The sequence below is a fragment of the Myxine glutinosa genome, chromosome 12 (genome assembly GCF_964187855.1).
Source record: "Myxine glutinosa chromosome 12, kmMyxGlut1.1, whole genome shotgun sequence".
Lineage (NCBI taxonomy): Eukaryota > Metazoa > Chordata > Myxini > Myxiniformes > Myxinidae > Myxine > Myxine glutinosa.
The window spans coordinates 56699810-57202309 of NC_136272.1; the positions used below are offsets into that span (position 1 = coordinate 56699810).

A 502500-nucleotide genomic window follows, 5' to 3' on the forward strand; every position below is an offset into this window, starting at 1 on the left:
CTCATCCACGTCGTGATGCGTCTCACAAATCCACAGCAATCTCATTTCCTGCAACAAAACAAAGAAAACACAGGTGTGGAGTCATCATCACCACAGGTAAGTGACTGCGTATGGTGCGACAGGTTCATCAATCCTAACTATTTCCCTAAATGACTTTAACAACTTTACACTACCCGGGGTCTTTCTCCTGCCAAACCATTGGCCCTCTTACACTATGGGTTCTAAAAACCAATTCCCATTGGCCAAACTGTGGTGCTCTTCAATTTGGGGTCTCACTCCCCCGATTCATCTCCCGGTGCCCTCGCACAATTTCTGGGCTGTGGCGTGTACCTCTCCCAGCGGGTCTACCCACCTGCACACCTCCACCACTGCAGTTGCCTCCGAGCTTACCTGCTCCTTACCCTAACCTAACTACCTGGGGAAGGCCCTCTGGCGCTCTCCCCACTCGGTGCCCTCTCTGGCACTGGGCTGCCCGATCCACACCCGGGATCCTCAGGCACCCACTCACAACTACCGGCTCCCAGAGCCCACCTGCGGCCTCACCTGGCCGACATCCTCACAGTGGTGGAGTGCCCAACCAACTACACACACTAACAGGCTACACGCCCAGCCATTTCCACAACACTAATGCACCCATTCACAATACCATTCTGCAACCGCACCACAAATGCCAATATCCAACCACAATTTACCTGTACCCTCTACCTAACACTTACACTACCCGCCCCGGGTATCCGTGATGGGGGTCCACTCTTCCCCCATCCACACCTTCGCACCATGCACACCACTCCGTACCACTTACTCCAACTCTCTCCACACACCTGTACTTGCACACCTGTGCTCTCACACCTGGTGCCACCTGCACCCTTCTCTCCCCAAGCGCATTCGCGCTGATCCACAACACTCATTACTCACACACTGCTCCACACACCTGTCCAGTTGCACACCTGTGCAATCACACCTGTTCAATTCTCACACACACGGCATCATCTCAGCTAACTACTCCCTTCTGAAACTTGCGCTTCCCAGTCGTCCCTTTAAACTATTGCGCTCCCTCGTCATTATCATCCACACTAATCTACCTGCGTCCCCACTACAGGTATCAGTCACTAACTAAACTTATCGTCACCTAATGTCATCTTCGCTAGATCCCTAACAATATCCTAACCCACCCGGGCTAGTTTTCACTGCCATCAACCCCATAGACTATAGCTCCTTTGCCCCACCTGGGAAGGGCGGCAGGGATGCCAGCCTTACCCACCGGGCCCATCGCTCACTACCAATTTTGCACATCAAATTTCAACAAATCAAAAATTTGGCCAATCACTGCCCATCATCTGCCAATCATTACTGCCAATCCCTTGCCAATCATCAAATTTTGTTTTTCTCTAATTTTGGGTCCAAAACACTATCCTCATCACACAGTCTACTCACTACTGCCTCTCGGTGCGCCAATTCCTGTCCAAAGCCCGGCTTCGTAAAGCCAAGCCATGAATGCGGGTTGTTCTGTGCCAGCGGCTGGATGCGTCCGGCACTCGGTGCAGGGACGGGGGCTTACCCGGGCCGAGATCCCACGCACCATCTCGGCGTGGAGCCATCCAATGTCCTGATCTCGACCTGCCGGAATGCCTCAACAAAAAGTGGTCGCCATGACGACCCTTCCTATCCAGCCGCCCGCTCCGCCGAGTGGAGCACGGACGCGGCCGTTCAAAGCGAGGCCCAGCACGCACCGAGGGCCCGATTCGGCTAAAAGTCGCTCTAACCTCTAACCCGGTTACCTTCGATGCCTCACCTGCATGCTTACACCCCGCAGCCCGTTCCTTGCTCACACATCCAGCCGTCTCCATGCTCCTCGTACCTTTCCTTACACACCCAGGTACACTCATTCCACTCACAGCCTTGGTCACACACCTGACCACCGAACACTTTGGCACACATTCGTTGGTCGCACACCTCACCAACACACCTCTTCGCGCCCCCTCCTCTGTCACCTCCTCTGTGACAACCACAGGTGTGCTCTCACCCGCACACCCAACCACGTGCCTCACTACCAATTCCAGCGTGCATTCCCACTCACGCTCTACCATTCCAGGTGTGCATCCTTCCATTCCAGGTGTGCATCCTCGCTCACCTGTCACAACCAACTCACTCTCCTTGTCACTCTCACTACTCTCACCTCCATTCTTGACAGCGCACTCACCCTTACTCTTGACAGCGCACTCTTTCCTCATGCACCTGTCCGTCACACACCTTTCTCGCGCACACTCTCCCGTTACACCCTCTGTAACACTCACCACAGGTGTGCATTCTTCCTTGCCTTTGACAGCGCACTCTTTCCCCATGCACCTGTCCGTCACACACCTTTCTCGCGCACACTCTTGCGCACACTCTCCCGTCACACCCTCTGTAACACTTACCACACCGCGCTTCCATGTGCTCCCTCGCACACGCGCTACGACCGACTCACTCTCGCCAGCACCCTCACTCCTTGGCACGCACTTTTTCCTCACACACCCCATAGTCGGACTTTCTCGCACACCTCCTTTTTCGCACACCAGACCTGTCGCACACTTCACCAATGGCCTCTCACGAACACCCGGGTCCATCTCGACCCCTAAGCTTATTAAATCACCTGGCGCATCATACGCACGACCATATTGGTCACCACTTACACCGGGTCCTCTTTCTCTTCGCTTCTCCTCCATCACCTGCGAATCCCTCATCCGGTTAATGAGCACATCATCACGATCCGAACACAGACTTTGGACCAATTCTTTTACTTCCTCCTTTATCTCTTTCTTATCCTCTCTCCGTCGCTTCTTAATTTCGCTCACCCCTTCTTCCACTTCTTCTAATTTCTGCTTCACCTCCTTCATCTCTTCGTGCGCCCCTTTAAGTTCTTCCTCTAACTCCACTTTATTTTTTTCTATGTGCTCCCGCACCTCCCGCTCTTTAACCTCCATCACCTCTACCACCTTGTCCATTTTCCTCGTCAGGTCCTCATGTACCGTCTGACACTCTTTTTTAATTACCCCTACGTCCTTTTTCATCTCCTTCTGTGTCGATTTTAAACCCTCTATTACCGCTGTGTTCTTCTTTACCTGGTCCCCCAACTCCTTTTGTCCCACTGTCAGTTGTTCTACTCCCAGCGTCAACTCCTCTATACCCCCTTGCAGTTTTACAGTCCCCTTTCTCACCTCCTTCTCCATGCGCTCCTTACAGTGCCTCACCTCCTCGCGCACTCCTCCGACCTCCTCACTCACTCCTCTTCTGATCTCCTCTCCCATCACTTGCATCTCCTGCCCAGATGCCACCCTCATCTGCTCCATTTCCTCCCTGTGAGCATCCAGTTTGGTTTCTACCCCCATTCTGACCCCCTCTATCTGCTGCCCCATTTGTTTAACTTCCCTTTCCGCTTGGTCCCTCATGTCCCTCAATTTGCCTTCCATCCTGTTTTCTAACCCCTCTAACCCCTTTTGCATTCCTTCCATTTGATTCTCTTGAGCGGCCATTCTGTTTTCTACCCCCATTAACCCCTCCTGTATTTCCCCTAATCTATCGTCTAATTTCCCAAATTTCTTGTCTAATCCCTTAAAATTATTGTCTAATCCCTCACCAGTACCCCTCGCTTCGTCCCTCATTACCCCCAATTGCTCACTCTGAGCATCCATCCGGTTCCCCATTACCCCCATCATTCTGCTTTCCATTTCTTCGCTATTCTTGTCCATAAGGGCCTTCATTTGTAGAAAAAAAAGGTTCAAATCCACCAGGGGCGCTGCCACGGTCGCGGGCGCCGCGACCAGCGAGGCGCCATTTTGCGCACCCGCAATGTCGGGCGCAACGACGCTATTTTGTGCGTCTGCTACCCTCGCTGCTTCGCTCTCCTCGCGTCCCTCAATTTGGTCCTGGACCGACCCTGCCTCACTCTCCTCTACCGGTCCCCAGCTGTCTTGATCCGCCATAGCGCGACTTTCAAAATTCGGGTTTTTATATTTTGTAAAACACAATCAAATTTCGCCGTTATAATTTCGAGCGCGGGAAACGCGCTCCGGATCGAATTATACCTCCCAACACCAATTGTTACCCTAGTGGTACAATTGGTGTTCCAAAATTTGGGCCTAATAAATTTAGTCCCAGGTCCGAATCCGACACTCCTGACACCAATTGTTACAGACGCGGTTGTGGATGTTGGTTTACCGAGCGGTTTGGTATGACCGCGTCTGCACGTTTACCCGATTATACTCGAACGTTGACGAAGTCGCGCTACGCTAGATCAATGAAGGAAAAGGACACAACGGCTGGGATTAAAATGACACGACACCAAGGGTTCAGTTCTCAAGACCTCCGGAGGAGGTTATAATATTGCGGAAGGTCAGATTACAGGAATGAGAGGGACAGCATAGAAAGGCAGGCACTTAGACACACTCTTATATTAGCCCCGACAGACGACAGATAAACGGGACAAAACTGACTCACACGGGGATTGATGGCAAGGAAAGCGGGTAGTCGATGGCTCAAGGTGCACTCTTGGCTCAAGGACAGAATCGACCCGGTCCGGTCCAATGATGCGGGGAAGTCGCTCTCAGCGCTGGAAGGTCGCGACTTGTCTTCTTCAGTCGGGGGCGCATCTCACGTCACGTCCGGTAAGTCGCTGCGTATATCCGGCGGGGAGTGACACGCCCTCGGCTCGTTAGCTCCGCCCCAGATGGAATCGGCCCGTTGCTTCTCATTGGGTGCGTGCGGGGGGGTTACCGGCTCCGCCCTTGACGAGGGGCCGACAGGCAGCCCCTTCTTGGTAACCCCGTCGGCGCACATGGGTAATGGCGGCTAACCGAGCCGGAGTGAGGACGCACGCTCCCCGCACGCCGCGCCGCGCCCCTCTGTTGTTGTAGTTGTTGTTGTAGTTGTTGTTGTAGTTGTTGTGGGGAAGATGGGAGGAGGTAAGGGGAGGTCCTAAACTCACTACTGGTGCCATACAATCACATTCTGGTGCAACGAAGAGTCAGAATACATGGAAACGAGTCCTTAACTGACATAGACTAAGAATAACTAGCAAGATGTCCTATAGTTGTCTACGTGAGAAGCGGTGGACCTGGGCACGACATTTAATGGGGGAAAAAGGGGAAGGTCGGTTCTACAGAGTGTTATTTACAGGCAATGGGACTAGGGAATGGGGGATTGGGGATAGTTGGGGAGTATTGGGGAAATAGGGGAATATTTACAAGCGGATATGGAGGCCAAATGCCATATTCGCAACAATATATATATATACATATATATATATATATATACATATATATATATATATACATATATATATATATATACATATATATATATATATATATATATACATATATATATATATATATATACAGTCATATATATATATATATATACAGTCATATATATATATATATATATACATATATATATATATATACATATATATATATACATACATATATATATATATACATATATATATATATACATATATATATATACATATATATATATATATATATATACATATACATATATATATATATATATATATACATATACATATATATATATATATATATATACATATATATATATATATACATATATATATACATATATATATATATATACATATATATATATATACATATATGTATATATATATATATATATATATATATATATATATATATATATATATATATATATACATATATATATATATACATATATATATATATATACATATATATATATATATATACATATATATATATATATATATATATATATATATATACATACATATATATATATACATATATATATATATATATATACATATATATATATATATATATATATATATATATATATATATATATATTGTTGCAGTTCTGAGAAAGTGTACATATTTGATTAATAAAGGTTAAAGGTTTTGCCCCCATAGTTAGTCCACATGCAACACGTAGGTCACCTTAGAACGTTAGTTATTTCTTAGTATATGTGAGATAAGGCCATTTCCAATAGTTATCAACTGCGTTGTGTAAAACAAATAGGAATGGGCTCCTTCCATTGTGCCTTCACCCTCCAAATTCCACCTCGTTGGGCAGAATCCATCCCGCGCCCCATTTGACAACTCGCAGTTTGTTACGCTTGGGATGCTCGCAGTTTGTTACGCTTTGGCTACCAGCAGCGTTTGCTGCTCTTGGTTTGCTGGTTTGCTGGAACTAGCCCAGTGACACGAGGTTGGCCCAAAAAGGGGGTGGAGCGGTAGCGAGGCTGAGATCTGGATCGGCAGCAGGGGGACGGTTTAGGGCTGCCAGCCAATCAGGGCTGAGGCGACATCGCCTGACAGGGTGTGGCTAGAGGTTCCAGAGGGTTCGCTGGGCAGCGCTATATAAATGCGCGCACAAATCCCTCTGAAGGACTGACGCAGCGGCACGCATTACCAAAGGACTCGCAAGTGAAGAGCGTCAAAAGACTATTGGGAAAGGCGCTTTGTTGGAAGGACTGTGAAGGACTATTGGGAAAGGCGCTTTGTTGGAAGGACTGTGAAGGACTATTGGGAAAGATGCTTTATTGGAAGGACTGTGAAGGACTATTGAAAGAGGCCTGATTGGAGAGCGCCCTGTGTAAAAGACTTGTCGTTGTGAAAGCATTGCTGGAGCGGCGCATTTCAGAGGACTTGGGAAAGCAACGCATTGTATTGAACTATACTGGGAACGCGTATAAAGCGCCGGTATATCTATTACGTACGCGGCCACGCCAGTGTAATCGCCCAGCTTACCGATCCCCCCGATAATTGTCCGATTCATGCCAACGACACGCGGAGAGCTTGCCTGCCATCTACCATCGCCTTCGGGGCACTAGTCGGGGACCGGAGCGAGCTGTGGATGCCATCCCTGGACCTGCAACCCCGACCATCTACAACCCCCGTGTGAGTCTGAGTCTGAGTGTGAACGGGCCCGTGTCCAGGGGATAAGTATAAGACTGTATAAGGCTGCCCTGTGTATCTGCATCTTCTTCTTCACTGTACATTGCTTCTTCTTCTTCTTCTTCTTCATTGTACAAAGCGTGTAATAAATTACTTGTTCTTCCTGTTTTCCTCTTAATTTGACTGTCTCAGTGATTTCTCCATTGGGTAAACGTGGCACGATCACAACCGCTCCAATCGGGTTAGTTCCTGTTAACGGCCCGAATCGCGGCTCGCTATCGCTCAGCGTGTCCACTAAAACCATGGTTTGGGTGGGGTTATTTCCTTGCTTCCCGGGAGGCGCTGGTAATTAGGTAATAGGACTAATTCGACCTACCACCCTATTCAGCGCTGATCGGAAGGAACGTGATAGCCCCGGATCGCGTCGGCTAGATAAAAGACAAGGGGATTCATCTCCCCTTTGTAAGGGGGAAGGCCGACGTTGGAGATCCGCAACAATATATATATATATATATATATATATATATATATATATATATATATATATATATATATATATATATTGATATATTGGCTTCGACTAAAGACCCAGTCAGTGAGGCACACTTGTGATCAGGTGTGTTTTGAAATTGTTTGTGCTGGTGCTACCAGTGACTCCCAGGAAAGACTGGGTGGCGACCAAGAATAGGCTGGTGCCGCTGGAGAGACAGCACTCGGGGCAAATGGCCTTGTAAGCCATTTTGCCAAGCTGCATGGTATGGATTGTGTGGCACCCAATAACTTAGTGTTTGTGAAGAATAGAGAACATCCCAAGGGCTCTCTCTCCGAGAGGTGGGGCGGAAGGTCGGCCCAAATGGATGGATAAAACGAATAACAACCCCCAGAGTGATTTTGACAAGCGAGTATGGATTGTGGATGCAAGCAAGTCTGGTGAGGTCAGTGTGAACATGAGTTCGGATCCATTAGAGGGTTGAGGGTCCATCAGCGCCAGAAAGGATGTGGGAATGAACGTGTGGGAGAGGTTGGTCAATGGTGTGATGGTGTGCGTGTGGAGGTATGTCAGAGTTGAGAGACGTGTTGGTGTGGACGCGAGTTTCAGTCAGTGAGAGTGTTGCATATCTATCAGTCGGATGGGTTCTGGACGAGAAGAGGGTGGTGGTGTGAGTGAAGAGGGGCATGAGAGTCTTGTAAGGTGTGTGTGTGTGTGTGTGTGTGTGTGTGTGTGTGTGTGTGTGTGTGTGTGTGTGTGTGTGTGTGTGTGTGTGTGTGTGCAAGAGTTTTGGTCAACTGGAGGGTTGAGAATTCATCAGAACCGGATGAGCTGTTTGTGTTAGGAGGGTGAGAAGGAAGTACAACAACACAGTGCCCTCAAAAAGGGGACACGTAAGTTGACCGGGAGAAACAGCCAGGTCGCAAACCACAGTGTTGTATGTCCTGGGGTTGTACTTCAGCAGGGAAAAGATGTGAGGAGGAGAGTGAAATGGCCAGGTATAGGGAGAAAGGGGATTGTGTGAGAGAATGGATGGAAGTGGTGTGTGGGGCGCTTGAGAGTTTGGCAGGAAGGGTGGACAATAGATTGAGAAAGATGAATGAGATTGTGTTTGAGTATGTGTGTGTCACGTTTGGAATGAAAGAGTGTGTCGAGCGGGGTGAGAATGAGGCACGTTTGAGCAGGTAGATGAAAAAGGGTGCGTGAAGGATAGAGGAATGGACTTGAGGTGTTGATGAAGCAGGCTAGAATGAGGTTGGTGAAGTTGAAGAGGGTGGGAAGGATGAAGAGGCGAAGGTAGAAGAGGCAGAGGAAGAACAGGAAGTTTTTTTTACGAATCCCTTTCGATTTGTGAAGGAAATGTTGGGAAGTCTATCTGGTTCACTGAAGGCACCGAAGGAAGAGTTGGAAGATTACCTGCCTGTCACGTAAACAGACAAGTATGGATGAAGTGGTGGAGGACATTGAAGGCTTGGTGAGACCGACGGAGCCAGGTGTTCCATTTGATTTGTCGGAGCCGAAGATGTCTGAGGTGGAGGCAGTTTTGAGGAAGGCATGAGCTGCATCAGCTCCGGGACCAAGTGTAGTGCCATACAAGGTGTGTAAGTGTTGTGGAGGCATCAGGCAGTATCTGTGGAAGGCTTTGAAGGTGTTGTGGAGGCAAGCAGTGGTGCCCAGTCAATGGGGGTAGGGTAGAAGGAGTTTATGTTCCGAAGCAGAAGGAGGCTGTGACACTTGAGCAATTTAGATCAATATCATTGCTCGATGGAGTTTGGAAGATATTGATTGGTGTCTTTGCGGCATGGCTCTCAGGCTTCATCAGAGAGAATAGTTTTGTGGATGGTTCTGTGCAGAAGGCAGGAATACCAGGATTACCAGGATGCATTGAACACTCGGCAATGGTCTGGCAAGTGTTACAGGAGGCAAAGAGGCAAAGGAAGGATGTGGCGGTGGTATGTCTGGATTTGGAGAATGCATATGGGTCAGTGCCACATGCCTTGATCAGGTATGCCATGGATTTATTTTGGGTACCACGGAGATTTATGGATTTTTTGATGGCATATTATGATCAGTTTTGGATGCGGTTTGCGACACAGTCCTATGTAACAGAGTGGCAGAAGTTGGAAGTGGGGATCCCGATGGGTTGTACCATCTCCCCGATTTTGTTTGTGCTGGTTATGGAGTTGTTGATACGTGTAGTGAGTGGACATGGGAAAGAAGTGGAGCTAGCCCCTGGTCAGAGGTTGCCAGCAATGTTTGCTTTCATGGATGACCTGACAGTTGTCCAACAGTCCGCTGATGCAGCAGTAGAGGTACTGGGACGACTGGAAAGATTTATGCGATGGGGAATTTTGGTGAGACGAGGAGTAGTGGATTGCAGTCACAAGTTTGAGCTGGCAAGGGAGGTGGTTCCATCATTGGTGGAGGCCCCTGTGAAGAGTTTGGGAAGATGGTATACTGTGGAGTTGAATGATGTGGGGAGGGTGGAGGAGGTGAGGAACAAGCTTTTGAGAGGTCTGAAGAGGATTGATGCATGTGGTTTGCCAAGTAAGTTGAAGGTATGGTGAAGTTTGGATTGATGCCACGAGTATTGTGGCCATTGATGATGTATGATATTGTGATTGGACATGTAGAGTGGATGGAGGTTGTGGTGTGTGGGTTTGTGAGGAGGTGGTTGGGAGCGCCACACTGTTTGATGAAGAAATGCTTTTTATGGTCAGGGTGGAAAACTCCAGTTTCCCTTGACATCATTAACCGAGGAGTTTAAGGTGGTGAGGGTGCGGGAGTTCATGATGTTGCAGGATTCAAGTGATGCAGTGGTAAAGAATGCTCTCCCAGAGAAGAAGGGAGGACGGAAGTGGAATGCACGAGCAGAGGTGGACGAGATGGAGGAGCAGTTGTAACAGGAGGAGGTCGTGGGGATGGCACAGCACGAGAAGCATGGCTTGGGGTGGATGAAGCATGAGCGATGGGGAAAGGCATGTGTGAAAGAGAGGAGGAAGATGGTTGAGAGGGAGGTGAGAAGAAAGGAAGAGGAGGGGAGATATGTGAAGGCAGTCGGTCAGGCACAGCAAGGTGCTTGGACTAGGTGGGAAGGTGTGCGGGTGAGGATATTGAAGTGGGAAGGGATTTGGAGGATGGAGCCAATATTGTTGAATTTCCTGTTGCGGGAAATGTATGATGTGCTTCCATCCCCAGCAAACTTGAGGGTGTGGGGGTTGTTGCAGGAGGAGAGTTGCTCTTGGTATGGAGGTCTGGGAATGGTGCAGCATGGACTGAGTGCACGCTCTGTCGCATTGGCACCAGGAACATACAAGTGGTGGCACGATCAGGTGCTGGCGGTTGTAGTGGAGATGGTGCAACAAGAGGTGATGAGATCAAGAGAGAAGGGGGCCGATGTAGAAGGATGCCGATGGGAGAGGTGTGTTGTTTGTCAAAGAGGGCCAAGCGGTAAGAGGGGGAAAGAGGAGGAGGAGGAGGTGTAAGGCAAGATGTGTGTCAGAGGCTTGTGATTGGCAGGCGGTGGGAGACCGAAAGCCACAATTGGTATGCCCGGAGGATATCTGCGTGACAAGGTTGTGGCCTGACATTGTCATCTGGTCAGGTGCAACGAGGCAGTTCATCTTGGGGGGATTGTCAGTACTTTGAGAAGAGAACTTTGAAGAGGTGCACGAGAGGAAGAGAGGAAAGAGGCAGTGAGCTGGAGGCAGAGTGTTGGGAGAAGGGTTGGCGAGTTTCTTGTCAGCCATTTGAGGTAGGGTGTGGAGGATACAGTATATTGGCAATTCCTTTTGTGCATTTCTTGTTCGAATTGGAGTGTGTGGGATAGAAAAGAGGAGGACATGCAAGAGAGTGGCCCAGGCTGCCTTGAAAGGCTCACTTTGGATTTGGAGGATGTTTATGCAGGCTAGTCAAATGGTGTAGGTGGAGGTTGAGTGTGTGGTGGTTCTTTCAGCCCTAAAAGGGTACATTAGTGACTGAGGGTGGAATGGAAATACAGATGTTTATGGTTGTTGTTTTAGTGTAGTGTTTATGAGGCTAGTTGGTTGTGTGTGTGTGTTTTGTTGTTGAGTGAAGATTATAAGGGTGGGTGCTTCATAATGTTTTCTGTTTTTGTTTTCTTTTCTCAGTGCTGTGGATCCTGGGAGTGGAGGCTGTTATTTTGTTGTTGTAGTTTCCGTTCTCCCTGCCTGGGGATGGGGTACATATGAATCCAAGTGTAGTTGCTGCATGTGGAGGAATATGTGCCACTGCTGGCCCACCTTAACTGACCATATTAAGGTTGAGGGGCAGAAACGGGATGATGCTGAGGAAGATCCGGTCAGTGAGGCACACCTGTGATCAGGTGTTCTTTTAAATTATATGTGATGCGTATACAATTCGGAGTACTTTGACAGTACATGGTTATAAATTGCATTGAATGGTAATAAAATCTGAATTTTAGTGTGCTTAAGAAATAACAGTGAATCAGAAATAGATTCTCATCTTTACTCTTTACTTCTTCTGGTTCCTTCTGATGACTCCAAAGCACTATTTGGTTTTCCATTACATTCAATGTGATGAATGCAGAGAGGTGTAAAACAACATTTTGGCGATGAAATGAGTGGCATGGTTTAAAATATCCACATCCATTCTTTAAATCCTCAAACAAAAAGTTTAGACTGATTGATGCATTGAGGGTGTGGATTGCAGTGCGGTAAAAGTTGTCCTCCTCCAAGTGATTCGAGTCGGTCTTGATAGAACAGTAACGGTTACCCGAATGGAGAAGTTAAAAAATATGGCGTACTGCGGGTAACTCATCTCGGACGATAGCTTTCACTATTTTCACTACTCGACTGGGCCGTATTCATATAACTTCTTAATTTAAGACTACTTAACTGCGAAGTACCCCCACTTTGCTGAGTGGGGTTGTTATCTTGAAATTCATAAACACTCTTAAGTACCCTGCTTAGCTGAGTGCCCCGCATAAAGTTATGAAGATTGTCTCAAGTGATTTCCAAGGCTCGATGTCACATTTCATTGCCGTTTATGTTCATTTTCTGTGGTTTGGTGACCGACCAACGACAGCTATTACTGAGATCCAAGGCCAAATCATTGTTGAATTGCTATAAATGCCGTGTATGAAGAGCCGTCTTCTCACACTCAACATGGACAAGAGGAAGAGAAAACCGAATTTCTCCCAAATTGAGAAACTCCGACTAGTGGACATGTACGAGAGAGAAATGTCGGTGATTCTCCATAAATTTGGGCCAACCGTTTCGTCCCAAAAAAAAACACTTGGCTTGGGAGAGAATATTGACAGCCCTGAATAGTCGTAATGCAGTGGCAAGGACATTGGCAGAGGTGCAAAAAAGTGGCAAAACCTGTGCAGTATAACGAAGGAGGAATATCGGCAATACAAGAAGGAATTATCAAACACAGGTAATTTCAGTATTTTTACATATGTAGCCTTTACCGATTCAAATTAGAACTTAATGCCTATGTGGAAACAGTAGATTTTTAAATTTCCAATGGGTGAACTCTGTCACGAAAAACACGTTCGTGACGCATTGCCAACCTTCGGTCTATATCAAACTGCACTGCTAACATCAGAGTTGCCATATCCCTTCAGCGAACTGAACCTAATGACAGAATATTCAATCTAGTAACCACCCACCCTAAAGTTAAGACTGCCTCGGAAGTGTCTTAAATTTAGGGGCCGATTTCAGTGAGTTCCATGAGACAAGTAACATATTGAATTCCACTTGTTCGGTCCGCTTAAGTTAAGATGGTACTTAGTGGGCCCACTTTGACTTAAGTAGCTTTATGAATACCGGCCCAGGGGTATAGGCTCTCGATGGAAGGGACATCACACCCCATAATTGTACAAGCAGTCATTGCTATCCTGTTAAGATGGGATTGGTCGTCCCACATCGAGCTGCCATACCAAAACAGTGAAAGACGGTGTCAGGACATTCTCTATCACTGTCAGATAGAACTTGATCAACAAGGATGGCCGACACCAAAACTTTTCAACCTTTGAAGAAAGAACAAACATTCATGAAGCCTTCTTCACACAGCGATGGGTGTTTCTCCCCCATTTAATGTCATTGGACATATGTATCCCTAACATTTTAAAAGAAGTGACAATGTAAACTTCAGCAGTGTGAATAACCAACGGTTGAATGGGAGTTTTGTTTTTCCTGAAGTGAATAATAATTTTCTTTGTATTTATGACACAGAGATTGCTTAGAGAATACCATTCGACAAGCTTTTTAACTTGATTGCAGTAATCACTTTCATCACTGTTTGAATCAGGCCAGCAATGTCGGTCATGCCATCTGCAAACTTCACCACCAATAAGCTATCAGATGATGTGACAATCAATCATGAGTGAACAATGAATATACCATCGGGGATACCCAACTGCTCCTCAATTCTGTCTTTAACACCTGAAAAGGTGGAAAAGTTTCTGGTCAAAAACACATTAAAAACCATGAAATTTTCTCCACCCATTAACCAACCCTGACAATTATCAAAATTTCCTTGTGTATCCATCTTGTCCACCCCTTGCATTCTCCCCAAACTCTCATCGTGACCTGCATCCCTTGTTTGTCCATCTCTGTCTACCTTCTCCCTATGCCCTGCTATTGGCGTTTCCCCTTTCTCCTGCTGTTCCCTTTGTTATGGTGTGTCCTTATCTGTTATGTGTCCAAGTTCTTCCACGAGCCGAGGCCATATATATATAAAAATAACCACAAAAAATAAAACAACCATTAAAGTGATAGGCAAACTGATAAGAGTCAAGTGAAGCAGGAGGGACAGATTTCAGTTAGTGCAAAACTAGATATTTGAAAGGCTGCATAATGATGGATGTGAGCGCGACTGATCAATTATAATTTAAGCAAATCACTGGGGAATGATTTGGCACAGAGATACTTGTGGAATTTTTCAAAACTCAGGGAATTTTACAAAGCTGAAGTGACCATTTGAAAAGTAAAGCTATAATGCGTGACAGTGTGGGTTTGATTCCTATGGCTGTTGGCTGGGCAAACTATGGCAAACTACCCAGCATGTCCCTTGCCTTGGAACTGCTTCAGAAGCAATGAGACTTTGCGATAGGCTTTGGTTCAGGGAACGAGATGGGCTTGAGGAGGAGCAACTTGCAGGTAACTCATACGTAAAGTTCAGACAAAAGTGTTGTAAACCTGCCACAATATCAGTAAATATGATTTCTTGCCAATACTGCACATTCTTTGACACAATCATGATTACTTGCCCTGCAGGAAATTGTGGCACAAAGCTTGCTTACCACTGCAACTGCTGTGAGCACCATTCCAAACCTACAGCAAAGAGATGTCAATTCCATTGCACAAGGTACATCGCAAGTTCACGTGGTTTATATCACAGAAATCTTCAAAATTGATAGATAAAATGTATATCATAAGTTCACGTGGTTTATATCACAGAAATCTTTAAAATTGATATATCTATATTATAATAGCCGTAGATGATTCTGTCTGTCTGTCTGTCTATCTGTTGGGTGTCTGTCCGGGGTGTGGCTTACTCGGTTTGCAGAGTAGCTCCACCCATAGCTCCACCCATTCTGGGAGTGGCTATAAACAAATATCCACCATTTTATTAACTCGCATAGCTTTGAGTCCTGTTTTGTAGGCCCGTGGTGTCTTGCTCTCCCCCAGTTTTATTTCAAATCAAATTCGATAAATCATTTCATTTTTCACAGTCGCTAACATAGTTTTAGACTCGGTTGAAAAAAAACGGGAAGAAAATCCGATGAAAGTTGCCGTTTATAGAACGAAATGAATTCTCAAAGGCCTGTAACTTCAAGGCCATTGAGTCTCTCTCACGCCTTTATCTCCAATCTAACTCACCATATGATTTCATTTTTATCGATGGTTTTACTTTTAGACTCGGTGTCAGCAATAATTGAGAACAATCCACACACGCGGGAAAATGCAGAGATATATTTTTTAAAATCGCGTCATGGTGTATCATACACCGCCCAACATGACACCGCCGGCAATGTGTCGATATATATTAAAAATTCGCTTTTGCTTTTCCGTTATGATATATTACTATTTCGTTTGATGATAGTCGTCACAAAAACGTCAACAATGATGCCGACATATATTTCTTCGTTTTTATTTCATTCAACATATTAGCCGGAAGTAAAATATGTTTCAGGAAATTACCGAGAGATATTTCTTCGTTTTTTTATTAGTTATGTGCGCATACACTTTAAATAGGTTTATTTGAAATCTTTAATTTTCCACAAACATTCCACACACGCGGGAAAATGCAGAGATATATTTTTTAAAATCGCGTCATGGTGTATCATACACCGCCCAACATGACACCGACGGCAATGTGTCGATATCTATTTTAAATTCGATATATCATTTCATTTTTCACAGTCGCTAACATAGTTTTAGACTCGGTTGAAAAAAAACGAGAAGAAAATCCGATGAAAGTTGCCGTTTATAGAACGAAATGAATTCTCAAATGCCCGTAACTTCAAGGCCATTGAGTCTCTCTCACGCCTTTATCTCCAATCTAACTCACCATATGATTTCATTTTTATCGATGGTTTTAGAGTCGGTGTCAGCAATAATTGAGAACATTCCACACACGCGGGAAAATGCAGATATATTTTTTAAAATCGCGTCATGGTGTATCATACACCGCCTAACATGACACCGACGGCAACGTGTCGATACATATTAAAAATTCGATATATCATTTCATTTTTCACAGTCGCTAACATAGTTTTCGACTCGGTTGAAAAAAAACGGGAAGGAAATCCAATGAAAGTTGCCGTTTATAGAACGAAATGAATTCTCAAACGCCTGTAACTTCAACTTCAAGGCCATTGAGTCTCTCTCACGCCTTTATCTCCAATCTAACTCACCATATGATTTCATTTTTATCGATGGTTTTGGACTCGGTGTCAGCAATAATTGAGAACATTCCACACACGCGGGAAAATGCAGAGATATATTTTTAAAAATCGCGTCATGGTGTATCATACACCGCCCAACATGACACCGACGGCAACGTGTCGATATATCTATCTATAATTCCACTAATCTCTGTGTGAATGTCTGTGTGTCTGTGTGTTTGTCTGTGACCGCTGTTTCTCGACAACCACGGGTCCGATATACTTGAAACTTGCCAGGTATATTGCTGGGGACCCGAGGATGTGCCTTTTCAAGGTTTCATATTAATCGGACAAGTAGTTACCGAGCTATGGCGATTTCTTTACCAAACTCCGCAAGCCGTTCGCTTTGGACCAAACCATTTCATGTAAATAGAGGGGGGGGGATTGTCACCGTACTCGCAAGCCGTTCGCTTTGGACCAAACCATTTCATGTAAATAGAGGGGGGGGGGGATTGTCACCGTACTCGCAAGCCGTTCGCTTTGGCTTTGCGAATGGACCAAACCATTTCATGTAAATAGAGGGGGGGGATATAATTTTAGATATATATATAGTACGGGCATGCCCTAGTCTATATTATAATAGCCGTAGATGATTCTGTCTGTCTGTCTGTCTATCTGTTGGGTGTCTGTCCGGGGTGTGGCTTACTCGGTTTGCAGAGTAGCTCCACCCATAGCTCCACCCATTCTGGGAGTGGCTATAAACAAATATCCACCATTTTATTAACTCGCATAGCTTTGAGTCCTGTTTTGTAGGCCCGTGGTGTCTTGCTCTCCCCCAGTTTTATTTCAAATCAAATTCGATAAATCATTTCATTTTTCACAGTCGCTAACATAGTTTTAGACTCGGTTGAAAAAAAACGGGAAGAAAATCCGATGAAAGTTGCCGTTTATAGAACGAAATGAATTCTCAAAGGCCTGTAACTTCAAGGCCATTGAGTCTCTCTCACGCCTTTATCTCCAATCTAACTCACCATATGATTTCATTTTTATCGATGGTTTTACTTTTAGACTCGGTGTCAGCAATAATTGAGAACAATCCACACACGCGGGAAAATGCAGAGATATATTTTTTAAAATCGCGTCATGGTGTATCATACACCGCCCAACATGACACCGCCGGCAATGTGTCGATATATATTAAAAATTCGCTTTTGCTTTTCCGTTATGATATATTACTATTTCGTTTGATGATAGTCGTCACAAAAACGTCAACAATGATGCCGACATATATTTCTTCGTTTTTATTTCATTCAACATATTAGCCGGAAGTAAAATATGTTTCAGGAAATTACCGAGAGATATTTCTTCGTTTTTTTATTAGTTATGTGCGCATACACTTTAAATAGGTTTATTTGAAATCTTTAATTTTCCACAAACATTCCACACACGCGGGAAAATGCAGAGATATATTTTTTAAAATCGCGTCATGGTGTATCATACACCGCCCAACATGACACCGACGGCAATGTGTCGATATCTATTTTAAATTCGATATATCATTTCATTTTTCACAGTCGCTAACATAGTTTTAGACTCGGTTGAAAAAAAACGAGAAGAAAATCCGATGAAAGTTGCCGTTTATAGAACGAAATGAATTCTCAAATGCCCGTAACTTCAAGGCCATTGAGTCTCTCTCACGCCTTTATCTCCAATCTAACTCACCATATGATTTCATTTTTATCGATGGTTTTAGAGTCGGTGTCAGCAATAATTGAGAACATTCCACACACGCGGGAAAATGCAGATATATTTTTTAAAATCGCGTCATGGTGTATCATACACCGCCTAACATGACACCGACGGCAACGTGTCGATACATATTAAAAATTCGATATATCATTTCATTTTTCACAGTCGCTAACATAGTTTTCGACTCGGTTGAAAAAAAACGGGAAGGAAATCCAATGAAAGTTGCCGTTTATAGAACGAAATGAATTCTCAAACGCCTGTAACTTCAACTTCAAGGCCATTGAGTCTCTCTCACGCCTTTATCTCCAATCTAACTCACCATATGATTTCATTTTTATCGATGGTTTTGGACTCGGTGTCAGCAATAATTGAGAACATTCCACACACGCGGGAAAATGCAGAGATATATTTTTAAAAATCGCGTCATGGTGTATCATACACCGCCCAACATGACACCGACGGCAACGTGTCGATATATCTATCTATAATTCCACTAATCTCTGTGTGAATGTCTGTGTGTCTGTGTGTTTGTCTGTGACCGCTGTTTCTCGACAACCACGGGTCCGATATACTTGAAACTTGCCAGGTATATTGCTGGGGACCCGAGGATGTGCCTTTTCAAGGTTTCATATTAATCGGACAAGTAGTTACCGAGCTATGGCGATTTCTTTACCAAACTCCGCAAGCCGTTCGCTTTGGACCAAACCATTTCATGTAAATAGAGGGGGGGGGATTGTCACCGTACTCGCAAGCCGTTCGCTTTGGACCAAACCATTTCATGTAAATAGAGGGGGGGGGGGATTGTCACCGTACTCGCAAGCCGTTCGCTTTGGCTTTGCGAATGGACCAAACCATTTCATGTAAATAGAGGGGGGGGATATAATTTTAGATATATATATAGTACGGGCATGCCCTAGTATTAAAAATTCGCTTTTGCTTTTCCGTTAAGATATATTACTTTTTCGTTTGATGACAGTCGTCACAAAAACGTCAACAATGATGCCGACATATATTTCTTCGTTTTTATTTAATTCAACATTATTAGCCGGAAGTAAAATATGTTTCAGGAAATTACCGAGAGATATTTCTTCGTTTTTTAAAATTAGTTATGTGCGAATACACTTTAAATAGGTTTATTTGAAATCTTTAATTTTCCACAATATAATTTACTTGCCATTTATCATTTGATGATTACGAGACAAATTCCTCTTGAGGATCGTGACAATTCATGCGCTGCGTGGAAACTTCTATTTCCAAAATGAATGAGACGATCGATGAAGAACGCAGACTTGAACAGGATGCAGCAAGAAAACGAATGAGACGGGCGAACGAGTCCATCGACGAACGTCAATGCAAACTTGCGGGGTCACCCGTGGGAATCCCACGGGCATGGATGTGTGTGACATTTCGACATATTGAGTTAGATGCTGCACATTCATTTTTACAAAATGGTTACTGGCAAGTCATCAGATCCAGAAATGGTGTAAAAACCACCGTTTAGAGGCCATTTTTCCCCGCAAAGCGGGGGTTGGCCTTTTCGGGGACCGTGGTAGTTGTTGTTTTTTTGTCCCCTTTTTGAAGCAATGTTTTACGGCCGGATGCCCTTCCTGACGCCAACCCTTTTTGCCGCCTTCAACGACAAACAGGGAATTACCAGTGAACTGGTACTCAATTAGCCGACCTCGGAAGGATGACAGGCTGAGTCAACCCCCCTGGCATTAATTCGGCGATCGACCGAGATTCGAACCCAGGATCCTAAGCCGGCACCCTAGCCGCTAGCCCAACACCAGAAATGGTGTCATGAACACAATTTATTTACGCACAAGCACAAAAGCAAGACGGGCCGATTTCCGATTCCGACGGGCCGACGGGCGAGACGGGCCGATTTCCGATTCCGACGGGCCGATTTGGAGCAAGAAAAAGAACGAGACGGGAGAAAAAGGAGAGAAACGAGACGGGGAAAGCCGATTGGAGAGGCGAGTGAGGCGCGATTGGAGAGGAGTGTGAGGCGCGATTGGAGAGGAGTGTGAGGCACGATTGGAGAGGAGTGTGAGGCGTGATTGGAGAGGAGTGTGAGGCACGATTGGAGAGGAGTGATTGGAGGGGAGTGTGAGGCACGATTGGAGAGGAGTGTGAGGCACGATTGGAGAGGAGTGTGAGGCGCGATTGGAGAGGAGTGTGAGGCGCGATTGGAGAGGGGTGTGAGGCGCGATTGGAGAGGCGTGTGAAGGATTGCAGAGGAGAGGAGTGTGAGGGATTGGAGAGGTGAGGGATTGGAAAGGAGAGGGATGTGAGGGTTTGGAGAGGAGAGGAGTGCTAGGTGGAGAGAGGAGAGTGTCAGGTGGAGACAGGAGAGTGTCAGGTGGAGACAGGAGAGTGTCAGGTGGAGAGGAGTGAGGGGTCACATATTATGTGAAATAACTAAATTCACACCATTTCTGGATCTGATGACTTGCCAGTAACCATTTTGTAAAAATGAATGTGCAGCATATAACTCAATATGTCGAAATGTCACACACATCCATGCCCGTGGGATTCCCACGGGTGACCCCGCTAGTAATGTATATTCTAAGTTCACATTGTTTATATCACAGAAATCTTTAAAATTGATATATAATGTATATTGTAAGTTCACATGGTTTATATCACAGAAATCTTTAAAATTGATATATAATGTATTGTTACGGATCGCGGTTAGATGTTACTTCGACCGAGCGGTGGTGTATTACCGCGACCTAACAGTTATTCCCCGACTAGACCCCGATTCCACTCGAACGTTGACCAAGTCGCGCTATGCTAAATCAATGAAGGAAAGGACACAACGGCTGGGATAAATGAAACGACACAAGGGGTACAGTTCTCAAGACCTCCGGAGGAGGATATAATTAGTGGTGGAAAAGAAGGGTAGATTACAAGGTATGAGGTAAAGCACAGAAGAGATAGGCACTTAGACACAATCTTATCTTATCCCCGACAGACCACAGACAAACGGGACAAGACTGACTTACACAGGGATTGATGGCTGGGGAAGGACAGGCAATCGATAGCACAAGGTGCACCTTGGCTCAGGGACAGGATACAGCTCGGTCCAGTCCAGAGATGCGGGGAGGTATTGCAGCGCTCGGAGGTGGCGTCTTTCTCTCCTCAAGCTCAGGGTGCATCTGACGTCACCTCCCCCTTCCTGCGCATGCTCAACGGGGAGTGACACGCCCTCGGCTGCTTGGCTCCGCCCCAGATGGGATTGGTCCACCGCTTCTATTGGGTGCGGGGGGTTACCGGGCTCCGCCCTTGACGAGGAGCTGACAGCGAGCCCCTACATTGTAACCCCGTCGAGCACATGTTCGATGGCGGCTAACCAAGCCGGAGTGAGGACGCGCACTCCCCGCGCCGCCGCCGCCGCTGTTGTTGTTGTTGTTGTTGTTGTTCCATGAGGAAGAGCTGCGGGGAGGTATTGGGAGGTCCTAAACTTCCTAACGGTGCCATACAATCACATTCTGGTGCAACGAAGAGTCAGAATTAATGGAAACGAGTCCTTAACTGACATAGACTAAGAATAACTAGCAAGATGTCCTATAGTTGTCTACGTGAGATGCGGTGGACCTGGATGCGACATTTAATGGGGGAAATAGGGGGAGGTCGGGTCTACAGAGTGTTGTTTACAGAAAATGGGACTAGGGAATGGGGGATTGGGGATAGTTGGGAAGGATGAGGAAATAGGGGAATATTTACAAGCGGATATGGATGGATGTAAATCCCATATCCGCAACAATGCACTCTTCTCTACCTCGGGGCGTCCCGACCCGATAAATTTTTACCTACGTTAGTGTGGCACTCAGATGTAGTTCCCTCTACTATTAACTCAACCCTGAGTGCGACAGTTTTACAGATGTTCACAAATGAGTAAATATGTCCCCCTGCGACGTTGCACCCTTCTCCTAACAGAAACACACCCACAGGATAACCGAATCGCGGAAAGAATCCTCAAACTAAACATACAGCCGGTAGGGAGCATCATTTTTACAACACTACACTGATATTTACACTACGATCCAGGACATGCTCTTTGAGGAACACATGCAGATGTTATGCATAGAGAGAGAGCACGCATGCCAGCATCGATACACCAACCCACGAGTGCCCTGTGGCCCTACGGCCTTTAATAATGTGCAGAGCACCCCGTCCAAGCACCAAAAGCACCACCCCATACACACAGTCAGCACCATCCGGTGCACCAATAAAGTGTTCATAGTCACCGGTGGTGTCGCAGCCGGCCGATGTTCTGCCGCTGGTCTTGTCTTCATGGAGTGCACTTGGCCTTCTGGCTTCCTTAGAAATAAAGAAAGGCGCCAACCGCGTCCATTTCTAAATTGTGGCCGTCAGGGGGGGCCAACTATAAGTGGTTCACCTGTATGGCATAGGTGCCACATTGACCCAGAGGTCCATCCACGGGTGGTGCTTGCCCGCAAAAGAACTGCGGTCCATGGTGGGCGGCCACAAAAATTGCGGTCCATATGGTGTATCGATCCAGGCAGCAAGCAGCGAAAGTACAGGCCCACAACTGCAGAGCCAGCACCTCTCTCTCCTCTCTCTCTGCCCCAAAGCCAGATCCTCGGAGGTGGGAGACAAAAGAAAACAAGTGAGCAAGGTGGTAAGGGCGCAAAAGTGCATGCAATATAAGGTAATGCACACTGGGGGCACATGGGAACCAGGTGAGACAGGTACGTTCCGACCGTACGCCCCCCCCCCCCCCCCACCAGGTAACCTACATTGCCCCTCCCTTACCCCTTACTGTATCCACAAAACACCACACTACCCATAAACATCTACTTTACACATCAACAAACGTCCCTACTGTCTTCCCCGTTCCTCCCATAAACCAAATTCGTCTTCTCTCCCTCCTAACCAATCAAATTTGCCATTTCCAACTCTCATCAAAATTTGCCATCACCAATTCATCATCAGTCCCTCCTAAGGAGGGAGAGATGGAATCACCCCAATGTCTCATCCACGTCGTGATGCGTCTCATAAATCCAACAGGAATTCTCATTTCCTGCAACACAGAACAAAGAAAACACAGGTGTGGAGTCATCATCATCACCTCAGGTAAGTGGCTGCGTATGGTGCGACAGGTTCATCAATCCTAACTATTTCCTAAATGACTTTAACAACTTTACATTACCCGGGGTCTTTCCCTGCCAATCCATTGTCCAACTTACACTATGGGTTCTAAAAACCAATTCCCATTGACCAAACTGTGGTGCTTCTCAATTTGGGGTCTCACTCCCCCGATTCATCTCCCGGTGCCCTCGCACAATTTCTGGGCTGTGACGTGTAGCTCTCCCAGCAGGTCTACCCACCTGCACACCTCCACCACTGTAGTTGCCACCCGAGCTTACCTGCTCCTCACCCTAACCTAACTAACTGGGGAAGGCCCTCTCGCACTCTCACCCCCTCAGTGCCCTCTCTGGCACGGGCTGCCCGATCCACACCCGGGATCCTCAGGCACCCACTGACACTAACGGCTCCCAGAGCCCACCTGCGGCCTCACCTGGCCGACATCCTCACAGTGGTGGAGTGCCCAAACCAACTACACACACTAACAGGCTACACGCCCAGCCATTTCCACAACACTAATGCACCCATCCACAATACCATTCTGCAACCGCACCACAAATGCCAATATCCAATCACAATTTACCTATACCCTCTACCTAACACTTACACTACCCGCCCCGGGTACTCGTGAAAAGGGGTCCACTCTTCCCCCATCCACACCTTCGCACCATGCACACCACTCCGTACCACTTACTCCAACTCTCTCCACACCACTCATTCCAATACTCCATGTATTCCACACACCTGTACTTGCACACCTGTGCTCTCATACTTGGTGCCGCCTGCACCCTTCTCTCCCCCAAGCGCATTTGCGCTGATCCACAACACTCACTACTCATACACTGCTCCACACTGCTCCACACACCTGCCCAGTTTTCACACAGCATCATCTCATCTAACTACTCCCCTCTGAAACTTGCGCTTCCCAGTCGTCCCTTTAAACTATTGCGCTCCCTCGTCATTATCATCCACTCTAATCTACCTGCGTCCCCACTACAGGTATCAGTCACTAACTAAACCTTAACGTTACCTAATGTCATCTTCGCTAGATCCCTACACACAATATCCTAACCCACCCGGGCTAGTTTTCACTGCCATACACCTCATAAACTATAGCGCATTTGCCCCCCACATGGGAAGGGTGGCAGGGATGCCACCCTTACCCACCGTCATACGGCGCGAGTGGGACCTTGTGGGACCACCTCGTATGTGAGTCGTTGCCCGCCTGCCGGACCCCGTGCGTCGCCCCTTGCGGGGTCAGCGGATAAATTTGATTGTGTTTTACAAAATATAAAAACCCGAATTTTGAAGTCGCGCTATGGCAGACCAAGACGGCTGGGGTCCGGTAGAAGAGAGTGAGGCAGGGTCGATCCAGGACCAAAATGAGGGACAAGAGGAGAGCGAAGCAGTGAGGGTAGCAGATTCGCAAAATAGCGTCGTCGCGCACGGGGTAGCAGACGCACAAAATGGCGCCTCGCACATGGCCACGGCGCCCACGCCCGCGACCGTGGTAGCGCCACCGGTGGATTTGAACCTGTTTTTCATACAAATGAAGGCCCTTATGGCCCAGAATAGTGAGCAAATGAGGGCTGATAGTACGCGATTGGGTGAGCGATTGGAGGGCCAAATGGGGGTAATGGGGAACCGGATGGATGCTCAGAGTGAGCAATTGGGGGTAATGGGAAACCAAATGGGGGTAATGAGGGATGAAGTAAGGGGTACCGGTGAGGGGTTAGACAATAATTTTAAGGAGTTAGACAAGAAATTTGGGAAGTTAGACAATAATTTTGAGGAGTTAGACAAGAAATTTGGGAAGTTAGACAATAATTTTGAGGGGTTAGACAACGGAATAAAAGAGGTGAGAAATGGGTTAATGGGGGTAGAAAACAGAATGGCCGCTCAAGAGAATCAAATGGAAGGGATGCAAAAGGGGTTAGAGGGGTTAGAAAACAGTATGGAAGGCAAATTGAGGGACATGAGGGACCAAGCGGAAAGGGAAGTTAAACAAATGGGGCAGCAGATAGAGGGGGTCAGAATGGGGGTAGAAACCAAACTGGATGCTCACAGGGAGGAAATGGAGCAGATGAGGGTGGCATCTGGGCAGGAGATGCAAGTGATGGGAGAAGAGATCAGAAGAGGGGTGAGTGAGGAGGTCGGAGGAGTGCGCGAGGAGGTGAGGCACTGTAAGGAGCACATGGAGAAGGAGGTGAGAAAGGGGACTAAAATTGCAAGGGGGCATAGAGGACCTGACGCAGGAAGTAGAACAACTGACAGAGGGACAAAAAGAACTAATGGACCAGGTAAAGAAGAACACAGCGGTAATAGGAGGGTTAAAAGCGACACAAAATGACCTAAAAAATGACTTGGTAGCGACGAAGAGGGAATGTCAGATGGTACGTGAGGGACTGACAACGAGGTTGGACGAGGTGATAGAGGTAATGGAGACGAAGGACCGGCAGGTGAGGACGCACATGGAAACGGTCAAGGTAGCCTTAGAGGACGAGCTAGAGGAGACGTACCGGGAAATAAAAGAGGTGAAGCAGAAATTAGAAGAAGTGGAAGAAGGGGTGAGCGAAATTAAGAAGCGACGGAGAGGGGATAAGAAAGAAATAAACGAGGAGATAAAAGAATTGGTCCAAAGTCTGTGTTTGGATCGTGATGATGTGCTCATTAACCGGATGAGGGATTCGCAGGTGATGGAGGAGAAGCGAAGAGGAAGAGGACCCGGTGTAAGTGGTGACCAATATGGTCGTGCGTATGATGCGCCAGGTGATTTGATAAGCTTGGGGGTCGAGATAGACCCGGGTGTTCGTGAGAGGCCGTTGGTGAAGTGTGCGACAGGTCTGGTGTGCGAAAAAGGAGGTGTGCGAGAAAGTCCGACTCTGGGGTGTGTGAGAAAAAAAAGTGCGTGCCAAGGAGTGAGGGTGCTGTCGAGAGTGAGTCGGTCGTAGCGCGTGTGCGAGGGAGCACATGGAAGCGCGTAGTGAGGAGTGTTACGGAGGGTGTAAAGGGAGAATGCACACCTGTGGTGAGTGTTACAGAGGGTGTGACGGGAGAGTGTGCGCAAGAGTGTGCGCGAGAAAGGTGTGTGACGGACAGGTGCATGAGGAAAGAGTGCGCTGTCGGGAGTAAGGGTGAGTGCGTTGTCAAGAGTGGTGGTGAGAGTAGTGAGAGTGACAAGGAGCGTGAGTTGGTTGTGACAGGTGAGCGAGGATGTACACCTGGAATGGAAGGATGCACACCTGGAATGGTAGAGCGTGAGTGGGAATGCACGCTGGAATTGGTAGTGAGGCACGTGGTTGGGTGTGCGAATGAGAGCACACCTGTGATTGTCACAGAGGAGGTGACCGAGGAGGGGGCGCGAAGAGGTGTGTTGGTGAGGTGTGCGAGCGACGAATGTGTGCCAAGGTGTTCGGTGGTCAGGTGTGTGACCAAGTCGGTCAGCGGAATGAGGGTACCTGGGTGTGTAAGGAAAGGTATGAGCAAGCAAGGGGTAGCGTATGCATGTAAACATCCAGGTGAAGCATCGACGTTAAACGGAGCAGCGGTTAGAACGACTTATAGCCGAATCGGGCCCTCGGTGCGTGCCGTGCCTCGCTTTGAACGGCCGCGTCCGTGCTCCACTAGGCGGAGCGGGCAGCTGGATAGGAAGGGTCGTCATGGCGACCACGTTTTGTTAAGACGTGCCGGCAGGTCGAGATCGGGCCATGGGATGGCTCCGTGCCGAGAGGGTGCGTGGGATCTCGGCCCGGGTAAACCTCCTTCCCTGCACCGAATGCGGGACGTATCCAGCCGCTGGCACCAAACAACCCGCATTCATTGCTCGGCTTTACGAAGCCGGGCTTTGGACAGGAATTGGCGCACCGAGAGGCATTAGTGAGTAGACTGTGTGACGAGGATAGTGTTTTGGCCCCAAAATTAGAGAAAAACAAAATTTGATGATTGGCAAAGGATTGGCAGTAGTGATTGGCAGATGATGGGTACTGATTGGCAAAATTTTTAATTTGTTGAAATTTGATGTGCAAAATTGGTAGTGAGCGATGGGCCCGGTGGGTAAGGGTGGCATCCCTGCCACTCTTCCCATAGGGGGGGCAAATGCGCAATAGTTTATGGGGTTGATGGCAGTGAAAACTAGCCCGGGTGGGTTAGGATATATCATGTGTAGGGATCTAGCGAAGATGACATTAGGTAACGTTAAGTTTAGTTAGTGACTGATACCTGTAGTGGGGACGCACGTAGATTAGTATGGATGATAATGACGAGGGAGCGCAATAGTTTAAAGGGACGACTGGGAAGCGCAAGTTTCAGAGGGGAGGAGTTAGATGAGATGATGCTGTGTGAGAACTGGACAGGTGTGTGGAGCAGTGTGGAGCAGTGTATGAGTAGTGAGTGTTGTGGATCAGCGCGAATGCGCTTGGGGAGAGAAGGGTGCAGGTGGCACCAGGTGTGAGCACAGGTGTGCAAGTACAGGTGTGTGGAATACATGGAGCAGAGAATGAGTGGTGTGGAGAGAGTTGGAGTAAGTGGTACGGAGTGGTGTGCATGGTGCGAAGGTGTGGATGGGGGAAGAGTGGACCCCTTTCACGAGTACCCGGGGCGGGTAGTGTAAGTGTTAGGTAGAGGGTATAGGTAAATTGTGGTTGGATATTGGCATTTGTGGTGCGGTTGCAGAATGGTATTGCGGATGGGTGCATTAGTGTTGTGGAAATGGCTGGGCGTGTAGCCTGTTAGTGTGTGTAGTTGGTTTGGGCACTCCACCACTGTGAGGATGTCGGCCAGGTGAGGCCGCAGGTGGGCTCTGGGAGCCGGTAGAGTTGTGGATGGGGCCCGAGGATCCGGAGGACGGACCCGGGTAGCCCAGTGCCAGAGAGGGCACCGAGTGGGGAGAGCGCCAGAGGGCCTTCCCCAGGTAGATAGGTTAGGGTAGGGAGCAGGTAAGCTCGGAGGCAACTACAGTGGTGGAGGTGTGCAGGTGGGTAGACCTGCTAGGAGAGCTGCACGTCGCAGCCCAGAAATTGTGCGAGGGCACCGGGAGATGAATCGGGGGAGTGAGACCCCAAATTGAAAAGCACCACAGTTTGGTCAATGGGAATTGGTTTTTAGAACCCATAGTGTAAGAGGGCCAATGGTTTGGCAGGAGAAAGACCCCGGGTAATGTAAAGTTGTTAAAGTCATTTAGGAAATAGTTAGGATTGATGAACCTGTCGCACCATACGCAGCCACTTACCTGTGGTGATGATGACTCCACACCTGTGTTTTCTTTGTTCTGTGGTGCAGGAAATGAGAATTGCTGTGTGGATTTGTGAGACGCATCACGATGTGGATGAGACATTGGGGTGATTCCATCTCTCCCTCCTTAGGAGGGACTGATGATGAATTGGTGATGGCAAATTTTGATGTTGAGTTGGGGATGGCAAATTGTGATGAGAGTTGGAAATGGCAAATTTGATTGGTTAGGAGGGAGAGAAGACGAATTTGGTTTATGGGAGGAACGGGGAAGACAGTAGGGACGTTTGTTGATTTGTAAAATAGATGTTTATGGGTAGTGTTGTGTTTTGTGGATGCAGTAAGGGGTAAGGGATGGGTCATGTAGGTTACCTGGTGGGGGGTGGGGGGGGCGTACGGTAGGAACGTACCTGTCTCACCTGGTTCCCATGTGCCCCCAGTGTGCATTACCTTACATTGCGTGCATTTTTGCGCCCTTACCACCTTACTCACTTGTCTTTTCTTTTGTCTCCCACCTCCGAGGATCTGGCTTTGGGGCAGAGAGAGAGGAGAGAGAGGTGCTGGCTCCGCAGTTGTGGGCCTGCACTTTCGCTGCTTGCTGCTGGGATCGATACACCATATGGACCGCAATGTTTGTGGCCGCCCACCATGGACCGCAGTTCTTTTGCGGCCAAGCACCACCCATTGATGGACCTCTGGGTCAACGTGGCACCTATGCCAAACAGGTGAACCACTAATAGTTGGCCCCCTGACGGCCACAATATAGAAATGGACGCGGTTGGCGTCTTTCTTTATTTTTGAAAGAAGCAAGAAGGCCAAGTGCACCACACGAAGAGCAAGAGACACCTGCAGGGTTCGGGGTTGTTGTTTTTATTTTAATGAACAATGGTGACTGCACCGATTGGTGCTTGGGGTGGTGCTTTTGGTGCTTGGATGGGGTGCTCTGCACATTATTAAAGGCCGTAAGGCCACAGAGCACTCGTGGGTTGGTGTATCGATGCTGGCATGCGTGCTCTCTCTATGCATAACATCTGCATGTGTTCCTCCAAAAACAGGTCCTGGATCGTAGTGTAAATATCAGCGTAGTCTTGTGTAAATAATGCTCCCTACCGGCTGTATGTTTAGTTTGCGAATTCTTTCCGCGATTCGGTTATCCTGTGGGTGTGTTTCTGTGAGGAGAAGGGTGCAACATCGCAGGGGGACATATTTACTCATTTGTGAATATCTGTAAAACTGTCGCACTCAGGGTAGAGTTAATAGTAGAGGGAACTACATCTGAGTGCCACACTAAAATAGGTAAGAATTTATCGGGTCGGGACGCCCCGAGGGTAGAGAAGGGTGCAATGTTGCGGATATGGAATTTGGCCTCCATATCCGCTTGTAAATATTCCCCTATTTCCCCAATACTCCCCAACTATCCCCAATCCCCCATTCCCTAGTCCCATTGTCTGTAAACAACACTCAGTAGAACCGACCTTCCCCTTTTTCCCCCATTAAATGTCGTGCCCAGGTCCACCGCATCTCACGTAGACAACTTTCGGACATCTTGCTAGTTATTCTTAGTCTATGTCAGTTAAGGACTCGTTTCCATTAATTCTGACTCTTCGTTGCACCAGAATGTGATTGTATGGCACCAGTAGTGAGTTTAGGACCTCCCCATACCTCCCCGCATCTCTTCCCCATGAAGAAACTACAACTACAACAACAACTACAACAACAGAGGGGGGCGGCGCGGCGCGGCGCGGGGAGTGTGCGTCCTCACTCCGGCTTGGTTAGCCGCCATTGCCCATGTGCTCCACGGGGTTACCACGAAGGGGCTGGCTGTCAGCTCCTCGTCAAGGGCGGAGCTCGGTAACCCCCCGCAGCCAATAAGAAGCGGCGGGCCGATTCCATCTGGGGCGGAGCTAACGAGCCGAGGGCGTGTCACTCCCCGCCGGATATACGCAGCCACTTACCGGACGTGACGTCAGATGCGCCTGAACTACGGAGAGAAAAGGACGCCACCTCCAGCGCGACGATACCTCCCCGCATCTTTGGACCGGACCGGGTCGATTTTGCCCCTGAGCCAAGGTGCACCTTGAGCCATCGACTACCTGCCCCACCTCGCCATCAATCCCCGTGTGAGTCAGTTTTGTCCCGTTTATCTGCGGTCTGTCGGGAATAAGATAAGTGTGTCTAAGTGCCTACCTTCCTATGCTGTCTCTCTCATCCCTGTAATCTAAACGTTCCGAACTAATATAACCTCCCCCGGAGGTCTTGAGAACTGTACCCCTGGTGTCGTGTCATTTTAACCCAGCCGTTGTGTCCTTTCCTTCATTCCGCGTTGGTAAAATCTTCCACTTCCGGGTTCGGTTGCGAGAGGACGCTGGCGTTGCATATTCGCCGCTTCTCCGACTGGATGGATGTACAGGGTCTGCTTCTACTTTTCTGACCTGACATCTCACACCTGTCCTGCCTTTTCACACCCGCACGTGCCGCGTGTTCTCCGGCTGGATAACGGAATCTGCTTTTGATGGTACGGAATACGGAATCGAAAGGCCCGCTCCCGTTGTTTGTGGCCGTGGCCTTGTTTGCCGGTGGCCTTGTGGCCTTGTTTGCCGCTGTGGTCTTGATTAGCGGCTGCAGTCGTTTGCCGCTGCGTTTGCCGCTGCGTTTGCCGCTGCGTTTGCCGCTTTGCCTCCTCGACCTTGGCCTCGTACTCGTCCCTTCGCTCCTGCCTGGCATGGCTCTGAAGTACTCCGCCGCAAGGCTTCTTCTGCTCAATACCCGCTCCACCCCATCATGCATCTCTGCCATCAAATCAAATGGACTCCTCCGACGACCCAGGTACATTCACCGTGGCTCCGGTCGCAAGTTTGTTTATTTGCAATCAGGTCACTCCATCCCCGTCCTCTGGTCGGCTCAGCGCACTCTCACTCTTCGTCCCAGCGCACCTGGTCACAGCAACCCACACAATCGCACCTCTTGCCTACGAACCCTGGCTAAATCACCTGAATTCATCCCTGCTGTTCAAAACTACATCAAGCTCACCCTGTTCAACACCCGGTCCCTCAACAATAAATGCCTCATCCTGAACGAATACATCCTGGATAACAAACTGGACTTTCTCTGTCTCACCGAAACCTGGCAACAACCTCTGGACTACTACACACTCAACCTCACCACACCCAATGGATATTCCTACGTCAATAAACCACGCTCGGAGGGCCGAGGTGGTGGAATTGCCGTTATCCACCGTCAAGACATCAAGACCAACCTCATCTCCATCTCATCTGCTCCATCATTTGAACACCTGGCTTTAAAACTCTCTGGTCACACGCAGTCAGTCATGGCTGTCGTCTACCGCCCTCCCAAACCACACCCATCATTCCTGTCTGACTTCTCCTACTTTCTGACCCAGCTATGTTCCCTCTCCCCCTCAATCCTCCTCCTTGGTGATTTCAATATCCACATGGACTCCACTGACTCCACAATAACCACTGACTTCACTGATTTACTCACCTGCTTTAACCTCACTCAACATGTCGACTTTCCTACCCATATCCGTGGTCACATTTTGGACCTTGTCTGCTCCACTGGATTAAATTTGCACCATCTCTATGGCTCCGACCTCACCCTCTCTGACCACTTAGCCATCACTCTGACCATCAACATCCCCGCCCCAACACCAAGGCATTATCGCACAATCAACTTCCGTAAGCTAAACGCTCTTTCACCTACCTCATTCTCATCCACCCTCTCTGAAAAAATGTCCACTTCTCCCTTCATTGACCTCCACACCCCTTCCGACCTCACTGACTACTACAACCACACTCTCTCCTCCTGCCTTGACCAGCTTGCGCCTGTAAAAACCAAAACAGTTTCTTTCACCCATTCTGCTCCCTGGTTTACCCCTGAACTCCACCTGATGAAAACTCGTGCTCGCCAACTTGAAAGACTCCGCAATAAAACGGGTCTCACAGTTCACTCCCAAGCCTACAAGGACCACATACAACACTACAAAGATGCCCTCTCCCGCGCCCGCTCTGCCTACTACTCTCAAATTATCCACTCTGGCTCCGGAAACCCAAAAGCACTCTTCTCGACAATAAACAAACTCCTCCGCCCCCTGAACACCACCACCCAGTCATTCACAGTAGACAACTGCATCTCCTTCCTCTCTTTCTTCCAACGCAAAATTGACAACATCTACAACAGCTTGACCACCGCCGCACCCGCTCCCCCTCCAACCACCTGCCCCCCCTTGTCCTGCCATCCCCTGTCTCGGTTCTCCCCAATCTCTCCTACTGACCTCTCTGAACTCCTCATAGGAATGAAAACTGCCACCTGCACTCTTGACCCCATCCCCTCCAGCTTTGTCAAAGCCTCCCTCCCTGCTCTCTCTCCACTTATCATTGCAACAATAAACTCCTCCCTGTCTACAGGCATCGTCCCACCTTCCCTCAAAATTGCTGCTGTTACCCCCATTCTAAAAAAACCTGGTCTAAACCCTGACACCCTAAACAACTTCAGACCCATCTCCAACCTACCCTTTCTGTCAAAAGTTTTGGAACGCGCTGTAGCCACTCAACTCAAACATCATCTCTCTGCCAATAACTTGTATGAAACATTCCAATCCGGATTCCGCTCCAACCACAGTACTGAAACTGCTCTCCTCAAAATCACCAACGACCTTCTCCTCTCCTCTGACGCTGGCAACCTCAACATTCTCGTCCTCCTCGACCTCAGCGCTGCCTTTGACACCATCGATCACACTATCCTCCTCACCCGACTTGAATCCACCTTTAACGTCACCGGCACTGCCCTCTCTTGGATTAAATCATACCTCTCTGACAGATGCCAGTTCATCTCCATCAATAACTGCAAATCCCCCACTGCTCCCCTCCCCCAAGGTGTCCCCCAAGGTTCAGTTCTTGGCCCCCTCCTCTTCATCCTTTACCTGTCCCCGCTCGGTCACTTAATCCGCCGTCATGGTCTCCAATTCCACTGCTTCGCCGATGACATCCAGCTTTTCATCTCCACCAAGTCCGTCTCCACCGACACCCACTCTATCCTGACAAACTGCATCACTGAAATAAAATCCTGGCTTCAAATCAACTTCCTCAAGCTTAACTGTGATAAATCTGAAATAATCATCATTGGCCCAAAAACGCTCACAAAATCCACCCATAACTTTGCCCTCAACATCGACGGTATCCCAGTATCCACCTCCCCTCACATCCGGAATCTTGGCGTCATCTTTGACCAAACCCTTTCCTTCGACAAATACACTAAACAGATCACAAAGTCAGCCTTCTTTCACCTGAAAAACATTGCCCGTCTCCGCTCATCCCTCTCCTCCACGGCTGCAGAAACCCTCATCCACGCCTTCATCACCTCCCGTCTGGACTACTGCAATAGCCTCCTCTATGGTTCACCCTCAAAAATCACCAATAAACTCCAATACATTCAGAACTCCGCTGCCCGTCTACTCACTCATTCCCGGACCCGTGACCACATCACCCCCGTCCTTTACAAGCTTCACTGGCTCCCCATCCCCCAGAGAATCCAGTACAAAATCCTCCTCTTGACATACAAAGCCCTCCATAACCTGGCCCCATCCTACCTGGCTGACCTCCTCTCCAGACACACTCCCACCCGCAACCTCCGCTCTGCTGGTACCAACCTCCTGACCCCCTCCATCCGGACCAAATTCAGATCCTGGGGGGACAGGGCCTTCTCCATCGCTGCTCCCACCCTCTGGAACTCACTACCTCACACCATCAGAGACTCCTCCTCACTCACCACATTCAAAACATCACTAAAGACCCACCTGTTCAACGCTGCATTCAACATTCAACCCACAGCATTTAACCCCTGACTATCTCTTCTCCTTCTCCCTCCTTTTGCTTTAAATATTTCCCTATTGATTCTTGTCTTGTCTTTTTGATTCTTGTCTTATATATATGCCATATATCGCTGCTGTTTGTTTTCTTGATTCTTGTCTTTTTGCAATTGTTGTTTTCATGTATTGTTATGCATTATGTTTTCCACTCTGTCAAAGCGCCTTTGGGCTTCTGGAAAAGCGCTATACAAAATAAATGAATTATTATTATTATTATTATTGATCTAGCGTAGCGCGATTCGGCCAACGTTCGAGTGTAATCGGTTAACTTGTGCGAACACGGCGGCCATTCCGCTCGGTCAAGCAACATCTAAGTCGTGTCCGTAACAATATATAATGTACATTGTAAGTTCACATTGTTTATATCACAGAAATCTTTAAAATTGATATAAGATGTATATTGTAAGTTCACATGGTTTATATCACAGAAATCTTTAAAATTGATATATAATGTATATTGTAAGTTCAAATTGTTTATATCACAGAAATCTTTAAAATTGATATATAATGTATATTGTAAGCTCACATTGTTTATAACACAAACATCTTTAAAATTGATATATAATGTATATTGTAAGTTCACATTGTTTATATCACAGAAATCTTTAAAATTGATATAAGATGTATATTGTAAGTTCACATGGTTTATATCACAGAAATCTTTAAAATTGATATATAATGTATATTGTAAGTTCACATTGTTTATATCACAGAAATCTTTAAAATTGATATATAATGTATATTGTAAGCTCACATTGTTTATAACACAGAAATCTTTAAAATTGATATATAATGTATATTGTAAGTTCACATTGTTTATATCACAGAAATCTTTAAAATTGATATATAATGTATATTGTAAGCTCACATTGTTTATAACACAGAAATCTTTAAAATTGATATATAATGTATATTGTAAGTTCACATGGTTTATATCACAGAAATCTTTAAAATTGATATATAATGTATATTGTAAGTTCACATGGTTTATATCACAGAAATCTTTAAAATTGATATATAATGTATATTGTAAGTTCACATTGTTTATATCACAGAAATCTTTAAAATTGATATATGATGTATGTTGTAAGTTCACATAGTTTATATCACAGTAAAACTTTAAAATTGATATATAATGTATATTGTAAATTCACATGGTTTATATCACAGAAATCTTTAAAATTGAAATATAATGTATGTTGTAAGTTCACATAGTTTATATCACAGTAAAACTTTAAAATTGATATATAATGTATATTGTAAGTTCACATGGTTTATATCACAGTAAAACTTTAAAATTGATATATAATGTACATTGTAAGTTCACATTGTTTATATCACAGAAATCTTTAAAATTGATATATAATGTATATTGTAAGTTCACATTGTTTATAACACAGAAATCTTTAAAATTGATATATAATGTATATTGTAAGCTCACATTGTTTATAACACAGAAATCTTTAAAATTGATATATAATGTATATTGTAAGTTCACATTGTTTATATCACAGAAATCTTTAAAATTGATATATAATGTATATTGTAAGTTCACATAGTTTATATCACAGAAATCTTTAAAATTGATATATAATGTATATTGTAAGTTCACATGGTTTATATCACAGAAATCTTTAAAATTGATATATAATGTATATTGTAAGTTCACATTGTTTATATCACAGTAAAACTTTAAATTGATATATAATGTATATTTTAAGTTCACATGGTTAATATCACAGAAATCTTTAAAATTGATATATAATGTATATTGTAAGTTCACATTGTTTATATCACAGTAAAACTTTAAAATTGATATTTAATGTATATTGTAAGTTCACATGGTTTATATCACAGAAATCTTTAAAATTGATATATAATGTATATTGTAAGTTCACATTGTTTATATCACAGAAATCTTTAAAATTGATATATAATGTATATTGTAAGTTCACATGGTTTATATCACAGTAAAACATTAAAATTGATATATAATGTATATTGTAAGTTCACATGGTTTATATCACAGAAATCTTTAAAATTGATATATTATGTACATTGTAAGTTCACATTGTTTATATCACAGAAATCTTTAAAATTGATATAATGTAAATTGTAAGTTCACATGGTTTATATCACAGAAATCTTTAAAATTGATATATAATGTATATTGTAAGTTCACATGGTTTATATCACAGAAATCTTTAAAATTGATATATAATGTATATTGTAAGTTCACATTGTTTATATCACAGAAATCTTTAAAATTGATATATGATGTATGTTGTAAGTTCACATAGTTTATATCACAGTAAAACATTAAAATTGATATATAATGTTTGTTGTAAGTTCACATTGTTTATATCACAGAAATCTTTAAAATTGATATATAATGTATATTGTAAGTTCACATGGTTTATATCACAGAAATCTTTAAAATTGATATATAATGTATATTGTAAGTTCACATTGTTTATATCACAGTAAAACTTTAAAATTGATAGATAATGTATATTGTAAGTTCACATGGTTTATATCACAGAAATCTTTAAAATTGATATATAATGTATATTGTAAGTTCACATTGTTTATATCACAGTAAAACTTTAAAATTGATAGATAATGTATATTGTAAGTTCACATAGTTTATATCACAGAAATCTTTAAAATTGATATATGATGTATGTTGTAAGTTCACATAGTTTATATCACAGTAAAACATTAAAATTGATATATAATGTATGTTGTAAGTTCACATTGTTTATATCACAGAAATCTTTAAAATTGATATATAATGTGTTGTGAAAATCAAGATTCAACAGCAACCCAAAGTAGGTTTAATCGTAATTCGTTCTCAACATCATCTAGAGAGAAACCAATAAACATGGTATTAATAATACATACAGGTGAATACTGGTGCGGACAGGCTGTATGACTATAAAAGCTTTGATACATATTGCAGACACGTTACCTTTCTAAGGGAAGCCCAGAGAAGCTCTAGAGGTACATCGCTAGGGTTACATCGTGGTGACGGATCTGCATCGCCTGTCCGCGCTGATATATATATATAGGAACCGAGAAAGGGTCGCGTAGCGGCCATGAGGCGAATAACATCAGTGTCGTAATTTGGATGACGATTTCATTACATTCTCCCCGCGCTTAGATCCAAACTCGGCGGTGAAGAACAGCAGACACATACAGAGGAATACATAGGAATGCAAAGAACGAAATACATTGGAAAGATGTCACTGCCGGTCGAACGTCCAAGGGGCCATCAATCCCGATGGCAGGGTTACTGCATTTCAGCCAGTTAGCCCGGTTAGCAATCAATCTCCAGCTATAGATATAGCCCTCATGATAATTAGAGATGATGGATGAATTGTATGTATACATCTACCTCTGCGATCGAATAGAAAACTATTATTATGTATGGTACTTTAATGTTTATGGCGTAGCCCATTGGGCAATGCCGTCAAGAACAGTGCTGGTCCATCTGTATGTATGTATGTATGTATGTATGTCCCCTCAAACGTATACCAATCAGAACTGAGGATCTGGTCACATGACATGGCGATGTGTTACATCTGGAGGAAGTCCCAGTCAAGAAGATATCGGACCGAGCATGCAGTGGTCATCCCAGGGAGAAGACGTTGAGCCGTGGGTAGTAGTAGTCTTCCTGTGGGGTAGTCTGAGTAGATAAGTGTACCTCGTTGAACAGTGAGAAACGGCTCAGTAGCTAGATGGATAAGGTGTACCTTTGAGATTCGCAACTCATTACATAAGGTGTGCCATGACGAAGAGCGACTGGCCATACGATGCAAAGCAACGCATTACAGGCAGATGTCGGTGTGGCAGATGTGTAATTCAGTAAACCATAACAGTAAGTAAGAAGACCATTACAGTAGGTCTGTACCCGCCCTGGCTCCCAAGGGTACATACGCAGTACAAGCGCATGTAGTGGCACGCGAATCTACCGTTGGCAGCGATCGCACGAGTCACGAGCGGCCTCTGAAGGCTGCCTGGACGACCGGCATGGCCGATTACGACGACGCACAAACGGTCGAAACGCGCCTCTCCAGCGAAGCGCGCAGGACCGCCGGGATGCCTATGGCAAGCTTGTCCATCTGCACCGCGCGCGGAGGATCGGAGAAGATCGGCAGACCGAGAGAGTCCCGGCTGGACAAACCATGTTTGTCCCAGCGTCGTCCCGGATCGTTATGATTGATTGTCATGATTGTCACGCGGATCGGAGAAGATCGGCAGACCGAGAGAGTTCCGGCTGGACAAACCATGTTTGTCCCAGCGTCGTCCCGGATCGTTATGATTGATTGCCATGATTGTCACGCCAGATGACCCGGATGGATTGGCCATCCCGGATGTCCGACCGATCCATCCAGTTGACGGCATCATTGCATGGCACGGATCCAGCCGGACCGCGGATGGATCGACCATCCACGGACGCAATGGCACAGAGAAGGCCCGGATGGATTGGCCATCCCGGATGTCCGACCGATCCATCCAGTTGACGCCATCGTTGCATGGCACGGATCCAGCCGGACCGCGGATGGATCGACCATCCACGGACGCAATGGCACAGAGAAGGCCCGGATGGATTGGCCATCCCGGATGTCCGACCGATCCATCCAGGTAACGCCAACGTGGCATGGCACGGATCCAGCCGGACCGCGGTTGGATCGTCCATCCACGGACGCAATGCCGCAGTGCAGCTCATTGAGGCTGCATTGGGAGGGAGAGGTGTACTCTATTTGATTGATTAATTGTATATTTAAAATCAATAAAAAATTATCACAAAATATTGTCTAATCAATTGGCGCATCGCATAACTAACCCACAAGGGGCGAGGAGGGAGTCGCCACCCGGGCGAGCAACAAGAACCTCCCGGGTCCCCACAAGAGTCGAGGTGGCCCGATCACAGGGATGGGCCATGTCGAGAAAACAAAAGGTCGCAGGGGCCATGGGTCACGGTGTACCCAGTGAGACCAGCGCGACCTCACGGGAGCGCGGCAGATTAGCAACATGGTCATATCCCTAGGACATACTATCCACAAACCGCAAGAATAACGAGGTAGACAAAACATCTGTTAAAGAGGTGACTGCAGTGCGCTGCATACCGAAGACAGACGACCTTCACAGTCTGGGTCAGGCTGAGTCACAGTCAGACTGGGGCATAGGGGAACGGAATCAGACGAGGTGTCTCGCAGTCTCGAACTACGAGGCAAGAGCTCTGTCCGATAACAACGAGCCCAGAGTCAAGGACGAGCACGCAGTACAGTGTCCTCGTTACATGCGCAGGCGACGAGGGAGTCGGGCGCGACGCTCAATGTCACGAGGTCACCGTGTACTCCCACCGCGGTGACCCTGAGGGAGCGCCGCGGTACGTTGTACACGTCGTGACGTAAAGGACAATTAGTACATAGAAAGGTAACGAATCCCCGATGAGACCGCGGGAAGCACGCCATTACGCAAATGACGCCGCGAAGCGAACGCGTCTAAGATGCTGTAAAGCGTACGCGTGATACAGTCGATGACGTCATCAAGTAGGTCGGGCGGGTTTGACGGCGAGCTCCAGCCGAGCGGCATCCCCAGACGGAGCAAAGCAGCACACCGAAATCCAACGTCTCGCGCGCAGCAGCACCCGAGCGAGCCCGAGATCGGCACACGGCACACGAACCCGGCCGACGGCGAAAGCATCATCTAGGGCGCACCGCGTACGAGGGAAACCGAAAGCCGCGTCTCGGCCCGTTCCCGTTGATCCAGAGCGGGCGAGCCCGCCGAGCCGAGGGGCGAGCACGCCGAGTCGAGATGGCGAGCAAGCCCGGCAGCGACAGACCGCACGACCCGAAGCAGCGCCCCGCCTGCCTGGCTGTCGGGTCTAAGGAGCGATCACATACAACGCCCTGAAGTAGCATCTCATATGAGGTGCATCGAGCATGAAGGATGAAGAGGAGGCCTTTCAGTCCGACAAGCCTGCTCTACACCAACACTACATAAACGCAATATGACGCAATCCAACAGCTTATCGAATTAAATAATTGGGTGAAACGCGGGGTGTAAAAAAAGAATGAAAGCATTCGGTCCACATACATTCCATGCACAGCATTTTTACAATGGTCGCAGGTGGTTAACGCATACGCCGTTTGATCAAGTAAAACAAAGGACGAAGAAGAACGATCACTTATAGAATACACATGGTAGTCAGGTATACGATCAACCATTAGAAGCATATGCCCGTGTGTCGTGAAAGGCTATGAAGGTCCCGCTCGACGTCCATAGAAACTCGTCCGTGCTGCGACGAGTCCTCGCCGGGGCCCAAGCGAGCCTCCATTGAGGCGTTTCCGGGCGATCCCCTACTCAGTGGGGCCGGCGAGAGGAATCCAGCGAAGATGCGGCGCGCGCAACGGGCGCGTCGTGCATAGTAGGGATTCCATCCAGCGACGGTGCGGCGCGTGATGCGCGTGTAAGAGGGGATCCGACGAGCAGCGAGGAATCGCCGGCAACGCAGAGAGGGCCGCGATCAGAATAGCCGGCCTCACAGAGTGCCCGCGAGAGGAACCGCATGCAAAGGGGTCCATCCAGTGAAGAGGCGGCGCGCGCAACTGGCGCGTCGTGCATTTGTAGTGATTCCTTCCAGCGACGGTGCGGTGCCACGCGAAGGGTGCCACGTGTAGGAGGTGATCGGAATCAGGATGGGATCGCGGGCCTCCCAGAGTAGTAGCACGCGATGGGAGCAGTGCACGTCGATTCGCGTGGAGGAGGTGGTTCCACCGAGTATCGAGTGGTCGGGGTGAGCCGGTCGTGAGAGGCACGGCGTGCTTCCGACGAGCAGCGCGCGTTCGCGCGGAGGAGATGGGCCACAGAGTAGCGAGTGGTCGGAGTGGAGCCGGTCGTGAGAGGCACGGCGTGATTCCGACGAGCAGCGCGCGTTCGCGCGGAGGAGATGGGCCACAGAGTAGCGAGTGGTCGGAGTGGAGCCGGTCGTGAGAGGCACGGCGTGATTCCGACGAGCAGCGCGCGTTCGCGCGGAGGAGATGGGCCACAGAGTAGCGAGTGGTCGGAGTGGAGCCGGTCGTGAGAGAGAGATGTGACTCGGAGTAGATGGGCCACTGAGTAGTGAGTGGTCGGAGTGTGCCGTCCGTGTGGAGGCATAGCCGACATGGGAGACGTGATCACTCGCGTAGGAATCTCAACTCGGGCCGAGGCACGCGTATCCAGGATGAATCCCTCGGACGGAGCCGTTAGTGCTTCCGAGCTGCGACCGGACGGGTAGGCCGGCGGCTCCAAGCGGGTCCGTCGTTCCGACGGGGTCTCAACCGCGGGACGTTGCCCAGTAGCATCGTGCTCCAGGCATCGAGCCGGAGTCCGTCACGCCTGCTCTGGCGTTCGGGTCTCATGAGAGCAGGTCGCTTTTGTCGACGCGGTCCCGCGAAAAGGCTTGCGACGTCCCGTCTTTCGAGGCAGGCCGGCAGTGAGAGTAGTCGGAGCTCCGTTGCTGGAGCTAGCTCGACGGGTCCTCCGCTGGGCATTCTTCTCCGAGGCAAGCAGTGCAGGAGCGATGTCAGGAGAGGAATAACGATTAAGTGTTGTGAAAATCAAGATTCAACAGCAACCCAAAGTAGGTTTAATCGAAATTCGTTCTCAACATCATCTAGAGAGAAACCAATAAACATGGTATTAATAATACATACAGGTGAATACTGGTGCGGACAGGCTGTATGACTATAAAAGCTTTGATACATATTGCAGACACGTTACCTTTCTAAGGGAAGCCCAGAGAAGCTCTAGAGGTACATCGCTAGGGTTACATCGTGGTGACGGATCTGCATCGCCTGTCCGCGCTGATATATATATATAGGAACCGAGAAAGGGTCGCGTAGCGGCCATGAGGCGAATAACATCAGTGTCGTAATTTGGATGACGATTTCATTACATAATGTATATTGTAAGTTCACATGGTTTATATCACAGAAATCTTTAAAATTGGTATATAATGTACATTGTAAGTTCACATGGTTTATATCACAGAAATCTTTAAAATTGATATATAATGTATATTGTAAGTTCACATTGTTTATATCACAGAAATCTTTAAAATTGATATATAATGTATGTTGTAAGTTCACATTGTTTATATCACAGAAATCTTTAAAATTGATATATAATGTATATTGTAAGTTCACATGGTTTATATCACAGAAATCTTTAAAATTGATATATAATGTATATTGTAAGTTCACATGGTTTATATCACAGTAAAACTTTAAAATTGATATATAATGTATATTGTAAGTTCACATTGTTTATATCACAGAAATCTTTAAAATTGATATATAATGTATATTGTAAGTTCACATTGTTTATATCACAGAAATCTTTAAAATTGATATATAATGTATATTGTAAGTTCACATGGTTTATATCACAGAAATCTTTAAAATTGATATATAATGTATATTGTAAGTTCACATAGTTTATATCACAGAAATCTTTAAAATTGATATATGATGTATGTTGTAAGTTCACATAGTTTATATCACAGTAAAACATTAAAATTGATATATAATGTACATTGTAAGTTCACATTGTTTATATCACAGAAATCTTTAAAATTGATATATAATGTACATTGTAAATTCACATTGTTTATATCACAGAAATCTTTAAAATTGATATATAATGTATATTGTAGGTTCACATGGTTTATATCACAGAAATCTTTAAAATTGATATATAATGTATGTTGCAAGTTCACATTGTTTATATCACAGAAATCTTTAAAATTGATATATAATGTACATTGTAAATTCACATTGTTTATATCACAGAAATCTTTAAAATTGATATATAATGTATATTTAAGTTCACATGGTTTATATCACAGAAATCTTTAAAATTGATATATGATGTATGTTGTAAGTTCACATAGTTTATATCACAGTAAAACATTAAAATTGATATATAATGTATGTTGTAAGTTCACATTGTTTATATCACAGAAATCTTTAAAATTGATATATAATGTATATTGTAAGTTCACATGGTTTATATCACAGAAATCTTTAAAATTGATATATAATGTATATTGTAAGTTCACATTGTTTATATCACAGTAAAACTTTAAAATTGATAGATAATGTATATTGTAAGTTCACATGGTTTATATCACAGAAATCTTCAAAATTGATATATCATGTATATTGTAAGTTCACATTGTTTATATCACAGTAAAACTTTAAAATTGATATATAATGTATATTGTAAGTTCACATTGTTTATATCACAGAAATCTTTAAAATTGATATATAATGTATATTGTAAGTTCACATTGTTTATATCACAGAAATCTTTAAAATTGATATAAAATGTATATTGTAAGTTCACATTGTTTATATCACAGAAATCTTTAAAATTGATATATAATGTATATTGTAAGTTCACATGGTTTATATCACAGAAATCTTTAAAATTGATATATAATGTATATTGTAAGTTCACATGGTTTATATCACAGTAAAACTTTAAAATTGATATATAATGTATATTGTAAGTTCACATTGTTTATATCACAGAAATCTTTAAAATTGATATATAATGTATATTGTAAGTTCACATGGTTTATATCACAGAAATCTTTAAAATTGATATATAATGTATATTGTAAGTTCACATAGTTTATATCACAGAAATCTTTAAAATTGATATATGATGTATATTGTAAGTTCACATGGTTTATATCACAGTAAAACATTAAAATTGATATATAATGTATATTGTAAGTTCACATTGTTTATATCACAGAAATCTTTAAAATTGATATATAATGTATATTGTAAGTTCACATGGTTTATATCACAGAAATCTTTAAAATTGATATATAATGTATATTGTAAGTTCACATAGTTTATATCACAGAAATCTTTAAAATTGATATATGATGTATGTTGTAAGTTCACATAGTTTATATCACAGTAAAACATTAAAATTGATATATAATGTACATTGTAAATTCACATTGTTTATATCACAGAAATCTTTAAAATTGATATATAATGTATATTGTAGGTTCACATGGTTTATATCACAGAAATCTTTAAAATTGATATATAATGTACATTGTAAATTCACATTGTCTATATCACAGAAATCTTTAAAATTGATATATAATGTATGTTGCAAGTTCACATTGTTTATATCACAGAAATCTTTAAAATTGATATATAATGTACATTGTAAATTCACATTGTTTATATCACAGAAATCTTTAAAATTGATATATAATGTATATTTAAGTTCACATGGTTTATATCACAGAAATCTTTAAAATTGATATGTAATGTATATTGTAAGTTCACATTGTTTATATCACAGAAATCCTTAAAATTGATATGTAATGTATATTGTAAGTTCACATGGTTTATATCACAGAAATCTTTAAAATTGATATATAATGTATATGGTAAGTTCACATTGTTTATATCACAGAAATCTTCAAAATTGATATATAATGTATATTGTAAGTTCACATTGTTTATATCACAGAAATCTTTAAAATTGATATAAAATGTATATTGTAAGTTCACATTGTTTATATCACAGAAATCTTTAAAATTGATATATAATGTATATCATAAGTTCACATTGTTTATATCACATAAATCTTTAAAATTGATATATAATGTATATTGTAAGTTCACATGGTTTATATCACAGAAATCTTTAAAATTGATATATAATGTATATTGTAAGTTCACATAGTTTATATCACAGAAATCTTTAAAATTGATATATAATGTATATTGTAAGTTCACATGGTTTATATCACAGAAATCTTTAAAATTGATAGATAATGTACATTGTAAGTTCACATGGTTTATATCACAGAAATCTTTAAAATTGAAATATAATGTATATCGTAAGTTCACATGGTTTATATCACAGAAATCTTTAAAATTGATGTATAATGTATATTGTAAGTTCACATGGTTTATATCACAGAAATCTTTAAAATTGATATATCATGTACAGTCACGTGAAAAAGTAAGTACACCCCATGGAAAATTTTGACTTTTTCAACATATTTCAACATACAGCTATTTGATCTTCATTTCAACAATGTTGATAGATAAAGATGATATAATATAACAAATATCATGAAACATTTACATTTTGTAGTCCATTGTATAATTTAAATAAACATAAATGCAAATTTCGCATGTGGAAAAAGTAAGTACACCCCAACATTTATCACTACTTCAAATACCTAATATTAGAATCAGGTGCACCAGCTCAGGTGCAAATGATTAGAACATCGTTAGAGAGGATCTTGGAGGAACCTGTCTTATTTAAACCTCAGACATTTAGTTTGGTTTGCTCTTTGTTGATGAAGTGTGCGGCGTTACCATGCCGAGATAAAAAGAGCTCTCTGAGGCCTTCAGAAAGAAGGTTATAGATGCCTACGAGTCTGGGAAGGGATTTAAAAAGATCTCCAAACAATTTGAAATCAATCATTCGACTGTCCGGAAGATCATCTACAAGTGGAGAAGGTTCCAAACAACTGCCAACTTGTTCAGGCCAGGCCGCCACAGCAAGTTGAGCTCGAGAGCAGACTGCAAGATGCTGAAAGAAGTCTCGAAGAACCCCAGAATGTCATCACGGGACCTACAGGTAGCTCTTGCCACTGTTGATGTCAAAGTGCACGAGTCTACCATTAGAAAGAGGCTGCACAAATTTGATCTGCATGGGAGGTGTGCCAGGAGGAAACCTTTGCTGTCCAGAAAGAACATCATGGCAACACTAAAGTTTGCCAATGAACACCTCGGCAAAGACCATCACTTCTGGAACAATGTGCTCTGGACAGATGAGTCAAAGGTAGAGCTATTTAGCCACAGTACCAGAAGACATGTTTGGTGAAAACCAAAGACAGCATTTGACCACAAGAAACTGATACCAACTGCAAAGCATGGTGGTGGAAATATTATGGTTTAGGGCAGCTTTGCTGCATCAGGGCCTGGGCAGCTCACCATCATAGAATCCACAATGAATTCTTCATTGTACCAGAGAGTGCTTGAGGACAATGTGAGGCCATCTGTCGGAAAGTTGAAGCGCAACCGAAAGTGGACCTTGCAACATGACAATGACCCTAAACACACCAGTAAATCCCCCAAGGAATGGCTCAAAAGAAAGAAATGGAGGGTTCTGGAATGGCCAAGTCAAAGCCCGGATCTAAATCCAATCGAGATGTTGTGGGGGGATTTCAAACAAGCTGTGCATGCAAGAAACCCCTCAAACATCGCACAGCTGAAAGGAGGAGTGGGCAAAAATTTCTCCCAGTCGATGTCAGAGACTGGTAGACAGTTATAAGAAACGCCTACTTGAGGTTGTTTCTGCCAAAGGGGGCAATACCACCTATTCGAGCCAAGGGTGTACTTACTTTTTCCACATGCGAAATTTGCATTTATGTTTATTTAAATTATACAATGGACTATAAAATGTAAATGTTTCATGATATTTGTTATATTATATCACCTTTATCTATTGATATTGTTGAAATGAAGATCAAATAGCTGTATGTTGAAATATGTTGAAAAAGTCAAAACTTTACATGGGGTGTCCTTACTTTTTCACATGACTGTATATTGTAAGTTCACATGGTTTGTATCACAGAAATCTTTAAAATTGATATATAATGTATATTGTAAGTTCACATTGTTTATATCACAGAAATCTTTAAAATTGATATATAATGTATATTGTACGTTCACATGGTTTATATCACAGAAATCTTTAAAATTTATATTTAATGTATATCATAAGTTCACGTGGTTTATATCAAAGAAATCTTTAAAATTGATATGTAATGTATGTTGTAAGTTCACATGGTTTATATCACAGAAATCTTTAAAATTGATATATAATGTATATCATAAGTTCACATTGTTTATATCACATAAATCTTTAAAATTGATATATAATGTATATTGTAAGTTCACATGGTTTATATCACAGAAATCTTTAAAATTGATATATAATGTATATTGTAAGTTCACATAGTTTATATCACAGAAATCTTTAAAATTGATATATAATGTATATTGTAAGTTCACATGGTTTATATCACAGAAATCTTTAAAATTGATAGATAATGTACATTGTAAGTTCACATGGTTTATATCACAGAAATCTTTAAAATTGAAATATAATGTATATTGTAAGTTCACATGGTTTATATCACAGAAATCTTTAAAATTGATGTATAATGTATATTGTAAGTTCACATGGTTTATATCACAGAAATCTTTAAAATTGATGTATAATGTATATTGTAAGTTCACATGCTTTATATCACAGAAATCTTTAAAATTGATATATTGTGGCGGACACGAAAGCCCACTGGCGTGGTGACATCATTCCGCGCACCAAGTGGGTGGCGGCCACGCCTCAGTGGTAGGCGTGGCCTCAGGATATACACCGGGCGCGCAGCCCGGAGCGGGCCAGTGCTACAGTGACCTCTTTGAATAAAGAACATTAAACTTACCGCGTTGTCCGCTTCCGCCTTGGTAGCAAGTCGCGCGCGTAGCACCGCGTGCTTCATTGGTGACCTCCGACATTCGAGCCAGCCGTCGCTGACTACCCGAAACCGCCGCAACAATGGCTACCAACGCGGTCTCCATCAAGCTCCCCGAATTCTGGGAGTCACAAGCCGAAGTTTGGTTCCTGCAGGTGGAAACCCAGTTCCGACTTCGAGGCATCATGGTGGACAAGACCATGTACTGCCACGTGGTAGCCGCCCTCGGGCCCGGCACGGCCACCCGCGTCATATCGGTCCTAAGGGATCCACCTGCGGACGGCAAGTACGAGGCGGTCAAGCGTCTCCTCCTCGCCACGTTCGGCCTTACGGTGGACGCACGGGCCGATCGCCTCTTGGACCTCCCCGAGATCGGGGACACGCGACCGTCAGTCCGTATGGACCATATGCTGGCACTCATGGGCGACGAAACCCCGAACGCTCTATTCCAGACGTTATTTCGACGCCAGCTTCCAGCACGAGTCCGCCTCGCTTTGGCTGGTTCCGCGTTAACGGAACCCCGTGTGCTCGCTGCCGAGGCCGACAAATACGATGCGGCTTTGGACACGCAGGCGAGTCTTGGCGCGGTTGCCGCTCCCGAGGCTCCCGAGGCTCCCGAGGCTTTCCCCGATGCACCGCACTTCGTGTCCGCCACACGCCACAATATAATGTATATTGTAAGTTCACATGGTTTATATCACAGTAAAACATTAAAATTGATATATAATGTATATTGTAAGTTCACATTGTTTATATCACAGAAATCTTTAAAATTGATATATAATGTATATTGTAAGTTCACATGCTTTATATCACAGAAATCTTTAAAATTGATATATAATGTATATTGTAGGTTCACATGGTTTATATCACAGTAAAACATTAAAATTGATATATAATGTATATTGTAAGTTCACATGCTTTATATCACAGAAATCTTTTAAATTGATATATAATGTATATTGTAAGTTCACATGGTTTATATCACAGTAAAACATTAAAATTGATATATAATGTACATTGTAAGTTCACATTGTTTATATCACAGAAATCTTTAAAATTGATATATAATGTATATTGTAAGTTCACATGCTTTATATCACAGAAATCTTTAAAATTGATATATAATGTATATTGTAAGTTCACGTGGTTTATATTACAGTAAAACATTAAAATTGATATATAATGTATATTGTAAGTTCACATGGTTTATATCACAGAAATCTTTAAAAATGATATATAATGTATATTGTAAGTTCACATTGTTTATATCACAGAAATCTTTAAAATTGATATATAATGTATATTGTAAGTTCACATTGTGTATATCACAGAAATCTTCAAAATTGATATATAATGTATATTGTAAGTTCACATTGTTTATATCACAGAAATCTTTAAAATTGATATAAAATGTATATTGGAAGTTCACATGGTTTATATCACAGAAATCTTAAGTAAAATTGATATATAATGTATATCATAAGTTCACATTGTTTATATCACAGAAATCTTTAAAATTGATATATAATGTATATCATAAGTTCACATTGTTTATATCACAGAAATCTTTAAAATTGATATATAATGTATATTGTAAGTTCACATAGTTTATATCACAGAAATCTTTAAAATTGATATATAATGTATATCATAAGTTCACATGGTTTATATCACAGAAATCTTTAAAATTGAAATATAATGTATATTGTAAGTTCACATGGTTTATATCACAGAAATCTTTAAAATTGATGTATAATGTATATTGTAAGTTCACATGGTTTATATCACAGAAATCTTTAAAATTGATATATCATGTACAGTCACGTGAAAAAGTAAGTACACCCCATGGAAAATTTTGACTTTTTCAACATATTTCAACATACAGCTATTTGATCTTCATTTCAACAATGTTGATAGATAAAGGTGATATAATATAACAAATATCATGAAACATTTACATTTTGTTGTCCATTGTATAATTTAAATAAACATAAATGCAAATTTCGCATGTGGAAAAAGTAAGTACACCCCAACATTTATCACTACTTCAAATACCTAATATTAGAATCAGGTGCACCAGCTCAGGTGCAAATGATTAGAACATCGTTAGAGAGGATCTTGGAGGAACCTGTCTTATTTAAACCTCAGACATTTAGTTTGGTTTGCTCTTTGTTGATGAAGTGTGCGGCGTTACCATGCCAAGATAAAAAGAGCTCTCTGAGGCCTTCAGAAAGAAGGTTATAGATGCCTACAAGTCTGGGAAGGGATTTAAAAATATCTCCAAACAATTTGAAATCAATCATTCGACTGTCCGGAAGATCATCTACAAGTGGAGAAGGTTCCAAACAACTGCCAACTTGTTCAGGCCAGGCCGCCACAGCAAGTTGAGCTCGAGAGCAGACTGCAAGATGCTGAAAGAAGTCTCGAAGAACCCCAGAATGTCATCACGGGACCTACAGGTAGCTCTTGCCACTGTTGATGTCAAAGTGCACGAGTCTACCATTAGAAAGAGGCTGCACAAATTTGATCTGCATGGGAGGTGTGCCAGGAGGAAACCTTTGCTGTCCAGAAAGAACATCATGGCAACACTAAAGTTTGCCAATGAACACCTCGGCAAAGACCATCACTTCTGGAACAATGTGCTCTGGACAGATGAGTCAAAGGTAGAGCTATTTAGCCACAGTACCAGAAGACATGTTTGGTGAAAACCAAAGACAGCATTTGACCACAAGAAACTGATACCAACTGCAAAGCATGGTGGTGGAAATATTATGGTTTAGGGCAGCTTTGCTGCATCAGGGCCTGGGCAGCTCACCATCATAGAATCCACAATGAATTCTTCATTGTACCAGAGAGTGCTTGAGGACAATGTGAGGCCATCTGTCGGAAAGTTGAAGCGCAACCGAAAGTGGACCTTGCAACATGACAATGACCCTAAACACACCAGTAAATCCCCCAAGGAATGGCTCAAAAGAAAGAAATGGAGGGTTCTGGAATGGCCAAGTCAAAGCCCGGATCTAAATCCAATCAAGATGTTGTGGGGGGGATTTCAAACAAGCTGTGCATGCAAGAAACCCCTCAAACATCGCACAGCTGAAAGGAGGAGTGGGCAAAAATTTCTCCCAGTCGATGTCAGAGACTGGTAGACAGTTATAAGAAACGCCTACTTGAGGTTGTTTCTGCCAAAGGGGGCAATACCACCTATTCGAGCCAAGGGTGTACTTACTTTTTCCACATGCGAAATTTGCATTTATGTTTATTTAAATTATACAATGGACTATAAAATGTAAATGTTTCATGATATTTGTTATATTATATCACCTTTATCTATCGATATTGTTGAAACTAGGGCGTGCCCGCACGTACGTGCTTGCCCGTACGTGCTTGCCCGTACGTGCGTGCAAAAAAACATGCGTGCAAACAACAACAACAAAAAAAAACTTTGAAACCACGTGGCAGTAACGACCACAGAACCCCCCCCCTCTATTTACATGAAATGGTTTGGTCCATTCGCAAAGCCAAAGCGAACGGCTTGCGAGTACGGTGACCATACCTTGGGAACCACTTGTCCGATTAATTTCAAACCTTGAAAAGGCACATCCTCGGGTCCCCAGCAATATACCTGGCAAGTTTCAAGTATATCGGACCGGTAGTTGTCGAGAAACAGCGGTCGCATACAGACACACACACACACACACACAGAGATTGCTGGAATTATATAGAGACTAGGGCATGCCCGTACTATATATATATCTAAAATTATATCCCCCCCCCTCTATTTACATGAAATGGTTTGGTCCAAAGCGAACGGCTTGCGAGTACGGTGACAATCCCCCCCCCTCTATTTACATGAAATGGTTTGGTCCAAAGCGAACGGCTTGCGAGTACGGTGACAATCCCCCCCTCTATTTACATGAAATGGTTTGGTCCAAAGCGAACGGCTTGCGAGTACGGTGACAATCCCCCCCCTCTATTTACATGAAATGGTTTGGTCCAAAGCGAACGGCTTGCGGAGTTTGGTAAAGAAATCGCCATAGCTCGGTAACTACTTGTCCGATTAATATGAAACCTTGAAAAGGCACATCCTCGGGTCCCCAGCAATATACCTGGCAAGTTTCAAGTATATCGGACCGGTAGTTGTCGAGAAACAGCGGTCGCATACACACACACACACACACACACACACACACACACACACACACACACACACACACACACACACACACACACACACACAGAGATTACTGGAATTATAGATAGATGAAGATCAAATAGCTGTATGTTGAAATATGTTGAAAAAGTCAAAACTTTACATGGGGTGTCCTTACTTTTTCACATGACTGTATATTGTAAGTTCACATTGTTTATATCACAGAAATCTTTAAAATTGATATATAATGTATATTGTAAGTTCACATTGTTTATATTAGGGCATGCCCGTACGTGGGTGCAATGCCCGTACGTGGGTACGTGGGTACGTGGGTGCGAGTACGGTGACAATCCCCCCCCCCCCTCTATTTACATGAAATGGTTTGGTCCATTCGCAACGCCAAAGCGAACGGCGAACGGCTTGCAAGTACGGTGACAATCCCCCCCCCCCTCTATTTACATGAAATGGTTTGGTCCATTCGCAACGACCACAGAACCCCCCCCCCCCCCCCCTCTATTTACATGAAATGGTTTGGTCCATTCGCAACGCCAAAGCGAACGGCGAACAGCTAAATCGCCATAACTCGGTAACTACTTGTCCGATTAATTTCAAACCTTGAAAAGGCACATCCTCGGGTCCCCAGCAATATACCTGGCAAGTTTCAAGTATATCGGACCGGTAGTTGTCGAGAAACAGCGGTCGCATACACACACACACACAGACAGAGATTAGTGGAATTATAGATAGATCACAGAAATCTTTAAAATTGATATATAATGTATATTGTAAGTTCACATGCTTTATATCACAGAAATCTTTAAAATTTATATATAATGTATATTGTAGGTTCACATGGTTTATATCACAGTAAAACATTAAAATTGATATATAATGTATATTGTAAGTTCACATGCTTTATATCACAGAAATCTTTTAAATTGATATATAATGTATATTGTAAGTTCACATGGTTTATATCACAGTAAAACATTAAAATTGATATATAATGTACATTGTAAGTTCACATTGTTTATATCACAGAAATCTTTAAAATTGATATATAATGTATATTGTAAGTTCACATGCTTTATATCACAGAAATCTTTAAAATTGATATATAATGTATATTGTAAGTTCACATTGTTTATATCACAGAAATCTTTAAAATTGATATATAATGTATATTGGAAGTTCACATGGTTTATATCACAGTAAAACTTTAAAATTGATATATAATGTATATTGTAAGTTCACGTGGTTTATATTACAGTAAAACATTAAAATTGATATATAATGTATATTGGAAGTTCACATGGTTTGTATTACAGTAAAACATTAAAATTGATATATAATGTATATTGTAAGTTCACGTGGTTTATATTACAGTAAAACATTAAAATTGATATATAATGTATATTGTAAGTTCACATTGTTTATATCACAGAAATCTTTAAAATTGATATATAATGTATATTGTAAGTTCACGTGGTTTATATTACAGTAAAACATTAAAATCGATATATAATGTATATTGTAAGTTCACATTGTTTATATCACAGAAATCTTTAAAATTGATATATAATGTATATTGTAAGTTCGCATTGTTTATACTAGCAACGGTACCCGCCCTACGGACAGGCCTTCAATTGGGAAGCTGAAATGAAAAGGCAAAATATCAGAAATTGAAGGCAGAATTTTTTTTACTTTAAACGATTCATATAAACATCCATCAAATCATATCGCACGTAAATCATCAAAATCAAAACAGTATCTTTAGAATTTCAATAAAAGCCACATCACTGTTCATATCGGTAAATATTATTCCATCGTGTTTCAAATCGTGATATCAACTGTACGCTTTTCTTTAGGGAAAATAATTGAATTATTTTGTACCTCTTCTTTAGCTTAGAACTTCAGGATAGACGACATTGTTCATAAAAGTTCCTTGTCTCGAATTGCACGAATATGTGAATTGTGATTGTGTTTCATTGTGATGTTTGTGCGGCGACGGGCGGTGTGTACAAAGGGCAGGGACTTGATCAACGCGAGCTGATGACTCGCGCTTACTGGGAATTCCTCGTTCGTGGGACACTGTCTCAAGCCCCAGTCCCTATCACGGATGGGGCTCAGCGGTTTACCCGAGCCTGACGGCAAAGGGCAAGGTACAAGCTGGCCCGTCCAGTGTAGAGTGCTTGCGGTCCCGGACATCGAAGGGCATTAAACGTTCACCAAACATTAAACGTTCATTAAACATTAAACATTCATTAAAGGATTACGAAACGAAAAACATTACGAAATTACGTTCACACCCTCACGTCAAACACTACCGTGAACACATACATCGTCACAACATCGTCACAATGAGAACATCGTCACAATGAACATTATGCGAACGCGAATGTTATGCGGGGAGTCCAAACCTGAGAATGCTGGAGACCAAAGCTGATATTGGGAAAACTAAATAGCTTATTTTACTCCTGGAGATCCCAGGATTACCCACACAAAATATCTTTGCGATCGGTTCAGCAGTTTTTACGGTACATTCGAACAGACAGACAGACGGACATTTGGTGAATTATAGTAAGATCACAGAAATCTTTAAAATTGATATATAATGTATATCATAAGTTCTTATGGTTTATATCACAGAAATCTTTAAAATTGATATATAATGTATATCATAAGTTCTTATGGTTTATATCACAGAAATCTTTAAAATTGATATATAATGTATATCATAAGTTCTCATGGTTTATAACACAGAAATCTTTAAAATTGATATATAATGTATATCATAAGTTCTTATGGTTTATAACACAGAAATCTTTAAAATTGATATATAATGTATATCATAAGTTCTCATGGTTTATATTACATTAAAACTTTACAAACAAATGGTAAGATTTTGGTAACAGAAAATTAATACGGGAATATTGGGATATTGATAGTGGAGTCAGGTGATGACAAAGTAGTTGCTAATTCAAGCAAAGAACTACTGTTGTGCCTTTTTCTGTAATTACTGTATGTTAGGTGTGCATTTTTACTTTCTGTTACTTTGTCTTCATTCATGAGAATTCTTCACATTTCTTTCTTTTCAGGAATGACAAATATAACAGGCAATCTGTTATCAAGTTGGACAAATGAGTCAGGACAATTGAATGCAAACCAAGTAAGACATTATTAACCCGATAGATGTTATTGCCAAAAGCATTGGAACGTCAGATGATTTTGTTTCGACAATTGCAAAGCTCGATATACATGACGATGTTCATGATGATGATGATGATGATGGGCTTTATAAAGGTGTCTTTACTTATTATGATGCTGTTTACATGATGTTATATTGGTGTCTTTACTTATTGTTAACTAGCAGGAGTACCCGGCGTTGCCGGGGGGGGGGGGGGGGGGCGGGGGCGGGAGGGAGGGTGCTTTGACAGGCCCCTTCGTTTTGGGGGGAGAGGGGGAAGGGAAGGAGCAATTTTTTCCCATGCAAAGACTGCTTCATGACCTCAGTGTTGCCCAGGTAAAAAAGGAAATTATAATACCCTCCTGCCACCATAACCAGGTGGTGCTACACAGTACACATTTACAAAGAGAATTTACGCCTCTCTCCCGGTCCCCCGCACCACCGAATGAGGCCGCGGCCACATCGCTTATGTTACCCCCAGCCAAAGTTTTATTTGTATTTGTACCCCCGAGTAAAGTACATCAGCGTTTGTAGCTGGAGTACCCGGCGATGCTCAAGCGAAAAATAAGCATTAACATATTTGAAATGAGGGCAAATATAATGGAAAAGCAATTACATCCAAATTAGAATCCATCACAAATGTCAAATCATCATTTTACCTTTTCGTTGAATATCTGCTGCTGAATGTGCCGTTTGTCACATTCGAGTTAAGTATGATGATATTCAGGATGAAGAAGAAGCCTGACCACCAACTTCCACCACTTCCAGAAATGTTTTATGATTCATGTTCAAATGTCTGGTGATTGTTTTGTATTTTTTATGCGAATGTGTACTTGTATATAACTGTCATTAATCAAAAAGGCTTTGGCACTATAGAGCGATATTATTTTATTTATTTATTTTTTAATCCTTTTTTTTTTTCTGGCCTAAAACACCCCGAGGCCCTCACTGATGAACCTCTGAAAGGTTGATGAAGATATGTTCAATCATTTTTGAGAAAAATGGCGACACAGACCAACAGCTCTCTTATATAGTAGACTAGCAGAAGTACCCGGCGTTGCCGGGTGGGGGAGGCGGGCGAGGGGGTGGAGGGGAGAGAGGGGTGAGGGGAGGGGAGAGAGGGGTGAGGGGAGGGGACGGAGGCAGGAGAGGTATGGGGTTAATCACCTTTTCGTTGAATATATGCTGGTGAATGTGGCGTTCATCAAGTTTGAGTCAAGTGTGATGCCGATCAGGAAGAAGAAGAAGCCTTACTACCAACTTCGTACACTTCCGGAATTGTTTGATTTATGTGTGTTCAAATGTCTGGTGATTGTTTTGTATTTATTTTTGCTAATGAATACTTGTATATAACAGTCATTAATTTTAAAAAGGCTTAGGCACTATCGAGCGATTTAGGCACTATCGAGCGATATCGAGCGAAATCCAAAAAAACAAACTTTCTTTTTTCATTATATATTTATATTGGCCTAAAACACTCCCAGGAACTCACTGATGAACCTCTGAAAGTTTGACGAAGGTCCGTCAGCCATCTCTGAGAAAAATGGCGACACAGACACACACACACAGACCAACATCTCTCTTATATAGTAGACTAGCTGAATGCACCCGGCGGTGCCCGGGTTCTTTTTGTATGAATTTAATCTTCTGTACATAGGCCTTACGACTATAATTCAGCTTTTACTCGCGGCCGTAGAAGATTGACTACTATAATTCAGCTCAGCTTTTAATTGCGAAATGGGCCCAGCCCGGCCAAGGTGGGCTTCAACCAGTCTCGCCACATGGCCTAAAACCTTCCCGGGGCCCGTCCCGACATTTTTTGTATTAGAGGTTTCCTCCTATCTTTCACCGTTCAGGAGATTAGCTTGCGCAGACAAACAAACAAAAACTTTCTTGAAATTGTTTGAAAGAAAAGAAATTTATTGTTTACATGATGATGATGATGATGATGATGATGATGATGGGATTTATAAGGGTGTCTTTACTTATTGTGATACTAGCATTAGGCCTCAAGCTGAGGCCTGAAATAGAGCCCAAAAAATGAGTTTCGTTCCGAACTCGTGAGACTACGATTTCTATACATTTTTTTTATTGTATACAACATGCCTGACCTTGTGTTAAAAGTTTAACTCTGAAATCCTGCCAGTTTCCGTGAACGACCACATCAAACTAGGTCATGTAGAGTCAAAAAGGAGGGTTTTTAGCTCCGGTGCCGACTTTGCGGCCTGGTATCTCCGTCAGTACATATAATTCAGCCTAGGAATTTATGCTAGGCACAGACCTCCCAAGGTTCTGTGGCCCTGTCAGTTGTGAAGGCTCTTACTTACGTGCGCATCATACAGCGGAAATGTAAAAAATGTACTTTTGCCGTATGTACCTACTGTAAAATTCAATGAATTTCTCCGAAATTAACCCAAAGTATTTTCGAAACCATCAGAGATATCCTCTCGAAAATGGGTACGCTTGGCATATGGAAGGGATACTGCTTATTGACGACGTTTCCTGGTTGTCTGGGAAACAACGGATGAAGGGGGCGACACTAAAAATGCCTCCAGATGCATTTGGGGACCGCATGCTGACCAGGGATAGCGTAGTGAATGTAGAGTAGGGAAGCTTGGTATTATGGTCGGCTGTATGAATACATGATAATCCATTGATACAATAAGTATGAATCCATAGATAATAATAATGCACACAGCTGAAGTAAATCGCATGATAGTTTATTCACCGTCGTGTCAATACGCAAAGATGCAGGCTTCGATGTATGCGAAAATTCTGAATGTCCACGGCTCAAGTAGCACAAATCTTCTTAAAATTTCAAGGCAATCGGATGAAAATTGAGGATTTTAGAAATTCGATAAAGTTGGTGAACTTTGGCCTATGTTGACCTATTGACCTTTTTATCCCAAAAACAATAAGCTTCTTGCTTATGATGAACTCTACCATTTGGTGAAATTTCGTAAAGATCGGTTGAAAATTGTGACCTGTAGGCGCCTGACTGACAGACAGACAAACAGACAGACAGACAGACAGACAGACAGACAGACAGACAGAATAACGCACAAGATCAAGCAATGTACTTGAAAAATCTCAGGTATAATTAATCAGCAATTAATTAGCTCAGGTAGAACAGCAAGGTGATAGTGAGCATTTTATTATTAAAATTAGTACACAGTGCACGTTTTTATGCCTCTGCAGGACGGTTGTCCGTCCGGTTGTCGGTCCGTACCAGACTTTCGTTTTTCCAGAATAACCGCTTATGGGATTGGCTTATTGGTACAAAAAAAAAAAACACCTTTAGAGGCCATTTTTCCCCGCAAAGCGGTGGTTGGCCTTTTTCTGGGACCGTGGTTGTTGTTGTTTTTCGGTCCCCTTTTTGAAGCAATGTTTTAAGGATTGTTTAAGGAAGGATTGGCTTATTGGTATGAACTGTAATAATTGGTATGATAACAAAATTGGTATGAACTGTAATGCAAAGATGAACTGGTTCGATTTTGGGTTGAAAAGGTCAAAGGGACCATGGTCATGTGATCTTTAATTTAAAATCTTGGTTACCACAACTTGTGGACGAGAGAAGGGATTTCCATCAAACGTGACAGTAAATATCGCGGATGCTTCTTCATGGTGGTCGAACCCTTCCCCCTCCTCCCCCCAATGCAATTCGGGGGCAAAATCTTCCCCATTCTGTCCTGCTGCCCGGATTCGTCAGGTCAGCGCTTTATTAGGGTCAGAGTGCCGATTGGTCCGCATGGACCGTCCCTTTCCCTCTTGTCCCTGTTTCTCTCTTTCTCCAACTCTGACGTGGCCCTGACTTCGTGAAGGTGGGTCACACCATCCTCGATGTGGGGGATCTCTGGGTCGTTTCTGGGAGATCGATCCGCCGTCTTTGTGTCACGGGCTTGTTCGAGAGAACTGTCCGAAGTGATACAACAACAACCAAATTTGATACCACAATGGCCTGCTGTGCAAAGATGGACAGATTAAATTTTTGGGTGTAACAGGACTTGTGCCCTTTGAAAATATTTTTGCAGATCATAACTCGAGTTTGAAACATCTGAGGTTTTACCTCTGTCATGTGACCTTTAATCGAGATCAAACGTAAACAGTGGGTTGACATCGAACGCAGGCGGACGCATATCCAATATCACCCACCGATGCAGACATTGTACAACAGAGCTCGTTTCGTCCCACCCTGCACAATAACTTGGGGTATAATTAGCAGTGTAGGTAGATCCTAGACTCATGGAGGTAGATCCTAGGCTCGTGGAGGTAGATCCTAGACTCGTGGAGGTGTATCCTAGACTCGTGGAGGTAGATCCGAGACTCGTGGAGGTAGATCCTAGACTCGTGGAAGTAGATCCTAGACCCGTGGAGGTGTATCCTAGACTCGTGGAGGTAGATCCGAGACTCGTGGAGGTAGATCCTAGACTCGTGGAAGTAGATCCTAGACTCGTGGAGGTGTATCCTAGACTCATGGAGGTAGATCCTAGACTCGTGGAGGTAGATCCTAGACTCGTGGAGGTGTATCCTAGACTCGAGGAGGTAGATCCGAGACTCGTGGAGGTAGATCCTAGACTCGTGGAAGTAGATCCTAGACCCGTGGAGGTAGATCATAGACTCGTGGAGGTAGATCCTAGACTCGTGGAAGTAGATCCTAGACCCGTGGAGGTGTATCGTAGCATCGTTGAGGTGTATCGTAGACTCGTGGAGGTGTATCGTAGACTCGTGGAGGTGTATCGTAGACTCGTGGAGGTGTATCGTAGACTCGTGGAGGTGTATCGTAGACTCGTGGAGGTGTATCGTAGACTCGTGGAGGTAGACCCGAGACTCGTGGAGGTGTTGGTGAACTCGACGTTGACCAGATGCTGGTGTCTGTTGGCAAGATTGTGACACTCACCGTCCAATTGCAGCCACGTCTGCAGGCATTCACGATATTTACTCCATCTAAGAGGCGTAAACGGAGAAATTATGTCATTCACGACGTGTTCAAAGTGCATGAAGCACTTTAAACGCGATTTTCCCGAGGCCATGACTAAACATTCATCGCGACATGGGCGCCACCATTTGTATGTCATGTGACCCAAGCAAGTGTTCTGATAGGCCTAGATTCAAAATCAGTGCCTTCGATGCAAGACAAAGTAGTGTGACATAAACGCGTGGAAAACTTTCAAACTGGCAGGATCTGTTAGTTAAACTTTTTGTATGTGCTGCAACTCGGCACGTACTCAGATTACCAGTGATTATTTTTTAGTCTCTCTGACCTCGGAACGGGATTGAACGATACACGGTGTCAGCTTGAGGCCGACATGGCTCAGCTCGCTATGCTCGCCTCACCACACGTCGCCACAGAGGCACGTTTAAACTGAGGATGATGACCTGACTGAATGTGAGTTGCTGTGTTGTCATGATTTTACACCAATCATAATACAAACATTTATTTTGAACAAATTAATTTGTAATATTTATGATATTATTTATTTGTAATCAAAAAAAGTCCAAGTGGTGTAAAGCTTTAAATGGTTAAGGGTCCACTCTGTCTAATCGGTCTGAAGTGTAAGGGTCTAAATGGTGTTAAGGTATGAGGGGTCTCAGGGGTCGAAAGGGACATAACGGGTGTAAAGGTTTAAAGATTATAAAAGGTTGGAAGGGTGAAGGGATCTAAACGTGTCTAAAGTATTGAAAGGGTCTTAAAGGTAAAAGTGGTCCGAAGGGTCTTGGGGGTTTTCAGGATCTTGGGGTCTAATGGGTCAAAGGGGTCTTAAGCGTCTTTTTGAATATTTTGGGTCTTTGGGGGTTTTTTTTTTTTTTTTTTTTTTTTTGTATACTGAATCGAGGCTCGTGAAAGAGCTGACATTTACTTCACAAACAAATCAACCAGACAAACAAAATATATAAAAAGAGGGAGCGGAAGACAAGAGAATGGGAAGCACGCAAACACTTGAGAGCACACAACATTTAAGAGCAGGGAGATGTGTGGGAGGAAGAGAGCTTGGGGGGAGGAAGCGTGGGAAGGGGGGGGGGGGATGTGATACCGCGACACCATTCTTCAGGGTCTTTTGGGTCTTCTTGGTCTTTTGTGTCTTTGAGGATCTTTGGGGTCTTCAGAGTCTTCAGAGTATTTTGGGCCTTTTGGGGTCTTCGGGGTATTTTGGTTGTTATGGGTCTTCATGGTCTTTGGGATTTTTGGATATTTTGGGTCTTTAAGGGTAGGGCTTTGGGGTATTTTGGGTCTTCATGGTCTTTTGGATTTTTAATGGTCTTCGGGCTATTTTGGATCTTCCGGGTCCTCCGTGTATTTTGTGTATTTTGGGTCTTTGGGGAGTTTTGGGTCTTTGGGGTTTAGTGTTTTGGGTCTTTGAAGACCCTCGGGTCATTGGGTCTTCATATTCATTCGTGGTCTTTGTGGTCCTGAGGGTCATGGGGACTTAAATGGTCTTCAAAGGTCTATCTAAGGGGTCTGAACAGTCCAGTGTCGAAAGGTATATTGCAACACTACGTAATTAATAGACGTACATAATTAATTGACAGGATCCACCCGGTGTTCAAACAGTTCGTAGTTTATATACATACTAGTATAAAGCCCATCAAAAATTATGGGTTGGAGCAGTGTATTTGACGGTGCAGCCGCGTGAGCGTGCAAAAGTCTGAAGCCTGGGCCTTGTGTCAGATGTGCTTATATCTTCTATATTTATTAGACGAGCGTGACTCGACGCGCTCGGCGCGCCTCACCGCACGTCGTTTCAGAGGGGTAGGCATCTTTGACCATTTTGGTGTATTTTGGGTCTTCATGGTGTTTTGGGTCTTCAGGGCCATTTGGGTCTTCAGGGTCTTTTGGATCCTCTGGGCCTTTAAGGATATTTTGGATCTTTGAGGTGTTTTGGGTCTTCAGGGCTTTTAAGGGTATTTTGGGTCGTTGGTGTTTTGGGTCTTCAGTGCTTTTTGGGTTTGGTGTCTTCAGAGGCTTTTGGGTCTTAAGGGTCTTCAGTGTCTTTTGGGTCTTCAGGGGCTTTTGGTTATTCTTGGTCTTTAAGGGTATTCGGGGTGTTTTGGGTCTTCGGGGTGTTTTGGGTATTCGGTGTGTTTTGGGTCTTCGGGTTGTTTTGGGTCTTCGGGGTGTTTTGGGTCGTTGGAGTCTTTGGGGTCTTTTGTGTCTTCAAGGTGTTTTGAGGCTCCGGGATGTTTTGGGTCTTTTTGAGCCTCAGGGCCTTGAAGGGTATTTTGGGTCTTTGGGGTGTTTTGGGTCTTTCAGGTCTTTGGGGGTCTTCAGGGTATTTTGGGTCTTCAGGGGTTTTGGTGGGCTGAAGGGTCTCAGGGGAATTAAAGGGTCGTCAAAGGTCTGAGGGGTCTCAGCAGTCTTAACGCAAATAAGAGGGTTAATTAAGAGGGTTGTGGCGGGCACAAGGGGCAATAATTCCGCGCACCAGTGGGTGGCGCGAGCATCCAGGCGGGGGACGAAAGCACGTGCCCCGCCTTTCGACCGATCGGCCACGCCCGGGGACTAGGTGTGGCCTCGGCACATATATGCGGGCTCTCAGCTCGAGCCTTCCCAGTGCTGAAGTACGAGCTTTGAATAAAGACTCTTTGTTATACAAACGCGTTGTGGCCTACCCCTCTGGCAATCGAGTCATGTGTGCGCAGCACCACACTGGTGACCCCGATTGGTTCAGCCGTTGCTGACCGCAGAACGCGCCATGGCCACCAACGCTGTCGCGGTCAAACTCCCGGAGTTTTGGGAAGCACAGGCCGACATTTGGTTCATGCAGGCCGAAGCTCAATTTCAGCTCCGAGGCATAACGGCGGACGAGACCCGGTACTACCACGTGGTCGCCGCCCTCGGGCCCGGCACTGCCGCCCGAGTCGTGTCCATCCTTCGGCGCCCGCCGGGCGACAACAAGTACGAGGCGCTCAAACGTCTCCTCATCGCCACGTTCGGGCTCACGGAGCTCGAACGGGCCGACCGCCTCCTGGAACTTCCCGAACTCGGCGACACACGACCATCTGTGCAGATGGATTTTATGCTGTCGCTGCTTGGTGACCAGCCCCCGGATTTCTTATTCCGGGCGCTTTTCCTACGCCAGCTACCTCTACAGGTACGCCTCGCTCTGGCCGGTTCCAAAATAAAGGAACCCCGCGCCCTGGCCGTAGAGGCCGACAAGTTTTTCGCCGCCTGCGACATGCGGTCGGGTTACGGTGCTGCCGTCGTGGATCCCGGGGCAGAGGCTACAGCGCCCCCGGCTTCCCTCGTGGCCGCTGCCGCGCCCCGCCCACCACCGCCGCCGCCACCACCACGGCCGCCGCCGCCGCAAACCTGGTGCTACTACCATGCCAGGTTTGGCCACAAGGCTAAAACGTGTCGCCCGCCGGGCTCTTTTGACAGGTCGGGTAACGACCGGGCCGGCGCTCATTAGCGGCCCTGAGCGTCGGCCATTCCGGCAGCCTCCTGTTCATCACAGACACCTTGTCCGGGCGCCGTTTTCTTTGTGACACAGGAGCGCAGGTAAGCGTCCTCCCTGCCTCCACGTCCGACAAGCAAACCGCGGGCCAGGGCCCCGCTTTGCTTGCCGCCAACGGTACACCCATCCGCACATTCGGGAAGCGTTGCCTCTCCCTGCGGTTCGGAGGGCAGTGCTTTCAATGGTCGTTCGTGACCGCCAGCGTGCCAATGGCACTGCTCGGTGTGGACTTCCTATGTGCGAATGGGTTGTTGGTCGACGTGAAGCGCAGACGGCTCGTCCAGGCCGAAACCTTTAGCTCGCTCGCTTGTTCGCTGAGCGGCTTATTGAGCGGCTCACTGAGCGGCTCACCGAGCGGCTTGCCAAGCGGCTTGCTGGAAGGTGCCGTCCCGGCGAGTTTAGTTTGCACGCTTCCGGTAGCGGACGACTTTACCCGCCTGCTCGCCAGTTTCCCGGCCCTCACGCGGCCCACCTTCTCAGCGGTGGCCGTTAAACACGGGGTGGAGCACCATATACCCACGGTCGGACTGCCGGTCTATGCCCGGGCACGCCGGCTCGAGCCCACGAAGCTCGCCATGGCGAAAGCGGAGTTCGCCACGCTGGACCGGCTGGGGATCGTACGGCGCTCCAACAGCGCTTGGGCTTCTCCTCTGCACATTGTGCCGAAGCCCGGCGGGGGATGGCGGCCGTGCGGGGACTACTGCCGGCTCAATGATGCCACCACCCCCGACCGCTACCCGGTCCCACATATCCAGGACTTTTCCACCCGGTTGGCAAACACGACCGTGTTTTCCAAGGTGGACCTCATCCGGGGCTACCACCAGGTCCCCGTCCAACCGGACGACGTCCCGAAGACGGCCGTCATCACCCCTTTCGGCCTCTTCGAGTCCCTAGGAATGCCTTTCGGGTTGAAGAATGCGGCCCAGGCGTTCCAGTGGCTTATGGACAGCATCTTGCGCGACTTACCTTTCCTGTTTGTCTACCTGGATGACATCCTAGTCACGAGCGCGTCCCGGGAGGAGGACCTGCTCCACCTCCGCACGCTTTTCGAACACCTGGGCCAGCATGGCCTAATCATCAACCCCGCCAAGTGCCGTTTCGGCGTCGCCACCATCGACTTATTGGGGCACCGCATCACCAGGCACGGGGCCGTCCCTTTACCGGCCAAGGTGGGGGCGGTCATGGATTTCCCACTGCCCCGCACGATCAAGGGGCTCCAGGAGTTCCTGGGCATGGTAAATTTTTAGCACCGCTTCATGCCCCAAGTCGCCCAGCTCCTCCGCCCCTTGCACGAGGCCCTCCATGGCAAGCCAGGCAAAGGTGACATCGCCTGGTCGGAGCCGATGGCCGCGGCGTTTGCGGGTGCAAAGCTGGCCCTGGCCGATGCCACCATGCTGGCGCACCCGGCGCCTGATGCACCGATCGCCCTCACCACCGACGCGTCGGACTATGCGGTGGGTGCGGTGCATGAGCAATGGGTGTGTGGTGCTTGGCAACCGCTGGCGTTTTTTCGCCGGCAGCTTCACCCGCACGAACGCCGCTATAGCACCTTCGACCGCGAGCTGCTCGGGCTCCACCTGGCGGTCCGACACTTCCGCTATCTGCTGGAGGGCCGCCCGTTCACAGCTTTCGTCGACCACAAGCCCCTTGTGTTCACGATGGCCAAGGTCGCTGAGCCATGGTCGGCACGGCAGCAGCGTCACCTCTCGGCCGTGTCCGAGTACACGACGGACATCCGTCACGTGGCGGGTAAGGACAACCCGGTGGCGGATTGCCTTGCCTGGTCCGCCATGCACGCGGTCCACCTCGGGGTCGACTATGCCCGGATGGCGGAGGACCAGACCGCCGACCCCAGCGTCCAGGCCTTGCAGACCGCCGTCACGGGCCTCCGCGTCACCGAGGTGCCGTTCGACGCCGCGGGCGCGGCCCTCCTATGCGACGTCTCCCTCGGCCGACCTCACCCCATCGTGCCCGCTGGCTGGCGGCGCCCCGTTTTTGACGCCATCCACGGCCTGTCCCACCCGGGCACGAAGGCATCCCAGAAGCTCGTCACGGCGAAGTTCGTCTGGCATGGCCTCCGGAAGGACGTCCACGACTGGGCCAGGACGTGCCTCGCGTGCCAGCGCGCAAAGGTCCACCGCCACACCCAGGCCCCGTTGGCCCCATTTGCGGTGCCCGAGCGTCGGTTCGACCACGTGCACGTCGACTTGGTGGGACCTCTGCCCCCCTCGCGGGGGTTCACCCACCTCCTCACCATGGTAGACCGCACCACACGGTGGCCGGAGGCCGTCCCATTGGCGGCGACGTCTACGGCTGATGTGGCACAAGCCTTCATCGCCACTTGGGTTGCCCTGTTCGGTGCCCCCTCGGACATCTCGTCCGACCGCGGCCCCCAGTTCACCTCGGAGCTCTGGGCCGCGGTGGCACAAGGGCTCTGGGTGAAACTACACCGCACCACGGCCTACCACACCCAGGCCAATGGCCTGTGTGAGCGCTTTCATCGCTCAATGAAGGCCGCGCTCCGGGCCAGCCTCCGCGAGGGGGGCTGGGTCGACAGACTCCCCTGGGTCCTGCTGGGCCTCAGGATGGCGCCCAAGGATGACCTGCGCACGTCCTCGGCGGAGCTGGTCTTCGGGCAACCACTGCGGGTACCGGGTGAATTTATCCCTAACTCCACGGCTCCTTGGTCCGCGGCGCAACAGCGCTCCGCCCTTCAGGAGACCGCCCAGAGGTTCGCCCCGGTGCCAATGGCACACCACGGTTGCCCGCCTTCCCACGTCGCCCCGGAGCTTCGCACGGCAAAGTACGTCTTCGTCCGGCACGACGCCCACCGGGCACTGCTACGGCCCCCGTACGACGGGCCCTTCCGCGTGCTGGAGACCGGGGACAAATTTTTCACCATCGACATCGGCGGTGCCCTGGATCGCATTTCCGTGGACCGCCTCAAGCCGGCCCACCTCGATCCGGACCACCCCCCGCAAGCAGCTCTGCCTCTGCGTCGAGGCCGCCCCCCGGCGGTCGGACCCCCGGCACCCCCCAGCCCCGCCGGCCCGCTACTCCCCAGCCCTGCACCCATCGCCAGGGGGCGTTTTGGCCGGGTCATCCGGCTTCCCCGCAAACTCACCCTTCAGGTGCGCGGGAATTCTGGGGGGGCGCGTGTGGTGGGCACAAGGGGCAATAATTCCGCGCACCAGTGGGTGGCGCGAGCGTCCAGGTGGGGGACGAAAGCACATGCCCCGCCTTTCGACCGATCGGCCACGCCCGGGGACTAGGCGTGGCCTCGGCACATATATGCGGGCTCTAAGCTCGAGCCCGCCCAGTGCTGAAGTACGAGCTTTGAATAAAGATTCTTTGTTATACAAACGGTGTGTGGCCTACATCTTTGGCAATCGAGTCGTGTGTGCGCAGCACCACAGGGTGGTAATTTATTTGAAGAAGAAGAAGACGTTTTCGTCACATATAAACGTAGCGACGACATACATAACCATTTTCGTTTGCTCTATTATAACAAGATATCCTACAGATGTAAATGAACACTCGGTTTACTCTGCGCACTTTGCACGTCATGTTCAGCGAATGTCACCTCCGTGTGCCTTGTATTTATTGTGATAAAAATATAAAAAACGCTTCCATACACGGACCTTGAGGCTTGGTTTGCAAGACACCATCTACAATTCCAATGTAAGAGACATAATTACTCTTCTTTTTGGTCTTCGGAGTCCTCGGGGTCTTTTGGGTCCTCTGGTTCATTTGGGACTTTTGGGTGTTCAAGCTCTTTTGCATCCTTGGGATCTTTTGGGTCTTTTATGTCCTCTGGGTCATTTGGGTCCTCAGGGTCTTTTGGGTCATTTGAGTGTTTTGTGTCCTCTGGATCTTTGGGGTCCTCGGGTCTTTTCGGTCATCTGGATCTTTGGGGTATTTTGTGTCTTTGGGGTAATTTCGGTCTTTTGGGTCAACTGCGTCCTCAGGGTGTTTAAGGGTCTTTTTGGTGTTTTGGATTGACATCCTACAGACGTAAATGAACACTCAGTTTACTCGGCGCACTTTGCATGTCACGTTCAGCGAATTTCACCTCCTTACGCCGTGTATTTATTGTAATTAAAAAAAAACCCGCTTCGGTACACTGACCTTGAAGCTCGGTTTGCAAGCCACCATCTACAATTCCAATGTAAGAGACATAATTACTCTTCTTTTTGGATCTTCAGAGTCCTAAGGGTCTTTTGGGTCCTCTGGTTAATTTGGGTCTTTTGGGTGCTGTAGCTCTTTTGCATCTTTGGGATCTTCTGGTTCATTTTGGGTCTTTGGGGTCTTTTAGGTCATTTGAGTCCTTTGGGTCATCTGCCTTTTTGGAGTCCTCAGGTCTTTTCAGTCATCTTGGTATTTTGGATCTTTGGGTTCCACTGGGTCCTCATGGTCTTTAAGGGTCTTTTTGGTGTTTAGGATTGTATGGTTCTGTGGGGTTGTTAACGGTCTTCGGGGTATTTTGGGTCTCTGGGGTCTTCATGTCTTTTTGGTGTTTTGGGTCTTTATGGGTCTTTGATATATGGATCTTCCTTGTGGTATTTAATGGTCTTATGTGTCTTTTGGATCTTTGGGGTATTTTTAGTCTTCAGGGTCTTTTGGGTCTTCTGGGTATTTAAGGGTACTTGGGGTCTTTGGATCTTCAGGGTCTTTTGGGTATTTTGTGTCTCAGTGGTCTTTTGGGTCTTTCAGGGTCTTGGGGTATTTTCAGTGTTTTAGGTCTTCAGTGTATTTATGGGTCTTTGGGGATTTTTGGGTCTTCAGGGCCTTTTGGGTTTTTGTTGTCTTTAAGGGTCTTGCCGTCTTTGGAGTATTTTGGGTCTTTTTGGTCTTCTGCATATTTAAGGGTCTTTGGGTATTCAGGGCCTTTTCAGAGCTCGTGGTCTTTTGGGTGTTTAAGGGTCTTTGGGGGTCTTTTGCATCTTTGTGGTATTTTGGGTCTTTAAGGGTATTTGGGGTATTTTGGGGTCTTTAAGGGCCTTGGGGTCTTTTCAGTCTTTTGGGGAATTTGGGGTCATCAGTGTCTTTTGGGTTTTGTGGTATTTTAGGTATTTAAGAGTCTTCGGGGTCTTTTGGGTCTTTGGGGTATTTTGGGTGTTTGGGGTCAATTGGGTTTTCAATGACTTTTCTGTCTTTTGGGTCTTTTGCGACTTCGGGGTCTTCATGGTCTTCATGGTCTTTTGTGTCTTTAACAGTGTACATGGTATTTTGGGTCTTTGAGTGTTTATGGTCTTTGGGGACTTCTGGGTCCTTGAGGTCTTAGGGTATTTTAGGTCTTTGGGTCTTACCAAAATTTTGTGTATTTGGGGTCCATTGGGTCTTAAGGGACTTTTCAGTCTTTGGGGTATTTTGGGTCTTCAGCACATTTTGGGTCTTTGGGGGTATTTTGGGTGTTTGGTGTCCATTGGGTCTTTTTGGGTCTTTGGGGTATTTTGGATCTTCAGAATCCTTGGGGGTCTTCTGAGTCATTGGGGTATTTTGGGTCCTCTTTGTTGTTTGGGTATTTTGGATCTTCATGGTCTTTTGGGTCTTCAGGGTCTTTTCAGTCTTTTGGGTCTTTGGGGTATTTTGGATCTTCAGAGTCCTTGGGGGTCTTCTGAGTCATTGGGGGTATTTTGGGTCATCTTTGTCATTTGGGTCCTTGGGGTTGTTTGGGTCTTTTCGATCATCAGGGTATTTTGGGTCTTTAGTGTCTTTTGGTCCTTTGGGTCTTTGGGGTATTTTGGATCTTCAGAGTCCTTGGGGGTCTTCTGAGTCATTGGGATATTTTGGGACATCTTTGTCATTTGGGTCCTTGGGGTTGTTTGGGTCTTTTGGATCCTATGGGTCTTTTGGGTTTTTGGGGTATTTTGGGTCTAAATGGTCTTTAAGGGTCTTTGGGGTCTTCAGGGGGTTTTGGGTCTTTGGGGTCTCTGGGGTCTTGTGGGTCCTCTTTGTCATTTGGGTCCTTGGGGTTATTTGGGTCTTTTGGATCCTTGGGGTCTTTGGGGTCCATTGGGTTTTCAGGGTATTTTCAGTCTTTTGGGTCTTTGGGGTCCTTTGGGTCTTTGGGGTATTTTGGGTCTTCAGGGTATTTTGGGTCTTCAAAGTCATTGGGGTCTTCTAGGCCTTCATTATCTTTTGTCTTTAACAGTCTACTGGATATTTTGAGTCTTCGGGTATTTTGGTGTTTGGGGTATAATGGGTCTCTGGGGTCTTCTGGGTCCTAGGGCATTTGGGTCTTACCAACATTTTGAGTCTTTGGTGTCCATTGGGTTTTCAGGGTATTTTCAGTCTTTGGGTCTTTTGGGACTTCAGCATATTTTGGGTCTTTATTTTTATTTTTTTTGTATACAAGATCAAGGCTCGTATAAGAGCTCGTTGATCACAAAAAGACAAACTGACACATAAAACACATGATAAAGGGAGCGGGAGACAAGATGGAGAGCAGGGACATCTGCTCTGTGGGGACAACTGTGGGAGGGAGAGGGCTTGGGAGGAGGAGGCATGGGAAGGGGGGAGGAGGAGGGTGGGTGGGAGAGGTAAAAAAACACATGGACACTCCTCGAACTTCCAGGAAAGAAGTCGGTATTTCAAAAAAGTGGATCTGGGGTGAATTAACGGGGGTAGTAAAGATCAAGGTTTTGGATGGGGGAAGATAAGAGATGGTGGTGAACAGCTGTTTTAAAGACCTGGAGGGAGGAGTGGGATTGAAGGGAGTGAGGGAGTTTGTTCCAGAGGCAGGAAAAAAGAGGAATGAAAGAGTGAAGGTGAATAGAGTCTTGATTTCGGCAGTTTAACCATCAGAGGGTTGCTGGCAGATCTTGTGCGACCTGCAGGAATAATTGGGGGACAGAGCACAGAGAGAGCTGGGGGAGCTAGGCCGGAGAGGAGTCGGTAGAAGACAGAAAGACCACCAGAAAGACCAACTCGCCAGAGTCGGAGATTGGAGTCCAGGCAAAATGCAGTTCTCAGGAAAACGTAGTTTATTCGACAATCAGGTCAGTTCATGGCCATGGAGCAGTTTAACACGACAAGGTGGACAGCCCAAGGCCCTGCCGTGAAAACTCTAATAAGAATCGTGCTGCGCACGTGTTTGTACATTGTCAACATCAGATAACACAATCGTAAAAACCTTACATGTGCCAGATGGCAGGGTGAAGCAGAGAGAAACACAAAAGGAGTTCTAGCTGTTTATGACCTTGCAAGGTTTGAGATCCGGCCGTTTGCCCTAGAAAAGGGCTCCCACGAGTTTGTCGCAACAAACGCTCGAGTGAATCTTTGAGATAACGCGGAGCCCAGCGGAATTAATTGTTTATCTCAGCAGGCGGTTCTGCACGAGTCGAGACGGGTGAGAAATCAAAGAGAATTATCCTTTTGTCGAGAGGGAGAAAGAGAGAGGTCACCCTGGTTGGAATACCATGTGTCTGGAAGGAGCCCCTTACTAAGTTGACTATAGAAGTTATACTAAATACTACATTACCCGTTACATTATTTTAAAAGGTCCCTACAAATTACGATTACAAAGGGATTTATAGCAAGTTTAACGAATGGTAATACGAGTAACTATTATGCAAATGAATATCAAAAGGATTAGTTTAAGAGTTAATATGGGCGAGGCCGACTTTTGCACTCACACCAATTTTGGTTTTGTCTGGGTGTGCACCCACACCCATTTTGGTTTAGTCTAGGTGTGCACCCACACCCATTTTGGTTTAGTCTAGGTGTGCACCCACACCCATTTTGGTTTTGTCTGGGTGTGCACCCACACCCATTTTGGTTTAGTCTAGGTGTGCACCCACACCCATTTTGGTTTTGTCTAGGTGTATGCCCACACCCATTTTGGTTTTGTCTAGGTGTGCATCCACACCCATTTTGGTTTTGTCGAGGTGTACACCCACACCCATTTTGGTTTACTGTGTATGTGCACCCACACCAATTTTGGTTTTGTCTGGGTGTGCACCCACCCCCATTTTGGTTTTGTTTGTATGTGCACCCACACCCATTTTGGTTTTGTTTGTATGTGCACCCACTCCCATTTTGGTTTTGTCTAGGTGTGCACCCACCCCCATTTTTGGTTTTGTCTAGGTGTGCATCCACACCCATTTTGGTTTTGTCGAGGTGTGCACCCACACCCATTTTGGTTTACTGTGTATGTGCACCCACACCAATTTTGGTTTTGTCTGGGTGTGCACCCACACCCATTTTGGTTTAGTCTAGGTGTGCACCCACCCCCATTTTGGTTTTGTCTGGGTGTGCACCCACACCCATTTTGGTTTTGTCTGGGTGTGCACCCACCCCCATTTTGGTTTTGTTTGTATGTGCACCCACACCCATTTTGGTTTTGTTTGTATGTGCACCCACTCCCATTTTAGTTTTGTCTAGGTGTGCACCCACACCCATTTTGGTTTTGTCTAGGTGTGCATCCACACCCATTTTGGTTTCGTCTAGGTGTGCACCCACACCCATTTTGGTTTACTGTGTATGTGCACCCACTCCAATTTTGGTTTTGTCTGGGTGTGCACCCACACCAATTTTGGTTTAGTCTATGTGTGCACCCACACCCATTTTTGATTTTGTCTCGGTGTGCATCCACACCCATTTTGGTTTTGCCGAGGTGTGCACCCACACCCATTTTGGTTTACTGTGTATGTGCACCCACACCAATTTTGGTTTTGTCTGGGTGTGCACCCACACCCATTTTGGTTTAGTCTAGGTGTGCACCCACCCCCATTTTGGTTTTGTCTGGGTGTGCACCCACACCCATTTTGGTTTTGTCTGGGTGTGCACCCACCCCCATTTTGGTTTTGTTTGTATGTGCACCCACACCCATTTTGGTTTTGTTTGTATGTGCACCCACTCCCATTTTAGTTTTGTCTAGGTGTGCACCCACACCCATTTTGGTTTTGTCTAGGTGTGCATCCACACCCATTTTGGTTTCGTCTAGGTGTGCACCCACACCCATTTTGGTTTACTGTGTATGTGCACCCACTCCAATTTTGGTTTTGTCTGGGTGTGCACCCACACCAATTTTGGTTTAGTCTATGTGTGCACCCACACCCATTTTGATTTTGTCTTGGTGTGCATCCACACCCATTTTGGTTTTGCCGAGGTGTGCACCCACACCCATTTTGGTTTACTGTGTATGTGCACCCACACCAATTTTGGTTTTGTCTGGGTGTGCACCCACACCCATTTTGGTTTAGTCTAGGTGTGCACCCACACCCATTTTGGTTTTGTCTGGGTGTGCACCCACACCCATTTTGGTTTTGTCTGGGTGTGCACCCACTCCCATTTTGGTTTTGTCTGTATGTGCACCCACACCCATTTTGGTTTTGTTTGTATGTGCACCCACTCCCATTTTGGTTTTGTCTAGGTGTGCACCCACACCCATTTTGGTTTTATCTAGGTGTGCATCCACACCCATTTTGGTTTTGTCGAGGTGTGCACCCACACCCATTTTGGTTTACTGTGTATGTGCACCCACACCAATTTTGGTTTTGTCTGGGTGTGCACCCACACCAATTTTGGTTTAGTCTAGGTGTGCACCCACACCCATTTTGGTTTTGTCTAGGTGTGCATCCACACCCATTTTGGTTTTGTCGAGGTGTGCACCCACACCCATTTTGGTTTACTGTGTATGTGCACCCACACCAATTTTGGTTTTGTCTGGGTGTGCACCCACACCCATTTTGGTTTTGTCTGGGTGTGCACCCACCCCCATTTTGGTTTTGTTTGTATGTGCACCCACACCCATTTTGGTTTTGTTTGTATGTGCACCCACTCCCATTTTTATTTTGTCTAGGTGTGCACCCACCCCCATTTTGGTTTTGTTTGTATGTGCACCCACACCCATTTTGGTTTTGTTTGTATGTGCACCCACTCCCATTTTGGTTTTGTCTAGGTGTGCACCCACACCCATTTTGGACTAGTCTAGGTGTGCACCCACACCCGTTTTGGTTTTGTCTAGGTGTGCACCCACAGCCATTTTGGTTTCGTCTAGGTGTGCACCCACACCCATTTTGGTTTTGTCTAGGTGTGCACCCACCCCCATTTTTGGTTTTGTCTAGGTGTGCATCCACACCCATTTTGGTTTTGTCGAGGTGTGCACCCACACCCATTTTGGTTTACTGTGTATGTGCACCCACACCAATTTTGGTTTTGTCTGGGTGTGCACCCACACCCATTTTGGTTTAGTCTAGGTGTGCACCCACCCCCATTTTGGTTTTGTCTAGGTGTGCACCCACACCCATTTTGGTTTTGTCTAGGTGTGTGCCCACACCCATTTTGGTTTTGTCTAGGTGTGCACCCACACCCATTTTGGTTTTGTCTAGGTGTGCACCCACACCCAGTCTAGGTGTGCACCCACACCCAGTCTAGGTGTGCACCCACACCCATTTTGGTTTTGTTTGTATGTGCACCCACACCCATTTTAGTTTTGTCTAGGTGTGTGCCCACACCCATTTTGGTTTAGTCTAGGTGTATGCCCACACCCATTTTGGTTTTGTCTAGGTGTATTACCACACCCATTTTGGTTTTGTCTAGGTGTGCACCCACACCCATTTTGGTTTAGTCTAGGTGTGTACCCACACCCATTTTGGTTTTGTCTAGATGTATGCCCACACCCATTTTGGTTTTGTCGATGTGTGCACCCACACCAATTTTGGTTTACTGTGTATGTGCACCCACACCAATTTTGGTTTTGTCTGGGTGTGCACCCACACCCATTTTGGTTTTGTTTGTATGTGCACCCACACCCATTTTGGTTTTGTTTGTATGTGCACCCACACCCATTTTGGTTTTGTTTGTACGTGCACCCACTCCCATTTTGGTTTTGTCTAGGTGTGCACCCACACCCATTTTGGTTTTGTCTAGGTGTGCATCCACACCCATTTTGGTTTTGTCGAGGCGTGCACCCACACCCATTTTGGTTTACTGTGTATGTGCACCCACACCAATTTTGGTTTTGTGTAGGTGTGCACCCACACCAATTTTGGTTTTGTCTAGGTGTGCACCCACACCCATTTTGGTTTTGTCTAGGTGTGTGCCCACACCAATTTTGGTTTTGTCTAGATGTGCACGCACACCCATTTTGGTTTTGTTTAGGTGTGCGCTCACACGTATGTTGTGTGCATATGCCATGCATGTTGTGTGGTTTGTTTTCAATGGACAGGGAAGAGTGTGAGATGAGGTACACAATGTAAAAATGTAGTTGGATGGAAGCTGTTGGGGTGGTGGGGAATAGTAATAGGGAAGTGCACATGTAGCTGACGTTCATGCGGTAAAGTACAAATTCACTCTGCCCAGGTAACTTGTACCTGCCAATGATTCTCAGAGCTTTTTTTGTCAGGTAGGTACCTTTGAACTCTTCAGTTTCAAGCAATATGCATTCAGGTGTGAGAGAGCCTTGCGTGTAAAGCCTTGCTCCATTCGGCTCCTTGCGAATACTTTAGATGTTGTGATGAATTGAGCACCACCAAAGGATGACTTCACCATTTGGAAAATGTCCAGATTTGGTTCTTGAGGTTAACTATGGATGTTGATCAATTACTGGCATGACAAAGCCAAGAAGCCCCAGCAACTGAAGCTCTATAAGCATTTGGTCACAGAAGATATTCGCTTCTTCATAAGAAATTCTGTGAGGAGAGGAGACTTGACTGAATTGAAAACTTTTTCCATGTGGCACAAGAAGTTTTCATCTATATAATCGGGTTCCCCTGCACTCCGTCTGTTCCAACTGCTCAGAAACAGTGTGGCACGAGGTGTGGAAATCCTCAGAAAGGTTTAGGGTGTTTGAATGGATAAATGAAGGAATGTTGATGAATGCAAATCAAAAAAGATGCATGTTTCATGTTTCTCTGAAAAACCACGCCATCTTCCAAGGGAAGTGTTGATGGCGAGCCGCCATGGAGGGCATACACGGAGTGCCCTCTTCCATAATAACTTTGTGTTTGGAAGGTTTACAGTAATCGATGTTTGATGTATTGGTAAATGACTACCTAGATAATAGGATAGGCAATATCGCATGCCCACCAATGGGTTAACCTCCATCCTCTTTACCTGTATCCATGTCTTCACAAACTATTCCTTTTACATTAATCTCTCAGCATAACAACCATTTAATCACCAAATACCCAAATACAATCATATAATATGAATCCAAATACAATCTTATAATATGAACCCAAATACAATCATATAATATGAACCCAAATACAATCTTATAATATGAACCCAAATACAATCATATAATATGAACCCAAATACAATCATATAATACGAACACAAATACAATCATATAATATGAACCCAAATACAATCATATAATATGAACCCAAATACAAACTATTCCTTTTACATTAATCTCTCAGCATAACAACCATTTAATCACCAAATACCCAAATACAATCATATAATATGAACCCAAATACAATCTTATAATATGAACCCAAATACAATCATATAATATGAACCCAAATACAATCTTATAATATGAACCCAAATACAATCATATAATATGAACCCAAATACAATCATATAATACGAACACAAATACAATCATATAATATGAACCCAAATACAATCATATAATATGAACCCAAATACAAACTATTCCTTTTACATTAATCTCTCAGCATAACAACCATTTAATCACCAAATACCCAAATACAATCTTATAATATGAACCCAAATACAATCAAATAATATGAACCCAAATACAATCATATAATATGAACCCAAATACAATCCTATAATATGAACCCAAATAAAATTATATAATATGATCCCAAATACAATCCTATAATATGAACCCAAATACAATCCTATAATATGAACCCAAATACAATCCTACAATAGGAACCCAAATACAATCCTACAATAGGAACCCAAATACAATCCTACAATAGGAACCCAAATACAATCCTATAATATGAACCCAAATACAATCCTACAATAGGAACCCAAATACAATCCTACAATAGGAACCCAAATACAATCCTACAATAGGAACCCAAATACAATCCTACAATAGGAACCCAAATACAATCATATAATATGATCCCAAATACAATCTTATAATATGAACCCAAATACAATCATATAATATGAACCCAAATACAATCTTATAATATGAACCCAAATAAAATCATATAATATGATCCCAAATACAATCCTATATGATCCCAAATACAATCCTATAATATGATCCCAAAAACAATCCTATAATATGATCCCAAATACAATCCTGTAATAGGAACCCAAATACAATCCTACAATAGGAACCCAAATACAATCCTACAATAGGAACCCAAATACAATCCTACAATAGGAACCCAAATACAATCCTACAATAGGAACCCAAATACAATCCTACAATAGGAACCCAAATACAATCCTACAATAGGAACCCAAATACAATCCTACAATAGGAACCCAAATACAATCATATAATATGATCCCAAATACAATCTTATAATATGAACCCAAATACAATCATATAATATGAACCCAAATACAATCTTATAATATGAACCCAAATAAAATCATGTAATATGATCCCAAATACAATCCTATATGATCCCAAATACAATCCTATAATATGATCCCAAAAACAATCCTATAATATGATCCCAAATACAATCCTGTAATAGGAACCCAAATACAATCCTACAATAGGAACCCAAATACAATCCTACAATAGGAACCCAAATACAATCCTACAATAGGAACCCAAATACAATCCTACAATAGGAACGCAAATACAATCCTACAATAGGAACCCAAATACAATCCTATAATATGATCCCAAATACAATCCTATAATATGATCCCAAATACAATCCTATAATATGATCCCAAATACAATCCTATAATAGGAACCCAAATACAATCCTACAATAGGAACCCAAATACAATCCTACAATAGGAACCCAAATACAATCCTACAATAGGAACACAAATACAATCCTATAATATGAACCCAAATACAATCCTACAATAAGAACCCAAATACAATCCTACAATAGGAACCCAAATACAATCCTGCAATAGGAACCCAAATACAATCCTACAATAGGAACCCAAATACAATCCTACAATAGGAACCCAAATACAATCCTATAATATGAACCCAAATACAATCCTACAATAGGAACCCAAATACAATCCTACAATAGGAACCCAAATACAATCCTACAATAGGAACCCAAATACAATCCTACAATAGGAACCCAAATACAATCCTACAATATGATCCCAAATACAATCCTATAATATGAACCCAAATACAATCCTATAATATGAACACCAAATAAAAAATGTCATCAATGTAGCATGAGACCGTTTTTAACTTCTCACTGATATTTCTTCCAGATGAATAAAACTTTTAGCCAGGTGGAAGCTACCTTTGAAATCGTCGGCTCAACAATGACCGAAAGGATGGTTCCAGGTGGAGCAGCAAATATATTCAATTCATCAACACACACGTTTCTAGTTAAGGTTGCCTCGGGATCTTCTCCTGGAGATTTGGAATGGGAAACAGCAGACGTAAAAGCCAGTGTTCCAAACAACACCAACAACAACAACAACAACGATCCTGCAATGTCGTCTCCATCAACTACTCCTTTAACGGTACCTGTACTGTATGGTGTACACATGTGTATATGTTTTCATGAATTCTGGAGTACTGCGTTAGCTTGTGCTGGAAATGCTTCTTCCTGCACATTAGTGTAACATACATGTGGTGTACGTGTAATTGGTCGTCGAAGTGTGGGAAACACGAAAGTTGTTTTGAAGTTTAACTTGCACAAATTAGTTTTAAAAGGATAAACGAGTTATCATTTGAGTGGAAACCAGAGCAAAACAACAACATGCATGAAGTCGTGCTTTATTCCTCCTTTCCTTGTACAGGTTATGACGTACAAGAAAAGCCCTTTCACCTGGGACAACTCTTCAGCCTTCATGGACAGTGCTGTTGTGCAGTTGCAAGTTGGCTCAGCTGTTTCTATGGCGCACAGCAAGGTCACCCTTACCCTAGACAGCAGGCCCATTCGCATTCGGGGGCCGCAGGCTCGAGTGGTACGGAGCACGGCACAGTCCACCTGTACCAGGTGCTGGCTGGTACTGAAGTTCCTAGTGCCGTCGCGGGACACCTCCGTTGCGTTGGACATCTTGAACACAAGCTGGTTTGAGAAACCCATCACGGTATACTTTTTAAATGGCGAATTCTCTGGGTCGAAACCAGTGTTCCAGCAGAACTTCACAGTGTTCCCGTTGAATCTGACAGAACATACTTTGACTTCCTCAGCCACCCCAATCGACGCTTCAGGTGTGGAGTCCACAGAAGCTCCAGACACTTCAGGTGTGGAGTCCACAGAAACTCCAGACAATATGTCTGTCACTGCAAAACAGGAACCGCAAAATGAGCATTTTTTACCAGGGCCTTATGAACGCCTGTTTGTTAAGAAGACGCTGGTAAAGGCTGGTTTATCATATTTCTTCATTGAACATGCAGGTAAAATACCAAACAATATTTATAATAAAGTAAAGGGTTAACGGTTTACAACATTGTTGGCTCTTAAAAAACCTATTTATATTCTTTATACTTCAAAAAAAATAGCTCGAAAGCAAAATAAAAAGGGGTAAAGTAGGCCTCAACGTTTGAGGCAGCATGCTCCGCCCATCGACAGGAGGAAATGACGAATTAATGGGCGCAGAGTTTATAAGAACTGCACATCCCCCATTGGCTGGTTATTGTGGGGTGCTGATTGGCCAGTGTGGTCTTGCTCATTATGGTCGATTGTCTCAGTGTATTGATACTGTAGGTGTCTGCTTTTCAATGACGGGGAGCCAGATATCGCTAATGGGTAGCACGTTTATTTGGGGGACCTTGTGATGTAAATGTATCTCCATTGCTTCTCCGATTCTCTTTTTGTGCCATTGGCTGATGGATGTGAGAAGTTTCCTGCCCGTCCGTGGTATGTGATGATTATTGGTCTGTGCATGATTGACCATTTCTGACTTTTTCCATTAGCCTCGAAAGTTTGTGCTTGATGTTTCTCTGTCTACTGGTGAAAGTCCTGCCAGTTTCACCAATGCAAACTTTACTGCATTCATCAGGGATGCGGTGAACACCTGGATGGAGGTTACGAGGTTTTCCGTCTTTATGTGTGAATAATACAGGGCCTTCAGAAAGTATTCATACCCCTTCACTTTTTTCACATTTTGTTGATACAGCCTGAATTAAAAATTGATTAAATTGAGATCTGCACATAATGCTGTCGTGTCCCCGGGGTTAAGACCCCTGGGTGACGGATGGCCAACCGAGCTTTAACTCTGAGGCGTTCACCCAAAACTATGGCGGTGCCTTTTACAAGCGCGGGGATGGGTGATGAGGCTTACCTGCACGGATTTCACTTGGGCATCTTCAATCCCACGACAGATAATCAAGACAGATACGGGTTTGAAATGTAACAAATAAAGGTTTAATAAAATTAATGCAACACGATAAAAATAATGTTGAGGTAAAAGAAATCCTATATTGAGACATCTCCATACGGACTCATATACAACACAAGGGGAAAACAAAAGTAAAAAATAAATAATGTTCCTGCCGGCCGGCACTTAACTCTGGTCTGGATGGCACGAATCGCCACACGGCACACTGAGCCGTGAAGCGGCAGCAGGTGTCCTTCCTCCGTTCGCTCCCTGCTCCACCAAACTCCGAGGTTTCTCAGGCGCACACGGCACGGAGTAGAGAGAGAAGTGCGACTGCACGCGATGGAAGCCCGGACCAAGAGTGTGTCTGCTCGTAATGAATGTCAGAACCAAGAGAGAGCGTATAACTGTGACCGTGAGAGGATGAAAGCCAGGACCAAGAGAGAGCAGGAAGTGCGACTTCTCACAATGAAACCGAGCGCAAGAGAGCAAAAATGGCGGGACGTGTCCTTTTTGGCCCCGGCGCTAGAATGTTCTCTCTGACATCACCCGCACTCCAATCAGAGCGCCATCGCATCAGTCTATGGCTATCAATCATTCCTTTTGGGGCGGGGCCTCACGGCCCTTCTTGACGCCTCTTCAGATGGCTCAGCTGGTTGGTGTAAGTGGTAGTGTTCAGATCCGGTCGGCGATCATATGGTTTAATTTAGGTGCTGAATGCATGGCGGGGGTGTGTGTTTTATAAGAACAAAGGGGAAAGAAACTACAGAGGCAATTTACACACTGGGAAAGTTACCTTTATACCCGAACTAATTAGCTCCACCCCTTGCATGGAGACAAATATACACTTACACGGACATCCGGCCCTACTTAGTCACAGGAAGGTTTCTACACGGCATACGGAGCACCCTACCCTATACAATCCTACCTGGCCTATGATATTCCATCGCTACCCCCACAAACATAACAACACTCCATTCTGTCAAAGTGGAATTTTGTTTTTGAAATTTTTACAAAATAATTAAAAATGAATTACAGAAATATCTAATTTACATAAGTATTTAACCCTCTGATTCAATACTTTGTAGAAGCACCTTTGGCAGTGATTACAGCTTCGAGTCTTCTTGGGTATGTCTGTATCAGCTTTGCACATCTGAATTTGGGGAGTTTCTCCCATTCTTCCTTGCAGATTTGCTCAAGCTCTATCAAGTTGGATGGGGAGTGTTGGTGAACAGCAATCTTCAAGTCGTTCCACACATTCTTAATGGGATTCAAGTCTGGGCTTTGGCGGGGCCACTCAAGGACTTTCACATTCTTGTTCTGAAGCCATTCAAGTGTTGATTTGGCTGTACGTTTGGGGACATTGTCCTGCTGGAACGTAAATCTGCACTGCAGTCAAAGGTCTTTTGCACTCTGAAGCAGGTTCTCCTCAAGGATTTGCCTGTATTTGGCTCCATTCATTGTCCCCTCTATTCCTTACAAGTCTCCCAGTCCCTGCCACTGAAAAGCATCCCTACAGCATGATGCTGCCTCCATCATGCTTCACGGTAGGGATGGTGTTAGATGGGTGATGAGCTGTGTTCGATTTCCGCCAGATGTTGCGCTTTGCATTCAGGACAAATAGTTCAATTTCCAATTTTTCATTTTTCATCAGACGACAGAATATTTTGCCTCATGCTCTCAGATTCTTTCACTTGCCTTTTTGCAGGTGTGCTGTCATGTGCCTTTTTCTCAGGAATGGCTTACATCTGACCACTCTCTCATAAAGTCTCGATTTGTGAAGTGCTGCAAACACAGTTGTCCTTCGGGCAGGTTCTCCCATCTCAGCCAAGGAACTCCGTTGTTCTGTCAGAGTGGTCATTGGGTTCTTGGTCACCTCAATGGCAAAGGTCCTTTATTCCCAGTTGCTCAGTTTGGTCAGACGGCCAGCTCTAGGAAGAGTCTGGGTAGTTCCATATTCTTTCCATTTCCTAATAATGGAGCTTGTGCTCTTGGGAACTTTCAACACTTTATAAATTGTTTTATACCCTTCCCCTGATCTATTCCTCCTCGCAATTCTATCTCGGAGTGCTACGGACAGTTCCTTGGTCTGCATGGTAGAGTTTCTGCTCTGACATTCACTGTCAACTGTGGGACCTTGTATAGAAAGGTGTGTTTCTTTCTAAATCATGTCCAACCAATTGAATTGGCCTCTGGTGGACTCAAATGAATTTGTGGAGATATCTCAGGGACAATAAAAGGAAATTGGATGCACCTGAGCTCAATTCGGAATGTGATATCAAAGGGGTTGAATACTTATTGACTCAAGACATTTCAGCTTTTCATTTTTAATTAATTTGTAAAAACATCTCAAAAAAAAAATTCCACTTTGACATTAGAGGATATAACATGTGGATCAATGACAAAATATCTCAATTTAACTCATTTTAAATTCAGGCTGTAACAACAAAATGTGAAAAAGATCAAGGGGTGTGAATACTTTCTGAAGGCACTGTACATCATGTACGCAGAGCTTAGGTTGAAATGGTGCTCGCACTCAAAATCTTCCATGAAGAGGTTTGCTACGATGGGTGAGAGTGGAGAACCCACAGCTGCACCTTCCTTTTGTTGGTAGAACGAGTCTCTCGCCATTTAAAAGATGTAGAATTGAGACACATAAGGAGCTCATACATTTGGCCTGGTGATAAACCGGTACCATCCTGAAGGGTGGAGTCTTCCTGTAGATCCTGTAGATCCCGACTCTGCTCCTGGCTTCACCTACCTGGCTCCTTCGTCTCCTTCGTTTCCTTGGGCCTGCTCCCGTGGGTTGGGACCATTGTTTCACCTCCTCAACCTTGGCCTCGTGCTCGCCTCTCCGCTCCTGCCTGGCATGGCTCTGCGGTACTCCGCCGCAAGGCTCCTTCTGCTCAATACCCGCTCCACCCCATCATGCATCTCTGCCATCAAATCAAATGGACTCCTCCGACGACCCAGGTACATTCACCGTGGCTCCGGTCGTAAGTTTGTATATGTACAATCAGGTCACTCCATCCCCGTCCTCTGGTCGGCTCAGCGCACTCCCACTCATCGTCCCAGCGCACCTAGTCACGGCAACGCACAAAATCGCACCTCCTGCCTGCGAACCCTGGCTAAATCACCTGAATTCATCCCCGCTGTTCAAAACAACATCAAGCTCACCCTGTTCAACACCCGGTCCCTCAACAACAAATGCCTCATCCTCAACGACTACATCCTGGATAACAAACTGGACTTTCTCTGTCTCACCGAAACATGGCAACAACCACTGGACTACTACACGCTCAACCTCACCACACCCAATGGATATTCCTACGTCAATAAACCACGCTCGGAGGGCCGAGGTGGTGGAATTGCCGTTATCCACCGTCAAGACATCAGGACCAGCCTCATCCCCATCGCCTCATCCTCATCCTTTGAACACCTGGCTTTTAAACTCTCTGGTCGCACACAGTCAGTCATGGCTGTCGTCTACCGCCCTCCCAAACCACACCCATTATTCCTGTCTGACTTCTCCTACTTTCTGACCCAGCTATGTTCCCTCTCCCCCTCAATCCTCCTCCTTGGTGATTTCAATATCCACATGGACTCCACTGACTCCACAATAACCACTGACTTCACTGATTTACTCACCTGCTTTAACCTCACTCAACATGTCAACTTTCCTACGCATATCCGTGGTCACATTTTGGACCTTGTCTGCTCCACTGGATTAATTTTGCACCATCTCTCTGGCTCCGACCTCACCCTCTCTGACCACTTAGCCATCACTATGACCATCAACATCCCCACCCCAACACCAAGACATTATCGCACTATCAACTTCCGTAGGCTAAACGCTCTTTCACCTATCTCATTCTCATCCACCCTCTCTGAAAAAATGTCCACTTCTCCCTTCGTTGACCTCCACACCCCTTCTGACCTCACTGACTACTACAACCACACTCTCTCCTCCTGCCTTGACCAACTTGCGCCTATAAAAACCAAAACAGTTTCTTTCACCCATTCTGCTCCCTGGTTTACCCCTGAACTCCGCCTGATGAAAACTCGTGCTCGCCAACTTGAAAGACTCCGCAATAAAACAGGTCTCACAGTTCACTCCCAAGCCTACAAGGACCACCTACAACACTACAAAGATGCCCTCTCCCACGCCCGCTCCGCCTACTACTCTCAAATTATCCACTCTGGCTCCGGTAACCCTACTACTCTCAAATTATCCACTCTGGCTCCGGAAACCCAAAAGCACTCTTCTCGACAATAAACAAACTCCTCTGCCCCCTGGACACCACCACCCAGTCATTCACAGTAGACAACTGCATCTCCTTCCTTTCTTTCTTCCAACGCAAAATTGACAACATCTACAACAGCTTGACCACCGCCACACCCACTCCCCCTCCAACCACCTGCCCCCCCTTATCCTGCCTTCCCCTGTCTCAATTCTCCCCGGTCTCCCCTACTGACCTCTCTGAACTCCTCATAGGAATGAAAACTGCCACCTGCACTCTTGACCCCATCCCCTCCAGCTTTGTCAAGGCCTCCCTCCCTCTCTGCTCTCTCTCTCCACTTATCATTGCAACAATAAACTCCTCCCTGTCTACATGCATCGTCCCACCATCCCTCAACATTGCTGCTGTTACCCCCATTCTAAAAAAAACCAGGTCTAAACCCTGACACCCTAAATAACTTCAGACCCATCTCCAACCTACCCTTTCTGTCAAAAGTTTTGGAATGCGCTGTAGCCGCTCAACTCAAACATCACCTCTCTGCCAATAACCTGTATGAAACATTCCAATCCGGATCCGCTCCAACCACAGTACTGAAACTGCTCTCTTCAAAATCACCAACGACCTTCTCCTCTCCTCTGATGCTGGCAACCTCAACATTCTCGTCCTCCTCGACCTCAGCGCTGCCTTTGACACCATCGATCACACCATCCTCCTCACCCGACTTGAATCCACCTTTAACGTTACCGGCACTGCCGTCTCTTGGATTAAATCATACCTCTCTGACAGACGCCAGTTCATCTCCATCAATAACTGCAAATCCCCCACTGCTCCCCTCCCCCAAGGTGTCCCCCAAGGTTCAGTTCTTGGCCCCCTCCTCTTCATCCTTTACCTGTCCCCCCTCGGTCACTTAATCCACAGTCATGGTCTCCAATTCCACTGCTTCGCCGATGACATCCAGCTTTTCATCTCCACCAAGTCCGTCTCCACCGACACCCACTCTATCCTGACAAACTGCATCTCTGAAATAAAATCCTGGCTTCAAATCAACTTCCTCAAACTTAACTGTGATAAATCTGAAATAATCATCATTGGCCCAAAAACGCTCACAAAATCCACCCATAACTTTGCCCTCAACATCGACGGTATCCCAGTATCCACCTCCCCTCTCATCCGGAATCTTGGCGTCATCTTTGACCAAACCCTCTCCTTCGACAAATACACTAAACAGATCACAAAGACAGCCTTCTTTCACCTGAAAAACATCGCCCGTCTCCACTCATCCCTCTCCTCCACGGCTGCAGAAACCCTCATCCACGCCTTCATCATCTCCCGTCTGGACTACTGCAATAGCCTCCTCTATGGTTCACCATCAACAATCACCAATAAACTCCAATACATTCAGAACTCCGCTGCCCATCTACTCACCCATTCCCGGACCCGTGACCACATCACCCCCATCCTTTACAAGCTTCACTGGCTCCCCATCTCCCAGAGAATCCAGTACAAAATCCTCCTCTTGACCTACAAAGCCCTCCATAACCTGGCCCCATCCTACCTGGCTGACCTCCTCTCCAGACACACTCCCACCCGCAACCTCCGCTCTGCTGGTACCAACCTCCTGACCCCCCCCCCCCCCTCCCCATCCGGACCAAATTCAGATCCTGGGGGGACAGGGCCTTCTCCATCGCTGCTCCCACCCTCTGGAACTCACTACCTCACACCATCAGAGACTCCTCCTCACTCACAACATTCAAAACATCACTCAAGACCCACCTGTTCAGCAATGCATTCAACATTCAACCCACAGCATTTAACCCCTGACTATCACTTCTCCTTCTCCCTCCTTTTGCTTTAAATATTTCCCTATTGATTCTTGTCTTTTTGCAATTGTTGTTTTCATGTTTTGTTATGCATTATGTTTTGCACTCTGTCAAAGCGCCTTTGGGCTTCATGAAAAGCGCTATACAAAATAAATGAATTATTATTATTATTATTATCATGTTTGATGATAGAGCAGGTCTCCGGAACAGGGATGCTGGTAAAAAGTGATTCTCAAGACACCGATATATGAGGGTATCAGAGGGGAGAATGTTAAACTACCGAATGTGCTGAATGAAATGTTGTGAGTTTACAAGAAAACGAGCTACCCATTAGCATTATCTGGCTCTCTCTCTCATTAACAAGCAGAAAGCTAAAATCATAACTATCAATCGACCGATATTGATTTTCAGCTCACCTGGAACGTAGTTCAGGTGAGTTTATGTGATGGCGCGTCGTCAGTCTGGAAACACTTGAAACTTCTTCTCCGGAACCGCTGATGGGATTGTGACAAAACTTAGCAAAATTATATTTGTTGTGTTGTGATTAAAGTTTGTTCATGGCATTAAAAACATTGGTGTTCAAGGGGGTCTACCGGGGGTCAAAGTAGATCCGGGTTTGACCCCCCCCCCCCCCCAAATAGGTATTTGCTTTCTCCTCAGAAACTACACATGCAATTTCGTTGAAACTTGACCACAACCTTCACCACCCATAATGCACCAAATTTGTTCATGGCATTAAAAAAAACCGGGCCCTAAGGGAGTGTTTGGGGGAGGGTGTGGCGGTTGCCCCCCAAAACAGGTATTTTTTTTGTTTGTCTGTTTAAAGACTCATGATTATGTTAGTATGATTGTACATGCTGCCCTGTCTTCCAGCAACCATTGAGATTGGTTTTAAATACCGTGATACTGTTTAAAATACCTTTAGTCAGCATAGTATACTACTTTATGCTACCAGGTGAGCACCCAAGGGTATTGCCCATATTTTTATAATATTGATTACCGCCACCACCATAGGGTAATGGAGGTTATGCTTTCACCCCTGTGTGTTTGTTTGTCTCTTTGTGAACAACATATCTCAAAGGTAGAGGACGGATTCGGACAAAACTTTGTAGACGAGTTGGTTTGGCAACGAGAACAAGCGATTCGATTTTGTTTGAGGTCCAAATCGATATCCGGCCTATCAGTGGGATAGAATAGGTAAACTGTTCACCAGGTGGAGGTATGCTCTCTACCGAGTGCCGTTCTAGTTCCAACGGTATTGTTGGTATAAACCCTGCTGGCACATTAATAACTATGAGGTAATGTACCTGCCCAGTCTGGTAATAGGTAGCCTGATCTCCATTTGGTCCCACTTTTCACTTTGTCATTTACCTTTAATGGCGTCAACACATTTTGGGATGGGCACCGTGAAAATGTAATGATTTTTTAACAGTGCCCAAGATCGTGAAATCATTGATCTGATCTGATTGTTCTCTCTGCATTTCATTACAAAGTGAACTGAAACTTGAGGTTTCTGTTAATTCCTTCTGTTATATGAAGTATGTTACAGAAATATGCAACGTCCTCATCACCATCAATCCATTTGAACAGGTGTGAATGTGAATGGAATGTAACTTTGTGCTTTGCAGATAACAAATCATCGATCCACACCATCATTCGAATGTTCCAGTGCTACACAAGGAACCCATACACGGGTCAGTGGAGTTCAAATAATATCCAGGTAATGGATGACTTATAATCGTCTCACAATCTCATAATCTCACAACTACAAGCATGTGCTCCAATTCCAATTCGATGAGAAAGTTCCTCCGTGGTGAAGACTATATACACTTCATGACCAAAAGTATGTAGACACCCCTTATATTTAGTTCAGCTATTTCAGACACACCCATTCCTGACAGGTATATATAATCAGGCACGCAACCATGCAATCTCCATAGACAAACATTGGCTGTAGAATGGGCTGTACTGAAGAGCTCAGTGACTTTCAACGTGGCACGGTCATAGGATGCCACCTTTCCAACAAGTCAGTTCGTCAAATTTCTGCCCTGCTAGAGCTGCCCCGGTCAACTGTAACTGCTGTTATTGTGAAGTGGAAACGTCGAGGAGCAACAACAGCTCAGCCGTGAAGTGGTAGGCCACACAAGCTCACACAACGGGAGCTGAAGTGCGTAAACATCGTCTGTCCTCGGTTGCAACAATCACTACCGAGTTCCAAACTGCCTCTGGAAGCAACGTCAGCACAATAACCGTTCGTCAGGAACTTCATGAAATGGGTTTCCATGGCCGAGCAGCTGCACACAAGCCTAAGATCACCATGCGCAATGCCAAGCGTCGGCTGGAGTGGTGTAAAGCTCTCCGCTATTGGACTCAGGAGGAGTGGAAACACGTTCTCTGGAGTGATGAATCACGCTTCGGCAGTCTGACGGACGAATCTGGGTATGGTGGATGCCAGGAGAATGCTACCTGCCCGAATGCACAGTGCCAACTGTAAAGTTTGGTGGAGGAGGAATAATGGTCTGGGGCTGTTTTTCGTGGTTCGGGCTAGGCCCTTTAGTTCCATTGAAGGGAAATCTTAAAGCTACAGCATACAATGACTTTCTAGACGATTGTGTGCTTCCAACTTTGTGGCAACAGTTTTGGGAAGGCCCTTTCATGTTTCAGCATGACAATGGCCCCGTGCACAAAGCGAAGTTCATCCAGAAATGGTTTCTCGAGATTGGTGTGGAAGAACTTGACTGGCCTGCACAGAGCCCTGACCTCAACCCCATCAAAAACCTTTGGGATGAATTGGAACGCCGACTGCGAGCCAGGCCTAATCGCCCAACATCAGTGCCCGACCTCACTATTGCTCTTGTGGCTGAATGGAAGCAAATACTCATAGCAATGTTCCAACATCTCATGGAAAGTCTTCCCAGAAGAGTGGAGGCTGTTATAGCAGCAATGGGGGACCAACTCCATATTAATGCCCATGATTTTGGAATGAGATGTTCGATGTTCGGGTGTCCACATACTTTTGGTCGTGTAGTGTATCTATTTATATATTTGACCTGACTGATGATAATGACCTGACTGAACTTGAGTTGCTGTGTTGTCATGATTTAAACCCAACATAATACCAACATTTATTTTGTACAAATTTATTTCTAATATTGGTGATATTATTTATTTGTAATTTATTTGTAATATTAGTGATATTACTTATTTGTAATTTATTTGTAATATTAGCGTTACTAGCAAGGGTATCCGCCCTATGGGCGGGGCTTCAATTGGGAAGCCCAAATGAAAAGGAAAAATATCAGAAATTGAAGGTTTTTTTTATTTTAAACGATTCATATAAACATCCGTTGAATCATATCACACGCAAATCATCAAAATCTAAACAGTATCTTTAGAATTTCAATAAAAGCCACAACACTGCTCATATCGGTAAATATTATTCCATCGTGTTTCAAATCGTGATCGATACACTATGATCATGATGATCGTGAATCGTGATCGATACTCGTGTTCACAATCGCTATGTCGTATGTACTCCCGATACGTGGAACTGTACCAAATGAACAGTTAAAAGGATTTTGAGCCGATAGCTGCTACGGCCTTGGCAAGATCGATGGAGACAGCGTTTATTATACTTTTAATGAAGGACACTGTCTCAAGCCGCAGTCCCCATCACGGATGGGGCTCAGCGGTTTACCCGAGCCTGACGGCGAAGGGCAAGGTAGACGCTGGCCCGTCCAGTGTAGCGCGCGTGCGGCCCCGGACATCGAAGGGCATTAAACGTTCATTAAACATTAAACGTTCATTAAAGGATTACGAAACGAAAAACATTACGAAATTACGTTCACACCGTCACGTCAAACACTACCGTGAACACATACATCGTCACAATGAGAACATCGTCACAATGAACGTTATGCGAACGTGAATGTTATGCGGGAGTCCAAACCTGAGAATACTTGAGACCAAAGCTGAAATTGGAAAAACTAAATAGCCTATTTTACTCCTAGAGATCCCAGGATTACCCACACAAAATATCGTTTCGTTCGGTTGAGCCGTTTTTGCGGTACCTTCGAACAGACGGACAGACATTTGGTGAATTATTAGTAAGATTACTTACTTCTGTAAGTGGTCTTTTCGAAGCTGCTCCATGCGCTCACGCTCTCGAAGCTAAGTGATCTTTCACAATCGTGTTTTTGTCGAGACTGTATCTATCTTTCGGTGTGTGTACCTATAGCGTATCTTTTGGAAAATTTTCGGTGCTAATTTTTCGTTCATGTATACACAATCGTCGGTTAATGGTATCGAGTATTCTGCGGCCTAGTACTCGTAGGCTTAGACTACCGTACCGTCTCCGACCTTGTGGTTTTGTTTTTCTCTCAGCGATTCGTCGAATGCGCTGAAATTATTTTCGTTCTCTGTTTCGTCCCAGTCGTTCACCCCGTACCTCCTTGTTTAATATCTCTACTCACAAAAAAATAAAAATAAAAAATAAAAATTTCCTTCCCAGGTCTTATTCGTTTATTTGTTGTTCTTTTTGTTCGTTTGTTCTTCGTTCGCGATCACGCGGTTAGAAATGTATAATCTCTCCCCTGAACAACTATTTTCTCTCATATATTATAACACCCTTTTCTTCTTTTCCTACAAAAGGATGCTTTCGTCTTGCTCACCAAATCTATTCATTCCAAAAAATATATATTATACCATCTCTTACAGTTCCTCCTTTCTACATTCCCTAAACTATCCAGAACTCCACCCCTCCTCCAGTGTCCTCAAACGTATTTTTGACTCGAAGGTCTCAAACTCACTTTGCAAAAAATGTGCGTTTCCCATGAATCGTACACTTTTCAAAATCCAATCTCACCCCTCCCCTCCAAATCCTCCCCATCACCCATCCCTTTCAAATCTCCCCCCTTGCCCCTTCCCTCCCCTCCCTCCTAAACTCCCCCCACACCCCTCCCCTCCGAGACTCTCCCTCGCTCCTCCCCTCCTAGACTCCCCTCTCACCCCTCCTCCTCAAAGCATCCTCCCTGCTTCTTCCCCCTTCCAACTTTCACCTTCATCTCCCCAAACATTCTGCCTCGCTCTTCCCCCTCCTCAAATAACACCTCACTGTGCCTCACCCAATCTCCATCAAACCTTTTGTCCGCCCCATTCTTCCCTTTCTCCAAGCTATTCTGAAATCTCTGAAATCTCTGACACACCTTCAACAGCTCTCCCTACCTCTTCCTCCTCTTCCACATCTTACCCTACCCCTCCCCCCCCCTGTTCTGGACCCGATGCTCCCCCTTCCTCTTCATTAACGGTATGGACCTCAAACATCCGGGGCCTTCGCTCAAACTTGACTGACCTCTCCATACAGGTTGCTTCTGACAAACCAGATGTGATCTGCTTAACAGAAACTTTCCTCCTTCATGATGTCTCTGATGCCTTGGTATCTCTCCCAGGTTACTCCCTCCTCCGGTATGATAGACCTGAGCCTCGTCCTGGAGGTGGGGTTGCTATCTTTATAAAAAACTCTCTTCCTCACTCGCCCTCCACTGCCCTCTCTCCACCTCACCCCCAGGAATACCTTTGGCTACGGCTTCCCCTTCGCTCCCACCTTTTGTTCATATGTGTGTTGTACCGTCCACCAAACAGCGATGACTCCATCTACATCTCACTGTCTGATAATATGGACCAACTTCTATCTACCCATCCCAACTCTCTCTTCCTCATATGTGGTGATTTCAATTGTCACCATGCCAGTTGGCTGGGTGTGGGTAACTCTCTCACCAGCCATGGCTCTTCAGCAAAGGACTTCTGCGACTCACTGGGACTGACACAATCTGTCAATTTCCCGACCCGGATCTCAGTCAACGGAGCATCTTCTCTTCTGGATTTGGTTCTGACAAACTTCCCTGAAAATGTCTGCTGCTCTTCTTCTGCTCCAATCGGCTCATCTGATCATGTGCTTGTCAAAGTGGACATCTCTCTGACCATTCTCAGAGAGCCTCCTCAGCGTCGACGAGTCTGGCATTTCACTTAGGCCAACTGGCACGGTCTTCAAGCAGCCATCAATCATCTGGACTGGTCTCCCATCTCTACCGCCTCTGACATCAACTCATCCTGGGAATTCTTTCAAAGTAAATTGCTCTCTCTCATGCACAGATTTATACCATCTCGTCTTCAGTTGTCATACCCTTCCTCCCGTCCATGGTACACGGAATCTTGTGGTGAGGCTGTTGCCCTGAAACAACTTGCTTTCGTCTCCTGGAAAGCAAATCCAACGGAAGGAAATCTCATTTCCTTTCACAAAGCCCGAAACAAGTGTGTGTCCACCCTCAGGAGAGCCAGGAAACAATATCTCACCATTCTCAAGACCGAACTCTCTTATCTGTCTCCCTCTTCCAAATCCTGGTGGCGTCTGGTCAAATCTGTTTCTGGTGTTTGTTCCCCCTCCATCCCCTCCCTCACCTCAAACGGCTTAACGGCTGACTCCGCACGTGAAAAAGCTGAATGCCTCAACTCTGTGTTTGCCTCTAAATGTTGTGTCCCAAACCCATCCCTCTCTGTACCCACCATACCCAGTCGTACCCAGCTGCTCCTGGACTCTGTGTCCTTTCCTCCTGACAAGGTGGAAAAGTTTCTGTCAACCCTCGACTCTGATTCTGCAACTGGTCCTGACGGCATCAGCCCACGGGTCCTAAAATCATGTTCTTCTGCTCTTTCACTCCCTCTTTCTGTTCTCTTCACCCTCTCTTTTGCTCAAGGTCATCTGCCATCTGCTTGGAAATCAGCCAACATCACCGCTTTGCACAAAAAAGGTGCAAAAACAGATCCCAGCAACTACAGACCAATCAGCCTTCTCCCAATTTTATCAGCAAAGTCATGGAATCCATCATTGCTTCAGATATTAAATCCTTCCTCTTCTCCAATGGCTTGATCTCTGATCATCAATTTGGTTTCAGACCTGGTCACTCTACTCTGGACATGCTGCTTCTGCTTTCTCAACAATGGATGGAGGTCCTCAACACCAAACAGGAAATTAGAGCTGTCTCCCTTGACATTTCACGTGCCTTCGATACGGTCTGGCACCCTGCTCTGCTCACCAAACTCTCCTCCTTTGGTATCCATGGAAATCTCCACGCATGGCTGGCGGACTTCCTCTCTGGTCGTAGTCAACGTGTGGCCCTGAATGGGTTTCTCTCATCTCCTCTTCCTGTTCAGGCTGGAGTTCCCCAAGGTAGTGTTCTGGGCCCTGTGCTTTTTCTGGTCTTCATCAATGATCTCTCTGACTCTCTTGAAAATCCTCTCTATCTCTTTGCTGACGACTCTACTCTCTGTCGCTCCATTCCTCATCCCTCAGATCGGCAGTCTGCAGCCTCCTCACTCTCTGCAGACCTGGACAAAATCACAGACTGGTCAAACAAGTGGAACATGTCTTTCAATCCTGACAAATCTCACACTCTTACAATGTCTCTCCGAAAGGACCGACTGGACAACCCTCCCATCTACATTCTCAACAATCCTCTCCAAGAAGTTCTGTCGCTCAAGCTTTTGGGTCTCACTATCTGCCATGATCTTTCTTGGGAAAACCACATTTCCAAGCTGGCCTCCAAAGCCAGTCGCCGACTGGGCATCCTCCGTCGTGCGAAGTCCTTCCTTGGCACACCTGAGCTCCTCACCACATACAAGGCTTTCATCCGCAGCTCAATGGAATACTGTTCCCCCCTCTGGGCTGGTGCTCCTGCCTCACACCTTGCTCGGCTTCACGCTGTTGAGGCCAAAGCTTTCAGTATCATTGGAATCTCCTGCGATGTAGTCAACACCGAGGGCCTTTCACTCACTCACCGCAGGCAGGTTGGTGGTCTTTCTGTCTTCTACCGACTCCTCTCCGGCCTTGCTCCCCCAGCTCTCTCTGTGCTCTGTCCCCCCAATATTCCTTCAGGTCGCACAAGATCTGCCTGCAACCCTCTTATGGTTAAACTGCCAAAGTCTAGGCTCTCTGCTCACCTTCACTCTTTCATTCCCCTTTTCTCCCGCCTCTGGAACAAACTCCCCCACTCCCTTCAATCCCACTCCTCCCTCCAGGTCTTTAAAACAGCTGTTCACCACCATCTCTTATCTTCCCCCATCGAAAACCTTGATCTTTTCTACCCCCGGTAATTCACCCCAGAGTCCTTGCAGTGTTCATATGTTTTAATCCTCTCCCACCTCCCCCCAAGTCCTCCCGATGTCCCTGCTCTCAAATGTTGTGTTTGTGTCCTTCCCCGTCTTCCCCCTCTCTTGTGTCCTTCCCCCTCTCTCCCCATCTTGTCTGCCGCTCCCCTTGTTTTTTGTGTTTTGTGTGTCGGTTTGTCTTTTTGTGTGATTAATGTTAGCTCTTTCACGAGCCTCGATCTTGTATACAAAAAAAAAAAAAAAAAAAAAACTTGTAATTTATTTCCAATATTGGTGCTATTATTTATTTGTAATTTATTTGTAATGTTGGTGATATTATTTATTTGTAATTTATTTCTAATATAGGTGATATTATTTATTTGTAATTTATTTCTAATATTGGTGATATTATTTATTTGTAATTTATTTCTAATATTGGTGATATTATTTATTTGTAATTTATTTCTAATGTTGGTGATATTATTTATATGTAATTTATTTCTAATGTTGGTGATATTATTTATTTGTAATTTATTTCTAATATAGGTGATATTATTTATTTGTAATTTATTTCTAATATTGGTGATATTATTTATTTGTAATTTATTTCTAAAATTGGTGATATTATTTATTTCTAATTTATTTATAATGTTGGTGATATCATTTATTTGTAATTTATTTCTAATATTGGTGATATTATTTATTTGTAATTTATCTATAATATTGGTGATATTATTTATTTGTAATTTATTTCTAATATTGGTGATATTATTTATTTATAATTTATTTCTAATATTGGTGATATTATTTATTTGAAATTTATTTCTAATATTGGTGATATATTTTTTGGAATTTGTTTCTAATATTGGTGATATTATTTGTAATTTGTTTCTAATATAGGTGATATTATTTATTTGTAATTTATTTCTAATGTTGATGATATTATTTTTTGTAATTTATTTCTAATACAGGTGATTTTATTTATTTGTAATTTATTTCTAATATTGGTGATATTATTTATTTGTAATTTATTTCTTATATTGGTGATATTATTTATTTGTAATTTATTTCTAATATAGGTGATATTATTTATTTGTAATTTATTTCTAATATAGGTGATATTATTTATTTGTAATTTATTTCTAATGTTGGTGATATTATTTATTTGTAATTTATTTGAAATCAAAGAAGGTCCAAGTGGTGTAAAGCTCTAAAGTCTAAATGGTCAAGGGTCCAAGCTGTCTAATTGGTCTGAAAGGAGTAATGGGTGTAAATGATGTTAAGGTCGAAGGGGTCAAAAGGGACTTAATGGATGTAAAGGTTTAAAGGGGAGAAAAGTTTGGAAAGGTGAAGGGATCATACGGTGTGAAAAGTATTGAAAGGGTCTTAAATATAAAAGTGGTCTTAAGGATCGTCTTAAGGCTATATATATACTAGCATACAAACATACTTGCATACATACATACAGACAAACATACATACATACAGCCACGTGAAAAAGTAAGGACACCCCATGTAAAGTTTTGACTTTTTCAACATATTTCAACATACAGCTATTTGATCTCATTTCAAAAATATTGATAGATAAAGGTGATATAATATAACAAATATCATGAAACATTTACATTTTGTAGTCCATTGTATAATTTAAATAAACATAAATGCAAATTTCGCATGTGGAAAAAGTAAGTACACCGCAGGTTCTAATAGGTGGTATTGCCCCCTTTGGCAGAAACAACCTCAAGTAGGCGTTTCTCATACCTGTCTACCAGTCTCTGACATCGACTGGGAGAAATTTTTGCCCACTCCTCCATGCAGAATTCTTTCAGCTGTGCGATGTTTGAGGGGTTTCTTGCATGCACAGCTCTTTTCAAATCCCCCCACAACATCTCGATGGGATTTAGATCCGGGCTTTGACTTGGCCATTTCAGAACCCTCCATTTCTTTCTTTTCAGCCATTCCTTTGTGGATTTACTGGTATGTTACGGGTCATTGTCATGTTGCAAGGTCCACCTTCGGTTGAGCTTCAACTCTCCGACAGATGGCCTCACATTATCCTCAAGCACCCTCTGGTACAATGAAGAATTCATAGTGGATTCTATGATGGTGAGCTGCCCAGGCCCTGATGCAGCAAAGCTTCCCCAAACCATAATATTTCCACCACCATGCTTTACAGTTGGTATCAGGTTCTTATGGTCAAATGCTGTCTTTGGTTTTCACCAAACATGTCTTCTGATACTGTGGCCAAATAGCTCTACCTTTGATTCATCTGTCCAGAGCACATTGTTCCAGAAGTGCTGGTCTTTGGCTCGGTGTTCATTGCCAAACTTTAGTCTTGCCCTGATGTTCTTTTGGGACAGCAAAGGTTTCCTCCTGGCACACCTCCCATGTAGATCAAAATTTGTGCAGCATCTTTCTCATGGTAGGCTCGTGCACTTTGACATCAACAGTGGCAAGAGCTACCTGTAGGTCCCCTGATGACATTCTGGGGTTCTTAGAGACTTCTTTCAGCATCTTGCGGTCTGCTCTCGGGCTGAACTTGCTAGGGCGGCCTGGCCTGAACAAGTTGGCAGTTGTTTGGAATCTTCTCCACTTGTAGATGATCTTCCAGACAGTCGAATGATTGATTTCAAATTGTTTGAGGAACTTTTTAAATCCCTTCCCAGACTCGAAGGCATCTATAACCTTCTTTCTGAAGGCCTCAGAGAGCTATTTTGATCTAGGCATGGTGACGCCGCACACTTCAAAAACAAAGAGCAAACCAAACTAAATGTCTGAGGTTTAAATAAGACAGGTTCCCCCAAGATCCTCTCTAACGATGTTCTAATCATTTGCAGCTGAGCTGGTGCAACTGATTCTAATTTTAGGTATTTGAAGTAGTGATAAATGTGGGGGTGTACTTACTTTTTCCACATGCTAAATTTGCATTTATGTTTATTTAAATTATACAATGGACTACAAAATGTAAATGTTTCATGATATTTGTTATGTTATATCACCTTTATCTATCAACATTGTTGAAATGAAGATCAAATAGCTGTATGTTGAAATATGTTGAAAAAGTCACAACTTTACATGGGGTGTACTTTTGATGTAGGTGTTTTCACGTGACTGTATATATATATTGTTACGGATTCCGGATTTATGTGAATTACTATTCAGGTCATTGCTTATTAATGTTTATTCTATTAAAGGTTGTTGTGGTTAAATGGTTAGAAGCGCTCCTGATAACAGGAGACCGGAAACGGGATGGTGAAACGGAAGAAGAAAAAGACAAGGTCGGGAGAGAAGCGGCCATCTTGATCCTCGACCAGCTCCGACGCGAGCCGAGTCGATCTTTACCTGCTTTGGAACGCTGAGTTTGAAAAGCCCGTCTGGCGAGAGGAGTTACCTGCGCGGGGTGATTGCCTGTTACGTGTCAGGTTGCCGTGGGTTCCTGGAAGGAACCAAGTGTCCAGCACTGTTCGCCTCGACGCCTACGAGGGCGTGTACGGGTCGCACCTTGGGCCTCGCGCGCTTTGCGAGCCGTTCACAGCCCAGAGGCCGCGATCACGGGCTCCGACCCCGGTGGCGTCCCGAGGAGGTGTCCGCTGCAGCAGCCGTTCCCGGTACGGGACGTGCACGTTTGGAGCACGTCGGCCAGGGGTCCGTTCAACCGCCCGTGTGCGGAGAAGTCGACCTTCACCTTGGTCTGGAGGGGCCCAGAGACATTGTGAGGGACAGTGACTATTGAGGGGGCCGTGAGTGGGGCAAGGGGGGGAAATATATAAGATGGCCATCTTAGCAATATTGTTGGAATATTCATACTGAGCGTTGAAGTATTGTGTTGTGGACGATTCTACCCAGGGGTGAATATATTGTTGATTGATCCGGATCCTTGGTGTGATTTCCTTATTGATTTGGATTGTTTCCTTCGTTGGTCCACCGGAGGGTTTAATTAGTATTGATTGCGTTACGAAAGCGTATAAACCATATATCTTTCTGGCTGGGTTCCTCTCAAGGTCCGGGGGTCACCGAGACCAGGCGGTTACAGGGAGGACCACGTAACAGAATTGGGGGCTCGTCCAATTGAATTCCGGGATATAAAATTGTGTAAAATAATAAAATAATATTTTTATTAATTAAAATTAATTAATTAATTATTAATTAGTAAATTTTTGGGAAATTGTGGTAAAGTCTTGGGTGAAGGTTAACAGGTGTTAACGGTAGTCACCATGGCGTTTGTTGCACAGAACTTTGCAGTAACCCCTAGTGAGGCACAGTTCCGAGCATTACTAAAATCGGACCTCTTGAAATTGGCCAAACATTTTAACTTGGAGGTCCGAACTAATTTGAGGAAGGCAGAGTTGCAGGCCACGGTGATACAATCTATGGTGGGATTAGGAACATGGGACGAGTTAGCCTGGGAGTGGCTACCCGAAGAACCAAAAGACGTTGAGCTCCGGAAACTGGAGTTGCAATTACGGAGCCAGGAACGGATCAAAGAAGAAGAAAGGAAAGCAGAAAAGGAAAGAGCAGAAGAAGAAAGGAAAGCAGAAGAGAGGAGAGAAGAGAAAGAAGCAGAGGAAAGGAGAGTGGAACGAGAACTCCAAGAAAGGTTAGAAGGGAGAAAAGCAGAGGAGAGAAAAGCCGAAAGGGAATTAAAGGAACGTGACATGGCGCTTCAACAAGAAATTAAATTCAAGGAGCTGGAGTTAATGAGAGAACGGGGAGAGGTACCACCCTTGCTGATGGGGCCGACACCTAGCCAGAACACGTGGGATGTGGGCAGACATGTGAGGCTGGTTCCACCCTTCAGTGAAAAGGAGGTCGCTAAATTTTTTCCACACTTTGATAAAGTGGCTCGACAGTTAAACTGGTCGGAGGAGGCCTGGACCATACTAGTGCAAAGTGTGCTGGTGGGTAAAGCTCAAGATATTTATTCGGCGCTACCAATGGACCAATGTGCAGATTATGAGGTATTGAAGAAGCACATTCTCAAAGCCTATGAGTTGGTTCCTGAAGCTTACCGGCAAAAATTCAGGAATGCCAGGAAGAGGGAGAGTGAGACCCATGTGGAGTTTGCCAGAGTGAAAGAAAACATGTTTGATCGGTGGTGTGAGTCAAAAGGAGTTGGGAAAGACTTTGAAGCATTGCGTGACTTGATCCTGGTGGAGGAATTTCAACAGTGTGTCCACGAGGACATCAAAGTGTACCTGCAGGAAAAGAAAGTACCAAAGTTGTGGGACGCAGCCACCATGGCAGATGATTATGCCTTAACACACCGGATAGGGGTCCACAAACTTAACTCCTCGCCTAGACTTCAGCAGGGGAGTTATGGAACACCCTGTGCGGAGAACGACAATACATGGCGGCGGCCTCGAGAGGATTATGGGGACAACTCTGATACCCCAACTGTTCGAAATCAGGGGGCTACGGGCCGAAGACAAACTTATTTCCCGGGGGGCCCGAGGCAGACCACGAGTTTTTCCTCCGGGCCTACTTGCGCCTTTTGCAAAAAACCTGGACACTTGATGTCCAGTTGTTACCTCATGAAAAGGGACAACCCAGAGCAGAGTCCGACTAGTACAACTCCGAATGCGATGGCAAACATAAGAAATCGCCCACAGAAGAGTTACCAACCATTTATTTATGAGGGGTTTGTCTCACTAGAGGGAGACTTGACTAACCCAAGACCTGTTAGGGTATTGAGGGACACAGGAGCCCATCAATCCTTTATGCTTGAAGGCATTTTGCCATTGTCAAAGAGTACAGCAACTGGTGATAGTGTTCGGTTACAAGGGATCGGTGGCTGTGTTAGTGCCCCACTTCATGTCATCCATTTGGAATCCGATTTGGTGTCAGGACTGGTCACCGTCGGTTTACAAGCCACGCTTCCTGTAGAGGGAGTATCTGTGCTTTTCGGGAATGATTTGGCCGGGGGTCAAGTTTATGGTAACCCGAGGGTTGGTAAAGAGCCCAGCAGGGAAAATAACACCACACCAGCTCGGGAGGGCGACAAAAGTACCAAGTTATTTGTAGGGGGACTGAACTTCAAAACAGAGGAAGAAGTTCTGACCTCTGTCTTCAACAGCTATGGGCCGCTGGTGGAAGTGCGGTTGGTAAAAGACAGGGAAATGCAACGGTCAAGAGGGTTCGGCTTTGTCACGTTTGCAAGCACAAAAGACGCCAGAGAGGCAGAGAAGAATTGGAATGGTAAGGATTTGGAGGGTCGGACCATAACAGTAGGGAAGGCATTTCGTAGGCGTCGAGAGGTCTACAGAAGAGGACAACTTGGCGGTAGTTTTGGTGTTGGCAGCAGCCGATATTACTATGGAGGCTCCCAGAGTTACGGCATCCCCCGAAAGAATGATTGTCAGAGCACTGGCCGAGACGGAGACCGCCAGTCAGGTGACTACTGGGTCAAGTGGTCCCACCGTAACTGTTAGGAGTCCGGAGAAGTTGAAGCACTATATACGGCGGAGCCGCCGAGCCTGGGCTCCCACACGGACTAACCGTGAACGCCACGTCTTAAAGGCGTCCAGGTAGTGAACTTTCCTGCATGGACTAACCGTGAACTCCACGTTCTTAAAGGCGTCCATGTAATGAACTTTCCTCCCCGGACTAACCGTGAACTCCACATTCCTTAAGGCGTCCATGTAGTGTATACTCAGCTTGACCTCTCGAAAAAGTGCTATCGAGTTGTTTAACTTTGGGGTTTTGGTCACCACCCCTTAACCGGCATTCAAGAGAAACTAGAAGTGTTGACGCTTGGTCCAGAGTGAATTACCTTTGGAATCTCTGGGGGTTTTGTGAAATTTTGTTGCTTTGTTTTTGAGATGTGATAATTGTGCCCGGGGGAACTGATGATTTGGGGTGTGAGTTATCTTGTTTGTTTATCAAAGTTGGCCTGCAAAGAAAGTTTTCGCTGGGTTCAAACTTTCTTTCTTGATGGGGGGGAGTGTTACGGATTCCGGATTTATGTGAATTACTATTCAGGTCATTGCTTATTAATGTTTATTCTATTAAAGGTTGTTGTGGTTAAATGGTTAGAAGCGCTCCTGATAACAGGAGACCGGAAACGGGATGGTGAACCGGAAGAAGAAAAAGACAAGGTCGGGAGAGAAGCGGCCATCTTGATCCTCGACCAGCTCCGACGCGAGCCGAGTCGATCTTTACCTGCTTTGGAACGCTGAGTTTGAAAAGCCTGTCTGGCGAGAGGAGTTACCTGCGCGGGGTGATTGCCTGTTACGTGTCAGGTTGCCGTGGGTTCCTGGAAGGAACCAAGCATCCGGCACTGTTCGCCTCGACGCCTACGAGGGCGTGTACGGGTCGCACCTTGGGCCTCGCGCGCTTTGCAAGCCGTTCACAGCCCAGAGGCCGCGATCACGGGCTCCGACCCCGGTGGCGTCCCGAGGAGGTGTCCGCTGCAGCAGCCGTTCCCGGTACGGGACGTGCACGTTTGGAGCACGTCGGCCAGGGGTCCGTTCAACCGCCCGTGTGCAGAGAAGTCGACCTTAACCTTGGTCTGGAGGGGCCCAGAGACATTGTGAGGGACAGTGACTATTGAGGGGGCCGTGAGTGCGGCAAGGGGGGGAAATATATGAGATGGCCATCTTAGCAATATTGTTGGAATATTCATACTGAGCATTGAAGTATTGTGTTGTGGACGATTCTACCCAGGGGTGAATATATTGTTGATTGATCCAGATCCTTGGTGTGATTTCCTTGTTGATTTGGATTGTTTCCTTCGTTGGTCCACCGGAGGGTTTAATTAGTATTGATTGCGTTACGAAAGCGTATAAATCATATATCTTTCTGGCGGGGTTCCTCTCAAGGTCCGGGGGTCACCGAGACCAGGCGGTCACAGGGAGGACCACGTAACAATATATATATGTACAGTATATATATATATATATATATATATATATATATATATATATTTACACACACGTATACATATATATATATATATATATATATATATATATATATATATATATATATATATATATGTGTGTGTATTTATTATGTACTACAGCAATTCAGACGTCTTTCTCTGTGTTATCTTTCTTCATTAATTCCCCTCTTGTTCTAATCCCATTAAAATGTAACGTGATTTTACCAATTTGTTTTTTTTATTCAGACACAGCCAAGTCAAAGCACGGACACAACCTCATGTCTGCTGGATAAAGACACTTTCCCAGACAATATTGAAAGTCCACGCATTACTATTTCTGCTTCATTATTCTTGCCGAACACAATCGACTTCAACACTGTGTGGGCCAAGTTTGACCTTACCAATAATGCGGCAGTTTTTGGCACTGTCATCACCATCGTTTGCACCTACATACTCCTTGGCCTATGGGTGCGACGGGCAGATGTGAGAGATCATAAGAAGGTAAATGTATACCTGTATTTAGTTATTTTTAAAGCACACTTCCCAATCTTCACACTCTGTACATCGGATGATATATATATATATATATATATATATATATATATATATATATATATATATATATATATATATATATATATATATATATATATATATATATAAATATACATATATATATATACATATATATATATACATATATATATATATATATATATATATATATATATATATATATATATATATGTATATATATATATATGTATATATATATATATGTATATATATATATATATATATATATATATATATATATATATATATATATATATATATTGTTATGTCGGTGGGGTAAAGGAATATCTAGAATATATAGAGTCAGGTAGATCTGAATAGGTAACATGCTTCGTCTGTCGCGATAAGGAATCTGCCCTGTAATAAGTTCTGTGTGTTTAGTCCGGTTTGTTGGTTAAGGAGTATACCTGTGAACATAGTCACGTGAAAAAGTAAGTACACCCCATGTAAAGTTTTGACTTTTTCAACATATTTCAACATACAGCTATTTGATCTTCATTTCAACAATATTGATAGATAAAGGTGATATAATATAACAAATATCTTGAAACATTTACATTTTGTAGTCCATTGTATAATTTAAATAAACATAAATGCAAATTTCGCATGTGGAAAAAGGAAATACACCCTAGGCTCTAAGAGGTGGTATTGCCCCCTTTGGCAGAAACAACCTCAAGTAGGCGTTTCTTATAACCGTCTACCAGTCTCTGAGATCGACTGGGAGAATTTTTTGCCCACTCCTCCATGCAGAATTCTTTCAGCTGTGCGATGTTTGAGGGGTTTCTTGCATGCTCAGCTCGTTTCAAATCCCCCCACAACATCTTGATGGGATTTAGATCCAGGCTTTGACTTGGCCATTCCAGAACCCTCCATTTCTTTCTCTTCAGCTATTCCTTGGTGGATTTACTGGTATGTTTAGGGTCATTGTCATGTTGCAAGGTCCACCTTCGGTTGAGCCTCAACTTTCCGACAGATGGCATCACATTATCCTCAAGCACCCTCTGCTACAATGAAGAATTTATAGTGGATTATATGATGGTGAGCTGCCCAGGCCCTGATGCAGCAAAGGTGCCCCAAACCATAATATTTCCACCACCATGCTTTACAGTTGGTATCAGGTTCTTGTGGTCAAATGCTGTCTTTGGTTTTCACCAAACATGTCTTCTGGTACTGTGGCCAAATAGCTCTACGTTTGACTCATCTGTCCAGAGCACATTGTTCCAGAAGTGCTGGTCTTTGCCTTGGTGTTCTTTGGCAAACTTTAGTCTTGCCCTGATGTTCTTTCTGGACAGCAAAGGTTTCCTCCTGGCACACCTCCCATGTAGATCAAATTTGTGCAGCCTCTTTCTAATGGTAGACTTGTGCACTTTGACATCAACAGTGGCAGGAGTTACCTGTAGGTCCCGTGATGACATTTTGGGGTTCTTAGAGACTTCTTTCAGCATCTTGCGGTCTGCTCTCGTGCTGAACTTGCTGGGGCGGCCTGGCCTGAACAAGTTGGCAGTTGTTTGGAATCGTCTCCACTTGTAGATGATCTTTCGGACAGTCGAATGATTGATTTCAAATTGTTTGGAGATCTTTTTAAATCCCTTCCCAGACTCGGAGGCATCTATAACCTTCTTTCTGAAGGCCTCAGAGAGCTCTTTTGATCTGGGCATGGTGACGCCGCACACTTCAACAACAAAGAGCAAACCAAACGCAATATCTGAGGTTTAAATAAGACAGGTTCCTCCAAGATCCTCTCTAACGATGTTCTAATCATTTGCACCTGAGCTGGTGCACCTGATTCTAATTTTAGGTATTTGAAGTAGTGATAAATGTAGGGGTGTACTTACTTTTTCCACATGCTAAATTTGCATTTATGTTTATTTAAATTATACAATGGACTACAAAATGTAAATGTTTCATATGTGTTATATTATATCACCTTTATCTATCAATATTGTTGAAATGAAGATAAAATAGCTGTATGTTGAAATATGTTGGAAAAAGTCAAAACTTTACATGGGGTGTGTAATGAAAATCTGTTCCACAACTTTGACCTGGTAGTAGGTTTAATGACAATTTGATCTCTGGCAACATCCTGTAAGAATACAATCATGCAATATATCAGGATCATGGAATCATGGAGAAAGTTCAGTAATCTATCTATAATTCCAGTAATCTCTGTGTGTATGTGTGTGTGTCTGTGTGTGTGTGTGTGTGTGTTTGTCTGTGACCGCTGTTTCTCGACAACCACGGGTCCGATATACTTGAAACTTGCCAGGTATATTGCTGGGGACCCGAGGATGTGCCTTTTCAAGGTTTGAAATTAATCGGACAAGTGGTTCCCAAGGTATGGTCACCGTACTCGCAAGCCGTTCGCTTTGGCTTTGCGAATGAACCAAACCATTTCATGTAAATAGAGGGGGGGGGGTTCTACCGTACTCGCAAGCCGTTCGCTTTGGCTTTGCGAATGGACCAAACCATTTAGAGGGGGGGGGGGGGTTCTGTGGTCGTTACTGCCACGTGGTTTCAAAGCTTTTTTTTGTTGTTGTTGTTTGCACGCATGTTTTTTTGCACCCACGTACGGGCACGCCCTAGTATCAATCAATGCAAGCAAGCCTAGATTATCTACGTATATGCACCATTCGAGTCTACATGTCATGGATTAAATGTCACAGGAGTGTCTCGGGGCGATGGTCGTCCGTGTTCTTATAGACGCCTCTCGGTGGTTAGAGAAAGCATCACACCTGGGTTCAACTTCGATACATTTTCATTACATTCTCCCCGCCATTAGAACTACACTTCCGCTAGGCAGGAATCAAGCATGCAGCAGCATTAGTAGAGCAGCGATGTCAGTACATGTCTGTCGGTCCATCCATAGCGATCGGGGCGACGAATTTCCCTGCCAGCATAGGTCCGCAAACTACCGGGTACTACATCCCCAAGTCCGGTGTCCCCCATGTCGGAGTAGCCACCTGAGTCAGGTGACGAAGGTGGCACCATAGTGCCTACAGGCAGGGGTGTATTTGGCGGCGAGATGGACGGCAGATGCTCCATAGGCGGAGCCACGGGAGAGTCCATAGACTCGTAAATTGGTTCGTCGATGTCCCCGCAAGGGGCCAGGTGGCGTACTGAGACAGTGGACTCGCATCCATCAGCCATCAACACGCGAGCATGCTCGGGATTAGCTTGGAGTACCTGCACCTTATCCACTAGTGGATCATACTTGCTCGTGCGAACCGCACGTTTGAGGTAGGCCGGCCCCGGCTCAGCAAGCCAACTAGGTAAAGGTCCAATACTACCCGAGCTCCTCGGGTGATGAAACATCCGTTCGTGAGGAGTCTGGTTGGTGGCCGTACACAGTAAAGTCCTGATCGAGTTCAGCGCCGCAGGTAACGACCAGGCCCATTTATCTTGGCCCCGGCTGAGGGACCTAAGGCTTAGCGTGACGGCTCTCCATATAATCCCATTGAAGCGTTCGACCTGCCCATTCGCCTGTGGTCTATACGGGGTGGTATAGCTAGAAGCGACATTATGCTGAAGTAAGAAGCTCCTCACCTCCTGGGACAGGAACACCGCACCTCGATCAGTATGCACGTAGGCCGGATTCCCAAACATAGAAAAGAAGTTCTGCAGACACCGCATAACCGTGGCGGCCATCATATCTGCGACCGTGAAAGCTAAATGGAATCTCGAGAACTCATCAACGATAGTGAGCAGATAACGAGAGTTACTCGATGCCGGTGACGCCGGCAGCGGCCCTTTGAAGTCCATTGCCAATCTCTCCCACGGCCTAGTTGCTCTGACCAGTGTCCCCATAGGAGGGTTGTAAAAACGCGGTTTGAGTTCAGCACATACAGTTCAGTTGCGACAGACCTGGCGAACGTCATCTACCGAGTATGGCAGATTACGACAACGCACAAAATGAGCGAAACGCGTCACCCCATGATGGCACAGAGTGTCGTGCAAAGCGCGCAGATCCTCCAAAGATATGAGGCCCGCGCACATTGCTGGCTGCGATAAGGCGTCGGCAACCAGGTTATCCCTCCCAGGGCGATATTTGATGGTGTAGCAGAAATCAGCGAGTTCAATGTGCCAGCGAGTGATTTTCTCATTCTTAATGCATTGAGCATGCAGGGTGTCATACATAAATGCAACGCTCTGTTGGTCCGTGATAATCTGGAAGCATCGTCCAAGCAAATAGGGACGCCAATGCCGAATCGACTCGACGATCGCGTACGCTTCCTTTTCGACAGACGAATGTCTCCGCTCAGCGGAGGTGAGAGTTCGCGAAAAGAAAGCCACAGGGCGCCTCCCCTGGGAGAGAGTCGCTGCTATCGCATGATCCGATGCATCACTTTCCAAAACAAAAGATTTGTTTTCGTCAATCGTCGCCACAGCGGCGCCAGCGATGTCGGACTTAAGGCCATGGAAAGCAGCCTTGGCATCAAGGCTCATGGGGAACGCTTCGCAGTCCACAAGTGGGTGGAGTTTCGTGGAGAAATTTTGTACCCACTTAGAATAATGGGCGAACAGCCAGAGAGCACGCTTCAGCGAAGCACGATTGCAGGGTGGGGCCATGTCGAGCAAGGGTCGCAGGCGCTCCTTATCTGGAGCAACAGAGCCGTGGGTCACGGTGTACCCCAGAAGATCTATCGTGCGAGTGGAGTAACGACATTTAGCCTCATTCATAGTTAAGCGATACCTCTGTGCGACCTCGAGGAAGCGCTTCAGATTAGCATCATGATGTTCCTGGTCATGCCCGCAAACCGTGAGATTGTCCAGATATACAAAGATGTCGGTCAAGTTCTCCTTAGCGATGAGGTCGTCCGTAGCCCTCTGAAAACACGCGACCCCATTCGTGACCCCGAAAGGTAGCCGGGTGAACTGGTATAACCTTTGACCCAATTCAAATGCGGTATAGATACGGTTGGCCTTGGAGATGGGGATTTGATGATACGCACTACGCAGATCGAGAGTGCTATAGACCGAGTTCTGGGCCACCTGTCAAACCCGGGAGTCCACTCCCGGTAGGGTGTAGGCATCCAGCTGTGTAAATCGATTAATCGTCTGCGAATAGTTGATTACCATGCGTTTGCGATGCGCTTCACTTCGTACCACCAGAACTTGGGCCCGCCATGGCGACCGACTAGGTTCTATGATACCTTCCTTTAATAGCTGGACCGTTTCTTCCACAATGAATTGCGCGACAGCTCGTGAGTAGCGTCGCGATTTAACCGCTACAGGTGTACAGTCCGTGGTCATATTGGGGAACAGCGACAGCGGCTCAATTTCCATCCCTGCAAGGGCGCACACAGCAAGCGTATCAGTGCCACCAAATTCCATTTCCAAACGTCCATGTCGCTTGCGAAAATCATGTCCTAGCAAAACGTCTGCACATAATGCTGGTAAGACCATGAGATGCACATCCGGAAACATTCGTCCCTTAATCACAAGCTTCAATCGACATTCCCCTTTTGTGCTGAGCCTAAGCCCCTGAGAGGCCATAAAGATCCGACGTCTTGTCCCAAGAATCGGCCATCCATGTTTTTGCACCAGTCGATAATCAACATAACTATCTTTGGAACCTGTATCGATCAAAGCATTAGCAAAAATTCCCTCGATCATAAGTGGAATTATAGCTCGAGCCAGGCCATGTGGACCTGCAGTTATCGAGTCGTCTAGGCGAGGTGCTCGCGCCTCGCGTGTGGATCCAACGCCAGCTAAAGTTTTCCATGCCGTAGCAGTAGCTTGTAGTTCGTATGTGCAGCCTCCGGATGGCGCTCGTGTCACGCGCGGAGTTTCAAAGCCAGCTAAATTTTCCGTGCCGTAGCAGTAGCTTGTAGTTCGTACGAGCAGCCTCCGGATGGCGCTCGTGTCACGCGCGGAGTTTCAAAGCTAACATTAGCCGTTCGGGTGGCCGATCCGGAAAGTTGGCAGGGGCACGGAAGGATGCCGGCCAAGGACGGTCGCACCGCGTTCTGTCATGTTTAAGCCACTTGTTTAGTCGGCGCGATGAATCTCACCAAGGTCGAGCGCACAGCCAGGGGCCCATGGGAAGGTGCGATCCTCAAAGTTGGGCGAGGCGCCCCACGCTTCGCTCGGCCCGCTGGCTCGGCGATAAGCACATTCATTGTCGAGCGGGTTCGTTTGCCCCGCGACATCGATCGGCAAACCTTTGCAAAATGACTTGTCTTTGTGCACAAATGACATGTCGCATCTCGAGCCGGGCAAACAGACCTGAGATGTCTTCGGTTCCCGCAGAAATAGCACATAGCGTTACGTCCGGGCTTGGGTCCAGCGGCTGCGGCGGCCGTCAAGCCCGGATCAGGGTCTTCCTCGGGAGCGGCCGGGGTCTCCGATTCCGGCAGAGATGCCGTGGCTGTATCCGCGTCCTCGGCGGTAGCTCTCTCCGGTCGAGCTTGTCGAGATGTCCCCGCAGTGACGTATGGGTGTTCATACACGTCGGATTGTTCCCGTGCTTGGGTATAGACGTGAGCCAGCCGTAAGTGCTTCAGTGAGTGTCAAGTCGGCTTCTTCAAGAAGTCTCTGTCTGACTACTGGGGATCTGAGTCCCGCGATGAAAGAATCGCGAACAAGATCATCACAAACTTATTCATGTGTACGCACCTCCGGTGCACTCTCGGTCAGCAGACGTCGGAGCTCTTGTGCAAAGTGATCTAAATTCTCTGTTGGCTGTTGTTTTCGTATTGCGAGCAGATGCCGGGAATAAACTGCGCTTCGTTTCTTAATGTAAATACGCTTCAGCTCTGCCACGGCTGCATCGAATGTCACGCATTGTTCGATTGCCCGGTCCACGTTGTGATGTACCTTTGTTTGTAGTACCTCTAATTTCGTTTCATTGGTGTCGGCGGCTTCCTGAGCCTTGAATTGATTATCCAAGGTTTTCAGCCAATGTGTCAGCTCTGCGCCCGCATCCGCTGCTTGTGGGTGGGCTGCGAAGAGCGGCACCTGGATCATTCTGTGTCCCGCCATGTCGCTCCCGTTCGCCGCTTGTTCTCGATCGGATGGTGAGATCAAATTGTCATTAATTGTAATGAAAATCAGTTCCACAACTTTGACCTGGTAGTAGGTTTAATGACAATTTGATCTCTGGCAACATCCTGTAAGAATACATCATGCAATATATCAGGATCATGGAATCATGGAGAAAGTTCAGTAATATCAATCAATGCAAGCAAGCCTAGATTATCTACGTATACGCACCATTCAAGTCTACATGTCATGGATTAAAGGTCACAGGAGTGTCTCGGAGCGATGGTCGTCCGAGTTCTTATAGACGCCTCTCAGTGGTTAGAGAGAGCATCACACCTGGGTTCAACTTAGATACATTTTCATTACAGGGTGTACTTACTTTTTCACGTGACTGTATATATATATATGTATATATGTGTATATATATATATGTATATATATATATATATATATATATATATATATATATAGTCCGTGGGCTGAGTAGGGTTTACATGCACCCCCCCCCCCCCCCCCCACAACTTAACTTCCGGGTATGTCCATGTACCCCCCACCCTAGGGGTTAGGAAAAACCATGTTAACAGAAAAAAAACTCATTCGCTCATAGTTTGACCTCTGGTGACCTCATTAGTGACCTCATTTGCATATAACACATATCATTGTAAAGAGTGTCCCAGGACAAACATTTTGAGGGGTCATATGCAACCATAGGATGACGAGGTAAAAAGTTATGGCCATTTGAATTTCGCCTACCCCTAATTTTCGGAAATCACTGACAGGGGGGGGAACATCAAAATATGCGTGGGAGGTACCTTGGGAATGAGTTTTTTTTCTGTTAACATGGTTTTTCCTAACCCCTAGGGTGAGGGGTACATGGACATACCCGGGAAGTTAAGTTGTGGGGGGGGTGCATGTAAACCCTACTCAGCCCACGGACTAATATATATATATATATATACAGATGGCATTTAAGATGGAATATATATTTTTTCTTGACTTGGGTTTACTTTCTGAACTCATTATATCAATCTGGTGAGTTTCTTTTACGCTTCGGTGATTTCTTTGTTGAAAGAACCATGTCACTGATTGTCTGTCGCAGCAAGAAGTCAATGTCAGGATTATATCACAGGTGGCGTGACAAAATGTACGGCCAGGTACATTTGACGATTGGCTTCACCATTGGGTATATAAGGGTTGTTGCGTTCTGTATTAGTGGAAAACAACTGCTGCCCGTCTACAAAAGTTATTGCCACTTCCTCTGGAGATGGTCCGTCAACTCGACAATGCTGTTTGTCAGGGAGTGGTGGCTTTACGAAATTCGGCATGAAACAACGTGCTATTGCTCGGCAGTATGGCATCACTCAAGGTCAGGTGTCAAAGATCCTGAAACGAAATGCTCAGAGGGGTGTCCCTTCTCCAATACTGAGGCCAGGACGTCCCCGCAGAACCACAAGGAGGGATGATCGCCAGCTGCACCGGTTAGTCCGCAATGGCCCTACCAAGTCAGCTAATCGGCTTAGGGCTGAGTGGCAGCAACTGACAAATGTGCCTGTATCCAGAAGGCTAGTCAACCAATGACTGGTTCAAGCAGGCTATCGTGCCAGGCGTCCCCTGAGAAGCCACATCTGATCAGACAACAGTGCCAGCGCCAATTGCAGTGGGCCAGAGAGCATCGTCAATGGCAGCCAGGACACTGGAATCACGTGATCTTCAGTGACGAGTAGAGATTTCTGGTCTATCGTCAAGATGGCCATGTCCGAGTGCGCAGACAAGTGCATGAAGCCTACAACGAAGATTGTATAGTGCCAAGAGTCCAAGCTGGAGGTGGTGGGGTGACCGTTTGGGCTGCTTTTCATGCAGGGGGAAAAACTGACCTGGTTGTTCTGAATGGAAACCTGAACTAGTTCAAGCACAGGGCCATTCTGGAAGAAACATTGCTTCCATTTGCTCGTGCAGCCTTTCGAGGAAACTTTGTCTTCCAAGATGACAATGCACGGCCTCATCGTGCTCGCATAATCCAACACTTTCTTGCTGACCGTGGTGTAGAGCATATGGAGTGGCCTGCCATGTCCCCGGATATGAATCCGATAGAGAACTTGTGGGCAGCATTAACGCGTCAAATCGACAACTTGGACCAGCAGGCTACCTCTGTGCGTGAATTGCAGCAGGCTATTGTCACTGCATGGCAAGCGATTCCTGTCCAAACCTTGACAAATCTCGTGAACAGCATGCCTCAACATGTACGTGCTCTCCTGAATGCTCGTGGAGGTTACACGAAGTACTGAGCTGTAATTTTACTGTCTGTAATACCAGTCGTAATTTAACTTTCGTTTTTGTTAAAAAATGTTTTTGGCTAATGTGCAAAATGAAGACATACTTCTGAAAAACGTACAGAAGTTTAACACAGTACTGTCCGTGAATTGAGTTTGATATCAGTTTACATCACTTTCAAGGATCAATTTATTTGCTTCGAAATGTCAAATGTGGTTTTTGTTTCTTTTAAAGGTCACATTAACAAGATCTAGAATAATTTCAACATAATTCCAATGAACTTTTGGTTCAAAGTCATCTTGAAAAGTAAGTTCACCCCACAAAAAAAAAAATTCCATATTAAATGCCAAGTCTGTATATATATATATATATATATATATATATATATATATATATATATATATATATATATATATATATATATATATACAGTATATATATATATATATATATATATATATATATATATATATATATATATATATATATATATATATGTATGTATGTATGTATGTATGTATGTATGTATGTATGTATGTATGTATGTATATATATATATATATATATATATATATATATAACTGTGAAATAGTAGAAACTCCACAGTACGAGCAGGGCGTCTCATTTGCATGGAATAAATAATCGGGATATTAAATCAGATGCGGACGTAGCTTCAGGACTTCGATCTTTAATTTTTGACACCTTTCGACCAACAAGGTCTTCTTCTGAGACTTCCGTTGAACTTGGGGCCGACTCAGAAGAAGACCTTTGTTGGTCGAAAGCTTGTCAAAAATTAAAGATCGAAGTCCTGAAGCTACGTCCGCGTCTGATTTAATCTCCAGATTATATATACTAGGACGTGCCCGTACGTGGGTGCCCGTTCCTTGCCAAAAAAAAAAAAAAATGTCTTCGCCCATGCATGCATGGGCGTGCCCATGGGCCCATGGGCGTGCCCGTAAGTGCGTGATGTGACCGTACAATGAATGTATCGTCCCGACGCCGCAGCTCGGATGGCGCTGCAGTTAATCGGGCCTGTATCGGCAGAGTTATTATAAACGTGTACTACAATCGATCGTACCTTACAGCGTCTGCTCGCCACGTTCAGCATCAGTACGTCGTCACTATGACTATCCGTAAGTCCGGAAGTGACGTCCTCATTTGACTGTCCGGAAGGTCGCATATCGCAGTTACGATGAATCGCAAATTAGGGCATGCCCGTACTATATATATATCTAAAATTATATCCCCCCCCTCTATTTACATGAAATGGTTTGGTCCATTCGCAAAGCCAAAGCGAACGGCTTGCGAGTACGGTGACAATCCCCCCCCTCTATTTACATGAAATGGTTTGGTCCAAAGCGAACGGCTTGCGAGTACGGTGACAATCCCCCCCCCCCCCTCTATTTACATGAAATGGTTTGGTCCAAAGCGAACGGCTTGCGGAGTTTGGTAAAGAAATCGCCATAGCGTGCACAAACGCGCAGGAAAGCGAAAGAATCGCAAATTAGTTTTAATTAGTTTTAAAACATAGTTGAACGCCAACATAGTTTGCCAACGTGAAATAAATGAATACGCTCTCAAATGTGCCGTCCGAGGCAGAGTCTGTTCGGCACGTTCGGCACACGTGATAGCTCGCTGCTCTCTGATTGGTTGAATCGTTTTTTGGACATAGCTCGGTAACTACTTGTCCGATTAATATGAAACCTTGAAAAGGCACATCCTCGGGTCCCCAGCAATATACCTGGAAAGTTTAAAGTATATCGGACCCGTGGTTGTCGAGAAACAGCGGTCACAGACATACAGACATACATACATACATACATACATACACACAGAGATTACTGGAATTATAGATAGATACCAGCAGAAGTACCCGGCATTGCTGGGCGGGGGAGGGGAGGGAAATGGGGGGAGGGGGAAGGGGAGGGGAGGGGAACGGGGGGGAGGGGAGGAGAGGGGGAGGGGGAAGGGGAGGAGAGAGGAAGGGGAGGAGAGAGGAGGGGGAGGGGAGGGGAGAGGAGGGGAGGGAGGAGGGGGAGGGGGAGGAGGGGGAGGGGAGGGGGGAGGTGGGGGAAGGGGGAGGGTAAGGGTGGAAGGGGGAGGGTAAGGGGGAAGGGGAGGGGGAAAGGGTAGGGGGTAGGGTGGAGGGGGAAAGGAGGGGGAAGGGGAAGGGGGGGAGGGGAAGGGGGGAGGGGAGGATGGAGGAGGGAGGGGAGGGGGAGGGAGAGGGGGGAGGGGAGGGGGAGGGGAGGGGGAGGAGAGGGAGAGGGGGGAGGGAGGAGAGGGGAGGGGGAGGGAGAGGGGGAGGGAAGGAAGGGGAGGGCCAGTCAACAATGACGTTGCCGTTCTCATGGTAGGAGAGCAGCACAACAATCGCAACATCGTCCAGCATCTTCGTGACAACAGCCACGAAGCGGATTTTGGAGACTCACCGATCCTGTGACGCCCTCCAGTACCGGCGTTTCCGGGCAGGGGAAGGGAGACCCGTACATTCTCAACCCGTACATTCGCCCTCTCGACTCAAGCTCACTCGGACAAAAGCCTCGCACAAATTACACCGTGAAGGCCCAATGGCCATGTCTATGCCACAAATCAAGTACATGAGCGAGTCTGGCGCACTGAATTGAAAATATATAGAATGCTCATACTCCGTGAAAAGTGTAGCCGCCGTGTCGCCATCTTGGTTAGCACGACTCGACCAACTCGCTTCACGGATCTCATTTGTTTTGAACGTGTCCCAGATTTTAAAAGCCAGACAACTGTTAAAATGCCATTTTGAGCGGCAATAAACTGCTCCAATCGGTTACGGAAGGGTTGTGGAAAGACGTTTCACAGCTATTTCAAAGACGTTTAATTCATATCGCACAAAATCGACACAAAAGGTGAAAAAACGCAATCGCTTTTCGCTCTGAATTATGTGCAAACGTGTGACAGAAATCACCATTGCCCAGCATCGAGTGCCAACCAAGATGGCGCCCGGTAGCTACATCTCCACCTATGTTGTGTGAATGGCAATGGTCATTGATTCGATATATTTTCCGTTCAATGGTCTGGCGGCAGGGATGGAACATCACGTGATCGCTCTGAGCGAATCAGCGAGCTGCTCTGGCACCGGCTGAGATGCCGTGTATAATGTTCCTCGCTGAAATGCGCTGAGGTAAATATGAATAACAAATATGGATCGCGTCAAATATTTGAGGTAGGCCATGTTCTTCCCAGGCGCAATGGCCATGTCTGTGCCAAATATCAAGTACGTGAGCCTCTCCGTTTAGGAGTCTATCGGTAACATTACACACACACACAAACTGTGTTTTATGTTCAATGGTCTGGCGGCGGGGATGGAACATCACGTGATCGCTCTGAGCGAATCAGCGCGCTGCTCTGCCACCGGCTCAGATTCCATGTATAATGTTCCTCGCTGAAATGCGCTGAGGTAAATATGAATAAAAAATATGGATACAACAACATGCATTTTAAAGCCATTTTCCCTGCTAGAGCGGGGGTTAGCCTTGCGGTCCCCATGACAATCTTCTCCATTTTGCCCTATTTTCTGCATCTCTCCTTGTTAACCCCCTTGCCCGCATTTCTTCTTCCACCATCTTTAGCCAAGTCTTTCTCGGTCTTCCCCATCCTCTACTTCCTTCTACATTAACTTCCATCACTCTTCTCAACCAGTCACTTTCATCCTTCCTCAACACATGACCAAACCATCTCAACCTGTTCCTCTTCACAGCATCAATCACAGGCAATATTCCCATCATCTTTCGCAATTCATCATTTGTCTTCCTCTCTCTCAACAATACTCCGCACATCCATCGAACCATTTGCATTTCCACCCTTTCCAGCCTTCGTTGCTGCTCTACGTTCATTACCCATGTCTCGCTCCCATAAATCATAACACTTCTCACACATGCAGCATACACATTTCCCTTCAGCTTCAGTGACACTCTCCTCCTCATCAGCACGCCACTCAGTTCCCGAAACTTCCTCCATGCACATCTCACTCGAGCAACCGTTGCCGAGTCTGATCCACCTTCTCCATTCAGCATGTCTCCGAGGTAGCAAAATGTTTTCACACCTTCCAGCTTCACGCCGTCTCCAAGATCCAACTCAACATTTCCTCCATCTGCAGCTCCCTCTGTGCACACCTTACATTTGAATGTAGCTGCCACACTGGTAAATGACCCTCTCAGACCACTACATTTTTGATGAACCCACTCAGCGCACATTGTACATTGAATGGAGTTCACTCCGACACCCTTCCTGCACACAGCACACGGCCACTTCCCAGTTCTTTCCACCTCACCACATGCTTTACCACTTGCCATCACCTTCGTCTTTCCGATATTCACCTTCAGAGCTTTTGTCTCCATACATTCCTTCCACTTGTTCATCTTTTCCTTCAGTCCATCCATACTTTCCGCAATCAACACCAGATCATCTGCATACAACAACTCCCACGGTAAACCCTCCTTTACGTTCTGAGCCAGCACCTCCATCACAGCTACAAATAGTAGTGGACTTAGTACCGACCCCTGATGCACTCCCACCTTCACCTCAAACTCACCACTGTTCCCGTCCTTCGTCCTTACAGCTGTGCGCGCTCTTTTGTACATTGCCATCACTACTCTGATCAACCATTCCTCCACTCCTAACTTCCTCAATGCCCATGTCAATACTTTGCGTGGAACCCTATCGAATGCTTTCTCCAGGTCAACAAACCCAAAAAACAACTTCTTCCTCTTATCCATGTACTTCTCCTGCAACTGCCTCACAATGAAAAGCGCATCTGTCGTTCCTCTTCCTGGCATAAATCCAAACTGCATTTCGTCGATCTTCACTTTCTTCCTTATCCTCCTCTCCAACACCCTTTCCAATACCTTCATTCCATGCTCCAATAACTTTATCGCTTGGTTCGAGCCACACTCCAGAGGGTCACCTTTCCCCTTGTATAGAGGGACGAGGGTACTCAGTTCCCAATCCACTGGAATGCGGCCTTCTTTCACCACCAGATTACAGATCTCTGTCATTCCCTTCACACCCCAACCTCCTGCTGCCTTCAACATATCTCCCACAACTCCCGTCGGCCCTCCCGCTTTTCCACTCTTCATTGCTTTTATCACTTCCTCAACTTCCTTCTCAGTTATCTTCTCTGCCGGTCCTAAAACTGGGTTACTCTCTATGTTGCCATCCCATTCATTCTCTGTATTCAACAGCATTTCCATATATCTTTTCCATCTTCCTCTAATTCCATCTGGGTCGACAACGATTTGTCCCACTTCATCCTTCAAGCAACTCACCCCCATCACATCACACCTCTCTTTCGCTATGTGCTTTGCAATCCTGAATACTGCTTTCTGACCCTCTTCCGAATCCAAGCGTTCTCCGAACATTTTCCTGCATGCCTCTTGCGCCTTTGCTACCTCTTTCTTTGCAGCCTTCTTGGCTGCCTTATAACTTTCATGCTCTGCTGTTTCTGCTCCCGTACCCTTTGCCTTCTGCCACTCCTTGAACTTCTTCCTCTTCTCGTCAATCCTCTTTCCAACTTCATCATCCCACCACCATGTTTCCGAGTGCCTCGGTGGTCCTTTTGTCCATCCACATACCTCACCAACGGCTCCCAACAGACTAGCTTTCATTGACATCCAACCACTTTCAAGCTCAACCACATCATCCTCTACCCTACTCAGCCTCTCTTTTAATGCCTCCCTTACTGTCACCTCTTTCAACCTCCACACCTTCATTCTCGGTTGGTACTTCACCTGCCGAGCTCTCCTCGCACCTTTCACCCTTATGTCGCAGACAACCAAGTGGTGCTGTGAAACAGCCTCCTCCCCCGGGATCACCTTTGTGTCCCGGAGGTGCCCCCTATCTCGCCTACGCACCATCAGGTAGTCGACGGTTGTCGTCGACCCACCTGACGTGTATGTAACAAGCTTATTATCCTCTTTCTGGAACTGAGTATTACAAATCAACAAATCAGCTCCATCAGCAAACTCCAAAATCCTTTCACCTTCTCCATTTCTCACACCATATCCGTAACCCCCATGAACTCCCTCAAAACCATCCATACTCCTTCCCACATATCCATTCAGGTCTCCTCCCACCACAACAACTTCCTCATCTTTCACGTTTTCCATCAGCTTCTCTATCGCACACCAGAACTTGTCCTTCTCTTCATCGCTTCGACCAACCTGCGGAGTATATCCCGAGATGACGTTCACCAAGAGCTTTCCAATCATCATTTTCACCATCATCAACCTATCACTCACTCTCGTCACACTCACCACACTGTCTACAAACTCCTCAGAAAACAGGACACCAACAACATTCACGCCCTCCAGGCACCCTTGCCACACAAACTTGTATTTCTGTCCCTGCCTACCCTTCACCATTCTCACACCACTTCCCTTCCATCTCGTCTCTTGCACACAACATATGTCCACTCTTCTTCTGACCAATACTTCCACCACTTCTCCTGATCTCCCTGTCATTGTCCCTACATTCCATGTCCCAAACCTCAGAAACCGATCTCCACTTCGGGCTGTCCCCTGCCCATATGTACTTGTAATTGTCATGGTTCTCTTTTTGAGGCAATGTTTTTATGGCCGGATGCCCTTCCTGACGCCAACCCTCTTAGTAGTCTCTTACGACACGCAGGGATACGGTGTACCTATTCTGACCAGGGTACACACTGGGAAACGTTTAAAACATGGAAATTCGGGGGGGGGGGGGGGGGTCAGCATCACGGCTGCAGTTTAAACATATTCCAACAATATCCAAACAGAACCATGAAAACCATGAAAAACAATCCGGGAAAAGTCTCCAAGCGAGAACGTGGATTTGAGAAAGAAGGAGCAGAGGCGGAAGAAAAACGAGATACAGGGGGCAGGGCACAAACCGAGACGAGGAGGAGAGCGAACAAGCACGTGTACGGAAGGAGAGAAAGAATCAATATAGAATTCTTTGTCTAGGGAGGTGAGGTGAGGGGGAGAAAACAAAATAAAAGAAACAAGCAATACAGCAAAGGAAATAACCCAAACCGAAAAAAAAAACACCGACGGGGGGAAGGAAGCCCCAAGTCACCAGGCCGCGCACGAGGTACGACCCAGAAAACGATTAATTACACACAAGTTTGCACGAACCACAAAGCAACACCAACTAGAAACACACAATAACACGTACACAGCAAAATAACCAGTGGAAATTTGACAAAGACAAGAATGGGAAAACACTCAAACTTCGATGCCGTGGAGAGCTCGAAGCACGCCTCACTCGCCCGAGGAACCGGAAGTCCGGAAGAACTGGAAGAACCGGAATAAAAAATATGGATCTCGTCAAATATTTTTAGGTAGGCCATGTCCTTCCCAGGCTCAATGGCCATGTCTGTGCCAAATATCAAGTACGTGAGCCTCTCCGTTTAGGAGTCTATCGGTAACATTACACACACACAAACTGTGTTTTATGTTCAATGGTCTGGCCGTGGGGTTGGAACATCACGTGATCGCTCTGAGCGAATCAGCACGCTGCTCTGCCACCGGCTCAGATTCCATGTATAATATTCCTCGCTGAAATGCGCTGAGGTAAATATGAATAAAAAATATGGATCTCGTCAAATATTTTGAGGTAGGCCATGTTCTTTCCACGCTCAATGGCCATGTCTATGCCAAATATCAAGCACGTGAGCCTCTCCGTTTAGGAGTCTATCGGTAACATTACACACACACACACACACACAAACTGTGTTTTATATTTATTTATTTATATATATATATATATATATATATATATATATATATATATATATATATATATATATATATATATATGTGTGTGTGTGTGTGTGTATAAATAAATATATATATATATATATATATATATATGTATATATATATATATATATATATATATATATATATATATATATATATATATATATATATATATGTTTAACATGTTACAAGATTTTATTTGTGATGTATGTAACATGATACCAATCATAGTATGTAACATTGTGCAGATGAATTCACCATTGGGTAGACTTAGTTAAAAATGTTAAACTACAATATGTTTCGGAGCCCAACAGTGCACGATTTCCTATGCTGATAAAATCATTTCGGTCAGAATGCAGGTAATAACTCACCTACTCTATTCTGCTTATAATTCCTCCCACAGTACCCTACGGTCATGGGGTATTTTTTACTCCACATTGTAGTCCACTCGTTTATTGGTACAATGCAGACAATTTTGTTTGATATTGAAATACCACTTATGTTTGTGTCGGTGCCATACCCGTGCCCGTGCGGTGCCATATTTCTTCTGCAGAAATATAACTGATTTATCAATTACTTGAACGGAAAACAAAACCTAGCAGTCTGTCGTGAACATGTCACTGGCGTTTTCATCTGCACGACGAACGTAATACTGCCATCTTCCTTAACACCATGTTTGCCTGAATGGCTCACAAAATACTCCAAATGATATGGCTCCGGAATTCCCCCGAAAGTGTTTCCATCACTAATTTTGTCTGCAATAGCTTCTTCAAAATCCCACTGATCCGTTTCAATATACTGAGGATCATCACAGTTGCTAATTGTGGAATGAGTATCAGAATCCGAGCTCGGAATGCACTGTTCTCTATGCATAGCTGCCATTTGGATCAAGGTGAGTTCTTGGTGTGTGACGTTACTGGTGAAATTGAAAATCAATAGTAGAGGTTTTTTCAACACTTCGTGATTGGAAAAAGAATTTCAAAATGTTTTCCCCTTCAAATTAAACTGTGATTAATGATTTTCAATTGTTTTCAGAAAAAAAACAAGACAGAGAGTCTAACAATGGCGTAACTGGGCTTGGATCTGCTGAGTGGAGGATCTGCTGTCCCCCTGTCATGTGACCAGATCCTCAGCTCTGATTAGTGGAAGTTTGTGAAGGACGTACATACATGCACTGGATGGACAGACAAATGCTGTTTCAGATGGCATTGCCCTACGGTCTACGCCGTTAAAATATGGCTGCCGAACCACATGACCGATGACTTCATCAAAAAAAAATTCTACATTTCTAGGGTTATAGTCCGGCAGCTAAGCAAAACATAGCATAACAATTGTGCATTTTGTGAGGAAAGCACCAAATTTGGCACAGTAGTAGACTATCATATTATGAAAAGATCTGGATATTGGGCCATCTCAGATTCAGAGATTTGATTTTTGCAAGATTTGCAGATTTTGCAGATTTGCAAGCTGAGATTGCAACGCCAGGGACGGCCGACTCCTTCCTGCGAGCTGCCCACGTCACCCGCACAAGAAGAGCTCATCAAATCACTGCAGCGGCACTGCACATCCTGCAACACCGTGCGTATGAACGCCACTGTATGACATATGCTGATGATGCAGAAGACCTGCCTGAGTTCGAAGACTGGTGTCACCAGAAAGAAGAAGACATTCCCAACTTTCAGTACTGGGCAACTGTGCTGGAACTAGAGATGTTGGTACTGGTTTACGTGCGTTCTCTACGGCAGGCTTCATTCACGATGTATCTTGATGCCCTGACGGAACTGGTCCCATGGTTCCATGCCTTAGACCACACACACTATGCCAGGTGGGTCCCTGTTCACCTGAGGGACATGGTTGCACTCCCAATGAAGCACCCAGATGTAGCCAGAGAATTCAGGGCTGGCAACTTCACTGTACAGAAAACGAAGAAGGTGTTCTCTTCGATCCCAATCGACCAGGCGCATGAACAGAATAACGCCTGCATCAAAGGATATGGTGGAGCAGTCGGCCTCACTGACAACCCAAGTGCCCTGCGGCGTTGGATGATTGCCGGGCCAGAAGTTGCCAGGGCCATAGAAGAGTTCCAGGATATCCATCAACACTGGGGGAGGCGAGAGGACACACGTCATCACGACCAGACACCAAGTGTGCAGACCTCTTTCGCCAAGGATGTCCGCACCCTTGTCAGCGTCATAGAAGAGCTTGGCAACCCCTTTGAGGAAGAGAGCATGGATCTGGTTGTCCTTGACACAAAGGAAATTGCAGGTCCTGCTGCAGTTGAGACTGTCAGGAATGTGAAGAAGATTGGCCAAGAGCAGTTCCAGGCTTTCACCAGAGAATGCCTGGTGGAAAGGACCATGCCAATTGATGATGCAATTAGTCGGAACAAGCTGAAGGTGTCATTTTGGAAAATGGCTGCCACAACCATCAGGGGCTGAATCTGAGATGTCCCAATATCCAAATCTGTTCATAATAGGATAGTCTACTAGTGTGCCAAATTTGGTGCTTTCCTCAGAAAATGCACAATTGTTATGCTAAGTTGCCCCACTATTAGGCTGTTTCTAAACATGAATTGGAAAACATTTTGTTTTCCGGTGTAAACATTTTGTTTCCATTAACATCCGGTGTATGTATGCCTGTCCATCCGTTCAAATATTACATTTTGAACAGGAATCGGAGCATGAATTGGAAAACGAACCTGCAGGTTGGCGGTACTTTGGGTCTGAAGTCGAACCGATCGCACATGTGCAGACATGAGTGAGATCATTTTTTTTACTCTTTCTAGCAATGAAACAAAATTGAAAATCATTCCAACCAGGAAACTTGCTGTTTTTAGTGACGTCATAAAGGACATAAACAACAGGCACGAATAACTAATGCATTGTGTTAATTGTAAGGCGGTGTAAAAGACGCTGCATCAATAGCAGTAAACCTCCGAATTGTTTTTCCTACAACCCTCAAAATATTTATTTTATTTCCATTGAATTATAAGCTCGCACACCAGAGCACAAATCACCTTCTTGACATTTTCAAAACGCCTCCGTTTAGCAGAAATTGGACAAAGTTTTATTTTTTCTGGACCAATGAAATTTCCCCCTCGCAGCCCCCGCCCCCATAACCTTGTTTCTCACGACTGTGGGGGTTACAGTGTTCTATCAGCTCTCGAGCGATTTCACGTGACAGCAAATGGAAAACATCCAATAGTCAGGTTCACTATGTTTTTTCGTTCAAAATCATGGTAGATTAGCAAACCTATACATTTTTGGAAACGTTATTACATGGAAAATCTGAAAATCAATGTTTACATTTGCCAATTCCGACCAATTCGATTCGACCAATTCGACCAATTCCATTCGACCATTCGACCAATCGCTTCGATCGACCATTCGACCAATTCGATCGATTCGATTCATCGAATTCGATTCGATCGACCATTCGACCAATTCGATTTGCCAATCAATTTGACCGACCTTTGCTTGTGTGGAACGGACTGTGAAAACGATGCGGACTATATTGTCGGATACGACACACAGGACGGTGATGAGGAACTCCAAATGGCATATTCTGTAATCGTGTATGTTTGATGCCATTGACTGCCCGTGTAGATGTGAAGTTATACTGACTGCCTGTGTATATATGATTTTGCTGACTGCCTGTGTATGTTTGGTGATATGAATTATTGTGACACATTTTGATGTTATTAACTGCCTGTACAAAATGATAACATGTATTTGATTATGCAACTTATCGCGAATATAAAGACAGTATTTTGCAATTCAAAACCTTTGATTCGTGTCTTACCATTCCCCATAGCACTAATTTGATACTTTCATTGGATTCCTTGTCCCTGAAAATATAGGTTTAGTATATTTTTTAAAGTTTTTAGGGTAATTAGAGGCAGAAATAGAACAAAATATGTATTTTACTGTGGCCATTTTGAAAATCAAAAATGGCCGCCATACAGGTATCTCTCCAAATGTAAACATTGATTTTTAGTTTCCTTATGCTATAACCTTTCCAAAAATGTATAGGTTTGCTAATCTACCATGATTTTGAACGAAATATAATTGATTGACATAGTGAACCTGACTACAACACACAAGTCATTTGCTGCAATTCATGAACAACTACAAAATAATAGCCGATGGATGGAAAAGCTTGTTAAATGGTCTAATCTTGTTTACATCATATAATCCATGAAATTTCTTCCTAATATAATTTTTATCATGTCTCTTTTTTATTGCATTCTCCATTGATCATTTCAGTGGAAAATCCTGCCTCTGAAGGACAACCTTGTTGAGCACGAATACATGTACCTTATTTCGTTCACGACTGGACTTATTCAGCATGCCGGAACGGAGTCAAACGCCTTCTTTCATTTGCAGTTTGAGAAGGGCAACACAGGAGCACGGAAACTGGACAACGGCTACTATAAGGTAGTTGCTCACCGACATATGGCACATTGGCACTATATTGTAGTTGCTCACCGACATATGGCACATTGGCACTATATTGTAGTTGCTCACCGACATATGGCAGTATATTGCAGTTGCTCACCGACATATGGCACATTGGCACTATAAGGTAGTTGCTCACCGACATATGGCACTATATTGTAGTTGCTCACCGACATATGGTACATTGGCACTATTAGGTTGTTGCTCACCGACATATGGCACATTGGCACTATATTGTAGTTGCTCACCGACATATGGCACATTGGCACTATATTGTAGTTGCTCACCGACATATGGCACATTGGCACTATTAGGTTGTTGCTCACCGACATATGGCACATTGGCACTATATTGTAGTTGCTCACCGACATATGGCACATTGGCACTATTAGGTTGTTGCTCACCGACATATGGCACATTGGCACTATATTGTAGTTGCTCACCGACATATGGCACTATATTGCAGTTACTCACCGACATATGGCACATTGGCACTATAAGGTAGTTGCTCACCGACATATGGCACTATATTGTAGTTGCTCACCGACATATGGCACATTGGCACTATTAGGTTGTTGCTCACCGACATATGGCACATTGGCACTATTAGGTTGTTGCTCACCGACATATGGCACATTGGCACTATATTATGGTCAAAGGTACATTTTCACGCATGCCTTTTTGTCGAGTCTATCTGACCTTCTTACTGTTATTCAGAAATTGCTGTTTCATATAATCCACCAATTATTATGTGGTATTCGCAGAAACTATGTCCTCTTCGTGTTATCCTCATGTTGTCCATCTGGGCACAAGACTCATGATACATAAATCTACGATTCAATTCCCATTTTTTTAAATTATAATATTGGAAGTATGCCAATATATTCGAATTTTGTCATCGTGCATGCGATGCATCATGTACCGATGCATCATGTACCGATGCATCATGTACCGATGCATCACACACCGTACTGTAAAACCCTGAGTATTGGATCATTGTTGAAAAAACAAAAAAGATTTGTTGTTCTTTTATGTACCTTGTTGTCTGTTGGAGATTCACAAACTGGAAATATCCGCTAAGACCGAAACTCCATTCACCTTTTAGTCAGCTACCCTCACTGTGTGATGGGTTGTGATGGATTGTGATGGATTCTGATGCATGTGATGGATTGTGATGCATGTGATGGATTGTGATGGATATATGCTGCATGTAATGTATTGTGATGCATGTGATGGATTGTGATGCATGTGATGCATGTAATGCTTGTGATGAATTGTGATGCTTGTGATGCATGTGATGCATTGTGATGGATTGTGATGAATGCATGTGATGGATTGCGATTGTGATGGGTTGTTATACATGTTGTGAAAAACCAATCGGGTCCACAACTTAGTCCATCTGGTGGTTTAATTCCATTAAGACCATGACATCATTCTGTAAACACAGGAAATGCAATAGGAATAAGGTTTGGCATCACATGGGTCCATTCATAACATTCAATGCAAGCAAGCTTAATATTCTATGCAGGCGTACCGTTAGCGAGTCCACTAGATGTAACATGTCACAGGAGAAGTCCCCCTGAGCACCGACCGCAGCGGGTCTTATAGCCACGCCCCTAGCGGTGTCAGCGAGCAACGATCATCACCTGGGTTCAGCATTAGTACGAATACGATTTCACTACATTCTCCCCACCTTTAGAATTATACTGCAGAGCGGCTAGAATCGAGCGAGCGTCAGCATTAACAGGGTGTGGAACATGGTATCAGTCGACCCAACCGTATCGGTCCAGGCGGCGAATTTCTCTGCCAGCACGCGTCCGAAATTCCCCGGGTACGGCATCACGTATCCCAGAGACCCCGGCGTCGGAGGAGCTACCGGAGTCAGGTGACGAAGGGGGTACCGCCAAGCCTTCGGGCATGGGTAGATGCGGCGAGGGGAGGGTCGGCAGACTTTCAGCGACGGGAGCGTCGGAAGAGTCCATAGTCTCATAGATTGGTTCGATCGGTTCGTCCGATTCCCTACAAGGGTCGGCGATCCCACATGGGGCAAGATGACGTACGGAGACAGTGGTCTCATGTCCATCAGCCGTCATCACATGAGCATGCTCAGGATTAGCCTGGAGTATCTGCACTTTGTCCACTAAGGGGTCGTACTTGCTCGTGCGAACCGCCCGTTTGAGGTAGGCCGGCCCGGGCTCAGCGAGCCAACTGGGTAAAGACTGTATACACCCCGTGCTCCTGGGGTGGTGGAAAAGTCTCTCGTGGGGAGTCTGGTTGGTGGCCGTACACAGTAGAGCCCTGATCGAGTTCAACGCCGCAGGTAGTGACCAAGCCCATTTATCGAGGCCCCGGCCGAGGGTCCGGAGGTTGAGCATGACGGCCCTCCATATAATCCCGTTGAAGCGTTCGATCTGCCCATTTGCCTGGGGTCTGTACGGCGTGGTGTAACTAGAAGCGATGTTATTTTGGAGCAGATAGCCTCGCACCTCCTGAGACAAGAAGACCGCACCCCAGTCGGTATGCACATAGGCCGGGTACCCGAACATAGAGAACAAATTCTGTAAGCATCGCATTACCGTGGCAGCAGTCATGTCCACGCACGTATAAGCGAAGGGAAATTGCGAGTACTCATCGACGATAGTGAGCAGATAGCGAGAGTTACTCGACACCGGCAATGGGCCCTTGAAATCCATCACCAAGCGTTCCCACGGCCTCGTAGCCCTAACCAGAGTCCCCATGGCTGGGTTATAGAAACGCGGTTTGATTTCCGCGCATATAGCGCAGTCGCGACAGATACGGCGGATATCGTCAATCGAGTATGGTAGATTGCCACGCCGCACAAAATGAGTGAAACGCGTTATGCCCGGATGCCCCGCAGTGGCATGCAGCACGCGTAGGCCCTCCAAAGTGGCGATACCCGCGCACGTAGCCGGTCTCGATAAGGCGTCGGCGGCCTGGTTATCCTTCCCTGGGCGGTATTTGATAGTGTAGCAGAAGTCGGCAAGCTCTATACGCCAGCGAGTGATTTTCTCATTCTTGATGCGCTGGGCGTGTAATGTGTCGTACATGAACGCAACACTTTGCTGGTCCGTGATGATTTGGAAACATCGCCCGAGTAAGTACGGGCACCATCGCCGAATAGACGACGATCGCATACGCTTCCTTTTCGACAGACGAATGTCTCCGCTCAGCGGAGGTAAGAGTCCGTGAAAAGAAAGCCACCGGACACCCTCCTTGGGAGAGGGTCGCCGCGATGGCCTGATCCGAGGCATCACTTTCGAGGACGAAAGATCCGCTCTCGTCGATCGTCGCCACAGTGGCACTGGCGATGTCGGCCTTAAGGCCTCCAAAGGCCGCCAATGCGGCCGGACGCAGAGGGAGTGTGTCGCAGGCCACAAGGGGGCGAAGTTTCGCGGAGAAATTTTGGACCCATTTTGAGTAATGGGCGAATAGCCCGAGGTCGCGCTTCAGGGACGCCCGATCGCAGGGAGGGGCCATGTCGAGCAAAGGTCGCAGACGCTCCTTATCCGGAGCAACAGAGCCATGGGTCACGGTGTACCCCAGAAGATCTATCTTGCGTAGAGAGTATTGACACTTATCCTCGTTCATGGTTAAGTGATACCTCTGCACGACCTCGAGGAAGCGCTTCAGAATAGCATCATGGTGCCCTTGGTCATACCCACAAACCGCAAGATTGTCTAGGTAGACGAAAACATCGGTTAAGTTCTCCCTTGCAATGAGGTCATCCATGGCCCTCTGGAAACAGGAGACCCCGTTCGTTACCCCAAAAGGCAATCGAGTAAACTGGTACAACCGTCGCCCCGACTCAAATGCGGTATAGATACGATCTGCCCTAGAGATGGGGATCTGATGGTACGCACTACGGAGATCGAGAGTGCTGTAGACCGAGTACTGGGCCACCTGTCGCACCAGCGCGTCCATCCCCGGAAGGGGGTAGGCATCCAGCTGTGTAAAGCGGTTAATCGTTTGGGGAGTAGTCGATTACCATGCGTCCGCGGTGTGCATCGCTTCGCACCACCAAGACCTGGGCTCGCCACGGCGACCGGCTAGGTTCTATGATACCGTCTTTCAAGAGCTGATGGATTGTGATGCATGTGATGGATTGTGATGCATGTGATGGATTGTGATGCATGCATGTGATGGATTGTGATTGTGATGGGTTGTGATACATGTGATGGATTGTGATGCATGTGATGGATTGTGATGCATGTAATGGCTTGTGATGCATGTGATGGAATGTGATTGATTGTGATACATCTGATGGATTGTGATGCATGTGATAGATTGTGATGGCTTGTGATGCATGTGAAGGCATGTGATGGATTGTGATGCATGTGATGAATTGTGATGCATGTGGTGGATTGTGATATGTTGCGATGCATGTGATGGATTGTGATGGATTTTGATGCATGTGATGGATTGCTGTATTCTGCCCACAGGGATTTGATAGAGCAGACACTCGCATGTTCGTCTTCTCCATTCCATCATACCTTGGCAAGCCGACGAAAATTCGTATCTGGCATGATGATTCTGGAATAGGACACAAGGGGAGCTGGTTTGTGGATGAAATAAGGTTGTTTGACATTCAGCTGGATGAATTGTAAGTCAATTATTTTACTCATAACGTCATTAAGCACATGTATGTATCTTGCTAAAAATTTGACAAGGTGCTAGCATTAACACTGACTGATTTGTATCACTGACTTTGATTTGCCAATGTTATTAGTCTTCACTCGAAGTGGTTGCGATACTAATGTAATGCCCCTGCCTGTCTGTCTTTCTAATTTTGTCTGTGTGTCCATGTCTATATATTTTTGCTTTAATTTTTTTCTCTGCAACCGCTTGTCTGATTGATGCAACATTTTAAACATAGGAGGGACTCCCCTGGGTCACATGGTATCACAACCAGGTTGGATTAAAGAAAGAAAATTTGGACATCTCCGAAACCGCGCAAAGAAAAAAAGTGAATCTTTGCTTTTGTCATCAACTCCCCATGGAGTATACAGTGCCTTCCAGAAGTATTCACACCCCTTGACTTTTTCACATTTTATTGTTACAGCCTGAATTTGAAATGGATTAAATTGAGATTTTTTTTTTGTCACTGATTTTTTTTTTGGGGATACTTGGTCTAGATTCGTATAAGAGCCAACACGAACAGCATATGATAAAGGAAGAGGAAGACAAGAGGGGGAGAGAGGGAAGCACTACAACAGTAGAGAACAGGGATATCAGGAGATCTGTGGAAGGTAGAGGGCAGGATACATGGGATAAACAAGATGGACACGACAGGCACTTTCAGGAAATAAAACGGAATTTGAAGGACGTGGGTGTGGGGTGGATTAACTGGGGTAGAAAAGATTAAGGTTTTAGATGGGGGAAGATAAGAGATAGTAGTGAATAGCTGTTTTAAAGACCTGGAAGAAGGAGAAGGATTGAAGTGAGTGTGGGAGTTTATACCAGAGGCGGGAAAAAAGAGGAATGAAAGAGTAAAGGTGAGCAGAGAGTCTTGATTTTGGCAGTTTAACCATAAGAGGGTTGCAGGCAGATCTTGTGCGACCTGTAGGAATATTTGGGGGACAGAGCACAGAGAGAGCTGGGGGGGAAAGGCCGGAGAGGAGTCGGTAGAAGACAGAAAGACTTCATCGCGGGAGATACCAATGATTCTGAAAGGCTTTGGTTTCAACAGCGTGAAACTGAACTAGGTGTGAGGCAGGTGCACCAGCCCAGACGGAAGAGCAGTACTCCATCAAGCTGCGAATGAAAGCTTTGTATGTGGTGAGGAGCTCAGGTGTGCCAAGGAAGGACTTCGCACGACGGAGGATGCCCAGTCGGTGATTGGTTTTGGAGGCCAGATTTGAAATGTGGTTTTCCCAAGAAAGATCCTGGCAGATAGTGAGACCCAAAAGCTTGAGTGACAGAACTTCTTGGAGAGGATTATTCAGAAAGTGGATGGGAGGGTTGTCCAGTCGGTCTTTTCAGAGAGACAACGTAAGAGTGTGAGATTTGTCAGGATTGAAAGACATGTTCCACTTGTTTGACCAGTCTGTGATTTTTTCCAGGTCTGTAGAGAGTGGGGAGGCTGCAGACTGCTGATCTGAGGGATGAGGAATGGAGCGGCAGAGAGTGGAGTCATCAGCAAAGAGATTGAGAGGATTTTCAAGAGAGTCGGAGAGATCATTGATGAAGACCAGAAATACCACAGGGCACAGAACACTGCCTTGGGGAACTCCAGCCTGAACAGGAAGAGGAGATGAGAGAATTCCATTCAGGGCCACATGTTGACTGTGACCAGAGAGGAAGTCCGCAAGCCATGTGTGGAGGTTTCCATGGATACCATACGAGGAGAATTTGGTGAGCAGAGCGGGGTGCCAGACCGTATCAAAGGCACGTGATATGTCAAGGGAGACAGCTCTGATTTCCTGTTTGACATTGAGGACCTCCATCCATTGTTGAGACAGCAGAAGCAGCATATCTAGAGTGGAGTGACCTGCTCTGAATCCAAATTGATGATCTGAGGTCAAGCCATTGGAGAAGAGGAAGATGAGAGGAAGCGACGAGGAAGTAAGATTTGAAGGAAGATTTGAGGAAGAAGAGGAAGCGATGATGGATTCCATGACCTTGCTTATTTATTGGTAGCATGCTGATATGGGCTGTCGTTGCAAGGATCTGTTTTTGCACATTTTTCGTGTAAAGCGGTAATGGCTGATTTCCAAGCAGATGGCAGATGACCTTGAGCAAAAGAGAGGGTGAAGAGAACAGAGAGATGGTGTGATAGAGCGGCAGAGCAGGATTTTAGGACCCGTGGGATGATGCCGTCTGGTCCAGTTGCAGAATCAGAGTCGTCGACTGCAGCAGAAGAGGAAGCCATGAGTGGAGTTCACACCAAACTGATCTGGGATATCTGTGATTATTGTCAATCTTGATCGCTGTCAGTGCTGTCTCCACCAAACTGATCTGGGATATCTGGGATTATTGTCAAACTTGATCGCTGTCAGTGCTGTCTCCACCAAACTGATCTGGGATATCTGTGATTATTATCAATCTTTATCACTGTCAGTGCTGTCTCCACCAAACGGATCTGGGATATCTGTGATTATTGTCAATCTTGATCACTGTCAGGGCTGTCTCCACCAAACTGATCTGGGATATCTGTGATTATTATCAATCTTGATCGCTGTCAGTGCTGTCTCCACCAAACTGATATGGGATATCTGTGATTATTGTCAATCTTTATCACTGTCAGTGTTGTCTCCACCAAACTGATCTGGGATATCTGTGATTATTGTCAATCTTGATCGCTGTCAGTGCTGTATCCACCAAACGGATCTGGGATATCTGTGATTATTGTAAATCTTGATCACTGTCAGGGCTGTCTCCACCAAACTGATCTGGGATATCTGTGATTATTATCAATCGTGATCACTGTCAGGGCTGTCTCCACCAAACTGATCTGGGATATCTGTGATTATTGTCAATTTTGATCGCTGTCAGTGCTGTCTCCACCAAACTGATATGGGATATCTGTGATTATTATCAATCTTGATCGCTGTCAGGGCTGTCTCCACCAAACTGATCTGGGATATCTGTGATTATTGTCAATCTTGATCACTGTCATGGCTGTCTCCACCAAACTGATCTGGGATATCTGTGATTATTATCAATCTTGATCGCTGTCAGGGCTGTCTCCACCAAACTGATCTGGGATATCTGTGATTATTGTCAATGTTGATCACTGTCAGTGCTGTCTCCACCAAACTGATCTGGGATATCTGTGATTATTATCAATCTTGATCGCTGTCAGGGCTGTCTCCACCAAACTGATCTGGGATATCTGTGATTATTATCAATCTTGATCGCTGTCAGGGCTGTCTCCACCAAACTGATCTGGGATATCTGTGATTATTATCAATCTTGATCGCTGTCAGTGCTGTCTCCACCAAACTGATCTGGGATATCTGTGATTATTGTCAATCTTGATTGCTGTCAGTGCTGTCTCCACCAAACTGATCTGGGATATGTATGATCATTGTCAATCTTGATCACTGTCAGTGCTGTCTCCACCAAACTGATCTGGGATATCTGTGATTATTGTCAATCTTTATCACTGTCAGTGCTGTCTCCACCAAACTGATATGGGATATCTGTGATTATTGTCAATCTTGATCGCTGTCAGTGCTGTCTCCACCAAACTGATCTGGGATATCTGGGATTATTGTCAAACTTGATCGCTGTCAGTGCTGTCTCCACCAAACTGATCTGGGATATCTGTGATTATTATCAATCTTTATCACTGTCAGTGCTGTCTCCACCAAACGGATCTGGGATATCTGTGATTATTGTCAATCTTGATCACTGTCAGGGCTGTCTCCACCAAACTGATCTGGGATATCTGTGATTATTATCAATCTTGATCGCTGTCAGTGCTGTCTCCACCAAACTGATATGGGATATCTGTGATTATTGTCAATCTTTATCACTGTCAGTGTTGTCTCCACCAAACTGATCTGGGATATCTGTGATTATTGTCAATCTTGATCGCTGTCAGTGCTGTCTCCACCAAACGGATCTGGGATATCTGTGATTATTGTAAATCTTGATCACTGTCAGGGCTGTCTCCACCAAACTGATCTGGGATATCTGTGATTATTGTCAATTTTGATCGATGTCAGTGCTGTCTCCACCAAACTGATATGGGATATCTGTGATTATTATCAATCTTGATCGCTGTCAGGGCTGTCTCCACCAAACTGATCTGGGATATCTGTGATTATTGTCAATCTTGATCACTGTCATGGCTGTCTCCACCAAACTGATCTGGGATATCTGTGATTATTATCAATCTTGATCGCTGTCAGGGCTGTCTCCACCAAACTGATCTGGGATATCTGTGATTATTGTCAATCTTGATCACTGTCATGGCTGTCTCCACCAAACTGATCTGGGATATCTGTGATTATTATCAATCTTGATCGCTGTCAGGGCTGTCTCCACCAAACTGATCTGTGATATCTGTGATTATTGTCAATGTTGATCACTGTCAGTGCTGTCTCCACCAAACTGATCTGGGATATCTGTGATTATTATGAATCTTGATCGCTGTCAGGGCTGTCTCCACCAAACTGATCTGGGATATCTGTGATTATTATCAATCTTGATCGCTGTCAGGGCTGTCTCCACCATACTGATCTGGGATATCTGTGATTATTATCAATCTTGATCGCTGTCAGTGCTGTCTCCACCAAACTGATCTGGGATATCTGTGATTATTGTCAATCTTGATCGCTGTCAGTGCTGTCTCCACCAAACTGATCTGGGATATGTATGATCATTGTCAATCTTGATCACTGTCAGTGCTGTCTCCACCAAACTGATCTGGGATATCTGTGATTATTGTCAATCTTGATCACTGTCATGGCTGTCTCCACCAAACTGATCTGGGATATCTGTGATTATTATCAATCTTGATCGCTGTCAGGGCTGTCTCCACCAAACTGATCTGGGATATCTGTGATTATTGTCAATGTTGATCACTGTCAGTGCTGTCTCCACCAAACTGATCTGGGATATCTGTGATTATTATCAATCTTGATCGCTGTCAGGGCTGTCTCCACCAAACTGATCTGGGATATCTGTGATTATTATCAATCTTGATCGCTGTCAGGGCTGTCTCCACCAAACTGATCTGGGATATCTGTGATTATTATCAATCTTGATCGCTGTCAGTGCTGTCTCCACCAAACTGATCTGGGATATCTGTGATTATTGTCAATCTTGATCGCTGTCAGTGCTGTCTCCACCAAACTGATCTGGGATATGTATGATCATTGTCAATCTTGATCACTGTCAGTGCTGTCTCCACCAAACTGATCTGGGATATCTGTGATTATTATCAATCTTGATCACTGTCAGTGCTGTCTCCACCAAACTGATCTGGGATATCTGTGATTATTGTCAATCATGATCAGTCAGTGCTGTCTCCACCAAACTGATCTGGGATATCTGTGATTATTGTCAATCATGATCGCTGTCAGTGCTGTCTCTGTGGTAAAATGATCATTCCACAAACTCCGAAAGCGTTAGCTTTTATTCAATCAAGTCTCCAGTCATCTTCAAAAGAATGGCAGCCAATAAGCAAGCAGCAATATAAGGCATTATTAAGCAAATGATCCATATACAAGAAAACACGAAGCTTACCAACTTGAACTCCGTCTCAAACAGACAGTCCTCTCACTCTCGAACCAACTTACTTATAAAGGCGTGACCAATAGAGAGAGAACTGCAACAGATATAATCCCATAATTTCATCGAGTCTCCACCAAACTGATATGGGATATCTGTCAGTTCTGCATCTGAGTCATCTAAGTCCACATCCCCAAAATCTAGTGATTAGTTGATAATATTGATGAGTTGTTGTGGTTGAACACTTCCTATGTACCATAGGCGGTTCTAGCTTGCCATCCCTAAACTCCCATCCCAGGCAAACCATTACATCTGGAATATCTGGTTTGGCGATATGGGCCCTCTACCAGATTCCAATCTGATAGTTCACCCGCTGTATGTGCTGCTCTCGACTTCTTCTACTTGGTCGTAGTGTTCCCAGATCCGCATTCTTTGAAGGGTTGAGTTGTTTCTCCTTGGCACGTAACTCCTTTTTGCGGACATGCAGCAGTTCATTGACCTTATGCACTCGAGCACGACCATAAATGGCACAAGTGAACACCTAGTTCATCAATTAGGTCCTCTGCCACATCCCACATTTCTCCCAACCTGGACAGTACAACTGAAAACCTTGGAATTTTCTTAAGTGTTTTCATGGGCTTGATCTTTCCTTCTCCCTTGAAGGTGCTGGTTGTGTCACATCCAGTGTATGCGTGGAGACACAATCACTGTGTAGTGCTGCTGTGTGTAACCCTTGCGACCTCAGTGATGTTGAACAGTCTTTGCTTATTCCGTGCCAGTATCGAAGAAAATGACATTTTCCAACGTGAGGATGAAGAGCACATCACTGTCTGGGATTTTGATGCGGATGTACTTGTATCCCTTATCTTTTCCATGCATGCAGCATAGAACTACTCGAGTCTGTTTCCTGTGGAGTTGAACGGAAATTTTCAATTTCTATATTCTTTGTGGTCGTCCCATCTTCAGTCGTCAACTGGTATGCAGGCCCTTCACAAATCAGGTCTTTTTTCCCCCAGGAGCTTGCTGTTTACATGCAGCTTATTTACATACTGTTACAGCCATGGGTTCGGGTCTACTACGAGGAGTGATTCCTCCATTACCCTCAAAACTTACTGGGCTTTATGCCACCGGGCATGACAAATAACTTATCATGGTGGGTTGTTAAAGCCCCAGTCATACCGGCCATTTTCAGGCCACGAATCGCCACGACCTAAGATCGGGGCGACATTCTTGGCCAGATCGTATTGGGGTCTTGGCGATTCCTGGATGATCGGGGGGTGTACTTGGCAGTTCGGGTCGAGACGGGAAGCCGCCCCGACAATTTTGAACTGTTCAAAATTATCGTGGCGATTCGTGGCGTTTTTCAAACTCTTGCTGCTGTCTGGAGGGTGTCGTACGGGCGCGTGTGGGCATCGGGAAAATGGTCGTGGAGTGTCTTGCGGCGGTCGGGAAACTTGGCTGCCACGATTCGCTCCGCATCCAGCAAGCACTGATACGACCGCCATACGTCCTCACATGGACGCCGTACGACTGCCATCACGATCTTCCAAGAATTGCCCCGATCCATCCCGACCACGTTCGCGCAGCAGTACGACGACTCACGATCATTGCCGATCTCTCACGAATTAACAAGACTGCGCCAAGACTGCCGTAAGCATGCAGTAAGCACCAGTAGGCGCCAGTACGACCTATCACAAGACCGGGTATATATAGGCGATCCCCGGTGGCGAAATCATTTCATCTCCTGATTCCAAGCTGGTCACATCGATCACATCCAAGCTGGTCACGGCGGCCGCGTGATTGTGCACGTCTTCCTGGATCCCCTCCCCCTCTTCCTGGCTGGCAGCATCATTGGAAGGCTTGGAGTTGATGATTTATACAAACGACATTCAAAAATAACGTGAATTAGCGTCGTCTGAATTTTAAGATCGTAGTTAGGTCGGCGCGATTCTTGGCCGTTCTTATATAGGGCAAGGACGGCCGCCGCGCAGTCGGGCTCGGACGGGTGGGCACGTACGCGTGCGTACTGCGGTCGTAGTGCTGTCGTAGTGCGGTCGTAGTGGGATCGGGGTGGATCGGGGCGAAGACGTGTGGGCACGGGCTAGGACTTGTGGAGATCTTGCCGCGCACTTGGCGGATTGGGCTTTGTCGGCGCGGCAGTCACGGCGCGATCGTACGAGAGTCGTGGCAGGGGTGTTTTGGTATGACTGTGGGAAAATTTACAGCCGATCTTGCCGAAAAGTCATGTTGGTGCGGGGAATCGCCAGATCGGGGGTGATCGGGGCGATTCGTGGCCACTCAAATCCGGTATGACTGGGGCTTAATCAACCGCGAATGCCAATTAGTCAACCACATGGTCCATTGTCCTCCGTCTTTTTGCCATTTAACTGTAGGCAAAGTGGTCTTCCAGCCGGGGATGCGTCCTCGGTTATGCACTACGATTATCTTGATAAGATCTTCATTAGGGCGGCCGAGCAACTGCTAGTGCATTCTGGACTTGGATATGAGCCAATTACTTTGGGAATTATAACCTCCCAGACTAACCTATGTGAGAACAGTGCTGGACCAATGGGGAAAAGCCGAGCACGGACAGATTGGAAATTAAGTTCAACAAGAAGTTATTTATCATGTACAAGAACCAACAATGTAATGCAAATGTGGGGTCATGTGGGGAGGGGACGGGGGTGGAGTGGAGGGAACTTAAGGACTTTAATGTAGTAAAGGCAATCAAAATTAATCAAAAAGGTGAAAGGTGGAATACAAAGCAAAATGTACAATGGGGGCAATCGCGAGTAGTGAAGAGTGCTCGCGATTATGTACAGCAAATAAAACGGACAAGATGTAGAACTTAAATGATGTCTTACCAACCAGTTACTGTATGCATAAGACCTGGGTACCCAATCAGACATTCACGGAAGGGCGGTCAGAACAGAAAGAAGAGAGAAAGGATGAGGTTAATTGGCCTCTTGTCTCACCAAGTGGTGCCGTCGTGCCTCCATGACACAAATGCTAAAGGGAGCGGTTAAAAGGAGGAATACGGTGTCTAGGGTGCATGATCTTGGAGGTGCGGTGGGGTGTGGGTGGTGCAAAAGGGACCTGTGAAGGTGCATATCAGTGGTTGCCCAAAAGAGGGCAGTTGGTGGCACTGGGCCTGGTTGAGCTCCTGCGTTCGATTTTATATACCAAAAGCCAAGAAAATGCATGAGGAATAGCGTACTGTGTGAGAAGTCTAAATAGTGTGTACGTCTGGATTAGCTTCGGTCCTGCATGTGCTCTACACTACGCTTGCTCCATCTGCCCCAATGCTTCATTTCCCAGCTCTAACCTGCCAGTGTGAGCACCACCCTTAACCCTAATTGTTCTCCCTTGAAGAACCATGAAGCCCCATGAAGCAAGCACAGGACGGGCACTGAAGCCAAAAACCAACACGCCGAGAATCGCTGCTGTTACTGCTCTTTTATAGTCCTTTAGCGAGGGCGGGGCTCAACACGAGATCTTAATGGCCGCTTGGTGCAAATACGGATGTTTTGTCCACGTCCACGTGAGACCTCTGCAACGACCGGTCCTCAGTTTGCTCTCCAGATGTGCCATGTGAACGTCTCCCGATTAACATTGGAGCTTGCTTGGGACACGGTACAGGTGTGGGGGCGATTCTGGGAGCTCTTAATGACTTGGCGGAACAAACAGAGTGATTAGGTATCAACAAGGAAATGATGGCGAATTGTCACCAGCTTGTTCTGGTGTTGTATGAAATCCGGAGGATGGAGGTGCTCGGAGAATGGAAGTGCTCGCTGCTGCTCTCTGCGCTACCTTCCCCACACTCTCAAGCTGTGGCCAATGTCGCTGGTGCGAGGAGATCAGTCGATGGTGCAATATGGATACGTTGTGGGTGGGTTGAGGCAAAGTTGTGGTTCATGGTTTGTCGTGTTTTCGGGTCTTGGGGCGATGAACAGCATGCATAATGTCTTAATGCAATATCAACTACAATGAAAATTAGAAAACATCTGAAAATGCAAAGCCCGTCCGTGTTCATTTGTATTCAGACATCTTCTTCTTCTTCCGATGGTGCAAATAATGAAAACGGTTTAAAATAAAAACAAAATGAAAATTTAAGATTTTATGCAGCCTTGCTTGGCCTTTGACATTTTGATCTAAAAAAAAAACAATTAGCTTCAAGCTTTTGATTGGTGAACCAATTCATTGGCCCAACATGCAAATTCTTAAAATTTCAGGTCAATCGGATGAAAGTTGACGATTTTATGATGCTGACCTTTGACCTTTTGACCAAATTATTAATATGCCTTCTCCATATTCTCATAATAACGCTTTGTTAAAAATTTGATGACAAAACTCAAATTATAAATTTCAGGTCAATTGGATGAAAATTGATGATTTTATGTGATGCTGACCTTTGACCTTTTGACCTTCTGACAAAATTATTAATTTGCCTTCTGCGTACTATCATAATAAAGCTTTGGTGAAAGTTTGATGACAAAACTCAAATGGTAAAAAAAGTTACGGCCCGGACAGACACACACATACACAGACACAGACGGAAGTGATGACAAAACCCCGACTTCTGCTGTGCAGGGGACAAGCTAATAAAACAAAGTGTAAATAAAAGTGTGTGTCAATTTTTGGTAAATGTTGTGTAGTTGTGGGGTCGTGTAAAAGACGATTATGGTGGGAGAAAGCAAAGTGGCTGTTGGGTTTTGGCGCGCGATTCAAACCAGCTTTTAGCGCCATATGTTAGTTAGCTGGCGCCCTAGCTGCACCACAGCATGCTCTGCCGGGCTCGCCAGGAATTTACAATTACCCCTAGGAAATAAGGAGGAAAAGGGGGAAAAGCCTCTAAATCTCACAAACGCATTCAATCACAATCAAGCGCATGACACAAGAGGAAGGGATTACTCTGGTCTTACACAAAGGAAATAACTCAACCAAGGGACCTGTATGTTGGATGCCATTGCCTTCGTTGTTGGATGTTCCTTGAATCACAACAATACGTAACTTTGCAGTTTCTATGATATCTGAATGACCCTTTTGCAGAAGTAATATCACATTCCTTGGCCAGGAACTCCATGCCCTGTCTGCATGCAAAAATTAATGACTGGAGTTTGTTTGGAACTGGTGTTAGAGCAGGAGACTTGGAAGAGAATACCTGTGTACAGAACACATATTTGTTCACTTCAAACACAGTTTCCGTTGCTCTCTTTGCAGTATGACAAACTTTAAATTCTGCTTCCATCTTTTATATCAATCTGCATAGAAATCTGCAGTACAAAAGCCACATGTTATGTTTTATATTCAAGGAATGAGTTAGCATTAATGATTTCTCAATTATCCAAGTTGTGTTTCTGTATGGTTTCCTGGAAAAAAGAGAAACAACCTGTTGAATGAACAAAGAGGAATCGAGTGTGTTTAATTATGCTTTTGTATTGACATTGAAATACCTTCATTATATCGAGTAGATATTTGAATGATCAATGGAACAGCTTTGATCGATACTGCAGTGAATTGTCGGTATGACGACTCATCATGATGCAGCTTCGTTTGGGTTTATCATGTTAGATATCTGCATCGTCGGAGTGGCGAGGTATCCAGGATCAGAGCATGGTAAATGCGTGAATGAATGAATGGATATTAGATTGTGCTGAAATAACTTGCAAATTAGTGAAACATTCCAAAATACATAAGCAGATTCGTGAACTCTGTTTGTGACCTGGAAGGGAGCCGCCTTTAGAGGCCATTTTTCCCGCAGAGCAGGCGTTGGCCCTTTTTGTCCCCTTTTTTTGAAGCAATGTTTTACGGTCGGATGCCCTTCCTGCCGCCAACCCTGTGAGTCGCTTCTTGCGACACACAGAGAATTACCAGTGACCTGGTACTAAATTTGCCGACCTCAGAAGGATGACAGGCTGAATCAACCCCCCTGGCGTTAATTCAGCAATCAACCGGGATTCGAACCCAGGATCCCAAGCCGGCACCCTAACCGCTAAGCTAACACCAGGCTTTGTGACCTGGAACCAGTTGATAATTTTGTTTCCCAACATGTTTGACGTTGCTTCATCACTTCCAAGTACACACCTGTTTATGGCTATGATTAATACATGGTCAAATTAACTCCTGATTAAATGCTTCTCGTTTTTTTTTGCAAAACCTTCGATAACATAACCCAAGCCCTAAAACCCTAGTGAAACAGGTCAGGTGAAGCAAGTAAGTTCAAGTAATTTCTGTATTTTCAGGTCCATCTTCGAAATCAGGAGTTGGCTTGCTGTTGAGTATGGTGATCAGAGTATTTCAAGAACTGTGCCAGTGTCCAACGTTGAGAAAACAGAACGGTTACAAAGGCTGTTGCCTAACAACATAAAGGAAGGACTGAGCAATTCCCACTTGTGGTGAGAGAGCTGCACCATTGTATTCGCATAACGACGCACAATTCACAGGTTTCATGCACAGCACATACTGTATAGCATACAGTTAAACATCACACTTGGTGTCCGAGTTGTTAGAGCACGTGCTTTGACAACCCCAACAGATTCACAGCAAAGACTTAAAAATGATAAACAGTCGTGGCCAAAAATATCGGCACCCTTACACTTTTTTCAAATAACTCTTGGACTTTGGCTTTCGGTCCCTCGAGCGAAGAGGCTTGCTTCAATCTTTCACTGCATCAAAGTTTGAGTATTTTCCCATTCGTGTCTTTGTCAAATTTCCACTGGTTATTTTATTGCGTATGTGTTATTGTGTGTTTCCAGTTAGTTTTCCTTTTGTAATTATTGCAAACTTGTGTGTAATTCGTCGTTTTTTGTTCGCACCGCATGCGCAGCCTGGTATCTCGAGGCTTCCCTCTCCCCGCGTCGGTGTTTTGTGAATTTAAGTTCTTTCTTTCAATGTATTTGCTTGTTTCTTTGATTTTCTACGCCCCCCCCCCTCCCCCCACCCCTACCTCCCACGAACATTGTCTAATGTTTTATCTAATCCTTTAATATCCTTATCGTATCCTTTGTCTAACGTTTTAAATACAAAAAAAAAAATTACTTTATAAATTATTTCTCTCATTGCGGACACGTGCTTGTTCTCTCACCCCCTTGTCTCACCTTGTGCGCCACCACCCCCTTTATCTCCTTTTTATTCCCCCTCTCCAGCTTTTCCAACTATAGTTTCTTCCATACTCATTCAACCCTTTCTCCTTCTTTCTCAAAGCCACGTCATCACTTAGGGACTTTTCCCAGATTGTTTTTCACGGTTTTGTTGAAATATCATTTAAATATGTTTAAACTGTCCCCTGCAGTGTTTTATTCAGTGGTTTATTACAACGCGCTGTTTTTCTTCCTATTTAAAAGGCTTTTTTCAATTTCCTCTTCAATTCATTCCACTTCAAAAAATATTCAATTTCCTGCAATCCTTCCTTTCTACATTCTCTAAACTCACCTTCAATCCACCCCTCCTCTATCGTTTTTAAACGGATCTCTGACTTGAAAATCACAATAAACACAGTTTGTAATGAATGTTCGTTTTTCATTTATCATCCACTTTCTAAACTCCCCCCTCACCCCTCTCCTTCAAATCCCCCCAACCCCTCCCCTTCAAATCCCCCCCCCCTACCATCTTTCTCCAATTCTCCCCCTCCTCAAAGCTGCCTCCTCCCCACTTCGTCTCCCTTCTATCTCATACCTCCACCTCCTCCAACCTTCGACATTGCTCTGTCCCCCCTCAAACAACACCTCACTGTGCCTCTTCCCATCACCATCAAACCTTTTGTCCTCCTCATCCTTCCCTTTCTCCTAAGTCTTCTGCAATCTCTGACATACTATCAACAGCCCTCCATACCTCCCCTCTCACCCCTCATCTTACCCGACTCCTCCCCTCCCCTGTCCTGTACCCGATGCTCCCCCTCCCTCTTCCTTAACGGTATGGACCTCAAACATCCGGGGCCTTTGCTCAAACCTGATTGATCTCTCCATACAGGTTGCCTCTGACAAACCAGACATAATCTGCTTAACAGAAACTTTCCTCCTTCAAGATGTCTCTGATTCCTTAATATCTCTTCCTGGTTACTCCCTCCTCCGGTATGATAGACCTGAGCCTCGTCCTGGTGGCGGGGTTGCTTTCTTTATCAAAAACTCTGTTCCTCACTCTCCTTGCACGGCCCTCTCTCCACCCCACCCCCAGGAGTACCTCTGGCTATGGCGTCCTCTCCACTCCCACCTTTTGTTCATATGTGTTTTGTACCGTCCTCCAAACAGTGAAGACTCCATTTACATTTCGTAGTCTGACAACATGGACCAACCTCTATCCACTCATCCCAACTGTCTCTTCCTCACATGTGGCGACTTCAACGTCAGCCTCTCTTACCAGCCATGGCTCGTCAGCAAAGGACCTCTGCGACTCATTGGGACTGACACAATCTGTCAATTTCACGACACAGATCTCAGGCAACAGAGCGTCTTCCTTTCTACACTTGGTTATGACTAACTTCCCTGCAAATGTCTGTTGCTCTTCTTCTGCTCCAATCGGTTCTTCTGATCATGTGATTGTTAAAGTGGACATCTCTCTGGCCATTCTCAGAGAGCCTCCTCAGCGTCGATGGGTCTGGCATTTCACTCAGGCTGACTGGCATGGTCTTCAAGCAGCCATCAATCATCTGGACTGGTCTCCCATCTCTAATGCCTCTGACATCAACTCATCCTGGGAATTCTTCCAAAGTAAATTGCTCTCTCTCCTGCACAGATTTATCCCATCTCGTCTTCAGTTGTCATACCCTTCCTCCTATCCATGGTACACTGAATCTTGCTGTGAGGCAGTTGCCCTGAAACAACTTGCCTTTGCCTCTTGGAAGGCTAATCCAACTGAAGACAATCTCAGTTCCTTCCACCAAGCTCAGAACAAGTGTGTGTCTACCCTCACGGGAGCCAGGAAGCACTATCTCTCTACTCTCAAGACTGAACTCGCAAGCCTGTCTCAAACCTGGCTACACAGGTGACACCACACATGACAAAGCCTGGGCTCAACTCTGTGTTTGCCTCAAAATCCTGTGTCCCAAACCCATCCCTCTCTGTACCCACTTTACCCAGTCAAACCCAGCTGCTCCTGGACTCTGACAAGGTGGAGAAGTTTCTGTCAAACCTCGACTCTGATTCTGCAACTGGACCAGATGGCATCAGCCCACGGGTCCTAAAATCCTGCTCTGCCGCTCTATCTCGCCCTCTCTCTGTTCTCTTCACCCTCTCCTTTGCTCAAGGTCATCTACAATCTGCATGGAAATCAGCCAACATCACCGCTTTACACAAGAAATGTGCAAAAACAGATCCTTGCAACTACAGACCAATCAGCCTGCTCCCAATTATCAGCAAAGTCATGGAATCCATCATTGCTTCGGATATCAAATCCTTCCTCTTCTCCAATGGCTTGATCTCTGATCATCAAGTTGGATTCAGACCAGTTCACTCGACTCTGGACATGTTGCTTATGCTGTCTCAACAATGGATGGAGGTCCTCAATGCCAACAGGAAATCAGAGCTGTCTCCCTTGATATATTACGTCTTCGGTCTGTCTTCGATACGGTCTGGCACCCCACTCTGCTCACCAAACTCTCCTCCGATGGTATCCATGGAAATCTCCATGCATGGCTTGCGGACTTCCTCTCGAGTCGTAGTCAACGTGTTGCCCTGAATGGTTTTCTCTCATCTCCACTTCCTGTTCAGGCTGGAGTTCCCCAAGGCAGTGTTCTGGGCCTTGTGCTTTTTCTGGTCTTCATCAATGATCTCTCCGTCTCTCTGGAAAATCCTCTCTTTCTCTTTGCTGATGACTCCACTCTCTGCCGCTCCATTCCTCATCCCTCAGATCGGCAGTCTGCAGCCTCCTCACTCTCTGAAGACCTGGACAAAATCACAGACTGGTCAAACAAGTGGAACATGTCTTTCAGTACTGACAAATCTCACACTCTCACTTTGTCTCTCCGAAAAGACCGTCTGGATAACCCTCCCATCTACTTTCTCAACAATCCTCTCCAAGAAGTTCTGTCACTCAAGCTTTTGGGTCTCACTATCTGCCATGATCTTTCCTGGGAAAACCACATTTCCAAGCTGGCCTCCAAAGCCAGTCGCCGACTGGGCACCATCCGCCATGCGAAGTCTTTCATTGGCACACCTGAGCTCCTCACCACATACAAGGCTTTCATCTGCAGGTGAATGGAATACTGCTCTCCCCTCTGGGCTGGTGCTCCTGCCTTACACCTAGCTCGGCTTCACCCGCTTTTTAAAAAAGCATTCAGAATCATTGGAATCTGCCGCTATGAAGCTAACTCTGAGGGCCTTTCACTCATTCACCGGAGGCAGGAAGGTAGTCTTTCTGTCTTCTACAGAGTCCTATCCGGCCTAGCTCCCCCTGCTCTATCTGTGCTCTGTCCACCAAATATTCCTGCAGGTCGCACAAGATCTGCCAGTAACCCTCTTCTGGTGAAATTGCCAAAATCAAGACTCTCTGCTCACCTTCACTCCTCTTTTGTCCCGCCTCTGGAACAAACTCCCTCACTCTCTTCAATCCCACTCCTCCCTCCAGGTCTTTAAAGCAGCTGTTCACCACCATCTCTTATCTTCCGCCATCCTAAAGTCAGGGATTTTACGGTTCCCATTACTCAGGAAATCACTTTACAACTCCGGACAATGTGCAAGAGAATTTATTCAAGATAAGGCTTGCATAAGGAAGAAATCCTGAGTCCCCACGACTCAGAATTCTTAGCCACACCGAGTCACACTGGCATTAATATACTTTGGCCAAGGTCGAAATAACTGTCAACATGCTTTTTGTGTTCATTCCTCCAACCGATACGGATTGCTGCCTCGCAAAGAGAAATAATACATAGTTGACGAGGCGAGGTTAAACAAATGCCATGCTGTTTTAAAACATAACCAGGGCCACCAATCTGACTCATCTGTATGGCGTAGTGCGACATGTAAACTTTTTGTCTTGTCCACAATCTGGCTCCATCTGTGTGAGGGGTCTGATGAAATCCCCATCAGTCGTGTCGTTGATCATCAAATGTATTTTTAGGAAAGGAAGAAAAAGGAAAGAAAGATATTTCATTATCAACCTTTGCCCACTGGGGATTTTTCATAGAAGTATTGTCTTCTATCTGCGATGTTATCTTGGTCTTCATGGAGTGCGCGAAGATCCTTGCTCAAGGGAACTTCACACTGGCTGTGATAGGGTGGGACCAGGTCCTTAACCATGAAGTTGGGGCGATAAATCTCAGACGGCATTCAAATACCTCTTATGAGCACCCTTCACCCCTTATAATCGCTTTAGACCGAGAGAGGAAGGAAAAGAGAGAGATATAGATAAATGATTGAGTAAATATTGGCCTCCCTGCATAATTCTGAGGCAATCTAAAAAGATTACAAGCAATGAAGAATAAAGTCATTTGAAATTAAATACAATGTGGGCCGAAGCCTCCCATACAGAATCAAACGCAAAAAGCGATCAGAAACCCATTACTCAAGATGGGGTTGTTCAACGCAAATCTCAGGTTAATGGCAGGCATTCGCCTATACTAAAAGATGGACTGTAAGCAAAACTCAGGGTTATACAAAGCAGTGGAATACAATGAGGTGGGGTGGCGATCATCACCTTTTTAAAAACCCAAGATACCCTTCCCCGGTGTTCCCCTCATTAGGGTTTGCACCTGGACTTCTCTTCCAGTACGCGTAAGGGTAATCTTCAAGTTTGTTCTTCCGAAACGTGTATGGGATGCCAGGTAAAAGTTCAACACTACGCAATCGTTGCCACTCACGCTGCTGCATGTTCTGGAGCTCCTGCTGTGGCTGTTTATTTCTGGACTTCAACTCACAGTAGCACTCCTGCTTGTCATCTAGCAAGGTCCATACCAAGCCATTGGTTACCTGCTGCTGATGCTTAATGTCTGCTTCCGTCTCCTTCAGCTGGGCCTCCTTCTTGTGCCCTTCTCTTGGGGACGAGGATTCAGAACTCAATATATCCTTTCAAATCAGAAAATATATTGACACCCAAGACTTAATATTTGGTAGCACAGACTTTGGACAAAATAACTGCAGTCAAGCATTTCCTGTAGCCATGAATGAGCTTCCTCCACCTCTCTACTGGCAGTTTGGCCCACTCTTCTTGTGCAAACTGCTCCAGTTCTCCCAGATTTGAAGGGTGCCTTCTCCCATCTGCTGTTTTCAGATCTCCCCACAGGTGTTCAATGGGATTTAGATCTGGACCTATTGCTGGCCACTTCAGAACAGTCCAGTGTTTTGTCTTGAACCATTCCTGAGTGCTTTTTGAAGTGTGTTTGTGGGGGTATTGCCCTGCTGCAAGACCCATGACCTTCAAAGGAGACCCAGGTTTCTGACACTGGGTTCAACATTGCGCTCCAAAATGCCTTGGTAATCTCCTGATTTCATGATGCCATGCACACATTCAACGCACCCAGTGCCAGGGGCAGCACAGCAACCCCAAAACATCACTGAACCTCCTCCATGTTTAACTGTAGGGAAGGTGTTCTTTTATTTGAAGGCTTCTTTTTATTTTATGTAAACATAGAGATGATGTGCTTTACCACAAAGCTCTAATTTGATCTCATCTGTCCACAGAAGGATTTTGGTTTGTTCAGGTGTGTTTCGGCAAACTGCAGATTGGCTTTCTCATGTCTCTCTCTCAGCAGTGGGGTCCTCCTGGTTTTCCTACCATAGAACCCCCTTTCATTGAGTTGGTGACGGATGGTGCGAGTTGAAATTGTCGTGCATTATTTGTTGGTGCATTATTTGAAAAAAGTGCAAGGGTGCCAATATTTTTGGCCACGACTGTAGTAGATAATGGGTATCTTCCAGGATGAAGCCGAGTGTCCCGGCCTGTTACTTTTTATATAAAATAATGGGGATCTTCCAAGACGAAGCTGAGTGTCTCGGCCTGTAACCTTTTTTCATTAAAGTAATTGCGATCTTTCAGGACGAAACTGAATGTCTTGGCATGTTACCTTTTTATGTAAAATAATTGGGATCTCCCAGGACGAAGCTCAGTGCCTCGGCCTGTTACTTTTTATTAAAATAATTATTATGTACCAGGATGATGCTGAGTGATTACGCCTGTTACTTTTTATCACAGGCAGGTGGGTGGCCTTTCTGTATCCCACCACCTTCCTTTTGGTCTTGCACCTCCTGCCATGTCTTGGCTCTGTCCCTCCCAGGATTCTGCAAGGTGTACGTGATCTCCCAGTTATCCACTTGTTAAACTCCCAAAATCCAGGCTCACTGCTCACCTCCAGTCATTTCTTCCTCTTTTCTCTTGTCTGTACAACCTACCACTTCCCCCAGCCTGTTCACTCTCATTCTTCCCCCCAGGGCTTCAATACAGCTGTTCACCGCTACCTTAGGTCATCCTCCATCCATGTTCATGTTCTGCTCTACCCTAAATGACCGTTTTCACAAGAACACCCTGTTCCAGGTGATTCTTATTTCTCCTCTCTTCCTCGCCCCTTTTCCTTTGGTCGTTGTTCATTAGTTCGGTCGTTTTCTGGTTTGTGCCCGCTTTCTCTTCCCTCTTCATGCTGTGTTTCATTCAGTTTGTGTGCAGCTTGTTCACCCCCATGTGTCCTTATCCCCCTCCCCTTGATCATCCCCATGTGTCCTTATCCCCCTCCCCTTATTCACCCCCATGTGTCCTTATGCCCCTCCCCTTGTTCACCCCCACGTGTCCTTATCCCGCTCCCCTTGTTCATCCCCATGTGTCCTTATCCCCCTCCCCTTGTTCACCCCCACGTGTCCTTATCCCCCTCCCTTTGATGATCCCCATGTGTCCTTATCCCCCTCCCCTTGTTCACCCCCATGTGTCCTTATCCCCCTCCCCTTGTTCACCCCCACGTGTCCTTATCCCGCTCCCCTTGTTCATCCCCATGTGTCCTTAGCCCCCTCCCCTTGATCATCCCCACGTGTCCTTATCCCCCTCCCCTTGATCATCCCCACGTGTCCTTATCCCACTCCCCTTGATCATCCCCACATATCCTTATCCCCCTCCCCTTGTTCACCCCCATGTGTCCTTATCCCCCTCCCCTTGTTCACCCCCATGTGTCCTTATCCCCCTCCCCTTGTTCACCCCCACGTGTCCTTATCCCGCTCCCCTTGTTCACCCCCATGTGTCCTTATCCCCCTCCCCTTGTTCACCCCCAAGTGTCCTTATCCCGCTCCCCTTGTTCATCCCCATGTGTCCTTAGCCCCCTCCCCTTGATCATCCCCACGTGTCCTTATCCCCCTCCCCTTGATCATCCCCACGTGTCCTTATCCCGCTCCCCTTGTTCATCCCCATGTGTCCTTATCCCCCTCCCCTTGTTCACCCCCACGTGTCCTTATCCCGCTCCCCTTGATCATCCCCACGTATCCTTATCCCCCTCCCCTTGTTCACCCCCATGTGTCCTTATCCCGCTCCACTTGTTCACCCCCATGTGTCCTTATCCCGCTCCCCTTGATCATCCCCACGTGTCCTTATCCCCCACCCCTTGATCATCCCCACGTGTCCTTATCCCCCTCCCCTTGTTCACCCCCACGTGTCCTTATCCCGCTCCCTTTGTTCATCCCCATGTGTCCTTATCCCCCTCCCCTTTATCATCCCCATGTGTCCTTATCCCGCTGCCCTTGTTCATCCCCATGTGTCCTTATCCCCCTCCCCTTGATCATCCCCACGTGTCCTTATCCCCCTCCCCTTGATCATCCCCACGTGTCCTTATCCCCCTCCCCTTGATCACCCCCATGTGTCCTTATCCCGCTCCACTTGTTCACCCCCATGTGTCCTTATCCCGCTCCACTTGTTCACCCCCATGTGTCCTTATCCCGCTCCACTTGTTCACCCCCATGTGTCCTTATCCCGCTCCACTTGTTCACCCCCATGTGTCCTTATCCCGCTCCACTTGTTCACCCCCATGTGTCCTTATCCCGCTCCACTTGTTCACCCCCATGTGTCCTTATCCCGCTCCACTTGTTCACCCCCATGTGTCCTTATCCCGCTCCACTTGTTCACCCCCATGTGTCCTTATCCCGCTCCACTTGTTCACCCCCATGTGTCCTTATCCCGCTCCCCTTGATCTCACTCTCCCTTCTACTGTGCTGTTGGTGTTTTCCCCTTTCCATTTTGCTCCCTTCCATTCTGGTCGAGCTGTTGCACAAGCCTGGATCAAGTATCGAAAAAAGAAAAATAATTCATGCAAATAAAGAAAATGCCATTTTTGCAATCCAACGTCCCTTGTGATCAGAGATACGCATGACATGGCAAACTTACTCACTCCTGTCGGCAAAGATAAAGACGAGCAATGCACCTTTCCCCCCATCATTTGCCAACTTCTCCAGCAGGAGATTATTGCACTTTGTTGTCCTTGTGAAAATTTAAATCCAAAACCAATATGCACTTGCAATAGTAATGAAGAATAAGTCTCCAAAACTTTTCGATATAAACAAATGAGTGGTTTAAATACTCCATCAAAATGGTTGTTGTACATTTCAGTTGTTGCTGTACAGTGAAACATTTCAGTTTGAAATGAACAAATTCAGTTTACATAACATCACAAATGGAGTATTCAGATTTGGACGGAGGAGTCAAAGACCTCAAAGACATTGGGAATGTTACAATTTAAGATGATAACAAGGGCCTGCCATCAATATTAACATCAAAGACTTCAAAGACATTGGGAATGTTGCAATTTAAGATGATAACGAGGGCCTGCCATCAATATTAACATCAAAGACATCAAAGACATTGGGAATGTTGCAATTTAAGATGATAACGAGGGCCTGCCATCAATATTAACATCAAAGACATCAAAGACATTGGGAATGTTGCAATTTAAGATGATAACGAGGGCCTGCCATCAATATTAACATCAAAGACATCAAAGACATTGGGAATGTTGCAATTTAAGATGATAACGAGGGCCTGCCATCAATTTTAACATCAAAGACCTCAAAGACATTGGGAATGTTGCAATTTAAGATGATAACGAGGGCCTGCCATCAATATTAACATCAAAGACATCAAAGACATTGGGAATGTTGCAATTTAAGATGATAACGAGGGCCTGCCATCAATATTAACATCAAAGACATCAAAGACATTGGGAATGTTGCAATTTAAGATGATAACGAGGGCCTGCCATCAATTTTAACATCAAAGACCTCAAAGATATTGGGAATGTTGCAATTTAAAATGATAACAAGGGCCTGCCATCAATATTAACATCAAAGACATCAAAGACATTGGGAATGTTACAATTTAAGATGATAACGAGGGCCTGCCATCAATATTAACATCAAAGACATCAAAGACATTGGGAATGTTGCAATTTAAGATGATAACAAGGGCCTGCCATCAATTTTAACATCAAAGACTTCAAAGACATTGGGAATGTTGCAATTTAAGATGATAACAAGGGCCTGCCATCAATTTTAACATCAAAGACATCAAAGACATTGGGAATGTTGCAATTTAAGATGATAACAAGGGCCTGCCATCAATTTTATCATCAAAGACTTCAAAGACATTGGGAATGTTGCAATTTAAAATGATAACAAGGGCCTGCCATCAATTTTAGCACCAAAGACATCAAAGACATTGGGAATGTTGCAATTTAAGATGATAACAAGGGCCTGCCATCAATTTTAACATCAAAGACTTCAAAGACATTGGGAATGTTGCAATTTAAGATGATAACGAGGGCCTGCCATCAATTTTAACATCAAAGACCTCAAAGATATTGGGAATGTTACAATTTAAGATGATAACGAGGGCCTGCCATCAATTTTAACATCAAAGACTTCAAAGACATTGGGAATGTTGCAATTTAAGATGATAACGAGGGCCTGCCATCAATTTTAACATCAAAGACCTCAAAGATATTGGGAATGTTGCAATTTAAGATGATAACAAGGGCCTGCCATCAATTTTATCATCAAAGACCTCAAAGACATTGGGAATGTTACAATTTAAGATGATAACAAGGGCCTGCCATCAATATTAACATCAAAGACATCAAAGACATTGGGAATGTTGCAATTTAAGATGATAACGAGGGCCTGCCATCAATTTTAACATCAAAGACCTCAAAGATATTGGGAATGTTGCAATTTAAGATGATAACAAGGGCCTGCCATCAATTTTAACATCAAAGACTTCAAAGACATTGGGAATGTTGCAATTTAAGATGATAACGAGGGCCTGCCATCAATATTAACATCAAAGACATCAAAGACATTGGGAATGTTGCAATTTAAGATGATAACGAGGGCCTGCCATCAATATTAACATCAAAGACATCAAAGACATTGGGAATGTTGCAATTTAAGATGATAACAAGGGCCTGCCATCAATTTTAACATCAAAGACTTCAAAGACATTGGGAATGTTACAATTTAAGATGATAACGAGGGCCTGCCATCAATTTTAACATCAAAGACATCAAAGATATTGGGAATGTTGCAATTTAAGATGATAACGAGGGCCTGCCATCAATATTAACATCAAAGACTTCAAAGACATTGGGAATGTTGCAATTTAAGATGATAACGAGGGCCTGCCATCAATTTTAACATCAAAGACCTCAAAGACATTGGGAATGTTGCAATTTAAGATGATAACGAGGGCCTGCCATCAATTTTAACATCAAAGACATCAAAGATATTGGGAATGTTGCAATTTAAGATAATAACGAGGGCCTGCCATCAATTTTAACATCAAAGACATCAAAGATATTGGGAATGTTGCAATTTAAGATGATAACAAGGGCCTGCCATCAATTTTAACATCAAAGACATCAAAGATATTGGGAATGTTGCAATTTAAGATGATAACAAGGGCCTGCCATCAATATTAACATCAAAGACCTCAAAGACATTGGGAATGTTGCAATTTAAGATGATAACGAGGGCCTGCCATCAATTTTAACATCAAAGACCTCAAAGACATTGGGAATGTTGCAATTTAAGATGATAACAAGGGCCTGCCATCAATTTTAACATCAAAGACTTCAAAGACATTGGGAATGTTGCAATTTAAAATGATAACAAGGGCCTGCCATCAATTTTAACATCAAAGACATCAAAGATATTGGGAATGTTGCAATTTAAGATAATAACGAGGGCCTGCCATCAATATTAACATCAAAGACTTCAAAGACATTGGGAATGTTGCAATTTAAGATGATAACAAGGGCCTGCCATCAATTTTAACATCAAAGACATCAAAGATATTGGGAATGTTGCAATTTAAGATAATAACGAGGGCCTGCCATCAATATTAACATCAAAGACTTCAAAGACATTGGGAATGTTGCAATTTAAGATGATAACAAGGGCCTGCCATCAATTTTAACATCAAAGACCTCAAAGACATTGGGAATGTTGCAATTTAAGATGATAACAAGGGCCTGCCATCAATTTTAACATCAAAGACTTCAAAGGCATTGGGAATGTTGCAATTTAAAATGATAACAAGGGCCTGCCATCAATTTTAACATCAAAGACTTCAAAGATATTGGGAATGTTGCAATTTAAAATGATAACAAGGGCCTGCCATCAATTTTAACATCAAAGACTTCAAAGACATTGGGAATGTTGCAATTTAAAATGATAACAAGGGCCTGCCATCAATTTTAACATCAAAGACCTCAACGATATTGGGAATGTTGCAATTTAAGATGATAACAAGGGCCTGCCATCAATTTTAACATCAAAGACTTCAAAGACATTGGGAATGTTGCAATTTAAGATGATAACGAGGGCCTGCCATCAATTTTAACATCAAAGACTTCAAAGACATTGGGAATGTTGCAATTTAAGATGATAACAAGGGCCTGCCATCAATTTTAACATCAAAGACTTCAAAGACATTGGGAATGTTGCAATTTAAGATGATAACAAGGGCCTGCCATCAATTTTAACATCAAAGACTTCAAAGACATTGGGAGTGTTACAATTTAAAATGATAACAAGGGCCTGCCATCAATTTTAACATCAAAGACTTCAAAGACATTGGGAGTGTTACAATTTAAGATGATAACAAGGGCCTGCCATCAATTTTAACATCAAAGACTTCAAAGATATTGGGAATGTTACAATTTAAGATGATAACAAGGGCCTGCCATCAATTTTAACATCAAAGACTTCAAAGACATTGGGAATGTTGCAATTTAAGATGATAACAAGGGCCTGCCATCAATTTTAACATCAAAGACTTCAAAGATATTGGGAATGTTACAATTTAAGATGATAACGAGGGCCTGCCATCAATTTTAACATCAAAGACTTCAAAGATATTGGGAATGTTACAATTTAAGATGATAACGAGGGCCTGCCATCAATTTTAACATCAAAGACTTCAAAGATATTGGGAATGTTACAATTTAAGATGATAACAAGGGCCTGCCATCAATTTTAACATCAAAGACTTCAAAGACATTGGGAGTGTTACAATTTAAGATGATAACAAGGGCCTGCCATCAATTTTAACATCAAAGACTTCAAAGATATTGGGAATGTTACAATTTAAGATGATAACAAGGGCCTGCCATCAATTTTAACATCAAAGACTTCAAAGACATTGGGAATGTTGCAATTTAAGATGATAACAAGGGCCTGCCATCAATTTTAACATCAAAGACTTCAAAGACATTGGGAATGTTACAATTTAAGATGATAACAAGGGCCTGCCATCAATTTTAACATCAAAGACTTCAAAGATATTGGGAATGTTACAATTTAAGATGATAACGAGGGCCTGCCATCAATTTTAACATCAAAGACCTCAAAGATATTGGGAATGTTGCAATTTAAGATGATAACAAGGGCCTGCCATCAATTTTAACATCAAAGACTTCAAAGATATTGGGAATGTTACAATTTAAGATGATAACGAGGGCCTGCCATCAATATTAACATCAAAGACCTCAAAGACATTGGGAATGTTACAATTTAAGATGATAACAAGGGCCTGCCATCAATTTTAACATCAAAGACTTCAAAGACATTGGGAATGTTGCAATTTAAGATGATAACAAGGGCCTGCCATCAATTTTATCATCAAAGACCTCAAAGACATTGGGAATGTTGCAATTTAAGATGATAACAAGGGCCTGCCATCAATATTAACATCAAAGACATCAAAGACATTGGGAATGTTGCAATTTAAGATGATAACGAGGGCCTGCCATCAATTTTAACATCAAAGACTTCAAAGACATTGGGAATGTTGCAATTTAAGATGATAACGAGGGCCTGCCATCAATTTTAACATCAAAGACTTCAAAGATATTGGGAATGTTGCAATTTAAGATGATAACAAGGGCCTGCCATCAATTTTAACATCAAAGACCTCAAAGACATTGGGAATGTTGCAATTTAAGATGATAACGAGGGCCTGCCATCAATTTTAACATCAAAGACTTCAAAGACATTGGGAATGTTGCAATTTAAGATGATAACAAGGGCCTGCCATCAATTTTATCATCAAAGACCTCAAAGACATTGGGAATGTTGCAATTTAAGATGATAACAAGGGCCTGCCATCAATATTAACATCAAAGACATCAAAGACATTGGGAATGTTGCAATTTAAGATGATAACGAGGGCCTGCCATCAATATTAACATCAAAGACCTCAAAGACATTGGGAATGTTGCAATTTAAGATGATAACGAGGGCCTGCCATCAATTTTAACATCAAAGACCTCAAAGATATTGGGAATGTTGCAATTTAAGATGATAACAAGGGCCTGCCATCAATTTTAACATCAAAGACTTCAAAGACATTGGGAATGTTGCAATTTAAGATGATAACGAGGGCCTGCCATCAATATTAACATCAAAGACCTCAAAGACATTGGGAATGTTGCAATTTAAGATGATAACGAGGGCCTGCCATCAATTTTAACATCAAAGACCTCAAAGATATTGGGAATGTTGCAATTTAAGATGATAACAAGGGCCTGCCATCAATTTTAACATCAAAGACTTCAAAGACATTGGGAATGTTGCAATTTAAGATGATAACAAGGGCCTGCCATCAATTTTAACATCAAAGACTTCAAAGACATTGGGAGTGTTACAACTTAAAATGATAACAAGGGCCTGCCATCAATTTTAACATCAAAGACTTCAAAGACATTGGGAGTGTTACAATTTAAGATGATAACGAGGGCCTGCCATCAATTTTAACATCAAAGACCTCAAAGACATTGGGAATGTTGCAATTTAAGATGATAACAAGGGCCTGCCATCAATTTTAACATCAAAGACTTCAAAGATATTGGGAATGTTGCAATTTAAGATGATAACGAGGGCCTGCCATCAATTTTAACATCAAAGACCTCAAAGACATTGGGAATGTTGCAATTTAAGATGATAACAAGGGCCTGCCATCAATTTTAACATCAAAGACTTCAAAGATATTGGGAATGTTGCAATTTAAGATGATAACGAGGGCCTGCCATCAATTTTAACATCAAAGACCTCAAAGATATTGGGAATGTTGCAATTTAAGATGATAACGAGGGCCTGCCATCAATATTAACATCAAAGACATCAAAGACATTGGGAATGTTGCAATTTAAGATGATAACGAGGGCCTGCCATCAATTTTAACATCAAAGACCTCAAAGATATTGGGAATGTTGCAATTTAAGATGATAACAAGGGCCTGCCATCAATTTTAACATCAAAGACTTCAAAGACATTGGGAATGTTGCAATTTAAGATGATAACGAGGGCCTGCCATCAATATTAACATCAAAGACCTCAAAGACATTGGGAATGTTGCAATTTAAGATGATAACGAGGGCCTGCCATCAATTTTAACATCAAAGACCTCAAAGATATTGGGAATGTTGCAATTTAAGATGATAACAAGGGCCTGCCATCAATTTTAACATCAAAGACTTCAAAGACATTGGGAATGTTGCAATTTAAGATGATAACAAGGGCCTGCCATCAATTTTAACATCAAAGACTTCAAAGACATTGGGAGTGTTACAATTTAAAATGATAACAAGGGCCTGCCATCAATTTTAACATCAAAGACTTCAAAGACATTGGGAGTGTTACAATTTAAGATGATAACGAGGGCCTGCCTTCAATTTTAACATCAAAGACCTCAAAGACATTGGGAATGTTGCAATTTAAGATGATAACAAGGGCCTGCCATCAATTTTAACATCAAAGACTTCAAAGATATTGGGAATGTTGCAATTTAAGATGATAACGAGGGCCTGCCATCAATTTTAACATCAAAGACCTCAAAGATATTGGGAATGTTGCAATTTAAGATGATAACGAGGGCCTGCCATCAATTTTAACATCAAAGACCTCAAAGATATTGGGAATGTTGCAATTTAAGATGATAACGAGGGCCTGCCATCAATTTTAACATCAAAGACCTCAAAGATATTGGGAATGTTACAATTTAAGATGATAACGAGGGCCTGCCATCAATTTTAACATCAAAGACCTCAAAGATATTGGGAATGTTGCAATTTAAGATGATAACAAGGGCCTGCCATCAATTTTATCATCAAAGACTTCAAAGACATTGGGAATGTTGCAATTTAAGATGATAACGAGGGCCTGCCATCAATTTTAACATCAAAGACTTCAAAGATATTGGGAATGTTGCAATTTAAGATGATAACAAGGGCCTGCCATCAATTTTAACATCAAAGACCTCAAAGATATTGGGAATGTTACAATTTAAGATGATAACGAGGGCCTGCCATCAATTTTAACATCAAAGACTTCAAAGATATTGGGAATGTTGCAATTTAAGATGATAACAAGGGCCTGCCATCAATTTTATCATCAAAGACTTCAAAGACATTGGGAATGTTGCAATTTAAGATGATAACAAGGGCCTGCCATCAATTTTAACATCAAAGACCTCAAAGACATTGGGAATGTTGCAATTTAAGATGATAACAAGGGCCTGCCATCAATTTTATCATCAAAGACCTCAAAGACATTGGGAATGTTACAATTTAAGATGATAACAAGGGCCTGCCATCAATTTTAACATCAAAGACTTCAAAGATATTGGGAATGTTGCAATTTAAGATGATAACAAGGGCCTGCCATCAATTTTAACATCAAAGACCTCAAAGACATTGGGAGTGTTACAATTTAAAATGATAACAAGGGCCTGCCATCAATTTTATCATCAAAGACTTCAAAGACATTGGGAGTGTTACAATTTAAAATGATAACAAGGGCCTGCCATCAATTTTAACATCAAAGACCTCAAAGACATTGGGAATGTTGCAATTTAAGATGATAACAAGGGCCTGCCATCAATTTTAACATCAAAGACCTCAAAGACATTGGGAATGTTGCAATTTAAGATGATAACAAGGGCCTGCCATCAATTTTAACATCAAAGACATCAAAGACATTGGGAATGTTGCAATTTAAAATGATAACAAGGGCCTGCCATCAATTTTATCATCAAAGACTTCAAAGACATTGGGAATGTTGCAATTTAAGATGATAACAAGGGCCTGCCATCAATTTTATCATCAAAGACCTCAAAGACATTGGGAATGTTGCAATTTAAGATGATAACAAGGGCCTGCCATCAATTTTATCATCAAAGACTTCAAAGACATTGGGAATGTTACAATTTAAGATGATAACAAGGGCCTGCCATCAATTTTAACATCAAAGACCTCAAAGACATTGGGAGTGTTACAATTTAATATGATAACAAGGACCTGCCATCAATTTTAACATCAAAGACCTCAAAGACATTGGGAGTGTTACAATTTAAGATGATAACGAGGGCCTGCCATCAATTTTAACATCAAAGATCTCAAAGACATTGGGAGTGTTACAATTTTCTTTTTCTTTTTTTTTTCTTCTTTTTTTGTAAACTGAATCGAGGCTCGTGAAAGAGCTAACATTTATTTCACAAACAAATCAACCAGACAAACAAAATATACAAAAGAGGGAGCGGCAGCCAAGATGGGGAGAGAAGGGGAAGCACACAACCACAACATTTGAGAGCAGGGAGAAGTGTGGGAGGGAGAGGGCTTGGGGGCAGGCGGCGTGGGAAGGGGAGGGGTGGGGGGAGGTATAAAACACATGGGGACCGAAATTAGCGGGGGTAGAAAAGATCAAGGTTTTGGATGGGGGAGGATAAGAGATGGTGGTGAACAGCTGTTTTAAAGACCTGGAGGGTAGAGTGGGATTGAAGAGAGTGAGGGAGTTTGTTCCAGAGGCGGGAGAAAAGAGGAATGAAGGAGTGAAGGTGAGCAGAAAGTCTTGATTTTGGCAGTTTAACCATAAGAGGGTTGCAGGCAGATCTTGTGCGACCTGTAGGAATATTTGGGGGACAGAGCCTAGAGAGGGCTGGGGGGGCAAGGCCAGAGAGGAGTCGGTAGAAGACGGAAAGACCACCAACCTGCCTGCAGTGAGTGAGTGAAAGGCCCTTGGAGTTAGCTTCATCGCGGGAGATTCCAATGATTCTGAACGCTTTGGTTTCAACAGCGTGAAGACGGGCTAGGTGTGAGGCAGGAGCACCAGACCAGAGGGGAGAGCAGTATTCCATAGAGCTGCGGATGAAAGCCTTGTATGTGGTGAGGAGCTCAGGTGTGTCAAGGAAGGACTTCACACGACGGAGGAATGCCCAGTCGGCGACTGACTTTGGAGGCCAGATTTGAAATGTGGTTTTCCCAGGAAAGATCATGGCAAATAGTGAGACCCAAAAGCTTGAGTGACAGAACTTCTTGGAGAGGATTATTCAGAAAATGGATGGGAGGGTTTTCCAGTCGGTCTTTTCGGAGAGACATTGTAAGAGTGTGAGATTTATCAGGATTGAAAGACATGTTCCATTTGTTTGCCCAGTCTGTGATTTTGTCCAGGTCTGCAGAGAGTGAGGAGGCTGCAGTCTGCCGATCTGAGGGATGAGGAATGGAGCGACAGAGTAGAGTCGTCAGCAAAGAGATAGAGAGGATTTTCAAGAGAGTCAGAGAGATCATTGATGAAGACCAGGAAAAGCACAGGGCCCAGAACACTACCTTGGGGAACTCCAGCCTGAACAGGAAGAGGAGATGAGAGAAACCCATTCAGGGCCACACGTTGATTACGACCAGAGAGGAAGTCCGCCAGCCATGCGTGGAGATTTCCATGGATACCAAAGGAGGAGAGTTTGGTGAGCAGAGCAGGGTGCCAGACCGTATCGAAGGCACGTGAAATGTCAAGGGAGACAGCTCTAATTTCCTGTTTGGCGTTGAGGACCTCCATCCATTGTTGAGAAAGCAGAAGCAGCATGTCCAGAGTAGAGTGACCAGGTCTGAAACCAAATTGATGATCAGAGATCAAGCCATTGGAGAAGAGGAAAGATTTCATATCTGAAGCAATGATGGATTCCATGACTTAAATGATGACAATGATGGATTTCATTTAAAATGATAACGAGGGCCTGCCATCAATTTTAACATCAAAGACCTCAAAGACATTGGGAATGTTGCAATTTAAGATGACTAGGGCATGCCCGTACTATATCTATATCTAAAATTATATCCCCCCCCTCTATTTACATGAAATGGTTTGGTCCAAAGCGAACGGCTTGCGAGTGGTGACAATCCCCCCCCTCTATTTACATGCAATGGTTTGGTCCAAAGCGAACGGCTTCCGGAGTTTGGTAAAGAAATCGCCATCGCGTGCACAAACGCGCAGGAAAGCGAATGAATCGCAAATTCGTTTTTATTAGTTTTAAAACATAGTTTAACGCCAACATAGTTTGCAAACGTGAAATAAATGAATACGCTCTCAAATGTGCCATCCGAGGCAGAGTGTGTCCTCCACGTTCGGCACACGCGATCGTTCGCTGCTCTCTGATTGGTTGAATCGTTTTTTGGACATAGCTCGGTAAGTAATTGTCCGATTAATATGAAACCTTGAAAAGGCACATCCTCGGGTCCCCAGCAATATACCTGGCAAGTTTCAAGTATATCGGACCGGTAGTTGTCGAGAAACAGCGGTCACAGACAAACAAACAAACGTACAGACGTACAGAGATTACTGGAATTATAGATAGACTAGGGCATGCCCGTACTATATATATGCCCGTACTATATATCTATCTAAAATTATATCCCCCCCCTCTATTTACATGAAATGGTTTGGTCCATTCGCAACGCCAAAGCGAACGGCGAACGGCTTGCGAGTACAGTGACAATCCCCCCCCTCTATTTACATGAATGGTTTGGTCCATTCGCAACGACCACAGAACCCCCCCCTCTATTTACATGAAATGGTTCGGTCCAAAGCGAACGGCTTCCGGAGTTTGGTAAAGAAATCGCCATCGCGTACACAAACGCGCAGGAAAGCGAATGAATCGCAAATTCGTTTTTATTAGTTTTAAAACATCGTTTAACGCCAACATAGCGCCAACATAGTTTGCAAACGTGAAATAAATGAATACGCTCTCAAATGTGCCATCCGAGGCAGAGTGTGTCCGCCACGTTCGGCACACGCGCTAGTTCGCTGCTCTCTGATTGGTTGAATCGTTTTTTGGACATCGCTCGGTAAGTAATTGTCCGATTAATATGAAACCTTGAAAAGGCACATCCTCGGGTCCCCAGCAATATACCTGGCAAGTTAAAAGTATATCGGACCCGTGGTTGTCGAGAAACAGCGGTCACAGACAAACAAACACACAGACAGACACACACACACACACACACACAGAGATTACTGGAATTATAGATAGATAACGAGGGCCTGCCATCAATTTTAGCACCAAAGACATTGGGAATGTTACAATTTAAGATGATAACGAGGGCCTGCCATCAATTTTAGCACCAAAGACATTGGGAATGTTACAATTTAAGATGATAACAAGGGCCTGCCATCAATTTTAACATCAAAGACCTTGGGAATGTTTCAATTTAAGATGATAACAAGGGCCTGCCATCAATTTTATCATCAAAGACCTCAAAGACATTGGGAATGTTACAATTTAAGATGATAACGAGGGCCTGCCATCAATTTTAACATCAAAGACCTCAAAGACATTGGGAATGTTACAATTTAAGATGATAACGAGGGCCTGCCATCAATTTTAACATCAAAGACTTCAAAGACATTGGGAATGTTACAATTTAAAATGATAACAAGGGCCTGCCATCAATTTTAACATCAAAGACTTCAAAGACATTGGGAATGTTACAATTTAAGATGATAACGAGGGCCTGCCATCAATTTTAGCACCAAAGACATTGGGAATGTTACAATTTAAGATGATAACAAGGGCCTGCCATCAATTTTATCATCAAAGACCTCAAAGACATTGGGAATGTTACAATTTAAGATGATAACGAGGGCCTGCCATCAATTTTAACATCAAAGACCTCAAAGACATTGGGAATGTTACAATTTAAGATGATAACGAGGGCCTGCCATCAATTTTAACATCAAAGACTTCAAAGACATTGGGAATGTTACAATTTAAAATGATAACAAGGGCCTGCCATCAATTTTATCATCAAATACCTCAAAGACATTGGGATGTTGCAATTTAAAATGATAACGAGGGCCTGCCATCAATTTTAGCACCAAAGACATTGGGAATGTTGCAATTTAAGATGATAACGAGGGCCTGCCATCAATTTTAACATCAAAGACCTCAAAGACATTGGGAATGTTACAATTTAAGATGATAACGAGGGCCTGCCATCAATTTTAGCACCAAAGACATTGGGAATGTTGCAATTTAAGATGACTAGGGCATGCCCGTACTATATATATATCTAAAATTATATCCCCCCCCCCCTCTATTTACATGAAATGGTTTGGTCCATTCGCAAAGCCAAAGCGAACGGCTTGCGAGTGCGGTGACAATCCCCCCCCCCTCTATTTACATGAAATGGTTTGGTCCAAAGCGAACGGCTTGCGAGTACGGTGACAATCCCCCCCCCCTCTATTTACATGAAATGGTTTGGTCCAAAGCGAACGGCTTGCGAGTACGGTGACAATCCCCCCCCTCTATTTACATGCAATGGTTTGGTCCAAAGCGAACGGCTTGCGAGTACGGTGACAATCCCCCCCCCCCCCCCCCCCCCCTCTATTTACATGCAATGGTTTGGTCCAAAGCGAACGGCTTGCGGAGTTTGGTAAAGAAATCGCCATAGCTCGGTAACTACTTGTCCGATTAATATGAAACCTTGAAAAGGCACATCCTCGGGTCCCCAGCAATATACCTGGCAAGTTTCAAGTATATCGGACCGGTAGTTGTCGAGAAACAGCGGTCGCATACACACACACACACACACACACACACACACACAGAGATTACTGGAATTATAGATAGATAACAGGGGCCTGCCATCAATATGAACATCAAAGACATTGGGAATGTTGAAATTTAAGATGATAACGAGGGCCTGCCATCAATTTTAACTGTCCACCCCGTCTTTGTGCAGGATGTCCATATTCATGCGTGTCTCCACAAGTCGCTTCACACGCCTGGAACGTCTGTCTGTGTGCGTGTGCCTTCTGTTCCTCATGATGATCACCAACGCCATGTTCTTTGGCCTGCAATCCCGGATCGACACCGGCATATCAGAGACAGGAGTCGCCCAGTACTTCTCGGTGGGTTCAATGTATGTCGTCATTTGCAGCTCCTTCATCGAGCTTCCTGTGAGCTTACTCGTGGTGAGGATTTTTCGTTCTCGGTTGTCAAAGCAAAAGGGGTCTCAACATAAGAAGCGCGTCGCATGGAACTTGTGTTCAGGCCCGCTTCCGCACTGGACACTCTACATCGCCTGGTTCCTCATCGCCATCAGTATTTTGTCATCGGGATTTTTTACCATTCTCTACAGCATGGAATGGGGTCCTGTCAAAGCAACGCGATGGCTCGTTTGCTTTCTCTTGTCATTTGGCGTCAACATCATTCTAACTCAACCAATCAAGGTACTGGAAAGAGCTTGAATTGATATGACATTCCTTCATATAATGAACTATATACAGTATATGTATATGGGCAATTCCATGGTTACTCACATTACATATACATATATCGATGCATTAATGTAATGTGTTGTAATGTGAGTAACCGTGGAATTGCCCATATGTATTATTTGCTTGCGACCGTATTTTATTTGCTGGTGAATCAAAGTTCATAAAAATCAGTATCCACGTTTAAATTACTATTTCTCACGACACCTGCGGATCAAATTTCAGTGCTTTTTATGCCAGGAACCTCCTCGCAACTCGTAATCACAGAGCATTGCCGTCAGCTATTCCGCCATCTTCCTCCTAACTTACAGCAAAATAGATCTAGGCCAATTTTAATGTTTGCTGAAGGAAAATCTTTTCACATATTAACCCATTTATTGGGTTTTCCAAAACAATTGTTAAGTCTGCACAACCTTCAGTTATTGACGAGATTATTGTAATCATTAAATCTCGAAAAAAGAACGAAAACACATCACTGTAAAACACGAGTATTTTTATTTGATGAACATAAAGTTTCAAAAAATATTGGGTCAAAATTTGATGTAAAGAACAGTTATTTAAACACAGTGTGAATTTGCATGACGAGCATGCGGCTACGTATGCGATGAATGCATATTGCAAGCTCGGGGCCTTGTTCCTATTGCCCGAGGCGGTGTTCGGGGCGTGCAAGCCAAGCTTGGGCACGTACATGTGCACAAGCCAAGCTTGGGCACGTACTTGTACACTTGGGCACAGACATTTAAACGTGGGTGTGTTCACCGAGCTGAAAATACGGCTGGAGCGCGTACTCGCAGGACAAGCAGCTGCCATGTTGGAATACCCTTCCCTCGCTGGAATGCGAGAGGTACAGGCATAGCCGAGAGTGATAAGCGTGAACGCATATGAATGCATATGGACTTTGTCGGGTTCCGTTGACAGATTGATTCACATTTGCTTTCCTCTTTGGTTTGTTTTCCTTCTTAACCTAGTCATAGATCCACGAAGGTGACTGACTAAACCGAGAGTCTGATTTCAGCAAGTCACAAGCATCAAGTTGAGTTGGTCTGCGAGTATAACTGAGTCTCAGTGGCCCAATAAGATAGAATGAAAGTGTGGTGGTGCGGTGGGGTGGGGAGGGAAACTACAGATTGATAATCGTCCAGAAGCAATTTCCGCTGTGATTGTCTCTTTTTTAAAGCATTAAGAAAGAAAGAAGAAAAAGCAATAAGAAACCCGTATATGGAGTGAAAACCAATGGCACGCACACACACGCACACAAACACACACACGAAGGCCAAAATAATGGAAAAGACAGATGGTGATCGGCAGAAAGGCAAGGGAGAGCAGAAGAATGAAGGAGATGAGGATGGTGAAGATGATGAAGAGCAGCATAGACTGGAAGGAGAGTTAGCCAACAAAATAGAAGAGATGAAATTGATAAAACTCAGAGAAAGACCAAAACTTTATCGCATAGAAAACAATAAACAGACAAAAATCTTAGTGAGGTGAATCAACCATTCAATTAGAAAAATGATTTCAAAATCATCCGCCTTGAAGGAAATTAATGTCGTCTGTTTCGCAGCGGCACTATTCATTCAAGAAAAAGTAACGGGAAACAACACCAGAAGAAGAAAAAAACAGGCCCCACAATTAAAAACCACATTCCATCTTGGAGACAGAGATAGATTACAGACACAAAGAGAGCAACTTCCACCTTGGAGACAGAGATAGATCACAGACACAAAGAGAGCAACTTCCACCTTGGAGACAGAGATCTATCACAGACACAAAGAGAGCAACTGCAGAAGGAAGTAGGACAAATACAAGAGTTCAGGAAAGGAAACAGACACCCACAAATAAAAAAGAGAATCCAAAGAATAAAAAACAAACACAAAATCGAAGACATAGACCTCGAGTGCTTGGGTGCTGGAAACAAACTCAAAAATAGAAATGATAGCAAGGAAGATAAAAAAACAATGAAGAGGGAAACAACAGGATAAAACAAAACCACATGATTGAAAGTAACCCAAAGAGATTTTACTTTGAATTGGGGAAAAAGCAGAATTGTGTCAACTTCCCCTGAAAAAGAAAAACTGGAAAAAATCCAGAAAGGAAGATCAAAAAGAACATAACAAGGAAGCAGAATAGACCCCAAACTTAGAAAAGAAGAAGCAACATCTCGAGGAAATGCCCCCATTGATTAATTTATTGATGAAGAGAAAATTGGAAAACAACTTTAAAAAACACCAAACTTCAAAAGCCGAAGCCCAGATGGAATTCCAAATTTCTGGCTAAAACAACTTGATGCTCTTCGCAATCTACGCCAAGACATTTAAACAACTGATCGAAGAGGAAAAGGCAGTGGATGAGTGGCTCGTAGAAGGGAACACCTTTCTCATCCCAAAATCGGAGGAAACCCAACTTCCCCACAAATACCGGCCAATAACATGTGCACCAACATATAAATATACAAACTACTGACAGGTATCATCACAGAAATAACGTACCATCATCTAACACAGGAAGGAGGTTTCGAGGCAGAACAAAAGAGATGTAAGAGAGGTTGTTATGGAACAATTGACCACCTACTACTGAACAAGGTCATACTTAAAAATTGCAAAATGCGAAGAACTAAATGATCTACCGTCTGGATAGACTAAGAAAGCTTTTGAGAGTGTTCCACATTCGTAGATGATAAAATGCATGCAGATATACAAAATCAATCTCCAAATAATCAAACTGATTGAGAAAGCAATGGAGCTCTGCAATACCACATTGATATTACAGCACTGAGAAAGGAATATTGGAATACCAGATGTGAAGATATGGCGTGAGATCTTCCAGGAAGACAGTCTCCACCCCTCCCCCCCCCCCCCCCCACCCCCTTTCTGTTTTGTCTGGGTCTGGACCCACTAAATGACCTCATCAATGAACAAGCACACGGATACACCTGAATAACCAAGAGACGACCATCCAAAGAAATAGGAAAGGTGACACATCTACTATACATGGACAATAATATTGTACTCCCCCATCGTACCCAGTCGTACCCAGCTGCTCCTGGACTCTGTGTTCTTCTCTCCTGACAAGGTGGAGAAGTTTATGTCAATCCTCAACTATGATTCCACAACTGGACCAGACGGCATCAGCCCATGGGTCCTAAAATCCTGCTCTGCTGCTCTATCTCACCCTCTCTCTGTTCTTTTCACCCTCTCTTTTGCTCAAGGCCATCTGCCATCAGTTTGGAAATCAGCAAACATCACCGCTTTACACAAAAAGGTGCAAACACAGATCCTTGCTACTACAGACCAATCAGCCTGCTCCCAATTATCAGCAAAGTCATGGAATCCATCATTGCTTCGGATATCAAATCCTTCCTCTTCTCCAATGGCTTGATCTCTGATCATCAATTTGGATTCAGACCAGGTCACTCTACTCTGGACATGCTGCTTCTGCTGTCTCAACAATGGATGGAGGTCCTTAATGCCAAACAGGAAATTAGAGCTGTCTCCCTTGACATATCACGTGCCTTCGATACGGTCTGGCGCCCCGCTCTGCTCACCAAACTCTCCTCCTATAGTATCCATGGAAATCTCTACGCTTGGCTTGCGGACTTCCTCTCTGGTCATAGTCAACGTGTGGCCCTGAATGGGTTTCTCTCTTCTCCCCTTCCTGTTCAGGCTGGAGTTCCTCAAGGCAGTGTTCTGGGCCCTGTGCTTTTTGTGGTCTTCATCAATGATCTCTCCGACTCTCTTGAAAATCCTCTCTATCTCTTTGCTGATGACTCTACTCTCTGTCGCTCCATTCCTCATCCCTCAGATCGGCAGTCTGCAGCCTCCTCACTCTCTGCAGACCTGGACAAAATCACAGACTGGTCAAACAAGTGGAACGTGTCTTTCAATCCTGACAAATCTCACACTCTCACTAAGTCTTTCTGAAAAGACCGACTGGACAACCCTCCCATCTACTTTCTGAACAATCCTCTCCAATAAGTTCTGTCACTCAAGCTTTTGGGTCTCACTATCTGCCATGATCTTTCATGGGAAAATCACATTTCCAAGCTGGCCTCCAAAGCCAGTCGCCGACTGGGCATCCTCCGTCGTGTGAAGTCCTTCCTTGGCACACCTGAGCCCCTCCCCACAGACAAGGCTTCCATCCGCAGCTCAATGGAATACTGTTCTCCCCTCTGGGCTGGTGCTCCTTCTCACATGTAGCTCGGCTTCACGAGGTTGAAACTAAAGCATTCAGAATCATTGGAATCTCCCGCGATGAAGCTGATTCTGAGGGCCTTTCTCTCTGTCACCGCAGGCAGGTTGGTGGTCTTTCTGTCTTCTCCGGCCTAGCTCCCCCAGCTCTCTCTGTGCTCTGTCCCTCAAATATTCCTGCAGGTCGCACAAGATCTGCTAGCAACCCTCTTCTGGTGAAGCTGCCAAAATCAAGACTCTCTGCTCACCTTCACTAATTCATTCCTCTCTTTCCCACCTCTGGAACAAACTCCCTCACTCTCTGCAATCCCACTCCTACCTGCAGGTCTTTAAAGCAGCTCTTCACCACCATCTCTTATCTTCCCCCATCCAAACCTTGATCTCTTCTACCCCCATTAATTCACCCCAAATCCACTTTTTTTTTTTTTGAAATAATGACTTTTCTTTCCTGGAAGTTCTAGCAGTGTACAAGGGTTTTATACTCCCCCCCCCCCCCCCCGCCCTCCCATGCCTCCTCCCCCCAAGCGCTCTCCCTCCTACAGATATTCCATTGTCCCTGTCCTCTGCTGTTGTACTTGTGTGCTTCCCTCTCTCTCCCCATCTTGTCTCCCGCTCCCTTTATTGTATGTTGTTTTTTTTTGTGATTGATGTTAGCTCTTATACGAGCCACGATCTTCTATTAAAAATATATATATATATATTTTAAACTCTCCTCGCCAAATGACAAAAAATTGACAGAACAACTAAAACGAGGGAAATGGTTTTCCACGGACATTCAAATGGAATTTGGACAAGACAGGCGCACATTTGTACAAGTTTGGACAAGTACACATTTGTACAAGGTAAACCAACAAAAACAGACAACATAAAAATTGACCTTGAAACAACAATACCGCAGTTAGAAAATGAAGGATCATACAAATACCTCGGAGTAGAAGAAGAACACCAAATATGTCACAAACAAAATCACAAAACAATCACCAAAGAACGAAGCTGATCCTGACCTGAAAACATACCTCTCCCCAAGAAACAAAATCAAAGCAATAAACCAGCTCGCACTACCAGTATTCCAATATAGCTGCGGAATAATAAACTGGGCCCAATTAGTACAACAGATTTACTCAAATTTTTGAAGGTGTGGTGCATTTTATGGTAAAAACACCAAATTTGGCACAGTTAACCTTTAGGGTATACTTGTTCATTTAAGATTTGGACCCATCGTGTAGGTGACCTATTTCGGGTATAAATCCAAGATTGCGGACATCACCATAAAAAGTACAGAAATATCCGTAATATATCATTACTAGTGGGGTCACCCGTGGGAATCTCACGGGCATGGACGTGTGTGACATTTGTACATCTTCATGTAGTTGCTGCACATTCAATTTTATAAAATTGTTATTGGCAATTTATCAGATCCACAAATAATGTAATCTACACAATGTATTTACTTCTGTTAACATGTAAATGCATGTGCGTGCACGTGGGAAATACAGTTTGAAATGTGTTATTACATCTCATGTAAAATGTAACTTTAAGAGCTCAAATCCTCTCCCTCCCCGCCCCCATCCCTCCCACATCACGCACACTGCACCAGGGAGTGGATCACCCACACACACGGGGGAGTGGGTCACACAAAAGCACACACAAAAACACACACACACAAACACACACACACACACACATTATCCAATACTTCATCCGGATTCATTGCAGCTGCTTTTGTATATGTTTGCTGAGCACACATTACCTTCCCATGTCTTTGTTGCTCAGCATCCCGTGCAAGTCTGTGTTAACGTTCATTGGCAGTCCCATTCTGTTCCCTCATGATTTAATTCATTTTGGAGATAACATTTATAAACGCGAGTGGCGACACGTAAAGGATGCTCCGCCCTTCTCCCCACGTACAGAGTACCTGATTGCAACTTGATATTGTGACTACGTCTAAATAATGAAACATTCCGACGATATAAAGAATATAGCTCAAATGGAAAAGTCCCTTGGAAAAAAGTATTTTGGGCGGTGTATAAGCACATAACATTGCACCTTTGTGTCCCACGAAAACCAAAGTTACTCTTTTAGTTACAGTATACAAAATGACATTTTTAAAATTAAAGATTTCAAATAAACATTTGAAGTGTACGTGGCCATAACGTATAAAATAGGAACGAAAAAATATCTCTCGGCAATCTACCGTCTGTGTTTATTTATTTATTTTACAGTTGTGAATTACATGTCCATGCACACGTGAAATGGAGTTTGTTTATCAATCCTGGATGTGAGAACACAATTCAGCCTTGAAATCTCGTGCGAAAAAAAAAAAAGATCGATGGAGTGAATGTAAGTTTAAACAGGATTACCTTTACTTCTGTATACTAGTACCCGACTGCAAAGCCGCAATGAGCCGGCGAAGCCAAAGCCTCTTGCCACTATTTTACCCATCACTGGCATCAGTAGGTTAGGTAGTTGGTAGTAGGTACCGTACCTAGTTCAAAATTACACCATTTGCATTCTGGATGAGATTAAAATTTATAAAATTTCCTTCTTGATTAATTCGGTGAATTCCGTCTCAACTTCGGATATTTCCGGCCGTGAAAAACTATCCCCTACGGCCGCGAGATTTCTAAAAAATAATTCTTCGTCAATTTTAGAATATTTGACGCCGTTTTCAGCGTCCGAAATGTGGTAAAAAGCTTTTTTGAAATATTTTATCAAATGCTCGAATCTCATTGGTTCCAGTAATTGGTGACGATTTTCGTTGAAGATAACCAGGGCCCGGGGAGCGAGGTTGGTCTTAAAGTATTTTAATTACAAATTAGAGGTGCATGGGATTGTGAATCAAACAACGACGGGTGAAACAAACTCCTATTGAACTTTTTCGCAATTTTTTTATGCATACTTCCGCATCCGGAAGATGGCGGCCTCCATTGAGTGATTTGGTTTTTGAAATATTTTTTCAAATGCTCGAATCTCATTGGTTCCGGTGTTTGGTGACGATTTTCGTTGAAGATAACCAGGCCCTTGCGGGCCGAGGTTGGTCTTAAAGTATTTTAATTAGAAATTAGAGGTGCATAAGATTGTGAATCAAAAAAGGACGGGTGAAACAAACTCCTATTGAACTTTTTTCAATTTGTTATGCATACTTCCGCATCCACAAGATGGCGGCCCCCATTGAGCGATTTGGTGCGTCAATGCTTCCAAATTCTCAAGGGATCCAGCAAAATCAGGCTTTTCAACATAATACGTACGCGTTCATTCACAACACCGGCTTCACCGGCTAATAATGATGAATGAAATCAGAACGAAGAAATATCTGTCGGCAATTTCCTGTCTGTGGCGATACGTGAATGAAGGTGTGCCCCTCTTCCCACATTATTGTGGCGACGTATAAATTAAATATTTCATCGTGACGACTGTCATCAAATGGAAAAGTCCGCCACGAATTTTGAATATGTCTTGGCATTTTCCCGTCTGTTATTTTAGGCGGTGTATGACAGACCGTGCTGCAAATTTCTAAAATGTCTCAGCGATTTCCCGTGTGCGCGTGAATTTTCTCAATTATTGCTGACCATGGATAAAATCATCGATAAAAATGAAATCAGATGGTGAGTTAGAGTGGAGATAAAGGCGTGAGAGAGTGTCAATGGCCTTCTATGTTATACGCCTTTGAAAATGCATTTCGTTCTATAAACGGTAACTTTCATTGAATTTTCTTCCCGTTTTTTTCAACCAAGTCTAAAACCATGTTAGCGACTGTGAAAAATGAAATGAGATATCGAATTAGAGTTTAAATAAAACTGTGAGAGAGAGAGAGCAAGACACCGCTGGCCTTACAAAAGAGGCCTCAAAGCTATGCGAGTAAACAAAATGGTGGATATTTGTTTTTGAAGCTCCTCCCAGACCGGGTGGAGCCACTTTTTGGACAGACTTATCACAGACAGACAGAATCACCTACGGAGAATATAATATAGATAGGCCAAATTTCTAAAATGCTCACTTTTCATCAGATTGACTTGAGATTTTAAGAGGATTTGCACATCCAGACACTGATTTCAACCACCAAGTATTTTTGAGGTCAACATCGGTCAAAAGGTCAACATAGGGCAGATTTCCAAAATGCTCACTTTTCATCAGATTGACTTGAGATTTTAAGAGGATTTGCATTTCCGGACACTGAATTCAACCACCAATTATTTTTGAGGTCATAATAGGCCAAAAACTTATTTGAGGGATTTCACAAGTATCATGCTATACACGACATATTTCTTGTTTTACTATTATTTTATTTTATTTTACCATTCGAAGTGACCAGAGAAAATGCCAAAAGGTGGAACAAACATTCAGACTGCTATATACACTCGTTCCCAAGGTGGAAACAAACGATAAAATGGGAATTCTTCCTGTTTTTTTTTTTTGCAGTCAAGTGAAGTCCAAAGCAACCGTAGGTTAAGCTAATGTGAAAATAACATGGAGTGCTGTTAAAAGAAGATAATTTACAGATAGTGGTACTGTAGTACAACGTGATATTGGTGCTGTAGTACAACGTGATAGTGGTACTGTAGTACAACGTGAAATTGGACCTGTAGTACAACGTGATAGTGGTACTTTAGTACAACGTGACAGTGGTACTGTAGTACAACATGATAGTAGTACTGTAGTACAACGTGATAGTGGGACTGTAGTACAACGTGAAAGTGGGACTGCAGTACAATGTTGCATTGGTAAGAGACTATTTACATACTAAATACTGATGTTTCGTTGGGATTTTGAGGTGTTTGCTCAGAACACGTGGGGTGAAATGAGATGAGGTGTGAGTGGAAGGTAATCAACTAACATCTTTTTTTGGTATTCTTTTTGACACAGATTGTATTGATAACGGTTTACATAATACTTTTGAAAAAAGTATTCAAGTTGAGTAAAACTGAACTTCTGGAGCAAGAGAAAGAAGAGTTGGAGTATTTTGGACTTAATTTGAATTTCCAAGACAAGAAGAGTTTGGAAGAGAAAACAAATGGTAAAGTCTTCAGATGTCATTACATTATTTAATTGTTGTCAAATAGCACCAATTTTAATCCTTTGTCTGCCTCAATTTATGCTTTATAAAATGACTAGCTTTGCCCATCACTTGTTGTCAATCATGATTGTTGAGTTTGCCCATCACTTGTTATTCATAATTACGAGTTTGCACATCAATTGTTGTCAATCCTAATTGTCAAGTTTGCCCATCACTTGTTGTCATTCATAATTGCGAGTTTGCACATCACTTGTTGTCAATCCTAATTGTCAAGTTTGCCCATCATTTGTTGTCAATCCTAATTGTCAAGTTTGCCCATCACTTGTTGTCCATAATAATTGTTGAATTTTCCCATCACTTGTTGTCATTCATAATTGCGAGTTTGCGCATCACTTGTCAATCCTAATTGTCAAGTTTGCCCATCACTTGTTGTCAATCCTAATTGTCAAGTTTGCCCATCACTTGTCAATCATAATTGTTGAGTTTGCCCATCACTTGTTGTCATTCATAATTGCGAGTTTGCACATCACTTGTTGTCAATCCTAATTGTCAAGTTTGCCCATCACTTGTCATTCATAATTGCGAGTTTGCACATCACTTGTTGTCAATCCTAATTGTCAAGTTTGCCCATCATTTGTTGTCAATCCTAATTGTCAAGTTTGCCCATCACTTGTTGTCCATAATAATTGTTGAATTTTCCCATCACTTGTTGTCATTCATAATTGCGGGTTTGCGCATCACTTGTTGTGAATCCTAATTGTCAAGTTTGCCCATCACTTGTTTTCAATCATAATTGTTGAGTTTTCCCATCACTTGTTGTCATTCATAATTGCGAGTTTGCGCATCATTTGTTGTGAATCCTAATTGTCAAGTTTGCCCATCACTTGTTTTCAATCATAATTGTTGAGTTTTTCCATCACTTGTTGTGAATCCCAATTGTCAAGTTTGCCCATCACTTGTTGTCAATCATAATTGTTGAGTTTTCCCATCACTTGTTGTCAATCCTCATTGTCAAGTTTGGCCATCACTTGTTGTCATTCATAATTGCGAGTTTGCGCATCACTTGTTGTCAATCCTAATTGTCTTGTTTGCCCATCACTGGTTGTCAATCCTAATTGGCAAGTTTGCCCATCACTTGTTGTCAATCCTAATTGTCAAGTTTGCCCATCACTTGTTGTCAATCCTAATCGTCAAGTTTGCCCATCACTTGTTGTCAATCCTAATTGGCAAGTTTGCCCATCACTGGTTGTCAATCCTAATTGTCCCAGTTTGCCCATCACTTGTTGTCAATCCTAATTGTCAAGTTTGCCCATCACTGGTTGTCAATCCTAATTGTCAAGTTTGCCCATCACTGGTTGTCAATCCTAATTGGCAAGTTTGCCCATCACTGGTTGTCAATCCTAATTGTCCCAGTTTGCCCATCACTTGTTGTCAATCCTAATTGTCAAATTTGCCCATCACTTGTCAATCATAATTGTTGGGTTTTCCCATCACTTGCTGTCATTCATAATTGCGAGTTTGCACATCACTTGTTGTCAATCCTAATTGTCCCAGTTTGCCCATCACTTGTTGTCAATCCGAATTGTCAAGTTTGCCCATCACTTGTCAATCATAATTGTCGAGTATGCACATCACTTGTTGTCAATCCGAATTGACGAGTTTCATTTGAAAAATAATAAATTTTCATCCGATTGACCAGAGGTATGATTAAGATCATTAATTTTGATCTTCGTGAAATGGACAATTTGTCTCCATGGCAATTTTTAGTGTAGTGTGAATGGATTTTGCAAGTATCGTGCTTTGCTCAAAGTCTTTTTTTATTATTATTCTTCCGTATGGCTTTTCACGGGTTTATTCACTTTTAACTTCAATTCCTTAGCAACCTTTGGTCCGATTGACATGACATTTTCAACATAGTATGTGACTGCTTATCTGAAAATTTTGGATGCTAATCGTGACATCATAGGTCACGTGGTATGGGCGCCATCTTCAAAAAAAACAAAAAAATCTGGACCTCTATCTATCTATAATTCCAGTAATCTCTGTGTGTTTGTTTGTACGTTTGTACGTTTGTACGTTTGTACGTTTGTTTGTTTGTCTGTGACCGCTGTTTCTCGACAACCACGGGTCCGATATACTTTAAACTTGCCAGGTATATTGCTGGGGACCCGAGGATGTGCCTTTTCAAGGTTTGAAATTAATCGGACAAGTACTTACCGAGCTATGGCGATTTAGCCGTTCGCCGTTCGCTTTGGCGTTGCGAGTGGACCAAACCATTGCATGTAAATAGAGGGGGGGGTTCTGTGGTCGTTGCGAATGGACCAAACCATTCATGTAAATAGAGGGGGGGGGGGTTCTGTGGTCGTTACTGCCACGTGGTTTCAAAGTTTTTTTTTGTTGTTGTTGTTTGCACGCATGTTTTTTTGCACCCACGTACGGGCACGCCCTAGGATGTTTACACACACACACCCCTACACAAATTTTTTTTTTTTTTTTTTTTTGGCAAGGAACGGGCACCCACGTACGGGCACGTCCTAGCTTATATATAGTACGGGCATGCCCTAGTATCTCCAAAACCGCTTGATGGAGAAAATTAAAACATGGCTTATTGTAAAGTACTCAGCATTCGGAATAAGTGTTGTTAACCATGACGCCATCTGTACATCCATTATGACATCATTATTCGACAAGTGCAACGCTTAATCCGATCCGTTTGAAATCTCTTGAGCATGATCTATGAAACAATGTTTGACAAGAATGTAAATCTTTGACGTCATAGGTCTCGTGGTTCGGCAGCCATATTGGATTGAACATTAAAACTTTAAAAAAAAAAAAAAAAACCCGCCAGAACGGTCGACCAGATTGATGTGGAACTTCATGCACATGATCTACTGGATTTGGGAAACATAGGGTGATCAATGATAAATCGTGGGTCACATGGTCTGGTAGGTTTGATGTTTTGAAGACCAAACCTTTCAAAAGAAACTCCTCCAGAATGGCTGGACAGGTCGAGTGGAAACTTTACACACATGTTCCCCAAACCTTGGAAATACCAAGTTGTTCCAAAAAAAAATCATAGGTCATAAAAAAAAAATCAAAAGAATCAGGTCCATCAAAGGAAAATGTTGGATCAAAGGAAAATATCTAACTATTTCTCTAACTATGAAATAATATCTAAATAATATCTAATTTCTCTAACTATGAAATAACTATTTCTCTGAAACCGCCAAAGCTATTCAAGTCAAACTTTACAAGTATAATCTGGTACCCAAGGGTAATACATGTCAAAAATTTGGCCGTGATCGGTTGCACGGTCTGGCAGCCAGAATTTAAAAAAACATTTTAAGAGGAGGAGGAGGTCATGAGTCATATGTCGAATGAAAGCAGGGTTGTATCAAAGCGGGGCAGATTGGATCCCGGTCATAAGTGCGTTCTTGGTGTGTGGACATTCAAATCGATACACCTTCGTCAATTTGAAGATTTAATCCTCCGGAGAAGATTCGCTCGAATACACCAAGGATAACTCAAAGTTTAACAATACTATACCGACGTATACACTCACAGGTTCAACACAACGTGACCAGCCAATCTTCTGGCGAGTGGTTGAATGCAGTTCCTTTTGTAGTAAGTTTGGGAACAAAGGAAATCTCCAGCTGTCTCGGGAGTCAGACTGAGGAAGGAAAGGTCAGGGGCTTTGCAGACATACTGGCGCTTTGGACTCAATGAGGCATCTGGTTATCATTACACCTCAGACCATTGAGGATAAGTATCTTAAGATGAAGAAGTGCAGACTTGCTGTTTTTGCCAGCATGACCTCACAGAGGCTTTATCTGTTCTTGTCTGATGAAAACAGCTCCATTCACCTTCTGTACATTTCAACACTCAAACATTGTATCTCTTTCCTTGCATAGATGGTCAATGTCAGCCTCATTTTCCAAATACAGCAAACACGCAATTTCTATAATCCATGACACAGATTTGATGAAATATTTATCACTAAAGTATAAGCTTCATTTGTATTGACTATATATATATATATATATATATATATATATATATATATATATATATATATATATATATATATATATATATATCTATCGAAGTCTAACAGTTGGAAATCCATTTTAGGCTTCCACAAAAGCCTCAGTCTTCTTGAGGCTAATTGTAAGGCCATGGCAATGAGCAGATTGTACCACTAGGAGGAGCTAATAGATTTGCACATCTTCGAGATTATGACTGAAGATTGCACAGCCATCGGCAAAAAGTAGATCATGGAGCAACATTTTGGTGATTCTGGATTTGGCCTTCAGACGCTGCAAATTGAAGACACTACCATCAGTGCGAAGCTGGTTCATCACTCCCTGGGGGCAATCTTTGAAGGCATCATAAAGCATCGAGGAAAACACAATGCTACATAATAGGGGAGCTAGGCCACAGCCTTGATTTGTGCTGTTGGTAACAGGAAATGACTCAGAAGTGCATCCATTGTCCCTCACACAAGCAACCATGCCATCTTGGAAGGGCATCCACTGTCTTTCACACGAGCAACCATGCCATCTTGGAAGGGCATCCACTGTCCCTCGCACAATCAACCATGCCATCTTGGAAGGGCATCCACTGTCCCTCACACAATGAACCATGCCATCTTGGAAGGGCATCCACTGTCCCTCACACAATCAACCATGCCATCTTGGAAGGGCATCTACTGTCCTACACACGCGCACCCATGCCATCGTGGAAGGGCATCCACTGTCCTTCACACGAGCAACCCATGCCATCTTGGAAGGGCATCCACTGTCCTACACACGCGCAACCATGCCATCCTGGAAGGGCATCCACTGTCCTACACACGCGCAACCATGCCATCTTGGAAGGGCATCCACTGTCCTTCACACGAGCAACCATGCCATCTTGGAAGGGCATCCACTGTCCTTCACACGAGCAACCATGCCATCATGGAAGGGCATCCACTGTCCTTCACACGAGCAACCATGCCATCTTGGAAGGGCATCCACTGTCCCTCACACAATCAACCATGCCATCTTGGAAGGGCACCCATGGTCCCTCACACAATCAACCATGCCATCTTGGAAGGGCATCCACTGTCCTACACACGTGCAACCATGCCATCGTGGAAGGACATCCACTGTCCCTCACACAATCAACCATGCCATCGTGGAAGGGCATCCACTGTCCTTCACACGCGCAACCATGCCATTGTGGAAGGGCATCCACTGTCCCTCACACACACAACCATGCCATTGTGGAAGGGCATCCACTGTCCCTCACACAATCAACCATGCCATCGTGGAAGGATGGTTCTGATGATGGTGATCAATTTAGTGGGACAGCTGACTTTGTGCAGTAGCTTCCACATGCCTTCTCTACTGACCAGATCAAACACTTCTGTAAGGTCGATGAAGACCATGTATAGATCGCGATGTTATTTGTTTTTTCCTGAAGGTGACGAGCAGAAAATATCATATCGGTCGTGCCACGTCCGCATTGGCTTTCCGGGGTGATGCTGTTGACAATTGTTGGTGATATGCGATTAAGAATCCTGCAGGCAAGTATTTTCCCAGCAATAGATGGAAGGGCCATGCCACAGTAGTTGGCGTTTCACCTTTGCATCTGTACAGGGGAACAATTGTGGCATCTTTGAAGACTGGGGTACTGATTCCTCATTCCAGATGGTATTGTAGAGTTGGGTCAGTCGGGTGAGGAGGTCGACACCGCCAAACTTGAAAACCTCATCGGGGAAACCATCGTCACCAGGGGCCTTTCCAGATGACATCTCTTTGATAGCTCTTGGCTCTGGTGGTCTCTATTTTAGTCGGAGGGTGGGCAAGGTCTTCTAATATAGGCTGCTGCGGAAGAGAGTCAATGGCCGCATCCGAGATGGAGGAGGGGAAATTGAGGACACCCTTAAAGTGTTCAGTGTAGCACTCCAGGATATTGTTTGTATCTGTGATAAGGTGCTGGCCATGTGAGCTACAGAGTGCATCGATACCACGAGAAGATGGTCCACAGACTTCCTTTAGACCAGCATAGAAGCGCCTGGGATTCTTTGTATCGACTGCCTCCTGAATTTCTTCCGCTCTTGCTGCCCATCAGCTGTCTTTCATGGAACGTAGTCTTGATTGTGTGTGTCTCCTAAATTGCAGGTAAGAGGAGTGTTTGCTCACTGAGCCTTTGTCGGCAATCCAGCAAAGATGAGCCTCATGCACGGAGTTAAGTAAACTTTTGATCTGGGAGACGTTCTCATCAAACCAGTCTTTGTGACTATGCTTAATGAAACCGAGAACATCAGAAGCTGCAGGTGATGTCTTGTAAAATGGCCTATCCCACTTCATCATTGGTAGTAGGTAGATCCAATTGTTCCAAGGTGGCATTGAGATGATGCTGAAGCTGTGATTGCACGTCGCTGCATTTCAGCTGGTGATTGTTGAGCTTTGAAGCAGCCATGAGACATTTCCTTCTCACATGAGGCTTGATCTTGAGTGATATTTCACTCCTAACAAGCCTGTTGTCTGACCAACAGTCGGAGCCTCTCATGACGTGTGTGCTTGACATCATGCCAGTCGCGTTGCCTGACAATGACAAAATCAACAAGAAAGAGAAATCAGAGATGGCAGACCCTCGCCAGGACATGTTTGTGAGGTGTATTTTGTGGGGTGTTTTTGTACATTTTTTCATTATTTTGTACAGCCCCACTTTCATCAGACACGTGTGACACATTGCGTCCTCTTTATAAAAATGAATTCAGTGTTTTATTTTAAATATATATATATTTTAATGAGGCTGTCCTCGGGATCCTTTGAGTCCTCGGGGTCTTTTGGGTCATCAGGGTCCTCTGGTTCTTCATGGTATTTAAGGGTCTTCAGAGTATTTGGGGTATTGGGGGGTCTTAAAGGTTCTTCAAAGGTGCAATGGGTCTCAGCAGTCCAAAGTGTCGAAAGGTACATTCCTATTAGTACATAATTAATAGATGTACGTAATTAATAGATAGAATGCAACTAACTTCAAACAGTACATAATTAATAGATATATTGGAAACTCACATGGCTGGAGAAGATAATCTAGTAGAGTTTCTTCTTCTTCAAACATTAACAACTTCTTGCTGCCAGACCATAAGACCAATCATATTAAAATTTTTAACACATGTTTCACTTTATGCCTACTACATTACTTTGAAGTTTCACATCGATCAATTTAGCGGCTCAAGAGATAGTTTAAAAATAGATATTGTCATTCAATCCAACATGGCCAACAAACCATGTGACGTATGAATTATTCAAGGACAGCATGGTATCCCCAAGGCATGGGGAACATATGTGTGAAGGTTTGATCTGTTGAGCCATTCTGGAGGGGTGGCTTTTTAAAGGTTTATTCTTCAAAAAAATAATAGCCGTGAAACCATGTGACCTTTGACGTCATGATCATGGAACCTTTTGTTTGTCATGGGTATGCGATCATGCATGTAACGTTTCACCTCAATCTGTTCAGCCGTTTCGGAGAAAAAGGGGTTTTAGTCGTTTTAAAGCTTTTGTGTTAAAACAAGACCAAAAGTCTAACAGCGGCGTAGCCGGGCTTGTACAATATTATAAACCATAAACACACATGATTAGCTTTTTTAACAGTCGCTAAGGCTGTTTATAACATTATAAAAAGAAATTTGGAGGAATCCCGACATCCATGAGGTAAGTTTTACTTACAGAACTGAGCGAAGATCTACTGTAATCTAGATTATACCCCACTAGGGTTGGGATAATAACATGCTCTCAAAAAACCGAGGCGAATTCCTTACTTCCGTGGTTGTTAGTCCGTACACCACTAATCATGGAATCATGAACCATACACCGCTTCAATCCATTAACTTTGTATTCACGACATTGGGATTAAAGTGTTATGGTCATATTTACTGTATTATTATTATTACATATGTTATGGTCATATTACAAAAACGATACTACTGAAACGATACATGACTGTATTAATAAACCTGGGCTTAATTTGTCCAAAGTGTAGGCATAAAGCCTGAGGCCTATATGTACTGTTTTGTTGGAAGAGCCCTAATGTGTATGCTTTCCATATTTCATGGTCACTTTAACAATCGGTTTGTTTGTGTTTCACACTGAATGAAAAACATAAAGGTAGAGCATGGCGATTGTGATATATGACAGGATTGACGATATGTTCGGCTTGAACTAATTGGAATCAAAATGGCGGAGTGTGGAGAGTCAGCCGCCGTACCGCCGTAATGACATCAGACATAATCACATCACCCTGTCATGTGACCAGATCCACAGCTCTGATTGGTATACGTTTGAGGGGACATACATACATACATAGAAACGGACAAACACTGTTCTAGACGGCTTTGTCCTATGGGCTACGCCATAAAAATATGGCGGCTGAACCACGTGACCGATGATGTCATTATTCTTTCTCTCCACCAATTTATCCCTCGATGATGCTCAAGAAATTTCATCCTGATCGGCTGAAGTTTTGTACTTGTCGAATTATGACGTCATAATGGAGGCACATATGACATAATCATTAACATATGCTATTCCCCATGGGGAGTTCTTTACAATGCGTCATGTCTCAAGTTTTTCTATTCAGCGCTTTCGGAGATATAGAGGTGCAAAGTATTTTGGTTTTTCCAAGATGGCGCCCGTACTGCGTGACCTATCACGTCATAAATATTAAAAATATATACAAGAGGCACAGCTATGGTGAAAATTTCCTGGCGACCAGACCAACAGTTGCAGAGAAAATTCTGTGCAGACAAACAAACAAACAAACTGACCCAAATGCAATCCCCTGTCCTCTGACGAGGGTAACGAGGTGCCAATGTTTCGAGCATGGATGCATCCATGCAGCTTTGTACTTATCAGTTTGTTGGAACAAGGAGTTGGTGATGACGAGTTCGTTGGTTGAATATGGCGTCAACAGCAAAGTGCCGTTGGAGTTCTCTTTGCCGATGCCGTGGTGTCCGATCTCCTTTTTCCACGCAGCAGAATCACGACCCACTCGGGTGTTGAAGTCCCCCAACAAAAGAAGCTTGTCCCTATGAGATACACAAATGATACAACACACAGGTAGCATGCTGGACATGAATTACATAATTTCAGAAAAGGAACCGTTTTTCATCCAGCCGGAAATGTTCCCGAGAAAACACCGCTATTTAGGAAAACCAGAAGAAAAAGACATAAAATGTCATAGCCCCCGTGGTTTTACTCATTTAGCTGTATGGAGTTGAAGTCGGCCATCTTTAGTAACACTCTTTAGTTGTTCTAAATGACAACTCTGACTCAACTAAACGTCTTCACTTGAGTCAGATTACAAAACAAAATCCTCAGCACATGTATGTGGAGCCGCTATAAGTTGCACGCCAACTCGAGGTCTTCTTCCAGTCGTTTAATGAATGTTTTGGTTTGAAGGGAACACAAGATAAGAACAAGGGGCAGCAACATGCTGTAAATGCAATAGTGAAGCGCGGTGCTACGCGCGTGACTTGCTACCAAGGAGGAAGCGGACAACGCGGTTAAAACAAAAGTGTCTTTATTGACAAGAGGTCACTGTAGCACTCACACGCTCCGGGCTGCACGCCCGGTGTATATCCTGAGGCCACGCCTACCCCTCGGGCGTGGCCACCGCCCACTTGGTGCGCGGAATGATGTCACCACGCCAGTGAGCTTTCGTGTCCGCCACACGCGCCCCCCGAGAATTCCTGCGCACCTGGAGGGCCAGTTTGCGGGGCAAACGGATGACTCGGCCGAAGCGCCCTATGGCGACCGGCGGCGTCCGGGGCGCAGGGATGCCAGCTGGGATGCCCCCGGCTGTACCCGTGATGGGTGCCGGACCGGGGGGCGGCGTGCCAGACGAAGACATACTCCGCGGTGCGAAGCTCCGGGGCGACGTGCGTGGGTGGGTGCCCGTGGTGCGCCGTCGGCACCGGGGCGAACCTCCGGGCGGTCTCCTGCAGCGCGGAGCGCTCCTGCGCCGCGGACCAAGGTGCCGTAGGGTCGGGGAGGAATTCGCCCGGCACCCGCAGCGGTTGTCCAAAGACTAACTCCGCCGCGGATGCGCGCAAGTCCTCCTTGGGCGCCGTCCGGAGGCCCAGCAGGACCCAGGGGAGCCTGTCGACCCAGCCGCAATCGCGGAGGGTGGCCCGGAACGCAGCCTTCAACGAGCGGTGGAACCGCTCGCACAGGCCGTTAGCCTGTGGGTGATAGGCCGTGGTGCGGTGCAGCTGGACCCATAGCCCCCGTGCGACCGCCCCCCAGAGCTCCGAGGTGAACTGGGGGCCGCGGTCGGACGAGATGTCCGAGGGGGCGCCGAACCGGGCGACCCAGGTGGCGATGAACGCCTGCGTGACGTCCGCCGCCGTCATTGACGCCAAAGGCACGGCCTCCGGCCACAGGGTGGTGCGGTCCATCATGGTCAGGACGTGGGTGAAACCCCGCGAGGGGGGCAGAGGTCCCACCAGGTCCACGTGAACGTGGTCAAACCGACGTTCCGGCACCGCAAACGGGGCCAATGGGGCCTGGGTGTGTCGGTGCACCTCCGCGCGCTGGCACACGAGGCACGTCCTGGCCCAGCCGCGGACGGCCTTCCGGAGGCCATGCCAGACAAACTTGTCGGCGATCAACCTCTGGGAGGCCCTCGTGCCCGGGTGGGACAGGCCGTGGGTGGAGTCGAAAATCCGGCGCTGCCAGCCCGCGGGCACGATGGGGCGAGGCCGCCCGAGGGAGACGTCGCACCAGAGGGCCGTGCCCGCGCCGTTGAACGGCACCTCGGTGACGCGGAGGCCAGTAACGGTGGTCCGCAAGGCCTGGACGTCGGGGTCGGCGGCCTGGTCCGCCGCCATCCGGGCATAGTCGATGCCGAGGTGGACCGCGTGGGCAACGGACCGGGAAAGGCAATTCGCCACCGGGTTGTCCTTCCCCGCGACGTGCCGGATGTCTGTCGTGTATTCGGACACGGCCGAGAGGTGACGCTGCTGCCGGGTCGACCACGGCTCGGCAACCTTGCCCATCACGAACACCAGTGGCTTGTGGTCGACGAAGGCCGTGAACGCACAGCCCTCGAGCAGATGGCGGAAGTGCCTGACCGCCAGGTGGAGCCCGAGCAACTCGCGGTCGAAGGTACTGTACTGGCGTTTGGGCGGGCGGAGCTGCCGGCTGAAGAACGCCAGCGGTTGCCAAGCTCCACGCACCCATTGCTCGTGCATCACGCCCACCGCGTAGTCCGAGGCGTCGGTGGTGAGGGCGATCGGTGCATCGGGCGCCGGGTGCGCGAGCATGGTGGCGTTAGCCAAGGCGAGCTTCGCGCCCACGAACGCCACGTCCATCTGCTCAGTCCAGGTGACGTCACCTTTGCCCGGCTTCCCCCGGAGGGCCTCATGCAAGGGGCGCAGGAGCTGGGCGATGCGGGGCAGGAAACGGTGGTAAAAGTTTACCATGCCCAGGAACTCCTGGAGCCCCCTGATCGTGCGGGGGCGCGGAAACCCCTTCACCGCCTCCACCTTGGCCGGTAGGGGGACGGCCCCGTGCCTGGTGACGCGGTGCCCCAAAAAGTCGCTTTCATTGACACCGAACCGGCACTTGGCAGGGTTCACGATCAGGCCGTGCTGGCCCAGGCATTCGAAGAGCGTGCGGAGATGGTGGAGGTGCTCTTCGCGGGACGCGCTTGTGACGAGGATGTCATCCAGATAGACGTAGACGAAATCCAAGTCGCGCAAGACGCTGTCCATGAGGCGCTGGAACGCCTGAGCCGCATTCTTCAAACCGAAGGCCATCCGAAGAAATTCGAAAAGGCCGAACGGCGTAATGACAGCCGTCTTCGGGATGTCCTCCGGCCTGACGGGGACCTGGTGGTAACCGCGTATGAGGTCCACCTTCGAGAAGAAGGACATATTCGCCAAGCGGGCGGAAAATTCCTGAATATGGGGGACGGGGTAGCGGTCGGGGGTGGTGGCGGCGTTGAGATGGCGGTAGTCCCCGCACAGTCGCCATCCCCCGCCGGGCTTGGGCACGATGTGGAGCGGCGACGCCCAAGCGCTCTCGGAGCGCCGCACGATGCCGAGCCGCTCCAGCGTAGCGAACTCCGCTTTAGCTACCGCGAGCTTCGTCAGCTCGAGGCGGCGTGCCCGGGCGTAGACCGGTGGCCCGGCGGTGGGGATGTGATGTTCCACCCCGTGCTTGACGGTCCCCACCGAGAAGGTGGGCCGCGTGAGGGCCGGGAAACCCACGAGGAGGCGGGTGAATTCGTCTGCTGCCGGAAGCGTGCAGATGAACCTGGCCGGAACCGAACCGCTCAGCAAGCCGCTCGGCGAGCCGCTTGATGAGCCGCTCCGTGAGCTGCTCAACGAGGCGGGCAGCGCGCAAGCGAGCGAGCTGAACGTCTCAGCCTGGACAAGCCTTCTGTGCTTGACGTCGACCAACAGGCCATTGGCACAGAAGAAGTCCGCGCCGAGCGGTGCCATAGGCACGTCGGCAGTCACGAACGACCATCGGAAAACCTGCCCTCCGAACCGCAGAGAAAGGCAGCGTTTTCCGTACGTGCGAATGGGCGTACCGTTGGCAGCAAGCAGCGCGGGGCCCCGGCCCGCAGACTGCTTGTCGGACGTACCGGCGGGAACGACACTCACCTGCGCTCCCGTGTCACACAGGTAACGGCGCCCGGATAAGGTGTCCGTTATGTACAGGAAGCTGTTTAATCGGCCGGCGCTCAGTGCCACTACCGAGGGCCGGCCCGGGCGTTTCCCGACCTGCCAAATGAGCACGGCGGGCGACATTGCCGAGCCTCGTGGCCGAACCTGGCGTGGAAATGACACCAGGTTTGCGGCGAAGCCGGAGGCCGCGGTTTCCGCGGTGGTGGTGGGCGGGGCATGGCGGCCGCCACGAGGCGCCCCTCGGAGTAGGGGTGGGCACCCGCAGGAGGTTCAGCGGCTACGCGGTGCGTCGCGTAGTAGGGGTGGGCACCCGCAGCAGTTTCGGGCTCGGGAGCCGCTACGGCCGCACCGAAACTTGCCTGCGTGTCCAAAGCCGCGTAGAACTTGTCGGCCTCGGCCGCGAGCGCTCGGGGTTCCATTGTCGCGGAACCGGCCAATGCGAGGCGTACTCGTGCCGGCAACTGGCGTCGAAATAACGCCCGGAATAGAGCGTTCGGGGTTTCGTCGCCCATGAGCAACAGGATATGGTCCAATCGGACCGACAGTCGCGTGTCACCGAGCTCGGGGAGGTCCAAGAGGCGATCGGCCCGTGCGTCCACCGTGAGGCCGAACGCGGCGAGGAGGAGACGCTTGATCGCCTCGTACCTGTCGTCGGCCGGTGGGTTCCTCAGGACCGATACGACGCGGGCGGCCGTGCCGGCCCCGAGGGAGGCGACCACGTGGCAGTAGCGTGTCTTGTCCGCCGTGATGCGTCGAAGCCTGAACTGGGCTTCGGCCTGCAGGAACCAGATCTCCGCCTGAGCTTCCCAGAACCCGGGGAGCTTTATCGCTACCGCGTTGGTTGCCATGGCTGTGGCGGGTTCGGGTGGTCAGTGACGGCTGACCAGAACGTCGGAGGTCACCAATGAAGCACGGTGCTACGCGCGCGACTTGCTACCAAGGAGGAAGCGGACAACGCGGTTAAAACAAAAGTGTCTTTATTGACAAGAGGTCACTGTAGCACTCACGCGCTCCGGGCTGCGCGCCCGGTGTATATCCTGAGGCCACGCCTACCCTTCGGGCGTGGCCGCCGCCCGCTTGGTGCGCGGAATGATGTCACCACGCCAGTGAGCTTTCGTGTCCGCCACAATAGGAACAATAATCAGGTACATAATGATTAATAACAATTAACATCTTTGGTAAGCAACACATTTCGATACACTAACATGTGTGTCAACAACAATAGCCATGTAATACTGGAACCAATAACATCAAGCATACCGAACTGTAACACAGCATCACCTGGGTTGTTACCAAGGATCTCCCCGAGACATCAACACGTGCACCAACATCAATAGCTCCGAATTACTGCAGCCAATAATGCAACTGTCGTCATTGTGGCTAAAACATGCGTCTCCGTGCTGCATCCATACATTACCATCGGTTGCTTTGCCAATTCCTACGCAACCTGATTAAGGTAATTGCACCCCCATTACGAGCCCGCACAGATCACCAACTCAACAACCGAAAATGGCGCCTTCTTTGCCGATGAGGAACACAGAGGAGCGCCTTTTTATAAGAGTGAACATACGGGTCACGTCATTAGTTCCGGTAAAAATAAAATCAATCGGAACGGTAATAACACACCTGCAGCCCACGGATCTCTGAGATAATTTAATAACTCTGAATCAATCGACACAAAGTGACGCATTTACCACTCACACGAGTCCTTGGGTCATTCGACTCCAAACTCCGAATAACAACCGAACCCAAAGATAACGGTCTTCCTGGGTGAAGAGGCGAATCCACCCAACACCGGTGACCACACTCCCCGTTTATGGCTGGGCTTGAGAATGCGCCAAAACCCTGCTCTCTCCACGGCGGTCAGGGCGGAAGCGTGCTTACGATTTCCGGTTTTCCGGTGGCCAACAACTAAACTTAATTTTACATTTTATCACCCTCCTGGCACAAATCACCATAAATCACACAACAATCTCTCGCTGGACATTAAACTACAGTAGCAAGGAAAATTTAATAAAATTAATATACCAGCCAATGAGAACAACTCCATATCGCCAGACCTTACGCCTACATATGGTCTCGTGTATTGTCCTTGTGCCAAGTTTGAACAAAGTCGGTCCATGCATGTCGAGAAATGGTTGGGGATAAAGCGCGGCGTTACGCGCGCTGCTTGTGAGCAAGGAGGAAGCGGACAAGCGGTAACATATAAACGTCTTTATTGTAAGACTACACTGTAACACTGTCCTCCTCCGGGCTGGTCGCCCGGGGTATATCATGAGGCCACGCCTACCCCTCGGGCGTGGCCACCGCCCACTTGGTGCGTGGAATGATGTCACCACGCCAGTGGGCTTTTGTGTCCGCCACACGCGCCCCCCCAGAATTCCCGCGCACCTGGAGGGCCAGTTTGCGGGGCAGACGAATGACCCGGCCGAAGCGCCCCCTGGCGATCGGCGGCGTCCGGGGTGCAGGGATGCCAGGTGGGATGCCCCTGGCTGCTCCTGGGATGGGTGCAGGACCGGGGGGCGACGTGGCGGCGGGGCTGGGCGGTGCCGGGGGTCCGCCCGCAGGAGGGCGGCCCCGACGTGGGGGTCGGGCCACTGGCGGTGGATGGTCCACATCGAGGTGGGCCGGCTTGAGGCGGTCTACCGAAACGCGGTCAGGAGTACCGCCGATGTCCAGGGTGAAGTGCTTCGCCCCGGTCTCCAGCACGCGGAAAGGCCCGTCGTACGGGGGCCGCAGTGGTGTCCGATGGGCATCGTGGCGGACGAAGACGTACTCCGCCGTGCGAAGCTCCGGGGCGACGTGCGTCGGTGGGTGCCCGTGGCATGCCGTTGGCACCGGGGCGAACCTCTGGGCGGTCTCTTGCAGAGCGGAGCGCTGCTGTGCCGCGGACCATGGTGCCGTGGAGTCGGGGAGGAACTCGCCCGGCACCCGCAGCGGTTGCCCGAAGACCAACTCCGCCGCGGATGCGCGCAGGTCCTCCTTGGGCGCCGTCCGGAGGCCCAGCAGGACCCAGGGGAGCCTGTCGACCCAGCCGCCGTCGCGGAGGGTGGCCCGGAGCGCGGCCTTCAATGAGCGGTGAAATCGCTCACACAGGCCGTTAGCCTGGGGGTGGTAGGCCGTGGTTCGGTGCAGCCGGACCCCGAGCCCCTGCGCAACCGCCCCCCAGAGCTCCGAGGTGAACTGGGGGCCGCGGTCGGATGAGATGTCTGAGGGGGCGCCGAAGCGGGCGACCCAGGTGGCGATGAAAGCCTGCGCGACATCGGCCGCCGTTGTCGACGCCAAGGGCACGGCCTCCGGCCACCGGGTGGTGCGGTCCACCATGGTGAGGACGTGGGTGAAACCCCGCGAGGGGGGCAGAGGTCCCACCAGGTCCACGTGGACGTGGTCAAACCGGCGTTCCGGCACCGTGAACGGGGCCAACGGGGCCTGGGTGTGCCGGTGCACCTTGGCGCGCTGGCACGCGAGGCATGTCCTGGCCCAGCCGCGGACGGCCTTCCGGAGGCCATGCCAGACGAACTTGTCGGCGATCAGCCTTTGGGAGGCCCTCGCGCCCGGGTGGGACAGGCCGTGGATGGCGTCAAACACCTGGCGCTGCCAGCCCGCGGGCACAATGGGGCGAGGACGCCCGAGGGAGACGTCGCACAAGAGCGCCGCGCCCGCGCCGTCGAACGGCACCTCGGTGACGCGGAGGCCCGTGACGGCGGTCCGCAAGGCCTGGACGTCGGGGTCAGCGGCCTGGTCCGCTGCCATCCGGGCATAGTCGATGCCGAGGTGGACTGCGTGGGCGACGGCCCGGGAAAGGCAATCCGCCACCGGGTTGTCCTTCCCCGCGACGTGCTGGATGTCCGTCGTGTACTCGGACACGGCCGAGAGGTGACGCTGCTGCCGGGCCGACCACGGCTCGGTGACCTTGCCCATCGCGAAGATCAGCGGCTTGTGGTCGACGAAGGCAGTGAACGCCCGGCCCTCGAGCAGATGGCGGAAGTGCCTGACCGCCAAGTGAAGTCCGAGCAACTCGCGGTCGAAGGTACTGTAACGGCGTTCGGGCGGGCGAAGCTGCCGGCTAAAGAACGCCAGCGGTTGCCAAGCTCCACGCACCCATTGCTCGTGCACCGCGCCCACCGCGTAGTCCGAGGCATCGGTGGTGAGGGCGATCGGTGCATCGGGCGCCGGGTGCGCGAGCATGGTGGTGTTAGCCAAGGCGAGCTTCGCGCCCGTGAACGCCGTGTCCATCTGCTCGGTCCAGGTAACGTCGCCTTTGCCCGGCTTACCTCGGAGAGCTTCGTGCAGGGGGCGCAGGAGCTGGGCGATACGGGGCAGGAACCGATGGTAAAAGTTCACCATGCCCAGGAACTCCTGCAGCCCTCTGATCGTGCGGGGGCGCGGAAACCCCTTCACCGCCTCCACCTTGGCCGGCAGGGGGACGGCTCCGTGCCTGGTGACACGGTGCCCCAGAAAATCGATTGTGGCGGCGCCGAACCGGCACTTTGCGGGGTTCACAATCAGGCCATGCTGGCCCAGGCGTTCGAAGAGCGTGCGGAGGTGGCGTAGGTGCTCTTCGCGGGACGCGCTGGCGACGAGGATATCGTCCAGGTAGACGTAGACAAAATCCAAGTCGCGCAGGACGCTGTCCATCAGTCGCTGGAACGCCTGAGCCGCATTCTTCAGACCGAAGGGCATGCGCAGGAACTCGAAGAGTCCGAATGGCGTGATGACCGCCGTCTTCGGGACGTCCTCCGGCCTGACGGGGACCTGATGGTAGCCGCGTATGAGGTCCACCTTCGAGAAGAAGGACCTGCCCGCCAAACGGGCGGAAAAGTCCTGAATGTGGGGGACGGGGTAGCGGTCGGGAGTCGTGGCGTCATTGAGACGGCGATAGTCCCCGCACGGTCGCCATCCCCCGCCGGGCTTCGGCACGATGTGCAGCGGCGACGCCCAAGCGCTCTCTGAGCGCCGAACGATGCCGAGTCGCTCCAGGGTAGCGAACCCCGCTTTTGCCACCGCCAGCTTCGTCGGCTCGAGGCGGCGTGCCCGGGCGTAGACCGGTGGCCCGACGGTGGGGATGTGATGGGCCACCCCGTGCTTGACGGCCCCCGCCGAGAAGGTGGGCCGCGTGAGGGCCGGGAAGCCGGCGAGGAGGCGGGTGAATGCGTCCGCTGCCGGAAGCGTACAGACCAACGTGGCCGGAACCGAATCGTTCGGCAAGCCGCTTGGCAAGCCGCTCGTTGAGCTGGGCAACGCACATGCGAGCGAGCTGAACGTCTCGGCCTGGACAAGCCGTCTGCGCTTGACGTCGACCAGGAGCCCATTAGCGCACAGGAAGTCCGCGCCAAGCAGTGCCATGGGCACGTCGGCGGTGACGAACGTCCATCGGAAAACCTGCCCTCCAAACCGCAGAGAGAGGCAGCGTTTTCCGTACGTACGGATGGGCGTCCCGTTCGCGGCAAGCAGCGCGGGGCCCCCACCCGCGGCGTGCTTGTCTGACGTGCCGGCGGGAATGACACTCACCTGTGCTCCCGTGTCGCACAGGTAACGGCGCCCGGAGAAGGTGTCCGTTATGAACAGCAGGCTGCTCGAACGGCCGGCGCTCATCGCCACAATTGAGCGCCGGCCCGGGCGTTTCCCGACCCGTTGAAGGAGCACGGCGGATGACACCGCCGAGCTTCGTGGCCGAACTTGGCGTGGAACCAGCACCAGGTGGTGGAGCTGGAGGAGCGCGGCTGGCTCCGCCAGGCCGGTGGAGTCGACGGGTTTCCCCGCGGTGGCGGTTTTCGCCGCGGCCGTGGGCGGGGCGTGGCAGCGTTCACGAGGTGCGTATCAGCATGCTGCTGAAACTCAGCGTGCTGTAGAAGATGATGCTGTGGAACAGCAGCGTCGAAGGCCGTGACGGCCACGCCAACGCTCGCCCGCGTGTCCGAAGCGGCGAAGTACTTGTCCGCCTCGGCCGCCAATGCTCGGGGTTCCGTTAGCCCGGTCCCGGCCAACGCGAGGCGAACCTGCGCTGGAAGTTGGCGACGGAAAAGCGCCCGGAATAGCGAACCGGGGGCTTCGTCGCCTAACAGTGACAGCATATGGTCCATTCGGACCGACGGGCGCGTCTCACCGAGCTCGGGGAGATCCAGGAGGCGGTCGGCCCGTGCGTCGTCCGTGAGGCTGAACGTGGCTAGGAGTAGCCGCTTGAGTGCCTCGTACTTGTGGCCGTCCGGTGGGTGGCGAAGGACGGACACAACTCGAGCGGCCGTGCCGGGCCCGAGGGAGGCGACGACGTGGCAGTAGCGCGTGTCATCGCCGGTGAGGTGCCGAAGCTGAAATTGGGCTTCGGCCTGGACGAACCAGACTTCGGCCTGAGCCTCCCAAAATTCCGGAAGTTTGACGAAGGCGGCCATGGCGATGGCGTCGCGTGTGGAAGGATCGCTCCGGCAGATCCAACGTCGAGGGTCACCAGTAAAGCGCGGCGTTACGCGCGCTGCTTGTGAGCAAGGAGGAAGCGGACAAGCGGTAACATATAAACGTCTTTATTGTAAGACTACACTGTAACACTGTCCTCCTCCGGGCTGGTCGCCCGGGGTATATCATGAGGCCACGCCTACCCCTCGGGCGTGGCCACCGCCCACTTGGTGCGTGGAATGATGTCACCACGCCAGTGGGCTTTTGTGTCCGCCACAGGGACACGTTTCAGTAACAAAATGACCGCCAGTCGGCCATATTGGATCTGGTCTCGAAAATCAATGACGTGCATGTATAAGCCATCATTCATTATCTGTGTAACAAGTTTAAACAACATTAGTAAATGCATGTCTGAGAAATGGTTGAGGACGTGTTCAACATCAGGTTTTTTATGACTAAAATGGCCGCTAGTCAACCATCTTGGATTGCATCTCGAAACAAAATAATGTGTGCACGTGTTCCGTCATGCATTGTCTTTGTGCCAGGTATGAACAAAATCGGTCCATGCATCTCCAAGATATGGTTGCGGACGCACGTACGTACGGACGGAAGGATGGACGGACGGACGAGACCCAATCCATAAGTCCAACGTGGGCTAATAAAGAAACAATATTCGCCTATTTCATGGGGTTTTAATCAAGAAAGTTTCTCCTGGAAGTTCTTGCAATGAAATGTTGGTATTTCTTGATTGCATCAAGCTGTTAAGGAAGCTAACAAATGTGATTTTTCTGTATAAACAATTTTTTAGCAATGCACATAATGTACTTGATACAATTATTTTAACATTGTGGCTCAGAATTATTCGTTTCTTTCTGCGTTATTCCTATTTCATTGAATATCCTCAGTAAAGCTGTTAAACAAGAACCAGATAAGAAAACTGGGCTCTTCTACATGATGAGAAAAAAATATATCACGAGTTCCGACTCCCGATGAACACGGATCAGTGTCATCTGGTTCAGAACTACCATTAAAATCCAAAAGCATATTGATCCTGAAAGATTCCTTTTTGTGCAGGTAACTCGACTGGACCCTGACCTCCTAGTTTGCTTCTTAGATGCTCAAATTTATGCTGTCGTTGATGATTGGAAACTTTTTCTTTTTTTGTGACGCGCATCACACATTTTATCAACAAGTCTTTCTGGCATATTCTTTCCACTTCATTTGTTCCGTTAATTTGATGGTATACATTCTTTTTATTTGCGCAGTTTCTAAAAAACCTGTGTTGAACCTGCCTGAAGAAGATTACATTGATGACACGCCAGTTGTGTCCAAAGCAAGTCGGGTCAATGAACTTCGAGCCGAGAAACGACGCAGAGAATTCTACCTGAGTCTCTTGTACATAATCGTTGTACTTGCTGTTGTGTATGCCAGCAATGATGAATATCCATATCGATTCTTTGAGACACTCTACCAACTGACTGGAAAATCCTTTAAACAGGTGAGAAGAATCACTGCCATTGGAATACACTATAACATGCTTTGTTATTTTTAAAAAAAGAAAAAAAACGATGGGAATTTTGGAGAAAACGTTTTCAGTAAAATATAAGCAAAAATGAAATGTAAATGATTACAAAGGCAAAGCAGGTATTCGCATATTGACCGCACACTGTGTCCCTATCTCAACAATATACCAAAATGCAAACACAAATGTTCCAATGAAAACTTGGTGGTCGACCACACTGGAATGAGGGATACAATTCTTACAATTTACTGGCAAATTGGCAAATTCTGTCCACTTCCGGTTTTGCCGGGGAGGTTGTCTTTTTTCCAAGCTCTCCACGTCATCAAAGTTAAGTATTGTTTCCCTTTTGTATTTTTGTCAAAACTCTAGTTTTATTTTATGGTGTGAGGGGCAACTGTGTGTTTCTAGGAAGATCTCGGTGTAAATCGTGCATACCTGTATATAATCGTCGCTTGTTTCCTGCCGCATTTTTCAGGCCTGGTCCCTCCAGGCCTTGTTGTCTCCTCTCGGCGGTCGTTTGTGGTCCATTTACTTTCGTTCTCTCACTGTTTTTCCACTCTTTCTTTTCACCCCATACTTCCTTGAACATCTTACCCTTTGTTTGAAGTATTAATAAAAAATAACAAAACTCCATTTTTTACATTTTATTTCCTTCTTTGTTTATGTTCGTTCGTTCTTCGACCACGTGTTTCACCCCACCCATTTTTTTTCCTCTCTTTCCTTCATAACTCGATCCTCTCCAGCCAAAAGACACCTTTCCAATTCCATTTTTCACCACACTCTTTCAACTTTCTCCTTCTTCCTCTGATCCACGTTCACCTAACCTTCAAAAAAAACATATTAACGAATAATTTTAAAAGTAGGACTCTCCTCCCGTACCAACACATTTTTTATTTTTTTATTTTTTTTGTATACTGAATCGAGGCTCGTGAAAGAGCTGATACACCTCCCTGTCCTTCGTTCTCTGCTTTCCTTTCTATCAATATCCTATTCTTCTGTTCCTGCTTCTGAACCAGTGCTGGAATCATTAATCCCCCGAAGGAATCCTTCATGCCTTCATTTAGGGAATTTCCCCAGATAGTTTTCACGGTTTCGTTTAAAAATGTTTAAACTTTTCCCTGAAGTGTTGTTTTCTGTTGTATATTATAACACACTTTTCTTCTTCTTCTTTAAAAGGTTTCTTTCTATTTGCACACCAAATCTCTTCATTTCAAATAAAAATTCCATCTCTCACAATTCTTCCTTCCTACATTCCCGAAACTCACCTGCATTCCCCCCTCCTCCAACGTTTTCAAACGGATCTCTGACTTGAAAATCACAAGAAACTCATTTTTCATAAATGTTCATATTCCATGAATCGTCCAACACTTTCTAAAATCCAAACTCTCGGGTTCGGGTGTGGAAAGACATTGTCCAGGCTCAGGTACGGGAAGGAGGGACATTGTCCAGGCTCAGGTTCGGGTGTGGAAGGACATTGTCTAGGCTCAGGTTTGCCTGTGGAAGGACATTGTCCAGGCTCAGGTTTGGGTGTGGAAGGACATTGACCAGGCTCAGGTTCGGATGTGGAGGGACATTGTCCAGCCTCAGGTTCGGGTGTGGAAGGACATTGTCCAGGCTCAGGTTTGGGTGTGGAAGGACATTGTCCAGGCTCAGGTTCAGTGTGGAGGGACATTGTCCAGGCTCAGGTTTGGGTGTGGAGGGATATTGTCCAGGCTCAGGTTTGGGTGTAGAAGGACATTGTCCAGGGTCAGGTTTTGGTGTGGAAGGACATTGTCCAGCATCAGGTTTGGGTGTGGAAGGACATTGTCCAGGCTCAGGTTTGGGTGTGGAGGTACATTGTCCAGGCTCAGGTTCGGGTGTGGAGGGACATTGTCCAGGCTCAGGTTCGGGTGTGGAGGGACATTGTCCAGGCTCAGGTTTCGGTGTGGAGGGACATTGTCCAGGCTCAGGTTTGGGTGTGGAGGGACATTGTCCAGGCTCAGGTACGGGAAGGAGGGACATTGTCCAGGCTCAGGTTCGGGTGTGGAAGGACATTGTCTAGGCTCAGGTTTGCCTGTGGAAGGACATTGTCCAGGCTCAGGTTTGGGTGTGGAAGGACATTGACCAGGCTCAGGTTCGGATGTGGAGGGACATTGTCCAGCCTCAGGTTCGGGTGTGGAAGGACATTGTCCAGGCTCAGGTTTGGGTGTGGAGGGACATTGTCCAGGCTCAGGTTCAGTGTGGAGGGACATTGTCCAGGCTCAGGTTTGGGTGTGGAGGGACATTGTCCAGGCTCAGGTTTGGGTGTAGAAGGACATTGTCCAGGGTCAGGTTTTGGTGTGGAAGGACATTGTCCAGCAGCAGGTTTGGGTGTGGAAGGACATTGTCCAGGCTCAGGTTTGGGTGTGGAGGGACATTGTCCAGGCTCAGGTTCGGGTGTGGAGGGACATTGTCCAGGCTCAGGTTCGGGTGTGGAGGGACATTGTCCAGGCTCAGGTTTCGGTGTGGAAGGACATTGTCCAGGGTCAGGATTGGGTGTGGAAGGACATTGTCCAGGCTCAGGTTCGGGTGTGGAAGGACATTGTCCAGGCTCAGGTTCGGGTGTGGAGGGACATTGTCCAGGCTTAGGTTCGGGTGTGGAAGGACATTACCAGGGTCAGGTTCGGGTGTGGAAGGACATTGTCCAGGCTCAGGTTTGGGTGTGGAGGGACATTGTCCAGGCTCAGGTTCGGGTGAGGAAGGACATTGTCCAGGCTCAGGTTTGGGTGTGGAAGGTCATTGTCCAGGCTCAGGTTCAGGTGTGGAGGGACATTGTCCAGGCTCAGGTTCGTGTGTGGAAGTACATTGTCCAGCCTCAGGTTCGGGTGTGGAAGGACATTGTCCAGACTCAGGTTCGGGTGTGGAAGGACATTGTCCAGCCTCAGGTTCGGGTGTGGAAGGACATTGTCCAGCCTCAGGTTCGGGTGTGGAAGGACATTGTCCAGCCTCAGGTTCGGGTGTGGAAGGACATTGTCCAGCCTCAGGTTCGGGTGTGGAAGGACATTGTCCAGGCTCAGGTTTGGGTGTGGAAGGACATTGTCCAAGCTCAGGTTCGGGTGTGGAAGGACATTGTCCAGGCTCAGATTTGGGTGTGGAAGGACATTGTCCAGCCTCAGGTTCGGGTGTGGAAGGATATTGTCCAGGCTCAGGTTTGGGTGTGGAAGGACATTGTCCAGGCTCAGGTTCGTGTGTGGAAGTACATTGTCCAGCCTCAGGTTCGGGTGTGGAAGGACATTGTCCAGGCTCAGGTTCGGGTGTGGAAGGACATTGTCCAGCCTCAGGTTCGGGTGTGGAAGGACATTGTCCAGCCTCAGGGTTCGGGTGTGGAAGGACATTGTCCAGGCTCAGGTTTGGGTGTGGAAGGACATTGTCCAGGCTCAGGTTCGGGTGTGGAAGGACATTGTCCAGGCTCAGATTTGGGTGTGGAAGGACATTGTCCAGGCTCAGGTTTGGGTGTGGAAGGTCATTGTCCAGGCTCAGGTTCAGGTGTGGAGGGACATTGTCCAGGCTCAGGTTCGGGTGTGGAAGTACATTGTCCAGCCTCAGGTTCGGGTGTGGAAGGACATTGTCCAGGCTCAGGTTCGGGTGTGGAAGGACATTGTCCAGGCTCAGGTTCGGGTGTGGAAGGACATTGTCCAGGCTCAGGTTTGGGTGTGGAGGGACATTGTCCAGGCTCAGGTTCAGGTGTGGAGGGACATTGTCCAGGCTCAGGTTTGGGTGTGGAAGGACATTGTCCAGGGTCAGGTTTTGGTGTGGAAGGACATTGTCCAGCATCAGGTTTGGGTGTGGAAGGACATTGTCGAGGCTCAGGTTTGGGTGTGGAGGGCCATTGTCCAGGCTCAGGTTCGGGTGTGGAGGGACATTGTCCAGGCTCAGGTTCGGGTGTGGAGGGACATTGTCCAGGCTTAGGTTCGGGTGTGGAAGGACATTACCAGGGTCAGGTTCGGGTGTGGAAGGACATTGTCCAGGCTCAGGTTTGGGTGTGGAGGGACATTGTCCAGGCTCAGGTTTGGGTGAGGAAGGACATTGTCCAGGCTCAGGTTTGGGTGTGGAAGGTCATTGTCCAGGCTCAGGTTCAGGTGTGGAGGGACATTGTCCAGGCTCAGGTTCGCGTGTGGAAGTACATTGTCCAGCCTCAGGTTCGGGTGTGGAAGGACATTGTCCAGGCTCAGGTTCGGGTGTGGAAGGACATTGTCCAGCCTCAGGTTTGGGTGTGGAAGGACATTGTCCAGCCTCAGGTTCGGGTGTGGAAGGACATTGTCCAGCCTCAGGTTCGGGTGTGGAAGGACATTGTCCAGCCTCAGGTTCGGGTGTGGAAGGACATTGTCCAGGCTCAGGTTTGGGTGTGGAAGGACATTGTCCAGGCTCAGGTTCGGGTGTGGAAGGACATTGTCCAGGCTCAGATTTGGGTGTGGAAGGACATTGTCCAGCCTCAGGTTCGGGTGTGGAAGGACATTGTCCAGGCTCAGGTTTGGGTGTGGAAGGACATTGTCCAGGCTCAGGTTCGCGTGTGGAAGTACATTGTCCAGCCTCAGGTTCGGGTGTGGAAGGACATTGTCCAGGCTCAGGTTCGGGTGTGGAAGGACATTGTCCAGGCTCAGGTTTGGGTGTGGAAGGACATTGTCCAGGCTCAGGTTCGCGTGTGGAAGTACATTGTCCAGCCTCAGGTTCGGGTGTGGAAGGACATTGTCCAGGCTCAGGTTCGGGTGTGGAAGGACATTGTCCAGCCTCAGGTTCGGGTGTGGAAGGACATTGTCCAGCCTCAGGTTCGGGTGTGGAAGGACATTGTCCAGGCTCAGGTTTGGGTGTGGAAGGACATTGTCCAGGCTCAGGTTCGGGTGTGGAAGGACATTGTCCAGGCTCAGATTTGGGTGTGGAAGGACATTGTCCAGGCTCAGGTTTGGGTGTGGAAGGTCATTGTCCAGGCTCAGGTTCAGGTGTGGAGGGACATTGTCCAGGCTCAGGTTCGGGTGTGGAAGTACATTGTCCAGCCTCAGGTTCTGGTGTGGAAGGACATTGTCCAGGCTCAGGTTCGGGTGTGGAAGGACATTGTCCAGGCTCAGGTTTGGGTGTGGAGGGACATTGTCCAGGCTCAGGTTCAGGTGTGGAGGGACATTGTCCAGGCTCAGGTTCGGGTGTGGAGGGACATTGTCCAGGCTCAGGTTTGGGTGTGGAAGGACATTGTCCAGGGTCAGGTTTTGGTGTGGAAGGACATTGTCCAGCCTCAGGTTTGGGTGTGGAAGGACATTGTCCAGGCTCAGGTTTGGGTGTGGAGGGACATTGTCCAGGCTCAGGTTGGGGGTGTGGCGGGACATTGTCCAGGTTCAGGTTCGGGTGTGGAGGGACATTGTCCAGGCTCAGGTTTCGGTGTGGAAGGACATTGTCCAGGGTCAGGATTGGGTGTGGAAGGACATTGTCCAGGCTCAGGTTTGGGTGTGGAAGGACATTGTCCAGGCTCAGGTTCGGCTGTGGAGGGACATTGTCCAGGCTTAGGTTCGGGTGTGGAAGGACATTCTCCAGCCTCAGGTTCGGGTGTGGAGGGACATTGTCCAGGCTCAGGTTCGGGCGAGGAAGGACATTGTCCAGGCTCAGGTTCGGGTGTGGAAGGACATTGTCCAGCCTCAAGTTCGGGTGTGGAAGGACATTCTCCAGCCTCAGGTTCGGGTGTGGAAGGACATTGTCCAGGCTCAGGTTTGGGTGTGGAAGGACATTGTCCAGGCTCAGGTTCGGGTGTGGAAGGACATTGTCCAGGCTCAGGTTTGGGTGTGGAAGGACATTGTCCAGGCTCAGGTTCGGGTGTGGAAGGACATTGTCCAGGCTCATATTTGGGTGTGGAAGGACATTGTCCAGCCTCAGGTTCGGGTGTGGAAGGACATTGTCCAGGCTCAGGTTTGGGTGTGGAAGGACATTGTCCAGGCTCAGTTTCGCGTGTGGAAGTACATTGTCCAGCCTCAGGTTCGGGTGTGGAAGGACATTGTCCATGCTCAGGTTCGGGTGTGGAAGGACATTGTCCAGCCTCAGGTTCGGGTGTGGAAGGACATTGTCCAGCCTCAGGTTCGGGTGTGGAAGGACATTGTCCAGGCTCAGGTTTGGGTGTGGAAGGACATTGTCCAGGCTCAGGTTCGGGTGTGGAGGGACATTGTCGAGGCTCAGGTTTGGGTGAGGAAGGACATTGTCCAGGCTCAGGTTCATGTGTGGAAGTACATTGTCCAGCCTCAGGTTCGGGTGTGGAAGGACATTGTCCAGGCTCAGGTTCGGGTGTGGAAGGACATTGTCCAGCCTCAGGTTCGGGTGTGGAAGGACATTGTCCAGCCTCAGGTTTGGGTGTGGAAGGACATTGTCCAGGCTCAGGTTTGGGTGTGGAAGGACATTGTCCAGGCTCAGGTTCGGGTGTGCAAGGACATTGTCCAGGCTCAGATTTGGGTGTGGAAGGACATTGTCCAGGCTCAGGTTTGGGTGTGGAAGGTCATTGTCCAGGCTCAGGTTCAGGTGTGGAGGGACATTGTCCAGGCTCAGGTTCGGGTGTGGAAGTACATTGTCCAGCCTCAGGTTCGGGTGTGGAAGGACATTGTCCAGGCTCAGGTTCGGGTGTGGAAGGACATTGTCCAGGCTCAGGTTTGGGTGTGGAGGGACATTGTCCAGGCTCAGGTTCAGGTGTGGAGGGACATTGTCCAGGCTCAGGTTCGGGTGTGGAGGGACATTGTCCAGGCTCAGGTTTGGGTGTGGAAGGACATTGTCCAGGGTCAGGTTTTGGTGTGGAAGGACATTGTCCAGCCTCACGTTTGGGTGTGGAAGGACATTGTCCAGGCTCAGGTTTGGGTGTGGAGGGACATTGTCCAGGCTCAGGTTGGGGGTGTGGAGGGACATTGTCCAGGTTCAGGTTCGGGTGTGGAGGGACATTGTCCAGGCTCAGGTTTCGGTGTGGAAGGACATTGTCCAGGGTCAGGATTGGGTGTGGAAGGACATTGTCCAGGCTCAGGTTCGGGTGTGGAAGGACATTGTCCAGGCTCAGGTTCGGCTGTGGAGGGACATTGTCCAGGCTTAGGTTCGGGTGTGGAAGGACATTACCACGGTCAGGTTCGGGTGTGGAAGGACATTGTCCAGGCTCAGGTTTGGGTGTGGAGGGACATTGTCCAGGCTCAGGTTCGGGCGAGGAAGGACATTGTCCAGGCTCAGGTTCGGGTGTGGAAGGACATTGTCCAGGCTCAGGTTCGGCTGTGGAGGGACATTGTCCAGGCTTAGGTTCGGGTGTGGAAGGACATTACCACGGTCAGGTTCGGGTGTGGAAGGACATTGTCCAGGCTCAGGTTTGGGTGTGGAGGGACATTGTCCAGGCTCAGGTTCGGGCGAGGAAGGACATTGTCCAGGCTCAGGTTCGGGTGTGGAAGGACATTGACCAGGCTCAGGTTCGGATGTGGAGGGACATTGTCCAGCCTCAGGTTCGGGTGTGGAAGGACATTGTCCAGGCTCAGGTTTGGGTGTGGAGGGACATTGTCCAGGCTCAGGTTCAGTGTGGAGGGACATTGTCCAGGCTCAGGTTTGGGTGTGGAGGGATATTGTCCAGGCTCAGGTTTGGGTGTAGAAGGACATTGTCCAGGGTCAGGTTTTGGTGTGGAAGGACATTGTCCAGCATCAGGTTTGGGTGTGGAAGGACATTGTCCAGGCTCAGGTTTGGGTGTGGAGGGACATTGTCCAGGCTCAGGTTCGGGTGTGGAGGGACATTGTCCAGGCTCAGGTTCGGGTGTGGAGGGACATTGTCCAGGCTCAGGTTTCGGTGTGGAGGGACATTGTCCAGGCTCAGGTTTGGGTGTGGAGGGACATTGTCCAGGCTCAGGTACGGGAAGGAGGGACATTGTCCAGGCTCAGGTTCGGGTGTGGAAGGACATTGTCTAGGCTCAGGTTTGCCTGTGGAAGGACATTGTCCAGGCTCAGGTTTGGGTGTGGAAGGACATTGACCAGGCTCAGGTTCGGATGTGGAGGGACATTGTCCAGCCTCAGGTTCGGGTGTGGAAGGACATTGTCCAGGCTCAGGTTTGGGTGTGGAGGGACATTGTCCAGGCTCAGGTTCAGTGTGGAGGGACATTGTCCAGGCTCAGGTTTGGGTGTGGAGGGACATTGTCCAGGCTCATGTTTGGGTGTAGAAGGACATTGTCCAGGGTCAGGTTTTGGTGTGGAAGGACATTGTCCAGCAGCAGGTTTGGGTGTGGAAGGACATTGTCCAGGCTCAGGTTTGGGTGTGGAGGGACATTGTCCAGGCTCAGGTTCGGGTGTGGAGGGACATTGTCCAGGCTCAGGTTCGGGTGTGGAGGGACATTGTCCAGGCTCAGGTTTCGGTGTGGAAGGACATTGTCCAGGGTCAGGATTGGGTGTGGAAGGACATTGTCCAGGCTCAGGTTCGGGTGTGGAAGGACATTGTCCAGGCTCAGGTTCGGGTGTGGAGGGACATTGTCCAGGCTTAGGTTCGGGTGTGGAAGGACATTACCAGGGTCAGGTTCGGGTGTGGAAGGACATTGTCCAGGCTCAGGTTTGGGTGTGGAGGGACATTGTCCAGGCTCAGGTTCGGGTGAGGAAGGACATTGTCCAGGCTCAGGTTTGGGTGTGGAAGGTCATTGTCCAGGCTCAGGTTCAGGTGTGGAGGGACATTGTCCAGGCTCAGGTTCGTGTGTGGAAGTACATTGTCCAGCCTCAGGTTCGGGTGTGGAAGGACATTGTCCAGGCTCAGGTTCGGGTGTGGAAGGACATTGTCCAGCCTCAGGTTCGGGTGTGGAAGGACATTGTCCAGCCTCAGGTTCGGGTGTGGAAGGACATTGTCCAGCCTCAGGTTCGGGTGTGGAAGGACATTGTCCAGCCTCAGGTTCGGGTGTGGAAGGACATTGTCCAGGCTCAGGTTTGGGTGTGGAAGGACATTGTCCAAGCTCAGGTTCGGGTGTGGAAGGACATTGTCCAGGCTCAGATTTGGGTGTGGAAGGACATTGTCCAGCCTCAGGTTCGGGTGTGGAAGGACATTGTCCAGGCTCAGGTTTGGGTGTGGAAGGACATTGTCCAGGCTCAGGTTCGTGTGTGGAAGTACATTGTCCAGCCTCAGGTTCGGGTGTGGAAGGACATTGTCCAGGCTCAGGTTCGGGTGTGGAAGGACATTGTCCAGCCTCAGGTTCGGGTGTGGAAGGACATTGTCCAGCCTCAGGGTTCGGGTGTGGAAGGACATTGTCCAGGCTCAGGTTTGGGTGTGGAAGGACATTGTCCAGGCTCAGGTTCGGGTGTGGAAGGACATTGTCCAGGCTCAGATTTGGGTGTGGAAGGACATTGTCCAGGCTCAGGTTTGGGTGTGGAAGGTCATTGTCCAGGCTCAGGTTCAGGTGTGGAGGGACATTGTCCAGGCTCAGGTTCGGGTGTGGAAGTACATTGTCCAGCCTCAGGTTCGGGTGTGGAAGGACATTGTCCAGGCTCAGGTTCGGGTGTGGAAGGACATTGTCCAGGCTCAGGTTCGGGTGTGGAAGGACATTGTCCAGGCTCAGGTTTGGGTGTGGAGGGACATTGTCCAGGCTCAGGTTCAGGTGTGGAGGGACATTGTCCAGGCTCAGGTTTGGGTGTGGAAGGACATTGTCCAGGGTCAGGTTTTGGTGTGGAAGGACATTGTCCAGCATCAGGTTTGGGTGTGGAAGGACATTGTCGAGGCTCAGGTTTGGGTGTGGAGGGACATTGTCCAGGCTCAGGTTCGGGTGTGGAGGGACATTGTCCAGGCTCAGGTTCGGGTGTGGAGGGACATTGTCCAGGCTCAGGTTTAGGTGTGGAAGGACATTGTCCAGGGTCAGGATTGGGTGTGTAAGGACATTGTCCAGGCTCAGGTTCGGGTGTGGAAGGACATTGTCCAGGCTCAGGTTCGGGTGTGGAGGGACATTGTCCAGGCTTAGGTTCGGGTGTGGAAGGACATTACCAGGGTCAGGTTCGGGTGTGGAAGGACATTGTCCAGCCTCAGGTTCGGGTGTGGAAGGACATTGTCCAGGCTCAGGTTCGGGTGTGGAAGGATATTGTCCAGCCTCAGGTTCGGGTGTGGAAGGACATTGTCCAGCCTCAGGTTTGGGTGTGGAAGGACATTGTCCAGGCTCAGGTTTGGGTGTGGAAGGACATTGTCCAGGCTCAGGTTCGGGTGTGCAAGGACATTGTCCAGGCTCAGATTTGGGTGTGGAAGGACATTGTCCAGGCTCAGGTTTGGGTGTGGAAGGTCATTGTCCAGGCTCAGGTTCAGGTGTGGAGGGACATTGTCCAGGCTCAGGTTCGGGTGTGGAAGTACATTGTCCAGCCTCAGGTTCGGGTGTGGAAGGACATTGTCCAGGCTCAGGTTCGGGTGTGGAAGGACATTGTCCAGGCTCAGGTTTGGGTGTGGAGGGACATTGTCCAGGCTCAGGTTCAGGTGTGGAGGGACATTGTCCAGGCTCAGGTTCGGGTGTGGAGGGACATTGTCCAGGCTCAGGTTTGGGTGTGGAAGGACATTGTCCAGGGTCAGGTTTTGGTGTGGAAGGACATTGTCCAGCCTCAGGTTTGGGTGTGGAAGGACATTGTCCAGGCTCAGGTTTGGGTGTGGAGGGACATTGTCCAGGCTCAGGTTGGGGGTGTGGAGGGACATTGTCCAGGTTCAGGTTCGGGTGTGGAGGGACATTGTCCAGGCTCAGGTTTCGGTGTGGAAGGACATTGTCCAGGGTCAGGATTGGGTGTGGAAGGACATTGTCCAGGCTCAGGTTTGGGTGTAGAAGGACATTGTCCAGGCTCAGGTTCGGCTGTGGAGGGACATTGTCCAGGCTTAGGTTCGGGTGTGGAAGGACATTACCACGGTCAGGTTCGGGTGTGGAAGGACATTGTCCAGGCTCAGGTTTGGGTGTGGAGGGACATTGTCCAGGCTCAGGTTCGGGCGAGGAAGGACATTGTCCCGGCTCAGGTTCGGGTGTGGAAGGACATTGACCAGGCTCAGGTTCGGATGTGGAGGGACATTGTCCAGCCTCAGGTTCGGGTGTGGAAGGACATTGTCCAGGCTCACGTTTGGGTGTGGAGGGACATTGTCCAGGCTCAGGTTCAGTGTGGAGGGACATTGTCCAGGCTCAGGTTTGGGTGTGGAGGGATATTGTCCAGGCTCAGGTTTGGGTGTAGAAGGACATTGTCCAGGGTCAGGTTTTGGTGTGGAAGGACATTGTCCAGCATCAGGTTTGGGTGTGGAAGGACATTGTCCAGGCTCAGGTTTGGGTGTGGAGGGACATTGTCCAGGCTCAGGTTCGGGTGTGGAGGGACATTGTCCAGGCTCAGGTTCGGGTGTGGAGGGACATTGTCCAGGCTCAGGTTTCGGTGTGGAGGGACATTGTCCAGGCTCAGGTTTGGGTGTGGAGGGACATTGTCCAGGCTCAGGTACGGGAAGGAGGGACATTGTCCAGGCTCAGGTTCGGGTGTGGAAGGACATTGTCTAGGCTCAGGTTTGCCTGTGGAAGGACATTGTCCCGGCTCAGGTTTGGGTGTGGAAGGACATTGACCAGGCTCAGGTTCGGATGTGGAGGGACATTGTCCAGCCTCAGGTTCGGGTGTGGAAGGACATTGTCCAGGCTCAGGTTTGGGTGTGGAGGGACATTGTCCAGGCTCAGGTTCAGTGTGGAGGGACATTGTCCAGGCTCAGGTTTGGGTGTGGAGGGACATTGTCCAGGCTCAGGTTTGGGTGTAGAAGGACATTGTCCAGGGTCAGGTTTTGGTGTGGAAGGACATTGTCCAGCAGCAGGTTTGGGTGTGGAAGGACATTGTCCAGGCTCAGGTTTGGGTGTGGAGGGACATTGTCCAGGCTCAGGTTCGGGTGTGGAGGGACATTGTCCAGGCTCAGGTTCGGGTGTGGAGGGACATTGTCCAGGCTCAGGTTTCGGTGTGGAAGGACATTGTCCAGGGTCAGGATTGGGTGTGGAAGGACATTGTCCAGGCTCAGGTTCGGGTGTGGAAGGACATTGTCCAGGCTCAGGTTCGGGTGTGGAGGGACATTGTCCAGGCTTAGGTTCGGGTGTGGAAGGACATTACCAGGGTCAGGTTCGGGTGTGGAAGGACATTGTCCAGGCTCAGGTTTGGGTGTGGAGGGACATTGTCCAGGCTCAGGTTCGGGTGAGGAAGGACATTGTCCAGGCTCAGGTTTGGGTGTGGAAGGTCATTGTCCAGGCTCAGGTTCAGGTGTGGAGGGACATTGTCCAGGCTCAGGTTCGTGTGTGGAAGTACATTGTCCAGCCTCAGGTTCGGGTGTGGAAGGACATTGTCCAGGCTCAGGTTCGGGTGTGGAAGGACATTGTCCAGCCTCAGGTTCGGATGTGGAAGGACATTGTCCAGCCTCAGGTTCGGGTGTGGAAGGACATTGTCCAGCCTCAGGTTCGGGTGTGGAAGGACATTGTCCAGCCTCAGGTTCGGGTGTGGAAGGACATTGTCCAGGCTCAGGTTTGGGTGTGGAAGGACATTGTCCAAGCTCAGGTTCGGGTGTGGAAGGACATTGTCCAGGCTCAGATTTGGGTGTGGAAGGACATTGTCCAGCCTCAGGTTCGGGTGTGGAAGGACATTGTCCAGGCTCAGGTTTGGGTGTGGAAGGACATTGTCCAGGCTCAGGTTCGTGTGTGGAAGTACATTGTCCAGCCTCAGGTTCGGGTGTGGAAGGACATTGTCCAGGCTCAGGTTCGGGTGTGGAAGGACATTGTCCAGCCTCAGGTTCGGGTGTGGAAGGACATTGTCCAGCCTCAGGGTTCGGGTGTGGAAGGACATTGTCCAGGCTCAGGTTTGGGTGTGGAAGGACATTGTCCAGGCTCAGGTTTGGGTGTGGAAGGACATTGTCCAGGCTCAGATTTGGGTGTGGAAGGACATTGTCCAGGCTCAGGTTTGGGTGTGGAAGGTCATTGTCCAGGCTCAGGTTCAGGTGTGGAGGGACATTGTCCAGGCTCAGGTTCGGGTGTGGAAGTACATTGTCCAGCCTCAGGTTCGGGTGTGGAAGGACATTGTCCAGGCTCAGGTTCGGGTGTGGAAGGACATTGTCCAGGCTCAGGTTCGGGTGTGGAAGGACATTGTCCAGGCTCAGGTTTGGGTGTGGAGGGACATTGTCCAGGCTCAGGTTCAGGTGTGGAGGGACATTGTCCAGGCTCAGGTTTGGGTGTGGAAGGACATTGTCCAGGGTCAGGTTTTGGTGTGGAAGGACATTGTCCAGCATCAGGTTTGGGTGTGGAAGGACATTGTCGAGGCTCAGGTTTGGGTGTGGAGGGACATTGTCCAGGCTCAGGTTCGGGTGTGGAGGGACATTGTCCAGGCTCAGGTTCGGGTGTGGAGGGACATTGTCCAGGCTCAGGTTTAGGTGTGGAAGGACATTGTCCAGGGTCAGGATTGGGTGTGTAAGGACATTGTCCAGGCTCAGGTTCGGGTGTGGAAGGACATTGTCCAGGCTCAGGTTCGGGTGTGGAGGGACATTGTCCAGGCTTAGGTTCGGGTGTGGAAGGACATTACCAGGGTCAGGTTCGGGTGTGGAAGGACATTGTCCAGGCTCAGGTTTGGGTGTGGAGGGACATTGTCCAGGCTCAGGTTTGGGTGAGGAAGGACATTGTCCAGGCTCAGGTTTGGGTGTGGAAGGTCATTGTCCAGGCTCAGGTTCAGGTGTGGAGGGACATTGTCCAGGCTCAGGTTCGCGTGTGGAAGTACATTGTCCAGCCTCAGGTTCGGGTGTGGAAGGACATTGTCCAGGCTCAGGTTCGGGTGTGGAAGGACATTGTCCAGCCTCAGGTTTGGGTGTGGAAGGACATTGTCCAGCCTCAGGTTCGGGTGTGGAAGGACATTGTCCAGCCTCAGGTTCGGGTGTGGAAGGACATTGTCCAGCCTCAGGTTCGGGTGTGGAAGGACATTGTCCAGGCTCAGGTTTGGGTGTGGAAGGACATTGTCCAGGCTCAGGTTCGGGTGTGGAAGGACATTGTCCAGGCTCAGATTTGGGTGTGGAAGGACATTGTCCAGCCTCAGGTTCGGGTGTGGAAGGACATTGTCCAGGCTCAGGTTTGGGTGTGGAAGGACATTGTCCAGGCTCAGGTTCGCGTGTGGAAGTACATTGTCCAGCCTCAGGTTCGGGTGTGGAAGGACATTGTCCAGGCTCAGGTTCGGGTGTGGAAGGACATTGTCCAGGCTCAGGTTTGGGTGTGGAAGGACATTGTCCAGGCTCAGGTTCGCGTGTGGAAGTACATTGTCCAGCCTCAGGTTCGGGTGTGGAAGGACATTGTCCAGGCTCAGGTTCGGGTGTGGAAGGACATTGTCCAGCCTCAGGTTCGGGTGTGGAAGGACATTGTCCAGCCTCAGGTTCGGGTGTGGAAGGACATTGTCCAGGCTCAGGTTTGGGTGTGGAAGGACATTGTCCAGGCTCAGGTTCGGGTGTGGAAGGACATTGTCCAGGCTCAGATTTGGGTGTGGAAGGACATTGTCCAGGCTCAGATTTGGGTGTGGAAGATCATTGTCCAGGCTCAGGTTCAGGTGTGGAGGGACATTGTCCAGGCTCAGGTTCGGGTGTGGAAGTACATTGTCCAGCCTCAGGTTCTGGTGTGGAAGGACATTGTCCAGGCTCAGGTTCGGGTGTGGAAGGACATTGTCCAGGCTCAGGTTTGGGTGTGGAGGGACATTGTCCAGGCTCAGGTTCAGGTGTGGAGGGACATTGTCCAGGCTCAGGTTCGGGTGTGGAGGGACATTGTCCAGGCTCAGGTTTGGGTGTGGAAGGACATTGTCCAGGGTCAGGTTTTGGTGTGGAAGGACATTGTCCAGCCTCAGGTTTGGGTGTGGAAGGACATTGTCCAGGCTCAGGTTTGGGTGTGGAGGGACATTGTCCAGGCTCAGGTTGGGGGTGTGGCGGGACATTGTCCAGGTTCAGGTTCGGGTGTGGAGGGACATTGTCCAGGCTCAGGTTTCGGTGTGGAAGGACATTGTCCAGGGTCAGGATTGGGTGTGGAAGGACATTGTCCAGGCTCAGGTTTGGGTGTGGAAGGACATTGTCCAGGCTCAGGTTCGGCTGTGGAGGGACATTGTCCAGGCTTAGGTTCGGGTGTGGAAGGACATTACCACGGTCAGGTTCGGGTGTGGAAGGACATTGTCCAGGCTCAGGTTTGGGTGTGGAGGGACATTGTCCAGGCTCAGGTTCGGGCGAGGAAGGACATTGTCCAGGCTCAGGTTCGGGTGTGGAAGGACATTGTCCAGCCTCAAGTTCGGGTGTGGAAGGACATTCTCCAGCCTCAGGTTCGGGTGTGGAAGGACATTGTCCAGGCTCAGGTTTGGGTGTGGAAGGACATTGTCCAGGCTCAGGTTCGGGTGTGGAAGGACATTGTCCAGGCTCAGGTTTGGGTGTGGAAGGACATTGTCCAGGCTCAGGTTCGGGTGTGGAAGGACATTGTCCAGGCTCATATTTGGGTGTGGAAGGACATTGTCCAGCCTCAGGTTCGGGTGTGGAAGGACATTGTCCAGGCTCAGGTTTGGGTGTGGAAGGACATTGTCCAGGCTCAGTTTCGCGTGTGGAAGTACATTGTCCAGCCTCAGGTTCGGGTGTGGAAGGACATTGTCCATGCTCAGGTTCGGGTGTGGAAGGACATTGTCCAGCCTCAGGTTCGGGTGTGGAAGGACATTGTCCAGCCTCAGGTTCGGGTGTGGAAGGACATTGTCCAGGCTCAGGTTTGGGTGTGGAAGGACATTGTCCAGGCTCAGGTTCGGGTGTGGAGGGACATTGTCCAGGCTCAGGTTTGGGTGAGGAAGGACATTGTCCAGGCTCAGGTTTGGGTGTGGAAGGTCATTGTCCAGGCTCAGGTTCAGGTGTGGAGGGGAACATTGTCCAGGCTCAGGTTCGCGTGTGGAAGTACATTGTCCAGCCTCAGGTTCGGGTGTGGAAGGACATTGTCCAGGCTCAGGTTTGGGTGTGGAAGGACATTGTCCAGCCTCAGGTTTGGGTGTGGAAGGACATTGTCCAGCCTCAGGTTCGGGTGTGGAAGGACATTGTCCAGCCTCAGGTTCGGGTGTGGAAGGACATTGTCCAGCCTCAGGTTCGGGTGTGGAAGGACATTGTCCAGGCTCAGGTTCGGGTGTGGAAGGATATTGTCCAGCCTCAGGTTCGGGTGTGGAAGGACATTGTCCAGCCTCAGGTTTGGGTGTGGAAGGACATTGTCCAGGCTCAGGTTTGGGTGTGGAAGGACATTGTCCAGGCTCAGGTTCGGGTGTGCAAGGACATTGTCCAGGCTCAGATTTGGGTGTGGAAGGACATTGTCCAGGCTCAGGTTTGGGTGTGGAAGGTCATTGTCCAGGCTCAGGTTCAGGTGTGGAGGGACATTGTCCAGGCTCAGGTTCGGGTGTGGAAGTACATTGTCCAGCCTCAGGTTCGGGTGTGGAAGGACATTGTCCAGGCTCAGGTTCGGGTGTGGAAGGACATTGTCCAGGCTCAGGTTTGGGTGTGGAGGGACATTGTCCAGGCTCAGGTTCAGGTGTGGAGGGACATTGTCCAGGCTCAGGTTCGGGTGTGGAGGGACATTGTCCAGGCTCAGGTTTGGGTGTGGAAGGACATTGTCCAGGGTCAGGTTTTGGTGTGGAAGGACATTGTCCAGCCTCAGGTTTGGGTGTGGAAGGACATTGTCCAGGCTCAGGTTTGGGTGTGGAGGGACATTGTCCAGGCTCAGGTTGGGGGTGTGGAGGGACATTGTCCAGGTTCAGGTTCGGGTGTGGAGGGACATTGTCCAGGCTCAGGTTTCGGTGTGGAAGGACATTGTCCAGGGTCAGGATTGGGTGTGGAAGGACATTGTCCAGGCTCAGGTTTGGGTGTGGAAGGACATTGTCCAGGCTCAGGTTCGGCTGTGGAGGGACATTGTCCAGGCTTAGGTTCGGGTGTGGAAGGACATTACCACGGTCAGGTTCGGGTGTGGAAGGACATTGTCCAGGCTCAGGTTTGGGTGTGGAGGGACATTGTCCAGGCTCAGGTTCGGGCGAGGAAGGACATTGTCCAGGCTCAGGTTCGGGTGTGGAAGGACATTGACCAGGCTCAGGTTCGGATGTGGAGGGACATTGTCCAGCCTCAGGTTCGGGTGTGGAAGGACATTGTCCAGGCTCAGGTTTGGGTGTGGAGGGACATTGTCCAGGCTCAGGTTCAGTGTGGAGGGACATTGTCCAGGCTCAGGTTTGGGTGTGGAGGGATATTGTCCAGGCTCAGGTTTGGGTGTAGAAGGACATTGTCCAGGGTCAGGTTTTGGTGTGGAAGGACATTGTCCAGCATCAGGTTTGGGTGTGGAAGGACATTGTCCAGGCTCAGGTTTGGGTGTGGAGGGACATTGTCCAGGCTCAGGTTCGGGTGTGGAGGGACATTGTCCAGGCTCAGGTTCGGGTGTGGAGGGACATTGTCCAGGCTCAGGTTTCGGTGTGGAGGGACATTGTCCAGGCTCAGGTTTGGGTGTGGAGGGACATTGTCCAGGCTCAGGTACGGGAAGGAGGGACATTGTCCAGGCTCAGGTTCGGGTGTGGAAGGACATTGTCTAGGCTCAGGTTTGCCTGTGGAAGGACATTGTCCAGGCTCAGGTTTGGGTGTGGAAGGACATTGACCAGGCTCAGGTTCGGATGTGGAGGGACATTGTCCAGCCTCAGGTTCGGGTGTGGAAGGACATTGTCCAGGCTCAGGTTTGGGTGTGGAGGGACATTGTCCAGGCTCAGGTTCAGTGTGGAGGGACATTGTCCAGGCTCAGGTTTGGGTGTGGAGGGACATTGTCCAGGCTCAGGTTTGGGTGTAGAAGGACATTGTCCAGGGTCAGGTTTTGGTGTGGAAGGACATTGTCCAGCAGCAGGTTTGGGTGTGGAAGGACATTGTCCAGGCTCAGGTTTGGGTGTGGAGGGACATTGTCCAGGCTCAGGTTCGGGTGTGGAGGGACATTGTCCAGGCTCAGGTTCGGGTGTGGAGGGACATTGTCCAGGCTCAGGTTTCGGTGTGGAAGGACATTGTCCAGGGTCAGGATTGGGTGTGGAAGGACATTGTCCAGGCTCAGGTTCGGGTGTGGAAGGACATTGTCCAGGCTCAGGTTCGGGTGTGGAGGGACATTGTCCAGGCTTAGGTTCGGGTGTGGAAGGACATTACCAGGGTCAGGTTCGGGTGTGGAAGGACATTGTCCAGGCTCAGGTTTGGGTGTGGAGGGACATTGTCCAGGCTCAGGTTCGGGTGAGGAAGGACATTGTCCAGGCTCAGGTTTGGGTGTGGAAGGTCATTGTCCAGGCTCAGGTTCAGGTGTGGAGGGACATTGTCCAGGCTCAGGTTCGTGTGTGGAAGTACATTGTCCAGCCTCAGGTTCGGGTGTGGAAGGACATTGTCCAGGCTCAGGTTCGGGTGTGGAAGGACATTGTCCAGCCTCAGGTTCGGATGTGGAAGGACATTGTCCAGCCTCAGGTTCGGGTGTGGAAGGACATTGTCCAGCCTCAGGTTCGGGTGTGGAAGGACATTGTCCAGCCTCAGGTTCGGGTGTGGAAGGACATTGTCCAGGCTCAGGTTTGGGTGTGGAAGGACATTGTCCAAGCTCAGGTTCGGGTGTGGAAGGACATTGTCCAGGCTCAGATTTGGGTGTGGAAGGACATTGTCCAGCCTCAGGTTCGGGTGTGGAAGGACATTGTCCAGGCTCAGGTTTGGGTGTGGAAGGACATTGTCCAGGCTCAGGTTCGTGTGTGGAAGTACATTGTCCAGCCTCAGGTTCGGGTGTGGAAGGACATTGTCCAGGCTCAGGTTCGGGTGTGGAAGGACATTGTCCAGCCTCAGGTTCGGGTGTGGAAGGACATTGTCCAGCCTCAGGGTTCGGGTGTGGAAGGACATTGTCCAGGCTCAGGTTTGGGTGTGGAAGGACATTGTCCAGGCTCAGGTTTGGGTGTGGAAGGACATTGTCCAGGCTCAGATTTGGGTGTGGAAGGACATTGTCCAGGCTCAGGTTTGGGTGTGGAAGGTCATTGTCCAGGCTCAGGTTCAGGTGTGGAGGGACATTGTCCAGGCTCAGGTTCGGGTGTGGAAGTACATTGTCCAGCCTCAGGTTCGGGTGTGGAAGGACATTGTCCAGGCTCAGGTTCGGGTGTGGAAGGACATTGTCCAGGCTCAGGTTCGGGTGTGGAAGGACATTGTCCAGGCTCAGGTTTGGGTGTGGAGGGACATTGTCCAGGCTCAGGTTCAGGTGTGGAGGGACATTGTCCAGGCTCAGGTTTGGGTGTGGAAGGACATTGTCCAGGGTCAGGTTTTGGTGTGGAAGGACATTGTCCAGCATCAGGTTTGGGTGTGGAAGGACATTGTCGAGGCTCAGGTTTGGGTGTGGAGGGACATTGTCCAGGCTCAGGTTCGGGTGTGGAGGGACATTGTCCAGGCTCAGGTTCGGGTGTGGAGGGACATTGTCCAGGCTCAGGTTTAGGTGTGGAAGGACATTGTCCAGGGTCAGGATTGGGTGTGTAAGGACATTGTCCAGGCTCAGGTTCGGGTGTGGAAGGACATTGTCCAGGCTCAGGTTCGGGTGTGGAGGGACATTGTCCAGGCTTAGGTTCGGGTGTGGAAGGACATTACCAGGGTCAGGTTCGGGTGTGGAAGGACATTGTCCAGGCTCAGGTTTGGGTGTGGAGGGACATTGTCCAGGCTCAGGTTTGGGTGAGGAAGGACATTGTCCAGGCTCAGGTTTGGGTGTGGAAGGTCATTGTCCAGGCTCAGGTTCAGGTGTGGAGGGACATTGTCCAGGCTCAGGTTCGCGTGTGGAAGTACATTGTCCAGCCTCAGGTTCGGGTGTGGAAGGACATTGTCCAGGCTCAGGTTCGGGTGTGGAAGGACATTGTCCAGCCTCAGGTTTGGGTGTGGAAGGACATTGTCCAGCCTCAGGTTCGGGTGTGGAAGGACATTGTCCAGCCTCAGGTTCGGGTGTGGAAGGACATTGTCCAGCCTCAGGTTCGGGTGTGGAAGGACATTGTCCAGGCTCAGGTTTGGGTGTGGAAGGACATTGTCCAGGCTCAGGTTCGGGTGTGGAAGGACATTGTCCAGGCTCAGATTTGGGTGTGGAAGGACATTGTCCAGCCTCAGGTTCGGGTGTGGAAGGACATTGTCCAGGCTCAGGTTTGGGTGTGGAAGGACATTGTCCAGGCTCAGGTTCGCGTGTGGAAGTACATTGTCCAGCCTCAGGTTCGGGTGTGGAAGGACATTGTCCAGGCTCAGGTTCGGGTGTGGAAGGACATTGTCCAGGCTCAGGTTTGGGTGTGGAAGGACATTGTCCAGGCTCAGGTTCGCGTGTGGAAGTACATTGTCCAGCCTCAGGTTCGGGTGTTGAAGGACATTGTCCAGGCTCAGGTTCGGGTGTGGAAGGACATTGTCCAGCCTCAGGTTCGGGTGTGGAAGGACATTGTCCAGCCTCAGGTTCGGGTGTGGAAGGACATTGTCCAGGCTCAGGTTTGGGTGTGGAAGGACATTGTCCAGGCTCAGGTTCGGGTGTGGAAGGACATTGTCCAGGCTCAGATTTCGGTGTGGAAGGACATTGTCCAGGCTCAGGTTTGGGTGTGGAAGATCATTGTCCAGGCTCAGGTTCAGGTGTGGAGGGACATTGTCCAGGCTCAGGTTCGGGTGTGGAAGTACATTGTCCAGCCTCAGGTTCTGGTGTGGAAGGACATTGTCCAGGCTCAGGTTCGGGTGTGGAAGGACATTGTCCAGGCTCAGGTTTGGGTGTGGAGGGACATTGTCCAGGCTCAGGTTCAGGTGTGGAGGGACATTGTCCAGGCTCAGGTTCGGGTGTGGAGGGACATTGTCCAGGCTCAGGTTTGGGTGTGGAAGGACATTGTCCAGGGTCAGGTTTTGGTGTGGAAGGACATTGTCCAGCCTCAGGTTTGGGTGTGGAAGGACATTGTCCAGGCTCAGGTTTGGGTGTGGAGGGACATTGTCCAGGCTCAGGTTGGGGGTGTGGCGGGACATTGTCCAGGTTCAGGTTCGGGTGTGGAGGGACATTGTCCAGGCTCAGGTTTCGGTGTGGAAGGACATTGTCCAGGGTCAGGATTGGGTGTGGAAGGACATTGTCCAGGCTCAGGTTTGGGTGTGGAAGGACATTGTCCAGGCTCAGGTTCGGCTGTGGAGGGACATTGTCCAGGCTTAGGTTCGGGTGTGGAAGGACATTACCACGGTCAGGTTCGGGTGTGGAAGGACATTGTCCAGGCTCAGGTTTGGGTGTGGAGGGACATTGTCCAGGCTCAGGTTCGGGCGAGGAAGGACATTGTCCAGGCTCAGGTTCGGGTGTGGAAGGACATTGTCCAGCCTCAAGTTCGGGTGTGGAAGGACATTCTCCAGCCTCAGGTTCGGGTGTGGAAGGACATTGTCCAGGCTCAGGTTTGGGTGTGGAAGGACATTGTCCAGGCTCAGGTTCGGGTGTGGAAGGACATTGTCCAGGCTCAGGTTTGGGTGTGGAAGGACATTGTCCAGGCTCAGGTTCGGGTGTGGAAGGACATTGTCCAGGCTCATATTTGGGTGTGGAAGGACATTGTCCAGCCTCAGGTTCGGGTGTGGAAGGACATTGTCCAGGCTCAGGTTTGGGTGTGGAAGGACATTGTCCAGGCTCAGTTTCGCGTGTGGAAGTACATTGTCCAGCCTCAGGTTCGGGTGTGGAAGGACATTGTCCATGCTCAGGTTCGGGTGTGGAAGGACATTGTCCAGCCTCAGGTTCGGGTGTGGAAGGACATTGTCCAGCCTCAGGTTCGGGTGTGGAAGGACATTGTCCAGGCTCAGGTTTGGGTGTGGAAGGACATTGTCCAGGCTCAGGTTCGGGTGTGGAGGGACATTGTCCAGGCTCAGGTTTGGGTGAGGAAGGACATTGTCCAGGCTCAGGTTTGGGTGTGGAAGGTCATTGTCCAGGCTCAGGTTCAGGTGTGGAGGGACATTGTCCAGGCTCAGGTTCGCGTGTGGAAGTACATTGTCCAGCCTCAGGTTCGGGTGTGGAAGGACATTGTCCAGGCTCAGGTTCGGGTGTGGAAGGACATTGTCCAGCCTCAGGTTTGGGTGTGGAAGGACATTGTCCAGCCTCAGGTTCGGGTGTGGAAGGACATTGTCCAGCCTCAGGTTCGGGTGTGGAAGGACATTGTCCAGCCTCAGGTTCGGGTGTGGAAGGACATTGTCCAGGCTCAGGTTTGGGTGTGGAAGGACATTGTCCAGGCTCAGGTTCGGGTATGGAAGGACATTGTCCAGGCTCAGATTTGGGTGTGGAAGGACATTGTCCAGCCTCAGGTTCGGGTGTGGAAGGACATTGTCCAGGCTCAGGTTTGGGTGTGGAAGGACATTGTCCAGGCTCAGGTTCACGTGTGGAAGTACATTGTCCAGCCTCAGGTTCGGGTGTGGAAGGACATTGTCCAGGCTCAGGTTCGGGTGTGGAAGGACATTGTCCAGCCTCAGGTTCGGGTGTGGAAGGACATTGTCCAGCCTCAGGTTTGGGTGTGGAAGGACATTGTCCAGGCTCAGGTTTGGGTGTGGAAGGACATTGTCCAGGCTCAGGTTCGGGTGTGCAAGGACATTGTCCAGGCTCAGATTTGGGTGTGGAAGGACATTGTCCAGGCTCAGGTTTGGGTGTGGAAGGTCATTGTCCAGGCTCAGGTTCAGGTGTGGAGGGACATTGTCCAGGCTCAGGTTCGGGTGTGGAAGTACATTGTCCAGCCTCAGGTTCGGGTGTGGAAGGACATTGTCCAGGCTCAGGTTCGGGTGTGGAAGGACATTGTCCAGGCTCAGGTTTGGGTGTGGAGGGACATTGTCCAGGCTCAGGTTCAGGTGTGGAGGGACATTGTCCAGGCTCAGGTTCGGGTGTGGAGGGACATTGTCCAGGCTCAGGTTTGGGTGTGGAAGGACATTGTCCAGGGTCAGGTTTTGGTGTGGAAGGACATTGTCCAGCCTCAGGTTTGGGTGTGGAAGGACATTGTCCAGGCTCAGGTTTGGGTGTGGAGGGACATTGTCCAGGCTCAGGTTGGGGGTGTGGAGGGACATTGTCCAGGTTCAGGTTCGGGTGTGGAGGGACATTGTCCAGGCTCAGGTTTCGGTGTGGAAGGACATTGTCCAGGGTCAGGATTGGGTGTGGAAGGACATTGTCCAGGCTCAGGTTCGGGTGTGGAAGGACATTGTCCAGGCTCAGGTTCGGCTGTGGAGGGACATTGTCCAGGCTTAGGTTCGGGTGTGGAAGGACATTACCACGGTCAGGTTCGGGTGTGGAAGGACATTGTCCAGGCTCAGGTTTGGGTGTGGAGGGACATTGTCCAGGCTCAGGTTCGGGCGAGGAAGGACATTGTCCAGGCTCAGGTTCGGGTGTGGAAGGACATTGTCCAGCCTCAAGTTCGGGTGTGGAAGGACATTGTCCAGCCTCAGGTTCGGGTGTGGAAGGACATTGTCCAGGCTCAGGTTTGGGTGTGGAACGACATTGTCCAGGCTCAGGTTCGGGTGTGGAAGGACATTGTCCAGGCTCAGGTTTGGGTGTGGAAGGACATTGTCCAGGCTCAGGTTCGGGTGTGGAAGGACATTGTCCAGGCTCATATTTGGGTGTGGAAGGACATTGTCCAGCCTCAGGTTCGGGTGTGGAAGGACATTGTCCAGGCTCAGGTTTGGGTGTGGAAGGACATTGTCCAGGCTCAGGTTCGCGTGTGGAAGTACATTGTCCAGCCTCAGGTTCGGGTGTGGAAGGACATTGTCCATGATCAGGTTCGGGTGTGGAAGGACATTGTCGAGCCTCAGGTTCGGGTGTGGAAGGACATTGTCCAGCCTCAGGTTCGGGTGTGGAAGGACATTGTCCAGGCTCAGGTTTGGGTGTGGAAGGACATTGTCCAGGCTCAGGTTCGGGTGTGGAAGGACATTGTCCAGGCTCAGATTTGGGTGTGGAAGGACATTGTCCAGGCTCAGGTTCGGGTGTGGAAGTACATTGTCCAGCCTCAGGTTCGGGTGTGGAAGGACATTGTCCAGGCTCAGGTTCGGGTGTGGAAGGACATTGTCCAGGCTCAGGTTTGGGTGTGGAGGGACATTGTCCAGGCTCAGGTTCAGGTGTGGAGGGACATTGTCCAGGCTCAGGTTTGGGTGTGGAGGGACATTGTCCAGGCTCAGGTTTGGGTGTGGAAGGACATTGTCAGGGTCAGGTTTTGGTGTGGAAGGACATTGTCCAGCATCAGATTTGGGTGTGGAAGGACATTGTCCAGGCTCAGGTTTGGGTGTGGAGGGACATTGTCCAGGCTCAGGTTCGGGTGTGGAGGGACATTGTCCAGGCTCAGGTTCGGGTGTGGAGGGACATTGTCCAGGCTCAGGTTTCGGTGTGGAAGGACATTGTCCAGGGTCAGGATTGGGTGTGGAAGGACATTGTCCAGGCTCAGGTTCGGGTGTGGAAGGACATTGTCCAGGCTCAGGTTCGGGTGTGGAGGGACATTGTCCAGGCTTAGGTTCGGGTGTGGAAGGACATTACCAGGGTCAGGTTCGGGTGTGGAAGGACATTGTCCAGGCTCAGGTTTGGGTGTGGAGGGACATTGTCCAGGCTCAGGTTCGGGTGAGGAAGGACATTGTCCAGGCTCAGGTTTGGGTGTGGAAGGTCATTGTCCAGGCTCAGGTTCAGGTGTGGAGGGACATTGTCCAGGCTCAGGTTTGCGTGTGGAAGTACATTGTCCAGCCTCAGGTTCGGGTGTGGAAGGACATTGTCCAGGCTCAGGTTCGGGTGTGGAAGGACATTGTCCAGCCTCAGGTTCGGGTGTGGAAGGACATTGTCCAGCCTCAGGTTCGGGTGTGGAAGGACATTGTCCAGCCTCAGGTTCGGGTGTGGAAGGACATTGTCCAGCCTCAGGTTCGGGTGTGGAAGGACATTGTCCAGGCTCAGGTTCGGGTGTGGAAGGACATTGTCCAGGCTCAGGTTCGGGTGTGGAAGGACATTGTCCAGGCTCAGATTTGGGTGTGGAAGGACATCGTCCAGCCTCAGGTTCGGGTGTGAAAGGACATTGTCCAGGCTCAGGTTTGGGTGTGGAAGGACATTGTCCAGGCTCAGGTTCGCGTGTGGAAGTACATTGTCCAGCCTCAGGTTCGGGTGTGGAAGGACATTGTCCAGGGTCAGGATTGGGTGTGTAAGGACATTGTCCAGGCTCAGGTTCGGGTGTGGAAGGACATTGTCCAGGCTCAGGTTCGGGTGTGGAGGGACATTGTCCAGGCTTAGGTTCGGGTGTGGAAGGACTTTACCAGGGTCAGGTTCGGGTGTGGAAGGACATTGTCCAGGCTCAGGTTTGGGTGTGGAGGGACATTGTCCAGGCTCAGGTTCGGGTGAGGAAGGACATTGTCCAGGCTCAGGTTTGGGTGTGGAAGGTCATTGTCCAGGCTCAGGTTCAGGTGTGGAGGGACATTGTCCAGGCTCAGGTTCGTGTGTGGAAGTACATTGTCCAGCCTCAGGTTCGGGTGTGGAAGGACATTGTCCAGGCTCAGGTTCGGGTGTGGAAGGACATTGTCCAGCCTCAGGTTTGGGTGTGGAAGGACATTGTCCAGCCTCAGGTTCGGGTGTGGAAGGACATTTTCCAGCCTCAGGTTCGGGTGTGGAAGGACATTGTCCAGCCTCAGGTTCGGGTGTGGAAGGACATTGTCCAGGCTCAGGTTTGGGTGTGGAAGGACATTGTCCAGGCTCAGGTTCGGGTGTGGAAGGACATTGTCCAGGCTCAGATTTGGGTGTGGAAGGACATTGTCCAGCCTCAGGTTCGGGTGTGGAAGGACATTGTCCAGGCTCAGGTTTGGGTGTGGAAGGACATTGTCCAGGCTCAGGTTCGCGTGTGGAAGTACATTGTCCAGCCTCAGGTTCGGGTGTGGAAGGACATTGTCCAGTCTCAGGTTCGGGTGTGGAAGGACATTGTCCAGGCTCAGGTTTGGGTGTGGAAGGACATTGTCCAGGCTCAGGTTCGCGTGTGGAAGTACATTGTCCAGCCTCAGGTTCGGGTGTGGAAGGACATTGTCCAGGCTCAGGTTCGGGTGTGGAAGGACATTGTCCAGCCTCAGGTTCGGGTGTGGAAGGACATTGTCCAGCCTCAGGTTCGGGTGTGGAAGGACATTGTCCAGCCTCAGGTTTGGGTGTGGAAGGACATTGTCCAGCCTCAGGTTCGGGTGTGGAAGGACATTGTCCAGCCTCAGGTTCGGGTGTGGAAGGACATTGTCCAGCCTCAGGTTCGGGTGTGGAAGGACATTGTCCAGGCTCAGGTTTGGGTGTGGAAGGACATTGTCCAGGCTCAGGTTCGGGTGTGGAAGGACATTGTCCAGGCTCAGATTTGGGTGTGGAAGGACATTGTCCAGCCTCAGGTTCGGGTGTGGAAGGACATTGTCCAGGCTCAGGTTTGGGTGTGGAAGGACATTGTCCAGGCTCAGGTTCGCGTGTGGAAGTACATTGTCCAGCCTCAGGTTCGGGTGTGGAAGGACATTGTCCAGGCTCAGGTTCGGGTGTGGAAGGACATTGTCCAGGCTCAGGTTTGGGTGTGGAAGGACATTGTCCAGGCTCAGGTTCGCGTGTGGAAGTACATTGTCCAGCCTCAGGTTCGGGTGTGGAAGGACATTGTCCAGGCTCAGGTTCGGGTGTGGAAGGACATTGTCCAGCCTCAGGTTCGGGTGTGGAAGGACATTGTCCAGCCTCAGGTTCGGGTGTGGAAGGACATTGTCCAGGCTCAGGTTTGGGTGTGGAAGGACATTGTCCAGGCTCAGGTTCGGGTGTGGAAGGACATTGTCCAGGCTCAGATTTCGGTGTGGAAGGACATTGTCCAGGCTCAGGTTTGGGTGTGGAAGATCATTGTCCAGGCTCAGGTTCAGGTGTGGAGGGACATTGTCCAGGCTCAGGTTCGGGTGTGGAAGTACATTGTCCAGCCTCAGGTTCTGGTGTGGAAGGACATTGTCCAGGCTCAGGTTCGGGTGTGGAAGGACATTGTCCAGGCTCAGGTTTGGGTGTGGAGGGACATTGTCCAGGCTCAGGTTCAGGTGTGGAGGGACATTGTCCAGGCTCAGGTTCGGGTGTGGAGGGACATTGTCCAGGCTCAGGTTTGGGTGTGGAAGGACATTGTCCAGGGTCAGGTTTTGGTGTGGAAGGACATTGTCCAGCCTCAGGTTTGGGTGTGGAAGGACATTGTCCAGGCTCAGGTTTGGGTGTGGAGGGACATTGTCCAGGCTCAGGTTGGGGGTGTGGCGGGACATTGTCCAGGTTCAGGTTCGGGTGTGGAGGGACATTGTCCAGGCTCAGGTTTCGGTGTGGAAGGACATTGTCCAGGGTCAGGATTGGGTGTGGAAGGACATTGTCCAGGCTCAGGTTTGGGTGTGGAAGGACATTGTCCAGGCTCAGGTTCGGCTGTGGAGGGACATTGTCCAGGCTTAGGTTCGGGTGTGGAAGGACATTACCACGGTCAGGTTCGGGTGTGGAAGGACATTGTCCAGGCTCAGGTTTGGGTGTGGAGGGACATTGTCCAGGCTCAGGTTCGGGCGAGGAAGGACATTGTCCAGGCTCAGGTTCGGGTGTGGAAGGACATTGTCCAGCCTCAAGTTCGGGTGTGGAAGGACATTCTCCAGCCTCAGGTTCGGGTGTGGAAGGACATTGTCCAGGCTCAGGTTTGGGTGTGGAAGGACATTGTCCAGGCTCAGGTTCGGGTGTGGAAGGACATTGTCCAGGCTCAGGTTTGGGTGTGGAAGGACATTGTCCAGGCTCAGGTTCGGGTGTGGAAGGACATTGTCCAGGCTCATATTTGGGTGTGGAAGGACATTGTCCAGCCTCAGGTTCGGGTGTGGAAGGACATTGTCCAGGCTCAGGTTTGGGTGTGGAAGGACATTGTCCAGGCTCAGTTTCGCGTGTGGAAGTACATTGTCCAGCCTCAGGTTCGGGTGTGGAAGGACATTGTCCATGCTCAGGTTCGGGTGTGGAAGGACATTGTCCAGCCTCAGGTTCGGGTGTGGAAGGACATTGTCCAGCCTCAGGTTCGGGTGTGGAAGGACATTGTCCAGGCTCAGGTTTGGGTGTGGAAGGACATTGTCCAGGCTCAGGTTCGGGTGTGGAGGGACATTGTCCAGGCTCAGGTTTGGGTGAGGAAGGACATTGTCCAGGCTCAGGTTTGGGTGTGGAAGGTCATTGTCCAGGCTCAGGTTCAGGTGTGGAGGGACATTGTCCAGGCTCAGGTTCGCGTGTGGAAGTACATTGTCCAGCCTCAGGTTCGGGTGTGGAAGGACATTGTCCAGGCTCAGGTTCGGGTGTGGAAGGACATTGTCCAGCCTCAGGTTTGGGTGTGGAAGGACATTGTCCAGCCTCAGGTTCGGGTGTGGAAGGACATTGTCCAGCCTCAGGTTCGGGTGTGGAAGGACATTGTCCAGCCTCAGGTTCGGGTGTGGAAGGACATTGTCCAGGCTCAGGTTTGGGTGTGGAAGGACATTGTCCAGGCTCAGGTTCGGGTATGGAAGGACATTGTCCAGGCTCAGATTTGGGTGTGGAAGGACATTGTCCAGCCTCAGGTTCGGGTGTGGAAGGACATTGTCCAGGCTCAGGTTTGGGTGTGGAAGGACATTGTCCAGGCTCAGGTTCACGTGTGGAAGTACATTGTCCAGCCTCAGGTTCGGGTGTGGAAGGACATTGTCCAGGCTCAGGTTCGGGTGTGGAAGGACATTGTCCAGCCTCAGGTTCGGGTGTGGAAGGACATTGTCCAGCCTCAGGTTTGGGTGTGGAAGGACATTGTCCAGGCTCAGGTTTGGGTGTGGAAGGACATTGTCCAGGCTCAGGTTCGGGTGTGCAAGGACATTGTCCAGGCTCAGATTTGGGTGTGGAAGGACATTGTCCAGGCTCAGGTTTGGGTGTGGAAGGTCATTGTCCAGGCTCAGGTTCAGGTGTGGAGGGACATTGTCCAGGCTCAGGTTCGGGTGTGGAAGTACATTGTCCAGCCTCAGGTTCGGGTGTGGAAGGACATTGTCCAGGCTCAGGTTCGGGTGTGGAAGGACATTGTCCAGGCTCAGGTTTGGGTGTGGAGGGACATTGTCCAGGCTCAGGTTCAGGTGTGGAGGGACATTGTCCAGGCTCAGGTTCGGGTGTGGAGGGACATTGTCCAGGCTCAGGTTTGGGTGTGGAAGGACATTGTCCAGGGTCAGGTTTTGGTGTGGAAGGACATTGTCCAGCCTCAGGTTTGGGTGTGGAAGGACATTGTCCAGGCTCAGGTTTGGGTGTGGAGGGACATTGTCCAGGCTCAGGTTGGGGGTGTGGAGGGACATTGTCCAGGTTCAGGTTCGGGTGTGGAGGGACATTGTCCAGGCTCAGGTTTCGGTGTGGAAGGACATTGTCCAGGGTCAGGATTGGGTGTGGAAGGACATTGTCCAGGCTCAGGTTCGGGTGTGGAAGGACATTGTCCAGGCTCAGGTTCGGCTGTGGAGGGACATTGTCCAGGCTTAGGTTCGGGTGTGGAAGGACATTACCACGGTCAGGTTCGGGTGTGGAAGGACATTGTCCAGGCTCAGGTTTGGGTGTGGAGGGACATTGTCCAGGCTCAGGTTCGGGCGAGGAAGGACATTGTCCAGGCTCAGGTTCGGGTGTGGAAGGACATTGTCCAGCCTCAAGTTCGGGTGTGGAAGGACATTGTCCAGCCTCAGGTTCGGGTGTGGAAGGACATTGTCCAGGCTCAGGTTTGGGTGTGGAACGACATTGTCCAGGCTCAGGTTCGGGTGTGGAAGGACATTGTCCAGGCTCAGGTTTGGGTGTGGAAGGACATTGTCCAGGCTCAGGTTCGGGTGTGGAAGGACATTGTCCAGGCTCATATTTGGGTGTGGAAGGACATTGTCCAGCCTCAGGTTCGGGTGTGGAAGGACATTGTCCAGGCTCAGGTTTGGGTGTGGAAGGACATTGTCCAGGCTCAGGTTCGCGTGTGGAAGTACATTGTCCAGCCTCAGGTTCGGGTGTGGAAGGACATTGTCCATGATCAGGTTCGGGTGTGGAAGGACATTGTCGAGCCTCAGGTTCGGGTGTGGAAGGACATTGTCCAGCCTCAGGTTCGGGTGTGGAAGGACATTGTCCAGGCTCAGGTTTGGGTGTGGAAGGACATTGTCCAGGCTCAGGTTCGGGTGTGGAAGGACATTGTCCAGGCTCAGATTTGGGTGTGGAAGGACATTGTCCAGGCTCAGGTTCGGGTGTGGAAGTACATTGTCCAGCCTCAGGTTCGGGTGTGGAAGGACATTGTCCAGGCTCAGGTTCGGGTGTGGAAGGACATTGTCCAGGCTCAGGTTTGGGTGTGGAGGGACATTGTCCAGGCTCAGGTTCAGGTGTGGAGGGACATTGTCCAGGCTCAGGTTTGGGTGTGGAGGGACATTGTCCAGGCTCAGGTTTGGGTGTGGAAGGACATTGTCAGGGTCAGGTTTTGGTGTGGAAGGACATTGTCCAGCATCAGATTTGGGTGTGGAAGGACATTGTCCAGGCTCAGGTTTGGGTGTGGAGGGACATTGTCCAGGCTCAGGTTCGGGTGTGGAGGGACATTGTCCAGGCTCAGGTTCGGGTGTGGAGGGACATTGTCCAGGCTCAGGTTTCGGTGTGGAAGGACATTGTCCAGGGTCAGGATTGGGTGTGGAAGGACATTGTCCAGGCTCAGGTTCGGGTGTGGAAGGACATTGTCCAGGCTCAGGTTCGGGTGTGGAGGGACATTGTCCAGGCTTAGGTTCGGGTGTGGAAGGACATTACCAGGGTCAGGTTCGGGTGTGGAAGGACATTGTCCAGGCTCAGGTTTGGGTGTGGAGGGACATTGTCCAGGCTCAGGTTCGGGTGAGGAAGGACATTGTCCAGGCTCAGGTTTGGGTGTGGAAGGTCATTGTCCAGGCTCAGGTTCAGGTGTGGAGGGACATTGTCCAGGCTCAGGTTTGCGTGTGGAAGTACATTGTCCAGCCTCAGGTTCGGGTGTGGAAGGACATTGTCCAGGCTCAGGTTCGGGTGTGGAAGGACATTGTCCAGCCTCAGGTTCGGGTGTGGAAGGACATTGTCCAGCCTCAGGTTCGGGTGTGGAAGGACATTGTCCAGCCTCAGGTTCGGGTGTGGAAGGACATTGTCCAGCCTCAGGTTCGGGTGTGGAAGGACATTGTCCAGGCTCAGGTTCGGGTGTGGAAGGACATTGTCCAGGCTCAGGTTCGGGTGTGGAAGGACATTGTCCAGGCTCAGATTTGGGTGTGGAAGGACATCGTCCAGCCTCAGGTTCGGGTGTGAAAGGACATTGTCCAGGCTCAGGTTTGGGTGTGGAAGGACATTGTCCAGGCTCAGGTTCGCGTGTGGAAGTACATTGTCCAGCCTCAGGTTCGGGTGTGGAAGGACATTGTCCAGGGTCAGGATTGGGTGTGTAAGGACATTGTCCAGGCTCAGGTTCGGGTGTGGAAGGACATTGTCCAGGCTCAGGTTCGGGTGTGGAGGGACATTGTCCAGGCTTAGGTTCGGGTGTGGAAGGACTTTACCAGGGTCAGGTTCGGGTGTGGAAGGACATTGTCCAGGCTCAGGTTTGGGTGTGGAGGGACATTGTCCAGGCTCAGGTTCGGGTGAGGAAGGACATTGTCCAGGCTCAGGTTTGGGTGTGGAAGGTCATTGTCCAGGCTCAGGTTCAGGTGTGGAGGGACATTGTCCAGGCTCAGGTTCGTGTGTGGAAGTACATTGTCCAGCCTCAGGTTCGGGTGTGGAAGGACATTGTCCAGGCTCAGGTTCGGGTGTGGAAGGACATTGTCCAGCCTCAGGTTTGGGTGTGGAAGGACATTGTCCAGCCTCAGGTTCGGGTGTGGAAGGACATTTTCCAGCCTCAGGTTCGGGTGTGGAAGGACATTGTCCAGCCTCAGGTTCGGGTGTGGAAGGACATTGTCCAGGCTCAGGTTTGGGTGTGGAAGGACATTGTCCAGGCTCAGGTTCGGGTGTGGAAGGACATTGTCCAGGCTCAGATTTGGGTGTGGAAGGACATTGTCCAGCCTCAGGTTCGGGTGTGGAAGGACATTGTCCAGGCTCAGGTTTGGGTGTGGAAGGACATTGTCCAGGCTCAGGTTCGCGTGTGGAAGTACATTGTCCAGCCTCAGGTTCGGGTGTGGAAGGACATTGTCCAGTCTCAGGTTCGGGTGTGGAAGGACATTGTCCAGGCTCAGGTTTGGGTGTGGAAGGACATTGTCCAGGCTCAGGTTCGCGTGTGGAAGTACATTGTCCAGCCTCAGGTTCGGGTGTGGAAGGACATTGTCCAGGCTCAGGTTCGGGTGTGGAAGGACATTGTCCAGCCTCAGGTTCGGGTGTGGAAGGACATTGTCCAGCCTCAGGTTCGGGTGTGGAAGGACATTGTCCAGGCTCAGGTTTGGGTGTGGAAGGACATTGTCCAGGCTCAGGTTCGGGTGTGGAAGGACATTGTCCAGGCTCAGATTTGGGTGTGGAAGGACATTGTCCAGGCTCAGGTTTGGGTGTGGAAGGTCATTGTCCAGGCTCAGGTTCAGGTGTGGAGGGACATTGTCTAGGCTCAGGTTCGGGTGTGGAAGTACATTGTCGAGCCTCAGGTTCTGGTGTGGAAGGACATTGTCCAGGCTCAGGTTCGGGTGTGGAAGGACATTGTCCAGGCTCAGGTTTGGGTGTGGAGGGACATTGTCCAGGCTCAGGTTCAGGTGTGGAGGGACATTGTCCAGGCTCAGGTTCGGGTGTGGAGGGACATTGTCCAGGCTCAGGTTTGGGTGTGGAAGGACATTGTCCAGGGTCAGGTTTTGGTGTGGAAGGACATTGTCCAGCCTCAGGTTTGGGTGTGGAAGGACATTGTCCAGGCTCAGGTTTGGGTGTGGAGGGACATTGTCCAGGCTCAGGTTGGGGGTGTGGAGGGACATTGTCCAGGTTCAGGTTCGGGTGTGGAGGGACATTGTCTAGGCTCAGGTTTCGGTGTGGAAGGACATTGTCCAGGGTCAGGATTGGGTGTGGAAGGACATTGTCCAGGCTCAGGTTTGGGTGTGGAAGGACATTGTCCAGGCTCAGGTTCGGCTGTGGAGGGACATTGTCCAGGCTTAGGTTCGGGTGTGGAAGGACATTACCACGGTCAGGTTCGGGTGTGGAAGGACATTGTCCAGGCTCAGATTTGGGTGTGGAGGGACATTGTCCAGGCTCAGGTTCGGGCGAGGAAGGACATTGTCCAGGCTCAGGTTCGGGTGTGGAAGGACATTGTCCAGCCTCAAGTTCGGGTGTGGAAGGACATTGTCCAGCCTCAGGTTCGGGTGTGGAAGGACATTGTCCAGGCTCAGGTTTGGGTGTGGAAGGACATTGTCCAGGCTCAGGTTCGGGTGTGGAAGGACATTGTCCAGGCTCAGGTTTGGGTGTGGAAGGACATTGTCCAGGCTCAGGTTCGAGTGTGGAAGGACATTGTCCAGGCTCATATTTGGGTGTGGAAGGACATTGTCCAGCCTCAGGTTCGGGTGTGGAAGGACATTGTCCAGGCTCAGGTTTGGGTGCGGAAGGACATTGTCCAGGCTCAGGTTCGCGTGTGGAAGTACATTGTCCAGCCTCAGGTTCGGGTGTGGAAGGACATTGTCCATGCTCAGGTTCGGGTGTGGAAGGACATTGTCCCGCCTCAGGTTCGGGTGTGGAAGGACATTGTCCAGCCTCAGGTTCGGGTGTGGAAGGACATTGTCCAGGCTCAGGTTTGGGTGTGGAAGGACATTGTCCACCCTCAGGTTCGGGTGTGGAGGGACATTGTCAAGGCTCAGGTTCGGGTGAGGAAGGACATTGTCCAGGCTCAGGTTTGGGTGTGGAAGGTCATTGTCCAGGCTCAGGTTCAGGTGTGGAGGGACATTGTCCAGGCTCAGGTTCGCGTGTGGAAGTACATTGTCCAGCCTCAGGTTCGGGTGTGGAAGGACATTGTCCAGGCTCAGGTTCGGGTGTGGAAGGACATTGTCCAGCCTCAGGTTTGGGTGTGGAAGGACATTGTCCAGCCTCAGGTTCGGGTGTGGAAGGACATTGTCCATGCTCAGGTTCGGGTGTGGAAGGACATTGTCCAGCCTCAGGTTCGGGTGTGGAAGGACATTGTCCAGCCTCAGGTTCGGGTGTGGAAGGACATTGTCCAGGCTCAGGTTTGGGTGTGGAAGGACATTGTCCACCCTCAGGTTCGGGTGTGGAGGGACATTGTCAAGGCTCAGGTTCGGGTGAGGAAGGACATTGTCCAGGCTCAGGTTTGGGTGTGGAAGGTCATTGTCCAGGCTCAGGTTCAGGTGTGGAGGGACATTGTCCAGGCTCAGGTTCGCGTGTGGAAGTACATTGTCCAGCCTCAGGTTCGGGTGTGGAAGGACATTGTCCAGGCTCAGGTTCGGGTGTGGAAGGACATTGTCCAGCCTCAGGTTTGGGTGTGGAAGGACATTGTCCAGCCTCAGGTTCGGGTGTGGAAGGACATTGTCCATGCTCAGGTTCGGGTGTGGAAGGACATTGTCCAGCCTCAGGTTCGGGTGTGGAAGGACATTGTCCAGGCTCAGGTTTGGGTGTGGAAGGACATTGTCCACCCTCAGGTTCGGGTGTGGAGGGACATTGTCAAGGCTCAGGTTCGGGTGAGGAAGGACATTGTCCAGGCTCAGGTTTGGGTGTGGAAGGTCATTGTCCAGGCTCAGGTTCAGGTGTGGAGGGACATTGTCCAGGCTCAGGTTCGCGTGTGGAAATACATTGTCCAGCCTCAGGTTCGGGTGTGGAAGGACATTGTCCAGGCTCAGGTTCGGGTGTGGAAGGACATTGTCCAGCCTCAGGTTTGGGTGTGGAAGGATATTGTCCAGCCTCAGGTTCGGGTGTGGAAGGACATTGTCCAGCCTCAGGTTCGGGTGTGGAAGGACATTGTCCAGGCTCAGGTTTGGGTGTGGAAGGACATTGTCCAGGCTCAGGTTCGGGTATGGAAGGACATTGTCCAGGCTCAGATTTGGGTGTGGAAGGACATTGTCCAGCCTCAGGTTCGGGTGTGGAAGGACATTGTCCAGGCTCAGGTTTGAGTGTGGAAGGACATTGTCCAGGCTCAGGTTCGCGTGTGGAAGTACATTGTCCAGCCTCAGGTTCGGGTGTGGAAGGACATTGTCCAGGCTCAGGTTCGGGTGTGGAAGGACATTGTCCAGCCTCAGGTTCGGGTGTGGAAGGACATTGTCCAGCCTCAGGTTTGGGTGTGGAAGGACATTGTCCAGGCTCAGGTTTGGGTGTGGAAGTACATTGTCCAGGCTCAGGTTCGGGTGTGCAAGGACATTGTCCAGGCTCAGATTTAGGTGTGGAAGGACATTGTCCAGGCTCAGGTTTGGGTGTGGAAGGTCATTGTCCAGGCTCAGGTTCAGGTGTGGAGGGACATTGTCCAGGCTCAGGTTCGGGTGTGGAAGTACATTGTCCAGCCTCAGGTTCGGGTGTGGAAGGACATTGTCCAGGCTCAGGTTCGGGTGTGGAAGGACATTGTCCAGGCTCAGGTTTGGGTGTGGAGGGACATTGTCCAGGCTCAGGTTCAGGTGTGGAGGGACATTGTCCAGGCTCAGGTTCGGGTGTGGAGGGACATTGTCCAGGCTCAGGTTTGGGTGTGGAAGGACATTGTCCAGGGTCAGGTTTTGGTGTGGAAGGACATTGTCCAGCCTCAGGTTTGGGTGTGGAAGGACATTGTCCAGGCTCAGGTTTGGGTGTGGAGGGACATTGTCCAGGCTCAGGTTGGGGGTGTGGAGGGACATTGTCCAGGTTCAGGTTTGGGTGTGGAGGGACATTGTCCAGGCTCAGGTTTCGGTGTGGAAGGACATTGTCCAGGGTCCGGATTGTGTGTGGAAGGACATTGTCCAGGCTCAGGTTCGGGTGTGGAAGGACATTGTCCAGGCTCAGGTTCGGCTGTGGAGGGACATTGTCCAGGCTTAGGTTCGGGTGTGGAAGGACATTACCACGGTCAGGTTCGGGTGTGGAAGGACATTGTCCAGGCTCAGGTTTGGGTGTGGAGGGACATTGTCCAGGCTCAGGTTCGGGCGAGGAAGGACATTGTCCAGGCTCAGGTTCGGGTGTGGAAGGACATTGTCCAGCCTCAAGTTCGGGTGTGGAAGGACATTGTCCAGCCTCAGGTTCGGGTGTGGAAGGACATTGTCCAGGCTCAGGTTTGGGTGTGGAAGGACATTGTCCAGGCTCAGGTTCGGGTGTGGAAGGACATTGTCCAGGCTCAGGTTTGGGTGTGGAAGGACATTGTCCAGGCTCAGGTTCGGGTGTGGAAGGACATTGTCCAGGCTCATATTTGGGTGTGGAAGGACATTGTCCATCCTCAGGTTCGGGTGTGGAAGGACATTGTCCAGGCTCAGGTTTGGGTGTGGAAGGACATTGTCCAGGCTCAGGTTCGCGTGTGGAAGTACATTGTCCAGCCTCAGGTTCGGGTGTGGAAGGACATTGTCCATGCTCAGGTTCGGGTGTGGAAGGACATTGTCCAGCCTCAGGTTCGGGTGTGGAAGGACATTGTCCAGCCTCAGGTTTGGGTGTGGAAGGACATTGTCCAGGCTCAGGTTTGGGTGTGGAAGGACATTGTCCAGGCTCAGGTTCGGGTGTGGAAGGACATTGTCCAGGCTCAGATTTGGGTGTGGAAGGACATTGTCCAGGCTCAGGTTTGGGTGTGGAAGGTCATTGTCCAGGCTCAGGTTCAGGTGTGGAGGGACATTGTCCAGGCTAAGGTTCGGGTGTGGAAGTACATTGTCCAGCCTCAGGTTCGGGTGTGGAAGGACATTGTCCAGGCTCAGGTTCGGGTGTGGAAAGACATTGTCCAGGCTCAGGTTTGGGTGTGGAGGGACATTGTCCAGCCTCAGGTTCGGGTGTGGAAGGACATTGCCCAGGCTCAGGTTTGGGTGTGGAGGGACATTGTCCAGGCTCAGGTTTGGGTGTGGAAGGACATTGTCAGGGTCAGGTTTTGGTGTGGAAGGACATTGTCCAGCATCAGGTTTGGGTGTGGAAGACATTGTCCAGGCTCAGGTTTGGGTGTGGAGGGACATTGTCCAGGCTCAGGTTCGGGTGTGGAGGGACATTGTCCAGGCTCAGGTTCGGGTGTGGAGGGACATTGTCCAGGCTCAGGTTTCGGTGTGGAAGGACATTGTCCAGGGTCAGGATTGGGTGTGGAAGGACATTGTCCAGGCTCAGGTTCGGGTGTGGAAGGACATTGTCCAGGCTCAGGTTCGGGTGTGGAGGGACATTGTCCAGGCTTAGGTTCGGGTGTGGAAGGACATTACCAGGGTCAGGTTCGGGTGTGGAAGGACATTGTCCAGGCTCAGGTTTGGGTGTGGAGGGACATTGTCCAGGCTCAGGTTCGGGTGAGGAAGGACATTGTCCAGGCTCAGGTTTGGGTGTGGAAGGTCATTGTCCAGGCTCAGGTTCAGGTGTGGAGGGACATTGTCCAGGCTCAGGTTTGGGTGTGGAAGTACATTGTCCAGCCTCAGGTTCGGGTGTGGAAGGACATTGTCCAGGCTCATGTTCGGGTGTGGAAGGACATTGTCCAGCCTCAGGTTCGGGTGTGGAAGGACATTGTCCAGCCTCAGGTTCGGGTGTGAAAGGACATTGTCCAGCCTCAGGTTCGGGTGTGGAAGGACATTGTCCAGCCTCAGGTTCGGGTGTGGAAGGACATTGTCCAGGCTCAGGTTCGGGTGTGGAAGGACATTGTCCAGGCTCAGGTTCGGGTGTGGAAGGACATTGTCCAGGCTCAGATTTGGGTGTGGAAGGACATTGTCCAGCCTCAGGTTCGGGTGTGAAAGGACATTGTCCAGGCTCAGGTTTGGGTGTGGAAGGACATTTTCCAGGCTCAGGTTCGCGTGTGGAAGTACATTGTCCAGCCTCAGGTTCGGGTGTGGAAGGACATTGTCCAGCCTCAGGTTCGGGTGTGGAAGGACATTGTCCATCCTCAGGTTCGGGTGTGGAAGGACATTGTCCAGGCTCAGGTTTGGGTTTGGAACGACATTGTCCAGGCTCAGGTTCGGGTGTGGAAGGACATTGTCCAGGCTCAGGTTTGGGTTTGGAAAGACATTGTCCAGGCTCAGGTTTGGGTGTGGAAGGTCATTGTCCAGGCTCAGGTTCAGGTGTGGAGGGACATTGTCCAGGCTCAGGTTCGGGTGTGGAAGTACATTGTCCAGCCTCAGGTTCGGGTGTGGAAGGACATTGTCCAGGCTCAGGTTCGGGTGTGGAAGGACATTGTCCAGGCTCAGGTTTGGGTGTGGAGGGACATTGTCCAGGCTCAGGTTCGGGTTTGGAGGGACATTGTCCAGGCTCAGGTTCGGGTGTGGAGGGACATTGTCCAGGCTCAGGTTTGGGTGTGGAAGGACATTGTCCAGGGTCAGGTTTTGGTGTGGAAGGACATTGTCCAGCCTCAGGTTTGGGTGTGGAAGGACATTGTCCAGGCTCAGGTTTGGGTGTGGAGGGACATTGTCCAGGCTCAGGTTGGGGGTGTGGAGGGACATTGTCCAGGTTCAGGTTCGGGTGTGGAGGGACATTGTCCAGACTCAGGTTTCGGTGTGGAAGGACATTGTCCAGGGTCATGATTGGGTGTGGAAGGACATTGTCCAGGCTCAGGTTCGGGTGTGGAAGGACATTGTCCAGACTCAGGTTCGGCTGTGGAGGGACATTGTCCAGGCTTAGGTTCGGGTGTGGAAGGACATTACCACGGTCAGGTTCGGGTGTGGAAGGACATTGTCCAGGCTCAGGTTTGGGTGTGGAGGGACATTGTCCAGGCTCAGGTTCGGGTGTGGAAGGACATTGTGCAGGCGCAGGTTTGGGTGTGGAAGGACATTGTCCAGGCTCAGGTTCGGGTGTGGAAGGACATTGTCCAGGCTCATATTTGGGTGTGGAAGGACATTGTCCAGCCTCAGGTTCGGGTGTGGAAGGACATTGCCCAGGCTCAGGTTTGGGTGTGGAAGGACATTGTCCAGGCTCAGGTTTGCATGTGGAAGTACATTGTCCAGCCTCAGGTTCGGGTGTGGAAGGACATTGTCCATGCTCAGGTTCGGGTGTGGAAGGACATTGTCCAGCCTCAGCTTCGGGTGTGGAAGGACATTGTCCATCCTCAGGTTCGGGTGTGGAAGGACATTGTCCAGGCTCAGGTTTGGGTGTGGAAGGACATTGTCCAGGCTCAGGTTCGGGTGTGGAGGGACATTGTCCAGGCTCAGGTTTGGGTGTGGAAGGACATTACCACGGTCAGGTTCGGGTGTGGAAGGACATTGTCCAGGCTCAGGTTTGGGTGTGGAGGGACATTGTCCAGGCTCAGGTTCGGGTGTGGAAGGACATTGTGCAGGCGCAGGTTTGGGTGTGGAAGGACATTGTCCAGGCTCAGGTTCGGGTGTGGAAGGACATTGTCCAGGCTCATATTTGGGTGTGGAAGGACATTGTCCAGCCTCAGGTTCGGGTGTGGAAGGACATTGCCCAGGCTCAGGTTTGGGTGTGGAAGGACATTGTCCAGGCTCAGGTTTGCGTGTGGAAGTACATTGTCCAGCCTCAGGTTCGGGTGTGGAAGGACATTGTCCATGCTCAGGTTCGGGTGTGGAAGGACATTGTCCAGCCTCAGGTTCGGGTGTGGAAGGACATTGTCCATCCTCAGGTTCGGGTGTGGAAGGACATTGTCCAGGCTCATATTTGGGTGTGGAAGGACATTGTCCAGCCTCAGGTTCGGGTGTGGAAGGACATTGCCCAGGCTCAGGTTTGGGTGTGGAAGGACATTGTCCAGGCTCAGGTTTGCGTGTGGAAGTACATTGTCCAGCCTCAGGTTCGGGTGTGGAAGGACATTGTCCATCCTCAGGTTCGGGTGTGGAAGGACATTGCCCAGGCTCAGGTTTGGGTGTGGAAGGACATTGTCCAGGCTCAGGTTTGCGTGTGGAAGTACATTGTCCAGCCTCAGGTTCGGGTGTGGAAGGACATTGTCCATGCTCAGGTTCGGGTGTGGAAGGACATTGTCCAGCCTCAGGTTCGGGTGTGGAAGGACATTGTCCATCCTCAGGTTCGGGTGTGGAAGGACATTGTCCAGGCTCATATTTGGGTGTGGAAGGACATTGTCCAGCCTCAGGTTCGGGTGTGGAAGGACATTGCCCAGGCTCAGGTTTGGGTGTGGAAGGACATTGTCCAGGCTCAGGTTTGCGTGTGGAAGTACATTGTCCAGCCTCAGGTTCGGGTGTGGAAGGACATTGTCCATCCTCAGGTTCGGGTGTGGAAGGACATTGTCCAGGCTCAGGTTCGGGTGAGGAAGGACATTGTCCAGGCTCAGGTTTGGGTGTGGAAGGTCATTGTCCAGGCTCAGGTTCAGGTGTGGAGGGACATTGTCCAGGCTCAGGTTCGAGTGTGGAAGTACATTGTCCAGCCTCAGGTTCGGGTGTGGAAGGACATTGTCCAGGCTCAGGTTCGGGTGTGGAAGGACATTGTCCAGCCTCAGGTTTGGGTGTGGAAGGACATTGTCCAGCCTCAGGTTCGGGTGTGGAAGGACATTGTCCAGCCTCAGGTTCGGGTGTGGAAGGACATTGTCCAGGCTCAGGATTGGGTGTGGAAGGACATTGTCCAGGCTCAGGTTCGGGTGTGGAAGGACATTGTCCAGCCTCAGCTTCGGGTGTGGAAGGACATTGTCCATCCTCAGGTTCGGGTGTGGAAGGACATTGTCCAGGCTCAGGTTTGGGTGTGGAAGGACATTGTCCAGGCTCAGGTTCGGGTGTGGAGGGACATTGTCCAGGCTCAGGTTTGGGTGTGGAAGGACATTACCACGGTCAGGTTCGGGTGTGGAAGGACATTGTCCAGGCTCAGGTTTGGGTGTGGAGGGACATTGTCCAGGCTCAGGTTCGGGTGTGGAAGGACATTGTGCAGGCGCAGGTTTGGGTGTGGAAGGACATTGTCCAGGCTCAGGTTCGGGTGTGGAAGGACATTGTCCAGGCTCATATTTGGGTGTGGAAGGACATTGTCCAGCCTCAGGTTCGGGTGTGGAAGGACATTGCCCAGGCTCAGGTTTGGGTGTGGAAGGACATTGTCCAGGCTCAGGTTTGCGTGTGGAAGTACATTGTCCAGCCTCAGGTTCGGGTGTGGAAGGACATTGTCCATGCTCAGGTTCGGGTGTGGAAGGACATTGTCCAGCCTCAGGTTCGGGTGTGGAAGGACATTGTCCATCCTCAGGTTCGGGTGTGGAAGGACATTGTCCAGGCTCAGGTTTGGGTGTGGAGGGACATTGTCCAGGCTCAGGTTCGGGTGTGGAAGGACATTGTGCAGGCGCAGGTTTGGGTGTGGAAGGACATTGTCCAGGCTCAGGTTCGGGTGTGGAAGGACATTGTCCAGGCTCATATTTGGGTGTGGAAGGACATTGTCCAGCCTCAGGTTCGGGTGTGGAAGGACATTGCCCAGGCTCAGGTTTGGGTGTGGAAGGACATTGTCCAGGCTCAGGTTTGCGTGTGGAAGTACATTGTCCAGCCTCAGGTTCGGGTGTGGAAGGACATTGTCCATGCTCAGGTTCGGGTGTGGAAGGACATTGTCCAGCCTCAGGTTCGGGTGTGGAAGGACATTGTCCATCCTCAGGTTCGGGTGTGGAAGGACATTGTCCAGGCTCATATTTGGGTGTGGAAGGACATTGTCCAGCCTCAGGTTCGGGTGTGGAAGGACATTGCCCAGGCTCAGGTTTGGGTGTGGAAGGACATTGTCCAGGCTCAGGTTTGCGTGTGGAAGTACATTGTCCAGCCTCAGGTTCGGGTGTGGAAGGACATTGTCCATCCTCAGGTTCGGGTGTGGAAGGACATTGCCCAGGCTCAGGTTTGGGTGTGGAAGGACATTGTCCAGGCTCAGGTTTGCGTGTGGAAGTACATTGTCCAGCCTCAGGTTCGGGTGTGGAAGGACATTGTCCATGCTCAGGTTCGGGTGTGGAAGGACATTGTCCAGCCTCAGGTTCGGGTGTGGAAGGACATTGTCCATCCTCAGGTTCGGGTGTGGAAGGACATTGTCCAGGCTCATATTTGGGTGTGGAAGGACATTGTCCAGCCTCAGGTTCGGGTGTGGAAGGACATTGCCCAGGCTCAGGTTTGGGTGTGGAAGGACATTGTCCAGGCTCAGGTTTGCGTGTGGAAGTACATTGTCCAGCCTCAGGTTCGGGTGTGGAAGGACATTGTCCATCCTCAGGTTCGGGTGTGGAAGGACATTGTCCAGGCTCAGGTTCGGGTGAGGAAGGACATTGTCCAGGCTCAGGTTTGGGTGTGGAAGGTCATTGTCCAGGCTCAGGTTCAGGTGTGGAGGGACATTGTCCAGGCTCAGGTTCGAGTGTGGAAGTACATTGTCCAGCCTCAGGTTCGGGTGTGGAAGGACATTGTCCAGGCTCAGGTTCGGGTGTGGAAGGACATTGTCCAGCCTCAGGTTTGGGTGTGGAAGGACATTGTCCAGCCTCAGGTTCGGGTGTGGAAGGACATTGTCCAGCCTCAGGTTCGGGTGTGGAAGGACATTGTCCAGGCTCAGGATTGGGTGTGGAAGGACATTGTCCAGGCTCAGGTTCGGGTGTGGAAGGACATTGTCCAGGCTCAGATTTGGGTGTGGAAGGACATTGTCCAGCCTCAGGTTCGGGTGTGGAAGGACATTGTCCAGGCTCAGGTTTGGGTGTGGAAGGACATTGTCCAGGCTCAGGTTCGCGTGTGGAAGTACATTGTCCAGCCTCAGGTTCGGGTGTGGAAGGACATTGTCCAGGCTCAGGTTCGGGTGTGGAAGGACATTGTCCAGCCTCAGGTTCGGGTGTGGAAGGACATTGTCCAGCCTCAGGTTCGGGTGTGGAAGGACATTGTCCAGGCTCAGGTTTGGGTGTGGAAGGACATTGTCCAGGCTCAGGTTCGGGTGTGGAAGGACATTGTCCAGACTCAGATTTGGGTGTAGAAGGACATTGTCCAGGCTCAGGTTTGGGTGTGGAAGGTCATTGTCCAGGCTCAGGTTCAGGTGTGGAGGGACATTGTCCAGGCTCAGGTTCGGGTGTGGAAGTACATTGTCCAGCCTCAGGTTCGGGTGTGGAAGGACATTGTCCAGGCTCAGGTTCGGGTGTGGAAGGACATTGTCCAGGCTCAGGTTTGGGTGTGGAGGGACATTGTCCAGGCTCAGGTTCAGGTGTGGAGGGACATTGTCCAGGCTCAGGTTCGGGTGTGGAGGGACATTGTACAGGCTCAGGTTTGGGTGTGGAAGGACATTGTCCAGTGTCAGGTTTTGGTGTGGAAGGACATTGGCCAGCCTCAGGTTTGGGTGTGGAAGGACATTGTCCAGGCTCAGGTTCGGGTGTGGAAGGACATTGTCCAGGCTCAGGTTTGGGTGTGGAGGGACATTGTCCAGGCTCAGGTTCGGGCGAGGAAGGACATTGTCCAGGCTCAGGTTCGGGTGTGGAAGGACATTGTCCAGCCTCAAGTTCGGGTGTGGAGGGACATTGTCCAGGCTCAGGTTTGGGTGTGGAAGGACATTGTCCAGGCTCAGGTTCGGGTGTGGAAGGACATTGTCCAGGCTCATATTTGGGTGTGGAAGGACATTGTCCATCCTCAGGTTCGGGTGTGTAAGGACATTGTCCAGGCTCAGGTTTGGGTGTGGAAGGACATTGTCCAGGCTCAGGTTCGCGTGTGGAAGTACATTGTCCAGCCTCAGGTTCGGGTGTGGAAGGACATTGTCCATGCTCAGGTTCGGGTGTGGAAGGACATTGTCCAGCCTCAGGTTCGGGTGTGGAAGGACATTGTCCAGCCTCAGATTCGGGTGTGGAAGGACATTGTCCAGGCTCAGGTTTGGGTGTGGAAGGACATTGTCCAGGCTGAGGTTCGGGTGTGGAAGGACATTGTCCAGGCTCAGATTTGGGTGTGGAAGGACATTGTCCAGGCTCAGGTTTGGGTGTGGAAGGTCACTGTCCAGGCTCAGGTTCAGGTGTGGAGGGACATTGTCCAGGCTCAGGTTCGGGTGTGGAAGTACATTGTCCAGCCTCAGGTTCGGGTGTGGAAGGACATTGTCCAGGCTCAGGTTCGGGTGTGGAAGGACATTGTCCACGCTCAGGTTTGGGTGTGGAGGGACATTGTCCAGGCTCAGGTTCAGGTGTCGAGGGACATTGTCCAGGCTCAGGTTTGGGTGTGGAGGGACATTGTCCAGGCTCAGGTTTGGGTGTGGAAGGACATTGTCAGGGTCAGGTTTTGGTGTGGAAGGACATTGTCCAGCATCAGGTTTGGGTGTGGAAGGACATTGTCCAGGCTCAGGTTTGGGTGTGGAGGGACATTGTCCAGGCTCAGGTTCGGGTGTGGAGGGACATTGTCCAGGCTCAGGTTCGGGTGTGGAGGGACATTGTCCAGGCTCAGGTTTCGGTGTGGAAGGACATTGTCCAGGGTCAGGATTGGGTGTGGAAGGACATTGTCCAGGCTCAGGTTCGGGTGTGGAAGGACATTGTCCAGGCTCAGGTTCGGGTGTGGAGGGACATTGTCCAGGCTTAGGTTCGGGTGTGGAAGGACATTACCAGGGTCAGGTTCGGGTGTGGAAGGACATTGTCCAGGCTCAGGTTTGGGTGTGGAGGGACATTGTCCAGGCTCAGGTTCGGGTGAGGAAGGACATTGTCCAGGCTCAGGTTTGGGTGTGGAAGGTCATTGTCCAGGCTCAGGTTCAGGTGTGGAGGGACATTGTCCAGGCTCAGGTTTGCGTGTGGAAGTACATTGTCCAGCCTCAGGTTCGGGTGTGGAAGGACATTGTCCAGGCTCAGGTTCGGGTGTGGAAGGACATTGTCCAGCCTCAGGTTCGGGTGTGGAAGGACATTGTCCAGCCTCAGGTTCGGGTGTGAAAGGACATTGTCCAGCCTCAGGTTCGTGTGTGGAAGGACATTGTCCAGCCTCAGGTTCGGGTGTGCAAGGACATTGTCCAGGCTGAGGTTCGGGTGTGGAAGGACATTGTCCAGGCTCAGGTTCGGGTGTGGAAGTACATTGTCCAGGCTCAGGTTCGGGTGTGCAAGGACATTGTCCAGGCTCAGATTTAGGTGTGGAAGGACATTGTCCAGGCTCAGGTTTGGGTGTGGAAGGTCATTGTCCAGGCTCAGGTTCAGGTGTGGAGGGACATTGTCCAGGCTCAGGTTCGGGTGTGGAAGTACATTGTCCAGCCTCAGGTTCGGGTGTGGAAGGACATTGTCCAGGCTCAGGTTCGGGTGTGGAAGGACATTGTCCAAGCTCAGGTTTGGGTGTGGAGGGACATTGTCCAGGCTCAGGTTCAGGTGTGGAGGGACATTGTCCAGGCTCAGGTTCGGGTGTGGAGGGACATTGTCCAGGCTCAGGTTTGGGTGTGGAAGGACATTGTCCAGGGTCAGGTTTTGGTGTGGAAGGACATTGTCCAGCCTCAGGTTTGGGTGTGGAAGGACATTGTCCAGGCTCAGGTTTGGGTGTGGAGGGACATTGTCCAGGCTCAGGTTGGGGGTGTGGAGGGACATTGTCCAGGTTCAGGTTCGGGTGTGGAGGGACATTGTCCAGGCTCAGGTTTCGGTGTGGAAGGACATTGTCCAGGGTCCGGATTGTGTGTGGAAGGACATTGTCCAGGCTCAGGTTCGGGTGTGGAAGGACATTGTCCAGGCTCAGGTTCGGCTGTGGAGGGACATTGTCCAGGCTTAGGTTCGGGTGTGGAAGGACATTACCACGGTCAGGTTCGGGTGTGGAAGGACATTGTCCAGGCTCAGGTTTGGGTGTGGAGGGACATTGTCCAGGCTCAGGTTCGGGCGAGGAAGGACATTGTCCAGGCTCAGGTTCGGGTGTGGAAGGACATTGTCCAGCCTCAAGTTCGGGTGTGGAAGGACATTGTCCAGCCTCAGGTTCGGGTGTGGAAGGACATTGTCCAGGCTCAGGTTTGGGTGTGGAAGGACATTGTCCAGGCTCAGGTTCGGGTGTGGAAGGACATTGTCCAGGCTCAGGTTTGGGTGTGGAAGGACATTGTCCAGGCTCAGGTTCGGGTGTGGAAGGACATTGTCCAGGCTCATATTTGGGTGTGGAAGGACATTGTCCATCCTCAGGTTCGGGTGTGGAAGGACATTGTCCAGGCTCAGGTTTGGGTGTGGAAGGACATTGTCCAGGCTCAGGTTCGCGTGTGGAAGTACATTGTCCAGCCTCAGGTTCGGGTGTGGAAGGACATTGTCCATGCTCAGGTTCGGGTGTGGAAGGACATTGTCCAGCCTCAGGTTCGGGTGTGGAAGGACATTGTCCAGCCTCAGGTTTGGGTGTGGAAGGACATTGTCCAGGCTCAGGTTTGGGTGTGGAAGGACATTGTCCAGGCTCAGGTTCGGGTGTGGAAGGACATTGTCCAGGCTCAGATTTGGGTGTGGAAGGACATTGTCCAGGCTCAGGTTTGGGTGTGGAAGGTCATTGTCCAGGCTCAGGTTCAGGTGTGGAGGGACATTGTCCAGGCTAAGGTTCGGGTGTGGAAGTACATTGTCCAGCCTCAGGTTCGGGTGTGGAAGGACATTGTCCAGGCTCAGGTTCGGGTGTGTAAAGACATTGTCCAGGCTCAGGTTTGGGTGTGGAGGGACATTGTCCAGGCTCAGGTTCAGGTGTGGAGGGACATTGTCCAGGCTCAGGTTTGGGTGTGGAGGGACATTGTCCAGGCTCAGGTTTGGGTGTGGAAGGACATTGTCAGGGTCAGGTTTTGGTGTGGAAGGACATTGTCCAGCATCAGGTTTGGGTGTGGAAGACATTGTCCAGGCTCAGGTTTGGGTGTGGAGGGACATTGTCCAGGCTCAGGTTCGGGTGTGGAGGGACATTGTCCAGGCTCAGGTTCGGGTGTGGAGGGACATTGTCCAGGCTCAGGTTTCGGTGTGGAAGGACATTGTCCAGGGTCAGGATTGGGTGTGGAAGGACATTGTCCAGGCTCAGGTTCGGGTGTGGAAGGACATTGTCCAGGCTCAGGTTCGGGTGTGGAGGGACATTGTCCAGGCTTAGGTTCGGGTGTGGAAGGACATTACCAGGGTCAGGTTCGGGTGTGGAAGGACATTGTCCAGGCTCAGGTTTGGGTGTGGAGGGACATTGTCCAGGCTCAGGTTCGGGTGAGGAAGGACATTGTCCAGGCTCAGGTTTGGGTGTGGAAGGTCATTGTCCAGGCTCAGGTTCAGGTGTGGAGGGACATTGTCCAGGCTCAGGTTTGGGTGTGGAAGTACATTGTCCAGCCTCAGGTTCGGGTGTGGAAGGACATTGTCCAGGCTCATGTTCGGGTGTGGAAGGACATTGTCCAGCCTCAGGTTCGGGTGTGGAAGGACATTGTCCAGCCTCAGGTTCGGGTGTGAAAGGACATTGTCCAGCCTCAGGTTCGGGTGTGGAAGGACATTGTCCAGCCTCAGGTTCGGGTGTGGAAGGACATTGTCCAGGCTCAGGTTCGGGTGTGGAAGGACATTGTCCAGGCTCAGGTTCGGGTGTGGAAGGACATTGTCCAGGCTCAGATTTGGGTGTGGAAGGACATTGTCCAGCCTCAGGTTCGGGTGTGAAAGGACATTGTCCAGGCTCAGGTTTGGGTGTGGAAGGACATTTTCCAGGCTCAGGTTCGCGTGTGGAAGTACATTGTCCAGCCTCAGGTTCGGGTGTGGAAGGACATTGTCCAGCCTCAGGTTCGGGTGTGGAAGGACATTGTCCAGCCTCAGGTTCGGGTGTGGAAGGACATTGTCCAGGCTCAGGTTTGGGTTTGGAACGACATTGTCCAGGCTCAGGTTCGGGTGTGGAAGGACATTGTCCAGGCTCAGGTTTGGGTTTGGAAAGACATTGTCCAGGCTCAGGTTTGGGTGTGGAAGGTCATTGTCCAGGCTCAGGTTCAGGTGTGGAGGGACATTGTCCAGGCTCAGGTTCGGGTGTGGAAGTACATTGTCCAGCCTCAGGTTCGGGTGTGGAAGGACATTGTCCAGGCTCAGGTTCGGGTGTGGAAGGACATTGTCCAGGCTCAGGTTTGGGTGTGGAGGGACATTGTCCAGGCTCAGGTTCGGGTTTGGAGGGACATTGTCCAGGCTCAGGTTCGGGTGTGGAGGGACATTGTCCAGGCTCAGGTTTGGGTGTGGAAGGACATTGTCCAGGGTCAGGTTTTGGTGTGGAAGGACATTGTCCAGCCTCAGGTTTGGGTGTGGAAGGACATTGTCCAGGCTCAGGTTTGGGTGTGGAGGGACATTGTCCAGGCTCAGGTTGGGGGTGTGGAGGGACATTGTCCAGGTTCAGGTTCGGGTGTGGAGGGACATTGTCCAGACTCAGGTTTCGGTGTGGAAGGACATTGTCCAGGGTCAGGATTGGGTGTGGAAGGACATTGTCCAGGCTCAGGTTCGGGTGTGGAAGGACATTGTCCAGACTCAGGTTCGGCTGTGGAGGGACATTGTCCAGGCTTAGGTTCGGGTGTGGAAGGACATTACCACGGTCAGGTTCGGGTGTGGAAGGACATTGTGCAGGCGCAGGTTTGGGTGTGGAAGGACATTGTCCAGGCTCAGGTTCGGGTGTGGAAGGACATTGTCCAGGCTCATATTTGGGTGTGGAAGGACATTGTCCAGCCTCAGGTTCGGGTGTGGAAGGACATTGCCCAGGCTCAGGTTTGGGTGTGGAAGGACATTGTCCAGGCTCAGGTTTGCATGTGGAAGTACATTGTCCAGCCTCAGGTTCGGGTGTGGAAGGACATTGTCCATGCTCAGGTTCGGGTGTGGAAGGACATTGTCCAGCCTCAGGTTCGGGTGTGGAAGGACATTGTCCATCCTCAGGTTCGGGTGTGGAAGGACATTGTCCAGGCTCAGGTTTGGGTGTGGAAGGACATTGTCCAGGCTCAGGTTCGGGTGTGGAGGGACATTGTCCAGGCTCAGGTTTGGGTGTGGAAGGACATTACCACGGTCAGGTTCGGGTGTGGAAGGACATTGTCCAGGCTCAGGTTTGGGTGTGGAGGGACATTGTCCAGGCTCAGGTTCGGGTGTGGAAGGACATTGTGCAGGCGCAGGTTTGGGTGTGGAAGGACATTGTCCAGGCTCAGGTTCGGGTGTGGAAGGACATTGTCCAGGCTCATATTTGGGTGTGGAAGGACATTGTCCAGCCTCAGGTTCGGGTGTGGAAGGACATTGCCCAGGCTCAGGTTTGGGTGTGGAAGGACATTGTCCAGGCTCAGGTTTGCGTGTGGAAGTACATTGTCCAGCCTCAGGTTCGGGTGTGGAAGGACATTGTCCATGCTCAGGTTCGGGTGTGGAAGGACATTGTCCAGCCTCAGGTTCGGGTGTGGAAGGACATTGTCCATCCTCAGGTTCGGGTGTGGAAGGACATTGTCCAGGCTCATATTTGGGTGTGGAAGGACATTGTCCAGCCTCAGGTTCGGGTGTGGAAGGACATTGCCCAGGCTCAGGTTTGGGTGTGGAAGGACATTGTCCAGGCTCAGGTTTGCGTGTGGAAGTACATTGTCCAGCCTCAGGTTCGGGTGTGGAAGGACATTGTCCATCCTCAGGTTCGGGTGTGGAAGGACATTGCCCAGGCTCAGGTTTGGGTGTGGAAGGACATTGTCCAGGCTCAGGTTTGCGTGTGGAAGTACATTGTCCAGCCTCAGGTTCGGGTGTGGAAGGACATTGTCCATGCTCAGGTTCGGGTGTGGAAGGACATTGTCCAGCCTCAGGTTCGGGTGTGGAAGGACATTGTCCATCCTCAGGTTCGGGTGTGGAAGGACATTGTCCAGGCTCATATTTGGGTGTGGAAGGACATTGTCCAGCCTCAGGTTCGGGTGTGGAAGGACATTGCCCAGGCTCAGGTTTGGGTGTGGAAGGACATTGTCCAGGCTCAGGTTTGCGTGTGGAAGTACATTGTCCAGCCTCAGGTTCGGGTGTGGAAGGACATTGTCCATCCTCAGGTTCGGGTGTGGAAGGACATTGTCCAGGCTCAGGTTCGGGTGAGGAAGGACATTGTCCAGGCTCAGGTTTGGGTGTGGAAGGTCATTGTCCAGGCTCAGGTTCAGGTGTGGAGGGACATTGTCCAGGCTCAGGTTCGAGTGTGGAAGTACATTGTCCAGCCTCAGGTTCGGGTGTGGAAGGACATTGTCCAGGCTCAGGTTCGGGTGTGGAAGGACATTGTCCAGCCTCAGGTTTGGGTGTGGAAGGACATTGTCCAGCCTCAGGTTCGGGTGTGGAAGGACATTGTCCAGCCTCAGGTTCGGGTGTGGAAGGACATTGTCCAGCCTCAGGTTCGGGTGTGGAAGGACATTGTCCAGGCTCAGGATTGGGTGTGGAAGGACATTGTCCAGGCTCAGGTTCGGGTGTGGAAGGACATTGTCCAGGCTCAGATTTGGGTGTGGAAGGACATTGTCCAGCCTCAGGTTCGGGTGTGGAAGGACATTGTCCAGGCTCAGGTTTGGGTGTGGAAGGACATTGTCCAGGCTCAGGTTCGCGTGTGGAAGTACATTGTCCAGCCTCAGGTTCGGGTGTGGAAGGACATTGTCCAGGCTCAGGTTCGGGTGTGGAAGGACATTGTCCAGCCTCAGGTTCGGGTGTGGAAGGACATTGTCCAGCCTCAGGTTCGGGTGTGGAAGGACATTGTCCAGGCTCAGGTTTGGGTGTGGAAGGACATTGTCCAGGCTCAGGTTCGGGTGTGGAAGGACATTGTCCAGACTCAGATTTGGGTGTAGAAGGACATTGTCCAGGCTCAGGTTTGGGTGTGGAAGGTCATTGTCCAGGCTCAGGTTCAGGTGTGGAGGGACATTGTCCAGGCTCAGGTTCGGGTGTGGAAGTACATTGTCCAGCCTCAGGTTCGGGTGTGGAAGGACATTGTCCAGGCTCAGGTTCGGGTGTGGAAGGACATTGTCCAGGCTCAGGTTTGGGTGTGGAGGGACATTGTCCAGGCTCAGGTTCAGGTGTGGAGGGACATTGTCCAGGCTCAGGTTCGGGTGTGGAGGGACATTGTCCAGGCTCAGGTTTGGGTGTGGAAGGACATTGTCCAGTGTCAGGTTTTGGTGTGGAAGGACATTGGCCAGCCTCAGGTTTGGGTGTGGAAGGACATTGTCCAGGCTCAGGTTCGGGTGTGGAAGGACATTGTCCAGGCTCAGGTTTGGGTGTGGAGGGACATTGTCCAGGCTCAGGTTCGGGCGAGGAAGGACATTGTCCAGGCTCAGGTTCGGGTGTGGAAGGACATTGTCCAGCCTCAAGTTCGGGTGTGGAGGGACATTGTCCAGGCTCAGGTTTGGGTGTGGAAGGACATTGTCCAGGCTCAGGTTCGGGTGTGGAAGGACATTGTCCAGGCTCATATTTGGGTGTGGAAGGACATTGTCCATCCTCAGGTTCGGGTGTGGAAGGACATTGTCCAGGCTCAGGTTTGGGTGTGGAAGGACATTGTCCAGGCTCAGGTTCGCGTGTGGAAGTACATTGTCCAGCCTCAGGTTCGGGTGTGGAAGGACATTGTCCATGCTCAGGTTCGGGTGTGGAAGGACATTGTCCAGCCTCAGGTTCGGGTGTGGAAGGACATTGTCCAGCCTCAGATTCGGGTGTGGAAGGACATTGTCCAGGCTCAGGTTTGGGTGTGGAAGGACATTGTCCAGGCTGAGGTTCGGGTGTGGAAGGACATTGTCCAGGCTCAGATTTGGGTGTGGAAGGACATTGTCCAGGCTCAGGTTTGGGTGTGGAAGGTCACTGTCCAGGCTCAGGTTCAGGTGTGGAGGGACATTGTCCAGGCTCAGGTTCGGGTGTGGAAGTACATTGTCCAGCCTCAGGTTCGGGTGTGGAAGGACATTGTCCAGGCTCAGGTTCGGGTGTGGAAGGACATTGTCCAGGCTCAGGTTTGGGTGTGGAGGGACATTGTCCAGGCTCAGGTTCAGGTGTCGAGGGACATTGTCCAGGCTCAGGTTTGGGTGTGGAGGGACATTGTCCAGGCTCAGGTTTGGGTGTGGAAGGACATTGTCAGGGTCAGGTTTTGGTGTGGAAGGACATTGTCCAGCATCAGGTTTGGGTGTGGAAGGACATTGTCCAGGCTCAGGTTTGGGTGTGGAGGGACATTGTCCAGGCTCAGGTTCGGGTGTGGAGGGACATTGTCCAGGCTCAGGTTCGGGTGTGGAGGGACATTGTCCAGGCTCAGGTTTCGGTGTGGAAGGACATTGTCCAGGGTCAGGATTGGGTGTGGAAGGACATTGTCCAGGCTCAGGTTCGGGTGTGGAAGGACATTGTCCAGGCTCAGGTTCGGGTGTGGAGGGACATTGTCCAGGCTTAGGTTCGGGTGTGGAAGGACATTACCAGGGTCAGGTTCGGGTGTGGAAGGACATTGTCCAGGCTCAGGTTTGGGTGTGGAGGGACATTGTCCAGGCTCAGGTTCTGGTGAGGAAGGACATTGTCCAGGCTCAGGTTTGGGTGTGGAAGGTCATTGTCCAGGCTCAGGTTCAGGTGTGGAGGGACATTGTCCAGGCTCAGGTTTGCGTGTGGAAGTACATTGTCCAGCCTCAGGTTCGGGTGTGGAAGGACATTGTCCAGGCTCAGGTTCGGGTGTGGAAGGACATTGTCCAGCCTCAGGTTCGGGTGTGGAAGGACATTGTCCAGCCTCAGGTTCGGGTGTGAAAGGACATTGTCCAGCCTCAGGTTCGTGTGTGGAAGGACATTGTCCAGCCTCAGGTTCGGGTGTGCAAGGACATTGTCCAGGCTCAGGTTCGGGTGTGGAAGGACATTGTCCAGGCTCAGGTTCGGGTGTGGAAGGACATTGTCCAGGCTCAGATTTGGGTGTGGAAGGACATTGTCCAGCCTCAGGTTCGGGTGTGAAAGGACATTGTCCAGGCTCAGGTTTGGGTGTGGAAGGACATTGTCCAGGCTCAGGTTCGCGTGTGGAAGTACATTGTCCAGCCTCAGGTTCGGGTGTGGAAGGACAATGTCCAGCCTCAGGTTCGGGTGTGGAAGGACATTGTCCAGCCTCAGGTTCGGGTGTGGAAGGACATTGTCCAGGCTCAGGTTTGGGTTTGGAACGACATTGTCCAGGCTCAGGTTCGGGTGTGGAAGGAAATTGTCCAGGCTCAGATTTGGGTGTGGAAGGACATTGTCCAGGCTCAGGTTTGGGTGTGGAAGATCATTGTCCAGGCTCAGGTTCAGGTGTGGAGGGACATTGTCCAGGCTCAGGTTCGGGTGTGGAAGGACATTGTCCAGGCTCAGGTTCGGGTGTGGAAGGACATTGTCCAGGCTCAGGTTTGGGTGTGGAGGGACATTGTCCAGGCTCAGGTTCGGGTTTGGAGGGACATTGTCCAGGCTCAGGTTCGGGTGTGGAGGGACATTGTCCAGGCTCAGGTTTGGGTGTGGAAGGACATTGTCCAGGGTCAGGTTTTGGTGTGGAAGGACATTGTCCAGCCTCAGGTTTGGGTGTGGAAGGACATTGTCCAGGCTCAGGTTTGGGTGTGGAGGGACATTGTCCAGGCTCAGGTTGGGGGTGTGGAGGGACATTGTCCAGGTTCAGGTTCGGGTGTGGAAGGACATTGTCCAGGCTCAGGTTCGGGTGTGGAAAGACATTGTCCAGGCTCAGGTTTGGGTGTGGAGGGACATTGTCCAGGCTCAGGTTCAGGTGTGGAGGGACATTGTCCAGGCTCAGGTTTGGGTGTGGAGGGACATTGTCCAGGCTCAGGTTTGGGTGTGGAAGGACATTGTCAGGGTCAGGTTTTGGTGTGGAAGGACATTGTCCAGCATCAGGTTTGGGTGTGGAAGGACATTGTCCAGGCTCAGGTTTGGGTGTGGAGGGACATTGTCCAGGCTCAGGTTCGGGTGTGGAGGGACATTGTCCAGGCTCAGGTTCGGGTGTGGAGGGACATTGTCCAGGCTCAGGTTTCGGTGTGGAAGGACATTGTCCAGGGTCAGGATTGGGTGTGGAAGGACATTGTCCAGGCTCAGGTTCGGGTGTGGAAGGACATTGTCCAGGCTCAGGTTCGGGTGTGGAGGGACATTGTCCAGGCTTAGGTTCGGGTGTGGAAGGACATTACCAGGGTCAGGTTCGGGTGTGGAAGGACATTGTCCAGGCTCAGGTTTGGGTGTGGAGGGACATTGTCCAGGCTCAGGTTCGGGTGAGGAAGGACATTGTCCAGGCTCAGGTTTGGGTGTGGAAGGTCATTGTCCAGGCTCAGGTTCAGGTGTAGAGGGACATTGTCCAGGCTCAGGTTTGGGTGTGGAAGTACATTGTCCAGCCTCAGGTTCGGGTGTGGAAGGACATTGTCCAGGCTCATGTTCGGGTGTGGAAGGACATTGTCCAGCCTCAGGTTCGGGTGTGGAAGGACATTGTCCAGCCTCAGGTTTGGGTGTGAAAGGACATTGTCCAGCCTCAGGTTCGGGTGTGGAAGGACATTGTCCAGCCTCAGGTTCGGGTGTGGAAGGACATTGTCCAGGCTCAGGTTCGGGTGTGGAAGGACATTGTCCAGGCTCAGGTTCGGGTGTGGAAGGACATTGTCCAGGCTCAGGTTCGGCTATGGAGGGACATTGTCCAGGCTTAGGTTCGGGTGTGGAAGGACATTACCACGGTCAGGTTCGGGTGTGGAAGGACATTGTCCAGGCTCAGGTTTGGGTGTGGAGGGACATTGTCCAGGCTCAGGTTCGGGTGTGGAAGGACATTGTCCAGGCGCAGGTTTGGGTGTGGAAGGACATTGTCCAGGCTCAGGTTCGGGTGTGGAAGGACATTGTCCAGGCTCATATTTGGGTGTGGAAGGACATTGTCCAGCCTCAGGTTCGGGTGTGGAAGGACATTGCCCAGGCTCAGGTTTGGGTGTGGAAGGACATTTTCCAGGCTCAGGTTTGCGTGTGGAAGTACATTGTCCAGCCTCAGGTTCGGGTGTGGAAGGACATTGTCCATGCTCAGGTTCGGGTGTGGAAGGACATTGTCCAGCCTCAGGTTCGGGTGTGGAAGGACATTGTCCATCCTCAGGTTCGGGTGTGGAAGGACATTGTCCAGGCTCAGGTTCGGGTGTGGAAGGACATTGTCCAGGCTCATATTTGGGTGTGGAAGGACATTGTCCATCCTCAGGTTCGGGTGTGGAAGGACATTGTCCAGGCTCAGGTTTGGGTGTGGAAGGACATTGTCCAGGCTCAGGTTCGCGTGTGGAAGTACATTGTCCAGCCTCAGGTTCGGGTGTGGAAGGACATTGTCCATGCTCAGGTTCGGGTGTGGAAGGACATTGTCCAGCCTCAGGTTCGGGTGTGGAAGGACATTGTCCAGCCTCAGATTCGGGTGTGGAAGGACATTGTCCAGGCTCAGGTTTGGGTGTGGAAGGACATTGTCCAGGCTGAGGTTCGGGTGTGGAAGGACATTGTCCAGGCTCAGATTTGGGTGTGGAAGGACATTGTCCAGGCTCAGGTTTGGGTGTGGAAGGTCACTGTCCAGGCTCAGGTTCAGGTGTGGAGGGACATTGTCCAGGCTCAGGTTCGGGTGTGGAAGTACATTGTCCAGCCTCAGGTTCGGGTGTGGAAGGACATTGTCCAGGCTGAGGTTCGGGTGTGGAAGGACATTGTCCAGGCTCAGATTTGGGTGTGGAAGGACATTGTCCAGGCTCAGGTTTGGGTGTGGAAGGTCACTGTCCAGGCTCAGGTTCAGGTGTGGAGGGACATTGTCCAGGCTCAGGTTCGGGTGTGGAAGTACATTGTCCAGCCTCAGGTTCGGGTGTGGAAGGACATTGTCCAGGCTCAGGTTCGGGTGTGGAAGGACATTGTCCAGGCTCAGGTTTGGGTGTGGAGGGACATTGTCCAGGCTCAGGTTTGGGTGTGGAGGGACATTGTCCAGGCTCAGGTTTGGGTGTGGAAGGACATTGTCAGGGTCAGGTTTTGGTGTGGAAGGACATTGTCCAGCATCAGGTTTGGGTGTGGAAGGACATTGTCCAGGCTCAGGTTTGGGTGTGGAGGGACATTGTCCAGGCTCAGGTTCGGGTGTGGAGGGACATTGTCCAGGCTCAGGTTCGGGTGTGGAGGGACATTGTCCAGGCTCAGGTTTCGGTGTGGAAGGACATTGTCCAGGGTCAGGATTGGGTGTGGAAGGACATTGTCCAGGCTCAGGTTCGGGTGTGGAAGGACATTGTCCAGGCTCAGGTTCGGGTGTGGAGGGACATTGTCCAGGCTTAGGTTCGGGTGTGGAAGGACATTACCAGGGTCAGGTTCGGGTGTGGAAGGACATTGTCCAGGCTCAGGTTTGGGTGTGGAGGGACATTGTCCAGGCTCAGGTTCGGGTGAGGAAGGACATTGTCCAGGCTCAGGTTTGGGTGTGGAAGGTCATTGTCCAGGCTCAGGTTCAGGTGTGGAGGGACATTGTCCAGGCTCAGGTTTGCGTGTGGAAGTACATTGTCCAGCCTCAGGTTCGGGTGTGGAAGGACATTGTCCAGGCTCAGGGTTCGGGTGTGGAAGGACATTGTCCAGCCTCAGGTTCGGGTGTGGAAGGACATTGTCCAGCCTCAGATTCGGGTGTGGAAGGACATTGTCCAGGCTCAGGTTTGGGTGTGGAAGGACATTGTCCAGGCTGAGGTTCGGGTGTGGAAGGACATTGTCCAGGCTCAGATTTGGGTGTGGAAGGACATTGTCCAGGCTCAGGTTTGGGTGTGGAAGGTCACTGTCCAGGCTCAGGTTCAGGTGTGGAGGGACATTGTCCAGGCTCAGGTTCGGGTGTGGAAGTACATTGTCCAGCCTCAGGTTCGGGTGTGGAAGGACATTGTCCAGGCTCAGGTTCGGGTGTGGAAGGACATTGTCCAGGCTCAGGTTTGGGTGTGGAGGGACATTGTCCAGGCTCAGGTTCAGGTGTCGAGGGACATTGTCCAGGCTCAGGTTTGGGTGTGGAGGGACATTGTCCAGGCTCAGGTTTGGGTGTGGAAGGACATTGTCAGGGTCAGGTTTTGGTGTGGAAGGACATTGTCCAGCATCAGGTTTGGGTGTGGAAGGACATTGTCCAGGCTCAGGTTTGGGTGTGGAGGGACATTGTCCAGGCTCAGGTTCGGGTGTGGAGGGACATTGTCCAGGCTCAGGTTCGGGTGTGGAGGGACATTGTCCAGGCTCAGGTTTCGGTGTGGAAGGACATTGTCCAGGGTCAGGATTGGGTGTGGAAGGACATTGTCCAGGCTCAGGTTCGGGTGTGGAAGGACATTGTCCAGGCTCAGGTTCGGGTGTGGAGGGACATTGTCCAGGCTTAGGTTCGGGTGTGGAAGGACATTACCAGGGTCAGGTTCGGGTGTGGAAGGACATTGTCCAGGCTCAGGTTTGGGTGTGGAGGGACATTGTCCAGGCTCAGGTTCGGGTGAGGAAGGACATTGTCCAGGCTCAGGTTTGGGTGTGGAAGGTCATTGTCCAGGCTCAGGTTCAGGTGTGGAGGGACATTGTCCAGGCTCAGGTTTGCGTGTGGAAGTACATTGTCCAGCCTCAGGTTCGGGTGTGGAAGGACATTGTCCAGGCTCAGGTTCGGGTGTGGAAGGACATTGTCCAGCCTCAGGTTCGGGTGTGGAAGGACATTGTCCAGCCTCAGGTTCGGGTGTGAAAGGACATTGTCCAGCCTCAGGTTCGTGTGTGGAAGGACATTGTCCAGCCTCAGGTTCGGGTGTGCAAGGACATTGTCCAGGCTCAGGTTCGGGTGTGGAAGGACATTGTCCAGGCTCAGGTTCGGGTGTGGAAGGACATTGTCCAGGCTCAGATTTGGGTGTGGAAGGACATTGTCCAGCCTCAGGTTCGGGTGTGAAAGGACATTGTCCAGGCTCAGGTTTGGGTGTGGAAGGACATTGTCCAGGCTCAGGTTCGCGTGTGGAAGTACATTGTCCAGCCTCAGGTTCGGGTGTGGAAGGACAATGTCCAGCCTCAGGTTCGGGTGTGGAAGGACATTGTCCAGCCTCAGGTTCGGGTGTGGAAGGACATTGTCCAGGCTCAGGTTTGGGTTTGGAACGACATTGTCCAGGCTCAGGTTCGGGTGTGGAAGGAAATTGTCCAGGCTCAGATTTGGGTGTGGAAGGACATTGTCCAGGCTCAGGTTTGGGTGTGGAAGGTCATTGTCCAGGATCAGGTTCAGGTGTGGAGGGACATTGTCCAGGCTCAGGTTCGGGTGTGGAAGTACATTGTCCAGCCTCAGGTTCGGGTGTGGAAGGACATTGTCCAGGCTCAGGTTCGGGTGTGGAAGGACATTGTCCAGGCTCAGGTTTGGGTGTGGAGGGACATTGTCCAGGCTCAGGTTCGGGTTTGGAGGGACATTGTCCAGGCTCAGGTTCGGGTGTGGAGGGACATTGTCCAGGCTCAGGTTTGGGTGTGGAAGGACATTGTCCAGGGTCAGGTTTTGGTGTGGAAGGACATTGTCCAGCCTCAGGTTTGGGTGTGGAAGGACATTGTCCAGGCTCAGGTTTGGGTGTGGAGGGACATTGTCCAGGCTCAGGTTGGGGGTGTGGAGGGACATTGTCCAGGTTCAGGTTCGGGTGTGGAAGGACATTGCTCAGGCTCAGGTTCGGGTGTGGAAAGACATTGTCCAGGCTCAGGTTTGGGTGTGGAGGGACATTGTCCAGGCTCAGGTTCAGGTGTGGAGGGACATTGTCCAGGCTCAGGTTTGGGTGTGGAGGGACATTGTCCAGGCTCAGGTTTGGGTGTGGAAGGACATTGTCAGGGTCAGGTTTTGGTGTGGAAGGACATTGTCCAGCATCAGGTTTGGGTGTGGAAGGACATTGTCCAGGCTCAGGTTTGGGTGTGGAGGGACATTGTCCAGGCTCAGGTTCGGGTGTGGAGGGACATTGTCCAGGCTCAGGTTCGGGTGTGGAGGGACATTGTCCAGGCTCAGGTTTCGGTGTGGAAGGACATTGTCCAGGGTCAGGATTGGGTGTGGAAGGACATTGTCCAGGCTCAGGTTCGGGTGTGGAAGGACATTGTCCAGGCTCAGGTTCGGGTGTGGAGGGACATTGTCCAGGCTTAGGTTCGGGTGTGGAAGGACATTACCAGGGTCAGGTTCGGGTGTGGAAGGACATTGTCCAGGCTCAGGTTTGGGTGTGGAGGGACATTGTCCAGGCTCAGGTTCGGGTGAGGAAGGACATTGTCCAGGCTCAGGTTTGGGTGTGGAAGGTCATTGTCCAGGCTCAGGTTCAGGTGTAGAGGGACATTGTCCAGGCTCAGGTTTGGGTGTGGAAGTACATTGTCCAGCCTCAGGTTCGGGTGTGGAAGGACATTGTCCAGGCTCATGTTCGGGTGTGGAAGGACATTGTCCAGCCTCAGGTTCGGGTGTGGAAGGACATTGTCCAGCCTCAGGTTCGGGTGTGAAAGGACATTGTCCAGCCTCAGGTTCGGGTGTGGAAGGACATTGTCCAGCCTCAGGTTCGGGTGTGGAAGGACATTGTCCAGGCTCAGGTTCGGGTGTGGAAGGACATTGTCCAGGCTCAGGTTCGGGTGTGGAAGGACATTGTCCAGGCTCAGGTTCGGCTATGGAGGGACATTGTCCAGGCTTAGGTTCGGGTGTGGAAGGACATTACCACGGTCAGGTTCGGGTGTGGAAGGACATTGTCCAGGCTCAGGTTTGGGTGTGGAGGGACATTGTCCAGGCTCAGGTTCGGGTGTGGAAGGACATTGTCCAGGCGCAGGTTTGGGTGTGGAAGGACATTGTCCAGGCTCAGGTTCGGGTGTGGAAGGACATTGTCCAGGCTCATATTTGGGTGTGGAAGGACATTGTCCAGCCTCAGGTTCGGGTGTGGAAGGACATTGCCCAGGCTCAGGTTTGGGTGTGGAAGGACATTTTCCAGGCTCAGGTTTGCGTGTGGAAGTACATTGTCCAGCCTCAGGTTCGGGTGTGGAAGGACATTGTCCATGCTCAGGTTCGGGTGTGGAAGGACATTGTCCAGCCTCAGGTTCGGGTGTGGAAGGACATTGTCCATCCTCAGGTTCGGGTGTGGAAGGACATTGTCCAGGCTCAGGTTTGGGTGTGGAAGGACATTGTCCAGGCTCAGGTTCGGGTGTGGAGGGACATTGTCCAGGCTCAGGTTCGGGTGAGGAAGGACATTGTCCAGGCTCAGGTTTGGGTGTGGAAGGTCATTGTCCAGGCTCAGGTTCAGGTGTGGAGGGACATTGTCCAGGCTCAGGTTCGAGTGTGGAAGTACATTGTCCAGCCTCAGGTTCGGGTGTGGAAGGACATTGTCCAGGCTCAGGTTCGGGTGTGGAAGGACATTGTCCAGCCTCAGGTTTGGGTGTGGAAGGACATTGTCCAGCCTCAGGTTCGGGTGTGGAAGGACATTGTCCAGCCTCAGGTTCGGGTGTGGAAGGACATTGTCCAGCCTCAGGTTCGGGTGTGGAAGGACATTGTCCAGGCTCAGGATTGGGTGTGGAAGGACATTGTCCAGGTTCGGGTGTGGAAGGACATTGTCCAGGCTCAGATTTGGGTGTGGAAGGACATTGTCCAGCCTCAGGTTCGGGTGTGGAAGGACATTGTCCAGGCTCAGGTTTGGGTGTGGAAGGACATTGTCCAGGCTCAGGTTCGCGTGTGGAAGTACATTGTCCAGCCTCAGGTTCGGGTGTGGAAGGACATTGTCCAGGCTCAGGTTCGGGTGTGGAAGGACATTGTCCAGCCTCAGGTTCGGGTGTGGAAGGACATTGTCCAGCCTCAGGTTCGGGTGTGGAAGGAGATTGTCCAGGCTCAGGTTTGGGTGTGGAAGGACATTGTCCAGGCTCAGGTTCGGGTGTGGAAGGACATTGTCCAGACTCAGATTTGGGTGTAGAAGGACATTGTCCAGGCTCAGGTTTGGGTGTGGAAGGTCATTGTCCAGGCTCAGGTTCAGGTGTGGAGGGACATTGTCCAGGCTCAGGTTCGGGTGTGGAAGTACATTGTCCAGCCTCAGGTTCGGGTGTGGAAGGACATTGTCCAGGCTCAGGTTCGGGTGTGGAAGGACACTGTCCAGGCTCAGGTTTGGGTGTGGAGGGACATTGTCCAGGCTCAGGTTCAGGTGTGGAGGGACATTGTCCAGGCTCAGGTTCGGGTGTGGAGGGACATTGTCCAGGCTCAGGTTTGGGTGTGGAAGGACATTGTCCAGGGTCAGGTTTTGGTGTGGAAGGACATTGGCCAGCCTCAGGTTTGGGTGTGGAAGGACATTGTCCAGGCTCAGGTTTGGGTGTGGAGGGACATTGTCCAGGCTCAGGTGGGGGTGTGGCGGGACATTGTCCAGGTTCAGGTTCGGGTGTGGAGGGACATTGTCCAGGCTCAGGTTCGGGTGTGGAAGGACATTGTCCAGGCTCAGGTTTGGGTGTGGAAGGACATTGTCCAGGCTCAGGTTCGCGTGTGGAAGTACATTGTCCAGCCTCAGGTTCGGGTGTGGAAGGACATTATCCATGCTCAGGTTCGGGTGTGGAAGGACATTGTCCAGCCTCAGGTTCGGGTGTGGAAGGACATTGTCCAGCCTCAGGTTCGACTGTGGAAGGACATTGTCCAGGCTCAGGTTTGGGTGTGGAAGGACATTGTCCAGGCTCAGGTTCGGGTGTGGAAGGACATTGTCCAGGCTCAGATTTGGGTGTGGAAGGACATTGTCCAGGCTCAGGTTTGGGTGTGGAAGGTCATTGTCCAGGCTCAGGTTCAGGTGTGGAGGGACATTGTCCAGGCTCAGGTTCGGGTGTGGAAGTACATTGTCCAGCCTCAGGTTTGGGTGTGGAAGGACATTGTCCAGGCTCAGGTTCGGGTGTGGAAGGACATTGTCCAGGCTCAGGTTTGGGTGTGGAGGGACATTGTCCAGGCTCAGGTTCAGGTGTGGAGGGACATTGTCCAGGCTCAGGTTTGGGTGTGGAGGGACATTGTCCAGGCTCAGGTTTGGGTGTGGAAGGACATTGTCCAGGGTCAGGTTTTGGTGTGGAAGGACATTGTCCAGCATCAGGTTTGGGTGTGGAAGGACATTGTCCAGGCTCAGGTTTGGGTGTGGAGGGACATTGTCCAGGCTCAGGTTCGGGTGTAGAGGGACATTGTCCAGGCTCAGGTTCAGGTGTGGAGGGACATTGTCCAGGCTCAGGTTTCGGTGTGGAAGGACATTGTCCAGGGTCAGGATTGGGTGTGGAAGCACATTGTCCAGGCTCAGGTTCGGGTGTGGAAGGACATTGTCCAGGCTCAGGTTCGGGTGTGGAGGGACATTGTACAGGCTTAGGTTCGGGTGTGGAAGGACATTACCAGGTTCAGGTTCGGGTGTGGAAGGTCATTGTCCAAGCTCAGGTTCAGGTGTGGAGGGACATTGTCCAGGCTCAGGTTTGGGTGTGGAAGGTCATTGTCCAGGCTCAGGTTCAGGTGTGGAGGGACATTGTCCAGGCTCAGGCTTGCGTGTGGAAGTACATTGTCCAGCCTCAGGTTCGGGTGTGGAAGGACATTGTCCAGGCTCAGGTTCGGGTGTGGAAGGACATTGTCCAGCCTCAGGTTCGGGTGTGGAAGGACATTGTCCAGCCTCAGGTTCGGGTGTGGAAGGACATTGTCCAGCCTCAGGTTCGGGTGTGGAAGGACATTGTCCAGCCTCAGGTTCGGGTGTGGAAGGACATTGTCCAGGCTCAGGTTCGGGTGTGGAAGGACATTGTCCAGCCTCAGGTTCGGGTGTGGAAGGACATTGTCCAGCCTCAGGTTCGGGTGTGGAAGGACATTGTCCAGGCTCAGGTTCGGGTGTGGAAAGACATTGTCCAGGCTCAGGTTTGGGTGTGGAACGACATTGTCCAGGCTCAGGTTCGGGTGTGGAAGGACATTGTCCAGGCTCAGATTTGGGTGTGGAAGGACATTGTCCAGGCTCAGGTTTGGGTGTGGAAGGTCATTGTCCAGGCTCAGGTTCAGGTGTGGAGGGACATTGTCCAGGCTCAGGTTCGGGTGTGGAAGTACATTGTCCAGCCTCAGGTTCGGGTGTGGAAGGACATTGTCCAGGCTCAGGTTCGGGTGTGGAAGGACATTGTCCAGGCTCAGGTTTGGGTGTGGAGGGACATTGTCCAGGCTCAGGTTCAGGTGTGGAGGGACATTGTCCAGGCTCAGGTTCGGGTGTGGAGGGACATTGTCCAGGCTCAGGTTTGGGTGTGGAAGGACATTGTCCAGGGTCAGGTTTTGGTGTGGAAGGACATTGTCCAGCCTCAGGTTTGGGTGTGGAAGGACATTGTCCAGGCTCAGGTTTGGGTGTGGAGGGACATTGTCCAGGCTCAGGTTGGGGGTGTGGAGGGACATTGTCCAGGTTCAGGTTCGGGTGTGGAGGGACATTGTCCAGACTCAGGTTTCGGTGTGGAAGGACATTGTCCAGGGTCAGGATTGGGTGTGGAAGGACATTGTCCAGGCTCAGGTTCGGGTGTGGAAGGACATTGTCCAGACTCAGGTTCGGCTGTGGAGGGACATTGTCCAGGCTTAGGTTCGGGTGTGGAAGGACATTACCACGGTCAGGTTCGGGTGTGGAAGGACATTGTCCAGGCTCAGGTTTGGGTGTGGAGGGACATTGTCCAGGCTCAGGTTCGGGCGAGGAAGGCCATTGTCCAGGCTCAGGTTCGGGTGTGGAAGGACATTGTCCAGCATCAAGTTCGGGTGTGGAAGGACATTGTCCAGCCTCAGGTTCGGGTGTAGAAGGACATTGTCCAGGCTCAGGTTTGGGTGTGGAAGGACATTGTCCAGGGTCAGGATTGTGTGTGGAAGGACATTGTCCAGGCTCAGGTTCGGGTGTGGAAGGACATTGTCCAGGCTCAGGTTCGGGTGTGGAGGGACATTGTCCAGGCTTAGGTTCGGGTGTGGAAGGTCATTGTCCAGGCTCAGGTTCGGGTGTGGAGGGACATTGTCCAGGCTCAGGTTCGCGTGTGGAAGTACATTGTCCAGCCTCAGGTTCGGGTGTGGAAGGACATTGTCCAGGCTCAGGTTTGGGTGTGGAAGGACATTGTCCAGCCTCAAGTTCGGGTGTGGAAGGACATTGTCCAGCCTCAGGTTCGGGTGTGGAAGGACATTGTCCAGGCTCAGGTTTGGGTGTGGAAGGACATTGTCCAGGCTCAGGCTCAGGTGTGGAAGGACATTGTCCAGGCTCAGATTTGGGTGTGGAAGGACATTGTCCAGGCTCAGGTTCGGGTGTGGAAGGACATTGTCCAGGCTCAGGTTCGGGTGTGGAGGGACATTGTCTAGCCTCAGGTTTTGGTGTGGAGGGACATTGTCCAGCCTCAGGTTCGGGTGTGGAAGGACATTGTCCAGCCTCAGGTTCACGTGTGGAGGGACATTGCCTAGCCTCAGTTTCGGGTGTGAAAGGACATTGACCAGGCTCAGGTTCGGGTGTGGAAGGACATTGTCCAGCCTCAGGTTCGGGTGTGGAAGGACATTGTCCAGCCTCAGGTTCGGGTGTGGAAGGAGATTGTCCAGGCTCAGGTTTGGGTGTGGAAGGACATTGTCCAGGCTCAGGTTCGGGTGTGGAAGGACATTGTCCAGACTCAGATTTGGGTGTAGAAGGACATTGTCCAGGCTCAGGTTTGGGTGTGGAAGGTCATTGTCCAGGCTCAGGTTCAGGTGTGGAGGGACATTGTCCAGGCTCAGGTTCGGGTGTGGAAGTACATTGTCCAGCCTCAGGTTCGGGTGTGGAAGGACATTGTCCAGGCTCAGGTTCGGGTGTGGAAGGACATTGTCCAGGCTCAGGTTTGGGTGTGGAGGGACATTGTCCAGGCTCAGGTTCAGGTGTGGAGGGACATTGTCCAGGCTCAGGTTCGGGTGTGGAGGGACATTGTCCAGGCTCAGGTTTGGGTGTGGAAGGACATTGTCCAGGGTCAGGTTTTGGTGTGGAAGGACATTGGCCAGCCTCAGGTTTGGGTGTGGAAGGACATTGTCCAGGCTCAGGTTTGGGTGTGGAGGGACATTGTCCAGGCTCAGGTGGGGGTGTGGCGGGACATTGTCCAGGTTCAGGTTCGGGTGTGGAGGGACATTGTCCAGGCTCAGGTTCGGGTGTGGAAGGACATTGTCCAGGCTCAGGTTTGGGTGTGGAAGGACATTGTCCAGGCTCAGGTTCGCGTGTGGAAGTACATTGTCCAGCCTCAGGTTCGGGTGTGGAAGGACATTATCCATGCTCAGGTTCGGGTGTGGAAGGACATTGTCCAGCCTCAGGTTCGGGTGTGGAAGGACATTGTCCAGCCTCAGGTTCGAGTGTGGAAGGACATTGTCCAGGCTCAGGTTTGGGTGTGGAAGGACATTGTCCAGGCTCAGGTTCGGGTGTGGAAGGACATTGTCCAGGCTCAGATTTGGGTGTGGAAGGACATTGTCCAGGCTCAGGTTTGGGTGTGGAAGGTCATTGTCCAGGCTCAGGTTCAGGTGTGGAGGGACATTGTCCAGGCTCAGGTTCGGGTGTGGAAGTACATTGTCCAGCCTCAGGTTTGGGTGTGGAAGGACATTGTCCAGGCTCAGGTTCGGGTGTGGAAGGACATTGTCCAGGCTCAGGTTTGGGTGTGGAGGGACATTGTCCAGGCTCAGGTTCAGGTGTGGAGGGACATTGTCCAGGCTCAGGTTTGGGTGTGGAGGGACATTGTCCAGGCTCAGGTTTGGGTGTGGAAGGACATTGTCCAGGGTCAGGTTTTGGTGTGGAAGGACATTGTCCAGCATCAGGTTTGGGTGTGGAAGGACATTGTCCAGGCTCAGGTTTGGGTGTGGAGGGACATTGTCCAGGCTCAGGTTCAGGTGTGGAGGGACATTGTCCAGGCTCAGGTTTCGGTGTGGAAGGACATTGTCCAGGGTCAGGATTGGGTGTGGAAGCACATTGTCCAGGCTCAGGTTTGGGTGTGGAAGGACATTGTCCAGGCTCAGGTTCGGGTGTGGAGGGACATTGTCCAGGCTTAGGTTCGGGTGTGGAAGGACATTACCAGGGTCAGGTTCGGGTGTGGAAGGTCATTGTCCAAGCTCAGGTTCAGGTGTGGAGGGACATTGTCCAGGCTCAGGTTTGGGTGTGGAAGATCATTGTCCAGGCTCAGGTTCAGGTGTGGAGGGACATTGTCCAGGCTCAGGCTTGCGTGTGGAAGTACATTGTCCAGCCTCAGGTTCGGGTGTGGAAGGACATTGTCCAGGCTCAGGTTCGGGTGTGGAAGGACATTGTCCAGCCTCAGGTTCGGGTGTGGAAGGACATTGTCCAGCCTCAGGTTCGGGTGTGGAAGGACATTGTCCAGCCTCAGGTTCGGGTGTGGAAGGACATTGTCCAGCCTCAGGTTCGGGTGTGGAAGGACATTGTCCAGGCTCAGGTTCGGGTGTGGAAGGACATTGTCCAGCCTCAGGTTCGGGTGTGGAAGGACATTGTCCAGCCTCAGGTTCGGGTGTGGAAGGACATTGTCCAGGCTCAGGTTCGGGTGTGGAAAGACATTGTCCAGGCTCAGGTTTGGGTGTGGAACGACATTGTCCAGGCTCAGGTTCGGGTGTGGAAGGACATTGTCCAGGCTCAGATTTGGGTGTGGAAGGACATTGTCCAGGCTCAGGTTTGGGTGTGGAAGGTCATTGTCCAGGCTCAGGTTCAGGTGTGGAGGGACATTGTCCAGGCTCAGGTTCGGGTGTGGAAGTACATTGTCCAGCCTCAGGTTCGGGTGTGGAAGGACATTGTCCAGGCTCAGGTTCGGGTGTGGAAGGACATTGTCCAGGCTCAGGTTTGGGTGTGGAGGGACATTGTCCAGGCTCAGGTTCAGGTGTGGAGGGACATTGTCCAGGCTCAGGTTCGGGTGTGGAGGGACATTGTCCAGGCTCAGGTTTGGGTGTGGAAGGACATTGTCCAGGGTCAGGTTTTGGTGTGGAAGGACATTGTCCAGCCTCAGGTTTGGGTGTGGAAGGACATTGTCCAGGCTCAGGTTTGGGTGTGGAGGGACATTGTCCAGGCTCAGGTTGGGGGTGTGGAGGGACATTGTCCAGGTTCAGGTTCGGGTGTGGAGGGACATTGTCCAGACTCAGGTTTCGGTGTGGAAGGACATTGTCCAGGGTCAGGATTGGGTGTGGAAGGACATTGTCCAGGCTCAGGTTCGGGTGTGGAAGGACATTGTCCAGACTCAGGTTCGGCTGTGGAGGGACATTGTCCAGGCTTAGGTTCGGGTGTGGAAGGACATTACCACGGTCAGGTTCGGGTGTGGAAGGACATTGTCCAGGCTCAGGTTTGGGTGTGGAGGGACATTGTCCAGGCTCAGGTTCGGGCGAGGAAGGCCATTGTCCAGGCTCAGGTTCGGGTGTGGAAGGACATTGTCCAGCCTCAAGTTCGGGTGTGGAAGGACATTGTCCAGCCTCAGGTTCGGGTGTAGAAGGACATTGTCCAGGCTCAGGTTTGGGTGTGGAAGGACATTGTCCAGGGTCAGGATTGTGTGTGGAAGGACATTGTCCAGGCTCAGGTTCGGGTGTGGAAGGACATTGTCCAGGCTCAGGTTCGGGTGTGGAGGGACATTGTCCAGGCTTAGGTTCGGGTGTGGAAGGTCATTGTCCAGGCTCAGGTTCGGGTGTGGAGGGACATTGTCCAGGCTCAGGTTCGCGTGTGGAAGTACATTGTCCAGCCTCAGGTTCGGGTGTGGAAGGACATTGTCCAGGCTCAGGTTTGGGTGTGGAAGGACATTGTCCAGCCTCAAGTTCGGGTGTGGAAGGACATTGTCCAGCCTCAGGTTCGGGTGTGGAAGGACATTGTCCAGGCTCAGGTTTGGGTGTGGAAGGACATTGTCCAGGCTCAGGCTCAGGTGTGGAAGGACATTGTCCAGGCTCAGATTTGGGTGTGGAAGGACATTGTCCAGGCTCAGGTTCGGGTGTGGAAGGACATTGTCCAGGCTCAGGTTCGGGTGTGGAGGGACATTGTCTAGCCTCAGGTTTTGGTGTGGAGGGACATTGTCCAGCCTCAGGTTCGGGTGTGGAAGGACATTGTCCAGCCTCAGGTTCACGTGTGGAGGGACATTGCCTAGCCTCAGTTTCGGGTGTGAAAGGACATTGACCAGGCTCAGGTTCGGGTGTGGAAGGACATTGTCCAGCCTCAGGTTCACGTGTGGAGGGACATTGCCTAGCCTCAGTTTCGGGTGTGAAAGGACATTGACCAGCCTCAGGTTCACGTGTGGAGGGACATTGCCTAGCCTCAGTTTCGGGTGTGAAAGGACATTGTCCAGGCTCAGGCTTGGGTGTGGAAGGACAGTGTCCAGGGTCAGGTTTGGGTGTGGAAGGACATTGTCCAGGCTCAGGTTCGGGTGTGGAAGGACATTGTCCAGGCTCGGGTTCGGGTGTGGAAAGACTTGTCCAGGCTCAGGTTCGGGTGTGGAAGGACATTGTCCAGGCTCAGGTTTGGGTGCTTATTTGGTGCAATGCAGTGATTTCTGTTGGAGGTAGACATAGATGGAGACCCGCTATTGAGGTCTTTACTTCCGCCTTGGATCCGCATGCAAAATAATTTGCCACAACGCATTTTCACGTGATTTGGTCACAATGAATGGACAGGTAAATATTCAGCGTTTTATCTATCAGAGGTATGCACCACACCAGTGTTCATTAATGCCACATTATTACCCTGTGCTCACGAAGCGAAAAGCAGGGTTAGGCATTCAGTGCGTACGTGTGTACGTGTGGTGTCTGTGCAGCGTACGTGTGGTGTATGTGCGGCGTAAGTGTGGCTTGTCTGCATTTTTAAAATTCATTTACTCGGCAACCGTTGGTCCGATTGACACGAAACTTTACCATAAGAGAGCCTCCACCTCTATAATTTTTTTTTCTCATAATTACGACGTCATATGTTACGTGGTACAGACGCCATCTTGGACCAACGTAACACCTCTATATCTCCCAAACTGTTCAATGGTAAAATTTTAAACCTGGCTCATTGTCAAGTACTCCCCATTGGGAATAAGATATGTTAATGATGATGTCATCGGTACCTTAATTATGACGTCATAATTCGACAAGTACAACGCTCGATTCGATCAGCATGAATTTTTTTTCTCTGCAATTCTTGGTCCGATTGTCACAACATTTTCAGAATATGAGCGGCTCCTCATATAGAATTTATAAAATGATAATTCTGACGTCATAAGTCACTTGGTGCAGGCTCCATCTTGGAAAAATCGAAAAAAAATTGCACCTCTATATCTCCGAAACAGCTCCATGGGAAAAATTGAAACATGGTTAATTGTCAAGTACTCCCCTTGGGGATCAAGATATGTTAATGACGATGTCATCAGGACCTTCGTTATGATGTCATAATTGGACAAGTACAACACCTATCCGATCGATCATTATCAATTTTTTTCTCAGCAACTGTTAGTCTGATGGGCACGAACACGGCTCTTCATGTGGAATATTTTAATGATGATCATGACGTCATAGGTCATGTAGTACAGGCGCCATCCTGGAAAAACCGAAAACCGTTGCACCTCTATCTCCAAAACCGCTCCATGGAAAAAATTGAAACATGGCTCATTGTAAAGAACTCCATATGGGGAATAGGTGCTGTTAACGATGACGTCATTGGTGCCGTAATTATGATGTCATAATTTGACAGGGACAACGTTTAGTCTGATCAGTTTGAATCTGTTTGAAATTTATTGAGCATGATCTATGCAACAATTCTATTAGAGAATATAAATGTATGATGTCATCGCTCACATGGTTTGACAGTCATATTGAATCAAAGAAAAGAAACCGTTCAAAAACAGAAGAGTTGGCTCACACAAAGTTGACTGTGCAGGATAAGTATTGTGGAAGTGTAAAATTTATCTATGAATCGAGTGATTTTTATGAGCCACAACCTGTCAAAATCGTGTGTTTAGAACCTACTTATCTTGTGCACAAGTTTTTTTATGATATATAGAAGTTTATACATTCTTATATCCTACACAATATATCCAGATGTTCTATATAATAAATCTTTGATTTATGGTCAAATAGCGGGTGCTTGTATGTAAACTATAGAGTTTTATATGGCAAACTAATAGGGTCTGCAGTTTTCACGACCTGGACAGGACGCAGGGTGCCCTAGGTCATGAAATGCAAATGCTGTGTGCATTTTATATGAGATTAAGACTGCACGTGTGATCCATGAAGTTGACTATTATTAGTCCCCTACCGGTGTACACCGGAGGGGACTATAGGTTTGCACGCCATCCCTCCGTCCGTCAGCCTGTCAGTCCATCAGTCCGTCAGTCTGTCTGTCTGTCTGTCTGTCAATCCGTCAGTCTGTCCGTCTGTCAGTCCATCAGTCCGTCACGCAAAGAACAGTTTTCCGGACATTTTTTCTAAACTCTTAATGCTAATGATTTCAAACTTGGCACATCGTTTCCTCATGATAAGTTACAGATCAAGTTCGAACTTCACGACGTTTCGATCATTTTTGACAAAGTTATGGCACTTTGAAGTTTGGGAATTCTGATAATTCTGATGATCCTTAACTCAGTGCCATTTTAAGTTTTAATTTCCTTTAAAAAAGAATTTCTCTGCAATAATAGGACCGATTGAGATCAAGTTTTCACCGTAGGGGGGACTCGGTCTGTAGAATATTTTAATGGTAATTATGACGTCACAGGTCACGTGGTTCGGCCGCCATATTGTTTTTCGTGAAAACACGAAAACCCCTTTTTCTCTGCAACGGCTGAACAGATCGAGGCCAAACTTTGCAGGCAGGATCGCATACCCATGTCGAACAAAAAAGTCAGCGAGCATGACGTCATGCGTCACATGGTTTCAGAGTTATGACGTTTTTAAGCATGAACCTTTAAAACCGAGCTCCTCCCTCATTTTTGATCCAATCGAGGGGAAACTTCACAAATCTGTTCAGCATGTCAGTCTACTAAAATGTCCTTTTGGAATTTGCGATAGGGCACGTGGTTTGGCAGATATCGTTAATTAAACGAAAATATTTTTAAAATGGATATCTCTTGTTTATTCTCGAGTTCTCCTCAAGCCGCACCGCGCACCCTCAGCCTCGTCTCGCGAACGTCAAAAGCGTGACACAGCGCGCGCTTTCGGGAGGGGCGGATCCAAGCCAAGAAATATATATATACACATCGATCATTGATTGTGAACCGGAAAATATAATAAATTACTGATATTTAGCGACTCGAAAGGTTCTTTATCAACAACGTATTTTCTGGTGCTTCTGCAGACCTGTTTGCAAGGTGTATAAATCGAAGTCCCGAGTGCGAATCACAGGTGAGCCCATCCTGAGGTAATTAGCGATTGGGAACGATTCAGAACCTGTGGGTAAATAACCCTTTGTAATTTCCCCAACAGTTTTCCGGACGACAGACTGCCGGTAGGGGGACATGTATTGCAGCACAATACTCAGAATGCTTGTTTTAACATTGTTCATAACAGACAATATATATATATATATATATATGTGTATGTATGTATGTACAGACTTGGCATTTAATATGGAATATTTTTTTTTCTTGACTTGGGTTTACTTTCTTAACTCAGTATATCAATCTGGTGAGTCTCTTTTACGCTTTGGTGATTTATTTGGTAAAAGAACCATGTCACTGATTGTCTGTCGCAGCAGGAAGTCATTAACAGGATTATATCACAGGTGGTGTGGCAAAATGTACGGACAGGTACATTTGACTATTGACTTCACAATTGGGTATATAAGGGTTGTTGCGTTCTGTATTAGTGGAAAACAACTGCTGCACGTCTACAAAAGTTATTGCCGCTTCCTCTGGAGATGGTCCGTCAACTCGACAATTATATTTGTCATGGAGTGGTGGCTTTACGAAATTCTGGCATGAAACAGCGTGCTATTGCTCGGCAGTATGGCATCACTCAAGGTCAGGTGTCAAAGATCTTGAAACGAAATGCTCAGAGGGGTGTCCCTACTCCAATACGGAGGCCAGGACGTCCCCACAGAACCACAAGGAGGGATGATCGCCAGCTGCACCGGTTAGTCCGCAATGGCCGTTCCAAGTCAGCTAATCGGCTTAGGGCTGAGTGGCAGCAACTGACAAATGTGCCTGTATCCAGAAGGCTAGTCAACCAATGGCTGGTTCAAGCAGACTATCGTGCCAGGCGTCCCCTGAGAAAGCCACGCCTGACCAGACAGCACCGCCAGCGCTGATTGCAGTGGGCCAGAGAGCACCGTCAATGCCAGCCAGGACACTGGAATCACGTGATCTTCAGTGACGAGTCTAGATTTCTGGTCTAACGTCAAGATGGCCACGTCCGAGTGCATAGACAAGTGCATGAAGCCTACACTGAAGATTGTATAGTGCCAAGAGTCCAAGCTGGAGGTGGTGGGGTGACCATTTGGGCTGCTTTTCATGCAGGGGCAAAACTGACCTGGTTGTTCTGAATGGAAACCTGAACCAGTTCAAGTACAGGGCCATTCTGGAAGAAGCATTGCTTCAATTTGCTCGTGCAGCCTTTCGAGGAAACTTTGTCTTCCAAGATGACAATGCATGGCCTCATCGTGCTCGCATGATTCAACACTTTCTTGCTGACCGTGGTGTGGAGCATATGGAGTGGCCTGCCATGTCCCCGGATATGAATCCGATAGAGAACTTGTGGGCAGAATTAACGCGTCAAATCGACAACTTGGACCAGCAGCCTACCTCTGTGCGTGAATTGCAGCAGGCTATTGTCACTGCATGGCAAGCGATTCCTGTCCAAACCTTGGCAAATCTCGTGAACAGCATGCCTCAACGTGTACGTGCTCTCCTGAATGCTCGTGGGGGTTACACGAAGTACTGAACTGTAATTTTACTGTCCGTAATCCCAGTCGTAATTTAACTTTTGTTTTTGGTAAAAAAAATTTGGGCTAATGTGCAAAATAAAGAGATACTTCTGGAAAACATTCAGAAGTTTAACACAGTACTGTCCGTGAATTGAGTTCGATATCAGTTTACACCACTTTCAAGGATCAATTTATTTGCTTCGAAATGTCAAATGTGTTTTTTGTTTCTTTTAAAGGTCACATTAACAAAATCTAGAATAATTTCAACATAATTCCAATGAACTTTTGGTTCTAAGACATCTTGAAATGTAAGTTCACCCCCACAAAAAAAATATTCCATATTAAATGCCAAGTCTGTATCTATTATAATGATTCAGAAAATCATTATTGCGTTATGTTTAAAAAAATGTTTTGTACTGAGTTCAATTAATATGTTATAGAAAGATATTGTTTTCTTGTTAAATAATACAGCTGGCAGCTGGTGCCACATTATCTAACCAGGTTATCTGAAGTAATTAGAATTCACTTAACTGGTTTACAATTTCCATTGTGGCTGTGGTGGTCGACTCAGTGCGAGGTCTAAGCTAACATTGTTTTGATAGGTAAATGCAAAATACTTGGTAATTATTTGCAGAGTTAGACAAAGGGTTCCCTGATACAATAGAAGTGGATGATTTACTCTGCGCTGGCCTATGGGGTTTGGGCCCAGTGCACTTTTCATTATTTCCACTTACAAATTAATCTAAGAACTAGTTTTGAAAATTTGTGTATAGAACTATAAAAATTGCGTCCAGTCTTGAGTTTTAAAACAAAACTAAACTGAACAACTGTTCGGAGATAATATACCTGTAATTCATACAATTGCATGTAGGTTTACTCCATCCGGATAGCTATCTCCGGCTCTCTGATCCAATATTTTCTCAGTAAAAATCTTTTGTAACGGTATATATATATTTTTTTTTTCTTGCACTGCAAAATATATGTAGGTTTTGTAATGTAATGTTATATAATATTTGACTTAATAATGTTAAAAAAAAAACGAGTTTTGCGGTTGACAAAGATGGATTTGGCGTGCTCGTTTCTAAGATAATATTTAGAAGTTTAATAAGTAAATATATAAAGTTTTTGTAGTTTACATTTACATAGTATAAGGGAAGTAAAGATATATCCACTTATTTCTCTCAAATGCTTCACATTTGAAGATAGTCAATGAATGACGTTTACATGTCCTTGAAAATCTCCAAGCAGAATTGGGAGAATCTTGGCGCCGCAGAGCCTGGTGCGAACAAAGGAAGGACATATCTTCCTCATTCAGTATATTTTAATATGCATTTCTCAATCTCTCCTCACTCAGCCGGATATCCCTCTCACTCGAACATTTCACTCGACCAATCACATTGTATCCCTCGATCCTTGCCCCCTTCCTCCCCAATATTTCATTCCACCAATCCCCACCTCCCTCATCCCTCCTACCTACACTTTGCTCAACCAATCCTACTGCTCTCCTCCCCTTTTCTTCATGCGACCAATCCCATCTTCGCTCCTCCCTCTCCACTTTCTCCTGCCACTTTAAACTAGTATAAAGGTCAGGACTGACGTCAAATATTAGGGTTTTCACGTATTTTGTATGTTGATATTGTGCTTAGGATTCACTTGGTTTTGTAAATACTGAATGTTGATGTTGGACTTAGGATTTTCACTTATTCTCTATGTTGATTTTGTACTTGGGATGTTTCACTTGGTTGGTCGATTCTGTATGTTTACACTGTATGTTGACTGTATACTATGCATGTTGGTGATTTGGTATGACAATTCCTTTGTACATCTCTATTGTACCAGTATTTTCACTTAGGACTTTGATCTCGGATTTTGTTGTGTATCTTGCAATGTGCTTTTCGTGAATTACAGTACGTTCTTCTTGGTTTGATAAGGGTTATTGTTTTCTTGCTGTGTATTTCCTTGTAAACAGAAAGTGTTTTCCTCCTCGGGAATTAAAATTTGTGATTCTTCTTCTGACAAAAGTTTTTCGACATTGAATTCTTGATTCATCTATTACATAAGGTCTAACATATCTTCAACAGTATTCTATGAATAGCATGTAGTTTTATTAAATAAATCGCATTGACAACAATCACATGTTCGTTTTTTATGGTGGAGAGTCCATATATACAGGAACTTATCATTTCTTCTTCTGCCTGTACAGGTGAAAACGATTGAAAATTACTGGCAGTGGATGAACGAAAAACTTGTGCCATTGCTGCTGTCTGGGAATAAGAAATCTCCATGTTTCATTCCACTATTTAAAGCCCTCATTTTGGGATCAGTTCGCCTTCGTCAACATAGGATAATTAACGGTACATATACTTTAAAGATACATAAGTAGAATGGAATGTTGGTTCTGAGACAACCACTCATCAGACATTCGCTGACACTCGTTGCCGCTCACTCGCGATCGCTCCCTGCCGAGCTTTAATCTCACAATCAACATTCTATTACTATTTGTGTGTTAGAGAGAGAGATACACCATCCTCTAACCTCATTATTCTGTATCATACTGGTATCTTTACATTAAACACAAAGAGAGCCAATGAATTATGTTTATGTTCTATGTTAGGGAACTATGTTAGGGCTTATGAACTATGAACTATGTTCATGAACTATGAACTATGTTCTATGTTAGGGCTTAATTTTCTTGTGATACTCATCACCATCAAGAATATTGACAAACAATATGTTAGAACTTGGTTCTTGGTGTAAATATCATTGTTGAGTAGAGATGAAATGATAAACCCCCTTCGACGTTCTGGTCTGAGCGCCTCCCGACCCACATATCATTTTGAGATTGTAGTAAATTATTTTTCTGTTGATTTCTTGACATCCATTAAATATTTTAAAACTCATCAGTCCGCATGCTTTATTTACACTTGGCTTGGTTATCTCTTTGGGAAGACCATTTTGATATTTACCACATTAATTAGTTATGTTTTCCATTTAAATACCAAGGCTGTGATTTTCTCCACTATTTTGGTTGGTAATTTCTTGGTTCTATCATCTATGTACCAGAAAAAAGGTGTGGGTAGAATGGTTAAATTCCCCCCAACCCAATTTTATGAATTATTATATACATGTATACAGTTCCGAGAGAAAGTCTGCACCCCCTTTCAAAATTTCACCTTTTGTTACCTTATAACCTGGAATTCAAATGCATTAAATCAGACTTTTTCCATCTATATTTAATCATCACAACTCACAATAATTGTCAAGTGAAAAAAATTCGACAAATTTCAGAAAATTAATTTAAAATACGAAACTAGATTATCTACATTGGATAAGTGTCCACCCAACTCCACCCCTCCCTCTCCGAGTTAATACTTGGTGGAAGCACTTTTGACAGCAATTAAAGCTGTAAGTCTGTTGGGATTGCCCTTCTTTGGGCAATATTTGCCCATTCTTCTGGACAAAACTGTTCAACCTCAGTCAAGTTGCGTGGGAAGCGTTGATGGACAGCAATCTTCAAGTCATGCCACAGATTTTCCGTTGGATTTAGGTCGGGGTTCCAACTACTCCACTCAATGACATTTATGTTTTTGTTCCTAAGCTACTCCAGTGCAGCTTTGGCTGTGTGCTTCCTCTCATTGTCATGCTGAAAGGTAAACTTCTGTCACAATTTCAGTTTTTGTGCAGAGGGCAGCAGGTTTTTCTCTCGAGTTTTTCTGTATTTTGCTCCATCCATTTTCCCTTCTATCCTGACAAGTGTCCCAGTCCCTGCTGATAAGAAACATCCCCATAACATGATGCTGCAATCACCATGCTTCACAGTAGGGAAGGTGTTCTTTGGGTGATGTGCTGTGTTGGGTTTGCGCCAAAACGTTCCATCTTGGTTTTGTCAGACCACAAAACCTTTTGACATGGCTTCAGAATCTCCAGAGTGGCTTTTTTTGCATACCTCAAACGGGACTCAATGTGAGCTTTTTTGAGTAATTGCTTCCTTCTTGCCACCCATCTTCTTAAACAACTTGCCTTTGCCTCTTGGAAAGCGAATCCAAATGAAAGCAATCTCAGTTCCTTCCACCAAGCTCGGAACAAGTGTGTGTCTACCCTCAGAAGAGCCAGGAAACAATATCTCTCTACTCTCAAGAATGAACTCTCAAAACTGTCTCCCTCCTCCAAATCCTGGTGGCGTCTGGTCAAATCTGTTTCTGGTGTTTGTTCCCCATCCATCCCCTCCCTTACCTCAAATGGCTTCACAGGTAACACCACACGTGACAAAGCCGAATGCCTCAACTCTGTGTTTGCCTCAAAATCTTGTGTCCCAAACCCATCTCAATCTGCACCCAACGTACCTAGACGAACCCAGCTGCTCCTGGACTCTGTGTACTTCTCTCCTGACAAGGTAGAGAAGTTTCTGTCAAACCTCGACTCGAGTTTTGCAACTGGATGAGATGGCATCAGCCCACGGTTCCTTAAATCCTGCTCTGCCACTCTTTCACACCCTCTCTCTGTTCTCTTCATCCACTCTTTTGCTCAAGGTCATCTGCCTTCAGCTTGGAAATCAACCAAAATTACCGCTGTACACAAAAAAGGTGCAAAAACAGATCCTTGCAACTCCAGACCAATCAGCCTGCTCCCAATCAGCAGCAAAGTCATGGAATCCATCATTGCTTCTGACATCAAATCCTTCATCTTCTCCAATGGTTTGATTTCGGATCATCAATTTGGATTCAGACCAGGTCACTCGACTCTGGGCATGCTGCTTCTGCTGTCTCAACAATGGATGGAGGTCTTCAATGTCAAACAGGAAATCAGAGCTGTCTCCCTTGACCAATCACATGCCTTCGATATGGTCTGGCACCCCGCCATGCTCACCAAACTCTCCTCGTATGGTATCCATGGAAACCTCTACGCATGGCTTGCAGACTTGCTTTCTGATCGCAGTCCACGTGTGGCCCTGAATGGATTTCCCTCATCTCCCCTTCCTATTCAGGCTGGAGTTCCTCAAGGCAGTGTTCTGGGCCCTGTGCTTTTTCTGGTCTTCATTCATGATCTCTTTGACTCTCTGGAAAATCCTCTCTATCTCTTTGCTGATGACTCCACTCTCTGCCGCTCCATATCTCAACCCTCAGATCGGCAGTCTGCAGCCTCCTCACTCTCTGCAGACCTGGACAAAATCACAGACTGAGCAAACAAGTGGAACATGTCTTTCAATCCTGACAAATCACACACTCTTACGATGTCTCTCCGAAAAGGCCATCTGGACAACCCTCCCATCTACTTTCTGAACAATCCTCTTGAAGAAATTCTGTCACTCAAGCTTTTGGGTCTCCCTATCTGACATGATCTTTCCCTGGAAAACCACATTTCCAAGCTGGCCTCCAAAGCCAGTTGATGACTGGGCATCCTCCATCGTGTGAAGTCCTTCCTTGGCACACCTGAGCTCCTCACCACAAACAAAGCTTTCACCCGCAGCTCAATGGAATACTGTTCCCCCCTCTGGGCCGGTGCTCCTGCCTCACACCTAGCTCGGCTTCATGCGGTTGAAACCAAAGCTTTCAGAATCATTGGAATCTCCCGCGATGAAGCTGAATCTGAGGGACTTTTTCTCTCTCCCCGCAGGCAGGTTGGTGGTCTTTCTGTCTTCTACCGACTCCTCTCCGGCCTTGCTCCCCCTGCTCTGTCTGTGCTCTATCCCCCAAATATTCCTGCAGGACGCACAAGATCTGCCAGCATCCCTCTTCTGGTGAAACTGCCAAAATCAAGACTCTCTGCTCACCTTCAGTCTTTCATTCCTCTCCTCCCTCCAGGTCTTCAAAACAGCTGTTTCACCACCATCTCTTGTCTTCCCCGATCCAAAACCTTGATCTTTTCTACCCCTGTTAAAACACCCCAAATCCAAATGCAAATTTCAATCCCCAACTTATTTCCTGAAATACCTACAAGTGTTCATTTGCTTTATACCGTGTACCCCTCCCTCCTCCCCCAGCCCTCCCCCTTCCACAAATCTACCGACGTCCCTGTTCTCTTCTGTTGATGTGCTTGTGTGCTTCCCTTTGTCTCCCCCTCTTGCCTCTCGCTCCCTTCATTGCATGTTTTCATGTTCAATGTGGTAGCTCTTACACGAGCCTCGATTCTGTAAACAAAAAAAGAAACCCTATTGTACAGGCAAGACTTGTGGAGTGCTTGTAGTCCATTAGCTAGAGGGGCCCACCGAGCAACCCCCCGCCCCCCCCCCCCCCCCCCCACCAATCAACGAAACTATATTTTTTGAAACTTTGTAATGTACTGTTTGAGAAATTATATGTTAACATGCGATAAATTGGGACTAAGTATGGATTTTGAGAGACTGAAAGTTGCTATTTCCTCTGTTATGATGGTATATTGGTTATATTGTTATGTATATATTGTTATATTTTTATGATGGTATACTGGTTATATTGGATGTTATGATGGTTATACACGATGGTATGCATAAGCAGAAGATTTTGTTTTTTAATCCAACCAAAGATGGCTGACTGGCGGCGTTTAACTACAGTCCATTCAGAAAGTATTCAGACCCCTTCACTTTTTCACATTTTGTTATGTTGCAGCCTTTTGCTGAAATCGTTCAAATTCATTTTTTCCCTCATCAATCTACACTCAATACCCCATAATGACAAAGAGAAAACAGGATTTTAGAAAGTTTTGCAAATTTATTAAAAAGAAAAAAACTGAAATATCACATTGACATAAGTATTCAGACCCTTTGCTATGACACTTGAAATTTAGCTCAGGTGCCTCCCATTTCTCTTGATCATCTTTGAGAAGTTTCTACACCTTGATTGGAGTCCACCTGTGGTAAATGAGATGTTTCTACACCTTGATTGGAGTCCACCTATGGTAAATTCAATTGATTGGACATGATTTGGAAAGGCACACACCTGTCTATATAAGGTCTCACAGCTGACAATGCATATCAGAGGAACAACCAAGCCATGAGGTCGAAGGAACTGCCTGCAGAGCTCAGAGACAGGATTGTGTCGAGGCACAGATCGGGGGAAGCCGACAAAAAAATCTCTGCTGCATTGAAGGTTCCCAAGAGCACAGTGGCCTCCATAATTCTTAAATGGAAGAAGTTTGGAACAACCAGGACTCTTCCTAGAGCTGGGCGCCCGGCCAAACTGACCAATCGGGGGAGAAGGGCCTTGGTAAGAGAGGTGACCAAGAACCCGATGGTCACTCTGGCTGAGCTCCAGAGATCCTGTGTGGAGATGGGAGAAACTTCCAGAAGGACAACCATCACTGCAACACTCCACCGATCTGGGCTTTATGACAAAGTGGCCAGACGGAAGCCTCTCCCCAGTGAAAGACACATGAAAGCCCACTTGGAGTTTGCAAAAAAGCACCTAAAGGACTCTCAGACTGTGAGAAACAAGATTCTGTGGTCTGATGAAACCAAGATTGAACTGTTTGGCTTCCGTCTGGACCTGGGCTTGAGACAGTGTCCCACGAACGAGGAATTCCCAGTAAGCGCGAGTCATCAGCTCGCGTTGATCAAGTCCCTGCCCTTTGTACACACCGCCCGTCGCCGCACAAACATCACAATTCACATTTTCGTGCAATTCGAGAAAAGGAACTTTTATGAGCAATGTCGTCTATCCTGAAGTTCTAAGCTGAAGAAGAGGTACAAAATAATTCAATTATTTTCCCTAAAGAAAAGCGTACAGTTGATATCACGATTTGAAACGCGATGGAATAATATTTACCGATATGAACAGTGATGTGGCTTTTATTGAAATTCTAAAGATACTGTTTTGATTTTGATGATTTACGTGCGATATGATTTGATGGATGTTTATATGAATCGTTTAAAGTAAAAAAAATTCTGCCTTCAATTTCTGATGTTTTGCCTTTTCATGTCGGCTTCCCATTGAAGGCCTGTCCGTAGGGCGGGTACCGTTGCTAGTATATATAACATATACATACAGTACTTTATACCCCTTTAATATAATTACAAAAATCTAATGTGCTGGCGCAATGGCCAAATGGATAAGTGATTGCCAGCATTAAGCAGTGTTTGTGGTGATGATTGACAACAACAACCCCTCAGTTACCATATGGATACGATTGTCGTGTTTAAAACTATTTCAAATTTGTATCCAAAATATTGTAATTTCCCAAATACCAATTGCACCTAAAATCGTCACAGGTAATATAAAAAACGTGCTGCAGTATCACCTTGATGTTTCCATTGGTCACCTTGTTGTTTTTCACCTTCCAGACAAAGTGGTATGCAAGAGAATAAAGAACCTGTCAATTTGCTTGAAGCATGGGGACTTTTATGGTGATGACGAACGAATGTACAAACCAAACTGGGTACCAATGTTGGAATTTGAAATGAACGCTACAACTGGATCACAAAGTCACGGAACCGAATCTTGGTGGTTGTTCGACGCCCAGCCACACAGTCATGGACTTACGAGTCAGGGTAAGTGGTACACCTTTTTACCTGTATCCCAAACTGTTTACTGCGGTCATCTTCTGTTCTTCAGCTCACACAGATTGCTGCACTGGATCTTTTTTTTGTATACAAAGTCGAGGATCATGTAAGAACGACCACATTAAACACAAAAAACAAAAACGGTCACATAAAACACATAATAAAGGGAGCAAGAGACAAGAAGGGGAGAGAGAGAGGGAAGCACAAAAGCACAACAACAGTACAGAGCAGGGACTTTGGGAGATCTGTGAAAGGGAGAGGGGTGGGAGTGGGGACGGGGGGGACGGGGGTGGGGGGGTGTTACATGGTATAAAACAAATGGACACTGCAAGGAATTTCAGGAATCAAGTCGGAGATTGAAGGAGGTGGGTTTGGGGTGTATTAGCGGGGAAGAAAAGACAAGGTTTTGGATGGGGAATAACCACCAATAACCACCACCAATAAGAGATGGTGGTGACCAGCTGTTTTGAAGACCTGGAGGGAGGAGAGGGATTGAAGAGAGTGAGGGAGTTTGTTCCAGAGGTGGGAAAGAGAGGAATGAAAGAGTGAAGGTGAGCAGAGAGCCTAGATTTTGGCAGTTTCACCAGAAGAGGGTTGCTGGCAGATCTTGTGCGACCTGTAGGAATATTTGGAGGACAGAGCAGAAACAGATCTGGGGGAGCAAGGCCAGAGAGGAGTCGGTAGAAGACAGAAAGACCACCAACCTGCCTGCGGTGAGTAAGTAAAAGGCCCTCGAAGGTAGCTTCATCACGGGAGATTCCAATCATTCTGAACGCTTTGGTTTCAACAGCCTGAAGCCGAGCTAGGTGTGAGGCAGGAGCACCGGCCCAGAGGGGGGAACAGTATTCAATTGAGCTGCGGATGAAAGCCTTGTATGTGGTGGGGAGCTCAGATGTGCCAAGGAAGGACTTCGCACGACGGAGGATGCCCAATCGGCGACTGGCTTTGGAGGCCAGATTTGAAATGTGGTTTTCAGGAAAGATCCTGGCAGATAGACAGTGAGACCCAAAAGCTTGAGTGACAGAACTTCTTGGAGTTGATTGTTGAGAAAGTGGATGGGAGGGTTGTCCAGTCGGTCTTTTCGGAGAGACAAAGTGAGAGTGTGAGATTTGTCAGGATTGAAAGACATGCTCCATTTGTTTTACCAGTTTGTGATTTTGTTCAGGTCTGCAGAGAGTGAGGAGGCCGCAGACTGCCGATCTGAGGGATGAGGAATGGAGCGGCAGAGAGTGGAGTCATCAGCAAAGAGATAGAGAGGATTTTCCCGAGTCAGAGAGATTATTGATGAAGACCAGAAAAAGCACAGGGCCCAGAACACTACCTTGAGGAACTCCAGCCTGAACAGTAAGGGGAGATGAGAGAATTCCATTCAGGGCCACACGTTGACTACGACTAGAGAGGAAGTCCGCCAGACATGCGTGGAGATTTCCATGGATACCAAAAGAGTAGAGTGTGGTGAGCAGAGCGGGGTGCCAGACCGTATCGAAGGCATGTGATATGTCAAGGGAGACATCTCTGATTTCCTGTTTGGCATTCCATCCATTGTTGAGACAGAAGAAGCAACATGTCCAGAGTAGAGTGACCTGGTTTGAAACCAAATTGATGATCAGAGATCAAGCCATTGGAGAAGAGGAAGGATTTTATGTCAGAAGCGATTATCGATTCCATGACCTTGCTGATAATTGGGAGTAGGCTGATTGGTCTGTAGTTGCAATGATCCGTTTTTGCACCGTTTCTGTGTGAAGAGGTGATGTTGGCTGATTTCCAAGAAGATGGTAGATGACCTTGAGCAAAAGAGAGGGTGAAGAGAAGAGAGAGAGGGTGAGATAGAGCCGCAGAGCAGGATTTTAGGACGTGTGGGCTGATGCCGTCTGGTCCAGTTGCAAGTACAGTAGTTGCACTTGACAATGAGCCATGATTCAATTTTTTCCATTGCGCAGTTTTGGAGATATAGAGGTGTAACGTTTTTCCAAGATGGTGTTCGTACCTCTTGACCTATGACGTCATGAATATGAACAAAGATTCTACATGAAGAGGTGCGCCGATGGTAAAATTTCGTGTCAATCGGACCAACGGTTGCCGAGAAAATGAATTTTTAAAATGCAGACACGTAAGTACTCCACACGTACGTACACGAATGCCGAAACCTGCTTTTCACTTCACGAGCGCAGGGTAAAAAAAATGCAAAAGACTTTACAAAATCTTTACAAAAGGTTACAAAAATCGAACTTTACAAAAGAAAAATCGTTTGTGCCCAACTTTGTGAAGAAGATCTGAGAATTAACGACGGATGGGTGTCCTGCAAAATGGTTGTTATTGATGTTGAAAAAGCATTATGTGCAGTACATATTGAGTAAGAGTGAATTATCAGCACTGACAGTTCAATTTCCATTATGGCAGTTGTTACTTTCTACCTTTGTGGCTCTTTGCAGGTAGATTGGATACCTACGATGCAAAAGGCTATATTGTGAATACGCCATCACATGTCCTGCTGAAAGAAGTGCTTCAGTCAGTGCAGAACAGCTCCTGGATCGATTCCAATACCAAAGTGCTTTTTATCGAATTCAACCTCTACAATGTTGACAGTGGCATATTTGGGATGGTGGAACTAATGTTGGAGTTCCTGCCAATTGGTACGTATTTCATTCTGAAACATGCATCACAGTTCTAGGTACTAGGGCATGCCCGTACTATATATATATCTAAAATTATATCCCCCCCCCCCTCTATTTACATGAAATGGTTTGGTCCAAAGCGAACGGCTTGCGAGTACGGTGACAATCCCCCCCCCTCTATTTACATGAAATGGTTTGGTCCAAAGCGAACGGCTTGCGAGTACGGTGACAATCCCCCCCCCCCCCTCTATTTACATGAAATGGTTTGGTCCAAAGCGAACGGCTTGCGGAGATTGGTAAAGAAATCGCCATAGCGTGCACAAACGCGCAGGAAAGCAAATGAATCGCAAATTAGTTTTAATTAGTTGTAAAACATAGTTTAACGCCAACATAGTTTGCCAACGTGAAATAAATGAATACGCTCTCAAATGTGCCGTCCGAGGCAGAGTCTGTTCGCCACGTTTGGCACACGTGATAGCTCGCTGCTCTCTGATTGGTTGAATCGTTTTTTGGACATAGCTCGGTAACTACTTGTCCGATTAATATGAAACCTTGAAAAGGCACATCCTCGGGTCCCCAGCAATATACCTGGCAAGTTTCAAGTATATCGGACCCGTGGTTGTCGAGAAACAGCGGTCACAGACAGACACACAGAGATTACTGGTATATATATATATATATATATATATATATATATGATATATTATATATATATATATATATATATATAATATATATGTATATATGTATATAGTATAGCATATATATATATATATATATATATATATATATATATATATATAGATATATATATAGTACGGGCATGCCCGTACTATATATATATATCTAAAATTATATCCCCCCCCTCTATTTACATGAAATGGTTTGGTCCAAAGCGAACGGCTTGCGAGTACGGTGACAATCCCCCCCCTCTATTTACATGAAATGGTTTGGTCCAAAGCGAACGGCTTGCGAGTACGGTGACAATCCCCCCCTCTATTTACATGAAATGGTTTGGTCCAAAGCGAACGGCTTGCGAGTACGGTGACAATCCCCCCCCCCCCCTCTATTTACATGCAATGGTTTGGTCCAAAGCGAACGGCTTGCGGAGTTTGGTAAAGAAATCGCCATAGCTCGGTAACTACTTGTCCGATTAATATGAAACCTTGAAAAGGCACATCCTCGGGTCCCCAGCAATATACCTGGCAAGTTTCAAGTATATCGGACCGGTAGTTGTCGCGAAACAGCGGTCACAGACAAACACACAGACACACACACAGACACACAGACGCACAGAGATTACTGGAATTATAGATAGATGCATGCGTACGTGCTTGAGTATATCCAGGGTGTCTTGATGAAATTGATGCACCATGTATCAAAACCTCGACCATAATATATACAGTCACGTGAAAAAGTAAGGACACCCCATGTAAAGTTTTGACTTTTTCAACATATTTCAACATACAGCTATTTGATCTTCATTTCAACAATATTGACAGATAAAGGTGATATAATATAACAAATATCATGAAACATTTACATTTTGTCATCCATTGTATAATTTAAACAAACATAAATGCAAATTTCGCATGTGGAAAAAGTAAGTATACCCCGACATTTATCATTACTTCAAACACCTAAAATTAGAATCAGGTGCACCAACTCAGGTGCAAATGATTAGAACATCGTCAGAGAGGATCTTGGAGGAACCTGTCTCATTTAAACGTCACACATTTAGTTTGGTTTGCTCTGTGTTGTTGAAGTGTGCGGCGTCACCATGTCTAGATCAAAAGAGCTCTCTGACGCCTTCCGAAAGAAGGTTATAGATGCCTACGAGTCTGGGAAGGGATTTAAAAAGATCTCCAAACAATTTGAAATCAATCATTCGACTGTCCGGAAGATCATCTACAAGTGGAGAAGATTCCAAACAACTGCCAACTTGTTCAGGCCAGGCCGCCCCAGCAAGTTCAGCCCGAGAGCAGACCGCAAGATGCTGAAAGAAGTCTCTAAGAACCCCAGAATGTCATCACGGGACCTACAGGTAGCTCTTGCCACTGTTGATGTCAAAGTGCATGAGTCTACCATGAGAAAGAGGATGCAGAAATTTGATCTACATGGGAGGTGTGCCAGGAGGAAACCTTTGCTGTCCAGAAAGAACATCAAGGCAAGACTAAAGTTTGCCAATTAACACCTAGAGAAAGACCAGCACTTCTGGAACAATGTGCTCTGGACAGATGAGTCAAAGGTAGAGCTATTTGGCCACAGTACCAAAAGACATGTTTGGCGAAAACCAAAGACACCATTTGACCAGAAGAACCTGATACCAACTGTAAAGCATGGTGGTGGAAATATTATGGTTTGCAGCAGCTTTGCTGCATCAGGGCCTGGGCATCTCACAATCATAGAATCCACTGTGAATTCTTCATTGTACCAGAGGGTGCTTGAGGATAATGTGAGGCCATCTGTCGGAAAGTTGAAGCTCAACCGAAGGTGGACCTTGCAACATGACAATGACCCTAAATATACCAGTAAATTCACCAAGGAATGGCTGAAAAGAAAGAAATGGAGGGTTCTGGAATGGCCAAGTCAAAGCCCGGATCTAAATCCCATTGAGATGTTGTGGGGAGATTTGAAACGAGCTGTGCATGCAAGAAACCCCTCAAACATCGCACAGCTGAAAGAATTCTGCATGGAGGAGTGGGCAAAAATTTCTCCTAGTCGATGTCAGACTGGTAGACAGTTATAAGAAACGCCTACTTGAGGTTGTTTTTCCCAAAGGGGGCAATACCACCGATTAGAGCCAAGGGTGTACTTACTTTTTCCACATGCGAAATTTGCATTTATGTTTATTTAAATTACTAGGGCATGCCCGTACTATATATATATCTAAAATTATATCCCCCCCCTCTATTTACATGAAATGGTTTGGTCCAAAGCGAACGGCTTGCGAGTACGGTGACAATCCCCCCCCCCTCTATTTACATGAAATGGTTTGGTCCAAAGCGAACGGCTTGCGAGTACGGTGACAATCCCCCCCCCCCTCTATTTACATGAAATGGTTTGGTCCAAAGCGAACGGCTTGCGGAGTTTGGTAAAGAAATCGCCATAGCGTGCACAAACGCGCAGGAAAGCGAATGAATCGCAAATTAGTTTTAATTAGTTGTAAAACATAGTTTAACGCCAACATAGTTTGCCAACGTGAAATAAATGAATACGCTCTCAAATGTGCCGTCCGAGGCAGAGTCTGTTCGCCACGTTCGGCACACGTGATAGCTCGCTGCTCTCTGATTGGTTGAATCGTTTTTTGGACATAGCTCGCTAACTACTTGTCCGATTAATACGAAACCTTGAAAAGGCACATCCTCGGGTCCCCAGCAATATACCTGGCAAGTTTCAAGTATATCGGACCCGTGGTTGTCGAGAAACAGCGGTCACAGACAGACACACAGAGATTACTGGCATATATATATATATATATATATATATATATATATATATATATATATATATATATTGTTGCGAATATGGAATTTGGCCTCCATATCCGCTTGTAAATATTCCCCTATTTTCTCCAATACTCCCCAACTTTCCCCAATCCCCCATTCCCTAGTCCCATTGCATGTAAACAACAATCAGTAGAGCCGACCTTCCCCTTATTCCCCCATTAAATGTCGTGCCCAGGTCCACCGCACCACACGTAGACAACTTTCGGACATCTTCCTAGTTATTCTTAATCTACGTCAGTTAAGGCCTCGTTTCCATTAATTATGACTCTTCGTTGCACCAGAATGTGATTATATGGCATCAGTAGTGAGTTTAGGACCTTTCCCATACCTCCTCCCATCTTCTTCCCCAAACAACAACAATAACAACAACTACAACAACAATTACAACTACAACTACGACTACAACAACAGAGGGGCGGGGAGTGTGCGTCCTCACACCGGCTCGGTTACCCGCCATGACCATGCGCTCCACGGCGTTACCCCGAAGGGGCTGGCTGTCAGCTCCTCGTCAGGGGCGGAGCCAGTAACCCCCCCCCACGCACCCAATGAGAAGCAACGTGCCGATTCCATCTGGGGCGGCGCTAACGAGCCGAGGGCGTGTCACTCCCCGCCGGATATACGCGGCCCCGCGCCGGATGTGACGTCAGATGCGCCTCAGCTTGGAGAGAGAAGCCACCGCCACCCCCAGCGCGACGATACCTCCCCGCATCTTTGGACCGGACCGGACCGTACTGTACCCTGCCCCGAGCCCAGGAGGACCTGGAGCCATCGATACCCGCTTTCCTGCCATCAACCCCCGTGTGAGTCAGCCGTTGTCCCGTTTGTCTGTCGTCTGTCCGGGGTTAATATAAGAGTGTGTCTAAGTGCCTGTCTTTCTGTGATTATACCTCTAGCCCCTGTAATCTGACCTTTCCGTACGAATATAATCTCCTCCGGAGGTCTTGAGAATTGAAACATTGGTGTCGTATTGTGTTATTGTAATCCAGCCGGGTGTCTTCTTTTTCTTATTGAGCCAGCATCGCGCGACTAGTCAACGTTCGGGCACAATCGGGTAACTTGTGCAGACGTGGTCATACCATAAAACCGCTCGGTAAATAACATCCAAGCCACGTCTGTAACAATTGGTGTCGAGGAGTGGAATTCGAACCCGGGACTAAATTTATTAGGCCCAAATTGGTAACAAGTAGAATCGATTCGGAGCGCGTTTCCCGCGCGAAATTATAACGGCGAAATTTGAATTTGTTTTACGAAAATAAAATAAAAAACCGAATTTTGAAAGTCGCGCTATGGCGGGTCAAGACAGCTGGGGTCCGGTAGGGGAGAGTGAAGCAGGGTCGATCCAGGACCAAAATGAGGGACAGGAGGAGAGCGAAGCAGTGAGGGCGGCAGGTTCGCAAAATAGCGCCGTCACGCACGAAGAAGCGGGCGCGCAAAATGGCGCCTCGCTGATCACCGCGCCAGCGACCGTGGCAGCGCCCCCGGTGGATTTGAACTTGTTTTTCATACAAATGAAGGCCCTTATGGCCCAGAATAGCGAAGAAATGGAAAGCAGAATGATGGGGGTAATGGGGAACCGAATGGATGCTCAGAGTGAGCGATTGGAGGGCCAATTAGGGGTAATGGGAAACCAAATGGGGGTAATGGGAAACGAAATGGGGGTAATGAGGGACGAAGCGAGGGGTACTGGTGAGAAGGTAGACAAAAATTTTGAGGGGTTAGACAATGGGATAAAAGAGGTGAGAAATGGGTTAACGGGGGTAGAAAACAGAATGGCCGCTCAAGAGAATCAAATGGAAGGGATGCAAAAAGGGTTAGAGGGGTTAGAAAACAGTATGGAAGGCAAATTGAGGGACATGAGGGACCAAGCGGAAAGGGAAGTTAACCAAATGGGGCAGCAGATAGAGGGGGTCAGAATGGGGGTAGAAACCAAACTGGATGCTCACAGGGAGGAAATGGAGCAGATGAGGGTGGCATCTGGGCAGGAGATGCAAGTGATGGGAGAGGAGATCAGAAGAGGAGTGAGTGAGGAGGTCGGAGGAGTGCGCGAGGAGGTGAGGCACTGTAAGGAGCACATGGAGAAGGAGGTGAGAAAGGGGACTGTAAAGTTACAAGGGGGCATAGAGGTCCTGACGCAGGAGGTGGAACAGCTGACGGAGGGACAAAAAGGACTAACGGAGCAGGTTCAAAGGAACACTGCGGTATTGGGAGGTTTAAAAGCGACACAAAACGACATAAAAAACGACTTGATAGCGACGAAGAGGGAATGTCAGATGGTACGAGAGGGACTGACAACGAGGTTGGACGAGGTGATAGAGGTTATGGAGACGAAGGACCGGCAGGTGAGGACGCACATGGAAACGGTCAAGGTAGCCTTAGAGGATGAGCTTGAGGAGACGTACCGGGGAATAAAAGAGGTGAAGCACAAATTAGAAGAAGTGGAAGAAGGGATGAGCGAAATTAAGAAGCGACGGAGAGGGGATAAGAAAGAGATAAAAGAGGAGATAAAAGAATTGGTCCAAAGTCTGTGTTTGGATCGTGATGATGTGCTCATTAACCGGATGAGGGATTCGCAGGTGATGGAGGAGAAGCGAAGAGGAAGAGGACCCGGTGTAAGTGGTGACCAATATGGTCGTGCGTATGATGCGCCAGGTGATTTAATAAGCTTGGGGGTCGAGATAGACCCGGGTGTTCGTGAGAGGCCGTGGGCGAAGTGTGCGACAGGTCTGGTGTGCGAAAAAGGAGGTGTGCAAGAAAGTCCGACTCTGGGGTGTGTGAGGAAAAAGTGCGTGCCAAGGAGTAGTGAGGGTGCTGGCGAGAATGAGTCGGTCGTAGCGCGTGTGCGAGGGAGCACATGGAAGCGCGGTGTGGTGAGTGTTACAGAGGGTGTAACGGAAGAGGTTGTGCGAGAAAGGTGTGTGACGGACAGGTGCATGAGGAAAGAGTGCGCTGTCAGAAGTAAGGAAGAGTGTCCACCTGTGGTGAGTGTTACAGAGGGTGTAACGGGAGAGTGTGCACGAGAAAGGTGTGTGACGGACAGGTGCACGAGGAAAGAGTGCGCTGTCAAGAGTAAGGGTGAGTGCGCTGTCAAGAATGGAGGTGAGAGTAGTGAGAGTGACAAGGAGAGTGAGCTGGTCGTGACAGGTGAGCGAGGATGTACACCTGGGATGGAAGGATGCACACCTGGAATGGTAGAGCGTGAGTGGGAATGCACGCTGGAGTTGGTGGTGAGGCACGTGGTTGGGTGTGCGAATGAGAGCACACCTGTGATTGTCACAGAGGAGGTGACCGAGGAGGGGGCGCGAAGAGGTGTTTTGGTGAGGTGTGCGACCAACGAATGTGTGCCAAAGTGTTCGGTGGTCAGGTGTGTGACCAAGGCTGTGAGTGGAATGGGTGTACCTGGGTGTGTAAGGAAGGGTACGAGGAGCATGGGCACAGCTGGATGTGTGAGCAAGGAACGGGCTGCGGGGTGTAAGCGTCCAGGTGAAGCATCGACGTTACACGGGTTAGAGGTTAGAGCGACTTTTAGCCGAAGCAGGCCCTCGGTGCGTGCTGGGCCTCGCTTTGAACGGCCGCGTCCGTGCTCCACTAGGCGGAGCGGGCGGCAGGATAGGAAGGGTCGTCATGGCGACCACGTTTTGTTGAGACGTGCCGGCAGGTCGAGATCGGGACATTGGATGGCTCCGCGCCGAGGTGATGCGTGGGATCTCGGCCCGGGTAAGCCCCCGTCCCTGCACCGAGTGCCGGACGCATTCAGCCGCTGGCACAAAACAACCAGCATCCATTGCTTGGCTTTACGAAGCCGGGCTTTGGACAGGGATTGGCGCACCGAGAGGTATTAGTGAGTCGACTGGGTGATGAGGTTAGTGTTTTGGACCCAAAATTAGAGAAAAACAAAATTTGATGATTGGCAAGGGATTGGCAGTAGTGATTGGCAGATGATGGGCAGTGATTGGCAAATTTTTAATTTGTTGAAATTTGATGTGCAAAATTGGTAGTGAGAGACCCCCGATGTGGTGGGATGGCATCCCTGCCACCCTTCCCATGGGGGGGCAAAGGAGCAATAGCTTATGGGGTGTATGGCAGTGAAAACTAGCCCGGGTGGGTTAGGATATTGTGTGTAGGGATCTAGAGAAGATGACCTTAGGTAACGTTAAGGTTAGTTAGTGACTGATACCTGTAGTGGGGACGCAGGTAGATTAGTATGGATGATAATGACGTGGGAGCGCAATAGTTTAAAGGGACGACTGGGAAGCGCAAGTTTCAGAAGGGAGTAGTTAGCTGAGATGATGCCGTGTGTGTGAGGATTGAACAGGTGAGAATTGAACAGGTGTGATTGCACAGGTGTGCAACTGGACAGGTGTGTGGAGCAGTGTATGAGTAGTGAGTGTTGTGGATCAGCGCGAATGCGCTTGGGGAGAGAAGGGTGCCGGTGGCACCAGGTGTGAGAGCACAGGTGTGCAAGTACAGGTGTGTGGAGAAAGTTGGAGTAAGTGGTACGGAGTGGTGTGCATGGTGCGAAGGTGTGGATGGGGGAAGAGTGGACCCCCATCACGGATACCCGGGGCGGGTAGTGTAAGTGTTAGGTAGAGGGTGCAGGTAAATTGTGGTTGGATATTGGCATCTGTGGTGCGGTTGCAGAATGGTGTTGTGAATGGGTGCATTAGTGTTGTGGAAATGGCTGGGCGTGTAGCCTGTTAGTGTGTGTAGTTGGTTGAGCACTCCACCACTGTGAGGATGTCGGCCAGGTGAGGCCGCAGGTGGGCTCTGGGAGCCGGTAGTTGTGAGTGGGTGCCTGAGGATCCCGGGTGTGGATCGGGCAGCCCAGTGCCAGAGAGGGCACGGAGTGGGGAGAGCGCCAGAGGGCCTTCCCCAGGTAGATAGGTTAGGGTAAGGAGCAGGTAAGCTCGGAGGCAACTGCAGTGGTGGAGGTGTGCAGGTGGGTAGACCCGCTGGGAGAGGTACACGCCACAGCCCAGAAATTGTGCGAGGGCACCGGGAGATGAATCGGGGGAGTGAGACCCCAAATTGAAAAGCACCACAGTTTGGCCAATGGGAATTGGTTTTTAGAACCCATAGTGTAAGAGGGCCAATGGTTTGGCCGGAGAAAGACGCCGGGTAGTGTAAAGTTGTTAAAGTCATTTAGGAAATAGTTAGGATTAATGAACCTGTCGCACCATACGCAGCCACTTACCTGAGGTGATGATGATGACTCCACACCTGTGTTTTCTTTGTTCTGTTGCAGGAAATGAGAATTGCTGTTGGATTTGTGAGACGCATCACGACGTGGATGAGACATTGGGGTGATTCCATCTCTCCCTCCCTAGGAGGGACTGATGATGAATTGGTGATGGCAAATTTTGATGTTGAGTTGGAGATGGCAAATTTTGATGAGAGTTGAAAATGGCAAATTTGATTGGTTAGGAGGGAGAGAAGACGAATTTGGTATATGGGAGGAACGGGGAAGACAGTAGGGATGTTTGTTGATTTGTAAAGTAGATGTTTATGGGTAGTGTTGTGTTATGTGGATACAGTAAGGGGTAAGGGAGGGGCCATGTAGGTTACCTGGTTGGGGGGGGGGGCGTACGATAGGAACGTACCTGTCTCACCTGGTTCCCATGTGCCCCCAGTGTGCATCACCTTACATTGCGTGCACTTTTGCGCCCTTACCACCTTACTCACTTGTTTCTTCTTTTGTCTCCCACCTCCGAGGATCTGGCTTTGGGGTAGAGAGAGAGGAGAGAGAGGTGCTGGCTGCGCAGTTGTGGGCCTGCACTTTCGCTGTTTGCTGCCGGGATCGATACACCATATGGACCGCAATGTTTGTGGCCACCCACAATGGACCGCAGTTCGTTTGCGGCCAAGCACCACCCGGGGATGGACCTATGGATCAACGTGGCACCTATGCCATACAGGTGAACCACTAATAGTTAACACCACCAAGTGCACCACAAGAAGAGCAAGAGACACCTGCAGGGTTAGGGGTTGTCGAATTTATTTTTATTCCAATGAACAATGGTGACTGCACCGATTGGTGGTGGGGTGGTGCTGTTGATGCTCGGGAAGGGTGCTCTGCACGTTATTAAAGGCCGTCGGCCACAGAGCACTCGTGGGTTGGTGTATCGATGTTGGCAAGCGCGCTCTCTCTCTATGCATAACATCTGCATGTGTTCCTCCAAAAACAGGTCCTGGATCGTAGTGTAAATAGCAGCGTAGTCTTGTAAATAATGCTCCCTACCGGCTGTATGTTTAGTTTGAGGATTCTTTCCGGATTCGGTTATCCTGTGGGTGTGTTTCTGTGAGGAGAAGGGTGCAACGTCGCAGGGGGACATATTTACTCATTTGTGAATATCTGTAAAACTGTCGCACTCAGGGTAGAGTTAATAGTAGAGGGAACTACATTGCGTGCCACACTAAAGTAGGTAAAAATTTATCGGGTCGGGACGCCCCGAGGGTAGAGAAGGGTGCAATGTTGCGAATATGGAATTTGGCCTCCATATCCGCTTGTAAATATTCCCCTATTTTCTCCAATACTCCCCAACTTTCCCCAATCCCCCATTCCCTAGTCCCATTGCATGTAAACAACAATCAGTAGAGCCGACCTTCCCCTTATTCCCCCATTAAATGTCGTGCCCAGGTCCACCGCACCACACGTAGACAACTTTCGGACATCTTCCTAGTTATTCTTAATCTATGTCAGTTAAGGCCTCGTTTCCATTAATTATGACTCTTCGTTGCACCAGAATGTGATTATATGGCATCAGTAGTGAGTTTAGGACCTTTCCCATACCTCCTCCCATCTTCTTCCCCAAACAACAACAATAACAACAACTACAACAACAATTACAACTACAACTACGACTACAACAACAGAGGGGCGGGGAGTGTGCGTCCTCACACCGGCTCGGTTACCCGCCATGACCATGCGCTCCACGGCGTTACCCCGAAGGGGCTGGCTGTCAGCTCCTCGTCAGGGGCGGAGCCAGTAACCCCCCCCACGCACCCAATGAGAAGCAACGTGCCGATTCCATCTGGGGCGGCGCTAACGAGCCGAGGGCGTGTCACTCCCCGCCGGATATACGCGGCCCCGCGCCGGATGTGACGTCAGATGCGCCTCAGCTTGGAGAGAGAAGCCACCGCCACCCCCAGCGCGACGATACCTCCCCGCATCTTTGGACCGGACCGGACCGTACTGTACCCTGCCCCGAGCCCAGGAGGACCTGGAGCCATCGATACCCGCTTTCCTGCCATCAACCCCCGTGTGAGTCAGCCGTTGTCCCGTTTGTCTGTCGTCTGTCCGGGGTTAATATAAGAGTGTGTCTAAGTGCCTGTCTTTCTGTGATTATACCTCTAGCCCCTGTAATCTGACCTTTCCGTACGAATATAATCTCCTCCGGAGGTCTTGAGAATTGAAACATTGGTGTCGTATTGTGTTATTGTAATCCAGCCGGGTGTCTTCTTTTTCTTATTGAGCCAGCATCGCGCGACTAGTCAACGTTCGGGCACAATCGGGTAACTTGTGCAGACGTGGTCATACCATAAAACCGCTCGGTAAATAACATCCAAGCCACGTCTGTAACAATATATATATATATATATATATATATATATATATATATATATATATATAATATATATATATATATATATATGTATATAGTATAGCATATATATATATATATATATATATAGATATATATATAGTACGGGCATGCCCGTACTATATATATATATCTAAAATTATATCCCCCCCCTCTATTTACATGAAATGGTTTGGTCCAAAGCGAACGGCTTGCGAGTACGGTGACAATCCCCCCCCTCTATTTACATGAAATGGTTTGGTCCAAAGCGAACGGCTTGCGAGTACGGTGACAATCCCCCCCTCTATTTACATGAAATGGTTTGGTCCAAAGCGAACGGCTTGCGAGTACGGTGACAATCCCCCCCCCCCTCTATTTACATGCAATGGTTTGGTCCAAAGCGAACGGCTTGCGGAGTTTGGTAAAGAAATCGCCATAGCTCGGTAACTACTTGTCCGATTAATATGAAACCTTGAAAAGGCACATCCTCGGGTCCCCAGCAATATACCTGGCAAGTTTCAAGTATATCGGACCGGTAGTTGTCGCGAAACAGCGGTCACAGACAAACACACAGACACACACACAGACACACAGAGATTACTGGAATTATAGATAGATACAATGGACTACAAAATGTAAATGTTTCATGATATTTGTTCTATTATATCACCTTTATCTATCAATATTGTTGAAATGAAGATCAAATAGCTGTATGTTGAAATGTGTTGAAAAAGTCAAAACTTTACATGGGGTGTACTTACTTTTTCACGTGACTGTATAATTATATACAGACTTGGCATTTAATATGGAATATTTTTTTGTGGGGGTGAACTTACTTTTCAAGATGACTTGGAACCAAAAGTTCATTGGAATTATGTTGAAATTATTCTAGATTTTGTTAATGTGACCTTTAAAAGAAACAAAAACCACATTTGACATTTTGAAACAAATAAATTGATCCTTGAAAGTGATATAAACTGATATCGAACTCAATTCGTGGACAGTACTGTGTTAAACTTCTGTACGTTTTCCAGAAGTATCTCTTTATTTTGCACATTAGCCAAAAATCTTTTTAACAAAAACAAAAGTTAAATCACGACTGGGATTACGGACAGTAAAATTACAGTTCAGTACTTCGTGTAACCCCCACGAGCATTCAGGAGAGCACGTACACGTTGAGACATGCTGTTCATGAGATTTGCCAAGGTTTGGACAGGAATCGCTTGCCATGCAGTGACGATAGCTTGATACAATTCACGCACAGAGGTCGGCTGCTGGTCCAAGTGGTCGATTTGATGCGTTAATTCTGCCCACATGTTCTCGATCGGATTCATATCCGGGGACATGGCAGGCCAATCCATATGCTCCACACCATGGTCAGCAAGAAAGTGTTGGATCATGCGGGCACGATGAGTCCGTGCATTGTCATCTTGGAAGACAGTTTCCTCGAAAGGCTGCACGAGCAAACGGAAGCAATATTTCTTCCAGAATGGCCCTGTACTTGAACTGGTTCAGGTTTCCATTCAGAACAAGCAGGTCAGTTTTGCCCCCTGCATGAAAAGCAGCCCAAACGGTCACCCCACCACCTCCAGCTTGGACTCTTGGCACTCTAGAATCTTTGTTGTAGGCTTCATGCACTTGTCTGCGCACTCGGATGTGGCCATCTTGACGATAGACCATAAATCTAGACTCGTCACTGAAGATCACGTGATTCCAGTGTCCTGGCTGCCATTGACGGTGCTCTCTGGCCCACTGCAATCGGCGCTGGTGGTGTTGTCTGGTCAGGCGTGGCTTTCTGAGGGGACGCCTGGCACGATAGCCTGCTTGAACCAGTCGTTGGTTGACTAGCCTTCTGGATACAGGCACATTTGTCAGTTGCTGCCACTCAGCCCTAAGCCGATTAGCTGACTTGGTACGGCCATTGCAGACTAGCCGGTGCAGCTGGCAATCATCCCTCCTTGTGGTTCTGCGGGGACGTCCTGGCCTCGGTATTGGAGTAGGGACACCCCTCTGAGCATTTCGTTTCAGGATCTTTGACACCTGACCTTGAGTGATGCCATACTGCCGAGCAATAGCACGCTGTTTCATGCCGGAATTTCGTAAAGCCACCACTCCATGACAAACAGCATTGTCGAGTTGACGGACCATCTCCAGAGGAAGCGGCAATAACTTTTGGAGATGTGCAGCAGTTGTTTTCCACTAATACAGAACGCAACAACCCTTGTATACCCGACCGTGATGCCAATCATCAAATGCACCTGTCCGTACATTTTGCCACGCCACCTGTGATATAATCCTGTTGTTGACTTCTTGCTGCGACAATCAGTGACATGGTTCTTTTAACAAATATATCACCAAAGTTTAAAAGAAACTCACCAGGTTGATATACTGAGTTAAGAAAGTAAACCCAAGTCAAGAAAAAAAAAAATTCCATGTTAAATGCCAAGTCTGTATATCTGTGCAGTGTCTGTGTTGTCTTGTCTTGTCACTGAACTACTCCCTCAAACTTTAGTGAAATCCCACCAAACTTGTGGTATGCACCTACCTCTCCCGTGTGTATGTCCTAGGGGTATTTCATTAAAAAAAAATTTGAAAAAATATTTTCATTGTTTTTTTTGCATTTTTTTTGAAAAAAAAAAAAAAAAATCGCTTACATCTTCAACTTAAATTTTTTGGTAAAATGTAATATGTATATTACAAATACGTTGTGCAAAATAATTGTTTGTATTATGATTGGTGTAAACAATGACAACACATCAACTCAGGTACAGTCATCTATCTATATATTCACATATGTGGGCAGTATCTGTGTTGTCACTGAACTACTCTCTCAAACTTTTGTTTCCGTGATGGTGAGGTGTTTTTAATAACATGGTGGTGAGGTGTTTTGAATCAGGTGGTGGTGAGGTGTTTTGAATTACGTGGTGGTGAGATGTTTTGAATTACGTGGGGGTGAGGTGTTTTGAATTACGTGGTGGTGAGGTGTTTTGAATTACGTGGTGGTGAGGTGTTTTTAATTACGTAGTGGTGAAGTGTTTTGAATCACGTGGTGGTGAGGTGTTTTGAATCACATGGTGGTGAGGTGTTTTGAATCACATGGTGGTGAGGTGTTTTTATTGTGTAGTAGTGAGGTGTTTTGAATCATGTGGTGGTGAGGTGTTTTGAATCACGTGGTGGTGAGGTGTTTTGAATTACATGGTGGTGAGGTGTTTTTTATTATGTGGTGGTGAGGTGTTTTGAATTACGTGGTGGTGAGGTGTTTTGAATCACATGGTGGTGAGGTGTTTTGAATTACGTGGTGGTGAGGTGTTTTGAATCACATGGTGGTGAGGTGTTTTGCATTACATGGTGGTGAGGTGTTTTGAATCACGTAGTGCTGAGGTGTTTTGAATTACGTGGTGGTGAGGTGTTTTTTATTATGTGGTGGTGAGGTGTTTTGAATTACGTGGTGGTGAGGTGTTTTGAATTACGTGGTAATTGGCCCAAACTTCCAATCTGCACCTACCCCTCCAGTATGTATGTCCTGGGGGGTTCTTTTTTTAAATGTTTTTTTATTTTTTCAACTTAATTCTTCAACCTAAATCTATATATATATATATATATATATATATATATATATATATATATATATATATATATATATATATATATATATATATATATATATATATATATATATATATATATATATATATATATACTGTGTATATATATATATATATATATATATATATATATACATATATATATATATATATATACATATATATATATATATACATATATATATATATTATATATATAATTATAAAATTGAAATCTTGCGTGTTTGTGTGTAACATTTGATCGGTCCGGGGGCGTGGCTTACCCCTTTGAGAGAGTAGTCATATCCACCATTTTATTAACTCGCATAGCTTTGAGGCCTGTTTTGTAGGCCCGTGGTGTCTTGCTCTCTCTCTCAGTTTTATTTCAAATCAAATTCGATATATCATTTCATTTTTCACAGTCGCTAACATAGTTTTAGACTCGGTTGAAAAAAAACGGGAAGAAAATCCGATGAAAGTTTCCGTTTATAGAACGAAATGAATTCTGAAAGGCTTGTATCTTCAAGGCCATTGACTCTGTCTCACGCCTTTATCTTCAATCTAAGTCGCCATCTGATTTCATTTTTATCGATGGTTTTAGACTCGGTAAAAGAAATAATTGAGAACATTCACGCACACATGGGAAATTGCAGAGATATATTTTAAAAATCGCGCCACGTTGATATACGAAAATACACCGCCTAAAATAACAGGCATACAGTATATATCTTCGTTATTTCATTCAACATTATTACCCGGAAGTAAAATATGTTTCAGGAAATTACCGAGATATTTCTTCGATTTTTTTTATTATTTATATGCGCATACACTTTAAATAGGTTTATTTGAAATCTTTAATTTTCACAATGTAATTTATTTGTCATTTGATGATCGGCAAAACGATAGCACAAACACAATACTATTTGCAGGAAGAATGTCGTATCAACCCTCCGACGGCGCTACGGACGTGGACAACGAATCACACCTCACGTCTATGGACGCGAATAGCAACATCCGCACGAATCAGTCAGCAATGATTTTCATTGACGCGCCTGGAGGCACAGGGAAGACGTTTCTTATTAACCTGATTCTCTCTAAAGTGAGAGCGAGTGGAGAAGTTGCCCTTGCGGTGGCCTCATCTGGCATAGCTGCTACCCTCATGCCTGGTGGAAGAACAGCGCACTCAAGGTTCCAAGTCCCTCTGACACCGAGGGAAGATGGCGTATGCAACATCGATAAAAATTCCACTATTGCAGACCTCTTTCGAAGTACAAAACTCATCGTGTGGGATGAGTGTCCTATGATCAGGAGAGAGAGTTTTGAGGCTGTGGATCGCACGTTGCGTGATGTATGTGACAAAGACGAGCCTTTTGGAGGGATCTTGACGATATGCTGTGGTGATTTCCGTCAACTTCTGCCCGCGGTGAAAAGAGGGTGTGATGCTGACGTTGAGAATGCGTGCATAAAGAAGTCCTACGTATGGCAGAGCTTTGGAATGTTTCACTTGAGAACTAATATGCGACTGACCGACGGAAGTGGGCAGTTTTCAAGATTTTTGCTCGATATCGGCGAGGATAGAATCGAGAAAAATGCGGATGATGAGATAGATTTGCCAGAGGATATACTGCTGACAGCGAGTGGGCTCGATGAGTGCATCGATACCATATATCCATCATTTGCCAATCCGATGGAGGTTTTTTCAGCAAGGTCTATATTAGTGCCCCTCAACGATATGATGCGAAACATCAATTCAAGATGCATCACAAGGTTCCCTGGTGCTAGCAAGGAGTATGCTGCGTTCAACAGTGTGACTGAGGGTACTGATGCGACGCACTTCCCAACGGAATTCCTAGATTCCGTTGAAGTCTCGGGATTGCCGCCGCACAACCTCGAGCTCAAAAAAGGATCTCCTATCATTTTGATGCGGAACTTGGACCCTCCGAAACTTTGCAACGGGACGCGCATGATTGTTGAGGACATGCTTCGAAATATTATAGTTGCGAGGATCATAAGTTCAACGTTTGAAGGCGAAACTGTAATGCTCCCTCGGATCCGACTAAATCTGTCGGAAGCTGAGGATATCCCTTTGCAGCGCTGCCAGTTCCCCATACAATCCTGCTTCGCAATGACGATCCATAAGGCGCAAGGGCAAACTATGGAGAATGTGCCGGTCTACCTGGAGAAACTGGTCTTCCGGCATGGTCAGCTGCATGTGGCGCTCAGTCGAGGGAAGAGGAAAGAGAACGTGCGAGTTTATGTAAATGGAGGATCGTCGACAAAGAACATCGTCATCAGAAGTGTCCTCTGACAACAAAATCGTGGTAGTCCACGAGTCGCGTGTTTTTTCTTAAAAAAAAAAAAAAAAAAAAACGTGATCGGAGATAAGGGCCGAAATCACGTGTCACAGGTAAGTGATTTAGAACGCTGGAGAGGTGAGCCTTATGGCTTGCTGGCCCAAATAATCTCCCTGATGATGTCCAGCGTTCGCTTTAGTTCTATTCTCATATCTATTCAAACTGACATTGACCCAACGGGTCATGGGTCATCTAGTTTGTTATAAAAATGTAATATCACAAACATGACAAATAAATTTGTGCAAAATAATTGTTTGTATTATGATTGGTGTAAATCATGACAACACAGCAACTCAGGTACAGTCATTATCCTCAGGTGAAACAAGCCCGTTCTGTAACGACGCATGGTGAGTCGAGAGTAGCGAGCCGAGCCAAACTAGTATGTACGTATATATATATGTGTGTGTGTGTGTGTGTGTGTGTGTGTGTGTGTGTGTGTGTGTGTGTGTGTGTGTGTGTGTGTGTGTGTATATGTGTGTGTGTATATGTACATATATATGTGTATATTTTCAAATAACTCACACTTTTTCGAAAAATCAGTTGAAATTGACAAAAGTGTTTGGTCTCTACCATTCTTTATTTCACTGTTAATATTACAGAACCTTTGTTTTTGATTCAGAACTTAATATTTCCTTTTAAATCCTAAAATAAAAATAAATGGCATTGACAAAATTATTGACACCCAAGACTTAATATTTGGTAGCACAGACTTTGGACAAAATAACTGCAGTCAAGCACTTCCTGTAGCCATGAATGAGCTTCCTCCACCTCTCTACTGGCAGTTTGGCCCACTCTTCTTGTGCAAACTGCTCCAGTTCTCCCAGATTTGAAGGGTGCCTTCTCCCATCTGCTGTTTTCAGATCTCCCCACAGGTGTTCAATGGGATTGAGATCTGGACCTATTGCTGGCCACTTCAGAACAGTCCAGTGTTTTGTCTTGAACCATTCTTGGGTGCTTTTTGAAGTGTCTTTGGGGTCATTGTCCTGCTGCAATACCCATGATCTTCGACGGAGATCCAGCTTTCTGACACTGGTTTGACCATTACGCTCCAAAATGCCTTGGTAATCTCCTGATTTCATGATGCCATGCACACATTCAAGGTACCCAGTGCCAGGGGCAGCACAGCAACCCCAAAACATCACTGAACCTCCTCCATGTTTAACTGTAGGGAAGGTCTTCTTTTATTTGAAGGCTTCATTTTGTTTTCTGTAAACATAGAGATGATGTGCTTTACCAAAAATCTCAAATTTGGTCTCATCTGTCCACAGGACATTCTCCCAGAAGGATTTTGGCTTGTTCAGGTGTGTTTTGGCAAACTGCAGTTTTCCGCTTCGCCTGGAGTTTGCAAAGAAGCACCTGAAGGACTCTCAGACTGTGAGAAACAAGATTGTGTGGGCTTTCATGTGTCTTTCACTGAGGAGAGGATTCCGTCTGGCTACTCTGCCATAACGCCCAGATCGGTGGAGTGGTGCAGTGATGGTTGTCCTTCTGGAAGTTTCTCCCATCTCCACACAGGATCTCTGGAGCTCATCCAGAGTGACCATCGGGTTATTGGTCACCTCTCTTACCAAGGCCCTTCTCCTCCGATTGCTCAGTTTGGTCAGGCGGCCAGCTCTAGGAAGAGTCCTGGTTGTTCCAAACTTCTTCCATTTAAGAATTATGGAGGCCACTGTGCTCTTAGGAACCTTCAATGCAGCAGAATTTTTTTTGTCGGCTTCCCCAAATCTGTGCCTCGACACAATCCCGTCTCTGAGCTCTGCAGGCAGTTCCATCGATCTCATGGCTTGGTTGTTCCTCTGATATGCATTGTCAGCTGTGAGACCTTATATAGACAGGTGTGTGCCTTTCCAAATCATGTCCAATCAATTGAATTTACCACAGGTGGACTCCAATCAAGGTGTAGAAACATCTCAAAGATGATCAACAGAAGGGGGAGGCACCTGAGCTAAATTTCAAGTGTCATCGCAAAGGGTATGAATACTTATGTCAATATGATTTTTCAGTTTTTTCTTTTTAATAAAATTGCAAAACTTTCTAAAATCCTGTTTTCTCTTTGTCATTATGGGGTATTGAGTGTAGCTGCAACATAACAAAATGTGAAAAAGTGAAGGGGTCTGAATACTTTCTGAATGCACTGTATGTGTGTGTGTGCATATACTTGTATATTCTTGGGTAAAATGCCAGGGCAGAGAAAAGGCCCCTTTATATACGGGTATGTGCCATGTGGCAAAGTATAGAAAAGAAGGGATATAGCTTGTAGAAAATGCCAAACAATAGAAAATAAGGGTAATTCAAAAAATCTCGTGTGCGTGCTGGACTACCCTTGTGTTCTGAGGAGGAACCAAGTGATGCTCCAGCAAAGTTCACATAAAGTAGCGCCCCACATTTGGTAAATAAAATACATTTACTTCTTCATGCTGGCGTATGAATCAAATTGGCACCCCTTTATATGGACTTTTCCAGAGCATTACTTGGTTCCTCCTCTATGCCCCTGCCATTTTACACAATTTACATTTTAAGTACGAACAAAATGCATTTGTTTATCATTCAAGACTTTATTTAACACCATATAAAAGACTTGAAAAAGTAAGGAGAAAAATGATTCAACCCAGACGGGATTCAAACCCAGAATCCCAAGTTTGGGAGTCTGATGTCTTATCCATTTGGCTATTGGGCCAGCACATTATAATTCAATATATATATATATATTTTAAAGCGGAATAAAGTGTGTATATACGTATATTTATATATACAATATAGCAGTAGAGGCCAAGAAATGAATTTTCAGTGCTCATGTTAAAGTTGCATACAGAAAAACCGTTGCAAAAAAAGGAAGGGGCGCTTTGCACCTCCCTCGATTTCCATACAATAAGCAATTTGATGTGGTGCAATCTATATAAAATGGAGCAAGTGTTTGTATGTATGTATATACAGTATGTATGACTGTATGTATGTCCGCTCTTCACCTATTGGTTGGATAGCTGACCTCTTTTCGACCCGACTCTTCGGACCTTTTCGACCTGACCTCTGACCTGACTCCTCCCACAAATGTAACCTGAAATACTTAACATAAAGTACACAGGGGACCCCAAAAAACCCTCCCCCCATCTCCCCAAAGGACCCAAAATACCGAGAAGATCCCGAGAACCCAAAACACCCAAAGGACCCTAAATACCCCAAAAGACCCCGAAGACCCAAAATACCATAAAGACTGAAAAGACCCAAAACAGCCCGAAGACACAAAAGACCCAGAAGACCTAAAAGACCCCAACGACTCAAAAGACCCCAAAGACTCAAAACACTCGAACACCAAACAGACCCTGAAGACCCCAAAGACTGAAAAGTACCCAAAAGGCCCCGAAGACCCAAAATACCCCAAAGACCAAAAATACCCCAAAGACTGAAAAGACCCAGAAGGCCCAAAAGGCCCTGAAGACCCAAAATATCCTGAAGACCTAAAAGACTGAAAAGACCAAGAAGACCTAAAATACCCCAAAGACTGAAAAGAACCCAAATACTTAAAGACCCCAACGCCTGAAAAGACCCAAATACCTAAAATACCCCAAAGACTGAAAAGACCCAGAAGACCCAAAAGACCCCAAAGACCTAAAAGACCCCAATGACTGAAAATACCCAAAAGACCCCCAAAGACTGAAAATACGGAAGGACGGATGGACAACCCAAAAACATAATCAATACCTCAGGCGACTTCGTCGGTGGAGGCATAAACACATGGTCCATATAATATCATAATTTCCACAGTCTAGCTATGGACCCCTTCCTCCCCACTCTCCTTCCACATAACAATATTGTTGTCATTCTCGGAAATTGTTATTTGTGTATTCTGGGCTTTTTCAAAATCCCAACATCCTTTTTCATTGTTCACAATGTGCTACTTCCTGCAAAAAGGCTGTGATAGCAATGACAATGCTCTCGGTTTCTGTTTGACCTGCTGCTTTGTGTGAATGATCCTCAACATAATTATTGTTATTTTGTGACCTGATGGTCCATCAGGATCATCATGCGAGTATTGGTACATCGTGCGAGCGACAAGGAAACGCGCTGTCGCAAAAGCGCCCACAACTTTCTCTCATCTCCCCTTCCTGTTCAGGCTGGAGTTCCCCAAGGTGTTCTGGGCCCTGTACTATTACTGGTCTTCATCTATGATCTCTCCGACTCTCTGGAAAATCCTCTCTATCTCTTTGCTGATGACTCCACTCTCTGCCGCTCCATTCCTCTTCCCTCAGATCGGCAGTCTGCAGCCTCCTCACTCTCTGCAGACCTGGACAAAATCACAGACTGGTCAAACAAGTGGAACATGTCTTTCAATCCTGACAAATCTCACACCCTTACGATGTCTCTCCGAAAAGACCGACTGGACAACCCTCCCATCTACTTTCCAACAATCCTCTCCAATAAGTTCTGTCGCTCAAGATTTTGGGTCTCACTATCTGCCATGATCTTTCTTGGGAAAACACATTCCCAGCTGGCCTCCAAAGCCAGTCGCCAACTGGGCATCCTCCATCGTGTGAAGTTCTTCCATGGCACACCTGAGCTCCTCACCACATACAAGGCTTTCATCCGCAGCTCAATGGAATACCGTTCCCCCCTCTGGGCCGGTGCTCCTGCCTCACACCTAACTCGGCTTCACGCTGTTGAAACCAAAGCTTTCAGAATCATTGAAAGTTCTTGTCTTCCTGTCTTCTACCGACTCCTCTCCGCTCCCCCTGCTCTATCTGTGCTCTGTCCGCCAAATATTCCTACAGGTCGCACAAGATCTGCCAGCAACCCTCTGATGGTTAAACTGCCAAAATCAAGACTTGCTGCTCACCTTCACTCCTTCATTCCTCTTTTCTCCCGCCTCTGGAACAAACTCCCACACTCCCTTCAATCCCACTCCTCCCTCCAGATCTTTAAAAAGCTGTTCACCATCATCTCTTATCTTCCCCCATCCAAAACCTTGATCTTTTCTGCCTTTTCCTGAAATTCCTCGTCGTGAAATTCGAAGTAGTGAAATTCCCAGTCGTGAAATTCCTTGTAGTGAAATTCCTTGTGGTGAAATTCCTTGTAGTAAAATTCCTTGTAGTGAAATTCCTTGTAGTGAAATTCCTAGTCGTGAAATTCCTAGTAGTGAAATTCCTTGCAGTGAAATTCCTAGTAGTGAAATTCCTAGTAGTGAAATTCCTAGTAGTGAAATTCCTAGTAGTGAAATTCCTCGTAGTGAAATTCCTAGCAGTGAAATTCCGAGTAGTGAAATTCCTTGTCGTGAAATTCCTAGTAGTGAAATTTCTAGTAGTGAAATTCCTAGTCATGAAATTCCTCGTAGTGAAATTCCTAGTAGTGATATTCCTAGTCGTGAAATTCCTAGTAGTGAAATTCCTAGTAGTGAAATTCCTAGTCATGAAATTCCTAGTCGTGAAATTCCTAGTAGTGAAATTCCTAGTAGTGAAATTCCTAGTAGTGAAATTCCTAGTAGTGAAATTCCTAGTCGTGAAATTCCTAGTCGTGAAATTCCTAGTAGTGAAATTCCTAGTAGTGAAATTCCTAGTAGTGAAATTCCTAGTAGTGAAATTCCTAGTCGTGAAATTCCTAGTCGTGAAATTCCTAGTAGTGAAATTCCTAGCAGTGAAATTCCTAGTAGTGAAATTCCTAGTAGTGAAATTCCTAGTCATGAAATTCCTAGTCGTGAAATTCCTGGTAGTGAAATTCCTTGTAGTGAAATTCCTAGTAGTGAAATTCCTAGTAGTGAAATTCCTAGTAGTGAAATTCCTAGTAGTGAAATTCCTAGTCGTGAAATTCCTCGTAGTGAAATTCCTCGTAGTGAAATTCCTAGTAGTGAAATTGCTAGTAGTGAAATTCCTAGTAGTGAAATTCCTAGTCGTGAAATTCCTTGTAGTGAAATTCCTAGTAGTGAAATTCCTAGTAGTGAAATTCCTAGTCGTGAAATTCCTGGTAGTGAAATTCCTTGTAGTGAAATTCCTAGTCGTGAAATTCCTCGTAGTGAAATTCCTAGCAGTGAAATTCCGAGTAGTGAAATTCCTAGTCGTGAAATTCCTCGTAGTGAAATTCCTAGTAGTGAAATTCCTAGTAGTGTTCATTTTCTTTATACCATGTATCCCTCCCTCCTCCCCCAACCATCCCCTTTCTTCAGATCTACCGACATCCCTGTTCTCTTCTGTTGTTGTGCTCGTGTGCTTCCCTTTCTCTCCCCCTCTTGTCTCCCGCTCACTTCATTGCATGTTTTATGTGTCTTTGCATGTTTTCATGTTCAATGTGGTAACTCGTACACGAGCCTCGATTCTGCATACAAAAAACAAAGAATTTTTTATATATATATATATGATGTACAACAATGCACCGCTTGTGGAGTGTCACATCCGGTTTCCGGCAGCTTTGCCTTTTTGGCAATTTTGCTATTTGAATGGCCGATACCATCATTTGATAGCAAATTTGTGGCATTGATCACTGTTGTGAATGGGGGTTCGTGGCCAATGCCGGCACTGTATTTCGATGCCATCTTTTGTGCGAAAATGGGTTTATTATTTGTCTTTTCCTTGGCTATCAGACATACCAGTTTGTCTGCAGAGATAGATGCCTGTGTAGTTACCCTGCGCTCGCGAAGCGAAAAGCGAGGTTAAGAATTATTGATATTGTGCGTACGTGTGCCTTGTGCCGAACGTGTCTGCATTTTAAAAATTCATTTTCTCTGCAATTCTTGGTCCGATTGACATGAAATTGTCACCATATGAGGGCCTCCTCCTGTAGAATATTTTAATGAATATTATGACGTCATAGATCACGTGGTACAGGCGCCATCTTGGAAAAACTTCACACCTCTATATCTCTGAAACCACTCCATGGAAAAAATTGAGACCTGGCTCAGTTAACCGACTCCCCATGGGGAATAAGATATGTTAATGATGATGTCATCGGTGCCTTCGTTATGACGTCATAATTCGACAAATACAACACTTATCTGATCATTATTTTAAAAAATTCAACAACTGTTGGTCTGATGGACACAAAATTTTCACCGTAAGAGCGCCTCCTCCTTTCGAATATTTTAATGATAATCATGACGTCATAGGTCATGTGGTGCAGGCGCCATCTCGGAAAAACCGAAAAATGTTGCACCTGTATATCTCCAAAACCGCTCTATGGAAAAAATTTAAACATGGCTCATTGTAAATAACTCCATTTGGGAAATAGGTGTTGTTAACGATGTCATTGGTGCCATAATTATGACGTCATAATTCGACAGGGGGAACGCTTAGTCTGATCAGTTTGAAATGTATTGAGTGTGATCTATGCAACAATTATTTAGAGAATATAAATTTATGATGTCATCGCTCACGTGGTCTGGCAGCCATATTGGATCAAAGAACAAAAATGTTCTAAAACAAGAGTTGGCTTGCAACACGTTGACTGTGCAGGGTAAGTATTCTATAAAAACCATGTAGTTGCATAATTCATTCAGATAAATCGAATTTTTACAACGTGGCCGTTTCCATGTGACGTCACATAACGTAACCCCACGAGTCCATTCCCCATGACCCTCTCCTTATGCAAACTTAATTCCTTATATTTATGGTTTGTAGTTTATAAGCAACGAATGCATTAATCGTTAAGTTTATAGTCACCTTTTATTTTCACTCCTTAATGATCCTATTCTCCTATTGTCGCCATTTTTTCTTCCAGGTACAGTTTATCCAAGTTACACTTACCGAGTGTTTAAAGTACACGATCCTGGAACTTCAAGTTATAACATCATGATGGCTGCATTGGCACTGTATGTGCTTTTAATCGCTTACTTTGTGTTTCAAGAACTGTGCTTAATTTACAAGAGTAAGTTGAAATATTTCACAAGTGCAAGCAGGTGGCTGCAACTGCTCACCTGTGTTTTCAGCCTCGCATCTGTAGCAATGTACTACTTCAAGATCGACGTGTCCTCAACCACAATGAAAATGGCCCACAATGATACAGGTACATTTTCCATCATCGCCACGAACTTATAAAAGCTTTGATTCTTTCCGAATGGTTGAAATGTACTTAGGTGTGCAACATAGATAAGAGTTGACGTGATGGGAATCATTTAGGTTCGCTTTGTACGTTGCTTATGGCTGCAAGGTAGCATCGTCACAGGAAGTGTACCTGTGCCGCTGATGCAGTGTCCCCTGTATAGGTTTGGGTAGAAATTTGGGATTTGTTAATGGTGTCGGCGAAAGTTTGCTTGCTCTTCGCGAAGCGCACCATGGGATCTTTGACATCCACCCAGTTTTAAACCACCACCAGTTAAGAGATGGACCACCCAGTTTAACATCATTCAATGTGAAGGACGCCAGGAGATGGACCCCCCAGTTTAACATCCATCAATGTGAAGGACGCCAGGAGACGGACCAGCCAGTTTAACATCCATCAATGTGAAGGACGCCAGGAGACGGACCAGCCAGTTTAACATCCATCAATGTGAAGGACGCCAGGAGACGGACCAGCCAGTTTAACATCCATCAATGTGAAGGACGCCAGTAGACGGACCACCCAGTTTAACATCCATCAATGTGAAGTACGCCGGTAGACGGACCAGCCAGTTTAACATCCATCAATGTGAAGGATGGCAGTAGACGGACCACCCAGTTTAACATCCACCAATGTGAAGCACGCCAGGAGATGGACCACCCAGTTTAACGTCCATCCATGTGAAGGACGACGGTAGGCGGAACACCCAGTTTAACGTCCATCCATGTGAAGGACGCCAGTAGATGGACCACCCAGTTTAACATCCACCAATGTGAAGGACGCCAGGAGATGGACCACCCAGTTTAACGTCCATCCATGTGAAGGACGACGGTAGACGGAACACCCAGTTTAACGTCCATCCATGTGAAGGACGCCAGTAGATGGACCACCCAGTTTAACATCCATCAATGTGAAGGACGCCAGTAGATGGAACACCCAGTTTCACATCATTCAATGTGAAGGACGCCAGGAGATGGACCACCCAGTTTAACATCCATCAATATGAAGGATGCCAGGAGATGGACCACCCAGTTTAACATCCATCAATATGAAGGACGCCAGGAAATGGACCACCCAGTTTAACATCCATCAATGTGAAGGACGCCAGGAAATGGACCACCCAGTTTAACATCCATCAATGTGAAGGACGCCAGTAGATGGAACACCCAGTTTAACATCATTCAATATGAAGGACGCCAGGAGATGGACCACCCAGTTTAACATCCATCAATATGAAGGACGCCAGGAGATGGACCACCCAGGTTAACATCCATCAATGTGAAGGACGTCAGGAGATGGACCACCCAGTTTAACGTCCATCAATGTGAAGGACGCCAGGAGATGGACCACCCAGTTTAACATCCATCAATGTGAAGGACGCCAGGAGATGGACCACCCAGTTTAACATCCATCAATGTGAAGGATGCCGGTAGACGGACCAGCCAGTTTAACATCCATCAATGTGAAAGATGGCAGTAGACGGACCACCCAGTTTAACATCCATGTGAAGGACGCCAGTAGATGGACCACCCAGTTTAACATCCATCAATGCGAAGGACGCCAGTAGATGGACCACCCAGTTTAACATCCATCAATGCGAAGGACGCCAGGAGATGGACCACCCAGTTTAACGTCCATCAATGTGAAGGACGCCAGGAGATGGACCACCCAGTTTAACGTCCATCAATGTGAAGGACGCCAGGAGATGGACCACCCAGTTTGACGTGCACCGATGGATGGTGCACACATTGAAGAATTACTCTGCATGTGAAACACCAGGATGACAGTTTATAGCTGGGTTGGGATTCAAACTCAGGCTCGATGTTCTAGAGGTGATTGTGCGTACCTGCAAGTCATCCTATTACTGAAACTAGCAACGGTACCCGCCCTACGGGCGGGGCTTCAATTGGGAGGCCCAAATGAAAAGGCTAAATATCAGAAATTGAATGTTTTTTTTTATTTTAAACGATTTATATAAACATTCGTTAAATCTCGATAGGTGCAGCCGTTTGTGCGGCACCCTGGAAAATAACGTCATGCGGGAGCAAGTATCAGCAGGATGTGGCAGTGTGGGAGTCCACGTTTCTGATCCTCCTTCATGCCGAAGTAGCCCACCACTTCTCCAAGCATTCCGCTCTTCAGATCCGCCATGACAGATTTAAGCTTGATACTGAAGACGCGTGCAGTTAGTCCTCCCGATGTCGTATGTACTGCCGATACGTGTTTCCTTCATTGTAAAAACTACCAAATCAACAGTCAAAAGGATTTTGAGCCGATAGTTGTTACGGCCTTGGAAAGATCGATGGAGACAGCGATCTGTTAGCATATACACTGCCCAAATAGCTATGTGGAATTCTCTCATGTAGAGATTAAACGTCGTTTGAACTTTGGCCGAGGTCATTATTTACTTTTAATAATGTTTATATACGAATGATGTTTAATGATGTTTATATTGGTTTTGGGTCGTCCTTTCCACATATCTCGTGAGTTGGAGAGACGGCCGTGATGGCGGGGAAGGGTTTGGAATTCTCTCAAGCAGGGATTCAACCCGTGTCCTTATAAAAGGTCTTTGTCCGAGGTCACCGAGTCCGATCGGTGCAGCCGTTTGTGCGGCACCCGGGAAAACCACATCACAATGAAAACATCGTCACAATGAACGTTATGCGAACGCGAATGTTATGCGGGAGTCCAAACCTGAGAATGCTGGATACCAAAGCTGAAATTGGGAAAACTAAATAGCCTATTTTACTCCTGGAGATCCCAGGATTATCCACGCAAAATATCTTTGCGATCGGTTCAGCAGTTTTTTACGGTACCTTCGAACAGACAGACATACAGACAGACGGACGGACATTTGGTGAATTATAGTAAGATGTGAATAAATCAATGTTAATAAACATCCCATATTTTATTAATTATTTTACAGGCTCCTTCACAATGTTCTGGAAAGTCGCATCTGTCGATTACCACCTCAGCCAACTCATGGGTGTTTTGGTGTTCATGGCCTCTCTCAAGTTCTTTGGCCTTTTAAAAGCCAACCGGCAAATGGCTCTTGTGGGTAAGGTGGTGTTCAGTTGTGCAGAGAAACTCAAAAGCTACAGCTTCATCTTGTTCGTGGTGCTTGTATCCTACAGTCTCACATTTCAGATGATATTTGGCTCAAAGTTGTCTGATTTCAAAAGCTTTTCTCGCTCCTTGGGTTCGCTCTTTGCAATGCTTCTTGGGAATGCTACCTTCAATGATTTAAAGAAAGTGGATGAAACGATGGCAATAACTCTCTATTTCAGTTTCATGATCATTACATCGATTCTCCTCCTCGACATCCTAGCCGCTATTGTAGGAGAGAGGTATGAAGTGATCATGGGAAGCACGATTTGTACACATGAGACATTCGGGCCGCTCACTCGCCGATTCATTGCTGTTTGCAACAAGTTCAAGATCAAGATTGCAAACACAAAATGGCGACCGCAAGCTGCGTTTGGTAAATGAAAGGTAGCTGATGTCGGCCACCTGGGTTGGGGTGATTGTCCACTGCTGCCTCTTGCTCACCTGGCTACGTTAAAGCTTTTCAAGGCATCCCGGTGTTTATTAGTCATTAGCAACACATTGAATTGCTATTACTGACGTTATAATCTTTCATTTAAAAGTTTTAATTGAGAATTTAAAGCAATCATTTATCAATATGATCATATCCGTCGCATTTTTCATGCTTTGGTATTTGTATGAGAAAAAGGCGACATGGGATTAGGGTCAAAGTTAAAATCCTATATATGAAAAACATAATGATGGTGCGTGCGTCTGAAGCCTTTCAGTCAAAATCCATTGGCTGGGCAGGTGGCCGGGCTCCACCCACAATTGTAATTTGGAAAATCATACACCCTCCATGTTGGTGCTATGGTAAGCCTTCGCATATCATATTCTGCTTGTTCCCTATGATATTACACTTTTTTGGTGAAAACATTTATATTCAAATACACATAAATGTAAATAAATGACTTGACATATTCAAAGAAATAAAATCGTTTCCAGAAGCAGACAAACTTGGTGATGTGCAGAGTTCTTCTTCTTCTTTCTTATTCCCCCTCCTATACATGGTACACACCACAGTCAAAGGCAAACGTAATAATCTAGTGAAATCACCTGCACGTTCACCATCCATTTAAAAAACATCTCATTTCACTTTTAAGGTAACATTTTTACAATGCCTCTTAACCAATCTACAGTACAGTACCATTCTGTGTGCAAAGCAAAGTACAGTACAGTACCATTCTGTGTGCAAAGCAAAGTACAGTAGTTATTTTGCTGATTGTGTGATCTCCCGATTTGGTGCTTTTGCGATGTATTCTGGCATCTACATCGGTCAGGTAAAGCTCTGAAAACGATCGAGAATAAAAGGTAATGCTTTTAAAACTAGAAGGTATTCATAGAATACTTACCCTGCGCAGTCAACTTGGTGTGAGCCGACTCTCCTATTTTTGAACGTTTCTTTTTTTTTGATCCAATATGGCTGCCAGACCACGTGAGCGATGACATCATAAATTTATATTCTCTAATATAATTGTTGCATAGATCATGCTCAATAAATTTCAAACTGATCAGACTGAGCGTTTTCCCTGTCGAATTATGACGTCATAATTATGGCACCAATCACATCATCGTTAACAACACCTATTCCCCACATGGTTATTTACGAGCCACGTTTCAATTTTTTAAATGCTGACACGGCACACACTTTACTTCACTGAAATGCATCCACAAATGTTAGGCCTATATTTTCGTCAAAATCGTCGGAATTTCGCCAAATCTGTTTTGGTCGTGTGTTAATATACCGCAACGATTGACAAATCTGAAATCAGAATTTATTTTGAGGTCAAAATGACCTCGTGAGGTCGCTCCATACTTTGCCTGCTCGTCATGTGCAGTGTGATAATTAATTCCATGCCCACTCAAGAAAGCTGTTCTACTTCTTCTTCTTCTTCTTCACGTATTAACAACTTATAGCTTCCAGACCATACATCCAATCATCTTGAAATTTTGCACACATGTTACAATTCATTACCTCTACTATAATATAAAGTTTCACGTCGATCAATGAAGTGGTTCAAGAGTTATAATTTTTAAAAAAAAATTCGTTTAAGTATTTATATGTCAAACCACGTCACCTATTGCAAATTCCAAAAGGTCATTTTAGTAGACTGATATGCTGAACACATCTGTGAAGTTTCCCCTCGATAGGATCAAAAAGGATGGAGGAACTAGGTTTTAAAAGTTTATGCTTAAAATCGTCATAACTCCAAAACCATGTGACACAATGACGCATGACGTCATACTTGCTGACTTTTTTGTTTGTCATGGGTATGCGATTCTGCCTCCAAAGTTTGGCCTCGATCTGTAATTTGTTTTGGAGAAAATTGGCTTTAAGTGGTTTCTCAGGCTTTTCACTCAAAACAATATGGCGTCCGAACCACGTGACCTACGACGTCATAATTTTATTTCTTCATCAATTCATACCGAGATGCTGCTCAAGAAATTTCATCATGATCGGATAAAGTTTTTTACTTGTCGAATTATGACGTCATAACGGTGGCACCTATGACGTTATAATTCACATGTTATTCCGCATGGAGAGTTCTTTGCAATGAGACCTGTCAATTATTTTTGTGCAGCGGTTTTTGAGATAGAGGTGCAAAGTTTTTTGTTTTTTCCAAGATGGCGCCTATACCACTTGACTTATGACGTCATAATATTCACTAAAATATTATACAGGACGCGGCCCTCCTATGGTGAAAATTTAATGTCAATCGGACCAACGGTCGCCGACAAAATGAATTTTAAAAATGAAGACACGCACGTACGTACGTACGCACCCGAATGCTTAACCCTACCTTTCGCTTCGCGAGCGCAGGGTAACAACACAAGTGTGAATTCAAACGATGTAATGTATGAGCTACGGGAAAATATCCGAGGACGGCGAGAAATATGCCAAATGGCTTCCACATCCGAGTAGTGGTGAACGTACAAATTCAGGTGATGTCGATTTGCCACCTGAAATGTACCTGACCTTGGATCTTGATGTCCTCATTCGTTGGACATTCCCCAAGCTCGCTAACAATTGGAGCAATCCACATTGGATGGTCACGCGAGCAATTCTGGCGCCACACAATTCGATGACCAACGACCTCACCAACCAGGTTGGTTTCCAGGTGAAGTGGCATCGTTTGAGTGCTCATGTTCTCACGAATGCCGAAAATGTTGTATCGCTCCCAGTCGCGTCCGTCAATTCACTTGATGGTTTCGGCCGAGCTTGGTCACATGCTGCGCTTGAAGCCCGAGCTCGATGCTGGTGCCAAAGGATGGTCTTGGTAATGGCACACACCTTATGGTTTCACTGGTAATCGATGGCCTTGGTAATGGCACAAACCTTTTGGTTTCACTGGTAATCGATGGCCTTGGTAATGGCACACACCTTTTGGTTTCACTGGTAATCGATGGCCTTGGTAATGGCACACACCTTTTGGTTTCACTGGTAATCGATGGCCTTGGTAATGGCACACACCTTATGGTTTCACTGGTAATCGATGGCCTTGGTAATGGCACACACCTTTTGGTTTCACTGGTAATCGATGGCCTTGGTAATGGCACACACCTTTTGGTTTCAATGGTAATCGATGGTCTTGGTAATGGCACACACCTTATGGTTTCACTGGCAATCGATTGTCTTGGTAATGGCACACACCTTATGGTTTCACTGGTAATCGATGGCCTTGGTAATGGCACAAACCTTTTGGTTTCACTGGTAATCGATGGCCTTGGTAATGGCACACACCTTTTGGTTTCACTGGTAATCGATGGCCTTGGTAATGGCACACACCTTTTGGTTTCACTGGTAATCGATGGCCTTGGTAATGGCACACACCTTATGGTTTCACTGGTAATCGATGGCCTTGGTAATGGCACACACCTTTTGGTTTCACTGGTAATCGATGGCCTTGGTAATGGCACACACCTTTTGGTTTCACTGGTAATCGATGGCCTTGGTAATGGCACACACCTTTTGGTTTCACTGGTAATCGATGGTCTTGGTAATGGCACACACCTTATGGTTTCACTGGCAATCGATGGTCTTGGTGATGGCACACACCTTATGGTTTCACTGGTAATCGATTGTCTTGGTAATGGCAAACACCTTTTGGTTTCACTGGTAATCGATGGTCTTGGTGATGGCACAAACCTTTTGGTTTCACTGGTAATCGATGGTCTTGGTAATGGCACACACCTTTTGGTTTCACTGGTAATCGATGGTCTTGGTGATGGCACACACCTTATGGTTTCACTACCAATTGATGGTCTTGGTGATGGCACAAACCTTTTGGTTTCACTGGTAATCGATTGTCTTGGTAATGGCAAACACCTTTTGGTTTCACTGGTAATTGATGGTCTTGGTGATGGCACACACCTTATGGTTTCACTACCAATTGATGGTCTTGGTGATGGCACAAACCTTTTGGTTTCACTGGTAATCGATGGTCTTGGTGATGGCACACACCTTATGGTTTCACTACCAATTGATGGTCTTGGTGATGGCACACACCTTTTGGTTTCACTGGTAATCGATGGTCTTGGTGATGGCACAAACCTTTTGGTTTCACTGGTAATCGATGGTCTTGGTGATGGCACACACCTTATGGTTTCACTACCAATTGATGGTCTTGGTGATGGCACACACCTTTTGGTTTCACTGGTAATCGATGGTCTTGGTAATGGCACACACCTTATGGTTTCACTGGTAATCGATGGTCTTGGTGATGGCACACACCTTATGGTTTCACTGGTAATCGATTGTCTTGGTAATGGCACACACCTTTTGGTTACACTGGTAATCGATGGTCTTGGTAATGGCACACACCTTTTGGTTTCACTGGTAATCGATGGCCTTGGTAATGGCACACACCTTTTGGTTTCACTGGTAATCGATGGTCTTGGTAATGGCACACACCTTATGGTTTCACTGGCAATCGATGGTCTTGGTGATGGCACACACCTTATGGTTTCACTGGTAATCGATTGTCTTGGTAATGGCAAACAACTTTTGGTTTCACTGGTAATCGATGGTCTTTGTGATGGCACAAACCTTTTGGTTTCACTGGTAATCGATGGTCTTGGTAATGGCACACACCTTTTGGTTTCACTGGTAATCGATGGTCTTGGTGATGGCACACACCTTATGGTTTCACTACCAATTGATGGTCTTGGTGATGGCACAAACCTTTTGGTTTCACTGGTAATCGATTGTCTTGGTAATGGCAAACACCTTTTGGTTTCACTGGTAATCGATGGTCTTGGTGATGGCACACACCTTATGGTTTCACTACCAATTGATGGTCTTGGTGATGGCACAAACCTTTTGGTTTCACTGGTAACCGATGGTCTTGGTGATGGCACACACCTTATGGTTTTACTACCAATTGATGGTCTTGGTGATGGCACACACCTTTTGGTTTCACTGGTAATCGATGGTCTTGGTGATGGCACAAACCTTTTGGTTTCACTGGTAATCGATGGTCTTGGTGATGGCACACACCTTATGGTTTCACTACCAATTGATGGTCTTGGTGATGGCACACACCTTTTGGTTTCACTGGTAATCGATGGTCTTGGTAATGGCACACACCTTATGGTTACACTGGTAATCGATGGTCTTGGTAATGGCACACACCTTATGGTTTCACTGGTAATCGATTGTCTTGGTAATGGCACACACCTTTTGGTTTCACTGGTAATCGATGGTCTTGGTGATGGCACACACCTTATGCTTTCACTGGTAATCGATGGTCTTGGTAATGGCACACACCTTTTGGTTTCACTGGTAATCGATGGTCTTGGTAATGGCACACACCTTTTGGTTTCACTGGTAATCGATGGTCTTGGTAATGGCACACACCTTTTGGTTTCACTGGTAATCGATGGTCTTGGTAATGGCACACATCTTATGGTTTCACTGGTAATCGATGGTCTTGGTAATGGCACACACCTTTTGTTTCACTGGTAATCGATGGTCTTGGTAATGGCACACACCTTTTGGTTTCACTGGTAATCGATGGTCTTGGTGATGGCACACACCTTATGGTTTCACTGGTAATCGATGGTCTTGGTAATGGCACACACCTTTTGGTTTCACTGGTAATCGATGGTCTTGGTAATGGCACACACTTTATGGTTTCACTGGTAATCGATGGTCTTGGTGATGGCACACACCTTATGGTTTCACTGGTAATCGATGGTCTTGGTAATGGCACACACCTTTTGGTTTCACTGGTAATCGATGGCCTTGGTGATGGCACACACCTTTTGGTTTCACTGGTAATCGATGGTCTTGGTAATGGCACACACCTTATGGTTTCACTGGTAATCGATGGTCTTGGTGATGGCACACACCTTTTGGTTTCACTGGTAATCGATGGTCTTGGTAATGGCACACACCTTATGGTTTCACTGGTAATCGATGGTCTTGGTAATGGCACACACCTTTTGGTTTCACTGGTAATCGATGGTCTTGGTGATGGCACACACCTTTTGGTTTCACTGGTAATCGATGGTCTTGGTAATGGCACACACTTTATGGTTTCACTGGTAATCGATGGTCTTGGTGATGGCACACACCTTTTGGTTTCACTGGTAATCGATGGTCTTGGTAATGGCACACACTTTATGGTTTCACTGGTAATCGATGGTCTTGGTGATGGCACACACCTTATGGTTTCACTGGTAATCGATGGTCTTGGTAATGGCACACACCTTTTGGTTTCACTGGTAATCGATGGTCTTGGTAATGGCACACACCTTTTGGTTTCACTGGTAATCGATTGTCTTGGTAATGGCACACACCTTTTGGTTTCACTGGTAATCGATGGTCTTGGTAATGGCACACACCTTATGGTTTCACTGGTAATCGATGGTCTTGGTAATGGCACACACCTTATGGTTTCACTGGTAATCGATGGTCTTGGTAATGGCACACACCTTATGGTTTCACTGGTAATCGATGGTCTTGGTAATGGCACACACCTTATGGTTTCACTGGTAATCGATGGTCTTGGTAATGGCACACACCTTTTGGTTTCACTGGTAATCGATGGTCTTGGTAATGGCACACACCTTTTGGTTTCACTGGTAATCGATGGTCTTGGTAATGGCACACACCTTTTGGTTTCACTGGTAATCGATGGTCTTGGTAATGGCACACACCTTTTGGTTTCACTGGTAATCGATGGTCTTGGTAATGGCACACACTTTATGGTTTCACTGCCAATTGATGGCGGCCTGGGCCTATTGCAAGCAACAATTGCGGGCACAAATAACACCTTGCTGAATCCGCACATTGCACTGAATACATCTTTCCATTCGACCGATTCCAGTTCGCTTTACCATCAGTATGACGACAAAAAGGCTCAGGGACGAACACGAGAGCGTGTTTGAGTGAGACAGTATGTACACCTGGTCGGCTCTGTCACCGCGGCGTCTACATCCGGGCAACATTCATTTTGCGATTGCACATTAATCCATGAACAAAACAAAAAATTGCTTTACAAATAATTTTTGTAAAGAATTTCGCATTCTGTTGATTGACACAGGTCCCCTTCATGCTCATGCAAATATTTTCCACGGCATAAAGAAGGCCACCACGGCATAAAGAAGGCCACCATGGTATAAAGAAGGCCCCCCATGGCATAAAAAAGGCTACCATGGCATAAAGAAGGCCACCACGGCATAAATAAGGCCACCATGGTATAAAGAAGGCCCCCCCATGGCATAAAAAAGGCCACCACGGCATAAAGAAGGCCACCACGGCATAAAGAAGGCCACCACGGCATAAAGAAGGCCAGCGTGGCATAAAGAAGGCCACCGTGGCATAAATAAGGCCACCATGGCATAAAGAAGGCCACCATGGCATATAGAAGGCCACCACGGCAAAAAAGAAGGCCACCGTGGCATAAAGAAGGCCACCACGGCATAAAGAAGGCCACCATGGCATAAAGAAGGCCACCACGGCATAAAGAAGGCCACCAGGGCATAAAGAAGGCCACCAGGGCATAAAGAAGGCCACCGCAGCATAAAGAAGGCCACGGCTGCATAAAGAAGGCCACCATGGCATAGAGAAGGCCACCATGGCATAAAGAAGGCCACCACGGCAAAAAAGAAGGCCACCATGGCATAAAGGCCACCATGGCATAAAGAAGACCACCATGGCATAAAGAAGGCCACCACGGCATAAAGAAGGCCACCACGGCATAAAGAAGGCCACCACGGCATAAAGAAGGCCACCACGGCATAAAGAAGGCCACCGTGGCATAAAGAGGGCTACCACGGCATAAAGAAGGCCACCACGGCATAAATAAGGCTACCACGGCATGAAGAAGGCCACCACGGCATGAAGAAGGCCACCACGGCATAAAGAAGGCCACCATGGCATAAAGAAGGCCACCACGGCATAAAGAAGGCCACCGCGGCATAAAGAAGGCCAGCGTGGCATAAAGAAGGCCACCGTGGCATAAATAAGGCCACCATGGCATAAAGAAGGTCACCATGGCATATAGAAGGCCACCACGGCAAAAAAGAAGGCCACCGTGGCATAAAGAAGACCACCATGGCATAAAGAAGGCCACCACGGCATAAAGAAGGCCACCAGGGCATAAAGAAGGCCACCATGGCATAAAGAAGGCCACCGCAGCATAAAGGCCACGGCAGCATAAAGAAGGCCACCATGGCATAAAGAAGGCCATCATGGCATAAAGAAGGCCACCACGGCAAAAAAGAAGGCCACCATGGCATAAAGGCCACCATGGCATAAAGAAGACCACCATGGCATAAAGAAGGCCACCACGGCATAAAGAAGGCCACCACGGCATAAAGAAGACCACCACGGCATAAAGAAGGCCACCACGGCATAAAGAAGGCCACCGTGGCATAAAGAGGGCTACCACGGCATAAAGAAGGCCACCACGGCATAAAGAAGGCTACCACGGCATGAAGAAGGCCACCATGGCATAAAGAAGGCCACCACGGCATAAAGAAGGCCACCATGGCATAAAGAAGGCCACCACGGCATAAAGAAGGCCACCTTGGCATGAAGAAGGCCACCACGGCATAAACAAGGCCACCATGGCATAAACAAGGCCACCACAGCATAGATAAGGCTACCATGGCATAAAGAAGGCCACAACAAGGCCTTCTTTATGCCATGGTAGCCTTATCTCTGCTGTGGTGGCCTTCTTTATGCCATGGTGGCCTTGTTTATGCCGTAATGAAGGCTACCATGGCATGAAGAAGGCCACCATGGCATAAAGAAGGCTACCATGGCATAAAGAAGGCTACCACAGCATAAAGAAGGCTACCACGGCATAAAGAAGGCCACCACGGCATAAAGAAGGCCACCATGGCATAAATAAGGCCACCACGGCATAAAGAAGGCCACCACGGCATAAAGGCCACCATGGCATAAAGAAGGCCACCACGGCATAAAGAAGGCCACCACGGCATAAAGAAGACCACCACGGCATAAAGAAGGCCACCACGGAATGAAGAAGGCCACCATGGCATAAAGAAGGCTACCACGGCATAAAGAAGGCCACCACGGCATAAAGAAGGCCACCACGGCATAAAGAAGGCCACCATGGCATAAATAAGGCCACCACGGCATAAAGAAAGCCACCACGGCATAAAGAAGGCCACCACGGCATAAAGAAGGCCACCATGGCATAAAGAAGGCCACCTTGGCATAAAGAAGGCCACCTTGGCATAAAGAAGGCCACCTTTTTTCTTTTGTATACAAGATCGAGGCTCGTGAAAGAGCGAACATTAATCACACAGAAAGACAAACCGACACATAAAACATATAACATCGGGAGCGGTAGACAAGATGGGGAGGGAGGCGGAAGGACACAAACACAACATTTGAGAGCAGGGACCGAGAGACATGCAGACATCGAGAGATCTGTGGGAGGTAGAGGGCTTTGGGGGGGGGGGGGGAGCATGGGAAGGGGTGGGGGGTGGGAGAGGTATAAAACATATGGACACTGCCAGGACTTCCAGGAAAGAAGTTGGAATGTCAAACAAGGTGGATCTGGGGTGAATTAGCGGGGGTAGAAAAGATCAAGGTTTTGGATGGGGGAAGATAAGAGATGGTGGTGAACAGCTGTTTTAAAGACCTGGAGGGAGGAGTGGGATTGAAGGGAGTGTGGGAGTTTGTTCCAGAGGCGGGAGAAAAGAGGAATGAAAGAGTGAAGGTGAGCAGAGAGCCGAGATTTCGGCAGTTTAACCATCAGAGGGTTGCTGGCAGATCTTGTGTGACCTGTCGGAATATTTGGGGGACAGAGCACAGAGAGAGCTGGGGGAGCAAGGCCGGAGAGGAGTCGGTAGAAGACAGAAAGACCACCTACCTGCCTGCGGTGAGTGAGTGAAAGGCCCTCAGAGATAGCTTCATCGCGGGAGATTCCAATAATTCTGAAAGCTTTGGTTTCAACAGCGTGAAGCCGAGCTAGGTGTGAGGCAGGAGCACCGGCCCATAGGGGAGAACAGTATTCCATTGAGCTGCGGATGAAAGCCTTGTATGTGGTGAGGAGCTCAGGTGTGCCGAGGAAGGACTTCGCACGACGGAGGGTGCCCAGCCGGCGACTGGCTTTGGAGGCCAGCTTGGAAATGTGGTTTTCCCAAGAAAGATCATGGCAGATAGTGAGACCCAAAAGCTTGAGCGACAGAACTTCTTGGAGAGGATTGTTGAGAAAGTACATGGGAGGGTTGTCCAGTCGATCTTTTCGGAGAGACGTAGTAAGAGTGTGAGATTTGTCAGGATTGAAAGACATGTTCCACTTGTTTGACCAGTCTGTGATTTTGTCCAAGTCTTCAGAGAGTGAGAAGGCTGCAGACTGCCGATCTGAGGGAAGAGGAATTGGAGGGGCAGAGAGTGGAGTCATCAGCAAAGAGATAGAGAGGATTTTCCAGAGAGTCGGAGAGATCATTGATAAAGACCAGAAAAAGCACAGGGCCCAGAACACTGCCTTGGGGAACTCCAGCCTGAACAGGAAGGAGAGATGAGAGAAATCCATTCAGGGCCACACGTTGACTACGACCAGAGAGGAAGTCCGCAAGCCATGGATGGAGATTTCCATGGATACCATAGGAGGAGAGTTTGGTGAGCAGAGCTGGGTGCCAGAACGTATCGAAGGCACGTGATATGTCAAGGGAGACAGCTCTGATTTCCTGTTTGGCATTGAGGACCTCCATCCATTGTTGAGAAAGCAGAAGCAGCATGTCCAGAGTAGAGTGACCTGGTCTGAAACCAAATTGATGATCAGAGATCAAGCCATTGGAGAAGAGGAAAGATTTCATATCCGAAGCAATGATGGATTCCATGACTTTGCTGATAATTGGGAGCAGGCTGATTGGTCTGGAGTTGCAAGGATCTGTTTTTGCACCTTTTTTGTGTAAAGCGGTAATGTTTGCTGATTTCCAGGATGCTGGCAGATGACCTTGAGCAAAAGAGAGGGTGAAAAGAACAGCGAGAGGGTGAGATAGAGCGGCAGAGCAGGATTTTAGGACCCGTGGGCTGATGCCGTCTGGTCCAGTTGCAGAATCAGAGTCGAGGTTAGACAAAAACTCCTCCACCTTGTCAGGAGAGAAGAACACAGAGTCCAGGAGCAGTTGGGTTCGACTGGGAAAGGTGGGAACAGAGAGAGATGGGTTTGGGACTAAAGATTTTGAGGCAAACACAGAGTTGAGGCATTCGGCTTTGTCACATGCGATGTCCACTGTGTGGCCATTTGAGGTAAGGGAGGGGATGGAGGGGGAACAAACATCAGAAACGGATTTGACCAGACACCACCAGGATTTGGAGGAAGGAGACAGGTTTGAGAGTTCATTCTTGAGTGTGGAGAGATAGTGCTTCCTGGCACTCCTGAGGGTAGACACACACTTGTTCCGAGCTTGGTGGAAGGAACTGAGATTGCCTTCAGTTGGATTAGCATTCCAAGAGGCAAAGGCAAGTTGTTTCAGGGCAACTGCCTCACCACAAGATTCAGTGTACCATGGACGGGAGGAAGGGTAAGACAACTGAAGACGAGATGGGATAAATCTGTGCATGAGAGAGAGCAGTTTGCTTTGGGAGAATTCCCAGGAAGAATTGATGTCAGAGGCAGTGGAGATGGGAGACCAATCCAGACGATTGATGGCTGCTTGAAGACCGTCCCAGTCGGCCTGAGTGAAATGCCAGACTCGTCGACGCTGAGGAGGCTCTCTGAGCATGGCCAGAGAGATGTCCACTTTGACAAGCACATGATCAACAGAACCGATTGGAGCAGAAGAAGAGCAGCAGACATTAGCAGGGAAGTTTGTCATAACCAAGTCTAGAAGAGAAGATACTCCATTGGCTGAGATCCGGGTCAGGAAATTGACAGATTGTGTCAATCCCAGTGAGGCTACCTTGGCATAAAGAAGGCCACCATGGCATAAAGAAGGCTACCACGGTATAAAGAAGGCTACCACGGCATAAAGAAGGCCACCATGGCATAAAGAAGGCTACCACGGCATAACGAAGGCCACCACGGCATAAAGAAGGCCACCATGGCATAAAGAAGGCTACCACGGCATAAAGAAGGCCACCGTGGCATAAAGAAGGCCACCTTGACATGAAGGCTACCTTGGCATAAAGAAGGCCACCACGGCATAAAGAAGGCTACCACTGCATAAAGAAGGCGACCATGGCAAATAGAAGGCCACCATGTCATAAAGAAGGCCACCATGGCATAAAGAAGGCCACCATGGCATGAAGAAGGCCACCATGGCATGAAGAAGGCCACCATGGCATAAAGAAGGCTACCATGGCATAAAGAAGGTCACCAAGGCATAAAGAAGGCCACCATGTCATGAAGAAGGCCACCATGGCATAAAGAAGGCCACCATGGTATAAAGAAGGCCACCATGGCATGAAGAAGGCCACCTTGGCATAAAGAAGGCCACCATGGCATAAAGAAGGCTACCACGGTATAAAGAAGGCTACCACGGCATCAAGAAGGCCACCATGGCATAAAGAAGGCCACCACGGCATAAATAAGGCTACCATGGCATAACGAAGGCCACCACGGCATAAAGAAGGCCACCACGGCATAAAGAAGGCTACCATGGCATAAAGAAGGCCACCACGGCAAAAAAGAAGGCCACCATGGCATAAAGAAGGCCACCACGGCATAAAGAAGGCCACCACGGCATAAAGAAGGCCACCATGGCATAAAGAAGGCTACCATGGCATAAAGAAGGCCACCACGGCATAAACAAGGCCACCTTTTTTTTTTTTTTTTTTTGTATACTGAATCGAGGCTCGTGAAAGAGCTAACATTAACTTCACAAACAAATCGACCAGACAAACAAAATACACAAAAAGAGGGAGCGGAAGACAAGATGGGGAGAAAAGGGGAAGCACACACACACAACATCCGAGAGCAGGGAGATGTGTGGAAGGGAGAGGGCCCGGGGGGAGGAGGCGTGGGAAGGGGGGGGGGGGGAGGGGAGGGAGAAGTATAAAGTACAAGGACACCAAGGACTTCCAGGACAAAAGTTGGTATTTCAAAAAGTGGAATTGGGGTGAAATTAGCGGGGGTAGAAAAGATCAAGGTTTTGGACGGGGGAAGATAAGAGATGGTGGTGAACAGCTATTTTAAAGACTTGGAGGGTGGAGTGGGATTGAAGAGAGTGAGGGAGTTTGTTCCAGAGGCGGGAGAAAAGAGGAATGAAGGAGTGAAGGTGAGCAGAGAGTCTTGATTTTGGCAGTTTAACCAAAAGAGGGTTGCAGGCAGATCTTGTGCGACCTGTAGGAATATTTGCGGGACAGAGCCCAGAGAGAGCTGGGGGGGCAAGGCCAGAGAGGAGTCGGTAGAAGACGGAAAGACCACCAACCTGCCTGCGGTGAGTGAGTGAGAGGCCCTTGGAGTTAGCTTCATCGCGGGAGATTCCAATGATTCTGAATGCTTTGGTTTCAACAGCGTGAAGGCGAGCTCGGTGTGAGGCAGGAGCACCAGCCCAGAGGGGAGAGCAGTATTCCACTGAGCTGCGGATGAAAGCCTTGTATGTGGTGAGGAGCTCAGGTGTGCCAAGGAAGGACTTCGCACGACGGAGGATGCCCAGTCGGCGACTGGCTTTGGAGGCCAGATTTGAAATGTGGTTTTTCCAGGAAAGATCATGGCAGATAGTGAGACCCAAAATCTTGAGTGACAGAACTTCTTGGAGAGGATTATTCAGAAAGTGGATGGGAGGGTTGTCCAGTCGGTCTTTTCGGAGAGACATCGTAAGAGTGTGAGATTTGTCAGGATTGAAAGACATGTTCCACTTGTTTGCCCAGTCTGTGATTTTGTCAAGGTCTGCAGAGAGTGAGGAGGCTGCAGACTGCCGATCTGAGGGATGAAGAATGGAGCGACAGATAGTAGAGTCGTCAGCAAAGAGATAGAGAGGATTTTCAAGAGAGTCAGAGAGATCATTGATGAAGACCAGAAAAAGCACAGTGCCCAGAACACTGCCTTGGGGAACTCCAGCCTGAACAGGAAGAGGAGATGAGAGAAACCCATTCAGGGCCACACGTTGACTACGACTAGAGAGGAAGTCCGCCAGCCATGCGTGGAGATTTCCATGGATACCAAAAGAGGAGAGTTTGGTGAGCAGAGCGGGGTGCCAGACCGTATCGAAGGCACGTGATATGTCAAGGGAGACTGCTCTAATTTCCTGTTTGGCATTGAGGACCTCCATCCATTGTTGAGAAAGCAGAAGCAGCATGTCCAGAGTGGAGTGTCCAGGTCTGAAACCAAATTGATGATCAGAGATCAAGCCATTGGAGAAGAGGAAAGATTTCATATCTGAAGCAATGATGGATTCCATGACTTTGCTGATAATTGGGAGAAGGCTGATTGGTCTGTAGTTGCTGGGATCTGTTTTTGCACCTTTTTTGTGCAAAGCGGTGATGTTGGCAGATTTCCAAGCAGATGGAAGATGACCTTGAGCAAAAGAGAGGGTGAAGAGAACAGAGAGGGGGAGTGAAAGAGCGGAAGAACATGATTTTAGGACCCGTGGGCTGATGCTGTCAGGTCCAGTTGCAGAATCAGAGTCGAGGGTTGACAGAAACTTTTCCACCTTGTCAGGAGGAAAGGACACAGAGTCCAGGAGCAGCTGGGTACGGTGGGTACAGAGAGGGATGGGTTTGGGACACAAGATTTAGAGGCAAACACAGAGTTGAGGCATTCAGCTTTTTCACGTGCGGAGTCAGCCATGTGGCCATTTAAGGTGAGGGAGGGGATGGAGGGGGAACAAACACCAGAAACAGATTTCACCAGACGCCACCAGGATTTGGAAGAGGGAGACAGATAAGAGAGTTCGGTCCTGAGGACGGAGAGATATTGTTTCCTGGCTCTCCTGAGGGTGGACACACACTTGTTTCGGGCTTTGTACCCGACCATGGCATAAATAAGGCCACCACGGCATAAAGAAGGCCACGGCGGCATAAAGAAGGCCACCATGGCATAAATAAGGCCACCACGGCAAAAAAGGCCACCATGGCATAAAGGCCACCATGGCATAAAGAAGGCCACCATGGCATAAAGAAGGCCACCACGGCATAAAGAAGGCCACCACGGCATAAAGAAGGCCACCATGGCATAAAGAAGGCCAAACCGGCATAAAGAAGGCTACCCTGGCATGAAGAAGGCCACCATGGCATAAAGAAGGCCACCACGGCATAAAGAAGGCCACCATGGCATAAAGAAGGCTACCATGGCATAAAGAAGGCTACCACAGCATAAAGAAGGCTACCACAGCATAAAGAAGGCGACCACGGCATAAAGAAGGCCACCGTGGCATAAAGAAGGCTACCATGGCATAAAGAAGGCCACCACGGCATAAACAAGGCCACCATGGCATAAATAAGGCCACCGTGGCATAATGAAGGCTACCATGGCATAAAGAAGGCCACCATGGCATAAAGAAGGCTACCATGGCATAAAGAAGGCTACCACAGCATAAAGAAGGCTACCACAGCATAAAGAAGGCCACCCTGGCATAAAGAAGGCTACCATGGCATAAAGAAGGCCACCACGGCATAAACAAGGCCACCATGGCATAAATAAGGCCACCACAGCATAAAGAAGGCCACCACGGCATAAAGAAGGCCACCATGGCATAAAGAAGGCTACCACGGCATAAAGAAGGCCACCACGGCATAAAGAAGGCCACCACGGCATAAAGAAGGCCACCATGGCATAAAGAAGGCCACCATGGCATAAAGAAGGCCACCATGGCATAAAGAAGGCTACCACGGTATAAAGAAGGCTACCACGGCATAAAGAAGGCCACCATGGCATAAAGAAGGCCACCATGGCATAAAGAAGGCTACCATGGCATAAAGAAGGCTACCACAGCATAAAGAAGGCCACCATGGCATAAAGAAGGCTACCACGGTATAAAGAAGGATACCACGGCATAAAGAAGGCCACCATGACATAAAGAAGGCCACCATGGCATAAAGAAGGCTACCATGGCAAAACGAAGGCCACCACGGCATAAAGAAGGCCACCACGGCATAAAGAAGGCTACCACGGCATGAAGAAGGCCACCACGGCATGAAGAAGGCTACCATGGCATAAAGAAGGCCACCACGGCATAAAGAAGGCCACCGTGGCATAAAGAAGGCCACCGTGGCATAAAGAAGGCCACCTTGACATGAAGGCCACCACGGCATAAAGGCCACCACGGCATAAAGAAGGCCACCATGGCATAAAGAAGGCTACCACGGCATAAAGAAGGCCACCATGGCAAAAAGAAGGCCACCATGTCATAAAGAAGGCCACCATGGCATAAAGAAGGCCACCATGGCATGAAGGCCACCATGGCATAAAGAAGGCTACCATGGCATAAAGAAGGCCACCATGTCATAAAGAAGGCCACCATGTCATAAAGAAGGCCACCATGGCATAAAGAAGGCCACCATGGCATGAAGAAGGCCACCATGGCATGAAGAAGGCCACCTTGGCATAAAGAAGGCCACTATGGCATAAAGAAGGCTACCACGGTATAAAGAAGGCTACCACGGCATAAAGAAGGCCACCATGGCATAAAGAAGGCCACCACAGCATAAATAAGGCTATCATGGCATAACGAAGGCCACCACGGCATAAAGAAGGCTACCATGGCATAAAGAAGGCCACCACGGCATAAAGAAGGCCACCGTGGCATAAAGAAGGCCACCTTGACATGAAGGCCACCTTGGCATAAAGGCCACCACAGCATAAAGAAGGCCACCATGGCATAAAGAAGGCCACCATGGCATAAAAAAGGCCACCATGGCATAAAGAAGGCCACCATGGGATAAAGAAGGCCACCACTGCATAAAGAAGGCCACCATGGCATAAAGAAGGCCACCATGGCATAAAGAAGGCCACCACGGCATAAAGAAGGCCACCACGGCATAAAGAAGGCCACCACGGCATGAAGAAGGCCACCACGGCATGAAGAAGGCCACCACGGCATGAAGAAGGCCACCACGGCATGAAGAAGGCCACCACGGCATGAAGAAGGCCACCACGGCATGAAGAAGGCCACCACGGCATAAAGAAGGCCACCACGGCATAAAGAAGGCCACCATGGCATAAATAATGCAACCATGGCATAAAGAAGGCCACCATGGCATAAAGAAGGCCACCACGGCATAAAGAAGGCCACCACGGCATAAACAAGTCCACCGCGGCATAAAGAAGGCCACCATGGCATAAAGAAGGCCACCACGGCATAAAGAAGGCCACCATGGCATAAAGAAGGCCACCATGGCATAAAGAAGGCCAACATGGCATAAAGAAGGCCACCATGGGATAAAGAAGGCCACCACGGCATAAAGAAGGCCACCATGGCATAAAGAAGGCCACCACGGCATAAAGAAGGCCATCTATGATGCAGTCATAATTTGGCCGCCGTTTCATAACCTTCCAAGAAACATTACAATGGGATGTTTGTAATACAGCATTGATGGCACATGTATGAAGTGATAACATAGCTCTGCACATGTATGAAGTGATAACATAACTCTGCACATGTATGAAGTGACAACATAACTCTGCACATGTATGAAGTGACAACATAACTTTGCACATGTATGAAGTGATAACATAACTCTGCACATGTATGAAGTGATAACATAACTCTGCACATGTATGAAGTGGTAACATAACTCTGCACATGTATGAAGTGATAACATAACTCTGCACATGTATGAAGTGATAACATAACTCGGCACATGTATGAAGTGATAACATAGCCCTGCACAGGTATGAAGTGATAACATAACTCTGCACATGTATGAAGTGATAACATAACCCTGCACATGTATGAAGTGATAACATAACCCTGCACATGTATGAAGCGAAAACATAACCCTGCACATGTATGAAGTGAAAACATAACCCTGCACATGTATGAAGTGAAAACATAACTCTGCACATGTATGAAGTGATAACATAACTCTGCACATGTATGAAGTGATAACATAACCCTGCACATGTATGAAGCGAAAACATAACCCTGCACATGTATGAAGTGAAAACATAACCCTGCACATGTATGAAGTGAAAACATAACTCTGCACATGTATGAAGTGATAACATAACTCTGCACATGTATGAAGTGATAACCTAACCCTGCACATGTATGAAGTGATAACATAACTCTGCACATGTATGAAGTGATAACATAACCCTGCACATGTATGAAGTGAAAATATAACTCTGCACATGTATGAAGTGATAACATAACTATGCACATGTATGAAGTGATAACATAACTCTGCACATGTTTGAAGTGATAACATAACTGCACATGTATGAAGTGATAACATAGCCCTGCACATGTATGAAGTGATAACATAACTCTGCACATGTATGAAGTGATAACATAACCCTGCACATGTATGAAGTGATAACATAACTCTGCACATGTATGAAGTGATAACATAACTCTGCAAGCATCACAAAGGTTTCCAGGCTGAATGGAGTGAAAATACAGAAGGGTCGCCCATTATGGTCAATGAATGACTATGATAGGAAACACCTGCAGGATCACACCCAACGGTGCTACTTCCGGGCATTGGGGTCACCCATTATCATCAATGAATGACTATGATAGGAAACACCTGCAGGATCATACCCAACGGTGCTACTTCCGGGCATTGAAATACAGGCCACTGACGAGTCCTTCCCATTTGTGTGGCAACGACGTCAATTCCCAGTGCAGCTAAATACATCAACAAGGCTCAAGATGAAACTTTGCAAAGAGCTGGAATGTACGTGCGTGATCCAGGTTTCATACATGTCTAACTACAGGTCGTTGATCCCTGCGGACTCCAATAAAATGTTACCAGCAGAACAAAGATGGATGTTACAGGTGGAACAACAAAGATGGCGGCGGCGGCAATATTCAACAAAACCCAGAACAATGTAGAAAGGAAAGTGCTTTGAATGTCTTGTTGTAATTGTTTTTGTTTTTTTCCATCGGAGTCTTTAAACGTTTTTGCTGCAACAGGCAGGTAAGCGACAGGCAGGTAAGCGACAGGCAGGTAAGCGCCAGGCAGGTAAGCGACAGGCAGGTAAGCGACAGGCAGGTAAGCGACAGGCAGGTAACGAACAGGCAGGTAACGAACAGGCAGGTAAACGAGCAGCCTAGGTAACGAACAGGCAGGTAACGAACAGGCAGGTAAACGAGCAGCCAGGTAACGAACAGGCAGGTAACGAACAGGCAGGTAACGAACAGACAGGTAACGAGCAGACAGGTAACGAACAGGCAGGTAAGTATGATTTGAAAATGACCGTTACAATTGAATCAATGGATAAAAAGGAAAAGGTTGTTTTGTATCAAATCCATTTGATATCTTATCCTGAAAACATAAACCAAACTTTTTAAACCGTTTACTCCGTTTCAACAGGAGTGGAAAACATGTACATTGGACTTCTTTGGATTTGCATCTTATTCAAGGACAGAATGAATGTTTCTTTATAGTTCTTTTATTTCATCTTTGCCTACAAACTAAAGAAGACATGATTTGTTTCAAAAACCCATCGCTGTCGTACACAAATGTACATCCATCACATCCATCTCTCATTTGCCACAAGAAACAGGATATTATTAAATATTAAATTCTCCATGCGCTTCAAAATACAGACATCGACAAAGGACACAACACAAGAGCTAAATGGTGAAAAGTCGCAATAAATAAATAAAGCCAGACCAAAGCTGGTATTACAGGAGGAACATAATTAGCTAATGAAATGCACGAACTGCTTATGTGCACATTGTATTTCCATTGTACTTGTGACGAGCAAAGAACGGGGAGAAAATTCAGATAACTTTGCCCGCACTCACCACTCCCCTCACACCCACCCCGTGCCTGCACTCACACTCCCCTCACACCCACCCCATGCCCGCACTCACACTCCGCTCACACCCACCCCATGCCCGCACTCACCACTCCTCTCACACCCACCCCATGCCCGCACTCACACTCCCCTCACACCCACCCCATGCCTGCACTCACACTCCGCTCACACCCACCCCATGCCCGCACTCACCACTCCTCTCACACCCACCCCATGCCCGCACTAACCACTCCCCTCACACCAACCCATGCCTGCACTCACACTCCCCTCACACCCACCCCATGCCTGCACTCACACTCCCCTCACACCCACCCCATGCCCGCACTCACACTCCGCTCACAGCTCACGCCTCACACCCACCCCATGCCCGCACTCACCACTCCTCTCACACCCACCCCATGCCCGCACTAACCACTCCCCTCACACCAACCCCATGCCCGCACTCACACTCCGCTCACACCCACCCCATGCCCGCACTCACCACTCCTCTCACACCCACCCAATGCCCGCACTCACCACTCCCCTCACACCCACCCCATGCCTGCACTCACACTCCTCTCACACCCACTCCATGCCTGCACTCACACTCCTCTCACACCCACCCCTTGCCTGCACTCACCACTCCCCTCACACCCACCCCATGCCCGCACTAGGCACTCCCCTCACACCAACCCCATGCCCGCACTCACTACTCCCCTCACACCCAACCCATGCCCGCACTGACCACTCCCCTCACACCCACCCCATGCCTGCACTCACACTCCTCTCACACCCACCCCATGCCTGCACTCACACTCCCCTCACACCCACCCCATGCCTGCACTCACCACTCCCCTCATACCCACCCCATGCCTGCACTCACCACTCCCCTCACACCCACCCCATGCCCGCACTCACTCTCTCCTCAAACCCACCCCATGCCTGCACTCACACACCCCTCACACCCACCCCATGCCTGCACTCACCACTCCCCTCACACCCACCCCATGCCCGCACTCACTCTCCCCTCACACCCACCCATGCCCGCACTCACACTCCCCTCACACCCACCCCATGCCTGCACTCACCACTCCTCTCACACCCACCCCATGCCTGCACTCACCACTCCCCTCACACCCATCCCATGCCTGCACCCACCACTCCCCTCACACCCACCCCATGCCTGCACTCACACACCCCTCACACCCACCCCATGCCTGCACTCACCACTCCCCTCAAACCCACCCCATGCCTGCACTCACACACCCCTCACACCCACCCCATGCCTGCACTCACCACTCCCCTCACACCCACCCCACGCCAGCACTCACTCTCCCCTCACACCCACCCATGCCCGCACTCACACTCCCCTCACACCCACCCCATGCCCGCACTCACCACTCCCCTCACACCCACCCCATGCCCGCACTCACTCTCCCCTCACACCCACCCATGCCCGCACTCACACTCCCCTCACACCCACCCCATGCCTGCACTCACCACTCCTCTCACACCCACCCCATGCCTGCACTCACCACTCCCCTCACACCCACCCCATGCCTGCACTCACACACCCCTCACACCCACCCCATGCCTGCACTCACCACTCCCCTCAAACCCACCCCATGCCTACACTCACACACCCCTCACACCCACCCCAATGCCTGCACTCACCACTCCCCTCACACCCACCCCATGCCAGCACTCACTCTCTCCTCACACCCACCCATGCCCGCACTCACACTCCCCTCACACCCACCCCATGCCTGCACTCACCACTCCTCTCACACCCACCCCATGCCCACACTAACCACTCCCCTCACACCCACCCATGCCCGCACTCACACTCCCCTCACACCCACCCCATGCCCGCACTCACCACTCCCCTCACACCCACCCTATGCCCGCACTCACCAATCCTCTCACCCCCACCCCATGCCCGCACTCACCACTCTCCTCACACCACCCCATGCCCGCGCTCACCACTCCCCTCACACCCACCCCATGCCTGCACTCACCACTCCCCTCACACCCACCCCATGCCTGCACTCACCAATCCCCTCACACCCACCCCATGCCTGCACTCACACACCCCTCACACCCACCCCATGCCTGCACTCACCACTCCCCTCACACCCACCCCATGCCCGCACTCACCACTCCCCTCACACCCACCCCATGCTTGCACTCACACTCACCACTCCACTCACACTCACCAAATCCCTGCATACACCCTCACCCCACTTTCACGAGTACAACCTTAGACAAATATGCAACAAGTGGAAAATGGGTAAAAGTAAACAAGGAAACCCAATCATGATACAATCTCTATTTATCATTGTGAACAGTTCCCAATCTGACGTCATAAGCGTTGCAAACATTGGTGCGTTTACCAAAAGCATGTAGAAATGTAATGTCAAAAACAAGGAGCTCGGTTCCATAACATTTTCATGTTTTTCACCACGTATCAAGTGTTTAGCACTTCTTCCGGTGTGTGGAGTACTACAGAGTACAGACCACTGGCCGCCTCCATATCAGCAACGAGAACGAAACACGTCTTCATCAGCAATATGTTCAATGTTTCGTAAGTATCCATGTCCGGCACGCGTCGCGTCTCCATACAACACTCGCCTCAGCACCTGGGCCACCGGGCCTCGCAAGGTCCACGACGTCGGTGATGAGTGTCGCAGGTGACGCTTGGCTCGGAGTCGGACAATCTGCGCGCACCAGGCCTACATCTCACAGCGAAGGCCTCGCACCCTCGGCTCCTCCATGTGGTGGACTTAGTAACGATTCTGGTGCTCCTGGTGCCAGCGGTTGAAGTCTATGTTGAAAGCAACAATGCTGCCGGACGCCATGCCTGTGACCAGTGTTCTGGAGGTGCAATTGGGTCAGGTGATGGAAAAATAGATATTTTAGAACAACATTCAACATAATGGAATGCCAGATGTAGCTCAAGAGAGAAATAGAGAGTAAAAGCAAAGGATGAAAACAGAGGGGGACCAGACAGCGGACAACACGCAGACATTGGTTACTGTGTTGGTAACATTGAAAAGAGGAGATAGGTCTATGGATGAAAGTTCGTGAGAGTAAAACAGACAAGTCAGGAGACGACGATGGTTCACGAGCGAGCGGTATTCGATGACAAAGGACGGACTATAACCGAAACAGGCCCGGAAATGTTCAAAACGAAGGTTACTGACCTTGAAATGAGATAGAAAATAATGTATAATCAGTTATGAGGTTAGTTAGCTCCGCAATACCGAGAATTCGGTGAAAAAAGAAATGAAAAAAAAGAAAATAAATAAATAAATAAATAAATAGAAAAAAGAAGAAAAAATGAAAAATCGAGCTCTGTGGGGCGAGACACGTGACATTGGCCTAACCAAATACCGAAACCCCCGTCAGATTCCACCAAACCCATCGGAGAAGATGTAGCTTGAACTCGATTACCCCCTAAAAGACATCTTTTTCGGGCGTGGCTCCGCCCACAATGGGCGCAATACGCCCACTCTAGGCAGCACACAACTAGATCATGAGATCAACCTCCCACCCAAGTTTCATCAAGATCGGATGATATCATCGGGTAGTTATGCTGCGGACAGACAGACACACACAGACAGACAGACGCACACACATGACGAATATAGTGGTCACTTGATAACTCGTGAACCAATTATGGACATTTGTTGGGAACAAAAGAGTAAAGTGAGATGGAGATATTTGGATGTGGAAAAACATTCCATAATATTGAGTCATTCCCAACAGTAAAAGAGAAAAGCAGTCATTCCAAGCTTGCGGTTTGGGTTTTGGTGTTTGGCGAATGGAATATGGCGGATTAATATGGCGAATATGGCGAATGGAACCAGGAAATGGTGCACACCTTGCTTTGCTTTCACTCGCTATTTACCCGACAATATACATGGCTTTACCCTCCATGTGGGACAAGCAGGGAATATGTGGTACTTGCTTAATGCTCATGTTGTCATGTGATTTTGAGCCCCAGCAATTAGGAAGTCGACATTCTTTTGCAATGGATTATAATTATTTTGCAACAAAACTGTGTTTACGATACTTTTTGAAATAAAATCTACAAGTCAGCCTCATGTGGTATGTTTTCATTAAGGTAAAAACCTGACCGTGCCGAATTGCACAAAGGTGTACGTACGTATGCGCACACCAAGTGTAAAAAAAGAACAGAAAGTGTGGAAGTAACTCTGATCAGTTTGAAATGGATTGACCGTGATCTATGCAACAATTATATTAGAATATAAATTTATGATGTCATCGCTCACATGGTCTGGCAGCCATATTGGATCAAAGAAAAAAATGTTCAAAAACAGAAGAGTTGGCTCACAACAAGTTGACTGCGCAGGATAAGTATTCTATGAATACCATGTAGTTTTTAAAAGTTTTTTTTGTATACAAGATCGAGGCTCGTGAAAGCAAACATTAATCACACAAAAAGTCAAACCGACACACAAAACACAAAATAAGGGGAGCGGTAGACAAGATGGGGAGAGAGGGCGAAGGACACAAACACAACATTTGAGAGCAAGGACATCGAGAGAACTGTGGGAGGGAGAGGGCTTGGGGGGAGGTATAAAACATGGACACTGCAAGGACTTCGTAGTAAAGAAGTTGGAATTTCGAAGAACGTAGTTAGCCTGTGCTCGCGAAGCGACGGCATCAGCCCACGGGTCCTAAAATCATGTTCTGCCGCTCTATACCCTCTCTCTGTTCTTTTCACCCTCTCTTTTGCTCAAGGTCATCGACCAGCATCTTGGAAATCAGCAAACATTACCGCTTTACTCAAAAAATGTGCAAAAACAGATCCTTGCAACTACAGACCAATCAGCCTGCTCCCAATTATCAGCAAGTCATGGAATCCATCATTGCTTCGGATATCAAATCTTTCCTCTTATCTTCTCCAATGGCTTGATCGCTGATCATCAATTTGGATTCAGACCAGGTCACTCTACTCTGGACATGTTGCTTCTGCTGTCTCAACAATGGATGGAGGTCGTCAATGCCAAACAGGAAACCAGAGCTGTCTCCCTTGTGTTACGGATTCGTCACTTCCGCTGTGGTGGTTTGCATCCACTGTAAATATTTCTGATTCCATGTACTATTATTGTTTTCAAAAGGTTTATTGTTCATGAACTGTTTTCAAAAGGTAAAAAAGTTAATGTTAAAAGAAACAGGAAACCGGACGACAAAGAGGAAGAGGAAGAAAGAGGGCGGAGCGAGTGAGTCGGACAAGAAGGAGCCGAGCTACTTGCGGTCTGGAGCGAACATTGGCGAGCAAGAGTCACTAGCGAACTTTCGGGTTTCCGGGAAAGGGATTCCTGTGACAGAGTTGTCATCGCTGTGACCGATCAACCTGCATGTCAGGTTTTTTGGCGGTGGATTCCGAGGAGAATTATCGCCGGGCCGTTACGTCTCAAGAACGGGTCGTCGGCCATTCTGACTCACGCGCTTAGCGCGTCGAGCAAGGTTTCTTTGCTTCGTCAGCCATTTTCACCGCTTTCAGACGTATCTGGTGTGCGTGTGTGCACCGTGGCTTTTGAAGATTAATTTGCGGTTCGCCGACTGTGAGCCGTGAAAGTCCATACCCGAGGGTGTGATCTCTCAGTCGCCTGGAGGGCGCCTTTGGATTTCACAGTCGCATTGAGGGCGCCTTTGTGCAGCTTCGGCTGTGTGACTGTACTTGCCATCCGCACGGGATTCTGGTCTCGATTGGACATCATTCTGGCGACCGCTGGAGCGAATCAACGTTGGCTTGAAGCCGGGAATAAGAGACATTGGGGAATGTTCTTGTTTCACTCACTTGGAGCACAGTGAGTTCTATATTACAAAACTGATGGTACCATCATAGGACATCTTGATTGTACTATTGAATACTATTATTGTTGTACTGTTATTCTTGTGTGATTTTAATACAACTAGGGCATGCCCGTACTATATATAAGCTAGGACGTGCCCGTACGTGGGTGCCCGTTCCTTGCAAAAAAAAAAAAACTGCAAAAAAAAAAAAAACTGCAAAAAAAAAACAATGGTTTGGTCCATTCGCAACGACCACAGAACCCCCCCCCCTCTATTTACATGAATGGTTTGGTCCATTCGCAAAGCCAAAGCGAACGACCACAGAACCCCCCCCTCTATTTACATGAATGGTTTGGTCCATTCGCAAAGCCAAAGCGAACGACCACAGAACCCCCCCCCCTCTATTTACATGAATGGTTTGGTCCATTCGCAACGGCAAAGCGAACGGCGAACGGCTAAATCGCCATAGCTCGGTAAGTACTTGTCCGATTAATTTCAAACCTTGAAAAGGCACATCCTCGGGTCCCCAGCAATATACCTGGCAAGTTTCAAGTATATCGGACCGGTAGTTGTCGAGAAACAGCGGTCACAGACAAACGTACAGACGTACAGACGTACAGACGTACAAACGTACAAACGTACAGAGATTACTGGAATTATAGATAGATATTTGTTTGTGAGTAACAATTGGGGTGGCTTCTCCATTGATCTTTGACATACAGAATAACACATTTTTCTGCCGTGACTCCTCTCGGGGCTCGGAGGTACACCATGACCAGGGGGTCGGGGAGGAGCACGTAACACTTGACATATCACGTGCCTTCGATACGGTCTGGTACCCGCTCTGTTCACCAAACTCTCCTCCTATGGTATCCTTGAAAATCTCCACGCATGGCTTGCGGACTTCCTCTCTGGTCGTAGTCAACGTGTGGCCCTGAATGGCCCTGTTTCTCTCATCTCCCCTTCCTGTTCAGGCTGGAGTTCCCCAAGGCAGTGTTGTGGGCCCTGTGCTTTTTCTAATCTTCATTAATGATCTCGACCACTCTCTGCTGCTCCATTCCTCATCCCTCAGATCGGCAGTCTGCAGCCTCCTCACTCTCTGCAGATCTGGACGAAATCACAGACTGGTCAAACAAGTGGAACATGTCTTTCAATCCTGACAAATCTCACACTCTCACTATATCTCTCTGAAAAGACCGTCTGGACAACCCTTCCATCCACTTTCTCAACAATCCTCTCCAAGAAGTTCTGTCACTCAAGCTTTTGGGTCTCACTATCTGCCATGATCTTTCTTGGGAAAACCACATTTCGAAGATGGCTTGCAAAGCCAGTCGCCGACTGGGCATCCTCCGTCGTGCGAAGTCCTTCCTTGGCAGACCTGAGCTCCTCACCACATACAAGGCTTTCATCCGCAGCTCAATGGAATACTGTTCCCCCCTCTGGGCTGGTGCTCCTGCCTCACACCTAGCTCGGCTTCACGCTGTTGAAACCAAAGCTTTCAGAATCATTGGAATCAGTCATTGGACTGCATATATGAGTATAATGTCTGTTGTGTAATGTTGAGGATAACAATCAATGTGTGACAGACAAAAAAGGAACCAGTAAAGGACAACGCAAGTCATAGAGGATGTGTGTGTCTTTGAGCCTGCTCAGACAAAGCTGCTCGAATATATCAAACAGTCTCACCTTTGATCATGAGAGATGTCCAATGCTCGAATTCCAGCATCGCAGCCTGGGTACACGTACAGTTGCTGCAAGTCACAGGCCCGCCACACCTCCACAATGCCATTTTCACCACCAGTCACCAAATATTGTCCATCACTACTGAGGAGCATGGCCTACACACAGTGAGAATGGTTTTTGTGAGTGTTACTTAGTGAGGGAAGAGGCTTCGAAAGAGGAATTAAACAAGAAAGTGACCATTCAATTTTATTACTTCATTCAAAAAGGTAAAGCAGACTATTTATTTCCCACATAGTATTGTAAAGTGTCCAACGTGTCAGGTGTAATAGGTTCCTGCGGTATTTTGTGACGAACACAAAGACATGGACTATTTTGTTTGAAGTCTCAGCATGTACTGTCTTTATCTCGTTTCCCCTCCCCGAAGCTGGGGGCATGCACATCACAATACAGCACATTATTTAATCGCTGACCAAGAGACAAATGGCTCAAGAAATGGACAAACAACACACACATCTCGTTTTTTCATTTCGGTTCCTCACAATTCTATCCCTCTCTCACTCACACACACACACACACACACACACACACACACACACACACACACACACACACACACACACACACACACACACACACACACACACACACACACACACACACACACACACACACACACACACACACACACACACACACACACACACACACACAATTAATTGTACAGTATCGGTTGTTCCTCAACTTAAATAATTTAAAGGATTGTTGTAAATGATGTTAATTTTACAACATCCCATATTCGACTTTATTTAAATCGTAAACCTCAAACATAGTTCCTCCACCTAAAGTAAGCACCTTAACCTGTAAGCAATTGACTCGTTTCCCGACTGCACGGATCATCAGCTGGGCGCCGTTCTTCCTCGAGGTTTCGATCCTTTCAGCCCAGGACCTCTCCAAACGGCGCATCCACAACCTCAGTTGCGTCCAGGCAGTCAGTCAACCCATCAATGCAACATCACTTATTCCAACTTTACTTGCAATAGGATTTAATGTATTATCATATATTTATAACTTTCCTTACACACTCAATAATATGAAAATATCATAAAATCATTCACATCTTACCCTTAAACACATTAATCGACCAAACAGCACGCATGCACGCACACACACACGCGCGCACACACACACACACACACACACACGCGCGCACACACACACACACACACACACGCGCGCACACACACACACACACACACACGCGCGCACACACACACACACACACACACACACACACACACACACACACACACACACACACACACACACACACACGCACACACACACACCTCGTTTTTTTCATTTTTTTTTCTCACAATTCTATCTCTTATGATTTTCAATTCTTATTTCTCTTTTTCAATTCTTATTTTAAAATGCATTTAATTAATTGTACAGTATCGGTTGTTCGTAAACTTAAATATCAATAATTTAAAGGATTTCTGTAAATGATGTTCATTTCACAACATCCCATATTCAACTTTATTTAAATTCTAAACCTCAAAACATAGTTCCTCTATCTAAAGTAAGCACCTTAACCTGTAAGCAATTGGCTCGTTTCCCGACTGCACGGACCATCAGCTGGGCACCGTTCTACCCTCGAGGTTTTGATCCTTTCAGCCCAGGACCTCTCCAAACGGCGGATCCACCACCTCGATCATGGATCCACATCAATAGATGGTACATCAGTAGATCGACAACCTCGATCATGGATCCACATCAATAAATGGTACATCAGCAGATCGACAACCTCGATCATAGATCCACATCAATAGATAGTACATCAACAGATCGACAACCTCGATCATAGATCCACATCAACAGAGGGTACATCAGTAGATCCACAACCTCGATCATGGATCCACATCAATCGATGGTACATCAGTAGATCCACAACCTCGATCATGGATCCACATCAATAGATGGTACATCAGTAGATCCACAACCTCGATCATGGATCCACATCAATAGATGGTACATCAGTAGATCGACAACCTTGATCATAGATCCACATCAATAGATGGTACATCAGTAGATCCACAACCTCGATCATGGATCCACATCAATCGATGGTACATCAGTCGATCCACAACCTCGATCATGGATCCACATCAATAGATGGTACATCAGTAGATCCACAACCTCGATCATGGATCCACATCAATAGATGGTACATCAGTAGATCCACAACCTCGATCATGGATCCACATCAATCGATGGTACATCAGTAGATCCACAACCTTGATCATGGATCCACATCAAAAGATGGTACATCAGTACATCCACAACCTTGATCATGGATCCACATCAATAGATGGTACATCAGTAGATCCACAACCTCGATCATTGATCCACATCAATAGGTGGTACATCAGTAGATCCACAACCTCGATCATGGATCCACATCAATAGATGGTACATCAGTACATCCACAACCTCGATCATGGATCCACATCAATCGATGGTACATCAGTAGATCCACAACCTCGATCATGGATCCACATCAATAGATGGTCCATCAGTAGATCTACAACCTCGATCATGGATCCACATCAATAGATGGTACATCAGTAGATCCACAACATCGATCATGGATCCACATCAATAGATGGTACATCAGTACATCCACAACCTCGATCATGGATTCACATCAATAGATGGTACATCAGTAGATCCACAACCTCGATCATGGGTCCACATCAATAGATGGTACATCAGTAGATCCACAACCTCGATCATGGATCCACATCAATAGATGGTATCAGTGGATCATCAGTGGATCTACAACCTCAGTTGCGTCCAGGCAGTCAGTCAACTCATCAATGCAACATCACTTATTCCAACTTTACTTGCAATAGGATTTAATGTATTATCATATATTTATAACTTTCCTTACACACTCAATAATATCATTTCATCATGCACATCCTACCTTAAATACACCAATCTACCAACCAGCACGACCACACCACTTACCTCTCGATCAAACTGTATTTCGAATGTTCAAACTGTCACCTATAATGATTTTTTTTATGCCGTGAACAAACTTTAGTCACAACACAACAAATATAATTTGTGCCAAATTTCGTCACAATCCCATCAGCGGTTTTGGAGAAGAAGTTGCAGGTGTTTACGGACTGACGGCCGATGCGCATAAGCTCCACGGATCTACATTGCAGGTGAGCTAAAAATGTACAGTATTTGTCAGAGGAATGGCATGCCTTAACATTACCTAAGTTATCAGCACTGCATTCAACATTCAACCCACTGCATTTAACCCCTGACTATCACTTCTCCTTCTCCCTCCTTTTGCTTTAAATATTTCCCCATTGATTCTTGTCTTTTTGCAATTGTTGTTTTCATGTTTTGTTATGCATTATGTTTTGCACTCTGTCAAAGCGCCTTTGGGCTTCATGAAAAGCGCTATACAAAATAAATGAATTATTATTATTATTATTATCAGTATATTTGTTAACACTGGTAGATAATGAGATGCAAGGATCGACTTTAAAATGTTATAGTTGTTTTGGTAACAAATTATTTTTTAAATATCACTTTGTTTCAGCAGTAATGGCGATGGTGGGGAGATACTGGCTTGGCAAGGAGAAGACGATCTCGTTTACTACAATGGACGCTGGCATTACTGATTCTGAATAGATGAGGTGTGCCGTGTATCGACTCTCAGCACTAATAAATACATCAGCTGAAAATGAAATATCACTCATTTTGAAATGATGAACGTTTTATCCACTTATCTGATTCTCTCTTAAAACAGCAAATAGACACCATGAGGCTGATGAAGATCTATACCAAGTAAAAGATTCCATGCGTCCATTGATCAGACAGTTTGCCTGACTCCCCCCACAATTTCTATACTATGACCGCCATGTTGGTGTTTACTGCAACGCAGAGTCAAATATATCTTCGGAGCTGTCATATTCACAATCGCCGTGCCCACCCTATAAGTTTTCCCTTTAGTGTAACATGACCAAAGCGACGGTTTAGAGGATTTTGAGCCGATAAGCATCACGGACCTTGTGAAGATATGCCTTCGTGATCGAGGCAACGATCTGTTGTTTATACATTGCCCAAATAACTATGTCGTATTTACTCAAGCAGGGCTTTTACTGCAGAGGTTACGCAGGTCCTTGCTATTATTTCCGACTATTTTCTCTTAAACTAGCACATTATCCGCTGACCGGGGACCATAAAACTCATGTCATTATAAAGGTCGTTGTTGAGGACTTTCATAGTGTGGTGGCAGGGGTAGTTGAGGAGTTGTGCTGGGGGTGGGGACGAGGTTTGAAGGATTGAAGTGGGGGGAGAATTGATGCTATAGGGTCGGGAGGGGGAGGGTAGGGATGGTTAGGGGGGAAGGTGGAGAGGCAAGATGGGACAGGGTTAGGAGGGGTAGGTATAGACTTTGGGAGGGGGAGGTTTAGGCTTTGAGAGGTGGGGGGGGGGGGGGGGGTGGAATTGTTTCGTTTGGTGCGGTTGGGGGGCGGGGGGGGAAGGGACAGTAGAGGATATGTCAGAATTTAATGTGTAAGTTTACTCGCAGAGAAAATGTAATTAGTAACAGGTGTGTGTGTGTGTGTGTGTGTGTGTGTGTGTGTGTGTGTGTGTGTGTGTGTGTGTGTGTCAATGTAAGAAGGCGATGCAATCACCCCAAGGATAATGTGTTAGTGGTTCATAAATGTACCAGAAAATATCGGTAAACTTAGTTCTCTTCTGAATTTTAATTGAACATAAGAGAAAACGAGAAAGCATCTGAAAATGCAAAATCCGTCCACGTCAACTTTGTATTCAGACGTCTTCCTCTTCCTCCGTATGCAATTATAATATCTTCTTCTTCTTCTTTTTTTTTGTATACTGAATCGAGGCTCGTGAAAGAGCTAAGACTCGTTAGCTCGTTCAGGCTGAACACATCGTCGAACCTGTCATATATCACAATCGCCATGCTCTACCTTTACGTTTTTCATTCTGTGTGAAACACAAACAAACCGATTGTTAAAATGACCAAATATCAAAAGCATCGGCATTACGTCTCTTCCAGCAATACTGCGGGGAAAAATGGCCTCTAAAGATGGTTCTTCTTCAGCAATACGGTACGAAGGCCTTAAGCTTCATGCCTCACCTTCGGACCGCTTTGGACAAATTAAGCCCAGGTTTATCAATGCAGTCGTGTATCGTTTCAGTAGAATCGTTTTTGTAATAATAATAATAATAATATAGTAAATATGACCATAACACTTTAATCCCAATGTCGTGAATACAAAGTTAATGGATTGAAGCGGTGTATGGTTCATGATTCCATGATTAGTGGTGTACGGACTAACAACCACGGAAGTAAGGAATTCGCCTCGGTTTTTTGAGAGCATGTTATTATCCCAACCCTAGTGGGGTATAATCTAGATTACAGTAGATCTTCGCTCAGTTCTGTAAGTAAAACTTACCTCATGGATGTCGGGATTCCTCGAAATTTCTTTGTTTAATGTTATAAACAGCATTAGCGACTGTTTGAAAAGCTAATCCTGTGTGTTTGTGGTTTATTATATTGTACAAGCGCGGCTACAATGCTGTTAGACTTCCGGTCTTGTTTTAGATCAAAAGGTTAAAGGTAAAGGTTGCATAAAATCATCAATTTTCATCCGATTGACTTTAAATTTGAGTAGGGGTTGCATATTGCATCACTGAAGCTGATTGCTTTTGAAGTGACAAGGTCAAGGTCAGTTAAAATCGTCAATTGTTTTTTTTTTTGGTGTATTCGTCATGTTTAGCATACGGAAGAGGAAGAGGTCTGAATACAAAGCGGACGTGGACTAGCTTTGCATTTTCAGATGCTTTCTAGTTTAAATTGTGAAGCATGTCTTACCTTTAATTTTTTCCTCAAAATAATCGACTCATCAGATCTTTTTCTTCTGAATCTGTTCTGCATATGCAAAGTAATATTTGGGTATGCATTGGTCAACAAACCCCAGGGCCAAAACCCCAAACCCCAGGCCAACAAACCCCATTTGGATATGCCTACAATTGTGCCTCTTGGGCATTTCAGGTGAACACATGTAACTTCTCTTGATTAAAACATAGACTGAAGCAGTAATAGCAGATTCAATATGTGCAAAATAGAAAAAGAAGAGAATAAAGAATGAATATGCTGAGTGGGTTTCTGGTACCTGTGCTACAGAGTTGCTCACCCTCGTGCAGTCAGCGATCTCCATCTGTGCTAAGAGTTTGCCATTGATGCTAAAATTGCAGAAGAAGCCACCTTTGTAATGAATAACACAGTGACCCTCACTGGAGACGGCGATAAGTCTTGGCTGCAGACAAGATTCGGGCCCATCTAAAGCACGCAGCAGGTCACCTGTGATTGTGTGCACAAGGCACGGCCCCTCTGCCATGTACACACACAAAAAGAATACCCATTAATGTTTCACAATGTTACACAATGCTGGATTATAAGCTTCCTTATATCTTATGCTTACTTGTGGAAGGAAACAAGGACAAGCATTTAAAAGGGTGTGTACGATACCACAGGCTACAAAGGAATGCGCGCACGTGTGTACTTGTTACTGCTACGATGTCTGTTGCGCTTTACTGGAAATGTCCATCATTGTGATGAAGTCGTTTTCCTATTGTGTCTGCATGCATCTGATTTTGCAATCCAGGATGCGTCAGACCAATGGCAAAATCCACTGCATGGAAGGAATGTTGACGAGGGCTTTTTCTTTCATTTGGCTGCTCTTGGTATTTGGCTTCGCCGTTTTCTGTTTGCTCTGTCTGTCTTTTGTTGTTGTTGTTGTTGTTGTTGTTGTTGTTGTTGTTGTATAGCCCGGGACAGTTCTCTCGAACAAGCCCATGGCACGGACACAGCCGATCAATCTCCCAGGAGCGACCCAGAGATCCGCCACGTCCAAGATGGTGAATCCCTTCCTTCACAAACTCAGGAACACAACAGAGTTAGAGAGAGAGACAGAGAAGAGACAAGAGGTGAAAGGGCTGCTCCATGGGGACCGATAGGCACCTTGACCATGACCGTGCTGTCCTGACAAATCTGGGCAGCAGGTAAGAATGGGGAAGATTTGGCCCCTACCTGCCTTGGGGGATACAACCACCACAAAGAGGTGCCCCCAATAGTTGCTTTTTCTTTTGTTGTTCAAGGTGCTCGATACCTTTGCTAACAAGGATCTCCAACTTAAGCAGTCGGGCCTGGTCTTCCCAGCTATTAATATCAATTGCAAAAGCTTTCAGGTATGATTTAAGAATGTCCCTAAATCACCTTCTTGGACAACCACCCGCTTGTTTTCCCACTTTTCAGTTATTCTGTTTACTCGTATGTGACCAACCTGTCTTATCATGGACATTGTACACATGGCACATGTACCTGACGTGCTGGTACTGGGAAGTAACTTCTTAATTCGTAAATTTGTTCTGCAATTTAATCCTCAAGATTAAACAATGCAAGTAAGACACACAAATGTGCAAAAAAACAAACAAACACACACACACAAACACACACACACACACACACGAGAGGTGTGATAACATTTTTGAAGAAGAACAAACATTAAACCTGGCAATATCACCAGCATGCTCACCTTTGGCTCCGCTGATGACTAGACCTAGCTCGGCACACACGGCCACCGCTGTCACCTCACAGTCATGCCCAGTCAGGATGGCGCGAGGTGTCGGATAATCGCCTGAGAGAAAGACACACGATAGGGCACAGAAACAGGCAAGCTGTCGAGAAGATCAATGGAAGTAAAATGGAGCTTGTAATTTAAAGGCACAAGAAAAACTTACTGTTACCAGGGTTGTCCCCAATTATATGGTGTCGGCCACTCCAGTACCAAAGAAGAAGAGTGGCGTCACGTGACCCAGACACGATGTAGCAGTCACCACCGATGTAAGACTCTGAGCGGGCTAGGCAAGTTACCACATCCCAATGTCCGAACACGACCTGTGTGAGTTTCCCTGCAGCAAGGAAGAGGCCAAAGCAAATCACTACAACAAGCATGTACAAAGCATGTGCGTTCCAAAATACAAACACATTGAACCAGAATATGAATGATTGAACAGATACATCACAGATTGAACAGAGAGTGTTCAAAAGCTTTCAAATGAAAAATGAGAGTTTCTGATGGCTAACTAAAATGATTAAAACGTGTTATATTATTTAAAATACTATTAGATTTGTGGGGGGTAGGTAATGAAATACCTTAGTTCACAGAGGATTGTATAGGGTAGTGTGCTCTGAACATCGCAAAAAGAAACATTCCTGTAATTAAGTCAGGCCCAGATGTCCGTGGAAGCGTTCTGTGTCTCCATGGCGAGGAGTGGAGCTACACTGCATTCAGAAAGTATTCAGACCCCTTCACTTTTTTCACATTTTGTTATGTTGCAGCCTTATGCTGAAATCGTTTTAAATTCATTTTTTCCCTCATCAATCTACACTCAATACCCCGTAATGACAAAGAGAAAACAGGATTTTAGAAAGTTTTGCAAATTCATTAAAAAGAAAAACTTAAATATCACATTGACATAAGTATTCAGACCCTTTGCTATGACACTTGAAATTTAGCAGAGGTGCCTCCCACTTCTCTTGATCATCTTTGAGATGTTTCTCCACCTTGATTGGAGTCCACCTATGGTAAATTCAATTGATTGGACATGATTTGGAAAGGCACACACCTGTCTATCAGGTCTCACAGCTGACAATGCATATCAGAGCAAAAACCAAGCCATGAGGTCAAAGGAACTGCCTGCAGAGCTCAGAGACGGGATTGTGTCGAGGCACAGATCTGCGGAAGCCTACAAAAAAAAATTCTGCTGCATTGAAGGTTCCCAAGAGCACAGTGGCCTCCATAATTCTTAAATGGAAGAAGTTTGGAACAACCAGGACTCTTCCTAGAGCTGGGCGCCCGGCCAAACTGAACAATCTGGGGAGAAGGGCTTTCACTGAGGAGAGGCTTCCGTCTGGCCACTCTGCCATAGAGCCCAGATCGGTGGAGTGTTGCAGTGATGGTTGTCCTTCTGGAAGTTTCTCCCATCTCCACACAGGATCTCTAGAGCTCATCCAGAGTGACCATCGGGTTCTTGGTTACCTCTCTTACCAAGGCCCTTCTCCCCCGAATGCTCAGTTTGGCCGGGCGGCCAGCTCTAAGAAGAGCCCTGGTTGTTCCAAACTTCTTCCATTTAAGAAGTATGGCGGCTACTGTGCTCTTAGGAACCTTCAATGCAGCAAAGATTTTATTGTAGGCTTCCCCAAATCTGCGCCTCGACACAATCATGTCTCTGAGCTCTGCAGGCAGTTCCTTCGACCTCATGGCTTGGTTTTTGCTCTGATATGCATTGTCAGCTGTGAGACCTGATAGACAGGTGTGTGCCTTTCCAAATCATGTCCAATCAATTGAATTTACCACAGGTGGACTCCAATCAAGGTGTAGAAACATCTCAAAGATGATCAACAGAAATGGGACGCACCTCTGCTAAATTTCAAGTGTCATAGCAAAGGGTCTGAATACTTATGTCAATGTGATATTTCAGTTTTTTCTTTTTAATAAATTTGCAAAACTTTCTAAAATCCTGTTTTCTCTTTGTCATTATGGGGTATTGAGTGTAGATTGATGAGGGAAAAAATGAATTTAAACGATTTCAGCATAAGGCTGCAACATAACAAAATGTGAAAAAAGTGAAGGGGTCTGAATACTTTCTGAATGCACTGTATGCTAATTAGTTGGGGTATAAGGGTAAACTTCCTGTCTGTAAATGCCTCTGAAGGTTTCCCTTCGTTGTTATACAGCACTTACACCACCATCCATGCGATCAGCGCCTACATTAAATAAAGCAATCGCCGACCGGATCCGGACACTACTACTGACACCACCCAGCTTGAATCTTTTCGATGGACACAAAGTGTGGCCGTGAGATCGTATATTATAGCAAATCTATTAAAGTAGGAAACATATTATAGTAAATCTATTAAAGTAGTAAATATATTAAAGTAAATCTCATAAAGTATAAAATAAATTGGAGTAAATCTATTAAAGTATGAAATATATAATAGTAAATCGATTAAAGTATTAAATATATCATCGTAAATCTATTAAAGTATTAAATATATCATCATAAATCTATTAAATAGAAAATATATTAGAGTCAATCCATTGAAGTAGTAAATCTATTATCATAAATCTATTAAAGTAGTAAATATATCATAGTTAATCTATTAAAGTAGTAAATATATTATAGTAAATCTATTAAAGTAGTAAATATATCATAGTAAATCAATGAAAGTTGTAAATATGTTATAGTAAATCTATTAAAGTATTAAATATATCATAGGAAATCTATTAAAGTAGTAATTATATTACAGTAAATCTATTAAAGTATTAAATATATCATAGCAAATCTGTTGAAGTATTAAATATACTAGCAACGGTACCCGCCCTTTGGGTGGGGCTTCAATTGGGAGGCCCAAATGAAAAGGCAAAATATCAGAAGGCTTTTTATTTTATTTTAAACGATTCATATAAACATCCGTTGAATCATACCACACGCAAATCATCAAAATCTAAACAGTACATGGCGACCATTTTGAAAAAAGATTGAATTCTGCAAAACGGAAGCGGCCACTCCACGTCTTTCTCAGTCGCACATTTATGTGTGAAGAGTGCGCGCCGAATCTGTAACACGGAAGCGGCCGCTACACGTCTTTCTCGGTCGCACATTTATGTGTGAAGAGTGCGCACCGAATCTGTAACACAGAAGCGGCCGCCACACGTCTTTCTCAGTCGCACGTTTATGTGTGAAGAGTGCGCGCCAAATCTGTAAAATGGAAGCGGCCGCTACACCTGTTTCTCAGTCGCTTTGCACACGCTGCCATGTTACTTCAGAGCCGCATGTTTCTACAGGAAGAGTTCGTCAGGAGTCGATCTACTCTCTCCTGGTACGTAGAATAAACAGTATTTGTAGAATTTCAACAAAAGCCACATCACTGTTCATATCGGTAAATATTATTCCATCGTGTTTGGAAAAACTGGAAAATTGGAAAACTTGGAAAACTTGGAAAAACAATATAGCCTATTTTACTCCCAGGTGTCCCAGGAATACCCACCAAAAATATTGTTGCGATCGGTTGAGCCGTTTTTGCGGTACCTTCGAACGGACATTTGGTGAATTAAAGTAAGATTATCGTAAATCAATTAAAGTAGTAAATATATTATAGTAAATCTAATAAAGTCGTAAAAATATTATAGTAAATCCATTAAAGTATTAAATTTATCATAGTAAATCTATTAAAGTAGTAAATATATCATAGTAAATCTATTGAAGTAGTAAATATATTAAAGTAGTAAATATATTATAGTAAATCTATTGAAGTAGTAAATATATTATCGTAAATCTATTAAAGTATTATATATATTATAGTAAATCTATTTGCCTGGTGTTGGCTTAGCGGTTAGGGTGCCGGCTTGGGATCCTAGGATCCTGGGTTCGAATCCAGGTCGATCGCTGAATTAACGCCAGGGGGGTTGACTCAGCCTGTCATCCTTCCGAGGTCGGCAAATTGAGTACCAGCTTGCTGGGATGAATGATCCGGTGTGTATCCCAGTTTAGAATAGGTACACCGTATTCCTGCGCATCGAAGAGGCGACAGGGTTGGCGTCAGGAAGGGCATCCGGCCATAAAAACATTGCCTCAAACAGGGAACAATGATTGTCATGGGGCCCGCCAGGCTAACCCCCGCCTTAGCGGGGAAAATGGCCTTTAAAACGATCATTCATTCATAGTAAATCTATTACAGTATTAAATATATCATCATAAATCTATTAAAGTATTATATATATAGTAAATTTATTAAAGTAGTAAATATATTATAGTAAGTCTCTTGAAGTCGTAAATATATTATAGTAAATCTGTTAAACTATTAAATATATCATAGTAAATCTATTAAAGTATTATATATTATAGTAAATCTATTGAAGTATTAAATATATTATTATCGTAAATCTATTAAAGTATTATATATATTATCGTAAATCTATTAAAGTATTAAATATATCATAGTAAATCTATTAAAGTAGTAAATATATTAGGCCGAAAAAAATATATTGCTGGTCTCTGGTCAGACCAAAGTTCCAGAATCGATGCGGTGATGCGGGTTTTTTTTTTCTTTTTTGAAAAGCATGGATTGCACATATAAATGTGTTTTTGTGTCCTCATGCTTTGCGGTCCTCCTCAACTGCCCTGGCGACGTCCAGCTTGCCTTCTTCGCGGGACGTGCTGGGACCATGGAGAGCCGGACGGGGCCGTTCCTAGACGACCACGTCGGCGCGTTTGGCCGGAACATCAACCTGCCTGCAATCCCCTGTGTGAGTGTGACGGGCCCGAGTCTGGGTGGGAAGATAAGACTGGCTAAGTGCTGCTCTGTGTCTCTGCGTCCACCGATCATTGTATATACATGTGGGAATAATAATTAAACCTGTGTTCTTCCTTTTCCATTCGATCGTTCTCGTGATTTCCTCATTGACTAAGCATGGTATGAATAGAACCGCTCTAATCGGGGTCCAATATTTAACGGTAAAACTGCACGGACCACGTGGTACTCAATCCGCTCGGTGTACCCAAATCACACGTGGTTCGTGCGAGGCTTGCTTCCCCGCTTCCGTGGCGGCGCAGGGATTTAGGTACGAGCGAGACTTGGTCCCGAAACCCTACCTTGCGTTTGTCCGGAAGAGGCGTTTCAAGTCTCTCGGTTCCGCCAAGCCCAGAAAGAACAAGGGGATTAATCCCCCCTTGGTAAAGGGAAGAAGGGCGGCGGAGAACCGTAACAATTTATTATCGTAAATCTATTAAAGTATTATAGAAATTATAGTAAATCTATTAAAGTATTAAATATATCATAGTAAATCTATTAAAGTAGTAAATATATTATAGTAAATCTATTGAAGTATTAAATATATTATCGTAAATCTATTACAGTATTATATATTGTTGCGGATATGAGGACTGTATTTTTTTTTGATTGTGTGCTTTATTATTATTATTATTGTTATTCTGCGCCCCCTGCCTCCGGAGCTGTGTAAAGGTCAAAGGGCGTCCCATAATTAGTCCACAAGCATACACGTCAGCCAATCATAGAATACCCCTGTTCAATAGTTATATCTTATTCTGTGTTTTAGGGTAAGGCTGTGTCTCCCATTAATTGAAATACTCCATTGCACCAGTGAAAGAGATAGATTCCCTTCATTCCCATTCCCAAAACCTCCATTCCCCCTTTTCGTCGATTGGCAATTACCTCCCCTCCAATAACCGCCATTGACCACGAGGCAGGGTCGGAGAAGAAAGGCGTGTCTCCACCTCGTCATAGAGGGGAGGAGTGAGCCAGCCCCACTCGACCAACCATGAGCCAGGGGTTTGGCTAGGGAGGGCGGAGGAAGAGCTATCGGGGAGGTTCGCAAAGGTTGAGGGGCGGGGCCTATATAACCCACGGCAGGGCGTTTCCCAAGGCAGATGAGCTTTTACAGGCAGACGAGAGGGAGTCCAAGCCGTTGAGACGAGAGGAGGTCCAAGGCAGATGAGCTGAGAAGAGAGAGGGTCCAAGAAAGAGCTGAGTTGTGAGGTCCAACAAGCAGAGATCATTCAAGGAAGCACCAAGCCTGCTATTCGTCACCTTGCTCGCGAGCGGCAGCGTCTACAGCAGCAGCAGCAACAACGCTCGCCAACCGCTTAGGGACCTGGACGGCAGTTCGGAGCAGGGCCGCGAAGGAACGGCGGCTGCCCAACGTGCGGATCGTGCTGCCGGACCCAGTGGACTTTCCTCTCCTTCCAGCCAATTCCTGTCATCATTCCCCGTGTGAGTCGTCTTCGTTTGTTCTGTCCTGGGTAGGTAATTAAGTCTGTATAAGCTAAAGATTGCACTGTGTCACCTGCGTCTTATGTGTTGTAAATAAACGTGACTGCTTTCTTTTTGCTTGTGTGTATAATAAATCCTGTTATTCCTCCGTACTCTGTTTTCTTCTCTCTTCCTCTTTACATTCGGTCGCTTTAGAGGTTTCCCGATTGAATACCTGTGGCGCGATTGGTCAACGTTGGGGGAGTCGGGCTAATCGGGGATCCTGTAACGGTCGCGGTTGACCATCCGCTCGGCCCAAAGTAACATCTTGTCCGCGACCCGTAACAATATATTATAGTAAATCTATTAAAGTGTTAAATATATCATCATAAATCTATTAAAGTTTTTTTTTGTGTATACAAGATTGAGGCTCGTGTAAGAGCTACTAGCATCAATCACAAAAAAAAACAAAAAAAAAACGGACACACAAAACACAATAAAGGGAGCGGGATACTAGATGGGGAGAGAGAGGGAAACACACAAGTACAACAGCAGAGAACAGGGACATTGGGAGAACCGTGGGAGGGAGAGGGCTTGGGGGGAGGCGGCATGGAAAGGGGGTGGGAGGGTGGGGGGGGGGAGGCGGCATGGAAAGGGGGTGGGAGGGTGGGGGGGGGGGGGAGGTATAAAACACATGGACACTATTTTCTAGTTATTGCAACATCACATACAACCCGGGAAAGTCTCATACCAGAGTCTGTAGAGTAAACTCGGAAACTTTTGTCCCAGAAGCCTGAAGCAAGTATGTAGCGGTTATCAGCTGTCACCACGAAACAGTGTGCATTGATCTGGATACTCTGATCCACCAAGTCAGTGATTTGACGCCTATGCAGTCCTGTATTTGAAGCTACCCAGGGTTTCATACAGGGATGGATTGGGTGAAAGAAAGGAAAACAGATGGCAAGGAAATAACAAGATTGTACAATGTTTGGATTATGGTATTAATACATGATTGGATGAAGTAGTGGGGCAGATAAATGATATTCCTGCAGGGAATTGTTACAATCATGATCCAAGCATGAAACATGGCAGAGAATCACCAACAAGATAAAATGAAGACGTTAAACTTTCAACATTGATTCTGTTTCATGAACAACAAAGCTATCCTCGATTTAAAAAATCCACAAATAGTTATAAAATCGATATTTAAGGAAAAAGACTCGGTGTGTGATATTATGATCACTCACAACAAAAGTGTCATCAATTTTCAGCTGGGATTAAACTTATCAGCAACAGAGGCTTACTTATTAATTGAGGCATTGAATTGAGGAATTGAGGCAACATTGCTGCACAAACCTATCAATGGGTCCATCTCAATAGGCAAGTGATGAGACTGTTCTATGGAATATCCTGGGGCTCCCCGGAGACCTGTGGGTAAACACAAATGAGAGGGAGAAATGGAGGTGTAAATAGAGCTTCAAAATACTATTAATAAAAGGAGAAGCATCTATCTGTGTGGTTTTTTATTTTTTTTAGCAAACCATAACTCGAGTTTGAAGCATCTGATGTCTCTCTTCTACCTATCTCTCTTATGACTCTCACGTTATCTCATGTCACCTTTCTTTTTTCACGAGCAAATATTCCCCAGCACTTTGCTGATGGGCATACTAAGGAGGGGTGGTGGGGGGAAGAAAGAGGGATGTGGGAGGGAGATAGGAGCTTAAGACAGGAAGAGAGAGACAGAGAGACAGAGAGAGAGAGAGAGAGAGAGGAGGGGTGGGGAATCGAGAAGATGGGAGGGGAGAGTGGAGAGGGGGAAAAGGAGGGAGAGAGGAACGAGGAAGGAGGGGAGTGAGGAGGGGTAGAGAGAGGAGGGGAGTGAGGAGGGGAAAAAGAGGAGGGGTGGGGAAGCGAGAAGAGGGGAGTGGAGAGGGGAAAAAGGAGGAGGGAGCTAAGAAGGAGGGGGATGAGGAGGGGGAGAGAGAGGAGGGTAGTGTGGAAGGGGCAATAGAGGAGGGTTGGGGAGGGGAGATTGCGGATTGGGCGAGAAAGGAGGAAGAGGAGGGTTGGGGAGGGGAGATTGCGGATTGGGCGAGAAAGGAGGAAGTGGAGAGTGAGGAGGGGAGAGAGAGGAGGGAGGGGGAGGAATGAAGAGGGTGGGGTAGGGAGAAGGGGTGGAAACTAGGAAGGGGAGGGGGGAGGGAGGGCGAAGAATAGGGGGAGAGTGAAAGCAAAGGTACCCGACATTGCTGGGCAATGCTGGGGCCCTCCGCGCACCACACTGTCCCTCCTCCCACTGCTTTCCCTGCCTCCTCCCACCCAATCTCCTTGATATCTTTCTTCATCCAATCAATGTCAAATCCACGAATGTGGGGGCATTATTTCAATGGAAAAAGGGGGGATAGGTTCCTGACGGTTCCCGATTCATTAAAAAGGCTGGGAATGTCAACACCGCAAAAGTCTGGCATTGTTACAATGTATTGTTGTGGTTTTGAGAACCCTCTCTTGTGTAAATAAATTCAACATCATTAAAGGTTAACGGTAGCACCCCTAGTTAGTCCACAAGCAACACATAGGCCACCATAGGATTCCAGTTATTTCATTAGTATGTGTTTTAGATAAGGCCGTGTTTCCAATAGTTGAATCTGCGTTGTGTCAATCAAATAAGAAGTAGGCCCCATTCCATTCAGTTTGCAACCTCCCTCTACAAGCGACGCCATTACGTGCCCTCCAGTCTGCCCTATGGCTCTCCCAATTTGTTACGCGCCTTTGTTAGCAACGTTCGCTGCCTTGAGCTGGAGCTCGCTCAAACGCCACCATAAGCCACGCGGCAAGGCCTGGAAAAAGGGGGGCGGAACGCCAAGAAGAAGGTGTGGCCACGTCATCCAGCCGTCAAAGGCGGAGCCGGTAAGCCCTCACCAGCCAACCAGGGCTGAAGTGACATCGCCGACAGGCGTGGTTTTGGGCTTGCTGAGTGATCGCTTGGGTGAGTTATATAAGCGCGAACGCAAAGCCCTTTTACAGGACTTACGTGGAGAAGGATTGGTGCGCATTACAGAAGACTGCGCGGGGGACTTGCCAGCGAGCACATTTACCAAGAGACTCATACGCCGACATTTGTTAAAGAGGACGTGTTGGAAGGGTGGCTTGGAGAAGGACTGAGAAGAAGAAGGGCGCGCTTGTTAAAGAGGACATTGGGGAGAGAGAGGGCGTTTGGCACAAGTGTGCACATATTACATACGCAGGACACCAGCTTCCTCCCTGCTATATAATTGTCCGGTCGCGTTCAACACCACGTGGAGCTGCCTGCCGGGTTTCGCCCGCTGGACCAGAGCCTGGACCGGAGCCTGGACCCCATCGCCGGACCCTCTACCTGTTCCATCAACCATCTACAATCCCCGTGTGAGTGTGTATGTGTGTCCTGGGTGTAGTGAAATTATACCAAAGTTGAACCCAGGAGAGTTACTCGCTTCAGCCACTGAAGGGCGTCTATAAAACCTGGGACGTCCGCGACGCTGAGCCACTCCCGAGACATTTACTTTACATGTAGTCTTGAATGGTACGTATATGCTAGACTCGCACATATATACTAGACTCGCTTGCTTTGACTATTATTATCGGTCCTCTCTGTATGATACCAAGATCCTGATATCTATTGCATGATTGTATTTTTACAGGATAATGCCAAAGATCTAATTGAGATTAAACCTACCGATGGGACAAAGTTGTGGATCTGGTTGATTTTCACAACACTTAATCTCAATTAGATCTACGGAAATGGCGGGACACAAGATGATCAATGTACCGACACTCGGCTCCGACCCACAAGCTGAGGATTCGGGTTCGGTGTTCGCTCACTGGCTCAAAACGCTGGAGAACCAGTTCGGCGCCCAGGATGCCGTACCCACCGCTGAAACGAAGCTGTCTGTGCTACAGACCAAAGTCGACCACAACGTTTACAGGAGCATCGTTCGATGTACGACGTACGATGCCGCCGTGGCAGAACTATAGCGCCTTTACATTAAGAAACGGAGCGTGGTGTACAACAGGCATCTGCTCGCCACGCGACGTCAACAGCCAACCGAGTCGATCGACCGCTTCGCTCAGGAGCTGCGGCACCTCCTCGCGGACAGTACTCAAGAGGTACGACACACGAGCAAGTCCAAGACAATCTTGTCCGAGACGCTTTCGTCTCTGGAATCAGCTCTACAGATCTGAGACTCAGGCTCTTGGAGACAGCTGACCTGACGTTCGCGGAGGCCCTACGGTTGGCCAACGTTTACACTGAGGCCCGGAAACAATCCACAGCTTATGACCACACACGGATCGTCGCAGGGAATTCTCAACTCGCGCGACCGGAGAGGGCTACCGCCGAGGATACGGGTGCGGGCTCGGCTGTGGCCGAGCCCCTGGCCGCTCCCGAGGTGGACTCGGATTCCGGCCTAGCAGCAGCTACAGCAGCCAGGCCCAGGCCTGACCGGAACGCGACGTGTTACTTCTGTGGCAACCGACAGCATCCCAGGTCAGCGTGTCCGGCTCGGGAAGCCATATGCCATTTGTGTTCTACAAAAGGACACTTTGCTAAAGTCTGCAAGAAGGCCGCGCGGGGCACACGAGCACGCACGACCTTGAATGGGCTTATCACCGAGCCAGCGGACCGAGCACAGAGCGGGGCGCCTCACCCGGCCTTGATGAGCTGTCCTCCTCCCGGGCCCCTGGCTGCATGCATGTCCTTGGTGAAATACATCGGGCCGCCACAACAAATGGCGCGAACGCGACCGGCCGCGGAGTGAGCGACCTTGACTGGCGTTCGAACGCCTTCCTCAAACAAACAAAAAGTTCCGGCTTTGAAAGCTCTTCCTGTTGTGCATGCGCATGCGCCATCTGACGGCAGTGAAAGTACAATTGACTGCGATCTTTCGCACGTGACACGAGCACCCTCTGACGGCAGCTCGTACGAACTACACGCTCTTGATCGAGCACATGTTGACTGCAATCTTTTGTACGTGACACGAGCGCCATCTGACGGCGGCTCGTACGAACTACACGCTCTTGGATCGGCACGACCAACTATGCGTTTGGCATGGGGGCCCTCCGGAGGCTCCTCAAACGACCGGAAAACTGCAGCCGGTGTGGGATCCACGCGTGAGGCGCGATCTTCTCGCTCGGACGGCGCAATACCTGCCGGATCTTTTGGCCTTGATCAGGCCATTATCCCGCTCTTGGTCGAAGGCATTTTTGCACGGGCCCTAGTTGACACAGGATCTACAGATAGTTTCATCGATCAGCGGCTGGTGCGTCAACATGGTTGGCCGGTCATCGGGACTACACGACGGATCTTCATGGCCTCCCAGGGACTTCGGCTCAGCACGAAGGGGGAATGTCGATTGAAACTTGTGATAAAGGGACGCATGTTTTCCGATGTACATCTCATGGTCTTGCCTGCCTTATGTGCTGACATCCTGTTAGGACACGATTTCCTTAAGCGACATGGACGTTTGGAAATTGAATTCGGTGGGACGGCCACGCTTGCTGTGTGTGCACTCGCGAAAATGGAAATTTAGCCTCTTTCACTGTTCCCCAACCTGACCACTGACTGCGCTCCTGTAGCGGTAAAATCGCGGCGCTACTCACGAGCGGACGCGCAATTCATTGCGGAAGAAACGGCCCAACTCTTAAAGGACGGTGTTATCGAACCTAGCCGGTCGCCGTGGCGGGCCCAGGTCTTAGTGGTGCAAAGTGAGGCCCATTGCCGGCGCATGGTAATCGACTACTCACAGACGGTTAATCGCTTTACACAGCTGGACGCCTACCCCTTACCGGGGATGGACGTGCTAGTACGACTGGTGGCCCAGTACTCCGTCTACAGCACTCTCGATCTGCGTAGTGCGTATCATCAGATCCCCATCTCTAGGGCTGATCGCATCTACACCGCCTTTGAATCGGGTCAAAGGTTATACCAGTTCACCCGATTGCCTTTTGGGGTAACGAACGGGGTCGCCTGTTTTCAGAGGGCTATGGACGACCTCGTTACTAAGGAGAACTTGACAGATGTCTGTCTATCTGGACAATCTTACGGTTTGTGGGTATGACCAGGAGCATCACGATGCTAATCTGAAGCGCTTCCTCGAGGTCGCGCATAGGTATCGCCTAACCATGAATGAGGCTAAGTGTCGTTACTCTCAACGCACGATATATCTTCTGGGGTACACCGTGACCCATGCCTCTGTCTCTCCGGATAAGGAGCGTCTGCGACCTTTGCTCGATATGGCCCCGCCCGGCGATCGAGCTTCGCTGAAGCGTGCTCTCGGGCTGTTCGCCCACTATTCGAAGTGGGTGCAAAATTTCTCCGCGAAGCTCCGCCCCCTCGTGGCCTGCGACACGTTCCCCATGAGCCCGGCGGCCTTGGCGGCCTTTGGGGGCCTTAAAGCCGACATCGCTGGCGCCGCTGTGGCGACAATCGACGAGAGTGAATCTTTCGTCGTAGAAAGTGATGCCTCGGATCATGCGATAGCGGCGACTCTCTCCCAAGGGGGGCGCCCTGTGGCTTTCTTTTCGCGGACTCTCACCTCCGCTGAGCGGAGGCATTCGTCTGTCGAAAAGGAAGCGTACGCGATCGTCGAGTCGATTCGGCGATGGCGACCGTACTTACTCGGGCGATGCTTCCAAATCATCACGGACCAACAAAGCGTTGCGTTCATGTACGACACCTTACATGCTCAACGTATTAAGAATGAGAAAATCACTCGCTGGCGTATCGAACTCGCCGACTTCTGCTACACCATCAAATACCGCCCGGGGAAGGATAACCTGGTCGCCGACGCCTTATCGAGGCCGGCTAAGTGCGCGGCGATCGTAACTTTGGAGGGGCTGCGCACTTTGCACAACACTATGTGTCATCCAGGGGTGACGCGTTTCGCTCATTTTGTGCGTAGTGGTAATCTGCCGTACTCGATTGAGGACATCCGCCGGATCTGCTGTGACTGCGCTATATGTGCGGAACTCAAACCACGTTTTTACAACCCTCCCATGGGGACGCTGGTTAGGGCTACTAGACCGTGGGAGAGATTGGCAATGGATTTCAAAGGACCGCTGCCGGTGTCGAGCAACTCTCGTTATCTGTTCACTATCGTTGATGAGTATTCGCGATTCCCCTTTGCTTACACGTGCGGGGATATGACGGCTGCCACGGTCATACGGTGCCTGCAGAATTTGTTTTCTATGTTTGGGTATCCGGCCTACGTACATACCGATCGGGGTGCGGTGTTCCTGTCGCAGGAGGTGAGAGGTTATTTGCTCCAAAATAATGTTGTTTCGAGTTACACCACACCGGACAGACCCCAGGCGAATGGGCAGATCGAACGCTTCAATGGGATTATATGGAGGGTCGTCACGCTAAGCCTCCGGACCCTCGGCCGGGGTCTCGATAAATGGGCTTGGTCGCTACCTGCGGCTCTGAACTCGATCCGCGCTCTCCTATGTACGGCCACCAACCAGACTCCTCACGAAAGACTGTTCCACCACCCTAGAAGCTCGGGTAGTATCCGATCTTTACCCAGCTGGCTCGCTGAGCCGGGGCCGGCTTATCTCAAACGAGCGGTGCGCACGAGCAAGTACGACCCCTTTGTGGATAAGGTGCAGGTACTCCAGGCTAATCCCGAGCATGCTCGCGTGCTGACGGCAGATGGACGCGAGTCCACTGTCTCCGTACGCCATCTCGCCCCTTGTGGGGTCATCGACCCTTATAGGGATATCGACGAACCGATCTACGAGTCTATGGACTCTACTGGAGCTTCCTCTATGGAACCTTTGCCATCACCTCTGTCGTCACCTACACCCCTGCCTGAAGGCTCTGAGGTGCCCCCTCCTTCACCTGCCTCCAGCAGCTACTCCGACGTGGACTCCGGGCTTGGGGACGCCGTACCCGGTAGTTTCCGGATGCGGGCTGGCAGGGTAGTTCGCCACCCCGACCGCTAAAGGTGGACCGACTGACATGGAATGACGTACCCCAATCAATTAATGCTGACGCACGCTTGCGATCTGCCTAGCGGCAGTATAGTTCTAACGGCGGGGAGAATGTAGTGAAATTATACCAAAGTTGAACCCAGGAGAGTTACTCGCTTCAGCCACTGAAGGGCGTCTATAAAACCTGGGACGTCCGCGATGCTGAGCCACTCCCGAGACATTTACTTTACATGTAGTCTTGAATGGTACGTATATGCTAGACTCGCACATATATACTAGACTCGCTTGCTTTGACTATTATTATCGGTCCTCTCTGTATGATACCAAGATCCTGATATCTATTGCATGATTGTATTTTTACAGGATGATGCCAAAGATCTAATTGAGATTAAACCTACCTATGGGACAAAGTTGTGGATCTGGTTGATTTTCACAACACTGGGTATTAAGAATAAGACTGTTTTAAGACTGCCATGTGTTCTGCTTCTTCCTCTTCATATCCTGTACATTCTTTTGTTTCCTCTTCTTTCTGTACATGTGTAATAAATTGCCTTGTTCTTTCTTGGTTTCCTCTTATCCGATCGCATCCGTCTTTTCTCTCATTGGGTAAACGTGGCACGATCGCAACCGCCATAATCGGGTTTAGTCTTTGTTAATAGCTCGGATCGCGGATTGCTTTCCGCTCGGCATTTTCCATCATATCCGTGGTTCGAGCGGGAGTTATTCCCTCGTTTCCGGCCGGCGTTAGTTAGTAGGTAGTAGTGAACCCCTAGGCCTAACAAACCCTACCGAACGCCGCGCCGGGAAGGACGGTATAACGTCCAGGACTAGGGTCGGCCAGATAAAAGGACAAGGGGATTAACCCCCCCCCCCCCTTGATAAGGGGAGAGCCGACGACCGAGATCCGTAACAATTGGTGTCAGGAGTGGGATTTGGAACCCGAACCAAATTTTTTATCATCTGAACAAATTTGGTCAAAATTAAGAGCGGCCGAAATTTTATTACATCCAAATTACATCGTGCCATGGATAGCCAAGGCGATCGGATGCCGGGGGGGGGGGGGGAAATAGAAGAAGAGTTAGAGGCAACCCAGGACCCCCGGGAAGAAGGGAGACAATTGGGAGAGATGGAGGAGGAAAGTAATGAAGGTGCGGCAGTGGGGGTTGCAGGCGGACAAAATGGCGGCGCCTCGCACATGCTCGCGGCAGCCGAGCCCGAGTACATGCGGGTCTTTATGATCCAGATGATGGCAAAGTTGGATGCCGAAAGTGATAAATCCACCCGGGAGCGAAGAGAAATGGGTGGCCAGATGAAAGACGGGTTAAACAATTTGAGAAATGATATGGGAAGCCAAATTGGGGGATTGAGGAAAGAGATGGGAGAAATGAGGGCAGATAGTGAGGGAATGGAAAATAGAATGGGGGAGCAATTGGGAAGTCAAATTGGGGGGTTAGAAAGTAAATTGGGAGGATTCGAAAACAAATTAGGGGGCCAGTTGGAGGACGCAAATGGCCAAGCCCGAGAAATTAACGAGGGGTTGGCGAGGGAGAAATCCAGGTATGAGATAAAACAGATGGGGAAAGACAGAGACAACAGATCGAGCGGAAAGGTTGCAGGGGTACGCGACGAGGTAGCGCGGCTTGAGGAGCGCGGGTTAAGCGAGCTGGAGCAAAGCACGGCTGGGTGGACCGGGGTAGAAATCGCGACCCGGGGTATGGGGAAGCCGACGACCGCAGAATTAGAAAATTTGATTTTATTAGCGCCAGCGGTCGTCGAGCTTGATAAAGAAAAATAATTAATTCAAATTGAAAAAGAAATAACCGAAAGTGGGATTGGAGAGACGGCAGGCATAGAGGCATTATCGGAGATGGGGATGGAATGCGCACAAAGTCCGTGTTCACATCATGATGTCGTGCTGCCCAATTCCAATAAAGATTTGCATGTGCGTGTGGAGAAGAGGATCCCGAAGGTAAGCCGGGCTGTATATAGCACGAAAGGATTTTTCACGCGCTTGGGATCCCGGCGTAACCCGGGCGTTTGTGGAAGGTCCGTGGTGCGCTGTACGAAAGAGAATGGCGTGCGTGTGAGGAAAAAGTGTGCGCCGAGGAGTGAGTGTGTTACAGAGTATGGGGGTGAGAGTGACACAGAGGGTGAGATGGATGGAGAGAGTGTGCGAGGTTGCACACCTGGGATGGTTGAGGAGCGTGTGTGGGAATGCACACCGGAGCGCGTGATTGGGTGTGCGACAGGAGATTGCACACCCGTGGGTAGGTGTGAGCTGAGTGGGTGGATGCAAGAGTGCACACCCACGAGTGTTACGGAGCACGTAACGGGGGAGGGAGCACGTAACGGGGGAGAGTTCATGGGAGGAGTGCATGGAAGAAAGGTGTGTAACGGAGTGTGCGAGTAGAATGAGTGCGCAACAATGTGTGCGAGAGTGTGTAGTAACGGAGTGTATGGGATTTGTGAGTATGGGAAGAGTCGCGTGTGGATGTGAAAATGCGATTCGAGCATCGACGCTGACCGGGGCAGCGGTTAGGCTGACGGGTAGCCGACGCGAGCTCTCGGGGCGTGGTGCTCTTTGTGTGCTGCGGGGGCCGGCGGGGATCGTTGCCGCGATGCTTTTGCAAGGAGCGCCGTGCACGATTCGGGCCGGGTTCCACCCTGTTTGGTCGGTGCCGCGTCGTAGCGGCGAGCGGCACGATTCCGGGGGAGAAAGGCCAGGTCGGACCTTCGCCCCCTAGCGGGGGCGGTGCTCCGACCGGGCGAGGTTGGGTCATCGGGCCGGAGACCGAAAGGTACTGCGCCGGGATGGACCTTGGAACCTCGGCCCGAGTATGCCTCCTCCCCAGAATCGTAACTGCCGGACGGACCCAACCTACAGTAGACCGAACCACCCGTATTCATTGCTCGGTTTTTCAAAGCCGAGCTGTGAGAATGTATTTCCGCACCGAGAGGCTCGTAGTGAGCGGACTGTTAGCGGTAGTGATGGATCGTATTTTTACCATTCACATTACTACTTTTTGGGGGCAAAGGAGCTATAGGTTTATGGGGTTTGGCGGCGAGAGCTAGCCAGGATGGGCTAGGATAAATGTATAGGGACCTAGAAATGACTTTAGGAGACTTGAGAGTTAAGTAGTGACATTGTACAGGTAGTGGGGACGTATAGTAGAGTAAAAAAAACCAAAAAAAAAACCACCTTTAGAGGCCATTTTTCCCCGCAAGCGGGGGTTGGCCTTTTTCGGGGACCGTGGTTGTTGTTGTTTTTGGGTCCCCTTTTTGAAGCAATGTTTTACGGCCGGATGCCCTTCCTGCCGCCAACCCTTTTTGTCGCCTTTTTACGACAAACAGGGAATTACCAGTGAACTGGTACTCAATTTGCCGACCTCGGAAGGATGACAGGCTGAGTCAACCCCCCTGGCGTTAATTCAGCCATCGACCGGGATTCGAACCCAGGATCCTAGGATCCTAAGCTGGCACCCTAGCCGCTAGCCCAACACCAGGGTATTGGGTGATAATAGAGTAGTTGGGTGATAATCGAGTAGTTGGGTGATAATAGAGTAGTTGGGTGATAATAGAGTAGTTGGGTGATAATGACGGGGGATGTGCGTAGTATAAAGGGGTGACGGGGAAAGCACAAGGATTAGAGGGGTAGTAGTTAGTCAGATGATGCAGTGTGTTTGTGGTCTAGTTTAAATGAGGAATTGAATGAGAGTGTTGCTGGTGAGCATGTTGAAATGAGGAATTGAGCGTGGGAAAATTTGAGTGCATGAGGCAATGGTTTGGAGAAGTGATGTATTGTGAGGGTATTGAGGATGTGTGTCATTGTGTATGAATGAGATTCCTGGTAGTGCTGGTGAGCAAATGAGGAATTGAGAGGCAATGCTCGAGAAGGATGTGTGTGTGTGTAAAAGTGTATGAATGGAGTATTGAGGATGTGTGTCATTGTGTGTTGAGTGAATGACTTGCATAGGATGCAAGTGGAGATTTGGGGTGTATGGAAACAGGTGTGTGGAATAAATGGTGTGGAGTGAGTATTGTGGGATGAGTGGAGTGGAGTGCATGGTGCGAAGGAGTGGATGGGGGAAGGATGGACCCCTTCACGAATACCCGGGGAGGGTAGTTTAAAAGAGTAGGTAGAGGGAGTAGGTAAATTGGGTTGGATATTGACATCTGTGGTGCGGATAGTAGCAGAGTACTGCTTGGATGGGTGCATAAGTGTATGGAATGGCTGGGCGTGTGAGCCTGTTAGTGCGTATGGTTGTTTGAGCACTCCGCCGCTGGTAGTCTGTTGGCCAGGTGAGGCTGCAGGTAGGCTCTGGGAGCCAGGTTAGAGTTCAGTGGGGCCCAAGGATCCAAGGGAAGGACCCGGGTTGCCCGATGCCAAGGAGGGCAGTAGTGGGGTGAGAGAGCCAGGAGGGCCTTCCCCAAGGTAGGTTAGGGTGAAGGAGCTAGGCAAGCTCGGGTGGCGACGTTCAGTGGCGGAGATGCGCAGGTAAGTAGGACCAGCTAGGGGAGCCACACGACCCAGCCCGGAAATTGTGCGAGGGCACAGCGTAGAAAAATCGGGGGAGTGAGACCCCAAATTGGAGAGCACCACAGTATGTGCAATGGGAATTGGTTTCTAGAACCACATAGTGTAAAGTGGCCAATGGATTGGCAGGGCAAGACCCCAGGTAGAGTACAGAGTTAATGTCATTTAAAAGTATAGCTAGGATGAAAGTCTCTTCGCACCATCCGCATCCACCCACCAAGGTGATATAATTCCACACCATGTTTTGCAGATGATTTGGGAATGAAAGACGCATCTTGACGTGGGGGAGACATTGTGTTGATATTCCATCTCTTCCTCCTTAGGAGGGATTGATGACGAATTTGGATTAGGGGATGGGAAAGACAAAACGTAGCGACGAATTTGTAAATTGTGTAAATACGGGGTAGGGGCAAGGGTAGAGTAGGTGACATGGGGGGTGACGAACGCTAGGGACGAGCTTTCTCGGCTCACTCTCCCGCGCCCTTCATCTCGCATTACCTTGTTTTGATGTGTACCCTTGCGCCCTTGCCCAGCTAATCTGCCTTGTCTTCCTTCCCCACTGATGGACCAAGTTCTTTTGTGTCCGAGGGGAGTGTGCAGGTGCCCTGGATTGTGCGCCCGCACCCTTGCTGCCTCCTGCCTGCACTGATGCACCATATGGACCACACGTTCTGTGGCCTGGCACCACTTATGGACCACACGTTCTGTGGCCTGGCCCCTCTGCTGGGACCGACCATTGTTGCCAGCGGTATCTGGCTTGCGGACCACTGTTTTAAGTGGCATCTATGCACAGCAGTGGACCACCTGAGTGGCCCTGCTGGCCACAAATAAAAAAAGCGGACGCGGTGTGTGCCCTTTTTATTAATTGAAACAACATCAAGCAAGAAGATCAAGCCAAGATGCATCGGCCCAGCAGAGAAGCAAGAAGACATCATTCATCATTTTATTATTTTTGAAATGTTTGGTGCATTTTCATGATGGTGCTTTTTGGAACATTTTTTATTATGGTGCATATTGGTACATATGGGTATGGTGTATCGGTGCAGTGCATGGCAATGCAATTTCCTCTTATCAAAACATCTTCTCTTTTTCCCACAAAAGACAGGTCCTGGGTTCTAGTTTTGTAAATAATCAAATTATTAGTGTCTTGTAAATAATGCTCCCCACCAGCTCTATGTGTAGTTTGAGAATAATTCCGTAATTCAGTTAATTGTGGGCGTGAGTCAGTTAGATAGGACGCAACGCAGCAGGGGGGACATATTTAGTGTTAAAACTGTCGCACTCAGGGTAGTAGGTTAAAAGTAGAGGGTAACCACACCGAAGTGTCACATTAATTAAAAAGATAGCCCTTTTGTTTCGGCTCGGGCAGAGCCTGGAAAAAGGGGGGGGGGTGCAGTGTTGCGGTTTTGAGAACCCTCACTTGTGTAAATAAATTCAACATCATTAAAGGTTAAAGGTAGCACCCCTAGTTAGTCCACAAGCAACACGTAGGCCACCATTGGATTCCAGTTATTTCATTAGTATGTGTTTTAGATAAGGCCGTGTTTCCAATAGTTGAATCTGCGTTGTGTCAATCAAATAAGAAGTAGGCCCCATTCAGTTCAGTTTGCAACCTCCCTCTCCAAGCGACGCCATTACGCGCCCTCCAGTCTGCCCTTTGGCTCTCCCAATTTGTTACGCGCCTTTGTTAGCAGCGTTCGCTGCCTTGAGCTGGAGCTCGCTCAAACGCTGCCATAAGCCACGCGGCAAGCCCGGAAAAAGGGGGGCGGAATGCCAAGAAGAAGGTGTGGCCACGTCATCCAGCCGTCAAAGGCGGAGCCGGTAAGCCCTCACCAGCCAACCAGGGCTGAAGTGACATCGCCGACAGGCGTGGTTTTGGGCTTGCTGAGTGATGGCTTGGGTGAGTTATATGAGCGCGAACGCAAAGCCCTTTTCCAGGACTTACGCGGAGAAGGATTGGTGCGCATTACAGAAGACTGCGTGGGGGACTTGCCAGCGAGCACATTTACCAAGAGACTCATGCGCCGGCGTTTGTTAAAGAGGACGTGTTGGAAGGGTGGCTTGGAGAAGGACTGAGAAGAAGAAGAGCGCGCTTGTTAAAGAGGACATTGGGGAGAGAGAGGGCGTTTGGCACAAGTGTGCACATATTACATACGCAGGACACCAGCTTCCCCCCCGCTATATAATTGTCCGGTCGCGTTCAACTACACGCGGAGCTGCCTGCCGGGTTTCGCCCGCTGGACCAGAACCTGGACTAGAGCCGACCGGAGCCTGGACCCCATCGCCGGACCCTCTACCTGTTCCATCAACCATCTGCAATCCCCGTGTGAGTGTGTATGTCTGTCCTGGGTATTAAGAATAAGACTGTTTTACGACTGCCCTGTGTTCTGCTTCTTCCTCTTCCTATCCTGTACATTCTTTTGTTTCCTTTTCTTTCTGTACATGAGTAATAAATTGCCTTGTTCTTTCTTGTTTTCCTTTTATCCGATCGCATCCGTCTTTTCTCTCATTGGGTAAATGTAGCACGATCGCAACCGTCATAATCGGGTTTAGTCTTTGTTAATAGCTCGGATCGCGGATTGCTATCCGCTCGACATTTTCCATCAGATCCGTGGTTCGAGCGGGAGTTATTCCCTCGTTTCCGGCCGGCGTTAGTAATTAGGTAGTAGTGAACCCCTAGGCCTAACAAACCCTACCTAACGCCGCGCCGGGAAGGACGGTATAACGTCCAGGACTCGGGTCGGCCAGATAAAAGGACAAGGGAATTAACCCCCCCTTGATAAGGGGAGAGCCGACGACCGAGATCTGTAACAGTATAAAAGGGGGTTAGGTTCCAAGTGGTTCCTGATTCACAGGGGAGAATTTTAAAAGTTTGAAATGTTTTCGACCTGTATTAATGCACGTGATTACAATTTCATGAAAATGTTTACAAATAAAAAATGACAATACCAGGTACTGTTTCAATTAATTGAAGGAATAGACTTACACAGTTTATAAAAGTGATAAACAAACAATACTGTAAAACTTTAAAAAATGCAACAACAGCAGCATGCACATACCGTTTCAAAATTTTCTTTCACAAACACTTAGTTGGCTTAACGGTTAGGGTGCCAGCTTGGGATCCTAGGATCCTGGGTTCGAATCCCGGTCGATCGCTGAATTAACGCCAGGGGGGGTTGACTCAGCCTGTCATCCTACCGAGGTCGGCAAATTGAGTACCAGTTCACTGGTAATTCCCTGTGTGTCGCAAGAGGCGACTAACAGGGTTGGCGGCAGGTAGTGCATCCGGCCATAAAACATTGCTTCAAAAAGGGGACCACGGTGCCCAAAAAAGGCCAACCCCTGCTCTGTGGGGAAAAATGGTCTCGAAAGGTGGTTCCTTCTTGTTCTCCTCCTTTTCCCTTTACAAGGGATGAGGTTTGATGGCATCAAGCTCTTGCCCTATCTTGACCACAATACTCCTCCACTCCCCTCTGTCCTCAGCCAAATCTCTCCACTCTCCAACCACCTCCACCTTACTGATATCCCCCCTTACACAATCCTCCCATCCCAACCTCAGTCTACCTCTTTTCCTCATACTTTGCTCCTTCAACCTATCAGCTCGCTTTGCTATTCTCGATTCCCCCATGCACACCAAGTGTCCAGCCAATCTCCGCCGGCATTTCACCAATCTCCCCGTCAAGCTCATCGGCACACCAATCTCCTCCCTCAGTTCATCGATTCTCCTTCTATCCACCCTCTTCACTCCCAGAATCCTCCTGACCCAGTTGTTGTCGCAAAACTGCAGCCTCTGTTGTTGTATTTCCGTCAGTGCCACCATCTCCAGACTGTAAAGGTAGACATGACATGGCATAACACATGACATCAGAACCTTCGCTTTCAATCTCCTTGATAGCTTTCTGTCTGCCATTACACCCTTCATCCATCTCCACACATTCACACCCACCTGAATCCTCATCCGCACCTCTGCCTCTAACTTACCATCCCCGGTCACTGTTCCACCCAGATACTCAAATCTGTTTCGTTGTCTGATCTCCTTCCCCTCTAACCTGAAATTCATTTCTTTCCTCTGCATATCCTCTGCTAATCTGTCTTTCCTCTGCTAATCCATACTCATTCTTCAACCCATATTTCTCAAATGCCTTCTTCCACTCTCCCAGTACTTCCTGCATCTCCTGCCCACTTTCCACCACAACAACCACATCGTCCGCATACAATATCCTCCACAGAATATCTTTTATGTTTACCTTCCTGCTTATCAGCTCCTTCACCATGATAAACATGAGTGGGCTGAGAGTGCTTACTGCCTCAAACGGATGTTCACATTGAACTCATCTGACACCCCAGGACCAACCAAAACTCTCTCCTTCATTCCCTTGTACATCCATTTCACGAACCTAACTTCTGCCTACAGTACTCCCATCCATCGCAGTGTTGCCATCACCATCTCTCTTTGGAGTATGTCGTAGGTTTTCTCCAGATCCACAAATCCCAATGCCCTTTCACCTTGCACCTCCAATCTCTTCTCCACCAGCTGTCTCAGCGCAGACATCCCATCTGGCATTCCCCTACCCATTCTAAATCCCTGCTGCTCTTCTCCCATCTCCTTCTCCACACTCTTCCTTTATCCTCCCATCCAGGACCCCCTCCAACACCTTAATGACATGATTAAGGAGTGTAATGCCCTTGTACTTTCCCAGATTTTGAACATCCACCTTCCCCTTCCATATCGGCACAATTAACCCTGTCCTCCACTCCTCCGGAATTGATCCATCGCTCATACATACGTTCAACAATCTCTTCGTCCACCTGACTCAAACTTATCCTGCTGCAATTATGATCCCTGTACACACCTCATCAATGTCTGACGCCCTACCCTTTTTCATCCTCTTCAATGTCGTCCACACTTTATCTTCCATAATCTCCACCAACTCCACTTTCCCCACCACATAACTTGGTAGCTCCAGCTCACTGTTGCTTCCTTCCTGGTTCGACAGCTGTTTGAAATATCCTTCCCACACCTTCAATACTGCGCCCCTCTGTGTCACTAGCCTCCCGCCTCCATCGTTAATCACCACCCCGCCCCTTCATGCCCTTGCTATCTTCATCCCTGTCACAAGCGAATTTGTAGATCATCTCCTTCCAATTTGTTGTACACCTCATCTTCCATATCATTCCTCACTTTATCCACATCTCTCCTTGCTGCTTTCTTCTTCTGCCCATACACGTGCAGCAACCCTGTATCCGGCTGCTTCTGTCTATCCTTGATCCCCTCTATCCTCTTCCAAACCCCCTTTTCTTCACCAACTGCCTTTGCTACTTCCTCCATCCACCATACCTGGTTTCCATCCCTTTACGATGCACCCTTTCCTGACGTCCTAACACACAATAATTCTGCAATTTCTCAAAATGCCTCTCTGTACTTCTTCTACTCCTTCTCCAAGCCTTCCACTTCTTCGCTAAGTTGATCATACCTGGCCCCTACCCTCTCCTTGTACTCTATGGTGACATTTCCCTTACACTTCCCCCACCAAATAACCTTCCAACCTGCTCTTAACCTCCATCTTTTATCATCCTCACCATAAACACCACAGGCTTGTGCAGGGTGGTAACATGCTCTCCAACCACTGCCTTGCAATCCTGAACCCTCCACAACTGTTGCTTCCCTACCACCACCAAATCTAGTTCTGTTCTGTGCTGTCCACTCCTACAGGTAATCTTGTGGCTTTCCCACTTTTGAAAGAATGAACCAGCTATGGCCATTCCATTCCTCACTACCAGCTCCACCAGCTCTCGACCTTCTCTATCCCTTGTTCTCCAACCAAATTTACCAACACGTTCCTCTTCACCCAGCTCCGCCACTGCGACATGTGCATTAAAGTCCCCCGCAAGGCACAGCATTACCTCCATCTCAACCATTCCCATCATCCTCTCCAGTATGTCCCTGAATTCCTGCTTCTCTGTCTCAGACCTTCTCGTTTGTGGCCCATATACTGACATAACACACATAATTTGCCTCTGTATTACCACCCATGCCATAACTATCCGTCCCTCCCACCTTTCCACTCTGACCACCTGCTTGCTGATCTCTTCCGATACTATTATTCCTAAGCCATCACTCCTTCCAACCTCACCCTTGTGCAACATCTTGTATCCTCATACCAACGTCCTCGCCCCCATTGATCCCACATCAAAACGACCAAGCCGTACCTAACTTCGAAACTGCTGCCCGCCGTGCAGAGCCATACAATCTTGATTAGTTTGGGACACTCAGGTCATCATTCAGCAATGCTACCATGGTTGACCCGATGGATCTCTGACCTTAGGTTATCATAATATTGTGCACACACACACACACACAGACATACACACACATATATACACACCACACCACACAACACAACACAACACAACACAACACAACACAACACAACACAACACAACACAAAACACACACACACACACACACACCCTTCAGACGAGATCAAACGTAACAGTAGGTTGGACCTTTCAGGCAGGCTGATTTATCCATTGCGCGTTCACGTCAATTTCTATTTTCTCGTCATTGTTACATTACATACAACAGAAGAAAGTCTTGTCCCAAAGTCTGCAGAATAAACTTTTGTCCCAGAAGCCTGAGGCAAACTTTATTATAGGGGTTCCTGGTGTAGTAGGATAATACAAAAATCTGTCAAACTTTATTATAGGGGTTCCTGGTGTGGTAGGATAATACAAAAATCTGTCAAACTTTATTATAGGGGTTCCTGGTGTAGTAGGATAATACAAAAATCTGTCAAACTTTATTATACGGGTTCCTGGTGTCGTAGGATAATACAAAAATCTGTCAAACTTTATTATAGGGGTTCCTGGTGTAGTAGGATAATACAAAAATCTGTCAAACTTTATGATAGGGGTTCCTGGTGTAGTAGGATAATACAAAAATCTGTCAAACTTTATTATACGGGTTCCTGGTATATACATATACCACCGTTTAGAGGCCATTTTTCCCCGCAAAGCGGGGGTTGGCCTTTTTTGGGGACCGTGGTTGTTGTTGTTTTTTGGTCCCCTTTTTGGAGCAATGTTTTGCGGCCGGATGCCCTTCCTGCCGCCAACCCTGTTTGTCGCCTTTTTACGACACACAGGGAATTACCAGTGAACTGGTACTCAATTTGCCGACCTCGGAAGGATGACAGGCTGAGTCAACCCCCCTGGCGTTAATTCAGCGATTGACCGGGATTCGAACTCAGGATCCTTGGAATCCTAAGCTGGCACCCTAGCCGCTAGCCCAACACCAGGCTCCTGGTGTCGTAGGATAATACAAAAATCTGTCAAACTTTATTATAGGGGTTCCTGGTGTAGTAGGATAATATAAAAATCTGTCAAACTTTATTATAGGGGTTCCTGGTGCAGTAGGATAATACAAAAATCTGTCAAACTTTATTATAGGGGTTCCTGGTGTAGTAGGATAATACAAAAATCTGTCAAACTTTATTATAGGGGTTCCTGGTGTAGTAGGATAATACAAAAATCTGTCAAACTTTACTATAGGGGTTCCTGGTGTAGTAGGATAATACAAAAATCTGTCAAACTTTATTATAGGGGTTCCTGGTGTAGTAGGATAATACAAAAATCTGTCAAACTTTATTATAGGGGTTCCTGGTGTAGTAGGATAATACAAAAATCTGTCAAACTTTATTATAGGGGTTCCTGGTGTAGTAGGATAATACAAAAATCTGTCAAACTTTATTGTAGGGGTTCCTGGTGTAGTCGGATAATACAAAAATCTGTCAAACTTTATTATAGGGGTTCCTGGTGTAGTAGGATAATACAAAAATCTGTCAAACTTTATTATAGGGGTTCCTGGTGTAGTAGGATAATACAAAAATCTGTCAAACTTTATTATAGGGGTTCCTGGTGTAGTAGGATAATACAAAAATCTGTCAAACTTTATTATAGGGGTTCCTGGTGTAGTAGGATAATACAAAAATCTGTCAAACTTTATTATAGGGGTTCCTGGTGTAGTAGGATAACACAAAAATCTATCAAACTTTATTATAGGGGTTCCTGGTGTAGTAGGATCATACAAAAATCTATCAAACTTTATTATAGGGATTCCTGGTGTAGTAGGATAATACAAAAATCTGTCAAACTTTATTGTAGGGGTTCCTGGTGTAGTCGGATAATACAAAAATCTGTCAAACTTTATTGTCGGGGTTCCTGGTGTAGTCGGATAATACAAAAATCTGTCAAACTTTATTGTCGGGGTTCCTGGTGTAGTCGGATAATACAAAAATCTGTCAAACTTTATTCTGAGTGGTGCATGCTGTCGTAGAATAATATAAATGGTAACGTTGGAAAGCTCATAATCAATTTACTTGGTTTAGAACCTAAAAATAAATTTTACTTGGAACAGAAATTTGTGTCCGTTTAATCACAGAAATTCCTGTTTTAAAAGCCCGTCTTTCCGGGTGGGAAGAGGAAGAAACAGGACCTGGAGCTTTAATGTAGCGGTTCCAATGGAATGACAGCATTAATCCTTTAGAATAAAGCATGGCGGAAATGGAAGGAGCACACAAAATTATATATGGTAATACTTCTCAAAGCAATAGAAAAATATATAATAGTGCACGGAAGGAGCACACAAACTACAACAACCAAGGCCACTACAACAGCACCAACAACCACGTGTTATAAAAGATCCTTTTTACCTCCGTCACCAAAGGTGGATGCAGGTTATGTTTTTACCCCCGTCTATTTGTTTGTGTTTGTTTGTGAACAGGATATCTCAAAAAGTTATGGACAGATTTGGACGAAGCTTGGTGGACAGGTTGAGTGTGTGACAAGGAAGAATCGATTCAATTTTGGTGAAGATCTGCATCGGATAATAAAAAAATTTACAAAGTGATTCTTCACCATTGAGTGATAGGGCCAAAAACTATACATTGCAGGATATCTCAAAAAGTTATGGACATATTAGGACGAAACCTGGTGGACAGGTCGTGTGTGTGACAAGGAAGAATCGATTCGATCTAGGTGAAGATATAAAAATATGTGTACCTGAGTGGTATGCCAACGTGAAAAACTCACCCAGAGTGTTGTGCCAGCGATTGACTGCAAAAAGGCGGCTGCACGTAACCGTAAGCACGGCTGGCATAGCGAGATGGGACAGAGTATTCGCCGCTACGTGTGTGACGGGGGAGTTTGAGGGAAATTTCAGCACCATGATGACATCCTGCTGCATTTGGTCCTTAAACATGAGGGGACTCTGTGGGAGGAAACACTTGGGAAAATCAAAAGTAAAAGGACAGTAAAAATAAAAGGGAAGAAGGAAAACCAAAAATAAAAAACAACCAAAAACAAAGTGGGGATGAAACGATAATTAGACAAATGATTATTACAGTAGCACATCATATAACGGCCAGATAGCTTGAAAAAAAAAAAGCATATAAATAAACAAATCAAAAATTTGCTTGAATGGCATGAAACATATATATATATATATATATATATAGCCTTTTACAAAGTGATCCCATTTGAACCCTCAACACATGATGCTGGAATCTTAGGTTCAAATCCCACAGATCAGGCCCATTTTCTACTTTGCGTTGCTGTTGTTTTGCTGGTGTTCTTGTTGGGAATCGATTTTTGAAATGTGCACCCATTGTTCCGACAACTGCCAGACCACACCCACATCTGTCGCTTCACTCTACCCTCCATAGCACAGAGACAAAATTATATGGCCGCCATCTTGATTTTCTGTTGGGCCTAACAATTGAGGGCTGTAGGCCTTTGCTGATAATTATACATTGCCTGGATTTGTTGCATCAGATTTCCATTAGCTTTGTTTGGGTCGAGTATATTGGGTCTCGTCCGTCCGTCCGCAACCATATCTCGGAGATGTATGGACCCATTTTGTTCATACTTGGCAAAAAGACAATACATGACGGTATACAGTACCTATCTATTCTCTCTTTCAAAAATTTCACCTTTTGTTACCTTATAGCCTGGAATTAAAATGCATTAAACAACCTTTTTCCACCTTTATTTACTCATCATAACCCACAACTTCCAAGTGAAAAACAAATTCTACAAATCTCAGAAAATTAATTGAAATACAAAACTAGAATTTGTTGGATGGATAAGTGTCCACCCCCCATGAGTTAATACTTGGTGGAAGCACCTTTGGCAGCAATTACAGCTGTGAGTCTGTTGGGGTAGGTCTCTACCAACTTTGCACACGTTGATTGGGAAATATTGCGGAGAAAGTGGATGAACAAATTGAGGGAGAAAGAAAGTAGCTGGACACGGACAAACAAGGGTTGCAGGTAATGATGGAGAATGCAATGGGTGGACGATATGGATACATAAGCAAAATTTTGGATAGGGTGGGAGTGATTCAACAGGTGTATAATCATGGTTTTGGATGTGGGTGAACAGCTGGCGTGAAGACCGGGAGGAATGAATGAGATTGAAGAGAGTGCGGAAGGTGGTTCCACAGGCGGAAAAGGATAGGAATAAATGAGTGGAGGTGAGCAGTGGTTCTAGATTTAGGCAGTTTCACTTGGAAAGGGAGTTGCTGATGGACCACGTGTGTCCTGCAGATACCTGGTGGGACAAAGAATGGGGAGGGCCAGAAAGGAGGTGGAGGAAGACAGAGGCCCTGTCAGCTGTCCGAATTGATAGGCCCACAGACTCAGCTTCATTGCGGAAGATTCCAATGATCTTCAAGCCTTGGTTTCCATGACATCAAGTTGTGCAAGATGTGAGGCAGGGAAGCCAACCCAGATAGAGAGCAGTACTCCATCAACCTGCGGATGAAAGCCTTGTAGGTGTATGTATAGGAGCTCAGGTGTGCCAAGGAACGACATTGCACAATGAAGGATGCCCTATCGGCACCTGGCTTTGGAGACCAACTTTGAAATGTGGCTTGCCCAAGAGAGGTCATGGCTGAGAGTGAGACCCAAGAGTTTGAGAGACAGAACTTCTTGGAGAGGATTATTCAGAAAGTAGATGGGAGGATTTTCGGTGCAGTCCTGAGAGAGAGACACATAGAGAGACACAGAGAGACAGGGAGAGAGAGAGCGTTCTCAGGATTGAAAGACATGTTCCGAGTGTTTGACCAGATTGTGATTTTGTCAAGGTCTGAGGAGAGGGAAGAGGCTACTTCCTATCTCTCAGAAGGATGAGGGATGTCACAGCAGAGAGTGGAATCATCAGCAAAGAGATGAAGAGGATTTTCCAAAGAGTCAGTGAGATCATTGATGAAGAATAGGAATAAGATGGAGCCATGTACCCTGGTAGTCTAGCCTTGACAGGGAGATGAGATGAAAGGATTCCTTTTAGAGCCACACATCTATGAGATTGGAGGAAGTGAGTGATCCAAAAGTGGCGTTGGCCTTGGATTCCATAGGCAGACAGTTATGTGAGCAATGCGGGGTGCCAGACTATCGAAAGCTCGAGATATGCCTTCTGTAGAGATGGCCCTGATCTCATGACTGATATTGAGGGCCTCCATCCATTGTTGGAAGAGTAGAAGCAGCATGTCAAAGGTAGAGTGACCAGGTCTGAATCTGAATTGATGATCTGAGATGAGGCTGTTGGGGAAAAGGAATGATTTTATGTCAACTGTGATGATGGATTCCATGACGTTGCTGATGATTGGAAGTAAGCTAATTGGCCTGGAGCTAAGGGGATCCGTTTTTGCACCTTTTATGTAACCCAGTGATGTTGGACAATTTCCAAACAGATGGAAAATGACCTGTGGTAAGTGACAGGGTGAAAAGGGCAGAGAGAGGAAGTGCAAGAGCAGCAGAGCAGGTTTTAAGGACAATTGAGCTGATGCCGTCCAGTCCAGTTGCAGAGTCAGAGCCGAGGGTTGCCAGAAACTTTTTTTACCTACTCAGGTGCAAAACCCACAGAATTCAGGAGCAGTTGGGGGACGACAGGGAAGAGTGGGTACAGAGAGAGAGGGGGGTCAGGGACACAGGGTTTTGAAGCAAACACAGAATTGAGGCAATCGGCCTTCTCACACGCAGAGTCGGCTATGGTGCCATTTGAAGTGATGGAAGGGCGAGAAGCGGAGCATACACTAAAGACCGACTAGACAAGGCGCTACCAGGTTTTAGAGGAGGGAGACAAGTTTGAAAGTACATTCTTGAGATTGGACAGATATTGTTTTCTGGCTCTCCTGAGAGTAGACACACACTTGTTGTGGGCTTTGTGGAATGATCCGAGGTTGCCTTTGGTTGGATTTGCCTTCCAGGAGGACAATGCAAGTTGATTTAAAGCAACTGACACACCACAGGATTCAGTGTACCAAGAGCAGGAGGAAGGGTAAGATAACTGAAGACCAGATGGGATTAATCCGTGCAGAAGAGAAAGCAGTTTTCTATGGAAAAATTCCCAGACTGAATTAATATCAGGGGAAGTAGATATGGAAGACCAGTCCTGAAGTGTGATGGCTGCTTTCAGTCCCTGCCAGTTTGCTTAAGTGATATGCCAAACCCGCCAGTGCTGAGGCTGTTGTCTGAGAATGGCCAGAGAGATGTTGACCTTCACAAGCACATGATCAGCTGAGCCAATTGGGGCAGAGGACGAGCAAGATCCATTGGCGGGGAAGTTGGCCATCACCGTTAGATAGGTGATATCTGGTTGATCGGCAGAGGCAAAGATTGAGAGATCTGCCAGGTTAGAACAGGGGCCTGGTTATGTGAGATCCACACAGTTAGTGACGGTGGGAGAGGAGCTGCTTATAGGACGTAGGCATGTGGAAAGGAGCAAGGAGAGGGTGAGGAGATTCCAGGGGTGGGCGAAGCCAGAAGGGGCAGGGGCAAAGATGGGAGTGGAAGAAGAGGGTGGGAAGCTGAGGGGGTTGGGGGTGGGGGTTTTGAGGTCGATTGAGGTGGAAGTTGAGAGGGAGCAGGACGAGGGGGGAGCAGATGGAGGGGGGATGGTACTGACATGGAGGGGTTTGACACCATGAATGGACGTGAAGGGGAAATTATTGTCGAATGCACACAACCTTTGCAAAGTTGATGCTTCAGGATTCCCAGACAGGATAACCTATGACAGACTTCCTGGGTGGGGTGGTGCTGAGAATATGTTTGGTTAAAGGCATCAATGAAAATTCGGCTGTAAGTGAAAGAAGAGCCTGGATGAACAAAGCGTTTAGGAGCGATGAGGTTTTGGGAAATAAGCCTCGTCAAAGAGAAAAGGAAGTTAATTTGATGACGAAGAAGAATGAATGGATTGTTGCTGATGGAGAAATAAGCAGAGTAAAGTATTTTAAGATGCATTTTGGAAGCATGTTTTTAATGTTATGAAGACGTTTTAAGGAAGAGCAACGTTTCATTAAGTTTGGGCATATTGTGAAGAAGGGATAAGAAAATGAGATTGGAGGTTGAAATATTTTTTCTGATGTTGTTGTTGTTCAGTGTTTATTCCCGTTTTTTTCCGAGTGAAGAAGGAAAGATATTTTGTTTGAAATATATTTTGAGGGAGGCGGGGAGATGGATTCAGTACTAACAATTAATGGAATAAAAGGAGCGAAAGACGGAGGGGCAAGCACACTCAACTATCACAACTGGTAGGCACCAACTTAACTCGGAAGACAAATTAAATGATTCAACACAGCAGGACAAGCACAGTTTCGGACAGAATATTTTTTGATGAAAACACAAACAGCAAAATAGGAATAAAAACGAAACAGTAAAACACAACACAAATGGTCAAAGTTAGGCAGTTAAGAGGAAGCATCGTTCATTTTTTCAGGAAAGCACCAAATTTGGCACAGATGTAGTATGGACCGATACAATTGTTTTCCTGAGGGGCGCCCAAAAATTCAGAAAATTCAAAAAAATGTCCTGGATGCCGTGAAAAAGGGGAGAAAACGGGTATTGATTCGAACTGTAGATTCTGATATTGTGGTCTTGGCAATAGCACACTACTTTACCTACCAGTCACATGGTGTGGAGGAACTCTGGATTGCCATTGGCACTGGTAAAAGCTACCGCTACCTTGCCATCCATAAAATTGCCACCGGCCTTGGCCGCAGGAAGTCCGAGTCTAGAAAGATATGTTGCCATCCTCTATGACCGGACTACCGAGATAAAGACAGTGAAAGACATGCGCCGACCCTTGTTCATGAAGAAGGCAAGAACAATTGATCACATTCCCCCAACAGCAGACGCCTTCGAACAACACCTATAACGTGCATGTTTTCAGGCTGGACACGTATGGAGTCAGGCACTTGTGCCCTACCCAGAACTTCCATCACCAGCTGATTGGGGCTGGATGAAACCAGGGACTTCTTGGACACCAATTTGGACCACAATACCACTGATACAGGAGGCATGTTCAGAGCTTACAAGCTGCCATTGTAAGTCGGCCTGTAAAGGCAACTGTAAATGATCCAGGGCAAATCTGCCCTGCACATCACTGTGTGACTGCGATGGACAGTGCTTGTAGTACTACGCATCTGTGCGAGAGCCTCCACCTTTCAAGTGCCCACAATATTTTAAGCTAAAACTGCAACTGTGTGTAACTTTGATTAATTAATACCATTCCATTGTTATCAGAGACCAATAAAACAATGTGTATCACTTGGAATTGAAATTTTACCTAAAATACTATGAGAGATTCAAGGAAAATGGAAACACCATGGCGGCCATCTTGAAATTAAAGATGATGGATGCCAATCTTTATGCAATTGATCCCATTGGATTCAGAGACCATGAAAACATGAGGTAAGACACTGGAACTGTGGTGTTATCGCTCATAGTATAGAAGTTATTGAGGGAAATAGGTCACAGAGGGCGGTCATGTTGAAATTCAATATGGCAGCCACCAGGGGTTCTGAATTTTTGGGCACCCCTCAGGAAAACAATTGTATAGGTCCATACTACATCTGTGCCAAAATTTGGTGCTTTCCTGAAAAAAAGGAACGATACGCCCTATTTTTCGGTCTTAACTGCCTAAGTATCAGGGGAACCCAGCTTTGTAGAACTGGTCAGAGGGAGCACCGATCAGTCGTCCACCTGCACCGATTTGGCGGTTGTTTAGAATACTCCACCATGCTCAATGAATGCTTTTGGTTCACTTTGATTGGTTCAGTTTGTTTCAAATCTTCAGACTATGTAATTAATACACGAGAAGTAGATCACATGCCTGAATAATTATTTTGGATTACTCATACATATTGCTTTTAGGTGAACTAGGGCATGCCCGTACTATATATATATCTAAAATTATATCCCCCCCCCTCTATTTACATGAAATGGTTTGGTCCATTCGCAAAGCCAAAGCGAACGGCTTGCGAGTACGGTGACAATCCCCCTCCTCTATTTACATGAAATGGTTTGGTCCAAAGCGAACGGCTTGCGAGTACGGTGACAATCCCCCCTCTCTATTTACATGAAATGGTTTGGTCCAAAGCGAACGGCTTGCGAGTACGGTGACAATCCCCCCCCCCCCCCCCCTCTATTTACATGAAATGGTTTGGTCCAAAGCGAACGGCTTGCGGAGTTTGGTAAAGAAATCGCCATAGCGTGCACAAACGCGCAGGAAAGCGAAAGAATCGCAAATTAGTTTTAATTAGTTTTAAAACATAGTTTAACGCCAACATAGCGGCAACATAGTTTGCCAACGTGAAATAAATGAATACGCTCTCAAATGTGCCGTCCGAGGCAGAGTCTGTTCGCCACGTTCGGCACACGTGATAACTCGCTGCTCTCTGATTGGTTGAATCGTTTTTTGGACATAGCTCGGTAACTACTTCTCCGATTAATATGAAACCTTGAAAAGGCACATCCTCGGGTCCCCAGCAATATACCTGGCAAGTTTCAAGTATATCGGACCCGTGGTTGTCGAGAAACAGCGGTCACAGACCACACACAGAGATTACTGGAATTATAGATAGATGTCTCAACTGAGAAGAAAAGCATACGTGTGTGTGTGTGTGTGTGTGTATGTGTATATGTGTGTATGTGTTAGTGTATATGTGTGTGGGTGTGCGTGTGCGTGTGTGTGTGTCTTGTTGGTTGTTATCTCCATATTCGGGTTTCACAAGGTGGTATGGAGTCTTCCCGGGTCTCAAAGTATCCATCTTCGCTTCAGTAAGTGATCACGATTCAAGGACCAAGCTGGGAAGTTTTGTTGTTCTCAAAGTTTTGTCCGAGGGCTCTTTTGAGGATCATCACCAAGACCCGGACAGCTTCCAAGTGCAGTTTGTTTGTTGCAATATTTCCAGGGATATTGAAAAAAATTTATGTATGGTTCTTCTTTATCATTCCCGTTGCTCCAATAATCACAGTTACAATTTTGGCATTCTTCAGCTTCCAAGATATTCTCATTTCATTTTTGAGATCGTGTTATTTGGTCATTTTCTTGATATCTGCGATGTTTGGCCAAAATCGCTGGGTACAGAATCCCCAATTAGCAATGCCTTCTTTTCTTTTTTATACCAAAGTACTCTATCCCGTCACAATGCTTTGTGTTCCATGTTCATGCTCAATGGGATCACCTGGTCATACTGTATGTGTGCATTACATCCTTGTTTTCACTGATTGCTTTTGGTTCATGTTTCCATGAGTTTCTGGGACCGTGATATTGAGATATCTCACAATGGATTACCTGACATACATTGTTGTGCCTTTATGTGTACAACTATTCTGACAGGAGTTTTTCACATCCCGATAAGTGGCGACTTGTGTTTTCCGTTTGTACCTTCATAACAATCTACGCCTATCCGATTGACTCAGTGCTGCCATTTTCTTAAAGCCTCTCATGTAGTCTCATTGGTCTTGACCATTCATAACGATTCGCTCTCCATCCCAGTTGAGCTGATCTTTTTGTAGCCATTTCAATGAGTCTTCTTTGTCAATGCCTAATGTTGGTTTATGCCTTGCTGCTCTCTTGTTGTTCTCCCAGTTGTCGGTGTATAATCTGTTGATATTTCACTTTATATTTTTTGTCATTTTTTCCAGTAGTTGGGGCTGTATTCGGTTTCATGTGTGACATATGTTTCATGTGTGACATATGTTTTTTGCAAGGTGGGTGAGGGATACCTTTTTGGCTTGTTTGCCTCATGTATGTGCACAAATTATATTTGGTAGTCTCTTGAACTTTTCACATATTCAGCTAATTATAGTTGTCATCCTGTGCACTTGGTTGAGTTCCATCAGGCCTCTACCTTCTTCTCGTCTTGGGATGCTGTGATTTTTGTGGAACATTTTGTGGATAGTGAGGATTTTCCTTGCTTTGATTTCTATCTTAATGATTTGCACTTGTGGCCAGTTTATTATTCCACAGCTGTATTGGAATACTGGTATCGCTTGTTGGATGATGGTTTTGATTTTGTTTCTCAGGGTGAGATATGCGTTCAGGATCAGCTTTGTTCTACGCAGATATTCTTTGGTAATTGTTATACACCGCACCTTTCGTATGCCATCTCCAGGCGCTGCATATCGTCATTGCCGGGCACCGAAGGGGGCTCGGCAATGACGCACACTGAAAGGGAGTACTCAGTTTTCACTCTGGTTGTTGTACACCGCTCCTTTCCTATGCCATCTCCAGGCATTGCAAATCGTCATTGCCGGGCACCAAAGGGGGCTCGGCAGTGACGCACGCTGAAAGAGAGTACTCAGTTTTCACTCTGGTTTCTTTCTTTCTTGTTTGTTTGTTTTCTTTCTTGGTTGTCCGGGCGATATCTCAGCCATCCTTTGAGCTAGGAAGCTGAAATTTTGGCACAATAGTGAGAAAGTGCTTTGTCAAAAACGGGATTTTTTTTTTGATTAATCAATAAATTGAGGAGTTATTTAATTATTAGCGATTAATTAAGTACTTATTTAATTAATTAAATTTCCTTTCTCTTCTGACCATTAACTCAGGCACCTTTTGAGTTAGGAAGCTGATATTTGGACATGCCAATGACCAGGTGATTTGGCTGCAAAGGATATTTTTGATTTATTAATTAATCAATTAATCGATTAATTATTTAATTATTTGATTAATGACCAAAAGAATTTTTTTTTTAAAGTTACAGATTCTGATGAAATAGTGGTAGTTAGTTTATGTGTTCTCTGACCAAATTGATTAATAATTTAATTTTTTTATGATTATTATTTATTTATTTTCATTATTAATCATTTATTTATTTTCTTTCTCATTTGGGCAATATCTCAGGCACCTTTTGAACTGGGAAGCTAATATTTGGACATGGGTGACCAAGTGATGTGGCTATCAAGGATATTTTTGATTTATTGATTAATCATTTCATCTATTAATTATTTATTGATTAATCGATTAATTATTTATTGAGTAATCAATTAATTATTTAATTTTTTATAAATGACTTATTTAATTAAATTTCTAAAAGATACATCTTCGGATGAAGCACTGGTGGTTTAGTTATGCGATTAGCCAATTGATTATGAAAATATTTTGTGATAATCTTTTATTGATTTTAATTATACAATTAATCAATCAATTAGTGTACACCTCTCCCTCCCAATGCAGCCTCAATGAACTGCACTGCGGTATTGCCGGGCGCCGGAGGCGCCCCGGCAATGCCGCGCTGCAGCATATTTAATTATTTGGCATGGGGCGGTGTACTTTGAATGTATCTGTACTTGTTTGTTTATTTTCTTGCTTTCTTTCTTTCTTGTTTGTTTGTCCGGACGATATCTCAACCAACCTTTGAGCTAGGAAGCTGAAATTTCGGCACAATAGTGAGCAAGTGCTTTGTCCAAAACGGTATTTTTTGTTTTTTGATTAATCAATTAATTGAGGAGTTATTTAATTATTAGCGAGTACTTATTTAATTAATTAAATTTACTTTATCTTCTGACCATTAACTCAGGCACCTTTTGAGTTAGGAAGCTGATATTTGGACATGCCAATGACCAGGTGATTTGGCTGCAACGGCTATTTTTGATTTATTAATTGATCAATTAATCGATTAATTATTTAATTATTCAATTAATGACTAAATGTTTTGTTTTGTTTTTTGTTACAGATTCTGATGAAATGGTGGTGGTTTATGTGTTCTATGACCGAATTGATTAATAATTTAATTTTTTAATGATTATTATTTATTTATTTTCATTATTAATCATTTATTTATTTTCTTTCTCATTTGGCCAATATCTCAGGCACCTTTTGAGCTGGGAAGCTAATATTTGGACATGACAGTGACAAAGTGATGTGGCTATCAGGGATATTTTTCATTTATTGATTAATAATTTAATCGATTAATTATGTATTGATTAAGCAATTAATTATTTATTAATGACTTATTTAATTAAATTTCTAAAAGATACATCTTCGGATGAAGCACTAGTGGTTTTGTTATGCTATTAGCCAATTGATTAAGAAAATATTTTGTGGTAATCTTTTATTGATTTTAATTATACAATTAATCAATCAATTATTGTACACCTCTCTCTCCAAATACAGTCTCTATGAGCTGCACTGCGGTATTGCCGGGCGCCTGAGGCGCCCCCGCAATGCCGCCCTGTAGGATATTGAATTATTTGGCATGGGGGCGGTGTATTTTAAATGTATCTGTACTTGTTTATTGTATTTGTTTGTGACATAATTGGTGGCCCTCTTCTACTCCGTGGTATTTGTGTGATACATCATTTTCTAGATCCTGTATTGCTGTATCATGGTAGATTTTTAGAATTGTCCGTTATTGTTCGTTTACCTTGTATGAATCTGTCCACTTGTCACATTCATCTAGGCCAGGGGCGGGCAACCCCCGGCCCGCGGGCCACATCCGGCCCGCGAAGGCTTAGCGTCCGGCCCGCCACCCTGCTAGGCTTTATTATTGCAATCCGGCCCGCGGACCTCCCAGTAAAACTCATATCATTTGTAAATGTAAGAGTTTATATTTAGCCGGTCTGAATTCAAGAAAGGGACATTTTGTCTTCAGCACCGTCCTCTTCCGGAAGACATGCGCACGGGGAACTGTCTTGCCTAGACACCGCCTGCTTGCTGATAGGCGGTCTTTTCAAATCAGCCGGCATGTGATACGGACGTCCTTCCGATTCAGTCAGCTTGCGACAAACGTTGGTGTCTGGGACAAATAACTTGCAACAAAGAGGTAAGCGACGCAGAGTTCTCTAAACCTATTTCAATTTTCACTTTCTTTCAATTTGCTTTGTTTTGTTTGTTAGAACATGTTATTATCTTTCATTTGCTGCGTTTAAATAATTTTATTCTCCCTTTTTATTTGTAAAAATAAAAATATAACGAACTTTCTATTTGTAAAGAAAAAATATATATAACGAACTTTCTGTTTGTAAAAGAAAAAAGAAATTGACGAACTTTTGTTTAAAAGGAAAACGAAATTGACGAACTTTTGTTTAAAAGGAAAACGAACTCTTTAAAAAAAAAAGTATGCAGACTGATTCATTTCCTGTATTTCAGTTTTACGGTGAAACTGTGTCATATTCAGCGTTGGCCACGTGCGCGCAAAATAAATACATTCATCTGTACAATTCGTCTTCCGAGATTTTTTGTGCCCCAGATTGCTTGCTGTTACATCATTTATTCATTGCTGATATACCTAATTTTCTTCCTTTTCAGCTCATCATGTCTGCGACCCAGCGTGTTAAGAAGAGGAAAGTGGACCTCGAGCGTCGGATCTTCAACCCTGAGTGGGAGAAGTACTTCTTCATCGAGCGCTTTGGACAGGCCCAGTGCCTCATATGCTTGAAGACTTTGGCTGTCCTAAAAGAGTACAACGTGCGCCGCCACTGGGAGACAGAGCACCGCTCGTCAAACTTCGCGTCGGTGTCTGCCACCGAAAGGAAGGACGCCATGGTTAGACTATCAGGCAACTTGGAGAAACAAACTTCACTCTTCCGCAAGCAGAATACTGAGGCCGAAAAGGTGACGCGCGCCAGTTATGAAGTCTCCCGCATCCTTGCTCGCCGAATGAAGCCATTCGCGGATGGGGACTTCATCAAGGAATGCCTCCTCGCTGTAGTGGACTCCGTCTGTCCAGAGCAGCGTTCCGCCTTTGAGAACGTGAGCCTTTCGTCCCGCACCGTTCGTCGCCGCATCGAGGATATGTCGGAAAACGTGCACGACTCACTCAAAACACGCAGCTCAAATTTCGTCGCCTTTTCCCTCGCTCTGGATGAGAGCACCGACACAAAGGACACGGCCCAGCTGTCCGTTTTCATCCGTGGCGTCACCGCTGACTTTCAAGTGTGTGAGGAATTCCTCCAGCTTGTCCCGCTGCGCGACACCACCACTGGGAAAGACATCTGCGACGCCGTGCTTCTGTGTGTTGATCAGCACTCCCTGGACCTCTCCCGTCTTGTGTGTGTGACGACCGACGGTGCCCCGGCGATGGTTGGTGAGAAGAAGGGCGCCGCTTCGCTGCTAGTGCGTCACTGTGCAGCCGCCGGATACACTCAGCCCATTAACAAGATGCACTGCATCATCCACCAAGAGTCCCTGTGCGCTAAGTCTGCCAACCTCGTTGGTGTCATGTCTGTCGTGGTGAAGGTCGTCAACTCCATCCTCTCCCGCAGCCTTAACCATCGTCAGTTCCAGGCACTGATGGACGAGGTGAACGTGCACTACAACGACCTGCTCTACTTCTGTGAGGTACGCTGGCTGAGTCGTGGGGCCATGCTGTCTCGGGTGTGCGACCTACAGCAGGAGATTGCCACCTTTCTACGTCAGAAGAACCTTCCCCACGCTGATCAATTCTCTGATCCGCGGTGGCTAGCTCGCCTGGCCCTGCTCACGGACATCACGGCGCACCTGAACACCCTCAACATAAAGCTGCAAGGCAAAGACATTCTCGTGACAGACATGTACGCGCACATCACTGCCTTCGAGGTTAAACTGCGCTTGTGGGAGGCTCAATTGGCTTCTGGTCAGTTTGTGCATTTTCCTCGCCTTGCTGCATGTGCCCCTGACGATGTGGACCTGGGCACTTGCGTTAGTGTCGTCAACTCTCTACGTGAGGAATTTGCTTCCCGTTTTGCAGGAGTCAGGGTGCTGGCTGCGGACTTCAAGCTTTTCACTGCTCCCTTTGACTTCCCCGTGGAAGACGCCCCTGCCTCCTTACAGATAGAGTTGGTGGAGCTGCAGTGCAACGATGAAATGAAGGCGAAGTTCCGCACCTCTTCTCCATTGTCCTTCTTCCGCGACACCGTTCTCCCTTCTAACAATTTTCAAAAATACATTGCCCATGTCCAACGCATTGTGGCCATGTTCGGCAGCACCTACTGCTGTGAACAGCTCTTCTCGAAAATGAAGTACACGAAGTCTCACCTTCGCTCCCAACTCTCGGACCGCCACCTCAATGACATTCTTCTGTTGTCTACCTCAACCATCGAGCCAGACATGGAAATACTTCTTCATGGCAAACAGCACCAGCAGTCTCATTGATTTGTAGAGTGTTCAATGCAATTTTTGTACAATCTATTCATGTAAACTGGTACCTCTGGTTACGGCTTCCTCTCCGCTCCCACCTTTTGTTCATATGTGTTCTGTACCGTCCCCCAAACAGTGATGACTCCATCTACATTTCAATGTCTGACAACATGGACCAACTTCTATCCACTCATCCCAACTCTCTCTTCCTCATATGTGGTGACTTCAACTGTCATCATGCCACCTGGTTGGGTGTGGGTTCCTCTCTCACTAGTCATGGCACCTCAGCAAAGGACTTCTGTGACTCACTGGGATTGACACAATCTGTCAATTTCCCGACCCGGATCTCAGCCAATGGAGTATCTTCTCTTCTAGACTTGGTTATGACAAACTTCCCTGCTAATGTCTGCTGCTCTTCTTCTGCTCCAATCGGTTCTTCTGATCATGTGCTTGTCAAAGTGGACATCTCTCTGGCCATTCTCAGAGAGCCTCCTCAGCGTCGACGAGTCTGGCATTTCACTCAGGCCGACTGGGACGGTCTTCAAGCAGCCATCAATCGTCTGGATTGGTCTCCCATCTCCACTGCCTCTGACATCAATTCTTCCTGGGAATTCTTCCAAAGCAAACTGATCTCTCTCATGCACAGATTTATCCCATCTCGCCTTCAATTGTCTTACCCTTCCTCCCGTCCATGGTACACTGAATCTTGTGGTGAGGCAGTTGCCCTGAAACAACTTGCCTTTGCCTCTTGGAAGGCTAATCCAACTGAAGGAAATCTCAGTTCCTTCCACCAAGCTCGGAACAAGTGTGTGTCTACCCTCAGGAGTGCCAGGAAGCACTATCTCTCCTCACTCAAGAATGAACTCTCAAACCTGTCTCCTTCCTCCAAATCCTGGTGGCGTCTGGTCAAATCCGTTTCTGGTGTTTGTTCCCCCTCCATCCCCTCCCTTACCTCAAATGGCCACACAGTTGACATCGCACGTGACAAAGCCGAATGCCTCAACTCTGTGTTCGCCTCGAAATCCTTAGTCCCAAACCCATCTCTCTCTGTTCCCACCTTTCCCAGTCGAACCCAACTGCTCCTGGACTCTGTGTCCTTCTCTCCTGACAAGGTGGAGGAGTTTTTGTCAAACCTCGACTCTGATTCTGCAACTGGACCAGACGGCATCAGCCCACGGGTCTTAAAATCCTGCTCTGCCGCTCTATCTCACCCTCTCTCTGTTCTTTTCACCCTATCTTTTGCTCAAGGTCATCTGCCAGCATCCTGGAAATCAGCTAACATTACCGCTTTACACAAAAAAGGTGCAAAAACAGATCCTTGCAACTACAGACCAATCAGCCTGCTCCCAATTATCAGCAAAGTCATGGAATCCATCATTGCTTCGGATATGAAATCTTTCCTCTTCTCCAATGGCTTGATCTCTGATCATCAATTTGGTTTCAGACCAGGTCACTCTACTCTGGACATGCTGCTTCTGCTGTCTCAACAATTGATGAAGGTCCTCAATGCCAAACAGGAAATCAGAGCTGTCTCCCTTGACATATCAAGGGCCTTTGATACGGTCTGGCACCCAGCTCTGCTCACCAAACTCTCCTCCTATGGTATCCATGGAAATCTCCATGCATGGCTTGCGGACTTCCTCTCTGGTCGTAGTCAACGTGTGGCCCTGAATGGATTTCTCTCATCTCCCCTTCCTGTTCAGGCTGGAGTTCCCCAAGGAAGTGTGCTGGGCCCTGTGCTTTTTCTGGTCTTTATCAATGATCTCTCTGACTCTCTGGAAATCCTCTCTATCTCTTTGCTGATGACTCCACTCTCTGCCGCTCCATTCCTCTTCCCTCAGATCGGCAGTCTGCAGCCTCCTCACTCTCTGAAGACCTGGACAAAATCACAGACTGGTCAAACAAGTGGAACATGTCTTTCAATCCTGCCAAATCTCACTCTCTTACTATGTCTCTCCGAAAAGATCGACTGGACAACCCTCCCATCTACTTTCTCAACAATCCTCTCCAAGAAGTTCTGTCACTCAAGCTTTTGGGTCTCACTATCTGCCATGATCTTTCTTGGGAAAACCACATTTCCAAGCTGGCCTCCAAAGCCAGTCGCCGACTGGGCATCCTCCGTCGTGCGAAGTCCTTCCTCGGCACACCTGAGCTCCTCACCACTTACAAGGCTTTCATCCGCAGCTCAATGGAATACTGTTCTCCCCTATGGGCTGGTGTTCCTGCCTCACACCTGGCTCGGCTTCACGCTGTTGAATCCAAAGCTTTCAAAATCATTGGAATCTCCCGCGATGAAGCTATCTCTGAGGGCCTTTCACTCACTCACCGCAGGCAGGTAGGTGGTCTTTCTGTCTTCTACCGACTCCTCTCCGGCCTTGCTCCCCCAGCTCTCTCTGTGCTCTGTCCCCCAAATATTCCTACAGGTCGCACAAGATCTGCCAGCAACCCTCTGATGGTTAAACTGCCGAAATCTCGGCTCTCTGCTCACCTTCACTCTTTCATTCCTCTTTTCTCCCGCCTGTGGAACAAACTCCCACACTCCCTTCAATCCCTCTCCTCCCTCCAGGTCTTTAAAACAGCTGTTCACCACCATCTCTTATCTTCCCCCATCCATAACCTTGATCTTTTCTACCCCCACTAATTCACCCCAGATCCACCTTGTTTGAAATTCCAACTTATTTCCTGGAAATCCTGGCAGTGTCCATATGTTTATACCTCTCCCACCCCCCCCCCCCCTTCACATGCCTCCCCCCCTTCACATGCCTCCCCCCCTTCACATGCCTCCCCCCCAAAGCCCTCTCCCTCCCACAGATCTCTCGATGTCTCCATGTCTCTCGGTCCCTGCTCTCAAATGTTGTGTTTGTGTCCTTCCCCCTCTCTCCCCATCTTGTCTACCGCTCCCGATGTTATTTGTTTTATGTGTCTGTTTGTCTTTCTGTGTGATTAATGTTCGCTCTTTCACGAGCCTCGATCTTGTATACAAAAAAAAAAAAAAAAAAAAAAATATATATATATATATATAGTAATTCTGAGATTTCGTTTTTCACTCCGGCCCGCGATCTCCTTCCAAAAGTCTCATCTGGCCCTCACTCTGAAAAGGTTGCCCGCCCCTGATCTAGGCCATATTCCATTTGAACATGCAGATGTGTCACCTTTCCTGTTTGTTTAGATGTTCTCTTATTTGACGTTGGTGTGTATCCATGTCCTTCCTCATTAATTAAGGAGGTTGCTCAGTTGATGGAGGGCCAGTCAAAACAGAAGGGGTGAAAGGATATCACCCTGGAAGATCCCACAATGCATCTTCAGCCCTGGTATTTGGACCTTTCCCTCCGAGTGCTATAATATCAATGTAGTGTTCCATAACCCCATTGATTTCTCAATCAGTTTGATTATTTGGGGGTTTATCTTTCGTACATTGGATGCATTTTATCATCCATGAATGTAGGACAACATCAAAAGCCTTTTTATAGTCTATCTGTAATGGTTATTTGCGCAAGTTATGTTGTGACTTCCTGTGCCAGTTGAGGGCACTGCAATCACATTTTTCTACTTCTGCTTTCTTCCCACCAAACAGCTTACTCACAACGAATTTATAAACTGTTCGGCTCCATTATTAACGGAGGTAGCGAGAGCTGTTGACAGTGTATCGGAGATTGCAGAAGAGCTATGAGAAGGGGAAGGGCGAGGAGGACAAAAGGTTAGATGGTGATGGGATGAGGCACAGTGAGGTGTTGTTTGAGGGGGGTGGAGGGGAGAGCGAAGTGGAAGGTTGGAGAAGGTGGAGGTATGAGTTGGAAGGGAGAGGAAGCGGTGAGGAGGCAGCTTTGTGGAGGAGCGGTGAGAGGGAAGAATTGAAGAAAAATGGTGAGGGGAGAGATTTTAAGGGGTGGTATGAGGGGGAAGTTTTGGAGGGGAGGGGTGAGGGGATATTTGAAGGGGAAGGGTGAGGGGGGAGATTGGAAGGGAAGGGGTGAGGGGGGAGATTTGAAGGGGAGGAGTGTGGGTTGGAGATTTGAAGGGGAGGGTGAGGAGGAAGATTAGAAGGGGAGGGGTGAGGGGGAGTTTTGGAGGGGATGGGTGAGGGGAGATTTGAAGGTGAGGGGTCAGTTAAGGATCAGAGGGGTGAGAGGGGGTTTAGGAGGGGGGGGGGGGGTTATGAGGGGAGAGATTTGAAGGGGAGGGGTGAGAGGGGGGCTTTAGGAGGGGATGGGTGAGGGGGAGTGATTAGGAGAGAGGGGTGAGGGGTCAGTTTAGGAGCGGAGGAGTGAAGGGTGGGTTTTAGGAGGGGAGGTGTGAGAGGGGAGATTTGAAGGGGAGGGTGAGGGGTCAGTTAAGGATCAGAGGGTTGTGGGGGGGGGGGTGGAGTTTGTGAGGGGAGGTGTGAGGGGGAAGATTTGAAGGGAAGGGGTGAGTTGGGAGTTTTGAACGATTAATAAGAATTGAACATTAGTACAAACTGGGTTTCTTGAGATTTTCAAGTCAGAGATTCATTTGAAAACATTAGGGGAGGGGTGGAATGAAGGTTAGTTTATCGTATGTAGGAATGAAGAAATGTATGAGATTGAAATTTTTTTGGATAGAGAATGATTTAATGAGCAAATTGAAGACAGCCTTTTGAAGAGGAAGAATAAGAGCGAGTTGTAATATACAAGTGAAAACAGCACTGCTGGGGGAAATTTAAACATTTAAAAACAAAACCATGAACACTGTCTGGGAAATTCCCTGAAATGGGAGCAGGGAGGCTGAAGGGGATGGGGATGATGAATTGCAGAACAGGCTCAGAAGGTGGAACAGAAGAATAGGAGACTAACAAGCCAGGTGGAGCAGCTAACGAAGGAACAGGGAGGTGTATAAGCAATTTGTTAGTATGGGAGGAGTGGCCTCCTTTTTATTTTTTTCGTTAATATATATATATACATATATATATATTTTTTTGAAGGTGAGGAGAAAGCAGAATCTGACAAAGGAGAAAGCTTGAAGGAGTATGGTGAATACTAGAATTGGAAAGGTGAATATCGGCTGGAGAAGGAGAATATGAAGGAAAGAGAAGGGGCGGGATGAGGCAACTCGTGGTCGCAGGTGGGGGAGGGGAACTTGAAAGAGTTGTGAACTTGGCATTGGGGAATGGTGTTCATAATTAAGGGAAAGAAAAAACGCGGTTCTTGTGGAGGTCTTCATCACCGGCTTAAACACAGATACCACAAGGTACCCCTTCCTGTATTGACTTTGATTAACTCTCGCTCGATGAAGAACAAAACTGATGAACTGGATGCCCTCCAGAGGTTTGACTGGTATTATCGGACCTCATCTGTGGTGTCTTTCACCGAGACGTGGCTTGGTGAAGGGGGTGACGTGTCTTTCGATGGATATGAGATGATTAGGGCCAATAGAGACGGGTCATCTGGCAAGGCCAAAGGTGGCGGTTTGTGTATGCTGGTGAATTTGAAATGGGCCAAACATTTTACAGTACGTGAAGGGTACGTGAACGGTACTGTTCCAAGGACATGGAGATACTGGCGGTGTCTTTCCGACCCTACTACCTGCCACAGGAATTTGGCCAGTGCACTATGATTGTGGCGTATGCACCGGGGCCGGATTTTAAGTACGCATCGGAACTAATCGCAGAAAGTTACAATGGAGCGACCGCCTGTTCAGTGGATCAATCCATCCTGATTCTTGAGAATTTCAATCGATGTGACCTCGATCAGGACTCCCTCAGCTCGACCAGTATGTGAATGTTGCTACCAGTGGTAACAAGATGTTGGACAAATGTTACGGTAACATTGAACATGCTTATGTGGCGAGTTGTGGTCCTGCGATCGGATGAGCAGACCATAAGGTGGTCCATCTCTTGCCTACATACAGACCATAAGGTGGACCATCTCTTGACGTCGATGACGTCATGCAGTGCCTGGAGATGCAGTGATTACAGCTTCGAGTCTGCTTGGGTATGTCTGTATCAGCTTTGCACATCTGGAATTGGGGAGTTTCTCCCATTCTTCCATGCAGATGGATGGGGAGCGTCGGTGAAAAGCAATCTTAATGTCTTTCCACAGATTCTCAATAGCATTCAGGTCTGGGCTTTGGCGGGGCCACTCAAGGACTTGCATGTTCTTGTTGTGAAGCCATTCCAGTGTTGCTTTGGCTGTATGCTTGGGGTCGTTGTCCTGCTGGAACGTAAATTTTCGCTGCAGTCTAAGGTCTTTTGCACTCTGAAACAGGTTCTCCTTAAGGATTTGCCTGTATTGGGCTCCATTCAATGTCCCCTCCATCAGTACAAGTCTCCCAGGCCCTGCCGCTGAAAAGCATCCCCATAACATAATGTTGCTACCACCATGCTTCACGGTGCAGATGGTGTTGGAAGGGTGATGAGCTGTGCTCGGTTTCTCCCAGACACAGCACTTTGCATTCAGGCCAAAGGGTTCAATTTTCGTCTCATCAGACCACATAATATTTTACCTCATGCTCTCAGAGTCCTTAACGTGCCTTTTTGCAAACTCCAGACATTTTATCATATGCTTTTTCTCAGAGGTGACTTCTGTCTGGCCACTCTCCCATAAAGCCTAGATTTGTGAAGTGCTGCAGAAACTGTTGTCCTTCTGGCAAGTTCTCCCATCTCAGCCAAGGAACTCTGTAGTTCTGTCAGAGTGATCATTGGGTTCTTGGTCACCTCCCTGACAAAAGTGCTTCTTGCCCAGTTGCTCAGTTTGGTCAGACGGCCAGCTCTAGGAAGAGTCTGGGTAGTTCCATATTCTTTCCATTTCATAATAATGGAGCTCACTGTGCTCTTGGGAACTTTCAACACTCTAGAAATTATTTATACCCTTCCCCTGATCTATGCCTCCTCACAATTCTATCTCAGAGTTCTACGGACATTTCCTTCGACTTCATGATAGAGTTTCTACTCTCACATGCACTGTCAACGGTGGGACCTTGTATAGAAAGGTGTGTTTCTTTCTTAATCATGTCTAGTCAATTGCATTGACCACAGGTGGACTCCAATCAAGTTGTAGAGATATATCAAGGACGATCAAAGGAAATTGGATGCACCTGAGCTCAATTTAGAGTGTCACAGCAAAGGGGGTTGAATACTTATTCAAGACATTTCAGCTTTTCATTTTTAATAATTTTGTAAAAATTTCTGAAAAAATAATTTCACTTTGACATTACAGGATATTATGTGTTGATCAGTGAGAAACAATCTCAATTCAATCCATTTTAAATTCAAGCTCCAACAGAACAAAATGTGAAAAAGTCAAGGGGTTTCTGATGGCACTGTGTGTGTGAAGCACGGTTGAATGTGTCAGCATACCCCACGAGTATATAAAAATACGGCTCTTCTGATTCTACACACAACATGAATCTCAAATTTGGTAAAATCTCAAAACATATCCTCTCCAAACCCTGTACCAGGTGCATTGCTGAGCTGCGAGGTGGATGCGGCTCGATGAGGAGTTGTGACGGTGTTTGTCCAAAGTTTTTTATTTGGGATTCAACAGCCTGAGGGAAGAGTCATTGAGAAGATTAGGATAAAGTTTGAAGAAATATAGAACATTGTGCGACAGCCCTGTCCTTTCCCCACAGTTCCCCAAATCTCCATTTTAGAGTTAGTCAGAAGAATATCCGGAAGTTAGATGAACGCGAAAGCTGAGGATTCCAGGAAACATCACACAGAGTGGGTTAGCAGTGTTTTAGAAAAAGGCCCGACAGGCAGGTTAAGTACAGCTTGTTTGAACGATAGTACCTCACAGAAATCAGCAGTGGGGAGGAACGTATATGGATCTCTAATAATATAAGCCTTGGGAATCTTGGGAGAGAAACAAGAAATACACAAATTAAAGTCAAAACATGGTATACCTTTTGCCAACATCCTGAACTGATGATACTGTCATGGCTAATGAAGTGTTTTGCTTGTATTGCATTTCCATGTAAACAGATTGTTCATAATGCTCCTAGATGAATATGCCCAACAAGACAATCACTTTGGGCTCATCTGCTCAGGTAAAGTTTCACAGGAGTGATTATTACCGAGATTTAAGGAAGACAAACAAAATGGTGCACTTCCTGTTGCATCTTGTCATTTTTCGTAAAGCTTCAAGGGTTCTCGGCCGATTCCATATACAGGGGTCCCCAGCTTCCTGCAAATATGGTTAAATAAATCATATCCATGTATGCTAAGTCTGAAATTTGATGGGGAAGCTTGTGGTTTACCTGGTCAGGAACTCTGGCGTTGACTAGTTTGGGATTTCAGGGTGCAGATGTGAATACATATTTTGTTGTTTAAGATTCTTCAGAAATGTAATCTTTGGCAGTATCATTTTGCCTTTTATTTCCTAATTTGTGAATACCCGAAAGCTTTGGTTTAACGAGGTTTCCCAGCAGGAGTTTTGAGAGTTTTTACCATTGAGGTTGAATAAATAATTGACTCAGAATCCAAACGTCTCTGACATCTTTTCTTCCACGCTAAATTGATGAGTCTGACGTGATCCAAACGGACAGACAAGGAGTTGCCCACATGCAACCAGCCGACGGTGCAGAAGTAGAAAACCCTCTACAAGCCAGAGGTAGGCGAGTTATCGCAGACATTCAAATTCAAACTTGTCCCTGACCCTCTAAATTAATAAAATGTATTGTAATGACAATGAGATAGAAATACCCTACTCACAATAAGTTAGGGATATTGTCAGGTTCTTCGGTGTGGTTGATTTTGTGTATTAATTATGTTTTAAAAAAGTTGTTGGTCCTAATTCTATGGTTATTAATGAGTGAAAAAACACAGCATTCTTGATTTCAATACCCTAACCCTAACCCTAACCCCCATAAAAATATATACTCACTCCCACAATATCCCTAACTTATTGTGAGTAGTGTAGTTTAGTTATGCTATAGTCCATAATGATTCTGGGCTCCTTTACCGAGATTTATAGCCGCACAGCCAAGTAAGCTCGATTAGAGAATAGGAAAGATATAGTCCCTTTTTAGTCTGATATTGTATAAATAGTATACTTTTTATACGATATGACTTTTCATACGATACCTACAGTCACGTGAAAAAGTAAGTACACCCCATGTAAAATTTTGACTTTTTCAACATATTTTAACATACAGCTATTTGATCTTCATTTCAACAATATTGATACATAAAGGTGATATAATATAACAAATATCATGAAACATTTACATTTTGTCGTCCATTGTATAATTTAAATAAACATAAATGCAAATTTCGCATGTGGAAAAAGTAAGTACACCCCGACATTTATCATGACTTCAAACACCTAAAATTAGAATCAGGTGCACCAGCTCAGGTGCAAATGATTAGAACATCGTCAGAGAGGATCTTGGAGGAACCTGTCTTATTTAAACCTCAGACATTTAGTTTGGTTTGCTCTTTGTTGTTGAAGTGTGCGGCGTCACCATGCAGAGATCAAAAGAGCTCTCTGAGGCCTTCAGAAAGAAGGTTAAAGATGCCTACGAGTCTGGGAAGGGATTTAAAAAGATCTCCAAACAATTTGAAATCAATCATTCGACTGTCCGGAAGCTCATCTACAAGTGGAGAAGATTCCAAACAACTGCCAACTTGTCAGGCCAGGCCGCCTCAGCAAGTTCAGCCCGAGAGCAGACCGCAAGATGCTGAAAGTCTCTAAGAACCCCAGAATGTCATCACAGGACCTACAGGTAGCTCTTGCCACTGTTGATGTCAAAGTGCACGAGTCTACCATTAGAAAGAGGCTGCACAAATTTGATCTACATGGGAGGTGTGCCAGGAGGAAACCTTTGCTGTCCAGAAAGAACATCAAGGCAAGACTAAAGTTTGCGAACACCTCGGCAAATACCAGCACTTCTGGAACAATGTGCTCTGGACAGATGAGTCAAAGGTAGAGCTATTTGGCCACAGTACCAGAAGACATGTTTGGCGAAAACCAAAGACAGCATTTGACCACAAGAACATGATACCAACTGTAAAGCATGGTGGTGGAAATATTATGGTTTGGGGCAGCTTTGCTGCATCAGGGCCTGGGCAGCTGACCATCATATAATCCACTATGAATTCTTCATTGTACCAGAGGGTGCTTGAGGATAATGTGACGCCATCTGTCGGAAAGTTGAAGCTCAACCGAAGGTGGACCTTGCAACATGACAATGACCCAAAACATACCAGTAAATCCACCAAGGAATGGCTGAAAAGAAAGAAATGGAGGGTTCTGGAATGGCCAAGTCAAAGCCCGGATCTAAATCCCATCGAGATGTTGTGGGGGGATTTGAAACGAGCTGTGCATGCAAGAAACCCCTCAAACATCGCACAGCTGAAATAATTCTGCATGGAGGAGTGGGAAAAAATTTCTCCCAGTCGATGTCAGAGACTGGTAGACAGTTATAAGAAATGCCTACTTGAGGTTGTTTCTGCCAAAGGGGGCAATACCACCTATTAGAGCTAAGGGTGTACTTACTTTTTCCACATGCGAAATTTGAATTTATGTTTATTTAAATTATACAATGGACTACAAAATGTAAATGTTTCATCATATTTGTTATATTATATCACCTTTATCTTTCAATATTTTTGAAATGAAGATCAAATAGCTGTATGTTGAAATATGTTGAAAAAGTCAAAATTTTACATGGGGTGTACTTACTTTTTCACGTGACTGTATATACACACATATATATATATATATATTGTTGCGGATATGGCATTTGGCCTCCATATCTGCTTGTAAATATTCCCCTATTTCCCCAATACTCCCCAACTATCCCCAATCCCCCATTCCCTAGTCCCATTGTCTGTAAACAACACTCTGTAGAACTGACCTTCCCCTTCTTCCCCCATTAAATGTCGTGCCCAGGTCCACCGCATCTCACGTAGACAACTTTCGGACCTCTTGCTAGTTATTCTTAGTTTATGTCAGTTAAGGACTCGTTTCCATTAATTCTGACTCTTCGTTGCACCAGAATGTGATCGTATGGCACCAGTAGTGAGTTTAGGACCTCCCCATACCTCCTCCCATCTTCCCCATGCAACAACAACAACAACAACAACAACAACTACAACAACAACGGCGTGCGGGGAGTGTGCGTCCTCACACCGGCTTGGTTAGCCGCCATTGACCATGCGCTCCGACGGGGTTACCACGAAGGGGCTCACTGTCAGCTCCTCGTCAAGGGCGGAGCCCGGTAACCCCCCCGCACCCAATAAGAAGGGCGGACCGATTCCATCTGGGGCGGAGCTAACTAGCCGAGGGCGTGTCACTCCCCGCCGGATATACGCAGCGACTTACCGGACGTGACGTGAGATGCGCCCCCAGCTTGGAGAAAGAACGTCACCTTCCAACGCTGACGCTGAGAGAGACCTCCCGCATCTCTGGACCGGACCGTGTGGATCCTGCCCCTGAGCCGAGGTGCACCTCGAGCTATCAACTACCGGCCCCTCCTTGCCATCAATCCCTGTGTGAGTCAGTTTTTGTCCTGTTTATCTGTCGTCTGTCGGGGCTATTATAAGACCGTAATTAAGTGCCTATCTTACTATGCTGTACCTCTCATCCCTGTAATCTAAACGTTCCGAACTAATATAACCTCCTCCGGAGGTCTTGAGAACTGAACCCTTGGTGTCGTGTCATTTTAACCCAGCCGTTGTGTCCTTTCCTCAATTGATTTAGCGTAGCGCGACTCGGCCAAGGTTCGAGTATAATCGGGTAAACTGTGCAGACGCGGCCATACCAAACCGCTCGGTAAACCAACATCCACAACCGCGTCTGTAACATTTGGTGTCAGGAGTGTCGGATTCGGACCTGGGACTAAATTTATTAGGCCCAAATTTTGGAACACCAATTGTACCACTAGGGTAACAATTGGTGTTGGGAGGTAGAATTCGATCCGGAGCGCGTTTCCCGCGCTCAAAATTATAACGGCGAAATTTGATTTTGTTTTACGAAAATAAAAACCCGAATTTTGAAAGTCGCGCTATGGCAGACCAAGTCGACTGGGGTCCGGTAGAGGAGAGTGAGGCAGGGTCGATCCAGGACCAAATTGAGGGACAAAAGGAGAGCGAAGCAGTGAGGGTAGCAGACGCACAAAATATCGTCGTTGCGCCCGACGTTGCGGGCGCGCAAAATGGCGCCTCGCAAGAGCGCGCGGTAGCCGAGCCCGCTGTATCAACGGGTTTTAACATGCAGCCGATTGACATGCAGGCCCTCATGGAGCAATTTATGGCGCAAATGCAGGCGTCCCTCAAACTGCAGAGTGAGCAATTGGGGGCAATGGGGAACCGGATGGATGCTCGGGGTGAGCGATTGGGAAACCAAATTGTGGGAATGAGGGCTGATAGTGAGCGATTAGAGGGCCAAATGGGGGCAATGAGGGACGAAGCGAGGGGTACCGGTGAGGGGTTAGACAATAATTTTAAGGGTTTAGACAAGAAATTTGGGAAGTTAGACGACAAATTTGAGGGGTTAGACAACGGGATAAAAGAGGTGAAAAATGGGTTAATGGGGGTAGAAAATAGAATGGCTGCCCAGGAGAATCAGATAGAGGGAGTGAAAAATGGGTTAGAGGGGTTAGAAAACAGGATGGAAGGCAAATTGAGGGACATGAGGGACCAAGCGGAAAGGGAAGTTAACCAAATGGGGCAGCAGATAGAGGGGGTCAGAATGGGGGTAGAAACCAAACTGGATGCTCACAGGGAGGAAATGGAGCAGATGAGGGTGGCATCTGGGCAGGAGATGCAAGTGATGGGAGAGGAGATCAGAAGAGGGGTGAGTGAGGAGGTCGGAGGAGTGCGCGAGGAGGTGAGGCACTGTAAGGAGCACATGGAGAAGGAGGTGAGAAAGGGGACTGTAAAGTTACAAGGGGGCATAGAGGACCTGACGCAGGAGGTGGAACAGCTGACGGAGGGACAAAAAGGACTAACGGAGCAGGTTCAAAGGAACACTGCGGTATTAGGAGGTTTAAAAGCGACACAGAAAGAACTAAAAGATGACTTGATAGCGACGAAGAGGGAATGTCAGATGGTACGTGAGGGACTGACAACGAGGTTGGACGAGGTGATAGAGGTAATGGAGACGACGGACCGGCAGGTGAGGACGCACATGGAAACGGTCAAGGTAGCCTTTGAGGATGAGCTTGAGGAGACGTACCGGGGAATAAAAGAGGTGAAGCAGAAATTAGAAGAAGTGGAAGAAGGGGTGAGCGAAATTAAGAAGCGACGGAGAGGGGATAAGAAAGAGATAAAAGAGGAGATAAAAGAATTGGTCCGAAGTCTGTGTTCGGATCGTGATGATGTGCTCATTAACCGGATGAGGGATTCGCAGGTGATGGAGGAGAAGCGAAGAGGAAGAGGACCCGGTGTAAGTGGTGACCAATATGGTCGTGCGTATGATGCGCCAGGGGATTTAAGAAGCTTGGGGGTCGAGATGGACCCGGGTGTTCGTGAGAGGCCGTTGGTGAAGTGTGCGACAGGTCTGGTGTGTGAAAGAGGAGGTGTGCGAGTAAGTGCGACTCTGGGGTGTGTGAGGAAAAAGTGCGTGCCAAGGAGTGAGGGTGCTGGCGAGAGTGAGTCGGTCGTAGCGCGTGTGCGAGGGAGCACATGGAAGCGCGGTGTGGTGAGTGTTACAGAGGGTGTGACGGGAGAGTGTGCGCGAGAAAGGTGTGTAACGGACAGGTGCATGGGGAAAGAGTGCGCTGTCAAAGGCAAGGAAGAATGCACGTCTGTGGTGAGTGTTACAGAGGGTGTGACGGGAGAGTGTGCGCGAGAAAGGTGTGTGACGGACAGGTGCATGGGGAAAGAGTGCGCTGTCAAAAGTAAGGAAGAATGCACACCTGTGGTGAGTGTTACAGAGGGTGTAACGGGAGAGTGTGCGCGAGAAAGGTGTGTAACGGACAGGTGCATGGGGAAAGAGTGCGCTGTCAAGAGTAAGGGTGAGTGCGTTGTCAAGAGTGGTGGTGAGAGTAGTGAGAGTGACAAGGAGCGTGAGTTGGTTGTGACAGGTGAGCGAGGATGTACACCTGGGATGGAAGGATGCACACCTGGAATGGTAGAGCGTGAGTGGGAATGCACGCTGGAATTGGTAGTGAGGCACGTGGTTGGGTGTGCGAATGAGAGCACACCTGTGATTGTCACAGAGGAGGTGACAGAGGAGGGGGTGCGAAGAGGTGTGTTGGTGAGGTGTGCGACCAACGAATGTGTGCCAAAGTGTTCGGTGGTCAGGTGTGTGACCAAGTCTGTGAGTGGAATGAGAGTACCTGGGTGTGTAAGGAAAGGTACGAGGAGCATGGGCACGGCTGGATGTGTGAGCAAGGAACGGGCTGTGGGGTGTAAGCATGCAGGTGAAGCATCGACATTAAACGGGTTAGAGGTTAGGTCGACTTTTAGCCGAAGCGGTCCCTCGGTGCGTGCTGGGCCTCGCTTTGAACGGCCGCGTCCGTGCTCCACTAGGCGGAGCTGGCAGCCCGATAGAAAGGGTCGTCATGGCGACCACTTTTTGGTGAGACGTGCCGGCAGGTCGAGAGCGGGACATTGGATGGCTCCGTGCCGAGATGGTGCGTGGGATCTCGGCACGGGTAAGCCCCCGTCCCTGCACCGAATGCCGGACGCATCCAGCCGCTGGCACGGAACAACCCGCATTCATTGCTCGGCTTTACGAAGCCGGGCTTTGGACGGGAATTGGCGCACCGAGAGGCAGTAGTGAGTAGACGGGTGATGAGGTTAGTGTTTTGGACCCAAAATTAGAGAAAAACAAAATTTGATGATTGGCAAAGGATTGGCAGTAGTGATTGGCAGATGATGGGTAGTGATTGGCAAATTTTTGATTTGTGGAAATTTGATGTGCAAAATTGGTAGTGAGCGATGGGCCCGGTGGGTAAGGTTGGTATCCCTGCCACCCTTCCCATATGGGGCAAATGCGCAATAGCTTATGGGGTGTATGGCAGTGAAAACTAGCCCGGGTGGGTTAGGATATTGGTAGGGATCTAGCGAAGATGACATTAGGTGACGATAAGGTTAGTTAGTGACTGATACCTGTAGTGGGGACGCAGGTAGATTAGTGTGGATGATAATGACGTGGGAGCGCAATAGGTTAAAGGGACGACTGGGAAGCGCAAGTTTCAGAAGGGAGTAGTTAGCTGAGATGATGCCGTGTGTGTGAGAATTGAACAGGTGTGATTGCACAGGTGTGCAACTGGACAGGTGTGTGGAGCAGTGTATGAGTAGTGAGTGTGTGGATCAGCGCGAATGCGCTTGGGGAGAGAAGGGTGCAGGTGGCACCAGGTGTGAGAGCACAGGTGTGCAAGTACAGGTGTGTGGAGAGAGTTGGAGTAAGTGGTACGGAGTGGTGTGCATGGTGCGAAGGTGTGGATGGGGGAAGAGTGGACCCCTTTCACGAATACCCGGGGCGGGTAGTGTAAGTGTTAGGTAGAGGGTATAGGTAAATTGTGGTTGGATATTGGCATTTGTGGTGCGGTTGCAGAATGGTATTGTGGATGGGTGCATTAGTGTTGTGGAAATGGCTGGGCGTGTAGCCTGTTAGTGTGTGTAGTTGGTTTGGGCACTCCACCACTGTGAGGATGTCGGCCAGGTGAGGCCGCAGGTGGGCTCTGGGAGCCGGTAGAGTTGTGGATGGGGCCCGAGGATCCGGAGGACGGACCCGGGTAGCCCAGTGCCAGAGAGGGCACCGAGTGGGGAGAGCGCCAGAGGGCCTTCCCCAGGTAGTTAGGTTAGGGTAAGGAGCAGGTAAGCTCGGAGGCAACTGCAGTGGTGGAGGTGTGCAAGTGGGTAGACCCGCTGGGAGAGGTACACGTCGCAGCCCAGAAATTGTGCGAGGGCACCGAGAGATGAATCGGGGGAGTGAGACCCCAAATTGAAAAGCACCACAGTTTGGTCAATGGGAATTGGTTATTAGAACCCATAGTGTAAGTTGGCCAATGGATTGGCAGGGAGAGACCCCGGGTAGTGTAAAGTGTGTTAAAATCATTTAGAGGATAGTTAGGATTGATGAACCTGTCGCACCATACGCAGCCACTTACCTGTGGTGATGATGATGACTCCACACCTGTGTTTTCTTTGTTCTGTTGCAGGAAATGAGAATTGCTGTGTGGATTGGTGAGACGCATCACGACGTGGATGAGACATTGGGGTGATTCCATCTCTCCCTCCTTAGGAGGGACTGATGAGGAATTGGTAATTGCAAATTTTGATGTTCAGTTGAAGATGGCAAATTGTGATGAGAGTTGGAAATGGCAAATTTGATTGGTTAGGAGGGAGAGAAGACGAATTTGGTTTATGGGAGGAACGGGGAAGACAGTAGGGACGTTTGTTGATTGGTAAAGTAGATGTTTATGGGTAGTGTTGTGTTTTGTGGATGCAGTAAGGGGTAAGGGAGGGGCCATGTAGGTTACCTGGTGGGGGGGGGGGGGCGTACGGTAGGAACGTACCTGTCTCACCTGGTTCCCATGTGCCCCCAGTGTGCATCATCTTGTATTGCGTGCACTTTTGCGCCCTTACCACCTTACTCACTTGTCTGCTTCTTTTGTCTCCCACCTCCGAGGATCTGGCTTTGGGGCAGAGAGAGAGGAGAGAGAGAGGGGCTGGCTCCGCAGTTGTGGGCCTGCACTTTCGCTGCTTGCTGCCTGGATCGATACACCATATGGACCGCAATGTTTGTGGCCGCCCACCATGGACCGCAGTTCTTTTGCGGCCAAGCACCACCCATTGATGGACCTCTGGGTCAACGTGGCACCTATGCCATACAGGTGAACCACTTTTAGTTGGCCCCCTGACGGCCACAATGAAGAAATGGACGCGGTTGGCGCCTTTCTTTATTTTTGAAAGCAGTAAGAAGGCCAAGTGCACCACACGAAGGCAAGACCAGCGGCAGACCATCGGCCGGCTGCGACACCACACCGTGATTTATAGACACTTTATTGGAGCACCGGATGGTGCTGACTGTACATGATGGGGTGGTGCTTTTGGTGCTTGGAAGGGGTGCTCTGCACATTATTAAAGGCCGTAAGGCCACAGAGCACTCGTGGGTTGGTGTATCGATGCTGGCATGCATGCTCTCTCTATGCATAACATCTGCATGTGTTCCTCCAAAAACAGGTCCTGGATCGTAGTGTAAATAGCAGCGTAGTCTTGTAAATAATGCTCCCTACCGGCTGTATGTTTAGTTTGCGAATTCTTTCCGCGATTCGGTTATCCTGTGGGCGTGTTTCTGTGAGGAGAAGGGTGCAACGTCGCAGGGGGACATATTTACTCATTTGTGAATATCTGTAAAACTGTCGCACTCAGGGTAGAGTTAATAGTCGAGGGAACTACATCTGAGTGCCACACTAAAATAGGTAAAAATTTATCGGGTCGGGACGCCCCGAGGGGAGAGAAGGGTGCAATGTTGCGGATACGGCATTTGGCCTCCATATCCGCTTGTAAATATTCCCCTATTTCCCCAATACTCCCCAACTATCCCCAATCCCCCATTCCCTAGTCCCATTGTCTGTAAACAACACTCTGTAGAACCGACCTTCTCCTTCTTCCCCCATTAAATGTCGTGCCCAGGTCCACCGCATCTCACGTAGACAACTTTCGGACCTCTTGCTAGTTATTCTTAGTTTATGTCAGTTAAGGACTCGTTTCCATTAATTCTGACTCTTCGTTGCACCAGAATGTGATCGTATGGCACCAGTAGTGAGTTTAGGACCTCCCCATACCTCCTCCCATCTTCCCCATGCAACAACAACAACAACAACAACAACTACAACAACAACGGCGTGCGGGGAGTGTGCGTCCTCACACCGGCTTGGTTAGCCGCCATTGACCATGCGCTCTGACGGGGTTAGCACGAAGGGGCTCACTGTCAGCTCCTCGTCAAGGGCGGAGCCCGGTAACCCCCCCGCACCCAATAAGAAGGGCGGACCGATTCCATCTGGGGCGGAGCTAACTAGCCGAGGGCGTGTCACTCCCCGCCGGATATACGCAGCGACTTACCGGACGTGACGTGAGATGCGCCCCCAGCTTGGAGAAAGAACGTCACCTTCCAACGCTGTCGCTGAGAGAGACCTCCCGCATCTCTGGACCGGACCGTGTGGATCCTGCCCCTGAGCCGAGGTGCACCTCGAGCTATCAACTACCGGCCCCTCCTTGCCATCAATCCCTGTGTGAGTCAGTTTTTGTCCTGTTTATCTGTCGTCTGTCAGGGCTATTATAAGACCGTAATTAAGTGCCTATCTTACTATGCTGTACCTCTCATCCCTGTAATCTAAACGTTCCGAACTAATATAACCTCCTCCGGAGGTCTTGAGAACTGAACCCTTGGTGTCGTGTCATTTTAACCCAGCCGTTGTGTCCTTTCCTCAATTGATTTAGCGTAGCGCGACTCGGCCAAGGTTCGAGTATAATCGGGTAAACTGTGCAGACGCGGCCATACCAAACCGCTCGGTAAACCAACATCCACAACCGCGTCTGTAACAATATTAACAAGATTTAAAATATAGAACTTGTAACAATGATGTATAACTCTCACTGATTTGAACTTTTGCAACCCTGTTTTTCTCTCTAGAGGGAGATTGAGAAAGGGCAAATGTCCCCATGCACGCCAAGCATGTTTTTTTTTTTTTTTTTTAATCTCATAGGAGCAGTGAGTTCTGTTTATGTTAGAAAAACAGTTCGGAATCTCTGTTCCTCATGACTTGACATCCATGGCCGCTGGAGTTGAAGATAACGAAGAGAGAGCTGACTGCCAAGGAGTGGAGGAATCACGAAATGCCGAAATGTCTGTTATCTCTCTGAACCTTATTCGACCTTTCTCCTCTTTCATCTTCGACCATAAAAAGCCGTCCAACAGAACATCGGAGAGGTTCCCGGTTCAGTTGTATGTATGAAATGTAGTGTGCCGATTTTATTCGTGTATGTGTTACTCTGAATTGAAGAGTACTGTTGAAGTACCTTTGGTATCAGTGAATTGAGGTGTCATTAAAATCAGCTTAATGTCTTCTGAATCGAGCTTGGACAATTAATTTCTCGAGTCTTTTCAAATCATTCAAGGCTAAATTAATTAATTCCCCAACACAGCTGAAGGGACGGCTGGTGAAAAATCCACAATACCACGATTATGTTGATTTCATGACCAACGTAATTAACTCCGGTTAAGCTGAAAGGGTACCTGAAACTGGCCGACACAAGAAAGATGGAAATATCTGGTACATTCTGCATCATGGTATCTACCACCCGAAAAAACCTGGTAAAATCCTCTCTGAAGCTCTGAATCCAGAGCACATGGACCTCTTGAGATTTTTGTGGTGGCCGAATGGAGATCTAGAGCAAGTACCAGCCCACTATCGCATGGTGATGCACCTGTTCGGAGCAGCTTCTTCACCTGGATGCGCAAACTTCGGTTTGAAGCAAACTGCCACAGACAGACGATGTAGGCGAGTGTGGAAAGGAAGCAGCGGACTTTGTGCATCAAGATTTCTATGTGGACGATGGTTTGGCAATGGTGGCTTGAGGCTACACAAATTTATTTCCAATTCAAAAGAAGTGATATCGACCATTCCAGTTGAGGATCAAGCCAAAGGACTGAACAACCTTGACCTCACATTTGACACTCTACCTGTAAGAATTTATTGGTGCATCATTTGCCATCGTCCTCGATGTGTGATTTGGTGCGAATCACTCCGTAATCTTCCCGTTGCCATCGTCCTCGGCGTCCACATCGCTAAGAATGCCAACTTTGCTTCTCTGGGTCTTCATGCCCCGTTCGTGTGCTGTCCTGGTGTACAATGTCGTAGTGAACCTTGCTTCTCTGGGGAGAGGGTGTCCGATCTTGTCTTCTCTTCTTATTCTATATAATAATATGCTAAGGCTTTTTTGCCGTGGTATTTTTAACCACAGGCTTCTGCTAGTACAGTCATAATACTCTAAAACAATTTTAATGTAACTTAGCTAATGTGACTTCAGAGATTGCTTCCTGTTGAGGAGAGTACTGGGAGAAATACTTGTTCCTATTCTTAATTTGTTCTTGAGTGAAGTGATAATAGCTACATAAATGCTGAAGAAAATATCACGATATGGCCCAGATGAAACGTGTCCTGCGGGCTGGAGGTTCTCCATGCCTACTCTACATTAATTCCTCCTTAATTAATGTCACCTCTTTATCTCAATGCAATTCTGTCTTTTAACATGATTGCTCACCTTCGGCCTTCTCTTTGCAGTAACACCTATGCTTTTGCAACCTTCTTATCCTGTCCTTCTTATCCTGAAGGCAGCAGGGTATCCGCTTCCGGTCCGCTCGAGCAAGGAGGCTTGCTTCGATCTCTCCACAGCATCGAAATCCTTTCCAAGGGTGTGGTGCTGACCGGGCCGCCGTGGTGCTGGCCGGGCCGACGTGGTGTGGTGCTGACCGGGCCGACGTGGTGTGGTGCTGACCGGGCCGCCGTGGTGTGGTGCTGACCGGGCCGCCGTGGTGTGGTGCTGACCGGGCCGCCGTGGTGTGGTGCTGACCGGGCCGCCGTGGTGTGGTGCTGACCGGGCCGCCGTGGTGTGGTGCTGACCGGGCCGCCGTGGTGTGGTGCTGACCGGGCCGCCGTGGTGCTGACCGGGCCGGCGTGGTGTGGTGCTGACCGGGCCGACGTGGTGTGGTGCTGACCGGGCCGACGTGGTGTGGTGCTGACCGGGCCGACGTGGTGTGGTGCTGACCGGGCCGACGTGGCGTGGTGCTGACCGGGCCGACGTGGCGTGGTGCTGACCGGGCCGCCGTGGCGTGGTGCTGACGGGGCTCCCGCAGCCGTGATGCCCCCTCCCCCTCCCCCCGATTGGAGTTATTAGAGCATGTCCCCAGTGTGTACCCTGGATTAGAATAGGTACACCGTATCCCTGCGTGTTGTAAGAGACGACTAAGAGGGTTGGCGTCAGGAAGGGCATCCGGCCAAAAAAACATTGCCTCAAAAAGAGAACCATGACAATTACAACTACATATGGGCAGGGTACAGCCCGAAGTGGAGATCGGTTTCTGAGGTTTGGGACATGGAATGTAGGAACAATGACAGGGAGATCAGGAGAAGTGATGGAAGTATTGGTCAGAAGAAGAGTGGGCATATGTTGTGTGCAAGAGATGAGATGGAAGGGAAGTGGTGTGAGAATGGTGAAGGGTAGGCAGGGACAGAAATACCAGTTTGTGTGGCAAGGGTGCCTGGAGGGCGTGAATGGTGTTGGTGTCCTGTTTTCTGAGGAGTTTGTAGACAGTGTGGTGAGTGTGACTAGAGTGAGTGATAGGTTGATGATGGTGAAAATGATGATTGGAAAGCTCTTGGTGAACGCCATCTCGGGATATGCTCCGCAGTTTCGTCAGAGCGATGAAGAGAAGGACAAGTTCTGGTGTGCGATAGAGAAGCTGATGTAAAACGTGAAAGATGAGGAAGTTGTTGTGGTAGGAGGAGACCTAAATGGACATGTGGGATTGTGGGAAGGAGTATGGATGGTTTTGAGGGAGTTCATGGGGGTTACGGATATGGTGTGAGAAATGGAGAAGGTGAAAGGATTTTGGAGTTTGCTGATGGAGCTGATTTGTTGATTTGTAATACTCAGTTCCAGAAAGAGGATAATAGGCTTGTTACATACACGTCAGGTGGGTCGACGACAACCGTTGACGACCTGATGGTGCGTAGGCGAGATAGGGGGCACCTCCCGGACACAAAGGTGATCCCGGGGGAGGAGGCTGTTTCACAGCACCACTTGGTTGTCTGCGACATAAGGGTGAAAGGTGTGAGGAGAGCTCGGCGGGTGAAGTACCAACCGAGAATGAAGGTGTGGAGGTTGAAAGAGGTGACAGTAAGGGAGGCATTAAAAGAGAGGCTGAGTAGGGTCGAGGATGATGTGGTTGAGCTTGAAAGTGGTTGGATGTCAATGAAAGCTAGTCTGTTGGGAGCCGTTGGTGAGGTATGTGGATGGACAAAAGGACCACCGAGGCACTCGGAAACATGGTGGTGGGATGATGAAGTTGGAAAGAGGATTGACGAGAAGAGGAAGAAGTTCAAGGAGTGGCAGAAGGTGAAGGGTACGGGAGCAGAAACAGCAGAGCATGAAAGTTATAAGGCAGCCAAGAAGGCTGCAAAGAAAGAGGTAGCAAAAGCGCAGGAGGCATGTAGGAAAATGTTCGGAGAACGCTTGGATTCGGAAGAGGGTCAGAGAGCAGTATTCAGGATTTCAAAGCAGATAGCTAAAGAGAGGTGTGATGTGATGGGGGTGAGTTGCTTGAAGGATGAAGTGGGACAAATCGTTGTGGAGCCAGATGGAATTAAAGGAAGATGGAAAAGATATATGGAAATGCTGTTGAATACAGAGAATGAATGGGATGGCAACATAGAGAGTAACCCAGTTTTAGGACCGGCAGAGAAGATAACTGAGAAGGAGGTTGAGGAAGCGATAAAAGCAATGAAGAGTAGAATAGCGGGAGGGCCGACAGGAGTTGTGGGAGATATGTTGAAGGCAGCAGGAAGTTGGGGTGTGAAGAGAATGACAGAGATCTGTAATCTGGCGGTGAAAGAAGGCTGCATTCCAGTGGATTGGGAACTGAGTACCCTCGTCCCTCTATACAAGGGGAAAGGTGACCCTCTGGAGTGTGGCTCATACCGAGCGATAAAGTTAATGAAGCATGGAATGAAGGTATTGGAAAGGGTGTTGGAGAGGAGTATAAGGAAGAAAGTGAAGATCGACGAAATGCAGTTTGGATTTATGCCAGGAAGAGGAACGACAGACACGCTTTTTATTGTGAGGCAGTTGCAGGAGAAGTACATGGAGAAGAGGAAGAAGTTGTTTCTTGGGTTTGTTGATCTGGAGAAAGCATTTGATGGGGTTCCACGCAAAGTATTGACATGGGCAATGAGGAAGTTAGGAGGGGAGGAATGGTTGATCAGAGTAGTGATGGCAATGTACAAAAGAGCGCGCGCAGCTGTAAGGACGAAGGACGGGAACAGTGGTGAGTTTGAGGTGAAGGTGGGAGTGCATCAGGGGTCGGTACTAAGTCCACTACTATTTGTAGCTGTGATGGAGGTGCTGGCTCAGAACGTAAAGGAGGGTTTACCGTGGTTGTTGTATGCAGATGACCTGGTGTTGATTGCGGAAAGTATGGATGGACTGAAGGAAAAGATGAACAAGTGGAAGGAATGTATGGAGACAAAAGGTTTGAATGTGAATATCGGAAAGACGAAGGTGATGGCAAGTGGTAAAACATGTGGTGAGGTGGAAAGAACTGGGAAGTGGCCCTGTGCTGTGTGCAGGAAGGGTGTCGGAGTAAACTCCATTCAATGTACAATGTGCGCTGAGTGGGTTCATCAAAAATGTAGTGGTCTGAGAGGGTCATTAACCAGTGTGGCAGCTACATTCAAATGTAAGGTGTGCACAGAGGGAGCTGCAGATGGAGGAAATGTTGAGTTGGATCTTGGAGACGGCGTGAAGCTGGAAGGTGTGAAAACATTTTGTTACCTCGGAGACGTGCTGAATGGAGAAGGTGGATCAGACTCGGCAACGGTTGCTAGAGTGAGATGTGCATGGAAGAAGTTTCGGGAACTGAGTGGCGTGCTGATGAGGAGGGGATTGTCGTTGAAGCTGAAGGGAAAGGCGTATGCTGCATGTGTGAGAAGTGTTATGATTTATGGGAGCTAGACATGGGTAATGAACGTAGAGCAGCAACGAAGGCTGGAAAGGGTGGAAATGCGAATGGTTCGGTGGATGTGCAGAGTATCGTTGAGAGAGAGGAAGACAAATGATGAATTGCGAAAGATGATGGGAAAAGAGCCTGTGATTGATGCTGTGAAGAGGAACAGGTTGGGATGGTTTGATCACGTGTTGAGGAAGGATGAAAGTGACTGGTTGAGAAGAGTGATGGAAATGAATGTAGAAGGAAGTAGAGGACGGGGAAGACCGAGAAAGACTTGGCTAAAGATGGTGGAAGAAGTAATGCGTGCAAGGGGGTTAACAAGGGGAGATGCAGAACATAGGGCAAAATGGAGAAGATTGTCATGGGAACCGCAAGGCTAACCCCCGCTCTAGCAGGGAAAATGGCCTTAAAATGCATGTTGTTGTTGTTGTTGTTGTTATCCTGTCCTCCATTTACTCTCCTATTTTAACGATGTCCCGCTTCCTGCAACTATACCATATGTCGAGGATTTCATTCATTCTGGTCCATCACTAAGCAACTGCTGTGCATTACGCCGGGCAGCACCAAGGCCTGGCCTGCAATTTAAACTTTATACTGTTATTGAAGTTTTCAGGCTCTGACCTTGGGCAAAGCTCGGTGGGCAAGAAGATAGCTTTTCCCTTACTAAGCAGCCTCAGTTGTTATGCCTTTCCTCTTATCTTTTAAGTCTCCTTTTTTATTTTGTGTGCAGTATATACACCATACACTGGCCTCTTCCATATGCATGTAAAATCTTAATAAATCTTCCTGTAATTGTCCGAGTTTCGATAGGTGTCCATTGGTATTAGGGGGGTGGGGGAGAGGAGCCTTGATACATACTCCTCCTTATCTACAGGTGTCCTAAAAGTCACTGTGCACCTCTGTAAATTCAATGTAAACCAAGCAAAGCACCTTGGATGTTAATATGTAGAAATGGCCAATGTGACGTTTGACGTGGGTATTACGTCAGAAACATGTCAGCCCTTTGCATTGTTGTAAGCCAGTTGTTTTTGAGAAGTAAGTGGATGATTCTGTTCCAAGATCGTTATGCTACTTTAGGCACAATATTTTTTGGTGGAACATGTGTTTCGTAGTGCAGGTGAACATACTGAGATGGTAAGACGGAGGTTTGCAGAAAGATTTCCTGACAGTGAACATCATAACACTGCATCATCATAACACTGTATCATCATAACACTATCATTATAACACTGTATCATCATAACACTATCATAACACTGTATCATCATAACACTGTATGGCAGTTAATTTCCAACTATTGTTAGACTGGTTCAGTTGCAGACGCCTGAGCCTGGCAGGCCTTCAGCGTTATCTTTCAGATGAGAAAGTTATCAATATTTCGGTTGATATATTAAGAAGCCTGAGGAAATCAGTTCGTAAGTTGTCACAGCAAGCAGGTGTCTCGTGCACCCGTACACACAGAGCACTGAAGAAACAAACATTTGGCCATTTAAAGAGGCATTTGGCCATCACGATGCCCTGACCTTTTACCTCCAGACTTGTGTCAGAGGAGCAATGAAAGGCGCTGTTTATAAACATAACACCCCCAGTATTCAAGAACTCCAGGAAGGCATCACCAATTTCATCAACAATATTTCCCAGGCCGAGTGGATACGTGTCTTAGCAAATATGTAAGGACGTGTGAAAGCTTGGATGCGTGCACGTGGATGCCATTTTCAATAATTATTGTAAAGGTAAAATTAAAATTTCTTTCTTAATAAATCTATAGTTTGAACTGCAAGAGAGATATTTGTCTGTCTGTGTGTGTCAGGATTTTTCTCAGAGATGACTGAATGGATATTCATCAAACTTTCAGATGTTCATCAGCGAGTACCAGGTGGTGTTTTAGGCAAAAAAAAAAAAAAAAATTTTTAATTATTAAATATTTTATTTTATTAAATATATATAAATATTTTGATTTTTTTTTTTTTTTTTTAAATCGCTCTACGATCTGTAGCTATGTGAAACCTAAGCCTTTGTAGATATGTGAGAGATAGTATTGAATGATCCCGCTGACCCCATTACTTACTGGGTGTAGGGAAGTGATTTCGGCCCCCACAAATATAGAATTTTTTTTTGGTTTGAATGGCAACAGGATTAGAACAGCACCGGACAACGCAGATAACCCTGTTAGTTCTTCATAAATTTATTGGTATGTTCGAGTACACGGGGCCATTTGGGTTAGTATGAGCTAGTGTACAGTGACTTTTGGGTTTGTATGTGCTCGTATGTGCAAGTGTACAGTGATTTGGGGTTAGTATGTGCTAGTGTACAGTGATTTTGTGTTAGTATGTGCTAGTTCTTGTTCTTGAACAAGGAACAAGATATTCCTTGTCCTTGTTCTTTCTTCTGTCAGGCCCCGCGAGAGAGGATTTTGAAAGCATGTGTTGCAATCAGTCAGACATTCCTATTAAGTGCATAAGTTGTACTTAAAGAGAATTTTGAAAGAAGGAGAAGACGTATTGCGAAATGGGCCCAGCCCGGCCGAGGCGGCCTCGACCGGCCTCACCACCTAGCCTATAACCTTCTCGGGGCCCGTCCCGACATTTTTGGTTTCAGAGGTTTCCTCCTGTCCTTCACCGTTCAGGAGATTAGCGCGTGCAGACAAACAAACAAACAGAAACTTTCTTTTATATACAGACTTGGCATTTAATATGGAATATTTTTTTTTCTTGATTTGAGTTTACTTTCTGAACTCGGCATATCAATCTGGTGAGTTTCTTTTACGCTTCGGTGATTTCTTTGTTAAAAGAACCATGTCACTGATTGTCTGTCACAGCAAGAAGTCAATAACAGGATTATATCACAGGTGGCGTGAAAAAATGTACGGACAGGTACATTTGACGATTGGCTTCACAATCGGGTATATAAGGGTTGTTGCGTTCTGTATTAGTGGAAAACAACAGCTGCACGTCTACAAAAGTTATTGCCGCTTCCCCTGGAGATGGTCCGTCAACTCGACAATGCTGTTTGTCATTTAGTGGTGGCTTTACGAAATTCTGGCATGAAACAGCGTGCTATTGCTCGGCAGTATGGCATCACTCAAGGTCAGGTGTCAAAGATCCTGAAACGAAATGCTCAGAGGGGTGTCCCTACTCCAATACCGAGGCCAGGACGTCCCCGCAGAACCACAAGGAGGGATGATCGCCAGCTGCACCAGTTAGTCCGCAATGGCCGTACCAAGTCAGCTAATCGGCTTAGGGCTGAGTGGCAGCAACTGACAAATGCGCCTGTATCCAGAAGGCTAGTCAACCAATGACTGGTTCAAGCAGGATATCGTGCCAGGCGTCCCCTGAGAAAGCCACGTCTGACCAGATAACACCGCCAGCGCCGATTGCAGTGGGCCAGAGAGCACGGTCAATGGCAGCCAGGACACTGGAATCACGTGATCTTCAGTGACGAGTCTAGATTTCTGGTCTATCGTCAAGATGGCCGCATCCGAGTGCGCAGACAAGTGCATGAAGCCTACAACGAAGATTGTATAGTGCCAAGAGTCCAAGCTGGAGGTGGTGGGGTGACCGTTTGGGCTGCTTTTCATGCAGGGGGCAAAACTGACCTGGTTGTTCTGAATGGAAACCTGAACCAGTTCAAGCACAGGGCCATTCTGGAAGAAACATTGCTTCCATTTGTTCGTACAGCCTTTCGAGGAAACTGTCTTCCAAGATGACAATGCATGGCCTCATCGTGCTCGCATGATCCAACACTTTCTTGCTGACCGTGGCGTAGAGCATATGGAGTGGCCTGCCATGTCCCCGGATATGAATCCGATAGAGAACTTGTGGGCAAAATTAACGCGTCAAATCGACAACTTGGACCAGCAGCCTGCCTCTGTGTGTGAATTGCAGCAGGCTATTGTAACTGCATGGCAAGCGATTCCTGTCCAAACCTTGGCAAATCTCATGAACGGCATGCCTCAACGTGTACGTGCTCTCCTGAATGCTCGTGGGGGTTACACGAAGTACTGAACTGTAATTTTACTGTCCGTAATCCCAGTCGTAATTTAACTTTTGTTTTTGTTAAAAATAATTTGGGCTAATGTGCAAAATAAAGCGATACTTCTGGAAAACGCACAGAAGTTTAACACAGTACTGTCCGTGAAATGAGTTCGATATCAGTTTACATCACTTTCAAGGATCAATTTATTTGCTTCGAAATGTCAAATGTGGTTTTTGTTTCTTCTAAAGGTCAAATTAACAAAATCTAGAATAATTTCAACATAATTCCAATGAACTTTTGGTTCTAAGTCATCTTGAAAAGTAAGTTCACCCCCACAAAAAAAATATTCCATATTAAATGCCAAGTCTGTATATACTAGCCGAAAGCACCCGGCGTTGCCTGTGTTCTTTTTGAATGAATTTACTACTATAATTCAGCTTTTACTCGTGGCCGTAGAAGATTGACTACTATAATTCAGCTCAGCTTTTAATTGCGAAATGGGCCCAGCCCGGCCGAAGCGGCCTCGACCGGCCTCACCACCTAGCCTATAACCTTCCCAGGGCCCGTCCCGACATTTTTGGTTCTTTTTGAATGAATTTACTACTATAATTCAGCTTTTACTCACCGCCATAGAAGATTGACTGCTAAAATTCAGCTCAGCTTTTAATTGCGAAATGGGCCCAGCCCGGCAGAGGTGGGCCTCGACCGGCCTCACCACCTAGGCTATAACCTTCCTGGGGCATGTCCCGACATTTTTTGTTTTAGAGGTTTCCTCCTATCTTTCACCGTTCAGGAGATTAACGCGTGCAGACAAACAAACAAACAAAAACTTTCTTTTATATATATAGAAGATAATAATATATATATATGAATGATCGTTTTAAGGCCATTTTCCCTGCTAGAGCGGGGGTTAGCCTTGCAGGCCCCATGACAATCATGGTTCCCTGTTTGAGGCAATGTTTTTATGGCCGGATGCCCTTCCTGACGCCAACCCTTGGTTGCACTCTTACGATGCGCAGGGATACAGTGTACCTATTCTAAATCGGGGTACACACCGTGATCATTCATCCCAGCAAGCTGGTACTCAATTTGCCGACTTCGGAAGGATGACAGGCTGAGTCAACCCCCGTGGCGTTAATTCAGCGATCGACCGGGATTCGAACCCAGGATCCTAGGATCCCAACCCGCACCCTAACCGCTAAGCCAACACCAGAAGATAGATAGAAGATAATTTAAAAAATAGACAGAAGATAGAAGAAGAAGAGGAAGAAGATATTTAACTTTTTCCTTTCTGAAATTATATTTTCAAGCCTGGCCTTACCAAGCACAATTCAGTCATCAGTTGCTTCCTTAATAGCCTCTCCACACTCCTCTAAAACGCCTGAATTCCTTCCTCAATTCATACTGCAAACCTTACTGCTCCCTTTCTATTTAGCACATGCCCATCATTCTGGAAACACTCCCTTTTCCCCAAAAATGATTCTCACTGCCTCTTAAATGCAAGCACAACTCTCCTCTGGCGAGGGTAATAAGAAAACAAGAAAAAGAAGCACTTTATGGTGTTCTGCCTTAAAGAGCTCTGAAACCTCCACGCAAATGTTGTTTGCTAAGAAAATCACTTGCATCTAACGAACACTTGTTTTCCATAGAAAAAAGTTAAAGAGATTCTTAACAAACCACAAAATGCCTTCTAAATCAGTAAATTAGAGCAGTCCAGCTCATATTAGATTCAGGCATGTGGGAAAAGCAAACTACTGTGTTAAAGGAGTAAATGAGCAGTCAGTGTTAAAAATTAGCTTACCCAGTAACATTGTCAAGATACAGGTGGAGATGTCTTCACAAACCTCACGAAGCAGCAGATCAGAAATGGTTTCAAGGCTCACAGAACCTTCATAGGTGAGGTAGTAGAAAACATTGAGAGCACGTGTGGCTTCAGGGCCACGTTGTTTATAGCCAAACACGAGATCCACCCATTGATGCAATTGGCACGAGACAAACTCGCTTTCCAAGGCCTATGATTTAAACGGCAAGTATTGATGCGGTCAGTAACATCTCCAGGTGATGGCTGCAGCCCCACTGACGACATTTTACAATGGAACAAACATGACCGCAAAGATAACGACGGCGGTTTTAGAATAAGCTACAACCATTAGATCTCCCACGTACTCCCATATCCTGGAGGTGCGTTCTCTGCCGTAAGCACGCACCATCCTATTGATTCGCACAAACTCCTCGGGGCTCCCGGCCCAGGGAGGCAGCACCACGTCGACAACTGGAACGTCATCGGTCGTTATTCCCAGGTTGTACCCGTTGCTGTTCACAAACATCTCAGGAAGGTAGTAAAACTCCGGAATGAGCTCCTGCAAAAAAAAGAGTCCATTTACTATCCCCCTCCAATTTGTTTATTCATTCTTAATTTAACATTATCATCTTGCAATCATTATGTTTGATTCTTTAGATTTTTTAAATCAACGTTTATTTTTTATTTGGAGGTGTGGAAGTCCTTATGGACTTCTGAGTTGATTGAAATGATAAATTGTCCTTATAAGTAAGTGATCACTTGTATTCAGTGCTGATCTGTTCGTACTCTGTCATTGCAGGAAGACACAGAAACATGAGTGTTGTTCTGTAAAACTAATTATATGCACAGTAGTATTATATAATCTTTACAAATATGGAATAGTAATAAAGGTGAAGCTATGTTCAATGATAATACTGTGAGTAATCTGCATTATGAACAATATAACTTGTGTATTCATCATGCTGGAAATAATAAGGTGGAAAGAGCTGTATTAATGACTTATCCAAGGTAGAAATAAAACACCCTTTAGGGAACTCTGGAAAGCTGCAAACTCAGCTATTCTCATGACCGAACTAAACAAGAATCTCCCCTCTGAGATTAATACGATGTGTGCACCATTTCCTCCACCTCTCCTCCTCGCTGTGACCTACAATGGGAATGCTTGCCAGATGGAACACTATACCCAAGAGGAGGCCTCCTCGGCTCCAATTGGTGACCTTCCTGACCCTCATCAGTCAGCCTGACCTCTCAAAGCATACCTACTCGTTTCAGCCTGACTTCTCAAAGCATACCTACTCGTTGCAGCCTGACCTCTCAAAGCATCCCTACTCATTTCAGCCTGACTTCTCAAAGCATACCTACTCGTTTCAGCCTGACTTCTCAAAGCATACCTACTCGTTTCAGCCTGACTTCTCAAAGCATACCTACTCGTTTCAGCCTGACTTCTCAAAGCATACCTACTCGTTTCAGCCTGACTTCTCAAAGCATACCTACTCGTTTCAGCCTGACTTCTCAAAGCATACCTACTCGTTTCAGCCTGACCTCTCAAAGCATACCTACTCATTTCAGCCTGACTTCTCAAAGCATACCTACTCGTTTCAGCCTGACTTCTCAAAGCATACCTACTCGTTTCAGCCTGACTTCTCAAAGCATACCTACTCGTTTCAGCCTGACTTCTCAAAGCATACCTACTTGTTTCAGCCTGGCTTCTCAAAGCATACCTACTCGTTTCAGCCTGACTTCTCAAAGCATACCTACTCGTTTCAGCCTGGCTTCTCAAAGCATACCTACTTGTTTCAGCCTGACTTCTCAAAGCATACCTACTCGTTTCAGCCTGACTTCTCAAAGCATACCTACTCGTTTCAGCCTGACTTCTCAAAGCATACCTACTCGTTGCAGCCTGACTTCTCAAAGCATACCGACTCGCTGCAGCCTGACTTCTGAAAGCATACCTACTCGTTGCAGCCTGACTTCTCAAAGCATACCTACTCGTTGCAGCCTGACTTCTCAAAGCATACCTACTCGTTGCAGCCTGACTTCTCAAAGCATACCGACTCGCTGCAGCCTGACTTCTGAAAGCATACCTACTCGTTGCAGCCTGACTTCTCAAAGCATACCTACTCGTTGCAGCCTGACTTCTCAAAGCATACCTACTAGGGTGCATCAAATGCCCCTATGTCAAGAAAACAATCTGTCCCCAATTTCATTTTGTTCCAGTCATAAAATATAGTTCCTATGCAAAATTTGGTAAGGTTTTGATATCATCTTCTGGGTCCACCTCAGCAAATTAGATTTTGAGTCGGTAGTATCAGAGTCAGAAATTTGACACGCAGCTGTTTTGAGGCCCATAAATAAAAATGAAAGGATTGACCGATTGCTACATACAATAGCTCTTTGGAAAGGTATTATTGTGCTCTGTAGCAATATATAATCATCATATGGATAGGGATATAATTCACTTATACACAAATAGTCAAAATCATGATTTTATTGGTATAATCATATGTATTATAGATACCAGAATGATATAATTTTTATTACTGTAGAATCATATATACACAATCTTAGCATTTATCATCTTAATACGAGTACATCTGACTATGGATGAACATGAAAATAGAAACAAAACAAAGATACTGTAGTTTTCATGGATATTTCTGACAGTTTAGTCTTGAGCTGCTCGCTTTCGAAGATTCGGTTTCTCCTTGCGGTTGTGCTCAACAACTTGTAGCACATTTTGGTAGTGGTCTTCACTTCTGGCTGCTGAAAGGAAGTCAGAGCTAAGCTTAACTCCCCTTTCTGCAGAGTCATTCACCACATTCAAGGCTTCAACATTAGTCCATGATGTCTGGTAGGCTGCAGAGTTAGTCCATTCTTGAACATCGGTAACTAGAAATGCCCAGTCAAGCTTCAGATGATGAAATAGGTACCATGAATCTGGTCCAACAAAATCAGCCAGAGTGGTCTTCTCAGTCAAGTCATCAGGAAATCTGGGCTTTCCAAACCCAGTACCAAACCGTCCTTGTGGGTTGGTTACTGGAAAATCTGTCTGAACCTCCAGAAGTCTGTCTGCCAGAGCACGGCGATGGTCATGAGGAACAACTGAGCTGAAGAGGGCAAGTGGAACCATCTCTTCTGTGAGGTACCAGAGATGTCGTTTGAAGGCTTTCAGGGCACTTCTTGAGATTCCAGCATTGACAGCTTCATACTGTTTCAGTTTGGAGATGAGCTGCAGGTCATTCCATGGGGCATCGGTGACAGAGGTACATGTCATCCACCAGGAGCTGTATACTAGAGTGACAAACGTGACAAATTCTCTGATCTTTGGCACTTGTTTTTCTGTGGTAATTGTACCTGCTGGAAGATCAGCGATTTGTTTTTCGAAGAGACATAATTTGATTGAGTAGAGGAGCTTTGCCATCCATCTGGCTTTATGCAGTGCACCAGGACGCTTGAAGGTTATTTGATGTTCAGCTACTTCACCATCAATGAATACAGTACACAGATCAACAAATTCCAAATAATCATCACGTCCTGTGTTGTAACCTTCTTTTTTTTTTACAATCGAGTGAGCTTTCTCCTTTGGATTAAATAATGCATTGCCATAGAGGTGTGGACATTCCATTATATTCGTGTACATACTTCCACGACAGGGGCTTCACATTCTATTTTATCACTTTAGATTATTATATTATTACATGGTACATAATTATTGACAAGCTCCACCAATCAAGTTTAAAAAAAATTCTGCATTTGTACTCATATTTTTCAAACTGAGAAAAGATTCCATCTGTGGAAAAAAATTCAGATTGTTCCTCCTGTCCTCTTTACTTTTTCGGGTCGTGACGTGTATAGCAGAGTGACGTGTACAGTTTGGTGATATGCACAGCTCTCACTGTTTTATGATAATCTCACCATTCTCACAAAGCGATTGTCCTGTACAAATCCCATATGACATTTTTCTTATTCTACATTATTTTCAACAAACTATTGGCCCCATGTCACAGCATCACGAGCACATTTTCCTCACAGATACACCTGGAACCGCTTTGAACAGATTCCATGAACACCTGACAATATATCGCGCCACAATCCAAGGTCAAGGTGGCTCCTCCCATGGACGATAGGAGGGGCGAGGCTTGAGAGAAGTAGGGCTTGAGGATCTATAAAAGGCAGAGCGGAGAGCCTCTAATAAAAATGGGCCAAAAGATCGAGAGGCTCAGACATTCTCAGATCCGGAGACTCCAGAGACTCTGAAGAAAGGGGGAGAAAGACTGAGGCTCAGAGATTCGCACATCCAGAGACGTGGAGATTCGGAGTTTGAGAGGGTTTCCGGACTCTGTTGGGCTGCTTGGTTCTTATTTACACGAGTGTCAGGGTCCTTTAAATCCTTTGTTCACTCATTCTTGTTTCTTTCTTTCAGGCTTTTGAGTGATTTTTGTGATTAACTCTGGAGCGACTCGATAGCTACGTTCTCATCAGTTCATTTCTCGCCACTCACGAATTTGCTTCACACTTTTTTCTTCATTATTCATTCTTTCCTGCATCTTCTGTTTCTGTCCTTTCTTTATCTTCCTTATTTCTTTGCCTTCTGCCCTTGGGCACCTTCACCTTCACCATGTCTGCAAGCTGCGAAGCTGGATCCTCCACCTCATATACTTCACTCGGGTGTCCCGCCAAGGCATTAAAGACGATCTGCGAGTGATGTCACCGGCCCATGGATAAACTCTGGAGCTGCGGCTGTACGAGAAGTAGGAGCGGGGCGGAGCGCGGAGGGTTCCGGTTTCAGTCAGGACGAACGGGATCCAGGATCAACAACTGTGAGGTGTGTATGGGTCCATCCTGCTACCATCTATCTCTCTCTGTCCTCATCTCATCCTACTTGCCAATCACTCATCCTCTCCCTTCCACACTGGGTACATGGTGCCAGCATACTGTAGAGTGCTAAGTCACTGAAAAGGTTCCGAAGGTGGATATGTCACGTAGAGGATAATATTGGAAAGTATACGTGCTGTGAATAATTGTTGTACATATATGCCGCTTGATTGTTCTCTCTCCTTGTACAGTGCCTTCAGAAAGTATTCACACCCCTTGACGCTTTTCACATTTTGTTGTTGCAGCTTGAATTTAAAATTGATTAAATTGAAGTTTTTTGTCACTGATATACACATAATAAATAACCCATAATATCAAATTGGCATTTTTTTTGAAAGAAATTTTTACAAAATAATTAAATATGAAAAGCTGAAATTTCTTCAGTTAAGAAGTATTCAAGCCCTTTTATATGACACTCCAAATTGAGCTTCGGTGCATCCAATTTCCTTTGATCACCCTTGAGATGTCTCTTATCTTGTAAAATAAAATCAATCAACTTGATTGGAGTCCACATGTGGCCAATTCAATTGATTGGACATGTTTTAGAAACAAACACACCTTTTTTGTTATTTTGATCAGAGTTATCCAGAGGTAATGTCCCTCACAATATATTTTTACTACAAATTAAAATAACTAAGATGTTTTGCTCTTGCCTTCGTGCAGCCAGGAACGCACAATATATGGTCACACAGTTGACAGTGCATGTGAGAGCAGAAACTCTACCATGAAGTCCAAGGAATTGTCCGTAGGACTTTGAGATAAAATTGTGAGGAGGCATAGTATAGAGGAGGAGTATATAGTATATAGTATTTAGTATATATTATAGTATATAGTAGTAGTATAGTATTCAGTATATAGTATATAGTAATGTGAAGTATATAGTATATTGTATGGTAGTAGTATAGGAGGTATACATCTGGGGAAGGGTATAAAAAAAATTCTCGTGTTGAAAGTTCCCAAGAGCACAGAGAGCTCCATCATTAGGAAATGGAAAGAACATGGAACTATCCAGACTTTTCCTAGAGCTGGCCATCTGACCAAACTGAGCAACCGGGCAAGAAGGACCTTGATCAGGGAGGTGACCAAGAACCCAATGATCACTCTGACAGAACAACGGAGTTCCTTGGCTGAGATGGGAGAACTTGCCGGATGTACAACAGTCGCTGCAGCACTTCCCAAATCGAGGCTTTATGGGAGAGTGGCCCAACAGAAGCCACTCCTGAGAAAAAGTCACATGACAGCACACCTTGAGTTTTCAAAATGGCACGTGAAAGACTGAGAGCATTAGGTAAAATATTCTGTGGGCTGATGAGATGAAAATTGAACTCTTTGGCCTGAATACAAACTGTGAAGTCAGATGGAAATGAAGCACAGCTCATCAACCATTTAACACCATGCCTACCATGGTGGTGGCAGCATCATGCTATGGGGATGATTTTCTGTGGCAGGGACTGGGAGACTTGTAAGGATAGAGGGAACAATGAATGGAGCCAAACACAGGCAAATCCTTGAGGATAAACTGCCTCAGAGTGCAAAAGATCTTAGACTGCAGCGAAGATTTACGTTCCAACAGGACAATGACCCCAAACAAAGAGCCAAAGCAACACTAGAATGGCTTCAGGACAATAACGTGAAAGTCCTTGAGTGGCCCCGCCAAAGCCTAGACTTGAATCCCATTGATATATCTGTGGAAAGACTTGAAGATTGAAGATTTGCTTCTCCATATGTTATTGTTTAAATTGTATCCTTGTGAGTTCACCAAGTTCTGGAAGTATTACCTTGTATATTTTAGTTTTAGTGTATTTATATCCAAGCCAGCAGACATTACGTTGTCTGTGCTGCCTCAAATGCATTAGCGATTAGGGCAGTGGATTTTACATTACACTCAAAGTTATGGAAAATAAATCATGAACAACAACTTAATGTGCAAGGTATGCATCATAAAGAATATTAAGGCAGAAGGAGCAAAGTGCAAGAATAAATGAGTGCATTTGACCTTCACGTCAGATGTGTCTCGCTGACAGTTTTGCCAGGCTCGCACGACAGAGGAGAATGCACGGTCAGGGTGATCAAATTTCCCATCTTGCATGTTGAGGAAGAAGGTGGTGAAAGGCTCCTGTGCTGGCCAAAGGCAGTGGTATTCAGAGTGTGCATGTAAACCTGACACATTGAACCTTTTCTAATACCATTAAAACAATGGTATGATGATTGCAATTAGCACATTATAATTAGGAATATTATCCACCCACCAAATGAAATGTAATAAATGAAATGTATTTTGATGGAAATAACAAAAAAAATATGGCATATGAGGTGGGATATGAGCACAATTCGAAATACATGAACATTGATACATGATGCACTTTAATAACTCAGCACATACAATGCGAAGAAGCCAACTGAGTGTAAAGTTGGCATTTGAGTAGTGTGTTCCATAGTGGAATGCTGGAATCTGCTCATCATCCCAAGTCTCAAAGTGCTCAACAAAGAATGCTGCTCGCTTTGGGTTCAGTGCTCCAATTGGCTGAAGAAAGAAACAAGAATGGAGAGATTGTATTAACCCTTTGAGAAGCACAACCATCTTGAAAGTGATTTTCAGATATAACTCCAATTTTGTTATTAGTTTGGCCATACTAATCAGGAAAATACTACTACAGGGAGAGTCAATGGAATGTGACGGTTTTCAGAAAGCAGCTGCAGCTAAAGGCACACTGTGGTGGGGGAAACCTTGTGTGTCATGTGATCTGAACGTTACGCAGTTTCTCCTGTCAGTGTTGCGAGATACAGTATGGAGAACTGGTCGGTGCCACAACGCCTCAAACGTGGTTTAATAAGGGCAAAGTAAGGGCATTTTCTGAATGCAAATCGGTAGTGCAGGTGCAGAGAGGATTTAGACGTGAGTTTGGTGTTGCACGGAACGGTAGAATTCCCTCCCGTAACATTATTTTGAAGTGGGTGGAAAAATTCGATAACACCGGCAGTGTTTGTGAACACTTTGTTGGCAGTGTACGAACGGAGAACATTGGGAGAGTTAGGGAAGCGGTGTTGCGGAGTCCAACTCACTCTGGCGTCAATCGGCTGCGTTGAACATATCGGTCACGAGTGTTTGCCGTATTCTGCACAAAGACCTCCAATTTCATCCCTATGAAATTTAAATTCAATCGTGGCTCGACTGGAATTTTGTAAGCAGTTCATGGACATTTTTTAATGAAAATCCAGCTGTTTTGCACAAATTAATTATGTCGGACGAGGAGCATTTTCACCTCTTCGGGTTCGTCAACAACTTGGGGATACTTTAAGTCCAAAGTTTATGCCACCAAACCTTGCACCATCATGTCATTGAAACAACGCATCACTGAATTAATTCGAGCAATTGACACAGGTTTATTGCGACGGGTTATGGAGGATTTCAGGTCTAGATTACATGAATGTATCTGTTTTGGTGGAGGCCACTTAAAAGATGACATTAAAAAAAAATCAGTACAGATTAATAAATTGCATTGTACTGCTGTTTTTCAACTGAAAGCGTTTTGCTTTTTTTCAACCCAGTTCTCCACAATAACGCTTTAAAAACCGTCACATTCCATTGACTCACCCTGTATATTAAATAAAGCAATTATACGTATGTATGTGTGTGTACATTTAAAAATCATAGAAAAAACCAGGGCTGGCTTAATCTCCACCAAATTTTTCATACTTGTGTGGAGTAGTCAGATCAGATAATGGGCTCAAATTTAAAAAAATGCCCCCGTTCCTCGTGGGGTGGGGAGGGGTGGGGGGTGGGGGGGGGAGGAGGGATTGGGGCCAGAGACTTGCCAATGCTCCCAAAGCCAGTGCGTATTTCTAATGAACTGAAATTCAAGAGTATGTATAAATGACAAAAAATACAAGTTTTTTGAATCAACCAAAAAAAAACCAAGAACAAGTATTCAAAATACACCGCTCGCATGCCAAATAAATAAATAACATATCCTCCAACATGTGACATTGCAGGGGGGCCTTTGACACCTTGCAGCACATGGAGACAGTATTGGGATGAAGAGGTGTGCAATAATTGATTGATGAATTGTGTAATTAAAATCAATAAATGATAATCGTAAAATAATTTCTTCATCAATTGGCCAATAGCATTTCATCGTTTCATCCGAAGCTGTGACTCTTTGAAAATAAATAATTAACTCACTAATCAATAAATAGTAAATTGATCAATTGATTAATGAAAAACCAAAAATAACGTTTTTGCCAAAGCACGTGCTCACCATTGTGCCAAAATTTTGGCTTCCTAGCTCAAAGAATAGCTGATATATCGCCCGGACAAACAAGAAAGAAAAAAAGAAAGACAAGTACAGATACATTCAAAGTACAACACCCCCATGCCAAATACATAACATCCTCAAACGCGCGACATTGCCGGGGAACCTTAGGTGCTCGGAAATGCCGCCGTGCTGCACATAGAGACAGTATTGGGAGGGAGAGATGCACAATAATTGATTGATTAATTGCGTAATTAAATAAATAAATAATAATCGAAAAATAATTCATTTCTTAATCAATTGGAGAATAGCATACCTGGACCACCAATGTTTCATCTGAAGATGTAACTTTTTTTTTTTTTTTTTTGTATACAAGATCGAGGCTCGTGTCAGAGCTATCAATCACAACAACAACAAAAAAAAAAAACCGACACATAAAACATACAATAAAGGGAGCGGGAGACAAGATGGGGAGAGAGAGGGAAGCACACAAGCACAACAGCAGAAAACAGGGACATCAGAATATCTGTGGGACGGAGAGGGCTTGGAGGGAGGAGGCATGTGTCGGGGGTGGGGGGGGGGGGGGGGAATGGGAGAAGTATAAAACACTTGGACACTGCTCGGACTTGAACTTCTTGAAAAATAATTAAATAATTAATGAATCTAAAATAAAAAAATTAATTAATACATTAATCAAAAGATAATTAATTGATTCATCAATAAATCAAAATATCCTTTTCAGCCAAATCACTTGGTCACTGTAGTGTCCAAATATCCGCTTGCTAGCACAAAAGGTGCCTGAGTTATTGCCCAGATGAGAAAGAAAATAAATAAATGATTAATAATAAAATAAAATAAATAATAATCATAAAATAATTAATTTCTTAATCATTTGGCGAACAGCATACCCAAACCACCACCGTTTCATCCGAATGTGTAACTTTTTGAAATTAATTAATGAGGTAATGAATCAAATAATTAAATAATTAATCGATTAATTGATTAATCAATAGATCAAAATGATGGTTTAGGTATTCGATGATTAGGTAGAAGATGATGCAGCCAAGCAACCTCAGGCTGCATACGTATAGTTAAAACAAGACAAAAAGTCTAACAGAGGCGTAGCCGGGCTTGTAAAATATGATAAACCACAAACACATATTTTTTGCTTTTTTAAAATCGTTAATGCTGTTTACAACATTAAACAAAGAAATTTGGAAGAATCCCGACACCCGTGAGGTAAGTTTTACTTACAGAACTGAGCGAAAATCTACTGTAATCTTATATACCCCACAAATGTTGGGTTAATAACATCACCCTTTCTGCCGCTACCGTGGGTAAGAGCCAGCCGTTCCTTAAGGGTTTTGAATGGAGTGCTTGCTCGAATGCTTAAACCACTTGGCGATCTCTCCACAAGAAACTTGGTAAATGAACACACACCCAATGTTCTTGAGACCCGATCATAGATCGACTGTAATCTATATATACCCCAAAGAGGAATGACCCTTCCTGCAGCTCCCGTAGTGAGCCGGTGTAGGCCTACTAGCAAATTAAAATGTCGATCGGTGGAGTCAGCCATCATAATGACATCATAGACGTAATGATGTAATGGACACAAAACTGCCGCTACTTTAATGTGTAGAAGATGGTATATTTTAACTTCCAGTACGTTTGCAGTCACTATGAAGGGATTAGTGTTACGATTAGATTTACTATTATATAATATTAACGTTATATTTCAAAAATGATACTGCCATAAAAAACCGAGCCTAATTCCTGACTTCTGCGATTATTAATAACTAGGGCATGCCCGTACTATATATATATCTAAAATTATATCCCCCCCCCCTCTATTTACATGGAATGGTTTGGTCCATTCGCAAAGCCAAAGGCAAAGCGAACGGCTTGCGAGTACGGTGACAATCCCCCCCCTCTATTTACATCAAATGGTTTGGTCCATTCGCAACGACCACAGAACCCCCCCCCCCCCCCCTCTATTTACATGAAATGGTTTGGTCCATTCGCAACGCCAAAGCGAACGGCGAACGGCTAAATCGCCATAGCTCGGTAACTACTTGTCCGATTAATTTCAAACCTTGAAAAGGCACATCCTCGGGTCCCCAGCAATATACCTGGCAAGTTTAAAGTATATCGGACCCGTGGTTGTCGAGAAACAGCGGTCACAGACAAACATACAAACAAACATACACACAGAGATTAGTGGAATTATAGATAGATAGTGCCGAACACCGCTCATCATTGATCATGAACCATACACTGCTTCAATCCATTAAGCTTCCATTCACGACATTGGGATTAAAGTGTTATTGTCATATTTATTATATTATATTATTACGATGACGAAAATGATACGACTGAAATGACACACGACTGTATTAAGAAACCTGGACTTAATTTGTCCAAAGCGGTCCGAAGGTGAGGCATGAAGCCTAAGGCCTATACGTACCGTATTGTTGGAAGACCCATAACGCCAATGCTTTCGATATCTGATGGTCATTTTAACAATCGGTTTGTTTGTGTTTCACACAGAATGAGAAACGTAAAGGTAGAGCATGGCGATTGTGATATGACAGGTTCGACGATATGTTCGGCATGAACGGCATAAAAATCAAAATGGCAGAGTGTGGAGAGTCAGCAGCTGTACTGCCGTAATGACATCAGACGTAATCACATCACCCTGTCATGTTACCAGATCCTCAGCTCTGATTGGTATAAGTTTGAGGGGACATACATTCATACATACAGACGAACAAACACTGTTCTAGACGGCTTTGCCCGATGGGCTATGCCGTAAAAATTATGCGTTAAGGGGTTGCAGAAAAGCCCATTCCTGAGACAGCCTTGACCAGTATTTTATGGATGGAGAAACAACTTGAGGATCTGATTTACCAGTCCGTTTATTGTCTCCCCTAAGGATTATATGCACATAGTTGAGGCCTATGTGGAGTGATTGTAGACTTTCAATGATATATTGAGCTTTCCGACAGAGAATGTCATGGAAATGTGAAATGCTTGCTGGTTATTGTCTCCGAGTATGTCACCAAATACATTTATAAGGAGAGCTGAAGAAGTGAGAAAACAAACTTGAAGATGGCGGAAATAGAATCTTGTGGAAAAAGTGGAATGCTCGACTCTGTGAAAGCAAGTGTCGGTCTGCATAAGTGGGCAAGATAAATAATGGACTTTATTAACGAAAAGTTGATAAGATAAACGTTGATATGATAAAAGTTGATAAGATAAAAGTTGATAAGATAAAAGTTGATGAGATAAAAGTTGATAAGATAAAAGTTGATGAGATAAAAGTTGATGAGATAAAAGTTGATAAGATAAAAGTTGATGAGATAAAAGTTGATGAGATAAAAGTTGATGAGATAAAAGTTGATGAGATAAAAGTTGATAAGATAAAAGTTGATGAGATAAAAGTTGATGAGATAAAAGTTGATGAGATAAAAGTTGATAAGATAAAAGTTGATAAGATAAAAGTTGATCAGATAAAAGTTGATAAGATAAAAGTTGATCAGATAAAAGTTGATCAGATAAAAGTTGATAAGATAAAAGTTGATAAGATAAAAGTTGATAAGATAAAAGTTGATAAGATAAAAGTTGATAAGATAAAAGATGATAAGATAAAAGTTGATAAGATAAAAGTTGATAAGATAAAAGTTGAAAAGATAAAAGTTGATAAGATAAAAGTTGATAAGATAAAAGTTGATAAGATAAAAGTTGAAAAGATAAAAGTTGATAAGATAAAAGTTGATAAGATAAAAGTTGATAAGATAAAAGTTGATAAGATAAAAGTTGATAAGATAAAAGTTGATAAGATAAAAGTTGATAAGATAAAAGTTGATAAGATAAAAGTTGATAAGATAAAAGTTGATAAGATAAAAGTTTATAAGATAAAAGTTGATAAGATAAAAGTTGATAAGATAAAAGTTGATAAGAAAAAAGTTGATAAGATAAAAGTTGATAAGATAAAAGTTGATAAGATAAAAGTTGATAAGATAAAAGCTGATAAGATAAAAGTTGATAAGATAAAAGTTGATAAGAAAAAAGTTGATAAGATAAAAGTTGATAAGATAAAAGTTGATAAGATAAAAGTTGATAAGATAAAAGTTGATAAGATAAAAGTTGATAAGATAAAAGTTGATAAGATAAAAGTTGATAAGATAAAAGTTGATAAGATAAAAGTTGATAAGCTGTTGGCAACGAAGGATGGCTGATGTTTTGATCATTGAAGTTGTTGAAATTTCTCTCAAACTTACCCCCTTTCCCTGTCCTCACCTCCAAGACAAGATATGATGATGGGAGATGAAAAGAATGCGACTTACTTTAGAAAGGTCACGGAAGTTGTTGGGAAGAGTGAGATCAAGTTCTTCGGACTCGTAGTTTGTGAGGACCCAAGGAAAAACAGGATATTGATTCAAATCGTTGTATGTGCGGCCTACAAATGTCAAAATGATGGGGGTGAAAAATGCAGTTATTTCTTAGCTAAGGCATGGGACACAGGAATTCCACATACAGTATGAAGCTGGTATTATACATTGCCATGAAAAATAAAAAAATAAATAATCTTTTTTCTCATCCAGAGCAAAGTCACAAAAAGGCACACCACTGCATCCAACCAGACAGACTTTCCATATTGCTCATGAAAAGATTGGTCTGAAAGAACCCCACCTGCGATTGTGTTGAGAAACATAAGGTACTCAAAGTTGGAGATCTCTCTCCTCTGCCAGCGCTGGGTCATATTGGAGGACTTAAAGAGCTGTCGGGGGCTGGCCAGTGAGATTCGTCTGCAAGATATGTCAAAGGGGATAAGAGTGACGGTTTTCATGATTGGTTAAACAACCCCTTGATAATGTGATATGTTCTTAAAAAGTCAGTTTTGAGCAAAGGTTGGGAGACAGCCTTTTCAAAAAAAAACAAAAAAACCCTCAATCCAAAAATCCGTTTAATTGCTATTAAAAAATTAACCTCGAAGTTTACAACAGATTGGTTTAACATAAAGATTATGTGCTCAGCAAATGCTAAGCACAAAACATCCACTTTCTCACAATCAGAACAAGCAGCTGATACTCTTGGTCCTGCGCCTTTCGGGTGGTATGCCGAATAGATATCTGTAATATGAAAGCTACGTTGAGGGAGTGGTACTGGGTATTGTGCGGGTGATGTAATATGAGGGAAAACTGGAAATTTGGAAGTAGGAGCGATTGGGATTGGGATGGGGATAGGGTTAATCAGGGTAGAAAATATCATTGTTTTGGATCAAGGATGATCTCAGATGGTGTTGAGCAGCTGTCTTGAAGACCTGGCGGGAAGAATGAGATTGAAGAGGATGTGGAAGTTGGTTCCACAGGTGGGGAAAAAATTGGAACAAATGAGCAGAGGTGAGCAATGATGCTGGATTTTGGTAGTTTCAGAAGAGGATTGATGTTGGACCGTGTGTGCCCTGAATAAACCTGGAGGGGAGGGGGTGGGGGGAGCACGTAAAGAACAGAGGGTGCAATACCAGAAACGACGTGGTATAAGTCAAAGAGACCACCGACCTGTCTGCGATGGCGAAGTGATCGACCTATAAACTCAGCTTCATTGCGGGAGATTCCATTAATGTTAATTACTATAATACTTATTGGCTAACCCCCGCTCTTGCAGGGAAAATGGCCTTAAAATGCATGTTGTTGTTTGTTGTACTATAATACTTATTGTAATATTTAATATAACATATGTAGCAAAACCTGATAAGTGCACTGTGATACTTATTTGCACCATACTAGTGTATGCACAATGCTTGTAATGAAGAATAAAGGTTAAGACCCGTTGCAGTTCCATCTCTGTCGGTGAGATAAGCAATGTGTTATAAGAGGATTGGCCTGAGCACGAGGGAGCTATCTGTCTTTCGTGACGAATCCGAGCTCGTAGGTTTAAAATGACGCATCTTTATATGGCTTGCTTTTTATAGGGTTTTATATGATTGCCTGCTAATATGTGATTATGTTTTGTAGATGATGTGGAAGATCGATTTCAATAAAACTCATTATCTTGAAGGAGTTTTGTAATTGAAATCATTACATTTTTATTGAAATCGATTCCTTCGCTCGGATGCCATGAACAAGTTACTGAGACTCGAGAAGTTATGTAGGGACCCTCAGGCGACGGATGCTGCGAGCCAATGGGAACACTGGCTTCGTGTTTTGACTAATTATATTGCCATGGTTCCGGAGATTACAGGGGTGCAAAAACTTTGTGTGCTCACCTGTCACGTTTCCAACACCGTTTTCGATTACATTTCACATTATGAGACTTATGAGACCGCCGTAGAAGCTTTGAGGGAAATCTATGTAAAACCTCATAGTGCTTTGTACGTGAGACACATGCTCGCTACTTGGTCTCACGTAGTAGCCTTCGGAGCCTCTCGATCCTTCGGATCCTTCGGAGCCTCTCGAACGTTATCTTCAGGAATTGAGAAGACTCAGAAAAGACTGCATGACTGAGGCTCGAACGGCCACTGAGATAACTGATGATCTGATGCGAGACGCCTTAGTGACTGGCCTCTCGTTTACCTGCGATACGGCTAAGATTACTTGAGAAAACAGCTATGACGCTCCAAGATGCATACAACGATCAAGATCGAGCCCTGCAGCTCGCTCAGACTTGCTCAGAGGCATAGGGTCGCCCTTACATAACAGCTGGAGCAAACGCTGAGGCTTACATGGAGATGCCTCCTAATGCCGAATGACCCCTTCCTTCTAGAGCCACCACCGCTCCGCCGACACCCGAAGAGGAAGGCCTGAGTACGACGGCTGCTGTCTCCCCTGTCGAGAACGCAAAGTGTTACTTCTGCGGAAATCGTCAGCACGCACGGGCTCTTCGTCCCGCCAAGGAAGCACTGTGTCATACTTGCGGGAAAAAAGGGCACTTTGCAAAGGTTTGTCGCTCGATGAAGATGCGGCGTACTACCCTCACGGGAACTAACACTTCGCAGTCTGCCCGCTCCACAGACCTGGGCCTGTCTCGTAGCCTCTCCAGCATGGTGCTTCCGGTGCTCATTGAGGGGAAAGTGGCCGATGCCCTGATAGACACGGGCAGCAGCGCGAGCTATGTCTGTCAAGCGCTGGTTCGGCGCCATGGATGGACGGTCGGCCCAGCTACGCGTCGAATCTACATGGCACCTGCAGGCTTGTGGATTCGCACTAAGGGAATGTGCATTGTTAACTTGGAGGTTAATGACGTTGTGTTTCCCGATGTAAAACTCATGATAATGCCGAATGTATGTGCTGATGTGTTGTTGGGACATGATTTTTTGCATAGAAATGGGCGGTTGGAAATGCGATTCGGAGTCGGGGAGAATACTCTTTCTGTTTGCGGTCTGGCCGAGATGGCTATCGAGCCACCTGCTCTATTTCCGGGCTTAACTGCCGACTGTAAGCCACAGACCATAAAGTCTAGACGGTACAATTGCATGTGCAGTTTCTTAGAAGAAAGCAAATACATATTTTGGGGGCATCCCCCCAGTACACCCCTCACGGCCCAATTTTTTTTTAATGCCGTGAACAAACTTTGGTACAAGACGGGTGATTAAGGTTGCGGTAAAGTTTCATAGAAATTGTGGGTGTAGTTTCAGAGAAGAAAGCAAATATCTATTTTTGGGGGTCAAACCTGGACTCACTTTGACCCCCCAGACTTTGATTTTCTTAGTGCCGTGAACAAACTTCGGTACATCACAGGTGATGAAGGTTGTGGTCAGGTTTCATCGAAATAGTGTGTGTAGTTTCAGAGTAAAAAGCAAATTCTTATTTTGGGGGGTCAAACCTGGACTCACTTTGACCCCCCAGACACCCTCAGACTTCGATTTTCTTAGTGCCGTGAACAAACTTCGGTACATCACAGGTGATGAAGGTTGTGGTCAAGTTTCATCAAAATAGTGTGTGTAGTTTCAGAGTAAAAAGCAAATTCTTATTTTGGGGGGTCAAACCTGGATCCACTTTGACCCCTGGAAGACCCCTTAGACACCGATTTCTTTATTGCCATGGACAAACTTTAGTCACAGCACAACAAGTATCATTTCTGCCAAGTTTGGTCACAATCCCATCAGCGGTTTTGGAGAAGTTTCAAATGTTTACGGACGGATCGACGGACGGAGTGACGACGCGCCATCGCATAAGCTCCCCTGAACTTTGTTCCAGATGAGCTAAAATTGGGTTGGGGGGAATTTAACCATTCTACCCACACCTTTTTTCTGGTACATAGATGATAGAACCGATAAATTACCAACCAAAATAGTGGAGAAAATCACAGCCTTGGTATTTAAATGGAAACATAACTAATTAATGTGGTAAATATCAAAATGGTCTTACCAAAGAGATAACCAAGCCAAGTGTAAATAAAGCATGCGGACTGACGAGTTTAAAAAGATTTAATGGATGTCAAGAAATGAATAGAAAAATAATTTACTCATGATAATGAGTACTCATGATAATGATAAATGACTCATGATAATGAGGACTCATGATAAAGACAATCTCAAAATGATATGTGGGTCTGGAGGCGCTCAGACCAGAACGTCGAAGGGGGTTTATCATTTCATCTCTACTCAACAATGATATTTACATCAATAACCAAGTTCTAACATATTGTTTGTCAATATTCTTGATGGCGATGAGTATCACAAGAAAATTAAGCTATTCCCTAACATAGAACATAAACATAATTCATTGGCTCTCTTTGTGTTTAATGTAAAGATACCAGTATGATACACAATAATGAGGTTAGAGGATGGTGTGTCTCACGCACACATAAGTAGTAATTAGAATGTTAGTTGTGAGATAAAAGCTCGGCAGGGAGCGACCGTGAGTGAGTGATGAGCATCAGCGAGTGTCTGTTCAGTGGTTGGCTCACAACCAACATTCTATTACGACAAGTATCATCTCACACCATTGCGGCTTAGAGTGTGGAAATTACTTTCTCCACACCCCAACCTCGAACTTCCCCCACCCTAACTCTAACTTTCCCCCTCCCTACCACCTCCCTCCAAACCGAGCGAATTTGTTACAGCTTGGTCGCAGTTATCAGCTGTGGTTTCTTGCAGCATTGTATCAAAGTGGAGCCAGTACCCGGTCATCACTGCAGGCAGTTATAAATTGGCAGTTCTCGTTATTATTGTTATTATTATGTTTGCATTATTATATAGTATGTATAGGCATCATAATTAGTTTGATATTAACCAGGTGAGGGACTTACTATAGTAATTACCTGGCTTGTGGAAGACCGTAGCTGGTTCCAACACCAACACGAGGTAGACTGTAGACAACCTTCTTCACTGTTGCATGTTCAGGGAAGTTGAACATCACAGATGCTGTTGATAAAGGTTAAGAAAGCAGGACAAACTTAGTAACAACATAATACAATGAATGCACTGGGCTTTCATAAATGCAACATAACCCCAAACATCATTATTTCATGTAATATGTACAATGTACATGTACGAGCATTTGGGAAAACCTTCAGAGTTCAGTAACTTAGATGGAAAGACCACAACACAGATAATTTTGGTGGACTATGAGACATGACAACTCTCGATATTTATTTTGTATGAACAAAGGCAAGCCAAAACCATGTCAGATTGTCAAGCTATGTTCATTACCTTAACTCCCTGTGAGAAGACCTCACACTGACAGAGAATGGGCTATTATATGGGTTTTTATAACTCATATGGTTGCCAATGCTGTCTTGCTTTGAATTTCAAGTAAACTCAAAAGTTCCATGTGGAAAATAAATCACATAAATTTTGACTAAAGAAAAATATAAAATCTAGGCCTTCATGAAATATCAGAGCAGAGCTTTCCAGATATGAGGAATTTCAACATTTATGTATTTAACATCTCATTTATTAATAGCCAGACCGAGTCATTTTTTTCAGCATCACCTTCATCAGAAATATCTTCAACTAGCAAGGTACCCGTGCATGGGTGGGATTCCACATGTGGTAAATGGGGAAACTGTGAATGCTGAACCCATGAATGAGTTTACATACGGAGAGAAAGCAGCTTCGTACAGGTGGAAACACAAAATCAGAATTGCATTGAGAAATTTATGAAACCTTCCAACCACCTTCAGACACCCACTGGGACACCAAAAGGTTCCACAGAAAGTTTGGCAGGGCTAGCCCCAAAACTGAGGGAGTAGTTCAGGGACAGACAAACAGACAGTCCTCGTTTATTATATAGATTGCGAATCTTTGATACATGTATTATCTATACACAATTGTCAGCCAATGTACAATTGGCACAATTTTTGGCAATACAGCTCAAAATCATGATATGAACATCTGTGCAGACAGTAAACAACTAACTGGCTCTTCTTACGAAACAAGCATGAACATTTGCTTTGAGCAAAATGGAGGACAGTGTCTGCGGTTGGTGGACCGGTCATTCATTTGAGGCCAATTTCTCAATTTGTGACTTACCATCAATAATCGTGTGGGATATTGGGGATTCATTTGAGAGTCCAGAGCACTTATAGCAACTGCTGCCTGGTCGCCCACTTGCTTGCAGTGCAGCACAATAATGTTCTTAGAAGGTGGAAATCTCAGCCACTCAGATAACTTTGTGAGGTAGAACACTGTGTCCGGCAACAACATTCACCTCAGATGCTTTGTGTTCATAGTACTTGCAAAATAATTTATCAGAGTATGAAATAACGTTTCAACAAATTCAAATACAAAGAGCATGGGAAACAATGAGCTGAACCAGATGTCTAAATGTAGAAGGTTGAGAAACAGGAGCCTGGATGAGTGCCCCGCCATCAATATATAATAATCAATGCTGCATCAGAAGAAACCTCACTGACAAGACAGCTGTCATTGTATTTTTCTTGGATAAACTTCCACAAGGCCAAATAGTCTGCCTTGGCTCTTCCACCATCAGAACTGGGAAGCACAAAGGACAAAGAAAGCGAGAAAAGTCTTGCAAACAGGTTATTTGACATTCTGTATCACAACCTTCCTTGGTCGGCACAGTTTTCTTTAGCAATGGAGAAAAGGTCTTTCGTTTCAGCTGAGGAAGTTTTCCATGGATGTCAGCCGGTTTGTTTTGCATCTGTCATTGCTGTATGAATTCCAGGAATAGCCACAATCTCACCTGTAACACCAACTTTGCGAAGGTCTCGTTTTACATCAGTTGAGACTCATATTACAGAACTTAAACCCGATGTCATGACGGAGCTGAATGTCAAATGGATTTACCATGCTGGTGGTAGCAATGATCTTCCAAACAATAGCTTAGTTGCATGTAACCCTGGATAGATCAAGATCCTTTCATTTACACGTCCTCGGACTTGTACCTGCTGGAATTTTGCATCACACTGTCCTGTTATAGCTGACATTGAAGTTGGGATAGGATCCATCACTGAACTGTTCCTGGATGATTTGTCATTCCTGTAATTCCTCCATTAGTCTTACAATATCTGTATAGTTGGGTAAATGTAGCCAGTTTTAAAAGAAATCAAAATGAACCTACCTCTAGTTTTAGTTTCAGTTCTCTGTAAATGGCCCTTCTGACCTTTCTGGCCAACAGTCGCATATTTCCTATAACTCCTTTGATAGAGAATATAAATGGGAGCAGAACTCTGGTGACACTGTTTGTTGCCTGGATGGGAAACTCAACTTGATTATAGTCGCTTTGCAGCTGGTTCAGCTGGTCTAGATGAGTCACCAGCACCAAACGGTGTGGATATTTCATTCTGTCTATCTCGTTCATTACGGAAGGGATCTAGTCTTTTTCTTGCACTCTCCATTCAGTTTACTCCATATGCAACAAACAACAACAACAGGCATTTTAAGGCCATTTTCCCTGCAAGAGCGGGGGTGAGCCTTGCGGTCCCCATGACAATCTTCTCCATCTTGTCCTATTTTCTGCATCTCTCCTTGTTAACCTCCTTGCCCGCATTTCTTCTTCAACCATATTTAGCCAAGTCTTTCGGTCTTCCCCGTCCTCTACTTCCTTCTACATTCATTTCCATCACTCTTCTCAACCAGTCACTTTCATCCTTCCTCAACACACGACCAAACCATCTCAACCTGTTTCTCTTCACAGCATCAATCACAGGCTCTATTCCCATCATCTTTCGCAATTCATCATTTGTCTTCCTCTCTCTCAACGATACTCTGCACATCCGTCGAACCATTCGCATTTCCACCCTTTCCACCCTTCATTGCTGCTCTACGTTCATTACCCATGTCTTGCTCCCATAAATCATAACACTTCTCACACATGCAGCGTACACCTTTCCCTTCAGCTTCAACAACACTCCCCTCCTCGTCAGCATGCCACTCAATTCCCGAAACTTCGTCCATGCACATCTCACTCGAGCAACCGTTGCCGAGTCTGATCCACCTTCTCCATTCAGCATGTCTCAGAGGTAGCAAAATGTTTTCACACCTTCCAGCTTCACGCAGTCTCCAAGATCCAACTCAACATTTCCTCCATCTGCAGCTCCCTCTGTGCACACCTTACACTTGAATGTAGCAGCCACACTGGTTAATGATCCTCTCAGACCACTCCATGTGCGGGAAGCAAAAAACGGGGATAAGCAATTGGTTCACTTTGTCCGTCTACAAACGTCAGTTTATAATCGAGGAACTAATCTACAATATATATAATGGAGCAGGTGTTTGTATGTATGTACGTCTGCTCTTTTTTTTCCTTCTTTTTTTTTGTATACTGAATCGAGGCTCGTGAAAGAGCTAACACTCTAAGAAAGAGCTAACAGAGCTAACACTCTTCACCCATTGGTTGGAGAGGTGACCTGACTCCACCCACAAATGTAACCTCAAATACTTAACCTAAAGTACCCAGAGGACACCAAATACCCCCAATGACCCTAAATACCCCAAAAGACCCCGAGGACACAGAGGAACCAAAAAAACCCAAAGACTAAAAAGACTGAAAAGACCCCAAAAACCCAATGGACCCCAAATACCCTGAAGACCTAAAAGGCCCCAAAGATTGAAAAGACCCAATGAACCCCAAATACCCCGAAGACCTAAAAGACCCCAAAGACTGAAAATATTCCAAAGATCCTAAACAACCCCGAAGACTCAAAAGACCCCGAAGAACCTTAAAGACAAAGACCCAAGATAACCAAAAGACCTGGTAGACCCAAAAGACCCTTACATACCCTGAAGACCCTTAAAGACCTCAAATACCCAGAGGACCCAAAATATTGAAAAGACCCTGAAGACCCAAAAGACCCCAAATACCCAAAACACGCTAAAGACTCAACGGACCAAAAGACTGAGGATCCAAAAGACCCAAATAACCCCAAAGACCCAAATGACCCAAGAGACCAGCAAGGACTCTGAAGATCGAAAATACCCCGAAGACCCAAAATACCCAAAAGACCGAAACGACCCTGAAGACCGAATGGGTCTTCAACACCCAAAATACCCTGAAGACCCAAAATACCTTGAAGACACAAAAGACTGTTAAAGACCCAAAATACCAAAAATACCCCAAACACCCAAAATACCCCAAAACCCTTAAAGACCCAAAATACCCCAAAGACCCTGCAAGACACTGAAGACCCAAAGATCCTGAAGATCCAAAAATTCCCAAAGACCCTTAAAGACCTCAAATACCCAAAATATCACAAAGACCCTCAAAGACCCAGAAGACCGAAAATATCAAAAAGACCCAAAAGACCCAAAATATCCCAGAAACCCAAAATATCCCAAAGACCATAAAAAACCCGAAGACCAAAAAGATTGAAAAGACCCAGAAGACCCCGAAGACCAAAAATACCCCAAAGATCCTTAAATACCCCCAAAGACCCAGAGGACCAAAAAGACCTGAGGACCCCAAAGATCCAGAGGACCCAAATGACTCAAATGACCCAAGACCTAGAAGACTCAAATGACCCAAAATAACCTGAGGAACCAGAAGACTCAAAAGACACAAAATACCCTGAAGACCCAAAAGATCCCAAGGACGCAAAAGACCCTGAACACCAAAAGACCCAAATGACCCAGAGGACCCAAAAGACCCCGAGGACTCCGAAGACCCAAAAGAAGAGTAAGCATGTCTCTTACATTGGAATTGTAGATGGTGGCTTGCAAACCGAGCCTCAAAGGTGGTGTACAGAAGCGTTTTTTTTTTAAAATCATAATAAATACAAGGCGCAGGGAGGTGAAATTTGCTTTACACGATGTGCAATGTGCACAGAGTAAACCGAGTGTTCATTTACATCTGAAAGATATCTAATAAATAAAGAAGATTTAAGCACACCTGGCACGAGGCCAAGGCTTCAGACTTTGGCATGCACTGTCAAATAAACTGTTCCAACCCGTCATTTTTGACGGGCTTTATACTAGTGTTTTTAATAACTGGCGCACGTGTAATCAATATAACAATAAAATGTGTGTTGTTGACATCGAATCACTACAACCTCAACATACGATCTTCACAATACATATTACTTGATCGTTCCCAGGGGGAAAAAAAACCCAAGGAGTGCATAAGCACAAGACCCGATCGAGGCCTGAAGGCGAATTATCTGGTTTTATCTGGGGTCAATTTTTTTATCCAAACAAAGCAAGCCCTTGACCTTCCTCTGGATGAAAGAGGAGGCCATGCAGAGTTTGGTCGCAGTGGATCCTGCAGGGTCAGCATGCATTAAAAAACAAACAAACAAGCAAACTTTCTTCTTTATATATTAGATTATATTCTTTAAATTCATGGGAAAAACAAATGATTCCCCTGAATGTTGGAATGAAACTGAACGAAAACTAAGTTCACCGTTGGCTTACCAAAGCAATTTCTCAAAACTAAAGCATCCATGATGTACAACAATCAATTTGCCTGACAGATAGGTGCTCAAGGAGAAACTAAATTTAAATTTAAATAATCACAATTACTTGATCTAAATAGGGGGGAGAGGTTATGAATGCCTGATTGGCTGTGAATATATAGGGGGTGATAGAAAGACATTTCACAACTAATCAGAGACCCATAGAGGCAAGACATGGCTGTTTATAAATTAATTGCAGTTCCAGGAAATTTGATATGTTACATTACCGCTACGAGTATAAGGTGCAGCATGTGAAGTGCAAAATGAAGTAATGATTAGAGCTGGTGATTCTCTGTTTTGTTTTGTATACTTAATCGATGCTCGTATAAGAGCTCACACACAGAACATGCAACAAAAGGAGCAGGACACAAGAGGGGCGAGGACAAGGACATCAGGAGATCTGTGGAAAAGAGAGGGCTGGGGTGGGGTACACAGGATAAACAAGCTGAACACTACAGGGACTGTCAGGAAAGAAAACAGGGAATTTGATGGAGCTGGGTTTGGGATGGATTAACAGGGATAAAAAAAGATCATGGTTTTGGATGGGGGAAGATATGAGATGGTGGTGAACAGCTGTTTTAAAGACCGGGAGGGAAGAGTGCGATTGAAGAGTGTGGAGGTTTGTTTAGAGGTGGGGAAAAAGAGGAATAAAAACGGTGCAACACAAGTTATCCATGTTATACAAGTATGAGGATTGTTTCTTGAACATAAGATGGAACTCACTTCTATTGGCCATAAAAATCTCCAGGGCGGTGTTTTGCAGCAAAAATCGCCGAGAGAAGACGGCTCGAATCTCACTGAACATCCATTTTCCATGCAATCCTTCAGTGTACGCCAACACCTGCAAGCAAACAAGTAGACAGTGATTGCCAAGTCTCTGATATGAATGTAAAACCACACATGCCCCTCCATTGAGTTGTGATAACTACCGTCTGTCCTACAAAAATACATTTATAATACAATGATTGTGGAACAAATTCTCTGCCACAATGAAATGCTTTTGTCTAAACATTTGCATTTGGCAAAATTGAAAAAAAATGTTTTCCCTGTCTGAGACAGATGGATGCTAAAAGTGTTGCATACGTCAGCTGTTTTGTTTGTTTGTTTTTGTATACAAGATCGAAGCTCATGTAAGAGCTAATATTAATCACAAAAAAAAAAACCGACACACAAAACATACAATAAGGGAGTGGAAGACAAGATGGGGAGAGAGAGGGAAGCACACAAGCACAACAGCAGAGACAGGGACATTGGAAAGATCTGTGGGAGGGAGAGGGCTTGGGGGGAGGAGGCATGGGAAGGGGAGTGGGGAGGAGGGGTGGGAGAGGTTAAAAAAAACACATGGTCTGTGATTTTGTCCAGGTCTGCAGAGAGTGAGGAGGCTGCAGACTGCCGATCTGAGGGATAAGGTATGGAGCGGCAGAGAGTGGAGTTATCAGCAAAGTGATAGAGAGGACTTTCCAGAGAGTCGGAGAGATCATTGATGAAGACCAGAAAAAAGCACAAGGCCCAGACAACTGCCTTGGGGAACTCCAACCTGAACAGGAAGGGGAGATGAGAGAAATCCATTCAGGGCCACATGTTGAATACGACCAGAGAGGAAGTCCGCAAGCTATGCATGGAGATTTCCATGGATACCATAGGAGATTTGGTGAGCAGAGCAGGGTACCAGACCGTATCAAAGGCACGTGATATGTCAAGGGAGACAGCTCTAATTTCCTGTTTGGCGTTGAGGACCTCCATCCATTGTTGAGACAGCAGAAGCAGCATGTCCAGAGTAGAGTGACCTGGTCTGAAACCAAATTGATGATCAGAGATCAAGCCATTGGAGAAGAGGAAGGATTTGATATCCGAAGCAATGATGGATTCCATGATTTTGCTGATAATTGGGAGAAGGCTGATTGGTCTGTTGTTGCAAGGATCTGTTTTTGCACATTTTTTGTGTAAAGCGGTGATGTTGGCTGATTTCCAAAAAGATAGCAGATGACCTTGAGCAAAAGAGAAGGTGAAGAGAAAAGAGAGAGAGTGTGAAAGAGCGGCAGAGCAGGATTTTATAGCACCCGTGGGCTGATGCCGTCTGGTCCAGTCGCAGAATCAGTGTCGAGGTTTAACAGAAACTTCTCCACCTTGTCAGGAGAGAAGGACACAGAGTCCAGGAGCAGCTGCGTTTGACTGGGTAAGGTGGGTACAGAGAGAGATGGATTTGGGACACAACATTTTGAGGCAAACACAGAGTTGAGGCATTCAGCTTTGTCACGTGCGGTAAATGTGGGATGGTGGCAAAAAATTTTATATATGGTGTGGCAAAAAGATGGGACAGATTTCAGGATGGAATACTTTTATGATAATGGGAGGTAATTGGTACTTTTTTCCTTTTCAAGTTGTATCAGACGAAATGGAGCTAAAAAGTAATTAATCCTCAGGGATGGCAAATTGGACACGTGAGCAACTAGCATTTGTGATTGAGTGGTATTTCGTCCATAGATATTCTCTGATTTCAGCACAAAGACGATTCAGAAGGCATTTCCAAATTTGTGATGCACCATCACGAAGAGTAATAAAAATAAACAGATTTGTGGCAAACTTCCATGAAACAACAAGACAGGGCTACATGCCACACTACAAGGCTATGTACGGAACTGTTGCAAGAGCATTTTCATGGAAAGCTGATCTCCAGATTCAGGAGATGTTAATTGCCTTCCCGGATCTCCTGATCTCATCCCTCCTGAATATTTCCTGTGGGGATTATAAGACAGAGCGTGCAGGACCAAGCCACACATACACTCAATGAACTGAAATAAAACATTACAAGAGGAATTCAGGCCATTCCTACAGTAAAAGTTATGATGGCTATGGGTACTAGTAGAACGGAATGTATTACCTGCCAAGGGGCTATTTAACTGACATCGCTTTCAAAACTCAATGTTTTCTGAAGAAATTGCAATGTATAAATTAAAAATGTTCATACAGTTGAATAAATAACTTGTGTAATTAAAATATATTGTCCTGTCAACAGCAATTAACACCGCCAGATGACGGAAGGCCATAAGTTTTTACTCCGAGGGGATCAAGCCGAAAAGTGGCGGCACTTTTCGGCGCGCGCGGGATGGAACCAAAGTGCTTTCCTGCACGGACGAAAGCCACACGGGTTTATTCTCGGACCCAACACCATGCAAACAAGACCCCACAAATAAAATATATGAATTTATTGAAAATAAATTAAGACGAAATAAAGGTTGGAGTAAAATAGTTGAAATTCCTACTTGTTTCTTATTCTGATATTCTGAAATTTTCTGAAATTCCTACATAATAAATTCCTACTTGAGGGATCCTCCACGCAGTTACAAAAACAGACAAGGAAAAAGATAATGAAAATAAAATGAAGAAGCGCATTTTATTTGGCAGCCCGAAGCCACTCGCTCGGAAAGCGCATAAGATGGCGTGCAGTTCCTCTTCACTGCGCCACTAACGTGAGGCAATTTGTGCGGCTGGTCCTTCTTCGCTCTGCACTCCCTCCAAAAACGTGATGCGGCTCCAGTTCCCCCAAAAACACCACCGTCAAACAGCACCCCTACCTCCAACGTGCAAAGGTTCGCTGAGCTCCGAACAGTTCTCGGCACGAGCGCACACGACACAAGCGGCCGGCTGCCACAAAGCCACCACAAGAGAGAAGATTCTTCGTCCTCCATTCTCGAAGTCTCTCGATGACGTCACCCCGACCAATCATGCACTTCGGGGGCAGGGCCTAACGGCCCTCTTGACCGCCCACCGATTCTCTGCTTCGACTGGGCAGGGCCTTTTTCCTTAGTAGGTTGGTGGGCGGGGTTAATTGTCTATTACGATTCACTGGAGAGGGGTTTACTTGTAGACCGTAATGTCTGGGTATAGTTGGCGATGGTGGGGCAGGGTTTAGCTTGATCGGGAATGTTCGGATTTCTGTCGGCATTTATGTCGGTTGATTAATGGTGCGTTGCATGGCCGGCCTTGTAATAATTATAAGAACATAGGGGACATCACATGAGGCAATCACATATTGGGGAGATTAATCTTAAACCCTAGAGTTAATTAGCATGTCTTCAACTCCCGTGTGAAGAACACATAAACAACCTTAAGCTCACAGTTTTCCTACTTACATACATCGAGATTGGCTTCTTATCGCATGCGGTTCATGCTTCCCTACACAGTCCTATCTCCACTATGGTATGTCATCAGTGCTCATCACCTACCCCCAAAAACGTAACAATATTTCTATTTAAAACTGTCACATCTTTTTGCCACACCCTGTATATGGTGGGATAGCAATAGTGATATTTATTGTCCCATATCCAGGGAAATTCCTCTTCAGTGACACAGTAAATTAACACTTGAAATTTGAATTTAACACTTGAAAGGCACATGGTATAAATGACCTTCGTAAGTGAGGAAGAAATAAATGTTCTTCATAAGTGTAGAACGAAAGGGTCTCCCTGAAGTCCATTCAAGAAGTGACTTTCATCGGTACATACAGTACATGCATCGACTTCCTTTTCATTGCTTCTGCACAGCGAGTTAGTTCATGTTGAGGACAAGATCCGGAAAGATAGGAAACGTGACTTGGTGTATGGCGTCAGATGTGGAGACCCATCATGCACTGGGATCTACACAGGAGAAACTCGGAAAACTCTTAAGGCCCGTATGAACCAACATCGCCGTCCGCTCATGAAGAGGCTTTGAACTCTGCTGTATATACGCACTTGAACCTGCATGGGCACAGCCTTGATACCAGTCAAGTGGTCATCTTAGACAGAGAAAAAAGTGGTTTGCTCTCGGTGTAAAGGAATCCATTTGCGAAAGCGTTGGAATCACCATCTCTCAGCAGAAAGGGTGGTTTGTGATTTCATCCGTCACGGACGTGGGGCAAGGCTATTACATCTCTTCCATGCCATCTGCGATCATCACGTGATGCCCGGATTTGTCTATGGACCAAATTGACTCTACCAACAGTGGAGGTGACGTGGCGATTCTGAAGCTTCTTCACTTCAACATCTGCCATGACCAAGGAGAGTGAATTCTCACCGGAACGTCGGCTCTACTCACTTGTAAGTGCAGCTTTTTCAATTATAAACATCCTGTTTTACCGTGACTGGATGAATAATAAAAACCTGCATCGATAAAACTACTTTGTTGAAAAGAAGTTTTTTAACGTCTTGTTATATTTTGGAAGGTTGTCGACTAATTAATCAACCTGGATCCTATTCACTTCAAAGAAAGATGCCATAAGATGTGTATTGTGAATAAAACTAGAGCTTCCAGGGAAGCAGAACTCAACTGAACTGACTGCACAACTTTAAAGTAGGTCAGTTGTCTGTACTAGATTTGACTTATTGTGGACGTTAGAGTCTTAACGTCGTTTCAGAGCTGAAAACAATATGGCGGCCTATGGCGGCCATTTTGTGACGGATCGGGTTGGAATGCAATAGCAACCTACCTTGTGTGGTAATGATTAAACATTCTAAGTTTGATCAAAATCTGTTAATATTTGTGGACGCTAGAGTGTTAACGTCGTTTTCATGACCAATAACAAAATGGTCGCCTAAGTCCGCCATTTTTCAACGCATCGGGCTGAAATGTAATACCAACCTGTTCCTTGGGGTAAGGATGCTGCATGTCAAGTTTGATCAGAATCGGTTGATATTTGTGGACGCTGGAGTGTTAACGTCGAAAAGTTAACGGACGACAGACGACGACGACGACAGACGACGGACGCCGGAGGGTTCAGTATGTGATGAACTCAAATGGACGGTAGTCCAGTTGAGTTAACAAGTGCAACGTCATGGTAAACGTCAAGGGTTTTGTTGATATCGTCTATTTTGAAAAGATATCAAATAATTGCTGAGAATAATTGCAATTGATAAACAACAATGATACTAATATTAACAAATCTTTTGTTTATAGTTTGGACAGACATTGGAGTTTAGGACAAAGTGTCATCTCAAAGTTTTACCTGAGGCTCATGTTTCTTGAAACTGGCTTCATCCTCGTCGACCTCAAAAAACATTTCATTGGTCGTTATTGAGAGGGTCCCTTTGGCCACCACACCTGGAGCAACCAGCTGGGCTGGAGTGCTGACGACCACTGGCCCTGCCCAAAGCAGAATAAACACACAAATAAACCAAAATACACCAACAAATCGCGAAAATTCAACAACATTGTTGTGAATACATTAAAGAACACGCAAATCGAGTTCGACTCTTGTGAAGAGGAATGTTCTTCGACATCAATTTCTCACCAACAACGATTAAATACTACACGTGACTTTATAACTGTGGACAGTCATGACACTTTGCAGTTATATTTAAATGAAATTTGCCTGAAAAGAATATTGCTCTTTAGAAAACTTTTACATGTCTGGGAAATACCTTGAGAAAAAGGTGGCGTTTCAGGAACACCCCATACTCTTGATTTTCCATAACACATGACCATATCAACTAGAGGTTCCAGGGAACCTGAACTCAACTGGTCTATATCATTATGGTTAGAATATGCATAATAGAACCACAAACTATATCGTTTATATGTGCTAAAAAGGTACAGTAACGTTGAAGGTATCTCGTGTTCAAACAGGAAACTAGAAAAAATTGAGTTTTAAGTGAGGCATGAAAAGTAAAACTACAATTACTTTTCTCAGATTTCAGACTTGAATTTATTATGTGTGTTGAGGTTTGTTACATACTGTCTACACACCAAGTTTCAGCCTTCTAGCTACATTAGGAAGTACCAGATTGACAAAAATTGATTTTTCAATATGGCCGCCCTGCCGCGACCATTTTTGGGCGTGCAACAACCAAATGCAATCCCAATCTAGTTTTTGTCTTAAAGATGCTGCATAACAAGTTTCATCAAATTTGATCAATATTTGTGACTTTTAGAGCGTAGACATCGAATTGTTTACAGACGACAAACAGACAGAAGGACGACGGACACTGGGTGTCGACAAAAACTCAGCTGGACATAGTCCAGTTGAGTTAACAACAAAGTCGAGGCTCACAGAGGAGCTCGGACTAAAAAGAGAATTAACTGTCCTTGTATAGATATATTTCTTACGAACATGCGTGACCTCCACACTCTAATTTCCAAAAAAAAGTGTTCAAAGGTGTTCCAAACGTGCACACCTTGTATCCCTGCCATTTTGCTTTTGCTTCTTGTTGTAAAATGTGCATATGATGGAATTTTATAATGGACAGTTTAATGCTTGCACCGAATGCTGCAGCACGATTAGGTACAACAACCCAAGTGTTCGTGAATTGGAAGTGTAATAAATCAGCTCTCGGTGAGCTTCCTTGCTTTGAGATAATAAAGTAATTTTTATTGCTTTTGCTTTGTTTGTTATTCCTTTGCTTTAAGTATGCATAATTGTCACCAGTAACATGGCCGCACCTTAATGCTATCTGGTCATACATCTTTGGCTTTTGCCATTCCAGGGGCATGTGATTTGCTATTTTCATCATCCGTTAAATCCCAGCCACAACAAAGATATTTTCTACCCCCATTAACCTTCCCTGAGCCAACCTATTTCCAAGTTTCCAGTTTGTCCTTCCTGAGAGTTTGCAGCTGTATCCAACTTGTTCACTCCCTGTGTCCTCCCCTTGCCTTGTAGCGGCATCATTTTGCCTTGGATACATAATAGGTAAATATGCTTGACCTCTGGTTTATCGGGAGATTTCCGGTATGGGTTTTGCTGGAAGGCGGATGAGTGGGTTGTACAGTGGTGGTTTGAATAAAGAGAATGGATTCGGAATCCTAATGTTTCAGACGTCTTTTCTTCAACGCTAAATTGGTGACCCAGACACTATCCAAAAGATGACACAAGGAGTAACAGGAACGCAACCAGTCGCCAGGAACGACCCCCGGGATGTCACCCAACCAGCTTCATCTGTGGCAGGGTTTCCATAAAGCTGCCGTATTCTGGCCTAATGACCCTCAGCTATGGTTTGCACAAGTCATAAAGTCCAATTCAAGAACATTACTACCAAGTTGACACAATTAAAATACATTGTTGCCTCCTTGTCACCAGAGTATGTGATGGAAGTGAGACATATTTTAGAACAGGGGTTCCCAACCTGTGGGCCGCGACCCCCAGGGGGTCGCGGAGGGTGGGCTGGGGGGTCGAGAAGCCTTGGGAGAACTTGGTAGCCTTGGGAGAAGGGAACATTACCAAAACTTTCATTTCGCTGATACCTAGAACACACAACATAATGTTGTGCCGGTGGAGTTGGCTATAGTTTTCGCTCGCTCTTTTCGATGTGTTGCCGATATGAGATGAACATAGTCTATTTCCGGGTTTTTGTATTTACAGATCTGAAGCAATGGCTAAAAGGCGCAAATACTCGGAAGACTACCTCAACATTGGCTTCACCACAGTACTCGCCAACAACGGCGTCGAGAAACCACAATGCATCTTGTGCCATGTTGTCCTGAGTGTGGAGTCGATGAAACCTTCGAAACTCAAGCGTCACCTAGAGACGAAGCATCCGGAACACGCAAAGAAGGATTTGGAGTTCTTCAAACGCCATGAGCTTCTTCTCAAACGTCAAAAGCTCGATGCTAGTGGGTCTTTTCAGCAACATAATGCAGCAGCAGTGGAGGCCTCATATGAAGTTGCGTTGGAAATTGCCAAACACAAAAAGCCTCACACCATTGGAGAGACACTTATCAAACCCTGCATGTTCAAGATGGTGAAGCTCATTCTCGGGGAAGCCAGCGCGAAGAAGATGCAGCAAGTATCTTTGTCGAATAATACTCTTCAGAGGCATATTTCTCATATGTCTATGGATGTGAAAGAGCAGGCTTTGGATGAAATCAAAGATTCTCTGTTGTTCTCCTTTCAACTCGACGAATCAACGGATGTGAGTTCATGTTCTCAGTTGCTTGTCTTCATGAGGTACATTCATTCAGACGACATCAAAGAAGAATTCCTCTTCTGTAGTGCACTTGAAACCACTACAAAAGCTGTTGACGTCATGGAAAAGGTCTCTACCTTTTTCATACCGAAGGTCTTCAATGGGGAAACGTGTGCGGGGTTTGTACGGACAGAGCACCAGCTATGCTAGGATCGAACTCAGGATTCCAGACAAGAGTGAAGGAGCTGGTTCCCCAAGCTTAGGGCATCCACTGCATGATCCACCGATATGCTCTCGCCAGTAAGATGCTTCCTGCCACTCTGCGGGAAGTGCTCGATTCTGTGATCAAAATTGTGAATTACATGAAGGCTGGGGCACTCAACACTCGTCCATTCAAAGAACTCTGCAAAGACATGGATGCTGACCATGAGGTCCTTCTCTTCTACACGGCTGTACGCTGGTTGTCGCGAGGGAACGTTGTGAATCGTGTCTTCGAGCTGAAAGACGAAATCAGGTTCTTTCTGGAAGTGCAAGAAAAGAGAGATCTTCTGGCTCCCTTCGATGATGAAATGTGGTATAAACGGGTTGCGTACTTGGCGGACATTTTCGACCAGCTGAACAAGCTGAATTTGAAATTTCAGGGAAGAGAAACACACACTCTCCTATTTCAAGACAATCTACGGGCCTTCATATCTAAACTGCAGAACTGGCGTCGGAAAGTCAATCTTGGGAACATCGCCATGTTTTGAAAAACTCTGCGGAGTGATGAATGAATCTGAGGGCGAACTAGATCAGTTCCTGAAGGATGAGATTACCAGACACCTTGAGTCCCTAGAAAAGGAATTCCAGCGATACTTTTGTAAAACTGAAACGGCTGATGGCAGGGGGGTCGCGTGTGTTTCGGGGTTTTGAGAAAGGGGTCGCGAGTACAAAAAGGTTGGGAACCACTGTTTTAGAAGAACCTCCAAAGAACAACACATACATGACTTTGAAGATCGTACTCATAAAGCACACTGACCACTGCCACTTTCAACAACTTCTTAGACCTGAGGATTTTGGAGATCAAAGACCCACACACTACTGAGTCATATGCAGCAGCTTCTTGGTGACCGACATGCCAGCTTCAACTAGTCGCTCTTTCGTGAGTTGCTCTTGCAACGTTTACCACCCCACATCCACACGATGCGTGCAGCTAATGCAGAGCTAGCAGTACCCGCCGCTGCGGATCTACCTGATTATCTCATTGACACTGGTACACTGACCGTGGCTAATGTGACACATCCACAACAGTACGTCGCACAGCTACAATCTGAAATGGCGGACCTCAAGAAGCTCGGCATGGAGTTCCATGCTGTGCAACGCCAGTCATGCCCATCTTAGTGTACCCCTTGAAGGAACAGAGAGAAATGATGTATACCGAGCTACCGTTCGCCTTCACTTTCCATGCATGAACACTCCAGATTAGTGTTGGTACCACGTCACCTTAGGTGCTAATGTTCGTCATTGTAAAGCACCATGCTCGTACCGGCTGCAGAGAAACGACGAGGCCCACAACAAATGGTGACGAGCTCACCTGGGCCATACGTCAGTCGCCTTGTCTTCCTCAATGGATCATACTGGCGGACTTCATTTTCTTGTAGATACAGGGGCAGATGTGAGTATTGTGCCACCGTCTGCAGCTGAATGGAAAAACAATCGACAGGAATATCCATTGCATGCCGCTAAAAGTGCTATTGCTACTTCTGGAGCACGTTTCCTCCAGCTTGATTTGGGTTTACGTCGATCATTTCCATGAGCTTTTACTATTGCTGACATTATAGAGACTCCATACTAGGTGCGGATATTTTGCATCATTTCAATCTCATCGTCGATGTCAAACATGTACGTGCATTGGGTGCCTCAACACAGCTTAGTGTTCCCGGTAAAGCATCCACCGTTTCGTCGCTGAATATCACGTGTCTTCCATCGATGCCCACATGTCATTTTCAGAAAGTATATTATGACTTCCTGTCTATAACACGCCCATCGGAGACAATCCAGCCCATCAAACATCAGATCGCACATCATACCGAGATGACGGGAACCTCGGTTTTCATGAGTGGACGTTGACTAGCACCCAATAATTAATGTACTTCCCGCCAGGAGATTGATGACATGTTGCAGTCTGGGATCATCAGATCATCGTCCAGAAGTTGGGCTTCACCACTACACATGGTATTTAAAAGACACCTGAGAATTGTCGCCCTTGTGGGGATTACCGGTCCACAAACAATGCGACTGTTCCAGACCGTTACCACATTCCACACGTTCAGGATTTTACCACTACACTCCATGGTGCTACATGGAGGTGCCAACCTCGTTTGTGCGTACCATCAGATTCCCGTGGATCCAGAGGGCATCCTGAAGGCAGCAGTCACCATGCCTCTCAGCCTTTTCAAATTCCCTCCGATGCAGCTTGGCCAAATCCAGAGGTGCCAACATGCCTGATGGGGGAAGCGCCTGAGGTCGCAGTGGGTATGGCCCTTCACCAGTTCATCGATGCCGACTGGCGTCCATTGGCTTTTTTCTTTGAAACAACATTTTGCTTTGGACACAAAATATGTATGTAAATATGCTTGAACTCTGATTTATCGGAGGATTTCCATACAGGTTTTCCAGGATGACGGATGAGTGGGTTGGACGGTGGGGGATTGAATATAGAGAATCTACCTGGATCCAAACCTCTTTTCTTCGACACTAAACACTCATTGTTCCCCACATCCCTTATTTCTTCAAGTCTCCCTCTACGGTGTCCCTCATCCCAGCCGTTTGTGAGTTTCCCCCCTCTCTTTCAAATGTTCCTTTTGATCCGTCACGTCATGAACCATTCTGTGATCTAGCTCCACCACAAGCCTCAACATTGTGAACAGAAAATTGGGGTAATACCCCTGGGCGCTCACCTGGTAGAATAAAGCGGTATACTACACGGACTAAAGGTATTTTAAACAGCAGTATCACGGTATTTTAAAGCAATGTCAATGGATGCCAGAAGACAGGGCATCATGTACAATCCTACAAACATAATCATAACACCACAAATAATTTTTTCATCGAAATTGTGTGTGTAGTTCCTGAGAAGAAAGCAAATACCTATTTTGGGGGTCAAACCTGGATCTACTTTGACCCCACCTTAGACCCCTTTAAACCCCGGTGTTTTTTTATTATTATTAATGCCGTGAACAAACTTGAGTTGCAGCATACAAATATCATTAGTGCCAAGTTTGGTCACAATCCCATCAGCAGATTCAGAGAAGAAGTTGCAAATGTTTACGGCCTGACGGACGGACGGACGATGCGCCATACCCATAAGCTCCCCGGAAGTACGTTTCCGGTGAGCTAAAAAAAAGGACGTCTCCAACTGCATTCCTGCTCAATTTGGTCACATCAGATGTTACATTCTTCTTAAAGAAGCAACCCTTCTGTCTCACTCTGATAGAGTTCCAGGAGCATTGTTGCAATGGCCACATGAACTTCCTTTTGATCAAACATGACGTTCTTTGGTACCCACCTTCCACTGACCTTACTCAATTCCGGGTAAGAATAAATGAATGTTTCAACACTTGCATCCAATTCTTCTACAATTTCATGTTTAGTAATATCACGCTTATCGAATTATTATGGACAACCCTCCCATCAATGGAATACTGTTCTCCCCTCTGGGCCGGTGCTCCTCCCTCACAACGTCATCGGCTTCACGCAGTTGAAACAAAAGCTGACAGAATCATTGGAATCTCCCGCGATGAAGTTAACTCCAAGGGCCTTTCACTCACTCGCCACAAGCAGGTTGGTGGTCTTTCCGTCTTCTACCGACTCCTCTCTGGCCTTGCTCCCCCAGCTCTGTCTGTGCTCTGTCCCCCAAATATTCCTAAAGGTCGCACAAGATCTGCCAGCAACCCTCTTATGGTTAAACTACCAAAATCAAGACTCTCTATTGACCTTCACTCTTTCATTCCTCTTTTCTCCCACCCATGGAACAAACTACCCCACTCTCTTCAATCCCTCTCCTTCCTCTAGGTCTTTAAAACAGCTGCTCACCACCATCTATTATCTTCCCCCATCCAAAACCTTGAACTTTTCTACCCACGTTAATTCACCCAAGATCCACTTTTTTGAAATACCGACTTCTTTCCTGGAAGTCCTAGCAGTGTCCTTGTGTTTTTTTTTTTTTAACCTCTCCCACCCCCGCCCCGTCCCGTCCCACGCCTCCTCCCCCCAAGCCCTCTCCCTCCCACAGATCTCCCGATGTCCCTGCTCTCAAATGTTGAACTTGTGTGCTTCCCTCTCTCTCCCCATCTTGTCTCCCACTCCCTTTATCTTATGTTTCATGTTTTATGTGTCAGTATGTCTTTTTGTGATCAATGTTAGCTCTTACACAAGCCTCAATCTTGTACACAAAAACAAACAAACAAAAAAAAAGCTGTTCATTTCATTACATTAATGTTTGAGTTGTTTATGAGAATTATACTCAAGATCTCAAAACCAACACATGGATATTTTTTTAAACTTCTACAATTTAAACTCAATGGTGTTTGACGTGTATTCCAAAGTCAGATGGTCGCATGTAAGTTTCAGCTGGGTTGACGTTCCCTTTCGCAACAAACGTATAAAGATAAACCTGTCGCACAACATGTGTGACAATGTTAGCTGCCATCTTGGCTTTACTCAGAACATGCTTTAACAAACAGTGATGTCATTTCTTATTAACTTTCTCAAAATAGCCATAATTGGACAAACTTTCAGCATTCAACTCTTACTTTTTAACAAAAAAAGGTTTGTGTAACCATCGGACGATGTTTAGACACGCGATGATAAATAAATCAATCAGATTGACAAAGTTAGGTTGCATTTAATTTTGGTGTTCAAATGCAAATTTAGCATTTATATTTAAAGTGCTTCGTGTATTCAGAACGATAAATGCATTCACAACCACTTCGGTATTCACAACTGAGCGGAAAACATAAAGTACAGAAACTTTCAAGGAAAAGCAAAATGACTCAATTATGAAACTATGAGTATTTAAAGGCCTAATCAGAAACGTCATTTGCAGAAAGGCAACACCAGGTCAGAACTCATCCAATGACAAATGATAAATGACAGAAATGACAAAAAGCTCAATTAGTGCTTATTTGTTTATATATGCTTCAAAAACTAAAAATCTACCAAAACAAATCCAACAAAATTTTGCATGCTGCCTACCTAGGGAGGGGGTTAAAAGTGGGGGGGAATACCCCAGGTAGGGTTTCTGTCAAGGTAGCATATCTGAGGGAGGGGGTTAAAAGTGGGGGGAATACCTGTTGTCTTTTTGTTGGTGTTTGAATTTCGTATTTTTTTACCAATTTTTTGTGAAGTACAACATGTTGTCTTTTGATTAAATCTGTCAGCACACGATGGGTGCTTATGTGAGTATTCTCCTCCTCCCTCCCCTTCCAGTGGAGGTTGGAGTCCCTCAAGGCAATGTCTTAGGACTATACTTGTTCGTCATCTCCATTAATGACCTCTCTAATGCTCCAGAAATTCTCTATTCATTTTTGCACATGACTCCATATTGTGTTGTACGACTGACAGGCAGGCATCACTTTTTGATAATCTGTAATTGATTAGGTGTTGCATAACAAATATAACATGCCTTTCAATTCTGGCAATTCTTCCTACCTCACCCTGTTGTGCCAGCATTGTCAAACTCATCCACATATCTATCCTGAAAGGCAGTCACTGGAAAATGTCTCGAACATATAAGCGTCATCATCAGTCATGACCTCTCCTGGGCTGCCCATATTGCAAAGCTGGCATCCAAAGCCAGTAACAAACTGGGTATCCTCTGTCAATTAAAGCCATTCTTTGATAAATCATAACTACTCTCAGCCAACAAGGCCTCCGTCCATAGCTCAATGGAGGAGTTTCACCTATGGGCTCATGCCCCAGCATCGCATCTGTTTCTCCTGAAATTTGTCGAAGCCAAAGCATTCAAAATTATGGGAGTCTCCTGCAACGAGGTTGAATCACCAAGCCTGTTGCTTGCACATGACAGACAAGTCGATTGCCTCCCTTTTTCTTTTACCACCTATCCTACAGCCTAACTCCTTGTGCTCTCTCCGCCTTCCGATCCTCCCGGGTTCACCGGGATGCACGCATTCTTCCAAGAACCCTCTCGTGGTTAAACTCCCACAATCCGGACTCACCGTACATATGCACTCTTTTGGCCTTCTTTTCTCATGTTATGACACTGCCTGCTCGAGGCCGTTCCATCCCACTCTTCTTTCCAGTGCTTCAAGCAAGTTGTGCACCGCCATTTAATGCCATCCCCCATACCTGGTCATGATCCTTTTTACCCCCATTATTAACACAACCCCCTCGCAGGTTATTATGTTTCCTTCCTTCCTGTATTTCTTCTTTTCCTATTCATTCATCCTCTTGCTTGTTGCAGTTACCTCTGGTGTCACGGCCATTTTATCATTTTGTTGCCCTTTCCCCTCCTGCCATCTCGCTCTTCAATAAACCTCAATCTTGTGTCGGAAAAGATTGTGCATCACAAATGTGGAAAACAGCCACATTCTCACGAGTCTTTTCCTTTAAATATCATGAAACCTTCCCTTTGCACAACAGTGTGCGGAGCATTCATCGGTCATGAATGTAATTTCAGAGAGACCACTTGGCAGCAGACTGACCGGCCATGTTGTCCAGCTCTTTCTCTTCCATGAGGCTCAAAGCATCATCTTCCCCTTCAAGCATGAGCTCGCTGTCTGCATGTTGAGTGCCCAGCGTTTGTGCCCGGATGGTCTTGCGAGTTTGTTTTACTGCCTCTTCATCCGCACCAACTGTTGGCACAAGTTTGAGCATTGTTATCATGACATTCGTACAACCTGTCCCTCCCAATCAACAACATTTAAAATCTTAAAATGCAAAAGGGATAAAAACAATTACAACCGGGTGGACACAGCCACACAGGCCTTAACATCTGCCCATATGAACCCATCTGCCCATATGAAACTTAACATCTGCCCATATGAAACTTAACATCTGCCCATATGAACCTTAACATCTGCCCATATGAACCTTAACATCTGCCCATATGAAACTTAACATCTGCCCATATGAACCTTAACATCTGCCCATATGAACCTTAACATCTGCCCATATGAACCTTAACATCTGCCCATATGAAACTTAACATCTGCCCATATGAACCCATCTGCCCATATGAAACTTAACATCTGCCCATATGAACCTTAACATCTGCCCATATGAACCTTAACATCTGCCCATATGAACCTTAACATCTGCCCATATGAACCTTAACATCTGCCCATATGAACCTTAACATCTGCCCATATGAACCCATCTGCCCATATGAAACTTAACATCTGCCCATATGAACCTTAACATCTGCCCATATGAAACTTAACATCTGCCCATATGAACCTTAACATCTGCCCATATGAACCTTAACATCTGCCCATATGAACCTTAACATCTGCCCATATGAACCTTAACATCTGCCCATATGAACCCATCTGCCCATATGAAACTTAACATCTGCCCATATGAAACTTAACATCTGCCCATATGAAACTTAACATCTGCCCATATGAAACTTAACATCTGCCCATATGAACCTTAACATCTGCCCATATGAAACTTAACATCTGCCCATATGAACCTTAACATCTGCCCATATGAAACTTAACATCTGCCCATATGAACCCATCTGCTCATATGAAACTTAACATCTGCCCATATGAAACTTAACATCTGCCCATATGAAACTTAACATCTGCCCATATGAACCTTAACATCTGCCCATATGAACCTTAACATCTGCCCATATGAACCTTAACATCTGCCCATATGAAACTTAACATCTGCCCATATGAACCCATCTGCCCATATGAAACTTAACATCTGCCCATATGAACCTTAACATCTGCCCATATGAACCTTAACATCTGCCCATATGAACCTTAACATCTGCCCATATGAACCTTAACATCTGCCCATATGAACCTTAACATCTGCCCATATGAACCCATCTGCCCATATGAACCCATCTGCCCATATGAACCTTAACATCTGCCCATATGAACCCATCTGCCCATATGAACCCATCTGCCCATATGAACCCATCTGCCCATATGAACCCATCTGCCCATATGAACCCATCTGCCCATATGAACCCATCTGCCCATATGAACCTTAACATCTGCCCATATGAAACTTAACATCTGCCCATATGAACCCATCTGCCCATATGAACCCATCTGCCCATATGAACCCATCTGCCCATATGAACCCATCTGCCCATATGAACCCATCTGCCCATATGAACCCATCTGCCCGTATGAACCCATCTGCCCGTATGAACCCATCTGCCCATATGAACCCATCTGCCCATATGAACCTGTCCTATCTTTAGACTAAATAGCCAAACTGTGGTTTTTGATTGGATGTTTCATCGGACAGACTATGTATTAGCAAATCTGTGGGCGGATCCGCCGGATCGTCGAAGTACTGCCTTACACCCATTACCCGGACAGCTCGCCATGGCTGCCATGTTTCTGCTCGGGTCGGCCCAAGCTAACTGCGGAAGCGTCAGACAGCATTCCCAATCGTTTTGCACAATGTCTTCGATTTCAGTTTTCCCTTCAGTGTAAAGGCAGCAGACTAACGGGCATCTAACATCAGCAGACTAACCCCCATTGTCATGGGGCCCGCAAGGCTAACCCCCGCTCTAGCAGGGAAAATGGCCTTAAAACGATCATTCATTCATTCATTCTTCAGTGTAAAGCAAGGATCATCAAATATCTATATCTATCTATCTATATATATATATATCTCGAACGGTTGCAGCCGATATCTGTCAATGGCCTTGAGAAGGTCATAGTAGGTATGGGCCTCAGACCTCCAGGCTTAGAAAGGCTTCTTTCTCCGAAGCGATCATGTTGTTGTTTTTGTTGTTGTGAAAGGAACATGTGAAGATATTAATATGTTGAACATTGCTTCGGTGTTTTTCTTTCTCCGAAGCGATCGTGGTGTTCGGAAGAAATCGAGGCTGTGCTTTTTTGCATCTCACATGAACGCCTGATGCACATCACTTTTATTTTTGCACAAATTTATTTGTAATATTCGTGATATTACATCATAAGCAATTTCATTTGAAGATTGAAGTTAAAGAAAAAAAACCAATACCAGAAGTCTAACAGCGGCGTAGCCGGGCTTGTACAATAGTATAAACCACAAACACGCATGTTTAGCTTTTTAAACAGTCGCCAATGCTGTTTATAACATTAAACAAAGAAATTTAGAGGAATCCCAACATCCATGAGGTAAGTTTTACTTACAGAACTGAGTGAAGATCTACTGTAATCTATATACCCCACAAGAGTAGGGGGTGTGCTCATTTACCAAGCAGCTAGCTAGCGCTTGCCAAGCCAGCCGTTCCTTAAGGGTTTTGAATGGAGTTCTTGCTCGAATGCTGAAACCACTTGGTGTTCTCTCCACAAGAAACTTGGTAAATGAACACACACCCAATGTTCTTGAGACCCGACCAGAGATCGACTGTAATCTATATACCCAAAGAGGAATGACCCTTTCTGCAGCTCCCGTAGTGAGCGGGTGTAGGCCTACTAGTAAATTTAAATGTCGGTCGGTCAACCTCCAGCTTGCTGTTTCTTGCTTCTTCAACCTCCAGCTTGCTGTTCCCTGCTTCTTCAACCTCCAGCTTGCTGTGCCTTGCTTCTTCAACCTCCAGCTTACTGTTAGTTGCTTCTTCAACCTCCAGCTTGCTCTTTCTTGCTTCTTCAACCTCCAGCTTGCTGTTTCTTGCTCCTTCAACCTCGAGATTGCTGTTCCCTGCTTCTTCAACCTCCAGCTTACTGTTACTTGCTTCTTCAACCTCCAGCTTGCTCTTTCTTGACTTTTCAACCTCCAGCTTGCTCTTTCTTGCTTTTTCACCTCGAGCTTGCTCTTTCTTGCTCGTTCAACCTCAAGATTGCTCTTTTTTTCCTTTTCAACCTCCAGCTTGCTCTTTCTTGCCTTTTCACCTCGAGCTTGCTCTTTCTTGCTCGTTCAACCTCAAGATTGCTCTTTTTTTCCTTTTCAACCTCCAGCTTGCTCTTTCTTGCCTTTTCACCTCCAGCTTGCTCTTTCTTGCTTTTTCACCTCGAGCTTGCTCTTTCTTGCTCGTTCAACCTCAAGATTGCTCTTTTTTTCCTTTTCAACCTCCAGCTTGCTCTTTCTTGCCTTTTCACCTCCAGCTTGCTCTTTCTTGCCTTTTCACCTCGAGCTTGCTCTTTCTTGCTCGTTCAACCTCAAGATTGCTCTTTTTTTCCTTTTCAACCTCCAGCTTGCTCTTTCTTGCTTTTTCACCTCTAGCTTGCTCTTTCTTGCCTTTTCACCTCGAGCTTGCTCTTTCTTGCTCGTTCAACCTCAAGATTGCTCTTTTTTTCCTTTTCAACCTCCAGCTTGCTCTTTCTTGCCTTTTCACCTCCAGCTTGCTCTTTCTTGCTTTTTCACCTCGAGCTTGCTCTTTCTTGCTCGTTCAACCTCAAGATTGCTCTTTTTTTCCTTTTCAACCTCCAGCTTGCTCTTTCTTGCCTTTTCACCTCCAGCTTGCTCTTTCTTGCCTTTTCACCTCGAGCTTGCTCTTTCTTGCTCGTTCAACCTCAAGATTGCTCTTTTTTGCCTTTTCAACCTCCAGCTTGCTCTTTCTTGCCTTTTCACCTCGAGCTTGCTCTTTCTTGCTTTTTCACCTCTAGCTTGCTCTTTCTTGCTTTTTCACCTCGAGCTTGCTCTTTCTTGCTCGTTCAACCTCAAGATTGCTCTTTTTTTCCCTTTCAACCTCCAGCTTGCTCTTTCTTGCCTTTTCACCTCCAGCTTGCTCTTTCTTGCCTTTTCACCTCGAGCTTGCTCTTTCTTGCTCGTTCAACCTCAAGATTGCTCTTTTTTGCCTTTTCAACCTCCAGCTTGCTCTTTCTTGCCTTTTCACCTCAAGCTTGCTCTTTCTTGCTCGTTCAACCTCAAGATTGCTCTTTTTTGCCTTTTCAACCTCCAGCTTGCTGTTTCTTGCTTCTTCAACCTCAAGCTTGCTCTTTCTTGCTTCTTCAACCTCCAGCTTGCTGTTTCTTGCTTCTTCAACCTCGAGATTGCTCTTTCTTGCTTCTTCAACCTCCAGCTTGCTGTTTCTTGCTTCTTTTAACCTCGAGATTGCTGTTCCCTGCTTCTTCAATCTCCAGCTCGCTGTTTCTTGCTTCTTCAACCTCCAGCTCGCTCTTTCTTGCTTCTTCAACCTCCAGCTTACTGTTACTTGCTTCTTCAACCTCCAGCTTGCTCTTTCTTGACTTTTCAACCTCCAGCTTGCTGTTTCTTGCTTCTTCAACGTCCAGGTTGCTGTTTCTTGCTTCTTCAACCACCAGCTGGCTGTTTCTTGCTTCTTCAACCTCCAGCTGGCTGTTTCTTGCTTCTTCAACCTCCAGCTGGCTGTTTCTTGCTTCTTCAACCTCCGGATTGCTCTTTCTTGCTGCTTCAACCTCCAGCTTACTGTTACTTGCTTCTTCAACCTCCAGCTTGCTCTTTCTTGCTTCTTCAACCTCCAGCTGGCTGTTTCTTGCTTCTTCAACCTCCGGATTGCTCTTTCTTGCTTCTTCAACCTCCAGCTTACTGTTACTTGCTTCTTCAACCTCCAGCTTGCTCTTTCTTGACTTTTCAACCTCCAGCTTGCTGTTTCTTGCTTCTTCAACGTCCAGGTTGCTGTTTCTTGCTTTTTCAACCTCCAGCTTGCTCTTTCTTGCTTTTTCACCTCTAGATTGCTCTTTCTTGCTCGTTCAACCTCAAGATTGCTCTTTTTTGCCTTTTCAACCTCCAGCTTGCTGTTTCTTGCTTCTTCAACCTCCAGCTTGCTCTTTCTTGCTTTTTCACCTCCAGCTTGCTCTTTCTTGCTCGTTCAACCTTGAGATTGCTCTTTTTTGCCTTTTCAACCTCCAGCTTGCTGTTTCTTGCTTCTTCAACCTCGAGATTGCTCTTTCTTGCTTCTTCAACCTCCAGCTTGCTCTTTCTTGCCTTTTCAACCTCCAGCTTGCTGTTTCTTGTTTTTTCAATCTCAAGATTGCTCTTTCTTGCTTCTTCAACCTCCAGCTTGCTCTTTCTTGCCTTTTCAACCTCCAGCTTGCTGTTTCTTGTTTTTTTCAATGTCAAGATTGCTCTTTCTTGCTTCTTCAACCAACCTTGGCAGTGCAAGAATCTAAGCAGACGTAGATCGGCTTTGTCTGAAGCCATTTTGGTTAAAGTGGAGCAGTGCGTCAGTGCTTGGTCGAATGAGATTGAGCAACATTTTGTTGTAACGTTTGGCTGCGGTTTGTATCAGGCTGATTCCACGATAGTTTGTGGGAAATGCCAAATTACCTTTCCTGTGAATGGGAACTATTCCAGCTTCACCCCATTGACTAGGGCGACCTCCATTAAATGTGCTGGTGCAGAAGTGTAACAATATAGACTCCACATCAGGCAGTTTCCAAGTTTTGACTCCAAGGTTTTGCCCGGTTTCCATGCCCGGTGCTTTATCGCACTTAATTTGACATAAAGCTGCATCCAGTTCTTCTATTGAGAAAGGATCCACCGAGATCCCTTGGTGAGTGTGAAAGACTTTTGTTATGTTCAGTGCTTCTTCTGGAGCTGCAACAGCAAGAAGGTTTGAGAAATGCTGGCGCCACCCGGAGAGTCCATTTTCACACTGCGGCTTGGGGATGTTGGACGAGTTTGCCGAATGCATGGGCACACTGGGCACATGCGGGCACACTGGACACATGCGGGCACACTGGGCACATGCAAGCACACTGGGCACATGCGAGCACACTGGGCACATGCAGGCACACTGGGCACATGCGGGCACATGCGAGCACACTGGGCACATGCGGGCACACTGGGCACATGCGGGCACACTGGGCACATGCGGGCACACTGGACACATGCGGGCACACTGGGCACATGCGAGCACACTGGGCACATGCGAGCACACTGGACACATGCGGGCACACTGGGCACACTGGGCACATGCGAGCACACTGGGCACATGCGAGCACACTGGGCACATGCGAGCACACTGGGCACATGCGGGCACACTGGACACATGTGGGCACACTGAGCACACTGGGCACATGCAGGCACACTGGGCACATGCGGGCACACTGGGCACATGCGAGCACACTGAGCACACTGGGCACATGCGGGCACATGTGAGCACACTGAGCACACTGGGCACACTGGGCACATGCGGGCACACTGGGCACATGCGGGCACACGCAAGCACACGCGAGCACACTGGGCACATGCCCAGGGCCCCCAAATTCAATGACGTCATGTAACAAATTCAACCCGAGATCACGAGAGATAGATTGTGGTTCATAATCTTTCGAGATGTGACCGATGGTGGTTTTCACTTTACCCACAAAACGTATCACCTTGTGAGTGGTGATGAACACAGTGTAAAGAGAATGCTTCGTCTTGACGAAACAAAGCATCATCACGTGATTAATCGATTTAAATAACGTTTTCTCCTGATGTTTAACGGGACTATTCGAAAATTAAGGGGTGAAGTTAGTATTAGTAGAAAAGCAGGTTAAGTGGAATAATAACTACATTTAATGTATACAAATGCAACAATAATCACAATAAAAATTGTATAATTCCTGATGTTAATACATATCGATATTGTTTAGCATATCCACACTATAATTTATTATACAATGACAAAACAAACCCTCTTACGTAAATACACTCACCTGTGCACTAACCTGTGCGCACGGCCAAAGTGGAACGTTGCGGTTTATAAAATCAGATCACCTGTACCAGGATAAAACGAAACTACCCCAGCGGTTTGGAAAAGTGAAACATGCTCAACGAGAGCTGCATTCAGCAGAGAGCATACCTCCGCCAGGTGAACGGTTTACCTTTTGTATCCTACTGATAGGTCACATCTGGATTCGGACCTGAACCAAAATGGAATCGTCTTGTTCTTATCATCTACCCAACTCACCACCAAGTTTTGTCATAAGACATCCACAACTTTTTGAGATATCATGCGCCATATTGTTTTTTGCCGTATTGATTAATGGCGAAGAATCACTTAAAAATTATCCGATCCAGATCCGGATTCAAATCTTCACCAAAAATCGAACTTTATCTTGACAAAAGTCTTGAAAAATCGTGACTCCAAAGTCTAATCAGTTCATCTTTTCATCATTGTACATACCTGTACCAAGTTTGACTTAAAACCCTTCACCATTTTAAAGTTATTATGGAAACAAAATAAATGTTTGAGGAAATAGTATGATCGGCTCTCATCTTGGAGATCTCGCGAGATCTTGTCGGGGAGGTCACGGTTTTTCGAAGCTGTCCACGATCTTCACGTACGCTCGAAGTTAAGTAATTGTTCACAATTGTATTTTTGTCAAAACTGTATTTATCTTACGTGTGTGTACCTATAGTGTGTCCCTAGGAAGATTCTCGGTGTTAATCTTTCATACCTGTATATAACAGTCGAGTATTTCGTGCCGAGTTATTTGCGAGCTAGTACCTCGTTTCCTACCTTGAGGCTTTGTTTTCTCCCATTGATCGATTGTGGTCCATCTACTCTCGTTCTCTCAGTTTTTCCCAGTCTTTTCACCCCATACTTCCTTGTTTAAAATCTTAATTCAAAAAAAAAAAAAAACATTTCCTTTTTTGTTCTTTTCGTTCGTTCATTCTTTGACCACGTGTTTCACCCCCATTTTCACCCCATTCCCAAGATCGTTTTCACTGTTCAATTAAAAAATGTTGAAGCTTTCCCCTGAAGTGCTGTATTCTGTCGTATATTATAACACTTTTTTCTTCTTCTTCTCTTTAAAAGGGTGCTTTCGACTTGCTCACCAAATCTATTCATTCCAAAAAAAAAATTCCATCTCTTACAGTTCCTCTTTCATACATTCCCTAAACTCACCGGCACTCCATCCCCCCTCCAGCGTCCTGAAAAGTATCTTTGACTCGAAGGTCACAAGAAACTCATTTTGCAATAAATGTTGGTTTCCCATTAATCGTACAACACTTTCTAAAATCCAAACTCACCCCTCCCCTCCAAATCGTCCCCATCACCCCTCCCTTATCAAATCTCCCCCCTTGCCCCTTCCCTCCTAAACTCCCCCTTCACCCCTCCCCTCCTAGTCTCCCCTCGACCCTCCCCTCCCCCACCCTTCCCCTCCCCTCCGAAACTCCCTCCCCCACCCCTCCAAATCTCCCCCATATCCCATCCCTTTCAAATCCCCCCTTGCCCCTCCCCTCCAAATCTTCCCCATCACCCCTTCCCTCCAAAACTTCCCCATCACCCCTCCCCTCCAAATCTACCCCCTTGCCCCTCCCCTAAAAATCATCCCCATCACCCATCTCTTTCAAACCTTCCCCCTTGCCCCTCCCCTCCAAATTTCCCCATCACCCATCCCTTTAAAATCTCCCCCCTTGCCCCTTCCCTCATAAACTCCCCCCACACCCTCCCCTCCGAGACTCTCCCTCACCCCTCCCCTTATTATAATCTCCCCACCCTCATTTTTTCTCCATTTCCGCCCTCTCACTCCTCCTCCTGAAAGCGTCCTCCCCGCTTCTTCCCCCTTCCAACTCTCACCTGCCTCTCCCCCAACCTTCTTCCTCGCTACTCCCCCACCCCCACCCCCCCCCCCCCCCACTCATATAACACCTCACTGTCCCTCACCCAATCTCCATCAAACCTTTTGTCCACCCCATCCTTCCCTTTCTCCTAGTTATTCTGAAATCTCCGACAAACTTTCAACAGCTCTCCCGACCTCTTCCTCCTCTTCGACATCTTACCCTACCCCTACCCCCCCCCCCCCGTTCTGTATCCGATGCACCCCCTTCCTCTTCATTAACGGTATGGACCTCAAACATCCGGGGCCTTCGCTCAAACTTGACTGATCCCTCCCTACAGGTTGCTTCTGACAAACCAGACTTGATCTGTTTTAACAGAAACTTTCCTCCTTCAGGATGTCTCTGATTCCATAATATCTCTCCCGGGTTGCTCGCTCCTCCGGTATGATAGACCTGAGCCTCGTCCTGGAGGTGGCGTTGCTATCTTTATCAAAAACTCTCTTCCTCACTCGCCCTACACTGCCCTCTCTCCACCTCACCCCCAGGAATACCTCTGGCTACGGCTTCCCCTTCGCTCCCACCTTTTGTTCATATGTGTGTTGTACCGTCCACCAAACAGTGATGAGTCCATCTACATCTCTCTGTCTGATAATATGGACCAACTTCTATCGACTCATCGCAACTCTCTCTTCCTCAAATGTGGTGATTTCAATTGTCACCATGCCAGTTGGCTGGGTGTGGGTACCTCTCTCACCAGCCATGGCTCCTCAGCAAAGGACTTCTGCGACTCACTGGGACTGACACAATCTGTCAATTTCCCGAACCGGATCTCAGTCAATGGAGCATCTTCTCTTCTTGACTTGGTTATGACTAACTTCCCTGCAAATGTCTGCTGCTCTTCTTCTGCTCCAATCAGCTCATCTGATCATGTGCTTGTTAAAGTGGACATCTCTCTGACCATTCTCAGAGAGCCTCCTCAGCGTCGACGAGTCTGGCATTTCATTCAGGCCAACTGGCACGGTCTTCAAGCAGCCGTCAATCATCTGGACTGGTCTCCCATCTCTACCACCTCTGACATCAACTCATCCTGGGAATTCTTTCAAAGTAAATTGCTCTCTCTCATGCACAGATTTATCCTATCTCGTCTTCAGTTGTCATACCCTTCCTCCCGTCCATGGTTCACGGAATCTTGTGGTTAGGCAGTTGCCCAGAAACAACTTGCCTTCGCCTCCTGGAAAGCAAATCCAACGGAAGGAAATCTCATTTCCTTTCACAAAGCCCAAAACAAGTGTGTGTCCACCCTCAGGAGAGCCAGGAAACAATATCTCTCCTCTCTCAAGACTGAACTCTCAAACCTGTCTCCCTCTTCCAAATCCTGGTGGCGTCTGGTCAAATCTGTTGCTGGTGTTTGTTCCCCCTCCATCCCCTCCCTTACCTCAAACGGCTACACAACAGCTGACTCCGCTGGTGAAAAATCTGAATGCCTCAACGTTGTGTTTGCCTCTAAATCCTGTGTCCCAAACCCATCCCTCTCTGTACCCACCGCACCCAGTTGCTCCTGGACTCTGTGTCCTTTTCTCCTGACAAGGAGAAGTTTCTGTCAAACCTTGACTCCGATTCTGCAACTGGACCTGACGGCATCAGCCCACGGGTCCTAAAATCCTGCTCTGCAGCTCTTTCACTCCCTCTCTCTGTTCTCGTCACCCTCTCTTTTGCTCATGGTCATCTGCCATCAGCATGAAAATCAGCCAACATCACCGCTTTACCCAAAAAATGTGCAAAAACAGATCCTTGCAACGACAGACCAATCAGCCTTCTCCCAATTACCAGCAAAGTCATGGAATCCATCATTGCTTCGGATATCAAATCTTTCCTCTTCTCCAATGGCTTGATCTCTGATCATCAATTTGGTTTCAGACCAGGTCACTCCACTCTGGACATGATGCTTCTGCTGTCTCAACAATGGATGGAGGTCCTCAATGCCAAACAGGAAATTAGAGCTGTCGCCCTTGACATATCACATGCCTTCGATACGATCTGGTACCCACTCTGCTCACCAAACTCTCCTCCTATGGTATCCAGGGAAATCTCCACGCATGGCTTGCGGACTTCCGCTCGAGTCGTAGTCAACGTGTGGCCCTGAATGGGTTTCTCTCATCTCCCCTTCCTGTTCATGTAGGGGTTCCCCAAGGTGTTCTGGGCCCTGTGCTTTTCTGGTCTTCATCAATGATCTCTCTGATTCTCTGGAAAGTCCTCGCTACCTCTTTGCTGATGACCCCAATCTCTGCCGCGCCATTCCTCATCCCTCAGATCGGCAGTCTGCAGCCTCCTCACTCTCTGCAGACCTGCACAAAATCACAGACTGGTCAAACAAGTGGAACATGTCTTTCAATCCTGACAAATCACACACTCTTACTATGTCTCTCCGAAAAGACCAACTGGACAACCCTCCCATCTACTTTCTGAACAATCCTCTCCAAGAAGTTCTGTCACTCAAGCTTTTGGGTCTCACGATCTGCCATGATCTTTCCTGTGAAAACCACATTTCCAATCTGGCCTCCAAAGCCAGTCGCCGACTGGGCATCCTCCGTCGTGCGAAGTCCTTCCTTGGCTCACCTCAGCTCCTCACCACATACAAGGCTTTCATCTGCAGCTCAATGGAATACTGTTCTATCCTCTGGGCCGGTGCTCCTGCCTGCCTCACACCTAGCTCGGCTTCAAGCTGTTGAAACCACAGCTTTCAGAATTCATTGGAAACTCCCACGAAGAATCTAACTATGGGGGCCTTTCACTCACTCACCGCAGGCAGGTTGGTGGTCTTTCTGTCTTCTACCGTCTCCTCTCCGGCCTTGCTCCCCCAGCTCTCTCTGTGCTCTGTCCCCCAAATATTCCTACAGGTCGCACAAGATCTGCCTGCAACCCTCTTATGGTTAAACTGCCAATATCTAGGCTCTCTGCTCACCTTCACTCTTTCATTTCTCTTTTCTCCCGCCTCTGGAACAAACTCCCCCACTCCCTTCAATCCCACTCCTCCCTCCAGGTCTTTAAAACAGCTGTTCACCACCATCTCTTATCTTCCCCCATCCAAAACCTTGATCTTTTCTACCCCTGCTAATTTCACCCCAGATCCACTTTTTTGAAATACCGACTTCTTTCCTGAAAGTCCTTGCAGTGTCCTTGTGTTTTGTACTTCTTCCACCGCCCCCCCCACTCCCCACTTCCCATGCCTCCTCCCCCCCAAGCCCTCTTCCTCTCACAGATCTCCCGATGTCCCTGCTCTCAAATGTTGTGTTTGTGCTTCCCCTTCTCTCCCCAACTTGTCTACCGATACCCTTATGTTTTGTGTGTCTGTTTGATTATTTTTGTGTGATAAATGTTAGCTCTTTCACGAGCGTCGATCCTGTATACAAAAAAAAAAAAAAATTGTAATTTAACATGACCTCTGTCCTTTGACTTGAATGAATGAATGATCGTTTTAAGGCCATTTCCCCGCTGGAGTGGGGGTTAGCCTTGCGGGCCCCATGACAATCATGGTTCCCTGTTTGAGGCAATGTTTTTATGGCCGGATGCCCTTCCTGACGCCAACCCTTGGTCGCCTCTTACGATGTGCAGGGATACAGTGTACCTATTCTAAACCGGGGTACACACCGGGATCATTCATCCCAGCAAGCTGGTACTCAATTTGCCGACCTCGGAAGGATGACAGGCTGATTCAACCCCCTGGCGTTAAATTCAGCAATCGATCGGGATTCGAACCCAGGATCCTAGGATCCCAAGCCGGCACCCTAACCGCTAAGCCAACACCAGGCTAAACACTGCCCCCAACACAACACTTTGACTTCTTGATGCAAAAATCGAATCAGTTCATATTTGCATCATAATATATAATTGTACTAAGTTTGGTGAAAATCCTATGACTGGTTCACAAGTTAGCTCTGTGACAGAATTTTTACCTGAGGGATGTCTGACATTTGACCTTTGACCACATAATCTCATCAGTTCACCTTTTCATCATTATACATACCTGTGCCAAGCTTGACTGAGATACCCTTAGCCGTTCTCAAGTTATAGAGCTATTACAGACTCTGACCTTTGACCTCTTGCCCCAAAAATCGAATGAATTCATCTTTGCATCAAAATACATACTTGTACCAAATTTGATCAAAATCTCATCACTGGTTTACAAGTTATCGTGGTCACAGGATTTTTACCGAACATGACCTCATAACTTTGAAATCTAATTTTTACCTCATTACGTCATTATACCTCATTACCTCAGTTCATCTTTACCTCATTATACATACCTGTACCAAGTTTGACTAAGATCCCTTCAGCCGTTCTCAAGTTATCATGGGAAGGAAAACCTATCACGGATGGACGGACGGACAACCTGAAAACATAATGTTTCGTAAAATAATGAAACGTACTTCGTCGACGTACGGATTAAAAAAACAAAAAAAAACAAAAAAACAAGAAAGACATCGTGCAGAGCACGATACTTGCAAAATGCACCTCCCGAAAAAATGATGCCATGGATACATCAAATCGTTCATTTCAATATTACTTAAATACACGATCTTAATCAAAGCTTGGTTCAATCAGATGAAAATTTATTTATTTTCGGATGACAATTCAAGATGAGAAGTTTGACCTTGACTTGACCTTTGACCTCAAAGTAGTTGCGTTCCCAATTCAGTGATGCACTATGCAAATGGTGTGAAATTTTCGGGTTAATCGGATGAAAAGTGATGATTTTTCAGATGAAAATTAATGATTTTAGAAGTTTGACCTTGAGTTGATATTTGACGTTTTGACCTTAAAACAGTTGCTTTCCAAATATAGTGATGCACTTTGTAATTGCTGTTTAATTGTCAAGTTAATAGGATGAAAAGTGATGATTTTTCAGATGAAAATTGATGAAATTTCACATCGAGATGACCGTTCAAATCAAAATCAATAGGCTTCTTCCTTAGGACCAACTCTACCATTTGGTGAAGTTTCGTGAAGATCGGATTAAAATTGTGACCTGTAGGCGACTGACAGACATACAGATGGAATAACGAACAAAACCCCCAACAAACAAATCAAATGCACCAATCTTCGATTTTGCAAATATCAAAACAAACAATCACAAAAGCAGCTCCAAAACTTTGACTCGTTGAGAAGTCAAGTGAAGAGAAAAATAATCCTGAACAATTACTTTGTCAGGCTCAACTACCATGGTCAATGGCCGCTTTGAAATTGACATCGGAATGCGAAGAGCCGTAAGGGTTTCGCACAAAACGTCGTCTCCGTCGCAGGTCATCCTCCCAGTAGTCCAGACGCCAATAATCTGGAGGGCAGCTGGTGATGGATGACAGAACAGGAAAGGTAGGAACAGACGAGGGAATGAAGCGAGTTATTATGAGAATGCTATTTTATATCAAACTGTTATGTGCATTGTCAGAGATTTGGATATACTATTTTAGCAAATCAAGAAGGAAATCTTTGACATGTCAATGAAGACAAAATGTTATTTTAATGTGCTGCTTGTTTTTTGTCATATTCTTAATAATGTTGCTTTTAACACCTCCCGGTGTGTACCCCGGTTTAGAATAGGTACACCGTATCCCTGCGTGTTGTAAGAGGCAACTAAAAGGGTTGGCGTCAGGAAGGGCATCCGGCCATAAAATCATTGCCTCAAAAAGGGAACCATGACAATTACAACTACATATGGGCAGGGTACAGCCCGAAGTACCCCGTGGGGGACCCCACTCCCTCTCATCAAAACTCAAGGTGGGGAACCCGATCGAAGCAAGGGTGGAAAGCACTCCTTTAATGATGACAAAACGTCTGATGCCCGACGTGGAGATCGGTTTCTGAGGTTTGTGACATCGAATGTAGGGATAATGACAGGGAGATCAGGAGAAGTGGTGGAAGTATTGTTCAGAAGAAGAGTGGACATATGTTGTGTGCAGGAGACGAGATGGAAGGGAAGTGGTGTGAGAATGGTGAAGGGTAGGCAGGGACAGAAATACAAGTTTGTGTGGCAAGGTTGCCCAGAGGGCGTGAATGGTGTTGGTGTCCTGTTTTCTGAGGAGTTTGTAGACAGTGTGGTGAGTGTGACGAGAGTGAGTGAAAGGTTGATGATGGTGAAAATGCTGATTGGAAAGCTCTTGGTGAACATCATCTCAGGATATGCTCCGCAGGTTGGTCGGAGCGATAAAGACAAGGACAAGTTCTGGTGTGCGATAGAGAAGCTGATGGAAAATGTGAAAGATGAGGAAGTTGTTGTGGGAGGGGGAGACCTAAATGGACATGTGGGAAGGAGTATGGACAGTTTTGAGGGAGTTCATGGGGGTTACGGATATGGTGTGAGAAATGGAGAGGGTGAAAGGATTTTGGAGATTGTTGATTTGTTGATTTGTAATACTCAGTTCCAGAAAGAGGATAATAAGCTTCTTACATACACGTCAGGAAGGTCGACGACAACCGTTGACTACCTGCTGGTGCGTAGGCGAGATAGGGGGCACCTCCGGGACACAAAGGCGATCCTGGGGGAGGAGGCTGTTTCACAGCACCACTTGGTTGTCTGCGACATAAGGGTGAAAGGTGCGAGGAGAGCGAGGAGGGTGAAGTACCAACCGAGAATGAAGTTGCGGAGGTTGAAAGAGGTGACAGTGAGGGAGGCATTAAAAGAGAGGCTGAGTATGGTCGAGGATGATGTGGTTGAGCTTGAAAGTGGTTGGATGTCAATGAAAGATAGTCTGTTGGGAGCCGTTGGTGAGGTATGTGGATGGACAAAAGGACCACCGAGGCACTCAGAAACATGGTGGTGGGATGATGAAGTTGGAAAGAAGATTGACGAGAAGAGGAAGAAGTTCAAGGAGTGGCAGAAGGCGAAGGGTACGGGGGCAGAAAAAGCAGAGCATGAAAATTATAAGGCAGCCAAGAGGGCTGCAAAGAAAGAGGTAGCAAAGGCGTAGGAGGCATGTAGGAAAATGTTCGGAGAACGCCTGGATTCGGAAGAGGGTCAGAGAGCGGTATTCAGGATTGCAAAGCAGATAGCGAAAGAGAGGTGTGATGTGATGGGGGTGAGTTGCTTGAAGGATGAAGTGGGACAAATCGTTGTGGACCCAGATGGAATTAAAGGAAGATGGAAGAGATATATGGAAATACTGTTGAATGCAGAGAATGAATGGGATGGCAACATGGAGAGTAACGTAGTTTTAGGACCGGTAGAGAAGACAACCGAGGAGGAAGTTGAGGAAGCGATAAAAGCAATGAAGAGTAGAAAAGCGTGAGGGCCGACAGGAGTTGTGGGAGATATGTTGAAGGCAGCAGGAAGTTGGGGTGTGAAGAGAATGACAGAGATCTGTAATCTGGTGGTGAAAGAAGGCCGCATTCCAGTGGATTGGTAATTGAGTACCTCGTCCCTCTATACAAGGGAAAGGTGAACCTCTGGACTGTGGCTCGTATCGAGCGATAAAGTATTGGAGCATGGAATGAAGGTATTGGAAAGGGTGTTTGAGAGGAGGATAAGGAAGAAAGTGAAGATTGACGAAATGCAGTTTGGATTTATGCCAGGAAGAGGAACGACAGACACGCTTTTTATTGTGAGGCAGTTGCAGAAGTACATGGAGAAGAGGAAGAAGTTGTTTTTTGGGTTTTTTGATCTGGAGAAAGCATTCGATAGGGTTCCACATGAAGTAGTGACATGGGCATTGAGGAAGTTAGAAGTGGAGGAATGGTTGATCAGAGTAGTGATGGCAATGTACAAAAGAGCGCGCACAGCTGTAAGGACAAAGGACAGGAACAGTGGTGAGTTTGAGGTGAAGGTGGGAGTGCATCAGGGGTCGGTACTAAGTCCACTACTATTTGTAGCTGTGATGGAGGTGCTGGCTCGGAACGTAAAGGAGGGTTTACCATGGGAGTTGTTGTATGCAGATGATCTGGTGTTGATTGTAATGAAATTGTACCTAAGTTGAACCGAGGTGTTATGCTCTCTCCAACCAATGAGAGGCGTCTATAAGAACTCGGACGACCATCGCTCCGAATCATTCTTGTGTCATATAATCTGTGTGACAGCGTAGACTCGAATGGTGCGTATATTTAGATGATCCAGGCTTGCTTGCACTGATTGATTAATTGCTGGACTTCTCCTTCATTATATAATCCTGACATATTGCATGATCGTATTTTTACAGGTGTTGCCAGAGATCGAATTTGCATTAAACCTATCATTGGGACAATGTTGTGGATTTGACTTTTTACAACAATTAATGTTGTTTTACAACCAACAAAACATACCAACTTGGTGAGTGGTGATAAATACAGCACACAGCAAATGTTCCATCTCAAGGAAAGAAGGCAGTGTCTTTCCTCTGATGTTTAATGTAACAGGAGCACAGGTGACAGGATCACCAAAATTACCTTTTTTCGTGACACAAGTGGCATCAGAACCAGAAAAGGGCCCTTGGTCTATCACAAATGCTGGGATGTGTTCCATTACCAAGCAGCTTGTGGAGCGCTCGCTAAGTGGCTTAAACACTCCAGCCAGCATTCCATTGAAACGGTTGCTAAGGAACGGCTGGCTTGGCGAGCGATAGCAATCCGATTGGTAATGGGACACCTCTGTATCAGATATTTGTGTGAATTTTTGTTTACGGCTGGCGGTGTCAGGTGAGATTAGGGGGTGAGATAGCATAAAATGATTTAACATATATATATATATATAATATATATATGGGATTGGTCAGGAGGAATCATGTTATTCTTTTTATGACACAATTATTGTTAACATTATTGTTGGTTAATATGATTGTTAACATTATTAGTGGTTAATATTGTTAACATTATTATTTTGCAACACTGTAATGTTAATATATCTTTTTTATTATCATTATGTTATCATTATTCTTGTTATTACTTTTGTCATTGGAAGTGTCTTAGAAAAATGCCACGATGAGGTGGAACAACGCTCAATCTGCTAGATATACACCTTTCCAAGGGAGAAAAAGATAATAAAACAAGGGAATTCCTCCAAATTTTTTTGTAGTCAAGTCTAAAGCAACGTAGGTGAAGCGAGTGTGAAAAGAACATTGAGTCCTCTTAGTCGTGAGGCAATTGAGGGTACTGAAGCATTACTCGTACCACCACCACAGGGAGCGGCGCGACATGGTACACATTTACAAAGATGCATCGCCCCACCTTCAGAACTCCTGGGGAGGAGTGGCAAATTAAGTCTCTCCAACCTTTGTAATATGACCGGTAGTCTCCTGGGCAAGTTTAGTTGGCTGAGATGGCATAAGTAAGGACCGAATACATCGACGTCACACAGACGGACACCAAATTGCATATTTTCGTGATGACAGATGAACAAGACTCCGCTGGGCCATTACTGCATTTTGCATGGGGTCCCCAAATGACTAATGCCACCCTTGTCCTTGGCCTATCAAACTAAAATACGCCATTTCTGTCTGTCTGTCTGATGAATTTTTGACACCAATACATTCTGTCGTTACTTATCCAATCTCAACCAAACTTGACAGGATGACGAAGGGTTACATAATGAATGCTGTAGCGCATTAATCCTTCCCCAAGGGGGTTTTCTCCCCTCGAGCGAGTTTGCCCACCATTGCCATCAATGGCGGTGCACGTTGAGGTGTATATAAATGTTAAATTAGCTTTATCGTGGCGTTTGGCCAAAGAAGAAGATTTATCGTGACGTTTTTCCAAAGACGCTATTAAATAACAAAATTAATGATAATCGCATATTGTTAATGTTATTACAAAACAATATTAATACTAATAATGCCCCACTTCCACAAGGCGTTTTTCCTGCAGTGATATGTGAATAAATAGCTTATCTTACTATAATTCACCAAATGTTCATCTGTCTGTTCGAAAGTACTGCAAAAACGGCTCAACAGATCGCAACGATATTTTTGGTGGGTATTCCTTGGACCCCTGGGAGTAAAATAGACTGTATTGTTTTTCCAAGTTTTCCAAGTTTTCCAATTTTCCAGTTTGTCTAAACATGATGGAATAATATTTACCAATATGAACAGTGATTTTTTTTTTTTTTTTTTTTTTTTTTTTTTTTTTTTTTTTTTTTTTTTTTTTTTTTTTTTTTTTTTTTTTTTTTTTTTTTTTTTTTGTATACAAGATCGAGGCTCGTGAAAGAGCAAACATTAATCACACAAAAAGACAAACCGACACACAAAACACAAAAAACAAGGGGAGCGGCAGACAAGATGGGGAGAGAGGGGGGAGGACACAAAAGAGAGGGGGAAGAAGGGGAAGGACACAAACACAACATTTGAGAGCAGGGACATCGGGAGGACTTGGGGGGAGGTGGGAGAGGATTAAAACATATGAACACTGCAAGGACTCTGGGGTGAATTACCGGGGGTAGAAAAGATCAAGGTTTTCGATGGGGGAAGATAAGAGATGGTGGTGAACAGCTGTTTTAAAGACCTGGAGGGAGGAGTGGGATTGAAGGGAGTGGGGGAGTTTGTTCCAGAGGCGGGAGAAAAGGGGAATGAAAGAGTGAAGGTGAGCAGAGAGCCTAGACTTTGGCAGTTTAACCATAAGAGGGTTGCAGGCAGATCTTGTGCGACCTGAAGGAATATTGGGGGGACAGAGCACAGAGAGAGCTGGGGGAGCAAGGCCGGAGAGGAGTCGGTAGAAGACAGAAAGACCACCTACCTGCCTGCGGTGAGTGAGTGAAAGGCCCTCAGAGATAGCTTCATCGCGGGAGATTCCAATGATTCTGAAAGCTTTGGATTCAACAGCGTGAAGCCGAGCCAGGTGTGAGGCAGGAGCACCAGCCCAGAGGGGGGAACAGTATTCCATTGAGCTGCGGATGAAAGCCTTGTATGTGGTGAGGAGCTCAGGTGTGCCAAGGAAGGACTTCGCACGACGGAGGATGCCCAGTCGGCGACTGGCTTTGGAGGCCAGCTTGGAAATGTGGTTTTCCCAAGAAAGATCATGGCAGATAGTGAGACCCAAAAGCTTGAGCGACAGAACTTCTTGGAGAGGATTGTTGAGAAAGTAGATGGGAGGGTTGTCCAGTCGGTCCTTTCGGAGAGACATTGTAAGAATGTGAGATTTGTCAGGATTGAAAGACATGTTCCACTTGTTTGACCAGTCTGTGATTTTGTCCAGGTCTGCAGAGAGTGAGGAAGCTGCAGACTGCCGATCTGAGGGATGAGGAATGGAGCGACAGAGAGTAGAGTCGTCAGCAAAGAGATAGAGAGGATTTTCAAGAGAGTCAGAGAGATCATTGATGAAGACCAGAAAAAGCACAGGGCCCAGAACACTACCTTGGGGAACTCCAGCCTGAACAGGAAGAGGAGATGAGAGAAACCCATTCAGGGCCACACGTTGACTACGACCAGAGAGGAAGTCCGCCAGCCATGCATGGAGATTTCCATGGATACCAAAGGAGGAGAGTTTGGAGAGCAGAGCAGGGTGCCAGACCGTATCGAAGGCACGTGAAATGTCAAGGGAGACAGCTCTAATTTCCTGTTTGGCGTTGAGGACCTCCATCCATTGTTGAGAAAGCAAATTGATGTTGATGTGGCTTTTGTTGAAATTCTACAAATACTGTTTAGATTTTGATGACAATTATGAACCTGCGGAAGTGGAATGCGGAAGTGGACAGATTACGCAATGCGCGGGTTTGATAACATCCAGATACAACCATCATTCAATCGTAATGTTAAATCGTTAAACGTTAATCATGTTAATCGTTTTGTTAAAGTATCAATTGATGATTGGAATGGAGTGAATACAATTACGATTTTGAATTCGTAATTGTATTCACCCAACCGTACGGAACTTCACATCAGGATTTAAATATTTGTTTATGTCACAAATGTTGTTAAAAGTTTATTTTTTATATTAATGTTATTTCATTTGTGATTGAAGTCATGCTGTTTGGAATGAAAAAAAGAGATATCGAGTTCAAGTGAATGAGGAAATGCAGTGACGGGTTCTACTTTCTAAACGTGAATTCGAGAATCGCCATATGCAGATTCGCCATTGACTGGGTATGGAACAAACGTACCCGTTTGTTTGCCAACGGGTACGTTTTCATGGAAGTCCTTCACGAACTTGCTGTCCATGTCTGACATGCGACTGAAGGTGCTACAGGAATGTGGATTTTATTGGTTTCATGCTTTAGCAATCGCCGTTTCTGCAGTCTGTTTGCTTTTGGCCTCCCACCCGTGCGTAGCACGGGTACCTCACTAGTAGTTACAATGTCGTTTCTGTGGGAGCAACGGCTTCTACAGGAAGTAAAAAATATTATAAACCACAAACACGTATGCTTAGCTTTTTAAACAGTCGCTAATGCTCTATATAACACTAAATGAAGAAATTTGGAGGAATCCCGCCATTCGTGAAGAAAGGTTTACTTTCAGAACTGAGCGAAGATCTTCTGTACTCTATATAACCCACAAACGTTGGGTTAATAACATGGCCCTTTCTGCCGCTACCGTGGCGTTTTTTGTAGCAAATTTTGAAACTCGCTCCTGCTGTTTCATATGAAACTGAAAGGGAGAAGCTCGGGTTGTGCTCATTCACCAAGCAGCTATTTAGCGCCTGCCAAGCCAGCTGTTCCTTAACGGTTTTAAATGGAGTGCTTGCTCGAATGCTTAAACCACTTGGCGATCTCTTCACAAGACACTTTGTAAATGAACACACACCCAATGTTCTTTAGACCCACCCATAGATCGACTGTAATCTATATACCCCAAGGAGAAATGACCCTTCCTGCCCTCCCCGGAGTCTGCGGGTGTACTAGTTAAATCAAATCCATGACATTGGACTCATTGATTGAGAGAGGAATTGTCATGTGCGTATGAAAATAGGAGTGAAAGTAAAAAGTACCTTGATGCAGCATTGCCCCATGCACCATGCTTATTCGTCAGAATATTTACAATCTTCTGCTTTAGCTGGTTTGCGGTGACGTGGTCCCGATGCTTCGAGGCACCAATCAGATGATCGCACATCTTCTCCTCTTCACGGCGGTCAGCAGCATACTGAGCACACAGAGACTGCCCAGAAAAATACACAGTCACCGCATAGCAGCCCATGCATGCAGACCTATACACATCAATCACATGTGCGTAAACACATCACACACATGCATGCAGACCTATGCACATCAATCACATGTGCGTAAACACATCACATGTATACACATCATACAAATGCATGCAGATCTATACACATCAATCACGTGTGTATACACATCACATGTATGCACACCTATACACATCAATCACATGTGCATGTACACATCATACACATGCATGCAGACCTATACACATCAATCACATGTGCGTAAACACATCACATCTATACACATCATACACATGCATGCACACCGATACATATCAATCACATGTGCATAAACACATCACATGTATACACATCATACACATGCATGCAGACCTATACACATCAATCACATATGCGTAAACACATCACATGTATACACATCATACACATGCATGCAGACCTATACACATCAATCACATATGCGTAAACACATCACATGGATACACATCATACACATGCATGCAGACCTATACACATCAATCACATGTGCGTATACACATCACATGTATACACATCATACACATGCATGCAGACTTATACAAAGCAATCACATGTGCATATACACATCACATGTATACACATCATACATATGTATGCAGACATATACACATCAATCACATGTGCGTATACACATCATACACATGCATGCAGACATATACACATCAATCACATGTGCATATACACATCATATGTACACACATCATACACATGCATTCAGACCTATACACATCATAGACATGCATGCAGACCTATACACATCAATCACTTGTGCGTATACACATCACATGTATAAATATCATACACATGCATGCAGACCGATACACATCAATCACATGTGTGTATACACATGCATGCAGACCTACACACATCAATCACATGTGCATATACACATCACATGCATGCAGACCTATACACATTAATGAAATGTGCATATACGCAATACACATCACATGTATACACATCATACACATGCATGCAGACCTATACACATCAATCACGTGCGTATACACATCATAGACATGCATGCAGACCTATACACATCAATCACATGTGCATAGTTGTTGCCAAAGAGCTGAAGAAGTAGCAGAAGTAGTCGTAGTAAGAGTGTCCTCATTTGCTTACTTGTGCAATTCACCTGATGCCCACTGTTCCTCTGTCAGTAAGTTACCTTTTTGCCCTCTGTTTCCTCGATGTTCCACGAGTATAGAATTTGTTTCACAAAAAAAACATTTCATATTGAAATATCTATCTATAATTCCAGTAATCTCTGTGTGTTTGTTTGTACGTTTGTTTGTTTGTCTGTGACCGCTGTTTCTCGACAACCACGGGTCCGATATACTTTAAACTTGCCAGGTATATTGCTGGGGACCCGAGGATGTGCCTTTTCAAGGTTTGAAATTAATCGGACAAGTACTTACCGAGCTATGGCGATTTAGCCGTTCGCCGTTCGCTTTGGCGTTGCGAATGGACCAAACCATTGCATGTAAATAGAGGGGGGGGGGGGGTTCTGTGGTCGTTGCGAATGGACCAAACCATTCATGTAAATAGAGGGGGGGGGGGGGGGTTCTGTGGTCGTTACTGCCACGTGGTTTCAAAGTTTTTTTTTGTTGTTGTTGTTTGCACGCATGTTTTTTTGCACCCACGTACGGGCACGCCCTAGGATGTTTACACACACACACCCCTACACAAATTTTTTTTTTTTTTTTTTTTTGGCAAGGAACGGCCACCCACGTACGGGCACGTCCTAGCTTATATATAGTACGGGCATGCCCTAGTATTGTGAAATGGGCTTAATAATTGATGCAAACTCGGAATAAATAAAGTTATGAAGTTAACGAGATGATTATTATTATTGAAGGAAAGCTCTTTCCAATGATATACCTTACACAATACACAAATAATTTACACGCATGAGCAGGCCATTTGGCTCATCATGCCTGCGCCACATCAACAGCACATCAATTTATATTAAAGAAAGCAAAATGCAAAATATCTTTTTTTGCGAGTTTTTCAGATTGTCCTTGTTGATTTTTTGTGAAGTTATTTTTTTGTAGTTTTCACTGCCTGCACTTGCTGCACCCTCACCACTGACTTCGCTCACTGCACCTCACCACTACTTGTACATGTTGCACACACCACTACTTGCACATGCTGCACCCTCACCACTGACTGCACTCGTTGTGTCCTACCCAATGCCTGCACACGCTGCACCCTCACCACCGATTGTGCTCTCTGCACACTCACCATTACTTGCACATACTGCACACTCACCACTATTTGCACATTCTGCATCCTCACCACTGACTGCACTCATTGCACCCTATCCAATGCCTGCACTTGCTGCACCCTCACAACTGACTTCGCTCACTGCACCTCACCACTACTTGTACATGTTGCACACACCACTACTTGCACATGCTGCACCCTCACCACTGACTGCACTCGTTGTGCCCGACCCAATGCCTGCACACGCTGCACCCTCACCACTGCTTGCGCTCTCTGCACACTCACCATTACTTGCACATGCTGCACACTCACCACTATTTGCACATTCTGCATCCTCACCACTGACTGCGCTCATTGCACCCTATCCAATGCCTGCACTTGCTGCACCCTCACCACTGCCAATGCTCTCTGCACACGCACCACTACTTGCACATGCTGCATCCTCACCACTGAATGCACTCGTTGCACCCTCTCCACTGCCTACGGTCCCTGCACCCTATCCAATGCCAACACTCGCTACACCCCCACAATTGCCAATCTCCTCAGCAACCTCACTCCACAACCGTAACCAACTATTCTCTACAAGTTTCTCACATTCTGATACTTTATCTATTCGTTCCATCAACGTGGGAATAACTATCCTCAAGTGGGCGAGTTCCTCACACTTCCGACAACAGTGAGTACTCTCTGCTTCCTCTATTCCTGATAAAGCCCACATTAAGCATCCATTGTGGCGGACACAAAAGCCCACTGGCGTGGTGACATCATTCCACGCACCAAGTGGGCGGTGGCCACGCCCGAGGGGTAGGCGTGGCCTCATGATATACCCCGGGCGACCAGCCCGGAGGAGCACAGTGTTACAGTGTAGTCTTACAATAAAGACGTTTATATTGTTGCGAATATGGAATTTGGCCTCCATATCCGCTTGTAAATATTCCCCTATTTTTTCCAATACTCCCCAACTTTCCCCAGTCCCCCATTCCCTAGTCCCATTGTCTGTAAACAACACCCATTAGAGCCGATCTTCCCCTTCATCCCCCCATTAAATGTCGTGCCCAGGTCCCCCGCACCACACGTAGACAATTATAGGACATCTTGCTAGTTATTCTTAATCTATGTCAGTTAAGGACTTGTTTCCATTAATTATGACTCTTCGTTGCACCAGAATGTGATTATATGGCACCTGTTAGGAAGTTTAGGACCTCCCCATACCTCTCCGCATCTCTTCCCCATGAAGAAGCGCCAACTACAACAACAACAACAAAAGAGGGGGGCGGCGCGGTGACGGCATGGGGAGTGGGCGTCCTCCTTCCGGCTCGGTTAGCCGCCATTGACCACGCGCTCCACGGGGTTACCACGAAGGGGCTCCCTGTCGGCCCCTCGTCAAGGGCGGAGCCGGTAACCCCCGCACCCAATGAGAAGCCATGGGCCGATGCCATCTGGGGCGGCGCTAACGAGCCGAGGGCGTGTCACTCCCCGCCGGATATACGCGGCCCCGCGCCGGACGTGACGTCAGATGCGCCCCGAGCTTGGAAGGACAAGACGCCACCCTCCCGAGCGCTGAGCGACCTCCCCGGCATCTCCACCAAAGTCGCGACCCTCCCGAGCGCTGAGCGACCTCCCCGGCATCTCCACCAAAGTCGCGACCCACGAGCGCTGAGCGACCTCCCCGCATCTGCTGGACACCACCGTACGTGATTCTGTCCCTGAGCCAGGTGCACCTGAGCCATCGACTGCCGCTTTCCTTGCCATCAAATCCCGTGTGAGTCAGCGTTGTCCCGTTTATCTGTGGTCTGTCTAGGGTTAATATAAGAGTGTGTCTAAGTGCCTGTCTTCCTATGCTGTCCCTCTTGTAGTTGTAATCTAACCTTTTTCCGTACGAATATACTTGAGAACTGAACCCCTGGTGTCGTATTGTGTCATTATAATCCAGCCGGGTGTCTTCTTTTTCTTATTGAGCCAGCATAGCGCGATTAGTCAACCCCGGGTGCAATCGGGGTAACTTGTACGGATACGGCGGCCATCCCGCTCGGCCCACCATACCATCAAAGTCGTATCTGTAACAATTGGTGTCGGGAGTGAGATTCGAGGCCCGACCAAATTTTGGAAAAAAAAAAAAAACGAATAGAGGAAAAAAAAAATTTGGTCAAAATTTGGAGCGGCCGAAATTCGTTTTGTTTTACAAAACCCGAATTTTGAAAGTCGCGCTATGGCGGATCAAGACGGCTGGGGTCCGGTTAGGGAGAGTGAAGCAGGGTCGGTCCAGGACCAAATTGAGGGACATGAGGGACATGAGGAGAGCGAAACAGCGGGGGTAGCAGATTCGCAAAATAGCGTCGTCACGCACGAGGTAACGGGCGCGCGAAATGACGCCTCGCAAGTAGCTACGGCGGCCGCACCCGCTGCACAAGTGGGAGGGATGGCCCAAATGCAGGCCCTCATGGAGCAATTTATGGCGCAAATGCAGGCGTCCCTCAACCTGCAGAAGGACGATATGAGGGCTAATAGTGAGCAAATGAGGGCTGATAGTAAGCGATTGGGTGAGCGATTGGAGGACCAAATGGGGGTAATGGGGAACCGGATGGATGCTCAGAGTGAGCAAATGAGGGTTGATAGTGGGCGATTAGAGGGCCAAATGAGGGGTACCGGTGAGAAGTTAGACAATAATTTTGAGGAGTTAGACAAGAAAATTGGGAAGTTAGACAATAATTTTGAGGAGTTAGACAAGAAAATTGGGAAGTTAGACAATAATTTTGAGGGGTTAGACAACGGGATAAAAGAGGTGAAACATGGGTTAGAGGGGGTAGAAAACAGAATGGCCGCTCAAGAGAATCAAATAGAGGGAGTGAAAAATGGGTTAGAGGGGTTAGAAAACAGTATGGAAGGCAAATTGAGGGACATGAGGGACCAAGCGGAAAGGGAAGTTAACCAAATGGGGCAGCAGATAGAGGGGGTCAGAATGGGGGTAGAAACCAAACTGGATGCTCACAGGGAGGAAATGGAGCAGATGAGGGTGGCATCTGGGCAGGAGATGCAAGTGATGGGAGAGGAGATCAGAAGAGGAGTGAGTGAGGAGGTCGGAGGAGTGCGCGAGGAGGTGAGGCACTGTGAGGAGCACATGGAAAAGGAGGTGAGAAAGGGGACTGTAAAGTTACAAGGGGGCATAGAGGACCTGACGCAAGAGGTGGAGCAGCTGACGGTGGGACAGACGGAGTTAGTGGAGCAGGTTCAAAGGAACACTGCGGTATTAGGAGGTTTAAAGGCGACACAGAAAGAACTAAAAGATGACTTGGTAGCGACGAAGAGGGAATGTCAGATGGTACGTGAGGGACTGACAACGAGGTTGGACGAGGTCATAGAGGTAATGGAGACGAAGGACCGGCAGGTGAGGACGCACCTGGAAACGGTCAAGGTAGCCTTAGAGGATGAGCTTGAGGAGACGTACCGGGGAATAAAAGAGGTGAAGCACAAATTAGAAGAAGTGGAAGAAGGGATGAGCGAAATTAAGAAGCGACGGAGAGGGGATAAGAAAGAGATAAAAGAGGAGATAAAAGAATTGGTCCAAAGTCTGTGTTTGGATCGTGATGATGTGCTCATTAACCGGATGAGGGATTCGCAGGTGATGGAGGAGAAGCGAAGAGGAAGAGGACCCGGTGTAAGTGGTGACCAATATGGTCGTGCGTATGATGCGCCAGGGGATTTAAGAAGCTTGGGGGTCGAGATAGACCCGGGTGTTCGTGAGAGGCCGTTGGTGAAGTGTGCGACAGGTCTGGTGTGCGAAAAAGGAGGTGTGCGAGAAAGTCCGACTCTGGGGTGTGTGAGGAAAAAGTGTGTACCAAGGAGTGAGTGTGCTGGCGAGAGTGAGTCGGTCGTAGCGTGTGTGCGAGGGAGCACATGGGAGCGCGGTGTGGTGAGTGTTACAGAGGGTGTGACGGGAGAGTGTGCGCGAGAAAGGTGTGTGACGGACAGGTGCATGAGGAAAGAGTGCGCTGTCAGAAGTAAGGAAGAGTGTCCACCTGTGGTGAGTGTTACAGAGGGTGTAACGGGAGAGTGTGCGCGAGAAAGGTGTGTGACGGACAGGTGCATGAGGAAAGAGTGCGCTGTCAAGAGTAAGGGTGAGTGCGCTGTCAGGAATGGAGGTGAAAGTAGTGAGAGTGACATGGAGCGTGAGTTAGTTGTGACAGGTGAGCGAGGATGTACACCTGGGATGGAAGGATGCGCACCTGGAATGGTAGAGCGTGAGTGGGAATGCACGCTGGAGTTGGTGGTGAGGCACGTGGTTGGGTGTGCGAATGAGGGCACACCTGTGATTGTCACAGAGGAGGTGACCGAGGAGGGGGCGCGAAGCGGTGTATTGGTGAGGTGTGCGACCAACGAATGTGTGCCAAAATGTTCGGTGGTCAGGTGTGTGACCAAGGCTGTGAGTGGAATGGGTGTACCTGGGTGTGTAAGGAACGGTACGAGGGGCATGGAAACGGCTGGATGTGTGAGCAAGGAACGGGCTGCGGGGTGTAAGCGTCCAGGTGAAGCATCGACGTTAGACGGGGTCGAGTTTAGAACGACTTATAGCCGAATCGGGCCCTCGGTGCGTGCCGGGCTTCGCGTGCCGCGAGAACCAGCGGGGATCCGAGCCACGGCGGGTTCGAAAGGACCGCCGTGCGCGATCCACGCTGGGCCTCGCGTGGGACGGCCGCGTCCGTGCTCCACTAGGCGGAGCTGGCAGCCCGATAGAAAGGGTCGTCATGGCGACCACTTTTTGGTGAGACGTGCCGGCAGGTCGAGATCGGGGCATTGGATGGCTCCACGCCGAGGTGGTGCGTGGGATCTCGGCACGGGTAAGCCCCCGTCCCTGCACCGAGTGCCGGACGCATCCAGCCGCTGGCACAAAACAACCAGCATCCATTGCTTGGCTTTACGAAGCCAGGCTTTGGACAGGAATTGGCGCACCGAGAGGCAGTAGTGAGTAGACTGGGTGATGAGGTTAGTGTTTTGGACCCAAAATTAGAGAAAAACAAAATTTGATGATTGGCAAGGGATTGGCAGTAGTGATTGGCAGATGATGGGCAGTGATTGGCAAATTTTTAATTTGTTGAAATTTGACGTGCAAAATTGATAGTGAGAGACCCCCGATGTGGTGGGATGGCAAATCCACCATCCTTCCCATGGGGGGGCAAAGGAGCAATAGCTTATGGGGTGTATGGCAGTGAAAACTAGCCCGGGTGGGTTAGGATATGGTGTGTAGGGATCTAGCGAAGAGTGACATTAGGTAACGTTAAGATTAGTTAGTGACTGATACCTGTAGTGGGGACGCAGGTAGATTAGTGTGGATGATAATGACGTGGGAGCGCAATAGTTTAAAGGGACGACTGGGAAGCGCAAGTTTCAGAGGGGAGAAGTTAGCTGAGATGATGCCGTGTATGTGAGAATTGAACAGGTGTGATTGCACAGGTGTGCAACTGGACAGGTGTGTGGAGCAGTGTGTGAGTAGTGAGTGTTGTAGATCAGCGCGAATGCGCTTGGGGAGAGAAGGGTGCAGGTGGCACCAGGTGTGAGAGCACAGGTGTGCAGGTACAGGTGTGTGGAGAGAGTTGGAGTGGGTGGTACGGAGTGGTGTGCATGGTGCGAAGGTGTGGATGGGGGAAGAGTGGACCCCTTTCACGAGCACCCGGGGCGGGTAGTGTAAGTGTTAGGTAGAGGGTGCAGGTAAATTGTGGTTGGATATTGGCATTTGTGGTGCGGTTGCAGAATGGTGTTGTGAATGGGTGCATTAGTGTTGTGGAAATGGCTGGGCGTGTAGCCTGTTAGTGTGTGTAGTTGGTTGGGCACTCCACCACTGTGAGGATGTCGGCCAGGTGAGGCCGCAGGTGGGCTCTGGGAGCCGGTAGTTGTGAGTGGGTGCCTGAGGATCCCGGGTGTGGATCGGGCAGCCCAGTGCCAGAGAGGGCACGGAGTGGGGAGAGAGCCAGAGGGCCTTCCCCTGGTAGTTAGGTTAGGGTAAGGAGCAGGTAAGCTCGGAGGCAACTGCAGTGGTGGAGGGGTGCAGGTGGGTAGACCCACTGGGAGAGGTACACGTCGCAGCCCAGAAATTGTACGAGGGCACCGGGAGATGAATCGGGGGAGTGAGACCCCAAATTGAAGAGCACCACAGTCTGGCCAATGGGAATTGGTTTTTAGAACCCATAGTGTAAGAGGGCCAATGGTTTGGCCGGAGAAAGACCCCGGGTAGTGTAAAGTTGTTAAAGTCATTTAGGAAATAGTTAGGATTGATGAACCTGTCGCACCATACGCAGCCACTTACCTGTGGTGATGATGATGACTCCACACCTGTGTTTTCTTTGTTCTGTGTGCAGGAAATGAGATTGCTGTGAGGATTTGTGAGACGCATCACGACGTGGATGAGACATTGGGGTGATTCCATCTCTCCCTCCCTAGGAGGGACTGATGATGAATTGGTAATGGCAAATTATGATGAGAGTTGAAAATGGCAAATTTGATTGGTTAGGAGGGAGAGAAGACGAATTTGGTTTATGGGAGGAACGGGGAAGACAGTAGGGATGTTTGTTGATTTGTAAAGTAGATGTTTATGGGTAGTGTTGTGTTTTGTGGATACAGTAAGGGGTAAGGGAGGGGCCATGTAGGTTACCTGGTGGGGGGGGGGCGTACGATAGGAACGTACCTGTCTCACCTGGTTCCCATGTGCCCCCAGTGTGCATTACCTTACATTGCGTGCACTTTTGCGCCCTTACCACCTTACTCACTTGTTTCTTCTGTTGTCTCCCACCTCCGAGGATCTGGCTTTGGGGTAGAGAGAGAGGAGAGAGAGGTGCTGGCTACGCAGTTGTGGGCCTGCACTTTCGCTGTTGGTTGCCTGGATCGATACACCATATGGACCGCAATGTTGGTGGCCACCCACAATGGACCGCAGTTCGTTTGCGGCCAAGCACCACCCGGGGATGGACCTATGGGTCAACGTGGCACCTATGCCATACAGGTGAACCACTTTTAGTTACCACCAAGTGCACCACAAGAAGAGCAAGAGACACCTGCAGGGTTAGGGGTTGTTGAAGTTATTTTTATTCCAATGAACAATGGTGACTGCACCGATTGGTGGTGGGGTGGTGCTGTTGATGCTCGGGAAGGGTGCTCTGCACGTTATTAAAGGCCGTCGGCCACAGAGCACTCGTGGGTTGGTGTATCGATGCTGGCAAGCGCGCTCTCTCTATGCATAACATCTGCATGTGTTCCTCCAAAAACAGGTCCTGGATCGTAGTGTAAATAGCAGCATAGTCTTGTAAATAATGCTCCCTACCGGCTGTATGTTTAGTTTGAGAATTCTTTCCGGATTCGGTTATCCTGTGGGTGTGGTTCTGTGAGGAGAAGGGTGCAACGTCGCAGGGGGACATATTTACTCATTTGTGAATATCTGTAAAACTGTCGCACTCAGGGTAGAGTTAATAGTAGAGGGAACTACATTGCGTGCCACACTAAAGTAGGTAAAAATTTATCGGGTCGGGACGCCCCGAGGGTAGAGAAGGGTGCAATGTTGCGAATATGGAATTTGGCCTCCATATCCGCTTGTAAATATTCCCCTATTTTTTCCAATACTCCCCAACTTTCCCCAGTCCCCCATTCCCTAGTCCCATTGTCTGTAAACAACACCCATTAGAGCCGATCTTCCCCTTCATCCCCCCATTAAATGTCGTGCCCAGGTCCCCCGCACCACACGTAGACAATTATAGGACATCTTGCTAGTTATTCTTAATCTATGTCAGTTAAGGACTTGTTTCCATTAATTATGACTCTTCGTTGCACCAGAATGTGATTATATGGCACCTGTTAGGAAGTTTAGGACCTCCCCATACCTCTCCGCATCTCTTCCCCATGAAGAAGCGCCAACTACAACAACAACAACAAAAGAGGGGGGCGGCGCGGTGACGGCATGGGGAGTGGGCGTCCTCCTTCCGGCTCGGTTAGCCGCCATTGACCACGCGCTCCACGGGGTTACCACGAAGGGGCTCCCTGTCGGCCCCTCGTCAAGGGCGGAGCCGGTAACCCCCGCACCCAATGAGAAGCCATGGGCCGATGCCATCTGGGGCGGCGCTAACGAGCCGAGGGCGTGTCACTCCCCGCCGGATATACGCGGCCCCGCGCCGGACGTGACGTCAGATGCGCCCCGAGCTTGGAAGGACAAGACGCCACCCTCCCGAGCGCTGAGCGACCTCCCCGGCATCTCCACCAAAGTCGCGACCCTCCCGAGCGCTGAGCGACCTCCCCGGCATCTCCACCAAAGTCGCGACCCACGAGCGCTGAGCGACCTCCCCGCATCTGCTGGACACCACCGTACGTGATTCTGTCCCTGAGCCAGGTGCACCTGAGCCATCGACTGCCGCTTTCCTTGCCATCAAATCCCGTGTGAGTCAGCGTTGTCCCGTTTATCTGTGGTCTGTCTAGGGTTAATATAAGAGTGTGTCTAAGTGCCTGTCTTCCTATGCTGTCCCTCTTGTAGTTGTAATCTAACCTTTTTCCGTACGAATATACTTGAGAACTGAACCCCTGGTGTCGTATTGTGTCATTATAATCCAGCCGGGTGTCTTCTTTTTCTTATTGAGCCAGCATAGCGCGATTAGTCAACCCCGGGTGCAATCGGGGTAACTTGTACGGATACGGCGGCCATCCCGCTCGGCCCACCATACCATCAAAGTCGTATCTGTAACAATATGTTACCGCTTGTCCGCTTCCTCCTTGCTCACAAGCAGCGCGCGTAACGCCGCGCTTTACTGGTGACCCTCGACGTTGGATCTGCCGGAGCGATCCTTCCACACGCGACGCCATCGCCATGGCCGCCTTCGTCAAACTTCCGGAATTTTGGGAGGCTCAGGCCGAAGTCTGGTTCGTCCAGGCCGAAGCCCAATTTCAGCTTCGGCACCTCACCGGCGATGACACGCGCTACTGCCACGTCGTCGCCTCCCTCGGGCCCGGCACGGCCGCTCGAGTTGTGTCCGTCCTTCGCCACCCACCGGACGGCCACAAGTACGAGGCACTCAAGCGGCTACTCCTAGCCACGTTCAGCCTCACGGACGACGCACGGGCCGACCGCCTCCTGGATCTCCCCGAGCTCGGTGAGACGCGCCCGTCGGTCCGAATGGACCATATGCTGTCACTGTTAGGCGACGAAGCCCCCGGTTCGCTATTCCGGGCGCTTTTCCGTCGCCAACTTCCAGCGCAGGTTCGCCTCGCGTTGGCCGGGACCGGGCTAACGGAACCCCGAGCATTGGCGGCCGAGGCGGACAAGTACTTCGCCGCTTCGGACACGCGGGCGAGCGTTGGCGTGGCCGTCACGGCCTTCGACGCTGCTGTTCCACAGCATCATCTTCTACAGCACGCTGAGTTTCAGCAGCATGCTGATACGCACCTCGTGAACGCCGCCACGCCCCGCCCACCGCCGCGGCGAAAACCGCCACCGCGGGGAAACCCGTCGACTCCACCGGCCTGGCGGAGCCAGCCGCGCTCCTCCAGCTCCACCACCTGGTGCTGGTTCCACGCCAAGTTCGGCCACGAAGCTCGGCGGTGTCATCCGCCGTGCTCCTTCAACGGGTCGGGAAACGCCCGGGCCGGCGCTCAATTGTGGCGATGAGCGCCGGCCGTTCGAGCAGCCTGCTGTTCATAACGGACACCTTCTCCGGGCGCCGTTACCTGTGCGACACGGGAGCACAGGTGAGTGTCATTCCCGCCGGCACGTCAGACAAGCACGCCGCGGGTGGGGGCCCCGCGCTGCTTGCCGCGAACGGGACGCCCATCCGTACGTACGGAAAACGCTGCCTCTCTCTGCGGTTTGGAGGGCAGGTTTTCCGATGGACGTTCGTCACCGCCGACGTGCCCATGGCACTGCTTGGCGCGGACTTCCTGTGCGCTAATGGGCTCCTGGTCGACGTCAAGCGCAGACGGCTTGTCCAGGCCGAGACGTTCAGCTCGCTCGCATGTGCGTTGCCCAGCTCAACGAGCGGCTTGCCAAGCGGCTTGCCGAACGATTCGGTTCCGGCCACGTTGGTCTGTACGCTTCCGGCAGCGGACGCATTCACCCGCCTCCTCGCCGGCTTCCCGGCCCTCACGCGGCCCACCTTCTCGGCGGGGGCCGTCAAGCACGGGGTGGCCCATCACATCCCCACCGTCGGGCCACCGGTCTACGCCCGGGCACGCCGCCTCGAGCCGACGAAGCTGGCGGTGGCAAAAGCGGAGTTCGCTACCCTGGAGCGACTCGGCATCGTTCGGCGCTCAGAGAGCGCTTGGGCGTCGCCGCTGCACATCGTGCCGAAGCCCGGCGGGGGATGGCGACCGTGCGGGGACTATCGCCGTCTCAATGACGCCACGACTCCCGACCGCTACCCCGTCCCCCACATTCAGGACTTTTCCGCCCGTTTGGCGGGCAGGTCCTTCTTCTCGAAGGTGGACCTCATACGCGGCTACCATCAGGTCCCCGTCAGGCCGGAGGACGTCCCGAAGACGGCGGTCATCACGCCATTCGGACTCTTCGAGTTCCTGCGCATGCCCTTCGGTCTGAAGAATGCGGCTCAGGCGTTCCAGCGACTGATGGACAGCGTCCTGCGCGACTTGGATTTTGTCTACGTCTACCTGGACGATATCCTCGTCGCCAGCGCGTCCCGCGAAGAGCACCTACGCCACCTCCGCACGCTCTTCGAACGCCTGGGCCAGCATGGCCTGATTGTGAACCCCGCAAAGTGCCGGTTCGGCGCCGCCACAATCGATTTTCTGGGGCACCGTGTCACCAGGCACGGAGCCGTCCCCCTGCCGGCCAAGGTGGAGGCGGTGAAGGGGTTTCCGCGCCCCCGCACGATCAGAGGGCTGCAGGAGTTCCTGGGCATGGTGAACTTTTACCATCGGTTCCTGCCCCGTATCGCCCAGCTCCTGCGCCCCCTGCACGAAGCTCTCCGAGGTAAGCCGGGCAAAGGCGACGTTACCTGGACCGAGCAGATGGACACGGCGTTCACGGGCGCGAAGCTCGCCTTGGCTAACGCCACCATGCTCGCGCACCCGGCGCCCGATGCACCGATCGCCCTCACCACCGATGCCTCGGACTACGCGGTGGGCGCGGTGCACGAGCAATGGGTGCGTGGAGCTTGGCAACCGCTGGCGTTCTTTAGCCGGCAGCTTCGCCCGCCCGAACGCCGTTACAGTACCTTCGACCGCGAGTTGCTCGGACTTCACTTGGCGGTCAGGCACTTCCGCCATCTGCTCGAGGGCCGGGCGTTCACTGCCTTCGTCGACCACAAGCCGCTGATCTTCGCGATGGGCAAGGTCACCGAGCCGTGGTCGGCCCGGCAGCAGCGTCACCTCTCGGCCGTGTCCGAGTACACGACGGACATCCAGCACGTCGCGGGGAAGGACAACCCGGTGGCGGATTGCCTTTCCCGGGCCGTCGCCCACGCAGTCCACCTCGGCATCGACTATGCCCGGATGGCAGCGGACCAGGCCGCTGACCCCGACGTCCAGGCCTTGCGGACCCCCGTCACGGGCCTCCGCGTCACCGAGGTGCCGTTCGACGGCGCGGGCGCGGCCCTCTTGTGCGACGTCTCCCTCGGGCGTCCTCGCCCCATTGTGCCCGCGGGCTGGCAGCGCCAGGTGTTTGACGCCATCCACGGCCTGTCCCACCCGGGCGCGAGGGCCTCCCAAAGGCTGATCGCCGACAAGTTCGTCTGGCATGGCCTCCGGAAGGCCGTCCGCGGCTGGGCCAGGACATGCCTCGCGTGCCAGCGCGCCAAGGTGCACCGGCACACCCAGGCCCCGTTGGCCCCGTTCACGGTGCCGGAACGCCGGTTTGACCACGTCCACGTGGACCTGGTGGGACCTCTGCCCCCCTCGCGGGGTTTCACCCACGTCCTCACCATGGTGGACCGCACCACCCGGTGGCCGGAGGCCGTGCCCTTGGCGTCGACAACGGCGGCCGATGTCGCGCAGGCTTTCATCGCCACCTGGGTCGCCCGCTTCGGCGCCCCCTCAGACATCTCATCCGACCGCGGCCCCCAGTTCACCTCGGAGCTCTGGGGGGCGGTTGCGCAGGGGCTCGGGGTCCGGCTGCACCGAACCACGGCCTACCACCCCCAGGCTAACGGCCTGTGTGAGCGATTTCACCGCTCATTGAAGGCCGCGCTCCGGGCCACCCTCCGCGACGGCGGCTGGGTCGACAGGCTCCCCTGGGTCCTGCTGGGCCTCCGGACGGCGCCCAAGGAGGACCTGCGCGCATCCGCGGCGGAGTTGGTCTTCGGGCAACCGCTGCGGGTGCCGGGCGAGTTCCTCCCCGACTCCACGGCACCATGGTCCGCGGCACAGCAGCGCTCCGCTCTGCAAGAGACCGCCCAGAGGTTCGCCCCGGTGCCAACGGCATGCCACGGGCACCCACCGACGCACGTCGCCCCGGAGCTTCGCACGGCGGAGTACGTCTTCGTCCGCCACGATGCCCATCGGACACCACTGCGGCCCCCGTACGACGGGCCTTTCCGTGTGCTGGAGACCGGGGCGAAGCACTTCACCCTGGACATCGGCGGTACTCCTGACCGCGTTTCGGTAGACCGCCTCAAGCCGGCCCACCTCGATGTGGACCATCCACCGCCAGTGGCCCGACCCCCACGTCGGGGCCGCCCTCCTGCGGGCGGACCCCCGGCACCGCCCAGCCCCGCCGCCACGCCGCCCCCCGGTCCTGCACCCATCCCAGGAGCAGCCAGGGGCATCCCACCTGGCATCCCTGCACCCCGGACGCCGCCGATCGCCAGGGGGCGCTTCGGCCGGGTCATTCGTCTGCCCCGCAAACTGGCCCTCCAGGTGCGCGGGAATTCTGGGGGGGCGCGTGTGGCGGACACAAAAGCCCACTGGCGTGGTGACATCATTCCACGCACCAAGTGGGCGGTGGCCACGCCCGAGGGGTAGGCGTGGCCTCATGATATACCCCGGGCGACCAGCCCGGAGGAGCACAGTGTTACAGTGTAGTCTTACAATAAAGACGTTTATATGTTACCGCTTGTCCGCTTCCTCCTTGCTCACAAGCAGCGCGCGTAACGCCGCGCTTTACCATGACATTTTATTTGCTCCTCTTCCTTTCTGCTACGCTCTTTACTTATACCCTTTTTTCACACCATATTCCCAAGGCCCAATTGACTCTTTTTTTTTTTTTTTAATGCAAGATTGAGGCTCGTGTAAGAGCTAACATTAATGACAAAAACAAACAAACGGACACATAAGACAAAATAAAGGGAGCGGGAGACAAGATGGGGAGAGAGGGGTAAGCACAAAAAATGAATGAATGATCGTTTTAAGGCCATTTTCCCCGCTCGAGCAGGGGTTAGCCTTGCGGGCCCCATGACAATCACGGTTCCCTGTTTGAGGCAATGTTTTTATGGCCGGATTGGGAAGGGGGACGCACAGAAGTACAATATTTGAGAGCAGAGACATCGGGAGATCTGTGGGAGCTTGGGGGCTTGGGGGGAGGAGGGGTGGGAAGGGAGGTGGGGGTAGGAGAGGTAAAAAAAAGACATGGACACAGCTAGGACTTCCAGGAAAGAGGTTGGTATTTCAGAAAAGTGGATTTGGGGTGAATTAACAGGGGTAGAAAAGATCAAGGTTTTGCATGGGGGAAGATGAGAGATGGCGGTGAACAGATGTTTTAAAGACCTGGAGGGTGGCGTGGGATTGAATAGAGTGAGGAAGTTTGTTCCAGAGGCGGGAGAAAAGTGGAATGAAAGAGTGAAGGTGAGCAGAGAGTCTTGATTTTGGCAGTTTCACCAGAAGAGGGTTGCTGGCAGATCTTGTGCGACCTGTAGGAGTATTTGGGGGACAGAACACAAACAGAGCAGGGGGAGCTTGGCCGGAGAGGAGTCGGTAGAAGACAGAAAGACCACTAACCTGCCTGCAGTGAGTGAGTGAAAGGCCCTCGGAGTTAGCTTCATCGCTGGAGATTGCAATGATTCTGAAAGCTTTCGTTTCAACAGCGTGAAGCCGAGCTAGGTGTGAGGCAGGAGCACCAGTCCAGAGGGGAGAGCAGTATTCCATTGAGCTGCGGATGAAAGCCTTGTATGTGGTGAGGAGCTCAGGTGTGCCAAGGAGGTAAGGAGAGCTGTTGATAGTTGGCGACTGGCTTTGTAGGCCAGCTGGGAAATGTGGTTTTCCCAGGAAAGATCCTGGCAGATTGTGAGACCCAAGAGCTTGAGTGACAGAACTTCTTGGAGAGGATTGTACAGAAAGTTGATGGCAGGGTTTTCCAGATGGTCCTTTCAGAGAGACATAGTAAGAGTGTGAGATTTGTCAGGATTGAAAGACATGTTCCACCTGTTTGACCAGTCTGTGATTTTGTCCAGGTCTGCAGAGAATGAGGAGGCTGCAGACTGCCGATCTGAGGGATGAGGTATGGAGCGGCAGAGAGTGGAGTCATCAGCATAGAGATAGAGAGGAGTTTCCAGAGAGTCGGAGAGATCATAGATGAAGACCAGAAAAAGCACAGGGCCCAGAACACTACCTTGGGGAACTCCAGCCAGAACAGGAAGGGGAGATGAGAGAAATCCATTCAAGGGCACACGTTGACTACGACCAGAGAGGAAGTCAGCAAGCCATTCATGAAGATTTCCATGGATACCACAGGAGGAGAGTTTGGTGAGCAGAGCGGGGTGCCAGACAATATCGAAGGCACGTGATATGTCAAGGGAGACAGCATTAATTTACTGTTTAACATTGAGGACCTCCATTCATTGTTGAGACAGCAGGAGCAGCATGTCCACAGTAGAGTGACCTGGTCTGAATCCAAATTGATGATCAGAGATCAAGCCATTGGAGAAGAGGAAGCATTTGTTATCTGAAGCAATGATGGATTCCATGACTTTGCTGATAATTGGGAGCAGGCTGATTGGTCTGTAGTTGTAAGAATCTATTTTTGCACCTTTTTTCTGTAAAGCGGTGATGTTGGCTGATTTCCAAGCTGATGGCAGATGACCTTGAGCAAAAGAGAGGGTGAAAAGAACAGACAGAGTGTGAGATAGAGCGGCAGAGCATGATTTTAGAACCCGTGGGCTGATGCCGTCTGATCCAGTTGCAGAATTAATAATTCAAAACAAAGGAAAATCAAGTAGTCGAGGATTGACAGAAACCTCTCCACCTTGTCAGGAGAGAAGGACACAGAATCCAGGAGCACCTGGGTACGACTGAGTACGGTGGGTACAGAGAGAGACGGATTTGGAACACAAGATTTTGAGGCAAACACATAGTTGAGGCATTCAGATTTTTCACATTCGGTGTCAGCTGTGTAGCCGTTTGAGGTAAGGGAGGTGATGGAGGGGGAACAAACACCAGAAACAGATTTGATCAGACACCACCAGGATTTGGAGGATGGAGACAGGTTCAGTCTTGAGAGTGGAGAGATATTGTTTCCTGGCTCTCCTGAGGGTAGACACACACTTGTTCTGGGCTTTGTGAAAGAAAATGATTTCCTTCTGTTGAATTTGCTTTCCAGGAGACGAAGGCAAGTTGTTTCAGGGCAACTGCCTCACCACAAGATTCCATGTACCATGGACGGGAGGAAGGGTATGACAACTGAAGACGAGATGGGATAAATCTGTGCATGAGAGAGAGCAATTTACTTTGGAAGAATTCCCAGGATGAGTTGATGTCAGAGGCAGAAGAGATAGGATACCAGACCAGATGATTGATAGCTGCTCGAAGACCGTGCCAGAAGGCCTGAGTAAAATGCCAGACTCGTCGATGCTGAGAAGGCTCTCTGAGAATGGCCAGAGAGATATCCACTTTAACAAGCACATGATCAGAAGAACCGATTGGAGCAGAAGAAGAGCAGCAGACATTTGCAGGGAAGTTTGTCAGAAACAAGTCTGGAAGAGAAGATGCTCCGTTGACTGATATCCGAGTCTGGAAATTGACAGATTGTGTCAGTCTCAATGAGTCACAGAAGTCCTTTGCTGAGGTGCCATGGCTGTTGAGAGAGGAACCCACACCCAGCCAGCTGGCATGATGACAGTTGAAGTCGCCACATATGAGGAAGAGAGAGTTGGGATGAGTTGATAGAAGTTGGTCCATGTTGTCAGATAGGGAGATGTAAATGGAGTCATCACTGTTTGCTGGACGGTACAAAACACATATGAACAAAAGGTGGGAGCAAAGGGGAAGCCGTAGCCAGAGGTACTCCTGGGGGTGAGGTGGTGAGAGGGCAGTGCAGGGAGAGCGAGGAAGAGTTTTTGATAAAGATAACAACCCCACTTCCAGGAAGAGGCTCAGGTCTATCATACCGGAGGAGGGAGTAACCAGGAAGAGATATTAAGGAAACAGAGACATCTTGAAGGAGGAAAGTTTCTGTTAAGCAGATTAAGTCTGATTTGTCAGAAGCAACCTGAATGGAGAGATCAACCAGGTTTGAGCGAAGGCCCCGGATGTTTGAGGTCCATACCGTTAAGGAAGAGAAAGGGGGAGCATCGGGTACATGACAGGGGAGGGGAGGGGTAGGGTACGATGAGGAGGAGGAGGAGGAGGAAGTAAGGAGAGCTGTTGATAGTGTGTCAGATTTCAGAAGAGCTAGGAGAAATGGAAGGATGAGGAGGACAAAAGGATTGATGGTGATTGGATGAGGCACAGTAAGGTGTTGTTTGAGGTGGGGCAGAGCGAGGAAGAAGGTTGAAGGAGATGGAGGTAAGAGTTAGAAGGGAGAGCAAGCGGAGAGGACGCTTTGAAGGGGAGGAGGAAGGGGAGAGTTTTGAAATGGAGTGAGGGGGGAATTTAGGAGGGGAGGGGTGAGGGAGGAGTTTGGGAGGGGAGGTGTGAGGGGGGAGTTTAGGAGGGGAGGGGTTGGAGGTGAGGAGGGAGATTTGAAAGGGATGGGTGAGGGGGGAGTTTAGGAGGGGAGGGATGAAGGGAGAGTTTAGGAGGGGAGGGGCAAGGGGGGAGATTTGAAAGGGATGTGTGAGGGGAGTTTAGGAGGGGAAGGATGAGTTTGGATTTTAGAAAGTGTTGGACGATTCATGGAAAACGAACATTTATTGCAAAATGAGTTTCTTGTGATTTTTGAGTCAGAGATCCGTTTGAAAACGTTGGAGAAGGGGTGGAATGCAGATGAGTTTCAGAAATGTAGGAAGGAAGATCTGTGAGAGATAGAATTTTTATTTGAAATGAATAGATTTGGTGAGCAATTTGAAAGCAACTTTTTAAAGATGAAGAAGAAAAGTGTTATAATATGCAACAGAATACAACACTTCAGGGGAAAGTTTAAACATTTAAAAACTAAACTGTGAAATCTGTCTGGGGAAATTCCCTCAATGAGGGCATGAAGGATTCCTAAGGAGGATTAAGGATTCCAGCACAGGTTCAGAAGCAGGAACAGAAGAATAGGAGATCGACAGCTAGGAGAGCAGAGAACGAAGGATCAGGGAGGTGTACAAGCAAATGTGTTCGTACGGGAGGAGAGGCCTACTTATTAAATTATTCGTTAATGTTTTTTTGAAGGTTAGGTGAAAGTGGATCAGTGGAAGAAGGAGAAAGTTGAAGAAGTATGGTGAGAACTGGAATTGGAAAGGTGTCGGCTGGAGAGGATCGAGTGATGAAGGAAGGAGAGGAAAAAAAAAAAACAAATCGGGTGGGGCGAAACACATGGTCGAAGAACAAACGAACACGAGGAGAGAAGGAAATTTTTTATATATATATATATTGTTGTGGATATGAGGATTGTATTTTTTTTATTGTGTGTTTTATTAATATTGCTTGATTCTGGACCCTCCTGCCTCCAGTGTTGTGTAAAGGTCAAAGGGCGTCCCATAATTAGTCCATAAAGCATACACGTCAGCCAATCATAGATTTCCCCCTGGTTGATAGTTATATCTTTATTATGTGTATTAGGGTAAGGCCTTGTCTCCCATTAAGATGACACTCCATTGCACCAAGTGAAATAGATAGATTCCCTTCATTCCCCATTCCCATTCCCAAAACCTCCATTTCCCATTTCGTCATTGCCAAGCCTCGATTGCCAATTACATCCCCTCCAAAACCACCATTGAACATGTGCTCGGGTCGGGGAAGACGGGCGTGCCCGCCCGTCGTCATCAAGGGCGGAGCCAGAGGGTCGCGCGACCAACCAGGGCCGAGGTGAGCACACCGATGGGCGTGTCCTAAAGGCCGGCGGCTTGATCGCCGGAGGAGATATAAAAAGCGCGCGCGCAAGGTCCTGCTAGAGAGAGAAGAGATCATCCAGAGAGAGAGAAGGGAGATCATCCAGCAGCGATTCTTGTCCAAGGGAGATCATCCAGCAGCGATTCTTGTCCAAAAGAGATCATCCAGCAGCGATTCTTGTCCAAAGAGAGATCATCCAGGGAAGCACACAGCCTGCTATTCATCGCCTTGCTCGCCAAAGTTGGACCAAGCAAGAGAGTTGGGCAAGAAGCAAGCACGTTGTTCCGTTCCAAGAAGCAAGCACGTTGTTCCGTCTTCTCTAGAGAGAGAAGAGATCATCCAGAGAGAGAGAAGGGAGATCATCCAGCAGCGATTCTTGTCCAAGGGAGATCATCCAGCAGCAATTCTTGTCCAAAAGAGATCATCCAGCAGCGATTCTTGTCCAAAGAGAGATCATCCAGGGAAGCACACAGCCTGCTATTCGTCGCCTTGCTCGCCAAAGTTGGACCAAGCAAGAGAGTTGGGCAAGAAGCAAGCACGTTGTTCCGTTGTGTGGTTGGACCAGACGAGTCCTGGCAAAGCACGCGACGTCCACGCAGCAGGAGCAGCAGTCACAGCAGCTTCAGATACAGCAGCGCGGGGCCTGGATGGCAGTTTTGAGTGGGGCCGCAAAGGAACGGCGGCTGCCAAACGCGCCGATCGTGCTGCAGTACCGGAGGACCTTCCTCTCCCCTCCAGCCATCCACCTCACGCCAGTCCTATCATCATTCCCCGCGTGAGTCTGTCTTTGTTTGTTCTGTCCCTGGGTATTTAATTAAGCTTGTATAAGGAATTTGCACTGTGTCTCTAATATCTTCTGTATATTATTTTCTTATCTTTCCTTCTTCCTTGGTTACTTTGAGCATGTTAATAATAGGAATAAATTTAGTAGTATTGCCAACTTTTTTTGTCTTCTTCTTCTTCTTCACATCCGTGTCGCTTTTGTCTTTTCCATATTGAATATCTGTGGCGCGATCCGGCCAACGTTCGGGAATCGGGTTAGCCGGGGTAACTGTTCGGGCCGCGGGGCCTCCGCTCGGCAAAACCAACATCTTATCCGCGGTCCGTAACAATATATATATATATATGTATATATATGTATGTATGCATGTATGTATGTATGTATGCATGTATGTATGGGACACCATATGGGACACCTTGCTGGCGGTTCTCCACTGATGATATGAAGGTCGCATAGTGACTGATATATATATATATATATACATATATACATACATATATATATATATATATATATATATATATATATATATATATATTTCTTTTTTTGAAATAAGACTTTAAACAAAGGGTAAGATGTTCAGGTAAGTATGGGGTGAAAAAAAGACTGAAAAAACAGTGAGAGAACGAAAGTAAGTGGACCACAAACGACCGCCGAGAGGAGAAAACAAGGCCTGGAGGGACCTGGCCTGAAAAATGCAGCACGAACCAACCGACGATTATACACAGGTATGCACGATTTACACCGAGATCTAACTAGAAACACACAGTAGCCCCTCACACCGCAAAATAAAGATACAGTTTTGACAAAAATACAAATGGTAAAAATTCTCAACTTTGGTAGCGTGGAGAGCATGGAAAAACACACGACCTCGCCAGCAAAACTGGAAGCGGAAGTCTAAAATAAGCCAAATAAGAAGGAGATAAGAGGGAGACTTAAAAGCTAGACTACAACACAAGGCCTTTATCACCGTGCCTCTTCCAATAAACGACTACAAATACCCATTAAACTGTGACGAACACAACTGCAACCCTAATAGATACAAAACCTTGAACCCCTGACACAAATCCCGATAAATTACGCAAAACTACACACAAAAAATGCTTATCTTGATTTGGAATTGGGCCTTATGTAACCTCAAGCGAACAACCAGAAGTGATGTCGCCTCCCCCCCCCCCCCTCCACTTCACCCACCTCCTCCCCCCCATCGCAAAAGCATGCAAAGTGAAGAGTCTATTTGCATGAGTGAATTGAATAGAAACAAACCTTCCCCAACTTACGTATGCTCTTTGTATGACCTATTTGTTTATGACCTTCATGTCATCTCAAACAACCTCACAAGGCCTTGTGGCGTACAAAGACAAACTGTAAAACAAAGCCGGCCCATTACAGGATTTATGTGGGGAATAAGCTAAGATTTAGTAATTGTTTCACCTTTTTTGGTTTTGTTCCACTGCAAACCAAAGAAATACAAATGTGGATCCCAAAATATGTTTTTATTTCAACAATTTTCCGGAAGAAATGGTGAATTATTTGAAAAAAGTGCAAGGGTGCCAATATTTTTGGCCACGACTGTATGTACTTGATGCCATGCCATCATATAAACTCTGTTTAATGTATGAGTTACTGAGACTGTATTGAGTACACAAGATAGTGAAGTGACAGAATATGGTGACAGGACACACTGACATGTGAAACAAGTGTCCATACAATTGGAATGTCTGTAGTACCTCAAATTCGGCATGCTTGTGGACGTCCTCAGCACGCTGTCTATTCAAGATGAACTCGGCCTCATTCGCAACACGTACAATGTGGTCCTTCATTGCATGGCAGAGCAGCCTTGAGGAGAAAAAGGCAATTGTTGAATAAAACACCCGTATGATGTTATGTACTTCAAAGTACAAACGCCATTTCGGGATTGTTTTTCTTATCGTCCTCTCACCAGCTATTTTTTTATCAACCCATTCCTCAAACCATCGCAAAGCATGCATTGGAGACTGACCATGGATTGGACTAAACGAGTCATGCATTAGGATCCCAGAAGGCCCTCCATGTCAAGGCCACCTATCTTGGGGGCATGGCATACATTAGTGGCAGACAGCCGAGTAAGATGCAGCTGCGATCAAACCAGTGTCATGCCACATTAACACGTGACGACAAGTTTAACTGTGCTCTGTGATATGCTCATAAAAGGTTGTGCCCACTACGACAGTGTGCGTAACCCCTTTACTTCGTTTTCATATGTGTGGGCGCAGCATGGGGATGAAAGGGAGCGAGCAGGCAGACCGATCTCTCCCGTAATAAACTTAGATTAGGCATGGGGATGGCATGCTGTGTCATGACCATGCTGTGTCTGTGCCGCGCCGTGTCGAGTCGTGTCCGTGCCGAGTCGTGTCCGTGCTGAGTCGTGCCGAGTTGTGTCCTTGCCGCGCACGTCGTGTCCGTGCCGCATCATGTCATGCCGAGTGGTGTCCGTGCCACGTCGTGTCCGTGCCGCGTCGTGTCCGTGCCGCGTCGTGTCCGTGCCGCGTCGTGTCCGTGCCGCGTCGTGTCCGTGCCGCGTCGTGTCCGTGCCGAGTCGGGTCCGTGCCGCGTCGTGTCCGTGCCGCGTCGTGTCCGTGCCGAGTCGTGTCCGTGCCGCGTCGTGTCCGTGCCGCGTCGTGTCCGTGCCGCGTCGTGTCCGTGTCGCGTCCGTGCCGAGTCGTGTCCGTGCCGAGTCGTGTCCGTGCCGTGTCCATGCCGTGTCGTGCCAAGTTGTGTCCGTGCCGCGTCGTGTCCGTGCCGAGTCGTGTCCGTGCCGAGTCGTGTCCGTGCCGAGTCGTGTCCGTGCCGAGTCGTGTCCGTGCCGAGTCGTGTTCGTGCCGTGTCCGTGCCGCGTCGTGTCCGTGCCGCGTCGTGTCCGTGCCGAGTCGTGTCCGTGCCGAGTCGTGTCCGTGCCGCGTCGTGTCCGTGCCGAGTCGTGTCCGTGCCGAGTCGTGTCCGTGCCGAGTCGTGTCCGTGCCGCGTCGTGTCCGTGCCGCGTCGTGTCCGTGCCGCGTCGTGTCCGTGCCGCGTCGTGTCCGTGCCGCGTCGTGTCCGTGCCGCGTCGTGTCCGTGCCGCGTCGTGTCCGTGCCGCGTCGTGTCCGTGCCGCGTCGTGTCCGTGCCGCGTCGTGTCCGTGCCGCGTCGTGTCCGTGCCGCGTCGTGTCCGTGCCGCGTCGTGTCCGTGCCGCGTCGTGTCCGTGCCACGTCGTGCCCGTGCCGAGTCGTGCCCGTGCCGAGTCGTGTCCGTGCCGAGTCGTGTCCGTGCCGCGTCGTGTCCGTGCCACGTCGTGTCATGCCGAGTTGTGTCCGTGCCGCGTCGTGTCCGTGCCCGTGTCGTGCCGAGTCGTGTCCGTGCCGTGTCGTGTCCGTGCTGCTTAGTGTCCGTGCCGTGTTCATGCCATGTCATGTCACAGAGTCCAGGAGCAGTTGATTATGGCAAGGGAGGATGGGTACTGAGAGTGAGGCATTGGGGGCACAAGATGTGGAAGCAATCACAGAAATGAAGCATTCGGCTTTTTCAAGAGCGGAGTAAGCTGTGGTGCCATTTGAAGAGAGGGAAGGCATGGGAGTGGAGCATACACCAGAGACAAGTTGCCACAAGGTTTTAGAGGAGGGGGACATCTTTGAAAGTTCATTGTTGATGTTGGACAGATGTTGTTTTCTGGCTCTGCTGAGAGTGGACACACACCTGTTGTGGACTTTTTGGAATGCACTAAGATTGCTTTCAGTTAGATTTGCCTTCCAGGAAGAGAAAGCAATGTGTTTCAGAGCAACTGCCTGACCACAGGATTCAGTGTACCAGGGGTGGGAAGAAGGGTGGGATAACTGAAGACTAAATCTTCATGTCCGTGCCGGACATGAAGAGCGGATTCCGCTCCAACCACAGTACTGAAACTGCTCTCCTCAAAATCACCAACGACCTTCTCCTCTCCTCTGATGCTGGCAACCTCAACATTCTCATCCTCCTCGACCTCAGCGCCGCCTTTGACACCATCAATCACACCATCCTCCTCACCCGACTTGAAACCACCTTTAACATTACCGGCACTGCTCTCTCTTGGATCAAATCATACCTCTCTGACAGACGCCAGTTCATCTCCATCAATAACTGCAAATCCCCCACTGCTCCACTCCCCCAAGGTGTCCCCCAAGGTTGTTCTTGGCCCCCTCCTCTTCATCCTGTACCTGTCCCCCCTTGGTCACTTAATCCGCCATCATGGTCTCCAATTCCACTGCTTCGCCGATGACATCCAGCTTTTCATCTCCACCAAGTCCATCTCCACCGCCACCCACTCTATCCTGACAAACTGCATCACTGAAATAAAATCCTGGCTTCAAATCAACTTCCTCAAACTTAACTATGATAAATCTGAAATAATCATCATTGGCCAAAAAACGCTCACCAAATCCACCCACCGCCCTCAACATTGACGGTTTCCCAGTATCCACCTCCCCTCACATCCGGAATCTTGGCATCATCTTTGACCAAACCCTCTCCTTCGACAAATACACTAAACACATCACAAAGACAGCCTTCTTTCACCTGAAAATCATCGCCCGTCTCCGTCCATCCCTCTCCTCCACGGCTGCAGAAACCCTCATCCACGCCTTCATCACCTCCCGTCTGGACTACTGCAACAGCCTCCTCTATGGTTCACCCTCAATAATCACCAATAAACTCCAATACATTCAGAACTCCGCTGCCCGTCTACTCACCCATTCCCGGACCCGTGACCACATCACCCCCGTCCTTTACAAGCTTCACTGGCTCCCCATCCCCCAGAGAATCCAGTACAAAATCCTCCTCTTGACCTACAAAGCCCTCCATAACCTGGCCCCATCCTACCTGGCGGACCTCCTCTCCAGACACACTCCCACCCGCAACCTCCGCTCTGCTGGTACCAACCTCCTGACCCCCCCCCCCCCCCCATCCGGACCAAATTCAGATCCTGGGGGGACAGGGCCTTCTCCATCGCTGCTCCCACCCTCTGGAACTCACTACCTCACACCATCAGAGACTCCTCCTCACTCACCACATTCAAAACATCACTCAAGACCCACCTGTTCAACACTGCATTCAACATTTAACCCACAGCATTTAACCCCTGACTATCTCTTCTCCTGCTCCTTCCTTTTGCTTTGATTATTTACCTATTGATTTTTGTCTTTTTGCACTTGTTTTTTGTACTCTGTCAAAGCGTCTTTGGGCTTCTTGAAAAGCGCTATATAAAATAAATGTATTATTATTATTATTATTATTATTAAATGGGATGAATATGTGAATGAGAGGAATGTTTGAGTGTTTGTGGGGTACGGGCGAGGGTTTGTGTGTGTGTGGGGTGTGGTGGAATGTGGAAATGGTGCGTGTGAAGGTTTGTGTGTGTATGGTGTGTGGGGGAATGCTTGAGTGTGAGGGTGTGTGTAAGGATTTATGTGTGGGGAGGAGGAGGAGGAGGAGAGGGGGGAAAAGGGGCGAAGGTTTGAGTGTGTGGGGTAAGGGTGAGCATTTGTGCATGTGGGGGTGTGGGGGAATGCTTGAGTGTGCGAGGCATGAGTGAGGGTTTGAGTGTGTGGGGTGCTGGGGAATGTTTCAGTTCGTGGGGTATTAGTGGGGGTATGGTTGAGGGTTTGTGTGTGTGTCGGGTGTGGCGGAAGGTTTGAGTGGCAAGGGGTGCAGGTGAAGGTTTGTGTGTGTATGGTGTGTGGGGGAATGCTTGAGTGTGAGGGTGTGTGTAAGGATTTATGTGTGGGGAGGAGGAGGAGAGGGGGGGAAAGGGGCGAAGGTTTGAGTGTGTGGGGTAAGGGTGAGCATTTGTGCATGTGGGGGTGTGGGGGAATGCTGGAATGTGCAGGGCATGAGTGAGGGTTTGAGTGTGTGGGGTGCTGGGGAATGTTTCAGTTTGTGGGGTATGAGTGGGGGTATGGTTGAGGGTTTGTGTGTGTGTCGGGTGTGGTGGAAGGTTTGAGTGGCGAGGGGTGCAGGTGAAGGTTTGTTTGTGACGAGTATGAGTGAGGGTTTGTGTGTGTGAGGTGCGGGGAAAATGTTTCAGTGTGAGGGATGTGGGTGAGGATTTGTGTAGAAGGGGAGGGTGCAGGTGAAGGTTTGCGTGTGTGGTGTGTGGGGGAAAGTTTGCGTATGTGGGGTATGGGTAAGTGTTTATGTGTGGGTTGTGGGGGAAGGTTTGAGTGTGAGTGGTGCGGGTGAAGGTTTGGCCATGTGAATGTGTGGGTGAAGGTTTTAAAGGGTGAGGTGAGAGGGTAGCGTTTCAGAGGTGGGGTGAGGGGAAGCAGTTTGCTTCAAGAACAAAGATGGTGTGAGGTGTGAGGAGGAAGCTGATGGTGTGAGGAGGAAGGCATAAAATGGGGACAAGATATTGTTGCGGTTGTGGGAATAAGAAGGACCCCCCTCGTAGGTAGTTGCACCACAACATGTAGCCTCGCTTTAGTTCAGTTATTTCTTATTAAATGTAAGCGGTCTCCTTTCCTGTGTTAGTTTGCGTTGAGCAGGCCAGTGGTTAGGTGTTCTTTGGGCTCGAATGCCACGTGCTAGGCCTAGAACAAGTCTGGCAAGGCCGAAGGGAGGAGCTGCAGGGGAGTGGCCAGTAAGCAGCACGCAGCCAATCGGAGCTCACGGGCAGTGGCTCACAACGGCAGCGAGAGGAGGGGCGTGGAACATTCGGGTAAGGCTGGGGAGGGGCCATATAAGACCCTGTCCCGAGCCCCCCGCGTCAGAGTCGGAGAGGGAGTGCCCCAGAGAACAGACAGAGCTTGAGAGTTGGTTCGTGCCCGAGTTCGTGGTTTGAGAGCGTTGTGAGCGCAGTGAGAAAGAGACATTGTCGCAGCACGAGTGAAGTCCCTTGCTTGTTATAGCCTCTTTACATGAACTATCCCTGTGCCCTGCGCTCAGCGGCTGTGTTAATCGCGCTTGTGGAGATGATCCATTCCGGAGCCACAGCCGCGCGAGCTCCCTGCCTGCGCTCCCAGCACACGTGCCGTGAACATCGGAGGGCGACGTGCGGCGAGCTGTCCGGGAGCGACCGGCGTCAAGGTGCGTTTGGCGAGCGAAGTTGTTCTTCCTTATTTTCCCCGCGTGAGTGAATGGGCCCATGTCTGGGGGATTAGCTACGACTGTTAAGCATCTGCTCTGTGTCCCTTCCCTTTATCCGGATCATGGTACATTATAAATAAACCTGTGTTCTTTCTTCTATCTGACCGTTCCCGTCCTTTCCATCTATTGGCCTAGCATCGCACGAATAGAACCGCTCGAATCGGGTTCAATAAAAGTAATGGCATGAGTCACGTGATACGCAAATCGCTCGGCGTATTCAATTAGCGTGGCTTGTGCGAGGTTCAGTCCCCGTTCTCGTGGCAGCGTGGGTACCAAAGGTACGTGTGGAATCTACCCGATACCCTTTCCCGCGCTCGCCACGGGAGTGGCGACTCAGCCTCGTGGACTCGAAGACCCGATGGGGAAAAGGGGTTTAACCCCCCCCCAACCCCCTCTGTACGTCGACGGGCTTCGAGAGATCCGCAACATATTTATCAACCAAAATGACCAACAAACCGGCCATATCGTGGATGAAAATTTGTGTTGTAATGAAACGTTTGGTGCTATGATTACCGTCCTTCATTGATCAATTCGATGAAGGCAAGTCCGGCGTTCTTCTGAATGGAATTTTGCCACTCCTGCACATTGAAGGATAGGGTACAAGAAAGAAAAATGTCATTTCTGCAAACAATATACCTTCAAATTATACTGTAACATTCTCGTATTGATAATTATGAACGACTAATTACAAACAAACAGAATTGTGAAGAATTGTTTTGGATAATAAATCTCTGTACATATTGTTACTTTTGTGGGGGTAGGTGATGAAATACCATAGTGGAGCTAGAACTGTGTAGGGTACAGGGTAGCATGGACCACATGTGGGCAGGAAGCCAATCTCGATGTATTGAAGTAGGGGAAAACTGTAAGCTTAAGATTGTTTATGTGTCTTCACACGGGGGGTGCAGCATGTATCTAGATTGGGGTTAAGATTAGTTTCCCTGGTATGTGATTGCCTCCTGTAGGTTTTCCCCGACATTTTTTTAACATCTACAAGGGCCGCCATGCAACCATCTCCAACAACAAAAACCACAACAACCGACATAACTGCCGACAGAAACACGAACATTCCCGAGCAGACTAAACCCCACCTCCAATGAATCGTAATCGGCAACTAAGCCCTGCATCTAGAATGAGCAGGGCCGTGAGGTCACACCCCAAAGTTCGTCATTGGTCGTGGAGATGGAGTAATCCAATAGCGCTCGGCCTTTGGACGGCGTGACGTCAGAGAGAGAAGGTTCTTGCGCTAGGAGGAAGAAGAATCGCTCTGGCTCTCTCTCAGTCTGTTGGCACGAACAAGAAGGCTGCACCATTTTTCCTTCGTTTGTGATGCTATGCTTTTGCTCGTGGACTTGAGCAGAACGCTAGTTTTGGTTGTTCGGCTGGGTCGTGGAGTTAGTGTGCTTTGGAGGAGGAGAGAAGAAGAAGAAACGCTCAGTCTCTCTCTCGTGCTGGCTTTGGTCTGAGGCGGTCGCTTTTGTCTCGGGTGTGTTCGTGAAGAGAACATTTCGGAGCTTTGTAGAGCTTTTGCCACAGTGAAGGAGGGGGTGTTGTTTGACTCGGTGCTTTTAGGGGGAGAAGAGAGCCGCGTCTCGCTCGGCGGTGGAAGCGAGGAAGGGCCCGGTTGGC

At 47.1% G+C, this 502500-nt stretch overlaps 3 protein-coding genes across 3 annotated transcripts in view; 2 read left to right on the forward strand and 1 right to left on the reverse strand.

Annotated features, from left to right (window-relative positions):
- The first annotated feature begins 14557 nt into the window (after positions 1-14557).
- On the forward strand, positions 14558-276815 carry LOC137437736 (polycystin-1-like protein 2). Its single transcript, XM_078766376.1, has 16 exons — positions 14558-14584; positions 14702-14792; positions 55122-55192; positions 78037-78294; positions 78574-79177; positions 87790-87881; positions 102429-102683; positions 124048-124218; positions 128700-128860; positions 140682-140834; positions 162899-163388; positions 172481-172631; positions 192972-193204; positions 267875-268025; positions 273926-274132; positions 276577-276815. The coding sequence occupies exons 1-16, from the start codon at positions 14558-14560 to the stop codon at positions 276813-276815; spliced, it is 3354 nt and encodes a 1117-aa protein (XP_078622502.1).
- A 24350-nt stretch (positions 276816-301165) lies between these two features.
- On the forward strand, positions 301166-305834 carry LOC144888526 (polycystin-2-like). Its single transcript, XM_078766838.1, has 2 exons — positions 301166-301766; positions 304726-305834. The coding sequence occupies exons 1-2, from the start codon at positions 301553-301555 to the stop codon at positions 305286-305288; spliced, it is 777 nt and encodes a 258-aa protein (XP_078622964.1). The 5' UTR covers positions 301166-301552; the 3' UTR covers positions 305289-305834.
- A 21572-nt stretch (positions 305835-327406) lies between these two features.
- LOC137437425 (neurobeachin) overlaps positions 327407-502500 on the reverse strand; it is a 677671-nt gene continuing 502577 nt past the window's right edge. The window contains exons 35-58 of the mRNA XM_078766839.1: positions 501385-501449; positions 495470-495578; positions 472337-472503; positions 464679-464803; positions 450505-450654; positions 440905-441041; positions 435645-435762; positions 429330-429432; positions 424758-424873; positions 424412-424524; positions 418193-418333; positions 417806-417925; positions 411341-411493; positions 410978-411145; positions 389264-389326; positions 388930-389019; positions 368212-368389; positions 347982-348053; positions 347377-347532; positions 340592-340762; positions 340387-340488; positions 338986-339182; positions 332738-332889; positions 327407-328099 (exon numbers count right to left, since the gene is read on the reverse strand). Of these exons, the coding sequence (XP_078622965.1) occupies positions 328009-328099; positions 332738-332889; positions 338986-339182; positions 340387-340488; positions 340592-340762; positions 347377-347532; positions 347982-348053; positions 368212-368389; positions 388930-389019; positions 389264-389326; positions 410978-411145; positions 411341-411493; positions 417806-417925; positions 418193-418333; positions 424412-424524; positions 424758-424873; positions 429330-429432; positions 435645-435762; positions 440905-441041; positions 450505-450654; positions 464679-464803; positions 472337-472503; positions 495470-495578; positions 501385-501449 (3057 nt within the window). The 3' untranslated portion in view covers positions 327407-328008. The remainder of the gene's footprint in view (positions 328100-332737; positions 332890-338985; positions 339183-340386; positions 340489-340591; positions 340763-347376; positions 347533-347981; positions 348054-368211; positions 368390-388929; positions 389020-389263; positions 389327-410977; positions 411146-411340; positions 411494-417805; positions 417926-418192; positions 418334-424411; positions 424525-424757; positions 424874-429329; positions 429433-435644; positions 435763-440904; positions 441042-450504; positions 450655-464678; positions 464804-472336; positions 472504-495469; positions 495579-501384; positions 501450-502500) is intronic.

What these genes read in the sequence shown, in the direction of transcription:
- LOC137437736 (XM_078766376.1), top strand. Translation starts at nt 14,558, where the DNA reads ATGGGCTTGAGGAGGAGCAACTTGCAG. An exon ending in GACAATTGAATGCAAACCAA is followed by an intron (nt 55,193 to 78,036) that starts GTAAGACATTAT and finishes TATTTCTTCCAG; the next exon opens with ATGAATAAAACTTTTAGCCA. An exon ending in CATCAACTACTCCTTTAACG is followed by an intron (nt 78,295 to 78,573) that starts GTACCTGTACTG and finishes TTCCTTGTACAG; the next exon opens with GTTATGACGTACAAGAAAAG.
- LOC144888526 (XM_078766838.1), top strand. Translation starts at nt 301,553, where the DNA reads ATGATGGCTGCATTGGCACTGTATGTGCTTTTAATCGCTTACTTTGTG. An exon ending in AATGGCCCACAATGATACAG is followed by an intron (nt 301,767 to 304,725) that starts GTACATTTTCCA and finishes ATTATTTTACAG; the next exon opens with GCTCCTTCACAATGTTCTGG.